This window comes from Amblyraja radiata, chromosome 8 (assembly GCF_010909765.2).
Source record: "Amblyraja radiata isolate CabotCenter1 chromosome 8, sAmbRad1.1.pri, whole genome shotgun sequence".
NCBI lineage: Eukaryota > Metazoa > Chordata > Chondrichthyes > Rajiformes > Rajidae > Amblyraja > Amblyraja radiata.
Window position 1 is genome coordinate 27,884,223 of NC_045963.1, and position 509,326 is coordinate 28,393,548.

The 509,326-nt window shown below is 43.7% G+C and overlaps 3 protein-coding genes and 1 long non-coding RNA gene across 4 annotated transcripts in view; 1 reads left to right on the forward strand and 3 right to left on the reverse strand.

Moving 5' to 3' along the window:
* Positions 1-90,586, forward strand: part of fmn2 (formin 2) — a 368,117-nt gene extending 277,531 nt beyond the window's left edge. The window contains exons 21-23 of the mRNA XM_033026371.1: positions 25,233-25,382; positions 80,319-80,406; positions 89,432-90,586. Of these exons, the coding sequence (XP_032882262.1) occupies positions 25,233-25,382; positions 80,319-80,406; positions 89,432-89,482 (289 nt within the window). The 3' untranslated portion in view covers positions 89,483-90,586. The remainder of the gene's footprint in view (positions 1-25,232; positions 25,383-80,318; positions 80,407-89,431) is intronic.
* Positions 5,144-22,941, reverse strand: LOC116975993. Its single transcript, XR_004412832.1, has 3 exons — positions 22,931-22,941; positions 9,982-9,987; positions 5,144-5,254 (listed from the first exon to the last, which is right to left on the reverse strand). It is a non-coding gene; the product is annotated as an uncharacterized LOC116975993 (long non-coding RNA).
* A 21,324-nt stretch (positions 90,587-111,910) lies between the features above and the next one.
* On the reverse strand, positions 111,911-140,412 carry grem2 (gremlin 2, DAN family BMP antagonist). Its single transcript, XM_033025460.1, has 2 exons — positions 139,959-140,412; positions 111,911-113,763 (listed from the first exon to the last, which is right to left on the reverse strand). Exon 2 carries the CDS (start codon positions 113,760-113,762, stop codon positions 113,259-113,261), a length of 504 nt encoding a protein of 167 aa, XP_032881351.1. The 5' UTR covers position 113,763; positions 139,959-140,412; the 3' UTR covers positions 111,911-113,258.
* Positions 140,413-176,096: 35,684 nt separating this feature from the next.
* Positions 176,097-477,607, reverse strand: rgs7 (regulator of G protein signaling 7). The gene is made up of 17 exons (XM_033025461.1): positions 477,423-477,607; positions 476,546-476,650; positions 299,786-299,882; positions 261,519-261,569; positions 222,019-222,125; positions 218,909-218,960; positions 209,922-209,986; positions 208,274-208,350; positions 206,089-206,170; positions 199,049-199,123; positions 195,114-195,212; positions 194,962-195,023; positions 192,601-192,711; positions 187,786-187,911; positions 186,613-186,799; positions 185,390-185,479; positions 176,097-176,993 (listed from the first exon to the last, which is right to left on the reverse strand). The coding sequence occupies exons 2-17, from the start codon at positions 476,627-476,629 to the stop codon at positions 176,943-176,945; spliced, it is 1,416 nt and encodes a 471-aa protein (XP_032881352.1). The 5' UTR covers positions 476,630-476,650; positions 477,423-477,607; the 3' UTR covers positions 176,097-176,942.
* Between the last annotated feature and the right edge of the window lie 31,719 nt (positions 477,608-509,326).

The following is a 509,326-nucleotide window of genomic DNA, read 5'->3' on the forward strand; positions in this document are numbered from 1 at the left end:
GTGACCGCATGGATTTTCCAGGTGCTCCGTATTCCTCCCACATTCCAAAGATGTGCAGGTTTTTTGGTTAATTGGCTTCGGTAAAGTGTAAATTGCCCCTAATGTGTAGGATAGTGCTATTGTACGCTGGTTAGATCACTGTTAAATTATATCCCTGTTATATTGCTGGTTACGTAGACTCGGCGGGCCGTGGGATCTGTCTCCACACTGTATCTCTCAAAATTAAAGTCTAAGAATGGAAATACATAGCAACACCTCGAATAAGCAGGCACGAAAGAGGTAGATGGTCTGGGTCTGAAGAAGGGTCCTGACCCAAAACATCACCTATCTGTTTCCTCCAGTGATGCTGCCTGACCCGTTGAGTTACTCAAGTACTTTGTGTCTATCTTCAGTATATACCAGCTTCTGCAGTTCCTTGCTTCTACTACAGCATGAAAGAGATTATTTGCTCTGGAGTCCGATGGCAGTGGGGAAGAAACTGATCTTGAGTCTGGAAATGTTAAGACTATCAGAAGGTAGAGATAAATGGGAATGACTAGGCATCCTTGACAATCCTTCCGTCTCACAATTTGTTCTTTTCCTGTATTCAGTATATGTCTCGTTGTCACCTTCCCCTCAGCCAACAATGAACCAATCCACATTTCCTTGAGCATTGTCTGCTTTGATCTGTCGTTTTCACATCTTACCTTTTCATATCTCTAGTTTCCCTCTCCCATGACTCAGTCTGAAGAAGAGTCTTGAACCGTAACATCACCCATTCCTTCTTTTTAGAAATGCTGCCTGTCCCGCTGAGTTCCTCACGTATTGTGTCACATATTTATGGTGTTAATGAACAACATGGGACTTGTGCTTTGGAACAGTTCCCTCTTAAGCTATCACTTGTATGGTGAAAATGTAAAATGGATAAAATACGATTGCAGTGAAGATTGAAGCAGGGATTATGACAAACAAACAAAAATCGAAATCAAATTATGCAAAAACTGTAGTTTAAACCAACTATTGAATTGCAAAGCATTGGATCTACCCGTGGTTCGGAAGCCGTGTTGTTTTCTTTTTATACAATATAAGCACTGAAGAAAGAAATGGTTCAACCTTAAAAATAAGTAGAGTAGCTTTTTGTTCTTTTGAGTGGGATAGAAATAGAAGATCAAACTTGCGTTAAAGGATTAGACTCTATCATGCCTCAGTTAAGTATCATGCTTGAAAATGCAAGTTAACTCAAGCTTATTATCAAATAATTACAGGTAAACAGAGGCTGTCATGACTTTATATCAGCAATAATAGGATGTGCATATTGTGTCAGTTTCTAGTAGTCCTAGGAAGGTGCAAATGGCCTACAATTTGACCCGTGGCTGTTATTAATTGCAATAGGGATGAGCATTTGCATGGTCGTGTCTAAAGGACATTTTGACTTCAGCCAAGTTACTGTGGAATTACATCGGCTTTTGTTTCCAGGTCATTTTTCTTTTCAAACAGTATTTAAATGGCATTGTGAGATTTAAAGGCAAATTGTCGGCAGTACGAGTAGGGTCATGTAGCAAGTGTGGTGTACACATTGCATTCATCCATGCAAAGAGATATAATGATACAGCACAGAAAGAGACTATTCAGCTCACTTTATCTGCTCTGCATCTTTGGTAGAGCTCTCAGACTAAAATCAGTCTTGCCAATAGTCCTGCAAATACTCCAAGTATTTATCTACTTCCTTTCGTTTAGTTTACTTTAGTTTAGAGAGACAGCACGATAATAGGCTCTTCGGCACACCGAGTCCACGATGACCAGTGATCCCCGTGCACTAGCACGATCCTGCTAGATATATTAATAATTAAAATATTTATCACCCTTAAAAATTCCTCTATTCTTGACAAAATTATAAATCTTAGTTTTTTTCAAAAATGTCTTGTCCCGCCGATTGGAGTAATTTAACGTCCCTCACCTTTGTTGAGCAATCCCTCATGGATTTAAGGTCCCTCACCTTTGTTGAGCAATCCCTCATGGATTTAAATGGAATGAACACCCACTTCCACCCTCAAAAGACCGTGGAATTCGAAAGTCCCCTATCGTGTGAATTTCTCCTGATTCGCGGGACGAGAAGTGTGTGAAAACTACGCTTTTTGCTGCGTAATGGGTGAGTACCTTTAATCAGCGCCACCTCCGAACGGTGCTGAACTCTTAGAAAATAAAAAAAAAATCTTTTTTGATTTGTTCTGGGGAACAAATCGTGCCATGTGCCATTTGTCCAAACGATATGGCCAGGCATGGCCTTCCGGCAAGGCCATCATGGGCTAAAGGCTTTGGCCGCCATACCCGTCATGGCCACCTCCGCAAGTTTTTTAAAATATTAATTTTATTAGAAGCAATTGTACAAGAAGAAAGTAATCAACAAAACAATTATACAATTTTCGTACAGCTTCAATTTTAACATTTTATAAACTAATAACTAAATTGGAAAAAAAGGAAAAAGGAAAAAGGGGAAACGAATAAGAAAAGAGAAAGAAAAGAAAGAATTTCGAAAAAGAGAAAAAAGAAAAACCCCTGAACTAACGAAGAAGTGAAAGAAGCGGAGATATATCCCACTACCCTTCCCTACGCCCGCTCACCCGACCCGAGCGTCGGTTTTGAATTTGTGTTCAACCATTATGTTGTTGAAGAAATTCAATGAAAGGAAACCATATTTTGGAAAATTGATTATGTGGCGCCCAAAATGCTGTAACGTCCTCTAAACCAGCCAAGCCACTGCTTTCATCTTTACCAGAGCATTTGTTTCAGTGCTTTATAGAAATGCAAAATCTGCATTGGTCTCTCTCAGTAGATTAATCTCTCTGTCTTTGCACTTTCAAGAATTAGCTATTTGCACAATATGTCCCCCTAGTCCTCACCTTTCACCCCACCAGCCGGCAAATACAACAAATAATCCTCCGCCATTTCCACCACCTCCAACGTGACCCCACCACTCTCCACATCTTCCCATCTCCCCTCATGTCTGCCTTCCACAAAGACCACTCCCTCCGCAACTCCCTTGTCAATTCTTCTCTTCCCTCCCGTACCACCCCCTCCCCGGGCACTTTCCGTTGCAACCGCAAGAAATGCAACACCTGTCCCTTCACCTCCCCCCTCGACTCCATTCAAGGACCCAAGCAGTCGTTCCAGGTGCGACAAAGGTTCACCTGTATCTCCTCCAACCTCATCTACTGCATCCGCTGCTCTAGATGTCAGCTGATTTACATCGGTGAGACTATGCGGAGGATGGGCGATCGTTTCGCCAAACACCTCCGCTCAGTCCACAATAACCTACCTGAACTCCCGGTGGCTCAGCACTTCAACTTCGCCTCCCATTCCCAATCCGACCTCTCTGTCCTGGGTCTCCTCCATTGCCAGAGTGAGCAACACCGGAAATTGGAGGAACAGCACCTCATATTTGGGTTGCTTGCGACCGGTGGCATGAACATTGAATTCTCCCAATTTTGCTAGCCATTGCTGTCTCCTCCCCTTCCTTAACTCTTGAGCTGTCTCCTCCCATCCCCCCCGCCCTCGGGCTCCTCCTCCTCCCTTTTTCCTTCCTTCTCCCCCCCACCCCCCATCAGTCTGAAGAAGGGTTTCGGCCCGAAACGTCACCTATTTCCTTCGCTCCATAGATGCTGCTGCACCCGCTGAGTTTCTCCAGCACTTTTGTGTGCCTTCGATCTTCCAGCATCTGCAGTTCCTTCTTGAACACTCTGTACAGACAGCACCCGGGTCCCTGGTGCTGTAAGGCAGCAACTCTACTGCTGCGCCACTGTGCCAGCAGCGTCTTGCATGTCAAACCCCAAGGATTCTGTAAACATTTCAAATAACCTCAACTTGTCCCTCCAGGTCTTTAAATTCCCAAGCCTCTTTTAAAATAGTTGTGGACTTCAGGAGGGGGAGGAGGAGGACTCAAGCAACACCAATCACCATTAAGGGCACTGAGGTGGAGGTGGTCGCTAACCACAGGTACCTTGGGGTGCAGCTTGACAGTGAGCTGAACTGGAAGTGTCATATGGAGACGGTGTACAGGAAGGGACAAAGCCGACTGTATTTTTTAAGGAGGCTGAGGTCATTTAACATCTGCCAACCCCTACTGTGCAGTGTCTACCATTCAGTGGTGGCCAGTGCTCTGTTTTTTGCTGTGGCCTGTTGGGGAGATGGCGCCCGCATAGCGGACAAAAACAGACTGGACAAGCTAATCAGGAAGGCCGGCTCAGTGGTCGGGGCTGAGCAACGAACGGTCCAGCAGGTGGCAGAGGCCAGAACTCTGAACAAACTGGGTTCAATAATGACCAACCCCACTCACCCACTCCATGCCCTGAAGGTGATCAAGAGCAGCATCTTCAGTCAGAGGCTGATTGCACCAATGTGCAAAACTGAGAGACATAGGAAGTCCTGTTTACCAGCTGCTATAAGGTTATATAATGCGCATAAATAACTGCACTTTTTTTTAAATTAATTGTATTTTAACTTGTATTTTAACTTGTATTTTAACTTGTTAAGTATGGAAGCCATTTGAGGAAATGTGTGGTGTTATGTCTGTCTTGAAGCTGTCGTGGCACTGTAATTTCCTGTAAAGGATTATTAAAGGTATAATCAATCAATAATCAATCAATAATCAATCAAATTGCACCTCTTAGCTCATCTCGCCTCTGTTCCCCCTTCCTGCCAAAAAGGACGACTTCACTCACATCAGCATTATGTTTTAACTGGTATGCATCTCTTCATTCCTCCAACCTATCCGATTCTTCTTGGACTAATATCTTAATGATAATTACATTCTTGTGGTTCGAGTCATCTGCATTCTTTGAAATTATACCTGTATCATGCCCAAGTTGTTTATTTACACCATATTGAGCAATAGTTCCTCTGTTGAACAGGCAGACTAAAGTTGCATCGTGGAAACAGGCCTTTTGACCCACTGAGTCTGTGCTGACCAGTGATACCCTAGCACTATCCTACACGATCAACATAATTTACAATTTACAGAAAACAATCAACCTACAAACCTTCGGCCCATCAAGTCTGTGCCGACTATTGATCACCCGTTCACACTCGTTCTGTCCTACATACTAGGGACAATTTACAGAAGCCAATTAACCTACAAACCTGCGTTTCTTTGGAGTGTGGGAGGAAACCAGAGCACCCAGAGAAAACATACATGGTTACAGGGAGAACGTACAAGCTCCATTCAGACAGCACCCGTAGTCAGGGTCGAATCCGGATATCTGGCGCTGTTAGACAGCAACTATACCGTTTCCCCCTATCTGTTGCCACCAACTTTCTTCCCATTTGTGAGTTGCTGCCTCCCATCCCCTCCTGATGATAAGCTCTGGACCAGAGTAAGATGATCAAAGATGGAAGTATTGTCTGAAGAGAAAATGAGTGCTAATTTCAGAGATTAAAAACAGCAGGACCACCCACTGGGACTGGTAATGAGACGACAGAAACAATGTACTTTAATTGGAAGGCCTGTTTTCATGAAATGGTTAGCTGGACTTTTTTCTTGTCTGAGATGGAGGAAGACTTAATTCCAGCAGTTTGGAACTGTTTGCATCATCCAGCCTTTCCTACAAGGGCAAAAGGAGCATGGACATGTGCAAGGATATATTGTGACAGAACATTACTATCCTGTGTAGGAAGGAACTGCAGATGCTGGTGTGCAACAAAGATAGACACAAAATGCTGGAGTAACTCTGCAGGTCAGGCAGCATCTCTAGAGAACATGAATCAGCGACGTTTCTGGTCAACACCCCTCCGACTGAGTTCAGGGGGGAGGGCTGGTAACAGGTTTGGGTTAAAACGTAGTCGGAGAACAGAAGGAATCAGAGTGGGGGAGCAGTGAGAGAGGGTGTTGTAGAACTCCTGTTGAAGCTCAAACTGCCCACAGCGTGGTACAGCTCAGTTTGGTGTTCTTCCTGAAATCCTTCAGTTCTTGAGCTAGACTAGCCATAGCAAAATTGCAGTGATGGGCTGCAGTGTAGCAGATGATAGACTTCCACCCCCTGTTTCTACTTAATACATTCACTCTTCTTAAAATTATTATCCTGTGTCCTTTTATCCCTGTGAATTTGCCTTCATCTTGCCGCCATGCATTGCAAACATTTACAACTTAACTTCACACAAACCAGCCTTCCTTTCATCGACTCCAGCTCCACTTCACAAAGCTGCCAGCATAATCAGGGCCCAGTCTCACTCCCTCTTCCCCCCTCTCCCATCAGGCACAAGATGCAGGTGTGAAAACACAAAGCCCCAGATTCAGGAGCAGTTTCTTCCCAGCTATTATCAGGCAACTGAACAATGCAACCCAAAACGCCACCCATCCTTTTTCTCCAGAAATGCTGCCTGACCCGCTGAGTTACTCCAGCACTTTGTGTCAATGAAAAATCCTCTCATCAGCTAGAGTGTGGTCCTGACCTCCCATCTACCCATTGGAGACCTTTGATTGGATTTTATTGATTTTATTCATGTATAATCTTTTCACTGACTGAATGGTGCTCAAACAAAAACTTTTCACTGTACCTCAGTACACGTGACTATAATAATCTAAAGATGTAAAATTAGACAATAGGTCTCAAATGAAAGTGGTGCAATGTTTTTGCAGTCAGCATAGTGAGTGGAAATGCATCAAAAAAAATTCATGTAGGAGCTGGAGTGTTCCTGTACAGTTTAAGAGAAGAGATAATAAGAGTAATGTAATCAGAGATTGAATAGCTTTCAGAAGGCATGCCCAAACAAGGTATGGCAATAAGGATTTAAATATAATTATTTTGAAGTACACACTGATAAAATAAACACTCACAATAACAGCCCTCGTGCATCTTAATTATCTGGAGCAATTTAAATTATTTGTGACTGGTTCACAAGGAAAACGCACAAAGCTGTCCTGCTGAAACAAGTTGCCGATTACAACACTTCATGTGGTCGTCAAGGGAAGTGATTTCTGGAGGTGGGGCTGGGTGTACGGTGCCTATAATGGATGGTTTGGCAATTGCAGCAATTTGCAATGCATATTTGTGGCTGAACCTGGATAAGTGAGGGGGAAAAATCCACCTTCACTTCTGTAAACTGAAACTTGCAGAAGCAGATAATAGGTGCAGGAGTAGGCCATTTGATCCCTCTAGCCTGCTCTGTCATTAAGCACAATCCAAACTCCTGCCTAATAATATTGTAAATGGAACAAAATGCCGGAGTAACACAGTGGATCAGGCAGCATCTCGGGAGAAAAGGAATAGGTGAAGTTTCCGGTCGAGATCCTTCTTCAGACGTCTCCTTTACCCCAATTTAGTACCTTCCCCCAAGGTCTAGACATCCCTTATTCATAAATATCTTAAAACTTATGTTCACAAAGTGCTGGAATAACTTAGCAGACTCATGAATAGGTGACATTTCAGGTTGGGATTCTTCTTCAGACTCCATCTGCATCAGCAGTTCCTTGTGCCTACTTAAAACTTAAGAAGGTGTGATTACTGTCCCCAAAATGCTATAGCACTAAATCACCAGCCACCTGGCCATCTTCTTTCCCAATATAAGATCCAGTATGGTCTGCCTCTGAATTGGAATATCTATACACTGTTTTTAAGAAACCCTTTTGGATACGCTTACCAAATTCTATGCCATCTAAGCCTTTTGCACTAAGGATGTCCCACTCAAAATGTAGAAGCAAGAAAATGTAGATGCTGGTAGACTAAAATGCTGGAGAAGCTCAGCGGGTGAGGCAGCATCTATGGAGTGAAGGAAATAAGCAACGTTTCGGGACGAAACCCTTCTTCAGACCGAAGAAGGGTATCTCAAGAAGGGTTTCGACCCGAAACGTTGCCTATTTCCTTCGCTCCATAGATGCTGCTTCACCCGCTGAGTTTCTCCAGGATTTTTGTCTACCTTCGATCTTCCAGCATCTGCAGTTCCTTCTTAAACAAAATGTAGATGCTGGTTTACCAAGGTAAGATGCACAATGCCGGGGTAACTCGGCGAGTCAGGCAGCATTCATGGAGAACATGGATAGTTGACATTTTGGGTCGGGATCCTTCTGCAGACCCTGTTGACTGTTCGAGTCAATATTGACGAAGTTAAATGACCACTGCGACAAACGTGTTTTAGCATCTCTCTGTAAGCCAAATTCCATGGGCAGTTCAAGCTGTGCAAGGGGGTTGTTCAGCAGCTGCAGCTGTCTGCACTTCCTGCCCTCATTGCTGCTGGGAACAGTGTACATGTGTTCCTGCCATAGCTTAACTGGTATCGTTTAGAGATACAACGTGGAAACAGCCTTTTGGCCCATAAGTCCGTACCAGCCAGCGATCACCCGTACACAAGTTCTATCCTACCCACTGGTGACAATTACATGCAACCTACCTACAAACCTGCATGTCTTTGGAGTGTGGGAGGAAACTGGAGCACCCAGAGTACGATGTCACAGGGAGAACATACAAACTCTGTACAGACGGACCCCATAGCCAGGATCAAACCCGCGGCTCTGGTGCTGCGCAGCTGTGCGGCCCCAATTATTTAAAACAAAATGAAGATTAGTACAGGGATGTCACGTTTTATGCGTTTGATTTTTGTGTTTTTTAAATTACACGCTTGTTCCTTTAACAGTAGAGTTTGATTTTGCACTCTTGTTTATGGAATAACCCTCTCAAATTTACTGCTGACAGGGTAGTCAGGTGTATGTTTAAATTAAGCCTTTTTGAATTACACGCTCCGTTTTAAGCACGTAAGCCCCGGATAATACAAAAGGTGCCTGTACGTACACCGCTGCCTTTATTTTGCTCTACACAAACTCTATTGCCTCCACTGCCACTTCTTTTGGACTCCATCATTCCAATTGTCAATATTCATCCATTTTCAGAAGGCATGCACCAGTGAAATGTTATTTCATGTTCTTAATTGAAAATAGTGGTAAGAGATATTGAACCACAAAATGAAAATCAAAAATTAAATTGCAGGTGCTGGAAATAGGTTTAAGGTGAGGAGGGAAAGATTAAATAGGAACCCGAGGGCAACTTTATTACACACAGGGTGGTAAGTGTATGGAATATAGGTATATGGAATGAGCTGCTGGAGAAAGTAGTTGAGGCAGGTGCTATCATAGTGTTCAAAACACATTTGGACTGGTACGTGGATAGGATAAGTTTAGAAGGACACAGACCAAACACAGGCAGGGCATACTCGTGTAGAAGGGGCATGTTGGTCGGCATCAGCAAGTTGGGCCAAAGTTTAGTTCAGTTTCCGTGAACCGAGGTACAGTGAAAAGCTTTTGTTGTGTGCTATCCAATCAGCAGAAAGACAATACCTCAAGTCAAGTCAAGTCAAGTTTATTTGTCACATACACATACGAGATGTGCAGTGAAATGAAAAGTGGCAATGCTGGCGGACTTTGTGCAAAAAAAACAACAAACAAACAACCAAACAAACTACAAACAGCATGGAACAGAATTACATATTCTTTTACATATTCAATATTGTGGCCAGAAGGAAAAAGGGAAAAAAACAGCAATTTAAAAAAAATTGTACCTGATTACAGTATAGCCATTTATGGCGTATAGATACATGATAAGGGAATAACGTTTATTTTTTTTATTTATTTTTTTTTAAAATTATTTTTATTAGAAGTACGGTAAATTACAATAATACACAACACATATATCTTAATACATTTTTTGTACCGCTTTATATTTTTGAGCTTTAAGAAAAAGATAGAAGTAAGGAAAGTAAAGAAAGTGCGCAAGAGTCGTGAAGTGCAAGAGAGTGTTGGGAAAAGAAAGCCCCTTAGAAAAGAAGTTAGAGAAGGAAGTAAAGTAAGAAAGTAGACCCTAGAAAAGAAAGAAAAAGAAAGTAGGGACAATCGCTCTATTATAACATTAAACTCCGCAGAAAGGGGACTACCAACCAAGTCTGTTTTTGTTGTTTTACCCCCCGTTGCCAGGTCCTGATACCATTTATTTATTTATTTATTTATTTTAATTACTATTGCACCTCATGCTTGTAATAGGTCCAGAAACGTAGACCACGTCTTTTGGAATTGGTCTGCTTTACCTGCTAAGAGGAATCTCATCTCTTCCAGATGTAATGTTTCAAATATATTTGATGTCCACATTTTTATTGTTGGTGTGGGCGCATTTTTCCAGAATTTAAGTATGAGCTTTTTTCCCCATTATTAGCCCGTAATTGAATAAATTCTTCTGATACACGTTTAATTCAGGGATACCTTCCGATATTCCAAAAATGATCCATTCTGGTTTTGGTACCAGTTTTATTTTAATTAATTTTGAAAAAATATCAAATATTTCATACCAGAATTTTTGGATTTTTGTACAAAAAACAAAAGAATGCGCTATGGTAGCTTCTTGACACAGACATTTATCACAGATTGGTGAAACATTAGGAAAGATTTTATTTAATTTAGTTTTTGAATAATATAGTCTATGTAATGTTTTGAATTGGATGAGCGTATGTCGTACGTTGATCGAACATTTATGCACCTGTAGTAAATGATTATCCCAGCTCTCTTTTGAATTTTTTATAGCTAATTCTTGTTCCCAGTCTCTTCTAATTCCATCTGTTGTGGGTATTTCTATGTTTAAAATGATATTATATAAGTACGATATTAGATTAGCTGATTCTGCCTTTATCTTCATTGCTTCATCCAGTAAGTCGGAAGGCATATTATGATAGTCTTTTGTGTATTTTTTCAGATAATCACGAATTTGAAGATATTTAAAATATTGGTTATTTTTCAAATTATATTTCAGTTGTAGTTGTTGAAATGATAGTAATTTTCCCAATTCATACAGATCTTCGAGCGTTTTGATTCCCATTCTTTCCCGGGGGGGAATAACGTTTAGTGCAACATAAAGTCAGAAAAGACAGATTAAGGATAGTCCAAGGGTCACCAAAGAGGTAGATAGTAGTTCAGCACTGCTCTCTGGTTGTGGTAGGATGATTTAGTTGCCTGAGAACAGCTGGGAAGAAACTGTCCCTGAATCTGGAGGTGTGTGTTTTCATACTCCTTCTATACAAAGGGCCTGTTTTTATGCTGTATGACTAAATCTGAAATCCAAACAGAAATTGTTGGAAATATTCAGGTCAGGTTGCATCTGTGAGAAGGGAGACTTCAGAGTCTGCAGATGCTTGAATCTGTAACAAAAAATAAGGACAGCAGCTGGAGGAACTCAGCGGGTCAGGCAGCATCTGAGGAGGGAAATACAGTAAACAGTAGACATTTTTAGCCCACTAGTTGGATTAAATAAAGGGGGAGGGGGGATGGGGGGATGGTGGCGGCAGGTGAGAAAAGCATGGAACAAGGCCCTTCAGCCCATTGTGTCCACACCAATCGCCCATTCGCACCAGTTCACAAAGAAAAAAGGTCAAATATATTTCTATGTTTTATAGACAGACATTGTCTTTTGAGGAGAACAACTTTATTCTACCATAAATACATGAAAAGTTAGAGGGTAGTGAATCTGTGGAATTCTTTGCCACATACGGCTGTGGTGGCTGTCAGTGGATATTTTTAAGGCAGAGATAGATAGATTCTTCATTAGTGCAGGTGTCAGAGGTTATAGGAAGAAGGCAGGAGAATGTGGTTAGGAGGGAGAGATAGATCAGCCATGATTGAATGGTGGAGTAGACTTGATGGGCCGACTGGCCTAATTCTACTTCTATCACTTATGATCATGTGATAGGTAAGTAAACTATTTGTATAATTTAATACATTCTGGATTGTTTGGCCCTAATTTAAGAGATTACACATCCAAACCAAAGCTTTTCAGCTTTTGAGTTGAATAGGCACTTACACTCGCAAATAGTAGAGGCATTTGTTAGACTCCCTCTTCTTCCAGGAGGCTAATTTATTGATTGTGCTGTTGTAAAAAGAACTTGCCACCACTGGGCACATTGTATGGCTGACTACGCATTAAGCCTTGAAGATTAACTCTTTCCTCCTAGGATGTTTCCATTGAAAGTTGAAATTCCTAAAATTCTTAAGATGGAGGAGGTTAAATTCAGAGTTCACGCTGGTACAACTGTACAGAAGGAATTGGCAGTGTAACATTTTACAGACTGTTGCTATTTCGCTAATCACGACTGATCCAAGCAGTAACCTTTTAAAGACAATTTATAAAGCCAGTTGGGTTTATAGTTGTTCTTTAAACGCAAAACTTGTTGGCTACATTTACACGTCATTTAGGCATTTAGTTTAGCAAATTGGATGATTGTTGAACTACGTTCCAGAAATGGACATTCCATTTATTTGATCGAGGTTAAATCTAGAATTCAGCGCAATTTCTTCCATAATGGCAGTTGTAGCGCTAATGTGAATGTTAAAGTGGAGGTTGGATACTGCTTAACAATAAAGAAACACCTGAGGTGAAGAGAGGTTGAGCAGGGACAAGTGAAATATTTGATTAACTTGGAATAAGGTGTTTAATGTAGAAACTGCAGATGCTGGTTTATACATAAACAGATTATCAATCTGAGGAAGTGTCCCGACCAAAACATTGTCTATCCTTTTTCTCCAGAGGTGCTGCCTGACCCGCGGAGTTACTCCAATCCGTTGTGTCTATCTTTAATGTGTTTAATGGTCATTGGTGTTCAATGTGGGGAAAATAATGACGTGTATGGTTTCTAAATTGAAATTGCTTTTTAGTGGGTGGCGCAGCTGGTGGAGCTGCAGCTTCGCAGCATCAGAGAACTGGTTTGATCCTGACCTTGGGTGCTGTCTGGGTGGAGTTTGCATGTTCTCCCTATGACCACGTGGGCTTCTTCCTGGTGCTCCGGTTTCCTCCCATATCCCTAGACATGCGGGTTTGTTGGTTAAAAGGCCTCTGTAAATTGCCCCTAGTATCTAGGGAAAATGGAATAAAATGTAACTAATGTGAACGGGTGATTCATGGTTGATATTTACTTAGTGGGACGAAGGGCCCACTTCCATGCTGTAGCTCTAAACTAAATTATCAGTGGTAACGTCTGTAGGTTCTCAAAAGAAGTGGCAACACGTGATGTTATTTAATTTAAAGCAATTTAAATGTTAACTTCTAACCCATACACAAGTCATGTTTTACCGAATTGAGACACTAATGAATATTAAACATTGGGTGGTATGGTGGCCCAGCGCCAAAAACCCGGGTTCGATCCTGACCATGGAGGCTGTCTGTACGGAGTTTGTATGTTCTCCCTGTGACCACGTTTTCCCCGGGTGCTCCGGGTTTTTAGGTTAATTGGCTTCTGTAAATTGTAAACTGTCCCTGTTGATTAGGATAGTGTTAGTGTATGGGAGTGATCGCTGGTCGGCGCAGACTCGGTGGGCCAAAGGGCCCGTTTCCACACTGTATCTCTAAACTAAACACACTAATCCAATTGCTTTTCATTAAATCCAAGGGTAGTAGATTATGACACAAAAGCCAGCCAGCGAAAAGGTGGAATATTTACATCAAAATAGGCACTTTATCCAAGATATTTATGAATAGGTGTTTTATGATGTGATGAAACCACACAGGTCTGTGTTTATACAACGTAAGCAGTCAGACAGCGAAGGCTCCGGTCTGGCCTCCCTAGAGATGTGACATGGAATGTTTTCAGTAATCCGCAAACAAATGACATCATTGAGTTTACAATATTGATAAGTGTAATAAAAATGAGCTTGGCACTTGAGCAATTTAGACTGTGTCAGGTGAAAGTTAAATGTTGGATTTACACGAAGCCACATTGCTAGTGTTTACAACTGCACCGACCAAATGTCTTGATTAATCCATTACAATAACCAGGTCTGACAAGAAAATGGATTCAGTGCACTTACCTTTCTGTTTATCGTGAACTGTTCACTAAACAGTGAAAGCCATAGATAAGCATTCAATGCTTCTCTCACTGTCTGCACAAAGCCTACACTGATGAGCTGTTCTTTGTTAAATGGGACTGACGTTTTAAGAATCCTTTTCACTTGTGCATTGTGAGAATTGCTGCCAGTTTTACTTTACTTTAGACTTTAGAGATACAGTGTGGAAACAGGCCCTTCGGCCCACTGAGTCCGCACTAGGGACAATTTACAATTTCTACCAAAGCCAATTAATCTACAAACCTGAGATAAACACATAAGGATATCACCGTCTATACCTCTTGTCTCCCTTATCCCAAACCAGTCTGAAGAAGCGTCTCGACCCGAAACGTCACCCATTCCATCTCTCCAGAGATGATGCCGGTCCCGCTGAGTTACTCCAGCTTTTTGTGTCTATCTTCGGTTTAAACCAGCATCTGCAGTTCCTTCTTACGCAACCTACAAACCTGCACATCTTTGGAGTGTGGGAGGAAACCAGAGCACCTGGAGAAAACCTACGCGGTCACGGGGAGAACGTACAAACTCCGTACAGAGAGAACACGTCAGGATCGAACCCTGGTCTCTGGTGCTGTAAGGCAGCAGCTCTATCTGATTCTGTTCTTTATGGCTTTATGACTCTTCCAATCTCATAACATAACCAATACTTAGAGATGTCTTTCACTCCTGGTCTCCCCCTGTGGGAATATGGTGGTGTAATACATTTAAAAAGGATGTATGTGAAGGACCAAGAAGTGGTTGAGGGCAAACTGAACGATCTCTCAAATGAGGTGCAGCAAAGAGTGTAGTGTGGGAATCTCTAGTCTTGTGAAGCCACATTGCAGAACCCAAGACGCATTGTGGTACTGTGTTTAGCAACAAAACAGTTTAAAAATAATTGCAACTGATTAGTCTTTAATCACTGTATAATGTATATGGTTGAGTAAAAAGATGATTTCCCAATTTGAGATGATGGTAGCTGCTTGTTGGATGTATCATACTGAATCATCAGGTTGTGCTTGGATTGGAACCAGGGGCCACTTTTAAGAGTAAGGGGTGAGCCATTTAAAATGGAGATGAGGAAACACTTTTTCACACAAAGAGTTGTGGGCCTGTGGAGGCTGGTTCTCTGGATACTTTCAAGAGAGAGCTAGATAGAGCTCTTAAAGATAGCGGAGTCAGGGGATATGGGGAGAAGACAGGAACGGGGTACTGATTGGGGATGATCGCATTGAATGGCGGTGCTGTCTCGAAGGCCGATTCAACACCTATTGTCTATTGATTGGTGGTCATGTTACGGAGAAGCATTTGTCCACAGTTAAAATTGGTAGGGTTTAACATGCGTTTGAGTATTTAGTCAAACAGCACGGAAACGGGTACTTCAGCCCAACTTGTCTATGCCGACCAAGATGCCCTATCTACGCCAGTCCCAGTTGCCCGCGTTTCCTATCCATGTACCCGTTCAAATTTTTTCACCCTTTCCGTGAAAAAAATAATCCATCCAATTCCCATAAAATCTTTCCCCTTTCACCTTAAACCTATACCCCCTGGTTCGCAATTCACGCACTCTGGGCAAGAGACTCTGTGCATCCACCTGATGTATTCCTCTCATGATTTTATACACATCTATAAGATCACCCCTCATCCTCCTGTGTGTCTGTGAGTGTGCTCGCATGCCCAACCTGAACCTGGTCCGTACATTGGACATGTTATCACTTCATGAAGTGAACAGCCAGGTTATCTGGAACAGGATTACATAGATTGGCATGGATATCCAGCACAGAAGTGACTCATTCAGCCCAGTCAGTCCACGTCACCTGTTTAAGCTGCTCGCACTTACCTTGTCTTATCGAAACTATCTCTTGGCCAGTCTCCCCTTAAATGTATCTCAGTTTCTGTAGTAGTGAGTTTGTTTCTAACTATTTTGTTGATGGCTTCTAGATTTGTTCTTCCCACAAGTGAAAGCATTCCCTCAGTGTACATTCAATCAGAATCCTCCTTTACTTTACAGACTATAGGCTGATTATCTACTGGCTACCTTTTCACAAGAATAAAGTGCCTCTTCCTGTTCATCCTTTCCTGATTTTGTATAAACTTGTTAGCGTCATTCTCTGAAATCCTGCACCCACTCCCCTGTCTCCTTTTGAATGGTACAGGTCCACCACCGATTTTCTGGCACCTTTGGTTCCAGAGCATTTTTGCCGGACCAACAGAGGTCATGGCCTCCAAGAAGAGTCCAATGGTACCAGACCGGTCTGCCTCGGAGCAGAGATACCAGCCCGCAAAGTCAACCTCGGAAACCGGCTATGGGAATGGATCTGCCGGCTCCGGCTGGGTCGGTGATCCAGAGCCCAATCCGCAGGGGGCGATTAAACCCGCCGGTCGGTACGGAAGGCCTGGGGCGGTTGTGATCAGCTACCTCACCTGGCCTCAGCGCCAAATGATGCCACCACAACAACCTGGCTCTCAACATCAGTAAGACCCAGGGAACTGATTGTGGACTTTGGTAGGGGAAAAATGAGGACCCACAATCCTGTTTATATCAACGGGACGATGGTGAAAAGGGTCAATAACTTCAAATAACTTCTGGTTATCCACTTTGGTAGCAAAAACAGGAAGGCAGATCACTATCTAAATGGTGTCAAGTTGGGAAAAGGGGAAGTACAACGGGATCTGGGGGTCCTTGTACACCAGTCTATGAAAGTAAGCATGCAGGTACAGCAGGCAGTGCAGAAAGCGAATGGCATGTTGGCCTTTATAACAAGAGGAATCGAATATAGGAGCAAAGAGGTCATTTCTGCAGTTGTACAGAGCCCTAGTGAGACCACACCTGGAGTATTGTGTGCAGTTTTGGTCCCCTAATTTGAGGAAGGATATTCTTGCTATGAGGGAGTGCAGCATAGGTTTACAAGGTTAATTCCCGGGATGGCAGGGCTGTCATATGCTGAGAGAATGGAGCAGCTGGGCTTGTACACTCTGGAGTTTAGAAGGATGAGAGGGTATCTCATTGAAACATATAAGATTGTTAAGAGCTTGGACACGCTAGAGGCAGGAAACATGTTCCCGATGTTGGGGGAGTCCAGAACCAGGGGCCACAGTTTAAGAATAAGGAGTAAGCCATTTAGAATGGAGATGAGGAAACACTTTCTCTCACAGAGAATGGCGAGTCTGTGGAATTCTTTGCCTCAGAGGGCGGTGGAGGCAGGTTCTCGGGATGCTTTCAAGAGAGAGCTAGATAGGGCTCTTAAAAACAGCAAGAGTCAGGGGATATGGGGAGAAGGCAGGAACGGGGTACTGATTGGGGATGATCAGCCATGATCACATTGAATGGCGGTGCTGGCTTAAAGGGCCAAATGGCCTACTCCTGCACCTATTGTCTGTTGTCTATTGTCTATTGTCTAAATTCCTGGGCGTTCATATATCAGAACACCTTTCCTGGACCCAGCACACCGATGCAATTGTAAAGAAGGCACATCAGCGACTCTACTTCCTGAGAAGATTACGGAGATTCGCCATGTCGAAGGGGATTCTCCTAAACTTCTACTGGTGCACGGTAGAGAGCATTCTGACTGATTGCACTGTGGCCTGGTTCGGGAACTTGAATATTCAGGAGCGAAAAAGACTACAAAAAGTTGGGACCACTGCCCAGTCCATCACCGGCTTTGACCTCCCCACCATCGAAGGGATCATTCGTAGTCGTTGCCTCAAAAAGGCAGCCAAAACCATCAAGAACCCACACCATCCTGGCCACACACTCATCTCATTGCCATCAGGAAGAAGGTACAGGAGCCTGAAAACTGTAACGTCCAGGTTCAGGAACAGCTACTTCCCCACAGCCATCAGGCTATTAAACACAACGAATAAGCTCTGAGCTCTAAACTGCAAAATACTTATTATTTGTTATTTGCACTATATTTGTTATTTATTAAACTTTTCCCTTTTTTTCCCCGTTATATACAATGTTTACTTATTCACATATTCTGTTGTGCTGCAGCAAGTAAGAATTTCATTGTCCCGTCCAGGACATATGACAATAAAACACTCTTGACTCTCTTGACTCTTGATATTTTCCAGGGGGTGATTTCCAATGCACTCTCGTAATTTTAACCAGATTAAAGTAGGTGCTGGACCACTAGTTGCCAGAAAATTGGAGGGGACTTGTACAATATAAATGAAAGGACACAAAGAGATGGCATAACACAGCGGGTCAGGCAGCATCCCTGGAGAAAATGGATAGATGACGTTTTTGGTTGAAACCCTTTTTCAGGCCAGCACTAAGTTATTTTGTGTATGAAGAAGCTTCTGCCATGTTTCTACTCTATAATATAACTGAAACGAAAATGTAGTTGAGCCCTGGTGAGGCAGGAGTAGGATCTTTATCTTGTGTTGGAAATGTGTAGAGTGTACGTGGTGTTTACATTTAATTAGACACCTGACAGAGAAGTTTCGCACCAAATTGAATGATTTAACAGTTCACAGAACTTTGCTTCCAAGTAAACATGGGATTTGAAATTGCCTGGGAACCATTTAATTGCACATGTGGTTGCCTACTCTGATGTAATTAAGACTTCTCTTACCAAAGTGATTCTGCTCTCTGTGGCTTGTAATTTAATAAGTCAAATTACTTACCATGCTTCACTGGGTTAGTCTGGCCTCTTGGACTCTGCACCACTGTTTAGACATTAGGCTTTACATATACAGCGTGGACACCAGCCCTTTGCCCCACCGAGTCCGTGACGACCGGGGATCACCCCATACAGTAGTTCTATCCTACTCATTAGGGACAATTTACAATTTTTTCCAAATGCCAATTACCTACAAACCTGTATGTCTTTGGAGTGTGGGAGGAATCCGGAGCACCCAAAGATATCCCACGTGATCACGGGGAGAACGTACAAACTCCCTATAGACAGCAGCCATAGTCAGGACCGAATCCAGGACTCTGGTGCTGTAAGGGAGCAACTCTACCGCTGCGCCACTGTGCCTCCTGTTGTGTGGTTCTCTGTGACTGGCACTTTGGCAGGTCCACCGTGAGCACTTTGTATCTACTTTTCCACTACTTGAGCGATGATATAAGCTGCTAGGCAGCTTTCATTCCAACTTTGAATTTGGCTTACCCATGGATAGATAAATATTATGGGTCTGTGGCAGACTGAGACAGTGATCTTGTCTTTGCTGAATGGTGCTAAAGAAAATGGAAACAAATGCAATATACTGTCTTCATTAGTTATCCACATACTCTCCAAAATAAAAATCATGCTTAGGAAATGACTCAAAGCAGCCTTGAGAAGAGGCATCAGTTTTAGTCACAATCTTGCTTACATCAGGAAGCAGCTTCAGTATTCTCTCAATGCCTCCTTAGATAGCTTGGTGGTTTTATTTCACAATGGGTAGTCCTGTATGCATTTTTTAAGAAGTTTACTGGCACTGAGCATTTACACGAGTCTCTTAGGGAGCCAGAATACATGTTCATATTAGCATTTGCTGAAAATATACCACCCAGACATGTACATTTCATTTCACCCTTCAAATAGGTACAATTGCTGAGATTTACTTTTGTTAAGTTGCACTGCCATAGTTTTATTTATTTTTAAAAGGCAAACGTTGCATATCCAATGATTATAGAATAATTGTATGAATGTTTTGAGACTTAAATGTTTACAAAATGTTTGAATATAGAATAGTACAGCACAGGAACAATATTTGTGCCAAACATGGATGTCGTTAAACTGAACTCATCTGTCTGTACATGATCCATATCCCTCTATTCCCTGCACTTCCATGTGCCAATGCGAAAGCCTCTTAAACACCACTATCGTATCTGCCTCCACCACCACCACCGCTGGCAATGCGCTCCAGGCTCCCATCACTCTCTGTAAACAAAAACTTGCCCCGCATATCTCCATAAAACTTGGTGTTGGACATTTCCACCTTGGGAGAAAGGTTCTGACTGTCTCCCATATCTATGCCTCTCATAATTGTATATACCTCCATCAAGTCTCCCCTCAAGCTCTGAGGTTTCAATGAAAACACTACAAGTTGAATAGTGATAGATCTGTATAGAGTGGATGTGGAGAGGATGTTTGCACTCAAGAGACAGTCCGGGACCAGAGGACAGAACCTCAGAATAAAAGGATGTACCTTTTAATTTATTTAGTCAGAAGGTGGTGAATCTGTGGAATTCATTGCCACTGCTAGCTGTGGAGGCCGTCAATGGATATTTTTAAGGCGGAGTTTGACAGATTCTTGATTACAATGAGTGACATGGGTTATGGGAAGAAGGCAGAAGAATGGGATTGGAAGGTAAAGATAGATCAGCCATAATTTAATCGCGGAGTAGACTTGATGGGCCGAATGGCCTAGTTCTACTCCTATAACTTAAAAGTCTATCCAACCTCTCCCTGTAGCTGAAACCCTCTAATACAGGCAGCATTCTGGTAAACCACCTCTCTTTGAATACATGGGATTGAGATTTGGATCTGTCTTGTATCCGAATAGTGGGATAAACATGAGTGCTAAACAAGAGTGATGAGTGTTTTTATAGCCATACGTCCCGAAACAGAGCAATGGCAATCTCACTAAGCGCCTAGGTCTTTGTGTTGAATGGCAGACGTATTGTCATCAGCTGCTTTGTCGTCTGTCCTCTGGCCAGTTTCCACAAGGGGTCACAGGGGGTGGGGAGAATTTGCAGGTCTGTTTAATTGGCAGAATAGGACGTAGGAAGGTACAAGGAGGATCGAAGGCATCTGAAAGCAAACGTGGGATTCACCCAAATATCCCCCTCCCCCCCCACCTTTGCACATGATGGTTTACACATCAAGGGATAGGAGGGAAGATTCTGCTGCCATCAAATTGAAACCAGTTTGAGAAATGTTGAACAAAGAATAATGAAGGTGGAAGCCGGCTTAGCACAGATTTGGCGACCTACAAGCTCTAAGTAGTTAATCCTTGGCTAATCCTGAGCCTTGGCCCAGCACACAAATCAAAAGGTTGCAGACACTTATGTGCAATTATCAAGGCTATCATCCATTGCAGCGTAGAGGGAGAACAGCATTATCAGAGGCGATGTGAAATTGAGGCCTAGTCTGCTGTAGATATAAAAAATCCCATTGCACTATTTTATAAATAATAGCCATTGCATAGATGACCTGGCTAGCAACATTTTATTTTAAAAAGGACACTTTTACAGTTATGTTTAGGTAATTGTCACACGTACTGGGGGACAGTAAAAAGCTTTTTTTGATGCATGCTATCCAGTCAGGACTGGATAGACTATACATTCCAGGACAAGGGGTCACAGTTTAAGGATAAAGGGGAAATCCTTTGGGACCGAGATGAGAAAAGCATTTTTCACACAGAGAGTGGTGAATCTCTGGAACTCTCTGCCACAGAAGGTAGTTGAGGCCAGTTCATTGGCTATATTTAAGAGGGAGTTAGATGTGGCCCTTGTGGCTAAATGGATCAGGGGGTATGGAGAGAAGGCAGGTACAGGATACTGAGTTGGATGATCAGCCATGATCATATTGAATGGCGGTGCAGGCTCGAAGGGCCGAATGGCCTACTCCTGAACCTATTTTCTATGAATCTATGAATCTACATGATTACAATTGAGCTGTCCACTGTGTACAGATACAGGATAAAGAGAATAACATTTAGTGCAAGATAAAGTCTGATTAAAGATGGTTCCCAGGTTCTCCAATGGTGTAGATGGTAGGTTAGGATCACTCTCTAGTTGATAGGATGGTTCAGTTGCCTGATAACAGCTGGGAAGAAGAATCTGTCCCTGAATCTGAAGGTATGCGCTTTTACATTTCTGTACCGTTCTCCTGATGAAACTACAGAAACTTTTCATTATCACGTGTCTTACTGGGACTTGTAAACGAGTCTATAATGTGTCTATAATCTGCTATATTGTGATAGTTCCATTTCTTCAAAACCTCCTGTTTTAAAAAAATCACTTCATGAAAACAATTGTGTCAGTGGGGGAATAGGGAGTTGGGCCCAGAGAGTTTCAGACTCGCAGTAGTAATGGCATCCTACAATATTTTCAGCGGTAATGTCTTCTTAACAGCTATGTTAATTTTTATTACTGTAAGCTAAAAAATATGAAAGGCATTTTTTATTCCTGTCAATGCACAAGTGTCAATAGATGAAATTGCTTGGTACACAAAAAAGCTGGAGAAACTCAGCGGATGAAATTGCTTGTCAGTTTCAATGGCCTTCAATGTTCACATAAACCAGTGTATTCCATACAAAAATCCTCAATGCTAGGAGATTTTGTAGAAACTGTTTTCTTTTCCCTAGACTGTTTTTTCCCCAAGACTGCTTTTTTTCTGCTTATCAAAGCAAATACATTTTTCATCTTGCCTTCTTCTTGGTCCTCCAGTCCCTGATAGAAATCATGTTATAACCAATTTGGTTCACGTAATACCACCAAATAGTGTACCCTAATTGATCAAACGCGTTACACTGTATCCTCTTTGGGCTATGAAAATGTACATACATTACAGCAGAGTGATCTGTTGCTTGCTGCTACTTTTGAGAACAGTAAAGACATTTCAAATGTTTGTCCTTGACTGTCTGGACTTCTGGAACATCATTGGGACATATCTGCCAGAATTATTCCCCACACAAATCTCCCTGTCTTTCTGTATTTGAGTCGATCAATGCCACCCAGTGTTTCTTCATGTTTGTCCAACATTCCTTCACTTGTGTCATTGGAATTCACTTTGACTAGTCCCAGAGGTAGCAAGCACCATAGTGTCACTATTCCAAATGTAAGACATTTCTTCAGAAAACCCTCTTGCATTTCTTGTTGACTACGCTCTACCTATACGCTTCCTCATCAATAGAAACATTTTTTTGGAGATACAGCGTGGAATCAGGCCCTTTGGCCTAGAGTCCATGCCAGTCAACAATCACCAGTACACTAGTTCTATCCTACAAACTAGGGACAATTTTAACGAAGCCAATGAAACTACAAATCTGTGCATCTTTGGAATGTGGGAGGAAACTGGAGCACCCAGAAAAAACCCACGCAGTCACACAAGGAGAACGTGCAAACTCCACAGTCGGGATCAAACCTGGGTCTCTGGCATCATAAGGTAGTAATTCCACCGCTGTGCCACCCCTAATTTTCTTGGTATCACCTCCATTCAAATCGTTTCTAATTTTAAGTACCTTCTAATATGTTACCACTATATTCTGAAATGTATACCATCACTTCTTTGTCTCTGTGTCCATTTTATAAAATGGTGACCAACGCTCTTTACGCTACTTGTATGGTCTAGCCTTGGTTTGTTAAAGATGTGGCATAACTTCCTTACTTATTTCTGTCCCCTTACAAATAAATCTGAGGGCTTGGGTCGCTTTTTGTGAGTGACTTCTAATGATCAGTGCATTTGTACACTGAAATTATTTTCTTTCTAAACTCATTTAAAGCTGCACCTGACAAGTGACCTCTCTATTCTTCTTACCATCAATCCACATACCTTCCATTTATATGTTGAACTTTATCTGCCAATTATATTCAGTTCTGCAAATATGTTTGTCCTCTTGTAACTTCACCTCGGTATTGATTTCCCCCCAACCCATGACATAAAGTTTGATTCTCTCTGCAAATTTTGAAATTGCTTTAGATTCCAAAGTCTAAACCAAGAAGGGAAATTGTGAACATAAAAATCCTTATTTTTGTCAGTGTTATAAAAAAACTGATGACCATCAATCATGGTACATTTTATTCAAAACACTCACTTTAGCATGTTTAAAATATATTTTTGTGTAAAAGCTTGACGTGTTGAAGTTTCACAGCAGAACTGGTAAACATCGGCAGCAGTGTACTTATTAGACCTTCCAAGATGAATCACCTTGCATATTGCCAGGGGGAATCAAAATGATTGAACATTATAACAGATTAATCCACCCTGGCCAACATCCTTCTGCTTGAGGACACGGAGCGGGCGATGCCTTACCGGGTCGCCGTGCGGTAAGCTCCGGAACGCTGTGGCCGCCGACTCCCAACATCGCGGAGCTGTGGCTGCAGGCGTCCGGCCGCGGGCGGCGCTGGATTTGGAGCACCGCGGAGTCTGGGATCGAGTTCGTCGGGGTCGGAGCTCCAACCGGCGCGGCCTGAGGATTACGAGTGCCCCGGTCTCTGGGGAGGAGGCAGCCGCTCCAGACTTTCCAAGCCGCTGAGGAATGTTTCACCCGACGCCGGAGTTCCATCTTCACGGCAAGAGAGCCCTGAAAATTATCGGACTGGCTGCAAGGCCACAAATGGGCCCCGACCTCGGGTGTTTCACAGAGGAAGAGGACTTAACTTTCTGGTGCATTTCCCCACAGTGGAAATTTTTGATTCTGCTGTGGGGGGACATTTGTGTTGAACTCTATAATATAATGTGTCCATTTTCTTTATTTTTTTTAACCTTTTGTTCCAGAGGTTTCCGGTCAGGTTTCCTAAGTGGGACAGGGGCATAACTCAGCTGGCCATACAGCATCTTTGCAGAACATGGATAGGTGATGTTTCGGGCCGGGAACCTTCTTCAGACTCAAAGCTTTGGGTGTAATTTGGCCCCGACCCTGCCTGATAGAACTATATGGTTATCCAGTTTATCAAAGAGTAGCTGAGATACGTGATGTTCTGGTTATTCTAGCTGCCACGTAAGTAGGTATGTCATTTGGCACCTGACTCAGTTTGAAGAAGGGTTCCGACACGAAACATAATCTGTCCATACCGAGATGCAGCTTGACCCACTGATTTCTAGTCATCTTCTTCTTTCGTGTCCATCTTCTATGTTTCAAATGTTGACATCGCCCGTCCTGAAGAGGACACAAGCTTCCGGCAACAATCAGTGGGAGCCATCACTTGTTGCAATAGATGATGATGGTAGCAGAATTAGCTCGGGATACTTCCTGTTGCAGCCCCGTGACGTGGACGCTTCTGGTATGGGGCCTCTGAGTTCTAGTGTTGTGTTTTTTGGGGGGGGGGGGGGGGGGAAGGAGAAACAGCTTGCTGCAATTACCTCCGTCTCAGGAACCTATCTGCCAGGTGTAAATGATTTACTATTTGAGTTTCTCATGGAAGTAAAGGTGTCACATAATTTGCATTCCTGACTTTCAAGATTTGAAAATAAGGTGTACTGTGCTCCAAATGTTTTCTCTGTTTCAAAAAGATTAGCTCTGCGGCATTCTTTTGCATCGGGAAGAATGAGGAGAGCACTTCAAACCTTTAAACTCGACAGAACTGTATCACAACAAATATCAGGTGCATCAAATGACTCTTTAGTTTTGCATTCATTGTAGTTATGCATCAAAGCCATTGAAGTGTCAACCATGGAGTTTCATGCATTGCTATTTTGAACCAATTGTCAAAGATTACAAATGCCTTTCAGATGCTATTTATTTGTTTTTGTTTTATCAGCTTCTTGGAAACAGCAGCATATTTCAGCGTGAAGCCAAAGTCAGGAGACAAAGAAGTCACTCCAAATCATTTATTAACCCTCTGGCATGAGTTTTGTACCGATTTCAAGGTGTACTGGAAAAAGGAGAGTAATGTTATACTGAAAGAGAAGTAAGTGAATTTTAATATTTTCATATCTTTATTATTTCTTCCATTATTAAAGAGTAAAGTTGACTTGCATTTTCCAATTTACCACATGGTTGCATTCACGGTGCCATTAGGCGAACAAATTGTGGGCCTAGCAAAGCCCATTCTTGTCTTGCTTGGGAGGGAATGGAAGTCAGCCATATGAATCCTTTTACATAGCCACTTGCACCTAATTGAGTCGACAACCTTAGGAGGAGGTTATCATACTTTGATCCATTAAATACCGCATTGTGGGTTTCAGGACTACAATTGTTGTGCAACATAAATGTGAAAAAATGAGGCGGAAGGAACTGCAGATGCTGGTTTACACTGAAGATAGAAGAAGGGTCTCGACCCGAAACATCATCTATTCCTTTTCTCCAGAGATGCTGCCTGACCCACTGAGTTCCTCCAGCATTTTGTGTCCATCATAAATATGAGAAAAATTACTGCTGTTCAACTCTGCACATTTGACGAGGTGAAATCTTTTAAATGGTGGAATTTTTAAAAGTGCAAAATGCTGGAGATACTTGGTACATTGGGAGCGACTGTGAAGAGTGAACTGGCAACTGTTGAGTGTTCTTATGAAAAGTCTCTGACCTGTAATTATTTTGTTTCTACATTGAAACAATGTCCTGGTCATGTTACCTTCACATAGTGTCTCTAGTTGTTGGATTTCTATACGCTGTCTCCAGGTGCTCTGGTTTGCAGCCGCATACCAAAGGCATGCAGGTTTGTAGGTTAATTGACTTCTGTAAATTGTCCCTAGTAGGTAGGATATAACTAGTGTACGGGTGATTGCTGGTCGGCGTGGACTCGGTGGGCCGAAGGACCTGTTTCCGCACTATCTCCAAACTAAACCAAAAGTGTTAACTTTATTAGTCTAGTCATCATTGATTTGTCATTTCCATACAGCTTGTTCTGCAGATACTCCTTTTGCAGTTTGCTGGTATTCCTTTGCCGTGTGTTGATCTCGATTCTTCAAGAGTAGAGATCTTCATCTAAAATGGCTACTTTGATTTGCACATTTCCTTTTCCAAAAATACATTTTCAAGCCAGTCATGGTGATACGTTGCAGGGCTGAGGTAGATAAGTTTCATTTTTTTAAATTCCAACTGCGGTAGTGTGTTTTTAAGACCACCCCATTGAAGACAGGATAACCTCTGTTCAGTTCATTTTCCATGCTTTCAGCAAATGGTAAAATCTTGATGGGATGACATGGGCCAACCCGTTATTCATGCAGTATGTAGTTCTGGATGTATTACATTTTTAACTTGCATTTCACAAAGTTCTGGAGTAAGTCGAACGGATCAGGCAGATTCTGTGGAGGGAATGGATAGGCAATGTTTCGGCATGGGAACGTTCTTCAGACCAATGCAGGACAATGGGATGATGAGAGGTGTAGATAGTTTAGACACTCAGAGGAGGTAGCTACACAGAATGGTGGGTGCATGGAATGTGTCAGTGGTGGTAGTGGAGGTAGATATGATAGTGGCACTTAAGAGGCTTGTAGATAGGCACAAGGATATGCAGGGAAGTGAAGGATGTGGATCACATGCAAGCTGAGGAGATTAGTTTAGCTTGTGGGTTAAATGGCCTGTTTTTGTGCTGCACTGTTCTATGTTGTAATTGAAGCTCGTCTATTTTCCTTCATTGACTGAATACTATCCTCGTATATTCCATATAAAGCTGTCAAACTGCAACCTTTCTTTCTGTTTGTTGTTTCTATTTGTACTTTGTTTGGTTGTTTGTTTGTTTGTCTTTTTGCACAAAGACCGCGAGCATTGCCACTTTTCATTTCACTGCACATCTCGTATGTGTATGTGACGAATAAACTTGACTTGACTTGACTTGACTTGACTTCCAAAGTGAGTACTTGTACCCAATCCATAAGAACTGTTGTCATTTGGTTGTTTCGGTGCAGAGGAATAGAGCTGATGATTCAGGGCAATTTAGTTTAGTTTAGTTTTAGAGATACAGCGTGGAAACGCATTTTGGCCTACTTAGTCCGTGCTGACCAGCGATCCCACATATTAACACTATCGTACACACACTAGGGATGATTTATACATTTATACAAAGCCAATTAACCTACAAACCTGCATGTCTTTGGAGTGTGGGAGGAAACCAAAGATCTCGGTGAAAACCCTGCAGATACAGGAAGAACGTGCAACTCTGTACAGACAGCATCCATCGTTGGGATCGAACCCAGGTGTTTGCCGCTGTAAGGCAGCAACTCTACCACTGCGCCACCATGAGTATGCATCAAACACATTTCAATCATCTTGGTCACTTATACCATGTTTTTGTTATAGTGGAGATAACGTTGTTTTACAGTGCCTTTCATTGATAGGTTTATGTGGCCACAAAAGACTAATGTCTGTTTTATTCAAAAGATGCTCTATAGAATTAACAGGTGAAGCAGCATTTACGTTGGTATTTATCTAGAGTATATAAATTCCAGTAAAACGTCCTTGGTCTTTGATGCCTGATTTTGCAAATTGTTTCACAAAGTTATGGTGTGTGGTGAAAGTTTCAATTAAAGTGAAGCGCTCTCTTAAGAGCATCACAACCTGCATCAACCAACACACTTCCCCCAAAGCAAAATGCCCCAGTTTTGGTTTGTACAAAAATGGAAAAACGTGCAGAAAACATGAAGAAAAAAATAGCTTGTCGTGATTGATTGTCGTCTTAGGCTAGCGGCGCATCGATAGAGTTGCTGTCTTACAGTGCCAGAGACTCCGGTCCGATCCTGACCATGGGTCCTGTTTATACATTCTCTACGAGCGCGTGGATTTCCTCCAGTGTGGATTGGAGGTTAATTGGCTTTGGTAAAAATTGTAAATTGTCCCGTGCGTGTAGGATAGTGTTAGTTTACGGGAGTAATCACTGGTTGACATGGACCTGGTGGGCCGAAGGGCCTGTTTCCATGCTGTATCTCTGAAGTCTATAATTGTCCATGCATACGTGACATGAGTTGAAGTTTGCTTCATGTTTGTGGAATGCAAAGGGGTATACCTGTCTGATTACTAACACAAGTATCACAAATACAACTGCATAGTTTGGGGTTGGGAGTGGGGGAGGGGGAGGGAGCAGGATGAGTGAGGATGTCTTCCTGGTGTCATTGGTTTGGTCTGTTATGATTGATCTGTGCTTTCTTCTGCTGTGAACCATATGCTGTCCAGTTCACACTTTTTTTGTGAGGTATTTTGAAAACAGTGGGCTCAGTTTCCACCTTCCCTTTGCATGTCAGGATGCTTTTGTTAACCAAAGCCAGAGAACATTACTCAACACTGGTGGGTTGTTATGTTGTATTACCACAAAGACCACATCTGCGGTTCTTTGTTTTTTTTGACATTTGTTTGTAATAAAAACTCTAGGTGGGTGAAAACAGCGCCTCTGCTCACTTCCCAATTCCACCCACTGGTTTTCACTGTTGGAATATATTAGTGTTCCTGGCAGACAATCTGTCTACTGGCAGAGCTTAATATAAAACACTTTTTTTTAATATAACAGAACAATAACCAACTTGGATGTATTCTCTGCAATAGCTTTATTTTTGAGCAGGGGTTTGATCTGTGCTCCGTGACCTCAATGTATCGGTGGCTTTGTAAGCCCCTTCCTGCTATAGAGGTGTACTGTGGAGAATGTGCGGTGCAGTTGATTTTTCCCTGTTCCAACTTATTCTTCTCCATTACATTTAAAGGTTGAACAAGATATTCTGATAGCATATTCCCAGCCAGATAGAACATAGAACCGTGCAGCACAAGAACAGGCCCTTCGGCACACGACCTATCTGCCGAACATGATGCCAAGACCACCTTTAGACTTTAGAGATACCGCGCGAAAACAGATGCTTCAGCCCACCAACTCCTCGCCAACCCCACACACTAGCACTATCTTACACACTGAGGATCATTTACAATTTACTGAAGCCAATTAACCTGCAAAAGTGGATGCCTTTGGAGTGTGAGAAGAAACACTGTGCCACTACCTCTTATATTCTTGCACATAATCCACATCCTTCTGTTCCCTGCATACCCATATGTCTATCCAACTGTCTCTTAAATGCTACTTTCATATCTGCCTCAGCCACCAACCCTGGCAGCGCATTCCAGGCACTCTCAGTGTGTATATTTAAAAAAAGGATGCCCTGCAAATCTCCTTTAAACATTACCCTTCTCACCTTAAAGCTGTGTCCTCGAGCATTTAATTTTTCCATCCTGGGTAAAAGATTCTGACTGTCTACCCTATCTGTGCCTCTTGTAATTTTATATAATCCTATCGGGACTCTATCATTTCTCAATAGGACACCAACTATTGGTTAGCACGTGATTGTGTCAAGTTCTTCTTTGCCCTGTAATATATCGTCAGCTGTCCGTATACTTCCCCAGACCGGCTTTTCCATTCACTAAAACAAGTTCTCATTTTCCTCAACTCCAGCTGCATATATCAGACCTTTCACCCCAGGAATAATCCAGTGATCTTCATCTCTACTGACTCAAATGCAATTACGTGTCCTTTAGGGCGACACAAAGACACAGCTGGTAGAGCTGCTGCCTCACAGTGCCAGAGGCCCACATTCGATCCTGACCTGAGGTGCTGTCTTTGTGGAGCTTGCATGTTCTCCCTGTGACCATGTGGCTTTCCCCTGGAAGCTCTGGTATCTTTCCACATCCCAAAGATGTGCAGATTTGTGGGTTAATTGGCTGCTGTAAATTGCTCCTAGTGTGTAGGGAGTGGGTGTGAAAGTGGGATAACATAGAACTAGTGTGAATGGATGATTGATGGTTGGCGTGAGCCAAAGGGGCTGTTTTCATGCTGTATCTTTCAATGATTCCATGATAAATAAGAAAATTAAAACATTCAAAGCTCCAGGTGTGTTCTCCCCAGTACCATGCAGTTGCCATAAGTCTTCCATATTTTTTTGCAATACAATAAAATAATACTTTATTAGCCAAGTATGTTTTGCAACATACGAGGAATTTAATTTGCCAAGTCAGTCATACAAATAAAATACATTTTAACATAAACATCCACCACAGTGACTCCTCCACATTCCTCACTGTGATGGAAGGCGAAAAAAAGTTAAATCTCGTCCCTTCTTTCTCCTCGAGCCTTCCGTTGACGGGGCGATCTTATTCCCATAGCCGGCGGTCAAGCCCTCCTCGTCGGGGCGATCAAGCTCCTGCATCGGGGGGGGGGGGGGAATCTCAGCTCCCCCGCGCCGGCGATCGAACCCAGGGTCGGGGCTGGTCGAAACCTTCTGCGTTGTTGGAGCTCCCGACATCTACGGTCTCTACCTGATACTGCGAGCTCTCTATGGTAAAATCCGCAGGCCGCGGTTGGAGCGATTCCAGGCAACGGATCGGCTCCGATGGTAAGTCCACGCCCCCCGGTGGGGCTCAAAGTCAGCCCCGAGCGAGGCCTCCAGCTCCATGATGTTAGCCCGCAGAGCGACCGGAGATACGACCCGGAAAACAATCACATCTCCGGCAGGGTAAGAAATTGAAAAAAAAGTTTCCCCCGACCCCCTCCCCCTCCCCCACATAAAACAAACCAGAGAACATTTACACAAACTTTTAAAACACACTAACAATAACAACAAAAAGACAGACAGACTGTTGGCGAGGCTGCCAATCGTGCGGCACCCCTGGTGGTATTCATCCCCTTTTGCAACTGTTCATTTTATAAGCTATCTTAGTGTGTCGGGAGTGGAAACAAAAGTGGGATAACATAGTAGTGTGAATGGGTGATGGACGGTTAGTGTGGACTCAATGGGCTGAAGGGCTTGTTTCCATGCTGTACCATAGTTATGCAGCATGGAAACGGGCCCTTCAGTCCAACTTGCCCAGGACAACCAACATGCCCCAGCTACACTCGTCCCATCTTCCTGCGTTTGGCTCGTATCCTTCCAAACCTGTCCTATCTATGCACCTATCTAAATGTTTCTTAAACATTGGGATAGTACCTGTCCCAACTACTTCCTCCGGCAGCTCGTTCCATACACCCACCGCCCTTTGTATAAAAAAAAGTCACCCCTCAGGTTCCTATTAAATCAGTCTTTCAATCAGTTTAATCAATTGATAATTATTGTATCTACATGCTAACTTTGTTTCCATTAATGAAATTGTCTTGAGCCCTCTGTACAGTAACACATTGTAGTCTCTGGTTATGCAGTATGATGGTACAGTACATAGCTGAGGAAGCAGTACTAACTGCTTCAGTGACCTGTAATCAGTCTTGACTGAGGGATCTGGCCATGTGAAGTTCTTGACAAGACTGCTTGGGTTTCCCCCAGTTGCTCTGATTTATTTCCATATGCCAAAGACATGCTGATGGGTAGGTTACATGTTTACTCTATACAACGTGTGCAGCACAGTGGTGCAGTGATAGAGGTGCCACCTTACAGCACCAGAGACCCGGATTCGATCCTGACCGTAGTTGCTATCTGTACAGATATTGTACATTCTCCCTGTGACAGTGTGGGTTTCCTCCAGGTGCTCCGGTTTTCTCCCACCTTCCAAAGACATACAGGTTTGTAGATTAATTAGCTTCTGTAAATCGCCCTTGGTGTAGGGTTTATAACTAGTGTATGGGCGATCGATGGTAAGCGTGGACTTGATGGGCGGAAGGGTCTGTTTCCACACTGCATCTCTAAACTCTAATATCTTGAGCGATAGGAGAAATCCAGAGGCATGCTGCCATGAGAGAGAAAGGACAGGGAGGATTGGGGATTGATTTGAGCCCAAGCGTTGACTTGTAGGCCAGTGGCCTCCTTTAGTATTAGAGATACAGTGTGAAAACCGGCCCTTTGGCCCAACCGAGTTTGCGCAGACCAGCAATCACCCCCTACACTAGTACTACCCTATGCACTAGGGACAATTTACAATTTACAGAAGTCAATTAACCTACAAATCTGTATGTCTTCGGAATGTGGGAGGAAACCGGAGCAGCTGGAGAAAAGCCACGCGGTCACAGGTGGAAAGTAAAAACTCCGTACAGACAGCACCCGTAGTCTGGATCGAACCTGGGTTTCTGGTGCTGCAAGGTAGCAACTCTACCACTGTGCCACTGTGCCCCCATTCTTAAGGGAATATGAGAATATTCTGCTTTTCTATTCTTGCTTTTGAAGTCGATATCTCGTCTCGTCTCATTTTGATCCATCTGCCAATTATTTGCCACTTACATAACGTATGTATTCACTGTGGAAAATTGCGGACATCAGCAAAACTCAGTGCCCTGCCGCACATTCTGGTTGTACTCCAGAGTAACAACTGGGATTATTCTGCAAGTTAGGAGTGTGAGAAATTTATTCTCCTCTTCTCCCCCCCCCCCCCCCCCCCTCCTTCCCCTCCCCTCCCCCACATGCACTTTCAGCCAGGAAATCTCCAAACGAGACAGAATTCTGCACATCATTAGATTCGGTTTCTTTTGATTTCCAGGAGGTAGCACTGCAAGCATTTGATACTGAAATAGTGTGAATTCAACTTATTGCAATTCTATGGAGTGTTTGCCATTTCGACTTCAAATATTTGGCTGACTTTGCAATGAGATTATGAAGAATCGCAGCATGAACTCCTTGATCCCAGTCTACAATTTATCACTTGAAGATGGTTACTGCAAAAGTCTGCATTTATGTCATGTCTCAACGTAGCAAAATATTCCGAGGCACTTTTTGCCTGTTGGAGTGCAGAACCAATTCAGTTTTCACACATCCTGACTGTAGGAAGAGACCAGAAGAATTGATTTTAATCTACTCTGTCAATTTCACACACTAGTTGTAGCCACGGGCTAAAATGGGAAGTGAAACAGGGCCAGACCAGGGGACAAGTGCTGTCCTGGAGATGGTTTTGATGTTCCGTGCTTCAGTGGATTATACTTCAGGTAAGACGGAGGGAGAAATTTGTGTTATCCAAACATAGAACATGAAAAGGTACAGCACAGGAACATGCCCTTTGACTTACAATGTCCGCATCAAATACGATGTCAAGGTAACTAATCCCATCTGCTTGTAAATGATCCATATCCCTCAGCATCTCCATGTAAAAGCCTGTCTAAAAGCCTCTTATATGCCACTATTGTATCTGCCTTCACCAACACCCAGGGCAGCCTGATCCTGAAAGGAGATGAGGAGGAATTTCTTTAGTCAGAGGGTGGTGAATATGTGGAATTCTTTGCCACAGACGACTGTGGAGGCCAAGTCAATGTATATTTTTAAGGCGGAGATTGACATATTCTGGTTTAGTAAGGGGGTCAGGGGTTAGGGGGAGAAGGCAGGAGAATGGGGTTGAAAGGGAAAGATAGATCAGCCACGATTGAATGGTGTAGTAGAATTGATGGGCCGAATGGCCTAATTCTGCTCTTGTAACTTATGAACCCACCACCCTATGTGTGTAAAAAAAAAACCTTGCTCCGCACATCTCCTTTAAACTTTGCCCCTCTCACCTTAAAGCTATGCCCTCCGGTCTCTGACTTTTATCACATTGGGTGGGGGGGGACGACAATTTGGACATCAAACTGTTTAAACCTAAGACTGAGGTTGAGAAGTCAAGTACATTAGAAAACTAAATTATGGGTATATTCATAAAATGGAATGTATCCAAATGCTGAAGAAATTAGGATTTGTCACAGTATGATCGTTACAGGCTGAGTCATCCTTCATCCATCTTGCTTCCCCCACTCCCACGCTATTTAACACAAGCATTTTGTACTGGACCAGCCAGGTCCAAGCAATGGCCTACGTCTCCCACCTTCTTAAGGAAGTTTGGCATGTCCGCAACAACCCTCACCAACTTCTACAGACGCGTCATAGAAAGCATTTTATCCGGATGCATCACAGCATAGTTTGGGAACAGTTCCATCCAAGATCACCAGAAATTGCAGAGAATCGTGGACGCCTCCCAGACCATCACGCAATCCAACTTCCCTTCCACTGACCCCATCTACACTTCATGTTGCCTCGGCAAGGCCACCAGCATAATCAAGGATGAGGCTCACCCTGGCACACCCTCTTCTCCCCTCCCGTTCTGGCAGATGTGAGAAAACTCACTTGCAATCCTTTTTGGCACTGCTTGTAGGTGGTGGTGAGAGGAACCGTAAGCAAGGAAAGACCAGAACAAATCAGGGCCTGCAACACAGGCCCTCAGGCAGGATGGTTCCCAGATAGGCCAATTGTTGGCATGGGACGGTGTGATCCCAAGGGAAGACAACTTGATTGTGCGTCCCTTTCGTTCCACTTCACCTCTGCTGCGAAAGGGTTTTCACCCTCACTCTAGATCTGTGGTATAACTTTGTGTTTGATGCAGACGAAGTCTTTCTTTTGACATCGAGCAGCCTATTGCTGCTTCATGAAACTTATTTCATGCGAAGACTCATGATTAGTTTGATGAGTGGCTCTCGTCGAGGGCTATAGTGGCAGTTTTATTTGTCTGCTCTCGGCAGCCAAAAATTCCAGAGTTTTTAAGCAAGAAAATGTATGACTGTGCGAGGAAAATAGAAGTTCTGAGAAATGTGCTTAACATTGCAATTAGGAAATGCATGCTTTTAAGCTTTGTCTACATCTCCAGACTCATTACAGTTGCAGACGCAAAAAAATCGTATCTGCCGCTTTATTTGGATCCATGCTTAAAATCCCGCTTAAACAAAAGTAGGAGAATTGAGAACCAGAGAGCATATTTTAGGTGTGAGGGGATGTTGGTCCACATGGGCAAGTTGGGCTGAAGGGTCTGTTTCCGTCTGTGCAACTGACTTAAAGTCACACTTTCTCCGTTCTTGCAAATTAGCAAGTCAGACTTTTGTTTCTCTTAGAAACGCAGGGGATTGCAGATGCTGGTTTACCAAATAAAATACACAAAGCGCTGGAGTAATTCAGCAGGTCAGCATCTCTGGAGAATTTGAATAGGTGATGTTTCGCGTTTTTGGTGTGGGGGATTGATTGGGAGATGATTGGACAAAAGGCCATAATTGAAAAGACAAAAGACCGTGAGTGAGGGTACCAGAGTCGTTATGTGTGAAGCCAGAGGAAGGGATATTGGTTGAAGACCCAGGGAAAGGGGGGGGGGGTCTGGATAGTGAGAGAAATGGGTGCTCTTGTGCTGTGATAATCATTCCTCTACTCATTACCAAACGACACTTGTTATTTTGTGGGATACCTGGTGGAAGTTCCTCCTCATTACTGTCCCACACACAGTCTTTGTTTGCACTGCTGAAAATGTCAATAAAACATTTTTACCAAGCTGCAAAAAGGAAATGCATCTGGGTTGCATTAAGATCTATTTGCATTCAAAAAGGCAGTATAAGCATGTTCATTGGTGGCCTGATCTTCACACCACAGTGAGACACAAGGAACCGCCGATGCTAGTGTAACTCAGTGGGTCAAGCCGCATCACTGGAGGACATAGATGGGGTCTGAAGAAGTGAGGGGCACAGTGACGCAGAGGTAGAGTTGCTGCCTCACAGCGCCAGAGACTGGGGTTCCATTCTGACCTTGGGTGCTGTCTGAATGGAGTTTGTACGTTCTCCTTGTGACCGCGTGGGTTTTCTCCAGGTGCTCCGGTTTCCTCCCACATTCCAAAGATGTGCAGGTTTATAGGTTAATTGGCTTCTGTAAATTATCCTAGTATGGATAGAACTAGTGTACAGGAGATTGCTGGTCGGTGCCAACTCGATGAGCCAAAAGATTTGTTTCCACGCTGTATCTCTAATAAGAAAGCTAAAGAGCCAACCAGAAGCATTGTCTATCCATGTCCTCCAGAGATGCTGCCTGGCCCACTGACCCACACTACAATACTCTGTGTTCCACATCATATAATATTGTTTCTTGCAGCCCTCTTTAGTGAGCTCTCAATTGCTCTTTAATGTACCGACTGAATGTCTATCTCCATTTTCTTTGTCTACTTTTTTTTCACTGGTTCTTTGTTATCCCATGTACAGAGCTATAGTGCAATTGTTTTTGGTATACAGTTCAGTAAAGTATTAATATGCACAAATCCCTATGCACAATCCCACAATTAAGTACAAAGTGTATAAATATAGCCCACTGAAGCCATATACAAGAGTCACCAGGTTTTGGTGCCATTTTCAAACTCCAAGTTGCTTTAAGTGCAGCTGGCCATAAAGGCCAGTTGTCCTAGTGGTGTTACAGGATCGGCCTGGCCAAGTGAGGTGGTTGGCATTTTCCACTGCTCCGTGCAGGCCACGTCCGGTCCGCACGCTCGGTCTCCTGGAGAGGTGCCCGATGCAGGCGAGCCCTAGGCTGCTGCAGGGCCTCCAGCCGCCACCTTAGTCCAGATCAGCCAGCGAATCATCGTCCCTCTCCTCGCCCAACCACATTCAGCCTTTGTGCTCCGGGGGCGCCTCCTACAGCCGATCCTAAAGGGCCTGTCCCACTTACGTGTCCTTGGCACGCAAATTACGCGACCTCGCAGTCGCGTTGAGCCCCGATGGTCCTGCGAACGTCGCGCGCGACTTCATTCGACCGCACAGCCGTCTGGAGCGCGTGACGTCATTTGAAGACAGACACATGTTTCAGTCTGAAAGAAGGGTCTTGACCCGAAACATCACCCATTGCTTCTCTCCAGAGATGCTGCCGGTCCCGCTGAGTTACTCCTGCATTTTGTGTCTATCTTCGATTTTCTTGGCCCTGCTCTGGGAGTAGAAGTGGGGGCGGATCCGGACCGCAACGGCCGTGAGCCCCAGGCCGAGTTCGGCGATCGTTTGCCTGCTTCTGCTGCTGTTGCAGGTTATACGTAGGGTCGCGCCAGGGTCTTGGGCCTGTCCCACTTTGGCTGTCAGTTACTTTGGCCGTCAGATTTCGTTCGCTACAAAAATTTCGGAGCCCCGCGAGATGTCGCGCACAACTACATACCCCTCCGCGCTTCTCAGTGGGACCAGCCCCGCTTGGCCATACAATGCCCGTGCGCCTCACGCGACCTCACGCGACCATGAGGTCGCGTAATTTGCATTCCAAGGACACGTAAGTGGGACAGGCCCTTAAGGGCGCGGATGGTAAGACCCCGGTTCCTCTTTATTCTTGCGTCCACCGCCACTGCCGACTTTGTATGTTTTAATGAACCCAATAGATTGATGGTTAAATTTCCCAGCTCTTTGCTCAGTAAGTGCTCAATCTTGTTTTAATTGCACCACGTTGTCAGATGATTTTAATTACATCTTTACATGAAATCGCTAAGCAACATTTTTATTTTTAAAAATGTAGTTGAACTATCCAAAACTGTTTGGATCTTTGGTTTTCTCCAACAATTACGTGTTCCTATTTATTACTCCAACATGCATGCTGGAAAATAAACAAGCTTTTATATGGAAATACTGCCTAATAAATAAAGAACTGCTCAATGTAAAAGTTGTCCCGCACGCACCTCAGAAGCATGCAATTGGCTTTTGGTAATAAGTCCTTATGTTTTATTGTGATTGACTGACCTGTGTTTGCGGTTCAGACCATGCAGTCCTTGTAAAAGAATTCCTCAATTTTATTTTAACTTTGTTTAAATAAATTGATTATATGGATCAGGGGTCTTCTATTTATAAACATGGATTAGAGAGGCTGCTTTCTGCTTTCTGTATAGAAGAGTAGGCAGAGGAGAGATATAAAACAATGTAATTGAATGGACAGTGGGAGGCTGCCCCTGTTAGTGGATGCGGTCAAGGACTAGATGTTACCAGCATGAATTAAAGAAGAGAAAAATAAGACATGGAAATACTTCCTTCCACACTGTGAGGTTGGAATCTGGAAATTGTTGTCTGCAGATATGATGGAGGCAGGTTCCCTTGTGGCCTTCAAGAGGAAATTGAATAAATAAGTTGTGAGGAGGGGGGGGGGGGGGGCACAGAGAAGGGACTGGGATGGAACCGATCAATATCTCTGATCAAGAGCCAGCCGGTAGGGCTGCTGCCTCACAGCCCCAGAGACCCAGATTCGATCCTGACCTTGGGTTCATGTCCGTGTGGAATTTGTACCTTGTCCCTTTGATAGCGTGGGTTTTCTCCGGACGCTCCATACGTGCAGGTTTGCAGGTTAATTTGGCTTCTGTAAAATTGCCCCTGGTGTGTGGGGAGTTGGAAAGTAGGATTGCAGAGAACTCGTGTGTGAATCTAAATGAATCTTTTTAAGATGGTGAATTAAACTTTATCTGCCACATGGATAGTTCAATAGTTTATCATCACATGTACAAGTGTTACAGTGAAATGCTTTTTTTTTTGCATACAGCTCAGCAAGACTATCACCATACATAAGCACAATCTCCCAGTTAGTACAAAACGTACAGAACAGCCCAAGATAAACACAAAATGCTGGAGTAACACAGCGGGATAGGCAGCATCTCTGGATAGAGGAATGGGTGACTTTTCGGGTTGAGACTGAGCATATATGCAAGAGTCACCATATTGCAGTCCCAGCTGCAACTGTCTACAAAAGCCCATTACAGCCATCGCCTCCCATTCCAGTCGTCCTGTGAACCGTCGACCCTCTCCTCGCATGGCCCTTTGCACCCCTTGTTCCCCGAGGAGGTGAATCTTGCAGCTGACCCACCCCCCCCCCCCCCCACCCCCACCCAGGTTCTTCTTACTGGGGCTTTTGTCCAGCGTCCGCTACCGTCTTCCTCCATCCCCCACTTCGATTATGGAGGATGGAGGGAGACGGCAAGCAGTATTCAGAGGCAAGCAGTGGTCGGGATGCTTTTCATATTCATTGGTTGGCATGGACTTGGTGGGCCGAAAGGCTTGTTTCCATCTCTAAACTAATCAGGAAAAAACGACTGCCTTCTGTGCTATATCCACAATATGACCCCATGATCATTTCAACCAAACATGACTCCTGTTTTAGAGTCCTGTTTGAATTGATAGTGATAATTGCTCGTCTCTAAGCTTCCCCCCAATTTAGTTTTAGTAGAAACACTGAATCAAGCACTTGAAACAACTAAATTTTATTTTACCAAAAGCGCGTCACAGATCACACACTGTACCTATCCCACCGCGGGTTCGGTCCTCGCGTCTGCCTGTTCAAGCCCTCTAGGCCTCGCTCAGACAGAGACACTCCAGAAGTTCACACCCTCCCGAGCGCTCTTCCAGAAGATCGACGCTGAGCCTCGTGATCGCGTACTTTTATAGCTCCCAGGACCTCGAGGGGCCAAACCACATGGGGGTGGTCTCTCAATAACCCAATTACAGATATCGATTAACCCCATACATAACAGGCATTCCCCTAACCCAATGATACAACAGTTCAATACATTGTATTCAAAACGGACTTCAAGAAGAAGTCAATTTGGAAACATTTACCCTGATTTACAGAAAATCCAGACAAGGCTCAACACCTCATCCAATCAACACTTGGCAAAGTCAAACTCTGCAACATTATTTACAACTATTTACAAGGTGTATATACAAGGTGCAGCCATACAATCCATTCTATGTATTTTGCACCAAATTGACAGGGTTTGCAGACCTTCCCATTCTTTGTTTGCAAATTGTATCTAAGTTCCAGGCACTCTGGCACCTCGCCGGAGCTTGTCCCAGCTCTGCAGAGAGTAATTACAAATTTGACCAAATCTCCCAGCAACCCTGAAACTTAACCTCATTTTGAAGTCCTAGCTGCTCCAATTTAGCCAGGATTAACAATAGTACAATATAAAGAGCTGTAAATAGGTCATCTCAGCCAAACCCGGTTTAGGAATTTGTAGCAGGCATAGGAATTTACATTAGAGATATACATGTGTGAATCCTTGGTGTTTTGTTAAATTTAGTACATTCGCTGAACTCATTCTTATTGAGAGAGTGTTGCTTCTCTGCTTCCTCATCACTAGAGCATGGAACACCTTAGTTTAGTTTATTGTCATGGATACCGAGGTACAGTGAAAAGCATTTCAGCTCGGGAGTACCGCTCAGGAACAGGCCCTTAGGCCTGCAATGTCCATGCCGAAGATAATGCCAAGTTGAATGAATCTCCTCTGCCTGCACGTGATTTGTGCAGTTGTGAATTTGTGGAGTTGTGAATCTGTGGAATTCTGTGCCACAGAAGGCATATGCCAAGAGAGAGTTAGATATACCTCTGAGGGCCAACGGAATCAAGGGATATCGGGAGAAAGCAGGAACGGTACTGATTTTGGATTATCAGCCATGAATTGAATGGCGGTGCTGGCTCGAAAGGCCAAATGGCCTACTCCTGCACCTATTTTCTATGTTTATATCCATAACCTTTCATTTCTTGCATATCCATGCACCTATCTAAAAGCATCTTAAATGCCATTTAACACAACCAACCCTGGCAGTGCATTCTAGGCATCCACCATTTTGTGTAAAAAAAAAAATTGCCTTGCATACCTCCTTTATAAATCTGCCCCTTTTCACCTTCAGGCTAGTCTTTGACACGTCCACACTGGGGAAGAGAGAGTTTCCAACTGCCCACTCCCTGATACATGGTTTTGTTGGAATTCTGGATTGCAACATACCAGCTAAAGGAGGAGATGTGGCGAGTCAAGTTTTAGATTGTTCCAAACGTTTAGCGAAGCCAAATAAGACGGGTTGAATCCAATGAGGAAAATGAAGTTGGATGGCTACAATCCAAGGTGAAAGAATTGAATTTTGGTTGTATTCCTATTTCCAGATAAATTGGTACGTGATCAATGTTGGCGGGATTGAGGCAGCTAACAACGCGAGTACGAAGTCTTTCAGCATTTTTTTGCCAACTCAAAAATATCCCTGAGAATGGAATGTTGAGGTTTAAAGTGCTGACACTTAATTATGAAAGATGTGACAGCTAATTTATGAGGTTTAAGTTATATTTTGACAGCGTAATTGATTTGAGAAGCTAAATTATTTTGTTTGTGCCAGAAGATATGCAGAAATATTGAATGCTGTTGCAACGATTATGTAACATTTCTTTGGCTGAGGCACAATATCGGCCTCATTGTTTTAAGAATCATAATTTAGAAGCAACACGTGCGGCACCCTAGGGTGAAGAGTTCAGAATGTAACTGAGTTCATGGCAAAGCTATACCTGCAATGATTCTGAAGAAGGGTCTCGACCAGAAACGTCACCCATTCGTTCTCTCCAGAGATGCTGCCTGTCCTGCTGATTTACCCCAGCATTTTGTGTCCATCTTCAATTTAAACCAGCATCTGCAGTTCCTTCCTACACATGAGTCTTAATCAGTTGGAGTTATGGAAGGATGAGAGCGGCTAAAATAGTTCATGTTCCTTTTCAACCTATTTCCTGAACCATGTGTCATGATGAGATAAAACCTAGGCACAGCAGTCTTTCATCACCACCTTAGCCTTTTTACTTTTCTCTCCCCATACTGGGAGATGTTGACCATTCAATACAGACAGATGCAGGCAGGGCCTGTTTTGGCCGATAGATTTCCCTTTATAGAGTCACGCAGTGTTAAACAGGACCTGCGGCCCAAAATGCCCAGGCCTACCAACATGCCCCATCTATACTAGTCCCACCTGCCTGAGTTTGGCCTATATCCCTCTAAACCTATCCTATCCATGGACCTGTCCAAATGTTTTTTTGTTATGTGATAATTCCTACCAAACTGCCTCAACTACTTCTCCTGGCAGCTTGTTCCATATACCTACCACAATTTGTGTTTAAAAAAAAAGTTGCCCCTTGGGTTCCTATTAAATCTTCCCCCCCCCACCTTAAACCTGATTCTTCTGGTTCTGGATTTCCCTACTCTGGGTAAAAGGCTCTGTGCGTCAACCCTATCTATTCCTCTCATGATTTTATACACCTCAAAAAGATCACCCCTCAGCCTCCTGCGCTCCAAGGAATAACGTCCAAGCCTGCTTAACCCCTCCCTATAACTCGAGCCCTCGAGTCCTGGCAATATCCTTGCATATTTTCGCTGCACCCTTTCCAGCTTAACAACATTTTGAATATGAATTTGTATTTAAAATGAATTGAATCCTCTTGTTAATTTACCCCCTTGACCAACAACAGCAATGTCACTGAGTTGGGTTTGCAGGCAGGAGTCTCACTGTCGTTCCTGTCTCATTTTCAAAACCCCAGTCCTTAGCTGCTGTGTGCCTTGTACTTGCCCAATGTGAGGTAATTATTGAAAGTTCTTCCTCTTCTAGTCCTGCTGTTATTTTCTCTGGAGAAAATTCCCAGAGAAATTTGCTGTATTTCCTTGGCATCATTATTTCAAATGAGGAGCACCATGAGTAGCTGAAAATTCCCACCCCAGGGAAGTAGATGATGGCAACATGAACTAGGGTAGTTGAATATGGCTCAGTCAACAATCCAAATGATCTCTCTAAAGCAGTGGTTCCCAACCTTTTTTTGGCCATGCCCCACCTAATCACCTCTAAAATCCTGATGCCCCCCCCCCCATATTTTAGCACAAAGAAATAATTCTCAGAAAATGGAATTTACTCAAAATAACATCTGAAACATAAACTACATATGTTTACCTGATGCCCCCCTTAAAAATCAAATTGCCCCCCTGTGGGCGTACGCCCCACGTTGGGAACCACTGCTCTAAAGGTTTGATCTATTGATGCAAGAAACAATGCTATCCTGCACTCTCTATATTCTAGTTATTATTCAAGGAACTGCGGATGTTGGAATCTTGTGTAGAACACAGTGCTGGAGCACCTTGTATTTCGCTTGGGTAGTTTAAAACAAAACGGTATGAACAGAATTCTCTAAGTTTAGGTAACTACTACAACCTGTTCTTGTGTCAAAAACTGTGCTGGAACACCTTATATTTTGCTTGGGTAGTTTACAACTTAGAGCTTGAACATTGAATTCTCTAAGTTTAGGTAACTTCTACAAACACTCTTCCCTTTCTCCTTGCTTTAACCCCCCCCCCCCCCCCCCCCCCCCCCCCCCCCCCCCGCCCTCCCCTCCCTCCACTAAGAGTTTGTTAACCAGTTCCACACTTCGCATTGATGTATTCCTCTTGGGATCACACCCTCCACCCCTTTCACCCTACAAGGATCCCAACCCAAAACGTGGCCTGCCCATTTTTTCCAGAGATGCGGCCTGACCCACTCAGTTACTCCAGCACTTTGTGTCTATCTTGGGTATAAACCACCATCTACATTTCCTTTTTTTTACAGTGCTGGACTTCAGGTGATCCTTCTTCAAGGGTCCCAACCCAAAACATCACCTATCTATGTCCTCCAGAGATACTGCCGGACCGGCTGATTTACTTCTGCATTTTGTGTTCTATCTTCTAGCTATTGATTTTCAATTGTGTTCCAGCTTGGTACAATTATCAAACTCATGATGTTTCTTACATATATTTCATGCGTAGAATTTCCCACTCAAATGCTTAACTTGAAAATGATGGACGATCCGCAGAAATGTTGGTGTTTTCAACCTGGTTCTACCTGGCAGCATTGAGATGCTTCAAGCATGGCAGAGTAGTGCAAGGGTTGTCTGAATTTTGGTTTGTGTTTTTGAGTGTCGGATAAACTAGAATCAAACGCTATGCCGTATTTAATGTTCATTCAGAACAATTTTGTATGAACATTCTATAACACTTTGTAACGTGGGTGAGCATGAAATGCACTAAGCGGTCAGTTTTATTTTTAAGCTGCATTCCTAACCACGTAGGAAAATAATTACCATTGTGGTGGTGTGTAATGCCAACACTGATTTAACTCAACGTAGGTTAATTGGCTTTGGTAAAGATTGTAAATTGTCCCTGGTGTGTAGGATGGTGTATAGGGTGCAGTGGTTGGCACTAGCTCGGTGGCCCAAGGGGCCTGTTTCCTCATTGTATCTCTAAATTAAGCTAAACTAAACTTGAACACAATCCCACAGGCCAGTTGACCTAAAAATAAGCCTTTTAGTTTTTTTTTGTTTTTGGAGATACAGCGTGGAAACAGGCCCTTCGGCCCACCGAGTCCTCGACTGCCAATGATCATCCATACATTAGTTCTATCCTACGCACTAGGGGCAATTTACAGAAGCCAATTAACCTACAAACCAGCACGTCTTTGGAATGTGGAAGGAAACCGGAGCACCCGGAGAAAACTCTGGCGCAGATCCAGTGGGACTTTTCAGAGACTTGGAAGTTACAAGATGGTGCCGGCACGCGGTTCTAGAAGTGGATCTATTGTACTCATGAACAGCATGACATGTCTGGATCTCATGCAGAACGAACTCTTCACCGTCTCTCTTGCACTGGTGGCAATAAATATACCAGTGAACCATTGAAGAGCCACAGAACTAGGGTAGAAGGAAGTCATTGTCAATCCCATGAGTATGTCAAAAGAGAAGAGCATAGGACAGACTCAATGTGAAATAGAAGGCTTTTAACAAGGACACAAAAGCTGACAGCCTTCATCACTGGTATCAACTTTTTATTCTGGATTTATTTCAATAATTTAATGTAAATTCCCCAGTTCGTGGTGGAATTCAAACCGTCGGTGGTCCAGCCTTTTGAATTCTAATCCAGTAATTAATCGTGATGCTATTTTAACCTCTGAAGAAAAATGTTTATTGTAATTTATTTTGACACATGTGCCCGAACATCAGAATAGAGGGAAAACATGGAGGGTGTAAATGTTGCAAATTAATTGTGTTTTGATATGTTAGATCTCCGGGAATTAATTAATAAGTTGCATTCTTAAGTATTCAACATTTATAACTTGGGTGGAATTCAAAACTGTACAAGTGTGCCGGAATATTGGTATTTGTTTCATTTATTGTAATTTTTGGTTTTTAAATGTAGTTTATTGAATATTGTCATTGTAGTTTTTTGAGGTACAGTGAACAAATTTTGCTATCCAGTCAGTGAAAAGACTTTGCATGATTACAATTGAGCCATCCACAGTGTACAGATAGATATATGGTAGGCGGAATAGTGCAAGATAAACTCTGATTAAAGATAGCCCGAAGGTCTCCAATAAGGGATGGGAGCTCAGGACCATTCACCAGTTGTTGATAGGATGGTTCAGTTGCCTGTTAACAGCTGGGAAGAAACTTTCCCTGAATCTGACTTTGCCACTAATATCTGGATCATTACAACAGTAGATATTCTTCATTCATTGATGCAGGTATTATTGCCAACTGAGCTTCCAGCTGCTGGGACAAGAGTATAAATCTCCAAATGAAGTAATTTTGTTCTTCAATCTGACTGCTATCTTGGCCAACCTTTAGTGTTGCACGTCAGGCAGCATCTCTGGAGAACATGGATAGGTGACATTTTGGTTTGGTCACCTATCCATGTTCTCCAGAGATGCTGCCTGACCCGTTGAGTTACTCTTGTGGCATTTGGTTTCTATTTTTGTAAACCAGCATCTGCAGTTCCTTGTTTCTTCAGTGTTGCTGCTTGCATTTAAAAAGAATGCTGCATTTTCAATAGTTTAATGGTTCTTTTTATTATCACGCGTATGAAGGTGCAGTGAAATTCTTTTTTTTGTATACAGCTCAGTTTGATTATTGCCATTCATATGTACAAACCCCGATTTAGTATCGAAAGCAGAGAAACGTCCCACTGAGTCCATATTCAAGAGCCGCTAAGTTTTGGCACCATTTTGAAAGTCCCACCTGCAGCTGTCCACGGAGGCCCGTTACAGCCTACATCCCCGTCTAGATCATCCTGCAAACCGTTGCTCTCTCTTGTTCAACTGCCATCAGCCTTCATATCCCGGTGGCGCTTCCCACAGCCGACCTTGAGGGCGTTACCTCCAGATTCAGGGACAGTTTCTACCCAGCTGTTATCAGGCAACTGAGCCATCCTCTCAACAACTAGAGAGCGGACCTGAGCAACTATCTATCTCATTGGAAACCCTCGGGCGATCTTTAATCTTTACTGGACTTGCACTCAACGTTCGTCCCTTTATGATGTATCTGTACACTGGATGGCTCAATTGTAATCATGCATTGTCTTCCGCTGACTGGATAGCACGCAACAAAAGCTTTTCACTGTAACTCGGCACACTTGAAACTAAACTAAACGGCGCAGAAGGCAAGACCCCTGGTTCTTACTGGCCCCTTTGTCCAGCATCTGTTGCTGTCTCGGTCTGCGGAATGAGCAGGAGACAAGCCTCGGACATGGCTCCTGCTCGAGGTGGGTTCCGTGGCGGGCTAGCCAGGCCTGCTGCAGTGGTATGACAGTGCCCACAGCCTGTTGGGAGCTTCTGCTGCAGTGGCCTGAGGCTTTAAAAATCACATTGCATGAAGCATTCAAAATGGCTTCTTCAAGCTCAACATATCTTCAGCTATAGACGTTAAAGATACAGCGTGGACACAGGCCATTCGGCCCACTGAGTCCGTGCCGACCAGTGATCACCCCGTACACTTGCACTTTCCTACACACTCTGGACGATTTGCAATTTTACCGAAGCCAATCAATGATCCTACTTGTACATTTTCGGAGTGTGGGAGGAAACCGGAGCACCAGGAGAAAGCCCAAGCGATCACAGGGAGAACGTACAAACTCCATACAGACAGCACCCATAGTTGGGATCGAACCCGGGTCTTTGGCACCGTAAAGCAGCAAGGTGAGGGAGGAAAGATTTAATAGAAAACCGAGGGATGACACTGTCACACAGTGTGGTGGGTGTATGGAACGAGCTGCTGAAGGAGGTAGTTGAAGCAGGGACTTTAACACCATTTAAGAAACATTTGGACAAGTACATGGATGGGACAGGTTTAGAGGGATATGGGCCAAACACAGGCAGGTGGAACTCGTGTATATGGGGCACGTGGGACGGTGTGGGCAAGTTGGGCCGAAGGGCCTGTTTCCACTCTGTATGACTCTATGACATGGTTGCCAGTCCAGTCATTTGGGAATGAGGGAAGCATTATTAAGCTAGGGTGATTCTCTGAACTCTGGACGAGATTGGATATTTATTTTGTGTTTGCCCTTGGCACTGTGATTGGAGGCAGATATCTTACAGAGCGTTTAGTCAGCATTTGTCTGGCATCTGCTCCTGATGGAGCCAAGGAAGGAATTGGCTGTAACGTTGCGATCCTGCAAAACACAACCTCTTTGTTATAAACTCGTGCTTGGATGTCATTGTTTAGTTGTATCGAGGCCAGGTACAGTGCAGCACATCCCTTATCTGCAGAACGGAGCAGTCAATTGCAGGATCAGATACATTTTGCATCCCCCAAAACAAAGTAGCTCGAAAGGCATGGAGATAATAAAATCTCGGCCGTATTCCTGCAGCTTTGACTGTGATATCTGAAAACCCAATCGCCTTCCTGTGTGTCATGTTATTTACTTTCAAGGTTACCTGAATATTCCATGTTGATATGTGAGTTTAGTTTATTGTCTCATGTGTACCGAGGTACAGTGAAAAGCTTTTGTTGCGTGCAAATCACTCAGTGGAAAGACAATACATGATTACAATCGAGCTATCTGCAGTGTACAGATGCACGATAAAGGGAATAACGTGTATAATGTTTAGTGCAAGATAAAGTCCGATCAAAGATAGTCCGAGGGTCTCCAATGAGGTAGATAGTACCTCAGGACCACTCTCTAGTTGTTGGTAGGATCATTTAGTTGCCTGATAACAGCTGGGAAGAAACAGTCGCTGAATCTGGAGGTGTGCGTCATGCACCCCATGTGCATCTCTTGCCTGATGGGAGAAGGGAAAAGAGGGAGTGGCCGGAGTGAGACTTGTCTTTGTTTAATGTGGACACATTGTAGCTTTAATCTGCTCATGGGATTAGATTTGTGATATTCCTTTCCTTGTTTGCAAATGTGTTGTCACCTATAGATCGGAATACATATTGGAGTATTTTGATGGAAATTTGTGAGTGACGAGACTTGTGTGCAATATAGAGTTTATAGATACCGTGCGGGAAACATGCCCTTCGGCCCACCGAGTCCGCGCCGATCAGCGATCACCACACACCCTGGAACTATCCTACATGTAAGGGACAATTTTACCAAAGCCAATTAACCTACAAATCTGTACATCTTTGAAGTGTGGGAGGAAAGCAGAGCAAACCCACAACAAAGTACGACTAAGTACAAACCCAAAACATACAAACGACGTAGTCAGGATCAACCTCTGGTGTTGGAAGGCAGCAACTCTACCACTGCACAACTGGGCTGCCCCTCTTCCATACTTTGCAGTCACTCATGAAACACAAGTATCTGAGAGTCACACACTGTACCAAAACAAGTAGGTATTACTATCATTGGCAGAAATGAAATTGTCAGTGGTTTTTCAATACTTCAGGAACTCAGATGATGACTAGTCCAGTCAGGGGAAAGTTTCCAGTTATGCAGTTACTCGGTGGCAATCCTGCACAGCTATTAATAATGAACCACAAGCATTAACAAGCTCATGTTTTTACTTTATATGCACTTGTCAGTCAGGATCATAGGATTTCAAGTACACTGTTCTAGCATTTCCAGTGCTGCTTTTTTATGTTGGTTGAATTTGTTTGCATTATAGCCCAGACAAAATACAGAAAGTGGTGTTGGCTGCCTCCGTAGATGGAGCCACAAGGCTTGGCTTGTGTAAACTTAGAGTCATGCAGCGTGGAAACAGGCCCTTCAGCCCAAATTGCCCACCCTGACCAACATGCCTCATCGACACTAGCCCCACCTGTCCTCGCTTCAACAGTAACCCTTTAGATCTATCCTATCCATATAGCAATCATTGATTTCATAAGTTCATATGTGATAGGAGCAGAGTTAGGCCATTCAGCCCTTCAAATCTACTCCATCATTCAATCATGGCTGATCAGTCTCTCCCCCCTAACCCCATTCTCGTGCCTTCCCCCCATACTAATCAATAATCTATCAATTTCTTACTTAAAATATCCATTGACTTGGCCTCCTCAGCCTTTGTGGCAATGAATTGTCACCACCCTCTGACGAAAGAGATTTCTCTTCATCTTGCTAAAAGAACATTCTTTTATTCTGAGGCTGTGCCCTCTGGTCCTAGACTCCCCCATTAGGAATGGACAGTCTGAAAGGATTTTAAAAGGAAACTGAATGGATAAACAATTTAGAGTGTAACCAAACTGAATTTTGTCAGCAGATTAGGAGCGCTCAAGCCTGCTTTATTATTCAAGGCTCATCTAATTGTATAGATTTAAGGTGAGGTGGGAACATTTTAATATAGCTTTAAATTGGATTGGAGCATTTTTGAAAGGGGGGAGGCTGTGCAATCACTGATCACTGGCCTTGGGGGTACCCGGTGAGGGAATGGAGCAACCGAGTGGGGAGAGGGTGTGGAAGAAGGATGTCCCCCCTCCCAGGGTAGGAACTTTTTGAAATTTGATGTATTAAAATAGTAAGATTAAATGAGAACTTACCAGTTTGAAGTTTGATCTGTATTTTATGAGGAGTTACGATGAGGGATTACGTGAAGAACCCGCTCAGCGCGCATGCGCGGCATACTTCCAAGCAGCGGTGTGGAATCACAGATAGACACAGTTATTGAAGTAAACATAGTAAAGAAAAGGAGACATCAGTTATCAGTTTGACCCATATTATGAGGGTGGGAGCGGAGGGCACGTAATCCCTCATCGTAACTCCTCATAAAATACAGATCAAACTTCAAACTGGTAAGTTCTCGTTTAATCTTACTATTTTACTTCGGAGTCACGTGAGTGACTACGTGAAGACTTCAAAGCTCAGTGATTTAAAACCGTGTAACAGTTTTATTTCACTCACTGCCGAAGTTCTTGAGGGAGGAAGTGTTATCGTAATCAACCAATGAATCTGTTTGATGAAAAACACAATGGTATTTTTTAACAATAACAACAAAGAAATTAAATTGCTCCCCTGGGCTTAAATTAAATATTTGCAGTCCGTAAATCTTTACTGCAAATAAAACAGGTTTTGCCAACGGCTTATTATAAAATTTCTGAACGGTCTTTCCCCCCACCATCCTGCTGTAGCCAGGATGTGGTCTATAGGCATGTCCATTCTTTTAGCCGTCGACGTGGATGCTGCCCTGGTGGAATAAAATTTGTACATGTTAGTGTTTATCCCAGCAGTTTTTAGCACCTGCTTGAGCCATCTCGCAATGGTTTGGCTCGTCACCCGACCATAAGGTTTTTTATGACTGACCCACAAGGCTTTTCATCTCCCTCGAATATTTTGGTTGTGTCTATGTAGGATAGTAGGTGGGTCATGGCACATAACCGTGGTTCTGGTGGGTAAGCCCGAAATTCCACGACTGGATTAGGTGTTCCTGGTCTGCTCTGTTTGATCTGTCACTGGATAACGACAGATCTGGTCTGGAGCTGTGATCATGTTGTCCAGTCGCAATAGGTGTAGTGACTGGACCCTCTGTGCAGATACAAGTGCCATCAACATGAGTGTTTTGAGCATAGATTGTTCCAGGTTAAGGGGTCTGGCTGGTGGCCATCCCCTGAGGTATGTCAGGACCACACTGACATCCCATGTATGGGTGTACCTTGGTCTAGGGGTTAGAGTTGTAAATACCCTTCATTAGTTTGACCACCAGCGGGTGGACCCTATGGCCTGTTGTCCTGTAGCTGGTTTTAAACAGACAGGCATGGCACTTCTAGCCGTGTTGATGGCTCTGTAGCTGAGTCCTTCATCGTGGTGAAGGTTCGCCAGGAATTCCAGTACGTTGGTAACTGTAGCGGTTGAGTAGGTGGTCCCTTTATCCAAGCAGTACTTCTCCCATTTCTTGATGCTGGACAAGTGCTGTTTTTTAGTGGATGTTCGAAGGGATGCTGACATGGTGTCGATGGTTTGTTCTGATAATCCCAGTCCCAGAAGTGGTTTGTGCAGAATCTGCAACCCAGGAGTTTGATTTTCATGGCATGGGTGGCTTGTGCCCGACACTAGGTGTTAATAACTCTGGGTCACTGGGGATACCATCGGAGTTTCAACAACCATGTCATGGAGTTTTGGGAACCATGGCTGTGTAGGCCAGTCGGTTACTATCAAAATACCTGAAGCAGAGTCCATTTGTATTGTGCGTAGTCCCCAACTGATGAGGCAGAAGGGAGGAAATGCATAGAAGAAAAATTTCCCCAATCCAGCGCGAACGCATCTACCGCTGCTGCCTCAGGGTCTGGTTCCCAAGCGACATACATAGGTACCTGGTGATTTAGCCTTGATGCAAATAAATCGATATCTGGCGTGCCATATTGCATGATAACTTTGCAAATTATTTGGGGTTTAACATCCATTGTCATTAAATTTACGTGACCTGGTGTCTGCCACTGTATTTAGCTTACCTGGCAGGTAAGTTACTGATAGCCAAATATGTCTTTCGACACACCATTGCCAAATTGTGTTGACCAACTTGTCGCATGATACCGATTTTATGCCGCCCATATGGTTAATGTAGGCTACCACCATAGTATTATCTATTTGTAACCGTACATGCAAGTGATGCATATTTGTGCATATGCTTTTAAACCATAAAAGTCACCCAACATCTGTAGATAATTAATGCCCAGTGTAAGTGGTAACGATGATTCTGGGTTAGTCCATCTACTACTTGTTAGTGATGATAATAGGTTGAAATTATGCCAAACATTTTTTGCCTACCACTGTAGTTATGATATTGCTTTAGTGGGTGACTTCATGACACGATCATAATGACCTGTATGTCGTTTTGGTGCCTGTACCTTTGCTCTTTGTAAGTTTTGACAGTGCAAAGTCTGAATTGTGTAGCCGGAAATGCTGCTACCATATTCCCAATTACTCTGTTACTTGTCGAATAGTTGGGAGTACGTGGACCATTAAATTGTTGCATGATTGTGCCAATTCAACTGTTTTGTCTCTTGGCAAAGTTACAGTCACGTAGACTGAATTAATTGTGAAGCCCAAGTAGTCCATGATTGTGGATGGCTTCAACTTAGATTTATCTGGATGTAAGAAAATCCCAGGGTTTCGAATAACTGTTTGGTAGCTGATACAGCTAACATAGTCAATTCCATGGTCTTGCCTATTTTCCCATTGGGTAACGCTTTAAATTGCCATAGCTGCCCCATCCAGGTAAATTTCAGGTATCTGCGATGATCCTTGTGAATGGTACTAAAATAGTAAACATCTTTAAGATCAATGCTTGCCATGAAGTATCCTTTGGAAATTAGTTGTTTGGCAGTAACAACCGTTTCCATTTTGAAATGTATATACTTAACAACCATATTTAGTGAAGTTAAGTCAACGATGATGCGACATCCACCATCTTTTTGGGTTTAGTGACGAATATTTGATACGAATTCCAAGGGTTCATGTTTCGCATGATACCCTTTGTAATTTTTTCTAGTATGAATTGTATTTTGTATCCGCTAAAGCCATTGAGTATATACTGATCACTTGTGATAGACTCACGTGCTTCTTAAAACAGGTGTAATCTCCCCCCTGTTAGTATTAAGCCCCTATTTTCTATACGTTGGTAGGAACCAGACCCACCTACCTCCATGGTTATGGGTATTCTTCTGTTTCCTGCCAGTCCAACGAGTCTTGCACGTTGTCTGACGTGGTGGTGGTGTTGGGGGGTGGCGCATTTTCCATGGGGCCTGCTCTGGGCCTTGGCCTGAAAGGCTTACGGGATTGGCATGCAGGCCCCAAGCTTTCACCAGTTCCATGAGGTGGACCCTCCTGGTGGACGCGTTAGAGGTACTGCTGACTGGTTTACGTGTGGTGCTCATTCCAGACCCTGCCCTCTTGCGCCGATATTTTGAACACTTCGTCCAGTTTTTGTGAGGTCGGCGTTCTTTGAGGCAGGTTTTGTAACTTCCTGAGAAGTTGCGGAGCACTGCGAACAGTAGGTCATGTGTTTTGCCATACTACCGTGACCCTCTGGAAAGAGCATGCGAAAATGATAGCCGACGTCAGGGATATCAAATTAATTTTTTGATATTTTGGCTTTTTTAAAGCGATGCTCAATGTACCCTCCAATAATGGTGGCCACTTTGAGTAAATGCAATTTAGGGGAAGCGTGATGAAATCCAACGCCTCATGACTACCTGTCTTGGAGATTTTTGAAAAGAACAGGTAGTAAGCTGGCCATCAGTTGAGACTGAAAAGCCATCTCGCTAGTGGTGGAGCCACATAGCGGCCACACCCAGCAGCTCTTCCTGATCCTGTACCTCAAGCATACTCCCGATGCTGTTCAGCCAATGACCCCTCTTCATGACCAGCCCAGCCACTGGTCACCCCAAAGCTAACCACACTAAGGAGGAAGCGATGGGCAGTGCCTAGGCACTGTGGAGGGTATGCCTGAACCCTCCAGCGAGACTGCCCCTCACGTAGCGTGTCTCGCAGGAGCTCCTGCTCCAGGAGCCGCTCCAGCGGCTCAGGCGGCTGTCACTCTCCCATGTGGGTGGAGAGACGTTCCCTCCGACAAGTCGGAAGCCACCGGCCGGATGCCTCTTCGGATGGCTAAACATCCAGCCCGCAGCTCAGGCACTAACGGGACTGGGCTCGGCACGGTGATGGGGATAGCGGAGCGCCCGGTAATTGTTCCTACCGCCTGTTGCTGCCCCCCCTGCAATGGAACACGCCTCCGCTGGAGTCGAGCAGGGGACAGGTTCTTCTAGAGCTTTTGTGCCTTGTAGAAGCGAGAGCGCCCCTCAAGCAGCGCATCTCGCAGGCACCTGCTCCGAGAGCCGCTCCAGCGGCACAGGCGGCTCTCTCTCCCCCCGTGCGGGTGGAGAGACGTCCCGTCCCAAATCGGGAACACCTGCCGGATGCCTCTTCGGATGGCTATGCATCCAGCCCGCTGCTCAGGTACTAGCGGGCTGGGCTCGGCACGGTGTCGGGGAATAGCGGAAAACCGGGTAAACGCTCCTACCGCCTGTTGCTGCCCCCCTCCCCGACGGAAAAACGTTCCTCCTTGAACGGGGGACAGTTTTGTTCCAGAGCCTTTTTCTCTGCCTGTAAAACAGAAGCAGAAAAAGGCTCCCCTGTAATAGAAACCCGACCTCAGGGTACTCACCTGACGGTCCGTTTCATTCTGTAGCGGGAGCGCCTAACTCCCACTGCAGCCGCTGTTGCACTGCTGGCGTTAATGCCGCGCATGCGCGCTGAGCGGGTTCTTCACGTAGTCACTCATGTGACTCCGAAGTAAAATCATGTTTTAGTGCACTGTAGAAGTATGATTTCAATGTTTTTTGTATGAAGTATTTTTAAGAGGTAACTTTTTAAGGGATAACTTTATCCACACAAAGGGTCCACACGTGTCAATTGGCCTGCACTGCCTTCTGTGGCAGAGAATTCCACAGATACACAACTCTCTGCGTGAAGAAAGTTTGTTCTCATCTCAGTCCTAACTGCCCCCCCCCCCCCTTTATTCTTAAACTGTGATCCATGGTTCTGAACTCGCCCAACATCGGGAACATTTTTCCTGCAGTTACAGTAAGTGAAAATCTAGCAAGCAAGTAGGATGCTTTCACCAACCACCCCCATTTGAAGTCCACTATCTTCCACCGTATCTACCCAGTGCTTAGTACTTACTTCCAGCAGCCACTGGTTGTCCTCCAGGATGCAGCGAGCCGCAGCCTGATCCATGCCGGTCACCAGGGAAAATTCGGCACAGAGACTCTCACGGCAGCGGCGCAACGCTTCGACGCCTCCGACGGCCCGGGACTCTTGCACTGAGGCTGCTCCATGGCCGGAGCTGCAGTGAGCGACTCGCCAGCCCGGCAAACATTCGCCAGCCCTGCTCCCCGTCCGCATCTGTCCCCGCCGCTGCTTCTGCTTCCAACACCCGCTGCCCATGCAGTTGAAATGAGTTTTGAAATTTTCGTCGAACACAGAATTTCTCACAACAGAGCGAGAGAAATTTGTGATAAGCGTGAGAATTTGGTGAAATGTGTGATTCTCACGCTCAATGCATGGGAGTTGGCAGCCCTGCCTCTCTATCCCCCTCTCTCTATCCCCCTCTCTCTCTCCCCCTCTCTCTATCCCCTCTCCCTCTCACCCTCTCTCTCCCCCTCTCTCTCTCCACCTCTCTTCCTCTCTCCTCTCTCTCTCCCTCCCACCTCACTCTCATCCCTCTCTCTCTCCCCTCCCCCTCTCTCTCTCTCTCCTGTCTTACCACTCTCATTCTCTCTCCTTCCCTCTCTCTCCCCTTCCCTCTCTCTTCTCTTCTCTCTCCCCCTCTCTCTCTCCTCTCTTCCCCTCTCTCTCCCCCTCTCTCTCTCTCTCTCTCTCTCTCTCTCTCTCTTCCCCCTCTCTCCCTCCCACCTCACTCTCCCCCCTCTCTCTCGTCCCCTCTCTCCTCTCTCCCCCCCCCTCTCCCCTCTCTCCCTCTCTCTCCCTTCTCTTTCCCCTAACTCTCTCTCCCCTCTCTTTCCCCTAACTCTCTCCCCCCCTCTCTTTCCCCTAACTCTCTCCCCCCCTCTCTCTCTCCTCTCCCTCTCCCCCCTCTCTCTCTCCCCCCTCTCTCCCTCCCACCTCACTCTCCCCCTCTCTCTCCCCTCTCTCCTCTCTCTCCCCCCCTCTCCCCTCTCTCCCTCTCTCTCCCTTCTCTTTCCCCTAACTCTCTCTCCCTCTCTTCCCCCCTCTCTCTCCCCCCCTCTCTCTCTCTTTCTCCCTCCCTCTATCTCTCCCTCTCTCTCCCTCTCTACACACTCTTCCCTCTCTTTCTGTCTCTCCTCTCACCTCTCTCTCTTCCCCCCCATCTCTCTCATCTCTCTCTCCCTCTCTCTCCCCCATTTCTCTCCCCCACCTCACCCTCCCCTTGCTCTCTCTCCCCTCTTTCTTTCTCCTCTGTCTCTATCTCCTCTTTCTCTTTGCCCCCATCTCTCTCTCCTTCCCCCTCTCTCCCTCTCTCTTTTACCACCCCTCTCTCTTCCCCCTCTCTCTCCCATTCTCTCCTACCCTCGCCTCCATCTCCACCCCCTCTCTCTTCCCTCTTTCTTCCCTCACCCCTCTCTCTCTTCCCTCTCTCCCTTCCCCCCTCTCCCACCTCACCCTCCCTCTATCTCCCCTACCCCACAGTCCTCACGACGTGAGGAGGGCTCTGACACGGGTGAACACGAGGAAAGCTGCAGGCCCCGATGGCATTTCGGGGCGAGTACTCAAGTCCTGTGCTACGCAGCTAGCTCCAGTGCTCACTACAATATTCAACCTCTCCCTGCACAAGTGTGGCTAGGTTCAGCTCCAACTCAATAATTAAGTTTTCTGATGACACTGTGGTGGTGGGCCTGATCTCAGACAACGATGAGAAGGCCTACCGGGAGGAGGTGGCTGATCTAGCACTCTGGTGCCAGGATAACAGCCTCCTCTTGAACATAAAAAAAACGAAGGAGCTGATCGTGGACTTCAGGAGGGCACATCATCCGAGGACGTACACACCATTGAGGATAAATGGGGATCCTGTGGATAGGGTGAGCTGTTTTAAATATCTGGGAGTCCACATCTCTGAGGATTTGACATGGACATCACACGCCTCAGCACTCGTGAGTAAGTCAAGGCAGCGCCTTTACCACCTCAGGCAATTGAGGAAATTCAGAGTGTCTCCGAGGATCCTCCAGTGCTTCTACGCAGCGGCTGTGGAAAGCATCTTGTCCGGAAATATTACCATCTGGTTTGGGAATTGCTCTGCCCAGAACAAGAAGGCTCTGCAGAGAGTAGTGCTATGGGAACTTCACTCGCCCCCCTGCAGGAACTATACATCAGGAGGTGCAACTCCAGAGCCAATAAAATCATGGGAACCCCTTCCACCCATGCAACGGACTGTTCCAGTTGCTACGGTCAGGCAAAACGCCTCCGTTGCCATGCTGTGAGAACGGAGAGGTTGAGAAGGAGTTTCTTCCCAGAGGCCAATCGGACTGTAAATCTCACCAGGGACTAACTTTACTGAACGTTTTTCCTTCCAATATTTAATATGTAAAAGAATATGTGTGTGTTTATGATTGTGTTTATAGTTTGTTTGGTTATTTGTTTGTTTGTCTTTTTGCACAAAGTCCGCGAGCATTGCCACTTTTCATTTCACTGCACATCTCGTATGTGTATGTGACGAATAAACTTGACTTGACTTGACCTTTATCTCCCCCCTCTCCCTCTTCTCTCTCACCATTCACGCCCCCTCTGTCTCTCCCCTCTCTCTCCTCCCACCACCCTCTCCCCCCCCCCCCCCCCCCGTCTCCCTGTCTCATTACCCCCTCTCTCTCTCCACCTCCCTTTGAGAGTCTGTCCCTTTGGCACAGAGACTCTCGCGGCAGCGGCGCGACGCTTCCGACGCCCCCGACGCCCGGGACTTGCACTGTCCGGAGTGCTCCATGGCCGAAGCTGCAGCGAGCGACACGTCAGCCCCGCAAACACTACAGTCCCGGCTCCCCGCATCTGTTCCCGTCGCTGGTTCTGCTCCCATCCCTCCCGCAGCCCCGGCTCTCCAACACCCGCAGATGATGCAGTTTATCCGAGTTTTTAAATTTTCGTTAATCACAAAATTTCTCACCACTGAGCGTGAGAAATTTCTGATCAGCGTGAGGGCGTGAGAGTTTGCTTGAGGGCGTGAGTCTCACGCTCAAAGCGTGAGAGTTGGCAGCCCTGTGTATAAGATCATGAGAGGAATAAATAGGGTAGAGAAAAACTACATGGTCACGGGGAGAACGGAGAAACTCCATACACACACACACACCATAGTCAGGATCAAACCCGGGACTCTGGTGCTGTGAGGCAGCCACTCTACTGCTGCACCATTGTCCCTGGTGGAAGTCACCAGACTTACATTGGGTGGCCTGTGAGATTGACATTGATCTTATAGAGGTGTATAAAATCATATATAACCATATAACCATATAACAATTACAGCACGGAAACAAGCCATCTCGACCCTTCTAGTCCGTGCCGAACACGTATTCTCCCCTAGTCCCATATGCCTGCGCTCAGACCATAACCCTCCATTCCTTTCCCGTCCATATAACTATCCAATTTATTTTTAAATGATAAAAACGAACCTGCCTCCACCACCTTCACTTGAAGCTCATTCCACACAGCTACCACTCTCTGAGTAAAGAAGTTTCCCCTCATGTTACCCCTAAACTTCTGTCCCTTAATTCTCAAGTCATGTCCCCTTGTTTGAATCTTCCCTACTCTCAGTGGGAAAAGCTTATCCACGTCAACTCTGTCTATCCCTCTCATCATTTTAAAGACCTCTATCAAGTCCCCCCTTAACCTTCTGCGCTCCAAAGAATAAAGCCCTAACTTGTTCAACCTTTCTCTGTAACTTAGTTGCTGAAACCCAGGCAACATTCTAGTAAATCTCCTCTGTACTCGCTCTATTTTGTTGACATCCTTCCTATAATTAGGCGACCAAAATTGTACACCATACTCCAGAATTGGCCTCACCAATGCCTTGTACAATTTTAACATTACATCCCAACTTCTATACTCAATGCTCTGATTTATAAAGGCCAGCACACCAAAAGCTTTATTTACCACCCTATCTACATGAGATTCCACTTTCAGGGAACTGTGCACAGTTATTCCCAGATCCCTCTGTTCACCTGCATTCTTCAATTCCCTACCATTTACCATGTACGTCCTATTTTGATTTGTCCTGCCAAGATGTAGCACCTCACTTATCAGCATTAAACTCCATCTGCCATCTTTCAGCCCACTCTTCCAACTGGCATAAATCTCTCTGTAGACTTTGAAAATCTACTTCATTATCCACAACCCCACCTATCTTAGTATCATCTGCATACTTACTAATCCAATTTACCACACCATCATCCAGATCATTGATGTACATGACAAACAACAGTGGACCCAACACGGATCTCTGTGGCACCCCACTAGTCACTGGCCTCCAACCTGACAAACAACCATCCACCATTACTCTCTGGCATCTCCCATTCAGCCACTGTTGAATCCATCTTGCTACTCCACCATTAATACCCAACAATTGAACCTTCTTAACCAACCTTCCGTGAGGAACCTTGTCAATGGCCTTACTGAAGTCCATATATACGACATCCACTGCTTTATCCTCATCAATTTCCCGAGTAACCTCTTCAAAAAATTCAAGAAGATTAGTCAAACATGACCTTCCAGGCACAAATCCATGTTGACTGTTCCTAATCAGACCCTGTTTATCCAGATGCTTATATATATTATCTCTAAGTATCCTTTCCATTAATTTGCCCACCACTGACGTCAAACTAACAGGTCTATAATTGCTAGGTTTACTCTTAGACCCCTTTTTAAACAATGGAACAACATGCGCAGTATGCCAATCCTCCGGCACTATTCCCGTTTCTAATGACATTTGAAATATTTCTGTCATAGCCCCTGCTATTTCTACACTAACTTCCCTCAATGTCCTAGGGAATATCCTGTCCGGACCTGGAGACTTATCCACTTTTATATTTCTCAAAAGTGTCAGTACTTCCTCTTCTTTGAATCTCATAGTTTCCATAGCTACTCTACTTGTTTCCCTTACCTCACATAATTCAATATCCTTCTCCTTGGTGAATACCGAAGAAAAGAAATTGTTCAATATCTGCCCCATCTCTTTTGGCTCTGCAGAGAGCTGTCCACTCTGACTCTCTAATGGACCAATTTTATCCCTCGTTATCCTTTTGCTATTAATATAGCTGTAGAAACCCTTTGGATTTACTTTCACCTTACTTGCCAAAGCAACCTCATATCTTTTAGCTTTTCTAATTTCTTTCTTAAGATTCTTTTTACATTCTTTATACTCCTCAAGCACCTCATTTACTCCATGCTGCCTATAATTATTGTAGATCTCTCTCTTTTTCCGAACTGTCCAATTTCCCTTGAAAACCATGGCTGTTTCCAATTTTTACTATTTCCTTTCAACCGAACAGGAACATAAAGATTCTGTACTCTTAAAATTTCACATTTAAATGTCTTCCATTTCTCTTCCACATCTTTCCCATAAAACAAACAATTTACTCCTTTTAAATCCTTTCGCATCTCCTCAAAGTTAGCCTTTCTCCAATCAAAAATCTCAACCCTAGGTCCAGTTCAGACCCTCTCCATAATTATATTGAAACCAATGGTATTGTGATCAATGGACCCGAACTGTTCCCCAACGCATACCTCTGCCACCTGACCTGTCTCATTTCCTAACAGGAGGTCCAGCACTGCCCCATCTCTAGTAGGTACCTCTATGTATTGCTGCAAAAAACTATCCTGCACACATTTTACAAACTCCAAACCATCCAGCCGATTTACAGAATGTGTTTCCCAGTCTATGTGTGGAAAATTGAAATCTCCCACAATCACTACCTTGTGCTTACTACTAATATCTGCAATCTCCTTACATATTTGCTCTTCCAATTCTCGCTCCCCATTTGGCGGTCTATAATACACCCCTATAAGTGTTGCTACCCCTTTCCCATTTCTCAGTTCCACCCAAATAGCCTCCCTAGACGAGCCCTCTAATCTATCCTGCCAAAGCACTGCTGTAATATCTCCCCTGATAAGCAATGCAACACCTCCACCTCTTGCCCCTCCAATTCTATCACACCTGAAGCAACGAAATCCTGGAATATTTAGTTTCCAATCACAGCCCTCCTGCAACCATGTTTCACTGATCGCCACAACATCATACTTCCAGGTGTCAATCCAGGCTCTAAGTTCATCCACCTTTCTTACAATGCTCCTAGCATTAAAATATACACCTTTAAGAAACCCACCCTCTCTTATTCTCTGTTTACTGTCTTTTTCTTCTCTCTCCCCTACATTTTGGGTCAGAGTGCTACCATTCTCTGCCTCCTGCCTCACACACTGACTGCTAGCTTTCCCAATTTGAGTCCCTCCCCCCAACCATACTAGTTTAAAGTTTCCCCAGTAGCCTTTGCAAATCTCCCCACCAGGATATTGGTCCCCCTCGAGTTCAAGTGCAACCCGTCCTTTCTGTACAGGTCGCACCTTCCGCAAAAGAGGTCCCAATGATCCAGAAACTTGAATCCATACCCACTGCACCAGTCCCTCATCCACTCATTTATCCTCCACCTCGCTCCATTCCTACTCTCACTGTCGCGTGGCACAGGCAGTAATCCTGAGATTGTTACCTTTGCAGTCCATCTCCTTAACTCTCTACCTAACTCCCTAAATTCTTCTTTCAGGACCTCTTCTCTTTTTTTACCTATGTCGTTGGTACCTATATGTACCACAACCTCAGGCTCCTCTCCCTCCCATTTCAGGATTTCTTGGACACGTTCAGATGTTCATCATGAGATGTGGACGCACAGAGCCTCTTGCCCAGAGTGGGGGAATCGAGAACCATAGGTTTACGGTGAAGGGGGAAAGATTTTATAGGAATCTGCATGGTAACTTTTTCATGCAAAGAGTGGTGGGTGTACGGAATGAGCTAGTAGGAGATAGTTGAGACAAGGACTATGACAACATTTAAGAAAAAATTGGACAGGTACATGGATAGGACAGGTTTAGAGGGATGTGAGTCAAATGCAGGCAGGTGGGGCTAGTATAGATGGGACATGTTGGTCGGTGTGGGCAAGTTGGGCAGAAGAGCCTGTTTCCACACTGGATGACTATAAACTTCTGTAGACTACCATCTCGGTAGCTGACCAACTGATTCATTGAACAAGGCCCCATCAGACTGGTGACGGTGAACTCACAAACATGTCTCCCTTTATACTGTCAGATGTGGTTTATTAAGTAGCACTTAACTTCAGAAGACGGTGGGTTCCAGTCCCACGCTGGGATTATGCATGTAAAAATTTAAAGCTGGCATTCCGCCTAGTACTGCCAGGCCATCTGAGATACCACCCCCGAATTTATAATTCAGGTGGAAGCAAAAGATTGCAATGGTTCCCCTTTTATCTCGGTGACCCTGGGCCATTATTGATCATTCATACATCATTCTTGAAACAGATTAGCCAGTATCACTGCATTGCTATAAGTGGAAGATTGTCAAGTGCAAATTGGCTGACGCCTTCACTATATTATAATAATGACTACGCTTCACTGGATGGGAAAATCTTTGGGATGTCCTGAAAGGGAAGGGCACACCATTAATAAAAATACAATGGTCCAATTATTTTATTGTCATGTGTACCAAAGGTACAGTGGAGTACATTGTTTGCATATAGTTCAGTGCAATTATTGGCAATCCTGGATTTTTTACACATTGGCCTTCATCAATCAGAGTATTGATTTTGGCACAGTCAGAGTACTAAATATAGAAGTTAGGAGATCATGTTGCAGTTGTATCAGAAGTTGGTGAGGACACATTTAGAGTATTGTGTTCAGTTTTGGGCACCATGTTATCGGAAAGATGTCAAGCAGAGAAGATTGATGAGGATGTTACCAGGACTCGAACCTGAGCTATACGGAGAGGATGCACACGTTAGGACTCTATTCCTTGGAGCACAGGAAGATCAGGGGTGATCTTATGGAGGAGTACAAAATCATAAGAGGAAAAGATCAGGTAGATGCACAGAGTCTCTTGCGCAGAGTAGGGGAAACGAGAACCAGAGGACGTAGGTTTAGGGTGAGGGGATTACTTTTTCACACACGGTGTAGTAGGTGTATAGAATGAGCTGCCGGAGGAGATAGTTGAGGCAGGTACTATTGCAATGTTTTAAGGATTTAGATAGGTACATGGATAGAACAGGATTAAAGGGATTTAGGCCTAACCCAGGCAGGTGGAACTAGTGTAGATGGGAAATGTTGGCTGGTGTGGGCACGTTGGGCCGAAGGGCCTGTTTCCATGCTATAAGACGCTATGACTATAATTATCCCATGTATAGAAACGGACCACTGAGTGCACATGCAATAGTTGCCAGAATTTGGTGCAGCTGGCCATAAAGGCCCATTGCAGCCATCACCTCATTTGGATTGCCAGCGAGCTGCCCTTCTCCTCTCTGGGCAATCAGCCTTCGTGCCCTGGGTGGGCTCCTCCCTCAAGCGACCTTGAAGGTGTGGAAGGTTACACCCCCCTGTTCTCCTACAAGTCCAACGTCTACCTATCCATGTTCTCCAGAGATGCTGCTTGACCCGCTGAGTTACTCCAGCACTTTGTGTCATTTTGGGCTAACGTTTCCAATTGAATCCCCTGATTTGTGGAGATGCGTCCATACAACATGCTTTCTCTCTCAATGTATATGTAAGGGAATTCATATTGTAATGTAGGCTGGCCTGTTGGTCTAATTGACTAGAAATGGATGTTGCATTGTTTGATAAAGTATCATTAGGCAAGTATCAATAGAAGAGATTGCTTTGTCAGTTTCCAAAGCAAATCTCTTAAGTGATCTCCTACTGTAAACTTGTGGCCTGCATTTGTTGGACTAGGTAACTTTGTTCAGTTCTCTATATGCATTTTGTTTAATATTTTTCACGCAAAATCAAACAAACATTTTTTTCAAGAGTGATTTGTCAAATTCCATAGGAGTGAATATTCATTAACAAAACTGCCATAACGTGGGGGCAGATGTGCTCATGAGCCCATTTTGGGGGTTATTAGAATTTCTGAATATTTGGGATTATTGATTTTGGTCTCCATGGGATTTGAATGAGCCCCTCATGATGACAACAGTTCCCTGTGAGAAAAGGAGTCCAAGAGTTAAGAAAACATTTGTTGATTTTAGTGTGTAGGAAGGAACTTCAGGTGCTGATTTAAAACAAATATAGACACAAAAGGCTGGAGTAACTCAGCGGGACAGGCAGCATCTCTGGAGAGAAGGAATGGGTGACGTTTCGGGTTGAGACCCTTCTTCAGTTATACTGAGTTAATCTAGCAATTTGTGTCTATTCTCATTGTTGATTGTAGTGGCTCTTAGAATGGTTACCAGGGAGCATGTATCAGATGTGCTGGATGAGTGGGAAGTCATGACAAAGAAACACATAACTTTGTTATCTTGAGGAATGTCTGGCCTAGATAGTTGCTGTGTCCAAGATCCCACAGTATTGTGACACAGAGGAACTCGTTCACATCGCTTTCATCTATTTCCATGAGGTTTTCAGCCGTGTGACTCATAAAGCTCTGATAACAAAGTCAGAGCGATGAACCCAATGTTTCAATCTTGAATTTTTATCTACATTTTTGATTCGATATCTGTATCCGAGGCGAAAAAAAAGCACATTGATCAGATTGCCGATAGGTATTGATTGTACTTATTGCTCCGATTGTATTTTGGGTGGCACCATGAGCAGCAGTCGGAGCAACACTGGACACTGTGCCACTTCTTTCTGCAACTTTAGTTAAGTTTAGCTTAGAGATACAGCATGAAAACAGGCCCACCGAGACACGTCTATCATCAATCACCCCTAGTTCCATGGTGTCCCACTTTTTTTATCCACTCCCTAGACATCAGGGGCAAATTGGAGGGCAATTAACCTGCAAACTTGCTGCACAGCGGTAGAGTTGCTGCCTTACAGTGCCATGAAACCCGAGTTCGATTCTTACTACGGGTGCTGTCTGTGCAGAGTTTGTACGTTCTCACTGTAACTGCGTGCGTTTTTTTCCAGGTGCTCCGATTTCTTCCCACTTTCTGAAGATGTGCAGGTTTGTAGGTTAATTGACTACTGTAAACTGTCCCTCGTGAGTCAGATAGGGTGCCGGTGATCATTGTTTGCCAAGGACTCGGTAGGCCGTAGGGCCTGTTTCCTTGCTGTATCTTTAGACTCAACTAAATTAAACACAGGGCAAACGTGCAAACTCCACACCCAAAGCATCCAAGGTCAGGATCGAACCCGGGTCTCTGGCACTGCGAGGTTGCAGCTCTACCAGCTGCACCACTGTGCCACCCATAATTGTAAGTAGTATTATAAGTAAGCGCGCCTGACCTACTGTGAATTGGTAGAGCACGGACCTCCCTACTATCCTACCATCTACTGAGCAGGAGTAGAACTCATGGACCTTGGAACCTGCTTAACCATTTGGCAAAATCAGCTGAATTTCCACATATCATCATTTTCTTTGCTTTCCCCAAATAACCAGAAACCCATTGATCTTTCTTTGACTTTACCCAGAACCAGCCCTCTGAGAAGATCATCCCAAAGATTTGAGGGAAGAAATTTTAGTTACTGCCAGAAGCAGATGTCCAAATAACTTTAGACTTTAGATATACAGCGTGGAAGCAAGCCCTTCGGCCAACCGACCCCCACGCTGACCAACGATCACATCCGACAAACTAGGAACAATTTACAGTTTGCAGAAGCCAATCAACCTACAAATCTGTACATCTTTAGAGTGTGGGAGGAAACCGAAGCACCTGGGGAAAGCCCAAGCTGTCACAGGGAGAAGGTACAAACTCCATACACACAGCACTCATGGTCAGAATTGAACCCTGGGTGTCTGGTGCTGTATGGCAGCAACTCTACTGCTGCACCACTGTCCATCCTCTGCAGAGTCTTTTTTGAGGCTTTAGTTTAGTTTATTGTCACCCGAGGTACAATGAAAAGCTTTCTTATTGTGTGCAATCCAGTTTTATCTGTGCTTCTTTGGAAGCAAACGTACATGCAGCCTGTTTATTGTCAATGCCTTGCCTTGTTTGCAGAGAGGCAAGTGTTGTCACTGACTGCTCTCCAATATGCCCCATATAGAGAAACCCAGAGTTAATATATATTTCTCCATGCTGTGGTTAGTAGACTGATACAAATTTGGTTGCATTTTTCATTGTGTTGTGGTGCTTACAATTCTCGATAGAATGTTTTTGTTTTGTCAGGTAAGGGTACAAAGCCAAGCTTGTAAAATCTAATGAGCAGCAGTCGGTATTCTGCTTCAACTTGCAGGAAGGTAGTGAATTCTATCTGGATCACTAACTCCACAACAATGTGTTTGGCAGTAGAAGATTCTAACAGGATTCATTCTCCATAACAAATACCAGCTAATGCCTTTTAACTGTTGACATTGGCAATTCCAAGTACATAGTAGATAGATCAGTACAACACAGAACAGACACTTCAGCCCACAATGTGCCAAGCACGACGCCAAGTTAATCTTCTCTGCCTGCGTGTGATCTATACACCTCCAATCCTTGCACATTCATTTGTCTCTCACTACCTATACTTCCCAGGTGACGATATTTGTCAGTTCACTATTTTATTTATTGACACATTATCAAGAAATAGATTCATAAAGTATTGCAGCTTCAAGGTAACTTTGCTGAAACTTTGAACTTTCAGGATATTCAAAAAATCTAGGCAGCCTTATCCCCAGAGACACATGGTTCAAATAACACAACCATTTCAGGTATTTTATATTTCTGAAGCATGGCAATGTATATTAGCTGATCAGATCACAAATGCATGGCTTCATCTTTTGCTTTGTACATAGATTGTTAGTGTTTTTAAAAGCTAAAATAGGATTAATAGGCATGTTTCAATCAATACCATGTTGAAACATGTTGTGACGTCTCCTGAAGTCTGAAGAAGGGTCTCGACTCGAAATGTCACCAATTCCTTTTCTCCAGATATGTTGCTTGACCCGCTGAGTCACTCCAGCATTTTGGGTCTATCTACCTGTTCTCCCCATTTGTCTAGCCTCAGTTTCCTGGATTTTGTTAGTTTAAAACTTCAGTTATGTTACCTTTAAATCTAAATGTTATTCATTTAAGAAGGGTCGCGACCTGAAACATCACCTATCCTTTTCCTCCAGAGATGCTGCAATGTTTCAGAAGCAATGAGACAGGTCCATGGATTGGACTGGTTTAGACGGATATGGGCCAAATGTAGGCAGGTGGGACTAGTGTAGGTGGGACACATTGGTCAGTGTGGGCAAGGTGTGCCGAAGGGCCTATTTCCACACTGTATGACCCTGTGACTGTAGATTTGCTCAAGTTGGCAGAGGAACATCCTTGGACGAGTCTAGAGTACACTGAGTCTCTGTGTCAGGAAGTTTATGGAGACTGGGTGCAAAAAGCAGCAGGTGTGTGAGATAATGCATGGGTGTCATGGTACACCAGTCATTGAAAGTGGGCATGCAGGTGCAGCAGGCAGTGAAGAAAGCGAATGGTATGTTAGCTTTCATAGCAAAAGGATTTGAGTATAGGAGCAGGGAGGTTCTACTGCAGTTGTACAGGGTCTTGGTGAGACCACACCTGGAGTATTGCGTACAGTTTTGGTCTCCAAATCTGAGGAAGGACATTATTGCCATAGAGGGAGTGCAGAGAAGGTTCACCAGACTAATTCCTGGGATGTCAGGACTGTCTTATGAAGAAAGACTGGATAGACTTGGTTTATACTCTCTAGAATTTAGGAGATTGAGAGGGGATCTTATAGAAACTTACAAAATTCTTAAGGGGTTGGACAGGCTAGATGCAGGAAGATTGCTCCCGATGTTGGGGAAGTCCAGGACAAGGGGTCACAGCTTAAGGATAAGGGGGAAATCCTTTAAAACCGAGATGAGAAGAACTTTTTTCACACAGAGAGTGGTGAATCTCTGGAACTCCCTGCCACAGAGGGTAGTCGAGGCCAGTTCATTGGCTATATTTAAGAGGGAGTTAGATGTGGCCCTTGTGGCTAAGGGGATCAGAGGGTATGGAGAGAAGGCAGGTACGGGATACTGAGTTGGATGATCAGCCATGATCATATTGAATGGCGGTGCAGGCTCGAAGGGCCGAATGGCCTACTCCTGCACCTAATTTCTATGTTTCTATGTTTCTATGTTTCTAACCCGCCGACCCAGCAATCACCCTGTGCACTAGCACTATCCTACATACTAGGGACAATTTACAATTTTATTTTACCAAAGACAATTAACCTACAAACCTGTATGTTTTTGGAGTGTGGGAGGAAACAGGAACACCCTGAGAAAACCCACATGGTCACAGGGAGAACGTACACTCTATAGATAAATATGAGGGTTAACCACTTTGGCGGCAAAAACAAGGGGGCAGATTATTATCTCAATGGGGTTAGGTTAGGTAAGGGGGAGGTGCAGCGAGACCTGGGCATCCTTGTACATCAGTCACTGAAAGTTGGCTTACAGGTACAGCAGGCAATGAAGAAAGCTAATAGAATGTTGGCCTTCATAACAAGAGGATTTCAGTATAGGAGTAAAGAGGTTCTTCTGCATTTGTATAGGGCTCTGGTGAAACCACATCTGGAGTATTGTGTACAGTTTTGGTCTCCTAATTTGAGGAACGACATCCTTGTGATTGGGGCAGTGCTGTGTAGGTTCATGAGATTGATCCCTGGGATGGCGGGACTGTCCTATGAGGAAAGATTAAAAATACTAGGCTTGTATTCACTGGAGTTTAGAAGGATGAGGGGAGATCTTATAGAAACATATAAACTTATAAAAGGACTGGACAAGCTAAATGCAGGAAAAAATTTCCCAATGTTGGGCGAGTCCAGAACCAGGGGCCACAGTCTTAGAATAAAGGGGAGGTAATTTAAGACTGAGGTGAGAAAAAACTTTTTCACCCAGAGAGTTGTGAGTATATGGAATTCCCTGCCACAGAGGGAAGTGGAGGCCAAGTCACTGGATGGATTTAAGAGAGAGTTGGATAGAGCTCTAGGGGCTGGTGGAATCAAGGGATATGGGGAGAAGGCAGGCACGGGTTATTGATAGGGGACGATCAGCCATGATCACAATGAATGGCGGTGCTGTGGTGCCAGTACTTCGGGGCCCCTCTTGTTTCCCAATTGTTCCATCGAATGAGTTAGAACAAGCTTATTTTGTGTGTTTATCCACTCAGAAATATCGCCGGCATACCTTTCACTCAGTGCACCAAAGAAACTTAAAAAGAAACCAAGAGGCACCCTGTTTTGTGTTCTGACCTGTGAACTTTCTCACCCAATAACGATTAAGCCCTGACCCCCAGACCTCTTTAAGCTACTTTGCAACATTAAGCACTTAAAGCGCAAACTTAATAGGCAAGTTGGATTAGTAGAGAAGCATCTCCGCCTTGATCCAGACCCCCGACTGATGCCGCCAATCTCATGCGCAAGTAAATCTGGAGAGTCAAACAGAAATGTGTGACTCTTGGATGTTGAAATGACACTCTCACGGAGTAGATTAGAAATCCAAAACGCAACAAATTATCTGGATTACTTCTCCGGCTGTCTAGTCAGAAAGTCAGATGAGATTTGATGGTGGCAATTGCTGGATGTGACACATAGGGGTGAGGTTAATGACGTGAAATAAAAATGCCAAATTGTGCAAATACTGTTGGTGAGAGACAGGCCCAAGGAAGTTGGATTGGTTTCACTTTATAAGACTAGCCAGCAACAAGTGGACCGATTGCCAGTCCATTCTGCAGAAGTATCAGCCTCTCAATCTTTGTCCAAAGCACTGTCATCGTTTTTTAATCCTGTGATTGTTTTCAGTTATTTCCCTGATGGTTTCATTGAATTCATTCGTGGGTGCTGGCAGATTAAGGTTCCATGGCTACCTCATACTAAACACAATTGACATCAGTACCACACATTACTCCACAACTTGGGACAACTGAGACAACTGCAGGGGCTATTGCAATGTTTGTGAAACTATTTGACAGGTACATGAAATAGGCAGGTTTTAGATGGATCTGGGCCAAACACAGGCAGGTGGGTCTAGTGTACCACCGAGACATATCGGTCGGTGTGGGCAAGTTGGTCCGAAGGGCCTGTTTCCGTGCTGTATAACTCTGACTCTATAACTGGGCAAATTACGTGGGTGGTGTGGATTTCAGTGAGATTATATTTTGGAATAAAGCAAAGGGCAGCATGGTGGAGCAGCGGTAGAGTTGTTTTAGATTTAGAGATACAACGCGGAGACAGGCCCTACAGTTGTAGCCTTACAGCACAGACACCCAGGTTCGATTCCAACTACGGGTGCTGTCTGTACTGAATTTGTATGTTCTCTCCGTAATCTGCGTGGGTTTTCTCCGGGATCTATAGTTTCCTCCCACACTCCAAAGACGTTCAGGTTTGTAGGTTAATTGACTTGGTCTATGTGTAAATTGTCCCGAGTGTGTGTAGGAAAGTGTTAATGTGTAGGGATCGCTGGTCTGCATTGGCTTGGTGGGCCAAAGTGCCTGATTCTGTGCTGTATCTCTAAATTAAACTAATCTAAACAAAGGATAAGAGAATGGATGTATTTTGTAATTCTGTCAGTTTGGGGGATATTATAACAATGACCAATGCGCTGTGAAATGAAAACTGACATTTTGCTTTAGTTTTTGGTGAGAAATACCGAATACTTACCGAATAGTGAAAGGCCTGGATAGAGTGAATGTGGAGAGGATGGTTCCACTAGAGGGAGAATTTAGGACCAGAGGCCACATCCTCAGACTAAAAAGATGTAACTTCAGAAAGGAGATGAGGAGGAATATCTTTAGTCAGAGGTTGGAGAATCGTTGAAATTCATTGCCCCAGATGGCAGTGGAGGCCAAGTCAATGGATATTTTTAAGGTGGACATTGACAGATTCTTGATTAGTATGGGTGTCAAGGGTTTTGGGGAGAAGGCAGGAGAATGGGGTTGAGAGGGAAAGACAGATCCGCCGATATTGAATGGTGGAGTAGATGTGATGGCCTAATTTTACTCCTATGACATGAACTTATGCGATACAGCATGGAAATAACCCCTTCAGCTCACGGAGCCCACACCCGACCTGTTCACAATAAGTTACTGCACTTTCTCATCCACTCCCTTCATACTTTACAGAAGCTAATTAACCTACAAAACCACATGTCTTTGGGATGTGGGAGGAAACCAGAGCACCTGGAAGAAACCCACGTGGTCACAGGGAGAACATGCAAATTCCACACTGCCAGCACCTGAGGTCAGGATTGAATTTGGGTCTGTCGTGTGAGGCAGCGGCACTACCCGCTGCACCAATGTGCCGCCATGTTAAAAAGGATGAAAACCTTCAGCCCATGAGATCTTTCAACATAACTATTTCTCTGGCAAGGAGGGAAGTAAAATAAATAAGTTAGCCAGCAACAAACCACCAGCATAACCTGTTGCTTTTGCTTACTGATTTTTGTAATGGTTCATTCAACAATAATATGGCCCATTCACAGTTGTATCGTGTAGAAGAATGTTGGCTTGAGGGTGCTTGAGGTGGTGGAGATGGCTTTTCTGTGTATAGCAGTCACCACCTTGTATGAAACATAGAAACATAGAAAGTAGGTGCGAGAGTAGACCACCAGGTCCGTCGAGCCCGCACCGCCATTCGCTCATGGCTGAACACTAAACAGACACACTTACCCACAAACAGTAGACACAAGACACAGAACACAAGACACTACCCTCCCCTTTATACCGCTATCACCCCTCTCCACCCCAAGAACCTCGTGATCTCCTGGGGGAGGCAAAAAACCGGATAAAAACCCAGGTCCAATTCGGGAAAAAAATCCGGGAAATTCCTCTCCGACCCCAATCCAGGCGATCGACACTTGTCCAGGAGATCACTCAGGTCTTACTATACTAACCATACCTAGGTCCATATCCCTGCCCTCTCCCCGTAGCCCCTTATCCCCTTGGCAGCTAAAAAACCATCTATTTTAGTCTTAAATATATTTAAAGTTTCTGCTTCCACTGCTCCCTGGGGCAGTGAATTCCATAAATTAACCACCCTCTGGGTGAAGAAGTTCTTCCTCATCTCAGTTTTAAAAGAGCCCCCCCTTATTCTGCAACTATGTCCCCAGTTCTAGTTTCCCCGATCATTGGGAACATCCTCGGTGCATCCACCCGATCAAGGCCCCTCACGATCTTATATGTTTCAATGAGATCGCCTCTCATTCTTCTAAACTCCAAAGAGTAGAGTTCCAGCCTACTTAACCTTTCCTCATATGTCAATCCCCTCATTGCAGGAATTAATCTTGTAAACCTTCGCTGCACTGCCTCCAGGGCTAGTACATCCTTTCTTAAGTATGGACCCCAGAACTGTACACAGTATTCCAAATGTGGTCTCACTAATACTGTGTACAGCTGCAGCAAGACCTCCGTGTTTTTATACTCAATCCCCCTAGCAATAAAGGCCAAAACTCCATTGGCCTTCCTGATTGCTTGCTGCACCTGCATACTAACTTTTAGTGATTCATGTACTAATACCCCTAGATCCCTTTGCGTTGCATTACAACGCAGCTCCTCCTCATTTAGAAAATAACTTGCCCTATCATTTTTTTTCCCAAAGTGAATGACTTCACATTTATTAGTATTAAATTTCATCTGCCAAGTTGTTGCCCACTCACCTAGCTTATCTATATCCTTTTGCAGACTCTTCCTATCCTCCTCATCCCCTACTTTTCCTCCCATTTTTGTATCGTCCGCAAATTTTGATATATTACACTTGGTTCCCTCCTCCAAATCATTTATATAAATTGTGAACAACTGAGGTCCCAGCACCGACCCTTGTGGAACCCCGCTAGTTACCGGTTGCCATCCCGAGTATGAACCATTTATCCCCACTCTCTGCTTCCTATTTGTTAGCCAATCCTCTACCCATGCTAATATATTACCCCCAATCCCATAATTTTTTATTTTTAGCAATAGTCTCTTATGTGGCACCTTGTCAAAAGCCTTTTGGAAGTCCAAGTATACCACATCCACCGGTTCCCCTTTATCCACCCGGGTTGTTACTTCCTCAAAGAATTCGAGCAGATTCGTTAAACAGGACTTCCCCTTCACAAAACCATGCTGGTTCTGTCCGATGAAGTCATGTTTATCCAAGTGCCCCGTTAGTGTTTCTTTAATAATTGTCTCTAACATTTTACCCACCACCGATGTTAGACTAACCGGTCTATAGTTACCCGCCTTCTGTTTACTTCCTTTTTTAAATATAGGTGTTACATTGGCCATTTTCCAATCCACTGGGACCGTTCCTGCTCCAGGGAGTTTTGGAAAATTATCACCAATGCATCCACAATCCCCACCGCTATCTCCCTCAAGACCCTTGGATGTAATCCATCAGGCCCAGGGGATTTATCCTCCTTCAGTCTCATTAATTTCCCTAATACCACCTCCTTGGTGATCTTAATAGTATTTAGCTCCTCCATTCCTACCGCCCCCTGTTTATCCAGCGTTGGAATATTTTTTGTGTCTTCTATGGTGAAGACTGATACAAAATACTCGTTTAATGCCTTTGCCATTTCCATGTTCCCCACCAACAACTCTCCAGTCTCACCCTCCAATGGACCAACGTTCACCTTAGCCACCCTTTTTCTTTTTATATAGCTATAAAAACTCTTACTATTAGTTTTTATGTTGTTCGCTAAATTCCTTTCATAGTCTATTTTCCCCGTCTTAATTAATCTCTTAGTTATTTTTTGCTGACCTTTAAATGCTTCCCAATCCTCTACCCTCCCACTATCTCTGGCTACCTTATATGCCCTTGCCTTCAGCCGAATACTATCCTTTATAGTTTTACTGAGCCATGGCTGACTGTTCTTACCCTTACCCCTTTTTTTCTTCATAGGAATAAATTTTTCTTGAAGGTTATACAGTAGACCCTTAAACGTACACCACTGCTCATGTACCGTCTTATTCTTGAGTCTGCTATCCCAGTCAACTTTGATCAGCTCAGTCCTCATACCTTCATAATCCCCCTTATTTAGACTAAGCACCCTAGCCTGAGTTTCAACCTGCTCCCCTTCTATTTGAATATGGAATTCGACCATATTGTGGTCACTTGTTCCCAACGAGTCCCTAACTATGACATTTTTAATTAATCCTGCTTCATTACACAGGACCAGATCCAAGATTGCCTCCCCCCTTGTTGGTTCTGTGACATACTGTTCTAGGAACCCGTCTCTAATACATTCTATAAACTCTTCCTCTAGTCTACCCTGCCCAGTTTGGTTTGCCCAATTAATATGAAAATTGAAGTCCCCCATGATTACAGCAGTTCCCTTTTTACATGCGTCAACTATTTGCAGATTTATGTTCTGACTAACAGCGTCACAGCTATTTGGAGGTCTATAAATTACACCCACTAGTGTTTTTTTCCCCTTGTTATTCTCTATCTGTACCCAAGCTGTTTCACTATCCTGATCCTTCAACGCAATATCCTTCCTCTCTATTGCCGTTATTCCCTCCCTTATTAAAAGGGCCACCCCTCCTCCCTTTCTTTCCTGTCTATCTTTCCTAATTGTCGAGTACCCCTCTATATTTAACTCCCAGTCCTGATCCCCTTGCAGCCATGTCTCCGTAATGGCCACGATATCATAACTATATATACTTAATTGCACCGTTAATTCATTTATCTTATTACGAATACTCCGTGCATTTAGATAAAGCACTTTCAGATGATTTTCACTACCCTTCCTTTCCGTTTTTGCCCCTTTTACATCTAGAGCTTTATCTTCACACATTCTGTCTCCTGTCACATTTTGACTTTCCGCTTCCCCACTGATACCCTGCTCTATTTCCTCTACCCCTGCCGTTATTACCCCCCTTGATACCTCCCCCCCGCTACTTAGTTTAAAGACCTCTCTACTGCCCTAGTTATATGATTTGCCAGGACCCCAGTCCCAGCACCGTTCAGGTGAAGTCCGTCCTTACAGAACAGATCCCCCTGTCCCAGTACTGGTGCCAGTGGCCCAAGAAACCAAACCCATTATTCCCACACCAGTCTTTGAGCCACGCATTCAGCTTTTTAATTTTACGTACCCTCGCCGATTTGGCCCGTGGCTCAGGTAGCAATCCGGAGATCAGTACCCTCGAGGTTCTGCTTTTTAATTTATTCCCTAACTGCTCAAACTCCTTCAGCAGATCCTCCTTCCTCGTCCTTCCTATGTCATTGGTCCCCACATGGACCACGACCACTGGATCCTCCCCCTCCCTCTGCAAATTTCTCTCCAGCATCGCAGAGATATCCTTAACCCTAGCACCGGGTAGGCAACACAGCCTTCGGGACATGTTCTGCTGGCCGCAGAGAACCTTATCTACCCCCCGAATAATACTATCCCCTATCACTACGGCATTTCTTCTAACTCCCCCCTCTTGAATGGCCTCCTGATCCACGGTGCTGCAGCCAGGTTGCTCATCCCTCCCACAGCCCCTGATCCCGTCCTTACATTGAGTAAGAGCCTCGGTCATGCTCGTCAGGGACAAGGGCTGTGGCTCCTGCCGCAGCTCCTCCTGGTTCCCCCTACCTGCCTCGCTTATGGCCACACCTTCCTTTCCTTGCTCACTGCCTACTGAATTAGTTAAACTGGTCGGTGTGACCATCCCCTGGCACAAAACATCCAGGTAATACTCCCCCTCCCTGATGTACCGCAGCGTATGAAGTTGGGTCTCCAGCTCATCAATGCGGAGCTGGAGTTCCTCTAGCCTCAAACACTTACTGCAGCTGTAGGGATCTTCTACATCAATGGTGTCGACAAATTCCCACATCTCGCAGTATTGGCACATCTCCTGACCGCCCATCTTATATAAGTAATTAACTGGTCCTATTTAAGAATCCCCTACTGTATTGATACACCCCTTATTTATATAATCCTACCTCCTATAAATGGGAAAGTACTCACCCCAGCCGTAAATTACCTACTGGTTTGGCTGTCTAGTGGTAATTCCGTCCGCTCTTCCTGTCTGGTCCACTGCTCCCTTGCAGTGCGTGGCAAACCTCTTTGCCTCTGTTAGTCTCTGTTAGTAGGTATGTTGCAAAGCCTACCTGAAGTGTCTTTTTTTTTTTTGCTCCTCTCTCTGGTCTCATTTTTCAAAGGAAAGAGCATGTTCGGCTGGAAAGAGTTCTCTTGTTTAACAACTTTTGGCAGGTTGAGTTTAGTATGTGCAGGTGTAATTCACTGGCTTAGCTACTGAGTACTCCTGTGCATGCCACATCCATGGGGGGCAAGCCAATAACCCAATAGTTGCCAGTGGAGATATTTTCATAAGTTCATAGGTTGTAGGAGCAGAATTAGGCCATTCGGCCCATCAAGTCTATTCCACCATTCAATCATGGCTGATATATCTTTCTCTCTCAACCCCATTCTCCTGCCTTCTCCCATAACCCCTGACATCCTGATGAATCAAGAATCTGCCAATCTCCACCTTAAAAATATTCTTTTACTTGGCCTCCACAGTCATCTGTGGCAATGAATTCCACCCTCTGACTAGAGAAATTCCTCATCTTTCTAAAGGTACATCCTTTAATTCTGAGACTATGGCCTCTGGTCCTAGACTCTCCCACTAGTGGAAACATCCTCTCCACATCCACTCTGTCCTGGCCTTTCACTATTTGGTTAGTTTTAATGAGGTCGCCCCTCATCCTTCTAAACTCCTGGGAGTACAGGCCCAGTGTCGTCAAATGTTCCTCATATGCTAACCTAATCATTCCTGAGATCATTCTCTCAAACCTCCTCTGGACCCCCTCCGACACCAGCACATCTTTCCTCACATAAGGGGCCCAAAACTGCCCACAATGGGGAATTTTCTCCCTGCCCAGCTTGAGATGTGTAGCATGCAAGCGCAATGTTATGTTTCCCTTAGAACTACCTCTCACACGAGGTCTCCAATAGTTTGCCGAACAAAAGACTTAATTGTTTGCTTTCTCGATTGGGTTTGCCGCACTCAAATGACAACTCGCAAGATTTGCTGATTGTGCAAACAATACCACCGGCACAAACAACTACCCCCTTTTCCCCACTTAATCGTTTTTTTTCTATTTTAACAAAGGGTCAATGTTTGGTCAATGAAGAAAATACATTTACTGAAAGCAGATTTTAAACGCTGAAAACAAATTGCTGTTGGCAGTGGGAAGCTTGGTGCACAATGTTGTTGAAATGCAGCAGTATCTGTAGAATGTAGGAAAAAGGAACTGCAGATGCAAGTGCTGGAGTAACTCAGCGGGTCAGGCAGTATCTCTGGAAAACATCAATTGGTGACGATTTGGGTCGGGCGCCTTCTTTAGACCTTCAGTCTGAACGCTCCCAAACCAAAACATTACCTATCAATTTTCTCCAGAGATGCTGCCTGACCTCCTGTGTTACTCCAATGCTTTGTGTCTATCTTTGGCTTAAACCAGCATCTGCAGTTCATTTTTTTAAATCACATTAGAGATAAAGGTCAGCTTGAAAGCTGTTCTGATGAAAGTTCAACAAGCTGAAATGTTTCCCCTATTTCTATATTCCTGAGTAAGTTGCCAGGACTTGAGGGCCTGAGCTTTAGGAAGAGGTTGAGCAGGCTCGGACTTTATTCCTTGGGGCGCATGAGGATGAGGGGTGATCTCAGAGGTGTTCAAGATCATGAGAGGAATAGATCGGGTAACCCGTAGTCTTTTACCAAGAGTAGATCAAGAACCAGAGGACATATAGATCAGCCATGATTGAATGGCAGAGTTGTCTTGATGAGCCGAATGGCCTAATTCTGCTCATATTACTTATGAATTTATGAATTCTGTGCTTGCTGAATTTTCTCCTCTCGAAGGTCTGTGGCACCAAATGTTCATCACTGATGCAGTGCAAACTGGTTAGTGTCAAATATCAATCAGCACCACATTGTTTTGCCAACATTGCGATGTTTCTGCCCCTGTCCTTGTGTTAACTGGGAACACATGTCCCAACAGTGAGAACCTCAACAGTGCTTCCCATTTACTGTCGGTAGAATCCATTAACTTGACTTTTGGAAACAGTAAACTCATTTCTGCTGCCAGCTCCTTCAACCTTTTCCTTTTATACACCTCCATGAGATCACCCCTCATTCTTCTGCGCTCCAAGGAATAGAGTCCTAGCCTGCTCAACCTCATCCTAAAGCTCAGGCCTTTGAGTCCTGGCAACATCCTGGTAAATGCTTGTATGTTCTCCCTGTGCCCACGTGGGTTTTCTCTGGGTGCTCCAATTTCCTCCCACACTTAAGACGAACAGGTTTATAGTTTTATTGGCTTCAGTAAAATTGTAAAATTATCTGTAGTGTGTTCGATAGGGCGCATGTATGGAGTGGTCGCTGATCGGCACTGATCAGTGTGCCGAAGGGCCTGTTTCTACGCTGTATCTCTAAAGTCCAAAGTGTCTGTCCTGGAAGCCCTTTGATCTTATACAAATAAATCTGCAATTTATTTTAAGGTCTGAAATTAGCTTATTTAAATCTTCAAATAAATGATCTAGTATTTACATGAAAGAAGCATTTTGTAGTTCTTAGCCTGAAGGTATAATTTGTAAAATCTGTACAGTTGATAAGCTCCTTAAAACCACACTGAAACATTCCTTTTGCATTAACTTTGAGCAAAAAGTCCAACACTGATAAAAACCCATCACAGTTGAAGTCTTTTTTTTTGGTTTAGTCCAAGAACGCTGAATTGATTTGTTTCTGTAAGAGTTGCCAAATCTTTGACATTTAACATTACAAATGGATAAAATCATTTTTTGTACGTGACATGTTTTCAAATATTTTTTGATATTTTGTGTGTCAATAGCTTTCCACAATGGTATGTACAGTCAATCGGTTCACGATGATGTTTGCTGTGTAACTTGTATTCAAAGTTAGACTCTAATTGGAGTGCAAGTAAGATCATTTTTCTCAGAATTGGCCCAACAGTCATTATTACGTTTATAATTATTAATTGTCTACGTCCTTTGGTAAGCAAAGTTGTTATACCGAGTCGCAGTACTTCATGTCATTCTTCATAAATCATTCCCTAAAAGCCTTAGATGTTTTATCCCTTTTTGCCACCTAAATCCTTTTAAGCTCTTGTCCAAACCTAATAACCCAATCTCCTCTCTTGTTCTGAGTTGACGTTTTCCCAAATCATCAACCTTCACTATTGACTGTAATTTCCTATTTTCTGCTGTCTGTACTAAGCTTTTATGCAGCTTACCATTCATATTTAACTGCTCCAATGCTGGAAAGAGTGCAGAGAAGATTTACGAGGATGATGCCAGGACTCAAGGGGCTGCTCTGTAGGGGAAGGTGGACTTTATTTCTTGGAGCGCAGGAGGCTGAGGGGTGCTCTTATAGAGGTCGATAAAATCATGAGGGGAATCGATAGGGTGAATGCACAGAGTTCTTTTACGCAGGGTAGTGGGAAATCAAGAACCAGAGGATGTAGGTTTAAGGTGAGAGTGGAATGATTTAAAAGGAACCCGTGGCAACTTTTTCACTTGGAAAAAGTGGATAAATGGAATGAGCTGCCAGAGAATGTAGCTGAGGTGGGTACTGTAGTTCATTAGTCATAGCAGCAATATTTGGCCATTCAGCCCATCAAGGCAACTCTGCCATTCTCCTGCCTTCTCCCTGTAAACTTTGACACCCTTACTAATTGAGGACCTGTCAATCTTCGCTTTGCAAATACCCAAAGGCAAATACCTACGCAGCCATCTATGGCAATGAATTCCACAGATTCACCACTTCATAGCAGCATTTAAAAGATGCTTGGACAGGTACATGGATAGGAAAAGTTGAGGGATATGGACCAAACACAGGCAAATGAGACTAGCTGCAACTTGATTTGCATGGACTAGTTGTGCTGAGATGCCTATTTTTGTGTTGTAAGACTCAAACCATAATCCAAAACACCAGACCTGATCATAAGAGGGTAACTTATCATCATTGTTCAGCTGAGAATGTGTTTAGATTAGTTTACTTTAGTTCAGTTTAGTTTACCGTCTCGTGGAACGAGGTACAGTGAAAAGCTTTGTTGCATGCTAACCGGTCAGCGGAAAGACTGTACATGATTACAATCGAGCCGTCCACAGTGTACAGATACAGGATAAAGGGAATAATGTTTAGTGCAAGATAAAGCCCAGTAAAGTCCGATTAAAGATTCTGTAGTCCATGGGTCTCCAATGAGATGGATGGTAGTTCGGACCCCTCTCTAGTTGTTGGTAGGATGGTTCAGTTGCCTGATGACATCTGGGAAGATACTGTCCCTGAATCTGGAGGTGTGCGATTTCACGTTTCTCTACCTCTAGCCTGATGGGTGAGGGGAGAAGAGGGAGTGACCGGGGTGAGGCCCATCCTTGATTATGCTGGCGGCCTTGCCGAGGCAGGGTGAAGTGTAAATCGAAGCAATGGAAGGGAGGTTGGTTTGCATGATGGTCTGGGCTGCATCCACTATTCTCTGGTGACTCTATGTCAACTGTCGGATCACTTGGTGAGTTTGCAGGTCCAACTCCTTGCAACCTACTGCTATTCTGAACTTTTTTTTATTCTCCTTGTTTTCTTTCAAGGATCAAAGAAGCAGAAGCAGAAGCACATAAGCACAGTCAGAAGAGAGAAAGGTCTTACTCAGTCAAGGAGAAAGTCAAAGCTGGAATGGTGAGTTGATGTAAATTGCTTTGAGAGAGATGTTGAATAAGAATAGTTGGGCTTGAATGTATTTCATTCTCAGTGCGATTGTTCTTCCCTGATGAATGTACTCAAGGCTAGAAGGAAACAGCTGGATTTTGGATATTGAAGTACAACGAAATATATATATATGCATGCAAATCCCATAAATCCTCTGCTAATGCCATCAACCACAATAATATAATTTTAATACCAAGGAATGTGGAAAGCAACAAAGGTAAAAATAACCTTTAAATATTAATCTGTAATTCTTTTTGGCACTGTTGGGAATCACTAGTTGCTTGATGTACTCGTTTAGTTAGTGAATAAGTTCTGTGTTATCTATCCTCCTCAACCCCACCCAATAAGGTTTTGCCCTTCAGCTGTGTGGGAGATGTTCACATGTTGTAAAGAAGAGGGAAGTCACAAACATGAAGCGCAGAGGAGGTTTTATGAGAATGATCCCAGGAATGATTGGGTTAACATATGCTTGACAGCACTGGGCCTGTACTTACTGGAGTTTAGAAGAATGAGGGGGGATCTCATTAAAACTTACCGAATAGTGAAAGGCTACCGGATCGAGTGAATGTGGAGAGGATGTTTCCACTAATCTAAGACCAGAGGCCATGGCCTCAGAATAAAACTACTTGCATTTAGAAAGGAGATGAGGTGGAATTTATCTTGTCAGAGAGTGATGAATCTGTGGAATTTTACTTCGGAGTCACGTGAGTGACTACGTGAAGAAGCCCGCCAGGCGCATGCGTGTCATTGCGCTACACGCATTGCAACTCGTCATTGTCGGGAGGAAGGACGTTCCTCCCGAACGGCAGGGTTTCGAACCTGCAACAGTAAGGTAAGGGAACATCGTTCTATACTTACCTTTTTTCTACAGAAGGCTGTGAAAGCTGGCGGGGGAGGAGTCTGCAAGCAGCAGGCAGCCAGCAACGGCCGGTGGCACGACAGTCTCCCTTAGCAGGAGTCCGTGCGAATTCAGCTCCGGTAGAGAACGCCGACAAGGGAGCCTCCGGAGCCGTCAGTCCGACAAACTCGGACAACAGCCCCAAGGACCGATGCTACATGGGTCTGTGGGCTGCGGAAATCACAGCGGGAGGAAGGACGTTCCTCCCGAACGGCAGGTTGAAAACCAGCAACAACAGGTAAGAGATTTCCTTACCTTTTTCTTGATTGCAGGAAGGCTCCCAAGCTGCCGCTGAACAGCAGCAGGCAGCCAGCAACGGACGTCGGCACCACTATCTCCCATAACGGGAGCGAGTGCCAAACTTCACCCCAAACGGGTGGAGGAAATCGGAGCCAACAACCCACAAAGACAGTGGGTTGTATTTGTGCTCTGTCCCCTTTTTAATATTAGGGGACAAAAGGAGATTGCGCTCCTGCCGTGGCTAAGCCAGGTGGAGTAAGCGCAACAGGGGACTACAGCTGCGGCCGGAGTTGGCTCCCGTAATGGGAATAGCTGTGCCCGACTTTCGCTCCCGACTCGCTCCCGCACTGGGCCGGGCGGGAGAGGGAGCAAAACTAATGTTTCCCTGCGCTAGGTCTGTATAGGAGGGGAAGCTGGACAAAGGAGTGTCCACAGTGCTGCTTGTGAAGCTGGCTGGGGGAGACAGCAGAGTCACAGGCAGCCGGCAGCAGCAGCCAAAGGCACGTTTATCTCCCGTTATAAGGGGAGCAGTGCCGACTTTTGGTCCCGCGCCGGCCAGAACACCACGGCCGGGCGGGAGACCATTCAAATGGGGCCGTTTGACTTTGACAGTCATTAACGGCAGCAGACGGGTTAGAATGACGCTCACCCGTAGCAATGGACCTGCAGGTAAGAGCTGCGGTCTTTTTTTTGCATTTCTATGCTGATTGCAGGTGCAGAAAAAACGGGCTGCGACAAAGCTGGTGGCTAGATGGAATCAGCTGTGCCAGATGTCCTCCACACCGGCCATATCCACTCCACGGAAGGACAGTAAGGACAAAGCTGGAGAAGGAGGACCGTGGAGCAGCGGGCAGCCAGCAGCAGCCAGCGGCACTTGGATCACCCGTAGTGGGATCAGCTGTGCCCGATGTCGCCTCCGCACCGGCCAGATCCACGCGGCCGGGCGGAAAGGCTAGACACAAAACAAACAAGGTCGTGGACTCAGAGGAGTCCGACTTTGAATCACCGCCGGCGGCCAGCGCCCGAGAGCGCTGGAGCGGGAAGATGCGGTGTATGGAGCTTTGCTCCAACGTGACAGACTCCGGGACATGGAGTCGGGTCACTGTGGGCCCTATGATAACCCACAGCAGTACCTCTTTGAGGGCTGCACAGTGCTTCTACCTCATCAGAGGGAAACACTGCGGGTCAGTTCTGGGCTGACCTGGAAGAGGGGTCCGCAGAAGAAAGTGTGCAAGGGGTGCAGGAACAAGAGAACCTACTGGAACCTAGCACCCCCACGCACCCACCAGCAAAACTGGTGAAAGCTCGAAGGACCGGTACTCAAAAACATGAGTCTTTTAGGCCATGGCCCACATCGGCCTTCTCGGAAGACGCGGGACCTCCAACGCCAACCAAACCGTAAATCCAGACCCCAGCACTACAACAGCGAAGAACCTACAAAAAGGTAAACCTGCCACTGGTAACTATGGAGGTAGGTGGGTCTGGTTCCCTACAAACAGTGGGCACGGAGATTGGGTGGAGATAACACTCTCTTCTGAAATGGTGCATGATAACAACTGATATCTACATCTTAAGCTGTATCCACGGATATACAACAGAGTTTATACACAAGTACAGCCCTCCAGTTCACCATATACTGAACCAAATGTTCGTGCTTTCTGATAAAGGAAATCAAAAGCGCAAGATGAACTGAAGAGGCTTTACATAAAAGGTGTAATTGAGAAAACTCAACACGAACCATTAAAATTCGTGTCCAATATATAAACAAAAAGATGATGGTCATCGCATCATCATAGATCTAACAAAATAGATACCTTTGTTACTGCTTAACAATTAATTCCCAAAGGTTACTTCAATGGCCAGCATCATTTTAAAAGATGCTTACTATTCAGTGCCTATACGAGGTGACCACAGATGTTACTTAAATTCAACTGGATGGGACAACTCTAGCAGTATAAAGCACTACCAAATGGGTTCTCATCAGCCCAGGCTGTTCACAAAAATGTTTGAAACCAGCCCAAGCGTTTCTACGGAAACGTATACACATGGTCATGGCATATTTAGATGACATACTCATTATGTGCAAAAACTTTGGAATTGGCAAAACAAACTGTAACAGCCACAAAAAAGTTATTTGGGGAACTGGGATTCATTTCATCCAGTTAAATCTAAACTAATGTCTCCCACTACTATGGACTACCTGGGGTTTCACCATTGACTCAGTTCACATGTCGGTGACTCTGCCTAAGGGAAAGGCTACAGATTTAATAGAGGCTTATAAAAACCTCACTGACATCAGCAAACCATCCATCAGATTGGTAGCCAAAGTAATTGGCATAATGATGGCTGCCTTTCCAGCCACACAATTTGGACCTCTACATTACCAAAACATACAGAGAGCAAAAAACAAGCACTCTAAATTATGCAGGTCACTTTGACAGATCTGTGAAACTACCAATCAGGCTAAAATGGAACTAAAATGGTGGATAGATAACTCTGGCCTTGTTCCTATCCAAGCATTGTCAGTAACCTTTTCCATGGTACTACAAACTGATGCCAGTACAATTGGTGCGGAGCCACCAATACCAATACCACTGTGGTAGCATACATTAACCACAGGGTGGAAACAAATCGACATCATGTGACAATCTGGCCATACAAATTGGCAATGGTGTCTCCAGAAAGATATTTGGATATCAACCACTTATCTACCAGGAAGACTAAATTCAGTGGCAGACACCAGGTCCCAGTTATCAAGTTATGTTACACAGGAACCAGACCCTGGGGCAGCGGCGACAGATGCATTTTTCGCTGCATTAGAGGGGAGGGGAAATTGTTTATTTACGCATTCCCTCCTTTCCTGCCTCATCAGTCGGGTATTAAGGAAATACAACAGACTCTGCATCTGGAATTGGTAGTACCCGATTGGCCTACACAACCATGGTTCCCAGTGGTATCAAACATGGAATCAGAGACATGAACATCCCATCTGTTCTGGAATATCTGGCAGGCCTCCACTACGATGAGGGGCTCAGTTACAGTGCCATCAACTGCACCAGAAGTGCCCTATCGACTTACCTATGGCAGGGGACAGACCATTACACTGTTGGGACTGACCCACTGGTACAAAGCCTATGAGGAGTACCAGATACTCCCATATATGGGATGTGAGTATAATCCTGAAGATGCTCAGGAATTGGTCTCCAGCAACAGTTCTGTCCTTACACAGACTGACATTAAAACGGTCATGCTACTGGTATTGGTCACGGCACAAAGGATACAGTCACTGCAAAACAAGACTGGACAACATGACTTTCTCAACGGAAAATATTACGTTTCATATTTATGAGATAGTAAGCAGAACAGAAAAAGGGATCAGCAGGCCTCTATATACAATTAGGTCATACCCAACAGATGACCGTCTGTGTATAATAAAACATCTGTCGTTACACATGGAGAAAACGAATATCCTAAGAGGCAATGAAAAGGCACATTTTTTATCAGCCACTAGCAACCACACCAAGAGTGACGGTCTCAAGATGGCTGAAACAGTTGCCAAACACAGGCTGGGGTGGATACTAAAATTTTAAAAATCTCTTTCCACCAGGGCTGCAGCTACATCGGCAGCGATACAGTTGGATGTACCAATGGAACAAATCCTCAAGGCAGCAGGATGGTCTGGAGGGGAAAAACATTCAAATTATTTGTAATAAACCAGTAATGAAACCTGGAACATTTGCAGAAACAATTTAAGTTCTGTAAATTAATTTAAACCCATATAAAGGGGTTATAAACTTGTGTTAAAAATTTTGTGATTTCAATGTCGAATTCATGTCCAAATTATGTTAACACAATCCTCCCAACAGTCAAGGCAGACGTGATGCATGGACTCGTTCCACGGCATGAAATCACAGAGCTTTAAAATCTTCACGTAGTCACTCACGTGACTCCGAAGTAAAATAGTAAGATTAAACGAGAACTTACCAGTTTGAAGTTTGATCTGTATTTTATGAGGAGTTACGATGAGGGATTACGTGCCCTCCGCTCCCACCCAGATCATATACTTAACTGGTACCTCTTCTCTAATCTTACTATGTTTAGTCATTACAGTTATCTGTGATTCCACACCGCTGCTTTGAAGAATGACACGCATGCGCCTGGCGGGGTTCTTCACGTAATCCCTCATCGTAACTCCTCATAAAATACAGATCAAACTTCAAACTGGTAAGTTCTCGTTTAATCTTACTATTCATTGCCACAGCTGGCTGAGTGGGTATTTTTAAAGCGGGGATTGACAGATTCTTGATTAATATGCGTGTCTGGGGTTATGGGGAGAAGGCAGGAAAATTGGCTTGCGAGGGAAAGATAGATCAGACATGATTGAATGGTGGAGTAGACTTGATGGGCCCTATAGCCTAATTCTGTTCCCATAACTCATGAACCTGTGAACGAATCCTTTTCAAGTACGATGAAGGAAGAGCACAGTGAGAACGTGCCAGGATGAAGAGGCCAAGGAAGTATGTTGCCATCTCAGCACAATTGGTATTAGCCAAGAAAGAGTTGAGTCCAAATCAGGCCCACAACCCGAGATCTTCCTGCCCACCTCCAGACTGAGAGTCAGAGACAAGTTCAGGGGAAAGGGATGGCCTAGAATCAACCATCCACTAAAAACATCATGTATTCTTCTCTTTCTCCATACGCTGGGGAAAGTGTTTGCTGCATGTGTACTTTCCTTGAAGTTGTTGTTTGGACTGTTCAAGATCCTTGGGAATGGCAATAGGAACTTCAACTAGGGAAACCATCCTTTTTCTCCAGAGAAGCTGCCTGACCCGCTGAGTTATTCCAACACTTTGTGTCTATCGTCAGTATAAACCAATATCTGCAGTTCTGTTTCTACACATGTAGGAACAGTTGGGCGATACAGTGATGTCTCTCAGTGGTGGAGACTCAGGGTTCGATCCAGACCTCAGGTGCTGTCTGTGTGATGGTTACACGTTCTCCCTCTGACCACATAGCTTCCTCCTTTATCCCAAAGACGTGCGGGGGTTTGTAGGTTAATTGGCCCTCTGTCAGTTGCCCCTCGTGTGAAGGGGTTGGATGAGAAAGTGGGATAACACAGAACTAGTGTGAACGGGTGATTGATGGTCAGTGTGGACTCAGTGGGCCGAAGGGCCTGTTTCCATGCTGCATCTCTAAACTGAATAAACTAATAAGAAATAGATGTTGCAAATGTTACAACTGACCCAGAGCCAGCCCTGGTGAGAGAGAGCAGATACAATAATTCCTGTCAATGGCAATTTATTAATCAGCATTTAGCTTTTGTTTATTTTGAGCAGAAGGTAAAGATCTGGTATCTTCAGTTACCAGATTTTGTATTCCATTTCAGCCTGGGCCCATGTATCATATCCATTACCGTCCTCTAGGCTAGTAAATTGGACATTATTCTGGAGTGAACAAGGGAGTTTGAGGATGTGAAAGAAGACACAAAATGCTGGAGTGACTCAGCGGGTCAGGCAGTATCTCCGTAGGTGGCGCTTCAGGTCGGGGCTATATTGACCTGAAGTTGATGTTGATTTTCCCGGAAATGTCGAGCCATTAAATATTTTACTAAATATTTGGCATTGCTCAATTATTACTCTTGGCAGATGTGAGAGGTTATCGTCAAAGTTCTAACCCTCTATGAAACCAACACATATCATTATCTATACACAAAGTGCTGTAGTAACTAAGCGGGTCATGCAGAGTCTCCGGAGAAAAAGGATGGGTGACATTTTGGGTCGGGACCCCACTTCACACTGTGAAGGACTGGAGTCTGAAGAACGATCCCCACCCGAGAGTCACCTATCCTTTTGCTCCAGAGATGCTGCCTATCCGGCGGAGTTACTCCAGCACCTTGTGTCTATCTATGGTATAATCCTGCATCTGCAGTTATTTGTTTCTACAGATCAACATGTCCCTGCATTAAACCCAGTGCCTCAATTTTTCAATGCAATTTGTAGTTTTGATAGGCACTTGCTATGCATGCTATCAAGCCCAATTATACCATAACAAGAGAAAGGAAAAATAATGCAGAATATAGTGTTACAGCTACAGAGAAAGTTTTTTTTTTAAACAAGAAGTATAAGGGCTATAATGAGGTAGGCTGGAAGATAGATTCTTAGCTTGTGAGAGGACAGTTCGAGAGCCTTATATTACCAGTGAAGACACCATAGGCTATAAATGATGCTGGGAATAATTGTGAACTTTTAACGAATTTGTTCTTTTCAAAGTACAAATGTCAATAATCTTTAAGATCCATACATGACAAAGAAAAATACTGCAGCAAAATACCTATTGTCCTCTAAAGCTAACCATCCATGAACACCAAAGGTTCAATTTCGACGAAAGATGTATTTCAATCAACCCTCTTGTATCCAAAGTAAAATTAGCTTTAGGGCAACAACATTTTCTACCTTGTTTTCTTTTAAAATTGAGATTTCAATAGACCATGGAACTCAAATGAAATGCATGACTACACAATGGAAGGAATGCCAAACAGATGACATTCAGAAATAGTTTGCCTCTTTTTTTCTCTCATGAATTTCTTCATAAAAATTCTAAGCAAAATAGCTTCTTTAAAACAACAGGACCAGTGATCAGATAATTTAAGCTCCAGTTTAAATTGGAGTCCTTTCATCTATATATAATTCTGCGTGTGTGAGTCTTTTTTAAATTTTACTATTTACTCAGATCTTTCATAAATTTTAATTTTTACTATTTCGAGTATAACACTTGTGGTGTGACGGTGTTTTGAAAGGGAGTGCAAAACAGAGAATATTAATTCAACCAGTCGCCAAGCTTACCCTCTTGATTTAATTTTTTTCCAGTCAGATATGATGAAAATTCTTCCTTGAAGTTCCTCAAATTACCTTTCACTCTCAGAGTGCTACCATGGACAGTGCTTGTTTGGTCTAGAACGCTTGGTCATTTTTGCATAGCACATATTTTCCTTTGTAATCCTCATGGTCATTCCACTCAATTTTCCTGAGTTTCTAAAAGAGTGAGATATTTTCCTTATTTTCGGCTTTCCTGCCTTTGAAAGCAATAGTGGGAGAGTCTAGCAATAGAGGTCATAGCCTCAGAATTAAAGGATGTTCTTTTAGGAAGGAGGTGCGGATGAATTTCTTTAGTCAGCGGGTGGTGAATTTATGGAATTCATTGCCACAGAAGGCCTTAGAGGCCAAGTCAGTGGATTTTTATAAGGCACAGATAAATTCTTGATTAGTGTGGTGTCAGAGGTTATGGGGAGAAGGCAGGAAGATGGGGTTAGGAGAGATAGATCAGCCATGATTGAATGGTGGAGTTGACGATGGGCCGAATGGCCTGATTCTGCTCCAATCACTTATGACCTTATGACCTAATAGCTGGGGGGAGGAGGGGTGAATGTGGGTAAAAGAAGCAGTTCATTAATACTGCATATTACACTGAATGTGCTATCTTTAGTAATTAATACTTTCTATAAAGAAGCACTATCTCACCACTGTTAACTCCAGGCATCACAGTGGTGCAGCAGTAAAGTTGCCGCTTCATAACGCCAGAGATCCGGGTTCAAAACTAACCTTGGGTGCTGTCTGTGACCTGCATGGGTTTTCTCCGGGTACTCCAGTTTCCATGCACAGCCCTCAGCAGGTCAGGCAGCATCTCTGAAGAGAAGGAACAGGTGATGTTTCGGGTCGAGACCCTTGATTATGCTGGTGGCCTTGCCGAGGCAGCGTGAAGTGGATGCATCTGCAGTTCCTTGTTTCTACTTCTTGATTGTTTGTGTAATTTGGGGTTAAAAATAAAAATTGTAACCACTTTATTTTTATTTTTTTGCAGAAAGCAAAGCTGTCTATGAAAGACAAACGTAATAATGAAGCATATCCATAGGACGCAGAGGATTCATGCATTTTACTGTTGTCATCCCCTTTTGCATTTTTATCTATGTAATGGCACTATCTTATCTCGACCCTTCTGTGCCCATTACATAGAAGAAACATTATCGCTTTCAACTTGACTGGTCCATTCAGCAATACGAGCATTGTACTCTTTATCTGCAACGTTAGGGCATTGCATTTACCAACTGCATGCTCGTAAGCCAAGTAACTAGACACCACAGCTTCAGGAAAGTATCAGACCTGAAGAGTTCCTGGACTTTTGGGAGGCTGGGTTAGCTTTTGAACTGACGGTTTGTCGAGGAAGGCAATGCAATCAGTGACTACAGGCGTTTAATCCTTTCACTGGCACTGTGTATTTTACATTAAAAGAAAAGTATAGATATATATATATTCCAGGATAGCATTAAAAATTTGACAGATTCTAGATTTTTGTCCGACAAATCATTAACAGTGCATGAGAAATAGATCAGTTATTTTCTTAAATATCACTTTCTAAACCCCTCCATATCTTCTGCTCCAGGATAACTTGCAATCCTTTAGCAATATATCTGCATGGACGAGCTTCATCTCGAAGGGATTGATCACTGGAATAAAAAGTTGGGAGTATTTTTGATTTGCTTAGGAAGGCCCTAATATTGTTGTGAAGAAGTGGGAGGGTGGGGAGGAATGATGGTTAAGCCGGTTGGTAGTCACCATTTCCCAGTATTAAGGTGGAGCCTTGACTGTTGGAGATGATGTGGCAATGAAAAGCACTGCTTGTAAGCAATTACTAGGATTAAGTTATAAAACTATAACAGTAAACACTTATATGTACACTCCATAGTTCTTTTGTGTTTTAAATGTAAATTTGCCGTCTTCTTACAGTTCATAAGACAAAATATTAAATTATTTAAATGTAGATACAGCATGTCGATTTTAGATTCTATTGTTTCAGGAAAACTTGTAAAAATGCTGTAAGTTGACAATAGTCTGTTAAAATCGCCAAGTGCAATATTGTATTTAGTATTTCTATTTGGAGTTTCTTTTCGAGGTTTATTTGTATGAAATGTATTGTAGGTTTTTCTGATAAATAAAATTTGACTAATACTCAAAACTATTTTTGTGGTATGTCTGCCTGTACATTAATGCAGGAAGTGGTGCTCAGTTACCAGATTCATCACAAAATCATGAGAGAAATAGATGTGTATAAAATCATGAGACAAATAGATTGGGTAAACATACATAGTCTCTTGCCCAGAGTTGGGGAATCGAGAATCATAGGTTTAAGGTGAAAGGGGAAAGAATTTGTAGGAAACTGAGGGTTAACTTTCTCTCGCAAGGGGTGGTGGGTGCATAGAGCGAGCTGCCGGAGGAGGTAGTTGAGGCAGGGACTATCACAACATTTAAGAAGCTATTAGACAGGTACATGGATAAGAAAGGTTTAGAGGGATGTGGACCATACGCAGGCAAGTGGGACTAGTGTAGATGAGACATGTTGGTTGGTGTGGGCAAGTTGGGCCGAAGGGCCTGTTTCCACACTGTATGACTCTGACTATCTCTGCAAGCATACAGCTTGAGTAGGTTTCTGAGTGCGTCTGATTCACATCTTTTACCTGCTTCCAGCATCAGCATCTCAATAAAGTGGCCCACAAGTGGAAATGGATTGTTCAACAAATCATGCTTTTGTGTCTCTCCAAAGAAGAGACGAGAACTTGGGCAATAACTTGGGAGCTGTCTGTTGGATGCGAAAGGAGCTGAACAGGAGACACAAACTTAATAAAACTATACTAAACATGGGCACAAAATGCTGGAGTAACTCAGCGGGTCAGGCAGCATCTCTGAGTTGAGTGGAGCTCAGTTGAGTTTAGTTTATTGTCACGTGTACTGAAACACAGTGAAAAACTTTTGTTGCGTGCTAACCAGTCAGCAGAAAGACAATACAATCCGCTGTATACATATAAATGAAAAAGGGAATAACGTGAATAACGTTTAGTGCAAGATAATGTCCAATAAAGTCCAATCAATGATAGTCCAAGGGTCCCCAATGAGATTGGGATGGTTCAGTTGCCTGATAGCTATCTTTGGTGTGTGTTTTCATACTCCTGGACCTTTTGCCCGATAGGAGAGGGGGGAAGATGGAGTGGCCAGGGTGCGGTGACTCCTTGATGATGCTGGTGGCCTTGCAGAGGCAGCATGAGGTGTAAATGGAGTCGATGGAAGGGAGGTTGGTTTGTGTGATGTTCTGGGCTGCATCCACAATTCTCTACAATTTCTTGCACTTGGGGGGAGCTGGTCCCAAAAGGAATAGATGAAGTTTCGGGTTGAGAATCTTCTTCATTGAGAGAAGGGGAGAGGGAAACAGAGGTAAGACAAGGCACAGAACAAATCAGAGACTGCACCCATGGCCAATAGAAGGTGGAACCCACAATGAAGCATTGTTGGTTGTGGAAGAGGTGATAACGAAGGATGTATGGATAGATGCTCCTTGCTGAGATGAAAATTCTGAGTTTCCCTAAGTACAACCTAATATATTGCATTACTGGTATCTAAATATGTGTTATTGTGCAATGAAATGGTCTATAAATTTACCACAGCAGAAAAACATGACTGCTTTGTAAATGGATTCATGAAAGAATGTTATCTTTAATTACTACATTAACCCAATAAGAATAGCTGATGTCATGTATGTCTGCTAAAAGCTGGAAGGGAACTATTGAAAGGAGAAAAATAAAAGCATCCAACTATTTTGGGACAAAAGGATACTGTAGCAATTTTGAGTGGATGTTTTTGTGTCTGGGTCACAAGTGATTTCCTGTTTCACTTGTAATTAATGCCAACGATAAAAATTAATGCATATTTTACAATTTTCACTCTTTGTTTGCAGAATTATATCAAAAAATGCAAATTCACATTTTTTTTTAATGTTGAGTTGCTCTGGTTGAACTCTGAATCACCTCGTGTATTAGAGAGAGAGCGAGAGCGAGGGGTGTTCTGAGGGATAGGAGAGGGTAGATGCATGCATCCCAACAATGCATAAGGCACAGGTGCAGGCAGGCAGGAAGACTGGAGGCGATAGACAGAAAGGAAGACACATACTGTACATGTTCAAACATGCATACAGATATACACGTGCACGTACATATACACATACATGCTCAGACACGCGTGTTCTCAGTCACACGCTCAGCCACACGCTCAGACACACGCGCTCAGACACACGCTCAGACACACGCTCATACACACGCGCTCAGCCACACGCTCAGACACACGCGCTCAGACGCGGTCAGACACATGCGGTTGGAGACACGCCCGGAGAAACACGCACTCAGACACGCACTGAGACACACGCACAGCCAAACACAGTCAGACACACGCTCAGACACATGCATTCTCAGACGCACACATTCTCAGACACACTAACTCCCAGACACACGCACTCTCACACACACACACACTCTCAGACACGCGCTCTCAGACACACACGCGCTCTCAGACACACACGCGCTCTCACACACACGCACTCTCACCCACACGCACTCGCACTCACACACACACACTCTCACACACAAGCACTCTCACATGCACTCTCACACGCACTCGCACACACGCACTCTCACACGCGCTCTCAGACACGTGCTCACACACATGCGCTCTCACACACACGCACTCTCACACACGCACTCTCTCACACGCACTCTCTCACACACGCACTCTCACACACACGCACTCTCACACACGCACTCTCACACACACGCACTCTCACACACACGCACTCTCACAAACGCACTCACACACATGCACTCTCACACACGCACTCTCTCACTCGCACTCACACACACGCACTCACACACACGCACTCTCACACGCGCACTCTCTCACTCGCACTCACACACACGCACTCTCAAACACACGCACTCTCACACGCACTCTCACACACATGCACTCTCACACACGCACTCTCTCACTCGCACTCACACACACGCACTCTCACACACATGCGCTCACACACACGCACTCTCACACACGCACTCTCACACACGCACTCACACACACACGCACTCACACACACGCACTCTCACACACGCACTCTCACACACACGCACTCACACACACGCACTCACACACACGCACTCACACACACGCACTCTCACACACGCACTCTCACACACGCACTCACACACGCACTCACACACACGCACTCTCACACACGCACTCTCACACACGCACTCTCACACACGCACTCTCACACACACGCACTCTCACAAACGCACTCTCACACACACGCACTCTCACACACACGCACTCTCACAAACGCACTCTCACACACGCACTCTCTCACTCGCACTCACACACACGCACTCTCACACACACTCACTCTCAAACACACACACTCTCACACACGCACTCTCACACACACACTCTCACACACATGCACTCACACACACGCACTCTCACACACATGCGCTCACACACGCACTCACACACACGCACTCTCACACACGCACTCTCACACACGCACTCTCACACACACGCACTCACACACACGCACTCTCACAAACGCACTCTCACACACGCACTCTCTCACTCGCACTCACACACACGCACTCTCACACACACTCACTCTCAAACACACACACTCTCACACACGCACTCTCACACACACACTCTCACACACATGCACTCACACACACGCACTCTCACACATGCGCTCACACACGCACTCTCACACACACGCACTCTCACACACGCACTCTCACACACGCACTCTCACACACACGCACTCTCACACACACGCACTCTCACACACACGCACTCTCACACACGCACTCTCACACACGCACTCTCACACACACGCACTCACACACGCACTCTCACACACACGCACTCTCTCACACACGCACTCACACACACGCACTCTCTCACACACGCACTCTCACACACAGGCACTCTCAGACGCGCATTCACAGGCACACGCACTCACACACGCACTCTCAGACACTCTCAGACGCGCTCAAACACGCGCTCACACACACACACTCTCACACACGCACTCAGACACGAGCTCACACACACTCTTACACATACACACACTGTCACACACACACACTGTCACACACACACAAGCACTCTCACACATGCTTTCTCTCACCGGATCCCTTCGGTCCACGGAGGTGTGGCCCGTTAGCTTAGACCATCCCTGTCCTCAGCCCGACCTCAAGGCTCTGACTCGTCCTCTGCCCAGCTCAACCTCGGGGTTCCGACCTCACCACCGGGACCTGGACCACTCGCTCCGCGCCGGCGTCTCCGAGGCCGCTGCGCCCTGTGGGGTGAGTCCTCCTCCATCGCCTGACCGGGCCTGCTCACCGGGAGTATTTTGGCCTGCTGCTCACATTTTTGTTTAGATAATACAAAATGCTTTTTTTCAATTTTACACTAATACAGAGTAGTAACAGAATACAATCAGATTAAAGTATTGTCATCTTTATCTACAATACACTCGACCTCTCCGCGGCAACCAGCATTCACGGAAGGCCTCCTGGGTCCCCATGGACACAGCATGCTCCCTGTCCAGGGACACACGAGGACGGAAGTGGGCCGGGAGCGGGGCAGGCATTCGACTCGGGCAGAACGCTCGACTGCCCGCTACCTGGACCCACAAATGGCCATCTTCGGTTGCTGCTCACCGTGAGTGTACACAAACACACAGAAACACACACACACGCACACAGAACATCCTCGTAAATCTTCTCTTTACCCTTTCCAACTTGACAACACCATTCCGAGAACATGCTGCCCAGAACTGAACACAATATTCTAAATGTGGGCTCACCAACATCATATATAACTACAGCATGACCTCCCAACTTCTATACTCAACAGTGTAAGAAGAGATCAATGTACTACCTGTAGATCACCCATTGCTTCGATAAGTAATTACAAACATTATTTTGTAACACTGAGCTGTAAGTAACTTAATTCTGGAATACTCAGATATTGACTGCCAAGGTTTCTACTGCCAAAATAAACAGTGGAGAAGCAGCAGAGACAGGAGACAATCCTGTCTGGTGGCTGTTTTTAAATATATTTTAAAAATCAATCCTCGAGCTGGCGGTGACATTAGAGGAGCTAAGTATATCCTTCAAAGTTCTTAATTCGTCAACATTGTCGAGAGTTCATCACATACAACTCTAATTATCAGTGATCTTGTTATTTGCAATGGCATCTGAATCTCACTTAATCTAGTAAACTTTTTCAAGTTGGCATTATATTCAAATGTTTGCAAAAGTGTTTCAACGTTTTATGTGGCAATACTGTGTGCATCTCTCTCTCAGTCTATCTCATTTGCTGACTTCCTGAAGTTGCCAGTGTGCCTTATTCTCTCTCTCTCTCTCTCTCTCTCTCTCTCTCTCTCTCGGTCTCGAAAGTTGTTTCTCTTGCTCTTGGTATGTAGCTGCATATCTGTGGTTGTGTGCCTGTATGAGAAGATTTACGAGGATGTTGCCAGGACTCGACGGACCGAGCTATAGGGAGAAGTTGAGAAGGCTGGGATTCTATTCCTTGGAGATCAGGAAGATGAGGGGTGATCATACAGAGGTGTACAAAATCATGAGAGGAATATATTGGATAGACGTAAAGAGACTCTTACCCCAGAGTAGGGGAATCGAGATCGAAAGGACACAGGTATAAGGCGAGGGGGGAAGTCTGAAGAAGGATCACAACCCGAAAAGTCACCCATTCCTTCTCTCCAGAGATACTGCCTGTCCCGCTGAGTTACTCCAGCATTTTGTGTCCATCTTCAATCCCAAATGAAAGATGCATTCAGAAAGCAACAATCTCCTTGCATGCCCTAATGTTTTACACTTGCCCGCTCTCAAGTTTCAAAAGAATATAGAACAGTACAGCACAGGATTATACTAATCTCCTCTGCCTGCATGCAATCCATATTCCCCTATTCCCAGTATATCCATGTGCCTATCCAAAAGTCTCTTAAATGCCAGTCATAGTCTCCACCACCACCCCTGGCAGCAAGTTACTGGCATTCACCTCTTTCTGTGTAAAAAAGATCTTCCCCATGACATCTCCTTTAGACTTTACTCCTACTCGCCTTAAAATTATACCCTCTAGTTTTAGAGGAAGAAGGGTCTGACTGTCTATCCTATCTCTGCCCCTCATCATTTGGTGTACTTCTGTAGGGGATATGGGGAGAAGGCAGGAACGGGGTACTGATTGTGTCCTAGCGTGGGGGCGCCATCTAGTATGGCTGCCCTACCTGCAGCTGTTAGTCCATTCACCCTTTTTTAAATTTTTAATGAGTTAAAAGTGTTTGTTTTCGAGGTCTGCTAGTCTTTTTATGTGGGGGGTGGAGGAAAGGGGAAACTGTTTTTCTCAGTCCCCACCTGGTCGGAGATGCGGCTATTCTCCAAGCCGTATCTTCGCCCACTCCTCGCGGACTACCAACAGTCTGGAGCAGCGTTTTCCTGCTGGGACCGGCCAGGACTTCAGCTTCGGCGGCGGCGCAGCGCTGAGGCACCATCGCGGAGCGGGCGATGCCCTTCCCGGGTCACCGTGTGGTAAGCTCCGGAGTGCTGAGACCGCCGACTCCAACATCGCGGAGCTGCGGTATGTGGAGCGTCCTGCTGCGGGTGGCGCCGGAGTTTGAACACCGCGGAGCCTGGGATCTCTCGCCGAGATCGCCAGTGTTGGAGCTCCAACCAGCGCGGCCCGTGGACTTCGGGAGCCGCGGTCTCCGGGGATGGAGCGGCTGCTCCAGACACTCAGAGCCGCTGAAGAGTGTTCTTCCGACGCCGGAGCTCCATCATCCAGCGAGAGGGCCTGAAACATCGGGCAGCCGTAGCGGCGACTGCGGAGGCCTCAATAGGCCCGACTATGGGTGAACTGGGGACGGGACTGGACTTTGCTGCCTTCCCCCACAGTGGGAACCATTGTGGGGGGATGTTTTTATGTTTATTGTTAAATTCTTTAATGTTGTGTCTTATCTTTATTTGTGTGCTGCAATGGCAAGTCAAATTTCACTACACCAATTGGTGTATGTGATAATAAATGTCCTTTATATCCTTTGTATCCTTTGTATCCTGATTGGGAATGATCAGCCATGATCACATTGAATGGCGCTGCTGGCTCGAAGGGCCGAATGGCCTACTCCTGCACCTATTGTCTATTCTATCAGGTCTCCCATCAACCTCATATATTCCAGAATAAACCAAATTCATCCAACCTCTCCTTATCTACTATCTTTAACCGGACTTTACTGGGCTCTTATCTTGCACTAAACGCTATTCCCTTGATCATGTACCTGTACACTGAGGACGGCTCGATTGTAATCATGTATTGTCTTTCCGCTGACTGGTTAGCACGCAGCAAAAGCTTTTCGCTGTACCTCAGTATACATGCCAATAAACTAAACTAAACTAAACTCTTCATAGCTAATACTCCCTAATCTGGTATTCTGGTAAACCTTGCCTATTACCTTCGCTCCATAGATGCTGCCTCACCCGCTGAGTTTCTCCAGCATGTTTGTCTACCTTGTACTCTGGTAAATCTCTTTTGTGTCCTCTCTAAAGCTTCCACTTACTTATTGTGATGAGGCAACCAGACCTGCACACAATGCTCCAAATGTGGTCTAATCAGAGTCCGATCCAAGGGAATGACCAGTTTCCTTTAGTGTATAGTAATAGAACAGAATATAACTAGATGACTCTTTACCCCATTGAGTACATTGGACTTTGTCTATGAAACTGTTGTGCTACAATGCTGAGAACTATATTCTGCATTCTGTATATTCCCCTTTGCTCTATTTATTAGAAACACAGAAACATAGAAAATAGGTGCAGGAATAATCCATTCGGCCCTTCGAGCCTACACCGCCATTCAATATGATCATGGCTGATCATCCAACTCAGTATCCCGTACCTGCCTTCTCTCCATACCCCCCTGATCCCCTTAGCCACAAGGGCCACATCTAACTCCCTCTTAAATATAGCCAATGAACTGGCCTCAAGTACCTTCAGTGGCAGAGAATTCCAGAGATTCACTACTCTCTGTGTGAAAAATGTTTTCTCATCTCGGTCCTAAAAGACTTCCCCCTTATCCTTAAACTGTGACCCCTTGTTCTGGACTTCCCCAACATCGGGAACAATCTTCCTGCATCTAGCCTGTCCAACCCCTTAAGAATTTTGTAAGTTTCTAAGAAGATCCCCCCTCAATCTTCTAAATTCTAGCGAGTACAAGCCGAGTCTATCCAGGCTTTCTTCATATGAAAGCCCTGACATCCCAGGAATCAGTCTGGTGAACCTTCTCTGTACTCCCTCTATGGCAAGAATGTCTTTCCTCAGATTAGGAGACCAAAACTGTACGCAATACTCCAGGTGTGGTCTCACCAAGACCCTGTACAACTGCAGTAGAACCTCCCTGCTCCTATACTCAAATCCTTTTGCTATGAATGCTAACATACCATTCGCTTTCTTCACTGCCTGCTGCACCTGCATGCCTACTTTCAATGACTGGTGTACCATGACACCCAGGTCTCGTTGCATCTCCCCTTTTCCTAATCGGCCACCATTCAGATAATAGTCTACTTTCCTGTTTTTGCCACCAAAGTGGATAACCTCATGTTTGTCCACATTATACTGCATCTGCCATGCATTTGCCCACTCACCCAACCTATCCAAGTCACCTTGCAGCCTCCTAGCATCCTTCTCACAGCTAACACTGCCCCCCAGCTTTGTGTCATCCACAAACTTGGAGATGTTGCATTCAATTCCCTTGTCCAAATCATTAATATATATTGTAAATAGCTGGGGTCCCAGCACCGAGCCTTGCGGTACCCCACTAGTCACTGCCTGCCATTCTGAAAAGGACCCGCTTACTCCTACTCTTTGCTTCCTGTCTGCCAGCCAGTTTTCTATCCACATTAATACTGAACCCCCAATACCGTGTGCTTTAAGTTTGCATACCAATCTCTTATGTGGGACCTTGTCAAAAGCCTTCTGAAAGTCTAGATATAACACATCCACTGGTTCTCCCTTATCCACTCTACTAGTTACATGCTTGAAAAATTCTATAAGATTCGTTAGACATGATTTACCTTTCATAAATCCATGCTGACTTTGTCCAATGATTTCACCACTTTCCAAATGTGCTGCTATCCCATCTTTAATAACTGGCTCTAGCAGTTTCCCCACTACCGATGTAAGACTAACTGGTCTGTAATTCCACATTATCTCTCTCCCTCCCTTTTTAAAAAGTGGGGTTACATTAGCTACTCTCCAATCCTCAGGAACTACTCCAGAATCTAAAGAGTTTTGAAAAATTATCAATAATGCATCCACTATTTCTGGGGCTACTTCCTTAAGTACTCTGGGATGCAGCCTATCTGGCCCTGGGGATTTATCGGCCTTTAATCCATTCAATTTACCTAGCACCACTTCCCATCTAACCTGGATTTCACTCAGTTCCTCCATCTCATTTGATCCCCGGTCCCTTGCTATTTCCGGCAGATTATTTATGTCTTCCTTAGTGAAGACAGAATCAAAGTAGTTATTCAATTGGTCTGCCATGTCCTTGTTCCCCAAGATCAATACACCTGTTTCTGACTGCAAGGGACCTACATTTGTTTTAACTAATCTTTTTATCTTCACATATGTATAAAAACCTTTGCAGTCAGTTTTTATGTTCCATGCCATTGTACTTGAGTTTGAACTGATCTTATCTATGTATGATATATTTTCGATTTGTTTGGATAGCATGCAAAACAAAGCTTTACACTCGTTAAATGTGGCACTAATAAACCTTAACCTAAAAGGTGCATGCTTGCCTTTATCATGAGTGGGCAGCAGTGATCCAGGTTACTGTGGAAGAGTGTACAGGAAGAACTGCAGATGCTGGTTTATACTGAAGATAGACATGTTGGAGTAACTGAAAGGAACTGGTGACGTTTTGGACCGGAACCCTTCTTCAGACTTCTGAAGCCTAAAGGAGGGTTTCAACATGAACCATCACATATCCATGTTTTCCAGAGATGCTGCCTGACCCGCTGAGTTACTTCAACATTTTGTGTCCATCTTCACAGTGAAAGGGAGCAAGTCTTCCCAGTTTCTGTCCCTTTCCCTTGGCTTTCAACGATTCAATGATACTTTATTGTCATTTGAACCGAGGTGCAGTGAAATTCTTTAATTTTGCATACAACCTGTTAATATGATACAGCAGACCTCACCTAGGCAGTACACAAAGAGTTGCCACGTACCTGGCACCGACAGTCACAAAACGTTAATTGAACAGCGATGAACCTGGCCTGCCGCTGCCCCTCCCCCACCTGCTGGGTCCCCCCTTCGTTCTCAGTGGCCCCCCAAGCCAGGTCCCTCCTTTTTCTCCAAAGAGCATTTAGTTCCTGGAGCACACGGGTGAGGCTTGACTCATTTGGCTTGGCTCATTCCGTAACTACGTTCCTACTTGGACTCGCAGTTCATGCACAGTTCATGTTGCCTGCAAGCCGCGCTTGCTCAGCGCCCTGGCCAGAAGAGATAGTCTTGAACTGTCTTGAACTGAATTGAAGTTAATTGTGTTCTGGTCTTGTCCTAGATACCCCGTGACACCCAATCAATTCTGCTACTCGTCCAACGACTAGAAAGACTGAACAGCAGAAGAACTTGATGTTTGCCCAAAGCCCACACAGAGATGGGGAGAGCGCGAGGGAATTCTGAAGGCTTGCGTCCCAGAGCTGTCAGGAAACGGGCTGCTTGTTCTTTATCGTGGCGCTGAGCAGATAAACAAAGCGAGACAACCCACTCTATCAATCGCACTATATTGCACAAGGATCTGCATCCAAGTGTCGGTGGACCACACAAGATCCCTGTGACCTGGTCACCATGTTATAGGAAAGATGTTGTCAAGCTGGACAGGGTGCAGAGAAGCTTTACGAGGATGTAGCCATGACACGAGGGCCTGAGCTATAGGGAGGCTGGGGCTTTATTCCTTGATGCGCAGGAGGATGAGGGGTGATTTTATAGAGGCATAAAAAATCATGAGAGGAAAAGATCAGGTAGATGCACAGAGTCTCTTGCCCAGAGTAGGGGAAATGAGAACCAGAGGACATAGGTTTAAGGTGAGGGCGAGAAATTTAATAGGAACCCGAGGGGTACCTTTTTCACACACACAGTGGTGGGTGTATAGAAGGAGCTACTGGAGGAGATAGTTGAGGCAGGTACTACTGCAATGTTTAAGAAGCAGTCATACAGTGCGGAGACAAGCCCTTTGGCCATTCTTGCCCACACTGACCAACATGCCCCATCTACATGAGTCCACCCTGCCTGCGTTTGGCCCATATTCTTCTGAACTGTACTATCCATGTATCTGTCTAAATGTTTCTTAAGTGGGACAAATGGTATCTTCAACACATCTCCTGACTCTCTATAATATTTCCACCATCTACAAAGCAGACATCAGAAGAGTGATTGAAGCCCCTGCTATCAACACAACCCAGTGGAAAGGAGTCAACAAGTTTGGCATTCGACCCTCTATCCTAAACATTCACCCTCCAATGCCTGCTGCCTCCACCAAACAGGTATGATCCTGTCCCTTGAGATGCAGTGAGGAAACAGGCCCTTCAGCCCACCGAGTCCATGCCGACCTGCACTATCCTACACACTAGGGACAATCTACAAACGAGTGCTGTCTGTACAGACTTTGTACGTTCACCCCGTGACTGTGTGAGTTTTCTCCGGGTGCTCCGGTTTCCTCGCAAACTCCAAAGATGTACAGATTTGTAAGTTAATTGGTTTCGGTAATATTGTAAATTTTCTCTAGTGCGTGTACGTTAGTGTTAGTATATGGGGATTGCTGGTCGGCATGGACTCGATGGGCCGAAAGGCTTGTTTCCTTGCTGTATTTCTAAAATAAAATAAAATAAACCTTTAATCTGTCATTAAAATTTAACTTACAACTTCTCCAATCTACAAAATTATGTTTTATTTTATTTTAAGCACCCTAATCAAGCTGGTCCACCTATTGAAATTAAATTGGATACAGAGCATTGAAAAAAAAACATATTTTAGGGAAATTTGAAAACAGCAACAAGACTAATTGGATAGCTATTCGGAGTTATAGAGCCACACAGCACAGAAGTAGGTCCTCTGGTCCTAATCATCCATGACGACCAAGATACTTCATCCAAGCTAGCTCTTTTGCCTACTTTTTGACATATCCTTTTAAACCTTTCCAATCTATGTACCTGGCCAAACATCTTTCAAATGTTATTTTACCTCTCTCAACTACCTACTCTGGCAGCTCATTTTATATATCTACGTGAAAAGGTTGCCCCTCAGGTTCTTATTAAATCTTTTCACTCTCACCTTAAACCTGTGCCCTTTAGTACTTAATTGCCCTACTCTGGGCAAAGGTCTCTAAGCATTATCTACTCCTCTTGTTTCAAACAGAGCCACAATTAACTGGATGGCCTCCTTAGGAACAGCGTGATTCTAGACACATTAATCTGTTTGTTTTAACCTAAACCCAGTTCAATAATCATTGTTTGAGCCACTAAATTCCATAATCGGTCTTGCTAATCTCTTCTGTACCATCCTCATGTATTTATATATTCTGTTCAGGATAATCTGACAAGTTTTCACCATTTCAAAACACAGGATTGAAGCAACCTGTTGTAACTTGTGCATAAGTGCCTTCAAGATACAGAGCAGTGGGTGATAAGGTTGTTGTATAACCAAGTGACTGGGTACTTACAGCTACAGATAAACAATTATCCCCGAACCCTGTTAGTTTTCCACTGATTGCCAATGAGAGTGTCTTCCTTTTCTGTCTCACTGGTACTAGATACAGAGACACATACATTGACCAGGGCATAAGTCAGACAATGCCATACAATGGAGAACAAAAAAAATGCCGGAGTAACTCAACGGGTCAGGCAGCATCTCTGGAGAACATGGTTTGGTGACGTTTAGGATTGAGACCCTTCTTCAGACTTTGAAAAAGGGTCCTGACCTGAAATGTCACCTATCCAAGTCAGTCTGAAGAAGGGTCCCAACCTAATTCAATGGTTCAATGGTTCCTTTATTAATACGTGTACCAAGGTGCAGTGAAATTCATTTTTTTGCACACCGATCTGCCTGACAGGGAAGATGCTGTTCCTGAGACTGCTGGTGTACGCTTTCAAGCTTCTGAATCTTCTGCCCGACAGAAATGGAGAGAAAAAGGAATGACTGGGGTGGGAAAGAACCTTGACTGCTTTCACAAGTGTAGATGGAGTCAATGGTAGGGAGTCTGGTCTCTGGTCCCTGGGATTATATCAGCGCTGGCTGTTTGAAAATCATCCCAGTTTAATGTGAGCAGCTCTCTGTAAGGAGCTTTTTTTCTATGCGTGCATTCATCACTGGAAAGTATTGGTAAGGATTTACAGAGCAGGGGCACATAGCAAGGATAGGGTGCGACATGCCTAGAGTTAAAGATAGTGAATCACTCCACTGTTTCTCCGATCTTTCGCTGAAGATGGTCATTGTTGCTTGGATAGCGGGAAGCAATGTGCTGCCGGCTGGAAGCCACCCACACTCTCCTCTGACCTACGTGGCACATACAAACTCAGATTCCGTCACTCCACCAGTGACAACCTACACACCTAAGGTGGCCTAATCCCCAACAGAGAGTCCCTGTGTCAATCTAGGCCTTGCACTGCAAAATGCCAGCAAGAAGGTTGTATGGGTGGGCAGGGTGAGGGGAAAATAAGTAGGAAGAAACTACAGATGTTGGTTTATACTGAAGAGAGACACAAAGTGCTGGAGTAACTCACTGGGTCAGGCAGCATCGCTGGAGAGAAAGGGTGGGTAACGTTTTGGGTCGGAGCCCTTCTTTAAACGTTCCGACATAAAAAGCCATTGTTTTTCTACAGAGATGCTGCCTGACCCGCTGAGTTACTCCAGCACTTTGTGCCGAACTTCAGAAGGGAAAATAAGTTTGGTATAGGTTAGAGATACAGCATGAAAACAGGCTGTTTTGCTCACTGAGTCCTCACCGACCATCAATTACCTGTGAACTCATTCTATTTTATCTCATTGTCATATCCTACACACTAGGAGCAAATTACAAAGCCAATTCATCCACAAACCAACACGTCTTTGCAATTTGCAGTGGTGCAGCGGTAGAGCTGCAGCCTTAAAGCGCAAAAGACCCAGGTTCGATCCTGACTACAGGTGCTGACTGTATGGAGTTTGTACATTCTCCCCGTGACTGTATGGTTTCCTCCCACACTCCAAAGACATACAGGCTTGTAGGTTAATTGGTTTCTCTTAATTGTAAGATTGTCCCTTGTGTGTGGAATAGTGCTAATGATCGCTGATTGACGCAGACTCGGTGGATCAAAGGGCCTGTTTCAATGCTGTATCTCAAAACTCTAGAGTCTAAAGTCTAATGAAACCAGAACACCCGGAGAAAACCCACATGGGGCGCCGGGGAGATGGCTGCCCTGCCGGCAGTCTGTTTGTTTTTCCATTCTTTTTGTTATTTTTTAGTGTGTTAAAAGCTTGTTTGAATGTTCTTCAGTTTGTTTTATATAGGGGAGGGGAACAGGGGAGACTTTTTTTTTGCAGTTCCCACCTTGCCGGAGATGTGATTATTTTTGGACCACATTCTCCGGCACGCTCTGCGGCCTTCCATCGCTGGAGCTGGAGGCCTCCTCGGACTGTCGTGAGTTCCCACCGCGACCACCACGGACTTTACCATCAAGAGTTCATAATTCAGTTTAAAAAGGTGTACAAAAACACTTTTTTAAAAGGATATTGTGATGAGGATAGGTGATTGTGAGTGGGATATTTGTTATACTGATTGTATTGGGAAGGGTGATTATAGGGCGATGGGTTGTATATATGACTAAGATACTGTATCGTATATGAGGGTTTTTTCTTTTCTTTTTTTTTTTTTTCTCTCTTTTTTGTATGGCTTTGTAAATATTTGATTAGTGTATAAATGTAAATAATTTGGTGTACATATAGCTGCTGGTGTACATATGGTGTACATATAGCTGCTAAATTTGTATAAGATAATTATAAGCAGTTGAATAAGGGGTGGGAATTAATAAGCTTTGGCTTCTTCCTGCTCCTTTTCGGACACATACGATTTCATTTATTTATAGATATTGTTTATGACACTTTATAAATATTCTTGTTTTGTTTTTTGTATGCTGTTTCACACTTGCTTTTTATTCTTTTATTCTGTTCGAAATAAAGAATTAAATAAATAATAATATTAAAAAAAGAGCTCGCATTCTTCGGGAGAGGCTAGTCGGGAGCTCCAATGCCACAGAAGGTTCGACCAGCCCCGACGCGAGGTTCGATCATCCAGCGCAGGGGAGCTAACATCCCTCCGATGCGGGAGCGGATCGCCTCGACGCGGAGGGCCCGAAATGCCACCTGCTAAGATCGTCCCTTCAATGGGGGCTCAAGGCCCACGACCGAGGAAGAACTAAGGGAATGGATTTGAACTTTATTTTGCTTTCCATCACAGTGAAGAATGTGTTGGAGTCACTGTGGTGGATGTTAAAATGTGTTTTTGAGTGATCTGTTGCTTTTAATTGTATGACTGACCTGGCCAGTAAAATTCCTTGTATGTTGCAAAACATACTTGGCAAATAAAGTGTGATTCTGGTTCTGATTCTGATTCTGATTCTGATTCTGGTCACAGGGAGAACGCACAAATTATGTACAGACAGCATCCGTAAATCGAACCTGGTTCTATGATGCTGGGAGACAGCAACGTTACCGCTGCACCACTGTGCCACCCTAAAAATAAGCTGTTATTCACGTTATTCCCTTTAGCATGTATCTGTACACTGTGGATGGATTGATTGTAATCATGTATTATCTTTCCGCTGACTGGATAGCACACAATAAAAGCTTTTCGCTGTACCTCGATACATGTGACAATAAACAAACTCAGAACTCAAACTCATATAGCTACTATCTGATTAGCTGGGTATGTCCATCAGTCATTTTGTTTCAGGCTTCCACCGACTGCTGTTTTCTTCATCTCGCAGTTCCAGCTTTTTTTTTGTGTTTATTTTTCTAACTGCCCTTACTCATGTGTTATTTGGAGCAAAGCACAAAGTGCTGGAGGAAGTCACCATTTGTGGAGGCAATGGAGAGATGACAGTTCAGGTATGGACAGATTTTCAGGTCTGAAGAAGTGTCCCGAACTGAAACGTCATCTGTCTATTCCTGCCATAGATGCTGCCTGGACCTGCTGAATTCCCCCAACGTTTGTGTTTTGCTCAGGATTCCAGCATCTGCAGTGTCTTGTGTCTCCATTTGTTAATTAGATTACAACAATTAACAATCGAATTAATAGTTTGTAACAATTAATTGTTCTCAACAATGCAAAGATCTGTGTTATCTGATCTTGGTCTCCACCCGATCAAAGATATCCACTTTGTTCTTTCCACCCTTAGGGCTTTACAGTGGTAGAGCTGCTGCCTCACTTGCCAGAGTCCCGGTTACTGTCTTTGCGGAGTTTGTACATTGTCTCTGTGACTGTGTGTGTGTTTTCTCTGGGTGCAAGATTCAAAAGTGGAATCACATAGAAATAGTGTATGGGTGATCTATGGTCCACGTTGTATCTCTAAACTAAACTAGACCTCTCCCTCACTGCAACTTAAAACCTTCTTGTGTTCTTACATTTCCAGATCTGATGAAAGATCATTGCTTTGAAACATTAACTCTGTCTCTCTGTCCACAGATGCTGCCTGACCTGCTGAGTATTTCCAGTACTTTTTATTTTGCATTACCTCACATTTGCTCTGCTCTCCTGCAGCCACTCCTTTCCACTCAAATGAATGGAGTGCTTGTTGCTGTAGCAGGGCAGATTACTCAGTGTAAATGCTGGATAGCTTCTGCAAGTTCCTGTTGTGCTACTGAGCTTCAGTTTGGAGAGCAGCCAGGAAAACACTAACAAAGAATGGCCTGTAAGTTTGGAACTTTACTGTATTTGCCCTGAAATCCTAAAGTTATTAGCACTTACACGGAGAAATGGGAGACTTCTGCGTGCAAGTCAATCATTTTCCTTCAGGTCAATAATTGCATAGAACACAAAGTGCTGGAGTAACCCAGCAGGCCAGACAGCAAAGCATCTCTAGAAGACATGGAAAGGTGATGTATTGGGTCGGGATACTTATTCAGGCTAATCCGTCTCGAAGATGAGTCCTGACCTGAAATGTCACCTATCCATGTTTTCCAGAAATGCTACCTGACGTTCTACACAAGATTCGACCATCCGCAGTTCCTTGTGTCCATAGAAGCATAACCTTCTTCTCACTGTCATTTAGGTATCATTACTAATATGAGATATCATAGCAAGCAAGATGGCATTACCCAGCTCACCAGAAAGCTCGATAATAACTTGATAAATGTTGGTGTAGAATGAAACTGCAGATGCTGGTTTAATACCAAAGATAGACACAAAGTGCTGGAGTAACTCAACAGGTCAGGCAGCATCTCTGGAGGACATTGATAAGCAACATTTCAGATCTTGACCCGAAAGGTCGTCTATCCATGTTTTCCAGAGATGTGGCTTGATCTACTGTGTTACTCCAGCACTTTGTGTCCATTTGTGCATTAAACAGCATTTGCAGTTCATTGTTTCTATATTTCTGCCGTATTTTGATCTGAGGTGCCGACAATGTCTCAACATCACCAGGTTAACTGGTGCAGGAATGTTAATGTGTTTGTTCCAATTATATCATATTGAAAAAGGGTCCCTACCATGCCTTCCCGTTCAATTACTCCAGCACTTTGTGTGATTTTTAAATATCAAACTGAAACAGCTTGGAAACAGGCCCTTCTGCCCATCGAGTCCATGCCGACATCGATCACCCATCCGCACGAGTTCTATGTTATCCCACTTTCACATCCACTCATTACACACTAGGGGCAAGTTACAGCAGCTAATTAACCTACAAACCTGCACGTCATTGCAATGTGGGAGGAATCCCATGCGGTCACAGGGAGAATGTGCACACAGACAGTAAACATAAAGAAAGTCAAGGAAGCAAAAAAAAAAAGCAAAAATCCAATAAAAATGAATAAAGGTGTATTTGATCCCATGAGCTGAATGATACAGGTGCATACACCCTTTAAGTTCTGTTGTAAATTACCATCATAACTTACCAAATAACATTAAGTTCTGGAGTGAGACAGGGCAGGGAAAGGTACTGACCTTCCCACCATTGAAGGGATCTACAAGAGTCACTGCCTCAAAAGGGCAGCCAGCATCATCAGAGACCCACACCACTCTGGCCATGCTCTCATTTCACTCCTGCAATCGGCAAGATATAGGAACCTGAAAACTGTAACATCCAGGTTCAGGAACATCTTATTCCCTGCAACCATCAGGCTATTAAACATTACAACCTCCAAATCAGCTCTAAACTACATAGACTTGGCACATTATTTTTGACTTTGCATTATTATGGGTTTTACAGAGTACTATGTTTACATATCTGTGTAAGAAGGAACTGCAGATGCTGGTTCAAACCAAAGATAAGACACAAAAAGCAGGAGTAACTCGACCCGAAACATCACCCATTCCTTCTCTCCAGAGATGCTGCCTGTCCCGCTGAGTTCCTCCAGCTTTTTGTGTCTATGTTTACATATTTGTTGTGTTGCTGCAAGTAAGAATTTGATTGATCTGTATCGGGGCATATGACAATAAAACACTATTGCCTCATAATTCACAAACTTCAGATGAAATTCACTTGAAAGAAAGTTATCAAGTTGAAACATTAACACGTTTCTCTCCACAGATACTGACTGCTCTGCTGACTATCTCGTCTTCACCGGTGTCAATCACAAAACTTGAAAATATGGACATTTTGTTTTAAATTCAAGAACTTCTTTATTATTTTCTTCTATATAATTTACAGAATACCTATAAAATAATCATATTTCTCAGTGTGATAGCAATTCTTCATTTCAATAGTACTGCATCCATACAACTTTTGTAAGTTCTTTTAACCAGTTACAAACCAACCTTCTTTATATGTCATGACTCCCCAATAGGAAGTTACATCGCTTAGATTTAAAAAACTAAGAAACGTAACTCTTGGAACAAGTCAAATCTAAGCAGATGGCAATTATTAAAGATAGACACAAATTGCTGGAGTAACTCAGTGGGTCTGGCAGCATCTCTGGAGTTACTTAATCTCATACTCCCCTCCCCTCCCTCCCTCCTTCCTCCTAGTCCCCTTCCTCCTCCCCAGTCGTTTTACCAGTTCCACGGTTCTCCACATTGTTTCTCTTGAGATCACATCTTCCCGAGCCAACAATGGATCTACCAGGCACCACCTGGCCTGAGGTCATTTGTGGCTGGCCAGAATATGTCCTGGTCTTTTCTCACCTCCAGTTCTTTACCTCCCCCCATCCCCCCTGCCCCCATCCTCCCTCCTCCTCCTCCCCTGCCCCAACCCCTACTTGCAGTCTGAAGAAAGGTCCCAACCCAAAACATCACTCATCCTCTATCTCCAGAGATGCTGCCTGACCCGCTGAGTTATTCCAGCACCTTGTGTCTATCTTTGGTATAAACAAGCATCCACAGTTCTTTGCTTCTACAGATGCCTATCATTCCTTGGGTACAAGTTTAGTTTAGTTTAGTTTGGGTTATTGTCGGGTGCAGTGAAAAGCTATTATTATTAGTAGAGAATGCATACTTAAATGTAATGGTGGACATTGGCAGACTTCTCATACGTTAATGACGTTGTCTATAGGATTTAAAGGTTATCACTGAGCAAACAGAAAAAAAGCAAATCGGACTGTGAGAATTATCGAGGTAAGTCCTTCCTACCTATAAATGCTACTCAATTGGATCAAACTAAGATGGGCGGCACGGTGGTGCAACAGTATAGTTGCTACCTACAATGCCAGAGACCTGCATTCGTACCTAACTACGGGTACTCTTTGTACGGAGTGTGTATGTTCTCCCTGTGATCGCGTGGGTTTTCTCCGGCTGCTCCAGTTTCCTCCCACACTCTAAAGATGTAGAGATTTGTAGGATAATTGGCTTTGATAAATTGTAAATTGTCCTTCGTGTGTAGGATAGTGCTAGAGTGCGGGGTGATCACTGGTCGGTGTGGACTCAGTGAGCTGCTGGGCCAGTTTCAGCGCTGTATCTCTAACGTCTAAACTGAGAATAAGAGTGTTCAGAATCCTACCTCCATTAACACTGCGAATACTGTGGTGTATCTTGTAACCTGGCTGGGAAGACAAATGATGCCATGTTGACCTGCCTAGTCCTCTTATTGTATCAAATTAAAGGTCCATGCATTTACATCGCGGCTGTGATATCAGGGTGACTATCCATAGCACTATCCATATCAGAAAACTAAAGGAATTTTCTCATGTAAAATGTGTTCCTGCTGGTTGAACAGCAAATGACAGGACAAGTCTGATAAGCTGGTAAAGCTGCTGCCTCACAGTGCCAGCAACAGGGGGTTGGTCCTGACCTCAGGTGCTGTGTGTGTGCAGGTTGTAGGTTAATTGGTTTCTGCAAATTGTAAATTGTCCCTAGTGTATAAGATGGTATTTTGTGTACAGGGTGATCACTGGTTGGCGTGGACTGGGTTGAGATGAAGGGCCTGTTTCCATACTGTATCTCTAAACAAAACTAAGACCTCCAATACTGGTACCTTCCTGTGGAACAACCCGGGAATGAATCCATGATGACGGAAGCAAGAATAACGTTGGAATATGGTGTGAATGTTAGACCCGCAGGACTGTACTGCTCTATACTAAGAGCGTGGGATTGGAAAATCAACTTCTGTTGGACAAGAAGAGAAGTGTTCTAAAAACACCATAAATCAGAGTGTGAGGAGCTGCCAAGATCAAATTGGCTCCTGGGAAGTTATAACTAAGTGTGCGGTTGGATGAAGAACCATTGTCCATGATGTAGTTCATATGATGGAAGCCAGAATTGGGAAAAATCTAGTAAATGGTCCGGAAAGCCAGGCCACAGTCAAAACATGAAGGAGATTTGATGGAGAAAATGCTCCCAGCTACCACTGTTAAAGACCCAAGACTCAGCATCACGGTGGACAGAGTTGGATCTTTTATACCAAACCATTTCCCCAGAAGGTGGTCAGCTCAGCACAGCATGTCGTATTGGCATTCAAATGTTCAATAACATTGAATCATTACACCAAGGGCTAAAATCACACGGCAACGACCTCTGAACAATGCTTGATGCAATCTGCAAAGCAAAAATATACTTGCCTATAAACGGACAGAAGTGTTCAATTAAAAAAGCTGTAACTCCACATTTTGCTCATTATGTCTTTTGGATCCCAAGTGCTTAACATCCTTTAATGTGTAAAATAGCAATGCAACAAATGGTTTTCTGCTTGTTCTTCATAGTAATCTGCAGTAATACTTGGTGTAACTATGTTTCACTAAGAGGGTTTTAATTGAGCACAAGATATTAACGGCACAGTCTTTTCTCTTAATTAATACCATGTCACTTCCGACAGTTAAGTTTCAACTTGCATTTCTACATGATAATAAATGCAATAAAAGCATATAGTGGAATAACTACATTCTATTATAATGAAATATTATGGAGTCTGCCATAAACTGTCACTTCTGAAACACCAAAAATAGGGCCAACATGCAGTTAAAAAAGATAGAATAAAGAATATACATCAATAACTGTACCAATTTACACTTTCATCATATATTAACAATAATCGTTTATAAAAGAAGGAAAGGAAATATTATCCATTGTCAATTTAGTGCCTTTTCTATATTCAGCTCCATTGAGATAATGTTTTAAAAAGTGCCATTAATTTATACTTGCATGTACAAAATTATGGTCATGAATACTGAAATATAAAAGGCAAAGGAAGGAAAATAATAATTAAAACAATGTTCTTGAATAGTTAAATATATACTATCATCTTCAATGCAGTTTGATCGGAATAATCCCACGTAAAACACGGTCGAGACTTTGGATTTCTGGCAGTTCAGAGGTGCAAAGTACTGGTTGAGTCCCAGGCTCGTTCTCTGTGCTCCAGGAACACTGCATGTCTGTCCACAGTCTAAGCAGTTCAAATTCTCTTATCTGCATTGAACCATCAAACAAAAAGTCTCCTATCTGTTTTGGCACCACATCCGTATCAAATCATGGGCGACAGTGATGTGCAAAATGAAAGTGAAAATGTCCAGACTGGAGGATAAAATATCTTTATAAAGATAGTCAGAATAGGGACGGCTGCACTTCAACTGTTTGTGGAGTCTGCATCTGGGTTTAGGGCAGCTTGTAATATTAGGACTGGAATTCGTTTTTAAGCGATGTTTTGTCAAAAGTATTTTGCTCTCTCTTCTGTAACAAACAAGATTTTTTTTTAACAGGCATCCTATATCTGGGTGACCAGGGCATCCAGCTCAATGCTCCCAGTTAAATAAATGCAGTTTGTGTTGGAAGGAACTGCAGATGCTGGTTGAAACCGAAGATAGACACAAAACTCTGGAGTACCTCAGCGGATCAAGCGGTAACTCTGGAGAAAAGGAATTGGTCTAGACCTTTCTTCAGACTGAGCACAAAAAGCTGGAGTAACCCAGCGGGTCAGGCAGTAACAAATGCAGGCCACGTTGAATTTAAAATTTTACTCGCACTTTAGGGCAGGTTTTGTACCACGTTTGCTTTCTACCAGTATTGAGGGCTGATGGATGAGTTGGAAGTCGGGTGTATTTCCTACTAACTATAGGGAGGCTGTGATTGTTTCTCTTATTTCACTGTTTGCTCCAATCATTCACATTTACTGACATGCACTTGCACTGTTTCACTCTTTGGATCTTCTTGTGCCTGAAGGGAGGCTGCAAGTCAGGGCAGTTCAGCTTGACAGTCAGGGTAGTGAACTTCTGGGGTTTGCAGAAAGCGCAGGACTGGAATGATTCTTGATCCCTTTTAATGTGCCGGGGGATGTAGAAGGAGTTGCACTGTCCGTAGCAGAACCTGTTGATGACGGTCTGGCTCAGGCACCCATCCTCGTTGATGGTCTGCCTGAGGGGCTGAGTTTTACACCAGTCGCTCTTCAGGTACTTTCTCTCCGTCACCACCAGCGCCTCTTGGCTGGAGGCAAGGACATCGGGCCTTCGATGTTGCCGCTTCTCTGAGCTGTTGGTGTTCCCCTTGTAGAGAGGTGGAATGGCTCCCGGAGGCCGGTTCTTCTTCAGTTCCACTGCCACCATTAACGTGCCGACCAGGAAAAGGAGGTTGATGAGCTTCTGATACATCCTACAGAAAAAACAGAGCAGAGAGTGAGGCTGGGATCTACACCTCTAATTCACTTGTTTTATTTTCATTAGGCTGCACAGTGAGAGTCATAGATTCATACAATGTGGAAAAAGGCCTTTCATCGCAACTTGCCCACGACGACCAACATGTTCCATCTACTCTAATCCCACCTGCCTGTGTTTGGCCCATATCCCTCTAAACCTGTCCTATCCATGTTCCTGTCTCAATGTTTCTTAAATGTTGCAATAGTACTTGCCTCAACTACCTCCTCCGGCAGCACGTTCCATACACTCACCACCCTTTGTGTGAAAAGGTTGCCCCTCAGATTCCTATTACATCTTTCCCTTAAATTTAACCTAAGTCCTCTGGTTGTTGATTCCCCTACTCTGGGCAAGAGGCTTTCTGCATCTAACCAATCTATTCCTCTCATGATTTTGTATACTTCCATAAGATCACCCCTCATCCTCCTGCGCTCCAAGGAATAGAGTCCTAGCCTGCTCAATCTCTCCCTATAGCTCAGAGTTAAAGCTGTCAAAGGTTACAGGGAGAAGGACGAGGAATGGGGTTGAGGTCCACCCTTATCCAGCGAGTCCAGGCCCAGTGCCGTCAAACACGAATCGTATATATTAAACCAATAGTCTCTGGAATCATTCTCCTAAACATCCTCTGGACCCTCTCTAACGCTAGCACATCCTCCCTCAGATATTGGGCCCAAAACTGCTCACAATACTGGTCTGACCTGTGCCTTATAAAGCCGCAGCAGGTCATCCCTGTACACAATATATGCAACATTGACAAATGCGAATCTGAATTCATGGACTGTGCTACCTGCCAGTTTATTGATCTCAAACAGCTACAGCCAGGACCATATTAAACCAGGTCACCAGTTAGAACAGTTTCCTCACTACCAGGAGATGGCACATTTGAGACCCCAGTCTGACTTTCACCTGACTGCAACGTTCAAATTGATATTTCTATTAACTTCTAGTCCCTCCACTAGGTGGAGCACTGCACAGAGATGTCCCATTTTTGGAGGGAAGGTCAACTTTTGATTAATTGATTGTAAGGTACAGCATGGAAACAGGTCCTTCGGCCCTCCAAGTCCATGCTGACCACCGATCACCCATTCACACTAGTTCCATGTTATCCCACATTCACATTCACTCCCGACACGGTCGAGGAAATTTACAGAAGCTGAATAACCTACAAATAGCAGATAACTTTCTGCTGATATCTCCAGTGTCAGGTATTAAAGGGAGACTGTGTAGAAATGTCAAACGGAGGAATCTTATGTCATTCTTTTGCAAGGTATATGAACTGAGGTAGACCTACAACATGAAGAACTCAAAGCTGTTACCACCACCTACTGTCAATTGGCTTCCATCATTAATCTACAATCCGTCTCGCATTTCCACATTTTTGAAATAAATTAAATGAAAAATAAGGCGGGGTACCCAGAACACAGTGCTGGGGGGGGGGGGGGGGGCAGAAGAGTGTCATGCAGCATCTGAGGCGGTAACACCGGGAGAGTGCAGTGGAGAGAGAAGTTTTTTTGGCCTTCCATCACAGCGATGTGATGGATGTTTATGTAAATTATGTTGTGTCTTGGGTCTATTTGTTTGTAATGTATGGCTGCAGAAACGGCATTTCGTTTGGACCTCAAGGGGTCCAAATGACAATAAATTGAATTGTATTGTATTGTATTGTATAAATAACAGGTAATATTATGGATCCCGACCCTTCTTCATATTGATTGAGTCTGAAAAATGGTCCTGATCTGAAACATCACCTCCCCATTCCCTCTCCAGTTGCTGCCTGACCCATTGAGTTCCTCGAGCACAGAATTTTCATCAAGATTCCAGCATCTGCAGTATCTTCCGTCTCGATTAAAGGATTGAGGTTGAATAGATGGTACTACATATTTTTAAATATCTTGGCTGTAAGCCAGGACCTCTGCAGCAGAAGCAGTCAATGAGATAAAAGGGCATCTTGTTCATGTTGCGAAAAGCAAACAAAACCTTCAGATACTGGAAAATAAGAACAAAAAGTGAAGAAATACTCAGTAGATCGGGCATCGTATTTGGAGCGATAAACAGGGTGAACATTTCAGGTTGATGATCTTTCATTGGAGTTCTGGCAAAGGTCATGGATGCAAAAGGTGAGTTAAAAGGCCAAAAATCCTTCCTGGCCTCCAAAATATCTTCATTGTGTAGGAAGGAACTACAGATGCTGGTTTACACTGAAGATGGACACAAAATATTGGAGTAACTCAGCAGGATAAGGTCCCACATAGGAGATAAGTGGGCAAAATTAGGGCACAGGGTATTGGGGGTAGAGTGCTAACACGGATAGAAAATTGGTTGGCAGACAGGAAACAAAGAGTAAGGATTAACGGGTCCCTTCAGAATGGCAGGCAGTGATAGTGGGGTACTGCAAGGCTCAGTGCTGGGACCGCAACTTTTTACATTTATTATTAATGATTTAGATGAAGGGACTACGTCATATTAGCACATTTTCAGATGACACAAAGTTGGGTGGCAGTGTGCACTGTGAGGAGGATGCTATGAGAATGCAGGGTGACTTGGACAGGTTGGGTGAGTGGGCAGATGCATGGCAGATGCAGTTTAATGTGGATAAATGTGAGGTTATCCACTTTGGTGGCAAAAACAGGAAGGCAGATTATTATCTAAATGGTGTCAAGTTGGGAAAAGGGGAAGTACAACGGGATCTGGGGGGTCCTTGTTCATCAGTCAATGAAAGTAAGCAGGCAGGTACAGCAGGCAGTGAAGAAAGTGAATGGCATGTTGGCCTTCATAACAAGAGGAGTTGAGTATAGGAGCAAGGAGGTCCTACTGCAGTTGTACAGGGCCCTAGTGAGACCACACCTGGAGTATTGTGTGCAGTTTTGATCTCCAAATTTGAGGAAGGACATTTTTGCTATTGAGGGAGTGCAGCGTGGGTTCACAAGATTAATTCCCGGGATGGTGGGACAGTCATATGCTGAGAGAAATGCACGGCTGGGCTTGTATACTCCGGAATTTAGAACGATGTGAGGGGCTTATTGAAACATATAAGATTATTAAGGGTTTGGACACGCTACAGGCAGGAAACATGGTCCCGATGTTGGGGGTGTCCAGAACCAGGGGCCACAGTTTAAGAATAAGGGGTGAGCCATTTAGAATGGAGATGAGGAAACACTTTTTCACACAGAGAATTGTGAGTCTGTGGAATTCTCTGCCTCAGAGGGTGGTGGAGGTCGGTTCTGTAAATACCTTCAAGAGAGAGCTAGATAGGGCTCTTGAAGATAGCAGAATCAGGGGATATGGGGAGAAGGCAGGAAAGGGGTACTGATTATGGATAATCACCCATGATCACATTGAATGGCGGTGCTGGCTCGAAGGGCTGAATGGCCTACTCCTGCACCTATTGTCTATTGTCTATTGGGACAGGCAGTGTTTGGAGAGAAGGAATGGGTGACAATTCGGGTCTTCAGATTGAGAGTAAGGGGAGAGTGTGACTAGACGTAGGGAAGGGTAAGGCATGAAAACAATAGATCAAAGCAGACGTTGATCAAGGAAATGTAGAATGGTTCACTGTTAGCTGCGGGGAAGGTGCATGGGAACAGGCCCTTTGGCCCACCGAGTCCACGCCGACCATCGATCACCTCTTCACACTAGTTCTATGATGTTCCCACTTTCAGATCCACTCCCCAAACACTGTGGGCAAGATACAAACACCAATTAAACTACAAACCCGCATGTCTATGGAATGTGGGAGGAAGCCAGAGCACCTGGAGGAAACCCACGCGGTTACATGGAGAACGTGCAAACTCCACACAGACACAGCACTCAAAGTCAGGATTGAACCAGGGTCTCTGGCGTTATGAGGCAGCAGCTGTACTAGTTAAACCAAAGATTTTGTTGTGGAAAAAAATCAGAAAGAATGCATGATAAAAGAAATGTTGTCATTTGTTAATTGGGAAGAGTCTGGCTTAATAGTATGTCAACCGTAGAGCAATTTTATTAGACATTTATCAAGAATTGTATTGAATATTTTAGCTGGAATGGTCTTATCTAAAGCTCTCTGTCCCTTATTTCTTATCCGAGTACAACATTTCCAGGAATGTGTTTTTTTTTTAAGTGTGCTGACCTAGAGTCCAGGACCTGCATGTTCCCGTTAGAGTAAAGGCCAAGATGAAATGCATAGTAGTCTGGAATGTGGAGTCTGAAGAAGGATCTCGACCCGAAACGTCACCCATTCCTTCTCTCCAAAGATGCTGCCTGTCCCGCTGAACTACTCCAGTATTTTATGTCTATCTGCGGAGTATATGGCAAAGCAGGTGGCCATAAGGACACTTGGATGAAAGCTCTGGTGAAGTATAAGAAGGAGGAATGGGGCAGGTATAGGTAGCTGGGATCCCATATATCTCTGGAGGAATTTCAGGAACTGAGAAGCAAGCTAAAAAAGGAAATCGGGAAGGCAATAAGAGCCAGGAGATAGCCCTGGCAGATAATATTAAGGATAATCCCGAGAGATTTTGTACATACGCTTATGGAAAAAGAGTAACCAGAGAGAGAATGGGGCTCCTCAGGAATTAAAGCAGTCAAGTCTGTCTGGGGCCAAACTTCATGAGTATTTCTCCTCTGTTCTTACGGTGGAGAAAGACATGAGGACTGGGGAACCTGGGGCCGTCAATAGAAGTGTTTTGAGAGCAGTCTGTATTACTACGGTTGATGAGGTGCTGAAGGTCAGTTTAGTTTAGTTTAGGTCATTGTCATGTGTACCGAGCTACAGTGAAAAGCTTTTTGTTGCGTGCTAACCAGTTAGCAGAAACACAATACATGATTGCAATCGATCCATTTCGTGTATAGATACATGATATGGGAATAATGTTTAGTGCAAGGTCACCATGGTGCAGCGATAGAGTTGCTGCCTTACAGCAAAATGCAGCGCCGGAGACCCGGGTTCGATCCCGACTATGGGTGCTGTCTGTATAGAATTTGTACGTTCTCCCCGTGATCTGTGTGGGTTTTCTCCAAGATCTTCGGTTTCCTCCCACGCTCCAAAGACATACAGGCTTGTAGGTTAATTGGCTTGATAAATGTAAAAATTGTATAGTATAAATTTGTCCAACTTCCAGTATAGTCCCTGGTGGACTCTTCGGAAGGTACAAGGTACAAGGGACAAGGTAAAACCAGCAAAGTCTGAACAAGGATAGGCCGAGAATCATCAAAGAGGTAGGTAGTAGTTCAGCACTGCTCTCTGGTTGTGGTAGGATGATTCAGTTGCCTGATAACAGCTGGGAAGAAACTGTCCCCAGATCTGGTTGTGTGCATTTTCATACTTCTATACCTTTTGCCTGATGGGAGAGGGGAGAAGAGAGAGTGTCCAGGGTGTGACTCATCCTTGATTATGGAGCTGGCTTTGCCTCAGAATGTGTATAAAGGTAGACTTGGCCAGATATATTCAAGGACACTGTAGGAAGCTAGAGACGAGATTGCACGTGGCCTGCTGAGATTTATGAAGGGTGAGGTGCCGGAAGACTGGAGGGTAGCAAATGTTGTGCTTCTATTTAAGAAGGGCTGCAGGGGAAAGCCTGGGATCTACAGGCCAGTGAGCCTAACATCTGTGGTCGGAAAGTTACGGGATAATATTCTGAGGGAAAATATATGCATTTAGATGAACAAGGCTGATTAGGGATAGTCAGCATGGTTTTGTACAAGGGAGATCTTCTCTCACAAATCTTATTGAGTTTATTGAAGATGTGACCAAAAAGGTAGAGCTGGAGATATTTTATAAATGTATTTCTGCAAGGTATTTGACAATTTCCGCGTGGTAAGTCGCTCTGGAAGGTTAGGTCCTATGGGATCTAAGGAGAGCTAGCTGAATGGATGGAAAATCGACTTCATGGAAGAAAGCAGAGGGTGATGATGGACGATTGTTTTTTAGACTGGAGGCCTGTGACTGGTGGTGTGCCTTAGGGTTCAGTACTGGGTCCATTGCTGTTTGTCTTTTTTATCAGTGATTTGAGAGTAAATGTAGAAAGCATGATTAGTAAGTCTGCAGATGACACAAATGTGGGTGGTATTGTAGATAGCAAAGAAGGTTATGAAAAATTGCAGCAGGGTCTCGATCAGTTGGGCAGGTGGGTTTAGGAATGGCTAATGCAATTTAAAGTGCAAGGTGTTACATTTTGGGAAGTCAAACCAGGGCAGGTCCCACATAGTGAATGGCAAGGGTATATGGAGTAGAGGGGTCCAGGTATGCAAGTACATAGTTCCTAGAAAGTGACAAAAAAAGTAGACAGGGTAGTAAAGAAGGCTTTTGGTGCATTTGCCTTCATCAGTCAGAACACTGAATATAGAAGTTGGGAGGTCATGTTAGATTTGTACAAGACATTGGTGAGGCCACATTTAGAGTATTGTTTTCAGTTTTGGTCACCCTGTTATAGGAAAGATGTCGTTAGGCTGTAAAGAGTGCAGAAAAGATTCACGAGGATGATGCCAGCACTCTAGTGCCTGCGATTTAGGGAGAGGTTGAACAGGCTACAGGGCATGTCCCACTTGCATGCTAAGTAGGCGCTAAGTTCGGGCTAAGTTCGCACATGACGTCATTTACGTCATGCTTACCAATCAGCTGGGCAGGAGGCGGGCCGACTGAATTTAGGCGTCGCACGGCGTCGGTGGTGACATCATCACGCAACGCCACGTGCTAGGCGTACACCGTCAAGACGCTGCGTACGCCGTCAAGGTCGCGTAAGTGGGACAGGCCCTTAAGACTTTATTCCTTGGAGCACAGGAGGATGACCTTATAGAGGTGTGAATGATGGTGAGAGGAATAGATAGGGTAAATGCACAGTCTTTTACCCAGTAGGAGAATCAAGAATCAGAGGACATAGGTTTATGGTGAGGGGGAAAGATTTAATAGGAACCTGAGGAGCAACCTTTTTGCGCAAATGGTGGTGGGTGTATGGTACGAGCTGCTGGAGGAGGTAGTTGAGGCTGATACCATCACAACGTTTAGGAAACATTTAGACATTTACATGGAGAGGATAGAGGGATATGGGCCAAATGCAAGTGGGTGGGACCAATGTAGATGAGGCATGTTGGTCGGCATGGGCAAGTTGGACCGAAGGGCCTGTTTTCACGCTTTGAATGCCAGCGACGTCCGTTAATGACTGCAGGCTAGAATAGTTGATTTTGCTAAACCATTTGCTAATGGCTCCTTAATAACAAAACTGAAAAGCAGCAGGGCCTGATTAATAGTGACATCTCCACATGATGGACTCACACAGAGCCATAGCTCTGGGCATGCTTTACCCTAATCTCCACTCAAAGAATGTTACTAAAAAGTCAACTATCCCTCATAATATTTTCATTGGAATGTTCCCTTCATGCCAGTTACACCACAGTTTAACTGGGTCAAAATTTCCATTGCTTGTAAGTTGACAAACTGTAACTCCAGTTATAGTTTAGTCCTGTTGAAATGCTGCCGAGTGCTCAGCTTCTCTTCTGAAACCCTTCTCCCTGCATCTGTTGACTTCTCGTTTCATTCAGAGATACAGTGTGAAACGGGACCTTTGGCCCACCTGGTCCATGCCGACCAATGATCACTCGTACACTAGTTCATCCTACATACTAGAGGCAATTTACAGAAGCCATAACCTACAAACCTGCATGTCTTTGGAATGTGGGAGGAAACCAGAGCTCCCAGAAAAAACCCACGCGGTCACAGGGAGAATGTACTGTACAACCTCCGTACAGACAGCACATGTGGTTGGAATCAAACCTGGGTTTATGGCGCTGTAAAGCAGCAACTCTACCTCTGCGGCACTATACCTTCCTTCCTGTACTACCAAAGGCCCTTTGGCTCAACTTGCCATGCCGACCAAGATGTCCCATCTACACTAGACCTGCCCGTGCTTGGTACACATCCCTCTAAATCCTTCCCATCCATGTACCTGTCTTTTAAATGTTGTTTTAGTCCCTGCCTCAACTACCTCCTCCGGTGGGTCGTTCCATATACCCACCACTCTTTGGGAATACCTCACCTTTATATTTTTGCTTTTTAATATGATGATCCTTGGTATGATTTTGCTCTGTTACAAGTGCTATTTAATAATTTGGTGTCAAAGAAACTGTAGCAGCTGATTCAGCAAGAGAAAATTGGAATGAATAATCAATAGGCAACACACATTTACTCTGCTTTACAGTACTTTGTAGAGCATGAATGCACTGTAAATAATCATTAATATCTCCTGTGGAACTAGTTACAGTGGATAAAGATAGGCGATTCAAAATAAGAGTGGATGAGAACGTGGGATAATATTAAATTAATGTGAATGGATGATCAATGGACAGCATGGAATTCAGTGGGCCAAAGAGACTGTTTCCATGCTCTATCTCTAAACTAAAACTATGTCCTGGGCAAGTAGATTTAACCAACACTGTAACATAAAGATCTAATTATTTAGGAAGACTATTCACTGCACAAAATGAAAGTTGCATAAAAGAACTGATGGTATAATTCAGTATACTGTATGTATTGGGTTATCATTGGGAACTATGATCCTAGGCGCTTTTTAACATTAAAATAAATCTAATGAGAATGGGCAGCTCAGTGGTGCAGCGGTAGAGTTGCTGTCTTCCACCGCCAGGGACCCAGGTTTGATCTTGACCATGTTCTTCCGTTATCTGCGTGGGATTTCTCCGGAAGCTCCGGTTTCCTCCCGCACTCCAAAGACGTACAGGTTTGTAGGTTAATTGGCTTGGTAACAATGTAAATTGTCCCTAGTGTGTGTAAGATAGTGCTAGTGTACGGGGATCACTGGTCGGTGCAGACTCAATGGGCTGAAGGGTACCTCTAAACTAAACTAAATTAAACTAAAATAAACAGAAAATTGAGGTTATGCATATATTGAGGCATTCTCTTGCCAATTACATTACATAACATAGTCCTTCAAGTCTCAACAACTGATTGAACACCACCATTTCAAGTGCAATATCAGCACTGCACCTCCATTTTCTCACTTAAAGAAAATGATGTGTCAATTCCTGGAATCAGTTTTCTCTGTATTACCCATGAATATAAAGCAATCTGGATAAAATTATTTTAAATGCATTCCATTGAGATCATTGTTGCTGTTATGGATGTTTTTGAAGTTCAACAATATTTTTCAAATTAACTTTCAGTGATTGTGTGTAAAATAAGCATTTAGGTTCCAAAAGACAGTCAATTTTTTTAATTTATTCATTTTCTAGAGTCCTGGCCTGTTAGAATTTATTCCACATCCATAGATGACTGAGGAGGTAGTGGCGGGTTCTCTTCTTTCGGTAAAAGTGCATCCACACTGTTGTTTTGTCAGGGGTTCCAGGATCTAGAACTAATGATGAAGAAGGAACCAGCCTCTCCAAACCCACTCTATCTAGGCCTCTCATTACTCCTGACTTGCACCTTGTAGATGGCAGAATTCCCTTGAAGCTTTCAGGAGGTAAGTCACTCATTTAAGGTTCTCTCACTTTGTAACCATGGTTTAATGTGGCTGGTCCAGTTAGATATTTTCTCAGTGGTAACTTGTAAGATATTAACGGAGTTGGGGAGTTTTAATGGTAGTGAGGGTGGCAATGCCAAGGGTAGGTCATTAGACTTTCCTTTTGGAGATGGGCATTGCCTGGCACTTTCGTGGAATGAATTTAGTTTAGTTTAGAGATACAGCATTGAAAAAGGCCCTTCAGCCCATCGAGTCCACACCGACCAGCAATCATCCATTCACAAGTATTATCCTACATACTAGGGACAATTTACAAAACCCAATTAACCTACAAACGTACATGTCTTTGGATTGTGGGAGGAAACCAGAGCACCTGGAGAAAGCCGATGCAGTCACAGTGAGAATGTATAAACTCTCCCATCAGGAAATAGGTACAAAAGTGTGAAAATGCATATCTCCAGATTCATGGACAGTTTCTTCCCATCTGTTATCAGGCAACTGAACCATCCTATCACCAACTAGAGAAATGTTCTGAACTACCATCTAACTCATTGAAGACCCTCGGACTATCCTTTATCGAACTTTACTAAACATTATTCCCTTATCCTGTATCAGTACATTGCAAATGGGTTGATTGTAATCATGTGTAATCTTTTAGCTGGCTGGATAGCATGCAACAAAAACTGTACATCGGTACACGTGACACTAAAGTAAAGTAAACTAAACTAGATCCTCGGGCGGTCATCAATTGGATTTTACTGGACTTTATCTTGCATTGAACGTTATTCCCTTATCCTGTATCTGTACATTGTAGACAACTTGATTGTAATCATGTGTAGTCTTTTTACTGACTTTGCAACAAAAAGCTTTTCACTGTACCTCGGTACACGTGACAATAATAAACTAAACAAAACTAAACGTGTAGGGAGTGGATGAGAAGGTGGGATTACATAGAACTCCTGTGAAGGAGTGGTCGATGGTCGGTGTGGACTCGGTGGGCCGAAGGACCTGTTTCCAAGCAGAATCTCTAAAGTAAATCAGGTGAGTGATAAGGAAGGTTGGACAAGAGAGGCAGCTCATCCAGAGGCAGAAGAGTTTGTCTTCCACTGAACAGGCATGCAGTTCAGTGGTACAAACACTGAGCTTTGTTAGTTTTTTCTCCCTGGCTCATCATTCAGACCATGATGGCACTGCTTGAGCTGTAGAGTGTTTGTTTATAGTGAGTGATTTTCCATGCAATGTGGGTGCAGAGCAGGCACTTAAAAGTGTTTGCATATTACTACATCATGGAAACACTCTGCGATGATCATGCACTGAAAATGTTAGCACGAGGTTTACCCTGTGGACTATCTTATAATGAAGGCATTCACCTCACATATGGTTTATCCCCAAAATTTACAATGGACTTGAATGGGCCAAGCCCATCAGGTTATTTATAGACTTCGATTTTACTCCCAGATTTCTGCCATGATTTTGCCAGCCATGCATCTTTTCACAAAGTTTATTCCTCCCTCTATTTGGCTGTCAAACATCTTTGGAAATAATCTCAATAAACGATGGGATGATGGGAACACAGGGAGAATAAACGGGTGGGATTAATGTAGGGCAAAACATGTTGGAGCAACGCCACCACTGTGCCACCCATTCACCTTATCTATACCCCCGTCTGTAAAGATTAGAATGTGACCCTATAGCTCAGGCAGTTTGTTGCAAAGTAGTTAGTGTTATGGAACCTTACTCTGGAAAGTGGTTAGTTCAACACCCAAGGCAGCCTAAATGTATTTTCAAGGCACAGAGGAATTCAAAGAAATTATGAAAAGTTGGATGTTGCTCTGTGGGCCCCTTTTTATTGTAAAAAGTCCAACTTGGAATTAGAAGACAGGAATGTTTGGATATAAATCAAGAACTGATTAATGAACATGGAATGGAATGGTTGCAGGGAAATTTGGTAGAAATACAAAACATTGTGAGAGGCATAGATAGGGACGATAGTCAGAACTTTGTTCCCAGGGTGGAAATAACAAGCACTAGAGGGCACATCTATAAGGTGAGACGGGCAATGTTCAAAGGTAATGTGCAGGCAAGTTTTTTTGCACAGAGGATGGTGAGTGCCTGGAACACGGTGCCAGGGGTGATGGTAGAGGCAGTTACGATAGGGCACTTGAGACTTTTGGATAGCCACATGGATATGCAGGGAAAGGTGGGATATGGATAATGTGCAGGCAGATAAGGGTTGGTGTTGGCATCATGTTTGGCAGAGACATTGTGGGACGAGGGGCCTGTTCCTGGGCTGTGCTGTTCTATGCTCCATGGAATACGTTATACTCAAACATATCATTTACAGTTGCATTGTTATGATGAAAATAACATGTCGATTTCTAATGGCTTCAAACAAAGATTTGTTAATACTCAGTTAGTAATCTCCTTTCTTATGACGCACAGGTCATTTGTCCATTCATCCATACTGGCTCCCAGGGAATCAGTCCTATTTGTACTAGAGGCACAGTGGAGCAGCTGGTAGAGTTGCAGCCTCACAGCTCCAGAGACCCGGGTTCGATCCTGACCTTGGGTGTTGTTTGCATGAAGTCAGCACGTTCTGCCTGTGATCACATGGGTTCCTCTGGGTGTGCCTGTTCCCCCCGCATCCTAAAGACATGCGGGTTTGCAGGTTAATTGCCCTCTGTAAATTGGTCCTTAGTGTGTAGGGAGTGGATGAGAAAGTGTAATAACATAGAACTAGAACATTCTTCCGACATTCTCGGAGGCTGTACATACAGTTCATTCATTAGCATTGTATTCGGTAGTGTTAACGGAACTATCATTATACCTGGCATCCTTGTCACTCATGTGGCCCCCTGGGGTGATATCCCTTCCCTCATTTGGGGGGCGTCTCCACAAGACCCTGTCCCCCAACGTCCAGCATCGGAAGGACCTTAGACTGTGGTCCTCCCCATAAAACCTTGGATTTGGCTGCACCAAGCTTCAGCGAGTCCCTCAGCACATATTCCTACAGTCTGGAATGGGCCAGTCGGCAACATTCCCTAACGGACATCTCGCTCTGCTGGGAGGCCAAAGAGCGTCTTTCACAGAGTTAATGACCTTCCAGCAGCATTTGACGTAACTAAACTAAAATAAACCAAACTATTTTATCAATTCTATTTCCATATCACTCATTCTCCTCCTAGAATCTTCAATCTCTTATCTCTCTACACGAGCGGTAACGTGCAATTGGCAATTAACTACCAGCCAACACATCTTTGGAGATGTGGGAGAAAGGGGTCAAAGTCAGCTCCTTTTTCCCTGGATGGAAATGTCAAATACTTGAGGGCACAGCTTTATGGTGAGAGGGGCAAGGTTTAAGGATATGTGTGGGACAAGCTTTTTCTACAGAGGGCAGTGCGTGCCTGGAATGTGGTGGTGGAGGGAGGTACAAAGAAGCTATTAGATAGGCACATTGATATGGAGGGAATGCAAGAATATGGATTATGCGCAGGCAGATGTGATTAGTTTATCTTGGCATCAAGTTCAGCTGAGGCATTGTGGGTTGAAGGACATGTTCCTGTGCTGTACTTTTCAATGTTCTATGACAGCAATACGAAGACAGGGAGAACATGCAAACTCCACACTGACAGTACTGAGGTCAGGAATGCACCCGGATCACTGAAGTTGTGAAGTGCTGTGTCATTTGCCGTCCAACTTAAATAACTAACTTTGCGACTAGACATTGAACAGTAACATTGTGAGTATACATTTTCAGTAAGTGAAGCAGGCACATTGGCATTCAGTGAAAAAGAGAACTACATATAAAAGCAACTATTCCATTCTTTCGTAACCGTATTGCTTGGTGCAGCTGTCGCTCACAAGGATAGCATTTAATGCAGATATCTGACTGCCCTTGCAAAAGAGACAATAAGACCTTAGGAGCAGACTTAAGCCATTCGCCCCTTTGAGTCTGTTCCACCATTTGATCATGGCTGATCTATCTTTCTCATTCAACCCCATTCTCTTGCCATCTCCGTGTAATCTTTGACACCCTCACTAATCATGAACCTATCAATCTTCGCATTAAAAATACTCGACTTGTCCTCCACAGCCACAGAATGAATTCCACAGATACAATTCTTCCTGATGTACTTTGCAATGGCATAGCAAGTCAATCATTTATATGGACAAGAAAAAAGACACAAAGTGCTGGAGTAACTCAGTGGGTCAGGCGGCATCGTTGGAGTTAAAAGATGGGTGACGTTTTGGTTCGGGACCCGTCTTCTGACCCGAAAAGCCACCCATCCTTTTTCTGCATAGATGCTGCCTGACCTGCTGAGTTACTCCAGCACTTTGTGTCTATCTTCAGTATAAACCAGCACCTGCAGTTCCTTTCTACACAGTTATATGGACAATTCTGATAAAGTGAGACGATCCATTACCATCTCCTGTTGTGACTAAAGATGATGCATAAATCTATTTTTCCAGCCTCAAATGCATTCCAAGCTGAGATTGTTGGTAGCTGATTGGCAATATCAAGTTGCCATTCTGCTAAATGTAGTGGCCTTCAATCATTTATTCATTGATTCATTCATTCATTCATTCATTCATTCATTCATTCATTCATTCATTTATTCATTCATTCATTCATTCATTCATTCTTTCATTCATTCATTTGTTCATTCAATGCCTCTCCCCATTCTAGTTACAATTTATACAAGTCACTCATTGCATCATATTATCTTCATATTGGACTTTAGATTCTAGTTTTACATCAGCTTGAATAAAGAAAATAAATGGTGTACAAATCCTGTGGAGGAAGGAACTGCAGTTGCTGGTTTATAACGAAGATAGACACAAAGTACTGGAGTACCAACGGGTCAGGCAGCATCTCTGGAGGACATGGATAAGTGACAATTTGGTCATCTATCCATGTTCTCCAGAGATGCTTCTTGATCCACTGAGTTATTCCAGCACAAAATGCAGAAGTAAGTCAGCAGCACAGTCAGCATCTCTGGAGAAAAGGTATAGGTGACGTTTCGGGTCAGAACCCTTCTTCAGATTGAAAGGTAGAGATGGGGGAAACTGGAGGCAAGAAAAGACCAGAACAAAGCATCCCAGTGCTCAAACATAAACACAGCCAATGCAAGCAAGCACAGATGAAAACAGCTGGTACAGCTTCACAGCACCAGAAACCCGGTTTCAATCCTGACCTCAGGTGCTGTCTGTGTAGAGTTTGCATGTTCTCCCTGTGACCGGCTGTGTTTCCCCTGGGTGCTCCAGTTTCCTCCCACAAAGACGTGTGGATTTATAGGATAATTGGCCTTCGTAACTTTGCCCCAAGTGTGTAGAGAATGGATGCGAAAGTGGAATCACATCGAACTAATGTGAACCTGCCGGCGTGGTCTTGGTGGGCCGAAGGGCCTGTTTCCATGCTGTATATCTCAACTAAGATAAACTAAATAACCAAAAATCCATTTAATATATTCATCTTATAGATCTTATCAACATTGCAATACATATTTTGTTTCTCCCCTAAACTTATCCAGATGCTTCAGTAATAAATCATTCTCTCAGATAAATCGCTTTCCATATAATTTTACTTCGGAGTCACGTGAGTGACTACGTGAAGAACCCCACCAGGACGCATGCGTGTCATATCGCTACACGCATTGCAACGAGTCACAGCAGGGGGAACGACGTTCCCCTTAGTGGCAGAATTTGAAAGCCGGGAACAGCAGGTAAGGAGACTCTGCGTTCCTTCCACTTACCTTACAGGTGGAGACATGGACCAGATCCACGGAGGCTGCGAAAATGTTGGCGGGGGAGAACCGCGGAGTTGCGGGCAGCCAGAAGCAGCAGCCAACGGCACGCCAATCTCCCGTAATGGGAACAGCTGTGCCCGACTTCGCTCCCGCACCGGCCACGGCCGGGCGGTAAAGTGAAGCAAAAAACTAACAGAGTCGTTGACTCCGATGAGTCCGACTCTGAATAGCCGCGAGCGGCCAGTGCCCGTGAGCATTGGGGCCGGTTGGAGCGGCTTCAGGAGCAGCCACGAGCGGCCAGTGCCCGTACGCATTGGAGCCGGTTGGAGCGGCTGGGAGCGGGGAACAAGAGCAGCCGCGACGGCCAGTGCCCGTGAGCATTGGAGCCGGTTGGAGCAGCTGCAGGATCAGGAACAGCCGCGAGCGGCCAGTGCCCGTGAGCATTAGGGCCGGTTGGAGCGGCTGGGGGAACAGGAGCAGCCGCGAGCGGCCAGTGCCCGTGAGCATTGGAGCCGGTTGGAGCAGCTGCAGGATCAGGAACAGCCGCGAGCGGCCAGTGCCCGTGAGCATTAGGGCCGGTTGGAGCGGCTGGGGGAACAGGAGCAGCCGCGAGCGGCCAGTGCCCGTGAGCATTGGAGCCGGTTGGAGCGGCTGCTGGAGGAAATACTCCAATGTGGCAGGCTCCGGGAGATGGAGGCTAGCCACAGTGGGCAGTTAGTAAGCCCCACAGCAGTACCTCTTGTGGGGCTGCACAGTGTTTCTCCCTCATCAGAAGGGAGCACGGAGGGTCAATTCTGGCCAGGGAACTGCAAGTCGCTAAATGTTCCCAGTGTCAACCAGTGCATCTGGAAACATGTCGGGGCATCAATTAGAACCGGGGACTTAAAAATACAGAAAGTCCTAAAAGTCCTAACAGTAGGAATTATGGCTTTTGCCCACACATTGAATGAGCAAAACATGACCCAAGACCACCAAGATGCACTGGCTTTACTCTGCAACTCACAATACCAGTTAAACAATATTAGGAAAAGTGCTATCCAACCGGCTTTAGACCCCAAATTTGCCGGCCTCTGCAAACCTGGAACCTCCAAACCATCAATACTACTATTTGAGGGGATTTATCAAAACAAGTCAAAGAACTTGACTAAGAGGCGAAAACCCTGGAGCTCATAAAAACAGCATCCAAAAGCTACTACGGCCAAAAACATCACCCCTGCGCACCCACCAGTCGGCCAAGACAAACTGGAGAAAGCGCAAAAACCAGGAACACCCAACATCGGTCTTTTTTAGGCCATGGCCCAGACCGACCTTCCTGGAAAATGCGCAAGCCCTCAACACCAACCCAACTACAGACCCAGACAACGGCGCCTCAACGTCCACGGAGGATGCCGAAGACGTAACACACCTACAACTGGTAACCATGGAGGTAGGTGGGTCTGGTTCCTTAAGAATTAAAGGGAGCATGGAAGTTGGTGGGAGATTACGATATTATTTGGATGCATGGAATAAGTTAACTACCGACACTTATATTCTAAGCAGTATCCAGGGTTATACCATAGAATTTATACAAAAACATAACCCTCCAGTTCAGCATGTACCGAACCGAATGTTCGTGCTCACAGGCATAGAAAAATCTAAAGCACATGCTGAACTACAGCGGCTATATAAAAAAGGAGTGATTGAGAAAACCCAACACGAATCACAGGAATTCGTGTCCAACATATTTATAAAAAACAAGAAAGATGGTGGTTGCCGCATCATCATCGATTTGACTACTTTGAATACCTTTGTACAATATATTCATTTCAAGATGGAAACCTTTGTTACTGCTAAGCAATTGATTTCCGAAGGCTACTACATGGCAAGCATCGATTTAAAAGTTGCTTACTATACAGTACCCATAAGAGGTGACCACAGATTTTATTTAAAATTCAACTGGATGGGTCAGCTCTGAAAATACAGGGCACTACCTAATGCACTAACATCAGCCCCCAGGCTGTTCACAAAAATTTTGCAACCAGCCCTAGCGTTACTGCGGAAACAAAAACACATGGTAATGGCATATCTAGATGACATACTTATTGTTGGAAAAACTTTGGAATTGGCTAAACAAGCAGTAACAGCCACAAAACAATTGTTTGAAAAACTGGGGTTTATCATCCATCCAATTAAGTCTAAATTAACGCCTTCAACAAAAATGGATTATCTGGGGTTCACCATTAACTCAGTTCTCATGTCAGTGACTTTGCCGAAAGAAAAGGTTACAGCCTTAATAGAGGCTTGTAGCGAAATCATTGACATCACCAAACCATCCATTAGACTGGTCGCTAGAATGATTGGGAAGATAGTGGCTGCATTTCCAGCCACACAATTCGGACCTTTACACTATCGAAATTTACAGAGAGCAAAAATAAGAGCACTCAAAATTAATGGTGGCCATTTTGACAGACCAATGAAGCTACCAACAGAGGCCATAATGGAACTAAAATGGTGGGAACATAACATCAGGTATTGTTCCAATCCAATAATTATCAGCAACCCGTCTATGGTACTACAAACTGATGCCAGTGCACTTGGTTGGGGTGCTACCAATTCCATCTCCAGCTGTGGAGGGAGATGGAATGCACAGGAGGCATCATTATTACAAACACTGGGCATAAACTACCTGGAAATATTAAGTGCATTCCATGGCCTTAAGTCATATTGTTCTGGGTTAAATCTGGGAATTTGACTTTTCATATCCATGAATTAGTCAAACAGAACAGACAGGGGTCAGCGGGGCTAAAAATAGATTTCAGGGCCTACCCGACGGATGATCGTCTCTGTATAGTAACTCACTTACTATTATATATGGAATATACAAGGATCATCAGAGGCAAAGAAATGGCACTTTTAATCAGCTACAAACAGCCACACAAAAAAGTCACAGTCCAGACCATCTCAAGATGGCTAAAACAGGTCCTAATAAAGGCTGGAGTAGACACTAACATGTTTAAATCTCACTCCACCAGGGCTGCAGCTACATCAGCAGCAATGCAGTTGGATGTTCCAATGGGCCAAATCCTCAAGACAGCAGGATGGTCAACGGAGAGAACTTTCCAACGATTTTATAATAAACCAGTCATTGAACCTGGAACATTTGCAGAAACACTTTTAAGTTCTGTAATATGATTTTACCCCATAAATAGGGGCTATGATTTGGTGTTAATAAATTTTTCGTTGTTTCAATATCGTATTGATATCTAATGATGTTAACACTATTCTCCCCATAATCAAGGCAGATGTGATGCATGGACTCGTTTCCACGGCATGAAATCACAGAGCTTTAAAATCTTCACGTAGTCACTCACGTGACTCCGAAGTAAAATAGTAAGATTAAACGAGAACTTACCAGTTTGAAGTTTGATCGTTATTTTATGAGGAGTAACGTTGAGGGATTACGTGCCCTCCGCTCCCACCCTTGATCATATATTCAACTGGTATCTCTTCTCTAATCTTACTATGTTTAGTCATTACAGTTATCTGTGATTTCACACCGCTGCTTTGAAGAATGACATGCATGCATCCTGGCGGGGTTCTTCACGTAATCCCTCAACGTTACTCCTCATAAAATAACGATCAAACTTCAAACTGGTAAGTTCTCGTTTAATCTTACTATTAAACAACACATTGCACCATGATATCCCAAGCTGAACTAGTGATTCCAGTTATAGATCAACTTCAACAATTGGGGTTACTCATACTCCCACTGGAGCAAAAACCATTCAGAAAAAACGTTTTTCCTTGAGGGAAAATATTGCCCACAACCCTTAAACTGTTTTGCTTGTAAAAGTGAGTGGGAGGGATTGTAATCCCATTTCTGACCTGATACAAATTCACACGGTAGCTACAGATGTTTCCAGCCACTTGCTTCAAGATAGTATTTGACAATTACACATGTGGCTTCAAGTTGCTTTTTGGGTAGGATAGTTTTAACATGCTATTGGATAACCTGTCAATCCATCAATGGTAAGTATTGAATGGCAAGGTACAGAGCCTCCTTCTGCAGTTGTACAGGGCCCTAGTGAGACCACAACTGGAGTATTGTGTGCAGTTTTGGTCCCCTAATTTGAGGAAGGACATTCTTGCTATGAGGGAGTGCAGCGTAGGTTTACAAGGTTAATTCCCGGGATGGCGGGACTGTCATATGCTGAGAGAATGGAGCAGCTGGGCTTGTATACTCTGGAATTTAGGATGAGAGGCTATCTCATTGAAATATATGATTTTTAAGGGTTTGGACACGCTAGAGGCAGGAAACATGGTCCCGATGTTGGGGGAGTCCAGAACCAGGGGCCACAGTTTAAGAATAAGGAGTAAGCCATTAAGAATGGAGACGAGGAAGCACTTTTTTTCACAGAGTAGTGGTGAATCTGTGAAATTCTCTGCCTCAGGTGGAGGCAGGTTCTTTGGATGCTTTCAAGAGAGAGCTAGATAGGGCTCTTAAAAATAGCGGTCAGGGGATATGGGGAGAAGGCAGGAACGGGGTACTGATTGGGGATGATCAGCCATGATCATATTGAATGGCGGTGCTGGCTTGAAGGGCAGAATGGCCTACTCCTGCACCTATTGTCTATTGTCTATTGAACCTGCCACTGAATGACAATTGTGGGTTTCCTCATATTCCTGAGCCACTGAAATATCCATTTCACCAATATCACTGAGCTCCAGCTCATTAGTTTAGTTTTAGTTTAGAGATACAACATGGAAACAGTCCCATCACCCCACCAGGTCCGCACCGAACAGCGATCCCCGCACATTAACACTATCTTACACCGACGAGGGACAATTTTTTCAATTTTACCAAGCCAATTAACCTACAACCCTGTACGTCTTTGGAGTGTCGGAGGAAACCGAAGATCTCGGAAGAAACCCACGCAGGTGACGGGGAGAACGTACAAACTCTGTACAGAGAGCATCCGTACTCAGGATCTAACTCAGGTCTCCGGCACTGCATTCGCTGTAAGACAGCAACTCTACCATTGTGCCACCATGACACATTTCTACACCTCTATAAGATCACCCCTCAGCCTCCTACACACTAGACGTCCGCACACTAGACATCCCGCACACTAGATGTCCACATACTAGACGTCCACACACTAGACGTCCCGCCCACTAGACGTCCACACACTAAACGTCCCGCCCACTAGACATCCGCATGCTAGACGTCCATACACTAGACGTCCACACACTAGACGTCCCACACACTAGAGTCCCACACACTAGACGTCCCACACACTAGACGTCCCAACCACTAGACGTCCCGCCCACTAGACGTCCCACACACTAGACGTCCCGCACACTAGACGTCCCACACACTAGACGTCCCACACACTAGACGTCCCACACACTAGACATCCCGCACACAGGACATCCGCCCACTAGACGTCCCGCACACTAGACGTCCGCACACTAGACGTTCCGCCCACTAGACGTCCCGCACACTAGACGTCCCACACACTAGACGTCCAGTACACTAGACGTCCACACACTAGACGTCCCGCACACTAGATGTTGGGTTTGAGGACTTCAGGCTTTGTTCATAGAGTTATAGAGTCATACAGCATTGAAACAGGTCCTCCAGCCCAACTTGCCCATGCCGACCAACATGCCCCATCTACACTAGTCCCACCTGCCTGCATTTTTCTCCAAATCTATCCTATCCATGTACCTATTTATTTTAAACGTTGTGATAGTATCTGCCTCAACTACCTCCTCCGGCACCTCATTCCATATAACCCCACCCACCCCACCACAAATCTCTCCTTCAATGGAACCCAGTTAGACATCTCCCTTTCACGTTGGTGTCTCTCTGCTGGGCTCATACTGAGTTGGGATGGAAGGAGTGACTCCATGGCGGGACTGAGAGCAAAGTGCAGGGAAGTAGCCCTGAATAGAGCCCAAACCTGGTAGTAACTTACCCTATGACTCAGGCCTCAATTTCACGTCCCAAATAGTGGGTGGTGAGAAAGAGGTGACTTTACAGAATGGCCTTCATTGCACCTCAGTGTATTATAAGCAACTTACTTCACTTTGTGTGTTGTCTTGTTTGTAGTGTTCAAAATTCAAAAATTCAAAAATTCAAAAATTCTGGACCGAAATCTTTGAAATCTTCACAAAATTATTTAAAATAAAACTGATACCAAAAGCAGAATGGATTATCTTTGGAATAATGGAAGGTAGCCCTGAACTTGTTCCAAAATAATTTATTTAATTACGGGCTAATAACGGGAAAAAAGCTTATACTCAAATTCTGGAAAAACGCTCCTATACCTCATGAGAGCTCTTGAATTACCTCGTACAGTGGCATTTCCACCCTGCGAAAAAAAAGTTCTGACTGTCTAACTATGCCTCTCATAATTGTATATACTTCCATCTGGTCTCCCTTCAGCCTCGGCGTTCAAGAGAAAAAGCATAAAGACCTGATCATCTGCTCGTTGAGGCATAAATACTGGCCCAAGAGCATGGGTTCTACTTGCGAACAGAGTAGCATGGAGTTAGCACCTCGGACAGTGCAGCGCAGGGGTCAAGGAAAGAGCGTTCACGTCGCGGCCCTGTTTCAACCAATCTTTCCACCACCACGCACAAGACGCACAAGAAGCGCAAGACAGACACCATTGTGCGTATGCCGAGAAGTGTGTTCAGCTCTGGCTGAACAACTTCTAATCTTGTGTGTGGACTCGATAAGAAGAAGAAGTGCAGCGCAACCTCGGACAGAATGTTTAAAGCACCTTAGGCAACCAAGTAACCCTTGCACCCCCCCCCCCCCCCCCCATACCGTAGTCCTTTTTCTTTTCTTATCCCCACCCCCACCCCCCATCAGTCTGAAGAAGGGTTTCGGCCCGAAACGTTGCCTACTTCCTTCGCTCCATAGATGCTGCTGCACCCGCTGAGTTTCTCCAGCATTTTTGTGTACCTTTCATTTTCCAGCATCTGCAGTTCCTTCATAAACACATAGTATCATTATCGTCCTGCTGAGTTTCACTCGTTATCACCTCCTCCACAGCCAATAGACCAATGTGGGCTCCACCATTCCTTGGTCATCGTTGCTGGCTTTGATTTGTCCTTTTGCATATCTTTCATTTATATATTTTCTATGTACCTATTCATGTCTCCCGTTTCCCTCTCCCCTGACTCTCCGTCTGAAGAAGGGTCTCGACCCCAAACGTCACCTATTCCTGACGCGCTGAGTTACTCCAGCACTTTGTGTCCATCTTCGAGGTAATCATTTGACCCACGGGCTCTATGTAATATAGATACAGCTGGTTCCACTCCCAACCCCACTATATTTTCTTAAAGATACAGCATTGGAGATACAAACCCGAAGCCTTTGCGATGTAGAACGAAACCGGAACACCCGGGGAAAACCCATGCGGTCACAGGGAGAAAGTACAAACTCCACACACGGACAGCACCCGAGGTCAGGATCGAACCCGGGTCTCTGGCGCTGTGAGGCAGCAGCTCTACCGCTGTGTAGCCCGTACACTCTAATTACTTACCTAAGTTCCGCTTTAAAGCCTAAAGTTGAAGCCCTCCTCACACACCACTGACAGTGCGCTCCAGTCGACAACCATTCCCAGAAGCAAAAACAAACCTATCGTCCCTTTTCATTCGCTTCCATTCCTCCCTGCCCGCATGTCGATAGCTGGAGACGCAAGGAACGGCACATTGTTGGCAGCTGGAGGATCGCAGCGGGCCAGGCAGCACCAGTGGAGGGAAATGAACAGGCGCCGTTGGGACGGGGCGCTTCTTCAGACTTATCTCTGCATGCTGCCCGACCCCGCTGAGTTCCCCCAGTACTTTGTGTTTAGTTAGATACAGGATTGATCGTGTCCGGGTCGCTTCTGCTAGCCGGATTGTACCTGGGACCTGTGGATGGCCGTTTACACCAACAGCTAATAGTTAATAGTCCATATGTATGAAGGAACTGCTGGTTTAAACCGAAGTGACACAAAAAGCTGTAGTAACTCAGCGGAACAGGCAACATCTCTGGAGAGAAGGAATGGGTGGCGTTTCGGATCGATACCCTTCTTCAGACCCGTCTCGACCCGAAACATCACCCATTTCTTCTCTCCGGAGATGCTGCCTGTCCCGCTGAATTACTCTAGTTAATAGTCCCTCATCATGATGTATGACAGGACGGAGACAGTGTGTTCTCCCACCGGCCCTCTAGCGGCGGTCACCATCGCCTCCTGTGTGTCTGTGTGACAGGCTCATCGCCCAAAACCCCGCGCAACAAGCACTCTGCCAACTGATTGCAACATTCGAGTGCAATTCTCTGAAAATCTCTCTCAGTAACATATTACCTTGTGGAGGTCGCGTTCCCATGCAGTGCCGAGGCGGCGAACTCTTGTTAGCAGTAAATGTCTTCCTGGTACTTTAGCAATTTAGCAATAAAATAGCTGACCATACGACTATCAAAGTCTTCACCACCAACGTGGGTATCATCAGCTCTAAATTCGACTTCCAAAATTCCATCTTCAGTGGTCAAAGATACCACCACCCGGCACAAAAAAACAGCACGTATAAAATAACGAGGGAAATGGACGGAGTGAATGCAGAGGATTGTTTCCCCATGAACCAGAGGATGTGGGTTTAAAGTGAGAAGTGGAAGGGGGGGAAGATTTACTAAGTTCACGGGGAGCCACTTTTTTTTTTACACAAAGGGTGTTAGGTGTGTGGAACGAGCTGCCAGATGAGTTAGTTGAGGCAGGTACAATCACAGCGTTAAAAAAATTGGACAGGTGCATGGATAGGATAAGTTGAGAGGGATATGTTCATACGTTCATAAGGTGCAGGAGCACCGGTCAATCAAGTCTATTCCGCCATTCAATCTATCCTTCATTGGGACAGATCCCTGGCACCTTTACTAGTCAAGAAATGTGGTTCGAACACATACAGGCGTGACAAGTGTAGATGGGGTAAATTGGTTAGTGTGAGCAAGTTGGGCCGAGAGGCCTGTTTCTACGCAGTATGACAATGACCATCATATTTTGACTTTATGGAGGTGTATAAACTAGAGCGGAGTAGACAGCGTGGAATCACAGTCTTTTACCCAACGTGGGAGAATAGACTTAGATTCACTCAGATGGTTGTGGGCACATGGAATATACTGCAAGAAAGAGATAGTTGAGACTGGTACTACAGTAGCATTTAAAAGGCACAATTGGACAGGTGTGTGGAATATGTATAGGAGAACTTTAGAGAGATATGGGCCAAACACAGGCAAATAGGACTATGTTAGATGGGGTGGCTCGGTCGGCATGGAGAGGTTGGGCCGAAGGGCTCGGTTCCTTGCTGAAGCCTCTGAATCTATCATCTCTTTCTTTCCACGTCGCTCTCTTGAGGGGAGGAGGAACTCAGCGGTTGGAGGGAATGGATGGGCAGCGTTTCGGGTCCGGACTTCAGATGCTGCCGAGTTTCATTGACTCACTCCAACACTTCGTGAAATATATATATATATATATATATATATATATATATATATATATATATATATATAGATATAATGATATATACATATGTATATACACACGTTCCTCTCCACTACTTTGCGTCACAATCAAGATTCCAGCATCTGCGTTCATTGTGTCTACAAGTTGAGATATATATATATATAGGTTGAGATAGTTGGATATATGTATATATATATATGTGTGTGTGTGTGTGTTTGTTTATGTGTGTATATAAATACACACACACACACACACACACACACACACACACACACACACACACACACACACACACACATACATATATATATATATACACGCGCGCGCGCGCACACACACGTATATATATATATATAACTTTATATAATATATATAACTTTATCCAGCTCTTTCAACTCAACCCACTTGGGAGCTGTACTTTACTGATCCAATTTCAAGTTACTGAGATATCACTTGGAAGAGCCAAGTAAGTGGCATTGCGTGTGCAGGCTCGCGTTAAAAGTGAGCGAGTCCGTGTTGGTGAAAAGTGTACCACTCAAAGGTTAACCCAGCTGCCGGGCGCATACGCGAAAGCTTGCTCCGCAGTGCATTGCACACAACTGTTTACAGCTGAATGATATAAGACGGTTACGGCGCTGAATAAAATCCGCTCGGTCAACAGTCTCCGCTGAATTCCACAACCGAACATTTCCCCATAGACCTGCAAATAATTCTCTCTCCGGTGCCTCAATCACTTCCCTCGTAAACGGCCACGATTCCATTATTTTTACCAAAACACGCTCTGCTGGAGTAGCTCAACGGGTCAAGAAGCATCTCTGGAGAACCTGGATAGGTAACATTTTGGGTCGGGACCCTTCTTCAAATCTGCAGTTCATTGTGTCTCCATTCTGCTCACACCCGGGCTGAATTTAGATCATAACGAACCCCTGACTAATTTTGTGTAGGAAAGAACTGCAGATTCTAGTTTACGCGGAAGATAGACACAAAATGCTGGAGAAACTCAGCGAGTCAGGCAGCATCTCTGGAGAAAAGGAATAGGTGACATTTCGGCATTTCGGGTCGAGACTGTTCTCCAGACGGAATAATTCAGAGAAGGCTCTGAATAATTTTCCTCACTTCCCCTTGTACATTTTTCCTCAAAATGTTTAAATTCTTATAAATCCCCCCCCCCCCCCCCCCCCCCCCCCCCCCGTCCTCTCTCCGTCCCGGCCTCGAACAGTCTCCTGATGGGAACAACTTTAATATATCCATAGTGTGTGTACGTGTGTGTGAATGAACACGTTCTCTCTGAAGCAAAGCGCTTTCGAAAAAATAAAACAATGTCCCGCGATTAGGCATCTTTCCTGGAGAATCATTCTACCGATCACGTTAATCTTTAATTTACACCGACGATCCCTATCAGCCCACAGGCCGGTTTGGATACCACAGACTTTCGAGTTACACGTCGCTTGTAATTGTTCTTACCTGCAGAAGTGATGTTGCTGCTTTAGTGTGTAAACCCGGGGATGTTGATCGGCAGTGAGGTTGTCAGGAGCGAACTGCCTCGTTTTGTTGGAAGACTGAATACCATATACACATAGAGAGGTGAAGAAAGATTCAGACTTGGCTGGGTGTACGGCCAGCGCCGTTCAGTCTCACTTCTACTTCATCAGAGACTCTGCATGTGGATGTTATCAGAGTGTGTGGGGCTCGGATTGGCTGTGATCAAACACTGAGCCAAAAAAACAAATCACACACACACTCCTCTGACTAATATTACACAAGCAACGACCCAGGAGGGGAAACTCCTTCGGCGCTGTCTGTAGGGGACAGAAGCGCATGCAAACCCGGGCGGGACTCTGAAGTGGCACGGTGAGAGAGTGAGCGAGTTGGCACGGTCACACTGAATGCCATCGCATCAGTCCAACAAAGGACCTCACGCTGCGCACACGTCCTAGACTGGCAGGCGAGGAAGCTCCCAGTAATAGAGGGTCAGGTCGCAGACGGTCATTTGACGCAGGTTTGGGCACCGAGCTGGATTGTGAAGAGGCGGTGTGTCGCTTTTCTCACATTCGCTACTAAAATGGGAATACAATTGTGCCACGCGTTTATCAGCGTCTTGGCAGGAGGCATTAGTTTAGTTTAGTTCAGCTCAGAAAAAAACACCCTTCGCCAACCGAGCCCGCGCCGACCTTCGACAACCCCCTACACTAGTTCTATCCTACAACACCAGGGACCATTTAACCTACAAACCTGCACGTCTCTGAATGTGTGGGAGGAAACCCGAGCACCCGGAGTAAACCCACACAGTCACAGGGAGAATGTGCAAACTCCACACAGACAGCACCCGAGGTCAGGGTCGAACCTAGTCTCCCTGGCGCTGTAAGACAGCAACTCTACCGCTGCGTCACGGTGCCGATCCACATACCGAACCGTTTTTGAAGGTGATCTCCGATTTTTTTCCAAAAATAAACTTTATTCAGAATAAAAAAATACATACACAAAAACAAAAAAACTACAAGAACTCTTCACTCTCATCGTCTATACATTCATTATGGTGATTCCCACCTATCACTAAACAAAACACCTATGCCACCCATGTGCCCCCCTGGGGTGATATCCCTTCCCTTGTTTGAAGGGTGTTCAATGTCCTGCGGTGGAAAGACCCTAGACTGTGGTCCTCGCCTACAGAGCCTCGGAATTGGCGGCACCAAGCTTCAGCGAGTCCCTCAACTCGCCGGTTAATGCGCTCCACGACGCTTGGACGATCAATGATCGTGTGTTAACCCCAGAGATATCAATGCGATAACTCACTTTCTCTTTCAGTGCCGCTAACAAACACCTCACTGGCCGCAATAAAACTCTCCACTCTGCCTCCGTTCAAACAACGCCTCTGAGCACGGCCTTGGAATTAATGGACGTGCCTTTAGAAAGGGGATGAGGGTGAATCTGTGGAATTCATTGTCACAGACATTGTCACAGACACAGAGGCCGTCAATGGGTATTTTAAGCGGAGAATGCCAGATTCTTGATTAGTAAGAGTATCAAAGGTTTGGGGAAGAAGGCAGGAGAATGGGGATGAGAGGGAAGACATATCAGCCACGCTTGAATGACAGGATGGGCCGAATCTGCTCCTATTACTATGAAAGCGATCCCCTTGTTCGCGAGTCACTGGCTATGAACGGGCACTGAATTCATTGAAACGCATCACATTCTGAATTAACAACAGGGTAAATGCGCGAATTGGCGTTTCGCCCTGGCCGCGAAATGCATATAATTTTTTTTCTAAGAAGTGGCGGTTTCAGAGAAAGGGGTGGCCCATGTGATGCAGAGATGGGACGGAATACGTTCATCCAGGGGGCTAGTAAAGATATGAATTCCCAAAATAGGTCCGTAGAAACGTTGCCTTTTTCCTTCGCTCCATAGATGCTGCTGCACCCGATGAGTTTCTCCAGCTTTTTTTGTGTACCGTAGAAACTCAGCCGCTCATTCCCAACAGAGATTGATAAAATTTGAGCTGTATTTTCTAAACAATCAGAATCATACTAATTGCATGCTAAAGAACAGTGCAAAACTCTTCCCACATCCACAGCGTTTATATGTACATTCATTAGTGTTATATTATGTAGTGTTCACACATTATCATTATACCAAGCAGCCTTGCCACTCATGTAGCCCCCCTAGGGTGATTTTCCTTCCCTTGTTTGAGGTGCGACTTCACCAGACCTTGCCCCTCTCTATGTCCCGCCATGGAAGTACTCGAGACTGTGGTCCTCCCCCACAGAGCATTGGCTTGGTTTGAGATGTTAGGTGAATCAGGGGCTAAGATATAAGTGCAGGAAAGTGGTATTGGAGGGTGGAATCACCATTGGAGTCACACAGCGTGCAAACGGGCCCTTTGGCCCAACTTTCCCACGCGACCATCATGCCCCATCGACACTAGTCCCTGCCTGCGTTTGGCCCACATCCTTCTAAACCTATCCTATGCATGTACATATGTAAATGCTAGAGTAACTCAGCGGGTCAATCAGCATTCGTGGACTGAAAAAGGGTCCCGACCCGAAACCTCACCTATCCATGTTCTCCAGAGATGCTACCTGGCCCGCTGAGTTACTCTAGCGCCTTGTATCTTTTTTTAGATAGCTTGCGTTGGTAATCCGTTGGGCTCAGGTTTAGTATCATACCTACGACTATCTGTTAATGGGAAACACAGGAAGACGGTCATTGTAATGTAAAATAACATTTAAATTAACAGTGACGGAATATCAAACTAAATTACTCGTGGCTGGGTTTTTTTTTAATGAACTTATTCTTCTAACCACATTTATAAATCTAATGGATGGGATGCCTCTCCTTCCACGTTCATGTCACTCCCGGTGTCAGTGCGCTAATGTTTAACACATCTTTCAACAGCAAGAAAGCCAGCGTATCCCGACTATATTTTACATACGGACCCTGCATCTTATCAACGGCAACACTGTTGAATGTTGGACAGGCTTCTGGCGTGCAATTAATTCCTTAAACCTTTCACATGTGAGGCGAGAGACACACAGAAAAAGAGAGAAAGAGACAGAACTATCTCTGACAGTGAACTGACAGAGGTCACATTGAATACATTTCTGCACCAGTTTTAGTGAGAGATTGTATCTCTCTCTTGCTGCACCCCACCCCTCCGAACCTTGGGGAATCTGAAACTTTTTCTACCCATATTCTCCAGAGATGCTGCCTGACCCACTGAGTTCCTCCTGCAATTTGTGTCCTTATTTTTGTATGCCAACATCTGCACTTCCTTACCTCCCCCCCCCCCCCCCCCCCCCATCATTCATTGTTCTCTGAGAACTGCACAGCGGAGCGGATAGAGTTGCTGCCTTACAGCGCCAGAGACCCGGGTTCGACACTGAGTACAGGTGCTGTTTGTGCGGAGTTTGTACGTTCTCCCTGTGACCGCATGGGTTTTCTCCGGGTGTTCCGGTTCCCTCTCACACTCCAAAGACGTGCAGGTTTGTAGGTTTAGTGGCTTCTGTAAATTGTTCCTAGTGTTTAGGATAGAACTGTGTTCGGGGTGATCGCTGGTCGGCGGGGACTCGGTGGGCCTGTTTCCGCGCTGAATCTCTAAACTAAGCTAAACTGAAGCAGGGTCTCGCCCCGAAACATCACCCATTCCTTCTATCCAGAGTTGCTACCCGTCTCGCTGAGTTACTCCAACATTTTACGTCTATCTTCGGTTTAAACCGGCATCTGCTGCAGTTCCTTGCTAAACTAAACCATCTCTCACGGAAGATTGGTTCGGAAATGTGCTCGATGTGACCTCTGTCAGTTCCATTGGCTGCAGATCAACCCTGGCATGTTGCAATACAAATTCCGATGCGGGACATTGGCGTCCGATCTTCGAGCTGTAGACTTTAGTGCCTCGCTCGTCCCCAACAAATACTCAAACACTTCTACCAAGTGTTGACAGAACCCGGGCCTCAACTAGGTACTCGAACTTCTCTTAAAAAACAAGTTCGAGGATCCCACTTTGTTCTGTCCTCGGTCAATTCCTATCCAAGCGTTCCGGGGTTGTTATTCCTGTCAGTTTTAAAATCACTTTCTGAGGTATCTTCAAAGGGAGGAGGGGGGTGGTGTGACCACTTCTGTTAACTCACAAAGTCAACGGTGAACACGATTCACGTCTGTTTGGAGATTGCTTGCTATTAGAACGAATCAGTGGCAGTTGGTATCCGTGCAATCGGAGCAAACCTTCGGAGGAAAGGATCTCTGAATTCGACTTGGCGGTAAATTGGCCGACCGTTTTGGTTGAACACTTGCTTGGCTCCATCCGCCAAAGTCTGTTGGATCTTCCAGTTAGAGTCATGGTCATACAACATAGAAAAAGGCCCTTCGGCCCAATTTGCCCGTGCTGACAATCATGCCCCAACTACACTGGTCCCACATGTTTGTGTTTGCCCCTTATCCCACCAAACCAATCCTATCCATGTACCAACCATTACAATGGTTGCTAACCATTTGAACTCCATTTCCCCTTCCCCTACTGACGCTTCTGGTTTGGGCCTCCTCCATTGCCAGAGTGAGGCCTCAGGCAAACTGGAGGAACAGCACCTCATATTCCACATAGGTAGCTTACAATCCAACAGCATGAACACTGAATTCTCCAATTATAGGTATGAATCCCCCCCCCCGTTTATTTCCTTCCCTTCCCTGTTCCCCAGCTGGATGTGTAACAATTTCTCCATCTATCCCACTCCCTTTCCCATTTTCCCACCACCTTCCACCTATAGCTTCACATTTCACTCCCCTTTCCCTCCTTATCTGGCACCATTTACAATTTTTACTCCATTTCTATCTACCGCCATTTCCCACCCTTCTGCCAATCAAATCCCCCTCACCTGTATCCACTTATCACTTGTCCTGACCCCTCTACTCTTTTCCAGCCTTCTCCCCTACTACAATCACCCTGAAGAAAGCCCCCCAACCCAAAATATTGTCTGCCCATGTTCTCCAGAGATGCTGCCTGAGCCACTGAGGTACTCCAGTACTTCAGGTTTTTGTGCAAGCTTGCAGTAACTGGAGTTCTTTGTGTCTACCTGCAACTTTGGCCCAACTTGTCCATGCCGACCAAGTTGCCCCATCTAAGCTAATCCCATTTCACTGCATTTGGGCATTTCCTATCCATGTACCTGCCGACGTGCATTTTAAATCTATCTATACATAACTAAAAATCTGATCCCCTGTCAGTCCCCGGGATGGTCCACCCCTTCCTGCACCATTGCGTATTTACTGGAGTTGAGGATGGACGGCGGAGGTTTCCAAATGGACTTTCGGAGGGACCCGAAGCAGCCCATCCCCAAGCAGCCCGGTCCAGCCCAGCCCCGCCCCAAGATGCCCTGCCCCAAGCAGTCCCGCCCCAAGCAGACCAGTGTCGAAGAACCTGCCCAGCCCGGCCCAGCGTGGGAGACGCAGCCCAGAGTCAGAGACCCAGCCCGGAGTCAGAGATGCCGCCGATGTCGCCAAACGGAAAGCAGAGACTCTGATCCCGGCGGAGGAGAACGACCAGCGCCCGCTGTGAGTCCCCATCGCACCGCCAATTCCAGCCACTACCCCTCTGGTCCCCCTTGCTGGCTCCTCCCCCCCTCTCCCCTCCCCCGTGATGCCCCCCTCTCTCCCATGGCTCTTCCTCCGTTTTTTCTCCGAGCTCACTCCTACCTCGCCCACACACCACTCTCCCCCACACCCCCCCGCCTACACCCCCCACCCATGCCCACACACACACACATCTCCCCCCACACCCCCCACCACACACCCCCACCACGCACACAACCTCCCACACTTATATGACTTAATTTTCTGTCTCACCGACAATCAAGGTGGCACAGTGATACAACTGGTATAGTTGCTGCCTCACAGCGCCAGAGACCAGGGTTCGATCCTGACCCCAGGTGTTTAGATTAGTTTAGTTTTTAGTTTAGTTTAGTTTAGGTTAGTTTAGTTTATTGTCACGTGTACCGAGGTACAGCGAAAAGCTTTTGTTGCATGCTAACCAGTCAGCGGAAATACAATACATGATTACAATTGAGCCATTCACAATGTACAGATACATGATGCAGGGAATAACGTTAATAAGGTTTAATGCAAGATAAAGTCAAGTAAAATACGATTAAAGATAGTCTGAGGGTCTCCAATGAGATAGATTGTAGCTCAGGACTGCTCTCTAGTTGTTGGTAGGATGGTTCCGTTGCCTGATAACAGCTGGGAAGAAACAATGAAGTTGGTTTTGAGGTTTGGGACCACACCCTAGCTTATGGAATGATCATTCAGTAGTCTGATAACAGAGGGGAAGGAGCTATTCCTGACTCTGGTGGTGGTTGGTTTCAACGTTTGTATCTTCTAGCCAAAAAGAGGGAATGACCAGGGTGAAAATGGTCCTTGACTATGTTGGCTGTCCTCCTAAAGAAGCGTGAAGTGTGGATGAAGTTAATGGTGGGGGGACTGGTCTGTGTGATGAACTGGGTTACATCCACAACTCTGTGATTTCTTGTGGTCTTGGGCAGAACTGTTCCCAAACCAAGCTGTGATGCAACACGGTATTATGCTTTCTAAAGTGCATCTGAATCTTTAATCAATACACCTGCTCTCTGCAATGCCGCACACCCTTCAAGTGATCTTTTGGCTCGTTCTAATGTCCCTACCCCCGCATAAATTATTCCTCTTACTTGACTATTCTCACATTCAATACAACTGGTCTATCCATTTCTGGTCATATTCCATACCAAGATGCCAAGCAAATAGGGTGAGTGCAGGAAAGTGAAGGTGAGATTAAAGATCAGACATGATTTTATTGAACAAAATGGGCTAACATGAGATGAGGGGTTCTGGTCGCCCCTTTACAAGAAGGATGTGATGGCTTTGGAGAGGGTGCAAATAGGTTTAGAGCATAGAACATGGAACAGTACAGCACAGAAACTGTCTCTTCAACCTACAATATTTGTTGGGAACATGAGGCCCAGCTGAACTGATCTCATCTACTTGCACATGATCCATATCCCTCCATTCCCTGTATACCCATGTGCCTATCTAAAATCTTCTTAAATGCCACTATCATATCTGCCTCCACTATTACCCCCAAGCAATGCATTCCAGGCCCCCACAACCCACTCTGTAAAAAACATGCCCCGCACATCTCCATTAAACTTCACCCCACTCACCTTATAGTTTGCCCTGTTACCAGAATGTTATCTGGATTAGAGGGTATTTGCTAAAAGCAGAGGTTGGACAAACTTGAATTGTTTCTCTGGAAGTCAAAGGTTGAGGGAGACTTGATCAAATTATGAGTGGCAGGATAGAGTGGACAGTCAAAACCTTTATTCCAGGGTGGAAATGTCAAAGACTTTAAGGTGAGAGAGGCAAAGTTTAAAGGCGATTATAGGGCGTTTGTACAGGTGCCAGCAACATGATGCCAGGGTTGGTGCTCGAGGCAGATGCGATAGTGGCATTTAAACGGCTTTTAGATAGCCACGTGGATATGCAGGGAATTGGATCATATGCAGACAGGAGATTAGGTTATCTTGGCATCATGTTCAGCACAGCCATTGTGGGTATTAGAGTCGGTTCCTGTTCTATATTATTCTATGTCGTGGGCTGAATGCCTTCTGAGCTTCATTTTCTTGTTTTCTTAAATTCCCTCCCACAGCATAATTTTTGTCTGAATGCCTATTTCCATATGATTGTTTAACCTTACAAGACGCCACAAAAATCTTCTCATCTCTTTCCCGATACCACATGACTGTGAGTCTGCTCTTCTACACAACAATGCTCTACTATATACCTTTATCTTATATGCAATCACTCCAACCTTATCCATTATTGATTGCTGAATGTGACTGCTCTTTATACATTAAATAGAAAGCCTGAAAGCTGGAGGAAAGCAGAGTTCATGGAGGTATGTCAACATTTCACTCCTACATACTCTCAGTTTCTTTAGATTTAATCATAGTCATGCAGGACAGAAACATCTCAATATCCCAATCCATCAGTCTGAAGAAAGGTCCCAAGACCCATCTATCCACTTCCTCCACAAATGTTGCCTGATCCACTCAGTTCCTCCAACACTTTGTAACAGAAACAGCCCCTTTTGCCCAACTGGTCCATGCCGACCAAGATACCCCAACCAGACTAGTCCCATTTGCCTGTGTTTGACCCTTATCCCTCTAAACCATTCGATCTATGTACTCATCCAAATGTATTTTAAATGCTGTTATATTAACTGCCTTAACTACCTCCTCTGGCAGTTCTTTCCATTTACCCACCGCCCTCTGAGTGAAAAAAGTTGCTCTTTCTACCTTAAACTTATGTTCTTGATTCTCCTGCTCTGGGTAAAAACAAATAGTTTTTAAATCATTTTTGGGGGGGGTCTAAGCATTTTTCGTCCACATCTTCTCCCCGACTCCTTTCATTCACCTCTCTCCCTCCTTGCAATCTATGTGGCCAGAGAACTCAGTCCTTCCCACTGCAGAGGCAGAAACAAATCTCATGGAACCAAACGGCGAACGAACAAACGCTGTAGAGTCTGGTGCTAATGCTGCCGATCTCCCCCGACTGTTCCTTCACGATTGGATCAACAAGGGGAATTAATCAAACAGCGGGGGGATCTCAATAGGATTCGCCTAGCGGGTCCAAATGTTTAATGTAGATAGGGAGTGAAGTGCAAAATGCAGAAGTTCTGCAGAAGTGCCGAAGGTTTCATCTCTGTTTGTGTGTTGGAGTGCCCGCGTGTGTTAATGAAGCAATTGTCCCAGCTAGCCTCGTTAATCTCAAATATTATCTGGAGCTCACAAGGTTTCTACGGCTGATATTAATACCGGCTGATGTGTTGATTCTTGGAAAGTGGCGCCTGCTTTCAGTTATTTTAAGTGACTGTATAAACACAAACGTAAAGAAGATGCGAATTTACAATCTAGCTCCTTCCCAGACGAACCTTTTCTCCAGATATTTATCTCTCCCTTCAGTCTGTGTTTCTATTTCGGGTTTAAAACAAACCAAAAAGAGCCCTGACTGTCTGATCGCACAGATAACGATTTGTTCTGCAGCGAGGGGGAAAGGAAGGTGACCCGGACCGGACCATTCGCGTTACACTGGCGCTTTCAGCCGGCGTTGCCGTCTGTGTAGAGACGCTCGCCCCCTGCCACTTCTAGAGAGGAGTGAACTTTTAATAGAGGGAAGGTTTTATAGTCATACAGCGTGGAAACAGGCCCTTCGATCCAACGTCCACGCCCACCAACATGCCCCATTTACACTAGCACTCATATCCCTCTAACCCTATCCTATCCATGTAGCTGTCTAAATGTTTCTTAAACATTACGATAATACCTGCCTCAACCACCTCCTCTAGCAGCTTGTTCCATACACCCACCACCCTTTGTGAACGTCACCCCTCAGGTTCCTATTAAGTCTTTCCCCCCTCACCTATGCCCTTGGCCCACATCCCTCTAAACATTGTGTGGGAAGACAGATGCTGGTTTAAATCGAAGACAGACACAGCGCTGAAGTAATTCAGCGGGTCAGGCGGCATCTCTGGAGAAAATGAATAGGTATTCCCTTGACCCCCTGTGTTACTCCAGCATTTTGTGTCTATCTCCATCCAAACCTTTCCTATCCTACCTGTCCAACTGCCTTTTAACTGATGTTATAATATCTGCCTCAACGACCTCATCTGGCATCTCGTTCCATATACCCACCATCCCGGATGAGTGAAACATTTGCTCAGGTTCCCATTAAATCTTCCCCCTCTCACCTTAAACCTATGTCCTCTAGTTCTTGATTCGTCTAATCTGGGTAAAAGATTGTGCATTCGGCACATCTATTAAAAATACTGATACTGGTTGGGAAAAAAAGGGAAGTTAAATTTATCCGAAGCAAATAATTTTCCACCAACCCCGTTACTCAGACAGCAGAGAGTACGTCTGTCAATGAATTCCCAAAGGTAGACACAAACCAGCATCTTCAGTTCCTTCTTACATATAATTAATTCCCCAAATGCGTTTTGAATATTTGTGACGTGCGTTGGTCCAAATAATATATAACCCCCAATGGGGTTTGGGTTATAGGTTACGGTGATTTAATAGGAACATGAGGGGCAACTTTTTTTCACTCAGTGGGTGGTGGGTGTATGGAACGAGCTGCCAGAGGAGGCAGTTGAGGCAGGTCCACGAACAACATTGATAAAAGCATTTGGACAGGTCCATGGATGGGCCAAACGCGGGCAAATGGGATGAGTCTAGACGGAACACGTCGATTGGCATGAACGATTGGGCCGAATGGTCTGTTTCCGTGCTGGTATGACTATGAATCAAGGTGACATTAATAATTAAACGGTACTTAAAAGTAAATCAAATTGCAATTAAAAGCGAGTCAACTGTTTTTTTGAGAAACATTTATTTATATAAGATACGTTTTATATGCCGACAAGTTATATAATAAAAAAAAGGTGTAGGAAGAAACTGCAGTTGATGGTTTATACCGAAAATAGACACACAACGCTGGAGTAACTCAGTGAGACAGACAGCATCTCTGGAGAAAAGGAATATGCGACGTTTCGGGAGCATGAAGGGGAGACGGTGCTGACGAAACTCAAGTGGTTGATGTAATCTTACACACCGGCTTATCTATTCCTGGAACTTGCTGTTGTGAAACTCTAGATATTCTCTGACTCGATGTTTGGGAATTCAGGATATATTTAAGTTATCATTCGAGTTGCACTCTCTGGTGATATCCCATCGGCGGCGGGATGTGCTGCCTCTGGAGTCCCAGCTTGCCCGCTGTGATTGTCAGTCTGAAGAAGGGTCTAGACCCGAAACGTCACCCATTCCTCTCTCCAAAGATGCTGCCTGTCCCTCTGAGTTACTCCAGCATATTGTGTCTTATCTGCGATGAACAATCTGACCGGTTTCAGGGTGCAGTTAGTGGCAGGGACAGTCAGTGTACACCAGCTACCGCCCAGCGCCCTCTGCCGCCGCGTCCCACCAACTTCCTCAAACTGCAATGTGTAGGAAGGAATTGCAGATGCGGGTTTAAACCAAAGATAGAGACACAAAAAGCTGGAGTAACTCAGTCTGAAGAAGGGTCTCGACCCGAAACGTCATCTGTTCTTTTTCTTCCGAGATGCTGTCTGACTCACTGAGTTACTCCAGCTTTTTGTGTCTCTCCTCAAAATCTAACATCTATACGTTGACACGATGTCCTGTACAACTCTCTGATAGTGTACACTGTAACTTTGGAATGGGGTCATGTCTCAAGTTTCAATCAGCGTTTCCCCGTCAACTGATGTATGTCTCGCGCTGTGACATCCAAAGACTTTGTTATTCTGGAGTATATTATCATCGGCATTTGTAAAACAGAAAACTGCTGTCCAGACCACCATGCTCAAGATGTGGGCTAATTAAACACTTACGAGTCATAGAGTCATCCAGCACGGAAACAGGTCCTTCGGCTCAACTTGCCCATGCTGACCAAGATGCCCCATCTACACTAGTCCCACCTGCCTGTGTTTGGCCCATATTCCTCTAAACCTATCCTACCCATGTACCTGTCCTATTCTCTTTCACGTGTGCTTATAGTACCTGCCTCAACTACCTCGCACTTTTGTACCTCTTGCCCGATGGGAGAGGGGCAAAGAGGGGAGTGACCGGGGTGAGACCCGTCCTTGATTATGCTGCTGGCCTTGCGGAGGCAGCGTGAAGTGTAGATGGAGACAATAGGAGGGAGGTTGGTTGGGGTGATCGTCTGGGCTGCGTCCACAATCATTATTACATGTTATTCAGTGCATTATTATAATTCCACTTGATAATATCTATGCCTAAACAAGTCAGTCTTTCCTGTGGAGTCTTACATTATCAAAAGTTACATTACAGAGAGTTTCCTTGCAGCAAGTTTCACCTTTAAATGGCATTAGAGTAAAATAAAATGCAGAAATACACTTCAATTTGTATTTGAAAGCAGGATCCCTTTGTATTTTCTTTGGATCATATGGCCTCCAAGTACTATGTACTGCCTGGGATGGAGACAAAGCATGTAACGGAATTTGTATCAATGAGATCCATCTTCTTATCTAATGTATTTCTTTGGCCCCACTACATATGAACAGATCACATGGTCATGTGAACTACATATGAACAGAGCACATGGTCTCCAAGCACTTTGTACTGACTGGGATGGAGACAAAAGGCATGTAATGGAGACTGTATCAATGACATACATCTTCTTGTCCAATGTGTTTCTTTGGTCCCACGATGAACATGACAACTGTCTGGGTGTTCATCCTGGATGGGGGAAAGCTATGATGGACACCTGATGAGGTGACCCTGGTATCCAGTAGTTGAGTAACAACAACATCTGCCCTCCTCTCTGCACTTCTCTACTGCGATGAAAAGGAGGTCATGAATTCAATGATGTGAATGTTTTCCATTTATAAATCCTTGTGCCAAAGTACTATAGTGTTGTTGTAACAGAGTTTATCTTGTTAAATGCTCATCATGTCCTAACTTTTGCTGTTAGTTTAAAAAAAAGTTACGTTTATTATGGTCTACAAGATTTTGCAAAATGTTGAGATAAAGCAGGCTCTATTCTAATCTAAAGCAGGTCAGAGTAGGTAGACACATGTAAGAAAATAAACAGTTTGATCTTTAGCATTTTGTATTATTAAACTGTGACAACAGATTTGTGATGTTATGCAACCCCTCTGCTCTAATTAATCTTTGTATATAAAATGTAATGTTTGCGTTGGTGTTAGGCCTACTAACAACTGGGATCACATGAACTACAATTTAAATTGAAATCCCTGCCCCAATAATAATTATTTGGGGGCATTTTTCTGCACTCAATTAAAATTATTATGGAATACATGTTTTAATTATATCATATTAACTATAATTTACCACTTGAGGTCTGGTAACCTTTGCATTTCACTGTCAAGCTCTGTTAAAAGAGAAAGTTCTATAACAGCTTGGTTGATGAGGTAAAAATTGTATCAAAATAAAAAAATAAAAAGATAGAATGGCGAATAATAATAATAATAATAAATTTTATTTTTGGGCGCCTTTCAGACATCTCAAGGACACCTTACAGAGATTAGCAGGAATAAAAAACATATAATCAGAATAAAATAAATTAAAAATACATCACAGAAACACAAATTAAAAACAGAATTCAGTTCAAAAACAAAAAATCAAAAACACAATGTGAAGATCATATGAAGTAGCTCTGACATATCTTCTTGTGGGATAGTCTAGGAACAGAGGTCATAGCCTCAGAAAAACAAAAAATCAAAAACACAATGTGAAGAGAGAGCAGCGGCAGCCAAAGCGCGCCACCGTCCACTCTCCCTTCACGACAGCCATCTTGGACAAAGACTTACAGGATTACGTACAGACAAAAAAAATCATCCCCCCACAATGGATACCACTGTGGGGGAAGGCACAATGTCCAGTTCCCAATCCAAAATTCACCCAAAGTCAGGCCTATTGAGGCCACCGCAATTGCCTCTACGGAGGCCCGATGTTCCTGGCCGTTCTCACCGGGTGGTCTTGCCCCGGCGTCGGGAGAGTCCTCTCAGCGGCTGGGCCACCAGGAACGGCCGCTTCCTAGCTGGAGACCGCGGCTTGAAGCATAGAATATGCTGGAGACCGCGGTGAATGAAGCATAGAATATTGATCTGTATATTTTTAAAGACTTTAAAAGGCATGTTCATTCAATATAAACAAAACAAAATAAGCCTGCTGCAACATTTGATTATGCAGCATCTGTGAACAAAATGGATAGGTGATGTTTTGAGTTGAGACTCTTCTTCTAACTAATTGTAGGAGGGGAGGGGGAACGTACCAAGAACTCCCCCCTCCCCCCCCCCAGTTACCCCACCACAATCACCCTGAAGAAGAGCCCCGACCCGAATCGTTATTTGGCATAAAGACCGGTCCTGTTGCTCAGAAGGGTAAGGAAAAGAAGAGGAGGGCAATTGTAATAGGGGACTCTATAGTCAGGGGGTCGGATAGGCGATTCGGTGGACGCAGACAGGAGACCCGGATGGTAGTTTGCCTCCCTGGTGCCAAGGTCAGGGTTGTGTCTGAACGGGTCCAAGAAATCCTGAAATGGGAGGGAGAGGAGCCTGAGGTTGTGGTACATATAGGTACCAACGACATAGGTAAAAAAAGAGAAGAGGTCCTGAAAGAAGAATTTAGGGAGTTAGGTAGAGAGTTAAGGAGAAGGACTGCAAAGGTAACAATCTCAGGATTGCTGCCTGTGCCACGCGACAGTGAGAGTAGGAATGGAGCGAGGTGGAGGATAAATGAGTGGATGAGAGACTGGTGCAGTGGGTATGGATTCAAGTTTCTGGATTATTGGGACCTCTTTTGGGGAAGGTGCGACCTGTACAGAAAGGACGGGTTGCACTTGAACTCGAGGGGGACCAATATCCTGGCGGGGAGATTTGCAAAGGCTACTGGGGAGACTTTAAACTAGTATGGTTGGAGGGAGGGACTCAAATTGGGAAAGCTAGCAGTCAGTGTGTGAGGCAGGAGGCAGAGAATGGTAGCACTCTGACCCAAAATGTAGGGGAGAGAGCAGAAAAAGACAATAAACAGAGAATAAGAGAGGGTGGGTTTCTTAAATGTGTATATTTTAATGCTAGGAGCATTGTAAGAAAGGTGGATGAACTTAGAGCCTGGATTGACACCTGCAAGTATGATGTTGTGGCGATCAGTGAAACATGGTTGCAGGAGAGCTGTGATTGGAAACTAAATATTCCAGGATTTTGTTGCTTCAGGTGTGATAGAATTGGAGGGGCAAGAGGTGGAGGTGTTGCATTGCTTATCAGGGAAGATATTACAGCAGTGCTTTGGCAGGATAGATTAGAGGGCTCGTCTAGGGAGGCTATTTGGGTGGAACTGAGAAATGGGAAAGGGGTAGCAACACTTATAGGGGTGTATTATAGACCGCCAAATGGGGAGCGAGAATTGGAAGAGCAAATATGTAAGGAGATTGCAGATATTAGTAGTAAGCACAAGGTAGTGATTGTGGGAGATTTCAATTTTCCACACATAGAGTGGGAAACACATTCTGTAAATGGGCTGGATGGGTTGGAGTTTGTAAAATGTGTGCAGGATAGTTTTTTGCAGCAATACATAGAAGTACCTACTAGAGAAGGGGCGGTGCTGAACCTCCTGTTAGGAAATGAGACGGGTCAGGTGGCAGAGGTATGCATTGGGGAACAGTTCGGGACCAGTGATCACAATACCATTAGTTTCAATATAATTATGGAGAGGGTCAGAACTGGACCTAGGGTTGAGATTTTTGATTGGAGAAAGGCTAACTTTGAGGAGATGCGAAAGGATTTAAAAGGAGTAAATTGGGACAGTTTGTTTTATGGGAAAGATGTGGAAGAGAAATGGAGTACATTTAAAGGTGAAATTTTAAGAGTACAGAATCTTTATGTCCCTGTTCGGTTGAAAGGAAATAGTAAAAATTGGAAAGAGCCATGGTTTTCAAGGGAAATTGGACACTTGGTTCGAAAAAAGAGGGAGATCTACAATAATTATAGGCAGCATGGAGTAAATGAGGTGCTTGAGGAGTATAAAGAATGTAAAAAGAATCTTAAGAAAGAAATTAGAAAAGCTAAAAGAAGATATGAGGTTGCTTTGGCAAGTAAGGTGAAAGTAAACCCAAAGGGTTTCTACAGCTATATTAATAGCAAAAGGATAACGAGGGATAAAATTGGTCCATTAGAGAGTCAGAGTGGACAGCTATCTGCAGAGCCAAAAGAGATGGGAGAGATATTGAACAATTTCTTTTCTTCGGTATTCACCAAGGAGAAGGATATTGAATTATGTGAGGTAAGGGAAACAAGTAGAGTAGCTATGGAAACTATGAGATTCAAAGAAGAGGAAGTACTGACACTTTTGAGAAATATAAAAGTGGGTCAGTCTCCAGGTCCGGACAGGATATTCCCTAGGACATTGAGGGAAGTTAGTGTAGAAATAGCAGGGGCTATGACAGAAATATTTCAAATGTCATTAGAAACGGGAATAGTGTCGGAGGATTGGCGTACTGCGCATGTTGTTCCATTGTTTAAAAAGGGTCTAAGAGTAAACCTAGCAATTATAGACCTGTTAGTTTGACGTCAGTGGTGGGAAAATGAATGGAAAGGATACTTAGTGATGATATATATAAGCATCTGGATAAACAGGGTCTGATTAGGAACAGTCAACATGGATTTGTGCCTGGAAGGTCATGTTTGACTAATCTTCTTGAATTTTTTGAAGAGGTTACTCGGGAAATTGATGAGGGTAAAGCAGTGGATGTTGTATATATGGACTTCAGTAAGGCCTTTGACAAGGTTCCTCATGGAAGGTTGGTTAAGAAGGTTCAATGGTTGGGTATTAATGGTGGAGTAGCAAGATGGATTATCTATTAATTAATTATTTATCTATCTATTTTCTCCAGGAATGTTGCCTGACCTGTTAGGTTACCCCATTATTTTTTGTCTATCTTTGGTATAGACCAGCATCTGCAATTCTAATTTATTACATTATATTATTTGATATCTGATTAGTTTATTACCACAGTGATTATGTATTTTGCACACTATAATGAGTACAGCGAAACTTTATAAAGTAACCAACAAATTTATAGAATATCATGTGTAAAATCTGAGATCATATGAAGTAGCTCTGACAGATATCTTCTTGTGGGATAGTCTAGGAACAGAGGTCATAGCCTCAGAATAAAAGGGCGTACCTTTAGAAAGGAGATGAGGAGTAATTTCTCTAATCCGAGGGTGGTGAATCTGTGGAATTCATTGCCACAGACTACTGTTGTGGCCAAATCAATGGATATTTTTAAGGTGGAGATTGACACATTCTTGATGAGTGAGGGTGTCAGGGGTTATGGGGAGAATGGAGTTGAAAGAGAAAGATAGATCAGCCATGATTGAATGGCGGAGTCGACTTGATGGGATGAATGGCCTAATTCTGCTCCAATGGCTTATGAATTTATTATGAACATATGATGCAAAGTGAAGATTTTGTGGTAGTTTCAGTGTTTCCACTTTTAATGAAATTACCTGAAATTCGGGAAATTCCGGTTGTCTTCGGGTAATTTTAGGGAAATTAAATAATTTTCAATGGTATCCATCTTTAGATAAATAATTTTTAATTTCCTGGCTCCAGCTCATTCACTGCCCCCCCCCCCCACTCCGGCTCCAGCAGACTCACTGCCACACCCTCCCCCTCCCCCCTCCCCCCTGCCCCCTCCCTCCTTCCCCCCACCCCCCCCACCTTCCCCCTTAGCTACCATCTACCTCATTGGAGACCCTTGGAACAACATTTAGTTGGACTTTACTGGACTTTATCTTGCATTAAACATTATTTCCTTTATTCTGTATCTGTGCACTGATTGTAACCATGTATAGTCTTTCTGCTGACTGGATAGCACGCAACAAAAATGTTTTTTACTTTACCTCAGTAAACGTGACAATAATAAACTAAACTAAACATATGCCCATTCAATTCACGCAAACACACTTCTTCCAATATATTGGGCTCTTAATATATGCACCAGCCTATTATGTAGCACCTTGTTAAAATGTCTTATGAAATCTAACTACACTACAGCAACTGGTTCCCCACAATCAACATTCCCTGTCACATCTATATAAAATTGAAGCTAATTTGTCAAACAAGATTTACCTTTCATAAAACATGTTGACTAGGTTTGATTATACTCAGCTTTCGTAAAGGATCAGTTATTTCCTCTTTGATGATTGATTCCAGTATTTGGAAACAAGAGATGCTAAACTAATTGGCCATTAGTATCCCGCCTTCTCTTTTCCTTTTTGAACAAGGCAGTCACCTTGGTTATTTTCCTATCCTCTGATATCCTCCCTGATTTTAATGAGTTAGGCAAATTTCAACCATTGGGTTCTCTCTCTCTGCAACCACTTCCTTTAAAACCATTTAGTGAAAGCCTTCGGGTCCCAGGATGGAAATATCAAATACTAGGGGGCAAAACTTTAAGGTGAGATGGGCAAAGTTTAAAGGAGATGTGTGGGCAACGTTTGTACACACAGGGTGGTGAGTGCTGGACTGCGCTGCCAGGGTTGGTGGTTGAGGCAGATATAATAGTGGTATTTAAGTGGCTTTTGGATAGGCACATAGATATGCAGGGAATAGAAGGATATGGATTATGCACGGGTATATAAGGAATAGTCTTGGTATCATGTTCAGCATAGACATTGTGGGCCAAAGGGCCTGTTCTTGTGCTGTACTGTTCTATGTTCTAGGTCCCTACAATGTGTTTGCTTTAGTCCTGTGAGTTTCACCAATACGGATCCACTACTGATTTTCTGGCATAGTTGTTTACAGAGCCTTGCTGGATTATCTGGAATCAGGAATTCTATCATATCTTGCTCACCACTTCCTTGGGTAGCTTTAACCAAGACAAGATCTCTTCTGAATCCTTCCTCAGTACTTCTGACCAAATCTAAAATAGCACATTGTCCTCTATGAAGCAATCCCAGATACACTCTGTGAATGCTTCTTCTACAAGTTACCTAATTTTGTCCCAGGCTAGGATAGTGTTGCAACCTTATGGCACAAAGTTGTTGGTTTACTTATTGAAGGGTGAATATTGCCAGCCAACTGAACGGCCCTCTCATCAGCTAGTGCCATCCTGACCTCCCATCTACCTGATTGGAGACCTTTGAACTTTCTTTGATCGGACGAACTTGCATTAAATGATGTCCCCTTTACCCTTTATCTATGCACTGTGGACGGCTTGATTGTAATCATGTACAGTCTTTTTTTGACTGGATAGCATGCAAACAAAAGCTTTTCACTGTACCTTGGTACACATGACAATTATGAACTAAACTAAAGTAAATAGTTCTAGGCCCTGAACTGTGTTTTGAGGAGAGGAAAACACTTGTGTGTGATTTCTTTTAAAATGAGAAGGCTTCCACCATGTGATTACAGTGTACTGAAGGCCAGGCATCAAGATACCAGATCCCATGAACCAAAGATACCATGAACCCATGCTGTTAACATTAGAGAAGTCCCAGAAATGGGAAGATTTGTCTTATTTCGTAAACCCACAATGAGATGCAAGAAACTTTATGTTTAAGCATCCTCCATGATGTTGACTGCAGGAGATAAACCAAGCTGCATTGATGAGAACGTTTTTAACTTTTATCTACTTTTTAAATTCCCGCTGCCTATCTCCTTTTAGAGTCATGGAGTCATAAAGCATGGAAACAGGCCCGTTGGCCCAAATTGCCCATACCAACCAACATGCCCCATCTACACTAGTCCACCCGCAGCTCATTCTATATCTCCTCCAGCGGCTCGTTCCATACACTCACCACCCTTTGTTTAAAAAAGTTACCCCTCATATCCCTATTACATCATAGTTTAGTTTAGTTTCGTTAAGTATAGTTTAGAGATACAGTGCGGAAACAGGCCCTTCGGCCCACCGAGTCCGCGCCGACCAGCGATCCCGGCACACTAACACTATCTTACACACTAGGGTCCGGTTACAATTAAACCAAGCCAATCAACCTACAAACCTGTACGATGGGCACCCTGAGGGAGTTCCGCGACCGCTGGGCACCGAGGGGGGTTGAATGTATCCTGGACAAGGATTGCAATATAGTTGTTTAGCAGTTACTTAGCATATTTGTTCGTCTTGTATTATGGTGGTGTTTTGTTTTGTTGTGTTGTAAATACTATTTTAATATTTGAATAAATATTTTTGATTAAAAAAATAAAATTAAAAAAAACCTGTACGAGCTGGTCGAGGGTGATAGCGGAGGCCTCGCAGCAGCCTGGGGCTTAACCTGGATCTGGAACTGCTCCAGTATATTGAGTGCGTGGACCGGACTTTGGACTTTTTGTAAATGTCGCCAAAATGTGTCAACTCGTGCATGTTTGATCTATGCAAAAAGAATTTCACTGTTCAGTGCACACGTGACATTATAGCACCATCGAACCAATGAAAAAGTATTACCAGGAATTAATGGTGCAATGGATACATGGAAACACATGCAATTACAAATAAAAGGAAATATTGCTTATTTTTAAAAATAAGCAATAAGCCATGTCTTCTTCTTGCGTATGGTATGCACAGCCTAAAGTCGTAAGTCAACTTGTTCTATTTGATCTTGCTTGTGCGCGTCGGGTTGATTGCATTAGTCGAAACAGGATGGACCACATGAAGGTTGCAATCTCCCACCCCATTAAGCCATGTCAAGAAAGGTGTAAAAAATGTTCAAGAATGGTTTTAAGATGATACTTAAAGTACATCTCAGGGTTCTGTGCTCAGTCTCCTGCTTTTCTCGATACCCTGTAGCATGCACAGATATAGTTCCAACATCTTTAAATACATTGAAGGCACAATCGTTGTTGGATGAATTACGGGTAATGATGAGTCAGAATATAGGAGGAGGGTCAATCATCTGGTTAAATAGTGCCACAACAACAGCCTCGCTCTTAATATCAGTAAGACTAATGCCCCTGTCCCACTTAAGAAACCTGAACGGAAACATCTGGAGACTTTGCGCCCCACCCAAGGTTTCTGTGCGGTTCCCGGAGGTTCCCGGAGGTTTTTGTCAGTCTCCCTACCTGCTTCTGCTACCTGCAACCTCCGGCAACCACCTGCAACCTCCGGGAACCGCACGGAAACCTTGGGTGGGGCGCAAAGTCTCCAGAGGTTTCCGTTCAGGTTTCCTAAGTGGGACAGGGGCATTAGGAGCTGACTGTCGACTTTAGAAAGGGAAGTCAAAGAACCATGGAGCCTGTCTTAATCGATGTGTTAGTGGTGGAGAGAGTCCACAACATCAAGTTCCTGCGCTCTGAATATCTCTGAAGATTTATCGTGGACTCAACACATTGATGCAATCATCAAAAAAGGCCATCAACACCTCAGATTCCTTGGAAGATAAGAGGAGATTCAGTATGTCAATGAATACCCTCTCGAACTTCTACAGGTATACAGTAGAAATTCAGCAACTTAAATGCCCAGGAACGAAGTAGATTACAAAAAATGATAGACTATGCCTGATCCATCACGGGTACTGACCTCCTCACCATCGAAGGGATCTAAGTGAGCCACTAGCTCAAAAAGACCGAGGGCATCATCAAAGACCCACCCAACCCTGGCCATGCTCTCATTTCACACCAACCTTCGGGAAGAAGGTGTAGGAGTCTGAAAAGCATGACCACCAGGTTCAGGAATAATGTCTTCCCAACAACCATCAGGGTCTTGAACACAAAGCAACGCTAACTAAACAAAGAACTATGGAGTGTCTTTGATTGCACTAAGAGCTTTGGGCTATTTTGCACTAGTATTGTGGTTATTTGCACGTTATTAATTGATTGATTTGTTTGTTTATTATATGATATATATGAGTATTGTGTTTACATGCCAGTTAAGCTATTGCAAATATGAATTTAATTGTTATCCTTGTCAGAAGATATGCCAATTAAACAATTTACTAGGAATGGATCATTGAGGAGATCCAAGTGTTTATCACACCTTGGTGCGGGAATGAAATGAGATTAGTGACAATGTTTGTTTGATGGTAGACACAGATTTGATGGGCCAAATACCTATTCCGGGCTGCATGATTCTCTGAGAAATACATCATGACGTGGCAATCTATTCAGGTAGCTTGGGCAACCTACAACCCAGTAGTATGAACGTTGATTTATCTCATTTCAAGTAACCCGTGCATTTCCTCCCCTCCCCTCTCTCCCCCTCCCTCTCCCACTCGAGTCACCCTACCAGTTTTGTTCGCATCCTTGCATCCTTCTCGTTAGCACATTTTCCCCCAGCCAACAATGGATCATTTTGGGGTCCACCCTTCCTGTGGTCATCTGTTGCTGGCCCTGATTTGTTCTGGCCTTTTCTCATCTCCAGTCTCCCCCCCCCCCCCCCCCCCCCCCCCCCTCAATCTTCTCACCTCTTTAAGTCTGAAGATGGGTTCTGACCCGAAACGTCACCTATTATTTTTCTCTGGAGATGCTGCGTGACCCGTTGTGTAACTCCGGTGTTTTGTGTCTATCTTTAGTATAAACCAGCATCTGTGGTTCCTTCCTACACAAATTCAAGGAGAGGATTTTGACAGGTGGATAGAGCTGAATTTTTTACTGGTATTGATAATTTACATGTTCATTTGCTTTATAATTTGTCTATTCATGTCATCAATCAGCGATTTTAATACCTTGTAGGTTGGTTTTCTGTATATTTGTGGTATTTGTTTCGGAGGATTTCTCCTGGGTGCTCCAGTTTCCTCCCACATCCCAAATACATGCTGGCTGGTTAGATTAGTGGGCTACTGCAAATTGCCCTCAGGGTAGGTGTGTGACATGAGAACCAGGTGAATTTAAGGACAAGTGAAAGATAATAGGTGGCAGTCATTTATCTGGTGAATTAGACTGATGGCTATGCTCAATGCGGACTTAATGGTTTAATAGGCTCCTTCTGCATCATTGGGAAACGTGGGAATAAGTGGGCTGGGTGACGTCAGGCTGCATCTGTGGAGAGTCGAACAGAGTTAGGTCATTTCAATTTAGAACTTTTCAGGTCAATGGCTTTTCCAGTTCTGGTGAAACCTCATCCACCTGAAATGGTAACAATGTTTCTCTCTCCACAGTAGGTTAATTGGCTTGATAAAAATGTAAAATTGTCCAAGTTGGCCGTATGCAGAGTACTGCCCTGCAGACTACAAGGTTCAGAAGATGCTGCCCCACCTACCGAATACTTCCAGCATTCTCTGTGATAACTGAATAGTTGTCCTACTGCTGTCTGCGAGAAATTATCTAGTGAGTTGCCTGCTAAGCTGGTCTAAGGAACGAACAGTCGTGATCACCCTTCATTGGCTGTGAAGTGTTTTGGCATGTCCTGAAGATAATATCATATTTATCCCTGAAGCTTGTAGCAAGTATTAAGCAATTCAACGTTGCACTGAAGTTGGGCTTTGGACGGATGTTATTTGGTTTGCAATCAAAATGGATTAGAAAAGGATGGATCAAAGGAAGATAATATAAACTTCATGCATACATATTTTAAATTAAATGTAAATGTTAATTAAATCTTTTAGATTGTATAGGTAAATGAAAGATTTTTCCGTCTTTGACTTAATATTTCTAACACAATGTAAAGATTATGTAGGATTTACCTTTTATTTACTTTGCTTGCCTTGGTTGGTATTTTTTTGGGTGGGGGGATTCCTGTTTGAGTGAAGAACGGCTGGCAGCAGATCGAACCCGCAACTGAGCCATCTGACAGCATTGATCACTTAAGATCTGAAGAAGGGGCCCGACCTGAAACGTCGCCTTTCCGTGTCTTGCAGAGATGCTGCCTGGCCCGCCGAGTGACTCCAGCAACTCTGTGCCTACCATCGATCACGAACGTCGGAGGTGCGATTCACTGACAGACTCACGCCGCCAAGTGCTGCTTGCCGAATATACACGAAGGAATGGAAAGGTGGAAGAAGTGATCTTTGTACCACAGCCTCTTTAATCACCCATCCAGCAACTTGGTCGGTGGGGAGAACTGCAGGAAACAGTGAACAAAAACAGATTGTGTACTGAAACTATTAGTGATCTAAACCGTACCGCTATCCTCAGGATACATTCAGTAGCAGATTGAGCATAGTTTGTCGAGTATTAAAAAAGTGGATAATTGGGGGAACATGTTATGCTTGGAGTGGAATTCTGATTTGCATTTTGCATTTATGTGTTATGTCTGGGGAAGGAATTGCATTGAATTCAAGTGCATGGCTTGGCACGTCGGATCAGAATGGTGCTTTGATCAGAGGTACATTTATTTGAAGTTGACAGCGCTGGTCTCCATTTGTGTTTGTACTAAGTGCGCACTCAGCCTCCAGTGACAGAACTACTATAATATTCTGTAAAGTCAACATCATGTCAGATCACTGCCGTCTCAGGTACAGACAATTGGGAATTTTATAAATACCATATGAAACAATATAGATCTTAGAGTCAAAGAGAATGAGAAAAAAAAGCAGTGTACCGAATCTCAAACTGCTCGTTCCAGGAATAATGTTGTCAAGAATTCTAGTCTAGAAATGGAAGAGCAATTTTGCTTCTGCGTGAATCATCATAAACATGTTTCATTGTGGTAAATCGCATCTCTATTCAGCTTATTCCTGATGCACTCAAAACAAAAAAATAGTATATTTAAAGATCAGATGTTTTAAATGCTCCAATGCATTTTTTGTTGTTTACTATTTATATTTCAAATAATTAAGGAAAGAGGCCATAAAGATTGGAGTTAAGAGTGAAGGAAAGAGTTCACATCAATTGTTTTCCATGTGCAATACTAAAACCAAAGGAAGGTTGTATTTCTTTCATGTGGTCATTTTCTTTTACCTTCAAGGAGCCATTTTGCATCAGAGCTCACCTCAGGAGTCATTCCACAGATGCAGATCAAAGTGCTTTTGCAAAGGCAATTTGCTGTAATCCAGTGGTGCTGGAACAGAAACGATTTAGCTGCCTTAATTTAAAGTGTCTATGGAACAAAATATCATCAGGATTTGAATAAGAATGGAAAAAAAGATCAGACTAATCCAGAGGCATCTATTTGCCAGCATCTGAAATGGATTTTCAGTGCTAGTACAGTACCCATAGATTGGAAATCCTGGAATAACTGGAACTCCAGAAGTACATGAGTTGAAGGATTAGAGGCTGGGAAAAGAGTTGAGAGAGTGGTGGGGGTCTGGAATGCAAGAATTGAAAAGTTGGTGGAGACGGAACCGCTCTCCATGTTTAGAGTTTAACATGGTGTATACAACTGTAAATAGACGTCTAAGTGGAGTGGGGTTTAGACTTTAGTTGTTAGAGATACAGAGCGGAAACAGGCCCTTAGGCCCTCTGAGTCTGCGCCGACCAGTGATCACCCTGTACACTAACACTAGGGACAATTTATAATTTTTTACCAAACCCAATTAACCTACAAATCTGCACGTCTTTGGAATGTAGGTGGAAATCAGAACACCCAGAGAAAACCCACGCGGTCAAAGGGAAACCGTACAAACTCCATACAGACAGCACCCTTAGTCAGGATCGAACCTGGGTCTCTGGCCCTGTAAGGCAGCATCTCTACCTCTGCGCCACCGTGCTGCAGATTAAGCCATTGAGTCCCCTATTTAGATGAATGACCTCCTATCTGAGTTGTAAAAACACATATGCTTGAGAATAGGGAAGATCTTTAATCCTTTGGTACAATTTTGAAAGGAATAGGGAAGGATAAAGTTGCAAGCCCAGATTAGTCTCCAGCCCATCCACTTGGAAAACTAATGTTCATTGGTAATCAGGGGGTATGGTTGTAGAAAGAAGCGGATGTTTGCTTTCCAGAGTGAGTTAATGATTGAATATTTAGTGCAGCTCTGAGAATCACACTATACCAGAGCGCAACATTTTGGATTTGAAGAGAGACTTCAAAAAATTCCCCCCAAAAAAATAAAGGCATTAAAATTGATCGTAATTCTTTATAGCTGCTTCATTTTAAAAGGGATAGTGATGGCGCAACTCCCTAGTTTAATGTAAATCATCTTGGTCCAATGGTCTCTATTTTTCATATTATATTCTGCCCATTTTTGTCTCATGACAGACGACCATCCTGTAAATGTATCATCTGCCATTAACACCAGCTTTATTGTGATCTGTTTGACAGTATATTAAACAGTTGTCCCACAGTTCCCTGGTCAATGTCCACGTTTAATTAGAGTGAGCTGGCTCCTGTGTAGAAACGAGATACTAAACATCCAACTTAACCCAGTTTGCTTGCACAAATAGAGAAAATATTTAGTCACAAAGAGATTGGTTTAAAAATGTGATCATACACAGGGCACCCTGGTATTCTCTAAAAGCCAGGCTGTACATTAATTTCATACTGGCACCTCATTAAAATGAGTCATGTGCTAATCGGACTGTTTATTGATGCTCGCTGCTATGGCCTGGCTGGCTTTTGGGCATATCTGAACCCAAACCTTAAATGGGTGTGTTGAAAAGGGGCGGCACAGTGGCACAGCGGCACAGCAGAAGAGTTGCTGCCTTGCAGCGCCAGAGACCTGGGTTAGATCCTGACTACAGGAGTTATTACGTTCTCCCAGTGACCTTCTGGGTTTTCTCCGGGTGCTCCGGTTTCCTTCCGCATTCAAAAAAAGTACAGGTTTCTAGGTCCATCATGGAGACTGACATTCCCACCATCAAAGGGATCTTTAAGAGGTGATGTTTCAAAAAGACAGCTAACATCATCAAGGACTCACACCACCCTGGCCAAACTCTCAATTCACTCCTGCCATCGGGCAGAAGGTATAGGAGCCAGTAAACTGTAACATCCAGGTTCAGGAACAGCTACTTCCTTATGTCCTTCGGGCTGTTGAACATTATGAACTCCAAACTCCAACTAATCTCTAAACTACAAACAGCCTTGGTGGATGCAGATACTCTCATTACATTTTAAGAAGCATTTACAGGAGCACTTTAATCAGGAAGCTTGGGCAGCTCACAACCCAGTGGAATGAACATTGATTTCTCTAATTTCAAGTAACTCATGCATTCCCTCTACATTCCCCCCACGCTAGTCATCCTGCCAGTAACCCTCTCGTTTTCACACCTTCCCCAGCCAACATTGGCTCATTATGGGCTCCCCCTTTCCTGAGGTCATCTGTTGCCGGCCCTGATTTATTCTGGCTTTTTCTTGTCTCCAGCTTATTACTCCCCTCTAGTTTCAGTTTGAAGAACGGTTCAAACCCAAAACGTCACCTATTCTTTTGCTTCAGAGATGCTGCCTGACCTGCTGAATTACTCCAGCATTTTGTGTCTATCTTCGGTATAAACCAGAACTGTTGTTCCTTCCTATACATAGAAAGTTAAGGACCAGGTACTGGCAAAGGGGATTAGTATAGATGAGCACTCAATGGTCAGCATAGTGGGATTGTTTGCTATGAAAAAGCAGAATATTGATCAATGTGAATTTTACTATTCTAAATCTACTCATGGTAATATTAATAATGTACACTATTTAATGGAGGTCTGAAAGGGAGCATCACTAAATAATGGTCATATAGTCACGTAAATATATTATTGATTAATACAGTTTTATTTTCCTTTGTTTATAGTGACGGAACAAATCATTGAAGATTTTTTAGGGTGGAACAGCTGGTAGAGCTGCTGCCTCACAGCGTCAGAGACCCACGTTCAATCCTGATCTTGTGTGCTGTCTGTGTGGAGTTCACACGTTCTCCCTGTGACTGCATGATTTTTTTCTGGGTGCTCTGGCTTTCTCCCGCATCCTAAAGACATGTTCATTGGCCTGTGTTAAATTGCCTCTAATATGTACGGAGTGAGTGATAAAGTGGGATAATATAGAACCAGTGTGAACGGGTGATCGATGGTTGCCGTGGACCTGATGAACTGAAGCCTGTTTTTCATGCTGCATATCAAAACTAAATTATTCAGATTAAAAACACTTTTTTTTTACAGCATATTTTATTTCATAACTAAAACATTTAATACTTTAGTGGGATTTTTTTTTGGAAAGTGAATGCAATAAATTTTTATGTGACATTCTTGTGATGGCTTTTATTATAATAAAGAACATTTCTTGACAGTTGCCAACATTTGAAATGGACAAATAGAGAAACATAATTTAATCTTTATTATCACTAAACTTTTCCGAAGATAAGCACCCGGCCTGCATTGAACCACTGGATTTTGCTTTAAATACAATTGGATAGTACATATGCTGTACATTCAAAACTCGTTGTTCAAGTATAAAGAATATTATTACCAAGCTATAGAGCCATAAATCAATCAGGAAGCAAATGAATAATTTGGTACATAAGTAATCACAACTAATTGGACAGTAAAATAATTTTTAGAATGCAAGTGTAGACTAATGGGATAGATTTTTTTATTACATATGACACAAGAATTAAAATGTTCCAACTTCACTAATTTCTTCACAATTATCGCCTCAGAATTCACACATCTTAAAGCTGCACTATAAATGATGGTGAGAAAAAATATGGTAGTCCCAACTTTTTCACTAAATTCTGCCCATTCGCTGAAGACCACACCACAGAATTCAAAAGTCGAATTACTGAAGTGTGGTCAGTTAACTAACAGTATTGTCAGTTAAGCCTGGAAACCAAAAAAGAACACGCTAGGAGTTGCCTCAAAATCTCAACATCGGGTACATCTGCAGCACAGCCGTCTGAATGAGGCTGGACAGATTGACAGGGAAAGGCTTGAATCGAGTGGATGTGGAGAGCATGCTTCCACTCGTGGGAGAGTCTAGGACTAGAGGTTCATAGCCTCAGAATTAAAGGGCATTCTTTTAGGGAAGGAGATGAGGAGAAATGTCTTTAGTCAAAGGGTAGTGAAGCTGTGGAATTCTTTGCCACAGAAGGCTGTGGAGGCCAAGACCGTGGATATTTTTAAGGCAGAGATAGACAGATTCTTGATTAATACGTGTGTCAGAGGTTATGGGGAGAATGCAGGAGAATGGGGTTAGGAGGGAGAGATAGATCAGTCATGATTGAATGGCAGAGTAGACTTTGTGGGTGAATGGCCTAATTCTACTCCTGTTCCTTATGACCTTAAGACAATAATAGTGACAACACTGTTTGCTTGGGGGCCTTGTGGTTTCTTTACCAATCCTAAAGCCTCATAATGTTCCAAAATGCCCAAACAAAAATGCAATTTCTTGTGATTTAGTTAACTAAATTATGAGAGGCAGTGAACTTCCAATGTGTGAAATAGAGTCTGCATAGATAAAATTGTTATGACGCCATTGCTGTACATAGAACTGCTAAGATTGCTTTAAACTGAAGGAATATTTCTGCTTTGATATTATCACCTATGAGTACAAAGGGTTGAAAAATTATACATATTCATATGCAACCCTGCTGTAGGCAAGAGTGAGTGTTTTTTATAACCCATACATTGTGATTTGGAAAGTTTTATCTTAATCCACTACAACCACAAAGACAATAATTATCTACATTTTATTATTTTCATTCTATAAAGGGTAATCACAATTCCTGAAGAATTTGTAAGATATATAAATAATTCAGGCTTTCCTTCTACATTTAATCAGTGTAGATTTAATTATAGTTCTGAGTTACTTATGTTTTACATTTCTCACAAGATGTTTTTTAATGACGGACACCCGTGATAAACCAGGCTACTTCTACAAGTATAGTCTGTGACACAGTTCATAAGAAAGTTGCATTTTACTCTTTATGTAGACATTAAACAAATGTGGCCAACCATTAAACAATTTGGCATAAATATTTACTCAGTTGCTATTAAAAGGGTCTGATGGTCTCTATGTTTCAGGAAAAAAAAGAAAGTGGTGCAATGTGTCCTAATAAAAATACGTCTGAAGAAGGGTTCTGACCCAAAATGGCACCTATTCCTTTTCTCTAGAGATGCTGCCTGACTCGCTGAGTTACTCTAACATTTTGTGTCTATCTTCAGTATAAACTAGCATCTGCAGTTCCTTCCTACACATTACTCTATAGTCATGACTCTTTGACTCTTCCAAATCGATGTCAAGATCAGAGTCTATGCAATGTGTAAAATATCCTTAGCAGCAGCAAAGCTATTCAAGATTGTATCCATCGAAATGGGAAATGAATGGTCATGTTGCAGTTTATCAATCCACAATAGCAAAAAATATCAGTTTGGCATGAAATGGACATTTTGTACTTGATGCCAACTGCTACTGAGTTTGAGGAGATGGAAGCATTTAGTGCTTATGTGAAGCACTCATACTTTCAGAAAGGATTACTCTGTTTGGAAATCTTCTCACTGAAGATGACAACTGTGACCCAACTGTTGTATCGCCGAATGTATCATTTCACAGCAACACTTGAACATAGGCCACTTTCCCATTGATCTGTGGTATTCAATGAGAATAATAGTGTCCCTGGCAGAAGCAGATATTCATCGATTGATTCACCCAATGTCACTGCCTTTGTAAGGAGTCTTGTAAGATAGAGTGAACATGGAAAGGATATCTCCAGTAATGGGAGAGTCTATAACCACAGAGTTCAGCCTTAGAATAAAAGGACATACCTTTAGAATGGAGATGAGGAAGAATTTCATTCTTAATTTATCATTAGTCCCTGTCTCTATTCAAACTGCAACATCTTTCCTGAATTACTTTATTTCTCATATTACATTTTAATTTGGAAGACTACCAATGCTACTGAAATCAGTAGTTTAAACAGGTACTATCACAATGTACAAGAAACAGAGGGTGGAGAACCTGCAAAATCTATTGCTGTGGAGGACAAGTCATTGTGTATTTTTAAAGCGGTTCTTGATTAGTAAGGGCATCAAAGGTTATGGAGAGAAGGCAGGAAATGGAAGGAAAAATAAATCAGCCACGGCAGAGCAGACTCGATGGGCTGAATGGCCTAATTCTGCCCCCATGTCTTCTTGCCTAGAGAGAAATAACTGAAAATAAGACCAATGAACTACAAAGGTTTACCATCCATCTGGAAAGGATAAAATTTAAATAATTCATGCTTGGTGTATTGATTGAGTGTTGAGGGTTTTTTTGTAAAATATGAGCTGTAAAGAATGAAAGTGCCAACAACAGTCACGATCGGTAGAATCACTGGTCTTAATGCCACTGACTGGTATATGGTAGCCATTTTAGTTTAGTTTAGCGATAGAGCACGGAAACAGGCTCCTCGGCCCACCGAGTTTTCACCGACCAGCAATCCCCGCATATTAACACTATCCTACACACACTAGGGACAATTTACACTTATACCAAGTCAATTAACGTACAAACCTGTACGTCTTTGGAGTGTGGGAGGAAACCAAAGATCTCAGAGAAAATTCACGCGGTCGCGGGGAGAACATACAAACTCCGTACAGACAGTACCTGTAGTCGGGATTGAACAAAGGTCTCTTGCGCTGCGAGCGCTGTAAGGCAGCAACTCCACCGCTGTGCCGCCCATTTCATTGAGTTTGTTAGAGCAGGCCGGCTAAAAACCTACCAGCAAGGTCAAAATACCTTCCAAGAAGAACTAGATACCTTCCAGACTAATGCTTAATGTTGTTGCTGACTTAAAAGTGATGTATGAGATTAGGGAGATTCTACAGGAATAAATAAATTTGTCAGAAGGTAGGTGGCTTCTAACTGTTTCTCATGGTGTTGGTGCTCTGCATGACACAAGTCTGTACTTTACCCAATGCTGGCCATCTGAGGCATCTGTTAAACTAAACACCTTTTGCCTTGTTTCACCTGTTATGACCTATTCACAACTAATATAATTACAATATCCTCATTCATAGCTAATCAGGCATTCATAAGTTATATGTTCAAAAGATCAAAAATGCATGGTCTCATAAATGGACCCATGGACATGATCCAAAGAAGCATAAATTAATCTACAGTAGGCTTCAGACTTTGGAGATACAGTGCGGGTCCGCGCCAACCAGCGATCACTCTATACACTAGCACAATCCTACACACTAATGACAGCTTTAATGTACAGCCAATTAACCTACAAATCTGTATGTCTTTGGAATGTGGGAGGAGACCGGACACCTGGAAAAACCCACAAGGTCACATGACGAACATACTAACTCTGTACAGAAAGCACCCGTGATCGAGATCGAACCTGGGTCTCTGCCACTTATGTTTCTTTCTCGTTGTGATAGTACCTGTTTAAACTACTGATTTCAGTAGCATTGGCTGGGTCAAGGAAAGAGCGTTCACGTCACGGCCCTGATTCCACCAATCTTTCCACCACCACGCACAAGAAGCGCAAGCGCAAGTATGCAGATGCCGAGAAGTGTGTTCAGCTCTGGCTGAACAATTTCTAATCTTGTGATGTGGACTTGATAACAAGAAGTAGCATTGGTAGTATTCCAAATTATGATTTAATATTAGAAATAAAGTAATTCCGGAAAGATGTTACAGTTTGAATAGGGACAGGGAATAATGATAAATTCATTAGCCCAGGTATCTTTTCACCTCTGGAATTTGAGCTTAAATCCAAAATATACCAAGAGATGAAATAGACTTTTTTGGCACTTGCTGAGAATGTAACACAGGCATCGGACACACGCATAATTTTCCATCTGTTCCTTTGCACAAGTGTAATGCCATGGGAAGCATGCCAAATACTTGCTTCCAATAAGCACAAATACTTCATTTTGATCGTTAATGTCTCCTCTTTCGGAATCCTGTCAACTCTGGACGTGAAATTAAGATGAACAGTCATTATGGATATCACGTATGGGCGAAAGGCTAATTTGGATTCAGTGGACTGTCCGGATCTGGATCTGGATGTAGTACGCTGAAAAACTCCAGGTAGAGCATCATTCAGCACTGGACAATTTTACATATTATCAAGCCAATTAAGATTCAAGATTCAAGAGAGTTTATTGTCATGTGTCCCTGATAGGACAATGAAATTCTTGCTTTGCTTCAGCACAACAGAACATAGTAGGCATGACTACAGAACAGATCAGTGTGTCCATATACCATTATATAAATATATACACACATGATAAAGTGCAAATAACAGATAATGGGTTCAGAGTTTTGTCCAAGCCAAGTTTAATAGCCTGATGGCTGTGGGGAAGTAGGTATTCCTGAACCTGGTCATTGCAGTCTTCAGGCTCCTGTACCTTCTACCTGGATGGCCAGGATGGTGTGGGTCCTTGATGATACTGCCAGCCTTTTTGAGGCAGCGACTGCGATAGATCCCCTCGATGGAAGGGAGGTCAGAGCCGATGATGGACTGGGCAGTGTTTACAACTTTTTGTAGTCTTTTCCTCTCCAGGGCGCTCAAGTTGCCGAACCAAGCCACGATGCAACCGGTCAGCATGCTCTCTACTGTGCACCTGTAGAAGTTAGAGAGAGTCCTCCTTGACAAACCGACTCTCCGTAATCTTCTCAGGAAGTAGAGGCGCTGATGTGCTTTCTTGATAATTGCATCAGTGTTCTGGGACCAGGAACTCGGACCAATTAACCAAGCCAATTAACCTACAAACCTGTACGTCTGTGGGAGGAAACCGAAGATCTCAGAGAAAACACACGCAGATCACGGTAAGAACATACAAACTCCAAACTCCAGACAGCACCCGTAGTCGGGATCGAACCCGGGTCTCTGGCGCTGCATTTTGCTGTAAGGCAACAACTCTACCACTGCGCCATCTCACTACGAGGGTGGATTGGTGAGGAAGCAGGAATGATGTCACACTGCTAGAGTTTTGGCATATATTTGTGGTCGGTAATAATCAACCTTTGTAGCTGGGCTTTTGTGGCGGCACAGTGATAGAGTTAAACATAGAAACATAGAAAATAGGTGCAGGAGTAGGCTATTCGGCCCTTCGAGCCTGCACCGCCATTCAATATGATCATGGCTGATCATCCAACTCAGTATCCTGTACCTGCCTTCTCTCCATACCTCCTGATCCCTTTAGCCACAAGGGCCACATCTAACTCCCTCTTAAATATAGCCAATTAACTTGCCTCAACTACCTTCTGTGGCAGAGCAATCCACAGTTGCTGCATCTCCCCTGACTGTCAGTCTGAAGAAAGGGTCTTGACCTGAGGCAACACCTATTCCTTTTCTCCAGTAATGCTGCCTGACCCTTTGAGTTACTCCAGCATTTTGTGTCTATCAAAGAAACATTTAGACAGGTACATGGATAGGATATGTTTAGAGGGATACGGGCCAAATGCAGGCTGGTGGGACTAGTGTAGATGAGACATGTTGGTCGGTGTGGGCAAGTTGGGCCAAAGGGCCAGTTTCAATGCTGTATGACCTTATGGCTCTAAACCATACAATCTGGATCATGGCAAATAATCTCTTTTTGTGCTTTTGGGTTTCTTGAAATGTTGAGATTAGTTGCACAGCTCTTATACATTTTGCTTTAAATCTATTATTTCCAATATCACTAATCCATCAGCTGACAGAAAGCAAAATGGATTTTCTAAAACAGACTATAATCAATGAGAGGGATTTAAAATGATGTGGTATGCTCAACAAAAAAGTCAATATTGGGAAGGGAATATGAGCTGGTTTATTAAATCAAGATGAATGAAAATAGAGAGTGAAATATGGACGACTCTGAAAAAGATTGTGCAAAGCACAAAATGCAGTTACCACACAATGATCTGCATCTGAAATGTAATCCCCTTGACATAATTGAAACCAAAATTCAGGTTTTATTTAAGAGATGCAGCGTGGAAACAGGTACGTCGGCACACCGAGTCCATGCGGACCATTGATCACCCACTCACTAATTCTATGTTATCCCACTTTTGCAGCTGGGGGCAATTTGCAGAAGCCAGTTAAACTGCCAACCCAAACGTCTTTGAAATGGGGGAGGAAACCGGAGCACCCGGAGGTAACCCAAGCAGTCACAAGGAGAAGGTATAAACTCCACACAGGCAGCACCTGAGGTCAGGATCAAACCCGGGTCTCTGGCGCTGTGAGGCAGCAGGTCCACTGCTCTACAATTTGCCTTTGGTACATGTGACTGAGGGCAGCTTTTTATCTTATTATAATTATTTTTCTTTAAAGATTCAAAGACTATATTTCATAATTGCTGTTTATTCAACTTCACTTGAAATATGAAGTGAATCTGGAGGTTCAGGTTGCTTTACCTGATGCAGAGATCTGATGAGCTGCAGTGCATTTAGCATGTTGACCAGTGGAACAGATAATCCCTTGGTCACCTGACAAACTTTTTTCATGGATGGTGGGAGATGGTTCTGATGCAAGATCATTTTAACTTTGTTTGACTTTCCTTACATATTTCTACACTCAATCTCTTCTTGCACTTGTTTTTATTCTGTGCAATCTTTGGGTCATCTTTTTCAATATCATCATGCTGACCACATCTTAGGAAACAGTTCCATACCTCCTTACTCAAATTATTATTTTCCTTTTCCATTTTTATCAAGGCCACAGCCTTCCATGCTTGTTGTTGGTCACTGTTGGGACTTCATCTGTTTTATTTGGCTATTTCTCCTGGGTGGAAGAAATATTTTATTCCTGAAAGGCAGATACATTAATACTCCTACTCTCTAGCCAGATTTTTTATTTTATTTGGTCTCCTTATTAATCTCTTATGCATCTGCATAAACTATCGCAGAGATTGTTCAACTTTTCTATTGAGCGATCTTCACCACTTACTAGGTATCCATCACATTGAATTAATCCAATAATACCGTTTTTGTTTTCAATAATGAAAATGCTCTACTTGCAAGTAATGAGTAGGAAAGGAAGGATAATTAGACAAAGATAATAAAGATTTGAAGCCATTGGGAAGAATGTGTAGGAGCATGAAAACTGTAATGTACAAGTTCAGGAACAGCTTCTTCCCTATAACTATCAGGTTATTAAACACAACCTCCAAATAGGCTCTAAACTACATCGATTTGGAGACGTTGTTCTGGCTTTATGCTGTATGTGTGTGTGCGAGTGTGCGTGTGTGCATGCGTATACTGATCATTTTTGTTGTTTATGATGTTTGCAGACTATTATGGTTACATTTCATTGTGCTGCTGCAAGTAAGAATTTAATTGTTCTGTTTCGGGACATATGACAATAAAATACTGTTGTCTCTTGACTCAACATCATATATAAAGGGGTTATTATACTGTAGTGACAGGATTTCCCTTAGATATAATTAAAAGGCAATTGGATAAGTACCTGGATAGAAAAGGTTTAGAAGGATATGGATAATATGTGGGCAAATGGTACTAGTTTAAATGGGTGTCTTGGTCAGCATGGACGTGTTTGGCCGAAAACAGGCATCCTTCCCTCATCAGCTGATCTGAGACTTTCTTCCCTTTCAATGAGTGAGTTGGCAAGTAGACGTGAAAGTGAAAGTAAGATCCTTGAGTGAAGCTAATATTCCTGCAAGAATTCATTTTTTGGTGATTGTCACAACTTAATAATTGAAACACAAGCCTGCTTTACAGCAATATCTGCAACATACTGCCATTTTCTTACAAAGAAAATATTAAAAAAACTCTGAACTGCTTTAAACTCATTATATTTATTTTATTTTGACGACTAGTTATTAAGAAATAAACCTGAAATTTACAAAATATCTCTATGGTGCTGTGTATTTTTAAATAATATTTTTCAAGCAAGATTGGCTAGTCATTTGTGATATCATATAAATGCTTTGACCTTTAAGAACTGAAACTCACTGATTTAATTAACACAATGGTTCTCATCTTGTGAAACAGTATCAAAAGAAATAGTGAAAAACCCAAAATAAATAAAAACCATGTGAAAATAAATGAATGTGAAAAAATAAAGAGTAAAAGACAAACTATAATAAATCTGGAATAAATAGTGAATTCATTGTATTGTATAAAAATAAGACAGAAAAACATAAAAATATTAGCACAGATGACTCCCATCAAGGATACTCTAACAAGCCCTTGTATCTTTCTCTGCTCATTGTCTTTTGTGAAAGCAATATAAACATTTGGACAATATCATATGTACTATGTACTTAATAATTTTTTCTAATATTTCAGTGTATGAATCATAATCATTTAATAATTTTCAGATCTAATCTGGTGTATGATTCATTTTCAAAATGGGAGTTTTAATATTATGGTAAACCTTAACTTGTTATCAATGGAGACACAGCACACAGCCTGGTTGATATGGCACTGTATGAAGGAAACAAAAAAAGATTTGGGGGAACAATCGCCCCTTCTACCCACCCTCTCAATACATGACTGCAATGTCTTTGTGCACACATGGAGGAAACAAAAAGTCAGTTCCTCATTCATGCAAAGAATGGTACAATGTCTTCTTGGTTCAGGATACACAGTGAATTATAACTTTGAACAACTGATCAGGTCCGTTCCTCAGCTGAAGTGCGAGTGAATGCATCAATAAGACTGCACCAGGCTTGTCAACCGCTTTGAAGTAAGTGACTTTACCTGTGCAAGAAAAGCAAAGGAGAATTTGTCAGTGAGACTGATGGCTATGGTAGTCATTCATGTGCAGAAATTAACTTCAAAACCAAATGAACCAACATCCCCATTGAATGTTTTTCAGTAAACAGAAGATGAATGAACTATTAATCTCCACCCATGATATACATAATAGACATACATGGTGACAGAATAATAAATCCCTATATTTGTACTTTGCACTTTCCAATTGCTGTATGGTACTCACCTTTTTTCTCTCAAATAATAAACATATATCTTATTTGGAAACTGTAGTAACCAACATCTCTGCATTCTAAATAATACTGACATTATTTGAAGATAGAGTGTAGTATGCATGCTATCTATGACAGTTCCAAGCTAAATGACAGAAGAAAAAAATAATAAAGTGGGGTCTCAAAATCAATGGGGAGAAAAGCCAAAATTGTCTTTGAAATGCTGGAGTAACTCAACGGGTCAGGCAGCATCGCTGGAGAAAAAGGATCGGTGACGTTTCGGGTCATGACCCTTCAGATTCTGACCCTTCAGATTCAGAACTACTCCAGAACTCTGTGTTCCATCTTTCTTAACCCTGCTGGCTACATTCTCAAAGAACGCTAACAAATTTGCCACACATGGATTCCCTTTGCTAAAACTATGTTGGCTTTGCTTAATTATTTCATGGTGCTTTAAATGTCTAAATATCACTGTCTCATTCATAGGTGTTAGAATTTCTGCCTCCCCTACCCTTCCTTTTTCTTGAATAAGGATGCTCCACTTACAGTCTTCAATATGTTTTGTGTGAACACTTCCATAATCTGGAGATTTATGGAAGTTCACCACCAATACATTCACCTTCTTACAGCCTCTTCTTTTAAGATCCTAAGATAAAGACCAGCAGGTCCAACATTAGCTTTGTCTGCTACTTTTACTCAGTAACAGTGTTTGCTTTACATTTCCATTTCTCTTTTTCTTCTTATTTTCCCCTGTTCACAAGTTCAAAAGTTCACAAGTTGTAGGAGTAGAATTAAGGCATCAAGTCTACTCCGCCATTCAATCATGGCTGATCTCTGCCTCCTAATCTCATTTCCTGCCTTCTCCCCATAACCCTTGACACCTGTTCTAATCACAAATTTGCCTTAAAAATATCCACTGATTTGACCTCCACAGCCCTCCGTGGCAATGTTCCACAGATTAACTACCCTCTGACAAAAGAAGTTCCTCCTCACCTCCTTTAATTCTGAATATCATCGGTTATTCAAATGATTTTACTGTCCTCTACCATAACACAACTATTTGCTCTTTGCCATTTCCTTACAATTGATTTTTTTACTCCCTAGTCTCATTCTCTAGGGAGTAAAACATTCTTCAATGTTTATTAAAAACTACTCTCTGCATTTCTATTTGCTTGCAATGAAGCCCTTAAAGGGCCTTTTCACGGGGCGAGTTGACGCAAGATGTCACCAGAGTGAAGAGGTCGTGGTCCAGCACGAGTCTCGCACGATATAACGGCAGTAGATAAAGAGTTCCCACGGTACTCGGCATTTATGTTATTCGTGCGAGTGACTTGGCCGTTTCCCGAGCTGTCGCGTTAAATCTTGAATGAACATCGTGAACTACACGTGACACAAATGATGTAACTTTTTTTTTCACACACTATATATATCCTCCCTTGGTTGAATCGGCTCAAATGTCTTCTGTATTATGGCAAGAAAGTAAATTGCAACGTAGCCATCAAAATGTTTGCAACTGGATTTTAAATGAATGGGAAACTTTTAAATGGAGGAAAATAGTTTTTATAAATTAATAACTTTTGTATGGCGATCATTTAAATGTCTAAACTATGGTTTATCCCAGGCGCTATTCATAAAGACGAAGCTTGCACATATGCATATAAAAATCTTACATGTGCACACATTTACCAGTCAACTTTTCAATTCGTGAATTCGTTTTACTTTTATAACGGGAGTGCCTTTATTAATCTATCCAGTAGTAACCACAGATGCTGTGATTCCAGTACTTGCTTTGATTTGTAATGCTTCAAACCTAACTTACTGGCCGAATTGCACTTTATGATCTTCCAAGGTGGTGAAAGGCGCCACGTAAATGCAAGTTCATTGGCAGTATATGGGCAGAGACCCATTGGCAGGAATGTGCAAGTTTACTCGGAGCTTGCATTAAAAACGTGGACGTGAATGCAAAAACGATGTGAAGGAAGGACATGACCTTTTACAGAGAGGGTGTTTACTGCTGCCTCGCAGATGATCCATCCCTGCACCGTGATCTGCTCCGATCAGACTAGGGGGGTAGGGAGGTGGCAATAGGGCCTCTGTCTCCAAATGGGAGAGCAGCAAGAAAGTGCCTGACCTGCAGAGTCACAAGGAGGAAGAGCAGGGCGCAGCAGCACAAGCAGTGCAACCAGAGGCATCTCCTGCCGCTGCTGCCGCTGCTGCTGCTGCTGCTGTTGTTGTTGTTGTTGCCGCGGCGCCGCTGCTGCTGCTGCCCCCGCGCCCACGGCTCCTCCATCTCGCTACAGTAACAAAGGGGGCATGGTCCCGTCCACCTCGCCCGCTCCCATTGGCCCGCCCGCTCCCTCCCCGACCCCTCCCTTTGTGACGTCGTCGCCGCCTGCCTGCGAATGGTCGCCTCCGCGGTCAATCAACCGCCCCCCCCCTTCTCCCCACGTGACCCTTTCGGTGGACCACCCACCCTCTGAGCTCCTTCTGGCTTGCTAGATGGGTCCCTATTTGCTCAGCCGCTTGCACGCCAAGCCCACATCTGGCAAGCGTGCCAGGCATGCACAGGGGTCGGAAGAGCAAGACAGTTATCTGCATTAATTGAGAATTCTAACCATATTTGTGCAAAGTCATGAAGTAATTGGGCACGGAAGCAAGCCCTTCGGCCCAACTTGCCCACGCCAACTAGGGTTGACAACTTTCTCAATCCTAAATAAGGGTCAAAGGGTCAAAATAAGGGACAAATTTGCCGACGGCAATTCGTTGACCGAGCCGGTGGGCCAGCTGAGGAGTTTTGGCCCGGGCACCGGAGAATATTCGGCACCCCATCCAACTCATGAACCGATGATCGGCCATGAGAAGGAGGGCTGGAGGTGTCGGCGGTAAGCGAAAGTCTAAAGGTCGAACAGCTGGCCAGGCTGCCGAACCTTGCTCACCCTCTCCCTGCTCCAAGGAGCCCACAGGCAGTGTTATCTGTGGCATCTCCTGTTGCCTCTCCACCTGTCTCTCTTGCTGCGTCTCCTCCTCATTCTCCTGCATGGCAAAAACATCTCTGACCAGCTTTACCCCCTTCCTTTGAGATTTTCTGGGAGCCATCTCTGCAAGTGTTCCTGTTAAAAAGATTATCCAACAATGACAATTAGGTGGGACGTCCTCGAAGGACACATGTTCCCATGTGTCCTTTTGAGACCACCTTTTTTAGTCACCCTCTGTCCCCTCTGTCCAGCTTCCGGGTTTACCGTTCGCAGGAGTTCCCACGCGCTATATCTCTAAAATCTGAAGTTATGTAATGTCTAAAGGAACTGCAGACGCTGGTTAATGCTGGTTAATATGCACAGAAGGACACAAAATGTTGGTGTAACTCAGCAGGTAAGTCAGATCTGGGAAGAAAAGCATAAAAAGCTGGAGTAAGTCAGCGGGTCAGGCATCATCTCTGGAGAAAAAGAATAGGTGACGATTCGAATCGGAGCCCTTCTTCAGACATCCTAATCGGAATTGAGTCTGAAGATGTGTCTCGTCCCGAAACATCAGCTTTTTTTCTCCAGAGATGCTGCTTGACTCGCTGAGTTACTCCAGCTTTTTGTGTCTGTCTTCGGTTTAAACCAGCATGTGCAGTTCACTCCTTACACGGGTCTCTGCACAACATTGATTGGTAGCGTTCCGGACCCCTGGACCCGAGGACTCCGACCTGTATCTCTCAAAGAAGTACATGTGAAAAATATCTCACGGACCATAAAAATGCGTAACCTTTCAGTAAAGTCCCTTTTAAAGTCCCTTTTAAAGATTATAGTTATTTTCTTGAATCTCATTAACATAACTCATGAATAAGTTGATGTCCATATGCGGATGTAAATCTTTATTTTTATTTATTTTTTAAATTCAATCCCACTGAAGATAATATGTAATCACCTTCTGTCCCCTCTGTCCAGCTTCCGGGTTCACCGTTCGCAGGAGTTCCCACGGTACCCGCAAGAGTTATTACGGATATCGCACGGATATCGCACTGGCCACTACGTTCATATAATGTTGCAATACTCAACCACAAGTGTACAAGTCACTCTTGGAGAAATTCCAATTTTCTTGAATTTTCTCCCGAGTGACCAAGTTACACGATGACCTGCCGTTAGCGCTACGGTGGTCCACGGTGGTCCACGAATGCCACACTGTTATCGCACGAGGTTCCCACGATGTTGAACTCTGGTTAACTCTTGCGTCAAGTCGCCCCGTGTAAAAGCCGCATTACTATCTGATTTGTATACTTAAGAGTCATAGTCATGGAGTTGTACAGCACAGGGACAGGCCCTTTGGCCTAGCTTGTCCATGCCGACCTTTTTGCCCATCTACACTAATCCTATTTGCCTGCATTAGCTCTGCATCCTTCAATGCCTTGCCTATCTGAATGACTGTCTGTGTTTCTCTTAACTATAGTGATTGGATCTGATAAGAAAGGTGTAGAGGGATATGGGCCAGCCCAGATAGACATCTTGGTAGGCATGGATGAGTTGGGCTGGAGGCCCAGTTTCCATGCTGAATAACTCTAGGACTCTAAGGATGGGGAGAAGGCAGGAGAGAGGGAAAGATAGATCAGCCACGATTGAATGGCGGAGTAGACACGACGGGCCGAATGGCCTAAGTCTGCTCCTATGACATAAACGTTTCAACTTTCTGACTCAATCCATCTTCTCTGGCAGAGAATTCCAGATATTAGTCTTTGTTTTACTTTATAGATACAGTGTGGAAACCGGCCCTTTGGCCCACTGAGACCGCACCGACCAGCGAGCACCCCGTACCCTAACACTATCCTACACACTAGGGATAATTTACAATTTTACCGGCCAACTAACCTACAAACCTGCACATCTTTGGCGTGTGGGAGGAAACTGGAGCACCCGGAGAAAACCCATGCGCCACAGGGAGAACATACAAACTTCATAGACAGCACCCATAGTCAGGATTAAACTTGGGTCTCTGGTGCTGTAAGGCAGCAACTCTAATGCTGCGCCACTGTGCTGCCTACAGTCACTCGCTGTGTAAAAAGGTTTCCCTCAAATCCCTCTTAATACTCCTTCCTCTCACCTTAAACGTCTAGCTTTTGATATCCCTAACATGGGCAAGAAGATTTGGACTGTCTTCTCTATTGTTTATCATGTTATATACCACTACCACATCACTCCTCAGTTTCCTTCACTCCAGGGAAAACAAAGCCAGCTGATTCAAACTCTCCCCATAACTAAATGTTCTCCAAGCCAGGCAACATCCTGGTGAACCTCCTTTGCACTTTCTCCAGTCTATCCAAGCCTTTCACTGCTCTGTACATTTCAATGAGGTCCCCCCTCATTCTACTAAACTCCAGGGAATATAGGATCAGTGCCGTCAAACGCTCATCATATGTTAGTTACTCTAGCACTTTGTGTCTATCTTTACCAGAATGCTGTCTGGGTTAGGTGTATTAGCTACGGGGTTGGACAGACTTGAATTGTTTTCTGTGAAACACTGGAGGTTGCCTGATGGTATATACAATTATGAGTGGCATAGATAGATAGATAGGTTAGACAGGCAGAACCTTTTTTTTCCTAGGATAGAAAAATCAAATACTAGAGAGCATAACTTTCTGGAGAGAGGAGCAACATTTAAAGTAGTTGTGCGAGGCATTTTTTTACAGTGTGTGGTGAGTGCCTGAAACATGATGCTGGGGTTAATGCATGAGGCAGATATGATAGAGACTTTTGGATAGGCATATAGATTAGGAGCAGCTAAATGGTCATAAGGAATAGGAGTAGAATTAGGCCATTCGGCCCATCAAGTCTACTCCACCCTTCAATCATGTCTGATCTATCTTTCCCTCCTAACCCCATTCTCCTGCCTTCTCCCCATAACCTCTGACACCTGTCCTAATCAAGTACTAATATGGTCTTAGCATCAAAGGTGGTTGAATTTAAGGCAAGAGTATACAGTTAAAGGCAAGACCCTTAACAGCAGTGATGTGCAGAGGGATCTTGGAGTACAAGTTCATAGGTGGCAGCACAAATAGATACGGTGGTAAAGAAAGCTTATGGTATGCTTGCCTTCATTACAAGGGGGCATTGAATATAAGAAGTCATGATGAAGTTCTACAGGAGGTTTACCAGAATGTTGCCTGGATTAGAGGGTTTTGGTTACAGGGATAGGTTAGCAAAATCTCTTTTCAAGAGAGAGTTAGATTTAGTTCTTTGGGCTAAAGGAACCAAGGGATATGGGGAAAAAGCAGGAACTGATTTTAGATGATCAGCTATGATCATATTGAATGGCGGTGCTGGCTCGAAGGGCCGAATGGCCTACTCCTGCACCTATTTTTCTATGTTTCTATGTAAATCAATTTAAAGTGAGAGAGGTGAAGGTTAAAAGAGTTGTGCAGGGCACATTTCTTACACAGAGGGTGGTAGGGGCCTGGAATGCATTGCCAGGGGTGGTGGTGGTGGCAGATACAATAGTGGCGTTTCAGAGGCTTTAGATAGGCACATGGAAGTGCCTGGAATAGAGGGATACGGATCATGTGCTGGCAGGTCAGTTCAGCTAGGCATCATGTTCGGAACAAACATTGTGGCCGAAGGGCCTATTCCTGTTATGTGCTGTTCTATGTTCTAATACTCTAAGTGCAGTCTAATCAGTTTTTGGTAAAGTTGAAATATAATATCCCAACTTTTACATTCTGTGCTCCACCTTATGAATGCCAGCATGTAATATCTTCTTTATCACCAAATCTACTTGTTTTGGTACTGTCAGAGAAGTATGGACGTGAACCCCATGGTCCCTCTGTTCAATATTCTTTGATCACATTGGTGTTCCCTGCAAAGCATAGAGACCCTATCCAGCAATTGTTAGAACAGATAAAATCGAGTGATTGCTCCTATATGTAACCGCTCCTATATGGACGGCACAGTGGCGCAGCAGTAGAGTTGGGTTGGGTGCTGTCTGTACAAAGTTTATACGTACTCCCTGTGACTCTGTGTCTGAAGAATGGTCCCAACCTGAAATGCCACCCATCCATGTTCTCCAGAGATGCTGCCTGACCCGCTGAGTTACTCCAGCACTTTGTGTCTATTTCCCTATAAACACTCGTTTTCTCCGAGTGCTCAATACTCCGAAGACATGCGGGTTTGTACGTAATTGGCTCGTGTAAATTGTCCCTAGTGTGTAGGATAGAACTAGTGTATGGGTGATCACTGGTGGCATGGACTCCCTATATCTCTAAACTAAACTAATAAGAAAATACATTTTGGTAAGGCAATTGCCGGCATCAATTTCAATTAAATATTAGAAAGAGAATAACATTTGTCCTCAATAGCAGCTGCTTCTGTACAGATTTGAACTCTTTAAAATATAAATATTTAAAGTCTTGAACAAGGAAAATCAATTTTTCTCTGAGTTGGCAGGCACTGTACAATGTCTTCTCGTTAACACTATAAAATATTTAAACCTTCCCAAGTTCCAACTTAAGGTGACATTCCATGTCCTATTTTCCAAAGTGGAGGTGTTCCAGGTGGGTGATCTTGCTGCAGAATTAGTTTAGTTTAGTTTAGTTTACAGATACAGTCGGAAACCGGCCCTTTGGCCCACCGAGTCCATGCCGACCAGCGATCACCTCTGTACACTAGCACTATCCTACCCACTAGGAACAATTTACAATATTTACCGAAGCCAATTAACGTACAAACCTGCACGTCTTCCGAATGTGGGATGAAACCGGAGCAGCCGGAGAAAACCCACGTGGTCAAGGGGAAAACGTACAAACTCCGTTTGACAGAGACAAAGGATGACCAATATCCCTCTATTCCCTGGACTTACATGTACCTATCTAAAAGCCTCTTAAACACCACCATCATATCTGCCTTCTTCGCCACCTCTGTCATTGCGTTCTAGCCCCTTAACACTGTGTAAAACAATTGTCCCACATCACTCCATTTAACTTTCCCACTCTCACCTTATAGCTATGCCCTAGTGTTGGACATTACCACCCTGGCAAAAAGTACCACATTGTCTCTCTCAATGTCCCCTCTATCTCTGCCTCTCATAATATTATATACTTCAATCAAGTCTCCTCACAACTGCCCATGTTTCTGCTGCCATATATTTCCAGTGTATCACTGAAGGCTTGACAAGTGCCAAAAAACCACAGTCACGTGTGATTACCTTTTTTTTAGCCTGGAGCAGCTCCTGATAGGCACTGGAACGTATGAAACGTGGGTAGGAATCACTTTTCATCAGTTTGTAAATGTGCTCCTAAAAGAACAAGATGTCAACTGTAAACACGAGCAGGTTACATTATGCAAGTACATCCATAGTGAAGTCTAACAATGAGAACATAAGAATGTATGAAAATAGTAGTGGGAGTAGACCACCCCAGGTCTGCCCCATGATTCAACCTGTCCTCCCCACACTTCAATTCTTCTTCTGCGCCTATACCTCGTGATCCTGATCTTTGCCTACATCCACATGTGAGAGATGGCACAGTGGCGCAGTGGTAGAGTTGCTGCCTCACAGCGCCAGAGGCCTGAATTCAATCCCGTACGCTCTCCCTGTGATTGCATGCGATTTCTGCGGGTGCTCCGGTTTCCCCCCACATTCCAAAGACGCGCAGGTTTGTAGGTTACTTGGCCTCTGTAAATTTTACCTAGTATGTGGGAGGCCGATCTCTACCTCATTGAGACTTCAACAGGTCGAACTTGCCCCCCTGCAGCAGGGGCTCTGGAACTCCTGCCCAGCTGGAGCCGGCAGATCCGTTCTAATAGCTGACTTCCGAGGTCGACTTTACAGGCCAGTATCTCGACTCCCTGGCACCCTAAGTGGACCCTTCCGGTACTGTTCGACTCCCCTTAGAGGCCAAGACCTCTGTTGGTCTGGCAACATGGATAATCCAGCCAAGCTCTGGAACCAAGGGTGCTGGAAAATCGGTGGTGGACCTCTACCATTATACGACCCCTCCCCCAACCTACCACTTGAAAGCAGTTACAGCTTATCCAGATTCTTCTTAAAACTCAAGCCCTCCAATGTCAGTAACATCTTTGTGAACCTCTCTAAACCCTTTCCAGCTTTATGGCATCCTTCCAATAGGTAGGCGACCAGAACTGCACACAACATTCCATATATAGTCTCACTAACAACGTGTAAGATTGTAACATTGTACTCAATGCTCTGACCCCTCACCACTTCATACTTTCTACTGGCCCTTTACACTCTCAGAGCCGGGGCAGTGTCTCGACTCCAAACGGTGATTGTCATTTTACCTCCACAGATGTTGCCTGACCTACTATGTTCCTGCACAACCTGCTCTTTTGATTGAGGTGAATGTACACTTCCTCTAGCAATTCTAAATAAAATCACATTATTTTACCTCGGCAGTATAACATGCTCACCTGGGCATCTTCAAATGCATATCTTCCCGGGTCTTTCACATTCTGTGTGGTCTTATCGTAGCTCTTGGAGTCTACGTTTATAGCACTCGGGGCTCCCGGGGCTAAAAACTCTTGCCAGATTTCTTGAACGCGTGATGGCACCTCACGGATGGGCCTTTTCTTCAAGTCCAGGACCGCTAACCAAAACCTGTTCAAACGACAACATATATTCTGATTATCACGGTTTGCAATTAACAATTGTTAGCTATTGAGATAACACAGAAAACAGGAGCAAGGATAGGATGAGAGGAATAGGTCGGGTAGACGCTCCGAGTCTCTTGCTCTGAGTAGGGGAATCGAGAACCAGAGGACATAGGTGTAAGGTGAAGGGGGAAAAATGTAATGTGAACCTAAGGGCCAACAATTTCACCCAAGGGTGGTGGGTGTATGGAATGAGCTGCCGGAGGAGGTAGTTGAGGCAGGGCCTATCGCAACGTTTAAGAAACATTTAGATAGTACATGGATAGGACAGATTTGGACGGATATGGGCGAAACGCAGGCAGGTGGGACATGTGTGCATGGGGCATGTTGGCCGGTGTGGGCAAGTTGGGCCGAAGGGCGTGTTTCCACTCTGTGGGACTGCATGACTATAATTTGAGCTCAAAAGCTAACAACAAGGTCCATAGCCTAACTGAGAAGAGTCTGAAAGAGTAAAAATGCATGAAACAAGAAACCTATTGGTGGCAACAGCGAGTCATAGAAACTAACAATTGGGTCATAAATAGTTTACAATCCAGACAAAACAGTAATGTATAAAAGCCCATACAGGCTGTCCCCAAGTTACAAACTGGATCTGCTTTTATAGATGTCTGTGTGGATATTGTCTCTGTAGACTTTAGAGATTGTATTTGGAGTTTAAACTTTGCTCGACTTGAGTATTTAGACTGTAGAGACATTTTCAGAGTCTGCATGTTGGAAAATACATAAAAACGCTTGACATGTCACTATAACTCAACACTGCTGTTGTGAATAGTGTTGATGACGGCCAATTAGCATGAATACTTATTAAATATATAATTAAGATGAACTGCAGATGCATGTTTATACTAAAGAGAGACACAAAATGCTGGAGTTATTCAACGGTCAGCCAGCATCTCTGGAGAAAATGGATCGGTGACAAAATGCTGTACATACCGAAGGTTTTCAGAGCTGAATTCAGATTCCACAAACTTAAGGAACTGTTCACGGCCAACAGGATCTTTTAAAACTTCATCAATGCAGAAACCCCATCGCTTTACCCTCAGTCCATATGGTTCCTTGCTACAAACAGGAGTAGTAAAGACTTTTTTAAGTTATTAACAATAGCAGCAAGTTACACGTATATATTTGCTGCAAAGAATCACATGTGTCACATTATATTATATGGACTTCAGTCAATCACTACTTTGGAAAGCCGTCAAATACTATAAGTAACGTGTAATAAGAACAACTGTGAAAAGAATAGTCACATTGGATTTATTTCTTTTACTACAGGTCCACCACCGATTTTCCGGCAACCGGTAATCCAACACCCCCTTTAATCCGGACAAAATTACAAGAGCACCCCCCCCCCCCCCCCCGGAAGCTCCATGACAACGTGGGGCCTTAACCGGGTGAGGCAGCTGATCTCAACCTCATCGGGACTTACATGACTGATCAGCGGGTCAAATTTGTGGGTAGGTATCTCGGCCCCTGGGCAACCTGGGTGGACCATTCTGGTACTGCTGGACTCTTGGAGGCCGTGACCAGGTGGTTCAGTTCTAAAAGAACCCTCTCCACAGTACGGCAGCATAAATAATTGGAATGGTGGTGAGGGGAATAATTGCTGAGTGGACTAGAGGGGTCTTTGCCCTCTCCTGTGTGAGATGGTACTTCTCCCACAAGGATCTGGCCCCATCCAATCCCACAACTTGAGTGGCCCCGAGCCGTGATGCCACATGGGTTCTTCAATTGTCATTGTCAATTGTGCGGGTTCACCCCTTGATTTATCATGAGCGAAAATTTCAGGTCATAATCAATATACATGTTTAATAGTCAATTCATGTTGTTAAAGCAGAAATGGCCACAATAGATTGTGCAACTAAAACTGACTAGGATAATTTTGGAATGGTTGCTAATTGACCCAGAATGATCACTAGCACAATCTCATTTGAATAAAGTGCCCTTTACATGCACATTATGCTTAAAATAGGGTCCACTTTCCAGGCAACAATTTTTAAATAAATGAGCGAGCTTGCAGTTTTTGTTCCTGCATACACTTATGCCCCTGTCCCACTGAAGCGATTTTTTAGGCGACTACAGGTGACTAGGTTGTCGCCACATGGTTGCAGGGGTGTCGCTTGTATGGACGTGAGTAGTCTCCTCAGTCGCCCAAAGAATCGTAGCCTTTTTCTGATCTAAAAAAAAGATCAGAAAAAATCATTTTTTCTGGATTTTGAAAATCCAGCTGGATTTTGAAATATTCAAAACATTTCAGCGACAGTCGGCGACAGTAGGCTTGACACCAATGATCGTAGCTTGACTTCTCCTGACGTAGGTGCTGTCGTAAGTTGTCGCCAGGATGGCATAGGTTGTCGCCGGTGCTGACTTCGGTGAATTCCATTGGTGTCTACTTACGTCAACCTACATCAACCAGCGACAGGTACCGGCGACTGAATTGTCTTAAGTGGTCTTCGGTTGTCGCCGACAGGGTCGTACCTTGTCGTAGCTTGTCGCGGGTGGACGTAGGTTGTCGTAGGCGTGGACGTCCTAATGGGTCGCCGGTTGTCGGTTGCTTGCCGTGGCTTGACATCGACAAGGTGGTAGGTTGTTGTAGACATTGTTGTCGGGGGGGGTCCAGTCGGCGGTTTTTAGGCGACCTGCTACGACTATGACAGTCGCCGAAAAAATCGCCTAAGTGGGACAGGCCCATTACATTTCAAGAAGAGAAACCTGTTCATTGAATGGGATTTATTAATTTAAACAATCACGTCATTGTATTAGATGCAGACTTTAGAGATACACCGAGTTCGCGTCGACCAGCGATCATCCCGTGCGAAGTGCGAAGTGCGGAGCGTAGAGGCGGCGCCGACTTCAACAGCGGGAGCCTGGGAGCTCCAAACCGGCGCGGCCTTGTCGGCTTCGGCAGCCGCGGGCTCCAACCAAGAAGCGGCAGTTCCAGGTGGCCCAGCCGCCGAAAGGACTCTCCCGACGCTGGGGCAAGACCACCCGGTGAGAACGGCCAGGGACATCGGGCCTCCGTAGAGGCAATTGCGGTGGCCTCAATAGGCCTGACTTTGGGGTGAACATGGGGTGGGGACTGGACATTGTGCCTTCCTCCACAGTGCTATCCACTGTGGGGGGATGATTTTTTTTTTTGTCTATTTGTAGTCTTGTAGGTCTGTGTCCAAGATGGCTGCCGTGAAGAGAGAGTGGACGCTGGCACGATTTGGTTGCCGCTGCTCCCTCTTCACACTGTGTTTTTGATTTTCTGTTTTTGGATCGAATCCTGTTTTTAATTTGTGTCTCTGTGATGTCCTTATTGTTATATTCCGATTATATGTTTACTATGTAAGGTGTCCTTGAGATTTTGTATGAAAGGCGCCCATTAAATATAAAATTTATTATTATTATTATCCCGTACACTAGCACTATCCTACACGCTAGAGACAATTTGCAATTTACAGAAGCCAATTAACCTACAAAGCTATAGGTCTTTGGAATGTGGGAGGAAACTGGAGCACCCGGAGAAAACCCACGCTGTCAAAGGGTGAACGTACAAACTCCGTGCAGGCAGCCCCTAGAGCCAGGATCAAACCCGGGTCTCTGGTGCTGTAAGGCAGCAGCTATAACGTTGCACCACTGCTACAAATTGATTAAAAATTGGCATCATTGTAGTAAAACATACTGTCTTATTTAACATCCATATCCTTCAATATCTTTTATTAACCCAATACTTTGAAAATAGGCATGATATAAGTTATGGTCAAGGATCAAATGACCATTCATTTATTGTTTTAAATGTTGCATTGAGGAGCCATAAATATCCTACAAATTCTAGCCAAGGGTTAGATCCTGAGCTAACAGAGTAGGGAAGGAGAGAAGTGTTGAGTTCACCATTCATCTTTTTTAAGGACCATTGTGTTACCCTTTGCGTCAGACAGGTCGTTAGGAAGTGGTCCAGGCAATCTGACATTCTCTGCACAAAAGATTGGAGCAGACTCTTTATCCATTAAACAGTTCAACTATGCAACAACATTCCTGCAGCTATTGAAAGCTCTCCCTGTTATCTCAAAACCCATTTGATATTAAAACAGCAAACTAAAGTATTTGTATTTTGGAATCTCAGTGTCTGAACTTATCTAAACAGGCATTCCACAGAGACACTGAGTGAGACGATTCTGGATCTCAATCTGTTTTTGGTGCCTTTTTCAAGATTAAACATTTCTACTTTCCACTGATAGGACTACGTTGCTACTTTCCCGTACAAATTTATACGTTAGAGAAATTTAAAAAAAATCTGATACATATTTCATCCCAATCTATAGCTGCATGCACTCAATGTTACTTTTGGGGACAATAAATTGTGTTGTTATATGTATTTTGTGTGGTTATAGCTATGGTATATGATACAAGATACAAGATACATTTATTTGTCACATGTACCAATTGGTACAGTGAAATGATATGTACTGTTCAAAATAAAACTGGAAGAATTTAGGGTCTGTGGCAATTAAACTAAACCAGCAACTTTGAGACATTGATTATTTAAGCTTTATTGTAATTTGACCATTAATTAAATGTTTGCAATTCTTCATTGGGAGGATAAAGGAAAGTGACAAAAACTTGCCATTGTTTTAATGTCCCAGGTTTGAAGAAATCCACACAATATAATAAACTCAACATGACAAAGCTGCAAGATTCTACACATTGTGCAGTTCAATGGCACAAATGTGTTTTATAATTTAACACCTGTCGATAGCCCTGTCTGATATAACCGTAGATATTAACTGCACAATTCCAGTGGAGGGCACTGGAGAGAGGATTTAAACAGTTGGAAATGCAGGTCTGTGTCTGTTTTATCAATTTCACATCTAGTTCCTGTAGATTACACAGTAATGCAAATCACTGCACATTACTCTGCCCCTATTATGAGAATGCAATGGAACAATATTCTTTGCAATTTAATGAATTATCAAATATTTTCAAATAACGTTTATGATTATTAATAAAAAAACACTTAATTTACCATTGTGTCAGGTCTTTTGCTATTATTTTGCTGTTATTAAAAATGTCCAATTCCAGCTCGTAAGAGCATATATTTAGAGGAACTTTATAAAATTGGTAAGATTTCTATGGAGTTTAGAATGAGACACATAAAATAAAATCGATGAAGGAAATATTTTAATTTCTCAAGTTATCAGCATTATATAAAAATTCAATGAGTATTTCCCTGGTATTTCTTTGCCAGCAAACTAAAGGAATGAATGCAGACTGTCTCCGCTCAGCAGCAGTCTGACCCATTATATCCAGACTGTGCAATATAAGCAATAACAAAACAAGCTGTGTAAGAAGGAACTGCAGATGCTGGTTTACACCGAAGATAGACACAAAATGCTGGAATAACGCAGTGGGTCAGGCAGCATCTCTGGAGAAAAAGAATAGGTGTACAGAGACAAGAGTGATGAATGGTCTCGACCCGAAACATCATCTATTCCTTTTCTCCAGAGATGCTGTCTGATCCGTTGAGTTACTCCAGCTTTTTGTGTCTATCTTCAACAATACAAGCTATTGCACGAGCAAAGAACACATAAAGGCAAAGTATAAAATTAAGTGACCAAATGTTACTTAAAACTTTGAATGTACACGTTTGACAACTTTAAATGCATACTGCTCTTTTAAAAAGCTGCTGCATTGGAAAGTGGATGACAGACTTTGGAATGTAAGGAATGGCTGCTATTTTCTAGTGGAAGAGAAAAAGTAAAGACAGACCTTGCTTCCAGTTCCCAGAAGGAAATATCATCAGACGTCCATGGGTTTGAAGGTTCAGGATTTATGAGGAATGGATCAAATTCCATGTATTGTTCTGTGTACCCTATCAGGCTAAAGTCAAAATAAACAGCAGGTGAGATAAAAGCATGCTACTTATAACATCAAGAACCACATTTTCTAACTGGAGGGTTAATTGGTCTTCAAAAATGCAAGTATATCATTCAGATCAAGGTGACAGCACCTGGAGTTTCTGTGCACTCGGAATATAATGGCAGAGACAAGTTAAACTTTAAACTTTAGAGATATAGCGTGGAAACAGGTCCTTCGGCCCACTGTCCGCACTGACCAGTGTTAACCCCATCCACTAGCACTACCCTAAACACACATTGGGACAATTTACAATTTTACCAAAGCCAATTAACCTAAAATCCTGTATGTCTTTGGAGTGTGGGAGGAAACCGGAACACCAGGAGAAAACATACACAGTGACATTAACTGCACAAACTCCGTACAGACAGCACCTGTAGTCAGAATCGAACCTGGGTTTCTGGCGCTGTGAGGCAGCAATTCTACCACTGCGCCACTGTGCCGCCCATTATGTGTCTGTGCCTGAACCTTTTCTTCATTTTCTTCTTGCGGTGAAGTGCAAACAATCGCACATTATTCCTATGAATTATGAATATTTTATCCGAATAACTTAGATCTGTGCAGACATATAAGAATGGGGAAAGTAGGTAGTCAAAATATTTGTTTCGTGAGCTGAGGTACTGAAGTCAACATTGTCAGAAGGATGGAAGATATGCTGATCTGGAAAGGATAGATGGTATTTACATTGCAATTCTACGTTAATAGGAATCAATAGGAATCAATAAACTATATATTGCAGATGAAACAGCAGTACTAACAATGAATAGAACATAGTACAGCACATGAGCAGGATCTTCTGCCCACAATCTCCATGCTGCACATGACACCAAGACCATGTCTTATCAACCTGTGCATATCCACATCCCTCCTTTCCCTGTCTATCCAAAAGCCTCTTAAATGCCACTATCGTATCTGTATCAACCACCGACCCTGGCAACCCGTTCCACGCCTTCATCACACTCTGTAAAAATGTTACCTCACACATCACCTTTCAACTTTTCCCCTCTCACCTAAAGCCTGTCGACCAGTCAATTGTCCATCACACTAATGGTTAATGGCTGTTGGCCAGGATGTTGACAGAACTCTGTTGCTCTTTTTGAAATTGTAACATGATCTACTTTCTGCCCACCCAATTTAGCACATTATTCAAAATGTAATTCTTCCAATAAAAACACTCCCTCACTGAAGTCTAAGTGTAAATAATTTATTTAAAGTCCATATTTTAACTGAACCCAATGTCTTCAAGCCAACTACTGGTTGATATTAATATAAAGGAGTGTGAGTGCTGAATAGACACAAAAAGCTGGAGTAACTCAGCGGGACAGGCAGCATCTCTGGAGAGAAGGAATGGGTGACGTTTCGGGTCGAGACCCTTCTTCTTGAGTCTGAGGTAGAGTCTCGACCCGAAACATCAACCAGTCCTTCTCTCCAGAGATGCTGCCTGTCCCGCTAAGTTATTTCAGCTTTTTGTGTCTATCTTCGGTTTAAACCAGCATCTGCAGTTCCTTTCTACACTGCTGAGTACGGGTTTGATACATATATTTGATGTAATATTTCAGTTTTAGTTTTAAAAATAGCGTGGAAACAAGCCCACCGAGTCCACGCCAACCATTGATCACCTGTTCAATGTTATCCCATTTTAACATACTGCACACTGGGGAATTTACAAAAGCCAATTAACCTACAAGCATGCATGTCTTTGGAATGTGGGAGGAAACCGGAGCACCCGGAGAAAACCCATGTGGTCACAGGGAGAACATAAAACTGCGCACCGACAACATCCGTGTTCAGGGTCTCAGGCACTGTGAGGCAGCTGCTCTACCGCTGCACCACTGTGCCATCTAATCTCATCTCATTTTATACATAACACAAACCAGGATTAGTGGAGGGTGCGCAAAGCGCAAAGTGCTGGAGGAACTCAGCGATGATGATGGGTCAGGACAGATGATGGGTCGGGAGATGGTGCTTGGTGCAGAGAGGACTGAGAAACAACAGGGAATTATCAGCAGAGCAACACATTGTCATAGTCATACAGCGCCGAAACAGACCCTTTGGCCCAACTTGCCCACACCAACCAACGTGCTCCATCTACACTAGTCCCACCTGCATGCATTTGGCCCAAATTCTTCTAAAACTATCCTATCCATCCATGTACCTGTCCAAATGTCTTTTAAATGTTGTGAGAGTACCTGCGAATGAATAATAGGAACCTACCTCTCTGCAACTTTGGACATTTTTAACCGATGCCTATCCAGTTGCATTTGCCAGAATTTTATCTGTGAAAGAAAACAAATGTCAAATTAAACTCAACATGCTGTAAAAGGTTGGTCTTGTTGTATAAATGAAATCTGGACAATATTACTGACCTGTTGATGTAATTCTTCTACTGTTGGTTGCTTTGCTTCTGGAGCAGGTGTGTGGGTGGGACTGTGACCTCGGACATCATTTTGTAGCCCATAGACAGACTAGACAACAGGATGGAAAGTTGAACAATTACGAATTGGCAGTCAGGGGCTTGTTTTCCTGTTAACTCATTTTTTAGATTAGATTAGATTAGATCCTTTATTTGTCATTCAGACCTTTCGGTCTGAACGAAATGTCGTTGCCTGCAGCCATACATCTAATAATAAACAACAAAACACACAATAAACACAAATTAACACAAATTAACATCCAAATTAACATCCACCACAGTAAGTTCACCAGGCACTTCCTCACTGTGATGGAGGCAAAATCTTAAAGTTACTGTCTCTTCCTTCCTCGTTCTCCCTCTGCGCTGAGGCGATACCCCACCGGGCGATGGTATCAGTCCCGCGGCTCAACCGAGCTCCGCGAACGGGCCGGTTCAAGCTCCGCGGCCCGGGGTGGTCGAAGCTGCCGCCCTCCAGTCCAGCGGATGCAGCTGTTGCCGCGGGAGCTCCGGAAAACAGGCACCAGCCTGTGACCTGCGAGCTCCCGACGATGTCGTCCACTGGCCCGCGGCCGAGCCCCGGATTCAGGTCGCCGCCGCCAGAACACCGCCTCAGCCGCCGGAACACCGTCTCAGCCCCGAGTCGTGCCGCTGCCACCGGAGCGCCGTCCCAGCCCCGAGCCAGGCCGTCCTCACTGGAGCGCCGTCCCAGCCCCGCGCCGGGCCGTCCTCACTGGAGCGCCGTCCCAGCCCCGAGCCGGGCCGTCCTCACTGGAGCGCCGTCCCAGCCCCGAGCCGGGCCGTCCTCACTGGAGCGCCGTCCCAGCCCAAAGCCGTGCCGCTGCCACCGGAGCGCCGCCGCAGCTCGAAGATGGCCAGCCTCGCACTGGTGAGTCCTGGCTGGCTCGGTTTCCGGAGCCTCGAGGTCGGTCGCAGGTTTGAGGCCGCCAGCTCCGCCATTAGGCCTCAGCGCAGACGGAGGCAGAGAAGGGGGATACGACATGAAGAGTCGCATTCCCCCAAAGGGAGAGACAGAAAACCATGTTTCAGCCCCCCCACACATAACACAGCCTAATAACTAAAATTCGACTAAAACAAGACAAGAAAAACAACAAAAAAAAGTAAAGACAGACGGACTGCAGGCGAGCCGCAGCCGTTTGACAGCGCCGCCACTTTCGTAATTTTTGGCTTTTAATTCAATGGTTGGGGATCCCCGGAAACAATGACCCGTTGCACTATGTGACGCGGCGGGCGACCAATTCTGCCAACATGTTGGACGACAGAAACCAGCAGCGAGCTACACGTCGTCTGACACACAAGCGAACGATTCAATGGGTCAGTGGCACTTTATTGTCATATGTCGCTAGATACAATGAAATTATTTTTTTGCATACAATTCAGCAAAATCCTATACTATGCATGAGCACTATCAAACCCATGGAGAAGATTGTAAGAATAGTAGCTTATACTGAGGCAGCCACATTACAGCACCACCTTGTATCCTTCAAGTTTCAAAGTTTTTTAATTATATAGAGCTTTAATCTGGCCTTGAAAGCCCATGGTTTTCAGAGTCAAGAGGCATGAGTGTTTTATCGTCATATGTCCCAAAACGGAACAATGAAATTCTTACTTGCAACAGCGCAACAGATATGTAAACATCTCTGGAGAGAAGGAATGGGTAACGTTTCGGGGCCGAGACCCTTCTTATAGACAATAGACAATAGACAGTAGACAATAGACAATAGGTGCAGGAGTAGGCCATTTGGCCCTTCGAACCAGCACCGCCATTCAATGTGATCATGGCTGATCATCCACAACCAGTACCCCGTTCCTGCCTTCTCCCCATATCTCTTGACTCTGTTATCTTTAAGAGCCCTATCTAGCCCTCTCTTGAAAGTATCGAGAGAACCGGTCTCCACCACCCTCTGAGGCAGAGAATTCCACAGACTCACAGACTGTGTGAAAAAGTTCTTCAGACTGATGTCAGAGGAGTGGGCGTAACATAGATAAGGGTGTGTAAATATAAGGAAGTGTAAGGTGTGAAACAGGACAAAGGGAATGGAGCTCAAGGAACATGTAGAATGGATCATTGTTAGTTGGGAGTAGGTAACAACAAAGCAACAGAGATAAAATGTAGTCGGAGACAGTAAGACTGGTCACAGAACTGGGAAGGGAGAGAGGATGGAGAGAGAGGGAAAGCAAGAAGTTAGATAAGTCAATGTTCATACCAATGAGGTGTAAGCTGCCCAAGTGAAATATGAGGTGTTGTTCCTCCAATTTGCGCTGGGTCTCACTCTGACAATGGAGGAGGCCCAGGACAGAAATGTCAGTGTGGGAGTGGGAGGGGGAGTTAAAGTGTTGAGCAACCATTCGATCAGGTAGGTTTAGGCCGACTGAGCGGAGGTGTTCAGCGAAACGATTGCCGAGCCTGCGCTTGGTCTCGCCGATATATAGGAGTCCATACCTGGAACAGCAGATACAGTAGATGAGGTTGGAGGAGGTGCAAGTGAACCTCTGCCTCACCTGAAAAGACTGTCATGGTCCTTGGATAGAGTTGAGGGGGGAGGTACAAGGCCAGGTGTTGCATCTCCTATGGTTGCAAGGGAAAGTACCTGGGGAGGAGGTGGTTTGGGTGGGCAGGGACGAGTTGACCAGGGAGTTGCAGAGAGAATGGTCTACAATAAAAAACAAATCAGGCTTGCTAAGGAAAAGGGATATGTGTTCATGTATCACTACCTGCACCCATATCAGGCCATCCTGCCATCCTAATGCACTGTGCAGCTAATGAATCGGTTTCAGTGTGTAATAAATGTTGATGACCTATTCGTTCACTACAAGCTCCTAAGTCGTGTGCTAACAATGTTTCCTTTTCAGTAATGTCAATTAATCGATGAACATTCAGCAGGACACCAACGATTTTGCTGTGAAAATATTAAGCAATCACTTTTTCTCTCTGTGTTTGTCAATCAGCACAATTTTGGATTGAATTCACATTAGAACACAAGATAAAGAAGCAAGAAGCCCTTGCAGGGGCCACCATTCTTTGGGTTCATGGCAGGACTTTAACCCCAGTGCCAATTTCCTACACTAACTCATTCCCCCAAATATTCAGACATTTAATGATCATGGAACCATGGATGAACAGGGAGATTGGCTCTCTGCTAAAGTCCAGATCTGAGATTTTCAAGAAAGGTGACCCCATGCTGCACAAGAAGTCCAAGTATGATGTCCGCAAGGCATTCAGGAATGTGTGTTTATCCGATCTATTCCTCTCATTTTCTTCCCCAACTCTGTCTGATTTCTGAACCAAGCTCCTCTTTCACACCCACTTCCCAGAGGAGCTGCTATCTACTCCTACCTCTACCTCACTCAGTTATTCCATTATTGCACTTTAGTCTTGTTTTCACACTATTTCAGATTTGCACCATTCTGCTGTTTTACCTTCTGTCTGCTGTATTTATCATTGTACCCATCATTACCAGGTACACTGGTTGCTCTCCGAGTTTCATGCAAACAATGAATTTCATTGTAATGCTTTGATAATGCATTTTGACAATGGAGTCATGTTCTGTAGCCATGCCTACTATGTTCTGTTGTGCTGAAGTAAAGCAAGAATTTCATTGTCCTATCAGGGGACACATGACAATAAACTCTCTTGAATCTTGAATCTTGACAAGATTCAAAATATTCAGCTTTGCATTAGGTTTCTCATTGTTCTGCCAACATATTTGGTTGCACAATGCTCTGTCGAAAAATTGGATTTCCCTATGTTCTGCCAGTATACACTGAAATACACAATATTTTGTCATAGTACTGCATTTCACAATGGACCACATGCTTCCACTGTCAATATATCAATCTTCTTTTAGATCTTTTTGAAATACATTTTACCTTTCTTGTTTTGTGAGGATTTCTCATTCGCGATGATTTCTTGATGTCGACTTCTGTAGTATTTACACATCCTGGCTAAAAAAAACGTGCATCATAATTTTCACTTAATACATATTTTAATTTTCCATATCTACACGTAGCTTACATAATCCTCAGCACCAAAATGTATTGAAAAATGCTGACCCTCAGTCCATGAAGCCATGAAACCAGATAAAACTTTACATAGTTGATCTGAGACTTCAAATGTTTAAAAATAATTGCCTAATTATATATCAAAGGTGAAGCACCGACTTGTAAAATTATTTGATGAGCAATGGGACACAAAAATACTTTGCTAGTCACAGTATGGAACTCAACATCACTGTGCTACGGATAACATGCCGGGACTTATTTTGTGTCGTATTTATCCAATTCTTTTGTGTTGTAGAAATGACTTGACCCAAAGTATATAGTCAGCAGAAAAGGTACCATAATGTCAAGCTTTCCCAGAGAGCATGAGAAATAGTCAACAGGCCCCCAATGGAGAAAAACTGTTCATGAAAATAAAAGAAAGATAAAACGCTCTTGAAACACGTCATGTATATCTCATAATCTAGAAATTCTATTGTGCACCATGTTACGCAATAAACTTTCACCAGGAATACTGGCTGTAATACTGCACAACTTTGAAGTCTGCAATTTTGTTTACCAAAGATAAATCATAGGCTGCCTGCATAAATGGTGGCATCCAATGGCATGATATCCATGTCATTTCAATGAAATTCTGGGCAGCATGGTGGCGTAGCAGTAGAGCTACTGCCTTACAGCGTATGAAACCCATGTTCGAACCTGACGACGGGTGCTGTCTGTATGGAATTTATACGTTCTCCCCATGACCTGCATGTGTTTCCCCGGTTCGGTTTCCTCCCACACTCCAAAGACGTATAAGTTTGTAGGTTAATTGGCTTAGTATAAATTTAAAAAAATGTCCCTAGTGTGTGTAGGATAGTGTTAATGTGCGAGGATTGCTGGTCGGTGCGGACTCTGTGGGCCAAAGGACCTGTTTCCATGCTGTATCTCTAAATTAAACTAAACAAAATTCACTTATGCAGGCATGGCAAGTAGGAGGTTTTATTCATGTAGGAAAGCCTTCATAACAAGGCTTTGATGATATTCAAAGGGTAGCTGAATGCGGAAGTCCGTGTTGGTGGTTTGTCTTGGAACCTGCTTCAGGTAGGTGTCTGTTAAATTCAATGGTACTTTATTCAATGGTATTTTATTGTCACATGGAACTAGGGACAATGACATCACTTTTTTGCATATTGCTCAGTAACAATCTTACTACCCAGTAGGCACAATCATACTTAAGTACAACAGGGTAAGATAGCAGTCAGTACACACAAGTCCCCATGTTTCTGGCGCCATCTTGTACCCTTCAAGTTCAGAGTTGTTAAAAACCTGACATTAAAACCTGTAGTCCTGGTGTTGGCACTGGTTTGGAACTGCAGTTAAAATTGTCCCTTGTTGCAACTCCCTATTTTATCCCTCTATTAACATCACAATGTCATACTTCATCATATCCCACTCCGTACAAAGAACCTGATGCCACAAGCCTGCGTGCTTCTGATCTCAATTCCCTCATCCAGTCCTTGAGTTGTCAGGTATCCACTTTCCTCCTGACTTTCTCATCCACCACAGCTCATGAAATGCCTTCTCATGCATTTAACATAAGGAGAAAGTGCTTTTAGTCCAGTACATAAAGTAATCTTGCTACTCCCATAAAGGTCATCTACTGGGTGACAAGACAGTTAATGTTACTTTCTCCTACCAAAGTTGTTCTAGGTGAGGATGCAAATTATCATCTAATTTAGACCATGGAAAACTAGTTACGAGAAGGAACTGCATGAAGAAGGGTCCCGACCAGTTGTCAGGACTCGAGGGCCTGAGCTATAGAGAGAGGTTAATTCCTTAGAGCGCAGGAGGATAAGGGGTGATCTTATAGAGATGTACAAATTCATGAGAGGAATAGAACGGGTAAACAGACTTGCGTCTCTTGCCCAGAGTAGGGGAATCGAGAACCAGAGGACATAGGTTCAAGGTGAGGGGGCGGGGAGGGGAGATTTAATAGGAAACTGAGGGGTAACTTTTTAACTCAACGTGTGGTGGCTGTTTGGAACAAGTTGTTGGAGGAGGTGGTTGAGACAATGTTTAAGAAACAGTTAGACAGGTACATGGATAGGACAGGTTTAGTGGGATAAATGCATGCAGGTTGGACTAGTGTTGATGGAACATGTTGGTCGGTGCGGGCAAGTTGGGCCAAAGGGCATATTTCCATGCTGTATAACTCTATATCTCTAAGGGTCCCAACCTGAAAAGTTGCCTGTCCATTCCCTCCACGGATGCTGCCTGACTCATGAGTTGTTCCAGCACTTTGTGTTTTGTTCTGTTTCCTACCGCGGCTGGATGCTAAAGGTCGACCAGGTGTTAGAGGTTATGAGAAGGCAGGAGAATGGGCTTTGGAGGAAGAGATAGATCAGCCATGATTGACTGGCGGTAGACTTGATGGGCCGAATGGCCTAATTCTACTCCTATTCTTCATGACCTTATGACCAGCTGTGTCACTGTGCTGCCCTGGCTAATCAAGGCTTAGGTTCAAAGAACGCCCTTGTTTTGAGGGAGAGATAGAAGGTAATGACCTCCCTATCAACTTGAAGTCTGTTCCTCTCTCCACAGATGCTGGCTGACCCAGTGATCCTTTCCAGCATTTCTGCTTTCATATTCTTTGCAGCTCCTCTGCACAGAATTATAATTCCAGAAAGCTGTAGGAATTACAGAAAAACTCTGACAACTTGCCCTTAATGACGCAGACCCTGGATTAATAACTTATTGTTGCCACTCGGTGCAGTGGGATGATTGGATTCTATTTCTGGAAATGCAAAATGAATTGCTTGGCATTAGTTCCATTTATGTCCCAGTAGATTCATTAAAACCAAGAGACGCAGCATCTTGTAAATTCTTTGTCGCTGGGAAATATAAAATGTGTAAAACTGTGTATACTATAAAATATAGTGCGGGGGGGGGGGGGGGGGGGGGGGGGGAGTGGGGGGGGGGGGGGGGGGGGGGGTGCTTGTATTAACAGGGAAATGGTCTGTTAGAGATTGTCCCTTTTTTATGTAAAAAAAGGTAAACATCTATATAAGTTGAGAAAATCAGTCCAAATATTTGAAGGCAATATCCACTTATGGTTTCTCATCAGCCACACATATAAACACTAGAAATAGACACAAAATGTTGGAGTAACTCAGTGGATCAGGCAGTATCTCTGCAGAAAAGGAATAGGTGTCGTTTTAGGTCGAGACCCTTCTTCACACCTGTTTCTTTTCTTTTCTAAAGAGGTTTGAAGAAGGATCTCAACCCAAAATGTCACCTATCCCTTTTCCCTCAGAGGTCTGAAGAAGGGGCCCTAGTGTGTAGTATGGTGCTAGTGTACGGGGCAGAAATGCCTGTTTCCGCACTGTATCTCTTACGTCCAAAGCCTACAAACCCACACGTCTTTGGAATGTGGGAAGAAACTCACATGGTGACAGGGAGATCATGCAAGTTCCACACAGACAGATCCCAAGGTCAGGATAAAATCCAAGTCTCTGGCGCTGTAAGGCAGCAACTCTACCAGATACGCCACTGTGCTGTACTCGAAGAGAGTGAGAGGCTTTGATTATAATAAAATTACATCCTTGACTTTGTAGTGCACCTAATAATGTTTTGCTTTCAATTTACTTGAGGCTTTAGAGATACAGCGTGGAAACAGGCCCTTCGGCCCACCAAGTTCACGCAGACCAGTGATCACCCATACACTAACACTATTCTACACACTCGGGACAATTTTATAATTATTTATCAAATCCAATTAACCTACAATCCTGTATGTCTTTGGAATGTGGTAGGAAACTAGGGCACCGGAGAAAACCCACGTGGTTACATGGAGAACGTACAAACTCCATACAAACCCGGGGTCAGGATCCAACCTGGGTCTCTGGCGCTGTAAGGCAGCAACTCTACCACTGAGCCATTGTGCCACCCAGAGAATTCTCGCAGAGAATCCTGTGATTGTATATCAAAAGGAAATTAAGAACCTTTGGCTATACTTTGACACTTTTAGCACTGGTTATTATCCCTACTTCCAAATCTACATTGTTCGTTTTCCCCAAGGGAAGATAAATTGCTTGCAGGAACATTATACTCAAAGCCTCTCTCACTGCCTTTGAGACTAAACATTTCTGTTCAATATAAACGCTTCTCAGAAACAAGCAATATTGCTCCAAAAAAAGAACATGTTACTGGTTATCATCATTGTAATCAATCAAATCTCATCTTGGGTAAACTGTCCAGTAGACGGAGGAGGTGTAAGAAGTATCTTCTGTTTAACATAAGGGGTTTTGACACAGATGAGAACATATACTTTAAAGTTTATGTTTTGACAACACCATAGTAAGTGCTGGAAAGGATCAACAAGCTCAATTATTTATCTCTGGCTTTTATTTTTAGATTTGTGGAACAACAAAATAATTATTCCTCTTTCTACAGTCAGTTACTGTGGTTCCAGTTATTAATGGTTCAATGTATTTATAATGCACCGTGGATGTTATTATGTTGTCTTTTTTTAAGTAAAAAAAGAAATTATGCTGATAATCAAAGTATTATTATTTAGCATCACCACCTAGATATTTTTGCTTAGAATACAAGTCTCTGTGATACTGACTCAACATAACCTAACGAACGTCAATTATTAAATGGGGAATTGTTGAAAAGAAAACTTTACTACAGCTTTTTGTGTCTATCTTCATGCAGGTTGGTAGGTTAAATAACTTCTGCAAATTTTCCCTAGTGTTGGATAGAGCTAGTGTATGGGTGATCGCTGGTCAGAACGGGCTCGGTGGGCCGAAGGGCCTGTTTCCATGCTGTATCTCTAAACTAAAAACTGCTTGTGTCTAGATGAGAATTCCTAAGTCCATCTCACTAGATGCTGATGCACTTTGATGCTTGGCGGGATAGGTGGACTTTTAGTTATGTGCCTTTTCTTCTTACTATATCTCTTCTGCTAACACACACTGACTAAAGATTCACCCTTGCACAAAACGTCATGTTAAAGTGATGCTGTGAGGTGGTTTTAGTTTAGTTTAACTTTTGTTTATTGTCATGTGTACTGAGGTACAGTGAAAAGCTTTTGTTTGGTGCTAACCAGTCAGTGAAAAGACAATACATGATTACAATCGAGCCACTTACAGTGTATAGATAAGGGAATAATGTTTAGTGCAAGGTAAAGCCAGCAAAGTCCAATCAAGGATAGCCCGTGGGTCACCAAAGAGGTAGGTAGACCACATTTGCTCAGTCTAGAACTAACAGGGAGTGATACACACATTTATGTTATTGTGGGGCTTTTGAGCCAATGTATACACTATATATTTTGAATTTTAGGTGCATCCAGAGTGGTAGTTCTCAATTTCAAATGCTATTGAAAATACTGGGTAAGACAAGGGTCTGTAAAAGATCAATGAGTGGGCTGAATTGAAGATCATGGCAACAGAGATGGTCTTGGAGGGTATGAATTGAGAGCTGGATGGCACAGTGGAGCAGTGGTAGAGCTGCTGCTTTACAGCGCCAGAGACCAGGGTTCGATCCTGAATACGGGAGCTGTCTGTGCGGAGTTTGTATGTTCTCTCTGTGACCGCGTGGGGTTTCTCTGGGTGCTTCGGTTTCCTCCCATTCTCCAAAGACGTGCTGGTTTGTATGTTAATTGGCTTCAATGAAACTTGTAAATTGTCCCTAGTGTGTAGGATAGTGTTAGTGTATGGGGTTGACGCAGACTCGGTGGGCTGAAGGGTCTCTAAAGTCTAAACCCTGGACAATATGTGGACTACCTCACCCGAGATTATAATTAGATCTCTAGTCCATCATTTCAACTGAGCCAAACTATCAATGACATCTTTAATGGACTCATCACCAAAAATGTAGTGAGAGTCCATGTATGGAGAACTTGATTTTGCCTGTTCACTTCTTGTTAGTGACTAGAATTGGTTATGAATTAGGGTTCAGTATTTCAGCCCCATAATTACATATACATTCCACAACCACTGATATTATTCTGAATCCTTTGTACTTAGGTGAGTTAAATAAAAGGAAGGACAGGATCAAATGCAACACAATATCCTACTAATTCAATGAAGTCCCAATTGGATTCAACATTCAATTTGAAATGCCAATTAAGTTGTGAAGCGCTTAAGGTACCTATTTGAAGCAATTAAGTTCCTGAGTCAGTGCCTGTAACTAGTTGGAATAAGTGGCCTCTCAAATCTCCCTGATAACTTGTTCTATGGATTATTGTATTTGAGAGGAAGCATGCTATTATAATCCAATCACTTTAATCGAAAGCACACAAATTGCTGGTGTAACTCAACGGTGGTATGTTCTGGAGAACATAGATAAGTCACATTTTGGGTTGGGACCTTTCTTCCCAATTCATGTTCTACAGAGATGTTGCCTGACCCGCTGAATCATTCCAGCACTTTTGTGTAAACCAGCATCTGCAGTTCCTTGTTTCTACACCTTAATCAAACTTAATCACAATTATCTCACTACATTTTCATAGGAGGACCACAACACTAACATCAAATAACCAAACTTACTTTACGTAATAACGACTTAGCAAAGTGACCTACCAGGCATTTGGAAAGGTTTGTTAATCATAAATGCACAGTGAAGTATAAATGCACGATGACCACAATATTGTTGGCCATTTGCCCCAACCCTCCACCCACACACACAGCAGCACAAGCACACACACACACACACACACAGCAGCATAAGAACACACACACACACACACACACAAACAAACACACACAGCAGCAGCAGCAGCAGCAGCAGCAGCATAAGCACGCACACACAACCATCACCTAATGCAGATATTCATGCGTATTCAAGATGGGAATACACTGTAATTGCAGGCAACAGCACACAGTACAACATTACACACGTTTCATCTTTACTTACAGTTTACTTACCACAGGTCTGTGTACATCCCAGAATGCTCTTTCTTGACTGTCAAGAATTTTTCTTTCAATTTTATCTCTTTTCTTATCAACTCTGTGAAAAAGAACAGAAATTATTCTTGAATCTATTTATCCTGGATGTTTGAATGATGCTTTGTACACAGAGAATGGTTGATACTTGGAACTCATTACCAGAGGAGATGGTGGATGCAGTTATAATTGCTACATTTAAAATGCATTTAGACCAACATTTAAATAGGTGAGACACAAAATGTTTAGTTTAGTTTATTGTAAAGTGTACCGAGGTACAGTGAAAAGTTTTTATTGCGTGTTAACCAGTCAAGAGAGAGACTATACATGATTACAATCGAGCCATCCACAGTGTACAGATACATGAGAAAGGGAATAACGAAGGATACTAATGAGGGGACAAGGGATTAGAGTAGATGAGCAAAAAGGTGGGCACTGATGTAGTGGGCTGAAGGGCCCATTTTTGTAATGTACAATCTGTGACTATAACGACATATATAGCACTTTACTTCAAACAAGGTACAAATGAATGTATTGATTTTTAACTAACTTTTAAATGCAGCCGGCACAGAGGTACAGCGGTAGAATTGCTGGCTTTCAGCTCTAGATACCCAGGTTCAATCCTAACTATGGATGCTTTCTGTAAGGAGATTGCACATTCTCCCTGTGACATTCACCCGGTGGGTTTTCTCCAGCTGCTCAGGTTTCCGCCCACACTCCAAAGACGTGCAAGTTTGTAGGTTAATTGGATTAGGTAAAATTGTAAAATTGTCCCTAGTGTGTAGGATCGTGCTGGTATACGGGGCCATCGCTGGTTGGTGTGGACTCGGGAGGCCGAAGGGCCAGTTTCCACCCTGTAATCTCTAAAGTCTAAAGATTTTAAAGTCAATGCAGTTTTGGAAGCGAATTCTTGAATGCAGGAGTGTGTTAGATCAAAGACTAACATTTCAAGGTGAGACAGATGAACATGCATAGATCCAGATTAAGAGGACAATGGTTTATATGAGTGCTTGGACCTGAAGGGTTTTGTAGTCCTTTGACTAGGACACAATTTGGAGAATATAAGGGTGATGGTGATAAATGTGCAAAGCAATAGAGACATGATACCAGGGTCTTGATGAGCTGGTGTTCATGGAGAGTGCAGACAAGGAGCCAAAAGGAAAGGGAAATTTACCTTTAGAGCAGTGGAGATGCCAATCTGGATTTCACCAATTCTTCGTTGTTTTAGTTTAGAGCTACAGCGTGGAAACAGGCCCTTCAGCTCACCGAGTCTGTGCCGACCCATCGACCACCCATACATTAGATCTACCCTACACATTAGGGATAATTCACATAAGCCAATTAACCTACAAACCTGCACGTCTTTGGACTGTGGGAGGAAACCGGAGCACCCGGAGAAAATCCAAGTGGCGTGCCACCCAAACATGGCATGTTGGCCGATTAATTGGTCATTGTAAAGTGTCCCTTGTGTGCATGTGCTAAATAGAATCAGGGGGTTGTTAAGAATGTGGGGAGAATAAAAGATGGATTAAAGTAGGATTTGTACAAATGTGTGGATGATTGTGCAGTGGGCTGAAGGGCTTGCTTTCATCTGTACCTCTCAATGACTCTGTAATCATCATATCTCTGACTTTATTGCAGTCTTTATAGATACAGCACAGAAACAGGCCATTCGGCCCACCGACTAGTGATCACCCCATACACTAGCACTATCCTACACACTAGGGACAATTTACAGAAGCCAATTTAACCTAGACTTGCACATCTTTGCAGTGTGGGAGGAAACCGGAGGACCTGGAGAAAACTCACATAACCACAGTGAGAACGTACAAAATCCTTTAGGACAGTACCTGTAGTCAGGATTGAACCTGGGTCTCTGGCGTTGAAAGGCAGCAACTCTACCGCTGTGTCACCGTGTCACCGTGCCACCCTTTCGGATGGTGCATTTTCCACCAAGGAGATTCTGTAAATATTCTCGAATCATTTTGTCTTGTCACCTGGTAATCGCTGCCAATGCTACAGCTGAATTAAATGTGATTTGAGCCAAAATAACGCATAGATTTAAGGGGAGAGAAAGGAAGAAGTCACTCTGCTAGTGACAACTATGTCAGTGCTGGAGCCAAATGTACTCGAGCTGGTGATACCATGAGAAGAAACTTGTACTCACTTTGCTTGGGCTTCCGCTTGCATGAAGATAAATTCCCATTTTCGAGCAAATGCTCTCTGTAGACGGGCCAGGCTCTCCTAGGATTTGAACAGACTATGTCAAATTTATGATCAATGCAGCCAACACCTGAGACCACTTAATGTTTGTAGTCGGTAAAATCTCCAGACAAGATTGCACAGTTTATAATCCAGTGCACTACATTCGATGCTCACATTGTGGTTTCCTCCACATTGTAGAAATGAGAATGTGTGACCAATTCGTTAAGCTGGAGAGAGTGCAGAGAAGATTTATGAGGGCTTTGCCTGGACTCGAGAGCCTGCGTTATAGGGAAAGGTTCGGTTTAGTTTACTTTAGTTTATTGTCTTGTGTACTGAGGTACAGTAACAAAGATTTTGGGGTGTGCTAACCAGTCAGCTGAAAGACTTTACATGATTACAATCGAGCCATCGTTGAGAAGGTTCGACTTTATTCCTAGGAGCACAGAAGGCTGAGGGGTGATCTTATAGAGGAGTATGTAGGCAATAGGTATCATGAATTTCATGAAAGGAATAGATACAGAATCTTTTACTCAAGTAATGTATTCAAGGAATGGAGGACATAGGGTTAAGGTGAGAGGATAAAATTTAATAGGACCCTGAGGGGCAACGTTTTCACTGAGGGAATGATGGATATATGGAACAAGCTGCCAGAGGAAGTAGAAACATAGAAACATAGAAAATAGGTGCAGGAGTGGGCCCTTCGTTGAGTAGTTGAGGCAGGAACTATCACAGTTTTTTAAAGCCATTTGGACAGGTACAAGGATTGGAAAGGTTTAGAGGTATACGAGCCAAACATCAGTAAATGGGACGAGGTGAGATGAGGCATCTTAGTCGGCGTGGATTTGTGGGCCGAAGGGCCTGTTTCTATGCAGTATGACGATGACTTTATGGAATACCTCCACTCAGACTGCATGAACAACCCTGAGGTTCCACTTGTTGACACTTTAAATCTCCATGCCATTCCATTTTGTCCTATCCTGCACTGTTTCAACAAGATCTAACGATAGCTTGAGGAACACCATTTTAAAACTTAAAACTGACGTCTTCTGAGAGAGGGTATTTAACCTGTAAGTTTATTTCTGTTTCTTTCCATTTCATAAATGCAATCTGACCTGCTGAATGCTTCCAGCATTTTTTTCTTTTAATTTCAGTTCCCATGTTGGAGCTTCATATTTTGCAATCAAAGTAGCTTCACAATTCCTTCCACTAAATGGTTGTGACTTTCATTGTTACTTTGATCTTGCTCCCTACTGGAAGTGATTGACTATATTATTTTGACATGTCCTTTATCCGGATGGCTAGTTGTAAGAATTTCAAGCCTATGTTTGTAGCTTCTTTAATCAAATTATAGGATCCCAGATGAGAAACAGTCCAAATTCAATTAGCCCATGACTCATTCCACACGCTTTATAATTTGAGCCTTCCTCAGTCCATTGCAATATGTAACTTAAATGCAAAACTATTTGGAAAAGTGAGAGGCATTTTCTATAAGCTGGTATTTTAAGTATCAAAAGATGATGATGCGCATACATTTGGTGAGTCAGTCAGTGCTTATCCAAATAGCTAGTAAATTCTGTTCTTCAGGATAAATTTATCAAACGGGTACTCACAGCTTCATAGTCCGCCAGCTCTAACCGGGCTTTATTTTGCATTGTTCGCTTGCAGAGATAAACCGCTGGGGAAAGAAGTAAAACAATTATTGATGCCTTGAAAAAGCACAGACCAACACAGTGATGAGTAGATTCTTTCCAATGCAGCATAGTGCTATGATCACGTCTTCACTGCCTGGAAGGGCACCGGAGGCAAGCTCAAGAGAATTGCTACTGCATTTTTAGTTTAGCTTAGTTTAGTTTAGAGATACAGTGTTGAAACAGGCCCTTCGGCCCACAGTGTCCATGCCGACCAGCGATCACTTTACACTTGAATTTAATACAGAGAAATATGAGGTGTTGCATTTTTGGAGCATACACAGCGAGTGATAGGGCTCTAGGAGTGTTATAGAGCAGAGAGATCTAGGAGTACAGGTACATAGTTCGTTGAAAGTGTCATCACGGGTACATAGGGTGTTCAAAAATGCTCGGCACATTCCCTCTATATCCATCTCTCCCCCACCCAAGTCGCACCGGCTTCTCGTTTTCACCCAGCAAACAGCTAACAATGGCCTGTTTCCTTTGTCATCGTTTCTTTTTAGCATATCTTTCATTCATTTGTTTTATATCTCCCTACATCATCTACACCTCTTGTTTCCCTTTCCCCTGACTCAAGTCTGAAGAAGGGTCTCGACCCGAAACATCACCCATTCCTTCTCTCCAGAGATGCTGCCTGTTACTCGTTACTCCAGCATTTTGTTTCTATCTTCGGTATAAAACAGCATCTGCAGTTCCTTCCTACATATTGAGTATAGAAGTTGGGAGGTCATGTTGCAGTTGTATAAGATGTTGGTGAGGCCACATTTAGAGTATTGCGTTCAGTTCTGGGCAACGTGTTATAGGAATGATGTTGTCAAACTGGAAAAGGTACTGAGAAGATTTGCAAGGATGGTGCCAGGTCTAGCAGGTCTGAGCGATAGGCAGAGGTTGATTAGACTGGGTAGACACAAAATTCAGGAGGAACTCAGCGGGTGAGGACTCTATTCCTTGGAGTGCAGGAGTATGAGAGGTGATCTTATAGAGGTATAAAAGATCATGAGAGAAATAGATCGGGTAGATGCCCAGGTCTCTTGCCCAGTTTAAGGTGAAGGGAAAAATAATTATTAGGTATCTGCGGGATAACCTTTTCACACAAAGGATGGTGGGTGTATGGAACAAGCTGCCAGAGGAGGTAGTTGAGTCAAGGACTATCCCAACATTTAAGAAGCAGTTAGACAGGTACATGGATAGGACAGGTTTGGAGGAATAGGGACCATATGCTGGCAGGTGGGACTAATGTAGCTGGGACATGTTGGCCGGTGTGGGCAAGTTGGGCCAAAGGGCCTGTTTCCATGCTGTAAAAATCTATGACTCTATGACTAGCTCTATCCTACATACGAAGGACAATTTACAGAAGCCAATTAACCTACAAATCTGCATTCAGTGCCAGAAACCCAGCTTCAATACTGACCATCTAAACTGGTCCCATTTGCCCGCATTTGGCCCATTTCCCACTAAATCTTTCCTATCCATGTACCTGTCCAAGTCTCATTCATAGTACCTGCTGGAGTAACTCAGCGGGCCAGGACATGTCTGGAGAAAAAGGATGGGTGAAGTTTCGGGTCGAAACCTTACAGTACCTGCCTCTACTACCTCCTCTGGCAGTCATTCCATATACCCATCACCCATGCTGACCATCAAACATGGCATCAACATCAAACATTAATGACACCACAGCATAGCTCTTGCATGCGGGCTCGGTGGACTATTTCTGTACACTTTGGTAATCGGGATGTGCTGAGGCATGGCAATACTCTACAAGACTGTATTTAACAAAAGGATTTCACTGTGCACTTGCACATGTGACAATACAGTACCGTTGAACACTCAATTACACCATTCCTACTTTAATCTTCTCGCATTCCCATCAAATCCCCCTGGATTTTCCATTTGCCTGTTCAAGGGACAATGTACACCAAGCAATTAATCTGTCAACCTACAGGTCTTTGGGAAATGCAAGGGGATCATAACACCCAGAGGAAACGCACATGGTCACAAGGGGAACATGCAAAGTCCATACAAACACTTTGAAAGTCAGGTCTGAACTCAGGTCCATGCAGATGGGAGGTTGTAACTCTACTAGTTTTGAATCCTTTATTTGTCATTCAGACCTTTCGGTCTGAACGAAATGTCGTTGCCTGCAGCCATACATGTAATAATAAACAACACACAATAAACACAAATTAACATCCACCACAGTGAGTTCACCAAGCACCTCCTCACTGTGATGGAGGCAAAAGTCTTAGGGTTGCTGTCTCTTCCCTCCTCTTCTCCCTCTGCGCTGAGGCGATACCCCACCGGGCGATGGTAAGTCAGTCCCGTGGTTCAAGCTCCGCGGCCCGGGGGTGGTCGAAGCTGCCGCCCTCCAGTCCAGCGGACGCAGTTGTTGCCACGGGAGCTCCGGAAACAGGCATTCAACCTGTGACCCGCGAGCTCCCGACGATGTCATCCACTGGCCCGCGCCGAGCCCGGATTCAGGTCGCCGCCGCCCTTCCAGCCACCGGAGCACCGTCTCCAGCCCCGCACATTGGGCCCCCCTCACCGAGGAGCCGTCTCAGCTCCCGCACCGGGCCGCCCCCACGGGAGCGCCTTCCAAGCGGTGAGCCTGGGCCGTCCCTCATGGGAGCAACCTTCCAGCCCCGCACCGGGACACGGGCCGCCCCCACGGGTACCTTCCAGCCGGGAGCCGGGCCGCCCTCAAGTGAGCACCGTCCAGCCCCGAACCGGGCCGCCCACACTGGATGCAACCTTCCAGCCGTTAGTCGGGCCGCCCTCACGGGAGCACCTTCCAGCCGGGAGCCGGGCCGCCCACACGGGAGTGCCTTCCAGCCCCGCACCGGGCCGCCCCCACGGGAGCACCTTCCAGCCGGGAGCCGGGCCGCCCTCACGGGAGTGTCTCAGCCTCGCGCCGTCCACCCTCACCAGAGCGCCGAGTCTTGCCGCTGCCCGAACGCCGCCGCAGCTCGAAGACGGCCAGCCTCGCGTTGGTGAGTCCTGGCTGGCTCTATATCCGGAGCCTCGAGGTCGGTCGCAGGTTGAAGGCCGCCAGCTCCGCCATTAGGCCTCAGCTCAGAAGTGGGAAGAGAAGGGGAATACAACAAGAAAGTCGCATTCCCCCGAAGGGAGAGACAGAAAGCCCTGTTTCACCCCCCCCCCCACACATAACACAACCTAATAACCAAAAGTTTAACTGAACAAAACAAAAAAAACAACACAAAAAAGTAAAAACAGACAGACTGCAGGCGAGCCGCAGCCGTTTCACAGCGCAGCCACACCGTGGCATCCATTTCTTTGCACCCAGACCACCATCTGATCCTCAACTTATATTTTCCAAAGAAAGTTGGTTAGTTGCTGGGTCCTGAACTTTGATATGTGCAGCGAACCAACTGCATTTGCTTAGGAACAGAACAGTGGTGAAGTACACAAAGTGCTGGAGTAACTCAGCGGGCCAGCCAACATCTCTGGAGAAAAGTGACGTTTCGGGTCAGGACCCATCTTCTGTCATGCAGGGTCCCAATCCGAAACTTCACCCATCCTTTATCTCCAGAGATGCTGCCTGACCCGCTGAGTTACTCCAGCGCTTTGAGTCTATCTTTGGCATAAACCAGCATCTGTGATTCTTCGTTCCTACTAATGGTAAAGTACACTTGGCAGTTTTTATGGATTCGAGAAGCATTATCACAAAAGCAGATTCTGCCTTTATTTTGAGAAAAAGTGCAATGATGCTTTAGTGCATGGTACACAATGTTCCAGGACTGCTATGCACCTGCCAAGTTGGCAATGGGGTGCACAATTGACCTAATTTAAACTGGCATTGATGTTCTGGCATCTGGAAGTGAAATACTGCAATGGTAGGTGAAAAGGACTGATTAAAGACTTTAGGGCACTCTCTAACTTGATAGGTATATTGTTCTCTTGCAACTCCGACTGGCATTACATTTAAAAGCTGATGCTTGCAGCAGAACAAGCAAGATCATAAGGTCAAGCAACATAATTGGAAATAATCTTAACCCATGAAATCCACTAAAATCATTTAACCTATAATAGGAAGTGTTCGTTTTTATGTTTTAATTATAAAGATTTATGTTTTAATTTTAACTTCCAGATTCAGGGTCAATTTAATCCCAGCTGTTATCAGCCAACTGAGCTGTCCTCTTCCCAGCTACAATGCTGCCCTGACCTATCATCTACCTCATTGGAGACATTCATACTCTTTTTAATCGGACTTCACTGGACTTTATCTTACACAAAATGTTATACTCATTAACCTGTATCTACACTGTGGACGGCTTGATTATAATCAAGAATAGTCTCCATATTCAGGGACAGTTTCTTCACAACTGTTATCAGGCAATTGAACCATCCTACCAACACCTAGAGAGCAGTCCTGAACTACTCCATCGCAAGTGACATCCACTATAAACCCACTGACTCCCATGGCTATCTAGACTACTCTTCTTCCCACCCTGCTTCCCGTAAGGACTCCATCCCCTACTCCCAATTCCTCCGTCTACGCCGCATCTGCTCCCAGAATGAGGTGTTCCACACCAGGGCATCGAAAATGTCCTCATTCTTCAGGGAACCGGGGTTCGCCTCGCCTACTATAGATGAGGCTCTCATCAGGGTCTCTTCCATACCCCGTAACACTGCTCTCTCTCCCCATCCCCCCACATGTAACAAGGACAGAGTCCCCCTAGTACTCACCTTTCACCCCTATAGTCCTCCGTCAGTTTCGCCACCTCCAACGTGACCCCACCACTCGCCACATCTTCCCATCTCCCCCCCCTGTCTGCTTTCCGCAAAGACCGCTCCCTCCGTAACTCCCTGGTCAATTCTTCCCTTCCCTCCCGCACCACCCCCTACCCGGGCACTTTCCCTTGCAACCGCAAGAGGTGCTACACTTATCGCTTTACCTCCCCCCTCGATGCCATTCAAGGACCCAAGCAGTCGTTCCAGGTGCGACAGAGGTTAACCTGCATCTCCTCCAACCTCATCTATTGCATCCGCTGCTCTAGACGTCAGCTGATCTACATTGGTGAGACCAAGCGTAGGCTTGCCAATCGTTTCGCCGAACACCTCCGCTTGGTCCGCATCAACCAACCTGATCTCCCGGTGGCTCAGCACTTCTACTCCCCCTCCCATTCCGAATCCGACCTTTCTGTCCTGGGCCTCCTCCATGGCCAGAGTGAGCACCACCGGAAATTGGAGGAGCAGCACCTCATATTCCACTTGGGCAGTCTGCACCCTAGCGGCATAAACATTGAATTCTCCAATTTCCGGTAGCCCTTGCTGTCTCCTCTCCTTCTCAGCTCTCCCTCAGCCCTCGGGCTCCTCCTCTTCCTTTTTCCTTTCTTCTCCCCCCCCCCCGTTGAGTTTCTCCAGCACTTTTGTCTACCTACCATCTACCTCATTGAAGACCCATCGGACCACCTTTGATCAGACTTTACTAGCTTTATCTTGCACTAAATGTTATTCATCATATTCCCTTTATCAGGTATCTGTACACTGTGAATGGCTCTATTGTATTCATGTGACGTTTTTGCAGACTGGATGGCACGCAACAAAAAAGCTTTTTACTGTACCTCAGTATATGTGACAATAATAAACTGAACTGAACTAAATTAAATTAAACTACACTTCTCTCCAGAGATGCTGAGTTGCTCCAGCAATTTGTGCCTATCTCTTTGAAAATTTCACGTTTCTGGGAACTATTATGTAACATTAGAACACAGTGGCTGCTGGAGAATATACATAAACATCCGTCAGACACACGGGAAGTCACTTAAAAATGATCACAGAAATATCCATGCTGGTTCCTGGAGGAAGGGCATCGTGGGGTACAAAGGAAACTGCTTATGCTAATTTGGCATATGAAAAATTAATTTTGTTTATCACCTTCAAAACTGACTCAGGCATTTTTAGCATTTCTTCGCTAACAAAGCAGACCAAGGCTTGTTATGAGAATTGATATAATGTTCTGGAAAGAATGAGCTGAAATACTAATAACCTGTTCGATATATTTTCTTGGCAAACTATAAAATTACCTCTTTATTACCAAGCTTTATACCTGGCACTGAACTGATTTTGGAAACACAAAAAGATACAAGGTAACTATTATAATTGGTGGTGAAAGTCTACACGTTAATATTTCCCACGCTTGGCCAGCAGAGCCAAACTAGAGGTTTCCAAACCAATGGTGTATGTGTCGCTGGGTTATGCAAGACAGCACTGTGCTGGGTGCATGGAAGACACTGTGTAACAGTTGCCTTAATTTTCATCATGGAATGAAGATATATATGCCTACATGACACCATTGTTCCTCTTCCAGTAAAGGTCTATCTAGACTGGAGAGTAATACAGACATACAGCACAGAAGCAGACTCTTCAACCCAACTTGTCTACGCCCACCAAATGCCCATCTAAGCTAATTCCAATTTGCCTGAATTTGAAACCTTTGAACCATATCCCTTGAAACCTTTTATATCCATGTACCTGTCAAAGTGTCTTCTAAATGCTGTTATAGTACCTGCCTCAACCACTTCCTCTGGTAGGGTCAGTATGAAAAATGGTCTTGACCCAAAACATCACTCATTCCTTCTATGCAGAGATGCTGCCTGTCCCACTGAGTTAGTCCATCATTTTGTATCTATCTTCGGTGTAAACCAGCAGCTTCAGTTCCTTCCTACACATTTCCTCATACTGTACACTCACCACACTGTGGAAAAAAGTCGCCCCTCAGATTTCTATTAAATCTTTCCCTCTCACCTTAAAACTGACCTTGCCGCTCAGTTTTTCTTCGCTTCCTCCCTTCTGTCTTGTCCTCACTGTCGGCAGAGGTGGGGAAGACTGGAGGCTTATCTGCCTTACAAACAGCTTTTAGCTGCAATTCAATTCCTCCAATCCGAAGAAGGGTTATGACCTGAAAGGCCACCTATTCTTTTCTCCAGATATGCTGCCTGGCCCACTGTTTCTCCAACAGCTTTGATACAAGCCAGCATCTGCAGTTCCTTCCTGCACATTTTGTCAATTCTTCCTGTATTGACTAACGCTGCATTTTTTAAGGAGTCTAAACTATTTAGATATTCTTCAATATTTTGAGATCCTGACAAGGCCAATGTTTATTGCCCATTGCTAATTGCCCCTGAGGACGTGGAGGTGTGATGAGTCGCATTACTGAATCATCCCCATGGTAAAGGACTTCCACAGCGGGCGAGGGGGTGAGTAACGAGATTCAGGATTCAGACAGCAATTATTTAGTCATACAGTGTGGAAACAGGCTCTTCAGTCCAACTTGCCCACGCCGGCCAACTTATCCCATCTACACCCGTCCCACCTGCCTGTGTTAGGCCCACATCCCTCTAAATCTATTCTATCCATGTAGCTGTCTAAATGTTCCTTAAACATTGTGATAGTACCTGCCTCAAAAACTTCATCCGGCAGCTTGTTCCATACACCCACCACCCTCTGTGGCAACGAGGGGAGGATGGTGTCCCTTATTGCCAATTGTCCACTATAACTGAATGAAGGGGATAAAGTTTAACGCAAGACCGGTTGGGAAGAAACGCAGTGTTGGGGAGGGGGTTTAAACTAGAGGGAGTTCACAGGCCGTGGATCAGCAGAGCATCACTCACGGTGCACCAGGGACGGGCCTGGTACTCACACCGACTTCATGCTGCTCGCTCTCTCCGCTCCCGCGACCAGAAGCTCCCGCCACGCGCCCCAGCTCATTGGGGAACTGGCAGTAGTGGTGGGCGGTGCAACAGGAGCCTCGGCCCGCTATCATTGAAATCCGCTAGATAGAGGTCCATAATTGCGAGGGTTTACTATAGCTTATCAATACATATAACATAGACAACAAACATTGAATGGTTTCATAGATATTCTGTTTTGGGGGTGATCGGCAAAATCTATGGGGTAGCAGATTTAACAATCAATCAACAATTTTAAATCACTTTCAAAAATGAATTTATGGGGTTTAGCTGCACAACACATCCTGGTGTGGGATTTTTTTTAGAGATAAGCATGGAAACAGGCCCTTCAGCCCACCCAGTCCGCACTGACCATTGATCACCCCGTACACTAACACAATGCAACATGCTTGGACAATTTACAGAAGCTTGCACCTCTTTGGAATATGGGAAGAAACCAGAGTACCTGGAGGAAACACGCACGGTCACAGGGAGAACGTACAAACTCCATAAAGATAACACCCATAGTCAGGATCAAACCCTGTAAAGCAGGCACTCTACCGCTGCGCCACTGTGCCGCCCACGAGTAAATGGTAAATCTGGAAGGTACAATGTCATTGAAGATACTGTATTATTGTGATTAAATGTGGTTCCTCATCATCACCTCCTAATGGAATGCTTCATTTATTTCTACTGTGAGACATAAATTAAAAGCAATTTAATCGCTGGATAAATAAAGGTGTCAAAATCAGGCTGTACTCCACACAGTTCATCTGCAAGTGAAAACATAAACAGGAAATGCTGGTAACACTCAGGTCAGTCAGACTATGAGGTAAAAGAAACAGAATAAGTCTTCAACATCTCTTTTCACAGATGCTGACTGATCTGCTGCGTTTTTTCACCATTTTCGGTGTTGTTTCATATTTCCAACATCTACAATAATTTTGATTTTCGTTTATCTGCAAGTTACTATCGTTTTCTCTGGGGATCAGAATGCCAAGGCTAGTTTATGGCTTTTGAAAAGCGTCATGCTAAATTCAAAATTAAATGAGATACCTTTTTCATAAAATCTTTAATAATTGATCATAACATATCTAGATAAAATGCTCCCATTGCCACCACTGAAAAGGGACCATTAATTCGTATGAAACGTTCATGTAGACACATCATTATTACCTCTTTTCTATACACATTGAGGAAATACCTTAAACCAGGACTAACCATAGTCAGTGTTTTCTGGCTCCCAACAATTGGATGGCCAAAAGTACGGTGTCTGTAAAAGAACAAAATGGCACAGTGAGTATATTTGTGAATCATTACTTTCGTTTGAAGATATCAAGAATCATTTATTTTCATTTTTGAATTTAATTGAATTTAGACTTCAAACTTTAGAGATACAGCGTGGAAACTGGCCCTATGGTTCACTGAATCCGCGCCGACCAGCGATCAAAAAAATTCGCGCGGCCCAGCAATCAAAAAAATCTGCCACAATCAACGATGGTCCAATTCTATACGGCCATCGTAGAGTCTGTCCTCACCTTCTCCATCATGGTCTGGTTTGGCACAGCCACCAAGCACGACATCCAGAGGTTGTAGCGAATCGTCCAATCAGCTGAGAAGGTTATTGGCTGCAACCTTCCTTCCATTGACGAACTGTACACTGCAAGGGCCAGGAAGCGAGCAGGTAAGATCATCTCTATCCCCTCTCACCCTGGCTACAAACTCTTTGAATCACTTCCCACTGGAAGGCAACTCCGGACTGTCAAAGCTGCCACAGGCAGACATAAAAACAGTTTTTTTCCACGAGTAGTAGCTTTAATCAATAACCAAAAATCTGTAGCCTCCTTTTACTCTGGTATTTAATTTAATTCACATGTTTAATTGATAATGTTTTATTACTAATGTTTAATGTTACGGGGTGTACACTAGCATTATCCTGCACATTTGCACAATTTACTTTTTTTTTACCAAAACCAATTAACCTTCAAACCAGCACGTCTTTGGGATGTGAGAGGAAACTGGAGCACCCGAAGGAAACCTGTGTGGTCACAGGGAGATTGTGCAAACTCCACATAGACAGCACCTGTAGTCAGGATCGTCTCCCGGGTCTCTGGCGCCATGAGGCAGCAGCTCTACCAGCTGCGACATTGTGTGATTAAAGCTTTAACTAAACTTTGTTAAACACAAATGATAATAAAGTTTGATGCATCGTCAAGTTTCTGAGACCAACAGATGTAAAATACAGATGGACACAAAAAGCTGGAGTGACTCAGCGGGACTCAGTGGGACAGGTAGCATCTCTGGAGAGAAGGAATGACTGAGTCTGACGAAGGGACTCGACCCAAAAAGTCATCCATTCCTTCTGTCCAGAGATGCTGCCTGTCCCACTGAGTTTCTCCAGCTTTTTGTGTCTATCTTCGGTTTAAACCAACATCTGCAATTCCTTCCTATACAGATTTAAAATGAATGAATAAATAATGAATGAATGAATGAATGAATGAATGAATGAAGTTTATTGGCCAAGTATTCACTTACAAGGAAGTTGCCTTGGTGTTCCACCCTCAAGTGACAACATGACATACAGTGACAGTTAGGAACGACACATTAAACATTAATAATAAAACATTATCAATTAAACATGTGAATTAAATAAAATACCAGAGTAAAAGGAGGCTACAGATTTTTGGTTATTGAGTAAAGCTACTACTCGTGGAAAAAAACTGTTTTTATGTCTGGCTGTGGCAGCTTTGGCAGTCCGGAGTTGCCTTCCAGTGGGAAGTGATTCAAAGAGTTTGTAGCCAGGGTGAAAGGGGTTAGAGATGATCTTACCCACTCGCTTCCTGACCCTTGCAGTGTACAGTTCGTCAATGGAGGGAAGGTTGCAGCCAATAACTTTCTCAGCTGATCGGACGATTCGCTACAACCTCCGGATGTCGAGCTTGGTTGCTGTGCCAAACCAGACCATGATGGAGAAGGTGAGGACAGACTCTACGATGGCCGTATAGAATTGGACCATCATTGCTTGTGGCAGATTGTGTTTCCTCAGCTGCCGCAGGAAGTACATCCTCTGTTGGGCCTTTTTTACTGTCGAGTCGATGGTGGGTCCTTGGAGATGATGGTTAAAAGACTCCACAAAATGTGTTGGGTATCAGACGGAGCATGATCCAACCATCTCAAGACTTTCCAAAAGCAGCACTGGACCTAATTTCAATGTTTTAGATCAGCCGTCTACATGGAGTCAGCCAGATTGCTGCTTTACCTCCTCCCAGGTATCTCACACACTTGGCTCTGCTTACAGATTTTCAAGCTCTTGATGTTAGCTGCCTTTCATGCCTGGCTGATAGGAATGCTGCTTGATGAAGCCAGTTCACCATGAAGTGTTGAAGGTTTCTGGATCTCTTTGCTTCTGAATACTATGATCCTCTCAAACACTCAGTCCCTCAAGCCAAGTGACACATTTCTTTCTTTACCCAAGATTATAGATGCACATTCACAGTCCACAGCAACTGTCAGCAACAGAACACATCCTCTCCATTGGCCTTTCTGCTCACTTTCTGTTGGTTTACATTCATCGTCTTTATTGTTAAATCTATCACAACCATGTATATTAGTCATAGGGACTTACAGCATGGAAACAGGCCATTCGGCCCAACTTGCCCACACTGGCCAACATGTTCCAGCTAGACTAGTCCCACCTGCCTGCGTTTGTCCCATATCCCTCTAAACCTGTCCTATCCATGTACCTGTCTAAATGTTTCCAAAACGTTGTTTTATTACCTGCCTCTGCCTTCTTCGGCACCTCGTTCCATATACCACCATCATTTGTGTGAAAAAGTTACTCCTCAGGTTCCTATTAAATCTTTCCCTCCCTCACTGAAAACTATGGCCTCTTGTTCACATTCCCCTACTCTGGGCAAGAGACTATGTGCATCTACCCGATCTATTCCTCTGATGATTTAGCAGACCTCTATATGATCACCCTTCATCCTCCTGTGCTCCAAGGAATAGAATCCTATCCTGTTCAACCTCTCCCTATGGCTCAGGCCCTCGAGTCCTGGCAACATCCTCGTATATCTTTTCTGCACCATCTCCTGGTTGACAACATCATTCGTATAACAAGATGCCCAAAACTGAACAGAATACTCTCAACGCAGCCTCACCAATGTCTGATATAATTGCAATATGACCACCCAGCTTCTATGCTCAATACAAAGTCATTAAACAATACATTAGTCAAACAAAGTTATAATACAATACATAATTAAAAATCCAAATAAAAGAAAAAAAACGACTCAATTTCGCATTTCAACAATAAATTTGTATTAGCCCACCTGAAATCTGTAGAAGGCCCCATCATCTTTCAACATCAGTACATGGTCTGAGATTGGGAAGAAGTAGCCATGAGCTGCCATTAATGTTCCAAGGTGCAGGGCTTCCACTGTTTACAGAATAACATGAGAAGTATTTAGTTTTTACTGAGATTAATGGTTCATTAAAGTATAATTAAACTGATTGCAATTAAGTAATAGAATGCATAGTAAGTGTTATTATATTTCTTATAATCACAATGAATTATAAATGCAGAATTATTAGTTAAATCTAAAAAAAGTTCACCTCAAATACCTCTAAGTAACAGGAGAGAGATTACCTCTCTCGGCACAGTGGAGCAGCAGTACAGGTGCTGCCTTACAGTGCTAGAGACCCGAGTTCGATCCTGATTACAGGTGCTGTCTGTATGAAATTTGTACGTTCTCCTTGTGACCGAATGGGTTTTCTAAGGCTGCTCCGGCTTCCTCCCTCTTTCCAAAGACATGCGGGTTTGTAGGTAGGTTAATTGGCTTCTGTAAATTACCCCTAGCGTGCAGGATAGAACAAGTGTACGGGTCATTATTAGTTGGCGCGGACTTGGTGAGCCGAAGTTGCCTGTCTACCTGCTGTTTCTCTGAACGGAGCTCTGAGCATGAGGAACAGCAGCAGAGGCAGCAGTTATTCTTTGGGTCATAGAATCATACTGCATAGAAACAGGCCTTTGGCCCATCTCATCCATGCCAACCAAGATACCCCATTTAAACTAGTCCCATTGGCCCGCGCTTGGCCCATATCCCTCTAACCATTGCTGCTCATGTACCTGTCTATTTATGTACAAGTTACATGTTACCTGTTACATTCAATACCAGGGTGACCTACATCTATCTTGGACCTTGCTTCATGAGGTTGGGATGACTTATACTCAGCGTAGTGCATAGCCCAGAAGACTCAGAATACAGGCATGCCTAGTAGCAGCAAAAATGACAACTATCACTGTGAATTTGGTGACAATACCAATTATTAAGATGGATCTTTGGATTAAAGTTAGTTTTGATAAAACCCACAAAATATTTTGGAAAACAACTAGCTACAATTACCTTTTCTGAAGAATACATAAGACAGTTTGCTACTTATAACATCATGAAACATTATATAGCAATCAAAATGCTTTAACTGTGAAACTGTGAAGCACATGGCCAGGTATTGTATTTTACCTGGGTTATTTTTCCAGTTGCAAGTCCGTTAATAGATGCAATCCACTTCTTTCAAAGTGGCAAATATATCAACAGTGAACCATTTCGATTTCATGACTTAACACAGGCAGCACCCAAAGTCAGGATCGAACCTGGGTACCTGGCTCTGTGATGCAGCAGCTCTACTAGTGCTCCACAGTGCTGCTGCATCACAGTGCTGCTGCATCACAAGCATTGGAACATGTTAATGCAATGAAACAATTCAGGTAAATAAACATGTTGCGTTGAATGCTGCCCCGGTCTCAAAAATAGAATCCCTTTCTGCAATATGTCTCACTTTACTGAAACTGCCCTTTCACCAGGATTCAGAAATGCTATGGCAGCCATTTTCTGCTACATGGAGGTGTGGAAATGCAAAGGTACTTGGGAGAGCTGGTGCAGGATTCCAACAAAGTTAATTTGCAAGTTGAATCTGTTGTAAGAAAGGCAAATTGAATACAAGCATTTTTAGCAAAAGGACTAGAATATAAAACAGGGATTGACTTGTAAGGCACTGTAAGGCATTGGTCAGATGCATTTGGAGTATTGTGAGCAATTTTGGGCCCCATATCTGAGGAAGGATGTGTTGGCATTGGAGAGGGTCCAGAGAAGGCTTACGAGAATGATTGTGCTAACATATGATGATCGTTTGACAGCACTGGGCCCGTACTCGCTGGAGTTTAGAAGGATGAGGGGGAAGTGAAAGACCTGGATAGAGTGGTTGTATCATTTTACCAATGCTCATCTTAAATGATTATCTATTTAGTTTAATTTAGTTTAGTTTAGAGATACAGTGCAGAAATGGGCTCTTCAGCCCACCAAGTTTACGCCGATCTTTGGTGTGTGGGAGGAAACCTGGTGAAAACCATGTAATTCAAGGGGAGAATCCATATAGATAGCACCCTTGATCATGATCGAACCTGTGTCTCTGACTCTGTAAGGCAGCAACTACCGCTACACCACCATGCCACCCCTCACACTCTGCTGCCCTCACACATTTCTTTATAAACCTGGATAAATCCCAGTTTCCCATTATTTTTTGGATTACTGAAGTTTTGTTTTGTGTTTCCCAAATTTATTTTTGTTTCAACAAGAATGGTAGCAATAAGCCTGTGGACCTAATGGCCAAACCAAAAACAGTTTGAACAGATCGACTGTGTTAAATAATCAGAGTTATACAGCATGGAATCAGACCCTTAAGGCCCAACATGTCTATGCCAGCCAAGATCCCCATTTAAGGTTCTCCCATTTGCTCATATTTTGCTCATATCCTTCTGTAATTACAAGACTCAAACACGCACGTAAAGATAGGATCTGCAGTACATTACATCTCCGAGCTGCTACATCTACTGCCTGATGTAGGCGAGTTCTTAATATTATAAAGCATGTACTAGGCGGGTCTACTACTAACAAGCACTATGATTGGCTAGCATGCAATAGCCGATCTACATCTCTTCTTGTAGAAAATAAAGAAACTACGTTGCCTTAAACAGTATAACGAGGGGATGCTAAGGATTTGCTAGCAGGATTATACAAATTCTCCCATGACTTTATACACGGTCAACATGGAAAAAAGCTGGTCGCAATCAAAAAGCTGAACAATCATTCTGTGTTTCTAAAATGATTTCCTTGCTTGCTCTCTGGAACCAGTGGGTATCGTTGGTGGAACATTTCCACAGCTAAGTCATAAGTTCATAAGCTCTAGGGGCTGAATTAGCCCATTCGGCCTATCAAGACTACTCCATCATTTAATCATGGCTGCTCCATCTTTACCACTCAACCCCATTCTCCTGCCTTCTCTGACACCCTGTCTATAATATTGCAGAATAACAAGGCGACTTATATACCTGTAAATTCATCATTGAATTATTAATTATATCATGTATAAATTAAGGGAGAATTTGCTACCATTAAAAATTTGACCCGATAGTCAAAAGTTAAACTGTGCTGTTCCTATTCTGCAACGAGCATCCACAAGTTTTGTCAGTCATTGCTTGTGCCGTATCCATTGATGCCTGCAAACTATATTCAGTAATTCAGGAATTAAGTGGGCTGCACAGTGGTGCAGCGGGTAGAGAGGCTGACTCACAGCACCAGATACCCGGTTCGATCTTCACCACGGGTGCTGTCTGTGCGGAGTTTGCATGTTCTCCCTGTGGCCACGTGGGTTTCCTCTTGGTTCTCCAGTTTCTTCCTGCACTCCAAAGATGTGCAGACTGGCTTCTGTAAATTGCCCCCAATGCGTAGGATGCAAAAGTGTGATAACAGAACTAGTGTACAGGTGATCGATGATCAGCATGGACTTGTTGGGCTAAAGGTCCTGTTTCCACGCAGTATCTCTAAACTAAACAAATCTTTTTTTTTTCTGTCATTTGTTGGACGTGGTTATTTTAAGTAAAAAGTAAAGTACATTACATTCTTCATGGTGCCACCACTGACACTGGCCTCTGATACCAGGCTTTTGAGAAAACTGGCTATATTAATGATCTTGCAACTACTTTTGAGGGATGTATATAGAGTAGAAAAGTGCAACAGTCAAAGTTCTTAGCTGATGACATTTATTAATTCCCAATTTATGTTCCCATATTTTTGTGCACTACCAAAAATCCAGACTTTTATTTCAGTAATAGCAGCTGGACATTTGTAATTGGCAACAAAGAGCTTTGGCTGCTGTACAGGAGACCTTTCTATGTTAGACACACGTCAAGAGAATAACTTTTCATTTGAACATGAGGAAGAACCAGAGGATAAGACCACAGTGGAACTGGAAAATAACACAGAGAAAGTTCATTCGACATTTACAGTCAATGTTTATGAACCATTTAGACAGATACAAGGAGAGGAAAGGTTTAGAGGGATATGAGCCAAATGCATTCAGGTGGGACCAATGCACAGTGCATTCAGAAAGTATTCAGACCCCTTCACTTTTTCCACATTTTGTTATGTTACAGCCTTATTCTAAAATGGATTGAATTCTTTTTTTTATCATCAATCTACACACACTACCTCATAATAAAGAAACGAAAACAAGTGTTTAGAAACTTTTGCAAAGTAATTAAAAATAAATAACTGAAATATCACATTTACATAAGTATTCAGACCCTTTACTCAGTACTTTGTTGAGGCACCTTTGGCAGCGATTACAGCCTCAAGTCTTCTTGGGTATGACGCTACAAGGCTGGCACACCTGTATTTGGGTAATTTCACCCATTCTTCTCTGCAGATCCTCTCAAGCTCTGTCAGGTTGGATGGGGAGCATCGATGCACGGCTATTTTCAGGTCCCTCCAGAGATGTTCGATCGGGTTCAGGTCCGGGCTCTGGCTGGGCCACTCAAGGACATTCACAGACTTGTCATGAAGCCACTCATGCGTTGTCTTGGCTGTGTGCTACCTCCTCCCCAGTCTGATGTCCAGAACGCTCTGGAGCAGGTTTTCATCAAGAATCTTTCTGTACTTTGCTCAGTTCAAATTTCTTCCATTTAAGAATGACAGAGGCCATTGTGCTCTTCGGGACCTGCAATGCTGCAGAAATTGTTTTATCCCTTCCCCAGATCTGTGCCTCGACCCAATCCTGTCTCGGTGGTCTACGGACAATTCCTTCATCTTCATGGCTTGGTTTTTGCTCTGACGTGCACTGTCAACTGTGGGACCTGCATGCCTTTCCAAATCATGTCCAATGAATTTAATTTACCACTGGTGGACTCCAATCAAGTTGTAGAAACATCTCAAGGATAATCAATGGAAACAGGATGAACCTCAGCTCAATTTTGAATGTCATAGCAAAGGGTCTGAATAAATGTGATATTTCAGTTATTTATTTTTAATTACTTTGCACAAATTTCTAAACACCTGTGTTTGCTTCATCATTCTTGGGTATTGTGTGTAGATTGATGATAAAAAAAATGAATTTAATCCATTTTAAAATAAGGCTGTAACGTAACAAAATGTGGAAAAAGTGAAGGGGTCTGATTACTTTCTGAATGCACTGTATGTGCATCAAGACCATTTTACCCATTCAGTCATAAGATAATTCAATTGACTGTGCTGTGCCATCAACATCATGGGTCTTATTCAACCCTGAATATATTTCTGTAATGGAAGGTTACTTCATGATCTGCAAGTACTACTGCATACATCACCCTGGTGGCCTGGCCCATTGAGTCACGCTGACCATCGATCATACGTTCACACTTTCTCATCCATTCTCTCCACACCAGGGTCAAATTACAGAGGAAAATTAACCTACAATCCCGCACGTCTTTGGGATGTGGACGGAAAGGGGAGCACCCGGAGGAAACTCACATGGTCACAGGGAGAACGCGCAAATTCCACACAGGCAGCACCCGAGGTCAGGATCGAACCTGCCACTTTACTTCAAGGACTCCCACCTTGTGTCACCTCTAAAGCACGAACTGCAACTTTGCTGGCTCTGTGCCTTGAAATGTTGTCCTTTGCAACTGTTCCCTGTGTTGTATCGGCAACGGTGCAAACCTTCAGATTAATTCTGAATGTGTCTCTGTACCTCACATCTTCGAGTTAATCCCCCAAGGATCATAAATATTTAATGGCTGCTCTCAGGTAATTACAATATTGACAACTTGTTCTTAAGCGTCGACCTTTCGATCATGACCTGCAGTTTTTCAGAAGTACCTCTTCCCTTGTGCTCAGAAAGTAGCCTGTGGATTGTTTTCATTACTGTTCCTCAGTTGAAAATTAGTGATAGTTATTAATACACCATTAACTGGGCACTAAAACTGTGCTGTATGTAGAGGGAGTGTCTAAGCAAGCAACCTTTTCACCTTCAGGTAACCATGGAGCAGTGACAGCTGTGAAGCAAGGTTTGCCCTACAGTGTAAATCTCAGCAGGACCAATAGTTTAGTTTAGTTTAGTTTAGTTTTTAGTTTAGTTTAGTTTATCCTTTAGAAGGATGGGGGACCTCGTTGAAACTTGCCGAATAATGGAAGGCCAGGATAGAGTGAATGTGGAGATGATGTTTCCACTAGTGGGAGAGTCTAGGACCCAAGGGCATACCCTCAGAATAAAAGGACATACCTTTAGAAAGGACACGAGGAGGAATTTCTTTAGTCAGAGGGTGATGAATCTATGGAATACATTGTCACAGACGGCTGTGGAGGCCTAGTCATTGGATATTTTTGAGCCAGAGATTGACAAATTCTTGATTAGGAAGGATGCCAAGGGTCATGGAGGGAAAATGGGGTTGAGAGGGAAAGATAGATCAGTCATGATTGCATGGCAGAGGAGACTCGATAGGCCGAATGGCCTAATTCTGCTCCTAAACAAATGAACATGTACCAAGGTACATTGCAAAGCTTTTGTTGCATGCTAACCAGTCAGCGGAAAGGCTGTACATATTTTCAATCAAGTCGTCCACGGTGTACAGAGACATGATGAAGGGATTAGCATTTAGTGCAAGATAAAGTTCCGTAATGGCCAATTTAAGATATTCTGGGGGTCTCGAATGAGGAGGATAGTAGGTCGGGACAGCTCTCTAATTGTTGATAGGATAGTTCAGTTAACTGATAACAGCTGAGAAGAAACTGCCCCTGAATCCGGAGGTGTGCATTTTCACACTTCTGTACCTCTTGCCTGATGGGAGAGGAAGGGAGAAGAGGGAGTGTCCGGGGTGCGACCCATCCTTCATTATGCTGGTGCCCTTGCCGAGGAGATAGATCTGGGAACACACGGATCATCAGGCATAGGAAAGTTGACCACCATGAATGGAATGAAGTTTTTAAGTTACCAGAGATTAGAAGCTCTCTGTTTAAAGAGGTATGTAATTAGCTATAAATTCATAAACTTGCCTGGCAATTGTCCAAATATAACAGAACAATCTGCCAACATTAGTGGTAGTAGGCAGAGTTGAAAACTACCACATACAGCTGATGACACTTCTGAAGGGAAAAAAATAATAATAAATTGCCCATTGACAGCTGGTAGCACTGTGACAGCACAGTGAAAAGCTCCATGAACACAAGCCTGCTGAGATTTCCACTGTAGGGCAAGCCTTGCTTCACAGCTGTCACTGCTCCATGAAGGTGGAAAGGTTGCTTGCTGCTGCAACAAACAAAATGAAAACAAAAACTATGGGCTGAAATTGGATGTACACAGAAAACCTCAACGCTCTGCAGCATGTGATGCTTAAAATGTCTGCTTCGCCTTCCCAATTTGGGAAAGTTAATCAGCAAAATGGAAGAAAAGAAGATTGCCATAATAATAATTCTCAAATACCGCAGTTCATTCAGAGATGCTGATTTACAAAAAAACACCCACGAAGCGCTGGAATAGTTTGGTGTAGTTTAGTTTAGAATTACAGCGCGGAAACAGGCCCTTCGGCCCACCATGCCGAACACCGATTCCCGTACACTTAAGGGCCTGTCCCACGAGCATGCGACTGCATGCGGCAAGCGCGACCTAACGTGGTCAACTCGTACGGGATCACTCGACCTCCGCGTGGCTCCCGCTTCCGGTTTGTTATTTTATTATTTAAGAAAGAACTGCAGATACTGGAAAAATCGAAGGTAGACAAATGCTGGAGAAACTTAGCAGGTGAGGCAACATCTATGGAGCGAAGGAATAGGCGACGTTTCGGGCTGATGTGGAGGGGGGGCGGGAAAAAAGATACATTGACCTCCAATTTCAGGTAGTCCTTGCTTTCTTCCCCTCCCCTTCCCAGCCTAGTGTCTCCCCCTCTTCCTTTCTTTCCCCCCCCCACCCCCCGACATCAGTCTGAAGAAGGGTCTTGACCCGAAACGTCGCCTATTCCTTCGCTCCATAGATGCTGCCTCACCCGCTGAGTTTCTCCAGCATTTTTGTCTACCTTATATTATTTTATTAAATGCTTTCATTTTAGTGGTAGGCTACATTCACGTGGCATGATATCCAGTAAAATGCAGCTGGACGCATAAACATTGACTAACATGTCAAAGGAGTTTATGGCAGGGGAAGTCTTTAAATAACAAGTGCCCAGTGGACAGAGTCTGTAAATAGCAAGGTGGACTGTGTAAATAGCTAGTGTGTAGCAGATGGAGTTTGTAAATAATGAGTATGTAGTTTATGGGCTTTATAAATAGTTGGTGTATAAGGGATAGGGTCGGTAAATATCGTGTGTTTTGTGAGTGGATTATGAGTGGCCAGTGAAAGTCTGTAAATATTGAGTGTGTAGCAGGTGGAATTTGTGTGGTGAGTGCGTAATAGTGAATGCATGAGGGATGGGACCTGTAACTAGGAAGTGTGTAGTGGGTGGAGTCTGTGGCACCTGTAAGTAGCAAGTGTATCGCAGGAGGGGATCTATAAATAAACTGTGTGTAGTGGGTATATGTCGAGTGTAGTGGGTAGTATCTGCAAATAGTGAACATATACAGCGAATGGCAAGACCCTTAACAGCATTGATGTGCAGAGGAATCTTGGATTCCAGTTCATAGGTCACTAAAGGTGGCAGCGCATATAGCTAGTGTGGTAAAGAATGAGTATGGTGTGCTTGCCTTCATAACTGGGGCATTGAATATAAGATTCAGGAAGTCCAGAGGCAGCTCTATCGAACTTTGGTGGGCCGCATTTGAAATATTACATGCAGTTCTGGTCGTCCCATTACAGGAAGGAATTGGATGGTGCAGAGGAGGTTTACCAGATTGGTGCCTGGATGAGAGGGTTTCAGCAACAAGGAAAAGTTGGACAGACTTGGATTGTTTTCTCTGGAGCGTCGGAGGCTGAGGGAAGGTGAGGCAGATGAGGTGCATAATTTGCAGGGTATATCATGAACTTGGTATCAGCTGCAGAGGTCCATAATTAGAGACTGTGTAGCTAGCGGGATGTATTATATGCAGTGTATTATGGGCAAGTGGTGAAGCTTTGCAGGTCTATAGCAAACGAGTGTCCAGCATCAAATGTATTGTGGGCAGGGTGTATTACAAGTAAGGTTGTAAGCCATGGAGGTGTTCAATCAAAGGGTGCATAGTGAGAGAGTGTATTCTGGGCAGGGAAGGGTGAAAAGAAACATAAGTATATTGCTAGAGAATGGTAGAGGAATGTCAATTAGTTCCCATGACCTGCTTACTTTACACTTTACTTTAGAGATACAGTGTAAAAACAGGCCCTTTGGTCAATCGAGTCCGTGCTGACCAGAGATCACTCCTACACACTAGGGACAATTTACAATATATCAAAGCAAATTAAAGTACAATCCTGTACGTATTTGGAGTGTGGGAGAAAATTGGAGCACCCAGAGAAAATTCACGTGGTCACAGGGAGAACATACAAGCTCCGTACAGACAGCAACTGTGGTCAGGAGCGAACCCGGTCTCCGGCACTGTGAGGCAGCAACTCTACCGCTGCACCACTGTGCTGCTCCCCTTAAGTTTAAGCAGGAAAGGGGCAACTTTGCAAGAGCCCAAGTGAATTCCTATATTTAGTTTAGTTCAGTTTAGATTAGTTTAGTTTAGTTTAGTTTAGAGATACAGCGTGGAAACAGGCCCTTCGGCCTATCGAGTCCGCACCGTCCCGCACATTAACACAATCCTACATACACTAGGGACAATTTACAATTACACCAAGCCAATTAACCTACAAACCTGTACGTCTTTAGAATGTGGGGGGAAGCCGAACATCTCGGAGAAAACCCATGCGGTCATGGGGGGAACGTGCAAACTCTGTACAGACAGCACCCGGTCGGAATCAAACCTGGGTCTCTGGTGCTGCAAGTGCTGAAAAACAGCAACTCTACCATTGCGTCACCATGCTGCAGTTGATTTTGTAATACAAAAATGGTAGAAAGATGCAGCGGGTCAGGCAGCATCTGTGGGAAGGGGATCGTTCATGTCACAGACCCTTTCTGATTATGTTTGATGAGGGATCCCAAACCTGAAACATTAACTGTTTATCTTTCCAGATATGATCCTGTCTGACCAGTTGAAGATTTCCAGCATTTCAGTTTTTATTTCAGATTTCCAGCATCTGTTATTTTCTGATTTCCATTTAACATCTGTTTTTTAACAAGCTTAAACCATGCAGTTTATCAGCCCTAATCGCTGGTAAACTTGCAATGTTGCATGGAACAGAATGGCGGCACAGTGGCATAGCTGGTAGAGCTGCTGATTCACAGCACCAGAAACTTGGGTTCCACCATGTCCTCAGGTGGTATCAGTGTGTGCACTTTCCATGTTCTCCCAGTGACCATGTGAGTTTACTTTGGGTGCTTCTCTCCCACATGCAAAGACGTGTGGGTTTGTAGGATAATTGGCCTCTGTAAATTGCCCCTAATGTGTAGGATAGCACATTGGTGTAGAAGTGTATCAGCTATCTTGTGCTTCTGTTTGCTGTTCCATCTCCTCCTTGCTGAGGTAAAAGACAATGTGGGTACAGTAATTGAGAGCAGCATGTCTGTGCAAGTGAAGTGCAAGTGAAATGAATTTGCCAGCAGCGGTACAATGAAAAAGAATACACAAAAACACAATAAAAATTTAACATAAACATCCACCACAGCATTCATCACTATGGTGGAAGGCACAAAATTTGGCCAGTCCTCCTCCATTTTCCCTCGTGGTCGGGACCTCAACGCTCCGCAGCCACTGCTGCGGGCGTCCAGATGAGTAGACAAGGTAAAGTCCAGGAAAGTCCTGAATCGGTGCCTCCCCACCGGAGACCGCGGCTTCAGGTTGGTGTAGGCTTCAGTATTATCCCACACTCCAAAGACATATCGGTTTGTAGATAATTGGCTATTGGAAAATTTCCCTAGTGTGTAAAATAGTGTTAGTGTGCGGGGTGATCGCTGGTCGGCGTGGATTCGATGGGTCAAAGGGTCTGTTTCCATGCTGTATCTCTTAACTAAACGAAAAAATAAACTAAATCTGCCATACAACTGATAAATGAAAATATCATCCCTTGTCAGTTGCAAGCATCCTCTGTAAAATTACATTTGTCTGTCTGATCATTAACGTCAATCTATATCTAATAAACATCCATAATTCACTAAACAGGTGAGGCCGAGGATCACAATGTGTCAGCACTGGACCTGCGTCTACATTAGATTGAGATTTGTGCAACATGCTCACCCTTGATGGAATGCTATAAAACCCACATCAAATTAGAGACTGTGTAGCTAGCGGGATTTATTATAGTGGGATGGCCAGTCTAAATCCAGGTGCACCCAGTTGGGGGAAAGCTACTCTCACCACAGCTCGAGGGACAAGAATTGTGCTGCATTGTCCTTTTCATTTGGCACAAAGATTGTCTTTGGTTGCACTAAGGATTATGGGTTTTGTGGTTATTCGTTCATTGAATATTTTTCTTTGTTTCTCTGTATGTATTGCATTATCTGTGTGTATTGCATTTACAAGCCTGTTATATGCTGCAAGTAAGAATTTCAATTTTCCATTGTCGGTATATTTGGCATATAAACACTCTCGACTTATTAAGCTCCCAAACTTGAGGTAGGGTACATTTCAGGAAGTGCATCCTACAACATGAGGGGGAAATATTAGAACTGGGGACAAATTCTTAATTGAATTCTTAAAGAAATAACCACTCTGTAAAGTCTCCTCCTCCTTTTCCTTTCATTCGCAATCTTCCTTCACTGAATAAGGAACTTTGTAGAACATGCATCTTCTAGATCTTTGGGTTCGAAGTTCAGCTTCAGCTTGGATTTCAGATCATTTGGAATTATCAATTAAGTCTGTTGCAACACCTCTCGCTGCCTCGGCAAGACCACCACTCTCACATCAGGCAAAAGGCATAGAAATGTGAAAATGCACACCTCCAGGTTCAGGGAGTTTCTTCCCAGCTGTTATCAGGCAACTGAACCTTCCTACTAACAACTAGAGAGCAGTACTGAGCTACTATTTGCCTCTTTGGAGACCCTTGGACTATCTTTGATCAGACTTTACTGGACCATCTTGCACTAAACGTTATTCATGTTATTCCCATTATCATGTGTCTGTACACTGTGAATGACTCGATTGAAATCAATTATTGTCTTTCTACTGACTGATTAGCACGCACAAAAGCTTTTCGCTGCACCTCGGTATACGTGACAATAAACTAAACTTAACTAAATCCAGGTGCTATTGCAGTAAATCACAGCAATTGGTGTTGGGCATTTACACTGATTGCGAGGCAGAGTGTGAGATGAGGTAAGTCAGGCTGGGCAAGGTGTCCCAAATAATTGGTAGTGATAATGGAAACAGTGGGGCGGGATGGGGTGGGGATGGTGTGGCACAGTTAGTTGGTTGCGTACTTGCAGAATAATTCTATGAGTGTAAAAATTGCTATGATTTAGAATCATAGTCATACAGCACAGAAACAGGCCCTTCTTGTAGGTATGTTACAAAACTTACCTTCAGCGGCGCTGCAGTTCTGTCACTGGCCGTGTGCGCGACTTTGGCGCCTTTGAGGGGGCGGGGTTAAAATGCCGTTTTCTCTTTACCTGTCCGATATATATCTTCTCGGGCTACTACCTAATGCTGAAAAATCGTTCCGACTGTCGTTCTGTGAAATATTATTTTTAAACCGCGGGACAATTAAATCGCTGGAGTAAAATAAAAAAGCGACTTCTGATGCCGTCAACGCAGGCAACGGGACGGATCTCCCGTACGGGACAAAACATAAGGTAAGTCGTTTATTTTACATATAAATTTGCTTCTTAGGATTACTTTAATCAAAATTTCATCAGCGAAAATGTGATTATGTAAATATACGAACCGGCAGTGTTTTTCCTGCCGATATGGGGTTTAAATTCACTGCAACCGCAACGTTCCAAACGATCGCGTTCCACAAAAACCCACTTGCAAGATGATTAAAATGGCCATTAATTTACGGGAATTAAACACTAACTTCCTTCCATTTGGTCAATAAATTCATGACAATGAGATTTAAAAATCATGTTATATTGTGAATTCTTGTGTGATTGTTATTTGGACAATTAGGCTATTTAAAAATGTTAACCTTTTCTTAAGAAATGGATAGATGTTTAGATCTAGTAATTGAATTTTGTAATTAGCTACAATTAGGTAACTAACTAATTATATGCTTCAATTTCAGGTCATCCAAGAAAGATTGTTTCATATTTGTTTCAGAATGCTTCAATCTACAATAACTGAAAATATCATTCAGTTCTCTTAATTTTTAAGAAAGTTATGGGCTTTTGACTGTCCTCGATCACAGCTTTTGTGTTAAGTCAATGGAAAAGCAATAGGGAACAAGATGCTAATTTCAGAGTGTGAAAATGGCCATAACATTTTCAATACTGAAGATATGAAAATGAATTAGGTGTCAAATTAAACTTCTTTTTATGCTTTATCTGATGGGATAAATTGCAGACTTGATTTTTAAAATCTTAAAATGTTGTAACATTGCTACTTCTTGCTCAAGATGTCCAATCTAAGCTAGTCTTGTTTGCCTGCTTTTAAATACTGTTATAGTACCTGCCTCAGCTACCTCTTCTAGCAGCTTGTTCCATACACCCATACCCATTTGAGTTAAAAAGGGTCCCGACCTGAAACAATACCTATCCATGTTCTCCAGAGATGTTGCCTGGCATGCTTGATTACTCCCATCTACCTGTAGTTGGCCTATATCCCTTTAACCTTCCCTATCCATGTACCTGTCCAAATGTCTATTAAATATTGTCTTTGTACCTGCCTCAATTACCTCCTTGAGCAGCTCATTCTCTCTTCCCACCTTCCTCTGAGTGAAAATGTTGCTTCTTGGGTTCCTATGAAATCTTTCCCCTCCCACTTTAAACCTATTCTCTGGTTTTTGATCCCCCCCCTAACCTGAGTGCATTCACCCTATCTATTCCCCTCATGATTTTATACACCTCTCTATAAGATCATTGCTTAACCTCCTTTGCTCCAAGCAATAAAATCCAATCATGCCTAACCTCTCCCTGCAGCTCAGGCCCTTGAATCCTGGCAGTTGCTAAATGGCTGAGAACAATGTGGCAGAGGTGTATACTTATGGGCCTGCCTCGCTTAGGCAGTTTTTCAGGTGACTGCCGGCGACTGTCAAGTCGTATCAGGTCGCTGAAAAACCAGCGACGGGAACGGCGACTGTCAGAGTGGAACACACACACACACACATCACTTCCTTCACCAGCCAGTTATGCAGGCGGGGGACAGGGCAAGCGGGGGCGCGCTGTCTGAGTAAAATTCACACGGTGCACAGCCACTGTGATACAGATACACACCGCGATTAACAGGAAGGTTGGCGCTGTAATTAAGACGGTGAAAGTACAGTGTACGGGAAGGGTCATTTAAGTCCTTTAAAAGAGGGGGGTGAGGGGGGAGAAGTGGTGGGAAGAAGGAGTGGAGACAACCTTTAAGAAGCCAGAGATGTGAAGTTCGGCTTACATTAACATTACCAGTCGGTTATCCTTGGTGCTGAAACTACTGTTTATGAGGTTTTTTCCCCAATGAGCCATTGAAATTCACCGGTCAGCACGGGCGAGAACCTATGACAACCTACGACCTCCTGGTGACCCACTACCACTGCACCTACGTCACGAGAATTCTCGTTACTCTCACGTCAAAAATCTGCTCGCCGCAAATTGTTCAACATGTTGAAAAATTAGCGGCGACAAGAATGAAGCCACGACTAGTTACGAGAATGTGGGAACTACTCACCACCATGCAAGCGACATCCCGGCAACCTCCGGCAAACTTGTGGCGACCTTGGGGCGACCTCATAGTCTCCTGCAGTCGCCTAAAAAGTCGCATAGGTGGGACAGGCCCATAATGGGCCAGTCCCACAGGTGATTTTTTTGTGTGACTACAGGCGACTGCCGCAAAATTTACAACAAGTTGAAACGTTTTTGCCGACAGTGGCGACATTAGGGACATCAAAATGATAAAATTGAAAGCACATACACACAGAAATTGGACATTATTTTTAACAAGCTGCAATACATCCATGCAACACATTCTATTGGAAATTAATTATAGCGGTGATGATTAACTCATTTTACAAAGATCCACATGACTAACCACATGATTGAATTCTGTTTTTAATTTGTGTCTCTGTGATGTCTTTTTTACCTGTTCTATTCCGATTATATGTTTTTATTCCGATTACTATGTAAGGTGTCCTTGAGATGTCTGAAAGGCGCCCTTTAAATTAAATTTATTATTATTATTATTAACCAGAACTAAGAACACAATTATAGGCATAAAGGAACAAACACAACGGCTCTGTGCTACCTCAGTGGCTCAGAGAGGAGCAGAGCAACGCAGATACAGAACCCAACCTATACTCTTTGTTTTCAGCTCGGGGAGCAAGGCAAGTTAAGGAAGTATAATGGTCCTGCGTAGCCCAAGTAGTATCTAGACTTTCAGCTGTATTGTGTTGCATATCAAATGTAATTATGTTGGCTAACACAAAAAGCTGGAGTAACTAAACGGGTCAGGCAGCATTCTGGAGAAAAGGAATAGTTGACGTTTCAGGTCGAGACCCTTCCAGAGGCTGAGAGTAAGGGGAAAGGGGAACAAGAGATATAGACTGTACATAGGACAAATGAATGCAAGGTATTCAAAATATTCACCCTCTTTAGCTCATCCACATCTTTCTTGTAGAGTGGTGACAGGAACTGCACACAATAGTCGAAGTGCAGCCTAATCAATGTTTTATACAATTTCCCCATCTGTTTGCTCTGTCCGTTGCTGCCAATTTCAAGGGTCTCACTCTAACAAGATGGTGCACTGAGCATATCCTCTTGGATTTGTATGGAAACCAGAACCTGTTTTCAAAACAATAATCAACAATGCATATTTCTGATTTCCTCCCTTGTCCCCAGAACGTGCAGGTTTGTAGGTTAATTAGCTTCTGTAAATTGTCCCTAGTATGTAGGAGGTACAAGAGAAAGTGGAATAACACAGAACTAGTGTGATCAGGATTAATAGTCGGCATGGAATTGGTGGGCTGAATGGCCGATTTCTATGCTGTATCTCTAAACACGAAACTAAGCCTGGTGACTGGAATCAAAGAACATGTGAGTTTTGATGTGTAAAATTTGCTCCAATACTTTGAGTTTATACAGTCAAACTGGGAAGCAGAGGTTTCATTCAGTGCATGACGGGGTTTTTTGCTTGAGCTTGTGTACAGGCAGCTTCAGTCAATGATGCTTGGTGGTCAGGCAGATATGACCATCAACAAACATGCCAAGGAAAGATTCTAAGCGCCAGAGGCACTTGGCTGACATTGCTGACAAGCTTTCACAAGCGTACAACTGCAACTTAAACACCAGCCTCCGGCAGCGGTACTGCACCCATGGAGGTGTGAAGTGAGCAGTCCATTAATGTGCCATAAAACCAGCAAGCCTTTGGCACTCAAAATCCATCATTGAAGTCACTAGAGAAAGTGCTATTCTCCTTTGGCAGACAAAGGCTTATGTTGGTTTAGTTTAGCATTGAAATAGGGCGTAGAAACAGGCCCTTCTGCCAACCGAGTCTGCACCAACGATCACCCGTACATTAATTCTATGTTATCCCAGTCACGGGCAATTCCACAGAAGCCAATTAACCCACAAATCTCCACGTGTTTGGAATTTGGGAGGAAACCAGAGCATCTGGAGAAAACCCACAGGGTCACAGGGAGAACGTAGAAACTCCATACAGGCAGCAACCATAGTCAGGATCTATCCAAGGTCTCTGGCACTGTAATACAGCAACTGTACCACTGTGCCACTGTTATTAGGCTTCTGCACGGTCATAGATTGATACAGTGCAGAAACAGGCCCTTTGGCCCAACTTGCCCACACCGGCCAACATGTCCCAGCTACACGTCCCATCTGCCTGCGCTTGGTCCATATCCCTCCAAACCTGTCCTATCCATGGTCCTTCCATAAGTACTGTCTGATTCACCTCTACCCCATTGCTGACATTGGACTTTATCAATGGAACTGGTGCACTACAATGTGGAGAACTAAATTCAGCACTCTGTGCCTTCCCCTTTGCTATTGTATTTGTCTTTGGCTTGATTGTATTTATGTGTGGTATGTCTGGAAAGAATGCAAATCAAAGCTTTTGACTGTACCTTGATACATATGGTAATAATAATCCTAAACTTAACCAAAACATTGATTGTATTTATGTATGGTATATCTGTTCAGTGGAAGAGCATGCAAAACAAAGCGCTTTAAATCATTTCTCGTAATTGTAAAAATCTAGCTTTTTGTGTTGTTATCCGATCCGAATTGTGTAAATATTTTGTGTATGTAAATAAATTTAGCGTGTATTAAGATTTAGAAAGTAAGATTTAGTGTGCTAACGCGGACCGCCATTTGTATTGTTGCGTGTGTGAGTGTTTAAGGATTTAGATACATGAAGTAAAAGTGTGTTTGAATTAAATATTTGTAATTGTTTAGATCGTAGTATTGTGAGAATCTGAGTTGTGGTGGTTGGATCAGGGTTTGTACTCTTTCGATCGCTGTGTCGGGGAGGAGTTATTCCGCTGACCAATTGCGCCACGAAGAGGATTAATTAGAGTGTAATTTACCGTCGTAATAAGTAGATGTTTGTGATTTATGCAGGAGTGTGGTCAGATATACTTCTAACAAGTGGACTGATTTCTTTGTGTGTTCAATTTTGCTTACGCGTTTGGAGTTCATTTGCATGTGTTTAGATTAAGGTCGGGGATAGGAAACGGGCTGCGAGAACGTGTGCAATTGTGGTTGGTTGTTTCCTGGAGCATTTTGATTTGAATATTGTTTAAAACAACTTTGGTAACTTCGAAATTAGAAAGGGAAATTGTTAAGAGGTCCGAGTAGCTTTAGAATTGCTTCCATATCCAAAAGAATGGAGAACCACACAAATAAAGATGTGACCGCTGACACGGAAAGTCCTTAATAAGAAATATGCAGTGAATTTCCACAAAAAGCTGACCGATTGAGAATTCTTTCACGATCATTAAGTAGAGAATTAAGGGCCTGTCCGACTTGGCCGTCATTTGCGCCTCATTTACGCGTCATATGTAAAATAGATTGACGTGTCATGATGCGCGACATCGCGCGCAAATCACGCATCAGCACAGCGTCTGGTGCATGTGACGTCATTAGAATACCCTGCGGTGCGCGGCTGGACGTTGACGCAAGGACGATACCGTGCGCCACCGCATACGATTCCACGCCTCACCATGCGCAACGCATGCGCACCCCACGCGTCGACCTAATTTACATATAACGCGTAAATGAGGCGCAAATGACGGCCAAGTGGGACAGGCCTTTTAGGGAGCGAATTATGGCCCAGAGAGACATTTAGAAGATTGGGAGAGTGTTAGATTTAGAAATTCACGTCCACCACCTTATTCCTCTTACGATCCCAATACCTTAGATGCACGTCACAGATCTCGTGACGGGAACAATCAAATTCCAGGGCACAAACTTCCTTAAACCCGACCGCTCCGCCCATTACAGGCAGTCCTAGAGTTCACAGTACCAGATGCCAGACTAGAAAAATAACTAAATTAGTTAAGGAGAAAGAAGAGCATAGGCCTAGACAAATTGAACGAGCAGTTAAAGAAGGAAATAAATCATTTAGAATAAATTATTTAGAAGGTACCGTGAATCCCCTGGTGAAGGGGAAGATACATCTGGGGGTGAGACAACAATTGAATAAGCTGAGGTAGATCCTGAAGCTAAACAAACAACCCTTAGACAGTTCCCTGTAAGGGAAATGCCTATTCCTTATTTTGATCCACCAGTGAGTGCAAATAATCCCCGTACAATTAGAGTCTATTCCCCATGGAAGCCTAACAAGATGATGGCTATTTTAAGTCAAATACCCGATCATAGAAAATCATCCGCTTCTTTTGTGGATCACTTAAGAACTACAATGCGCGTTTATCATGCCGATTCCCGGGATTTATGGGCGGTGATCCAACAAATAATTACCCCAAGTGAGCATGCCAGATTCCTAACGAATTTAGGACATCCATCGCATGAAGCTCTTGCAAATATAATAGCGGACAATGGTGCAAGGGAGGAAGCTGTTTTAACAGCCCTTGCAAACACCCTTCAAAAGCCGATCGATTTGGCCAGAATATTAGATGTAAGACCAAAAAGGGGAGAAGGAGCGGATGAATTTTTAGAGCGATTCTTTGAATTATATATAGACCAGCCGGGTGACTTAAATTACAGAATTTCCCCTCAATATTGTGCCATCTTACTGAATTGCCTCCCCATCAACGTAGCAGAAGACATTAAGACTAATAACATGGACTGGACAGAAAATAGTGCCAGTCAAATGGCTAGGACTGTAAGATATCATTGGATGGACATAAAGAAGCAGGATAGCCCGCCTGCAGTAAAACAAAAAACTGAATATGTGATCACAAAAGAAATAATAAAATTCGACCCTGAACTATGGATCCTTAGAGTACCAGCAAACCATGGACTGGGGGAAGTTAGAGTCCCGGAATATCCAGACCAATATTATAGAGAAGCATCTGCCCTAGAGCCAGTCCTCCAAAGACCAGGGTCAAGGACATGCCGGCCATCAGGAATGGGCCAGTGTTATAATTGCGGAGGGGTAGGTCACTGGAGTAGGGGGTGCTCAAATAAAGAAAGGAATGAAAACGGGTGGGTCACAGAAGAAATTTTCAAGATCAGTGGGGAGATCCCAGAGATCAACGAGATCATAGAGAGCAAAGAGGGAACTGGCAGGAAAACCAAGAATGACGAGGGCAAATATCTTTTTTACAATCTCCCCGAATCAAAAGATGTTCAGAACCTGTCAAGGACAGGTCTGCCAGTATCCCATCTCTGAGCCAGTTGAAGTAGTATGGAGGAAAAGCGATCAAACACAGATTTGTGATAACAACCGGATTGGATTGCAATTTAATGGCTAGAGATTTGCTAACCCAACACTTCGTACCAGCTTAACTAACCCAACACTTCGTACCAGCAAGGAAGACAAATCGAGTCACAGTAAATTAAAAAGATACAGGATGCCTCCAGAGAGATCATCAAGGCAGGAATGATCATTGTCCACCAATCCCTTCTAGCTCTACCGCACTACTTTGTCTGAACGGGCTATCTCAAGTCTAAAAATATGGGAATAGACATTGCTCTGTAACCAGGGGACACCCACTCTGCACCCAAATTTAACTACCCTCTATCAGGAAATTATTGAAATGACTTTAAAATCTACCACTTAACAATGTCCTATCAGGATGGCATGGGATCTATTTCAGAGATAGTTGAAAATTTTGATTTGGGCAGAGTATATAAATTAACCTAGTATCTTTTCTTGCCTCACCCCCAGAAGAGCAGTCAGAAGCGGGACAGGACTGCTTAGTGATTATCAAGGAGAGGACAGTGTGAGAGAGGACTTAAGAGACGCACCCATAGAGGACCTGGACTTTGTATGTAGATGAAAGTTCATCTATCGAACCGTGCACACAAGAAGACATATCATAATAGATATCAGGAATTACGGTGCTAGTCTGATAGAAATACCCTGGGAACTTAAGATGGTAGTAAAAAATGATGAGGTAGACTGAAAATGTATGTGTTCCCCTCGGAAAGTCAATACTAACCATCCAGAAAGAGTTACTTAGAGATAAAAGGAAACTCTTATAAGCGAGAACCCCTAGACTGAGAGCTGTGCCAACATAGTGAGGATGAAATACTGGAGGAGAAATCTAGTGAATTAGAAGGAAAAACTTGAATGGGTGGAGATAGCAGAGCCGATGCATATTTAACCGATGAATCTAAATTGTTTAACCCTTGATGGTAAAGTGACTTCTATTATCAAGGTGGAAAGAAATCGTCCCTAGATTTAGATTGGCATTCTTAATTGGATTGGATTCTTAATTGGATGATGAAATTGACAACATGTAGAAATTAATTGTTTAAATTTGAACAGCTGGGAATTCCACAGGAATTGGAGTGGTATTGTGTTATCGGTCACAATGCTGTGGAATGAGAAGGATAAGATGGACACTGAAAATTAAAATAGTAAATTGAAGGCTGAGACTGAATTTGGTTGAATTTAAACCTTTTTCATGGTTTGCTTTACATTAGAGTCACGCCTGAAGGGAAATCTGGACTGAACCCAGTTGAAATTTATATGAGAAACCATCATTAGATATACATATTACTAGACCAAGTGCAGACCCGTTGAGTCTGTTCCCCCTTCCCCTACCCCTCTCTCCCTCATCCACCACTCCTCCTACCCCTCCCTCCCCGGGGAGGGAGGGGGGGGGGCCTACGGCGTCGCACACACTAACCGCCCCCCAAACACACATGTGGGGGGGGGGGGCGAGGGAGGGAGGGGGAGACGGGGAGGGGGAAGAGAGGGGAAGAGTGGGGAGGGAGGGGAAGAGGGGTAGGGTGGCATGGTGGAAGAGGGAGAAAGGGGTAGGGGGTGGGGGGGGTCCGAGGGGTGGGGGATGGGGGAGAGGGGTGAGGGGAGATGGAGATGGGGAGAGAGGGGGAAGGGGAGGAGGAGAGAGGGGGTGGGGGAGGAGGGAGAGGGGTGAGGAGAGTCCCTTGCAGTCAGAAACGTAGGTCCCTTGCAGTCAGAAACGGGTGAGTTGATCATGGGGAACAAGGATATGGCGGACCAATTGAATAACTACTTTGGTTCCGTCTTCACTAAGGAAGACATAAATAATCTGCCGGAAATAGCAGGGGACCGCGGGTCAAAGGAGTTGGAGGAATTGAGTGAAATCCAGGTTAGCCGGGAAGTGGTGTTGGGTAAATTAAATGGATTAAAGGCCGATAAATCCCCAGGGCCAGATAGGCTGCATCCCAGAGTACTTAAGGAAGTAGCTCCAGAAATAGTGGATGCATTAGTAATAATCTTTCAAAACTCTTTAGATTCTGGAGTAGTTCCTGAGGATTGGCGGGTAGCAAACTTAACCCCACTTTTTAAGAAGGGAGGGAGAGAGAAAACGGGGAATTACAGACCAGTTAGTCTAACATCGGTAGTGGGGAAACTGCTAGAGTCAGTTATTAAAGATGGGATAGCAGCACATTTGGAAAGTGGTGAAATCATTGGACAAAGTCAGCATGGATTTACAAAAGGTAAATCATGTCTGACGAATCTTATAGAATTTTTCGAGGATGTAACTAGTAGCGTGGATAGGGGAGAACCAGTGGATGTGGTGTATCTGGACTTCCAGAAGGCTTTCGACAAGGTCCCACATAAGAGATTAGTTTACAAACTTAAAGCACACGGCATTGGGGGTTCAGTATTGATGTGGATAGAGAACTGGCTGGCAAACAGGAAGCAAAGAGTAGGAGTAAACGGGTCCTTTTCACAATGGCAGGCAGTGACTAGTGGGGTACCGCAAGGCTCAGTGCTGGGACCCCAGCTATTTACAATATATATTAATGATCTGGATGAGGGAATTGAAGACAATATCTCCAAGTTTGCGGATGACACTAAGCTGGGCGGCAGTGTTAGCTGTGAGGAGGATGCTAGGAGACTGCAAGGTGACTTGGATAGGCTGGGTGAGTGGGCAAATGTTTGGCAGATGCAGTATAATGTGGATAAATGTGAGGTTATCCATTTTGGTGGCAAAAACAGGAAAACAGACTATTATCTAAATGGTGGCCGACTAGGAAAAGGGGAGATGCAGCGAGACCTGGGTGTCATGGTACACCAGTCATTGAAAGTGGGCATGCAGGTGCAGCAGGCAGTGAAGAAAGCGAATGGTATGTTAGCTTTCATAGCAAAAGGATTTGAGTATAGGAGCAGGGAGGTTCTACTGCAGTTGTACAGGGTCTTGGTGAGACCACACCTGGAGTATTGCGTACAGTTTTGGTCTCCAAATCTGAGGAAGGACATTATTGCCATAGAGGGAGTGCAGAGAAGGTTCACCAGACTGATTCCTGGGATGTCAGGACTGTCTTATGAAGAAAGACTGGATAGACTTGGTTTATACTCTCTAGAATTTAGGAGATTGAGAGGGGATCTTATAGAAACTTACAAAATTCTTAAGGGGTTGGACAGGCTAGATGCAGGAAGATTGCTACCGATGTTGGGGAAATCCAGGACAAGGGGTCACAGCTTAAGGATAAGGGGGAAATCCTTTAAAACCGAGATGAGAAGAACTTTTTTCACACAGAGAGTGGTGAATCTCTGGAACTCCCTGCCACAGAGGGTAGTCGAGGCCAGTTCATTGGCTATATTTAAGAGGGAGTTAGATGTGGCCCTTGTGGCTAAGGGGATCAGAGGGTATGGAGAGAAGGCAGGTACGGGATACTGAGTTGGATGATCAGCCATGATCATATTGAATGGCGGTGCAGGCTCGAAGGGCCGAATGGCCTACTCCTGCACCTAATTTCTATGTTTCTATGTTTCTATGAGAGAGAGAGATGGGGAGAGAGGGGGAAGGGGAGGAGGAGAGAGGGATGGGGAGGGGGTGAGATAGGGGTGGGGAGAGGGACGAGGGAGGGAAGGTAGGAGGGAGGGGAGGTAGGAGGGAGTGGGGGTAGGAGGGAGTGGGGGTAGGAGGGAGTGGGGGAAGAGTGTGGAGGGAGGGGGAGAGGGGTAGGGGGAGAGGGTAAGAGTGGGGAGGAAGGGGGAGAGGGGTAGGGGGAGAGGGTAAGAGTGGGGAGGGAGGGGGAGAGAGCGGTGGGGAGGGATTTGGAGGGAGAGAGGAGGAAGAGTGTGGAGGGAGGGGGGAGTGGTAGGGAGAGGGGTGGGGGAGAGAGGGGGAAGAGTGTGGAGGGGGAGGAGAGGATAAGGGTGGGGAGGGAGGGGGAAGGGAGAGGGGGAGAGAGAGGGGTGGGGGAAGGGCGGAGAGAAGTGGAAGAGTGGGGAGGGAGGGGTAGGAGGAGTGGTGGAAGAGGGAGAGAGGGGTAGGGGGAAGGGGGATGGGGGGAGAGAGGGAAGGGGAGTGGGGGAGGGAGGGGTGAGGGATGGGGGTGAGAGAGGGGGTGGGAGGAGGAGGGGGAGGAGAGGGAGGGGGAGGAGATGGGTGAGGAGAGGGAGATGGAGAGGGGGAAGGGGGTGGTGGAGGGGGGGGGGGAGAGGTGTGGGGGGGGGGAGGGAGGGGAAGAGTGGGGAGGGAGGGGGGGAGAGAGGGGTAGGGGCAGTCCAATCACTCCCCACTCCCTATCATCCCTACTCCTTTCCCTCTATTCCCACACTCTCCCTCCTCACCTCCCCCATTCCCCCCCTCCCCCTCCCTACTCCCTCCTCTCCCTCAAGCCCCCCACTCCCCCTCTTCACCTCCCCAAGATCTCGCCTGTCCCCGGTGACCTCCGGATCTGCAGAACTTCACAGAGAGGGACACAGAACAAGAACACAGATTAACAGCGGGAGGGAGAGGGACAGGGAGAGGGAGAAGGAGAGCCAAATGCCAGCCCGCGTCGGGGGGGGGGGGGGGGGGTGTTGACGTAACTCGGCCTTGCGACGCCCGCAGCTGTTGATAACTACCATTATGCAGCGCATGGTGCGGGCCGCTGACAGCAGCCGTTTAAAGTCGCTAAGGAGCAAGCCAGTGGCCTCCGGTGACCGGCTGTAACTTGCTGTGACCTCCGGTAACCTCCCGATCTGCAGAACGCTGAGAGGGACACAGACACGGAGAGGGACACAGACACAGAGAAACAATAAAATTCAATGCTATGAGAAAAATAAATAAACAATGCTTTAGTCCACAGCGGGGGGAGGGGGGCCAGGAGGCAGGTGGGCCTCGATTGGTGGGCATGTGGGCATTGTGACGTCAGGAGCTGGCAAGCGGCGATTATATTAAAAAAATTGAGTTTTGTGAACAATTTTATTCAAAATTTGGGGAAATAATTGACCAAGGAGTGGATTTCTGAACTCATAAGTTAAATCCCGACCGAAATATGTAAACATCTCCGCGTTTTTGTGTCTGGTTTTAGAGGAAATACGTTTCAAAGGCAAAATGACACACACCCACACACACACACAGTTTTAAAAGTATATAGATAACATCATGTGAATAGAGAGAGAGCTGATTAGTGTTGATCCTAGGATAGTAAAGAGTATATTATAGAACATAATAGAAATAGCAATACAGTGACAGAGCAGAATATAATAGGAAAGGAATAGTGAAATGGAAAAGGGATAGTATTGCAGAATTACAGTGAATGTATGGGGAAGCATTGGTGCATGAATGGTAACTTACTTTGTCCCAAGTTTTTCAGGAATTATAGGTTATAGGTTTGACTATGGAAAGGGATGGAAGAATGGGCAACAACACGGATGGAGGGAATTCGTGCCCACGAAAACTCGGGAGGTGAAGACTCATCAGACGGAAATTGTGAAGCTACGTCCACGAAAATTCGGGAAGCTTGACAAGATTCTGGGAAGAAACATCATCATCTTGTGTTGCTGATAGATGGAAAATGTAATGAACACACATATGTATATCTGGTTAGCTGATTATTTGACTATTTGTTTATCATAAATGATGGGTTATCACAAGCTGCAGAATGGTGCCAGTTTGTCCAGATGCGCAAGTGCTCGATTCAGTGATTTTTGACTGAAACTAGACTGGGGGGAAGCTTAGAACGAGCTATTTACAACATTAATAAACCTAAATCTAAATCTAAATTTATCACAGAAGAGAAATCAATGGTGCAAATTAGTTATTTAAAACTTAAGTTCTTCATTTGTTTGAAATAAAGATCAGAAGGTCAGCAATCTCAGGTACAGTCGAGATCAACTGATTTGGAAATGTCAAATACAGCTGCTCCTCGACCTACGATGGGGTTACATTCCGATAAACCGATCATAAAACAAAAATATCGTAAGTCGAAAACGCATTTAATACAATTTGATCACATGATCGGAAGTGACGTGCGGCTCGCTGCCGTTACCGAGCGGTTGCACCATCGTAAAGTCGAAATATTGTAAGTCGAAGCATCCTAAATCGGGGAGCATCTGTACAGGGTGCTTGTTCAGGGATTGGTGGTGCAGCAGTAAAGTTGCTGCCTTACAGCACCAGAGATCTGGTTCGATCCTGATCATGGCTGCTGTCTGTATGGAGTATGTATGTTCTCCCCATGACCTGCGTGGGTTTTCTCCGCGAGCTCCGGTTTTCTCCCACATTCCAAAGACATACAGATTTGTAGGCTAATTGGCTTCGGTAAAATTGTAATTTGTCCCTAGGGTGCCTAGGATTGTGTTCGTGTTCAGGGATCGCTGGTCAGCATGGACTCATTGCGCTGAAGGGCCTGTTTCCATGCTGTATATCTAAAACCATAAACTAAAACATAAATTATATTGTATGTTGCTGGGTTAATCATCTCTGCAACCTAGTGGTGTGCAATTAAGTGCTCATTATCAATCAATGTAGGACTACGCAAAGTAAAATCTCATTATTATTTATGGACATGGCTTTATGGTCAATAAATTGAGTGGATGGGTATCCAAGGATCTTTGGAAAAGGCGCTGAGTCAAATACCCAAACATGCTCTGTGCCAGGGTGTTAAAGATGAAAACCGTCCCTTTGATTTTAAAAGGACTTAGTTTAGCTTAGTTTAGAGATACAGTGTGGAAACAGGCCCTATGGCCCACTGAGACTGAGCCGGCCAGCAATCATCCGTACACTAGTTCTATCCTACACGCTAGGCATAATTTGCAGAAGCCAATTAACCTACAAACCTGCATGTCTTTTGAATGTGTGAGGAAACCGGAGCACCTGAAGAAAACCCATGTGGTCACAGGGAGAACGCACAAACCACGTACGGACAGCACCGGTAGTCAGGATTGAACCCAGGCCCCTGGAGCTGTAAGGCAGCAACTTTACTGCTGCGCCACTGTGCTGCCCTTCAGAAGGCATTCTAAAATTTGACATGCAGTTTGCCTTTGACATGCAGTGGCAGTCTTAGTTTGAACCTGTGGTAAACCTCCCTCAATTTAAACAGCCCAGTGAGTTTCGGTAGGCTGCTCCACCTCTCCAGATTGCTCACCAGTAAAGTTATCATCAGCTTACATCCTGTGAGGAGCAGATTTGGAATGACAAGAGCCTTTGCTCTTTCTGACTCCCTGGCAGGGTTTTAATAAGCACACACATCTTGGCAACCTAACTCTTGTTGGTGATAGGGAGAACTGGAGAGAAGGTTATTCAAGAATCCAACCATGTACCACTTACTGCTGCCAAGTTTTTTTAATGGAATCTAGGAAACAAAGAACATGAGAAACAGGAGCAGATCACCTCAGCCCCTTTAATGTACCCTACCATTCTAGAAGATCATGGCTGATCTGATATAGCCTCATCTACATTTCTAGACTCCTCGTGAAGTCACCACAACAAAAGCTATTCACTGTACCTTGGTACATGTAACAATAAACTAAACTCAAAGTACAGCGTGAAAGCCCAGTCCCGCTGTGAATTGCTTCTGGAATGCTCTGTCAGACGAGCCACTTTGCAAGACCTTATCAGAGGCCTTGCTAAAGTCCATAGAGACAATGGCCACTGCTTTGCCCTCATCGATCCAATTGAAGATTGGATTATTGATCCAGGTCACTTGAAGCTGAGCATCAAGCCTGGACACAAAATAGAAAGATTTGTTTATATTAAAGAAACAGGAAACATGGAGCTAGTGCAGGAAACTGAGCAGAGACAACCCATGGCAGTTAGCAAAAAAGGTGAAGATAGCAAGGTATGCGCTGCTTCAAGAGGCCAAGCACCTGGATCGAACGCGGCCTGCAGTCACATGGAGCGGCGGTGGAAGACACCAATAACTCTGCTTGGCCAGGCTGACGTGCAACGCCGCCAGGACAACAAACCTTCATGGCCAAGTTAAGAACTACATTTATAATAACTGTCTGACTTGAATCTTGAAATAGGATGCCAAAACATGGTGACACATTTATTATCTCAATTCCACATCATAGCTCATACTATTAACCCCGATGCCTCTAAATCTTTTCTATCCATGTAGATGTCCAAATGTCTTTTAAATGCTGTTATAGTACCTGCCTCAGCTACCGCCTCAGGCAGCATGTTCCACATACACATCGTCACTTAGATTTCTTATAAATCTTGCCCCTCTCACTTCAAACCTGTTCTCTAGTACGTTATTGTAACCTCGGCAAAAGACTGTGTATTCACCTTATCCCATTCATCGGAGAATTTAAGCAAAAACAGCAGGTGGACCATATTTTAAAATGTGGTTATAGGCTGTTTACAGTGTAGGCGCCTTTAAATGAAACAGAAAAATTATGATTGATCTACTATGTATATCCTTCACAAAGCAAACCAAAGAAGCCTTATCCCTTTAGACTTTAGAGACAAACCAGGAAACAGGCCCTGTGGCCCGCTGAGTCCATGCCGAGCAGCAATCACCCCCAAAAACCCGCTCCACACTACACACCACAGACAATTTACAATTTTTCCGAAGCCAATTAACAAATTTACCAAAGTCAATTAACCAGCGAACCCGTACGTCTTTGGAGTGTGGGAGGAAACCGGAGCATCCGGACAATACCCAGGCAGTCATAGGGAGAACATACAAACTCCGTACAGACAGCATCTGTAGTCAGGATCAAAATCAGTTCTCTCGCACTGTAAGATGTTGGTTGACTTAGAGCAATGATCTTAGAATACAACTATCAGAGTAATTGGCACTAGCACTATATTGTCGGTGGGGGCGCCGCGAGATGGCTGCCCTGCCAGCAGCGTGTTAGTCATTTTCTACTTTTTTTGTTTTTTTAGTACGTCCAAACGTTTATTTTAATGTCTCTCGGTGTGTCTTGTTTGTGGGGGGTGGTGAGGGACGCTAAGGGGGGAACCGCTTTCGGTCGCCTACTCCACAGAGAGGCGACTTTTTCCATGTCACCTCCCTCGCGGCCTAACACCAAGGATTTGTGTGGCCTTTCCCGGAACCGGGCCCGGAGCTTCAGTAGCGGGCGCAGCGTGAACTTTTCATTGCGGAGCGGGCGAGCCCTCTCCGGGGGTCACCAGAAGGGAGTGCTCTGATCGCTGGCCTGCCAACTGGTACATCCTGAAGCCGCGGTCTGCGGAGCCCGGGATCCCTCATTGGGGGCCCCGGAGGAGAAGAGCTCCGACCGCCGGCCCGCGGCCTATAACACCTTGAAGCCGCGGTCTGCGGTGCTTCTAGCCACGGCGCGGCGGGGACTTAGATCTTTGACCGCCTGCGGCCTATATCATCTTGAAGCCGCAGTTTCCGGTAGAGAAGCACCGATTCGGGACTTACCTGGCCTGTACATCTGGCCGCCCGCAGCGGCGACTGCGGAGGTTTATGGTCCCGACCACGGGGAAAAATGGAGGAGGACTGACTGAATTTTGTGCCTTCCACCACAGTGATGAATGCTGTGGTGGATGTTTTGTGTTACATTTTTATTGTGTACTGTGTGTACTTTTTTATTGTACCGCTGCTGGCAAATTAATTTCACTGCGCTTCATTGTGTATGTGACGAATAAATCTGACTATTGACTATTGACTATTCCCTGGAGGTCGCTGAAATGCTGGTAGATATCACATGGGGACAAAATACTAGTGAATGCTTCCCTTATCCTTATTGTGTCTGATACCTACTGTGGAACAGCCCTTACCTGAGATTTGTTTAGTTTAGTTTAGAGATACAACGCAGAAACAGGCCCTTTGACCCACCGAGTCCACACCGACCAGCAATCATTGTACACTGGCACTATCCTACAGACTAGGAACAATTTATAATTTTTGCTGAAGCCAAATTAACCTATCAACCTGTACGTCGTTGGAGTGTGGGCGGAAACTGGAGCACCCGGAGAAAATTCACACTTTTACAGGGAGAATGTACAGACTCCGTACAGACAGCACCCGTAGTGCGAATCGAACCAGGGTTACTGGCATTGTAAAGCAGCAACTCTACCGTTGCACCAGCGTGCCGCCACCAATGATTGACTGCATCCCCAATCGCAACAAGGTCAAGATAATGAGGAATGGAAGACTGATTTTTCATTGTGTTTGCCTTGGCACATAACGTTCTGGACTGAAGAAAATGCTCAAATGAATCCTCTCTGAATGAAACTGTCAGAAGTAAGTACAGTATTTCTAAATTTATATCTCGGCTAGCTGTCAAACGCATAAAGCTGTTACTTGTGATTTATATTAAAGAAGATTTCTGATTTTATAAGAGGTAGACCAAGGTCAATCCACAGGTGTCACCAGTAATTTGATGTGAGTTCTTCTTTCTGAGCTGTTTGTGTACAACAAGAGGTGATGAATATCTATCTGTATTATTTTACAATACTGTATAGCAATCCAGATCCCAGTTCAGTCAACAGGGAAGCCAACAGTGTAATCATAGCATATTGTTGCATTGCAGAATGTCTTGCTGACTTAAACACATGAACTTTAGTTTAGTTTAGTTTATTGTCACGTGAACCGACGTCGTGATATCCAGTCAGCAGAAAGACTATACATGATTACAATCAGGCAGTCCACTGAGAGAGGGGGAGAGAGAGAAGAGGGGAGAGAGAAGGGGGAGACGGGAGCGTGGGGTTCATTTTCCCACACAAGCCATAGGTGACTGGGCAATATGAACCCAAGCACCAAGTTGAAAGCTGCCGAGGGTGTACAGCCCCCACGCTCCCACGACCACCCTCCGCGGGCTGCGGGTCGGGTGGAGCGGAGGTGTGGGACAATGTTCATGCCTTCACGGTGATGTGATGGACGCGGGGGCTGGACCAATCGCTGACAAGTCCCACCCGCCCCCCGGCAACGTCAAGTCCTTTATTGGACTTTACTGTTGAGCGGCAGTCGGTCCTTTGGCCTGTAGGCAATGCTGCCTTTCGGGTAGGTGGCGTTTCGACAGAGCGGCCATTCGGTAAGTTTGCTTTTAGGTGACGCAGCTTTTTGGTTCCTTGGGTTTTAGGCATCCCATCCTTTCGGTTAGTTTGCATTTAGGCATCCCATCCTTTCGGTTAGTAGGCATTTCGTCTTCGGACCCTTTCGGTTTATTGTTCTTTCGGCCTCGTTTCCATTCCGTTCTTCGGCTTCGACTTCTTTGCTTCGGCCTCTCGTCCGTCGGCGCCACGTCCGCACACGGCTCATAGATGTCTTAGTTTTGGACTTGAGACGGGCAAGATTGAAAAGTCTGACATCTGTTCTGTAGACAATTTTGATTCCTGGGGGTAGGTCGTCCTTGATGATGTGGATCATTGTCGCAATGAAGATGGTGAACAGTGTTGGGGCAATCACGCATCCCTGTTTCACTCCTGATCTGACTTGAAACGGCTCACAGTTGCTGTTGCTGGCCATGACTGTGGAAAGCATGTCATCGTGGAGGAGTCTTAGGATTCAAATGTACTTTTCAGGACATCTATAGGTGAATAGAACGTCCCAAAGAGTTCCCTTAATAAAGTCTGATTAAAGATAGTCCGTGGGCTAGTTGGCGATAGGACAGTTATGACTATGTCATAGCAGCAGCATTAGGCCAGTTGGCCATCAGGTCTACTCTGCCATTCAATCATGGCTGATCTATCAATCTCTCAGCCCCATTTTCTTGCCTTCGCCCGTAACCGTTGACACCTTTACACACAAAATTACGCAGAAACACATACACACTCATAGGAAAAAAACACATACAACCACACATACAAACTAACATATATACACACAAACTCAGTGTTACCTCACTTTCTTATCCACTCTCTAGGTGCACAACCTTTTATCCGAAATTCCAAATAACGAAAAGCTCCGAATAGCGGACATTTTTTCGGTCCTTGAAGAAAGGTCCTTGAAGACGTTCACCGAGGGCGGCCCGCAGAGGTGACAGCGGAACCTCCGGTCGGTCCTCGAAGAAAGGGGAACTAAATCCCCATTCATAAAAGAGAAGGTGAGGGTTTATTGCGCGGGAGGGTTAATAATTGACAATCTGCTGCTGCCTGCCCGCTGAGTTAAAAAGTTCCCACGGTAGACTCACGATACACAGTGTATCGTGAGTCTTGCGTGGGAACTTTTTAACTCAGCGGGCAGGCAGCAGCAGATTGTCGCTCCCTTCAGTTTCACCCCACCTACACCCCTCTGTTTCCCGGCCATGTGTGTGACCCCTTCCCTCCCCTCTCCAGCTCCCCGCCCATTGCACGGGTGCGGGGGCTTTGCACTGTCTTCACGTCGGCGATGCCAGCAGGTCAGTGCCAGTCACCGGAGACGTCAGGACCAACGGGACACCGACCCCCAGGCCCACTGCAAGCACGGAGATCCCAGAGACTCAGCCAGCAGCAACTCTAGCCCAGCCCCGCTCCAACTCCAGAGGAACCCGGGTTGCGGATGAGGGGGCACAGCTCGGGCTGTGGGCGAACTGCCACTTGTCGCTGTAGCGGCCCATCAGGTAGCGGGTTCCTGTTGGTCCTGACGTCTCCGGCCACCCCCCTGGACAGGAGCTGAGAGACGTCAGGACCACCAGAAGCCGCTCCCCGATGGGCTGCTACGGCGACAAGTGGCAGTTCGCCCACAGCCCGAGCTGCGCCCCCTCATCGGGACACCGACCCCCAGGCCCACTGCAAGCACGGAGATCTCAGATCAGCAACTCCAACCCAGCCCCGCTCCAACTCCAGAGGAACACGCTCCCCGTAGGGGCAGAAGCTGATGGTGTGCAAGGTACGTCTTGTTCTTGGGGTGGCGCAGCTCAGGCTGTGGGCGAACTGCCACTTGTCGCCGTAGCGGCCCATCGGGGAGCGGATTCCTCTGGAGTTGGAGGGACAGGGAGACACAGCGGCTTTTGAGAATGGTGGGCAATCACTTCCAAAGTTCTGCCCACACAGTCAGTACACCTCTCCTACACTTGTCTCCCGCACTAAGATCATCTCGCAGAGAATGATCCCAGCCTAACCCTCCCTATTCTCTCCTATTCTGCAAGAAAAAACTACATTGAAGACTCAAACTCGCGATCGAGTAACTGCCGGGATCGAGGCGCAAACTCGCGACCTTGCGGATATGAGCCGAGCACTCTACCACTGAGCCCGCCGTTAAAATCTATGCTAAAAATCTTCCATTCCGAAAGCCGAAAAATTCCAAATTACGAAAAGTGTCTGGTCCCAAGGCTTTCGGATAAAAGGTTGTGCACCTGTACATGCGGAGCAATTTCCAGAGGCCAATTAACATGTATCCTTAAATCTTTAACATTCTGAAACATCGCCCATTTTGGTTTGCCACATTACTTATGTTCTTCATGGAGTAGACACAGAAGGTGGGCTCAAGTGGAGGAATCCAAAACCATGGGTTATGAAAAAAGAATATCAATGAAGGGATTCTAGAGAAAGCTCTCTAAGCAGAGTTTTGCAGAACTTATTAAGTTCTGTTTAGTGAGCTGTTTTAAATATCTGGGAGTCCACATCTCTGAGGATATGACATGGACATCACACGCCGCAGCACTCGTGAGTAAGGCAAGGCAGCGCCTTTACCACCTCAGGCAATTGAGGAAATTCAGAGTGTCTCCGAGGATCCTCCAGTGCTTCTACTCAGCGGCTGTGGAAAGCATCTTGTCCGGAAATATTACCATCTGGTTTGGGAATTGCTCTGCCCAGGACAAGAAGGCTCTGCAGAGAGTAGTGCGTTCGGCCGAACGCACTATGGGAACTTCACTCGCCCCCCTGCAGGATCTATACATCAGGAGGTGCAACTCCAGAGCCAATAAAATCATGGGAGATCCCTTCCACCCCTGCAACGGACTGTTCCAGCTGCTACAGTCAAGCAAACGCCTCCGTTGCCATGCTGTGAGAACGGAGAGGTTGAGAAAGAGTTTCTTCCCAGAGGCCATTAGGACTGTAATCTCCTATCTCACCAGGGACTAACATTTACTGTACCACTCTACTGCTTTTTTTTTAAATTGCTGTTTTTTTCCCTTTTTCCTTCCGCCCACAATATTTAATATGTAGAAGAATATGTGATTCTGTTCCATTCTGATTGTAGTTTGTTTGATTGTTTGTTTGTTTGTCTTTTTGCACAAAGTCCGCGAGCATTGCCACTTTTCAATTCATTGCACATCTCGTATGTGTATGTGACGAATAAACTTGACTTGACTTGACTTGACTTGAACTTATGACCATGAGGAGGAGTTGTTATAGATAGATATATGTTTGTGAGGGAAAGCAGGCAAGAAATAGAGGAATTTATTCATATGAAGTGTAAACGCTGGCTTGGAACAGATGGCCCTTAAAACTTTGTGTAATTTTTTTGTACACTATTTCAATGGCAGCAATAGCATGTTTAAAGTACACAGATTAATCCTGCTGCTAAAATATCAGGGAGGGGTATTCAGGAGTTAGACCATTAATAATGTAACCATGTTGCACCTTAATTATTAGTTTCTTGATTAGGTTCTTGATTACTACGGGTTGCAGGGGTTATGGGGAGAAGGCAGGAGAATGGGGTTGGAAGGGAAAAATAGATCAGCCATGATTGAATGGCAGAGTAGACTTGATGGGCTGAATGGCCTTATTCTGTTCCGATGACATGAACTTATCTCTCACGCCACAGCTGTCGTGATAATTTATTGATCGATACAAATATTGATTGGAAGATATAGCATGGAAACACGCCCTTCGGCCCAGCGAGTCCACACCGGCCTTCGACCACCTGTTCACAGTGGTTCTATGTTGTCCTACTTTCGCATCGACTCCCTATAGCCTAGGGGGAATTTATAGAGGGCAATTTTAACCTACAAATCTGCATAACCTTGCAATGTGGCAGCAAACCGGAGAAACCGTAGTCACAGGATGAACATGCAAACTCCACACAGACAGCACCCATGTCACTAGTGCTGTGAGGCAGCAGCTATGCCAGCTGTGCCATAGTTTCAGTAAAACTAAAACTGTCCTTTGGATGAGAGTCTCTTTCCCAGAGTAGGTGAATCGAGAACCCGAGGACATAGGTTTAAGGTGAAGGGGAAAAGATTTAATAGGAATTTGAGGGGCAACCTTTTGACACAAAGGGTGTCAGTGTATAGAACAAGCTGCCAGAGGAGGTAGTTGAGGCAGGGACTATCCCAACATTTAAGAAACAGTCAGACAGGTACATGGATAGGACAGGTATGGAGGGATAAAACCATAGAAAATAGGTGCAGGAGGAAGCCATTTGGCCCTTCGAGCCAGCACCGCCATTCATTGTGATCATGGCTGATCAATTAGTAACCCATGCCTGCCTTCTCCCCATATCCCTTGATTCCACTAACCCCTAGAGCTCAATCTAACTCTATTTTGAATTCATCCAGTGAATTGGCCTCTACTGCCTTCTGTGGCAGAGAATTCCACAAATTCACAACGCTCTGGGTGAAAAAGCTTTTTCTCATCTCAGTTTTAAATGACCTCCCCTTTATTCTTAGACTGTGGCCCCTGGTTCTGGACTCCCCCAACATTGGGAACATTTTTCCTGCATCTAGCTTGTCCAGTCCTTATACAATTGTATATGTTTCTATAAGATATCCTCTCATCCTTCTAAATTCCAGTGAATACAAGCCCTGTCTTTCCAATCTTTCCTCATATGACAGTCCCACCATCCCGGGGATGAACCTCGTGAACCTATGCTGCACTGCCTCAATGGCAAGGATGTCCTTCCTCAAATTAGGAGACCAAAATTGCACACATTACTCCAAATGTGGTCTCACCAGGGCCCTGATCAACTGCAGAAGGACCTCTTTACTCCTATACTCAATTCCTCTTGTTATGAAGTAATATGTCATTTGCTTTCTTCACTGCCTGCTGTACCTGCATGTTTACTTTGTAATATGGACCAAATGCGGAAAGGTGGGACTAATGTAGCTGGAACATGTTGGCCGGTGTGGGCAAGTTGGGCCGAAAGGGCTGTTTCCACACTGTATCACTCTTTGTCTCTTATGTTAAAGGTTTCAAGAGAATTAATGAATCCCTGGGAATTATTTAAAGAACAGCAGGGAAGACCCTGCCCATCATTTCTCCTCACACCAATACCAGCAATGGTGTCACTATCTGTATTATTGTCTATTGTCTACTAGATAGAGGAGTCAAGGGATATGGTGAGAAGGCACCATATCTGAATGGTGGCCGATTAAGATTATTATCTGAATGGTGGCCGATTAGGAAAAGGGGAGATGCAACGAGACCTGGGTGTCATGGTACACCAGTCATTGAAAGTAGGCATGCAGGTGCAGCAGGCAGTGAAGAAAGCAAATGGTATGTTAGCATTCATAGCAAAAGGATTTGAGTATAAGAGCAGGGAGGGTCTACTGCAGTTGTACAGGGTCTTGGTGAGACCACACCTGGAGTATTGCATACAGTTTTGGTCTCCTAATCTGAGGAAAGACATTCTTGCCATAGAGGGAGTACAGAGAAGGTTCACCAGACTGATTCCTGGGATGGCAGGACTTTCATATGAGGAAAGACTGGATAGACTAGGCTTGTACACGCTAGAATTTAGAAGATTGAGGGGGGATCTTATAGAAACTTACAAAATTCTTAAGGGGTTGGACAGGCTAGATGCAGGAAGATTGTTCCCGATGTTGGGAAAGGCCAGAACTAGGGGGTCACAGCTTAAGGATAGAGGGGAAATCCTTTAGGACTGAGATGAGAAAAACATTTTTCACACAGAGAGTGGTGAATCTCTGGAACTCTCTGCCACAGAAGGTAGTTGAGGCCAGTTCATTGGCTATATTTAAGAGTGAGTTAGATGTGGCCCTTGTGGCTAAAGGGATCAAGGAGTATGGAGAGAAGGCAGGTACGGGATACTGAGTTGGATGATCAGCCATGATCATATTGAATGGCGGTGCAGGCTCGAAGGGCCGAATGGCCAACTCCTGCACCTATTTTCTATGTTTCTAACCCTCTTTCACAGTTCTCTCTTCTATTGTATTCAATATATTATTTTGAGGCATCAGCCACACCCCATTTCCTGCTTTGTTTTCATACTAATAAATACATTTTTTTTGTTGAAACAAAGAACTGCAAGTGTTGATTTACACAAAAGAACACAAAGTGCTGGAGTAACTCAGAGGGAAAGGCAGCATCTCTGGAGAACATGGATAGATGACGTTTTGAGATGTTTCCAGTCTGAAGAAGGGTCCCGACCTGAAATGTCACCTATCCAAGCTCTCCAGAGATGTTGCCTGACTCGCTGAGTTACTCCAGCATTTTGTGACATTTGTTTTTTCCTGCATTTCCAATTTTGGGTGTTGCAGGAAGAGGAGCGTAGTTGCAAAATATCAGGCACAGTCAACACTGACAGAGTGTGGATCACTACGTTTCAAAGCTCAGCCATAGAAAGACTCATTGACTGCAATGGAAAGGACCCTGATGTTCTTCCTCAATGACAGCATGTCTTCCATCCCACCACCGGTTGCCAGTGACAGTCACAGCAGCCATGCTGAGATGCGGCTGTCTCTGGCCAGAAGCCAGTGTTCTGGGCTCATAACTTAACACAGCCACGGGAGGCATAGTTGCATTTCCAGATCCCATTCTGGTGCCAGTGGGGGAAGAAAATTAATATTTCTATTGAAGCCAATGAAACTGAAGTTAAGCAACAAAATATATCAGAGAATTATCGTGCAGATGAAATGTTGCCCCAATATTTCAATGAGAGTCATCGAGTCACACAGCACAGAAACAGGCCCTTCGGCCCAACTCGTCCCTGCTGACTGAAATGTCCCATCTAAGCTAGTCCCATTTGTCCATGTTTGGCCCATATCCCTCCAAACCTTTCCTATCCATTTACCTGTCTTTCAGTGCTGTTTTGTGCCTTCTTCTGGCAGCTCATTCCATATACCCATCACCCAATTCAGTGTGAAATATAGTCCTAGCCTGCCCAATCTCTCCCTCACAGAAGTTAGAAATCCGTGCGGCACATCAAGGGATACAAGAACAGTCAGCACCTCTGAAGGACGAAATGAATGGAATTAGATTAGATTAGATTAATTAGATTAGATTCCTTTATTGTCATTCAGACCTTTCGGTCTGAACGAAATTATGTTGCCTGCAGTCATACACAGAATCAATAAAAACAAAACATACAATAAACACAAATTAAACATCCACCACAGTGCGTTCACCAAGCCAGAGCAGATAAAGTCAGAGCAGATAAAGATACAGATAAATGAGTCATGACTGGTGCATTGAATCTGGGCGAGATATGTTTGCTTGCAGTCATTGGTTAGATACTAGTTGAACGTTATAATATATCTTGCCCAGAGTGGGGAAATTGAGAACCAGAGGGCACAGGTTTAAAGTAAGTGGGTAAAAATTTAATAGGATCCTAAGGGGGAACATTTTTACACAAAGGGTGGTAGGTGTATGGAATTAGCTACCGGAGGAGGTAGTTGAGGCAGGTACTATCGCAATGTTTTAAAAATATTTAGACAGGTACATGGATAGGATAGGTTTAGAGGGATACGGGTCAAATGCAGGCAGGTGGGACTAGTGTACATGGGACATGTTGGTCAGTGTGGAAAGTTGGGCCAAAGGACCTGTGTTCACGTTGTATGACTCTATATCTATAATCCCTATAGACGAAGATCCCAGGTGCAGGAGCACACAATGTGTACAACCTATAACATGTAAGGTAAGAGGAAGTCCGTAATGCAGGCAAAACCTAGTGCTCAGGTGTCGTATGCTGTACTTTCAGTGGGGAAAGTGATCCATATGCTCCATCGGCATTGAGCATTGGTTCGCTGCCCGACACATTCATGCACAACAAGCCGCTAGATGATGCCGGTATCACCTACAATAACTTTTGTGATACAGATCAAGGTCGTAGAGTCATACTACACGGAAACAGGCCCTTCAGCCCTAATTGTCCATGCTGATCATAATGCCCCACCTCAGCTTATTCCATACCCCTCTAAAACTTCCATGTCCATAACTAGCGATGGCCATGGAGATGGTGATGTAAGAGGACACAAGTAGCTTGGATCAGACCTGCAATGGTGGCTATACCAGATTTAATTTTTTTTCAAAGAAATACAGCACAGAAACAAAGAACTGCAGATGCTGGTTTACACTAAAAAACGACAGCCACGGAAACTAGTCCACTCCAACTAGCGAACACTATCCTACACACACTAGGGACAATTTACAATTTTACCGAGCCAATTAGCCTACAAACCTGTACGTCTTTGCATGTGGGAGGAAACCGGTGCTCCCGGAGAAAACCCACACAGGTCTCGGGGGGAACGTACAAACCCAGTACAGACAGCACCCATTGTCAGGATCGAGCTGCGGTCTCTGGCGCTGTAAGGCAGCAACTCAACCACTATGGGGTACAATATGGGGACCTGAAAAAAAATCCAGCTTGAAATGATTCGTTACTTCATACTTTCACAAAATAAATGCTTTGGTTTAGTTATCAGATTGTACGTGGATTTGCCAGCTTGAATCTCAGTAATTGTACCTTGGTCTTCAATGTTCAGATTCTTCAATAGCCATTGCACAATATCTGCACCTGTTAAAATAAAACAGAAAACAACATTGAGTCAAGGGAAACCAATGTAATCGTGCCTCTTCTGGCATATACAGGCCCACCACTGATTTTCCGGCACCCTTGGTTTCAGAGCCTTTCTGGATTATCCGTTTTGCCGGGTCAACAGAGGTCAGGGCCTCGGGGGGGCAAGACACTGGCCTGCAAAGTCGGATTCAGTAGTCGGCTATGGGAACGGATCTGTCGGCTCTGTCTGAGCTGGAGTTCCACAGGGAGCTCCTCACTGGGAGCTTGTTCCATAGACTCACCACCCTTTGTGTGAAAAAGTTACCCCTCAGATTCTTATTAAATCTTTTCCACTTCACCTTGAACCTATGTCCTCTGGTCCTCGATTCCCCTACTCTGGGCAAGAGACTTGTGCATCTACCCAATCTATTCCTCTCATGATTTTGTACACCCCTATAAGATCATCCCTCATCTTCCTGTGCTCCAAGGAATAGAGACCCAGCTTACTCAACCTCACCCTATATCTCACACCCTCTAGTCCTGGCAACATCCTCGTAAACTTGTTGCAGAACTGCACACAATACCCCTAGTGCATGGTATGGTGGTAACATGACATCCCAACTTCTCCATTTAGTGCCCCAACTGATGAAGGAAAACATGCCACACGCCTTCCTCACCATCCTCTCTCCCAGAGTCGTCACCTTCAGGGAACAAAATCGACTTTAGACTTGTCGACACCTCCAAGTCCGTGCCAACCAACAATAACCCTGGATCCTGTGTAGTCAAATCTTTAGAACCAGCTCACCATCTGGGACCTTGTCAAAGACCTTCCTGATGTCCATGTAGACAACATACACCACCCTGCACTCATCAATACTCTTGCTCACCTCCAGATAAGACTCAATCGAATTAGTGAGGCATGATTTCACAAGCACAAAGCCATGCTCACTGTCCCTAATCAGTCCTGACCGTTGCAAAGTGTTGGTTCCCATTATCTCCTTCAATAACTTTCCCACCGTTGGCTCACTGGCCTGCAGTTCTATGGTTAATCTTTGCAGCTCTTCCCAAATAATGGAACAACATTAGCCACCTGCCAGCCATCCATTCATGGTGAACGAAGATACAAAACTCTCTGCCAGGGAGAGCAGACAAGGCCAGGATCGAACCCGGGTCTCTGGCGTTGTGAGGCAGCAACTCTACCGCTGCGCCACCATGCGCGTCTCTGGAAGAGGACACTTAAATTATTTACATGTTGAGACATTAGACAGGATTAAAACATTGCAGACATCTTTAAGATATTTATGTGACCAAAGTTGTTGCAGATATAGGATGGTTTATGACTATTTATTCATCTGCCAAGAGTACAACACTGGAAGAGAAGCAGAGCATCTTCAGAAACAAAAACATTTTAAAGCTTTCATATCAATTTCAGCTCGTGTCATAATAACTTTACAGCAACTATTGTAAAATACACCAGGAAGCAAATGTTAAGAGAGGAAACTGCATTTTAGAAACCCACCGGTATCGACAGGCTGTTTACTCTGGGAGGAAGGTCACGGAACCAGAAGGTATTAAATAGACAAGGTGCACACTGGCAAAGGAAGAAGATTTATATCTCATTCGAGAGGCTCGGGAGCTTAATTAGATATCAGTCATTTGCCACTCTGCAACATGTCCAAGATGGACACTGTATTCACTTCTGCTTTTCGCATGGTTGTAGCGATTAGCTTTGGTCGAAATAGAATAGGAGTCTGCTGTGGTCGAGCATTTAATCAATATGTTGTAGGAGCTTAAGCTAATTGTATTGGGTACACGTCCACCACTGATTTTCTGGCAACTGTTGGTCCGGCACCTCCTTTAATTCGAACAAAATTACGAGAGTGCACTTGAAATCCCCCCTGGAAGACCAAGGTGAAAATGTGGCGCCTAGGCCGGGTGAGGCGACCGATATCAACCTCATCGGGACTTCTGCAGCCTATCAGTGGGTCGTATTTGTCCCCTGAGGCTGGGGCTCTGGAACTCCGGCCCGTCCAGAGCCGGCAGATCCGTTCCCAAAGCCGCCTTCCGAGGCCTGCTATGCCGAGGCTGTGACCGGCAAAACGGATAATACGGCAAGGCTCTGGAAACAAGAGTGCTGGAAAATCAATGTCAAGTCAAGTCAAGTCACATTTATTTATATAGCACATTTAAAAAACAACTCTCGTTGGCCAAAATGCTTTACATTTGTTATAAGAATAGTGTAAACAAACAAACTACTTACATATATACATATAACCCTCGCTCAGTGGACGTCAGGAAAGGCTTGGGAGTATAGATAAGATTTTAGTCTTGACTTAAAGGAGTCGATGGAGGGAGCAGTTCTGATGGGAAAGGGGATGCTGTTCCACAGTCTAGGAGCTGCAACCGCAAAGGTGCGGTCGCCCCTAAGCTTATGCCTAGACCGCGGGATATTCAGCAGCCCCAAGTCGGCCGATCTGAGGGACCTGGAGGTGGAGTGGTGGGTGAGAAGACTTTTAATGTAGGAGGGGGCAAGCCCATTGAGGGCTTTGTAGACATAGAGGAGGGTCTTGAAATGTATACGGAACCGCACAGGGAGCCAGTGGAGAGAGGCCAGGATCGGGGTGATGTGGTCCCTTTTTCGGGTGCCCGTCAGGAGTCTCGCTGCGGCGTTTTGGACCAGTTGCAGGCGGGACAGGGAAGTGGCGGACCTGTATTCATATTAGCATATAGGGACCCTCTCTGGATATAAAAGGCATACATACTCGCATGGCCCCTGTGTCTGATTACTATTACTTGCAATCAAAAATAATGAAATCCTCAATTACGGCAGCTAATAATTACAAACCTAATGGCCTGTTCCACTTACGCGACTTTTTCGGTGACTGCCGGCACCCGTTATAGGTCGTTGCAGGTCGCCGAAAATTTTCAACATGTTTAAAATTCAGTGGCGACCAGAAAGACGCTACGACTCTTTGGGCGACTGAGGAGACTACTCATGACCACCCGGCGACATGTAGCGGGGTGAAGTCTGTATGGTCGTGAGTAGGCGCCCAAAGAGTCGTACCTTGTTCTTGTAGCTGCTGGAGTTTCAACATGTTTAAAATTCTTTGGCGACCTGCAATGACCTATGACAGATGCCGGCAGTCGCCGAAAAAGTCGTGTAAGTGGGACAGGCCCATGAATCTACTTTGGAACTTACTAAAACAAGATTGACGACAATTACTGTCCGGTGTATAATGGTGCGTGCTTCATAATAGAAATACCATTAAATCTGTTTAACAAATCTAACTGCAACACAATGCAATCCACCACCCATCAGCCCTATCACTCCCATCGAGTCGAAGCTGGACAATAATGTGCAGGAAGGAACTGCATTTGCTGGCTTACACCGAAAATAGATGCAAAATGCTGGAGTAACTCAGTGGGGACAGGCAGCATCTCGGGATGGAAGGAATGGGTGACATTTCGGGTCGTGACCCTTCGACCCGAAACGTCACACTTTCCTTCTGTCCAGAGATGCTGCCTGTCCCCACTGAGTTACTCTAGCATTTTGTGTCTATCTTCTCGACAATAATGTGATGTGATTGGCAGTGAAGCACAATATGTGTGGCCATGTTTTGCATGTGGCATTATACCTGGGCTCTGTGAGTAGGATATACAAGTTCCAATTGCACTCATTTCAAGACCAGTGAAAAGTGATACTTCCTAGGAATAAAAACAGGGCAGATGGTGACTCTCAGCAGGTCGGGCAGCATCTATGAATACAGAATTAACATTTCATTGGAACTTATTCCACAAATTTCTATCCACAGATGCTACCTGACCTGCTGAGTATTCCCAGGATTTTTCAATTTTCAGCACAACTCTGCTGGACTTTCACATAGTTTCTCGTGAAGACCTCCTTTGCTGTTTTGGTTTCCATACCAAAAATATTGATATATTTGCCATTGTAAGAATGCAATACAAGTTCATCAGATTGATTTCAGCGATGGCAAAACTGCTAAATGAGGAGGTTAGGTTTAATATTGTACCTTGCACTAAATGCTGTACCCATCCTCTATCTGTGTAATGTGGGTGGTTTGATTACGGCTCATGTATAGTCTTTTCTTTGACTGGACCTCGGTACATGTGACAATACCTCGGTACATGTGAGAATAATAATGAGCTAAACTAGGTCATTTTCACACTTGTTTATGCTATGTTTTGTGCATCTGCATGCATTATCACATTTCTCACATCATAAGGCGACAAGAATGCTGAAGCGTTTGTTATTGACAGAAAAGCATTAATGGATGTTCATGTTCATGTTATATGAGCAGAATTAGGCCATTCGGCCCATCAAGTCTAATCCTTGTCATGAAAGGCCTATTTATAAATACAGATCCATACTAAATACATTAATGTAAATTTATATCTAAATCAAAGATGAATTTCATTTCAAATCACTTTGATTTGAAAGATTTGATAAGAACCTGAGGGGTCACTTTTTTAGGCAAGGGGTGGTGGGTGCATGGAACGAGCTGCTGGAGGAGGTAGTTGCGGCAGGTAATATCGCAACATTTAAATAACATTTAAACAGGTACATGATACAATATGGGTCAAACACGGGCAGGTGGGACATGTTGGTCGGTGTGGGCAAGTTGGGCCAATGGGCCTGTTTCCACGCTGTATGTCTCTATGACTTGTTTGGATAAATTGCAGGTGGGATATTGCAGGCAATCAAAATGTTTCGATTGTACAAATGGAGAGCTGGCGTTCTGAAGAATTAACTTCTAATTTGCTAGTCGTGTTTTGTTGATAATTTTTATGTTCCAATATGTATTTAGATTTGGTTTTCTGTGAACTTTGCTGCTTTCATGATCCTAAGAATGTAGATATAAATTATTGATCATGCAATTTCCATACAGCAAGTAATTAACAGGTCGGGTTTAAAATACCAGTCTGTAACAAACAACAATTCCAGATCAAGCCTTATTTATGTCCCTTGTTAACAAGAATGAAAACTCATCAATCTTATCATTAATTTCAGAGAGCTTTGATGATTATCCAGTCTCAATTAATTATGTTAGCATTTCATCTTCTAGTATTTACATTATTGAATCCTTGAACAATTGCTGGATATTAATTATCTTTAGAATGTCCATGTTTGACATTCCCAATATTTTATTTTGTTCATGGAATGAGATTGTTGCTAGCCAGGTTGGCATTTATTGCCCAAATCTAATTGAACTCAGAACATAGAAGAAGACAGCACAGGAACTGACCCTTCACCCCACAGTGTCTATGCTGAACATGGTACCAAGTTACACTGATCTCATCTGCCTGTACATGATCCACATCCTTCTATTACTTGCACTTCCATGTTCATTATCACAAAGCCTCTAAACACCATGATTGCATCTGCCTCCACCGCCACCCCTGGCAGTAGTGCGTTCCAGGCCCCCACCACTCTGTGTATAAAACTTGTTCCATGCATCTCCATTAAACTTTCCACCTCTCACCTCTGCCCACAAGTGTTGGACATTTCTACCCTGGGGAAAGGTTTCTGACTAATAATGAATTAAGCTATTTTATGGCCAGTTAAGGGATGACCACATCTGGAATCACCTATAGCACAGATCAAGTTAGGATTGTTTTTTGAAAGATCTGGCAGTTTATTATCTCTATTGGAGGTGCCAGCTTTTAATACTTGAAACTTTTAATACAACAAAGACACTCTAACAATGCTGTACAACTTACAGGGTCTCAGTTGACAGAAGTTTGAAGTTCACAAATCAATGTTCATAGTTTGGTTTGTTTAACAATTGTTTGAATTCCATGGGTTGGTGGGAATGAGAAGGTAAATTTACAATCAGATCTTCCCTGATCTTATTGAATGTTGGAACAAGTCCCATCAGTATCTTATACAGGTGCACAACCTTTTATCGGAGTTCCGGAAACCGAAAAGCTCCGAAAACCGGATATTTTTTTCCAGGATGTCGTCTGCACACCAAAGCTCGCGTTTGGCGCCAAACTTGACCCGAAACGACCCACGGTCAACCCAGGTCTGTACTACTGTAGCGGCTGCCTCCTCCCCGAGACCGGGTAGACACTTAAACATCTGTAAATCATTGCTTAAATGTTAGTCAGTTAGTTTGGAGGGCTTTTATGTGAAGGGGGAAACTTTAATTCTTAGTCCCCTACCTGGTCAGAGAGGCGGGGAGCGGGCAATGCCTTACCGGGTCGCCGTGCGGTAAGCTCCGGAGCGCTGTGGCCGCCGACTCCCAACATCGCGGAGCTGGGGCTGCGGGCGTCCGGCGCCGATTGTAGCTCCGACCCCGGCAACTCTGCCCCTGGCTGCGCGACGCTCCAAATCCAGCGCGGCCCGCGGCCGGATGCCCGCAGCCCCAGCTCCGCGATGTTGTGTGTCGGCGGCCACAGCGCTCCGGAGCTTACCGCACGGTGACCCGGTAAGGCATTGCCCGCTCCCCGCTGGTATTCCAGCGCTGCGACGCCGCCGACTCCCAACATCGCGGAGCTGGGGCTGCGGGCGTCCGGCCGCGGGCTGCGCTGGTTTTGGAGCGCCGCGCAGCCAGGAGTAGAGTTGCCGGGGTCGGAGCTCCATCCAGCGCCGCCCGCGGCCGGACGCCCGCAGCCCCAGCTCCGCGATGTTGGGAGTCGGCGGCCACAGCGCTCCGGAGCTTACTGCACGGCGACCCGGTAAGGCATTGCCCGCTCCCCGCCTCTCCGACCAGGTAGGGGACTAAGAATTAAAGTTTCCCCCTTCACCCCCCCCCCCCACCACATAAAATCCCTCCAAACTAACTGACTAACATTTAAGCAATGATTTACAATGATTCCCCGGTCTCCGGGGAGGAGGCAGCCGCTCCAGACTTTTCAAGCCGCCCGCGCTACCTACCTAATCTACGCTAAAAATCTTCCATTCGGAAATCCGAAATATTCCGAAATCTGAGAAGTGTCTGGTCCCAAGGCTTTCGGATAAAAGGTTGTGCACCTGTATGTTTTAATCAAGTAACTTGTCTATTAAACTCCACTGCATATAAGCATTGTCTGATTAGACTTTCCTCATAAAACGTAATTGGCAAGCTGCCTATGATCACCCACTGAGACATGGAAGCTGCTGGCAAGGCATTATCCATCCCTCATTGCCTTTGAGAAGTTAGTGGTGAGCCACCAAGTTGAACCACGGCAGTCCCTCCAGTGACAGTGTTCTGCAGGTTACACTGATCGGTAGAGCTCTGGGGAGTGTTGTAGAGCAGAGACACCCATGAGTATGTGCATAATTCTCTGACAGTGGTTCCACAGGTCAGGGTGGTGAATAAGGCTTTTGGTACACAGGACTTCATCGGTCAAGGCATTGAGTATAGAAGTGGGATGTTACGTTGCAGATGTATGAGAAGTTGGTGAAGCTGCACTTTGTGTATTATGTATTTTGGTCGCCCTGTTATAGGCTGGAAAGTTAAGCTAGAAAGAATATATAAAAGATTTACGAGGATGTTGCCAGGACTTGAGGGTCTGAGGTATAAGGAGAGGTTGGGTAGGCTGGGACTTTATCCCTTGGAGCGCAGGACATGGAGGGTAATCTTATGGAGGTACATGTATTCATGAGGGGTATAGATAGGGGGGTGCACACAATCTTTTTCCCATGGCTGGCGATTCAAGAACTAGAGGGCATAGGTTGAAGATGAGAGGAAGAAGATTTAATATGATCCTGAGGGGCAACTTGATTCACACAGCGGGTGGTACAGAGGTGGAATGAGCTGCCAGAGGAAGTGGTTGAAGCAGGTACAATAACACTATTTCAAGACATTTGGACAGGTACATGAATAAGAAAACTTTAGAGAAACATAGACATAAAGTGGTGGAGTAACTCAGCGGGTCAGGCAACATCTCTGGATGAAAAGGATGGGTGACATTTAGGGCGGGGATCCTTCTTCATATTGGAGATGCTGCCTGACCCGCTGAGTTACTCCAACACTGTGTGTCTATCTTTGGTATAAACTAGCACCGGCAGTTTTTTGTTTCTACAATGTCACAAAGACCTTCCTTTCACCATCAATCAATGCCTGTAAGTTGCATTTGTTTTGAAAAATCAACAACACAGAAGTGCTTTTGATATAAAGAACCCCAGCCTCCATATCTTAGACAGGAAGAATTTAATTCCAGTTATGTTCAGGTAATGGTTCAATGGTACTTTATTGACACTTACCGAAGTACAGTGAAATTCTTTTGTTTGCATACAGTTCAGTAATAATCTTACTATACATTATCTACAAGCACTTGAGCATTTAGGTTTAGTTCACCCATCCTTTCGCTCCAGAGATGCTGCCTGACCTGCTGAGCGACTCCAGAACTTTGTGTCTATCTTTGGTATAAACCAGCATCTGCAGTTCACTGCTTAGTATTCTTCTGGAGAAGGTACAACAGTTTGTCTTGTACTTCTAAGTGCAGATGCAACAACGATTTATAGTTGCCTGACCGCCTCCCTGTTTCAATTTCACGTTGACCTTTTAATGCATACTGACATCTGAGTTGTTTTTCTCACTGCCTCTAAACCTCAGTGCAAAGCTACAATTTATTGGCAATCGGGAAACCTGATCCCTCTCCTTTTATGGATATATTTTTCAGTCCACAGTCGCCCTGAAGGATGCCAGAAAATGACACTCCTAAACCTATAGATTCACACCTACATGTTCTTCCAAACCTTCCATTTCTAACCATTACACATCAGCTCAGCTCTGAAGATGACACATCATAAATGTTTCAATAACCTCCTACATTATTGCGCAGCAATTGACAGAGAACTGTAGGTGTGTATTTTAAATAATAATAGGCTGCTCACTGCAATCATCACAACATTAGTTTCAAAGTTTGACCGCTTTAATAGTTTTGCTTTGCTTTTCGTTCTTTCTTATGTTTTTTATTCTCACATATCCACTCAGACATTGTAATCCCCATCTTTTTAATTAACTCTAAATTCAAAACTACTAAGTTCGGAAAAATAACCAAACCCCATTTCTTTAGACTTTAGAGGCACAGCCCTGCTGCACTGTTCTAAGTAGAAACACTGTTCTATGCAGAAACGGAACTGCAGATGCTGGTTTACAAATAAAAATACACCAAGTTCTGGAGTAACTCAGTGGATCAAGGGCCTGTCCCACTTAGGCGATTTTTTCAGTGACTGCCGGCGACTGTCAGTCGTAGCAGGTCACCGGAAAACCGGCGACTGGACCCCCCTACGACACACATTGACGACTGCTTTGGTGCCACCTCCTGCACCCACACACAACTGACTGACTTCATCCACTTCACCACCAACTTCCATCCGGCACTCCAATACACCTGGACGATTTCCGACACTTCCCTACCATTCCTTGACCTCACCATCTCCATCGCAGGGGACAGACTCCTGACCGACATACATTATAAACCCACTGACTCACATGGCTATCTGGACTACACGTCTTCCCACCCTGCCCCCTGTAAAGACTCCATCCCCTACTCCCAATTCCTCCGCCTACGCCGCATCTGTTCCCAGGATGAGACATTTCATACCAGGGCATCGGAAATGTCCTCGTTCTTCAGGGAACGGGGATTCCCCTCCGCCACCATAGATGAGGCTCACACCAGGGTCTCATCCATACCCCGCAACACTGCTCTCTCTCCCCATCCCCGCACACGCAACAAGGGCAGAGTCCCTCTGGTCCTCACCTTTCACCCCACCAGCCGAAAAATACAACACATAATCCTCCGCCATTTCCGCCACCTCCAACGTGACCCCACCACTCGCCACATCTTCCCATCTCCCCCCATGTCTGCCTTCCGCAAAGACCGCTCCCTCCGCAACTCCCTCGTCAATTCTTCCCTTCCCTCCCGCACCACCCCCTCCCCGGGCACTTTCCGTTGCAACCGCAAGAAATGCAACACCTGTCCCTTCACCTCCCCCCTCGACTCCATTCAAGGTCCCAAGCAGTCGTTCCAGGTGCGACAAAGGTTCACCTGTATCTCCTCCAACCTCATCTACTGCATCCGCTGCTCTAGATGTCAGCTAATTTACATCGGTGAGACCAAGCGTAGGTTGGGCGACCGTTTCGCCGAACACCTCCGCTCAGTCCGCCTTAACCTACCTGACCTCCCGGTGGCTCAGCACTTCAACTCCCCCTCCCATTCCCAATCCGACCTCTCTGTCCTGGGTCTCCTCCATTGCCAGAGTGAGCAACAGCGGAAATTGGAGGAACAGCACCTCATATTCCGTCTGGGGTCCTTGCGTCCTTATGGCATCAACATTGAATTCCCCCAATTTGGTTAGCCTGTGCTGTCCCCTCCCCTTCCTTCACCCTCTAGCTGTCTCCTCCCACCCTCCCATCCGCCCGCCCTCGGGCTCCTCCTCCTCCCCTTTTTCCTTCTTTCTTTCCCCACCCCCCATCAGTCTGAAGAAGGGTTTCGGCCCGAAACGTCGCCTATTTCCTTCGCTCCATAGATGCTGCTGCACACGCTGAGTTCCTCCAGCAATTTTGTGTACCCCCTACGACAATGTCTACGACAATCTACACAACCTATTACCTAGTCGACGTCAACCCATTAGGACGTCCACCTGCGACAAGCTACGACAAGGTACGACCCTGTCAGCGACAACCGAAGACAACTTAAGACAATTCAGTCACCGGTACCGGTACCGAATATAGGAGCAAAGAGGTCCTTCTGCAGTTGTACAGAGCTCTAGTGAGACCACACCTGGAGTATTGTGTGCAGTTTTGGTCCCCTAATTTGAGGAAGGACATTCTTGCTATTGAGGGAGTGCAGCGTAGGTTTACAAGGTTAATTCCCGGGATGGCGGGACTGTCGTATGCTGAGAGAATGGAGCAGCTGGGCTTGTACACTCTGGAGTTTAGAAGGATGAGAGGATATCTCATTGAAACATATAAGATTGTTAAGGGCTTGGACACGCTAGAGGCAGGAAACATGTTCCCGATGTTGGGGGAGTCCAGAACCAGGGGCCACAGTTTAAGAATAAGGAGTAAGCCATTTAGAACGGAGACGAGGAAACACTTTTTCTCACAGAGTGGTGAGTGTGGAATTATCTGCCTCAGAGGGCGGTGGAGGCAGGTTCTCTGGATGCTTTCACGAGAGAGCTAGATAGGGCTCTTAAAAATAGCGGAGTCGGGAGATGGGGAGAAGGCAGGAACTGATTGGGGATGATCAGCCATGATCACATTGAATGGCAGTGCTGACTCGAAGGGCCGAATGGCCTACTCCTGCACCTATTGTCTACTGTCTGTCGCCGTTTAGTCAACAATGGAAAATCACCGAAGTCAGCACCAGCTACAACCTACATCACCTGGCAACAACCTGCGTCATCTGGCGACAACCTATGACAGCACCTACATCAGGAGAAATCAAGCTATGCTCATTGGCGTCAAGCCCACTGTCGCCGAAAATGTTTGAACGTTTCAAAATCCAGCGGCGACCAGAAAAACGCTACGACTGAGGGATAGGTGTTCAGTACAGACATAACATGGATATGTGGCATTTCGGGTCAGACCCCTCTTCAGAAGAAGGGTCCTGACCGGATATGTCACCTATCCATTTTATGTCTGTACTGTTTTATGTTCTATTTTCTAAGGTGAGATTTATTAATTTGCCAACACCCACAGATGTGTGTATAGTTATAACATCTATTTTAAGGTGAGGGGGGGAAGATTTAATAGGAAGCTGAGAGGTAACTTTTTCACACAGAGGGCAGTGAGTGTATGGAACGAGCTGAGGAGGAGGCAGTTGAGGAAAGGAGTATTGCAACATTTGAGAAACATATGAACAGATACATGGACTGGACATGTTTAGAAGGATCTGGGCCAAATGCTGGAAGGTGGGACTAGTGTAGATGGGACATGCTGGTCGGTGTGGGCAAGTTGGGCTGAAGGCCCATTTCCACACTGTATGACTCCATGACTATCTGAAAATGATGCTGCCAGTACATGGATTTACCAGACGAGACTGCTTGACAAAGAGCTCACACGCATTTCTGAAGAATCCAGACCCAAAATATCATCTGCCCAATTCCCACCACAGAAGCTGCCTGACCCTCAGAGTTTCTTCAGCAAGGTCCCAGCATCTACAATCTCTTTTGTCTCACACACACTTGACGGGTTGAATGTTCTCTTTCTGTCAGCCTATGATTCCAGTGGAAATATTGCATGGTTTAGTTTAATTTTAAACTTGAGTTTAATGGGGATGTGTGGGACAAGTTTTTTACACAGAGAGTGGTGGGGGCCTGGAACGTACTGCCAGGGGTGATGGTGGGGGCAGATATGAGAGTGGCATTTAAGAGGCTTTTAGATAGACACATGAAAATGCATGGAATAGTGGGATGTAGATCATGTACAGGCAGATGATATTAGTTTCATTTATTTTGTGTTTTATGACAATTGGCTGATTAATTTCCCTCCTGGGATAACTAAAGTTCTATTGTATCGTATTGTATGGTATCGTATAACTACGCATCATATTCAACACCAACATTGTAGGCTGAAGTGCCCATTCCTGTGCTGTACTGTTCTATGTTCTATTACAAAATTAGTCATGAGTGTGAATCCTCTGGATAAAGGGATTCCTTGCAAATATCAAGATAGAGAGCGGTTGCAGTGGCGCAGCAGCAGAGTTACTGCCTTACAGCGAGCACCGGAGACCCGGGTTCGATCATGACTACGGGTGCTATCTGTACAGAGTTTGTACGATCTTCGTGGGTTTTCTCCGAGATAATTGGTTTCCTCCCATACTCCAAAGACGTACAGGTTTGTAGGTTTTGGCTTGGTAAATGTAAAAATTGTCCCTAGTGGGTGTAGGGTAGTGTTAATGTACCTGATAGCTGGTCGGCGCGGATCCGGTGGGCCGAAGGGCCTGTTTCCGTGCTGTATATCTAAACTGAACTAAACTAGGCATCGTCAGTTTACATCTCAGGAAAATAACTTGGGATTAATATTTTGAAGACTGGTTAACAATTCAACAAGCGAAAGCAGGTACCAAAATCAGTTGGTCAATTATATTTGCAGTATTAGGGTGGCAAAGTGGCGCAGCCGTAGAGTTGCTGCCTTACAGTGCCAGAGACATAGATTCGTGTGCTGATTACTGATGCTGTCTGTACAGAGTTTGTACGTTCTCCCCATCACCACGTGGGTTTTCTCCGGGTGCTCTGATTTTCTCCCACACTCAAAGACTTACAGGTTTGTAGGTTAATTGGCTTCGGTAAAAAATGTAAATTGTCCCAAGCGTGTAGGATAGTGCTGGTGTACAGGGTGATCGCTGGTCAGCCCGGACTTGCTTGGCCAACGGGGCCGTTGTTTGCACTGTATCTCTAAACTAAACTAAACATTACATTCAGCCAGAAACATTCACAATGTTGCAGGTCCCAATTAAGACCATGCTGTAGTTGCTGAACTTAACATCAATACTCCTGCCCAGTGCATCCTCATTTCTGGCCATTTGCCAGGACTCCTGCTGAAAGAGTAAATGTCTTCTGTAGACAGATCTGCACCAGTTGTGATGATCTCTTAAGCCTCGTAGCATGCAAGCATCGTTTAATCTGGATGGATGAGGCATCGCTTTTGAGATTGCATTTAAAAAGGGCACTGTTACCACAATTCAATTAAATATAAAGGCTTGGTGATGGAGCAAGAAAGAAATGGTTGTACAAATATTTGAACCTTCAGAATATAAGACCATCATGATCAAACATCGAAATGAGAATAGATACAACTGAATTTGACAGACTTGATAGAACAGATATAAAATTATGAGAGGCATAGATAGGGTAGACAGTCAGAACCTTTCTCTCAGGGTGGAAATGCTCAACGCCAGAGGGCATATAAGGTGAGAGGGGGTTGGTTTAATGGAGATGTGCAGGGCAATTCTTTTAGGTTTTTAGTTGAGTTTCTTAGTTTTGTTTAGTTCATTGTCATGTGTACCGAGGTGCTGTGAAGAGATTTTGTTGCGTGCTAATCAGTCGGAGGAAAGAAATTACAACTGAGCCATCCACAGTGTAAAAGGGAATGACGTGAATAATGTTTAGTGCAAGGTAAAGTCTACTTTCCTATAGTAAATTTTACACCTCTTTACGAAAGGATTGGCTCTTCAGTACTTCACCAAAAATAGAATTGGACTTCCTTCGTAAAATATAGTCAAGAAAGCATATTCTTCCTCTGAAATAAGAGTCTGTTAATATGCATGCAGTGCTCTTTCAGTCAGGGACTATTGAGTGACGAATCTCTATTTTGAGATTTAATTTAGTGAAGGAAGTACAGTTCTATTTTTGGTGTGCGGACCACTTGGGCCTATTACTTATATATCATTTTTTTTAAAATATGTTAAAAACGACAGTGACCTGGTTGTAAGTTTCAATTACTGAACCATTTAATGACCCAGTTGCACTGGCCTGGTCTAAAGGCTTTGCTCTTCTAGAATTGACAGTTAGGCTATAAGATTAATGACGGTGATCTCATCACCACAAATTTATACAGAAACAGAGCTCAGTCCGTTGCCAGGAAACTCTTTCGTCAATGTAGGATACTGTTCCAATGTGTTTTCTGTTTCGTTTTAATATTGGATGCTGCCAGGATGACAACGGTAATCCTTTCCGAGTCTAAACTCTCCCATCTTCACACGTTTTATGACTCAGGACTATTTGATTTGCTTTACATCCACGGACCATGATATGAATGTGGAAGACTGTGGTTTTTGGACATTCAGTCGATAGTCCGAGCTAGGCCTTTGACATAACATGGCGTTAGACCAGTTTTTTTATAATTTAAAATTTCTAATTTTACAGATTAAATCACAACAGCAGATGCCAACCTCAGTTGGAAGCTTATTGAAACTGGACAACAGTTCATTACAATTCTTTATTAAAAAAGCACATATTTAATTTTCACTTCCCCATTTGATTATGCACAAAATGAATTAGTTTAATATAACATGTTTGCTTAATTCTTCACACAGATAGTCACAAGCTGTGACTGATTTTCACAGCAGAGTTTGGCATACAGGTAGGCATCAAACTTACTGTAATTGCTTGGCTTACCTATGTATCTGGTAGCTTCACAAGTAAGTATTAACAACCTTCATGTATGGTGATTTGCATGTCAAATTTTGGAGGAATATTAATAAGATACTACTTACAAACAATTGGAACATAATTAATCTTAATGCATCAGCTTTAAGAACTCATGGAGTCAGAAATGTTATGTAACTACCCTTGCTACATGCTCAGTTATTAGTCTTGATAAACACAAAATGCTGGATTTTACTTCGGAGTCACGTGAGTGACTACGTGAAGAACCCGTCCAGCACGCATGCGCGACATGAGCGTTCACGCAGTGCAACAGCGACGCAGCGGGAGTCAGGCGCTCCCGCTACAGCTTAAAAAAGACGGACCGTCAGGTAAATTTATTCTGAGGTCGTTTTTTCCGAAAAAGAAGTGTTTTGTTTTGTCTCACCAGGAACAATGAGCAAACCAAGAAGTCCGCCCCCCGTTCGACTCCAACGGAGGAGCGTTCCATCAGTGGGGGGCAAGAGGCGGTAGGACCGCTAACCCAGCGATCCGCCATCCCCGACACCGTGCCGAGCCCAGTCCCGCTAGCGCAGCCTGAGCAGCGGGCTGGATGTAAAGCAGCACGGAAGACCAACCGGCCGGTGGTATCCGATTCTTCAGACGGGGACGTCTCACCGCCCGCGCGGGGCAGAGACAGCTGCCTGAGCCGCATGGAGCGGCTTGTGGAGCAAATGCTCCAGCGAGACTTGCTTCAAGAGGAGCAGTCTCGCAAAGGGATTTCAGGCACTCCCACCACAGTACCTCACAACGCACTGGCCATCGCTTCCCCCTCATCCGAGGGCAGCTTTGGCGACCAGGGCTGGGCTGGTCAAGAAGAGGGGTCACTGGCCGAAGATGTCGGGAGTACGCTTGGGGTACAGGACCAGGAACAGCTGCTGGGTGTGGTAGACCGCTACGTGGCAGCTCCACGTGCAGGATGGCCATTAGAGCCAAAACTGGCGGCCAGCATTAACTACCTGTCCTTCAAGCCCCTACAGGAGCAGGTAGTTAATGAGGCCCTAGAGCTGTATTCGGCCCCAGAGAATTGCGCCTCGCTCAACGTGCCGGCTGTCAATAGCCAAATCTGGGGGCACGTTGGGCCAAACATCCGCAATCAAGAGCTCAAACTACAGCGGATCCTCAGGCTCCTGACGTCAGCCATCACTTCATATGCTCGTTCTGTGGATGGGGTGGAATCAGCAGGATACACTCGCACTGCTGTGCAATACCCAGTTCGAAATTAACAACCTCCGTAAGGAGATTATAAGACCTGCCCTCAACCCGAAATTCGCGGGTTTGTGCAAAACGCCGGCCACAGAGCCAGAAATCCTGCTCTTCGGCAAGGACCTCTCCAAGAAAGTAAAAGACATGGAGGAGGAGTCCAAAACAGTTGGCCTCATGAGGGCAGGCCCCGGGACGAGCAAACCCACTAAACCCAAGCAGCAGTACCCCACCGCGTCCACCAGTCTACATCAACCCTATGGGACTGGTGAAAGCTCGGGGTCCGCACATCACCACCGGAAGCCTTTTTTAGGCCAAGGCCTAGAGCGGACCCCATGGAAAATGCGCCACCCCCAACCAACAGCAGCACATCAGACAACACATCAGAAGATTCATCGTCTGACAAAGAAACAGAAGAAACACCCGTAACCATGGAGGTAGGTGGGTCTGGTTCCCACCAGCATATAAAAAGTGGGGGTTCTATACTAACAGGGGGGAGATTACACCTGTTTGTGCAAGCATGGAAGTCTATCACGAATGACAAGTATATACTCAACAGCATTCGTGGATACAAAATAGAGTTTACTCTAGAAAACTTGCCACCAGTTCAGCACTCACCCCAAAGGGTCTTTTCCCTCTCAGTTAAAGAAAAACGAGATTGATAAGCTGAACTGGTGAGACTAATTACAAAGGGTATCATTGAAAAAACCAAACATGAACCCTTGGAATTTGTCTCTAATATATTCACTAAAACCAAAAAAGATGGTGGATGTCACATCATCATTGACTTAACTTCACTAAATATGTTTGTTAAGTATATACATTTCAAAATGGAAACGTTTGTAACTGCCAAACAACTGATTTCCAAAGGATACTTCATGGCAAGCATCGACCTTAAAGATGCTTACTATTCAGTACCCATTCATAAGGATCATCGCAGATACCTGAAATTTACCTGGATGGGGCAACAATGGCAGTTGAAAGCATTGCCTAACAGTTTAACATCAGCCCCAAGATTATTCACCAAGATACTAAAACCAGCCTTGGCAATATTAAGAAAACAAAAACATATTGTCATGGCATATCTTGATCACATCTCTGAAGATCTTTCCTGGTCCAAGAACACAAACGCAATTATCAAAAAAGCTCATCAGCGCCTCTACTTCCCGAGAAGATTACGGAGAGTCGGTTTGTCAAGGAAGACTCTCTTTAACTTCTATAGGTGCACAGTAGAGAGCATGCTGACCGGTTGCATCGTGGCTTGGTTCGGCAATTTGAGCGCCCTGGAGAGGAAAAGACTACAAAAAGTAGTAAACACTGCCCAGTCCATCATCGGCTCTGACCTTCCTTCCATCGAGGGGATTTATCGCAGTCTCTGCCTCAAAAAGGCTGGCAGTATCATCAAAGACCCACACCATCCTGGCCACACACTCATCTCCCTGCTACCTTCAGGTAGAAGGTACAGGAGCCTGAAGACTGCAACAACCAGGTTCAGGAATAGCTACTTCCCCACAGCCATCAGGCTATTAAACCTGGCTCGGACAAAACTCTGATTATTAATAACCACTTTCTGCTATTTGCACTTTATCAGTTTATTTATTCATGTGTGTATATATTTATATCATGGTATATGGACACATTTATCTGTTTTGCAGTAAATCCCTACTATTTTCTGTGTGCTTAAGCAAAGCAAGAATTTCATTGGGACACATGACAATAAATACTCACTTGAACACTTGAACACTTGAACTTATATCATAATAGTAGGCAAAACCATGGAATTGGCTATATCAGCTGTGTCAGCTACCAAACAATTGTTTGAAACCTTGGGATTTGTCTTACATCCAGATAAATCTAAGTTGACGCCATCCACAACCATGGACTATCTGGGCTTCACAATTAACTCAGTCCACATGTCTGTAACATTGCCAAAAGACAAATCAGCAGAATTGGCACAAACATGCAACAATTTAATGGTCAACGATCGACCAACCATTCGACAAGTGACGAGAGTAATTGGAAAGATGGTAGCAGCATTTCCAGCTACACAATTTGGACCTCTGCACTATCAAAACTTACAAAGAGCAAAAGTGCAGGCACTAAAACGACATGCAGGTCACTTTGACCGGATCATTAAATTACCGACTGAAGCAATATCAGAGCTACAGTGGTGGGTAGAGAACATTTGGCATAGTTCCAGCCCTATCATCATCGTTAACCCTACGTTAATTATTCAAACAGATGCCAGTGCTCAAGGCTGGGGAGCAACTAATTCCATATCCAGCACAGGTGGTAGATGGACTAACCTAGAGTCATCGTTACTACTTACACTGGGCATAAATTATCTAGAAATGTTGGGTGCATTTTATGGATTAAAAGCATATTCAACAAATATGCATCACTTGCATGTTCGGTTACAAATAGACAATACTACGGTGGTGGCCTATATTAACCATATGGGCGGCATAAAATCGATATCATGTGACCAATTGGTCAACACAATCTGGCAATGGTGTGTCGACAGACATATTTGGCTATCAGCAACTTACCTGCCAGGTAAGCTAAATACAGTGGCAGGCACCAGGTCACGCAAATTAAATTATAACACCGAATGGATGTTAAATCCCAAAGTATTTGCTAAAATTACCAAGCAATATGGCACGCCAGATATCGATCTATTTGCATCCAGATTAAATCACCAGGTTCCTATGTATGTCGCTTGGGAACCAGACCCTGAGGCAGCAGCGGTAGATGCGTTCATGCTGGACTGGGAAATTTCTTCTTTTATACATTTCCTCCCTTCTGCCTCACCAGTCGGGTACTACGCAAAATACAAATGGACTCTGCTTCAGGTATTTTGATAGTACCCGACTGGCCTACACAGCCATGGTTCCCAGTGCTCCTCGACATGATCGTCGAGACCCCAATGACTTTTCCCAGTAGCCCAGAATTGCTAACCCACCCAGTATCTGGCATAAGCCACCCATGCCACGATAAAATTAAACTCCTGGGTTGCAGATTTTGAAAAGGCCTCTGCTGGGCCTGGGATTGTCAGAAACCACCATCAACACCATGACAGCATCCCACCGTGTATCCACAAGGAAACAATACTTATCAAGTATCAAGAAGTGGGAGAAATACTGTTCGGATACAGGAACCACTTATTCAACCACAACAGTAACCAATGTACTGGAGTTCCTGGCAGGCCTTCACCATAATGAAGGACTCAGCTACAGCGCCATTAACACAGCCAGAAGTGCTCTGTCTGCCTATTTAATACAGGCACCAGGACAACAGGCCATGGGATCCCACCCGCTGGTGGTCAAACTCATGAGGGGGATATTTAACTCCAACCCCCCTAGACCAAGGTACACCCATATCTGGGATGTCAGTGTGGTCCTGACATACCTCAGGGGATGGTCACCAGCCAGGTCCCTCACCCTGGAACAATTAACTCTGAAGACGGTCATGCTGATGGCACTTGTGTCAGCACAAAGAGTCCAGTCACTTCACCTATTACGACTGGACAACATGATCATAACTCCAGACCATGTCTCATTTACTATCCAGGGGCTGGTCAAACAGAGCAGGCCAGGAACATCAAATGCAGTCATGGAATTCCGGGCCTACCCACCAGAACCACGGTTATGTGCCATGACCCACCTACTGAACTATATTGACACAACTAAAATCCATCGAGGGAGAGAAAAAGCCTTATGGGTCAGCCACAAGAAACCTTATGGTCGGGTGACGAGCCAAACCATTTCAAGATGGCTCAAGCAGGTGCTGAAAGCCGCTGGTATAAATACTAACATATATAAATCTCACTCCACCAGGGCAGCATCCACGTTGGCGGCTAAGAGAATGGACGTACCAATAGACCACATCCTGGCTACAGCGGGGTGGTCTGGGGAAAGAACGTTTCGAACTTTTTATAATAAGCCGTTGGCAGAACCTGCTTCATTTGCAGAGAAAATATTACCATCTGCAAATATATAATTTAGCCCGGGGGAGCAATTTGTTTTTTTTTTGTTATTGTTAATAAACACCATTATTGTTTTTTACAAACAGATTCATGGTTGATTACGATAACATACTTCCTCCCTCAAATGACTTCGGCAGTGAGTGAAGTATGAACTGTTACACGGTTTGAAATCACAGAGCTTTAAAATCTTCACGTAGTCACTCACGTAACTCCGAAGTAAAATAGTAAGATTAAACGAGAACTTACCAGTTTGAAGTTTGATCTGTATTTTATGAGGAGTTACGATGAGGGATTACGTGCCCTCCGCTCCCACCCTCAATAATAGAGATCAAACTGGTATCTAAGCTCTCCTTTTCTTTACTATATTTATTTCAATTACTGTGTCTTTCTGTGATTCCACACTGCTGCTTTGAAGTATGTCGTGCATGCGTGCTGGATGGGTTCTTCACGTAATCCCTCATCGTAACTCCTCATAAAATACAGATCAAACTTCAAACTGGTAAGTTCTCGTTTAATCTTACTATTAACATCAGTGGGTCAGGCATCATCTCTGGAAAATGGATAGGTGACATTTCGGGTCAGGACAACTTCTTCACCAATCTGAAGAAGGGTCCTGACCAAAACATCACCTATCCTTTTTTTTCCAGAGTGGCTGCCTGACCTGCTGAGTTACTCCAGCAGGTGTGTCTATCTTTTGTATAAGCCAGCACCTGTAGTTCCTTGCTATTACTGTTATTAGATTTGTTGTATTGTGGAACCAAGAGTCCCTGGGATACAGCAAGTCATTTAAATCTGTATAATATTATTAAGAAACATTATTTGATTACAGGATCATTTTTAGGTTTAAGTGAGCAAATTAAAGTCATAGAGGCAAAGTAATTTTCATTAATTTTCAATTCATTTTCACAACCCAGAAGGTGTTTCGTAAATTGAGGCTACGAAAATGAGTGCCATTAAAGTGTTTGTTTCCTCTCCAGAATATTCAGTTTCTGACCATTGCAGAATTGTTCATATGTTGTATGGACAAATTGTAATATTCTAATTGATGCTTAATGTCCCCAAGGTTCAATTCATATTACAGAAGCTATTAAATTAGCCATTACCTCAGTTGAATTAGTGTGGTGTGCCGAGAAATGTTTTACTTGTGATTCATAAATATTCTTCTTCTCCTTAGGCAATCCATTGGGATTACTTTCGTTTATTATTGTCACATGTACCGAGGTACAGTGAAAAGCTTTTTGTTGTGTGCGTGCCATTCAGCCTAATTCTGACTTCATCAAATTGTCGTAAAACTTTAAGCTAATTGGATTCATAAGTTTATCAGTTCGCGGAGCAGAATTAGGCCATTCGGCCCATCGAGTCTACTCCGTCATTCAATCATGGCTGACCTATCTTTCCCTCTCAACCCCGTTCTCCTGCTTTTTCCCCATAATCCATGACACCCTTACAAATCAAGTATCTATCAATCTCCACCTTAAAAACCCAATGACGGCCTCCACAGCAGTCTGTGGCAATGAATTTCACAGATTCACCACTCTCAGACTAAAGAAATTCCTCCTCGTCTCCTTTCTAAAGGTATGACCTTTTATTCTGAGGCTATGGCCTCTGGTCCTAGACTCTCCCACTAGTGGAACCATCCTCTCCACATGCAATCTATCCAGGCATTTCACAAATTGTTTTCTCAGGAGCTTCAAATCTTTTCAAATGCACCATTGTAGTCGCATCAGTGCACAGCATACTCTCTCTAAAATGTATGTTGTTGTCATCAATAGGATACATTTTGGAAACAAAACGGAAATGTCACCACTAACTGATTTCTACTCCAAGATTAGAAGGAGAGAAAAATCTGGAGGTTTTCAGAATTTTATGTTTAATGATTCAGATTCACCTTAGAGTATATTGTTCTATTAATCACAGCTTTAGTGATTGTATCTTATAATATTTGTAATGATAATAATTTCTAGCCATGTCCTAGCATACTGAAAAATGCTGTTTAGCATTCTCTTGTAAGGTTTATAAGCTGAGTGTATAATATGCATGATGTGTTTTATTATTCTATGGTGATATTAATAGTCACTGAGTAAAGTAAATCCATAGCTTAGTCATCAGTCCATCAATAAAAGTACTCTCACATCTATAAATGTGGCTGTGGAGAACCCAGTTTTCAGGCATCCTTTTGTTTTTGATACATGGGAACTGAAGGGGACAATCAATGGGAGACGCCCCAGGACACAGAGGTGGCCGAGCGAGGAGAGGGACATTGGTTTGTGGGTTGAGCTGGGCGAGGGCGACAGAGAGGATCCTGCAGCATCCTGGGGCTTACTTGGATCAGGAGCTGCTCCAGCACATCGAGCATGTGGACTGGACTTTGGACTTTTTGTAAATGGCGCTAAAATATGGCGACTGTGATCTATGCAAAAAGAATTTCACTGTGCATTGCACACGTGATAATAACGCACCATTGAAACCACCCGACTGTAGTCCAGCACTCTTAACGTTCGGTTCCTTACAACCTCTCTTATTGACCAAACTTCTTTCAACATTTCTCTTATGGTCATTCCCCTGTCAATCCCATCCCCAATTACCCCAGTGTGGTATGTTTTGTTATGGTAAAGATTACATCAATGTGTGTGTGTTATGATGGTAGTGGTTAATTGGTGGTGAGTAATATCTCATTGGGAGAGTTCAGCTGACATTTTGTCAAAAACAGATGATAAGTATTTTATCTGCGTTGGGTGATTTAACTACAGATTTACATTTGCTTAATATATATATATATATATATATATAACCTTTTTATCGTTAATATACATACCAAGTCAATGAACTGAAAGTAATGCTATTATAGAGAAAATGTTGAATTACATCAATAAAAGGCTCAAGAAACTATCAAGCTTCTTTGCAATCAAAGTGCAGCTAAAATTCCTTCTGACGGCTGTCAAACGTTCTGGGACAGGACTCACAAATGCCCCTGGAATGTAGAGGATGAGGATAATTAATCTCAAGGAGGATTCTCTGCCAGCTTTTAATCAATATCCAACTCCCTCACCCACTCCTCTTTGACCCCTTATACACTCAAAATCTAAAGGAAGAAAAATATTATTAGTCATAGTCGTACAGCGTGGAAACAGGCCCTTCAGCCAACATGTCCCATCTATAATAGTCCCACCTGCCTTCATTTGGACGGTATCCCTCTAAAACTGTCCAATCCATGTACATGTCCAAATGTTTCTTAAAATGTAATCAGCCATGATCACAATGAATGGCGGTGCTGGCTCGAAGGGCTGAATGGCCTCCTCCTGCACTTATTTTCTATGTTCTAAAAGTTGCCATAGTACCTGCCTCAACTACTTCCTCTGGAAGCTCATTCCATACACCCACCACCCTTTCTGTGCAAAAGCTACCCCCCCAGGTTCCTATTAAATCTTTCCCCCCTCACCTTAGGTCTATGTCCTCTGGTTCTCGATTCCCCTACTTTGGGCAAGAGGCTCTGTGTATCCATTCTTCCCTCAAACAAACTGTCAGAGGAGGTATCACAGATATGATGATTATGTTTAAGCATCATTTGCACAGGTACTTGGATGGAAAAGAGTAGAGGGGTATGAGGCAAATGCTGTACACCTCTATGACTCTCTGACAAACTGGCCATGACTGGGAGCTGAATATTCTTCCACAATTTGTGAAACTTAATCATTCACATTATAGTCACGTTGTTTCTGTTATGTGCCCTTCTCCTTTCCTTACACAACAGCTAATTAAATTTTATTTGGAAAAAGTTTAGTAGATAATGACTCAATGACTAATAGTCTTTTTCGGATGTATCTAGCAATTCCAAATTTAGTTCACTTTTGACTGTTAGTCCTTCTCTCCAAATTATTTGGAAAAGAACTGTGTACAAGGCCTTGTGTGGGATTAGGGTTAGGTTTAGGTTTATTATTGTCACATGTACTGATGAACAATGAAAAGCTTTGTGGGTATATAGTTATGGGAACAGATTCACCACCGAATTTCCAGAATCCTTGGGTCCAGAGCTTTGTGGTTTATCCGTTTTGCTGGTTTGACAGAGGTCATGGCCTCCAAGAGGAGTGGAACAGTACCGGAAATGTCCGCCTAGGCCACCGAGGGGCCGCGATACCGGCTCGCAAAGTCGACCTTGGAAGTTGGCTATGGGAACGGAAATGCCGGCTCCGGCCAGGCCAGAGTTCCAGAGCCCCGGCCGCAGGGGGCAAATTTGACCCGTGGAAGTTCCTATGACGTTAAGATCAGCCATCTCACCTGACCTAGGCTCCACATTTTCAGGAGGTCCTCCGGGGTGGGGCGATTTCAAGTGCTCTCTCATAAATTTGTCCGGTTTAAAGGAGGGGCTGCACCAGCAGTTGCTGTTAAATCGGTGGTGGACCTGTATATGGAATGAGCTGCCAGAAGAGGTAGTTGGGGCAGGTACTGCAACACCATTTAATAAAAACGTGGACAGGTACATGGATAGGAAATGTGTAGAGGGCAAATAGGACTAAATTAGACAAGGCCAAGTTGGGCTGAAGGGCCCTTTATCCGTCTGTATGAGGGGTGGCATGGTGGCACAGCGGTAGAGTTGCTGCCTTACAGAACCTGAGACTCGTGTTAGATCCTGACTACGGGTGCTGTCTGTTTGGATTTTGTACGTTCTCCCTGAGATTTTCTCCGGGCGCTCCAGTTTCCTCCGTTATTCCAAGGACATGCTGGTTTGTAGGTTAATTGGCTTCAGTAAAATTGTAAATTGTCCATGGTGTGTGTAGGATAATGTTAATGTGCAGGGTTCACTGGTCGGCATGGACTCAGTGGTCCAAAGTGCCTGCTTCCATGGTGCTAAAAGTAAACTAAACTAAAAGCTATGGCTAGTGATGCTCTCCATTTGCACTCTACTATATCCTCGGGGTCCAATGAGTCAGAATTCTTACTGCTCTTCCTGTAAGTACCCAGTTCTACAGATTGAAGCCAGGCCAGTACTTAGCTGGCACCACCTGTGAATATTGAGTGCAGTTGACTGTTTGCTGGAGCAGATGATCCAGCTAGCAGGATGAAGTCACCAAGTATCTCAGTTGCATTGCATATGACAAACTTATCCGTCCAGAATATTTGAAATTCTAACTATATTTTTAAGGAGCATATTTATCTTACATTCTATAACTTTTAGAACCGGACCTGGGGTAGCACGGTGGTGCAACAGTAGAGTTGCTGTCTTACTGCGTCAGAGACCAGGGTTCAATCCTGACTAAGGGTGCTGTCTGTACGGAGTCTGTACATTCTACTCTTGACAGCGTGGGTCTTGACAGCAAGTCTGGGAGCTCTGGTTTCATCCTATATTCATTCCTCCTAAGGCATACAGGCTTATAGGTTAATTGGCTTGGGTAAGATTGTAAATTCTCCCTAGTGTGTGCAGATGTTGTATGGGGTGATCGCTGGTCGGCGTGCACTCGGTGTGCCGAGGGACCTGTTCCACGTTGTATCTCTATAGTAAACTAAATTAAACAAAACTAAACTAAACTAAAGCTCATTGTTTACAGATAAGAAGTTGTCTATTTTACAGAGATGAGGCAGTACCATGGGTCTTTGGAACTCTCTCCACAGAGTGTAGAAGTGGACATTTAAAATATTTTAAGCTTCAGGTACATTTCTCATAAGATCAGTGGTAAAAGTTTAGCTTTTGGGCAGGAATGTGAAACTAAAATTACAGTCAGATCAACCATGGTTTAGTTTCGTTTGAACTAGGTGAGTCTTCAGAAGGGTCTCGACCCGAAAGTTCAACCATTCCTTCTCTCCAGAGATGCTGCCTGTCCTGCTGAGTTACTCCAGCATTTTGTGTCTACCTTCGATTTAAACCAGCATCTGCAGTTCTTTCCTACACATGATTTAGTTTACTTTAGTTTGGAGATATAGCGTAGAAACGGGCCCTGCGGACCTTCGAATCCACAGCGATCAACGATCACCCAAACACTCGTTCTATCCTACATACTAGAAGACAAGTTACAGAACCCAATTAATCTACAAGCCTGCACATCTTTGTAGAGTGGGAGGAAACTGGAGAAACCCCACACCGTCACAAAGAGAACGTACAAACTCCATACAGACAGCACCCAAAGTCAGGATTGAACCCGGGTCTCTGGCGCTGTAAGACAGCAACTCTACCACTGCGCCATTGTGCCATCCCAAGTAGTCTAGTAGTCTAATTGAATTATGTTGCAGGTCAGAATCGCTTGGGTGGCCTACCCCTGCCCCTGCCCCTAGTTCCAATATTTTTAATGTATTCTTGTCTGCTATTTGGATTATTTATTACATTCTGTTCACTGACCTGTGCTCTTATTACTTTCATTTGGCTAATAGCACAATTGTTTCTATTAATTTGTAAAATGGTAAATGCACAATAGAGCAATGATTAGTGCTTTCATGAAGCTAGTTAATGAAAAACTGTTCATTGGATCAGTTAGTGAACCAACACTTTAGGATCTTTCACAAGCGTGTGATTAGGGTGTCACAGTGATGCAGCTGGTAGAACCGCTGCCTCACGGTGCCAGAGACACAGGTTCAATCCTGACCTCAGTGCTGTCTGAGTTGAGTTTGCATGTTCTTCCTGTGACCACGTGAGTTGCATCCTGGTGCTCCGTTTTCTTCCCACATCACAAAGACATGCGGGTTTGTAGGTTAATTGGCCTCGGTAAATTTCCTCTACTTTTTAGAGAATAGATGTGAAAGTGGGATAAGATAGAACTAGTGTCATAGGGTGATCGATGGTCGGTGTGGACAAAAGGTCTGTTTCCATGCTGTATCTTTCATTCCATTCAATCAAAACTCCTGAAACGCTCTGAATAGACACAGCAATAATTCAACATTCATTTAGAGCTTAGCACCTTCAATAATGCAGTATCCTTTGGTATTACAACGTAACCTCGGCAATGTTTCATGTACAGAGGTCAGCTGAGAATGTGGTTCAGAGCAGGCAGCACAATTGAATGACATGCCAGCAAAAACAATGACCACACTTCACTCATTGCCTCCGTAAACTCAAACATCTGTCGTGTCATCACATATGTTTACATCATTGATCTAACTGTATTCAAAATGTCCCTAAAACTGTATCAGATAAAAATGTATGGGTTGCAATGGATTTAGGGCAGCACAGTGGTGCAGCAGTAGAGTTGCTGCCTTACAGCGCCAGAGACTCGGGTTTGATCCTGACTATGGGTGCTGTCTTTATGGAGTTTGTACGTTATCCCTGTGACAACGTGGCTTTCCTCCGGATGCTCCGGTTTCCTCCCACACACCAAAGACGTACAGGTTTGTGGATAAATTGCCTCCTGAAAATTGTCCCGAGTGCGTAGGATAGAACTAGTGTGATCGCTGGTCGGTGGGCGGAAGGGCTTGTTTCCACGCTGTATCTATATAACTAAAGTACACAGAGTGGGCCTATGGATAACAAAATGAGAAAAAAATTAACGAGGATGTACCCTCACCCAGAAAGGGAGACCTTCTATCAAAAGCATCAAAGGAGAGATTTTCTTCTTACAGAACTAAATTAAACCACTGGGTTTACAAGTTCATTTCACAACTGCGGCTTTAGTTTCCGAGCTCCATTAGTGACTCCATTCGTCACACGTGGAATTAAGTTAATTGTCTCTCAGCTAGATCTGCCACCTTCACGTTTGATCATCAGAAGCAGAAGCAAGGCAAGTAAAGTATGATCTGAGCTCTATAATCAGAGCAACCAAGACATCCTGAATTACTACAATCAAACAAACACTGATACCAAAAGAGATAAAGGGCAAAAAAGATTTTGTAGTCCAATTTGGTGATTTCAAGTTTAGTTTAGAGATACAGCGTGGAAACAGGCCCTTCGGCCCACTGAGCCCATGCCGACCAACCTGTACACTAGTTCTATCCAACACACTCGGGACAATTTACAAAAGCCATCTTTGGGATATGGGAGGAAACCAGAGCACCAGGAGAAAAGCCACATGGTCACAGATACAAACTCTGCACAGACAGCGCCCATGGTCAAGATCGAACCTGGGTCTCTGGCGCTGTGAGGCAGCAACTCTATGTCTGCGCCATCTCTTCAAGTTATTATTAACGTCATAAATCTCCTGATCTATATGTTCTCTTCCCAGCTCACTTTTCTGCCTATTCTTGTGTCATCAGCAAAAAAAAAAGCAAACTTATATTTGGTGTCTTCATCAATGTCATTTATATAAATTGTAAAAACTTCTGGACCTAACACCAATCCTTGTACACATCACTTGTTACATCATATCAACCAAAATAAGACCTCTTTATGCCTATTCTGTTTCCTGTTAATAATCCAATCTTTTAGCAATGTCAAAATGTTACCTCCTACAACTTCTATTTTTATTTTCCACAACAACCTTTGATTCAGCACAGTGGAAATGCCTGTCAGAAATCTATCTTATATTCTCTAGTTCCTGGTCATCCACAGTGCATGAGTATGCATCGTGTAGGTGGTGAAGGGGCTTTGGGGATTCTGGAAGTGAGTCATTCATAACACAAAGTAGAGTTTCAAGTTCATAGCTCCCCGACGAGTCAATTGCTGCAACAATACTGGCATTGAGGAAGGAGGTGGAGGCATTGGAGTGTGTGTGCCAAAGAGATTTATCATAATGCTTCCTGGATTAGAGGGTATTAGCTATCAGAGAGGTGGGACAATTTGGATTGCTTTCTCTCCAGCGCCTAAAGGGCCTGTCCCACTTGGCCGTCATTTGCGCGTAATTTACGCAACATCATTGTGATACACGCACGTGATGCGCGCATGGTGCACCTTATGCGCGCATGTTGCGTGGTGACATAGGCAGTGACGCGAGGTTGCGTGCGGCGTCCCAGGATTTTGTGATGTACAAAATCTTCGCGTGCCATCTGCGTGATGCGCAAATGACGGCCACGTGGGACAGGCCCTTTAGGCCGCAGGGAGACCGATAGAAGTAAAATTATAAGACACGTTGATAGGGTTTAGTGGTATTTAAGAGCATTTAGATGGATATGTTGGGAAGGGACGGATATGGATTACTTGTAGGCTGAGAAGAATAGTTCAGCATCATGTTCAGCACAGACATTGTGGGCCGAAGGATCTCTTTCAGTTTCAGTTTAGTTCAGAGATACAGCGTGGAAACAGGCCCATCGGCCCAACAAGTCTGCGCCGACCAGCAATCCCTGTGCACTAGTTCTCTCCAAAACATTAAGGACAATTTTCAGATGCCAATTCACCTAAAAACTTGCACGTATTTGTAATGTGGGAAGAATCCGGAGCACCCGGTGAAAACCCACATGGTACAAACTTCATACAGGCAAGCACGCGTAGTTAGGATTGAACCCGAGTTTCTGTGCTGTAGCAACTTTACCACTGCACACTGTGCTACCCCACTGATCTGTACCTGTGTTGTACTGTTTTATGTTCTTCGTTCAATATCATGTCACTCTCCTATCAGGTTGCTGCCTGATACTTGTCTGGTGTCAGTGTTATCAGTCTAAGCCTAGGCAAGACTTACTTCACTACCTGTGAAACTCTTAATGGAGCGGCATACTGTGCAACATCCAGTGCTTAGTCCTTCTTCCAATCATCTTCCTCCACGGAGAAATTGCAGCCAACTCTTGTGCTGATCATAAATCCTGTGTTCATGCATGAATCTGCACAGCAGTCTCGTTTGGCCAAAAGGCATAATGCTGCTCCTATCTCATTTGATCTATGTCCTATGATCTAAACATGTTGCTTATTCTTTTTTTTTGTAAACACTGTGACATGGTTACATACAATTCACATTGCTATCTAATTTCACTGTGTCAATTTTTCTTTGCCAAACTGCAGGAGTGGGGGATGTGAAGAAGAAAGAGGAGCATGCAGTATTTTCCATGTCTCACTGAGGCCAATTGCAGAGCTCTTTCTGCTTTTCTGGTTGAAGTCAACTAATTTAGAACAGGACTGAGTTCTTGAGCTGTCTTTATTTGGTCAGGAGTTAGTTTGAATGATTTTTAATTTAAAAAAAAAGAAGCTTGTCATGGTTCAAACAGCAGGAAGCTTGGCAGAAAGTGGAGGGTAAATGTCAGAATCCCTCTCTATCACCTATACAAACTCATGGAGCCCACTATTGTTTGTAACTCCTGTCACACACCTAAATATAAAATAATAGATTGTGCACAAACTCATGAGAGGAATAAATCAGATAGACGTACAGAGTCTCTTGCCCAGAGTTGGGGAATTGAGAACCAGAGGACATAGGTTTAAGGTGACTTAATGTCACTTGCTACCTGTCACTAGCCAGACTTTAGTCATAGAGTCATGGAGTTTTACAATGTGGAATCAGGCCCTTTGGCCCAACTTGCCCAGAACGACCAACATATCTCATCTAAAATCTTAAATACCTCTTGTGCCCCCCCCCCCCCCCCCCGCAACCCTGTCTCAACTATCTCCTCCGGCAGCTCGTTCCATACACCCACCCCCTTTTGTATGAAAACGTTACCCCTCGGGTTTCTATTTAATGTTTCCGCCCTCGCCTTAAAACTATGTCCTCTGGTTCTCAATTGCCCTACTCTGGACAAGAGACTCTGCGTCTACCTGATCTATTCCTTTCATGAATTTGTACACCTCTATGAGATCACCCCTCATCCTCCTCCTTTCCAAGGAATAAAGTCCAAGCCTGCTCAATCACTCTCTATAGCTCAGGCCCTCGAGTCCTGGAAACATCCTCATAAATCTTCTCTGCACCCTTTTCAGCTTGACAACATCTTACCAAAAACATGGCACCCAAAACTTAGCATAATACTAAATGCAGCCTCACCAACATAATGTACAACTGCAATGCGGCTTTATCAACTTCCATACTCAATGCTCTGACCAATGAAGGCCAATTTGCCCAAAGCCTTTTGACCACACTTTCTACCTGAGATGCCACTTTCAACTAACTATGTACCTGTACTCCCTCTTCTCAATGAAAACTCTATAACTGCCTCTGCTCTACCATTCACTGTGTAGGTTCTGCCCATGTTATTGCTCCCAAATGCAACACCTCACCTTTCTCTGTATAAATTTAATCAACCATTCCACCTGCCCAAACGATTAAGATCCTGCTGCAATTTTTGGCAACCATCTTCACAATTTCATCTGCAAACTTGTTAACCCTGCCAAGTACGTACTCATCCAAATCATTGATAGAGCTGACAAACAGCAACGAACTCTGAGGCACACCACTAGTCACAAGCCTCCAGTCAGAAAAGCATCCTTCCACCCTCTGCTTCTTTCCATGAAGCCAATTTTTAATCGATTCGGCTATCTCTCCTTGAATTCCATAGCGGCCTACCATGTGGAACCTTGTCAAATGCCATGTTAAAATTCATGTATACACCATCTACAGCTTTGCTTTTATCAACCATTTTATTCACATCCTCAAATAACTAAATCAGATTCATGAGACATGACCTCCCACATACAAAGCCATATTGCCCATCCCTTGTCAACCTTTGCCCATCTAAGTGCATGTATATCCTATCCCTCAGAATACTCTCTAGTAACTTTAAAACCACAGAGGTTAAGTTCCCGAGGGGTCCCGCTCTCCCTGGTTATCATTTTCCCCTTTATGTGCTTATAACCTCTTTTAGAATTATCCTTAATGCTATCTGCCAGAGCTATATCCTCTACCCTTTTTGCCCTTCTGATTTCCTTTATCTCCAAAGATGCTGCCTGACCCGCTGAGTTACTCCAGCACTTTGTGTCTATCTTTGGTATAAACCAGCATCTGCAGTTCCTTGTTTGTACTATAAGAAGAAGGTGAGTTTCTCCAGATTCCAGCATCTGCCGTAAACGCAGAGGTAGATGTTGCTCTGTGCATTTCCCATGGTGTAGATACACTTTCCTTTGATCTGTAGATGGATAAATTCACGACTGTAATTCATGGGAGCAGCTTTTTGACCCGTGGGAAGGGATAATCAACGGGGACACTATCATTGACATTCGCTCTGCACTGACCGCAATTGGGCTTGTCACTTTTCTTGAGGATGGTCATGATGGCGGCATCTTTAAGGTCCCTGGCATGTCCTGCTCGTCCTGGATGTGAAAGATGAGGTTGTGAATTTGTGACTAAAGTTCCTCTTTGCCAAATTTGAGAACTTCAGCAGGGATACCATCTGCTCTTGAGATCTTGCTGTTGTATTTCACACACTCACTCAATCACTCTCTCCCTCTCTCTCTCTCTCTCTCCCTCGCACACATAATGTGATTGATAGTCAACTGGATCCAATCCAACAGTGTGCCTGGCGTTCTGACAACCACATTTTTACATCGTGTCTCCCAACCCCAATCACTCCTTGGCAATGCAATACTCTGTAACCAAGTTCTGTAACTAAACCTCTGCCCATCTTCTCCCTTTGGAGGGATGCTGTTTCCAGATGCACACCAAGATCCTTTGGAGGAATGAATTTTGCGTTCCATTTGAGGCCATAGAACATAGAAGACTACAGCGTAAGAAGAGACCCTTTGGCCCACAACGTCTGTGTTGAACATCATGCCAAGACCATCTCTAATAAAAAGAAAAGACACAAAGTACTGGAGTAACTCAGCAGGTCTGGCAGCATCTCTGGCGAAAAAGGATGGGTGACGTTTTGGGTTGGGACCTTTCTTCAGACTGAAAGTATAGGGGAGGGAACTGGAGGGAAGAAAAGGAAAAAGGAACTGCAGATGCTGGTTTATACCAAAGATAGACACAAAATGCTGGAGTAACGCCGCAGGTCAGACAGCATCTCTGGAAAACATGGATAGGTGATGTTTCAGGCCAGGCCCTTCTTCCGACTTATCTACAGTATCTGCACATAATCCGTATCCCACCATTCCCTGCATGCCTCTATGATTATCCAAAAGTCTCTTAAATGCCACTAAAGTATCTGCCTCAGCAGCACATTCCAGGCACAATCCCTCTCTATATCTACACTGTTATGGGTCATGCCATTAATTTTATATTTTCCACATACACAACCTCCCAAAGTGCAATACCTCACACTTTCTCAGATTAAACTCTATGCTATTTCTCCGCCAATTTCTGTAGCTGATCTTTGTCCCGCTGTATACTTTGACAGCCTTCTTCATAGTCATAGGTTCGTAAGTGATAGGAGCAGAATTAGGCCATTCGGCCCAACAAGTCTACGCCATTTAATTATGGCTGATCTATCCCTCCTTCCTAACCCCATGCTCCCTTCTCCTCATAACCTCTGACTCCCGCACTATTCAAGAATCTATCTATCTCTGCCTTAAAAATATCCATTGACTTGGCCTCCACAGCCTTCAATGGCAATTAATTCCACAGATTCACCACCCTCTGACTAAAGAAATTCCTCCTCTTCTCCTTCTTAAAGAAATGTCTTTTAATTCTGAGGCTATGACCTCTGGTCATAGACTCTCCCACTAGTGGAAACATCCTCTCTACCCAAGCCTTTCACTATTCGGTAAGTTTCTATGAGGTGTCCCCTCATCCTTTTAAACTCAACCATGACCCCAGCAATCTTGGTGTCATCTGCAAACCTAGTAACCAACCCATCTATGTTTACATCTGCAGACAGCAGAGGTCCCAGCACAGATCCCAGGATCACAGTAGTCCTCTCTTTGTCACCAAGAGACATGATATTCCAGATTTATTTACCTCTTTTAACATTTATTGTTCAAGGTGTGACTTTGGTTTTCCAGCAGGTAATTTCATATATTATGCAGGAATATTCATGTGATTGGGCATCAAGAGTGTCTTATTGTCACATGTCCCAAACAGAACAATGAAATTCTTAATTGCAGCAGCACAACAGAATACGTAAACAAAGTAGTAAACATTGTAAACACATAGGGCAGTGGAGGCCAAATCACTGGATGGATTTAAGAGAGAGTTAGATAGAGCTCTAGGGGCTGGTGGAATCAAGGGATATGGGGAGAAGGCAGGCACGGGTTATTGATTGGGAACAATCAGCCATGATCACAATGAATGGTGGTGCTGGCTCGAAGGGCCGAATGGCCTCCTCCTGCACCCATTTTCTATGTTTCTATGTTTCTAAGTACGCTGCAAACATAATAAACAAAAAAACGTTCAGTATATATAGTATGTAGTATGAGGGTGTGTGGGTCTATGCTGCATGTATGGCAATATCTGATATACTGTTTAGTTTAGTTTGGAGATACGGCATGGAAACAGGCTCTTTGGCCCACTGTCTACACACACCATTAATCACCTAGTGTGTAGCTTAGAACTAATGTATGGGTGATCACTGATTGGCGCGGACCCGATGGGTCGAAGGGCCCGTTTCCGTGCTGTAGCTCTAAACTAATCTAAGGTTTCCCCCATTTTGTATACAAAAGCTGTGCAGCTTTAAACAAAAGGTAGTCAATTTAGAGACTTGCTTGGGTGCCGTATTGAAAACCGCCTCCACAGCTGTCTAGAACATTGTTGTCAGATTCTAAAGGTCTTTTTCATCAGTGCTCCAGTGAGACATGGATCCCCTACAGCTCTGCTTTACCTCTGCGTCTGGGCTTCTGTAAGGAATCGTCTGGGTTTCTCTACTCTGCAAGTATCCAGCACCTGCGGGATTATGAGCAGATGCAGATGGTGAAGCAAGCACAGATATAACGGGCTCCCTATCTGTGGATGCATTTGCAAGGAGTGGAAGCCTTGTTTTGCTGCAATGGGCGCAGCCTGTAGATATTAGTGATGCAGCATGGAAACAGGTCCTTCGGCCCACCGAGTCCATACTGATCCTCAATCTTCTTTTTCTGTGTAGGAAGGAACTGCAGATGCTGGTTTACACTGAAGATAGACACCAAATGCTGGAGTAACTCAGCAGGTCAGGCAGCATCTCTGGAGAAAAGGAATAGGTGACATTTCGGGTCAAGACCTTTCTTCAGACCAGAAACGTCACCTGTTACTTTTCTCCAGAGATGCTGCCTGACCTGCTGAGTTACTCCAGAATTTGTTGTCAATCCTCTTCTTCTACCTATCTTCTGTCTATCTGACCATCGATCACGAATTCGAATACACTAGTTCTATGCTTTTCTAGTTTTGAATCCGCTCCCTACACACTAGGGGCAATTTACAGAGGGCCAATTAACCTACAAACCCGCACTCTTTCGAATGCGGGAGGAAACCGGAGCACCCAGACGAAACACACGCAGTAACAGGGAGAACGTGCAAACTCCATATCAAAAGCATCCGAGGTCAGGATCGAAAACACATCTCTGGTGCTGTAATGGGTACAACCTGCCCCCACCAGCCCCACTCTCTAGTGGAAACCCAGTGATTTAGGAAACATCCCACATCTCTTCTCTCTTACCTTAAGTGCTTAAACAGACTGACCTCTTTTGCAGTCAACAAATGAATGCAACAAATGAATGAAACAAAAGACATTACTTGGAAGCATAATTTAATGTAAACATCAATGAACCACGTGCCAAAAGATGTGAAATCTCCACATACAAATCAATCACAAATTATTCCTGCAAAATTTTGTAATGAGACTATGACTCTGTTCCAAATGATCTTTAATTGCCTAGAGAGAATTAGATTAATTTTTAGCAGATTGAAAAATATTAATTATGATGTGTGAGGTGCCTAATTAGAACTTTAGACTTTCATGGTCTCTTTGAAGAGAATGAACGCAAGCTGCAATGCACCATGACTGTAGCACTTGCTCGTGCTGCAGCCTCGTTCCTCTGACTAACCTTTACGTCGGTTTTGCATATCACACCCTGTGAGTCGTTTCCATGGCCTTCACCATCCTCACAGCCATCTGTGCTGCTCCAGTTCGGGACTCTTGTTCATCAGCGGGTTCCTTCACAGCACTTATGGCCGGGGTTGCCAACTCTACTTTCATGACTTAGTCAACACAAAAATGCTGCAGTAACTCACCTATTCCTTTCTCCTTTCTCCTGAGATGCTGCCTCACCCGCTGAGTTACTCCAGCATTTTGTGTCTATCTTCGGTGTAAACCAGCATCTGCAGTTCCTTCCTACACACTTAGTTTACTTTAGAGATAAAGCATGGAACATACTCCAAGAACAGATGGTGATATTGGTTGAGTAGAGTTGAGAGTGTGGGGAAGATTAACAAAGGGTACAGCAAGATTATAGATCAATTGGAAATTTGGTGGAAAAATGGCAGATCGGGATCTTTTGGATGTTTATTGGGGGAGGGCAGTTCTGATGCTGGGTCTGACCTGAAACATTGAATAATCTCCCCATCCTCCCACGGATGCTGCTCAACCTGATGGGTTTCTCCAGCAGTTTTGTATTCGATTCCAGATTCCCAATGATTCAATTATACTTTATTGTCATATGTACCCACGTACAGTGAAATTCTTTGTTCCTCAGACTATCTTTAATTGGACTTTGCTTGCACAAAACGTTATTCCCTTTACCCTGTACCCTGTACCCGTACACTGTGGGCGTCTAGATTGGAATCATGTATAGTCTTTTCGGTGACTGGATAGCATGCAACAAAAATGCTTTTCACTGACTATAATACACTAAACTAAACTAAACAAGACACTAAGTACGCAAAGTTACAAAAGTACATATCAGAGTCCCGATGGGACCTCGTTGCTCTTAGTGGCCCCCCCACTCCCTCTTTGATTTCGGCGGCATCTCTCCCCCCCCCCCCCCCCTCACCACTCCTTGTTCTTGGTGCCCCCACCCTTCCCGATCCCTCCTTGTTCTCAGCGTCCACCCCCCCACACAGGTCACTCCATGTTCTTGGAGGCACCCCCTCCCCCCCACTGGGTCCCACGTCTGCAGTGTCTTGTGCCTCCGTGATTCAATCTCAGTGCAGCTCAAACAACGTGACAACATCACCCAAACCTCCCCCGCTCTTTCTCATCACAATGCTGCACATCATCTCCAAGAGCTTTTTGCTGATGCGTGCTAATCCACAGACCATATGTTCAACCCACATCATCTCCACTTCATACTCAAGGTCACTCTAATTTCAGTCAGCGGGCTGATGTGGACCGACTGCCAGTTTAAGCAGCCCTTGTTAGCTCAGCACCAAATTGTTGTTGACCATTTCAGTGATGCATTGGAGCTCTGCGCTCAAACATCTGCAAGAACAGAGAGCATAGGACAGTACAGCACATGAACAGGCCCTTTGGCCCACAATGTTTGTGCTGAACATGATGCCAAGTTAAACTGATCTCATCTGCCTGTACAAGATCCATATCTGTCCATATCCTGCACTTCCATGTGCCCATCTAAAAGTCTCTTAAACACCACTATCGTTCTGCCTCCACCACCATCCCTGGCAATGCGTTACAGGCCCCCACATCTCTTTGTGTAAAAAACTTGCCCTGCACATCTCCATTAAACTTTCCCCCTTCTCACATAAAAGCCATGCCCTCTAGTGTTGGACATTTCCACCTTGGGGAAAAAATGTCTAACCGTCTACCCTATTTAAGCCTCTTACTTCTATCGAGTCTCCCCTCAACCGATTTTCCCGAAAAAACAATCCAGCTCTGTCTAACCTATCCCTGTAGCTGAAAGCCTCTAATTCAAGCAGCATTCTGGTAAGAAAATGCACACTTCCTGATTCAGGGACAGTTTCCTTCCAGCTGTTTTCAGGCAACTGAACCGTCCTCTCACCAACTAGAGAACGGCCCTGACCTCCCATCTACCTCATTGGAGGCCTTTGAACTATGATTAATTGGACTTTACTGGACTTAAAACGTTATTCCCCTTTTGATGGGTTGATTGTAAACATGTACATTCTTTTCACTGACTGAATAGCACGCAACATAAAAGCTTTTCACTGTGCCTCAGCACATGTGATAATAACAAACTAAACTAGTTCCTATTAGTCCAGTGCTCAATCTTTGTGTCTGTGATGGTAGTTGTCACTAACTTCTCCATGTTAAACTGGCATTAACATTACTGCAACAATAAAATCAGCATCTTACCAGAAAATACACTGGGAATCTTCGACAAAAAACTTTTGACTGTCCGGATTGGAATGCCATTTTTCTCTTCTTGCATTCGTGCGATGACATCTTCCATCTGCAACAAAATGAGAAGGAGTGATAGTTGTGCTATCCATTCCTTGTGCAATATTAAAATGAATTTTGAATCAGCATTATTTTCTTGTTCATTAAAGAAAGGAATTGGCGTGCCGTCTCCATGTGAATTAACTTTATATTTGTTTCAAGGAACAGCAAGAAAAACCATGGAGTAATTAACAAAAATGTTTCATTTATTATCTACAGGGGGACAAAAAACAAATAAAAACAAATATTTTTGGTCCTTTCGCAACTTGGAACTGCTTTAACATTATTTTTAAAGTCCCCAAAATGTGTATCACTTTGAAAAACAAATGCCTGACTGAGTATTCACTGTTACATACATTTCTGCTTTGCTCGTTATATATGGTTCTGGATGTACTTTTTGATGTAACACGATGATATTTTTTTTGTGGTCAGGTCAGATATTCCAGCAGCAAACTTTAAGGTAGCATCCAGGAAATGATAAAGTTGTAAGCAAGGGATCTGTGAGAACCAGGGAATTTAATGAACTCTATTTGTTTGAACTACAGCACTGGGCCCGATGCTTGCCAACACTGGGCTTCTTCTGTTCAACACCAGGAATGACTGACATTCTGTTTGCTTGCGTTCAGAGATTTATGGAAGCCAGTTACGTAGGTCTTCAGCCTTTCTGGAGCCAGCTTTTGCAAGTTGCTATGATGATCTGCCCTTTTGGTGTCTTTAATGATGTGTAACTCAACAGTCACTCGTCGTTCAGCCTGTCTGGAGCCGGTTTTATTCTTTTATATAAAGCATTTGTTTATCTTACCTATTTTTAAATACGTCTCAAATCTTTATTCTGAAACTCACTCCAAGTCAAATAACCTGCTTATTTATGAAAATTGTCAAATTGCTTTGGCAACTTCCAACACTGAACAAAAAGATCCTGCTTAAACATTGAGAAGACCAAGGCCATTGTCATCAACCCTACAATAAATTCTATTCCCTAACAGTCAACTCAAAACTTATGTAGAAACAAGGAACTGCAGATGCTGATTAATATACAAAATAACTCAAAGTGCTGGAGTAACTTATCAGATCAGGCAGCATCTCTGAGGAACATGGATAGGTGATGTCTCGGGTCGAGAACATTTTTCAGACTGATTGTAGGGGGTGGGTGGGAGGGGAGAGAAGAAAGCTGGAAAAGGGAAGAGGCAGGACAAAGGGTGGCAAGTAATAAATCAACACAGGCGAGGGGGGGGTGGATTTGATAGCGTGATGGTGAAACAAAGGTCAGAGATAAGAGCAGAAGCTGTGAGTGGGTTTGCAAAGTTATGTATTGCGATGCCATTCTCCTGCCTTCTCCCCATAACACCTGACACTCTTACTAATCATGAATGTGTCAATCTCTGCCTTAAAAATACCCATTGACTTGGCCTTCACATCCATCCGTGACAATAAATTCCGCAGATTCACCACCCTCTGACTAAAGAAATTCCCCCTCATCTCCTTTCTGGAGGTGCAAAAGGTACGAACTTCAGTGGTCAGCCCTGTGCGTGCCCGCTGACATCCATTCCCAGTTAGTCAACTTTAAAATTGTCGGCTTGGTTTTTCAAGTCTACCCATGGTCTCACGTTTCCCTGTTGATAATCTTTTTCAGCCCCACAACTTAGTGAGAAATCCGTGCTTTTCCAACTCTCTTCTTGAGCATTCCTGAATTACGTCCCTCCATCGATGGTGGTCTCGCTATCAAGCTGACAAAGTTCTATCAAGGCACCCAGTTCCTTCCTGCTCCTCTACCTTCTCCATCTGCCAACCAACCCATACTTCAGTTCCCCCATTTTTATTTCCCCACCGCCATTCCCACCATCTCTCCCTCCTCTATCACTCCAATCCTTCCCTCCTTACCAGATTCCGCCATTTGCTTCACTTTTTCTTCTCCTCCTACCTGGATCCAACTATCACTTGCCTGTTTAGTTCATAGTTTAGTTTAGCGATACAGCGTGGGTACAGGTCCTTCGGCCCACCGGGTCCGCGCCGACCAGCAATCCCCGCACATTAACACTATCCTACACCCACTAGGGACAATTCTTACATTTACCAAGCCAATTTACCTACTAACCTGTACATTTTTGGAGTGTGGGAGGAAACCGAAGATCTTGGAGAAAACCCACACAGGTCAAGGGGAGAACGTACAAACTCCGTACAGACAGCACCCGTAGTCGGGATTGAACCCGGGTGTCCGGTGCTGCATTTGCTGTAAGGCAGCAACTCTACCGCCTGTGCTCAACCCTTTCCCCTCATCTCTCTCAACCACCTATCTCCCCTCTACTCCAAAAGTCTGAAGAAGGGTTCTGACCTGAAACGTCTTTTGCTCATTTCTCTCCACAGATACCACCAGACCAGATCAACAAGCAGGTAATCGAGAACCAGAGGTCATAGGGTTAAGGTGAGGGGGAGGTAAATTTACTAGGTAACTGAGGGGTAACTTTTTTTTACACAAAGTGTGGTAGGTATATGGAACGAGCTGCCAGAGGAGGTAGTTGAGGCAAGTGCTATCACAACATTTGGACAGGTTAGGTTTAGAAGGATATGGCAGGTGAGATTACCGTAAATGGGGCATGTTGGTCTAAACTTTTTAATCCTTTATTTCTTTCACGGGGACTCAACACTTTACATTTGAGGGCCTTCGGGTTCCTCCATGTTTCAACAAAGTAAAAGCTATTATTGACTAACATAGCAGAAAGTATCGCAGGAATAAGCCCACTTATTAAAAAGCGGGGTTACACTAAAGGTGGGGGGGACCTGGTGAGAATGAAGGGGAACCATGGGGGCACTGTGAACGATGGGGGAGTCCATAGTGGGGATGGGGGGTGGGGGGGCGCTGAGAACAAAGGAGGAATCTGGCAGGGTGAGAAAGGGAATGAAGGGGAGACCCAGCGGGGAGCCACCGAAAATGAAGGGGTGACTCGGCAGAGGGGGGACTGAGTATGAGGGGTGACTCGGCAGAGGGGGCACTGAGAATGAAGGGGGAACCTGGCAGAGGGGGGACTGAGAACAAAGGGGGGTTGGCGGGGGGCTGCTTGCGGCCACGTGCAGCGGCAGGCAGAGGATAGAACTGCTCGGTGGACATTTGTAACTTTGTCTGTGCCAGAAACGTGACAACAGTTGTGTGCTGCCTGGGTGAGGTCTGCATGTACGATTTTACCGGGTTGAATGCAAAACACTGCACCTCGGCACATGTGACAATAAATTATCATCGATTTGAATTAAATCATTAAATCACAAAAACAAAATGCCTTGAAATAGTGCCGGTGTACCTACAAGGTTTTTCACTCAGAGCGCACATTTTAGCGCAGATTCCATCTGAACAAAGGTTCAGACTGAGTCTTTTACTAGTCCCCAAGCAACTGCAGCATTATGCAAGGAAAACAAGGTCAAGAATAATAGCTTCATACATTTATGTAGCACTGCTCTGATTGTTATTTCAACATTGCATTAACCTCCCCAATCTTTGTCGAGGTAAGCGTGCCCTGCCAGTGACAATTCTAATCAGATTTTCATTGATAATAAAACTGATATTAACTGCAAGAGACAAGAGTATTTACTGCAGCGTGTAACCCTATCAAACAGCCATTTTACTGGAGTTTTAGTACAAGCTGTTGGAGGAATTCAGCCAACTTGAAATCTTCAAAACGATTTTTTTAGGCAATCCTCTGGTTTCGGTGACTAGTTTCCACTTAGCGGCTTGTCGGGCCATACAGTCATAGAGCTATACAGCACAGAAACCGGCCCTTCAGCCCACCTTGTCCATGCTGTCCAAAATGGTATACTGGGCTAGTCCCATTTGCCTGCATTTGGCCCATAACACTCTCAAACCATCTATTTCCATAGGTAGGTACAAATGTCTTTTAAAGTGATAATTAGTTTCTTTGGTAGTTCATTCCAGATACGAACTACCCTCTGAGAGAAAAATGTTGTCCCTGAGGTCCCTCTTAAATATTTATACTCTCATCTTAATTTATGCCCTCTAATCCATTATCTTTAGAATCCACCACCCTGGGAAAAATGATGTGAGTGTTGATTTCATCCATGCCCCTTGTGATCTTTACACCTCAATATGGTCAACCATGCTCCAAAGAAGAGTTCCAACCTGTCCAACCTCTCCCTAGAAATGCATCCTGCAAGCCCGGGTAACGTCCTAGTGAATCTCTTCTACACTCTTTCCAACTTAATGCTATCCTGCATACACCTGGGCCGACCAGAACTGCACACAATACTCCAAGTGTGTTCTCACCAACGACTTGTACAGCTGCATCATGGTGTGCCAATGTTTGTACTCAATACCTTTCCCAATGAAGGCAAGCATGCCAAATGTCTTCTTCATCACACTCTTCATCTGACTCATACATTTCAGGGAAACATGCAGATGTGCTCCCAAAGTCCCAGCTCCCTGTGCTCTCTGTTATGCAACACTCTCCAGGACTCCACCATCTTGCGACCTGTCCTGGTTTGACATAGCAAAGTGCAACACCTCATTGATTGGTGAGATAATTGATGAGGCCAATGCAGGGAACAGCAAAATTCTTCCAAAGATGGGGCAGAGGGGTGTCTGATAGTGCAGTAGAAAGGTGTGCTCCTTCCACTATGTATGCATGGACTCAACATCATCACGAATGTTCCCAATAAACACATTTCCCAAAAGAAAATCAGCAATACTGTCATTTCGCTATCTATCATTCTCATAAAAAATTGTCAAATATTGTGAAAAATCTATTCCCTCGTGTAATACTATTCAGAGCACTGGATACAGCTGTCTTTTGTAGATAATCTTACTATGATGTAGATATTCTATTGTTAAACTATAAATTCACATTTTTGGGAATGGTTTACCACAACAAAAGAAACGACAGAGCTTGAAAGCCGCTAACATTAAACATAGAGGAGTTTCATTATTATGTAAGGGAATTCAAGACATGAGGGACTGCAGATGCTGAAGTCAGGAGCTACAGTAAATACAAAGTGATGGTGGGAACTCAATCTGAAGAATTGTCCCGATCAGAAACGTTGCCTATCCATTTCCTCCACAGATGTTTAGTTTAGTTAAATTTAGTTTAGTTGAGTTTAATTTAGTGTATTATTATTGTCACACGCACCGAGGTTCAATGACAAGCTTTTCAGTTGCGTGCTACCCAGACTGCAAAAAGACTATACATGATTACAATCCAGCTGTCCACAGTGTACAGATACAGGATAAAAGGTATAACATTTAGAGTAAGATAAAGTCTAGTAAAGTCCAATTAATGATAGTTTGAAGGTCTCCAATGAGGTGGATGGGAGGTCAAGATCACTTCCTAGTTGATGAGAGGACGGTTCAGTTTCCTGATAACTGCTAGGAAGAAACTGTCCCCCAATCTGGAGGCGCGCATTTTCACACTTCAATAACTCTTATCTGATGGCAAAGGGGAAAAGTGGGAGTGACCAGGAAGACTGGTCCTTGATTAGGCTGGTGGTGTAGGTGGAGTCAAAGGAAGGGAGATAAACACAAAATGCTGGAGTAACTCAACAGGTCAGGCAGCATCTGTGGGGAAAAGGAACATGTGATGTTTCAGGTCGGGACCCTTCTTCAGGCCTTCCCTTCAATGGAAGGTAGATTGGTTTGCATGGTGGCTTGGGCTGCGTCCACAACTCGTCCACACTCGTTAGCATGGTCAATCTGAACATGAATGAACGCAACTGAACAGGGCAAAATTAGCTGTGCCTGAAAATAACACTATGCTCAAAGCTGTGACAGTTGCTCTTAGCTATGATAGCTGCTCAACGGGATCTGGCCGTGTTTGTTTCGACAGCACTACCTGAAGTGCTCGGCCCCTGACACGACAAAAGTAGCAACTCCGATCTCTTTAATCAGCCTTCCTACACACGTTTCACCTGTTCCTCCGTTTTGCTAGCACACACATGATCAATTGATCCACGAGTAAAACACTGTTCATACCTCTTATCTTTGGGAGCTAATTATTTTTATGGCACGCTTGTGATTTTTAAAATATATTTAAAAGGAGACAGAAAGTCATGCGGCTTTAATGATTTTAACAGCTGCATGGTGCCATTCTGCTCATTAATGCCACAGCATGCACAATGCAATTAGTGGTTGCTGAATACATGCATTTATCAGCAAAGTAGGAGGCAAAGAGTCTTAAAGCCGAAGGGCCCATAATGACATTCAATCAATTTCCAATTCACACCTCACACCCATTTACATTGTAAATGTTAAAGCAAGAAAACCTCAAATAGGCACAAGGACAATGACACAGGTCCAAGATCTGTAGGCAACAGAGTGGCGTAGCGGTAGAGTTGCTATCTTACAGTGCCAGATACCCAGGTATGATCCTGACCATGGGTGCTGTCTATACGGAGTTTATACATTCTCCCTGCAACCACGTGGGTTTTCTCCAGGTGCTCCGGTTTCCTCCCACACTCCAAAGGCATACAGGTTTGTAGGTTAATTGGCTTCTGTAAATTATAAATTGTCCCTAGTGTGTAGGATAGTGCTAAAGTATAGGTGATCGCTGGTCAGCATGGACTTGGTGGGCCGAAGGGTCTGTTTCCACGATGTATCTTTAAACTCCAAAGTAAGGACGATGATAGAATGTAGAAACAAAGAACTGCAGAAGCTGGTTAATATGCAAAAGGACACAAAGAGCTGGAGTAACTCAGTGGGTCAGGTAGCATCTCTGGTGAACATGGAACATGGATGGATTTCTTCAGACTGATTGTAGTGGGAGAAGAAAGCTGGAAAAGTGGAGAGGCAAGACAAAGTATGGCAGACAATAGGTCGATGCAGGGGAGGGGAATTTTTATGACAAGTAGATGGATGGTCACCTTGGCCCTTGGCCCCCGCCCCCCCCCCCCTCCCTTTCCTTTCCCTATGTCCCACCTGCACTCCCATCTATTTCTCCCCTCCTCCACCAATTTCCTCCTACTGTTTTCACAATCCACAACTCTTCAAACCTTCTCACAACTATAGTTCCTATCTCTAGCCTTTGTTCCAACCATCTGCCTTTCAAAATTCCTCCTTCACCTGTGTCGACCTATTACCTGCCACACTTTGCCCTGCGTCTCCCCTTTTCCAACTTTCTTCAACCCATCTACAATCAGTCTGAAGAGGGGTCTCGACCTAAAACGTCTCCTATTCATGTCCTCCAGAGATCCAGTGGTGTAAGGCATCAACCCTACCGCTGCTCCACTGTGCTCCTCCTCGTGATGTTGCGATCATGAGGAAAAACACCATCTGTGGAGGGAAATGGACAGGTCGGGGCCCTTCTTGGGTCCCAACATAAAATATTGTCTGTCTATTTTGCCTGGCCCGCTGTGTTCCTCCTATCCTCTTTGTGCATTCTGAGACGTCCCCACATCTCCTTCCTCTCTCTGATCCCGAGCGCCACCTTGATCATTTCTCTCCCCATCGTTCGCCATGAATGGGACTAATTCCCGGAGTATCTTGCTGTGGCATATGGCCTCCCACAACCCCCAACCTTCCGACCACAAGTACACACTACCTGCTAAATCCAACCTGTCCTGGCAAGGATGATATCCCCTCTTGCCTCAGTGGGAGTCAGAGATTGTGCATCAAAAGGCTGGAAAGGACATTTTCTCTTCAGGAGATGTCTGTTCTCGACCTGCTGCTTCTTATCCCGAAGTCTAAAGAAGGGTCCCAACACAAAAAGTCACCTTTCCATGTTCTCCAGAGATGCTGCCTGACCTCATTGAGTTACTCAAGCACATTGTGTCTTTTTTTTTGTAAACCAGCATGTCCAGTTCCTTGTTTCTATGGTAGTTAAGAAGCTGTTTATCCCACTCCTTTCTCTTTGATTTCATCAAACTCGACTCCAACATGCTAATGTTACATTGACTCAGTGGATTGACTGAGGCTTAGAGTGTGAAGGCAGTGTTAAATGCACTGCGATATTAGTGTCGAATGCAGGCAGAATGATTGAAAGTTTAAATATATCCAGGATCCAGAAATATATCTATCCAGAAATATCTATCCAGAAATATACAAAGTGCTGGAGTAACTCAGTGGGTCAGACAGCATCTTTGGAGAAAAAGGGTGGGTGACGTTTCAAGTTGTAACCCTTCTAAGTTACTCCAGCACTTTGTGTCTATCTTCTCATTTTTGTTGTTTATTATGGTGTTTACATTATGTTTGCAGACCTGTTGTGCTGCTGCAAGTAAGAATGTCATTGTCCTGTTTCAGGACATACGACAATAAAACACTCTAGACTCGACTAAATTGCTGACCTGCCATCCTGAGACTCTACCATTAGCTCTGGACTCTTTACTAGATTGGAAACAAGCACACTCTCTCCTCCCAATCCTAGTTGTCCCAGCTATGCCTATAATCACCTCTCTTTCAGCTCCCCACTATTTTTCAGAACTGAAGAGGCCCACAGTAAAATGCCCACGATTGCAGAGCGACTGCTATTGCATTGTAACCCTGAGAAGAATGTAGATACTATAATCTGGAGCATATTGCAAACTGTCTGGGCGATCTGAGTTAGTCAGGCAACATCTGCGGAGGGAAATGGCAGATGACGTTTTGGGCTTGAAACCCAACACTAAGGCGAGAGAGAGGTAGAGACTGAGCTCCCTCAGCCAGGATAGAGAATTTTGAAATTCCAGTTTTATTTAGTGACTGATCCTTTAGTTCTCTCTTCGCTGTGGATGAACATTAACTCATGTCACGTCAATGGGGTGGCATGGTGGCGAAGTGGTAGAGTTGCTGTCTTACGGCGCCAGAAACCCGGGTTCAATCCTGACTATGGGCACTGTCTGGACGGAGTTTGTACGTTCTCCCTGTGATCACGTGAGTTTTCTCCGGGTGCTCCGGTTTCCTCCCACATTCCAAAAACATGCAGGGTTTGTGGGTTCATTGGCCTGTCAATTGCACCTAGTGTGTAGGATGCAAAAGTGGGATAACATAGAACTAGTGTAGGGGTGATCGATGGTCTCGGTGGGCCGAAGGGTCTGATCCCATGCTGTATCTCTAAACAACAAAACGCACCTATCTCATCCAGACTGGAGTTGACAAAAGTTGAAATAAACAATTGCAGTAGTTTAAATTTAGATGCTGCTTGATCTTGCACTTTATTAAATAGGGAAAGCTAAAATTACATTTACTAAAGTCTTAGTTTACAAAGCACCGTGTGAGAAGGTCCCAGCGGTAAGTCACATCCTCCTACTGTCCTTTCTCAATGTCAGAACAGGAAGCTAGTGTGCTGTTTGTATCCAGTGGTGATAATAAGCTGTGGATGATTGCCTCCACTGGGACCTACTTTAATTAGCTGTGCAAGCAACGAAATCCAAACTGCATCACCTGTTCATGAAGGCAGACATAAGGGAGAGTCATAATCATAGAGTCACACAGCGTGGAAACAGGCCCCTTGGCCCAACTTGCCCATGCCGACCAACATGCTCAACTTACACTACTTCCACCTGTCTGCCTTCGGCCCATATCCCTCCAAACCTGTCCTATCCACGTACCTGTCTAAATGCTTTTTAAATGTTGCGGTAGTACCTGAGGAACCTCTAACCGAGGTACAGTGAAAAGCCTTTTGTTGCGTGCTAATCAGTCAGCGGAAAGACTATACATGATTACAATCGAGCCATCCACAGTACATAACACAATACAGGAAATAATGTTCAGTGCAAGATGAAGTCCTGTAAAGGCAGATTAAAGATAGTCCAAGGGTCTTCAATGAGGTTGATAGCAGCTCAGGACCACTCTCTAGTTGTTGGTAGGATGGTTCAGTTGCCTGATAACAACAGGGAAGAAACTGTCTCTGAATCTAGAGGTGTGCGTTTTCCCACTTCTGTACCTCTCGCCTGTTGTGAGGGGAGAAGAGGGAGTGGCCGGAGTGAGACTGGTCTTTGATTATGCTGGTGGTCTTGCCACCATAATTGAGGTCCAGCAATATAATTGTTTGGTGAGATGAGCCCACTTGCTGAGACTAGATTGTTACGACTTGCTTACGCCACTGGGTGTCAGCGCATCCAAGTAACAAAGAACTGATTTGACCACGTATTTTTCACTCTAAATGGTCAATTTTACAAAGTAATGTGGCCTAACTAGTGTTGCATCTGTGTAAGGAAATCTAAATACGTATTACTTTATTAAGCTCTGCCAATTCACAGCAGTTATAAAACAGCAAGGAGACGGGGAAGACACATAGCCTTAAAATTGTGTGAAAATTCTGTCGCTCTTTTGCTGCTGGTGTTATAGCAGCAGACCAATCAAGTCTCTATGAAATTTCGGGAACTGGAACTGATAAATCAGAATTACATTTCACCTAAGATAGACACAAAAAGCTAGAGTAACTCAGCAGGACAGGCAGTATCTCTGGAGAGAAGGAATGGGTTACGTTTCGGGTCGCAACCTGAGAAGGGCTCGACCCGAAACGTCACCCATTCCTTCTCTCCAGAGATGCTGCCTGTCCTGCTGAGTTACTCCAGCTTTTTGTTTAAACCAGCTATGCTCGTTTAAACCAGCATCTGCTGTTTTCTTACACATTCCATTTCATCTAGCACAAAGCCAAATGGATGTGATGGTGACTGTCTTCTCTCTGCCTGTGCCTCATCTGCAATTGCTGAGACAGAGGTTTAGTGTCACAAAAATACTGCTTTCAGAGTTAATCTATGTTCCCCCAGTTGTTTATTACCTTGGTGATGTCCTACCCTTCAGCCAGAGTTCTCGAAAATGGAAACAAACTATTTCACTTTATCTGCAAATGCAAAACTGCAAGCACAATTACTAACTACTAATTCTCAAATAAAATCAGGGCTTTATGTTCCTCTAACAGAGCAGGTACTTGGAAAAATATATCCAATTTTTACTTGGAAAAATATAACCAATTTTCACTTGGAAAAATATATCCAATTTTTTTTTACAGGTGTCGTACTTCTGGTGAAAGCATAAACATATTGATGATTAAAGAAGAACATAGAACCATGCGTAAGAAATAAGACCAGGCATTGGCCATAAGATCCCATGTACTAAATAAGATCATAGCTGATCTGATAGAACAAAGAAAATAGATCAGTACAGCACAAGAATAGACACTTCAGCCCACAATGTCTGTGACGAACATGCTATCACGACCGTCACTTATCCCATATAACCCATATCCCTCCATTCCCTGCATATCCATGTGCCTATTCAAAAGTATTTTACAAGCTGCTAATGTATCTGCTTCAACCACCACCCCCAGCAGCACGTTCCAGGCACTCACCACCCTCTGTGTAAAAAAAACCTGCCCCACACAACTCCTCTAAACTTTGCACCTCAACTTAAAGCTTTGCCCTCTAGTATTTGAATTTTCCATCCTAGGAAAAAGATTCTGACTGTTTACACTTTTCTGTGCCTCTCATAATTTCATAAGCTTCTATCAGATCTCCCTGCAACCTCTGGCATTCCAGAGAAAGCAACCTATGTCTATCCGACCTCTCCCTGTAGCTAATACCCCTAATCCAGGTGTCATTCTGGTAAACCTCTTCGGCAACCCTTTCCAAAGCCTCCACATCTTTTCTGTATCTGGGGATCAGCTCCGTTTCTTGTCCAATCTCCATCACACATGACTACGCCACTGTTCCAAAATATGTCCACATCAGCCTTGGATAGATTCAATGACACATATTCCCCAGCTCTTTGGGATAACAAATTTCAAAGATCCCCAAGTCTCTGAAAGAGGAAATTCCTTCTCATATTGATACAAGATACATGCACTGATTACAAAAAAGCAGGAGCCATTCAGCTCATTGAGTCTACACCAGCTCACTGCTCTGTAAAGCCTCTGTCCCACTTAGGAAACCTGAACGGAAACCTCTGGAGATTTTGCGCCCCACCCGAGGTTTCTGTGCAGTTCCCAGAGGTTTTTGTCAGTCTCCCTACCTGCTTCCACTACCTGCACCCTCCGGCAACCACCTGCAACCTCCGGGAACCGCACGGAAAGTCTCCAGAGGTTTCCGTTCAGGTTTCCTAAGTGGGACAGGGGCATAATACCATCAGCTTACTCTCCCCTCATTCCATTCTCTGGTAGCCCTGAAACTTATTGCCTGTCAGAAGGGGCAGCACAGTGATGCAGCGGTAGAGTTGCTGCCTTACAGCGCCAGAGACCCGGGTTCGATTCTGACTATGGGTGCTGTCTGTACGGAGTTTGTATGTTCTCCCTGTGACTGCGTGGGTTTTCTCCGGATGCTCTGGTTTCCGCCCACATTCCAAAGACATGCAGGTTTTTAGGTTAATTGGCTTCTGTAAAATTTGTAAATTGTCCCCAGTGTGTAGGATAGTGTTAGTGTACGGGGTGATCGCTGGCCAGTGTGGACTTTGTGGGCCGAAGGGCCTGTTTCAGTGCTGTGTTTCTAAAGTAAAGTCTAAAGAATCTCTCTCTAATGCTATCACATCCTTCCTGTTGTGTGGCAACTGGAACTGCACAGCGCATGCTAAGCGCAGTCTCACTAATGTTTTGTACATCTGAGCAAAACACAAAGTGCTGGAGGAACACAGCGGATAAGGCAGCATCTGTTCAGAGGATCTGTAGAGGGAACGGTCAGCATTTCAGGCCTGAACCTTTCGGCAGTCTAATGTAAGGCCCAGAAAAAAATCATTGTCATTGTCTATCCTTTCCCTCCACAGATGTAGCCTGACCAGCTGAGTCCCTCCAGTACTTTGTGATTTGCTCAAGATTTCAGCATCTGCAGTTACTTGTTCCTTTTCTTTTGTACACAAGAGGCTGATTAGTGTCATTGGGTGTTTAGCTATTCAAAGCTGAAGATATGCCTCAAAATACAAAATACATGCGGCACTGCCTTTTTCAGTGCTATGTGAAAATCCATACTTCTGAGGTTGGAATCAAATTATATTGATTCCTGACGATCAATCGTGACCATCTAAAAATTAAGCAGGGAGCCTGTTGGTGCAAATTGTGCTTGAACAGATCAATTGTTTTCTACTTGAAGTTTAAAAAGAATAATGTCAACTCCCATGCAACACTCAAGTGAAGATCTCATTCTTCCCAGCATTGCTTCGGAATGACATAATTCCCTGGCAATGCTCATCCCACTGGCAACATGATATTGCCAGCAATGATCAGGAATTAACATCATTCCCCAGCAATGACATCATCCTCCCGGCGACACTGGATAATGACATCATCGGTCCGGCGACACTGACATCATCGGCCCGGTGACACTGGGGAATGACATCATCCTCCCGGTGACACTGGGGAATGACATCATCCTCCTGGAGACAATGGAGAATTACATCATCCTCCCGGCGACACTGGAGAATGACATCATCCTCCTGGAGACAATGGAGAATTACATAATTCTCCCGGGGACATTGGAGAATGATATCATCCTCCCGGCGACAATGGAGAATGACATCATCCTCCCGGCGACACTGGAGAATGACATAATCTTTCTGGTGACAATGGAGAATGACATAATCTTTCTGGCGACAATGGAGAATGACATCATCCTCCCGGCGACAATGGAGAATTACATCATTCTCATTTTGGAATCTGGTCACAAGGTTCTGAGATATGCCGCCTTAGACACTCTCAACTCAACCAGGTTTTGGTAAGTCTGCTTGCTCTAAAGTTATATTGTATCCCTCTACAGTGAACCCTTTATTTAATCTATCTGCCAACCCACCTGCAAGATCCTCTCACCCACATCCAGACCCCACTACCATCTCCCCATCGCCCTACCAGCCCTGAGAACCCAGCCCAAGCTCATCGCCCAACCCGACCATCTACCCACCACTCACCCAACCCATGGGCGGTGATCACCTTCACTCTCTCACCCCTGCCCTGGTTCAGCCAAACACCCCCCCCCCCCACACACACACACACACACAGCCACAGATCACCTCCACCCAATGCCAATCACAGATGACTGACTCACCAACTATTGGCATCCATCCCTCATCCTGTCCTTCTTTCCGACCCGTGATCCACCCCTTCCATATACTTCACCTCTTTCCCTCACTGACCACTCCCAGATACAGTATGTCCAGAACTAACCATTCCCCTGTGCGGGCATGAGACTGTGGCAGCAGGAGAGAGAAAGGCTCTTCTCAGTGTCGGGATGATCAGAATTGATTCGGGGGCTGGGAGCCATTGAATTTGCATGCAGCAGACCCACCATCAAAATAAATGCTGTCTCACCGCACGATAACTGATTTACTGATTAATAAGCCTCTTTACGCACCCATGAATATTTAGGCTGCAGTGAACTAAGCATTAAACCCGAATTCAGTCTTGTTTGTACTTAGATTTATAAATACGTATATACTTGTTCATTTCTCTTCCAATTTGCCAGCAGCAGATTTGGTCCAGTGTAGTTGAAAGATGAATAAAACTGTGAGTTTATTAATCACTTCAAAATAGCTCTCAGCCACTCAGTCTCCTTTATCTATTACCCATTTGCCCGCACAAGTGATTTCAAAGTAAATAATTAGAAGTGAAGTAGCTTGGGACATTACTGAGGCACATAATCTGTTGCTCGAGGTGTACAAGTTTTGTTCTTTTAGAAACTTGCCTGTAATCTTCCTTTTATACAGGCTCCGAATGGCCTTTGTAAACATTTATTTCATAACAGGCTCCTTCCGATTATAGAATAAAAACATTTAGAGCATCAAGACTAAAGGTAGACACAATGTGCTGGAGTAACTCAACGGGTTTGGCAGCATCTCTGGAGAAAAGGAATATGTGATGTTTCGGGTGGGAAACCCTTCTTCAGACTGAGAGTCATGGAGTTGCAAACTAGAGCTAACGGAAGGTACAGAATAAAGCAGAACCTGCATCGATGACTCATGAAAGTTAGAGCACACAATGGTCTGTTGTTGGCTGGGGATGAGGTGATAATGAAGGAATAGAAATGGTGAAATTAGCTAGAGGACTAGGGTGGGGGAGGGACAGAGAGGGGGAATTCAAGGGTTACTTGAAGTAGGGAAATTAATATTCATGCCGCTGGGTTGTAACCTGCCCGAGTGAAATATGTGGTCCTGTTCCTCTAATTTGTGCATGGCTTCACTCTGACAGTGGAGGAGACCCAGGACAGAAAGGTCAGTCTGGGAATGAAGGGAGAGTTAAAATGTTTGGCAACAGTGAGATCGTGTAGGCCAATGCGGACTGAGTGAAGAAAAGGATGGGTGATGTTTTAGGTCGGGATCATTCTTCAGACTTCAGAATGAAGGCTCTCCTTTCCCAAAACCTTTCTACGTTAAAATCTTTAATGTCCTTACTCTAAAAGGACCATGAAATATATACTCCTCCCTGACTGTTGCCACAGCCTTACCCAATCATTCCCTGCTGGAAGATAAATGATATGAAGAATCCTCATTCTGAGCTCCAAAGCACAATAAAACTGAAGAACAAAATAAATAAGTAAAAGAAATAGGTCAAACAGCCCCTCAAGCCTGCTCTTGTATTGAATAAAACTGTGGCTCAACAGATTCTTCAAGTCACACAATCCCATGTCCTTTGATTCATAGTGTCCATAAATGTATCGCTCTCAGAATTCACACCTTTCTAGTCAAGTCAAGAAAGCGTGGGAGAGAGGCGCCGCTTTTGGAGTTGCTGCCTCACGGTGCCACAGACCCGGTTTCAATCCTGACCTCGGGTACTGTCTGGGTGGAGTTCTCCCTGTGATCGTGTGGGTTTCCTCTGGGTGTTCCGGTCTCTGCCCACATTCCAAAGATGTACGAACTCCGTACAGACAACACCCGCAGTTAAGGGCTTGTCCCACGAGCATGCGACTGCATGCGGCAAGCGCGACCTAACGGGGCCGGTCCCACTTCGATCGCCGGAGTCGTATGGAGTTGTGCAGAGCTGGTCCCGACATCACGCGGGGCTCCGAAAAACTGACACTGACCAAAAATTCCGCGTGGCAACGGCCTGCCGGCCCGTACGCACCGCCTCAACGAGCGTGCGCAACGTCTCGACACAGTACTCGGTGTCTTGACGGCGTACACCTAGCGCGAACTTCCCGCGGACTTCGCTCGAACTTCACGTCAACTCGTACGGGATCATTCGACCTTTGCACAGCCCCCGCTTCTTGTTTGGTCGGGCTCACCGCATGCAGACGCATGCTGGTGGGACAGGCCCTGTGCGGGGATCACTCAACCTCCGCGCGGCCCCCGCGCAGCCCACGCTTCCGGTTTGGTCGCGCTTGCCGCATGCAGTCGCATGCTCATGGGACAGGCCCTTTAGGATCAAACCCAGGTCTCTGGCACTGTGAAGCAGCAACTCCACCGCTGCGCCACTGTGCCACCCCTTCAGGAGCAAGCTAACATTGAAACACAAGAGTTTCAACTCAAGGAGGGCTGAGCAAATAGCACCAGAAGCCTTCCTTGTATCCTGTAGCTGTGTGCCACATGACTTCCATTTGAGTATATTTTGAGTTTTCTTCTTAATAATAATTTATATTTTACCCTGACTTGATTTGAAAGATAGCAGAATGGTCTTTGTGCTTGGTGTCTGGATCGAGGCCTCGGTGGAGTGGACCGCTGAGGCCCTGCAACAGCTTGGGGATCAATTGGATCGGTTGGCGCTCCAAGAGGCCGAGCGCGTGGATCGGACACAGCCTGCAGTGGCACTGAGCGGTGGAGCAGCAGGGGATAACACCAACAATTTTGCTTGGCCAGACGACACTGCAACACTGCCAGGACAACGGGGTATTTTTGTCCAAGTTAAGAAGTCTACATTTATAATAACTTTAGACGAATTATGGAAAATGGATAATATATTAGGCATTTAAGAATATCAGTGGCAATGTGGTTGAGCCAATGACAATGAATCACGTATAGTCTTTGCATTGACGGACTAGCAGGCAACAAAAAAGCTTTTCACTGTAGTTCGTGACAATAATAAACAAAACAAATCTATTATTTTTACTGAAATGCATGCAAAAAAAAGGTATTTCACTGTATCTCAGTACATATGACAATAAAGTATCGTTGAACCATTGTGAGACAGGACCTTGACAGTGATGGAGATTCTTCCAGGCAACCAAGAATAATAACCATCTACTATAAACCCACTGACTCCCATGGCTATCTGGACTACATTTCTTCCCACCCTGCTTCCTGTAAGGACTCTATCCCCTACTCCCAATTCTTCCGTCTACGCTGCATGTGCACCCTGGATGAGGTGTTCCACACCAGGGCATCGGAGATGTCCTCATTCTTTAGGGAACGGGGGTTCTCCTCTTCTACTATAGAGGAGGCTCTCACCAGGGTCTCTTCTATACCCCTGTAACTCTGCTCTCACTCCCCATCCCCCCACTCGTAACAAGGGCAGAGTTCCCCTTGTCCTCACCTTCCACCCTACCAGCCGTCACATACAACAAATAATCCTCCGACATTTTCGCCACCTCCAACGGGATCCCACCACTGGACACATCTATTAGAAAGGCGCTATATAAATCCCATCCATTATTATTATTATTATTATCTCCTCCACTTTCAGCTTTCCACAGAACCGCTCCCTCCGTAACTCCCTGGTCAATTTGTCCTTTCCCACCCAAACCACCCCCTCTCCTGGCACTTTCCCTTGCATCTGTAGGAAATGCTACACTTGTCACTTTACCTCCCCCCTTGACTCCATCCAAAGACCCAAGCAGTCTTTCCAGGTGTGGCAGAGGTTCACCTGCACCTCCTCCAACCTCATCTATTGCATCCACTGCTCTAGGTGTCAGCTGCTCTACATCGGTGAGACCAAGCGTAGGCTTGGCAATCGTTTCGCCCAACACCTCCGCTCGGTTCACAATAACCAACCTGAGCTCCCGGTGGCTCAGCACTTCAACTCCCCCTCACATTCCGAATCCGACCTTTCTGTCCTGGGCCTCCTCCATGGCCAGAGTGAGGCCCACCGTAAATTGGAGGAGCAGCACCTCATATTTCGCTTGCGTAGTTTACACCCCAGCGGTATGAACATTGACTTCTCCAATTTCAGGTAGTCCCTGCTTTCTCCTGCTTTCCCCTCCCCTTCCCAGCTCTCCCACAGCCCACTGTCTCTACCTCTTCCATTCTTCTTCCCGCCCCCCCCCCCCACATCAGTCTGAAGAAGGGTCTCGACCCGAAATGCCACCTATTTCCTTGCTCCATAGATGCTGCACTACCTGCTGAGTTTCTCCAGCATTTTTGTCTACCTCTGCAATGAAGGTTTGATCGCCTTATGGATCGGTCCCACCTAGGCGATTTTTCAGCAGACTGCCGACGACTGAGAAGGAGGGAAGACAACTTTTAAGAAGCCAGAGATACATGACTGTGAAGCTCGGCGGACATTTAACATTAGCTAGCAACTCTACCAGCTGCATCAGCCCTAAATGAAAGTAATCATGGGGGATTACAAATGTTCAGGGATGGGGTTTGAAGCCACATAAATACTTGTTTGTTGGATCTTAAGTCCAACGCTTTAACGACTCATCAAGGAAAGTTTAATTCCTAGACTTTCAGTGAAAATAAGAGCGCAGTTTCAAAACGTTAATCATCAGTATTTTTTTAAATATTTACAGTAGAGCACGATACATGATCCAGCATTGCATAAGATACTTGCTACTGACATCACTCTCAGGAAGAGTGTGTCATCCTCCACATCATTGATGAGGCTGAAGGCATTTAGTGTCTTTTGCTGCAGCACCAGTAAGTGGGGTAGCACAACATGAGTCACGACTGTTTCACAACAGCACCTACACAGTAGGATGTCGCTTCAACCAGGCTTCAGTACAATGCTCTTGAAGGACTCTGCCCTCTTTTCAGTCATGAATGTTGCCTGTTGTTAACCGATCTAAATGAAAAAGGAGCTACAAGCCGATTAAACTTGATGTGGCCTGTTTTAAAGTTACGGTGAACTGATGTATCTAACATGATATAAATGCCATGCTTTGCTCTGTGCTGATAGCCATTTCCATTTTCCTGTATTCCACAATTGAATAGTTCGCTTGGATATGGCTTATCGTTAATTGAATATACACCACTCACTGCTCCAATAAGGTGATGGCTTTAGTTTAGTTTATTATTGTCACGTATACTGAGGTACAGAGAAAATATTTTTTGTTGCGTGCTATCCAGTCACCAAAAAGGCTGTACATGATTACAATCAAGCTGCCCACAGTGTACAGATATGGGATAAAGGGTAGAACAGTCCAATTAAAGATAGTTTGAAGGCCTCCAATGATGAAATGGAATGGAAATAAAAACTACTTGATTTCCAAAGAGTGTAGAAAGTGCCACGACTCAAGAAATTTTAAGAGAGAATTCTGTCTTTAATAGCTATGTGTGTACAGCAACACCAAATTCCCAAATTTTAGGTAAGAACGAAACTCTTCTTCCCCACTAATCCCCCAGCCACCTTTCTCTCCTGTGCCTCACCTGGACTCACACTGATTTCTCACCTTTCTCACCAACTCCTCCATTCCTCTTGCTTCACAATTCACCACTCTTTAATCCTTTTGTCTCACACCTTATGTCTTTTCAACTCTGGCCTTTGTCCACCTTTCACTTGTATCAACCTATTATCTGTCTGGCTTTGTCCTGCCCCTCCTCTCTACCAGCTTTCTTCCTGCACTGCAATCAGTCTGAAGAAGGGTTCCCGCCCCAAAACATCACCTATCCTTTTCTAGAGAGATGCTCCTTGACCCACTGAGTTGCTCCAGTGCTTAATGTCTTTTTTTGTACATCAGCATCTTAGTTTAGTTTAGAGATACAGCGCGGAATCAGCGATCCCCGTACACACACTATGGACATTTTACACATATACCAAGCCAATTAACCTACAAACCTACATGTCTTTGGAGTGTGGGAGGAAACCAAAGATCTCGGCGAAAACCCACATGGTCACAGGGAGAACGTACAAACTCCGTAAAGACAGCATCTGTAGTCGGGATCGAACCCTGGTCTCTGGCACTGTAAAGCAGCAACTCTACCGCTGTGCTATGACACCATTTTCAGGGAACAATGTACCTGTCCTCCTAGCTCCCTCTGCTCCACTACACTCTCCATTCACCGTGAAGGTCCTGCCCTGATTTGACTTTCCAAATCGCATAACCTCACAGTTATCTTCATGAAATTCTGGTAGCCATTCCTCAGCACACTTGCCCAGTTGATCATGCCTGCTGTAGAAGCTTGTATGGAGAAATCTCTTATCACAAGTGGTGATAAATCCCTGTATTTCTGGCGACTAACTCATTAGAAGTATTTAAAGTGGAGGTAGGTAAATATTTTAAAGATAAGGCAATTGAGGAATGAGGGAATTCTGGGACAGAAAAAGGGAGTTGAGGCCTGGGATAGATCAGCCACGATTATATTAAATGATGTGTAGGCCCGAAGGCCTTAAGATTGAGGAGTATTAGTAGAGAGAGAAAATAGGGTTAAATTGGCTTGAAGGGAATTAAAGAGTTAGGTGAAATTTGCCAGGTGTTAGCCCAATCCCCGAGAGATCAAATTTTAGTTTTTAGTTTGAGAAATACAGCGTGGAAACAGGTCCTACAGCCCACCGAATCCGCACCGACCAGCGATCCTCGCATATTAACACTGCCCCACACACACACACACGGAAAAATTTAGATTCATACCAAGCCAATTAATCTACAAACCTGTTCAAAAAGGAACTGCAGATGCTGGAATATCGAAGGTACACAAAATTGCTGGGGAAACTCAGCGGGTGCAGCAGCATCTATGGAGCGAAGGAAATAGGCGACGTTTCGGGCCGAAACCCTTCTTCAGACTGATGGGGGGTGGGGGGGGGGGGAGAAGGAAGGAAAAGGGGAGGAGGAGGAGGAGCCCGGGGGGGGGCGGATGGGGGGGGGGGAGGAGACAGCTAGAGGGTTAAGGAAGGGGGGGAGACAGCAAGGGCTAGCAAAATTGGGAGAATTCAATGTTAATGCCATCCGGACGCAAGGTCCCCAGACGGAACGGCGAACACCTCCGCTCAGTCCGCAATAACCTACCTGAACTCCCGGTGGTTCAGCACTTCAACTCCCCCTCCCATTCCCAATCCGACCTCTCTGTCCTGGGTCTCCTCCATTGCCAGAGTGAGCAACAGCGGAAATTGGAGGAACAGCACCTCATATTCCGTCTGGGGACCTTGCGTCCGGATGGCATTAACATTGAATTCTCCCAATTTTGCTAGCCCTTGCTGTCTCCTCCCCTTCCTTAACCCTCTAGCTGTCTCCTCCCACCCTCCCATCCGCCCGCCCTCGGGCTCCTCCTCCTCCTCCCCTTTTCCTTCCTTCTCCCCCCCCCCCCCACCCCCCATCAATCTGAAGAAGGGTTTCGGCCCGAAACGTTGCCTATTTCCTTCGCTCCATAGATGCTGCTGCACCCGCTGAGTTTCCCCAGCAATTTTGTGTACAATCTACAAACCTGTATGTCTTTGTAGTGTGGGAGAAAACAGAAGATCTCGGAAAAAAACCACGCAGTCACGGGGAGAACGTACAAACCTCACAAAAACAGCACACGTAGTCGGGATCGAATCCATGTCTCTGGCGCTGAAAGGCAGTTGTCAGGCAGTTTTTAATTTTAAAAATACAGCTTAGAAACAGGCCTTTCAGCTCACTGAGTCCACATCGATCAGCATTCAACCGTACACTAGTTCCACCCTACACATCAGAGACAATTTTACAGAAGTCAATTAACCTACACGCCTTTGGAGTGTGGGTGGAAACTAGAGCACCGGGCAAAACATCATGGTCACAGTGAGAATGTACAAACTTCATACAGACAGCACCGCAGTCAGGATCGAACCCGGGTCTCTGGCGCTGTAAGGCAGCAACTCTACCGCTGCGCCACCATGCCACCCCAGGGGCTATTTCAATGTATTGATGATTTGGATGTTAGCATAAAATATGGAGTCAATATTTGCAGCAAAAAAATACAATTATTTATATACAAGACCCAAGGCAGCTGTAAAGAGTTAATGGAAAGACGAGTAACTAGTGGAAGAAGTTGTTGATCTTGAATCAGGAAATGTAAGGCAATGCAATTTTGGTGGAATGGTGGAGGGGGAATAACAGAGGTAAATATAAATAGAAGCAGGCTCATTTCTGTCGAAGATCTTAGAGATTTAAGGATGTATTTTCTAAGACTAATAAAGATAGTACCTCAGGCTGTAAAAAAACATAATGCAATTCGAGGTTTTATCACAAGCATACACTATAAAACCAAAGGGAATATAGATAGCCGATATAAAATCTTATTAAGACAACTGTTGGAGTGGTTTGTGTAATATGGGATAGAATAATATAGGAAGAAAATTGAGGCTACACACATTTGGATGTTTTATTGTTCTGCACAACAATAAATATTGAAAATCTGGGCCATTTCCATCGGAGCAGAAATCACTGAGCATTCTGATAGAAATACATAAAGCAACAATTTGCAGGATCAAATCAAAGGGCCAGGGATGTAGGAGCAAATGGAGAAGATTGGAAACAAAGAAAAAGAGAATCCTAATGACACAGGGAACAGCCCTGGCAGATCCATGATAGACTTTGCCATTGAAGCCGAATCGGCATCTGTGGTCAGGATGCATTTGGACAGATGAATTGGGAAAATTTATCCAAAAACGTTACCCTACCAAGAACCACAGGACATAGGTTTAAGGTGAGGGGGAATGGTTTAATAGGAACCTGAGGGTCAATTTTTTTTTAAACACAAAGGGTGGCAGATATCTGGAATGAACTGCTGAAGGAGGTAGTTGAGGCAGCTACCATCGCAATGTCTAAGAAACATTTGGACAGTTACACGAATAGGACAGGTTTAGAGGGATATGGGCCAAATGCAGGTAGGTGGCACTAATATAGATGGGGCACGTTGCCCGGCGTGGGCAAGTTTGGGCAAAGAGCCTGTTTCCACACTCCATGATTCCATGCTCCTGGTAATGATAGTCCTCATACCTTCTGCATGAATATGGGGTTCTTGATCTGAGAATGATCAGGACCAAAAGATAAGAAGGATTTTTCTGAGGCAGACTAAATGAAATGAAGAAGTTTCAATGAAATACTCTGTGATTTTCCAATGTTCTACACAGTAAGGAAGATTTGAAAGAATACAATTCGGATAGAGAAGGGTATAAGTTTATAGTGGGTTGAAAGAGCTTTGGGGGAGAAATAATGAAGAATTTCTTCACCCAGAAGGTGACTGGAGTTTGAAACATTACATGAGAGTATAGAAACAAGGAACTGCACATGCAAGTCTACGTAGGAAAAAAAGGCAAAGGGCTGGAGTAACTCAGCGGGTCAGCCATTTATCATTTAAATTTATTACTGGCTGACCTGCTAAGTTACTACAGCCCTTTCATAAGTTCATAGTTGATGTTCCTGGAGCAAAATTAGGTCATTTGACTCATCAAGTCTACTCTACCATTCAATCATGGCTAATCTATCTTTCGCTGTCAACCACATTCTCCTGCCTTCTCCCCCAACCCCCGCACTAATCAAGAATCTCTTTGCGTCTTTTGTTTGAAAGAATGGTGGAAACAGGTACACTCACAACATTTAAGAAGTACTTACACGAGCACTTGACCCACCAAGGTAAAGAAAGCAGCATATCTAGTGCTGGTAAATAAGATAAGAGTAGATGAGCAAAGGTACATAGAAACATAGAAACATAGAAAATAGGTGCAGGAGTAGGCCATTCGGCCCTTCGAGCCTGCACCGCCATTCAATATGATCATGGCTGATCATCCAACTCAGTATCCTGTACCTGCCTTCTCTCCATACCCGCTGATCCCTTTAGCCACAAGGGCCACATCTAACTCCCTCTTAAAAATATAGCCAATGAACTGGCCTCAACTACCTTCTGTGGCAGAGAATTCCAGAGATTCACCACTCTCTGTGTGAAAAATGTTTTCCTCATCTCGGTCCTAAAAGATTTCCCCCTTATCCTTAAACTGTGAGCCCTTGTTCTGGACTTCCCCAACATCGGGAACAATCTTCCTGCATCTAGCCTGTTCAACCCCTTAAGAATTTTGTAAGTTTCTATAAGATCCCCCCTCAATCTTCTAAATTCTAGCGAGTACAAACCGAGTCTATCCAGTCTTTCTTCATATGAAAGTCCTGACATCCCAGGAATCAGTCTGGTGAACCTTCTCTGTACTCCCTCTGTGGCAAGAATGTCTTTCCTCAGATTAGGAGACCAAAACTGTATGCAATACTCCAGGTGTGTTCTCACCAAGACCCTGTACAACTGCAGTAGAACCTCCCTGCTCATATACTCAAGTGGGCTAACTTGGGTACAGGGTATTTTTGTGCTGTATGATTTCAAGAGTCAAGAGTATTTAATTGTCGAAATTAACCAAGAATGGAACCATGAAATTTGTACTTGCAACAGTTTAACAGATTGAGTAATTTTGGCCCCCAGATCTGAGGAAGGATGTGCTAGCATTGGAGAGGGTCCAGAGGAGGTATATGAGGATGATCCCAGAAATGATTGGGATTAACATATGATGAGCGTGTGATGGCACTGGACCTCTACTCGCTGGAGTTTAGAAGGATGAGGGGACACCTCACTGAAACTGACCATGGATCACCTGTTCATGCTAGTTTAGCTTAGAGATACAGCACAGAAACAGGCCCTTAGGCATATCGAGTCCACACCGACCATCGATCATCTGTTCATGCTAGTTTAGTTTAGAGATAGTGCGGAAACAGGCCCTTCAACCCTCAGAGAACAGTGAAAGGTCTGGTTAGTATGGATGTAGAGAGGACGTTTCCATTAGTGGGAGAGCCTAGAACCAGAGGTCTTAAAATAAAAGGACATACTTTTATAAAGGAGATGAGGAGGAATTTCTTTCGTCAGAGGGTGGTGAATCTGTGGAATTAATTGCCACAGATGGCTGTGGAGGCTGTATTGGGTAGTGTGAAGGCAAATTGACAGATTTTTGAATTAGTAATGGTGTCACGGGTTATGGTGAGAAGACAGGAAAATGAGGTTGAGCGGGAAAGACAGATCAGTTATGATTGAATGGTAGAGTAGACTTGATGGGCCGAATAGACTAATTCTGCTCATAACCTATGAATAGGCCCAGATATGCAATAACACTTAGATAGTATATATAATAATCAGAAATACAATAAATGAATAGCCGTAATACAAGGTAACAATAATAGCAGGTAGCCATAAAAGTGCTACTTTAACTTGAGTTTAATTTTAGTACATAGTTTGATGATTTCCAGATTTAAACTCCTGAACCTGTGCTTGATAACTTTGCACTTTTCTGGATGTCCTGGCTTGGTCTATCAATCTGAATATGTAGAAGTTTCTGCATCGATGAGAACATTATCCTCCTATCCATGCTGGTGTGAGGGAGACAATGTTAAATGTTGTAGTTAACTTTCAGAGTGATTTGCCAGCTGAATGCATTGGGTTTGCTTTTTCCTATCACATGGTTTTGGGTGCAAGAGAAGAGAGTGAGATCACCTGCAGAGTTCTCCAAAGAATCAGAATGATGTCAGTCTGATGGCTTTTGCTACCTCTTCCATTGTCCACCATGTTATAATATTGAAGATTGTTATGGATGTGACAATGGTAGAGTTGCTGCTTACAATGCCAGAGACCCAGGTTCCATCCTGATTATGGGTGCAGTCTGTACGGAGTTTGTACATTGTGCCCATGACCATGAGGGTTAACTGCATGGGTGCTTCGGTTTCCTCCAACATTTCAAAGATGTTCAGGTTTGGAGGTTCATTGTACTCTGTAAATTACCCCTAGTGGGTCGGTAAACTTGGATAACAGAGCTCGAATATGGGTGATCAGTGGTCGGCACAGACTTGGTGGGCCGAAGGGCCTGTTCCAATGCTATATCTCTCAAAAACGAAAACTAAACACTGCAATGTATTACTGTTTTCACTTCAAAACCAAGCTAACTGATCAATACTACATTTAAAGTTGGAGCAGACCTTTTTTTTTTTTTTTTTTTTTTTTGTTTGTTTATTTTATTAGGAGTTAATACAATACAAAACAATACAGTGGCACCTAATTTTAGGTGCCAACTATGTCATACCGTAATCCATTCTATGTACAACCTCTAGTTTTATGTTATGAGTAAGCAAGACAAGAAAAAGAAAACAATAGAAAGGGGAAAGAGTGGAAAAATAGATGGTAGAGAGTAGAAAAATGTGAAGTGTGTATATAAAAAATAAAAATAAAAAAATAAAATAAAAAAGAAAAGGTCGAAAGTAGAAATAGAAGAAAAGGCCCCTTAAAAGAGAATTTTTCAAATCTATATTCGGAGATGTAGATCTATCCACGTCGTGAACTGAAATCAGCAATCCTTATGGTACCGCTGCATCACATGATTCCAAAAAGTCGATGAAAGGAGACCAACTCCTTAAGAATTGGTCATATTTATCTATTAGTCGGAGTCTCATTGCTTCAAGGCGTGCTATGTCCATCATATTCCTAATCCACATTTTAACAGTTGGTATGGTTGTATTTTTCCAAAATTTAAGTATCAATTTCTTTCCAATTATTAACCCATAATTAAAAAAAACATTTTGGTCTTTATTTAAATTGGTATCTTCTCCTATTATTCCAAATATAATCCATTCCATTTTGGGTTCTATTCTTGACTTGAAGAGCTTTGTAAATATATCAAATATATCACTCCAAAATTTATTCAACTTTGTACATCCTACAAGCGAATGTGTTATATTAGCGTTTTGAAACAAACATTTATCGCATCTGGGGGAGACGTTTGGATAAAATTTATTCAACCTCGTTTTTGAATAATATAGTCTATGTAATAATTTGAATTGAATTAAATTATGTCTTGTATTAATAGAACAGTTATGTGTATTCATCAAATACTTTTCCCATCTATCCTTCGAGATCTTTATCATTAGCTCATGTTCCCAATCTTCCCTTAGTGCTTCTGTTGAGGGTGATTCTCTATATAATATATTATTATAAAAGTATGATATTAATTTTTGTGAATCAGCCTTAATATTCATTGCTTCTTCTAAAGGGTCTAAAAATATAGTTTGAAATCTATGTATATATTTCTTCATAAAGTCACATACCTGTATATATTTAAAATATTGATTATCCTTCAATTTAAATTTTAATTTTAATTGTTGAAATGATAACAGTTTACCCAATTCATACATATCCCCTACTTTCCTAATCCCCAGTCTATCCCATTGTTGATATGTGTTGTCGATGAGAGACGGTTTGAATGCGGGGTTGTTCAATAGTGGGGTTAGTACTGATAAATTATTTAATTTCAAGGATACTTTTATTTGTTTCCAAATTCTTATTATATTGTGAATAATTGGGTTCTTCTTATATATTATACTATTCAATTTTATCGGTGAGAGCAGGATCGTTCCTATATCGTGCGGATAGCACTCCTCTTTCTCCATTCTTATCCACTCCAACTGCTGAGTGGAACTATCCAGCCAGTACATTATGTTCTTAATATGCACTGCCCAGTAGTAATACATAAAGTTAGGTAATGATAAACCCCCAACTTCTTTAGATTTGCACAAATGCTTTCGTTGAATTCTATGTGTTCTGTAATCCCATATAAAATTAGTGATAGTGGAATCTAGTTTTTTGAAAAAATATTTTGGAATATATATTGGGATCGCTTGAAACAAATATATTAATTGTGGTAAGAAAGTCATTTTTATAGCATTAATTCTACCTATCAATGAGAGCGGAAGTGTTTTCCAAAATTTAATCATATCATTCAGTTTATTTAATAGTGGTATAAAATTGGCACTAAATAATGATTTGTGTCTTCTCGTAATTTGAATACCCAGATACTTGAATTTTTCTGTTGCAATTTTGAAGGGGAATTTTAGTAAGTGTCTCGAATCCTGTGGTTTTAAAGACATAATTTCACTTTTATTCCAATTTATTCTATATCCTGAAAAAGAGCCGAATTCCTCAATTTGTGTTAATAAGGTGGGTATACTCGTTTGTGTATTAGTAATATATAAAAGAATATCATCAGCATATAGTGAAATTTTATTCTTTGAATCCTTAGTGTTACATCCGTGAATATTCGGGTGATTTCTAATCCTTTCGGCCAACGGTTCTATCATAAGGGCAAATAGCAATGGTGATAAGGCACACCCTTGCCTATTACCCCTTGATAAGTAAAATTTTGGAGATAGCGTATTGTTAGTTAATATTCTTGCCGTAGGTCTATCGTAAAGTAGTTTAACCCATCTAATAGAATTCTCTCCCATATTGAATTTTTGGAGTACCTTGTATAAATACTGCCATTCTACTTGATCAAATGCCTTCTCTGCATCCTGCGTGACAACTGAAATATCTTCATTGTCCTCATTATGAGAGTACATTATATTGAAAAGCCTTCTCAAATTATTAAATGATTGTCTTTTGGGTATAAATCCCGTTTGATCCGTATTTATTAAATTGTTAATATAATTATTTAGCCTTCTAGCTAGAATCTTTGCTAAAATTTTCTGATCCGTATTTAGTAGTGAAATAGCTCTATAAGAACCCGGTTCATCTAAATCTTTATCTTTTTTTGGTATAAGTGTTATTGTTGCTTCTGCTAGGGTTTCTGGTAGTTTATTTTCGGTATAAGCCTGCGTGTATAAATTGAATAATCTTGGTATAATTGACTCCTGAAATCTTTTATAAAATTCATTACTAGGAGCAGAACTTTTTGACAATATTGATTACATAGAGAGGGATTCTGCAAACACACAGAACACACAATTAGCCAATGCTACGAGTATAGTCAAAAGCCTTCAAAGTCTGTAGGATTTAGGATGAGATGCCATTGATATTCTGGGCATTGATCTTCTGTTTTGCAGAAGACTGAATCCATGCCTCCTTCCAAATACCAGTTTGTTCTTTTCAAAGAAGGATATCAACTTCTACTATATGTCAGATGATAAAATGCCTTGCCTGGCACATAGAAACATAGAAAATAGGTGCAGGAGGAGGCCTTTCGGCCCTTCGAGCCAGCACCGCCATTCATTGTGATCATGCTGATCGTCCCAAATCAATAACCCAGTACCTGCCTTCTCCCCATATCCCTTGATTCCACTAGCCATTAGAGCTCTATCTAACTCTCTCTTAAATCCATCCAATGACTTGGCCTCCACTGTCCTCCGTGGCAGCGAATTCCATAAATTTACAACTCTCTTGGTGAAAAAGTTTTTTTGCACCTCAGTCTTAAATGACCTCCCCTTTATTCTAAGACTGTGGCCCCTGGTTCTGGACTCGCCCAACATTGGGAACATTTTTCCTGCATCTAGCTTGTCCAGTCCTTTTATAATTTTATATGTTTCTATAAGATACCCCCTCATCCTTCTAAACTCCAATGAATGCAAGCCTAGTCTTTTCAATCTTTCCTCATATGACAGTCCCGCCATCCCAGGGATCAATCTCATGAACCTACACAGCACTGCCCCAATCACAAGGATGTCCTTCCACAAATTAGGAGACCAAAACTGTACATAATACTCCAGATGTGGTCTTACCAGAGCCTCATACAACTGCAGAAGAACCTCTTTACTCCTATACTGAAGTCCACTTGTTATGAAGGCCAACATTCCATTAGCTTTCTTCACTGCCTGCTGTACCTGCACGCCATCTTTCAGTGACTGGTGTACAAGGACACCCTTGTCTCGCTGCACCTCCCCCTTACCTAACCTAACCCCATCATCAGTCTGAAGAAGGGTTTTGGCCCGAAACGTTGCCTATTTCCTTCACTCCATAGATGCTGCTGCACCCTCTGAGTTTCTCCAACACTTTTGTCTACCTTCGATTTTCCAGCATCTGCAGTTCCTTCTTAAGCCCATTGAGATAATAATCTGCCCCCTTGTTTTTGCTTTCAAAGTAGATAACCTCACATTTATCTATATTATACTGCATCTGCCTCGCATCTACCCACTCACTCAACCTGTCCAGGTCACCCTGCAACTCCTAACATCCTCTTCACAGTTCACACTGCCACCCAGCTTTGTGTCATCCGTAAACGTGCTAGTGTTGCTCCTAATTCCCTCTTCCAAATCATATAGTATATGTTTTTCCTAATATAGCTAGTGTTACTCCTAATTCCCTCTTCCAAAACATAAAGCAATGTTTTAGAATCCTGAGGTGCTCCTTTGTTAGGCAATTTCACTTTATTGCCATTGGACCAATCACTTGGTACATTTTCCCTTTTCCAGACTGATGTGAACAGGAGGTTTCGAAAAGCGCTATCTCAGAGTTTATCTTGAACAATTCTGCCTTCAAATTTTCCGAGCCGAAGTCCTTTCCTTTATGAATGGTGCGTCTTCCCTGAGGGTCGCTCCACTCTCCAGCCAGCAGGGGAAGAAAGCAGGGTCTCCCTATTAACTGTGCCTCCCTTTGCAGACTTGAACCAAGACTGAGCAGCCGGGACAAGTCCATGACCGGCAGAGTCACGTCAACTGCCCAGATGATGAGGGACTGTACCCCACGTGGACTTCGGACTGTTCCAAACCATCTCTTTATTTTAATCTTCAAACAAAAATCTCTTACCCTACAATGGGTGCGTTGGTGCAGTCATTGTCAATCCACCATCTTACCCGACGCCACACCTAGGGGCGGCAAGGTGGCGCAGCGGCACCAGTGCCCCAGTTTCGAACTTGACTCTGGGTGCTGTCTGTTTGGAGTTTGTACGTTCTCCCCGTGATCACGTGGCATTATCCCAGGTTCTCCAGTTTCCTCTCACATTCCAAAGACGTACAGATTTATAGGTTAATTGGCTTTAGTAAAAAATTGTAAACTGTCCCTGGTGAGTTGGATAGTGCTAGTGTACGGGGGTTGCCGGTGGGCACAGACACGGTGGGTCGAAGGGCCTATTTCCATGCTGTATCTCTAAACTAAATTAAACCAAACCAAACCTTTTAAGAGTATTTGATAACTTGCATGATGCCTTCCACTATTGGGACATCTGTGCTGATCTCAAAATCTTCAACAGCTTCCCAGATGTTTGTTTCTACATTTGATGGTTCCCTGTTCAGTAGCTCTTTGAAGAAGTAATTTTATTTCCTTTCATACTCTTTCTTTGATGTTGGTAGTGCCTTTGTTTATCCCTGATGAGTATATTTGTTGATCTCAGCTGTTTGCAACTGATAAGCCGTATCATTGTACTGGTGTTCTTTGTTCATCCCAGGGAGTGATATCCAATACTTGTTTTGGCAGATTATCAATAGTGTTGCTGTCCGCTCTGAAGAGGTATCTGATCTCCTGATGTATCTTGCTTTTGCTTTAAGACTAGTTTAGTTTAATTTAGAAATACAGCATTGAAACATACCTCTAGTGGCCTTCTCCCCTGACTCTCAGTCTGAAGTAGGATCTCGACCCTAAACCATCTAAATCTGTCCGACTTCTCCCTGTAGCCAATTAATCCTGGCATCATTCTGGTAAACATCTTCTGCACCCTCTCAAAATTATCCAGATCATTCCTGCAATGAGGTGACCAGAACTGCACACAATACTCCGAATGTGACCCAACTTCAGGTCCATAAAGCTGCAACATGACTTTTGCAGGTGGCGCAGTGGTAGAGCTGTTGCCCACTACGCAGAGACCCAGGTTTGATCCTGACTACTGGTGTTGGCTGTATGGAGTTTCCACATTCTCCCAATGACCGAGTGTGTTTCTACCAGGTGTTCTGGTTTCCTCCCACACTCCAAAGAAGTGCAGGTTTGCCAATTAATTGGCTTCTGTTAAATATTGCAAATTGTCCCTGGTGTGTAGGATAGTGCTAGCGTACGGAGTGATCGCTAGTCGGCGCAGACTCGGTGGCCGAAGGGCCTGTTTCCAAGCTGTATTTCTAATGTCAAATGCACAGGTCCCATACAACTTAGACCAATGGCTAACTTTCTGACCATTTCACACTAAGATGGTTATCTCCATTATAAACAGATTAAAAGCTATTCTTAGAAACATAGAAAATAGGTGCAGGAGTAGGCCATTCGACCCTTCGATCCTGCACCGCCATTCAATATGATGATGGCTGATCATCCAACTCAGTATCCTGTACCTGCCTTCTCTCCATACTCCCTGATCCCTTTAGCCACAAGGGCCACATCTAACTCCCTCTTAAATATAGCCAATGAACTGGCCTCAACTACCTTCTGTGGCAGAGAGTTCCAGAGATTCTCATCTCAGTCCCAAAGGATTTCCCCTTTATCCTTAAACTGTGAAACCTTGTCCTGGACTTCCCCAACATCGGGAACAATCTTCCTGCATCTAGCCTCTTGGTGTTGCAAGAAGTCGAGTAAAATAAATCACAAGGCTCTCCCAGCACGGTGCGGTTCTTGTGCCTCACCACGTAGCCTGCATCCCAATGCTAACAATGAGTATCACAAGTGATTCAGGAAGGGACCCATCTTAATGGGCATGGATAGGCAAAGCAATCCACTCACCTGCCTTCCTACCAGTGTTTAGGAAGGAACTGCCAATGCTGCTTTATACCGGATAGACACAGAATGCTGGAGTAACTCAGCGGGGCAGACAGCATCTCTGGAGAGAAGGACTGGGTCTTAAGGTCTGAAGAAGGGCTCCTGCCTCAGATGTCACCTATTTGTTTTTTCCAGAGATGCTGCCTGACCTGCTGATTACTACACAACATTTTGTGTCTATCTTGGTGTCTGTTTTGCTACCAGATATATTTTTTCCCTGAATGTTGCTTCCAAACAAATGGTCTCCTACTTAAACAATTTCTGCTTCCTTTTACCCTTCCAGCTGCTCGTTTGTTTTTATATTTTTTCTGTGTTGTTTCCTACATCTCCGTGTCTGCACATCTTTCCCTTGTAATGTTTAAATCCTTGAGCTGAGTGTTTTATTGTCATATGTCCCAAACAGATCAATGAAATGGTTACTTGCAGCAGCACAACAAAAAATGTAAAGATAGTACAATATCATGAACAAAAAGTTCAATATATATTGAACCTCTTTCATTTATTTTATATACATATATATATCTACACACACATACACACCCACATAGAAAATAAACAATAATAGTGCAAAAAGACAAAACCAATTACCCCGGACAAAAAGACAAAACCAATAGGTGACATCTATGTGGTTCAGAGCTTATTTCAAGGTTGTAGTGTTTAATAGCCTGATGGCTGTAGGGCTCCCTGCTTTCTTAGTTCAGCTCTCCCTGTACTGAAAATAATCCTCATTATTTAAACCTTACCTTTTACTGAAATCAAACAAATATCAAACACAGTCGCCACATATTTCAGTGGTCGTGACATCTACTGTCATCGTACAACAATTACATTACAAAGATCTGTCATTAGTCATGCTGTGCAACTCCAAATCTAATTAAACGCGCAGACAAAGTAAAATGCAGCCCTTTTAGTCCATGAATAAAACAATAACATTTCTCTTGCTATTGTGTTTGGCGAATCGTGTTTAACTCGATTTGAGTCCTTTGATGAAGTAGGTGATGATGGCTGCCTGGTTGATGTTCTGTGTACTGAGTTGCAGAAGGTGCTTGTCAGTGTACCATATAATACAATTATTAGGGAGACAAGCCCATGGGGTGAAAGGCTGCGCCAGATGTAAAACTAGTTAAGCTACAAAAAAAAGAGTGTGGCTGAACGCTCGCTTCTGAAATAGGAAGGAATTACACAGACATGCCCTCGAGTTAGAATGTGCATGTTCTTTATGTATTGACATCCTGGATATGGGTCCACAAGACTTAATTTCAAAGCATGCCAATGACACGGAACATTAAAGACTGAAACTTGGTAACACTGATTAGGCTCGTAACAATTCTCAGAGCAAATGGCTTAAAATGAGAGATGCATGGTCAGGAGTGGCATGGTGGCGCTGCGGTAGAGTTGCTGCCTTACAGCACCAGAGACCCGGGTTCAATCCTGACCACGGGTGCTGGCTTTACGGAGTTTTACGTTCTCCCTGTGACGAGGGGGAGAGGGGGAGAAAGAGACCGAGGGAGAGATAGGGTAGACAGACACTCATAGGGGGGGAAAGGGGGGGAGGCTTTTGGATCAGTACATGGATATGCAGGGAATGGAACCACGTGCAGACAGGGGAGATCAGTTTAACTTGGCATCATGTTTGGCATGGACATTGTGGGCCGAAAGGCCTGTTCCTGTGCTGCGCTGCGGAAAAGGATTTAAAAGGTTTTGAGTGATATGGGCCAAACGCGGGCAGGTGGGACTAGTGTAGATAGGACATATTGGTCGGCATGGGCAAGTTGTGCTGAAGGGCCTGTTGTTGTATGACTATGACTGCTCGTGAAACCCTGCAGCAAGCTGATACATTTCCTGCCCATGAGACATGCTTGAAAGGAAATGTAACCAATTTATTTGCATGTTGGATGCATGCCAAATTAATCTAGCAACACTGACACTGAACACGAGATTAAATTATTGTACCAAATTTGATTTGAACCTTGTCCTATGCATTTGTTTTCTATCATTTGTCAACAAGACTGACGCTGTGACAATCAGTGGCACTGAAAGGGATAATGTGCAGAACAATACTGCGGGGACAGAGACCCACAGGTGCATGCTAGAACCTTAAGAACTGTTTTTTATTGTTAAGTACCTTGCAAAATTGCCCAGCTATAGCACAAACTCCGTCCAGACAGCAACCAAGATCAGGATCGAATCTGGGTCTCTGGTGGTGTAAGGCAGCAGCTTTGCTGCTGCACCACTGTGCTGCCCAGGTGTGCTGCTCTCCAACTCTGTCACCTCCTCCAGGACAAGCATCCCTCACCACATCTCTTCAGTTCATTCGATTCTTGTCCTCATTCATCCATTCCCTCTTCATTAACTAGTGAATATTCACTTGGCCGCCTGTGCCCTTTGCTCTCAATATCCTATTCATTGACTCCTTCACATTCCCCATGTCCCAAGACCGTGTTAATTCTATGGACCAATGGAACGTGTACCTAAATACAGTGAAATTCCTTTTTTGCAGACAGTTCAGTAACAATCGTGCTGAACATTACGCACAATCATACCAAGCATAAGGGTGTAAGAGAGTATTCCACACCAAGTCAATACACAAGAGTCAGCAGGTTTTAGGCTCCATTCTGTACCCTTCAAGCCCAAAATATTTAAAAATTGACTTGGTCAAAAAGGCCCATTGTCCTGGTGGCAGCACTGGGTCAGAGTTGCAGCGGTCGGCCTAGCATGGTGATCTGATTATCTATTTATTGAACTCTAAATATAAATGATGTTCTGTAGTTTAATTAAACTTAAAATTAAACTTAAAATACGACTCTATTACTGCAGCGCAGTGGCACAGCTGGCAGAGTAGACGCCTCACTGCACCAGAGATCCGGGTTCGATCCTGACCTCGGGTGCTGTCTGTGCAGAGTTTGCACGTTCTTCCTGTGACCGCGTGTGTTTATTCCGGGTTCTCCAGTTTCCTCCCACATCCCAAAGACGTGCAGGTCTGTATGTTAAATGACATATGCAGATTGCCCTAAATGTGCAAAGAGTGCATGAGAAAGTGGAATAACATAGAATTAGTGTGAGGTTGACACAAAATGCTGGAGTAACTCAGCGGGTCAGCTTGCATCTGTGGAGATAAACGGTGGGTGAAGTTTCATGTTGGAAGTCTTCCTCCGCGTCTGAAGAAGAGTCCCGACCAGAACCATCATCCGTCCTTTGTGTCCAGCACTGTGTGTCTACTTTTGGTATAAGCCAGCATCTGCAGTTCTTTGTTTCTATATAGAATTAGTGTGAATGGGTGATCGATGGTCGGCATGGGCTCAATGACCCTGCATCATTAAAATTAAACTTAAAATGTTGATAAATACTCCATAACAGACACTCAGATTCAGACACTCTGAATTTCAAAGCTACCATATAATTTTAATTATTCGTCTCCTGCGTCCACAAAGTCTCTTGCCCAGAGTAGGGGAAATCGAGAAACAGAGGGCGTAGGTTTAAGGTGAAGGGGAAAGATTTCATAGGAATCTGAGGGGTAACTTTTGCACACAAAGGATGGCAAGCTGTCGGAGGAGGTTATTGACGCAGGTATTATCACAACTTTTAAGCAATTAGACAGATACATGGAGAGGATGGGACAAGTGGGACTAGTGTAGATGGGAAATATTGGTCGGTGTGGGCAAATTGGGCTGAAGGGCCTGTTTCCACGCAGTACAACTTTATGACAGTCATAGAGTGATACAATTTGGAAACAGGCAACTTTGGCCCAACTTGCCCACACCAGCCAACATATCCCAGCTACACTAGTCCCACCTGCCCGCGTTTGGTCCATATTCCTCCAAACCTGTCCTAGCCATAAGTCTGGATGTGGCATAACTCCTGCTGTGTCAGGACGAGCAAATGCCAATTTGTTCAGAGCAACTCATCTTTTGTCACCTTCACAGGGGAGCATTGCAAAGCTGCGTCCAGGCTATTTCTGAACGAAAACTGACATTTTGTACCTTATTACTTCTGCGCTGCAGTGCACACCTGCTTAATGTGTGGCTGATTAGATTTTAACAGCTGCCGCCTGGCAGTGCAACCCATCAACTACAGGCAGCAAACCCCAGCTACAGGAGTGATCCAGGCTCACATATCCTCAAATAAATCAGAAAGATTGCACGTTGCTGATTGTTGTTGATCTAACCACACAAAGTGCAATGGGCCCACAGCTTGGTGATAGCCACTTCTGGGAAATATATTCTCAATGGTTCAATGGTTTTTTTATTATCACGTGTACCAAGGTACAGCAAGATTCTTACTTTGCTTTTGGATCAGTGAGATTATTGATATACATAAATACAATCCCTGATAAGCACATAATGCAAAGAAACAGCCCACTGAGTCTATATGCAATAGTCGCCAGTGCACACAATTAGGGCTTTGTTAACAATCAGATTGTGGGGCAGCACAGTGCCACAGCGGTAGAGTTGCTGCTTTACAGCGCTAAAGACCATGGTTCGATCCTGACTATGGGTGCTGTCTGTACAGAGTTTGTACGTTCTCCCCGTGACTACATGGGTTTTCTCCGGTTGCTCCAGTTTCCTCCCACACTCCAAAGACGTACAGGTTTGTAGATTAATTGACTTTGGTAAAGATTGTAAATTGTCCCGAGTGTGTATGATAGTGCTAATGTACGGGGTGATCGCAGGTGGGCGCAGACACGGTGGGCCGAAGGGATTGTTTCCTCACTGTATCATTTCCTTGCTTATAAATTAAATTTTTGTACATTTACTAGAAATGCAACGACAAATATCATGGCGCGGAAAAAAGCTTCACTTGACTGATAATATTAGTGATGTACTATATAAGATTATTCTCATTACTAAATTACAGTATGCAGTGGAACTGTAATTCTAAGAAGCAGCCGTCACTAAGATGCAGCAAGTCACTCTTGTTTCCTGTAAAATGCAACTATACTAAATACCAAAACAGATAGTTTTAGATTGTCAACATTTTCATCATAAAATGCATCACGGCAACATAATACATTCTAGGGATTTCTTCATTGATTACAAGTAGATAAAATCCATTATTTTGTAAATTTATCAGATTGTCATTATGGCTTTCTAGGTTAATGTGTCCTTTTCATCATTGACAAAAGGTGGGAGTTTTGTCCTACTTTCTGATTCTAAACATTACCAAATGTTATCAGTAAGGTTTTAAAGATTTAAGATTATCAGGAAGATGGCAGAATGGCTAGGAGGCCTGAATTAGTGATTAGTATGGGTGTCAGGGGTTATGAGGAGAAGGCAGGAGAATGGGGTTAGGAGGGAGAGATAGATCAGCCATGATTGAATGGCGGAATAGACTTGATGGGCCGAACGGTCTAATTCCGCTCCTATTACTTGTGACCTTATGAATGCGAGTTTCAATCTCATCACCATAACTAGAATTCCGAAGAAGGGTCTCGATCTAAAAACGTCATCTATCCATGTTCTCCACAGATGTTGCCTGACCTGCTGAGTTACTCCAGCACTTTGTGTCCTTTTGTGTATTAACTGGCATTTGCAGTTCCTTGTTTCTACCACAAATGGAAAGTTTGGCTTCAGATAATTAAGTAAGTTTAAAATGAATAATAGAATTAGTAATTATCACCCTGAAACTACCCATCTCCTGGTTCAGTGATTTTCTTCAGGACCTTGTACCTTGTCAGGACTATCTGTACCTTGTCAGGCCCATATATGATTTGCAACATGCTGATACCGAGAGTTGTGAAAAGGCCAAACAAACAAAGGCTTTTGAAGAGCAGTTAGGAATTAAGCAAAAATATTGGTGTTGGTGGCAACCACTTGACCCCTCCCTTGAGCAGCTTGTTCCACACGCTACCTCAACCTATGTGAAAAGATTGCCCCTCAGTTTTCCTAGTAAAGCTCTCCACTGTCAACTTAAACCTCATTCTTGATTTCCCAACCCTAGAAAAAAAGACAGTGTGCATTCACCCAGCACAGTGGCACAGCAGTAAAGTTGCTGCCTTACAGCGCCAGGGACCCGGGTACGATCCTGACTACGGGTGCTGCCGCGTGTACTGTGTTTGTACTTTTCCCGTGACCACGTGGGTTTTCTCCAGGTGCTCTGGTTTCTTCCCACACTCCAAAGATGTTGAGGTTAATTGGCTTACGGTGAAATTGTAAATAGTCCCCAGTGTGTAGGATAGTGTTAGTGTACGGAGTGATCATTGGTCAGCCTGGACTCGGTGGGCTGAAACAACCCGTTTCTGAACTGTATCTCCAAAGTCACCCTTTCTATGCCCCTCATGATTTTATATACCACTAAGACCACCCCTCTGTCTCCTACACTCCATTGAATAAAGTCCTAGACCGACCTCTCCCCATAACTCATACACGTTTGCTTTCCAGTTATTATGCAATACCAGAAATGTTAACTCTGCTTTTCTCTATAATTACTGCTAAGATTCAAAAGCAGAGGTTGACCATATTAAGGAGTAAAAGATCATGAGGGCCATGGATAAAGTGAACACTCGGTCTTTTTCCCCAGATTAAAGGATTCTAAAACGGGAGGGTATAGGCTTATGATGATAGGGGAGAGATTTAAGAAGGACCACTGGAGCAACTTTTTCCCTCCACAATAGTCATATCTGGAATAAGCTTCCAGAGGAAGCTGTACAGGCAGATACGATTATGACTTTTAAAAGAAATATGCACAGATATATGGATATGAAGGATATAGAGGGTTATGGATCAAATGCAGGCAAATGGGATTAGCCCAGTGTTCCAACCTGGCTGGCATGGACAGGGTGGGCCGAATGGCCTGTTTCTGTGCTGTCTAGCTTTATGGCTCTATGTCGCACCTGATTGAGCAAGAATGTAAAAGCCCCTGGGGCACAAGAGAATAAGACAAATGGTATTAATAATTGTCTCAAAGGTAGAGATACTTGATGGGAGTTCGATGGCTGAAAGGTGCGAGCAGTGGGGTTCTGCAGAGCTCAGAAGATCTTTGCTTTTTGTGATATTTGTGACTGACATGAATTTAAATATAGGAGTTTGATAATTATATCAAAATTGTCAGTGTGGTTAATAGCAAGAAAGAAAGACTCCAAGTGCTGGCAGATATGAATAGACTGGTTCACCGGTTAAGTTGGCATAAAAATGGCAAGCAGATATCAATCCAGAGAAATTTAGGATTGTAGTCAAGCATTTGGGGAGAGCAAACAAAACTAAAGAATATGATAAATGGTAATACCAAGAAATGCAGACGACCAGGAGATGTTTATTTAAGCCTTCCTGAAGATGATAGGTCATATGAATAATCTGGAGATAGACACAAAACGCTGGAATAACTCAGCAGGTCAGACAGCATCTCTGGAGAGAAGGAACAGATGATGTTTTGGGTCGATTGGGTGAAGAAGGGTCTTGACCCGAAATGTGACCTATTCTTTTTCTCTAGAGATGTTGCCTGACCTGCTGAGTTACTCCAGCTTTTTGTGTCTATGATCGGTTTAAACCAGCATCTGCAGTTCCTTCCTACACAAATGAATAATCTGGTCAAGAAGTGCCTACAACAAACTTTATTTTACCCTGCCATGGTACAAAATGCAAGATCAGGGAGTTTATGCGTGAACTTAAACTACAAAGAGAGTACTGGTCATTGCACAAATAAATGGCAAGCAGCATTCTAATTCACATGCTACAGATACTTGTCTGTACTGAAATAGCCACACACATTCTCCTCAAGCAGTGGATGAATCTATCTCACCAGGTTATTTAGTTACCATGACAATGCTCCATCCAGCATATGCCTATTTTGAATGCATTCATGATTCCTAAATATAGAAATACTGTACAGGTGCACAACCTTTTATCCGAAAGCCTTGGGACCAGACACTTTTCGTAATTCGGAATTTTTCGGCTTTCGGAATGGAAGATTTTTAGCGTAGATTTTAACGGCTGGCTCAATGGTAGAGTGCTCGACTCATATCCGCAAGGTCGCGAGTTTGCGCCTCGATCCCGGCAGTTACTCGATCGCGAGTTTGAGTCTTCAATGTAGTTTTTGTCTTGCAGAACAGGAGAGAATAGGGAGGGTTAGGCTGGGATCATTCTCTGCGAGATGATCTTAGTGCGGGAGACAAGTGTAGGAGAGGTGTACTGACTGTGTGGGCAGAACTTTGGAAGTGATTGCCCACCATTCTCAAAAGCTGCTGTGTCTCCCTGTCCCTCCAACTCCAGAGGAATCCGCTCCCCGATGGGCCGCTACGGCGACAAGTGGCAGTTCGCCCACAGCCCGAGCTGCGCCCCCTCATCCGCAACCCGGGTTCCTCTGGAGTTGGAGCGGGGCTGGGCTAGAGTTGCTGCTGGCTGTGTGTCTCTGGGATCTCCGTGCTTGCAGTCGGTGTCCCGTTGGTCCTGACGTCTCCGGCCACCCCCCTGGACTGGAGCTGAGTGGGAACTGTACCGCCCTTGCCCCCTCCCTCTGCAACTGCAAACAACCCCACAGTTCCCAGTCTCAGCTCCTGTACAGGGGGGTGGCCGGAGACGTCACAGCCCGAGCTGCGCCCCCTCATCCGCAACCCCAAGACCAAGACGTACCTTGCACACCATCAGCTTCTGTTCCTACGGGGAGCTTGTTCCTCTGGAGTTGGAACGGGGCTGGGCTGCTGCTGGCTGTGGGTCTCTGGGATCTCCGTGCTTGCATTGGGCCTGGGGGTCGGTGTCCCGTTGGTCCTGACGTCTCCGGTGACTGGCACTGACCTGCAGGCATCGCCGACGTGAAGACAGTGCAAAGCCGCCGCACCGGTGCAATGGGCGGGGAGCTGAAGAGGGGAGGGAAGGGGTCACACACATGGCCGGGAAGCAGAGGGGTGTAGGTGGGGTGAAACTGAAGGGAGCGACAATCTGCTGCTGCCTGCCCGCTGAGTTAAAAAGTTCCCACGCAAGACTCACGATACACTGTGTATCGTGAGTCTACCGTGGGAACTTTTTAACTCAGCGGGCAGGCAGCAGCAGATTGCCAATTATTAACCCTCCCGCGCAATATACCCTCACCTTCTCTTTTATGAATGGGGATTTAGTTCCCCTTTCTTCGAGGACCGACCGGAGGTTCCGCTGTCACCTCTGTCGGCTGCCCTCAGTGAACGTCTTCAAGGACCTTTCTTCAAGGACCGAAAAAATGTCCGCTATTCGGAGCTTTTCGTTATTTGGAACTTTGGATAAAAGGTTGTGCACCTGTATTACCTCTGGTCACCACATTATAGGAAGATAATGATAGCACTAGATAGGGTGCAGAGAGGGTTCATGAGGATGTCTGGTTTTGTTTTTTAGTTTAGAGAAACAGCGTAGAAACAGGCCTTTCGGCCCACCAAGTCCACGCCAACCAGCGATCACCCCGTACACTGGCACTATCCCACACACTAGGGACAATTTACAATAGCCAATTAACCTGCTAATCTGCACGTCTTTGGAAAGTGAGAGGAAACTGGAGCACCCACGCAGTCACAGGGAGAATGTACAAACTCTGTATAGTCAGCACCCATAGTCAGGATGGAACCAGGGCCTCTTGTAGACTTGGCCACCACAGCAGTCAATGCCAATGAGTTGCACAAATTCACCACCCTTCCTATAACTGTGTGACTAGAACTGCACACAATTTGCCCTTGTCAATCCACTTCATCACCTCCGCAAAATCCTCAATCAAAACCTCATCAGACACAATTTCTCAGGTACAAAGATATGCTTACTATTTCTAATCAGGCCGCGCCCTTCCATATGCAGATATCCTGTTCCTCTGAATTCTCTCTAGTAATTTTAAAACCACTGATTTTAGGTTAATTCGCCTGCAGTTCCAAAGTTTGTCCTTCCAGCTTCTCTTAAATAAATGCACACCATTCACCACCCTCCAGTTTTCCGGGACTAATGGGCCTATCCCACTTACGTGACTTTTTTGGCAACTTGCCGGCACCCGTCATAGTCGCAGCAGGTTGTCAAAAATTTTCAACATGTTGAATATCCACCGGCGACCAGAACAAGGTACGACTTTTTGGGCGACGACTCACGACCATACAGGCTTCACCCCGTGAGTAGTCTCCTCAGTTGCCCAAAGAGTCGTAGCGTCTTTCTGGACGCCGCTGAATTTTCAACATGTTGAAAACATTTTCACCGACCTGCAACGACCTATGACGGGTGCTGGCAGTCGCTGAAAAAGTTGTGCAAGTGGGACAAGCCCATTGCTTGTGGCTAAAGGTGGTGCAAATATCTCTGCCAGGGCTCCTTTCCATTTCTTCCCTCGCATCCCACAATATCCATGTGGATTCCAATGACAGAACATGGTGAAGATGGGTTGGCACCTGTCAGTGGGTCCCAGAGTTAATACAAGGTCCAAATAGGTCTGGGACTTAGCACCATCCAAATAATTGATCATTGGCGACAGTCAGCAAGATTCGACTCACAGTGCTGAAATGGAACAAGGGCTATACCGAGTCAAGACCAATTTCACGCCTTAAGAAGGGTCCCCACACAAATCGTGTAGGAAGGAACTGCAGATGTGGTTTACACCGAAGATAGATACAAAATACTGGTGTAACTCAGCAGGTCATGCAGCATCTCTGGAGGAGGAATAGTTGACGTTTTAGGTTTGAGACCCTTCAGACTGACAGTCAGGAGCAAGGGAAACTAGAGGTCTGAAAAGATACAAAAAACAAATGAATGAATGGTATTTGTCCCTCCCCCGCCCTAGTTGTCCTACTAGTTTCCGTGCCATACTGCTTAGAGCCGCTGTTTATATCCCCTCGTTATGACCTTTTTCGCAGCCAACAATAGACCATTGTGGGCTCGACCTTTCCTTGATCATCAGTGTCAGCTTTGATATGTTCCTTTCATACCTTTCATTCCTTTGTTCTTTGTACCTTTTCATGCCTCTGGTTTCCATCAACCCCGACTCTCAGTCTGTAGAAGGGTCTCGACCCATAAAGTCACCTCGTCCTTTTCTACAGAGATATTGCCTAACCTGCTGAGTTACTCGAGCATTTTGTGTCTAAGTCCCCACACAAATTGTCAGTTGTATAGTTCCTCTATAGATGCTGCCTATCCAATTGAGTTCCTCCAGCACTTTGTGTCTTTTTTGTGAAGATTCTAGCATCTGCAGTTCCTTGTATCTCAAGTTTCGTGGTATTAAGTTTAAAAACTGACTTTGTTGTAAGATTCCCTCCACAGCAACTCAAACAAATGGTGTTCATAAGACATTACATGCTTGCTTCTAATTTAAGATAACTACCAAATCAATTAATGTTTCCAATTTTGAACCCAAACAGTGTTTAACAATAGATACACAAATAACCTGCTTGTGGTTATACATCAGCACAGATTATTAACTGCTTGCTTATCTTAAAAGTAAATTATGGAAAATGCAAGAGCTTTAAAACATTTTACAGAAATTGTTTGTGGCAGCTCAGTAAAGCTGAAAACATATTTATATTTTTGGTCATTTAGTTTTGATGGTGATAATTCACTGCCAGATTTCCATGGTAATTTATTGAGCAGAAGCTGGATAAGATTCTGGTTAGTATCTGATAATTCAAAGTAACACATTAACTCTGAGAAGTGGAGAAAGAATTGAGACAGCCTATCATTAAAATTGAAAAAGCAAAGCTTTGAGGGGAAAACAGAAGCTAGTTTACCATTAAATATAGAAGTTACATTGGAACACCTTTTCTGGTGTATTTTTATCTTCCTCATCAACGGATCTCAAACAGTGCAACAACATCCCCTCCTCACTGTTCATCAACACATGAGGACCTCAGGGCTGCATGGTTAGCCCCGCTGCTCCACTCTCTTTACACCCCAGACTGTGTTGCTAAGCACTGCTCCAGATCTATCCATCAGTTTTCCATTTACAGAGCTTCTCCAAAAACAAAGTTATTCCTATCTTTCAGTTTGTTTTCTGCTTATTTCTGTTGTTTTCTCCCACAAATAAGTGCTTTTAAATGGTGATTATTGAAGACACCAGTGTTCAATTTAAAAGCAAAGGGTCACAATGGACCGAACGTGGCATAGTTTTGCTAGGTTCATGGATCCAATGCTTTTGCAATGCTTGTTAATTATTTGGACCTAAAATGTGAAGGCCGTAATTAAGAAATATGCAGAAGATACCAAATTTGGGATTTTTGTTAATAGTGAGAAATTGACTAGTTAGATCCAAGGGATAGCAAGGTAATGCATTTTTGAGGCCAATTACCAAAGGTATGAGATACATTTTGAGTCACTGCTAATGAATTTATGCTATCTATAAACTCACTTATGACACCTCTGTTGCTGGCTGAAATATATGTGATGATGAGTGAGCATTGTATAGAGAGATGGAACACCTTGTTCTCCAGTGGTACTCCACCAACAAGCTCGGTCAGTATCAACATAACCAAGTAACTAATTGTTCGCCTCAGAAAGGGGCTGGAAGATTGCAACCTTCACGTGGTCTGCCCTGTTTCGATGAATGCAATCAACCCGGCGTGCACAATCAAATAAGATCAAATAGCACAAGTTGTCCTACAACTTAAGGCTGTGCATGCCATATGCAAGAAGAAGACCTCAGAAAGGAGAATGTCAGAGGACCACACGCCAGTTTTGGTGGAATGGCAGTGGAGAGAGTCAGCAACTTCAAATTCTTGGGTGTTTACATCGTGGATGAGCGGTTCTGATACCAACACATCAACGTAATCATAAAGATCATTAAACATAGGCTTAAGGTGGGGGGGGGGGGGGGGGGGGTGGGAAGATTTAAAACTTGAGCGGTAACTTTTTTTTACACAAAGGGTATTGGGTGTATGGAACAAGCTGTGCTTAAAAAACATTTAGACAGGTACATGGATAGAACAGGTGGGACTAGTGTAGATGGGGCATGTTGGTCAGCGTGGGCAAGTTGAGCCGAAGGGCATATTTCCATGCTGTTTGATTATGTGCACCAGTGCCTCCACTTTCCTAGAGGTTTTATGAGACTTGAACTTGTCACCAAGTACTTAAAGAGACTGGAGAAAGTATCCTGACAGGTTGCATCGTGGCCTGGTAGTAATTCTGTCACTCAAGAATGCAAGAGGCTGCAGAGTGTGATGCATTCGGCCTGCCCATAAGGTCATAAGGAACAGGAGTAGAATTAGGCCATTTGGCCCATCAAGTCTACTCTGCCATTCAATCATGGCTGATCTATCTCTCCCTCCTAACCCCATTCTCCTGCCCTCTCCCCATAACCTCTTACACCTGTACTATCTCTCTATGCCTTAAAAATATCCACTGATGTGGCCTACACAGTCTTCTGTGGCAAAGAATTCCACAGATTCACCACCCTCTGACTAAAGAAATTCCATCTCATCTCCTTCCTAAAAGAACATCCTTTAATTCTGAGGCCATGACCTCTGGTCCTAGACTCTCCCACAAGTGGAAACATCACGGGCACAACCCTTCTCATTGTCAAATGCATCCATATGAGGCACTGTCACAGGAAAATGGAATCTATCATCCTCACCATCCAAGCAATGTTCACTTCTTGCTGCTACCGCCAGGCAGGACGTACAGAAGCCTGAAGTCCCACATCACCAAGTTCAGGAACAGCTACTTTCCAACAACCATTAAGTTCCTGAACCAACCTGCACAATCCTAATCTTACCTCAACCATGGAACTACCACAGACCACCTCTTGCACTACCATGGACTTGTTTTCCGATTGTCTTTTTTGCATGAATGTCTTGTCTTTTGCACACCTTTTCTTTTCACTTTTAGATTAATTAACTTGGCTTCATGTTCAGCATAAACATTGTGGGCTGAAAGGCCCATTCCTGTGCTGCACTGTTCTATGTTCATTTATTTGTAATTTATGTTTTTGTGTGTTCCTCCGACAAGATTCAAGATTCAATTTACACTCCAAAGACATAAAGGTTTGTAGGTTCATTGGCTTCCATAAATTTTACATTGTCCCTAGTGTGTATGCTCGTGTACAGGGCGATCGCCGGTCGCTGCAGACTTGGTGAGCCGAAGTGCCCATTGCCAATTGTCGTCATAAATTACGTCTCTACAAAGAACACAGCAGAGAGCAGTGATTGGGCTCTGTTATGTTGTGTAACTCTGCCTCAATGATGTCACTGAGATCCACACGGCTCTGAACCATCTCAGTGGGAGAACGTACATGTACACTCATCACCAATTACAGTATGATGCCATAAGTTATTTGCATTATATTAATTACAGCTTTAATAGATTAGTGATGGTTGACAAAGATTTGTAAGCTGGCCTCACTTGATTAAGCCATACTGTTACTGTGTACTTTTATGAAGATGTTAAGATTTGGCAAGGCAAAATATCTACTACTAATCTGTCACGTACACTTGTGCAATGTTATCTTTTCACAGAGATACATGAATCGATGCACATGCATTAAGTATTTTAAGCCAATGATGTTTCTAAATAAAGCATTATGGAATATGATGCAAATGATTGAAAATACACTGGGTGACTTTTTATACAATGCAACACTGAAAAGATGATAACTGCCTTTCAAATTTGTACATTAAGGAATAAGGCAGCTGAAGTAATCAGGCCAGTACCAGAGATAAATCGTATCTGAAACAACACAACTATTTTAAAATAGTAGATTTTGTATAATCCTGCTAGCATATCCTTAGCATCCCCTCGTCATATTGTTTAAGGCACCGTAGTTTCTTTATTTTCTACGAGAAGAGATGTAGATCGGCCATTGCATGCTAGCCAATCATAGTGCTTGTTAGTAGTAGCCCCGCCTAGTACATGCTTTATAATATTAAGAACTCGCCTACATCAGGCAGTAGATGTAGCGGCTCGGAGATTTAATGTACTGCAGATCCTATGCTGTAATGCTAATAAATGCTAGATCCAATGCTAATAAAGATGTGTTGTATCTTTACGTGTGTTTGAGTCTCGTAGTTACATGGTGTTAGATCGTGACTCGGACTCACTTCGCTAAGTTTATCGGGTTTTCTTTAGTTTTATCAGTTTTATTTATAGCAGCAGGTTGATGAACCTATTGAACGATTTATTGGCGCTTAAAACACATGGCCGTGTGCTGTCGTTTTGGTGAGTTGACAGATGAACTTGTTAGAGATAAGCTTGTCGGGGGCATGATTGATAGCAAACTGAGAGCTGAGCTTCTTCACAACACAAATTAACCCTTAACCAAGCTATCCACTCATGTCGAATTTCAGAGATTACTGCACCCTATGCAGATCCTGTCTCTTTCAACCCACGACAGCAACACAATGTCAATCTTACAATACAAATTTATTGTCATTTGAGCCCCAGTGAGACTCAAACGAAATTTTGTTTCCACAGCCATACAAACAAAAACAATGTCCTACAGACATACACACAATTAAGTTCACACAAACAGGCAAAAGTCTTTTCTCTCCCCTGCTCTCCATGTCTCTCCCGATGTCCAAGCCCCAGGCGGGCGATGCTAAGTCCCACGGCCATTTTAGGCCATGCCGGGCGATTTACGGCCCCGCTCCCGGTCTAGAAGTCTCGAAGTTGGAACCCCCACGGGCGCTGGAATGTCCCACGGCCATGAAGCCGCGCCAGGCGATGTACTTCCCCGCTCCGGGTCGTTCCAACCCCGCGACACGGGCTGGAGAAGTCGCGTTGCGGGAGCTCCGGGAAGCGGTCTCTCTCTCTCTCCCCCCGGACCCGCGAGCTCCCGATGTCCCAGACAGTCCATCGGACCTGCGGCTGCGTTGCTGGAGCCTCCGAGCCCCAGGAGTCGAGTCGCAGCAGCGAGTCACCACCGCTCCCCACGTTCCGAGGCCAGCCAGCCCCACGATGGTGATTAGTCCGCAGCGCAGTCTCCCGAGCCCCCGGGTCGTTCAGGTTGGAGGCCGCTCCACGGTGCTAGGCCCCAACGACAACGGAGACCCGACAGGAAAAAGGTCGGGTCTCCCGGACAGGGAAGAGATTTAAAACGGTTTCCCCCCCCCCCCCCGCCCCCCACATATACACATTTAAAAACCAGTATTTAAAAAACACCAAACACTACATTTAACTAGACAAAAAATAAAAAAAGACAGACAGGCTGTAGGAGCCGCTGCAACGAGTCGCGCCGCCACCAGGAATCTGTCCACTCCTCCCGCAAAGCCTCTAATTGTAACTATTTTCATGCGAAGGGTCACCAGTTCTGCTAAGCTTACGGAAAGACCTGCAATTATTGTAAAAAACAAAACCATTTCGCGAAATGTTGCCGTTCCCGTGGGACTGCTAATGTTTCAAGGCCAAACTTGCACCTGCTTCAACAAGAGTTCTCTGATACTGACTCCCAAGAGCCTGAAACGCCATCCCATGAGCAGTGTTCAGACAGTGCTGATAACAGTTCTGATATTCACTCCCTTCTCCCTTCATCTAAAGAGCTACTTTACCCTGAAATGACTGTGTTCGTGAAAAACAGGCCCATACTCGCCAAAGTAGACACGGGGCAAAGGTCAACTCGATAAGAGAATTTAATAAAATTCTAAATGCAGAACAAATGCCTAAGGACTCAACGCTTCGGGCTTACGGGGGAGAGATCCTACTGGGAAAAGCTGATTTAAAGTGCACAGTAGACGAGCAGACGCGCACCCTGCAGCTTCACATTGTCAAATCAAACTCAGAGACTTTGCTTGGTATCAATGCATGCCACGATCTAGGCCTGGTGTATTTTGGACGAGCGGACCACAAATTATGCCTCACTGATGAGCCAGCTCAACAACTGCTTTCCCAGTACAAAGACCTGTTGATGATGGACTTGGCAAGTTGCCTACAAAATATCGAATCACTGTTGATCCTACAGTCACACCTGTAGTCCGAACACCACATCGTGTTCCACATGCCATGCGCGACAGAATACACAATGAACTCAGACGCATGGTCTCAATGGGAGTCATTGCTGAAGATCCCGACCCGTCGGACTGGGTTTCCACCATGGTCGTTGCAACTAAGAAAAACAAAAAGGAGATACGCATCTGTATCGATCCCAGAGATCGGAATACTGCAATCAAGCACCCCCACTACCCAATGAGAACCACAGAAGATGTCGCTGCACAGATTGGAAACGCAGCAGTGTTCTCAGTCCTGGATGCCAAAAGCTCCTTTTGGCAGATTCCATTAGACCCGGACTCATCTAACCTCACCACTTTCGGCACACCCTTTGGCCGTTTCAAATTTCTGAGGATGCTCTTCGGCATCAACTCCGCCTGCGAAGTTTTCCAGCGCACCATGGAACAACTGTTTGCAGAGTACCCGTGCTCCATCATTGTTGAAGATATTCACGTCTATGGTCGCGACCTGGCCGAACATAATGCTAATCTTAAGAGAGTGCTCGACCGTGCAAAGACATTAATCTCAAACTGAATCCACTAAAGTGCAGGTTTCGAGTTCCCGAGGTCATTTACGTCGGACATGTTTTCACCAGCAGTGGCCTCAAGCCTGATCCATTGAAAACTGCAGCCATCAATGAACTGCCAGTTCCCACTGATGTCACGAGTTTGCTACGATTCCTCGGCATGATCAACTACCTGGGTAAATTTATTCCTAACCTCAGCGAGTTATCGGCTCCCCTGCGTGAGCAGATACACAAAGACACAACATGGTCCTGGTACCCGCAGCATCAAAGGGCTTTTGACACCCTCAAGCTACAGCTGCCTAGCGCGCCAACACTTGCATATTTTGATCTAAAGTTACCGTTACGATCACCTGCGATGCGTCCCAGTACGGGCTAGGCGCGGCGTGCCTACATACCACTACCGATGGCGGCATCAAGCTCTTCTCATATGCATCCCGTACTCTGACTGATATCGAACAGCGATGTGCCCAGACTGAAAAGGAACTGCTCGCTGTGGTTTTCGCATGTTCTAAAATCAAGGACTTCATTTTTGGTAAGAACATTACCATCGAGACTGACCATCAACCCTTGGTCACTATTTTGAACAAGCCAATTCACCCCCATCACGACTGCAACGGATGCAGCTGCAGCGCTTTGACTTCCACACCGTCTACAAGAAAGGTAAAGACATGCACATAGCAGAAACGTTATCCAGAGCCCCGCGCAAAACCCGTGAACAGAACCTCTCCGAACAGGACAAATTCTCAGTCATGAAGATCTCGTTTGTGCCGACTGATCGTTTGCGCCGTGTTGCCGAACACACGGCTGCGGATGAGATTTACAATTGCTGTCAACAGTCATACAGGACAGTTGGCCCCACAGACAGTCAAATGCCCCGCTCGAGATGCACCCCTACTTTCTAGTTGCTGACGAATTAGTGCTACAGGACTGGATCATAGTCAAGGGCCACAAGGTGGTGGTCCTAACCACACTATGGGACGAATACTACAACGACATCCACAGAGGCCACCCTCCTACGGGCGCAAAGTATGTTTTACTGGCCCGGAATGACAAAATACATACGTACAAGAACCGATACTTGCGCTGTCTGCAACTGTTTAGCACCACATCAGCAGAAGCAGCCTCTTCTGCCCAAACCAGTTCCTCCTCTTCCGTAGTTCTCGCTGGCCACCGACATCTTCGAATGGCATGGGAAACACTATCTAGTTCTTGTTGACTCTTACTCGGGATGGTTCGAAATAGACCTACTGCAGACCATTTCCTCGGAGGCAGTGATCGAGAAGCTGCAACGGCACCTTTCCATGCATGGCTCCCCTGCACGTATTCGGACTGACAATGGCAGGCAATTCACCAGCCAAGCATTTAAGAACTTTGCTGAAAGATGGGACTTCCGACACATTACCAGCAGCCCCGAGTTCCCGCAGTCCAATGGACTGGCCGAACGAGCTGTTCGGAGTGCGAACCAACTTTTGGAACGTTCTCACCTTGCCAAATCCGACGTATACCTGGACTCGCTCGATCTATGAAACATTGCATGGGACCCATCCTAGGCTCTCCAGCCCAGCGACTAATGTCTCGCCAAACCCGTGCACCCCTGCCTGTCTCTCAGCAGCTGCTGCAGCCGCGCGTTCGCTCCCCGCCCGTGGTGCAGAAGCAGCTACAATTCAAACATGACACACAGAAGCGTTTCTTTGACAAGTCCAGCAAGCCACTCAAACCACTTGCACGTGGACAAGTGGTTCGCCTGCAAACTGACAAGGGCCATACACGACTGGGGCACATTTACGGCCCGTCCAAAGAACTACGTTCATACCTGGTCGAAGTGGACGGAGTCATCTACAGACGCAACCGTCAACATATCCTTCCAGTGAAAGAACCGCGTCCTGCAACTCCAGGTCCTGATGCCCCGCCTCTCGTGTTCGCTCCCACAGCCATTCCAGCGACTCCACCACCAGCCATTACTTCTGCGTTCCCCACGTCGGTTGATGCTTGGCTCGCCTATGGCGTCTCCCACCAGCCCTGCCGGGTCGCCGGTAGTGACCCCACTCCCTTCCCCCGTCTGTTATCCCGCTAAAGGAGGTGAGGCGATCTCCTACCGCACGAGTGCTGAACGGGTTTGCAGGCCACCTGTTAGACATGGCGATTTTGTATAATCCTGCTAGCATATCCTTAGCATCCCCTTATTATATTGTTTAAGGCACCATAGTTTCTTTATTTTCTACAAGAAGAGATGTAGATTGGCTATTGCATGCTAGCCTATTACATGCTTTATAATATTAAGAACTCGCCTACGTCAGGCGATAGATGTAGCAGCTCGGAGATGTAACGTACTGCAGATCCTATGCTGTAAATGTTTAATAAAGATGTGTTGTATCTTTACGTGTGTTTGAATCTCGTAGTTACAGGTGGTTGATGAGGGAGGGGTAGGGAGAGGCCGAGGCTGCGGCCTAGTCCTTGTCCCGGCTCCTCTCCCTTCCCCAGGGCCTGGAGCAGCAGCCCCCGGACCCCACACCGGCTTGAACCCCCAGCCCAGGGCCCGGAGTCGCGCTCAGGGCCCCGTCCGTGTCTGTGTCCATGTCTGTCCAGTGTGCTTTTAGTGGGAACAGCGAGTTTTCTTTTTAATGTAAATGAGATCCCATTGTGATGTCATTGTGGGGTGGAACACTGCTGACTGATGTAAACGAGAGCCCATTATAACGTCATACGCTGCTAACAGCAAGTGGGGGCAGTGTTTTAATTGTTTTAAGTTTAAAATGTCAATAACGTAAAATATACCATTAATCTGAACAAAACTTGATACACCACACACCAAGAAAATGGTGAGTGGGACAAACATTGTAGCGCTATTGTGTACCGTTTTGCCGTAATTCCAGGATCGCATGGACAGACATACTAACAAACAAGATGAGAGTTTTAGTAATATACAGATAGATGTAGATAATTAAGAAAAAACTTTCCTCTGAAGCAATGACTAAATTAAACATAAACAAACCAGAAACAGAGCAACACAGGATAATAGAGTTTTGCTCTCCACGAAACTTGGATTATACTTTATAATCTCAATATATACAAGGTTTTAATCTCCAGTGAGCAGCCCATGTTAAAATCGATCTTATTCATGCCCAGGAGATTTTACAGTGTCTAGAACACAGGATAAAGGAGTCTGAAGAAGGTTCCCGACCAGACACAGCAGCTCTCCCGCTGCATCACTGTGCCGCAGTGTTCTCAAAGACACTATGGACAAGGAACCAAAATCTCCTTGGCATGAAATTGCCAGCACATTGTTCTGTCTATCTGCTAAAGTTGTTTCCCAATGGAGTCTTTAATGTGGAACTTTCATCGAACTATATATATATAGTTCGATGAAAGTTCCACATTTTAGTTAGGATAAGGATTTTTCCCATTGATTAATAATAAGAGTTATTAGTGTTTAAAAAATGTTGAGATTCTCTCTCCTGAAGGCCACGCCCCTTCCGGAGGGACTATAAAGCCCGGAAGTGTTGAGTGCCTCAGTCAGTCTCTGCAAGATGGGGGAGTGAGAGGGTCACGTCTCTCAGTCTGAGCTGTGAATAACACTGAACACATGTCAACTAAACTGTGAATGGTTTTACTGACCTGTCAGTGCCCTTAATGTGGTTTGAAAATATAGTTTGGAAATGCGAAAGCTGTGTTGCCTTTGGTTTGGAAATGCTAAAGCTGTGTTGCCTTTGGTTTGGAAATGCTAAAGCTGTGTTGCCTTTGGTTTGGAAATGCTAAAGCTGTGTTGCCTAATTAAAGTTGCCTTGCCTAATTAAAGCTGCGTTGCCTAATTAAAGTTGCCTTGCCTAATTAAAGTTGCCTTGCCTAATTAAAGTTGCCTTGCCTAATTAAAGTTGCCTTGCCTAATTAAAGTTGCCTTGCCTAATTGAAAAGTTGATTTGAGAATGCCTTGCCTAATTGAAAAGTTGGTTTGAGAATGCTAAAGTTTGCCTTGCCTAATTGAAAAGTTGATTTGAGAATGCTTTGCCTAATTGAAAAGTTGATTTGAGAATGCTTTGCCTAATTGAAAAGTTGATTTGAGAATGCCTTGCCTAATTGAAAAATTGGTTTGAGAATGCCAAAGTGGCATTGCCTAATTGAAAAGTTGGTTTGAGAATGCCAAAGTTGCCTTGCCTAATTGAAAAGTTGGTTTATACCTAATCGACACTCGTTTTATAATCTGAGACGTCTGTTTAATATAATATACTCGCATAGAACGACAAACGAGGATCTAACAATTATTTCTCTAGATGCAGAAAAAGCTTTCAAGTGGAATGGGCTTACCTTTTCACATCGTTGGAAAAATTCCAATTAGGAGAAAACGTCATTTCATGGGTGAAGCTGTTATACGCTAATCCGACTGACAAATCAAATGCTCTCACCTAAATTTCACTTATCCAGGGGTAACAGACAAGAATGCACCCTTTCACCAATGTTATTTGCTTTCGCCATAGAACCTCTTGCAGAGAGTATTAGGTCACATTCGGGCATTCACGGATATAATACTAAATTTACCACCAATAAGATTTTGCTATATGCAGATGATGTACTTTTATACATTACTTATTCCCAAGTTAGTATCCCAAATGTACTAAACATTATAGAACAATTTGGTGCTTTTTCAGGTTATAGTATGAATTGGAATAAAAGTGAAATGATGCCAATAAAAGCTCAAGACCCTTCTCAACTCCAAAAATTTCCTTTCAGAATTGTTATCGAAATGTTTAGATATCTCGGAATTTACGTGACTAGAAAACACTCCTCTCTATTTAAAACAAACTTTCCACCATTAATTACTAAACTATATGCCTACATTCAATTTTGGAAAACACTTCCTATCTACCTTGTAGGTAGAGTAAATGCCATAAAGATGATCTTCCTTCCGCAACTCCTATATTTATTTCAATCAATACCGATATATCTCCCTAAAAGTTTTTGTTTTTTTTAACTGATTCTACTATCACTAATTTTATTTGGGACTACAAAACCCATAGAATACACAAAAAACACTGGTGCAAATCCAAAGAAAATGGAGGATTAGCTCTTCCTAACTTTCTTTTTTACTACTGGGCAACTAACATTAAAACCATAATCTTCTGGTTGGATGATACATGTCAACAGATAAATTGGTTAAAAATGGAGAGGGAAGATTGTTTGCCTTTAATATAGGCTCGATTCTCCTATCTCCAATATATTTGAATAAGTCAACGTATGAGCAAAATCCAATAATACACAGCACTCTACGTATCTGGAAACAGCGAGTTTTCTTTTTAATGTAAATGAGATCCCATTGTGATGTAATTGTGGGGTGGAACACTGCTGACTGATGTAAACGAGAGCCCATTATAACGTCATACGCTGCTAACAGCAAGTGGGGGCAGTGTTTTAATTGTTTTAAGTTTAAAATGTCAATAACGTAAAATATACCATTAATCTGAACAAAACTTGATACACCACACACCAAGAAAATGGTGAGTGGGACAAAAATTGTAGCGCTATTGTGTACCGTTTTGCCGTAATTCCAGGATCGCATGGACAGACATACTAACAAACAAGATGAGAGTTTTAGTAATATACAGATAGATGTAGATAATTAAGAAAAAACTTTCCTCTGAAGCAATGACTAAATTAAACATAAACAAACCAGAAACAGAGCAACACAGGATAATAGAGTTTTGCTCTCCACGAAACTTGGATTATACTTTATAATCTCAATATATACAAGGTTTTAATCTCCAGTGAGCAGCCCATGTTAAAATCGATCTTATTCATGCAGTTGATATTAAGTCTTAAACTGAAAAACCTGTCTCTCCTTCTGCCTATTGCAAACAATCCCTCGTTTAAACCGTCTACTTTAGATTGGGTGTTTGTTCAATGGAAAAACCTGGGCATTAATACTGTGGGAGACCTCTATAAGAAGAGGACTCTCGCTTCTTTTCAAGAACTACAGGAGAAATACCACTTGAACGCAAACAATCTTTTTAGATACTTTCAAATCCGAGATTATGTGAAAACATACTCACAAGATTGTCCTTTTATGGGTCTAGATATATTAGACGATTGTTTGAATAGACATGCCGATACAAGTAAGTTGATATCTTACATTTATAATACTCTCTTAAATATTGATACCCCACCTTCTGAGATTTATAGGCGAGCATGGGAAGACGTTGGGTTTACCTATTTCAAAAGATATATGGGAGGAAAGCCTATTATACATACATTACTGTTTTTTTAATGTCAGGCATTGCCTGATACAATTCAAAATATTGCATAGGTTATACTATTCAAAGACCAAATTGAATAAGATTTTTCCAACTGTCCCCCCTATCTGTGATAAACGTCACCTCCAAGAAGCTACCTTAACCCATTCCTTTGCATCTGTATAAAAATACAAAACTTCTGGATGGGAATATTCGATATCATCTCTAAAACACTTAAAATACAATTGGAGTCAGATGCAAAATTAATAATTTTAGGAAAAAACTTATACTCAAATTCTAAAAAAAGATAACAGTTCCCACAATGAAGATGTGGATCACAGAAATGACCGAGACACTACATTTAGAAAAAAGAAGGCTTGTTTTGGCTGATAAATCAGACCAATTCTCCAAAACATGATTTCCTTTCACTGAATTTCTTCAACAATAGAATGGTCGAACACAAATTTAAAATCGATGCTTGGGATGGGTGAGTGGGGGTTCATGGGTCTTTTCTACTCTCTTTTTTGTATTTTTCTTCTTTCTCTTAATTCTTTCCTTTTTACTTTTTTTCCCCGATTCACTTATCAGTTTATAAAATGTTAAAAATGAAGCTGTACGAAAATTGTATAATTGTTATGCCGATTGCTTTATTCTTGTACAATTGCTTCTAATAAAATAAACATTAAAAAAAAAAAAAGTTGGTTTGAGAATGCTTAAGTTGCCTTGCCGTCTATATAATTAAAAGTCTAATCTTGACCACTTCCTGTTTGCGCTGTATATTGATTTTAGGAAAAACGCTACCACATATGGCTATGATTTTTGGCCATCTTACTCAGAGTCCCCCTCCGCTCATCAGATGCAGAGGATTTGTCCCATCGATGAAAAATAAAAGAGTTGTTAGTGTTTAAAAAATGATGAGATTCTCTCTCCTGTCAATCACGCCATGAAGGTCATGCCCCTTCTGGTGGGAGGTAGGGACGGACTATAAAACCCAGAAGTGTGGGCGTGGCTCTCAGTCTCTGCAAGATGGAGGAGGGAGAGGTCACGACTCACTGTCTTTAGTGGCCTTGCACCCTGCTTGAAATGGTATGAAACTGCGCTTGAATTTGGTGGCCTTGCACCCTGCTTGAAGTGGTAAGAAACTGCACTTGAATTTGGTGGTCTTGCACCCTTCTTGAAATGGAATTTCACAAAATAGTCATGAGTCGTCAACTGCCAGCCCACCAGCCGTGAGTGAGCTGCCAGCACAACAGGTTTGCGTGACTGAGTTGCCAGCCCAAGAATCCATTCGGCCCACAATGTCCATACTAGCCCTATAGAAATCAGTCCCTTCAGCCCACAACACCCATACTAGCGCTCCAGAAAGCCCCCCCCACTGGCCACCAATATTGGAATTGGTGGAGAGGTGGTATATTGCGTTGGGGGACCACCCTCCTGTGTGATGCTGGTATATATATATATATATATTTATTATAGAGTATAAACCAAGATTGGTGGATAGCACAGATAGTTGTCCAAGGATGCAGAGGGATATAGATATAATGGAAAGATGGGCATAATGCTGGTGCATGGAATTTGGGGACAGAGTTATACAGCATTGAAAACATGCCGCTTCCGCTCAATATCCATAACGACCAAGTTGGCTTTCTGGGCTAGGCCCGTATGCATGCATAAGCCTCATATCTCTCTAAACCTTACCTATCTATGTCTTTTAAGATGTCTTTTAAAAGTCATAATTGTATCCGCTTCTGTACCTTCCTCTGGCAGCTAATTCCACATCGGCACTATACTCTGAGTGAAAAGGTTACCCCTGAGGTCCCTCTTAAATCTCTACCCTTCAGCCTCTCACCTTTTGTTTCAGACTCTTCTACTCTGGACCAAAAAAAAAACTGTGAGCGTTCACTTCTCCTTGCCCAACATGATGTACGGAGTTTGTATATTATCCCTGTGATCTATGTGCCAAAGAAAAAAGTCTCAGTTTATGCAACCTCTCATAACTCAATCCTTTAAATCCTGGTAACCTCTCATCACCAGTATCTGAGGAATACAATCTTCACATTCTTGAAGTGGCTGTCAAACGATTTAGTTTAATGTAAAATTCAAATGAAGTAAATCCATTTTGACCAAGCAGAATGTGTTTATTTTGGATTAAAGTGGATGTAAATGTGGTTTTAACCCATCAGGGATGAAGGTAAATCAAAAAGCCCAAAAGGCATGGCAGAGCTCAGATCCCCTTTGAGTGGGGTTCAGCTTAATTAAGATTTTTAACAGATTTAGTAAATACATGAAGAGCGACAGATGGCAAGCAGCTTATTCAAATTACTACATGACTGAGTGTTTATTTCTGAAATAAAGTTCACTCACGATCACATTTTATCCAGGCTACCACATACCGGTTCTGACATAGGTAATGATAACACAATTTTCACCTGACAACTCCTGAATGATGAGTTTCTAAACATAGGTACTGACAATTTATGAGACAATACTCCTGAGTTGAGTTTGCAAACACATTGTCAAAGAGTGGATTGATTCAGGTTGTGTGCAAATGCGGACTAGTGTAAATGGGGCATGTTAGAAACATAGAAAATAGGTGCAGGAGTAGGTAATTTGGTCCTTTGAGCCAGCACCGCCATTCAATACGATCATGGCTGATCACCCAGAATCAGTCCCAGATTCCTGCTTTTTCTCCATATCCCTTGATTCTGTTAGCCCCAAGAGCTGTATCCAACTCTCTATTGAAAACATCCAGTGAATTGGTTTCTACTGCCTTCTGTGGCAGAGAATTCCACTGATTCACAACTCTCTGGGTGAAAAGGTTTTTCCTCATCTCAGTCCTAAATGGCCTACCCCTTATTCTTTAACAGTGACCCCTGGTTCTGGACTCCCACAACATCGGGAACAGTTTTCCTGCATCTAGCCTGTATAATCTGTAAGATCCCTTTCTGTAAGATCCCTTCTCATCCTTCTAAATGCCAGTGAATATAGCCCAGTCGATGCATTCTTTCATCATATATTAGTCCCGCCATCCCGGGAATTAACCTGGCAAACCTAGGCGGCACTCACTCAATAGCAAGAACGTTCTTCCTCAAACTAGGAGACCAAACCTGCACACAATACTCCAGGTGCGGTCTCACCAGGGCCCAGTACAACTGCAGTAGAACTTCCTTGCTCCAATACTCAAATTCTCTCGTTATGAAGGACAACATGCCATTAGCTTTCATCACTGCCTGCTGTACCTGCATGCTTACTTTCAGTGACTGATGTATAAGGACACCTAGGTCTCGTTGCACCTCCCTTTTTCCTAATCTGACACCATTCAAATAATATTCTGCCTTCTTGTTCTTGCCACCAAAGTGGATAACCTCACATTTATCCACATTATACTGCATCTGCCATGTATCTGCCCACTCACCCAACCTGTCCAAGTGACCCTGCAGCATAGCATCCTCATCACAGCTCACACTGTCACCCAGCTTTGTGTCATCCACAAACTTGGAGATGTTACATTTAATTCCTTTGTCTAAATCATTAATATATTGTAATTAACTGGGGTCCCAGCACTGAGCCTTGCTGCACCCCACTAGTCACTGCCTGCCATTCTGAAAAGGACCCGTAAATTCCTACTCTTTGCTTCCTGTCTGCCCATCAGTTCTCGATCCATATCAATACCCTACCCCCAATACCATGTGCTTTAATTTTGCACACTAATCTCGTGTGGGACCTTGTCAAAGGCTTATTGAAAGTCCAGATACACCACATTCACTGGCTCTCCCTTATCTATTCTACTTGTTACTTCTCAAAAAGTTACAGATTAGTTAAGCATGATTTCCTCTTCATAAATGACTGCTGACTTTGACTAATCCTGTCACTGCCTTCCAAATGCGCTGCTATTACATCGTTAATAATTGACTCCACCGGGCGGCGCTATCACAGTGGCTGCCTTGCCAGCAGTCTGTCTGTCCCCTCTCTGTTTTTATTATTTTAAGTATGTTTTAAAATTATGTTTTAATGTTTCTTGGTCTGTTTTATGTGGGATGTGGGGGGTGGGGGGGATTGGGAGAAACTTATTTCAATTACTTACCTCGACAGAGATGCGATTTTTCTCCGAATCGTATCTCCGTCCCACCTGCGGCCGAACAACGTGGAGTGGTGCGACCTATCCTGAAGACCAGCCCGGCGCTTCAAGCCTCTGGAGCGCGGACTTTAACATCAAAGGAACCTGCGATTCTTTGCAGAGGATCGCATGTAAAAGAGCTCCAACCTCAGGGCCTGTGAACTTTAACACCGTGAAGCCCGCGGTCTCCAGTAAGAAGAGGCCGACTCGGGAGCTCCATGCCACGGAGTGTTCCAATCCATCCCAACGCCAGAGTTTTGATCACCCCGATGCGAAGACTTCGGACATCGGACCATCGGCAGCGGCGACTGCGGAGGGTTCAAAAGCCCCGACCGCGGGTGAAGAGGAAGATGATTTAAATGTATTACCTTCCATTACAGTGAGGAATATGGATGTTTATGTTAAATTTTATTTTATGTGGCTGTGTGTATTGTTGCCTTTCACTTAGTATGTCTGTATGGTAACTTAAATATCACTGTACCTTAATTGGTGCATGTGACTAATGCAAATTTCCTTTAGTTCCTCCGTCACACTTAGTACCTCCACGGTTCCCTAGTATTTGTGGGAGATTGTTTGTGCCTTCCTAATGGGTCTGTCCCACTTAGGCGATTTTTCAGCGGACTGCCAGCGACCATTAAGTTGCCGGCAGTCGCCTGAAAAACCGGCAACTGGAACAGCGACTGTCAGACTGGAACACACGCATGCACGCACGCACACACAGCAAAGGCAAGGGCCAGGGCAAGCAGGGGGAACGCTCTGAAATTCACACGGTGCAAAGTCAAGGTGTTACATTCACACACCACGATGAACAGGAAGGTTGGCGCTGTAATTAAGATGCCTAACAGTGTATGGTGAGTCCTTTAAAAGAGGGGAGGGGGGGAGGAGTGAGGAGGGGGGAGGAGGAGTGGTGACAACTTTTAAGAAGCCAGAGATACACAGCTGTGAAGTTCGGCGGACGTTTAACATTACCGGTCGGTTATTCTTGGTTCTGAAAACTACTGCTTACGGTTTTTTTCCCCTATGAGCCAATGAAATTCACCGGTCAGCACCGGCTACAATCTACGAGAACCTGAGAGAACCTTCGACCTCCTGGCAACCCACTAGGAATCCTGGCGACCTACCTACGGCTCAAGAATTCTCGCTACTCTCCATGGCGGCTTCATTCTAGTCACCGCTAATTTGTCAACATGTTGAAAAATTCTCAGCAACCATAATGAGGCCGCAACTGGTTCCCAGAATGTGGGAACTCCTCACGACCATGAAGGCGACTCCCCGGCAACAACCCACGAACATGTGACGACTGCATAGTCTTCTGCAGTCACCTAAAAAGTCGCCTAAGTGGGACAGCCCTATAAGTGAAGACAGAACCAAAGTACTCATTTAACTGGTGTGCCATTTTCTGGTTTCCCATTATAAATTCACCTGTTTCTGACTGTAAGGGACCTACATTTGTCTTCACTAATCTTTTCTTCTTCACATACCTAAAGAAGCTTTTACAGTCAGTTTTTACGTCTCCGCAAGCTTTTTTCATGCTCTATTTTCCTCCTCTTCATTAACCCCTTTGTCTTCCTCTGGTGAATTCCAAATTTCTTCCAGTCCTCTGGTTTGCTGCTTCCTCTGGCCAATTTATATGCCTCTTCCATGCATTTAACACTATCCCTAATTTCCTTCATTTGCCACGGTTGAGCTGCCTTCCCTGTTTTATTTTTACGCCAGACAGGGATGAACAATTGTTGTAATTCATCCATGAAATCTTTAAATCTATGCCATTGCATCTCCACCGTCAACCCTTTAAGTATCATTTACCAGTCTATCCTAGCCAATTTCCATCTCATACCATCAAATTACCTTTCCTTAAGTTCAGGATCCTTGTCTCCAATTTAACAGTGTCACTCTCCATCTTAATACAGAATTCCACCATATTATGGTCACTGTTGCCCAAGGGGCTTTGCACAACAAGATTGCAAACTAATCCTTTCTCATTACACAATACCCAATCTAGGATGGCCTGCCCTCTAGTTAGTTCCTCTACATATTAGCTTAGAAAACCATCTTGTAAACACTCCAGGAAATCCTCCTCCTCACCGTTGTTACCAATTAGGTTAGCGCAATCTATTAGATTAAATTCACCCATGATAACTGCTGTACCTTTGCTACACGCATCCCTAATTTCCTGTTTGATGCTATCCCCAACCTCACTACTGCTGTTTGGTGGTCTGTATACATCTCCAACAAGCGTTTTCTGCCCTTGGCTATTTCGCAGTTCTACCCATGTAGATTCTACAGCACCCAAGCTAACTCTCCTTACTATTGCATTAATCTCCTCTTTAACCAGCAATGCCACCCCACCTCCTCTTCCTTTCTGTTTATCCTTCCTGAACATGTTGGTCAGCGTGGGCAAGTTGGGCCAAAGGGCCTGCTTCCACGCTGTACAACTCTGCGAGATTGAGGAATGGGAAAATATGAGAGAATCATATCAGAAAGCAAAACTTTACAATCAGTGAACGTTTTTTTTAACTTAAGGAGACAGAAAATTGGTGGGAAAAGGAAAACAAATATAAAATGGTAATTTACTCAATTATTGTTAAACTGTTTCTTATTTGTCGCATAATGTTTCATAATTGTACTTGCCCTTTCCAATTTAATCATGATTGTTGAGACATTTTTAATGCTGTTCATCTCCATTTTAACAATAACCTCAAGATTAGCCTATGAAAGAGAATCCAACATACGAGATTCTGAAAGAAGGGTTTGTTGGGATGAATTATAAATGCAGCACATAAATCAGCATATTTTTAAATAAAACTGGGAATAATGAATGCATCTATCCTCTATTAGTACAAATTTTATGGAGACTTGCTTCACTGTTTAGAGCGGTCTATGGCAAAAGAATAGATAATTATCTTTTGATCTTTTTGCTGACATTACCATTGAAATGAACTGTGCTGGGTCCACAGAAGAAAGCAGATTTGAAATTCAGCTACTTCCAGACAAACAGAAGTTGCACTTTGCTTATTGTCCAGGACATGCACCAAATCACTGTTAAATGTGACATCTCAGGTGGAGTTGCTTAAAATTCATGGAACATCGACAGAACATTTGGCTGCAGTGGCCAGTGCTGACCTTAATCCTCCATGTGACCCCCGTTCACATCCTACCTTAGCAACCATATCTACACAACTTCTTCCACCCTTTGATAGTTCCACAGCTTTCCCTTAACCATAACCATTCCCTTCCCTTAACCATAGCAGTGCAATTTCCTTCAGTTACTTGACAGTTTCCTATCCAATATTACTTTATTGTCAGATGTGCCAAACACAGCAAAATTATTTTCAAGTCGCCAGATTTGGAGTCATTTCCGAAGTTCGGTCTTATGAAGCAGCACCCAATCAAAGCAAGCCTCTGAATCGTTCAACATATCGATGATCTTCTTCTCGCCCAGCCATCTTTGTGCACTGGAGTTGCCTCGCACAGAAGACATCATCATCATCAAAATCTTCTCCAACAGAAAACAACTTTGGGTTGGGAGCCCTTTATCTAAAGGTAACGTTTAGCTCTTGGCTTCATCCTTTCCATTGAGGAATGCATCTCTCAAATAACATCAATGTATCTTTATTTAATTGGCCATTCAATCATTGACTCTTTACACAACATGATTGGGAGTAAATGGATGGTGTCTTTCCGTCAGCAAGCGTCAACATGAATTAGTATGTGAGGCACTTCAAGATAGTTCAACTAGTTCAACTGAAATACACTGGTGATTTTATGGGTAAAGGCATCTCCCCTCCCTGCTCAACACCACACTTCCATCCTCACCCCACCAAAATTGTCCATTGTGTCCAACACACAGGAGAACTGGATGAACATTGTATATCTTACTTTACTTTAGACTTCAGAGAAAAAGCGTAGAAACAGGCACTTTGGCCCACCGAATCCGTGCTGATCAGTGATCAACCATACACTTGTTCTAGCCTACACACTAGGGACAATTTACAGAAGTCAATTAAGTCTGAAGAAGGGTTGCGGCCCGAAACGTTGCCTATTTCCTTTGCTCCATAGATGCTACCGCGCCCACTGAGTTTCTCCAGCACTTTTGTTAACCTATAAACCTGCACGTTTTTGGAGTGTGGGAGGAAATTGGAGCACCCAGAAAAAATCCATGTGGTCACAGTGAGAACATACAAACTCCGTGCATTCAGCATCCGAGGTCAGGATTGAACCCAGGTCTCTGGCACTGTAAGGCAGCAACTCTACCGCTGCGCCACTGTGCTGCCCTCGTTTTCTTGCTTAAGACTGTGTCAACTGATGCCCGAGGTCAGAACTGAATGGCCAGTGACTACAGACTACAGTGACAAAAGTTATAGTGTGTTTAGCTTGGCATATAGCTTTCTAGGCTGGAGAAAACGCTGAAGTACATGCTGTCATAATGAAACTTTCTGTCCAACAAAGGAACAAATTCTTTTTTTTTTAAAAGACAAAGTGCTGGAGTAACTCAGCGTGTCAGGCAGCATCTCTGGAGAACATGGATAGGTGATGTTTCAGGTCAGGACTCTCTCAATCATTACCCAAGTTTATTTCCCAACTCTGCTGCTTTCCAGCCCAGGAACGCTATTGCTACAAGTATCTCCCTGTGGAAACTTCCTTGTCACTTTCACATTGACAGCCCCATTACATCTGGGCTATCATTAACTGTAATTATACATTTTACAATGGAAACTGTAAACCTAATTTCCTGTAAACAATAAGACGATTCCACTTCAGAAAGAGAATATCAGGCTAAGCTTTGTAGCAGTAATAACAGCAAAAGTGCCAACATTCACCATCATTATGCCATGAAACTGACAGCAACCTGGAGACTTCCATGCAAATCTCAGGTTTGCTGTCAGTGAGTCAGCACACCTCCACAGTCTAGTATATGCATCCTCCTCCCCAGTAATAAAGGGAAACCACTACAACTGATGTGCATTTAAGCTGCTTATGTTTCACTGTACAATACCCGGAAATACGAGCTTCATGACGTGAAGGCTCAGAGATTGTTGTTATACCATGACATTATAACTGTTATTAAACAGACATGAGAACCACTAATTTCATAGAAATATAGAGTGATATTTTCAAATAAATATTATGAAATTTGCAGTTAAAGATTTGCTCGAATTTTACAGTTTGTGTAATATTTCATGTTGCATTGTAATCATATAAATATGTTTAGTTTAACGATACAGTATGGAAACAGACCCTTCAGCCAACCGAGTCCATGCCAACCAGTGATCCCAGTGCACCAGTTCTATCCTATTCACTGGGGACAATTTACAGAAGCCAATTAACACACAGACCTGCACATCTTTGGAATGTGGGAGGAAACTGGAGCACCCAGAGAAAACCCATGTGGTCACGGGAGAACGTACAAACACTCTACAGACAGCACCTGTAGTCAGGATCTAACCTGGGTCTCTGGCGCTGCAAGGCAGAAACGCTACCACTGCGCCACCCCTATGTTTTAATTTTTTATTTAACACTCTTTATGATGATTTAAAAAAAAACTGATTTAAAAATTGTTATTTTTACTTCCTGGCTTGCTACCTGTAAGAATGTCTTTACTGTAATTGTCTGGTCAGCTAGTTTGATGATGTCACAGTAGCTTGGTGCCAGGGATCCATTTGAACTAAGGACTGACATCCATAGCGATTCTGAGAGGTGAAATCACACAGATCATGAGATTTATTTTGGAGTTCAGATGCAAGCAAAGTTTTTTTTGCCAGTTTTGGGCCGTATATCTGAGGAAGGATGTGCTGGCTTTGGAGAAGGTCCATGAAGAGATTTATGAGAATGATCCCAGGATGATTGGGTTAACATACGAGAATCTCTGAGAGACGTATTTGAAGGCTCTGGGGCTGTATTCACTGGAGTTTCGAAGGATGACAAGGATCTCATTGAAACCTACCAAACAATGAAAGAACTGGATAGAGTGGATGTGGAAAAGATGTTTACACTAGTGGGAAAGTCTTGGACCAGAGGGCACAGCCTCAGTACAAAAGGAATGTACCTTCAAAATGTGGATGAGGAAGAATTTATTTAGCCGGAGTCTGGTGAATCTGTGGAATTCAATCCCACAGATAGCTGTGAAGGCCTAGACACTGGCTATTAACTCCATTAACCAATCCTCAGTTCACTTGTCCAAGATTGCTGTAATTGTTTAATAACCATCCTACTTTTCTGCGATACTACCCACGTTAATGTCTGTGGGAAGCAAGAGCACTGATGAAGGGTCTGTGACCTAAACTTTGTGTGCCTTCCCTCAGATGTGGCCTGACTTGCTAAGTTTATCCACCGTTTTCTATTTTTTATTTTAGATTAATCAATTTAGTTTAGATTTGACTATTTCCAGAAACTGCAGGTGTTAGACTTCATCATTGGGTTAGATATTAAATGCAATGATCTATTAGAATTTAAAATGCAATACCTGATAGAGTATGGTAGCATTCCGAAGGTAATTGGAGAAATATTTGATGATAAAATGGGCGTGGGGGGGGGGGGGGGGGATTAATGGGAACCTGAGAGGTCTTTTTTTTTTAAGGGTGGTGGGTGTATACAACAAACTGTCAGAGGAGGTAGTTGATGCAAGTACTTTTGCAACATTTAAGAAAAATGTAGACTAGGTTTAGTGTTATGGGCCAAAAGCAGGCAGGTGGGACTGGTGTAGATGGGGCATGTTGGTCGTTGTGGGCAAGTTAAGCCAAAGGGCCTGCTTTCACCCTCTGTGACTATGAGAAAATGGGATAGTTTGGGAATGCTAGCATGGACTTGATGGGCAAATAGCCTGATTAAAGCACAAAGTGCTGAAGTAACTTAGCAGGTCAGGCAGCATCTGGAGGGAATGGATAGGCAACGTTTTGGTTCAGGATCCTTCTTCAGACCCTGCGTGAATAACTTCTTGTTTTGTATTATTCAGATACTACATATTTTAGCTTAGTTTATTTTTAGTTTAGAGATATGGTGTGGAAAGAGGCCATTCAGTCCCCCAAGTCCACACCAACCAGCAATCACCCTGCACACTAACACTGTCTTGCACACACTAGGGACAATTTACAATTTTACCGAAGCCAATTAACGTACAAACCTGTACATCTTGAGTGTCACAGGAAGAATGTACAAACTATGTATACAAGACATTGAACAGGGACATGGATAGAAAAGGTTGACAGGGATATGGGCCAAATGCAGTCAGACTAGCTCAGATAGACAGGCTGAAACCAGTCTCTAGCAAGGTGAGGCAGTACCTCCACCAGATGTGCCACCATATGGCTCTAAATGGCAGAAGTTATGCAGCCGAGGTAATTTTGCAGAGGCAAGTTGGACAAAAGATTTGGGAGTTTTGGCAGGGATCAATGTGTTAATGGGATGCAAGTGTGTAAATAAATAATTCACTAAGATTGCAGATCTCCCATTCTGAAGATCAGAATTCTGTGCCAAGATTGCCAACAACAGAAACTCCAGGACAATATGATCCTAATTCACTGGCCCAAAGGACAGTGGTCTAGGGACAAGAGCATCCTTGTAATCCTGATATGGTCAGTGCCAATAAATGTCCGGTCAAAGTTCCTGATGAACAGGATGCAATCCATCAAGAAGATTCCATTGAATTATTTGTGCAGCACAGTGGCACAGCAGAAGAGCAGCTGCCTCACGGCACCAGAGACCTGGGTTCGATCCTGACTGTGGGTGTTGTCTATGTGGAGCTTGAACATTCTCCCATGGGACTGCAGTGGTTTCCTCCGCATCCCATAGACGTGCGGGTTTGTAGGTCAATTGTCTTCGTTAAATTGCCCCTAGTGTGTAGGATGCGAACGTAGGATAACATAGAACTCGTGTGAACGGGTGATTGCTGGTCGGCATGGACTCGGTGGCCTGAAGGGCCCGTTTCCATGCTGCATCTCTAAACTAAACTCCCAAGTGATCACAATTGCAATATGTAGCTCGAAAATACAACTGTCAACAACAAAGGGATAAAATAACCCAATGCAGTCTAATTTCTGGGCTCACATGATGATTATCATAGGCCACATATCATTATCTTATATTACTAAAAGTCTGATCTTGACCACTTCCTGTTGTTCTGTATATTGATTTTAGAAAAAATGCTGCCACTTACGGCTGTGATTTTTGGCCATCTTACTCAAGAGTCCCCCTGCGCTGCGCAGGACAAGAGGATTTTTCCCATCGATGAAAAATAAAAGAGTTATTAGTGTTTAACAAATGTTGAGATTCTCTCTCCTGAAGGCCACGCCCCTTCCAGAGGGATTATAAAACCCGGAAGTGTTAAGTGCCTCAGTCAGTCTCTGCAAGATTGTGGAGCGAGATGGTCACTCAGTCTGAGCTGTGAATAACACTGAACACGTGTCTACTAAATTGTGAGTGGCTTTACTGACCTGTCAGTGCCCTTAATATGGTTTGAAAATATAGTTTGGAAATGCTAAAGCTGTGTTGCCTTTGGCTTGGAAATGCTAAAGCTGTGTTGCCTTAGGTTTGGAAATGCTAAACCTGTGTTGCCTAATTTAAGTTGCCTTGCCGTCTATATAATTAAAAGTCTAATCTTGACCACTTCCTGTTTGCGCTTTGTATTGATTTTAGAAACGCTACCACGTACGGCTGTGATTTTTGGCCATCTTACTCAGAGTACCCCTCTGCTCATCAGGACCCGAGGATTTTTCCCATCGATGGAAAATAAAAGAGTTATTAGTGTTTAAAAAATGTTGAGATTCTCTCTCGTCAATCACGCCATGATGGCCACGCCCCTTCTCGTGGGGGGGGGGAACGGGGGACTATAAAACCCAGAAGTTTGGGCGTGGCTCAGTCTCTGCAAGATGAAGGAGGGAGAGGTCAGTACTCGCTGTCTTTAGTGGCCTTGCACTCTGCTTGAAATGGTATGAAACTGCACTTGAATTTGATGGCCTTGCACCCTGCTTGAAGTGGTAAGAAACTGCACTTGAATTTGGTGGCCTTGCAACCTGCTTGTAATGGAATTTCAAGGAATAGCCGTGATTCAACTGCCAGCCCACCAGCCGTGAGTGAGTGAGCTGCCAGCACAACAGGCTTGAGTGACTGAGCCGCCAGCCCAAGAATCCATTCAGCCCACAATGTCAATACTAGCCCTCTGGAAACCAGTCCATTCAGCCCACAACACCCATACTGGCGCTCCAGAAAGCCCCCACCCCCCACTGGCCACCAATATTGTAATTGGTGGACAGGTGGAATATTGCGATGGGGACCAGCCCTCCGGTGTGATGCTGGGACCCAACGGGTCCCACTTAGTCATATGTATTGAAAGAGAACAATGACATTCTCACTTGCAGTAGCAGCAACAACACATTTGCAAACACACTAAATAGATAATATAGTTTAGTTTATTGTCACATGTACCGGGGTAGTGAAAAGCTTTTGTTGTGTGCTAACCAGTCAGCGGAAAGATAAATATATGATTGCAAATTGCCATCCACAATGTACAGATATACAGTATGATGAAGGGAATAACATTCAGTGCAAGATGAAGTCCAGTAAAGTCCGATTAAGGATACTCTGATGATTTCCAATGAGGTAAACAGTAACTCAGGACTGCTCCTTAGTTGCTGATAGGAGGGTTCAGTCATAATAAATAAACAAAACAAAAAAAGTTCAATAAAAAAACCAAAAACAATATAGTGCAAAACAAAACAAAGCCCCAAATCCCTGGTGGAAGCCAAGCAGTTTGTAGTTTAGAGTTTAGTTGGAGCTCAGCGTTCAATAGCCTGATGGCTGTTGGGAAGAAGCATCTCCACTCAAGAAAATGAATGAAACCAGCTTCAATTCTCAGTCATTTCCTGCCCATTCAGTTTTCTCACAAAAGCAGTGACTATCAATGCCTTCCTTTGTTTGTCACTGCAAAGCTGTGCAATGCCATAATTTGATCAGATGCAAGTCCCGGCGTAGCTGTTGACTCTAAGTGGCAGCTGTTAAAGATGAATGGTTCTAATTTGATGGAGTATCGTGGAAGCTGAATTCATTTTTTCAAGAGCCGAATGCCTAATTAATGTTTGTGTTTCATTTTTGCGGGTTTGTTTGTCACAACATTCAAAATGCAAAAGCGTACCAAATCTCACTCTATAAATTGATCAGGATGGATGCCGTCACAAACTTTGCAGATGATCATTCCTAAATACTTGAATAATTGGAAACCCTCAAACTATCTTTGATCAGAATTTACTAGATTTTATTATGCACAAAATGTTATTCATGTTGTCGGTACACGTGGATGACTTGATTGTAACAATGCATGGTCTTTCCGCTGACTGGTTAGAACACAACAAAAGCTTTTACCTTTCCCTCGGTACACGTGACAATAAACTAAACCAAACCAATAAATAAGAATAATTTCACATTTTTCAGCACCTTTCTTTCCTGTAGTCTACTTTTCGTTATTCTTATTTTGCAGAAACTCTTATAATAGACATTGGGAATTTGGGAATGTTAATGGCGATGTCTAGAGGACAATCGTATTACAAGTCGAGGAGCTACTGAATGTCTGAGGAAGTGTAAATGTAGAAAAATCTCTGGGGCCTAATCAACCAGACCATCACACAAAGCAACACCCCTTGACTCCATCTACACTTCTCGCTGCCTCATCAAGTCTCACCCTGGACACTCCCTCTACCACCATCTCCCATCAGGCAAGAGGTACAGAAGTGTGAAAACGCACACCTCCAGATTCAGGGACAGTTTCTTTCCTGCTGTTCGCAGGTAACTGAACCATCCTATCAACAACTGGAGAGCAAACCCAAGCTGTTATCTATCTCATTGGAGGTCCTTGGACTATCTTAAATCGGACTTTACCTTGCACTATACGTTATTCCCATTATCATGCACCTATTGATTGTGATTGTGTATAGTTTTTCTGCTGACTAGTTAGCCTGTAACAAAAAGCTTTTCACCGTACCTCGGTACATGTGACAATAAACTAAACTAAGGTTTATCCAAGGACAATGAGGGAAATTCCAGGAGTCGTGGCTGAGTGTATGAAATATCATTGCTTGACATGGGTGATGCGCAGGAAGGCTGGAGTATGGCTAATGTTGTGTCTCTATTTAAGAAGGGCTGCAAAGCATTTCCTAGGAACTATAGACTCAATAGGTCGAAGACCAGTGATGGAAAAATTATTGGAGAGAATTCTGAGGGATAAGATAAACATGCATTTGGAAAGATAGGAATAGTCAGCATGGTTGTGTGTGGGAGACCATGCCTTGAGAATGTGATTGTTTCTTTTGAAGAAGCTACCAAGAAGGTTAATGAGGGCAGAACCTTAGGCATAGTCAATATGGACTTTGACAAGGTTCTGCATGGTAGGCTGTTCTGAAGGGTTAGATCACATAGGATCTTGGGAGAGTTAGCTATTTCGACACAGAATTGGTTTCATGGTAGGAAGCAGAGGGTGGTGGTTGAAGGTTGTTTCTGAATTGGAGGCTTGTGGCTAGTGGTGTGCTTCTAGATTGGTCCATTGCTGTTTGTCAGCTCGAAAAATGATTTTGATGAGAACCTACAAGGCATGATTAGGTATGTCTGCAGGTGACACTAAAGTAGGTGGTATCATACACAGTAAAGATGGTTGTTAGAATTACAGCAGGATCTTGATTAGATGGGCAAGTGGGCTGCCAAATTGAAAATTGTAGCAATACCAGCATCTGTGGAGGGAAATGGTCAGTAAATGTTTTGGGACAAATCCCATCTACATGAAGGGTCTAAACTTGAAATGTCAACTGTTCATTTCCTTCCACAGATGCTTCCCGACCCATCAGTTCCTCCATCAGCTCTCTTTGACAAAAAGGGAACGGGGGTTCCCTTCTCCCATCATAGATGAGGCCTTCACTCGTATCTCCTCCGTACCCCACAGCTCCGCCTCACCCTAGTCGCAACAGAGACTATCAGCCTTTCATCCCATCAGCCGTCACATACAACACATAATCCTCCGACATTTTTGCCACCGCCAATGGGATCCCAACACTAATCACATCTTCCCATCTCCACCCTTTTCCGCCTTCCGCAGAGACGGTTCCCTCCTCAACTCCCTGGTTAACATCCCTTCCCACCCAAAACGCCCCTTCCCCAGGTACCTTCGCCTGTAACTGCAGGAGATGCAACACCTGTTGCTATATCTCCTCCCTCGACTCTGTCCAGGGAACCCGACAGTCCTTTTAAACAGAACTAAGTCTAAGCGGTAGAGTTGTTGCCTTACAGCGCCTGCAGCGCTGGAGACCTGGGTTCAATCCCGGCAAGTGCTGTCTGTATGGAGTATGCAAGTTCTCCCCATAAGTCTTCTTCGAGGCCTTCGGTCTCCTCCCACACTCCAAAGACGTACAGGTATGTAGGTTAATTGGCTTGGTGTATGTGTAAATTCTCCCTAGTGCATGTAGGATAGTGTTAATGTGTGCGGGGATCACTGGTGGGCGCAGACTCTGTGGGCCAAAGGGTCTGTGGCCAATCTGTACCTCTAAACTAAACTAAGACATCAGATAGCCAGTGAGGCAGCAAACCTCTCAGTTCCAAATGGAGTTTTGCAATGGAGCCCAGTTCTCAAGATAAACCCTATCTCAAGCACAACCTACATCCAAGTGAAAGCAATCCTGCACAATCGTTTCAGTAGATCAATTAGATTTAATCACCAGTCCATTTCAGCAGATCATTATAACAAATCAATACAAGGTTTCAATGCATTTTTTTATAATGTTATTTTCATTCAATGTGCCAATTTTGCAAGGACACTTTTTAAACAAAATTTTCTAATATTTGAAATAATATGTTAAGACAAGTTAATATTTATTGAAATCTTATTTGTTAAAAAGGCACAAAGTGCTGGAGTAACGCAGGTCAGGCAGCATCTCTGGCGAGCATGGATGGGTGACGTTTTGAGTTGGGAGTCTTCAAGGTTCATGACCTGAAACGTCACTTTTCAATGTTCTCCAGAGATGCTGCCTGACCTGTTGAGTTACTCCAGCATTGTGTCTTTTCTTTTTGTAAACCAGTATCTGCTGTTCTTTGTTTCTAATTCTTATCTGTTAAATGTCCTTTATTATGAAATTTCCCCAGCCAAACATAATTACCCACCACTTGCAAATATGTCAACTTAATTCTGAGTTAAAAAATGTCCCTATTCCTTGTGCTTTGAAGGATAATTCTTGTGCTTTGAAGGATAATTCCTACATGATCTCTGTAATCTGTTATTTTTCATTCTGTTTATTTGTAATGTCAGAACCGGTGCAATTTATTTTGACTGGTTTATTTTTCTTTGACAGCTCCATTTGTTCCGTGAGCTTTACCTCCATGAAGAACAGATGTTTTACAGTGCACAAAGAATTAAATTATACTTGGTGAAAAGAATTAGTTATAGTTTGTATTTAGCGTAAATAATTATTTGCTTAATTTGAGCTAAGAAAGCATTTGCCTCTGTTTTGGGAGAATTACTCTTCACTCTAAAGAAATCAACCCCAACTTCTGCAACCTAACTTAGCAGCCAGCATTGCTCATCAGCCTGTAGCTCTGTCTTATTCGAAGAGTCACAAGAGACTGCAGCTGCTATCCACCTCATTGGAGACCATCGGACTATCTTTAATCCAACTTTACGGGACTTTATCTTGCACTAAACCTTATTCCCTTCATCATGTATCGGTACACTGTGTATGGCTCGATTGTAATCATGTATTGTCTTTCCGCTGACTGGTTAACATGCAACAAATGCTTTTCACTGCACCTCGGTGCATGTGATGATAAACTAAACTGCGACTGGAATCTGAAGTAGGAAACAATCTGGTGGTGGAAGTCAGTGGCTCCAGCAGCATCTGTGGATAGAAATGGACAGTCGATGTGTTGGAAGGTACATAAAAATGCTGGAGAAACTCAGCGGGTGCAGCAGCATCTATGGAGCAAAGCAATCGATGCGTTGGGTCAGGAGCCTTCATCTGGACTACAAACACCAACTTTCCCTTTCCCTCCACAGATGCTGCTCGACAGATTGAGTTATTTTCCAGCAGATTATTTGTTGCTATCATTCTCAGGCCTTGACACTTGGTACAATCCCAGCAAATTTTGTTTTAACTCCAACTAATAATGAAAGGCAGGCAGAAAAAAAAATCAAGGTCAAACATTTCACACATGAATCCCTGGCTGATGAATACTGAGGGGATGAACATCTGCAGCCAGGTTGATGCAGTGAACCATCTCACTCAGCCAAGCTCTCAGGGAGTTTACTTCATAGTCAGCTCCAGAATAACCTCTCCAAGCTAGGACAAGGTGAATTGTTGCAGAATGAATTACTGCTTCATACCAATTTTATCCCTGGCGTTCATAGCCAGGTATGAAATCAGAAGAACATCATCTTTCTAACTACACAGCTAATAAATTACCAGTGCTACTTTATTTGTGTTCAACATTTTGAAAAACTAATCTTTACTTGAGGATAGAGGAACAACGTTTTTAATTGAGAAAGCTGCAGATACTGGTTTATACAAAACTATAAGTGCTGGAGTAATTCAGTGGGTCGGGTAGCATCTATGGTGGACATATCCATTTTCTTCAGAGATGCTGCATGAGCCGCTGAGTTACTCCAGCAGTTTATATAACTTTTAACATTTATTATCCTTAAGGAGCTGTCCCACTTGGGCGACCTAATCTGCGAGTTTAGAAGAGTGTCTTCGACCTTCAAACTCGCAGCATGGTCGACACATGGTCCTAGGAGGTCCTATGAGGTCGCTGGAACTCTCCTTCATGCTCGAGGGAAGTTCCCGAATACTTGTGGCCTCAGCTAGGTCGCGGAAAATTTTTCAGCAAGTAAAATGTGGTCGGCATGGGTCTTTTTAACTCGTAGTGCAGTGGAGTGGGGTCGCTATTTATTACAGGCAGTCGAGGGCAGCCGTAAGCAATCTCCTTCACTGACCGGGCATTTTTATTGGCTCATTGGAGTTTCAGGACCAAGGAAGACCTAGCGGTAGGGAAAATGGCTGCTAAATTTTAGTAAACTTCTTAAAAGTGTCTCCACTCCTTCCCCCCCCCCCCCCCCCCCCCCCCCACCACGCACTCTAAAAGATTTACTGCATACTGTGGCAGCCTTTGAGGAAGGTAAAAAGGGGGGGGGGGTGTGCGTGCGTGTGCGCGTGTGCGTGCGTGTGTCAAAGCTCGCGGTTTCAACGCGGCCGGTCGATCCAGCTCGAGGCTTTCCAGGCGAGTGCTCTCAAGCTTCAAGGTCGAAGACACTCTTCTGGACTCAAGGATTATGTCGCCAGAGTGGGATAGCCCTTTTAGGATGTAAAAGGTCACGCTGCATTTACAAACAGGAATTCGTTCCACCGAAAAGATGCCATCGGATCATTTTTTTACAATGACTGTATAATCTGCAGGACAAAAGTTTGGAATTCCTTTTTTTAGTTTTCACTTAGAAACGTAGAAATATAGAAAATAGGTACAGGAGTAGGCCATTCGAGCCAACACTGCCATTCAATATGATCACGGCTGATCTTCTGGAATCAGTACCCAGTTCCTGCTTTCTCCCCATATCCCTAGATTCTGTTAGCCCCAAGTGCTATATCCAACTATCTCTTGAATACATCCAGGGAATTGCCCTCCACAGATTCACGACTTTCTGGGTGAAAAAGTTTTTCCTAATTTCAGTCCTAAATGGCCTATCTCTTGTTCTTCAACTGTGACCCCCCCGGTTCAGTTGTTAAGAGTTACAGCATGGAAACATGCCTTTTAGCTCACCAAATCCACACAACCAGCGAGCACCCATTCACATTAGTTCTATCCTACATACTAGGGAAATTTTACAGAAGCCAATTAACCTACAAATCTGCACGTCTTTAGAATGTGGGAGGAAACCGGAGCACCCGGAGAATACCCATGAGGTCACAGGAAGAACTTATAATATCTCCATACAGACAGTACCCATACTCAGGATTGAACCAGAGTCACTCTACTGCTGCACCACTGAGCTGCCCTGTGAACAATAATAGATGAGTCTGAAAAAGGGTTTCAACTGGAAACGTCACCTATTCCCTCTCTCCAGTGATGCTGCCTGACCTGCTGAGTTACTCCTGCATTTTGTGTCTATCTTCAGCGTAATCCAGCATCTGCAGTTCCTATCTACACCCACTTTAAATCTACGTTCTCTGGTTCATTACTCCCTAGGCTGGGTAAAGGACTGTGCATTTACCCTATCTATTGCCCTCATAGTCTTGTACACCTCTACACATCATTCTCCTGTGCTCCAAGGGATAAAGTCCTAGCCTACCCAACTTCTCCCTGTAGTTCAGGCCCTCAAGTCCTGGCAACAACCTCTCAAATCTTCTCTGCACCCTTTCCAGCTTGAAAATAAAGATTTTCTACATGGTACTGATGGAGAATAAAGAAAATGGCTATTTCTACAATACGATAGAACTTTATTTATCCCAGGAGGGAAATTGAACTGCATAAAACACAACAAGATACATGAAACATGAAATTAAAGTGATGTGGAAAGTCCAGGATTAGGGCAGGGGAGTCGGTCTACCGCACGACAGAAAGAAGCATTGTACAGTTTGATAGCCACAGGGAAGAAGGATCTCCTGTGGCATTTTGTCCTGCATCTTGGTTGGGCCAGTCTGGTGCTGAAGGTGCTCCACAGGTTGACCAGTGTGTCATGGAGGGAGGGAGCTGTACTGTCCAGGATGCTCCGCAGTTTGAGGAGCATCCTCCCCTCCAAGACCACCTCACATTAATCCAACTCTGCCCCAAGGATGGAGCCAGCCTTCCTGATGAGTTTAGTAATCCTATTGTAGTCCGTGGCCTTCGCCCTTCTGCCCCAGCACACGACAGTGAAAAGATGGCACTGGCTACCACCGATTGGTAGAACATCTGCAGCATCATACTGCAGATGTTGAAGGAGCAGAGCCTTCACAAAAAGTGCAGCTGGCTATAATAGGGTTAATTCCATGAGCACATTAATTTTCCTTGTCAATTTACATCATTTTTATTTGAATTAAAAGAAATATTACACTACAGCTCAAGAATATTTTAGAAAGTTGGTGCTAAAATTGGAACTGGCATAAAAATAGTAATGAGAGGTTCTAAACTGTATCAGGTACTTTGGATCCGTCTTCACTATGGAGGACACAATCTTCCTGATATAGTTGTGGCCAGAGGATCTGGGGTGACGGAGGAACTGAAGGAAATCCACATTAGGCAGGAAATGGTGTTGGGTAGACAGAAGGCTGATAAATCCCCAGGGCCTGATGGTCTGCATCCCAGGGTACTTAAGGAAATGGCTCTAGAAATCGTGGATGCATTGGTGATAATTTTCCAATGTTCTAGACTCAGGATCAGTTCCTGTGGATGGGAAGGTAGCTAATGTTACCTCACTTTTTAAGAAAGGCGGGAGAGAGAAAACAGGGAATTATAGACCAGTTAGCCTGACATCGGTGGTGGGGAAGATGCTGGAGTCAATTATAAAAGATGAAATAGCCGCACATTTGGATAGCAGTAACAGGATCGGTCCGAGTCAGCATGGATTTACGAAGGGGAAATCATGGTTGACTAATCTTCTGGAATTTTTTGAGGATGTAACTAGGAAAATGGACAAGGGAGAGCCAGTGGATGTAGTGTACCTGGACTTTCAGAAAGCATTTGATCAGGTCCCACATAAGAGAATAGTGGGCAAAATTAGGGCACATGGTATTGGGGGTTGAGTGCTGACATGGATACATGGATAGAAAATTGGTTGGCAGACAGGAAACAAAGAGTAGGGATTAACGGGTCCCTTTCAGAATGGCAGGCAGTGACTGGTGGGATCGCAGCTATTTACAATATGCATCAATGGTTTGGATGAATGGATTCAAAGTAACATTAGCAAGTTTGCAGATGACACAAAGCTGGGTGGCAGTGTGAACTGTGAGGAGGATAGAAACATAGAAACATAGAAATTAGGTGCAGGAGTAGGCCATTCGGCCCTTCGAGCCTGCACCGCCATTCAATATGATCATGGCTGATCATCCAACTCAGTATCCCGTACCTGCCTTCTCTCCATACCCTCTGATCCCCTTAGCCACAAGGGCCACATCTAACTCCCTCTTAAATATAGCCAATGAACTGGCCTCGACTACCCTCTGTGGCAGGGAGTTCCAGAGATTCACCACTCTCTGTGTGAAAAAAGTTCTTCTCATCTCGGTTTTAAAGGATTTCCCCCTTATCCTTAAGCTGTGACCCCTTGTCCTGGACTTCCCCAACATCGGGAGCAATCTTCCTGCATCTAGCCTGTCCAACCCCTTAAGGATGCTATGATAATGCCGGGTTACTTGGACAGGTTGGGGGAGTGGGCAGATGCATGGCTGATGAAGTTTAATGTGGATAAATGTGAGGTTATCCACTTTGGTAGCAAAAACAGGAAGGCAGATTACTATCTAAATGGCGTCAAGTTGGGAAAAGGGGAAATACAACGGGATCTGGGGGTCCTTGTACATCAGTCTATGAAAGTAAGCATGCAGGTACAGCAGGCAGTGAAGAAAGCGAATGGCATGTTGGCCTTTACAACAAGAAGAGTCAAGTATAGGAGCAAAGAGGTCCTTCTGCAGTTGTACAGGGCCCTAGTGAGACCACACCTGGAGTATTGTGTGCAGATTTGGTCTCCTAATTTGAGGAAGGACATTCTTGCTATTGAGGGAGTGCAGCGTCGCTTTACAAGGTTAATTCCCGGGATGGCGGGACTGTCATATGCTGAGAGAATGGAGCAGCTGGGCTTGACAACTCTGGAGTTTAGAAGGATGAGAGGGAATCTTATTGAAACATATAAGATTGTTAAGGGTTTAGACACGTTAGAGGCAGGAAACATGTTCCCGATGTTGGGGGAGTCCAGAACCAGGGGCCACAGTTTAAGAATAAGAGGTCAGCCATTTAGAACGGAGACGAGTAAACACTTTTTCTGACAGAGAGTTGTGAGTCTGTGGAATTCTCTATCTCTGAGGCCAGTGGAGGCAGGTTGTCTGGATGCTTTCAAGAGAGAGCATGATAGGGCTCTTAAAGATAACGGAGTCAGGGGATATGGGGAGAAGGCAGGAACGGGCTACTGATTGGGGATGATCAGCCATGATCACATTGAATGGCGGTGCTGACTCGAAGGGTCTACTCCTGCACCTATTGTCTATTGTCTATAAAACTGGCTGATCAATGACACTCTGGAAAAGATTTGGCCATGTAGCAATCGGGTGAGGAAAGAAATGTTGCCTTCTCCATATCACTCACAGCACAAAAATGAAATCAAATTAAAGTTTATCACACAAAGGATGGTGGTTATTTGAAACAGGCAGCCAGAGAAGGCGAGAGAGGGTGATACAATTACAATGTTCAAAAGCCAATTAGACAGCTACTTAGAAAGAAAAGCATAAAGTGATACACGCTTAATTTGAGCAAATGGGATTAGTTAAGGCAGGCATCACAGTCGGCATGGATGAGGTGGGCAAAAACAGCCCATTTGTGTTGCACAGGATTCTACGAAATGTGTCAAAATGACAATACAGCAACAGTAATCTTAAATATAAAACAATATAGCAGCATGTTGGACTGCCATCCCAATGTCTGTTCCACTTAATTTAAGAAAAACAATAACAACTATTCAATATCAGTTGTCTGTTTCAATCCTTCTCCCTGAACCAATAAAACAGCTGCCTGAAAGTGAGCAGAGTTGGGCTTTAGACTTTAGAGATACGGTGGAGAAACAGGCCCTTCGACCCACCAAGTTTGCACTGACCAGCGATCACCCTGCACACGAACACTATCCTACACATTAGGAAAAGTTTTACAAGTTTACCGAGGCCAATTAACCTACAAACCTATACATCTTTGGAGTGTGAGAGGAAACTGGAGCACCTGGAGAAACCCACGTGGTCACTGGGAGAATGTACCAACTCCATACAGTTAGCAACCGTGGTCAGGATCAAACCTGGGTCTCTAGTGTTGTGAAGCAGCAACTCTCCCGCTGCACCATTGTGCCACCTCATTTACCATTATGCAACAATGCCGTTACAGGAGCACCCCTATGGCAACCCATTACAGGTCCTGCATGTAGTTGACTGTCCACTTTGATTATCACACCAGATGCTAAGAGTCCAGAAAATATTTTTAAATGGTAATCTCATTCTGAAGCAAACATTTGGGTGAATGAATTGCAAACATTTAAAAAACCTGTGAATGTCTAAAACTGGAACAAGATAAAAATAAATACGTAAGCAAGTCACTCTGTAAAATCTCGGGACAGAATAAGGAAGAGGAATCACCGGGGGAACTCCCACGCGGTCACGAGAACGTACACACTCCGTACAGACAGCACCCGTAGACGGGATCGAACCCGGGTCTCAGGCGCTGCAAAGCAGAAACTCTAGCGCTGCACCACCGTGCTGCCACAGCCCACATATTGTAACAATTGAACCGTATAATCTTTGCACCATCCTGTAGCAGAATAAACAATGGTCAACTTTTCATTTTCATCGTTTGACATTTACACATGCAGATACACTTTGCTTTGCTTTCCACTGTGCCAAGGTAACTATAATATACTGTCTATATTCAGACAGCTCTTCAGGCTTGAGGGCATTTATTTCTCAATTTAATTACTTCCATCTGCTCTTGATATATACAGTATACTCGCACATCTATCAAAAACAGCATCAAATGCCTACTGGCTGATCATCTTTGTCAACAAACACATAGATAGGTTTTAGAGAAAAACTGCAAACTAGCATAAGTATGGTTTTCACACGCAAGGCACCAAGTGAAACAAGACGAATTTTGACAGTGAATTTCTTGCCATTTCCTTTTTCTATGTTTCCTTATCTATACAATCCCTGCAAATATTCTTCCAGACTTGAGGCCCAGCATTTTCAATCTTGCTGTTGTTGTGGAAGTATGCAGGAGAGGACACATGGACTGACAGCCTTGCTTTGCCCAGTGAAGATGGAGTTGGAAAATGATAAAACGAAGAACTGTAGATGCTGCAAGAACTGCAGATGCTGCAAGAACTGCAGAACTGCAGAGTGAGGGAGCAGCCTTGTGAGGGAAGTGCTTGTGAGTAAAGTGTGAGTCTTCGGCAAGGAGAGGAGGCTACATATAAAGTGCGAGAGGACAGTACGCGGTGAACACGTCGGGGCAGATGAGACAGTGCGAGGTTTGCAGAATGTGGGAGCCCAGGGACACAGATGGAGCCTCTGGCTGCTACAACTGTGGCAAGTGCATCCAGCTTCAGCTCCCAAAGGACTGTGTTGGGGCACTGGAGAAGCAGCTGGATGACCTCAGGGCCATCCGGGAAAACGAGTTTCCTGGACAGGACCTACAGTGAGGTTGTCACGCCGAGGTTACGGGAAGAACCAAGGTGTGTGACGGAGAGAAAGGGTGGAAACCGTGGAGTGCAGATTGCTGTGCCTAATGAAAACAGGTACGCCCTCTTGGGAACTGTCCGGGGAGACGATGTTTCCAGTCCGAGTGGTAGACATGTCGGTGGCTCCAATCCTAGAGATGGGACTCGACCGGCGAGACCGACATCGGGCAGAGTGGTTGGTGACTCCATTGTCCGAGGAGCGGACAGGAGATTCTGTGGCGGCAGACGAGAAGCGAGGATGGTCTGTTGCCTCCCTGGTGCCAGGGTTCAGGATGTCAGGAGCCGAATTCTGAACATCCTCGAGAGAGAGAGAAGGTGAACAGCCGGCAGTAGTTGTGCACGTGGGCACAAACGACATCGGGAAGGAGAGGAAGGAGGTTCTCCAACATGACTTCAGAGAGTTGGGAAGTAGACTGAAATGTCGGACTTCTAGGGATGGTTATCTCTGGATTGCTTCCAGTACCACGTGCTAGTGAGGACAGGAACAGGGAGATAGGGGATCTGAATGTGTGGCTGAGGGGCTGGTGCAGGCAGCAAGGATTTAGATTTATAGACCACTGGGATCTCTTCTGGGGTAGGGGTGACCTGTACAAAAGAGACGGGTTACACCTTAACTGGAGGGGGACCAACATTCTGGCAGGCAGGTTTGCTAGGGCTACACGTGTGGGTTTAAACTAAATAGTGGGGGGGAGGGGTTGATAAATTGGGAGTATAAAGATGGAGTTGAAGGGGAAGTGGCTACAGGAAAAATTACAAAAGATTCTCGAATTAATGGGAAGGAAAGCTTGAGAATGGACAACAGAGTAAGGTCAGGGCCAATTGCGAGGGGGGAAGTGAATACGGAGGTCAAAGTGCTGTATATGAATGCGCGAAGTATAAGGAATAAAGTGGACGAGCTTGAGGCTCAGTTAGAAACTGGCAACTATGATGTTGTGGGAATTACTGAGACATGGCTGCAAGAGGGCCAGGGCTGGGAACTGAATATTCAAGGGTATACCTCCTATCGAAAGACAGACAGGTGGACAGAGGGGGTGGGGGTGGGGTTGCCCTGTTGGTGAGGAATTAAATTCAGTCCCTTGCAAGGGGTGACATTGAAACAGGAGATGTGGAGTCAGTATGGATAGAACTAAGGATTGTAAGGGTAAAAAGACCCTAATGGGACTAATCTACAGGCCCCCCAAACAGTAGCCTGGACATAGGGCGCAAGTTGAATCAGGAGTTTAAAATTGGCATGTAGTAAAAGTAATGCTGTGGTTGTTATGGGAGATTTCAACATGCAGGTAGACTGGGAAAATCAGGTTGGTACTGGACCCCAAGAAAGGGACTTTGTAGAGTGCCTTCGTGATGGATTCTTTGAACAGCTTGTATTGGAGCCTACCAGGGAGAAGGCAATTCTGGATTTAGTGTTATGTAATGAACCGGATTTGATAAAGGACCTCGAGGTTAATGAGCCATTTGGAGGCAGTGACCATAACATGGTCAGGTTTAATCTACAATTGGAGAGGGAGACGAATAGATCGGGGGTGTCAGTGTTGCGGTTGCAGGGGCCATGAGGAAGGAGCTGGCTGGAAAGTTGAATGGAAAGATATACTAGCAGGGATGACAGTGGAACAAAAATGGCAGGTGTTTCTAGGAATAATACAGAAGGTGCAGGATCAGTTCATTCCTAGGAGGAAGAAAGATTCCAAGGGGAGAAAGGGATGACCATGGCTGACAAGGGACATCAGGGACAGTATAAAAATTAAAGCGAAGAAGTAAAACGTAGCAAAGATGAGCGGGAAGCAAGAGGATTGGGTAATGTTTAAAGAACAACAGAAGATAACCAAAAATACAATACGGGGAGAAAAGATGAGGTACGAAGGTAAGCTAGCCAAGAATATAAAGCAGGATAGTAAAAGCTTCTTTAGGTATGTGAAGAGGAATACATTAGTTAAGACCAAAGTTGGACCCTTGAAGACTGAAAAAGATGAATTTATTATGGGGAACAAGGAAATGGCAGATAAGTTGAACAGGTACTTTGGATCTGTCTTCATTGAGGAGGACACAAACAATCTTCCTGATATAGTAGTGGCCAGAGGATCTGGGGTGATGGAGGAACTGAAGGAAATCCACAATAGGCAGGAAATGGTGTTGATAGACTGATGGGACTGAAGGCTGATAAATCCCCAGGGCCTGATGGTCTGCACCCCAGGGTACTTAAGGAAGTGGCTCCAGAAATCGTGGATGCATTGGTAATAATTTTCCAATGTTCTATAGACTCAGGTAGACTATAGTTCCTGTGGATTGGAGGGTAGCTAATGTTATCCCACTTATTAAGAAAGGCGGAGAGAGAAAACGGGGAATTATAGACCAGTTAGCCTGACATCGGTGGTGGGGAAGATGCTGGAGTCAATTATAAAAGATGAGATAGCCGCACATTTGGATAGCAGTAACAGGATCAGTCCGCGTCAGCATGGATTTATGAAGGGGAAATTATGCTTGACTATTCTTCTGGAATTTTTTGAAGATGTAACTAGGAAAATGGACAAGGGAGAGCCAGTGGATGTAGTGTACCTGGACTTTCAGAAAGCATTTGATAAGGTCCCACATAGGAGATTAGTGTGCAAAATTAGGGCACATGGTATTGGGGGTAAAGTGCTGACATGGATAGGGAAGTGGTTGGCAGACAGGAAACAAAGAGTAGGGATTAATGGGTCCCTTTCAGAATTGCAGGCAGTGACTAGTGGGGTACCGCAAGGCTCGGTGCTGGGACCGCAGCTATTTACAATATACATCAATGATTTGGATGAAGGGATTCAAAGTAACATTAGCAAATTTGCAGATGACACAAAGCTGGGTGGCAGCGTGAACTGTGAGGAGGATGCTGTGAGAATGCAGGGTGACTTGGACAGGTTGGGGGAGTGGGCAGATGCATGGCAGATGAAGTTTAATGCGGATAAATGTGAGGTTATCCACTTTGGTAGCAAAAACAGGAAGGTAGATTACTATCTAAATGGCGTCAAGTTGGGAAAAGGGGAAGTACAACGGGATCTGGGGGTCCTTGTACACCAGTCTATGAAAGTAAGCATGCAGGTACAGCAGGCAGAGAAGAAAGAGAATGGCATGTTGGCCTTTGTAACAAGAGGAATCGAATATAGGAGCAAAGAGGTCCTTCTGCAGTTGTACAGAGCCCTAGTGAGACCACACCTGGAGTATTGTGTGCAGTTTTGGTCCCCTAATTTGAGGAAGGACATTCTTGCTATTGAGGGATGCAGCGTAGGTTTACAAGGTTAATTCCTGGGATGGCGGGACTGTCATCTGCGGAGAGAATGGAGCAGCTGGGCTTGTACACTCTGGAGTTTAGAAGGATGAGAGGGTATCTCTTTGAAACATATAAGATTGTTTACGGCTTGGACACGCTAGAGGCAGGAAACATGTTTTCGATGTTGGGGGAGTCCAGAACCAGGGGCCACAGTTTAAGAATGAGGAGGAAGCCATTTAGAATGGAGACGAGTAAACACTTTTTCTCACAGAGATTGGCGAGTCTGTGGAATTCGCTGCCTCAGGGGGCGGTGGAGGCAGGTTCTCTGGATGCTTTTAAGAGAGAGCTAGATAGGGCTCTTAAAAATAGCGGAGTCAGGGGATATGGGGAGAAGGCAAGAACGGGGTACTGATTGGGGATGATCAGCCATGATCACATTGAATGGCGGTGCTGGCTCGAAGGGCCAAATGGACTACTCCTGCACCTAATGTCTATTGTTTATACCCAAGATAGACAAAGTGCTGGAGAAATTTACCGAACCATCTCTGGAGGAAAAGGATTGGTGACGTTTCAGGTCGGGATCCTTCTTCAGACAAAAAGTAGTGGGGCGGGTGGAGGAACTGCAAGACATTTAAGAAAGGGTATGCTGCCATTGGAATGAATACAAAAGAGATACACTGCTCGTTTCAGGTGGGATGGGAGCGTGGTCTTATCTTGAGGAACTGAAGGAATCAGATCTACATTCTTTGGGGTTTAGAAGATTGAGGATAATCTTATTGAAACATGGAACAAAAAGAACCATTGAACATTCTGAGGGGGCATGACAGGATAGATGCCCTAATATTTCCAATTTATTTTTCCATCCTGGGAAAAAATGCTATGACTGTCTACCCTATCTATGCCTTTCATGATTTTATATTACAAGCACAATGGCGCAGTGGTAGAGTTACTGCCTTACAGCACCAGGAACCCAGGTTCAATCCTGACTACGGGTGCTGTCTGTATGGAGTTCGCACATTCACCCTGTGACTGCGTCGGTTTTAGTACATAGAAACATAGAAAAATAGGTGCAGGAGTAGGCCATTCGGCCCTTCGAGCCTGCACCGCCATTCAATATGATCATGACTGATCATCCAACTCAGTATCCTGTACCTGGCTTCTCTCCATACCCCCTGATCCCTTTAACCACAAGGGCCACATCTAACTCCCTCTTAAATATAGCCAATGAACTGGCCTCAACTACCTTCTGTGGCAGAGAATTCCAGAGATTCACCACTCTCTGTGTGAAAAAATGTTTTTTATGTGTTCGGCACGGACTAGAGGGGTCGAGATGGCCTGTTTCCGTGCTGTAATTGTTATATGGTTATATAGGAATGGAGGGTTATGGTCTGAGCGCAGGTATATGGGACTAGGGGAGATTATGTGTTCGGCACGGACTAGAGGGGTCGAGATGGCCTGTTTCCGTGCTGTAATTGTTATTATATTATATACTTCTATCAGGTCTTGTCGCAACCTCCGGCATTCCAGAGAAAACAAAGTAAGTCTGTCCAACCTCTCTCCCTGTAGCGAATACCCACTAATCCAGACATAATTCTGGTAAACCTCCTCTGCATCCTTTCCAAAGCCTCCACATCCTTCCTGTAATAGGGTGACCAGAACTACACACAATAAATGTGGTCTAACTAAAGTCCTGAAACACTGCATTATGATTTCCCGACTGTTATACTCAACGCCCCGACCTCAGACAGCAAGCATACCTAATGCCTTCTTCACCACTCTGTCTACTTGTGTTGCCACTTTCAGGGAGTTATGGACTTGGACCTCTGTACATCAATGCGGTTAAGGGTCATGCTATTACGTATGTTTTCCTCTTACATTTGACCTCCCAAATTGCAACACCTCACACTTGCTGGGATTAAACTCCATTTGCTATTTCACTGCCCGTATTCTTTGATTATGTTGGCTGCTTTTCCGAGGCAGTGAAAACTGTAGTTGGAGTCAAAGGTTGGGAATCTAGACTATTTGCAATTTCTTGCAATCTAGGGAGAGCTGTTCCCAAATCAAGCTGTGTTGCAACCATGCAGTAGGGTTATGGGGAGAAAGTAGGAGAGTGGAGTCGAAGGAAAGATAGATCAGATATGAATGAATGATTAGACTCGATGGACCAAATGGCCTAATTATGCTCCTATAACTTATGAAATTATTATGGAGAGTGTAGCATTGAAGCAGAAGCTCCTGACTCAAACCATGGATGACTGGCCACTCTCAGCTGTTTGCCCGATCTGACAAGAAAACATTGCAGTTACAACAGCAGTTGTGAAAAGGATTTCAGAACATCTGGACCAACATGACAATAAAGTTCTTACTTGTGCCTTCAATTATAAAGCATTTTCATCAGGAGACTGCCATGTTCACAGTAAATGATTTGTACTTACAGATTTCCACTAGTGGAGGTTTAATTAACAAAAGTAAATACTCCCTGTCATCACTCAACTTATGATAAATCTTTGGTATTGTTGGTTACATTTCCCAGCTGTTCTGTTAAGTTTTAGTTTAGTTTAAAACACAGTGGTGCAGCGGTACAGTTGCTGACATACAGCGCCACAGACTGGGGTTCGATCCAAAGGTCCAAAGGTTGATTTATTGTCACATACACCTAAATGTAGTGAAATTCCTTTTGCCAATGCAGCACATAAAAAAGAATACAAACATAACAATAATAAATAGCTTTAACATAAAAACATCCCCCCACAATGGTTCCCATTATGGGGGAAGGCACAGAGTCCAGTCCCATCCCCAATGTCCACCTATAGTCAGGCCTATTGAGGCCTCCACAGTTGCCTCTACGGAGGCCCGATGTTCCAGGCCGTCCTCGCCGGGTGATGATGATGTTCCGGCGTCGGGAGAATCCTCTCAGCGGCATGGGAACCCTGGAACGGCCGCCTCCCTACTCGAGACCGTGGCTTCCGGAGCCGACAAGGCCGCGCCGAATGGAGCTCAACTGGCGATCTCGTCGCGAGATCCCAGGCTCCCGATGTAAAGTTCAGCGCCGCCGCCCGCAGCTCCGCGATGTTTTTAACGCCGGTCCCAGCTCACCGGAGTTTCAGCGCGGCGACCCAGGCAAGGCACCGCCCGCCCCGCAATGGCGCTCCAGCGCTGCACCGCCGTCCTTACACCCGCAGCTCCGCCGCCGCCGATGCCGGTGCCGCCGCCGCCGATGCCGATGCCGGTGACGCCGATGCCGAGGCTCCGGGCGGTCCCCTCGCTCCTCGGACCCGCAGCTCCGCAGCCGCCGCCGCCGATGCTGATGCTCCAGGCGGTCCCCTCAGGAAATGCTGCTCCAGGCCCGCTGGTAGGCAGCGAGGACGGGTCGAAAGTGCAGCCCGGAGAAAAGCTGCATCTCCGACCAGGTAGGGACCCTGAAAATTAGTTTCCCCCTTCCCACACATAAAAAAGCTAGAACTCCTCCTCGGGTGCGGTCTGTATGGAGATTGTATGGTCTCCCTGTGACCGCATGGGTTTCCACCGGGTGCTTCTGTTTCCTTCCTTCCAAAGACGTGCAGGTTTGTAGGTTAATTGTACCTAGTGTGTGGGATAGAACTGGTGTACAGGATCATTGGTCAGCAAGGTCTCGATGGGCTAAATGGCCTGTTTTCACACTATATCTCGAAACTTAAATTTAAACTAAACTTAAAAATACGGCATGGAGCCAGGCCCACCGAGTACACACTGATCACACTAACCCTAACACTAATCCACTTTAACATCCACACTTGGGGCAACTTTACAGCAGCCTATTTAACCTACAAACCTGCACATCTTTGGAATGTGGCAGGCAACCAGAGCACCCGGAGTAAATCCACACGGTCACAGGGAAAACATGCAAACTTCACGCAGTCACCACCCGTAGTTAGGATCGAACCAGCAACTCAACCGCTGCGCCACTGTGTTAATGAAGGCATCTTAAACTATTACAAAATCTTTTCCGGAGAAATAATATAATGCCTTTGTTCTTATCAACAAGGGAATTTATCAGGCGACAGTTAAATTATTTTCCAAGAAAGAAATCAACAGATTGAAAATGATAAGAAGAATCAAACAGCAAATTAAAGTAACAATAAGTACTTTTAGCTGAATTGCCCCTCCAACAATGCACACCTTAATTCATATCACAGTAACCAATAACTGTTGGAACATGGCATACTTAATTTAATTGAGTGGAGTTTGCATGTTCTCTTGTGACCGCATGGGTTTTCTGCGGGTGCTTTGGTTTCTGTCCACACATCAAAGGTCTGTTGCTTTGTAGGTTGATTGGCTTCTGAAAAATTGCCCCCATTGTGAAGGATGTGAAAACGTCAAACCTGTTCCATGCTGTATCATTATGTTTAGTTTATGTCCAAGTTTAGAAATACAGCATGGAAACAGGCTCATCAAATACCTCCCCCCCCCCCACCCTCGCCCCAATATAATCATACTTGTCCAGAAAAAACACTTGGACTGTTAGAGGAAAAAAGCAAAAAAAAAGAACAAATGGCCATTTTGACGGCTTTAGCATGAAACAGCATACTGCGCCTCCACAATGGCTACATTTTAATGACAGTTCGCGCAACACAAAGATAGACGTCACTGCTGCAAATTAAAGGCGAGCAGGCTGCAAGAGTAAGATAAGACAGTGAGGCGAGGGCAGGGGAAAACAACGAGCAAAAAATTAGCCAGAGTTTGACGATTTATCTTGTGCCCAACAAAAGGACAATTTCAAACGGTTGAAAGATGCACGTAAGTTTGAAAACCTCACTTGGATGAGCAATAGTTTAGTCTCACTGAAACAAGTGAACCGTCTTACTGCTTACTGCAGAGGCTATTAAAAGAAATAGAGGGGAAAAAATCTTTCATCCAGGGAGGCTATAAAATCAGCTGGGAACAAATATTGCAAAATCCTTAACTAAGAGATCCGAGCAAAAGTGAAAAAACATGCCTTTCAATACTGTTGAATAATTGGCGTTCTGTGCCAGGAAAATGAATCATCCTATTTATTAAATCAGAGCATACGATGTGAAGAGAACATTGCACTCCATCTGGCTGCTCCCAAAGTTCAAGCAGTGCCATATTCTCATCATCCTTAATCACCCTCTGCCAAATCTCCAATTTCTTCTGTAATTTGTCAACAAAGACCACTTCCATTGTACTGTATTTACAGGCAATCTATTTACATTTGTGGGCGCAGCAGCCCACACCATCACACAAACTAACCTCCCTTTCACTGTGTCCATCTACACTTCACGCTGCCTCGGCAAGGCCACCAGCATAATCAAGGGCAAGTCGCACCCTGGCCACTCCCTCTTTTCCCCTCTCCCATCAGGCAAAAGGTATAGAAGTGCGAAAACACACTCCTCAAGATTCATGGATAGTTTCTTCCCAGCTGTTATCAAGCAACTGAACCATCCTGCCAACAGCTAGAGAGCAGTCCTGATCTACTACTTACCTCATTGGAGACCCTCGTACTATCTATGATCGGACTTTACCTTACACTAAATGTTATTCACGTGGATGGCTCGATTGTAATCAGGTGTTGTATTTCCGCTCACTGGTTAGCATGAGACAAAGGTTTTTCACTGTACCTCAGTACACGTGACAATAAACTAACCTCAAACTCAAACTTGCAATCACTGCCATGCAATGTACTTAAAAGCTCAATAAAATAAGACTATACCCAAGCACAATCTCCGATTTAGTACAAAGCTTATAGAAATAGTCCACTGACAGTGTACACGAGTCACCAGGTTTCAAAGTCCAGTCAGGTGTGTTTTTTTTCTAAATTTGGGAGCTTGTTGTTTATAACCCCCTCAGCAAGTTTCTACCCTGTACCTCTCCACTCCAACTTACGTTGAGGCAAAGAGCTAGAGTGTCAAGGCCAGACATTCATTAGCACTGTCAAGGCGAATGTGTGGAAAGCCGACAAGTGCTTTTGTCATGAACCCAGCAACGGAACATTTTACAGCACATGAAGCCCAAAGGCATGGACTCATTCTAGCGTCCTTCTGCTGCTGGATAGTGAAGGGCTGCGTCCGGTGGGGACACCACTCAAACAAGCTGAAAAAGGTGCAGAGAAGATTTACAAGCATTTTACCAGGCCGAGGGCTGAGCTATACAGAGAGGCTGAGCACGCTAGGACTTTATTCCTTAAAGCACAGGTGAATGAGGGGGTATCTTACAGAGGTGTATAAAATCATGAAAGGAATAGATTGGGTGAATGCAGAGTTCGTTACCCAGAGTAGTGGATTCAATTGTCAATGAACGTAGAGTGAGGGGGGGGAAATTTAATAGGATCCCGACAGTCAACTTTTTTTTTTAATACATTGGGGATGGTAAGTATAGGGAACGAGCTGCTGGAAGGATGGAATGGAACGGAATACTTTATTGTCACATGTGACAAGCCACAGTAAATGTATTTGCTTGCATACCCAAGGATTACAAATAGTCACCACATATGGCACTGACAAATTTACAAAGTACCCCCTGACTTCTCCTCCTTTGTTCTCCTACCCCCACCGGTCCTCCCATGCTGGGTCCTCCATTGTTCTTCCCCCTACAAGATGATTCCCCCGCGCTCACATCAACAGTGGCACCGCGATGCTTCACCGACACTGGCGCGATGCTTCACCGACACTGGCGCGAGGCTCCACCGACACTGGCGCGAGGCTCCATCGGCCGCGAGGCGCCATCACGGCGGTGATGGAAAAGGTACTTGATGGGTTATATCACAATGTTTAAGAAAAATACAACATGGAAACATGCCCTACGGCACAACTGGCCCACACCGACCAACATGCCCCATCTACACTAATCCCACCTGCCTGAGTTTGCCCCATATCCCTCTAAACCTATCCTATTCATGTACTCGTCTAAATGTTTCTTAAACATTGCGATATACCTGCAAATCCTATCCATTTGATTCGTCATTTCCCCATATGCTCTGTGGAAAATATCTCTTCCTTCTGTAAAGTGTGGCCCAGTCAAATATCTTCCACAGAAAATACCACAGATTCAAATATCATTTACCACATTTATATCCACTGATGTTCATTCTGGGTAACATCGTTCCTTTTTTATAATTATTCTTTTACTTGATGGCACACTACATTGTAAACATGCCTAGTTGTATTTAATTGAATTTTACAAAGTAAATACAGTTTACTGCCAAATGAAGGGGCACTATGATCACAGTGAACATATGTTTAAGAAAGACTCATCACTCAGATCCAATTCAATGCTAAGAAAATAGCTGCTACATCAAAATTCAGTTTCGGCTTTTGTTCTGCTTGCTCATCCCAACTGGGATCCCGCAGTCATTAGAAAAACTATGTTACTCAAAGCCCTGACTTTAAGGCTTAACTATTAGCTTGAGGCGATACATGCAGGAACTGCAGATCAATATAATGCTGATTGAGAACAGTGTCATATATTCACTCCCAGGGCTCTGCCCCACTGTGATATTTCCAGTGTTGGAGAACTAATGAGTCAGTGATTCTTCATAGCACATCCAGTATCCACTGCAGGGAAAGGGGACCAGACCAGTATACAGTACAGTAATTAGGGCAGCAATTTCTTCGGAGTAAATATCACCAGCCACTTGTCCAGGACTAGTCATACCGTAGCAATGGCCAAGAAAGCACTCCAATGCCTCTACTTCCTTAGAAGGCTTAGGAAGTTTGGCATGTTCCCAACAACTCTCACCAACTTCTACAGATGCATTGTAGAAAACGTCTTATCGTGATGCATCACAGAATGATTTGGGAACAGCTCCATCCAAGAGCACAAGCAATTGCAGATACAGCCCAGACCATCACACAAACCGACCTCCCTTCCGTTGATTCCATCTAAACTTCACGCTGCCTCGGCAAGGCCACCAGCATAAGCACGGACTAGTCTCACCCCGGCCACTCACTCTTCTCCCTGGTTCACACCAGCTCGATGTTATCCCACTTTTCTCATCTACTCCCTACACACTATGGACAATTTTATAGAGGCCAATTATCCTAAAAACCCTTCATGTCTGAGGTATGGGAGGAAACAGGAGCACCCGGCAGAAACCCACATGCAAACTTCATGGACAACTCGAGGGCAAGATCGAACCATGCTCTATGGTGCTGAGAGGCAGCGGCTCTACCAGCTGTGTCACCCTAGTTGTCATGTGAGTGAGGACTACTTCTGGTGGGGTCAAAGAGTGGTCATATATACCTCCTTAAGTAAAATGATTTTAGTCACGTATCACCTTAAATGAGCAGGAAAAGTAACTGTGAAAGTTATTCCAAGAATTGTTGGTGCAGGTCCAACTAGGAATCATTGTTAAGCTAATGCAATATTTGTCAAAGTGGCAAGTACAAGATTTTAAATACTTTGTATTTATGGCCATGGGCAATGATCTGTTCAAAGACTAGACTTCCTTCCCCCTCTCTTCTCTGTACCCCACCAGCACACACACCAATATCTATACCTCCCCCCTCATTCCATCCACTATTTACACTTCCTCTATCCTTATCTGTATTGCTGAGCCACTGTACCACCCCAATGTATGGTAATTATTCCCATTATTTATTCCCATTCTGCCAAAGCTGCTGATTATTCTTAGCATTACAGTTCCAAAGATAAGTGACCTTGCAGTGAATATTTGATGCCCTGGAGAAAATCTGCAAGTACTTGAAAACTAGATTAAATGTAAGAAATTTGGAACTGTACAACAGGCCATCAATACCCAAATGAAAAAAAATAAGCGATATGCATCAGAGCACCATCCAATTTTCTCCCACATGCAATATATTGTCCAAGATCCCTACTGTGATAATGACTAGTCATCTATCAGTTTTTATTATAAAGCCAGCTGTAGCAAGCAAAGAATAAAAGCTAAGCTTGATACAACTTCAATTCTCGTCTCTTCTATACCTTCACCACCACCCCCCTACTTTCAGGGTGAAGAAGTTCCATCACGAAACATCACCTATTCATTTTCTCCAGAGATGCTGCATGAGTTACTCCAGTACTTTGTGTCTATCCTGGGCATAAACCAGCATTCGCAGTTCCTCCCTCTACATAACTTCCATTCACTTGGTTTCATTTGTTTTGAGATTTGTTTTTCATTTTTTGCTTGAAAAAGGGATTGTGCATATTTCCATGTCCCACAGGTCCCTTAAAATGCATTCAAGCCAATAACAGCACTTGGTCGGAGTCACTGAGTCGTACAGCATGCAAACTGGACTTTCAGCCAACAGAGATGCCTATCTATGCTGATCACATTTGCTTGTTTTTGGCCCAAAATCCTGTATTCCTTTCATATCCATGCACCTTGTTTTAAAAAACAATTATTGTCCCTGCCTCTACCACATGTTTTTGTGCGTTTGAGTTCGATAGACTTAGCCCCTATGGAGTTCAGCAAGGCCTGTGATGAGGTTCCACACGGTAGATTGCTGTGGAATATTGGACAACATGGATCCAGGGATCCAGGGGATCTAGCTAACTGAATACAGAATTTAATTCATGGTGGGAAGCAGAGGGTGGTGGGTGGAATGTGGTTTTTCAGACTGGAGGCTTGTGGCTAGTGGTACGCCTCAGGAATCAATGTTATATCCATTGGTTTTCATTATCTCTCTCAATAATTTGGATGAGACTGCAAGGCATGATGAGTAAGTTGACAGAAGACACGAAATAGGTGGTATTGTAGACATTGAAGATGATTAGCAAGAATTACAGCAGGATCTTAATCAGCTGGGCAAGTGGGCCAAGGAACAAGTTAAGTTTATTTCAGATAAGTGCGAGATGTTATACTTTGGGAAGTCAAACCAGGCAGAGCCTTACCAGTGAACAGGGAGCACTGGGGAGTGTTGTAGAGGAGAGGGATCTCGGAGTTCAGGGACATAGTTCCCTGAACGTGACATTGCAGGTAGAAAGAGTGGTAGAGAAGGCCTCTCACAAGTGGGCCTTAATCAATCAGGGAATTGAGTAGAGAAGTTGGGAGATTATGTTACAATTGTACAAGACATTAATGCAGCTACACTCAATATATTGTGTTCAGCTTTGTTCACCCTGTTGTAGGAAAGATTCCATTAAGCTGGAAAGAGTTCATGGAAGACTAACGAGAATGTTGCCAGGACTTGAGTGTGTGAACTATAGGGAGAGATTGCCAGGCTCAGACTTTATTCCTTGATGTGCAGGAGACTGAAGGGTAATCTTATAGAGGCGATTGAAATAATGGGAGTAAAAGATAGGGTGAACACAGGGTGGAAGAGTCAAGTACAAGATGTCATAGGTTTAAAGTGAGAGGAGAAAATATTGTGGGCTGGAACTGGTGGTTAGAAGAGATTTCTGGAGTATGCACATGCATCGTATCTGTTGGCATCCAACAGGTGTCAGGGGTTATGGGGAAAGACAGGAGAATGGGAATAAGAGGGTGAGATAGACCAGTCATGATTGGGGTGGGAGATTGCAACCTTCACGTGGTCCACCCTGTTTCGACGAATGAAATCAACCTGGCGTGCACAAACAGAAGATCAAACAGAACAGGTTGTCTTACAACTTTACGCTGTGCACGCCATACGCAAGAAGAAGCAGCCATGATTGAATGGCAGAGTAGACTTGATGGCCAAATGGCCTAATTCTGCTCCTATCACTTATGACCTTATGACAACATTTTCGCAGAGTTTGGGAGGTGGATGGAACGAGCTCCCAACTGAAGTAGTTGAGTTAGGTACAATAATAGAACTGCTAGGATATTTGGACAGGCATATGGATAAAGAAAGGTATAAAGGAATATGTCCCAGCCATGAGCAAATGGGACTAACATGGATGGAGCTATTTGGTCGGTATGGGTGAGTGGGCCAGTGCTGTACGAATCAATGACCCTGTAAGAAAGTCGATATGCAGCAGAAAACATTTAGGGGAATATTATGCAATCGTATAATATATAAATTTCCAGCGAGAGACAAGATGCTATATGGAGGATGATTCATCTATGGCTCACCAAGTAAAAGATGGCATCAACAACAGATAATGTTGAAAAGATGTATGGCCTAAAAGACTGGGGACATTTTAGGAACCAGCAAAGCACAGCAGAAATAAAGGAGAAAAAATGATTATGTGAATTAGTTAACAAGAAATATAAATGCAGGCAGAAAGAGGTTTCTATAAGGGTACAGAGAATCTTTAGCCAGAGAGTGGCGAATCTGTGGAATTCATTGCCACAGATGGATGTGGTGGCCAAGTCATCGGGTACTTTTAAAGCAGATATTGACATGTTCTTGATTAGAAAGGGTGTCAAAGTTTACAGGGAGAAGGCAGGAGAATGGGGTTAAATGAGATAGTTCAGCCATGATGAATAATGGAACAGACTCAATGGGCCAAATGGCCTAATTCTGCTCCGATGACTTACGAACATAATTGTTTCTGCTCTTCCAAAGTAATGGGGCACTACATTAATTTTTCCAAGGGCAGAGAGTAATGGGGCACCGCATTAATTTTTCCAAGGGCACAGCCTACAATATGTGACCATAGAAAATTAACATTCTCTTCAGTTAAAATTGTGATTTTAAAGACTTTCGGTATGACTGCATTTAGACATTTTATCTTGCTCTGGAAATCTGTTCATTTTTACCAATTCCATTTTAAAAACTCCCTTAGGCAGTGATAGAGTGAACTGCTATTTATGTAAAGGTATTAGCACTGTGGAAGCCCCTGTGGAAAAGGAAAATGCTCCCTCAATCCGTTCGTTTCTATTAAATAAACAACATGAACCTGATCAACAGCAATTTAACCCCATGTCGGTATTAAATATGAAGAAATTTACCAATATGCATTTCAGCTCTGTTTATACTAACATTCAGATCAATTTTTAGCAGTCTGAATTTTCATCGCTATAATATGTGCTCCTCCTCCAAGCAACAAAGACACCATCCTATGGCAGCCCTCCTTCCATTCTCATGCATCAAAGATCTTGAATTTTTGAATTAGCCATCACAGGCTTGCCTCTCTCTGAATGCTAGGGCTTTTCAAATGCCACTGAGTACTGGTTTACTGTTTCTGATAATCCTTGACACCATTCAACCTAAAAGTAATGGATAGATAGTCAGGGAGTCATGGAAACAAACCCCTTAGCCTAACTGCCTATGCCGACCAGGATGCCCCATCTACATGAGTCCCACGTACGCATGGTTGGTCCATACCCCTCTAAACCTTGTGTAGGAAAGAACTGCAGATGCTGGTTTAAACTGAAGATCGACACAAAAAACTGGAGTAACTCAGTGGGACAGGCTGAAAAGGGGTCTCGACCTGAAATGACACCCATTCCTTCTCTCCAGAGATGTTGCATCCCGCTGAGTTACTCCAGCTTTTTGTGTCCGTCACCTCTAAACCTTTCCTATCTGCGTACGTGTCCAAATGTATTTTAGATAGTGTACATGCCTCAACTACCTTCTCTGGCAGCTCATTCCATAATACTCACCACCTTCTGTGTGAAAATGTTGCTTCTCAGGTTCCTATTAAATCTTTCCCCTTCCAGGTTAAACCCATATCCTCTGGTTCTCGATTTCCCTACTCTGTAAAATAAATTGTGCGTTCACCCTATCTATATCCATCATGATTTTATACACTTCAAAAAGATCTCCCCGCAGCCTTCTGCACTCCAAAAAAAAGCAGTCCTGAACTACTATCTACCTCATTGGTGATCCTCAGACTATCTTGATCGGACTTCACTGGCTTTATCTTGCACTAAATGTTATTCCTTATCATGTATCTATATGCTGCGAATGGCTTGATTGTAATCATGTATTGTCTTTCCGCTGACTGGCTAGCACACAACAAAAGCTTTTCACTGTATCCCGGTACACATGATAATAAACAAAAAGCTAATGACTGATAAAGTCCTATCATGCACAGCATCTCCCTATAGCTTCCTTGTAAAACTTCTGCACTCTTTCCAGCTTAACGACATCTTTCCTGTAGGAGGGTAACCAAAACTGAACACAATATTCCAATGAATGGGTGACATTTTGTTCGAGACCCTTCTTCAGACTGAGAGTCAGGGGAGAGTAGATAGGGCTCTTAAAGATAGCAGAGTCAGGGGATATGGGGAGAATGCAGGAATGCGGTGCTGATTGGGGATGATCAGCCACGATCACATTGAATGGCGGCGCTGGCTCGAAGGGCTAAATGGCCTACTCCTGCACCTATTGTCTATAACCACACCAAACAATTTTGAACATTTGAGAACGACCCCACTATACGATATGTTCCTTGAAGAAGAAGCTGAGGACACCACGCTCTGCAGCCTCTTGTTCCTGTGCTTTGAAATTACCATACCAGGCCATGATGCAACCAGTTAGAATACTTTCTACAGTACATCTGCAAAAGTTTGTTCGAGTATTGGAAAACATGCAGAATCTAAGTGAGTAGAGGCACTAGCGTTCCTTCTTCGTGATTACATCTATGCATTGGTCCCAGGACAGCTCATCGGAGATGTTAACGTGCAAGAATTTGACGCTGCTCACTCTCCAGCGCCCACGCAAATGGTCTCCTGAATTCCCCTTTGTGAAGTCACCAATCAATTCCCTGGGTTCAAAAGGGAACTGCAGATGCTGGAATATCGAAGGTACACAAAATTGCTGGGGAAACTCAGCGGGTGCAGCAGCATCTATGGAGCGAAGGAAATAGGCGACGTTTCGGGCCGAAACCCTTCTTCAGACAGGGTTTCGGCCCGAAACGTCGCCTATTTCCTTCGCTCCATAGATGCTGCTGCACCCGCTGAGTTTCCCCAGCAATTTTGTGTACAATCAATTCCCTGGTATTGTTGACACTGAGCGAGAGGTTGATGTTGCAGCACCAGTCAACCAATCCATCCATCCATCTCTGTCCTGTACGCTGACCCATCACCTGTGGTGATTCGGCCAAACACAGTGGTTGGCGAATGATTATAGAAACGTTCTTCATGTTTCTTTGTTGTCTGGGCTTGATTCAAAGACTAACCTGCTTCTTTTTCTCAGTTCTGATCAATGGTCTGATTAACTGTAATAATATTTCTACAGTTAATATTAACTGTTTCGCTCTGCCTGATCGGCTGGGTTTCTCCAACGTTTTATGATTTTTGAAGCCTGGAATGCAGGCACATCCTGCACATTGTTTGTTGATAGAAGAATAAATCAAAAAGCAGATAATCGGTCAATGAAGATCAAAAGAGCAAAGCCGAGTTCTTTTGCTAGAAATAGATGATCAGTTTGCAGAAATTAGTCTAAGCCCATAATATACTGCATTGTGAGAAACAGTGATAACAAGATTACAAGCACAGGATAAGGAACAACATAGTGCATCACAGTCCACAAGCAAAACTGTCATCAATGCAAGAGCAGGAATAGGACAAAATGGTTGTTCAGACTCAAGTTGGTTACACTGGAAATCTTATATAGTGCACATGATTAGTTGCATTTCCATTAATAACTGGGGCACATAGAAGTGTTTCTTTAAAAAATATACCACAGCATACATTGAAGCCTGTTTGTGAGAATATGTTTGTACAAAGAAAGGAAGCACAAGATGGCAATCTTCGGAATAGAAATGGGTTTCCAAACATACACCACATGACCAAATGGAGAGTGGGAGATATTTTGCTAATTGAAGTGGTACAGAAGTTACAGGATTTTAAATCCAAAACTTTAGAAATTGTGGAGAACAACAACTTTGGAAGTAGGATTTTTAATTGCGCGCACACACACACACCATGGTGGAGGCAGACATAATAGTGGAATTTCAGATGCTTTTGAATAGTGTAGTGCATATAATGTACTGTACATAATAGTATGTAATGGTAAGTTACTTTCAGAAGAGTACCAGAATGGTGTGAAGTGTCATGGGATATAATAATTATAATAATAATAATAATAATAAGCTCTATTACGGACTGGAGGTCCAGGCAAGGGGCAACATTACATAAAAATGCATTGCATATTTAAAAAAATATCATAAAGTATATTCATTATCTTATCAGTCTCATGAATATGTGTGAGTATGCACAGTGTACTGTTATAAAATAAAGACCCACACTGGCAACTGCATCTACTGAAAACCTGTGCTTCTTCTATCTACATGTTACTGCTGTTATATCTTATAGATAAGCATATAGATATGCAGGGATTGGAGGGATATGAACCATGTTCCTGCAAGGCGATTAGTCTAACTTGGCATTATGTTCAGCACAGATATTGTGAACCAAAGGGCTTGTTCCTGTGATGCACTAATCTATGTTCTATGTTTTATGTTGCTACCACAAGCAGACAAGCTGGTCAATGATATGATGACTACAAGGTGAAACTGAATTCAGCAACAAATGAAAAGCAGTAGCCATTATTTTACCGGATCTATTCAGAGTTGGCAGAAGTCAACATTTACACAAACTAGATTTTTCATATGTATCGTGGCATCAGTCATGGCACAAGACCAACAATGAATACACTGGCAAACAAGATAAGGTGAACTCACCCAATGGGCTTTATTGCTAGAGGCAAACAAAAGGGTCTCAAATCATCCCCACAACTTTCTCTCTGCCTGCTCTGGGCTTTATGGCATAATGGGTACGTCTGTAGAATCTGGTGAATTGGTCCAATTAACCTTAATTGGACTTGGCTGTAGCTCGTTTGCCTGCGTCCATGGGAGGAGTGAACCTTAAAGCGGACATGTCATCACATTATGAATACACAACAGTAGAGTTGCTACCAAACAGCACCAGAGACCCGGGTTCGATCCTGACCTCGGGTGCTGTCTATGCGGAGTTTGTACATTTTCCGTGTGACCACGTGGGTTTTCTTTGGGTGCTCTGCTTTCCTCCCACATTCCAAAGATGTGCAGGTTTGTGGGTTAATTGGCTTCTGTAAATTGTCCCTCGTGTGTAGGGTGGAACTAGTGCACGGTGATTACTGGTCGATACGGACTCAGTGGACCAAAGGGCCTGTTTGCACACTATCTCTAACACTAAAACTAAACTAAATACCATTTGTGGATAGTGAGAATTAATAATATTCGACAATTGATAATGCTCAGTATTCCATGATATTATCACCATATGAAAGCAAAGATTTTTTCAATTACAATCAAATTCTACAAGGTGTCAGTCATTGTTGATGCAGTCAACGTGAAGTATATATAGCCACGTATTTAAGAGCAAAAAAATATTTTTTTACACAAGGAGTGGTTGGCATATGGAACAAGCTGCCAGAGTAGATAGTTGAGAAAGGAACGATTACAACGTTCAAAAATGTTTTTATGGGCCTAGCGCAGGCAGGTTGGGTTAGTGTAAATGGGGCATGTTGGTTGGCGTGGGCAAGTTGGGCCAAAGGGCCTGTTTCTATGACTATGTATTTCAATAGTAACACAGTATAACGTAAAGCACAAAAGAGTAAGTAAACATTTGTGCAGAAAACGTAGTTGATTCTGGGCTAAATGTGGAGGAAATGGACTGCATCCGATCAATGAAAAAGTGTATCAGGCAAGGAAACCAGAAAAAAACCACATTGATGGTATTTCTAAGCACGACACAATGCAATGCTAAATCTTAGCCCCATCTTACAACATAGTGCTGATGTTGATATTTAATCAAAAAGAAAAACAATTCGAATTGGCACAAAGAACAGCAAGTGACGTGTTTTTTTGTAAGAAGTGTAGTGCTGTCCATAAAGTGTTAATTCACCAAGTTAAATGGATATTGAAGCATGAATGCTGAATGCTTTAAATTATTAATGAGGAGTTGCAGTCGGCCATTAAATAAATGATGGTAAAGCAAAAACAATTATGCCTGCAACAGGCACAGTGACAAAGAGTGAGAGAAACAATGCTCATATTGGGAAACATTCATCAAGGAATATCTGTGGTGGAGGAGTCAGATAAATCAGAATGGAACAAAGTTCCAGTAAATAAACACAAAATGCTGGAGGTATATGGAACAAGCTGCCGGAGTAGATAGTTGAGAAAGGAACTATGACAACATTCAAAAAAAAAAAATATGGGTCAAAAAAGGGTCTGAGGTGGTGCTGGAGACAGATACGATAATTTGGTTTGGTTTATTGTCACATGTTCCAAGTAACAGTGAAAAGCTTTTGTTGCAGGCTAACCAGTCAGCGAAAAGACAATAGTGGTGTTTAAGAAGCTTTCAGATAGGCAGATCGATTTGCACGGTTAAAATGGGCTAACTTGGCAATCACAGGGCAATCATGATCTTTGATCTGTGTCATGTGTTGCTAATAGCAGGGCTATATAGGACATTCCCTGAAGGTCAGATTGTAAACTTGATCTACTATTACAGATGGATGATTTGCACAGTAGAAGCAGCCAGATCGGATATAGACAGAAAAACTGAGTTACGTAAATCTAGCAAATTCACATTTGAGACTGGAGAACTGCTATAAGAGCAGGTGAAAGATTTTTTTAAAGACACAAAGTGCTGGAGGAACATAGCGGGTCAGGCAGCATCTCTGAAGAATATAGATAGGTGACGTTTCGGGTCGGAACCCTTCTCCAGGAATACTGCCTGACCCGCTGAGTTATTCCAGCACTGTGCCTTTTTAAAAAAATTGTAAACCAGCATCTGCAGTACCTTGTTTCTACAGTTGAAAGATAAGACATGGTTACATATTCAAGATCACACAACATGGGCAGGAGAAAGACACTTGAACCCGCAAAACTGCTTCGGAATTCAACACGATCACAGCTGATTTGCCCCAGGCCTTAAAAGCCCTGTCCCACGGTACGAGTTCATTCCAAGAGCTCTCCCGAGTTTAAAAAAAATCAAACTCGTGGTAAGCACGGAGAATGAACGTAGCGGGTACGTCGGAGCTCAGGGACGTCTCTTAGCGCTAATGGCAGGTACTCGGGAAGACTCGCTAACAGCAGGTAAGCACTGGAAGACACGTGAAGATTTTTCAACATGATGGAAAATGTCCATGAGAGCCCCGAGTACCGACGAGTGGTCATTACCGTAAATCTCCGAGTTCGAATCAGGGCAAACTCGGGAGAACTCTTGGAATTAACTCGTACCGTGGGACAGGGGTTTAACTCCATTACTGTGCCAATTCCCTGATCTTTCAAAATGTGTCTAATTCCTACAGACCTAATGCAGATGAATGGGATTAGTGTAGATAGGTACAACAGATGGTACAACAGGACATGTTGGGCAGAAGGGCCTGTATCTGTACTACACAAGCCTAAAACTCTACGACTCTTTAAATGCCCCATTGATGTAACCACGCTTGCTCTGAGCATCGGTAGAACAATAGACGCTCCACGAACTCAGAAGTAGATCCGTCAGAAGTGCATGATAGCGCAGCACTAGAGTTGCTGCCTTACAGCGCCAGAGACCCGGGTTCAATCCTGACAATGGGTGATGTATGTACAGGGTTTGTACATTCTCAAATTTGCAAATTTAGCCGTTGATAGAAAAAATGGTGTAAAATTGTTCCAGGAGTAATTAGCAGATTGGCATCCCATAACTAGCCGGGGCAAGGCAAGGATATTGCCACCTATGTCCATCAGATTCACTTATTCCTTTAGATATGAACCCATAGCACAAAGCTGAGGCTCCAATGGTTCAATGGTGCTTTATATGTCAAATGGGCAAGTGCACAGTGAAAGTCTTTTTACGTATTTACTAATGCGGACGCACCATATTTTGATGCCATTTCTGGTCCAGCCAAGCGCGCTTCATCTACTGGAGTAGTTCCCAATCCAGGTAAGATCTCCTCTCATATGGATGGTCCAGACAGGAGCAAGCTTCAAAACCTACTTCGTCAGAACCAAAAGCCACTCCATGTGCAAATTGGTCTCTGGTGCAATTATCCAATTAGCTAAATTACAATCACACCACCAAATGACATCAGGCGTCATGCTTGCCTTCTATTTATGTTTCCACCAGATGTTTCTCTCATACCATAAACCACCAACTACTTACGTCAGCAAGTGACGGTTCATTGCAAGCTGGAATGTGACTTCACAAAGACAGGAGCGGGTGATGCAGACAGGCAGGGGACGTGATCCAAATATTCTAGTTTGCTCTCCACAGGCTCGTTATCCACCATTCCATGTCTTTATTTCTGGTAATGAATGCAGAGTCGGTTGTCAGAAATCTTTATGACTACAATAGTTCAATAATTTTAGAGGAGCCTTCTTCGTCTTTAGAATAGTAAAAGACTGAACAAACTATTTTATAATGTTTAAGAAGGAACTACAGATACTGGAAAATCGAAGGTAGACAAAAATGCTGGAGAAACTCAGCGGGTGAGGCAGCATCTATGGAGCGAAGGAAAAGGTGACGTTTTGGGTCGAGACCCTTCTTCAGACAATTTGGTATAGTCGAAATACCACCTATGAGCTTCATTAAAGGTGAAGATCTAGTCGCCCAAAAAATGGTTCAATGGTTCTTTATTGTCACGTATGCACAGCACTGAGTGCTTAGCCCGCAACAAAAGATTTTCACTCTAACTCGGTACACGTGACAATAACTAAACTAAACATTGAAATTATTTTGTACAACCCACAAATACACAGTTGCCATATTTTGGTGCCATTTACAAAGAAAAAGTCCCAAGTCCGGTCCATATGTTGGAAGTACTGGAGCGCCCCTGATCCAGGCAAGCACAGAACTGGAGCGCCCCTGATCCAGGCAAGCACAGTACTGGAGCGCCCCCGATCCAGGCAAGCACAGTACTGGAGCACCCCCGATCCAGGCAAGCACAGTACTGGAGCACCCCCGATCCAGGCAAGCACAGTACTGGAGGGCCCCCGATCCAGGCAAGCACAGTACTGGAGCGCCCCCAATCCAAGCAAGCACAGTACTGGAGCGCCCCTGATCCAGGCAAGCACAGTACTGGAGCGCCCCCGATCCAGGCAAGCACAGTACTGGAGCGCCCCCGATCCAAGCAAGCACAGTACTGGAGTGCCCCTGATCCAGGCAAGCACAGTACTGGAGCGCCCCCGATCCAAGCAAGCACAGTACTGGAGTGCCCCTGATCCAGGCAAGCACAGGTAAGCCCCAGGCCTGTCACCCAACCTCCCTCTCCTCGCCCGATCACCCCAAGTGTCCAGAGGGTGCCTCCTGCAGCTGGCCTTGAAGGCGCTGGAGGCAATAGCCCGATCCCTCTCCGAGCAGCACACCCTTCATTTCCGCAATTGCCGATGGCTCCCTCCTCGACTCTCCGGACTTTGGGGCTTCCAAGCTTTCTCCTGTCGGCAGCGGCCAAATGGGTAGAATCCCCAGGATAGGGCAAACTCGGGCAGAGTTTGTGCGTGATTATAGAATTTTGAACTTGCTCTTCAATCTGAAGAAAGGTCCCGCCTCAAAATGTCACCTATCCATGTTTTCCAGATATGTTTCCAGACCCGCTGAGTTACTCCAGAAATTTGGCTCACTGCCCTGTGTTTCTTTCACCTCAATATACTGCCTGCTTGACCTGCCAAGGATTGCCAACATTCTCTTCCATTCTGGAATATAAATTCAATTACCCTCTTCTCTCAGTCTCTAAGTTGTCATTTGCAGAAGCCTTAATGTCCGCCTCATGCCTCTTGCATATTACATTGAGCTAATGTTGGCACTGATAACTGATCTGCCTTATCACCCATTTCAAAGATAGGAACAGCATTGGGCTCCCTGTCACATGCTCCAGTCAGCGGTTAGATAAGTGGAAGGAGCTCACAAACCATTTGAGTTAACTCATAGATAGTCATAGAGTCACACAGCATGGAAACAGGTGCTTTGACCCCACTTGACCACGCAACCAACATGCTGCCCACTCCTTGAGGACTATCAGGTGACTATCTATACATAACTGAAACTCTCAGCTTGTTATCTTCCGGTTTGCGTTGTTTTTACATTTGCGCAAAACCGGTACATGATAGCGCTATGATTTTTCGCCACCTTACTCACTGTTCTCCTGTGCTGCAAGTGCAACAAGTTTGGTGGTATATTTTTTAAGTTATTAAGGTTTACATACCTTAAAAACCGCGCATGCGCAGATTGGTCTCCTCTCCTGTCAGTCACTGCTGGGATGGCGACGCCCCTGCCCGCATCATCCTGATTGGCCCCGTCTGCTGTTAGTCACCGTCGGCGCCCACCTCTGCCTGGCGTTGCCGGGCGCGGCTTCCGGTCGGCGCGGCCTCCGATCGGCACTGTTTCTGGTCGGCAGAGCCTCCAGTCAAGGCAAACTCCAATCAGAGGAGAGGCAACCTTGATATCCTGGGGAGGTGAGGAGGGAGAGTGGGGGAATTGAGGGAAAGGAGGGGATAGGGAGGGGAGGGAGGGAGGGAGTGACTGAGTGTAGGGGAAAGGCGCAAAGTCTCCAGAGGTTTCCGTTCAGGTATCCTAAGTGGGACAGGGGCATTAGGCTGAATAATTTCACCCCCTTGCACCTTGCCACTTTTCCTTTTGGTTAGAGAAAAGCTAATCAGCATTCATTACTAATCATCATGGGGCTTAGTTAACTGCAAACTGCGCAGTACTATTATAATGTTATCTCCACAAAATATGACCAACTACATACTAATTGTTAGATCTATTTGTGCAAGGAAATTAATTTACAGATACTTTTTGGAGTAATGTAAACATCTCCGTAAATCCCCTGGCATTTGACAATGGACGAATTAGCACTCACCTTGCCTCCAGGTTCAATGCAACAAATCATCAAAGGAAGTCAGTGTACCATGAAATTAATCATTTTTATTTATTCAGCTAACTTTTTAGTTGATTCATTTGCAACACAAGGCAAAAACACAAAAAAACATTGCGGAGAGCGATGGTGAATAGTTTATAACTACACATAAGATGGACCATAACTACTCATGACCTCATTACATGAGATGTCAGAGCATTCACGCAATATGAATCACATACATTACCATAGGCTTTTATAACAGATTCGCCATATAAATCGTACTAAAATGACTTTTGTTGTTTGAAGAGCATTTCAGGTAAAAACTATAGCAACCACTTGGTCAACATATCAGCGACAATGTAGAAAGAAAGGAACTGCAGATGCTGTTTATTACCAAAGATAGACACAAAGCGCTGGAGTAACTCAGCAGGTCAGGCAGCATCTCCGGAGAAAAAAAAGAATAGATGATGTTTCGGGTCGGGACTCTTCTTCAGACCTGGCTAAGAACTAATTAGAAATCAGATTTTCCATCATGTCAAAAAATTGGTCCTCTGATCCAATAACTGCACAATACGTTACTAAGTCATAGGAGGAGCAGGCCATTCGGCCCATTGAGTCTGCTCTGCCATTCAGTCATGGCTGATCTATCGTTCCCTCTCAACCCCATTCTCCTGCCTGCTCCCCGTTACCTTTGACCTTACTAATCAAGAAACTGTCGATCTCTGTTTTAAAAATAGCCAATGACGGCCTCCACAGCCCTCTATGGCAATTCATTCCAATTTGTACAACACTAGTAAATGCATCAGTGGTGGAGGGCAGAATACGGAGTCTGGCTCCCAAGGTGTCCAGTGCTATTTTCTTTGACTTTTGTGACAGAGTTCCTTGAGATGTATCTTTGCCCCAATAAATGAATACCAAGCATGTCTGTACTCCTGATTTCTGCCTCCCAGGAGATGTGAGATCACGTTGATTGATTGTCTTTGGCCCTCGCCAGATTTTCCCCGGCCTCTGATGGCATTAGTTCAGCTTATGGGTGGTAAAAGGTTAAGCCCTACTATCACCCTGCCTTATTATCCTTGACTCTGTGGCACGGTAGCGCAGCGATAGGGTTGCTGCCTTACAGCGCTTGCATCGCCTGGCTTTGATCCCGACTAAGGGTGCTGTCTGTATGGATTTTATACGTTCTCCTGTGACCGTGTGGATTTTCTCCGAGATCTTCAGTTTCCTCCCACACTCCAAAGATGTACAAGTTTGTAGGTTAATTGGCTTGGGTTTGTATACTTGGTATAAGTGTAAATTGTCACTGGTATGTGTAGGCCTGTGTTACAGTGCGGGTATCGCTTTTCGATGCAGACTCGGTGGGCCGAAGGGCTTGTTTCTGTGCTGTATCTCTAAATTAAACTAAACTAAACTTATCACCACCTTGCAGCCCATAGTGAGGTACCTGAAGAAAGCAACATCCCAACCCACAAAATGAATCCCATGCAATGGAGCACTGTCAACTATAGACTAGCAAGACGTTGTAATGAAAATCTTTAGCTGGCATGCAATACGCAAGTCTTTCAATGCATGCACTTGTATGTCCTCTGTATCTGTAACACTGTGGCACTATATCGTGCACTCTGGATATTTTTCTCTTTGCGCTATCTGTTATACTTGTGTGTGGTTTGATTGTACTCATGGAAAACATGTTTCGACCAGATAGCACGCAAAACAACGTTTTTCACTGTATCTCGGTAGATGTGACAATAATAAACCAACACCTATATGAATACCTAGGATGCTAAGACTTCATCCAAGAACTAATGGGACCAAGCGGTGAGCCACTGAGAATGGAGAGAGACCCTGCGGGCCACGTGCACTGGCCCACCTGGTTTGCCGCTGTATAAAAATAGGACTGTGCAAAGAACGGTTGAAACTTTGACAGAGCCAGAAATATAGAAATATAGAAGATAGGTGCAGGAGGAGGCCATCCGGCCCTTCGAGCCAGCCATTCAATATGATCATGCCTGAACATCCAGAATCAGTACCCTGTTCCTGCTTTCTACGTATATCCCTTGATTCTGTGAGCTCTAGGAGCTATATCTAACTCTCTCTTGAATACATCCAGTGAATTGGCCTCCACTGTCTTCTGTGGCAGAGAATTTCAGATTCACAATTCTCTGATTGAAATAGTGTTTCCTCATTTCAGTCCTAAATGGCCTACCACTTATTCTTAAAAGTGATGACTCTTTATGTACTGCCTGTGTGAAGTCTGCTGTATTATTTTATGATTTGTGTGTAAAAATAAATAATTTTCCTGTGCTGAGATACATGTGACAATAAGGTGTCAGTGAATCATTGAGCCCTATCTCCATTGAATCTTCATGCAATATTGAAGCAATGCTTATGTCTAGTACTGGTAGGATTTGTTGAATGGCGATGGATGCTGGGTGATCTTATAGAGAGGAGTATAAGATCATGAGAGGAATAGATAGGGTGAATGCACCCAGAGTAGTGGAAATCAAGAACCAGTGGACATACAGTGGCTTGCAAAAGTATTCATACCCCTTGAACCTTTTCCACATTTTGTCACGTTACAACCACAAACGTAAATGTATTTTATTGGGATTTTATGTGATAGACCAACACAAAGTGGCGCATAATTGTGAAGTGGAAGGAAAATTATACATGGTTTTCAAATTTTTTTACAAATAAAAAACTGAAAAGTGTGGCGTGCAAAAGTGTTCAGCCCCCTTTACTCTGATACCCCTAAATAAAATCCAGTGCAACCAATTGCCTTCAGAAGTCACCTAATTAGTAAATAGAGTCCACTTGTGTGTAATCTAATCTCAGTATAAATACAGCTGTTCTGTGAAGGCCTCAGAGGTTTATTAGAGGACATTAGTGAACAAACAGCATCATGAAGCCCAAGGAACACACCAGACAGGTCAGGGATAAAGTTGTGGAGAAGTTTAAAGCAGGGTTAGGTTATAAAAAAATATCCAAAGCTTTGAACATCTCACGGAGCACTGTTCAATCCATCATCCGAAAATGGAAAGAGTATGGCACAACTGTAAACCTACCAAGACATGGCCGTCCACCTAAACTGACAGGCCGGGCAAGGAGAGCATTGATCAGAGAAGCAGCCAAGAGGCCCATGGTAACTCTGGAGGAGCTGCGGAGATCCACAGCTCAGGTGGGAGAATCTGTCCACAGGACAACTATTAGTCGTGCACTCCACAAATTGGGCCTTTATGGAAGAGTGGCAAGAAGAAAGCCATTGTTGAAAAAAAGCCATAAGAAGTCCCGTTTGCAGCTTGCCACAAGCCATGTGGGGGACACAGCAAACATGTGGAGGAAGGTGCTCTGGTCAGATGAGACCAAAATTGAAGTTTTTGTCCTAAATGCAAAGCGCTATGTGTGGCGGAAAACTAACACTGCACATCACCCTGAACACACCATCCCCACTGTGAAACATGGTGGTGGCAGCATCATGCTGTGGGGATGCTTTTCTTCAGCTGGGACAGGGAAGCTGGTCAGAGTTGATGGGAAGATGGATGGAGCCAAATACAGGGCAATCTTGGAAGAAAACCTGTTAGAGTCTGCAAAAGACTTGAGACTGGGGCGGAGGTTCACCTTCCAGCAGGACAACGACCCTAAACATACAGCCAGAGCTACAATGGAATGGTTTAGATCAAAGCATATTCATGTGTTAGAATGGCCCAGTCAAAGTCCAGACCTAAATCCAATTGAGAATCTCTGGCAAGACTTGAAAATTGCTGTTCACAGACGCTCTCCATCCAATCTGACTGAGCTTGAGCTATTTTGCAAAGAAGAATGGGCAAAAATTTCAGTCTATAGATGTGCAAAGCTGGTAGAGACATACCCCAAAAGACTTGCAGCTGTAATTGCAGCGAAAGGTGGTTCTACAAAGTATTGACTCAGGGGGGCTGAATACTTTTGCACGCCACACTTTTCAGTTTTTTATTTGTAATAAAATTTGAAAACCATGTATCATTTTCCTTCCACTTCACAATTATGCACCACTTTGTGTTGGTCTATCACATAACATCCCAATAAAATACATTTACGTTTGTGGTTATAACGTGACAAAATGTGGAAAAGTTCAAGGGGTATGAAAAGTACGGGGGGAAAAGATTTAATAGGAACCTGTGGGGCAGTTTTTTCACACAAAGGGTGATTGGTGTATGGAACGAGCTGCTGGAGGAGGTAGTTAAGGCAGGTATTAAAGCAATGTCCGTGAAACATTTGGACAGGTACATGGATAAGATAAGTTTAGAGGGATATGGGCTAAACACAGGCATGTGGGACTAGTGTGGATGGGGCATATTGGTCGGCGTGGGCAAGTTGGGCCGAAGGGCCTGTTTCCATGCTGCATGACTATGATCTATGCTGTAGATTACTCATCCTGTGGTATGATCTATGATATGTGCTGTGGATTACTCATCACAATAACTCCCTAACTACCCCTTGTCCTACCCCTTCAACAGCAATACCTTGCCCATGAAAAATAAACTATTTATATAGGTCCATCCATGCTTCAGGTGGGCCCCAAACACTTTACAGTTAATACATTATTTAATCATCATCACATTGTTGGAAATGCAACAATCAATATATATACATACCAACATCTCCTGTGTTGAGGAAATTAATAATGACTAAGGAATCTTTGCTGCTGTTGATTACCAGGAGAATGTTAGCCAAGATATGGGAGATATTTCTCCCTGCTCATCTTTTGGAATAATCACAGAAAGAACATTTACAGCCATCAAAGAGGATTACTAGGACCAGAGTTCAACTTCTTAACTGAAAGACGTCCGTCCAATACTGTGGAACTCCTTCTGAAGAGTCACCCTGGACTTTTGTGCTCAGGTCTCTGGAGATCATCAATGCAAAGATCTCAGCTCCTGACTGCTAGGGTAAGGTAATTGGAGGCAATCATAATCACTTCCCTCCAAGGTGTGGATGCTGCCCTGTAAGGATGATTTAATTGAGGAAGGGTTAGTAGAGTGGCGCAGTGGTAGGGTTGCTGCCTTACAACGCCGGAGACCCTGGTTCGATCCTGACCACGGGTGCTGTCTGTATGGAGTTTGTACATTCTCCCTGTGACCACGTGGGGTTTCTCCCACGCTTCAAGGACATGCAGGTTTGTAGGTTAATTGACTTTGGTAAGTTGTAAAATTATCCCTGGTGTGTGTAGGTTAGTGTATAAGGTGATCGCTGGTTGGCGCGGACTTGGTGATCCAAAGGGCACTTGGTGGGTCGAAGGGCCTGTTTCTGTGCTGTATATCTAAAGTTTAAAGGGAGATTTGAATGGAACTGAACATCACAACATAATGACTAAAATAATCTTACACTTCACTCATATTAAGATGATGGTGAAGAATATGTAGAATGGCTTTACACTCACACACAAGGCTACCGTGGACATCAGTGCAGTATTCAAAAATATTTGATTGCCACAGACTCCACAACCTATTAAATTTCCTTGAAAATGTAACACTCTACCAATAACATTTCTCAGAAGATAACGTTGATGCAGTTTTACCCCAAAGGCATTCACACACACTTTAAAATATTAATCCATTCTTAATAACTAACATTATTAAATTCAGACTATACTTCCCAGATTATTTTTTCTGTGCTCCAAGCATCACCATAGCCAAAATGCTTCACAATGAACTCAACCTACCTACATCTATCTGCCTGTTATTCATAATATACAATATTATTCTTAACTGGACAATTACCAACTTCTTTGTTGAAATATTGTCATAAATTGCAGTTCCTACAATTACAGAGAAGCGACTGCAACAACTAATGAGGCATCTCCCTTCTCAACATCGTCGGCAAGGTCTTTGTTCGGGTCATCTTGATCCGCCTGCAGAAGCTGGCAGAACGTGTCTACCCAGAGTCACAGTGCGGTTTCCGAGCTGGGAGGTCAAGAGTGAACATGGTCTTCTCCATTCACCAGCTCCAGGAGAAGTGCAGAGAACAGCGTATGCCCCTGTATGTTGCTTTCATTGACCTCACCAAGACGTTCGACCTCGTCAACAGAGATGGCCTATTTACGGCTCTGCCAAAGATCGGCTGCCCACCAAAACTGCAGAGCATGATAGAATCCTTCCACATCAACACGAAGGGGACAGTGCAGTTCAATGGCATCTTCTTGGAGCCCTTCAATATCCACAGTGGCGCCAATCAAGGCTGCGTCCTCGCTCCCACACTCTTTGGGATTTTCTTCACTCTGCTCCTGAAACATGCCTTTGGCACTGCAACAGAGGGGATCTACCTGCGTACTAGATCAGATGGCAGGCTCTTCAACCGCACCCGCCTCAGAGCAAAGACAAAAGTATGTGAAGCTCTCATCAGAGACATGTTGTCTGCCAATGACGCAGCAGTTGTGTCCCACACCCAGCAGGAACTACAGTCACTGATGGACTGCTTCTAATGGGCTTGTAAGGACTTTGGGCTGACCATCAGCCTGAAGGAGACAAACGTCCTGGGGCAGGATACAGAGGCGCCGCCTGTCATCACCATCGACGACTACGAACTCGATGCCGTCCATCAGTTCACGTACTTCGGCTCCACCATCACCGACAACCTCTCCTTGGACACAGAGATCGATAAGAGGATCGGGAAGGCAGCTACAACTCTCGCTCGCCTCACATCTCGAGTGTGGACCAAACCAACGCTGACGGTGAAGACAAAGATAGCAGTCTACAAAGCCTGTGTCAACAGCACGCTGCTGTACAGCAGTGGGACATGGACTACATATGCCAGGCAGGAGAGAAGATTCAACACCTTCCACCTTAGAAGCATCCAACGTCTCAAAACGGGGGAAGAGAAACTGTTGAACGCAGCAGCAGACAAGCGGGCACGCAGAGAGGAGCGCAGCACTTCAACAAATCAGAGACCACACACAAATGTGACCTTTGCCACAGAGGCTGTCACTCCCGCATTGGTCTCTTCAGCCACAAGCGAAGCTGATCTAGCCGAGGTTTGGAGCAAGCAGCCAACAACTAGGATGCATCACCCATGGTCAGTCACGACCGAGGGGGGCCTACTACAGGTTAATTCTCCATATTCTTGAAGAGGGGTAAAAAAAAACATCAATTGCTCATTTTATTCCCATGTTGCCTGATTTTGAAATCAGAATCCAAATTAATCAACTCTGAAGAAAGGTCTCGACCTTAATCATCACCTATTCCTTTTCCCCAGAGATGCTGCCTGACCCGCTGAGTTACTCCTGCATTTTGTGCCAATCTTCGGTGTAAACCAGCATCTGCAGTTCCTTAAGGGCCTTAAGAATAATGGGTAGGCCATTTAGAACGAAGATGAGGAAAAACATTTTCACCCACAGTTCTCTGAATTCCACAGACTCACAAGGCAGTGGAGGCCTCAGAAGGCAGTGGAGGTCGATTCTCTGGATGCTTTCAAGTAAAAGTTAGATAGAGCTCTTAAAGATAGTGGTCAAGGGATATGGGGAGAGGGCAGGAACGGGGTACTGATTGTGGTTGGTCAGCCAAGATCACAGTGAATGGCTCAAAGGGCCGAATGGCCTACTCCTGCACCTATTGTCTATTGTCTATTGTCTTCCACACAATTAATTTTTTAACATGTATTTTACATTTTTTCTTTAAAAAATTTAGAACATTCCTCCTCTTCCTTAGTTCATGAGCAAAAATGTTCATCTCTTTATGTGTAATCCTTCAAATTGCAAAGCTCCAAGTGTCAAAAAATTACTTTACTATTCCTTCCCAATAAAAGGTAACCTCCATTTGAATAGATCCTGTCATGGACATGAAATTTCTCAAGGCAATTCACAGTCACAGAAGTGCTTTTCATCTTAATATATGAAGCTGACTAAAGGGACAAGTAGCCATCCTTGTGCCTAATTTTTATGATCTCATGCTTTCCATTTATTTTGCAATACAGCAATTGCTGGAGCATAAACCTTATAGTTTAGAGATGGCATGGAATAGGTCCATCGGCCTGCTGTATCCACACTGACCATCTAGTTCTATGTCAACCCACTTTCACATCTACTCCCTATATGGTAGAGGAAATTTGCAGAGGCCAATTAACCTACAAACCCACATGTCTTTGGGACGTAGGAGAAAACCGGAGCACCCAGGAGGAAACTCACGCAGTCACAAGGAGAATGTGCAAACTGCAAATGTAAGGCACCCGAGGTCAGCATCAAATCCAGGTATGTGATGCTGTGATACAGCAGTTCTACCAGCTGTGCCACTGTGCAGAAAAAATTATGGATAGGGTGAGACCGTGTCAAATGAATTAATGGGATAGTCAGTGGGTGATTATGCTTCATTGTCTGTGTTACATGTTGCTATTGGGAAGACTGTGCTTGGCTCCTATCCCTCCAAACCTTACCTATCTGTGGTCCCGTCCAAAAACGGACATGTGCATGGATAGAAAAGATTTGGAGGAATATGGGCCAGACACAGACAGGTGGGATTAGTGGAGAAGGGGCATCTTGGCCGGCATGGACAAGTTGTGCCGAAGAGCCTGTTTCCATGCTGTATGTGGGACATGCCCAGCAGGTCAGTATGTACTATTGGAGAAAGAAAACCCGAGTTAATATTGCAGAATTAGCCAGGTCTGATACATGGAGCATGTTACCTAAAGTCGGAGAATTTGATACAACATCCAGGCGGCTGGAATGTGCAGAGACAGAAGGTGAGGCATTGTGCCTCAACTTTTTATTGGGCTTTTTAAAAAAAGCCCAATAAACATTATCCCGTTTTGCACTAAACATTATTCCCTTTATCCTGCATTGCAGTAAATGATATTCCCTTTATCCTGTATCTGCACACTGTGGATAGCTTGATTGTAATCATGTATAGTCTTTTCGCTGTCTGGATAGACTCAATAAAAAAGGCTTTTAACCGTGCCTCTGTATACGTGATAATAATAACCTATTGGTGGGATAAGGAATTTAAGTGGCAGACAACAAAAAGCTCAGGGTCACTCCTGTAGACTGGTCAGGATCTTAGAAAGATCCTATGGATGCAGAAGGGTAGAAATTTAACAATAAACGGGAGCAGATGGTAAATTTTTTGAAGAATATTTGCGTAAGCAGCTGAATTGTATTGAGGATTGGGGAAAAAACTCTGAAGTTGCTATGGTGTGGTACATTTTCACTGATCAGTTCTGATCTGACATTTTAGCCTGCCTATTGAAGCATGATATTAATTTCCCCAGTGACATTTTTTTCCCAAAGCAAGTGACTTCCAAGCATTTACTCCTCGCAAAAACAAAATAACAGGAACAAGATGACTTCCATCCCTTTATCTTGGCTTTGTGCCTCTCTCATTAATGGTCTCATCTATGCCCTTCAGTTAGTTTAGTTTCACCTAGGTCACTATTGTTGTGTGTACCACCAAGGTACAGTGAGCAGCCTTTGTTTATGTGCTATCGAGTCAAAGACAAGACAATGCAGGATTGTAATCAAGCCGTCCACTCTGCACAGATATAGGGTAAAGGAACAACATTAAAAGATAGTTCAAAGGTCTCCAATGAAGGAGATGTTTAAACTCTGAACCAATATATGAAGTATTACTTCATACACATTTTCTCCTCTCAAGCACATAGCTACCAAGGTTATAGCAATAACTGAACTGCCAACAATAATTAAGACATCTTGTTCCATCTGGCAGCTTGTTTAACTGGCTGGCAAATGAGGCACAACAATATTTCAATGTTATAGAGCAACATCTTTCAATATTCTCAGATCATTATCTGGAAAAGCAGGTGAACAAACATTAGTGCGTGTTCAAAAATACCTTCTAAACTAAACCATCGCAAAGGAACAATATGAAAAGATTTCACATAGTATAATATAGATAATATATTACATCTATCAAGATTGTTGACAATCATGCGAGAATGCCCCCTCACCAATGCCCCCACACACTGCTTGTGTCCTTTGATGTTCTGCTTTTACAGTCTGAAATCAGCAAAACCGTGATGGAAATCCCAGGAAACTTTCGAAGAACAGAAGCAGATTACCCGTATGTGCTCTCTAATAATTTCCTGGATAACCTATTAATGGTCTTGACAACTTTTCCAAATGAATTCCTTAATTCACTTATTATAAATAGGCTGTCTCCTTTTAAGAAGGGTCCCGACCCGAAATGTGTGGGAAAGAACTGCAGATGCTGGTTTAAATCGCAGGTAGACACATAATGCTGGAATAATGTCCCGCTGAGTTACTCCAGCATTTTGTGTCTACCTCTTGACCCGAAATGTCACCTTTCCAATTCCTCCATGGATGCTGCCTGACCCGCTGAGTTACTCCAGCGCGTGTGTTTTTGCTCGAGATCTAGGCTAATGTTTAAATATAGTAAACTGTTAGAGGAACCTCCTTTTGACTGTTCTCTTGGGCACATGCCACTGTTACTCTTTCAGGCTAAAAGGGAAATTATTCTCCATGTTCACCCTTTGGCCAATATTATGTGAACAATGTAACTGGCACGCACGGGGACCACTGAGAGTGCAGGGAGACCACTAAGAGTGCAGTGGACCACTGAGAATGCAGGGGGATCACTGAGAATGCAGGGGACCACTGAGAATGCAGGGGACCACTGAGAATGCAGGGGACCACTGAGAATGCAGGGGACCGCTGAGAATGCAGGGGACCGCTGAGAATGCAGGGGGACCACTGAGAATGCAGGGGACCGCTGAGAATGCAGGGGACCGCTGAGAGTGCAGTGGACCACTGAGAATGCAGGGAGACCATTGAGAGTGCAGGGGACCGCTGAGAATGCAGGGGGACCGCTGAGAATGCAGGGGGACCACTGAGAATGCAGGGGACCGCTGAGAATGCAGGGGACCGCTGAGAGTGCAGTGGACCACTGAGAATGCAGGGGACCACTGAGAATGCAGGGGACCACTGAGAATGCAGGGAGACCATTGAGAGTGCAGGGGACCACTGAGAATGCAGGGGGACCATTGAGAGTGCAGGGGACCTGCGCCACCAAGAGAGGGGGCCGCCAAAAACGATGGGGGGGGGGGGACCTGGCGGGGGGTGGCCTGCTGCCACGTGTGATGGCAGGATGAAGATAGGACTGTTCAGTGAACCTTTGTAACTTTGTCGGTACCAGGAACGTGGCGACTCTTGTGTGCTACTTAGGTGAGGTCCAGATTTTAGGTGAGATATGATTATACCTTGTGAAACCCCTGTCCCACGGTACGAGTTCATTCCAAGAGTTCTCCCGAGTTTGCTCTGATTCGAACTCGGAGATTTACAGTAATGGCCACTCGTCGGTACTCGGGGCTCTCGTGGACATTTTTCATTATGTTGAAAAATCTTCACAAGTCTTCCCGTGCTTACCTGCCATTAGCGAGTCTTCCCGAGTACCTGCCGTTAGCGCTAAGAGACGTCCCCGAGCTCCGACGTACACACTACGTTCATTCTCTGTGCTTACCACGAGTTTGATTTTTTTTAAACTCGGGAGAGCTCTTGGAATGAACTCGCACCATGGGACAGGGCTATCATATGCAAAACAAAGCATTTCACTGCACCCAGGTACATGTGGCAATAAAGTATCATTGAATCATTGGAGTTGCTGCTCACAAATTGGCCACTGTCTTTCTCTGCATTATGACATTGTGCACACTTGAAAAGTATTTAACTGGCTGTAGAGTTCTCAGCACCACCCGCGGTCACAAAAGGCATTTAAAAATGCTTTTTTTATGCCATTAGAAAACATGCATCAAGAAACCAATGAACGTTTTTGTACTACAGTCTAATAAATATTTATATTTTTGGCACAAAGTTACCGTGTTCATTCCAATAGTACATGACACAAAAGGCATAAATATAAAATAAATCTCATTCACACAAGCTTTTTATATCTATCTATGAGTGTCCTTGATAGAAGTAGCTGAAGCTTTGGTTTAGTACTTGGATATTGAATTTGATCATTTAATTTGTTTTATGACAGCAGACCCTTCTGTTTAGTTCTGAGGTTGCCTAATTTAATTATTCGTTTGTGAGATTATTTTCCTTTCTCCATCTACCTGACAGTGGCTTGCGTTTCACACAAGAAGCAGCTGTGCTACCCCTCAGAATCCTGCAAGGAGGATTGGGACTCGATTTCCCTGGGCCCGTATTGCTGACGAGGAAATAGAACATGACTCCTGGGCTTGAGTGGAGTGTATCAGAAAAGGAACCACTCCTGATTGCATTCCTGCTGGAAGCAATTCCACAGAGATCAGATTGAGGACAGAATCAGGTCAGTGCAACCAAAAACTGCAGGCACTCAATATCACGGTATGAAGGTATTAGAGACTGGGAACAATTGAAGCGTTGAAAAACAGCAAGACAAAAATAGAAAGTCCAAATTGTTCATGAACATTCATTCAACTCCAAACAGAGCGCGCCTGTCTATTTTTCTCACAATTAAATTTTTTTTAAAAAGAAGCAGAATTTATAGATGCTACTTATGCAATGATATTTATGAAGACTGTTCTTCTACAAGCTAAAGAAATAAGTACAAGAGAAATTCAGAACAGGTTTAACAATTGTTTTTAACAGCATTGCTGAGAAGCTAGCATGTATTTGTGATGTCCTACCCAAATAACAATTCACTGCTGCTGACAAGAGGTCAATAAAAGGTCAATGAACATTGCTAAATCACTCCAGACTATTGTTATCAACCTTCATTTTACCATCAGAAGTATAAGATCACCCCTCAGAATCCTGCACTCCAAGGAATAGTCCTAGCCTGCCCAACCTCTCCCTATAACTCATGCCTATAGGACCGGGCAACTTCCATTGCAATATTTTCAGCTTAATGCCCTGACGTGAGGGACAGGATGCCAAAAGCCGTCTTAACTACACTGTCAACCTTTGACTCCACTTTCAGGGAAGTGTACACTTGTACTCCTAGGTCCCTCTGTTCTACCGATGGATCCAATTGGTTAGCTCTCCCTGGATCCCATGTGATCCAATCTTCCAGACTAGCAATCATGTGGCACTTTGTCAAAGCCTTGTTAATATCCATAGAGAATATGCTTATGCCCTATCTTCATCATAACACTATAAACCATGACATAGGAGCAGAATTAGGCCATTCGGCCCGTCAAGTCTGCTCTGCCATTCGATCAAGGCCAATCTATTTTTCCCTCAACCCCATTTTCCTGCCTTCTCCCTGTAACCTTTGACACCCTTACGCATCAAGAAACTGACAATCCCTGTTTTGAAAAGACCCAATGTCTTGGCCTCCACAGCCGCCTGTAGCAATGAATTCCTCAGATTCACGAACCCTCTGGCTAAAAAATCCTCCTCATCTCCTTTCTAATCTACCATCTCAAGTACCTTCTTGGTTACTTTATCATCAATCTCCCACCCACAAATTGTGCTGACTATCCTTAATCAAACCAAGATTTTCAAAGCATATCTCTCAGAATCCCTTCTGGTAATTTATCTGGCACAGATGTCAGACTTGGGGACACCACCCTCCTCTTGGTCAACTCTTCAACAATCTCTAATAGTCACTATATTTAGTTCATTCTATTTAATTCACATCTTTACTCACTCCCAATGTTCTACGTTCAGTTGTGCTATTGTCAAATACTAATATCCGTGTTCAACTTTTCTTGCATAGCTGGCGGATAATGTCATTTGGATGTTAGCATTCCAATAAAATTAGTCAGTTTAATCAAAAGTCAAGAGTGTTTTTTTGTTATATGTCCCAGATGGAACGATGAAATTCTTAACTAGCAGCAGCACAACAGAATATGTAAATTAAAGTTAATTAAATGAAATATCTACTCACAGTATCTTAGTTTCATCAGCAGAATATTTATGAATAAATTCTGTGCATAAATTAATCTGTCATTTACAGAGCCTGCTTAGCAAGCCGATTGACAGGGAAAACTGCCCAACCATATCAGAGACATAGGTAGGGTCGACAGTCACAATATTTTTTCCCAGGGTGGAAATGTCCAACACCAGAGGGCATAGTAATAAGGTGAGAGGGGCATAGTTTAATGGAGATGGGGGGGGGGGGGGGGGGGGGGGGGGGGGGGGTGAAGGAGGAGGGGTTTTTTTTACAGAGTGGGTGGGGGGGTGGAGGCCTGGAACACATTGCCAAGGCAGGTGGTGGAGGCAGATACGGTAGTGGTGTTTAAGAGGCCTTCGGATAGGCACATGGAAGTGCAGGGAATAGAGGGATATGGATCATGTGCAGGCAAATGAGATCAGTTCAGCTTGGCACAAACATTGTTGGCTGAAGGCCCGTTCCTGTGCTGCGTTGTTCTATCTCCACCACAGCCATTGTAGCAATGTATCTAAAGGCAGCCTTATAGTTTATGCAGCACATTATTATCCAAACGTTATGTTCCCTAATGCCATTATTACTGAGGGACAAGAATTATGCTTGTGTTTTCACTTGCCTGTTCAAATTTTGGATTTATCATAGATCCCCATATAATACTTAATAGAAGGGAGAAATATATATGACGAAAGACACAAATAACTGCACGTGCTGGAATCTTGAGTAAAACACAATGCTAGGGTAACTCAGTAGATCAGGCAACATTTACCAGCAGTAGTGTTGCTGCCTCACACAGGCCCAGGTTCAATCCTGACTATGGGTGGTGTCTAAACGGAGCTGGTACTTTCGTCCTGTGACTGCACAGGCGTTCCGGCTTCCTCCTGCACTCCAAATAAGTGCGGATCAGTAAGTTAATTGACTTTGGTATGTTGTAAAATTGCCCTTAGGTTAGTGTATAGGGTGATCACTGGTTGGCATGGACTCGGTGGGTTGAAGGGCCTTTTTCCACACTGCATCTCTAAAGTCTAAAATCTGTGGAGGGGATGGATAGGTGAGACTTCTGTTCATGGCCCATCTTCAGGCACCAAAGTCTGAACAAGGATCCCAATTCAAAACAATGCCTATCCATTCCCTCTTGCAGATGCTGCCTGACCTGCTGTGTTATTCTAGTACTTTGTGTAATATCCAACAAGGCAGCCTCACAAGATCACAGCCTCATCAACGTCTTCTCTAACTTGTCAGTGATCCCGAAGCTGATGTTCATTCTCTTTGACAAGAATACCATGTATTTGGTGAAGATTTAAATACATGAGGCAGCGTGATCAAAATTATCAAAAAAAAGAGGAAAATTCTTCAACTGCCTAAGAGGATTAGCGTTCATGCACGTCTGACTTCAAAATGTGATATAATGGACATACACTGTCATGCTATTTTAATAGCTAACCTTTGCTTTTAACTTTAAAGCCATTATTCAGCTGACATAGAGGAAATTGTGGGTCAAATCTCTCAATCAAATAACATTCCATAATTATACCCCGTTTTGTCCCCACTGAAAAATGACTACATTTTGAAGATAATTTTGAAACTCTAATTTGCTTTGTTTTCAATCAGATTAATGAAATGCTCTTTGAAAGCTAAAAAATATTTAATACCTTCAAACCTCTATCCTTCAAACAGGCAAAAAGCAGCACTGCTGGTTTAGGAGAGCTTTTTCCTGTGCTGACACTGTTGTATCTTTCATGAATAAATTGAGCATCTGCAAAATGTGTTGCCCAAAGCATGGTCAGAATCCATTCAAGGCTGAGATTGAATTGCTGCTGAGCTACACACGTTCTGTAATTTAAAATGGCCCACCTTACATTTCATCCTTCCATCTCTCTATAAAAGCCTCTAGCTATTCCATCTATGCAATTCGGCCCTTTGTTCCACCATTTGTGCTCTGCCTTCAACTATGCAACGCAAGCCTTCTGTAATTCCCGGAATCCCTCTGTTCCTTCTTTCTTTTAGCGTTCGTAGAAACGATCAGACGATTTGCATTTGTGGACATATTGATGGAAAAAGGTAAACATTTGCAACAATGGCAGGATAAATCCCTTGTTCTTCATCAAAGGGATAGTATACAAGCATAAGACATAGAAGCGGAGATAGGATGTTCTGCTTCACTATTCCGTAAGATTATTGCTGATATGTTACTCCAGCCCCACTTTCCAGCAGTAACTCCATAATTCCTTCATTCCCTTGACACCCAAAGGTCTATTGATTTCTGCTGTTAACACGCTAATGACTGGGCCTCCACAATCATCTTGAGTGGAGGATCCCAAGGACACAAGCGAGAGTCAAGAGAAGAGTAAGAGTTTCATTGTTCCGTTCCTGTACATGTGACAATAAAATACTCTTGACTCATAATCCTCTGTGTGAATAAACTTCTTAACTAAATTCTGAATAGATGACCTATTCTGCTGCGTCTGCGACATCACATGCTGAACATCGCGATGAGATCAAAATCATGCTCACATGGAATTAAATGTGACATCTCCAAATGTGCGGATGACACAAAGTTGGGTGGCATTGTGAGCTGTGATGAGGATGCTATGAGGCTGCAGGGTGACTTGGATAGGTTGGGTGAGTGGGCAGATGCATGGCAGATGCAGTATAATTTGGATAAATGTGAGGTTATCCACTTTGGTGGCAAGAACGAAGAAAGATTATTATTTGATTGGTGTCAGATTAGGAAAAGGGAAGGTGCAACGAGACCTAGGTGTGCTTGTACACCAGTCACTGAAAGTAAGCATGCAGCTACAGCAGGCAGTGAAGAAAGTTAAATGTTGGCCTTCATTGCAAGAGGATTTCAGTTTAGGAGCAAGGAGGTCCTACTGCAGGGCCCTGGTGAGACTGCATCTGGAATATTGTGTGCAATTTGGTCTCCTAATTTGAGGAAGGACATTATTGCTATTGAGGGAGTGCAGCGCAGGTTCACCAGGTTAATTCCAGGGACGGCAGGACTGACATATGATGAAAGAATGGGTCGACTGGGCTTGTATTCACTGGAATTTAGAGGAATGAGAGGGGATCTTATAGAAACATATAAAATTCTTAAAGGATTGGACGGGCTAGATGCAGGAAAAATGTTTCCGATGTTGTGGGAATCCAGAACCTGGAGTCACAGTTTAAGAATATGGGGTAGGCCATTTAGGATTGAGATGAGGAAAAACATTTTCATCCAAAGAGTTGTGAATCTGTGGAATTCTATGCCAGAGAAGGCAGTGGAGGCCAATTCACTGGATGTTTTCAAGAGAGAGTTAGATTTAGCTCTTAGGGCTAAAAGAATCCAGGGATATGGGGGAAAAGGGGGTATCAGGAACAGGGTACTGACGGGGTTATCAGCCATGATCATATTGAATGGCAGTGCGGGCTCGAAGGGCCGAATACCCTACTCCTGCACATATTTCTCCATGTTTCTATGTTTCTATTTACCTTGAATAAGAATTTTGTTTCATTGGGATCATCCCTGATTGTTCTAATCTCAACACAGGTCAGGCCCAGTGATTACAGCTCATCTTTAACAAAGGCCCATTAGATCTATAACCACCTGGGAGAGTAGCTTAAATACAATAGTCCCCCTGAGCTGCGTTGAAGTTTAATTCAAAGCTATACCACAGAACCTGAACTAACAATCTCCTTATACGGTAAACCCTCTTTATAACAGATTTTGGTAAGAGCGGACTGTTTCTTTATGAAACACAGGAGCTAGTTACACTGTGGAGGCAATTGAAAAGGCATTGATATTGAAAATGCATTGACATTGCCAAGGCATTGATATTGACAAGGCTTTGACATTGACAAGGCATTGACATTGACAAGGCATTGACATTGACAGGGCATTAACAAGGCATTGACAAGCAATCATTCTGATCAACCCTTAATTCTATTAAATAATGTAACAAACAGCCTTTAGTATTTTTAGCTTGTAGTAACAAAATACTGTACATTTTTAGCTGTTAAAAAGAACTTTGTATATGAGTGACCACTAGGTGGTTGGAGTGAATCCCTTACTTGGTTATAGCAGACAATCAGCAATACAGATACCAATTCACCCCCCACCCTCACTACGGTCCATTATAACAAGGGTTTTCTGTACAAGGAAAAGCCTGCTATCTGCCTGGCCACACCTGGTAGACGACAGCACTAATTTTAAGAATGCTTCTTGATCCTTATCGTCTATCTAATTAAATATTTGTTGTAGTAATCCTAAATAGAATTCTAAGGCTATGAATTTCCAAACCGCTGTACAAATAATTATTTAGTCGGTTATTAAATATGAAACAGAACAAATCGATTTCATCCAACACTTACGGCAGTTTATTACAATCCGTGCTTCTGAATAGAGCATTAAATTGTAGATACATGGAACTGCAGATGCTGGTTTACCAAAATAGGCACAATGTGGTGGAGTTACTTAGAGTGTCAGGCAAATCTCTGGAGAACATGGATAGGTAATATTTCAGGTTGGGATCCTTCTTCAGACAGATTGTAGTAGGGGGTGAGGTGGAAGAGAGGTGGGGCACAAAGTGCTGGAGTAAGGGCAGGTCACACAAAGAGCGACTGTTGGACGACTGTTCCAAACACTTGCACTTGGTCTGCCAAGGCCTGCTGGTCTCCCAGTGGCTAGCCAGGTGGGCCTAGTGTAGCTGGCACATGTTGGGCAGTGTGGGCGAGTTGGGCCGAAGGGCCTGTTTCCACACGGTATCACTCTATGACTCCCACATGTTTTGTCTCTTCGTCTCTAGCTGTTGTCCAACTATCTGCCAATCAAAACTCCCACCACACCTATATCCACCTATCACTCGCCAGGCTTTGTCCTGCCCCCACCTCCCTTCCAGTTGTCTGCCCACTAGTACAATCAGTGAAGAGAGAGGGTCCAGACCTGAAGCGTCGTCTATCGATGTTCTCTAGAGATGTTGCCTGAACCATTGTTACTCCAGCACTTTGTGTCCTTTTTGTGAGTGTGTGTTTTTTTTTGCCAGCATTAAATTGCTGACTGGTTAGCTAATAGTTATTTAATGACCATTGATTCTAAGGTATCGCCTCACAAGAAGTTACAATATTGGTGTTAGCACAGGCCTGAAAACTCAGTTAACAATTTATGGTATTAATGTGTTAAATCAACAGGGGTAAATCTTAAAAGAACAAATTGTATCCACAAGTGCTTCAGATAATTTGTCCACAATCAAGACTATTTGATTTTCACTGTGTGTACAAGGTTCCTTACTAGCTCCATATGCTGGACGAGACTGCTGGAGAGGATAATGTGAAATGAAGCAGATCAGATTAGTGAAGCAAACACCAGAGCAACATTCACCGTGTAATAGGAAATAAAGTGATATAAGAGAGAGAGAGAGAGAGAGAGAGAGAGAGATGTTCAAATTGAAAACAATTAACCTGGCACAAATTACAGTTTACAGAAGAAGACTTGTGGCTCAATGGCGCAGCAGTAGAGTTGCTGCCTTACCGTGTCAGCGAGCAAAATTGAATCCTGACTGCGGGTGCTGTCTGTACGAAGTTTGTACATTCTCCCTATGATCGCGTGGATTTTTGCCAGCTGCTCCGCTTTCCTCCCACATTCTAAAGACGTCGGATTTGTAGATTAATTGCCTTCTGGAAATTGTCCCCAGTGTGTAGGATAGAATTATTGTACGGATGTTTGCTGGACGGCACAGACTCGGCAGGCCAAAGAACCCATTTCCACCATGTATCTCTAAGCTAAACTAAAATTTCAAACCTATCATTCTTTGCATTAAAAATTATCTCCTAACTCTTGAAATGGCCCAGCTCCATTTTAGACTGTTTTCCAACCAGAAAACGAGTCTCTTTCTAATTACCCTATCACAACCCCTTAATGCATCCTGAAAACAGCAGGTAAGTCATTTCTTCCCCTTCCAAATTTTGGGCTAGGTTTTGTATAATTAAAACAGAATTAATATTTCCAGTTGATGACTTCTCAACAACATTTCATGCATATCTTAAACATGATAGACACAAAAAGCAGGAGTAACTCAGCTGGTCAGCCAGCATCTCCGGAGAGAAAGAATGGGTGACATTTTGGGTCGAGACCCTTCTTCAGTGACTGAAGAAGGGGCTTGACCCGAAATGTCACCCATTTCTTCTCTCCAGAGACGTTGCCTGTCCCGCTGAGTTAAGGCCCTGTCCCACTTAGGCGATTTTTCAGCAGACTGACTGCGACTGTCAATTTGCTGGCAGTCGCCTGAAAAACTGGGAACTGGAACAGGGACTGTCAGAGTGGAACACACACACACAAACACATCGCAAAGGCGGGGGCCTGGGGAAGCGGGGGAGCGCTGTCTGAAATTCACATGGTGCAAAGCCAAGATGATACAGACACACACTGCAATGAACAGGAATGTTGGCGCTGTAATTAAGATGGCTAGCACAGTGTACGGCGAGTCCTTTAAAAGAGGGGAGAAGGAGGGAGAAGGAGTGGAGACAACTTTTAAGAAGCCAGAGATACACAGCTGTGAAGTTCGGCGGACATTTAACATTACCGGTCGGTTATCCTTGGTTCTGAAAGCTCCTGCTTCCATTTTTTTCCCCAATGAGCCAATGAAAATGCTCGGTCAGCAAAGGCGATTAACTAAAACTACCTATGACTATCTCGAATACCCATAACTACATGGCGACCCCACTACAACTGCACCTACGACTACAGGGTTATCGATTTTTTCCATGGCGACCAATTTTGGTCACAGAGAATATTTCAACATGTTCCCAGAATGTGGGAACTCCTCGCGACCATGAAGGAGACTCACCAGAGATCATTAGCGAACATGTGGCGACCATGTGGCGAGTGCAGAGTCTCCTGCACTCGCCTAAAACGTCGCCCCAGTGGGACAGGCCCATTACTCCAGCTTCTTGTGTCTATCTTTGGTTTAAACCAGCATCTGCAGTTCCTTCTTAACATATCTTAAACATGCATGACCATACATGGTTCAGTGACAAAAGGAATTCCCCAAGAGCACTATTTAAATGGATCAGCTAATTACAGCTGGTTTGTTTCTTCCAGCAATCGCTGAAATTATGCAAACGCATGAAGCTTTCTGCAGCTGGTTCATGTTGCAGAATCATAAAAGGTTATCAAAATGTTAACTCTGTTTCTCCATGGATGCTGCCTGGCCTGCTGAGTAATTTACAGTACTTTCTAGTTTTATTTCGGCACAGTGGCGCAGCGGTAGAGTTGCTGCCTTACAGAGCCCGAGACCCGGGTTCGATCTTACATAAGGCTGTTGGCTGTGGGTTTTCTCCAGGTCCTCCAGTTTCTTCCCAACTCCAAGGTAATACAAGTTTGTAGGTTAATTAGCTTTGTTAAAAAGCTGTTAAGTGTCCCTACCTAGCTACCTTAGGTGGCTTTTTTGTAATTTATCGCTTTTTTGATAAATTACATTCACTTTTTTTGTTTATTCACAATTATGTGTTGTATGACTTAATAATTTTTATGTACACTTTATTTTATGTTTTTTTTTTTTTTTTTTTTCTTCTTTCCCTTAATTATGTTTAATAGTGTCAGGAGATGTAAAACTACTGTAGAAATTATGAAGGACAACTCTGGATTCGGGATTCCGAGGTACTTGGCTGCATCACATGAATCATACAGTCTGGTAATAATAGCCAATGCAAGATAATAGTCGAATAAATATCGGAGGTCTCACCTTCTGTAGTTGGAACATCAGAGGTGCGAATGAGCCAATTAAGAGGGGTAAAATTCTGGCACAATTAAAATCATTAAATATGGATATTGCTTTCCTACAAGAGACACATCTGAAACAACAAACTCAGATCAGATTAAGGGCAAATTGGATAGGTCAAACCTATTACTCCTCATTCACCTCTAAAGCAAGAGGCACGGCTATTATAATTCGGAAGGGTATACCTTTTAAATTAAAGAAATCTATATCTGATAAGAGGGAAGATATGTTATAGTCACGGGAGAAATTTACAATACACCATTAACTATGATAAATATTTATGCGCCTAATTTTGATAACCCACAATTTTTTAGGAAAATAATAGATTTAATCGCAGAGCATAATTATCAAAATATAATAATGGGGGGAGATTTTAACTGTGTTATAGATCCATACTTAGATAAATCAATAAAGCTAGGGAAGCGTCTTGTTAAAACTAAGACCTGTGAATTTTTAAATACTTATATAAAAAATAATAACATAGCTGATATTTGGAGAATAGCAAATCCAAGTGGTAGGGAATACTCATTTTATTCATCAGTTCACAAAACCTATTCGCGAATTGACTATTTTTTATTGGACACAAAATTAATCCCGTATACGAATAAACCATCATATCATAATAGTATTATTTCTGATCATTCACCATTGACTTTTATACTTAAAATTGAGGGAATGCCGAGTATAAAACCTTTTTGGAGATTCAATGTACATATATTAAATAACCCGCAGGGTTATGAGTATATAAAAGAACAAATAAAACTTTTTTTCGAAATAAATGACACGCCGGGTATTTCTGCACCGCTATTATGGGAAACCTTCAAGGCATATATTCGCGGTGTCATAATTTCTTACCAAAGTTTTCAAAATAAGGAAAATAAAAGAGAACTTCAGCGGATAGAACAGAAAATAAAACTACTAGAACTGGACAATGCAACTGACCCAACCATAAATAAACATAATAAGATAACTTTATTGAAATATAAAGTCAATAGAATACTATCGGCTAGAGTAATAAGATTATTACAAATGACAAAACAAGCACACTTCGAATTTGGGGATAAGCCACATAAACTACTTGCGAGGCAACTGAAGCAACGAGAAAAGGAAAAAACTATTACTAAAATTAAATCGGATAAGGGTGAGTTTTTAACACTGCCTAAGGATATTAATAAGAGGTTTGCCCAATTTTATCACAATTTATATACATCTAAAATAAATACAGATGTAAGTAAAATTACAAATTTTTTAGATAATTGCAAGCTCCCAAAATTGGATAGTTTAGAACAAGAGCAATTAGGAGCACGGATTACTAATGAAGAAATAAAACAAATAATAAACTCACTGAAAAATGGGAAGACCCCAGGACCAGACGGTTTTTGTAATGAATTTTATAAAAGATTTCAGGAGTCAATTGTACCAAGATTATTCAATTTATACACGCAGGCTTATACTGAAAATAAACTACCAGAAACCCTAGCAGAAGCAACAATAACACTTATACCAAAAAAAGATAAAGATTTAGATGAACCGGGTTCTTATAGAGCTATTTCACTACTAAATGCGGATCAGAAAATTTTAGCAAAGATGCTAGCTAGAAGGCTAAATAATTATATTAACAATTTAATAAATACGGATCAAACGGGATTTATACCCAAAAGACAATCATTTAATAATTTGAGAAGGCTTTTCAATATAATGCACTCTCATAATGAGGACAATGAAGATATTTCAGTTGTCACGCTGGATGCAGAGAAGGCATTTGATCAAGTAGAATGGCAGTATTTATACAAGGTACTCCAAAAATTCAATATGGGAGAGAATTTTATTAGATGGGTTAAACTACTTTACGATAGACCTACGGTAAGAATACTAACTAACAATACGCTATCTCCAAAATTTTACTTATCAAGGGGTAATAGGCAAGGGTGTGCCTTATCACCATTGCTATTTGCCCTTATGATAGAACCGTTGGCCGAAAAGATTAGAAATCACCCGAATATTCACGGATATAACTCTAAGGACTCAAAGAATAAAATTTCACTATATGCTGATGATATCCTTTTATATATTACTAATACACAAACGAGTATACCCACCTTATTAACACTAATTGAGGAATTCGGCTCTTTTTCAGGATATAGAATAAATTGGAATAAAAGCGAAATTATGTCTTTAAAACCACAGGATTCGAGACACTTACTAAAATTCCCCTTCAAAATTGCAACAGAAAAATTCAAGTATCTGGGTATTCAAATTACGAGAAGAAACAAATCATTATTTAGTGCCAATTTTATACCACTATTAAATAAATTGAATGATATGATTAAATTTTGGAAAACGCTTCCGTTCTCATTGATAGGTAGAATTAACGCTATAAAAATGACTTTCTTACCACAATTAATATATTTGTTTCAAGCGATCCCAATATATATTCCAAAATATTTTTTCAAAAAACTAGATTCCACTATCACTAATTTTATATGGGATTACAGAACACATAGAATTCAACAAAAGCATTTGTGCAAATCTAAAGAAGTTGGGGGTTTATCATTACCTAACTTTATGTATTACTACTGGGCAGTGCATATTAAGAACATAATGTACTGGCTGGATAGTTCCACTCAGCAGTTGGAGTGGATAAGAATGGAGAAAGAGGAGTGCTATCCACACGATATAGGAACGATCCTGCTCTCACCGATAAAATTGAATAGTATAATATATAAGAAGAACCCAATTATTCACAATATAATAAGAATTTGGAAACAAATAAAAGTATCCTTGAAATTAAATAATTTATCAGTACTAACCCCACTATTGAACAACCCCGCATTCAAACCTTCTCTCATCGACAACACATATCAACAATGGGATAGACTGGGGATTAGGAAAATAGGGGATATGTATGAATTGGGCAAACTGTTATCATTTCAACAATTAAAATTTAAATTTAAATTGAAGGATAATCAATATTTTAAATATATACAGGTATGTGGCTTTATGAAGAAATATATACATAGATTTCAAACTATATTTTTAGACCCTTTAGAAGAAGCAATGAATATTAAGGCTGATTCACAAAAATTAATATCATACTTTTATAATAATATATTATATAGAGAATCACCCTCAACAGAAGCACTAAGGGAAGATTGGGAACATGAGCTAATGATAAAGATCTCGAAGGATAGATGGGAAAAGTATTTGATGAATACACATAACTGTTCTATTAATGCAAGACATAATTTAATTCAATTCAAATTATTACATAGACTATATTATTCAAAAACGAGGTTGAATAAATTTTATCCAAACGTCTCTCCCAGATGTGATAAATGTTTCTTTCAAAACGCTAATATAACACATTCATTTATAGGATGTACAAAGTTGAATAAATTTTGGGGTGATATATTTGATATATTTACAAAGCTCTTCAAGTCAAGAATAGAACCCAAAATGGAATGGATTATATTTGGAATAATAGGAGAAGATACCAATTTAAATAAAGACCAAAATGTTTTTTTTAATTATGGGTTAATAATTGGAAAGAAATTGATACTTAAATTTTGGAAAAATACAACCATACCAACTGTTAAAATGTGGATTAGGAATATGATGGACATAGCACGCCTTGAAGAAATGAGGCTCCGACTAATAGATAAATATGACCAATTCTTAAGGAGTTGGTCTCCTTTCATCGACTTTTTGGAATCATGTGATGCAGCGGTACCATAAGGATTGCTGATTTCAGTTCATGACGTGGATAGATTTACATCTCCGAATATAGATTTGAAAAATTCTCTTTTAAGGGGCCTTCTCTTCTATTTCTACTTTACACCTTTTTTTTTATTTTTTATTTTAAATTATTTTTTATATACACACTTCACGTTTTTCTACTCTCTACCATCTATTTTTCTACTTTTTCCCCTTTCTATTGTTTTCTTTTTCTTGTCTTGCTTACTTCCTTCTCATAACATAAAACTAGAGGTTGTACATAGAATGGATTACGGTATGACATAGTTGGCACCTAAATTAGGTGCCACTGTATTGTTTTGTACTGTATTAACTTCTAATAAAATAAACAAACAAAAAAAAAGAACAAAAAAAAAGTGTCCCTACAGTGTAGGATAGTGCCAGTGTACGGGGATCGCTGGTCCGCGCGTACTCAGTGGGCCGATGGGCCTGTTTCCGTTCTCTATCTCTAAACTAAACTGAAAATCTCCAGCTTTTGAATATTGCATTGTTTCCCAAAACGCAGCATAATCTAACGATTCTATTCCATGTCTTGTTCTGGTAAATCCTGCTAAATTCTGTTCACATTATTGTATTGTTCATGAATGTGGTGCCCAATTTGTTCATCTGTGGAATAATGATGGTTCGATGTACCAGCAGCATGGTTTCAGCCCCTCGATACATATCTTCATCTAGATATATAGGTAGTCATTTCAAAAAAATGTTTCGATAATTTTCTATATCAGTCCCTAACATCTTAGTGATGTATGTGCACGGAACACAGGTCTCCTTGAATCTTTGATGTAGCTCGCTAATAATCCCCTAAACTTCCTTCAAGTATCACTTTCTGTTTCCTCTCATGAAACTAACTCTGTATCGGATGGGTCTGAAGAAAGGTCACAACCTGAAACGTCACCCATCTTTTTTTCCGGCAGAGATGCTGCCTGACCCGCTGAGTTTCTTCACCCATTACCTAGCTCTCCCAGGATTTAACTTAGCATGTGGGGTCTTATCAAAGACCTTGCTGAAGTTCAAATAGACTATGTCTACTGCCCAGCCCTCATCTATCTTCTTTGGTTACTTTCTCAAAGAACTCAATCAAATTCATAAGACTCAATCTCCCACACCTGAAGTCATTTTGATTATCCTTAACACTTTTCTTTCCAAATGAACATATTTCTTATCCCTCAATATCCTCTCCAATAACGTAAAGGTTCATAAGTGCTAAGAACATATTTAGGCTATTCACCCTATCAACTCTACTCTGGCATTCAATCGGCTGATCTATCTTTCCCTCTCAATCCCATTTTCCTTCTTTCTCCCACCTTCTCCCTATAACCCCAGACACCCTTTCTAATCAAGAATCTGTCAATCTCCACCTTAAAAATATCCATTGACTTGGCCTCCACAGCCGCCTGTGGCAATGAATTCCACCGATTCACCACCCTCGGACTAAAGAAATTACTCCTCATCTCTTACCACAGATGTCAGGCTTGTGGACCAAAGTGACTGCAGATGGTGAAATTTTTAACAAAAAACAAAATGCTGAGGAGCTCAGTGGGTCAGGTGGCATCTGTGGATTACTGGTCTATAGTATCCAGGTTTTTCTTTGCAGCCCTTCCGATGCAGCTCCACATTTGCTACCCTCCAGTGTTCCAGGAACTTATTTGTGGCTAACGATGATGTATATCAAAGGTATCAAAGGTATTTTATTAGTCACATTCACATACACTTAGGTGTAGTGAAGTGAAATGCTTTTTGCCATTTTGCAGCACACAAAAAAAGAATACAGACATAACATCAATGAGAGTCTTAAACACATAGAACATCCTCCCACAATGGCTCCCACCATGAGGGAAGGCACAATGTCCAGCCCCCAACCCCAGTTCACCCATAGTCGGGCCCATTGAGGCCTCCACAGTTGCCTCTACGGAGGCCCGATGTTCCTGGCCGTTCTCGCCGGGTGATGTTGCTCCGGCGTCTGGAGAGTCCTCCCAGCGGCCTGGGAATCCTGGAACGGCCGCTTCCGCACTGGAGGCCGCGGCTTCCGAAGCCGACAAGGCCGCGCCGGTTGGAGCTCCACAACTGGCGATCTCATCGCGAGATCCCAGGCTCCCGGTGTAAAGTCAGCGCCGCCGCCCGCAGCTGGCCGCTCCTCAGACCCGCAGCTCCGCGATGTTGTTCCCGGCGGTCTCAGCTCACCGGAGCTCCAGCGCGGCGACCCAGGCAAGGCATCGCCCGCTCCGCGATAGCGCTCCAGCGCTGTGCCGCCGCCGAAAGCCGTGGTTCTGGGCGGTCCCCGACAGGAAACGCCGCTCCAGGCCCGCTGGTAGGCCGCGAGGACGGGTCGAAGCTGCAGCCCGGAGAAAAGCCGCCTCTCCGACCAGGTAGGGACCCTGAAAGGTAGTTTCCCCCTTCCCCCCCCCCCCCCCCCCCCCCCCCCCCGCACATAAAAAAAGTCTAGGCCTCCAACAAAACACTTTAACTAACTTAAAATTAAAATTAAAAGATGAAGAGACAGACAGCTGCTGGCTGGGTAGCCGTGCACAGGACAGCGCCCCCCCACGGCTTTTGCATTTGGACAGGTACATGGATAGGAAAGATTCATAGGAATATGGGTCAGGTGCAGGAAAATGGGATTAGCTCAGGTGGGCACGTTGGTCTGCGTGGACAGGTTGGGCCGAAGGACCTGTTTCTAAGCTATTACTCTCTATGTACCTTCAAGTACATCAAAAAACAGTTATTCATCATAAAGTTGCTCTCTATCCCTTAGCCAATTTTGTACTAATTCTGCTTCTTTCACTTTTATGCTTTGCAATTTTTCTGACAAGACTAATGTGACACTTTATCAAACATCCTTTGAAACTTCATACAAACACATCTATGGCACTGCTCTTGTCAATCCGTTCTATTACCTCATCTAAAAAGTCAATCCATTTAGTCAAACATGACTTGCCTTTAATAAAGTAATGCTGTCAAGTGCTGTTATTCCTCAATTATTCATTACTTGCTCGTGAGTGTTATATTTTTCATGTCAATTACTTTACCGATTACTTTCCCAACCCCAGTACACTTTATGATTGCAGGATTATCCTTCTCTCATTTTTAAGGATATTTTATATATCCTTAAAAATGATATATCGAGTCATAGCTGCACGAAACTGGCTCTTCTGCCCAGCTCATCCACGCTGACCATGATTTTCTTCCCCCCGCATCTCTATGTGTGTGGTATTTCTATCGCTTCTCCTGTCACTCCACGGGACAGTCCGCCCCTTCCTGTGCCATCGCGTCTTTCTTACTGGAGCCCGGTGGAGGAGAACGACCAGCGACCAGCGCCCGCTGTGAGTCCCCATCGCACTGCCAGCTCCAGCCCCTACCCCTCTGGTCCCCCTCCCCCTTGATAACCCCCTCTCCCCATGGCTCTTCCCACATATTTTCTCCGTGCTCACTCCCCCCCTCACCCCCCTGCCCACACACCACTCTCCCCACATAACTCCCCCCCCCACCCACCGAAGCTCTATCGTTAACCATTTTTGCATGAATAGAAAGACCCCCAAACCGGAAGATAACAAGATCAGAGTTTTAGTTATGTATAGATGTTACTATAACACCCCAGGGAAGACACAAAATGCTGGAGTAACTCAGTGTGGTCATGCAGCATTCCTGGAGAGCAGGAACGGATAACGTTTCAGGTCGGGACCCTTCTTCAGACTGATTGCAGGGTCCCAACCCGAAACGGGGCGTCTTGAGAAGGGTTCTGACCTGAAACTCACCTATCCATATTCTCCAGGGATGCTACCTGACTGGCTGAGTTACTCCAGCATTTTTCTTCTTTCCTTGGTAAACCAGTATCTGCAGTTCCTTTTTGCTACTGAAACTGCCCATATGAGGTTGGCACCTCTGCAAAATATTGAGAAAATGGGTAAGAATCCATTGCTCGTGGTGTTTTCCTTCAGTAAAATACATGTATTAATAGTGTTCTCCTTCTTTCTACTGCAATGCATCCAAAATTGTGTGGCAAAGACAGGGAAATATTGGCTAACAATGAATGACACCGTGGTGCAGCTAGTTGAGTTTCTTCCTCACTACACCAGCAACTCAGGTTTAATCCCAACCTCCAATGCTATCTGTGTGGAGTTTGCACGTTCTCCCTTTAACCACAAGGCAAATGTTTATCCTGTCATGTTGCCAATTACTAAAATATTGATCAACATGGCCACAAAGCAATCGACAATAGACAATAGTTGCAGGAGTAGGCCATTCGGCCCTTCGAGCCAGACTGAATAAAGCACAAAGGTGGTGAACAGTACGTGTGTATGTAGGGCCGCACAGCACCACAGGAAGTAGAGACTTAGCCTCACAATGCCAGAGACTGTGTTTCTTCCTGTGACCATGTGTTTACTGCAGGTAGACTTTACTTTCAATTTTATATTTTTAGCACAGAAACAAGCCCTTCGGCCCATTGAGTCCGTGCCGACCAGCGATAACCCATACTCTAATACACTGTGGAGAATTTTATTGAAGCCAATTAACTTACAAACCTGTACGTCTTTGGATTGTGGGAGGAATCCAGAGCACCCAGAGAAAACCCACGTGGTCACATGGAAACTCTATACAGGCAGCACTTCGTATTCAGGATCAAACCCGGGTCTCTAGTGCTTTCAGGCTGCACTCCACCACTGCTCCACTATGCTGCCCCAAAGTTTTAAGTTTTCAGTTACAGCTAAAACTTTTTTAATGGGTCTCTGATGTAATGCGCTTTGAAATATGCTTTAAAAAGCAAAAATTACAGCTGCCGAGTTGCAGTCGCTAAATAAAATGTTCTAACTCAGGGTGTCAGACAGCATCTTTGGAGAAAAGGAATAGGTGACGTTTCGGGTCAGGTCTAAAGAAGGGTCTCGACCCAAAACGTCACCTATACCTTTTCTCCAGAGATGCTGCCTGACCCACTGAGTTACTCCAGCATTTTGTGACTATTTTTGCTGTAAACTAGCATCTGTAGTTCCTTCCCACACAATAAAATGCACTGTTGTGATGACTGTTTAGTGCTTCCATCCACAGATTTGCTTTCTCAACACTAAAGTGCTTTGTACATAATCAATCAAATAGAACGTGTTTTACAGAAGCACCAAATTAAAACAATTACGATAAAATATTTATGCTGTTCAGTTTCTCTGGGGTAATCATACTTGTGTCAGCCATAGATTATATTTCTTTCCAATCCCACTGTGATCTTTCATCTATAGTGCCATTTTAGTTGATTAATTCCACTGTTCAGGCCTCAAAGGCCAAGATGTTAGCTATTGAGGCATTCACGGAGGCGCAGCGGTAGAGTTGCTGCCTTCCAGTGAATGCAGCGCCGAAGACCCGGGTTCGATCCTGACCACAGGTGCTGTCTGTACGGAGTTTGTACGTTCTCCCCGTGATCTGCGTGGATTTTCTCCGACATCTTCGGTTTCCTCCCACATTCCAAAGACGTACAGGTTTGTAGGTTAATTCGCTTGGTAAATGTAAAAATTGTCCCTAGTGGGCGTAGGACAGTGTTCATGTGCGCGGACCTGGTGGGCCGAAGGGCCTGTTTCCACGCCGTGTCTAAACCTAATGTCCCTGGACTTGCAATGTTCTAACAGTTATCATATGGCAAATATGTTGGGTAAATAGTAACCTCATCAGACATTGATGAGGCCACATTTAGAGTATTTCTAGACTAAGTGGGACCCGTTGGGTCCCTGTCACACAGGAGGCTTGGTCCCCCAACGCAATATTCCACCACTCACCCATAGCCCCCAATTGCACAGGCGCAGCTCATTTCCCCTCATCCCTAGCACTCTCTCCCCCTCCTCTTCATCCTCCCTCTTCTTTTCCCCTCTCCACCTCTCCTCCCTCAATCCCTCACTCACCTCTCTCTCCCTCCCCTTTCCCCTACCCTCAGTCAATCTCTCCCTCCCTACATAACTCTTCTCCCCTCCCTACCCCCCACATATCCCTCTATCCCCCACCTCTCTCACTCCTCACCCCCCCTATCCCCCCCAACTTTCCCTCCTCACCTCCCCCACTGCCCTCCTCTCCCTCTATTCCCCTTCCTCCCCCACTCTCCCTCCTCACTTCCTCTCTCTTCTTTTCTCTCTCCCAATCTCTCCCTTACCTCTCATTTTTCCTACCCCGTCACTCCCTTATTCCCTCCATAACTCCTCTATCCTCCCTACTCCCCTCCTCTCCCTCGATCCCCTCTCCTCACCCACTCTCTCTCCCCAGGACCTCTCCCTTCTTGTGTGCCCCGGAGGAGCATCAGCCTGACGTCAGGCCCTTAGAGCCAGGACTCGGATCGGCCCGGAAGCCAAGGGGGCCTATTTCCACGCTGCTTGACTCTATGATACATCGTGAAGGGCAGTGTCCTTCACTCGAATATTGTATTCTCCTCAAACATTTAAAAGAAATGCTAATCAGCTTTATATCGAGCCATTAACACTCTTAGAGTTCAGCATCTATTGTCCAGAAACTCAATGGGACTAGCCACATGATTACTCCAATGCTCCAGTGCATGCCTTCTACAAACTGCGATGCACTTGATTTATTCCCAAACATTCAGCTTCAATCTCCAAGAGGGTCAAATGCAGCAGACTCCTGGGAACAACACCACTTACATAGCTCCACTCCAAGTCATGAACCATCTTGGAGTCGAACCACGTAATTAATGGGTCTAAACGCAGAAACAAGCAACTGCAGATGCTGATTTACACAAAAGGCCACAAAGTGAGTAACTCAGTGGGTCAGGCAGCATCTCTGGAGATCAAGTCTAAAGTAGGGTGTCGACCAAGATGAACCAAGGCTCACGATTCAAAACGTCACCTATCCATGTTCTCCAGAGATGCTGCCTGACCTCCCAAGTTACTCCAGCACTTGGAGAACATGGATAGGTGACATTTTGGGTCAAGACCCTTCTTCAGACTGGTCTAATCCTGGTACACTGCTTCTAAAAACACTGTGGGAGTACTTTCACCAGAAAGACTGAAGCAGCTGAAGAAGGAAATGCAACACTGCCTGCTCAGTGGTAGTAAAGAAAGACAATAAATGAAAAACCATCATTCTGAGAAATTAATTTAACAACTCCACTTCTCAACTCAAACATTTACAGCTCCTACTGAGAAACACTGCATGACAAGTAAAAATGGGCAATTACCCAGTGTGAAATTCCTCTGTTTTCTAGTCGTATAGAAAGAGGTTCCTCACCAAGTTATCTTGCATAATTTTAAAGTGCCTCTAATGATATCCAGCAAGATTTTAGTCCATCAACATATCCATCAAAGGAAACAATCCTAAACCTGCGTAAAGATGATTTATTTTTTACTCATGTTGCAGGAATTTGGTTGGTTTGATAAAATAACAATACTAATCAGCCTCTGCTTTAAATGCACTTTTTTTAGATCACTAATGGAAATGGGTAATAGATGGAGCAATGGGCAGGAGGCAACTGTTGTAATACCAGAAAAAATATGACTAATTACACCAAAGTCCTCACGTTTTTCTAATCCTGCTTCACTGATTTGTCGATGTGCAATAGATAGGGAAATCAGTGTTTTTGAAGGACCAGCCATTACCTAGGAAACTTAATTCCAGTAAAATCTTTACGAGTTAAAGATATTTTGGGAAATACTTCTTAACTGAGAAAATGTCAAGAAAATGATCAGCCAAGTCAAACATATCCTTCATCTTGTTGTGCGTGATGATGATTATTTATTATATTGTTGTATTATTATTTTGGTTGTACTTAAATACCTGATAATTGAATTTTTAGCCAGAATACAAATTCACTCAAAATATTAAAATTGAGCAACATTGGTGTTCTAATTTTTATATCTTTGTTTGGAGTAAGAATAAGATGAAGAAACAATGGTCTAATGTCAGGATCATTTTTCACTTTATGTTTATTTAAATAAAAGTGCATAGGTAAATAGTTGCTTATACAATACCTTAACAGATCTATTTGTTATGGATTATAAAGGCATTATTTTAGCTGTGTTTCGCATATTAGTTTTTGACAAAATAGTGAAAAAAGCCATCTTAACTTTTGACAGTAAGGAAACAGTAAAACAGTACCTTAGAAAAATCCAAGAGCCTGCTCGAATGTTTTGGTGAGGAGTTGCTTGGGAACAGCAAACAGGATATAACTTGTCATTTACCCACCAGTTGTCAACCCAGGTAAATGCCACAGGTAATAAAGCTCTGAGAGCTGATATTATTACATACAGTGGGATTAAAATACATGATTAATCTACTGGATCACCCATATCGTAGTACTCAGATTCACAATATAATCATCATCATCATGCGAAACAAGATGGATTAAAGCACCATAATTAAGGATTCACTTAGACATTGAAGAATCAGTGTCCTAGGGCAAAAAGACAAAATACAATTTATTTCACAGTATTGAGATAACTATCACATAATGACACTTTTAACAATAATTACTGTATTGTCAAAAAATTATACTGTGATATTCCCGTTAGCCTTTGTCTTCATGGAATGAACTACATCATTTAATGTTCTCCTTGGCAGAACTCTCCATAGCTGTAATTTCTCCCTTCAGAAAACTGATGTTGTAAGTGAATGTCACTGATAATAGCAGGTAATTCTAACACAGTCATCAGGAATTCCTCCTTTTTGTCACTTTAATGATGACATTCATTTCTACTGCTAATGCCACCAGTGGTAATTTTTCATCACTCTCCTCTGCACACAAATACTTCATTAGAACTCACTCATTTTCATCATTAAGATTATGATGGGTTACTATCAGTTTACTTTTATTCCAATATAAGTTCATAAGTTTGTCAGTCATAGGAACAGAATTAGGCCATTCGGCCCATCGAGTCTACTCTGCCGTTCGATCATGGCTGATCTATCTTTCCCTCTCAACCCTTCCCTTCTCCTGCCTTCTCCCCATAATCTCTGACACCCATCCAATCAAGGACCTTCCATTAAAAATATCTAATGACATGGCCTCTATAGCCATCCATGGCAATGAATTCCACAGATTCACTACCCTTTGACTAAAGAAATTCCTCTCATCTCCTTTCTAAAGGGACATCCTTTTATTCCAAGGCTGTGCCCTCTGGTCCTGGACTCTCCATGTCCACTCTATCCAGGCCTTTCACTATTCAGTAAGTTTCAATCATCCTTCTGAACTCCAGTGAGTACAGGCCCAGACCCATCAAACATTCTTGATGCATTACCCAATTAATTCCTGTGATCATTCTAGTAACCTTCCTCTGGACCCGATCCAATGCTAGCACATCCCTCCTCAGATATGGGGCCCAAAATTGCTCACAATACTCCAAATGGGGTCTGACCAGTGCCTTTTTTAGCCTCAGCAATATATCTGTCATTATATTCCAGCTCTCGAAATAAATATATTCATCCAACGCCAATAGGAAACTAATTTATTTGTTTACATATAGAACTTTAAAATCTTACTTTTGCAAAGATTAAAGATTAAAAGATCTTACTTTTAAAAGATAATCAGGTGGCTTAAAGATCAATCTTGATAGAATGATAGAATGGTGCTGCGCAGAGGGAGACTGTTTGGCCCATCGTATTCATACCAGCTCCCTTCCATAGCAACTCTCTAGTTCCATCTGCTGGCATTTGCTCTGTTGTGACAGTCGAAGCATTTGAGATTATTTAATTGAATTTTTATTTATTTTATTTATGTTATGAAAGTGTTACCTTTTCGACTAAATATTAGGTATATGTGATAACTTTTGATAGAAATTTATGTAGCTTACGTATAAAATGCTATTGTTTTGTCACTTAAGTAACGAAGGAATGGGGCACATAACGTATCACTGTCAAATAAAACTAAAATATTCAAAGATGAAATGTTAAACACCACAGGTTATCACGATGGGTCGGTGTCTTTAATGCTGCACCGCATAGTGGAATAAAATGGAAGAAAGTCCATTAATATCCAGAATATTCCATTAACGGCATCTCACCTTGTGAAGTTTTACATTGTGAGCACAGTACCTTATCTTCTCCCGTACACTTCTGACATAAAGGAGACCATTCAGCCCATCAAGCCCGTGACAGAGCAATTCCGACATTCCCATTCCCCCACTTAGTTCTCGAACATATCCATTAACTCTACTCTGATTCACCTACTTCCCACCTAGACACGGGGGTATTTACAGGAGCTAATTAATCTACCAACCAGTGTAGGAAGAAACTGCAGGTGTTGATTTATACTGAAGATAGACACAAAGTGCTGTAGTAACAGCGGGTCAGGCAGCATCTCTGGAGAAAGATGAATTGGTGACGTTTCTATCGTATCAATAGTAAATAGTGCTTTATTTGTCACATATGCAACTGTACAGTGAAATTATTGTTGCATATATTACACATGCAGGCATCACCTTTTTTGTTTCCATTATTGAAAGTCCAATTGTTGGCCCGCACGCTCGATGTACCGGAGAAGTTCCCGCAAATCGACATCCCTCTCCTCTCCGCGCCCGGCCAACTTTGTGTCCCGGGGTCATCTCCTGCATCCGGGCTTGAAGCCGCTGGAGGCATTATCCCGGTTCACCCTCCCACCCGTCCACTCGTAGCACCCGACGTCTCCAGCTCCCTCCCGGTCCAGCTGTCCGACGAGCCTTTGGAAGAAGGGTTCCGACCCGAGACGTCACATATTCCTTTTCTGCCTGACCCGCTAATCTACCTACCAGGGCATCTTTGGAATATGAAAGGAAAACGGAGCACCCAAGGAAACCCATAGGATCATAGGAAGAATGTGCAAACATTACATGGACATCACAGGAGTTTTTAAGCAGCAACACCACCTGCCATAACTACTGTCCCTCTTTCCAGATGAGATGTTGTCATAATTCCATTTGATCACTAGTCTGCTGAATTATGACAGCATTTATTGCTCAATCAAAACGTAATGGGCTAGAGGCAGCAACCGGTGAGGGAATGGAAAGGTAACTAAAAGTGGCAATGTTTTTAGCGGGTGATATTGCATTTATCTGCAGGGAATAGGAAAAGGACACCTTCTCAACCAAAACCAGAGCATTTAAAAACACATTAAACAAGGCTACTTCTGATTGCATATTCAATCCGTTCCTGGTAATAGTAGAATGTACCCTGATTGAAAGAACACTTTCAGCAGCTGAAGTATTTTGCAATATTCTTTAGTGCTTGATTACAACCAGCCACAGCAAAGGTCAGAATTAAGGTGTCTGATTAGCTGTGAGCAAAAGATTTTTGCAATGAACCTAGCACTAATGTTGTCAAAGCAATTAAATGATCACGCGCATTTCTGACATTTCCAATAATAATTCAATGTCAAAATGTAGTAAAAAATAACCAATGTTGGATGAGTGTGTAGGAAGGAACTGCAGATACTGGTTTACACCAAAGGCAGACACAAAATGCTGGAGTAACTCAGCGGGACAGGCAGCATCTCTGGATAGAAGGAATGGGTGATGTTTCGGCCTGAGATCCTTCTTCAGACTGAGAGTCAGGGGAGGGGATATAGGTGACACAACAAGGAAGTGTAAGGTGTGAAAATGAGACATCAAAGGGGATGAAATAGGCCATTGTTAGCTCGGAGAAGGTGACAACAGAGATAAAATTTAATCAGGGCTGAAGTTGTTAATATCCAATTGGATCCTGATCCAAAACGAATAATATTAGGAATATCAGATCAAACCTTAAAACTTACAATAAACCAAATAAATTTCCTTGATTATACTATAATAATTGGGAAAAAATTAATATTAAAATTTTGGAGAAACCCAACAACCCCCACAATTAAAATGTGGATTATGGAAATGTCTGAGACCTTACATTTGGAAAAAATTAGACTTTCTTAATTGACAAATCAGAATTATTTGCTAGAATATGGTCTCCATTTATTGATTTTCTGAAAGGGTAAATTGGTTCAGCACGGAAGCTTGACTGAAACTTGAATCCAGGATTGGATGAATAATTACACTTTATAATCTACGGACCTATCTACAAAATTGTGTTATTTTTTGTAGATTTTTTTTTTTTTCTCCCTCCCTTTTTTCTATAGCTCTATCGTTCAAAAAAATCTATTAAAAAAAATAAACAGACATACACAGAACCAATAAAAACAAAACATACAATAAACACAAATTAAACATCCACCACAGTGAGTTCACCAAGCACATCCTCACTGTGATGGACGCAAAGTCTTAGTCTCCGTCTCTTCCCTCCTTGTTCTCCCTCTGCGCTGAGGCGATCGATCCAGGCCGGAGATGCCGCCCTCCAGTCCAGCGGACCTCCGTGGTGATGTCGCCGCCGCCGAAAGCCAGAACGCCGTCTCCGCTCCGAGACGGCCCGCCACAGCATCAGCTCCGGGCAGCTGCCCCAGCTCCGGGCCGCCGCCCCAGCTCCGGGTCCCGCAGTCTGCTCCGGGCCGCCGCCCCAGCTTCGGATCCCGCAGTATCTGCTCCGGGCCGCCGCCCCAGCTCCGGGTCCCGCAGTCTCCGCTCCGGGCCGCTGCCCCAGCTCCGGGCAGCCGCCCCAGCTCCAGGCCGCTGCCCCAGCTCCGGGTCCCGCAGTCTCAGCTCCGAGCCCCGCTGCATCAGCTCCAGGCCGCCGCCGAAAGTCAGAACGCCGCACCAGCAAGTCGTGCCACCGCTGCCTTAGCCCCGAAGACGGCCAGCCTCTCGTTGGTGAGTCCTGGCTGGCTCTGCCTCTGGAGCCTCGGGGTCAGTTGCAGGTTGGAGGCCGCCAGCTCCGCCATTAGGCCTCAGCGCAGACGGAGGCAGAGAAGGGGGATACGACACGAAAAAGTCGCATTCCCCCGAAGGAAGAGACAGAGAACATGTTTCACCCCCCCCTAACACAACCCAAACAAACTAAAACTTAACCAAAACAAGACAAAAAAAACAACAGAAAAAAGTAAAAACAGACGGACTGCAGGCGAGCCGCAGCTGTTAACAGCGCCGCCACTTCCTGAATGGCGAAGTAGACTCAATGGGCCGAATGGCCTAATTCTGCTCCTATAACTTTTGAACTTATGAACTTAAACCACTGCAGGGTGTAGATCTGCTGAAAAGTTGAGTGGAGCTCTGGCAGATGAAATGTAATCCTAATCAGTGTGTGGAAAAACATTGGAGCAATCAAATAAGAGTAAGACAGATGTAGTACATGGTAGGGCACTAACAAATGTTGAACAGAAGAGCCTTTGGGTTCAGGTCTATGGTTCTCACAGGTTCATGGGGTAGTGAAGAAGGGAAATGACATGCTTGCCTTCATAGGTTAAATAATAACATATTAAAGTTGGGACATCATGTTGCAACTTTACAAAACAATGGTTAGATCACACTTGGAATATTGTGTGCATTTCAGTCCACAGTACTAGTTGTATTTGAGAGTGTGGAGCAGATTCACATGGATATTGCCTGGATTGGAAAACTAGTTATGGGGAGATATTGGATAGGTTTGGTTTGTTTATCCCAGAGTGACGGAGGCTGAGGGTTGACCAGATGGATAGGGCAGCACGCTGGTGCAGCGGTAGAGTTACTGCCTTACAGCTCCGAAGACCCTGGTTCGATCCTGACTACGAGTGCTGTCTGTATGGAGTTTGTATGTTCTCCCGTGTGACCTGCGTGGGTTTTCTCTGGGATCTCCGGTTTCCTGCCACACTCCAAAAACATACTAGTTTGTAGGTTAATTAGCTTGGTACGATTGTAAATTGTCCCTAATGTGTGGAGGATTTCTCAGGGATTTGAGGATTTCTCAGGGATCTCTGGTTTCCTCCCACACTCCAATGACCTACAGATTTGTAGGCTAATTGACGTGGTAAAATTGTAAATTGACCCAAGTGGGTGTAGGATAGTGTTGATGTACGGGTGGTCACTGGTCGGTTACTGGCTGATGGGACTGTTTCCACGCTGTATTTCTAAACTAAATTAAACAAAACTAAACTGAAGTCAGTGAAACTGAATTTTGCAAGCAAAGATCCATGCACATGCACCACTATATTGAATGCTCAGTATTTGCAACGGAACACAAATGTTGCAATCATTATTTCACCTTTAAACTCTCAGGACTATAATCTTTTGCATCTTTTTTAGGTTAATCAATGTTCTCATGGATAAAGCTTCTCATGAATTCTTCTTGGCTCCAAATTTGCAAATTTAGCCTCCCTTCCTCTCTGCATCTTTATTGTTCTCTGACACAGACAAGTGAGATCAAAGACTGCAAAGGCAACACAACTTAGAAATTCAAAGTTAGATTAGTTGCAGAAAGAAAACAAATGAGATGGAAAGATTTGAAAGAAAAGAATATGAAGAGTGCAGAAAAGAATCCGAAAACACAAGGTGGTGCAGTGGTGGAGTTGTTGCCTTGCAGCACTTGCAGCACCAGAGACCCAAGTTCGAACATGACTATGAGTGCTGTCTGTACAGAGTTTGTACGTTCTCCCCCGTGTACCTGGTATAAATGTAAATTGTCCCTAGTGTGTGTAGGCTTGTGTTAATGTGCGGGGAGCACTGGTGGACTCGGTGGGCCAAAGGGCCTGTGTCCGCACTGTATCTCTAAACTAAACTAAACTGAACTAAAAACATTTCATCTCTATAATACTAAAACTCTTTGTCTTGTTCGTGGCTGTGTGTGTCAATATCTGGTTAATTCCTATTTTCTTCCAAACGCGAGGCCACAGCCTTTCCATTTTCACACAATCTACTCACATTATTCCTATCGTGGCGATAAACATCTTCCCATCGCATTCCCGCCTATATTTCTGAAGTTTTTAATCGTTTAAAGCCGCCACTGGAACCAAGGATGAGCCTGGGTCCGGGGTCAGGGACGAGCCCGGAGATAAAGTCGGGGCCTGCACTGGAGCCCAGGCGGCGGCCGAGCTGATGGCTGGAGTCTACAGTCAGGGCCGGGCCGAGTATGAGAACCAGGACGAGTTCCAGGCCCCAGCCAATGAGCCGCGCCTGCGCAGTTGGGGGCTGTGCGTGAGTGGTGCAATATTGCGTTGGGGGAGCAGACCCAACAGGTCTGCACTTGTCTAGTAACAAATAAAATTCCACGGCTTACTTTATTCCCATTACCAGAATAAATGGCACTTAGCACAACATAAAAAGGAAATTTAGTCTTGATATGACTCAATTTCTGCAGCTATATTAATTTGTATCGTGCAATTACAAAGTCTTCACGCCATTCAATGCCAGATTCCATTTCCATGAAGCAAACAGCAAGTTTCTGAGTCTGCGTTTAATTGCATCGCTGTCCTTGCATAAATTTGATGTGACATTTGCACATAAATAATGCCAAGCACTATTAACTTCACTATTATTTTAGTTTAGTTTAGAGATACAGCATGGAAACAGACCTTTCAGCCCACCGAGTCCGCACTGCCCAGCGATCACGGCACGTTAACACTATCCTACACGCACTAGGGACAATTTACACTTATCTTCATGCTATACGTCTGAGTGCAGACATTAAGCTGGGAGTTTGCAGTCACTACACACCAGACCAGCTGAGCTGCTTTCTCATTAATATATATTAAAAAAGAGCTTGTGCAAATAAATGTATTTTTATAACACACCAACTCTTAAAAATCATCAAGCTGCACTTGATCAGTCGCAAGTGCCATTTCTTGACATCAGAGTACATTATTCATGAATAAAGAGGTGCCTGCAACATGTTACAGCACCTCGTTTCGATGGCAACATTTCATCAAGCAAAGCAAAGTATTTTTTAGGCTTTTCCTAAAATAAATTTATAATTTATTTTGTGGATAAAACATAAATAAAATGGTGCTCATGGAGGGGAAATGTTGCACAGATAAGCTGGCGACCTGTAGAATTGGACTTTCCCACCCACTGTTGACAACACGTGCATGTGAGTAGGATTTATCACATGAAGGACAGTTAGTCTGGCTAACACACATATATAGCTAAAATAGTAAGATTAAACGAGAACATACCAGTTTGAAGTTTGATCTGTATTTTATGAGGAGTTACGATGAGGGATTACGTGAAGAACCCGCTCAGCACGCATGCGCGGCATACTTCAAAGCAGCGGTGTGGAATCACAGATAGACACAGTTATTGAAGTAAACATAGTAAAGAAAAGGAGACATCAGTTTAACATTTTGACCCATATTAATGAGGGTGGGAGCGGAGGGCACGTAATCCCTCATCGTAACTCCTCATAAAATACAGATCAAACTTCAAACTGGTAAATTCTCGTTTAATCTTACTATTTTACTTCGGAGTCACGTGAGTGACTACGTGAAGACTTCAAAGCTCTGTGATTTCAAACCGTGTAACAGGTATTATTTCACGCACTGCCGAAGTCCTTGAGGGAGGAAGTGTGTTATCGTAATCAACCAATGAATCTGTTTGTAGAAAAACACAATGGTATTTTTTAACAATAACAACAAAGAAATTAAATTGCTCCCCTGGGCTTAAATTAAATATTTGCAGTCTGTAAAATCTTTCCTGCAAATAAAACAGGTTCTGCCAACGGCTTATTATAAATTTCTGAACGGTCTTTCCCCCGACCATCCTGCTGTAGCCAGGATGTGGTCTATAGCAACCCAAATACCACCGACCTTGGTTGTGTGGCAATTAAATTATTTCAAATTCAAATTATAGGCACGTCCATTCTTTTAGCCGTCGACGTGGATGCTGCCCTGGTGGAATGAAATTTGTACATGTTAGTTTTTATCCCAGCAGCTTTTAGCACCTGCTTGAGCCATCTCGAAATGGTTTGGCTCGTCACCCGACCATAAGGTTTTTTATGACTGACGCACAAGGCTTTTCATCTCCCTCGAATATTTTGGTTGTGTCTATGTAGGATAGTAGGGTTATGGCACATAACCGTGGTTCTGGCGGGCAAGCCCGGAATTCCACGACTGGATTAGGTGTTCCTGGTCTGCTCGGTTTGATCATTCCCTGGATAACGACAGAGATCTGGTCTGGAGCTGTGAGCATGGTGTCCAGTCGCAATAGGTGTAGTGACTGGACCCTCTGTGCAGATACAAGTGCCATCAACATGAGTGTTTTGAGCATAGATTGTTCCAGGTTGAGGGATCTGGCTGGTGGCCATCCCCTGAGGTATGTCAGGACCACACTGACATCCCATGTATGGGTGTACCTTGGTCTAGGGGGTTAGAGTTGTAAATACCCTTGATTAGTTTGACCACCAGCGGGAGGGACCCCATGGCCTGTTGTCCTGGAGCTGGTTTTAAATAGACAGGCAGGGCACTTCTAGCTGTGTTGATGGCTCTGTAGCTGAGTCCTTCATCGTGGTGAAGGTTCGCCAGGAATTCCAGTACGTTGGTAACTGTAGCGGTTGAGTAGGTGGTCCCTGTATCCAAGCAGTACTTCTCCCATTTTTTGATGCTGGACAAGTGCTGTTTTTTAGTGGATGTTCGGAGGGATGCTGACATGGTGTCGATGGTTTGTTCTGATAATCCCAGTCCCAGAAGTGGTTTGTGCAGAGTCTGCAACCCAGGAGTTTGATTTTTTTTTTTTTTTTCATGGCACGGGTGGCTTGTGCCCGACACTGGGTGTTAATAACTCTGGGTCACTGGGGAATACCATCGGAGTTTCAACAACCATGTCATGGTGTATTGGGAACCATGGCTGCGTAGGCCAGTCGGGTACTATCAAAATACCTGAAGCAGAGTCCATTTGTATTGTGCGTAGTCCCCGACTGATGAGGCAGAAGGGAGGAAATGCATAGAAGAAGAATTTCCCCAATCCAGCGCGAACGCATCTACCACTGCTGCCTCGGGGTCTGGTTCCCAAGCGACATACATAGGTACCTGGTGATTTAGCCTTGATGCAAATAAATCGATATCTGGCGTGCCATATTGCTTGATAACTTTTGCGAAATTTTTTTTTTGGGTTTTAACATCCATTCGATGTTGTCATTAAATTTACGTGACCTGGTGTCTGCCACTGTATTTAGCTTACCTGGCAGGTAAGTTGCTGATAGCCAAATATGTCTTTCGACACACCATTGCCAAATTGTGTTGACCAACTTGTCGCATGATACCGATTTTATGCCGTCCATATGGTTAATGTAGGCCACCACCGTAGTATTATCTATTTGTAACTGTACATGCAAGTGATGCATATTTGTGCATATGCTTTAAACCATAAAAGTCACCCATCTCTAGATAATTAATGCCCAGTGTAAGTGGTAATGATGACTCTGGGTTAGTCCATCTATTACCTGTGCTAGATATAGAGTTAGTTGCTCCCCAGCCTTGAGCACTGGCATCTGTTTGGATAACTAACATAGGGTTAGTGATGATAATAGGGCTGTAAACTATGCCAAACGTTTTTTGCCCACCACTGTAGTTCTGATATTGCTTCAGTGGGTAACTTCATGACACGATCATAATGACCTGTATGTCGTTTTAGGTGTAAAGGTCCGAATTATGTAGCCGGAAAATGCTGCTACCATTTTCCCAATTACTCTGTTACTGGTCGAGTAGTTGGTAGTTTGTTGACCATTAGATTGTTGCATGATTGTGACAATTCAACTATTTTGTCTCTTGGCAATGTTACAGTCACGTAGACTGAATTAATTGTGAAGCCCAAGTAGTCCATGATTGTGGATGGCTTCAACTTAGATTTATCTGGATGTAAGACAATCCCAGGGTTTCGAATAACTGTTTTGTAGCTGATACAGCTAACATAGTCAATTCCATGGTCTTGCGTACCATTTAAGATATCATCAAGATATGCCATGACAATATGTTTTTGTCTTCTGAATATTGCCAGAGCTGGTTTTAGTGTCTTGGTGAACAATCTTGGGCTGATGTGAACCCATTGGGTAACGCTTTAAACTGCTATAGCTGCCCCATCCAGGTAAATTTCAGGTATCTGCGATGATCCTTGTGAATGGTACTAAATAGTAAACATCTTTAAGATCAATGCTTGCCATGAAGTATCCTTTGGAATTTAGTTGTTTGGCAGTAACAACTGTTTCCATTTTGAAATGTATATACTTAACAAACATATTTAGTGAAGTTAAGTCAATGATGATGCGACATCCACCATCTTTTTTGGGTTTAGTGAATATATTTGATACGAATTGCAAGGGTTCAGGTTTTCCCATGATACCCTTTGTAATTAGTCTCACCAGTTCAGCTTGTCCCTCTCGTTTCTTTAACGGAGAGGGGAAAATACCCTCTGGGGTGAATGTTGACCTGGTGGCAATTTTTCTAGTATGAATTGTATTTGTATCCACTAATGCCATTGAGTATATACTGATCACTCGTGATAGACTCCCGTGTGTTAGTATTACTCTATATGCTGGTAGGAACCAGACCCACCTACCTCCATGGTTATGGGTATTCTTCTGTTTCCTGCCGGTCCAACGAGTGTTGCACGTCGTCTGACGTGGCGGTGACGTTGGGGGGTGGCACATTTTCCATGTGGGCCCTGGTCTAAAGAAGACTTTCGGTGATAGAATGCGGACCCCGAGCTTTCATCAGTCCCATATGGTAGACGTTGACTGATGGACGCGATGGGGTGCTGCTGCTTATTGTTTTTGGTTTTGCTCGTCCCGGGGCCTGCCCTCATGAGACCGAAAGCTTGTTAAGGCCTCTCCATATCCTTCATATGCTTTGTGAGGTTTCTGCCAAAGAGCAGTGGGTCTGGCTCAGTGGCTGGGGTTTTGCACAACCCCGCAAATTTAGGATTTTATGGCAAGTCTTATGATTTGTTTAAGAAGGTTGTGGTCATCTCCATATTGGTCCATGGAACGAGCAGACAATGTGATGGCTAACGTCAGGAGCCTGAGGATCCGCTGCAGTTTTAGCTCCTGGTTCCGAATGTTTGCCCCAACGTGCTCCCACTTTTGGCTGTTTACAGCCGGCACTTTAAGGGACTCACAGTTCTCTGGAGCTGTATACGCCTCATTGACCACCTCTCCTGTAGGGCCTTGAACGGCCTCCTGCACGTGGGGTTGCCACGTAGCGGTCCACCACACCTAGCAGCTCTTCCTGTTCCTGCACCCCTTGCATACTCACGAGATCTTCAGCCATCGTCCCCTCTTCTTGACCAGCCCAGTCCTGGTCACCAAAGCTACCCTCGGGTAAGGAGGAAGCAATGGACAGTACAGACGGCACTACGGAGGGAGTGCCTGAACTCGCCCTGCGAGAGCGCCCCTCACAAGCGCGTTTCGCTGGAGCTCCTGCTCCAGGAGCCGCTCCATGCGGCTCAGGCGGCTGTCTCTCCCCCGGGCGGGTGGAGAGACATCCCCGTCCGACAAGTCGGAAGCCACCGGCCAGACGCCTCTTCCGTGGCTTTACTTCCAGACTGCTGCTCAGGCGCTAGCGGGCTGGGCTCGGCGTGGTGTCGGGGAAGAGCGGAGTGCCGGGTAAGCGGTCCTACCGCCTTGTTGCTGCCCCCCCCCAGATGGAACGCTCCTCCGTGGAGTCGAGCGGGGGACAGGTCTGTTCAGGCGGCTGTCTTTCCCCCCCGTGCGGGTGGAGAGACGTCCCCGTCCGACAAGTCGGAAGCCACCGGCCGGACGCCTCTTCCGTGGCTTTACTTCCAGCGCGGTGTCGGGGAATAGCGGAGTGCCGGGTAAGCGGTCCTACCGCCTTGTTGCTGCCCCCCCCCCAGATGGAACGCTCCTCCGTGGAGTCGAGCGGGGGACAGGTTTGTTCTAGAGCCTTTCTTCTCTGCCTGACAGCAGAAGGCTCCCTGTGAAAGAAAAACCCGACCTCAGAGCTTACCTGACGGTCCGTTCTTTCATCCCGTAGCGGGAGCGCCTGACTCCCGATGCGCCGCTGTTGCTCTGCTGAACGTAATGCCGCGCATGCGTGCTGAGCGGGTTCTTCACGTAGTCACTCACGTGACTCCGAAGTAAAATTGATGAGTTTGCTTCCATCATCAGGCAATCTTTCAACTCCCCTGTTGAACAGTTCAGAAAATTGGACAGAGAACATAAAATAGTACATCACAGGAACGGGCACATCAGCCAACAATATCTTGTGCGAACATAATGCTGAGTTAAACTGATCTCATCTGTTTGTATATTATCCATATCCCTCTATTCCCTGCATTTCCTTGTGCCTATCTAAAAGCCTCTTAAGTACCACTATGGTATCTGCCTCCACCACCATCCCTGGCAGTGCATTCCAGGCCCCCACCACTCTGGGACACATCTCCATTAAGCTTTACCCCTCTCACCTTATAGCGATGCCCTCTAGAGTTGGGCATTTCCACCCTAGGGAAAAGGTTTGTGCAAAACCAGTTGATTGGAGTGGAGCAAAATTGCTCCGAATTTCAGATTGGAAATGAAGACAGTAGCCAATAAAGACTTTTACTTTTTTTAAAGTGAAAAGTATTTCAAAAGTTAGTTTACAGTAGTAGTTTCACAGTGCCTTAGTGGTTAAGTTATTAATGTCCAGTGCTCTACCCCATTGGTCCGGTTTAACTCCCACCATGACAAATGAACAAATTAAATACATTTGGAAACAAAGAGACAGTGCCAATAATTGTGACCAGGAAACTATTGGCTAGTTGTAGAAATATTTATTCATGTACTTCCTTCAGGAAGGAAGTCTACCCTTCCCAGCTTGCTCTATATCTGGCCCCAGAACCACAACAATGTGGCTGGCTCTTAATTGTGAGATGGTGCAGAGTTCAGGGGTAGGCAATAAATGCTGGTCTACATGCTGTGAACAAAAAAAAGATGGAAATAACACACATCTTGTTGTTACTTTTACATTTTAAATCCTTATTTTAGTCCTGTGAACTCGTGTTTCCAAAAGTAAGGATCTCATGCCAAGCACAATGCTGGAGGAACTCAGCAGGTCGGGCAGCATTTGTGGAGGGAATGGACGGGCAACGTTTTGGGTCGGGACCCATATTCAGACTGATCGACACAAGGAATTGTGTTCTGCTCAAGATTCCAGCATCTGCAATCCCTTGTGACTCTGTTGTGGAGTTTATTGCAGCAATAGCATGTGCATTAAAACATAGAAACATAGAAACATAGAAATTAGGTGCAGGAGTAGGCCATTCGGCCCTTCGAGCCTGCACCGCCATTCAATATGATCATGGCTGATCATCCAACTCAGTATCCCGTACCTGCCTTCTCTCCATACCCTCTGATCCCCTTAGCCACAAGGGCCACATCTAACTCCCTCTTAAATATAGCCAATGAACTGGCCTCGACTACCCTCTGTGGCAGGGAGTTCCAGAGATTCACCACTCTCTGTGTGAAAAAAGTTCTTCTCATCTCGGTTTTAAAGGATTTCCCCCTTATCCTTAAGCTGTGACCCCTTGTCCTGGACTTCCCCAACATCGGGAGCAATCTTCCTGCATCTAGCCTGTCCAACCCCTTAAGAATTTTGTAAGTTTCTATAAGATCCCCTCTCAATCTCCTAAATTCTAGAGAGTATAAACCAAGTCTATCCAGTCTTTCTTCATAAGACAGTCCTGACATCCCAGGAATCAGTCTGGTGAACCTTCTCTGCACTCCCTCTATGGCAATAATGTCCTTCCTCAGATTTGGAGACCAAAACTGTACACAATACTCCAGGTGTGGTCTCACCAAGACCCTGTACAACTGCAGTAGAACCTCCCTGCTCCTATACTCAAATCCTTTTGCTATGAAAGCTAACATACCATTCGCTTTCTTCACTGCCTGCTGCACCTGCATGCCTACTTTCAATGACTGGTGTACCATGACACCCAGGTCTCGCTGCATCTCCCCTTTTCCTAGTCGGCCACCATTTAGATAATAGTCTGCTTTCCTGTTTTTGCCACCAAAATGGATAACCTCACATTTATCCACATTATACTGCATCTGCCAAACATTTGCCCACTCACCCAGCCTATCCAAGTCACCTTGCAGTCTCCTAGCATCCTCCTCACAGCTAACACTGCCCCCCAGCTTCGTGTCATCCGCAAACTTGGAGATATTACCTTCAATTCCCTCATCCAGATCATTAATATATATTGTAAATAGCTGGGGTCCCAGCACTGAGCCTTGCGGTACCCCACTAGTCACTGCCTGCCATTGTGAAAAGGACCCGTTTACTCCTACTCTTTGCTTCCTGTTTGCCAGCCAGTTCTCTATCCACATCAATACTGAACCCCCAATGCCGTGTGCTTTAAGTTTGTAAACTAATCTCTTATGTGGGACCTTGTCGAAAGCCTTCTGGAAGTCCAGATACACCACATCCACTGGTTCTCCCCTATCCATGCTACTAGTTACATCCTCGAAAAATTCTATAAGATTCGTCAGACATGATTTACCTTTTGTAAATCCATGCTGACTTTGTCCAATGATTTCACCACTTTCCAAATGTGCTGCTATCCCATCTTTAATAACTGACTCTAGCAGTTTCCCCACTACCGATGTTAGACTAACTGGTCTGTAATTCCCCGTTTTCTCTCTCCCTCCCTTCTTAAAAAGTGGGGTTACGTTTGCTACCCGCCAATCCTCAGGAACTACTCCAGAATCTAAAGAGTTTTGAAAGATTATTACTAATGCATCCACTATTTCTGGAGCTACTTCCTTAAGTACTCTGGGATGCAGCCTATCTGGCCCTGGGGATTTATCGGCCTTTAATCCATTTAATTTACCCAACACCACTTCCCGGCTAACCTGGATTTCACTCAATTCCTCCAACTCCTTTGACCCGCGGTCCCCTGCTATTTCCGGCAGATTATTTATGTCTTCCTTAGTGAAGACGGAACCAAAGTAGTTATTCAATTGGTCCGCCATATCCTTGTTCCCCATGATCAACTCACCCGTTTCTGACTGCAAGGGACCTACATTTGTTTTAACTAATCTCTTTCTTTTCACATATCTATAAAAACTTTTGCAGTCAGTTTTTATGTTCCCTGCCAGTTTTCTTTCATAATCTATTTTTCCTTTCCTAATTAAGCCCTTTGTCCTCCTCTGCTGGTCTCTGAATTTCTCCCAGTCCTCCGGTATGCTGCTTTTTCTGGCTAATTTGTACGCATCATCCTTCGCTTTGATACTATCCCTGATTTCCCTTGTTATCCACGGATGCACTACCTTCCCTGATTTATTCTTTTGCCAAACTGGGATGAACAATTTTTGTAGTTCATCCATGCAGTCTTTAAATGTCTTCCATTGCATATCCACCGTCAACCCTTTTAGAATTAATTGCCAGTCAATCTTGGCCAATTCACGTCTCATACCCTCAAAGTTACCTTTCTTTAAGTTCAGAACCATTGTTTCTCAATTAACAATGTCACTCTCCATCCTAATGAAGAACTCAACCATATTATGGTCACTCTTGCCCAAGGGAGCACGTACAACAAGACTGCTAACTAACCCTTCCTCATTACTCAATACCCAGTCTAAAATAGCCTGCTCTCTCGTTGGTTCCTCTACATGTTGATTTAGATAACTATCCCGCATACATTCCAAAAAATCCTCTTCCTCAGCACCCCTGCCAATTTGATTCACCCAATCTATATGTAGATTGAAGTCACCCATTATAACGGTTTTGCCTTTGTCGCACGCATTTCTAATTTCCTGTTTGATACCATCTCCAACTTCACTACTACTGTTAGGTGGCCTGTACACAACACCCACCAGCGTTTTCTGCCCCTTAGTGTTTCGCAGCTCTACCCATACCGATTCCACATCCTGCAAACTAATGTCCTTCCTTTCCATTGCATTAATCTCCTCTCTAATCAGCAACGCTACCCCACCTCCTTTTCCTTTCTCTCTATCCCTCCTGAATATTGAATATCCCTGGATGTTCAGCTCCCAGCCTTGGTCATCCAGCCATAAATAGCTGGGGAAATCCCTGGGGAGGTATGGAGATGCCTGAATAAAAATTCATTAATGACCAAAATACATCTTGAGGTGAGCTCAGTATCAGAAGTTATGTTTGATGCTTGCAATCGCTTCAACAGTAAATATGTCGAAATATGTTAACAATTACTCAGGAGTTCCACACATTCAAATATTAGTATTTAAGAACTGAATCTCCCACTGAGGATTTATTTTAAATAGGGAAGCCTACTTTGCCATGCAGCAGAAAATCGGGCTGATTGCAGAATCATGCCCGGTTGGGAATAGTGGATAAAGAAAGATTATTTTTAAGTCACTTAGTACCAAAGAAAGACTGATAAATCTTGCATTGGCTCATTCTCCAACCTCCATCAACATTCACTATGCTTCACGTGGTCGGTGTTGCAACATCTGCTCCATCAGTTCCTCTTTCCATGACATCCACGGACCCTAGTGTTCCTTCCAGGTGAAGGGGTAATACAACCAATTCTGCATTCACTGCTCACAATTTTGCCAGGACTCGGGGGTCTGAGCTATAGGGAAAGGCTGAGCAAGCAAGTGTTGAAGTATTTCAGAAAATTAAATATTAGTACATAGAGAAAAGTAGAATGAAAATACAGAGGAAAAAAATAGCATGACCTTATTATCCAATATTTTGTGTACTTGACAAAAGTGAACATTTATTGCCGAGAATTGTGCTTGGAATCCGGACCATCACACAAACCAACCTCCCTTCCATCGACTCCCTCTACACTTCACGCTGCCTCGGCAAGGCCACCAGCATAATCAAGGACCAGTCTCACTCCGGTCACATCCTCTTCTCCCCTCTGCCATTAGGCAAGAGGTACAGAAGCGTGAAAACACACACCTCTTAATTCAGGGTAGACAAAAATGCTGGAGAAACTCGGCGTGTGAGGCAGCATCTATGGAGCGAAGGAAGTAGGTGATGTTTCGGGTCGAGACCCTTCTTCAGAGGGACAGTTTCTTCCCGGCTGTTATCAGGTTACTGAACCACCCTATTAACAACTAGAAAGCGGTTCTGACCTACCGTCTACCTCATTGGAGACTCGCGGACTATCTTTAATCGGAGTTTACTGGAGTTTATCTTGCACTAAACGTTATTCCCTTTATTTTTTATCTGTACTGTGGGCAGCTCAATTATAATCATGTATAGAGTTCCCACTGACTGGATAGCACGAACAAAAAAAGTTTTTCACTGCACCTCGATACATGTGACACTAACTAAACTAAACTAACAATTAGGATTCCAAAAGTAGTAAATTACACTTTTGTTTCCAGAACAATAAGAAAATAATAGACATGATCCTTGGCATGCGATTACAACATCAAGTTCACGTAGTGTTTTCATGTGTGCTTAAACCTGGTGGTGTTGGCAAAATGATAAGACTGCCAGATTATGAAAGAAAACTGGCAGGGAACATAAAAACTGACTGCAAAAGTTTTTATAGATATGTGAAAAGAAAGAGATTAGTTAAAACAAATGTAGGTCCCTTGCAGTCAGAAACAGGTGAGTTGATCATGGGGAACAAGGATATGGCGGACCAATTGAATAACTACTTTGGTTCCGTCTTCACTAAGGAAGACATAAATAATTTGCCGGAAATAGCAGGGGACCGCGGGTCAAAGGAGTTGGAGGAATTGAGTGAAATCCAGGTTAGTCGGGAAGTGGTGTTGGGTAAATTGAATGGATTAAAGGCCGATAAATCCCCAGGGCCAGATAGGCTGCATTCCAGAGTACTTAAGGAGGTAGCTCCAGAAATAGTGGATGCATTAGTAATAATCTTTCAAAACTCTTTAGATTCTGGAGTAGTTCCTGAGGATTGGCGGGTAGCAAACGTAACCCCACTTTTTAAGAAGGGAGGGAGAGAGAAAACGGGGAATTACAGACCAGTTAGTCTAACATCGGTAGTGGGGAAACTGCTAGAGTCAGTTATTAAAGATGGGATAGCAGCACATTTGGAAAGTGGTGAAATCATTGGACAAAGTCAGCATGGATTTACGAAAGGTAAATCATGTCTGACGAATCTTATAGAATTTTTCGAGGATGTAACTAGTAGCGTAGATAGGGGAGAACCAGTGGATGTGGTGTATCTGGACTTCCAGAAGGCTTTCGACAAGGTCCCACATAAGAGATTAGTATACAAACTTAAAGCACACGGCATTGGGGGTTCAGTATTGATGTGGATAGAGAACTGGCTGGCAAACAGGAAGCAAAGAGTAGGAGTAAACGGGTCCTTTTCACAATGGCGGGCAGTGACTAGTGGGGTACCGCAAGGCTCAGTGCTGGGACCCCAGCTATTTACAATATATATTAATGATCTGGATGAGGGAATTGAAAGCAATATCTCCAAGTTTGTGGATGACACTAAGCTGGGGGGCAGTGTTAGCTGTGAGGAGGATGCTAAGAGACTGCAAGGTGACTTGGATGGCTGGGTGAGTGGGCAAATGTTTGGCAGATGCAGTATAATGTGGATAAATGTGAGGTTATCCATTATGGTGGCAAAAACAGGAAAGACTTTTATCTAAATGGTGGCTGATTAGGAAAAGGGGAGATGCAGCGAGACCTGGGTGTCATGGTACACCAGTCATTGAAAGTAGGCATGCAGGTGCAGCAGGCAGTGAAGAAAGCGAATGGTATGTTAGCTTTCATAGCAAAAGGATTTGAGTATAGGAGCAGGGAGGTTCTACTGCAGTTGTACAGGGTCTTGGTGAGACCACACCTGGAGTATTACGTACAGTTTTGTTCTCCAAATCTGAGGAAGGACATTATTGTCATAGAGGGAGTGCAGAGAAGGTTCACCAGACTGATTCCTGGGATGTCAGGACTGTCTTATGAAGAAAGACTGGATAGACTTGGTTTATACTCTCTAGAATTTAGGAGATTGAGAGGGGATCTTATAGAAACTTACAAAATTCTTAAGGGGTTGGACAGGCTAGATGCAGGAAGATTGTTCCCGATGTTGGGGAAGTCCAGGACAAGGGGTCACAGCTTAAGGATAAGGGGGAAATCCTTTAAAACCGAGATGAGAAAAACTTTTTTCACACAGAGTGGTGAATCTCTGGAACTCTCTGCCACAGAGGGTAGTTGAGGCCAGTTCATTGGCTATATTTAAGATGGAGTTAGATGTGGCCCTTGTGGCTAAAGGGATCAGACGGTATGGAGAGAAGGCAGGTACGGGATACTGAGTTGGACGATCAGCCATGATCATATTGAATGGCGGTGCAGGCTCGAAGGGCTGAATGACCTACTCATGCACCTAATTTCTATGCTTCTATGTCTAAGACAAAGGTGAATTCACTGCCTAGGATAGTTATGTGATTCAGTGGTAGCTTTTAATAATAACTTGGATACGCTTGACCTGCGGTCTATCTTTAATCGGACATAATCTCGCACTAAACGTTATTCACTTTATCCTGTATCTGTACATTGTGAATGGCTCGATTGTATAATCATGTATTGTCTTTCGCTGATTGGTTAGCATGCAACAAAAGCTCTTTACTGTATCTCGGTACACGTGACAATAAACTAAACTAAAAAAAGGAAAGAGTTTGCAGGGTTATGACAAGATGGATGGAACTAACTAGGTTGCTCTTACATAGAGCCAGCACAGACCTAATGGGCCAAATGTCCTTCTTCCATGTTGTAGCTATAATGTGATTCCACCATCTGTGAGTGTGTGGTCTTTTTATTGCTGCATGTGCATTATTTGACTGGAGGCTATATTAAAATATAATGTAGCATGGCTAAAAATACTGGCCACAGCAATGTTATGCAGTGAGTGGAACGGACATAATGCTGACAAATATTGATGAAGTAATGATAAATGTGAAGTATATTATGCACCACATTACAGAGCATTTTCAACCAAATTCAGAATATGCTGCTAAGTCAGTGTCCCATAGGTCTGTCTGTGATTAATGGCCAACACTGATGTAGAACAGAATACCAATCAGATCATAGACTTACATTTATGCTCCTACTTAAACAATTCCACTGCACTAAGTTTCAGTTTTCTTTATTGGTCTACACATTAAAGGCTGATGTTTCTTGGGATCGACCATCAGCTACAATAAACAGCTACAGTGCTGAAAATATATAAATAGTTATGAATTTTGATTTGGTGCAAGCGGCGTGCTAATTTGCTTACTTCAGTTCTAATTTCCAGTGAGAGCTGATGAAACTTTGATGTGTGAAAGGACTCAAAATGAGTTGGGCAGATGGTGCCTTATTCACAAAGGAAAGATTGGGGGGAAATATTAAACAGTTACTGATTTTTGCACTCTTTGCATGACTGATGGACAGAGAAGCCTGAGTAGGAGGTGGAAAGATTGCACATTTTACAAACTACCCACCCATCTGCACAATCAGGAACCTCCGGTTTCATATGAGGAAGTGTTTATTTTGCTTGGGCAGCTCACAACCCAGCTGTATGAACGTTGATTTCTCTAATTTCAAATAACTCCTGCATTCCCTCCCCTCCCTTCTTTCCCCCCCTCCTTCTCCCTTCTCTCCAACCCCCCCCCCCCCCCTTCTCCCACCCCCTCCACCACCCTAGTCGTGCTACCAGTCCCACTGGTCGCATCCTTGTATCCCTCTTGTCATCACCTCTTCCCCAGCCAACAACTCTTCCTGAGGTCATCTGTTGCCAGCCCTGGTTCGTTCTGGTCTTTTCTCACCTCCAGGTTATTTTCCCCATCGCCCCCCATCTCTACATTCAGTCGGGGGAAGGGTTCTGACCCAAAACGTCATGTAGAGATATGCCTTTTCTCCAGAGATGCTGCCTGACCCGTTGAGTTACTCCAGCATTCACATATTGCCCTTTACTATCCATCTCACAACATTAAATACCAGAAATGAAATAGGTTGTCCTTCATCCGAAGAAGACGAAAAGAAAAAATTGACAGACAGGTCTTGCATCGCCGGAGAAGAGGCCCCCTTGTGGTCAGTATGATATGCGTCAAAATATAACAGCAAGACTTGGCGGGCAGCAAGTTCAGAATTCTACGTTGGTAACAGGAAAACTGCCAAGAACTGATATGCTCAAACTGATGCTCTCCTGCACTCTCAGAGGAGCAGGTTTGCAGTGCTGTTTATATGGACAGGGAATCTAATGTAGATTTCCTCTTTGCACTCACTACCTGTTGTACTTGTGTATGGCGTGACTGTACTCAGGTATTGTAAGATTAGACTAGAAATCAGGCAAACAAATGTTTTCATTATATCTCAGTAGTCATGCCAACACTAATACTACTGAATGCAGAAATTATGGAATAGAAATTAATTTGGGAAAATCCTTGTAAACAGAGGTCAACTTGTACAACCAGCAATAACTTAAAATGCAAACATTATGTTAAAGCTACTTTATTTATTAGGAGCACTAATAAATTGCCAGCACATAATTCAAGACACAAACATATTCCCCTCTTATTATTAATACATCCCTCTCCTTTAGCATCAGGTTTTAAGCAAGGGTGTGCAAGCATCCAGTATTAATTTAATTTTAGATGTTTTCATGGTTTCCAGAGATGCACTCTACCCTTGTTATTACAGACCTCTTTATAATGAGTTTTGGTTATTGCAGACGGAGCATCCACACAGCGATCAAACACCGCTGTCTCTTTAAGAACACAGGCTGCTGATTACACTATGGGAGGCCATGGAAATGGACAAGAAATTGCTTTGATCAACACGTGCAACAATACCCTTTATCAATGCAACAAACAGCTTTCAGTATTTTCAGTTTGCAGTAACAAAAATACATTTTCAGCTGTTAAAAAGAACTTTGTATTTCAAATCAACTCGTTATTACATGAAGTGACTGCTAGGTGATTGTAGCACATCCCTTGCTCGTTAGAGCGGCCAATCAGCAGTAATGAACACCATTTCCCACCATCCCGCCCGCTGGTCTGTTATAACAAGGATTCTCTGTGTTTTATTTTAACTCCAATTTAACAGGTTAGTATTGAACCAGTGCAGTATATATGTAAGATAATGGACAACACATCAGCGACCAAGACATGCCATTGACTGTGAAATTGGCTGCTAACTGTTCATTAGGATCACCTCAAGTCTTGGGCACGTTGGGGTACCTTCAAGGACATGTAACTCTCCATGATATAAAGAAATTGGATGGATTTTCCCTCAAAAATAATTATGCATAAAGACCAAAGGGATGTGATCTTTGTTGAATATGATTTATTACTTTTGGAATCTGTCTCGATGCCAAAATATGAAATGCGGAAAAGTTTAAAAAAATGGAAGGGAGTCATGACCTTTATAAAAGCCAATCATTGTACTATTTTGGCCAGTATTGCAGCCGATAAATATGATAAATGAAAATTGTGTCCACTCATTCATTATTGGGATTAAACTATAAAAAGTGAAGCTATGTCTTCACAGGTGGTGACACAGATTCAGAGTGCTTGGTGTGAAACTGAGAAGAGTCACAGGAGATGGTCACAACTTCCCGAGCCAGCAAGTGGCCTACCAGAGAACCACCTTGCCTGAGATCATCTGTGGCTGGCCCTGATTTGTCCTGGTCTTGCCTTCAATTGTATCCCTCACCCCAACTTACTTTCAGCCTGAAGAAGGGTCCTAACCCAAAACGTCATTGTTATTTTTAGTATGTGTTAAAAAGTATGTTTTAGTGTTCCTTGATTTGTTTTATATGGGGGTGGGGTGGGGTGGGGTGGGGTTGGGGGAAAACCTTTTTCGACAGAGATGCAATTTTTCCCCCCGTATCGTATCTCCGTCCGCACTGCGGCCTAACAACGTGGAGTTGGCGACCTTTTCTGGAGACCGACCCAGTGCTCCAAGCCGCGGGATTGCGGGACTTTAACATCGCGGAGCTTGCAACCCCTATGCCGGGGATCGAAGCTCCAACCATGGGGCCTGTGGACTCTAACATCGTGAAGCCCGCGGTCTCTGGTAAGAAGAGGCTGACTCGCGAGACCTCCCCGACCCGGGCTTCGATCGTCATCTGCAGGGGCTTTGATCGCCCCGACTGCGGATGGTTTGACTGCCCTGACCGCGGGAGAACAAGAGGAAGTAGATTGAACTTTATTGCCTTCCATCACAGTGGGGAATGTGGAATCCACTGTGGTGGATGTTTATGTTAACTTTTATGTGGTAGTGTGCCTTGTTGTTTCCCACTTAGTATGGCTGTATAGTAACTCAAATTTCACTGTACATTATTTGGTACTTGCGACAATAAACTGACCTTGAAGCCTATCCATGTTCTCCAGAGATGCTGCCTGACCCGTTGAGCTGCTCCCGCACTTTGTCTCTATCTTTGGAGATGACATATCTGGCCTCCTGCTCACAACCACAGTGTGAATCATGTCTGTGGCTGTCGAGTGACTCCTGTTGGTAGGCCCAACACAACTGTGCAAGAAAGTACAGCAGCCTCAGAACAATTACATCTAGGATCAAAAATAGCTTCTTCCAATCAACCATCAGGATCTTAAACCACCCAACTCAACCCTAAACAAAACCCTACCCACCAAAGTACTATAGACTTTGTAGACTGTTTGCACTATTCCGTTTGCACTATTATGCTCTAGTTACCTGTATAACTGATAATTTGCTGGAGTAACTCAGCGGGTCAGGCATCATCTCTGGAGAACATGCCTATCTTTGCTCTCCGGAGACGCTGACTGACCCTCTGAGTTACTATAGCATGTTGTGTTTTTTGTTTGTAAGCCTGCAACTACAGGTTCTTGTATCTACTTAATTGATCATTTATTGTATTACTGTTTGTTGTAGATTTATTTATTGTGTTGTTGCATTAATGTGCCTGGAAAAGGTGCAGCAAGGAGGAATTTTATTGTTCTGTTCCTGGTGCATATGATAATTATTAATTAAACACTCTTAACTATTGAAAACAGAACTAGACATCATGAACAAAAATATTCACTGAGGAAGTCAAAATGAATCTTGAACTTCTCCTTCATAGCTCCTCATCTCAGAACTGCTGAGGATATGTCAGTCTATGCAGAGGAGTTAATTTGTTGCTAGGGTTGGATCACTGTGGTTTTATATCAATCAATTTAATTTCCTTAGCATTTACACTACAAATCTCCCTATAGGATCTACAAAAGCTATTGAGTGACTGGATTAACCTATCCTTGCAATTATCGAAGAATAAATCTGACAACTAAATTATGAGCTAAAAAGTCTTTATTTATCTTAGAATCATAGTTGTGAAGTCTTAACTATTGAATACGCAAGTAATTAATAGATGAGGTAAATTAGTGAAATTAGCACAATGCCACAATGACATTCTACTTACAATGTAGCAATTCAGGAGTACTTTGTTGCTGACTATAAATGTATAGCCAAGGTCAATGTCAGAAATGGATATAAAGTGGTCGGGTTAATTGACTTGCATAGCTACTCATTACAGAGCCTGAAATTCAAGCATATTGAATTATGTTCGGAAACATATATGACCAGCGAGCTACAGGGGGAGTGTGACTGAGCTTTAGCGAGAGGTTGAGCAGGTTAGGACTCTATTCCTTGTAGCGCAGGAGGATGAGGAGTGATACATAGAGGTGCACAAAATAATGAGAGGAATAGACTGGGTAATTCACAGAGTCTTTTGCCCAGAGTTATGGGAATCGGGAACCAGAAGACATAGGTTTAAGGTGATGGGGGAAAGATTTATTAGGTACCTGAGGGGTAATTTTTTCACACAAAGTGTGGTGGGTGAATGGAACGAGCTGCAGGAGGAAGTAGTTCTGCCAGGTACTATCACAATGTTTAAGAAACATTTAGACAGGTACATGGATACGACAGGTTTAGAGGGATATGGGCCAAATGCAGGCACGTGGGACTAGTGTAGATGAGACATGTTGGTTAGAGTGGGCAAGTTGGGCCAAATGGCCTCTATCCATGCTTCTTTGACCCTGCCCTTATGGTCTGCTGTGGATGTATACTTTACCATTCAGCTAAGCTTCACCAGATGGCGGAATAATCTTCCTGAGATGTTGCATAATCATCACAAGAAGTGCTCTGTTCATTTTGGAAGAAATCACCCTCAGCGCCAGTAAGTGCATCTGGACGGGATGATTTGAATGTCACATAAAACTTATGTAAGTGACACGCTTACAGCTGGTGTTTACTCATTGAAGCTTTATTCTTTCACATGGGGTGTACTTTTATTTTTTTAACATTTGCAGGCAACCTAAATATATCAAATACTTTTGCAGCTTTCTGTCCAAAATCAAATATGGGAAATGTTAATAGAAATGGCAACTAAACTAAGAAATGATGTCTGAGTTTGCATTTGAGTTTAGTTTATTGTCACGTGTACCGAGGTACAGTGAAAAGCTTTTGTTGTGTGCTAACATGTCAGTGGAAAGACAATACTTGATTACAATCGAGCCATTTGTAGTGTACATATACATGATAAAGGGAATAACGTAAATAGGTTTAGTGCAAGATAAAGTCCAGTAAAGACCAATATTAAATAGTCCAAGGGTCTTGAATGAGGTAGATAGTAGCTCAGGCCTGATCTCTAGTTGTTGGTTAAATGGTTCAGTTGCCTGATAATTGCTGGGAAGAAACTGTCCCTAAATCTGAAGGTGTGTGTTTTTACACTTCTATACCTCCTGCCTGATGAGAGAGGGGAGAAGAGGGAGTGACTCATCCTTGAGTCCCAGAGCTAATGTCTGAATGGTAGTGCTTAAAACACTACCTTGTTTGTCTCTAACTTGCAAAGAAATCTATACAATTTTACTGGCCAATTTAAGTGAAATATACCCAGGCCTTTCTGTCACAGTTACATAAAACAGACTCCAAATGAATCATGCACAGATGCCCAATACGAGCAAATTACCTTGTTACAGAATCCTTCTCAAGTCTTTGATAGCAAAGAGCTTGCACTGTAAACCACCTGAGAATGATCCTTGGGATTATTGGGTTAACATTTGATGAGCCTTTGATGGTAGTTTCACTGCAGTTTTGAAGGATCATGCAGGAACTCATTGAAACCTACCGTATATTGAAAGGCTTGGATAGAGTGGATGTGGAGAGGAATGTTTCCACTAATGGGAGAGTCTAGGATCAAAGGTCATACCCTCAGAATAAAAGGACGTATCTTTAGAAAGGAGATGAGGAGGGATTTATTTAGTCAGAGGGTGGTGAATCTCTGGAATTCATTGCTACAGACGGCTGGCGAGGCCAAGTCGGTGGATATTTTTAAGGCGGAGATTGATAGATTCTTGATCAGTACGGATGTCAGGGGTTATGGGGAGAAAGTAGGAGAATGGGGCTGAGAGGGAAAGATAGATCAGACATGATTGAACGGCAAAGTAGACTTGATGGGCTGAATGACCTAATTATGTTCCTATAACATGAATTTACGAACTTATGAACCCAAATTAAGGCATTATGCTTCTATTAACATGCCACCTTTGAACCTCTGGTCGTAATGGTTTATATTTCATTACTGATAAGAAATATTTGTGAGCTCCATCTCTTTCTTCGCTTTACATTCGATTTGAACCCAAGTTACTTGAGGACATAAGCCAAGACGATCCTCGAGGAATTTCTCTCACAAATCTTTCATAGGAAGATGAACAGAAAATGAAAACAAAACGGAAAAAAGAAAGAAAAAGAAGAACAGGATGAAGAAAAAGCTAAATAAAAAGGAAAAAGAAACAAGGTAAAACAAAGCAAAAGGAAAATAAAAACATAAAGAAGAAGAATTGCAAGAGCTGCCTTATTATGTCAGGACTAAAAGGCACGTATACCAAGGCTTTACACTTCTAATACTAAGGAAAATATTGTAAATTAATTTAAAATAATTGAAACTCTCCTTAACTTTCATAGTTTCTTTACATTCACATGTTTAATAACATATTTTAATGAAAAGTGTTAAATTGAATGTGAATTATACAGATTTAGTGGAAACCTGTGACAATTTATCACTTTAAATTCCACTATACTGGTAACATCCTTCATTACATTGCCTTGAATTGCGTGTACTTGGGATGTATTATAAATGCAATCTCATCGCCATCTCACCATCACGATTTGGAACGACCCTGGAACTGCATTCATTTGACCATAACATTGCCAGGATGCCATCTACTGGCACCTCAAGGACCCTGGCAATAAAGTGGGACATGCACTTATTTCATTCGTGAAAACTGTATTATTCCATACAAAGCACAGCTGGATTTGCAAAAGGTATATTTTCAGTTGCTTCAGAAGTGTAAAGGCAGCATTACACTTGGTTTACTTTTTGCTGCTTGTGGTATTAGGTTTCGAAAAATATCATGGACAAGAAATTTGCAAAATCACATCTATGTACATGATAGTCATTAAATTCTACAATGGGAGGCACAGCTGGTAGGGCTGTTCAGCGTCAGAAGCCCGGCTTGAATCAAAAGCTCGAGTGCTGTCTGTGTGGAGTTTGCACGATCTCCCTATTACTTCATGGGTTTCCTCCGGGTGCTCTGGTTTCATCCCACATCCCAAAGGTGTATGGCCTTGTAGGTTAATCGGCCTCTGTAAAACTGCCCCTGATGTGTAGAGAGTCGATGAGAAAGTGCGATAACATAGAACTACTGTGAACAAAGGATTAATGGTCTGCGTGGACTCGGTGGGCCGAAGGGCCTGTTTTTATGCTGTATCTCTAAACTAAAATAAAGTCTTATCAAAAGAAGCAAATAATTATCTTATTCCTCTCAGTTATTTTCAACATTTGGTTCACATCAATGACAGATGGGTAACATACCTATGAATGATCCACCTGGTATTCTGAACAGCAATACTGGGCTTTATCATATCAATTGCTGGCTGAAATATACTTTTTGTACAGTGGAATGTCACTCTGTATTTTCCTTGGGTGAATTGTTGGCGCAAAGTGATATATTAAGGCAGTAGCATTTCAAATGCAAATCACAGTATGCATTATTCTTGTTAGAATTAAGTATAATATAAACATTTAATGATTCAATTTCCTTCTTTACAATGAACACAGTGCCTGCAATAAAAAAGAACAGAGAGAACTACAGGCTGAAAGGAACCAGATACACCAGGGATTATTGAGGCTGGTCTACAGAAAAATTAAGACTGAGAATTAAATAATATCTAATTCATTTAGAAAAGATAGTGACGGGAAAGGAACAGATGAAGTAACTTTGCTCAAGATAGCATAAAGTCCAGCAGAAGAAAAAAAATAACAGAGGTGTCAATAAATCAGAAATACAATCCACATGGATCGATTTGAATGGTAATAAAATATTAATCACACTAATGTCGATGACGTCTATCTATGGATCACAAAACAGTGGAAGGAAGGTGGAACAGGCTGGTTATGATGCAAGTCAACACCTGCCACAGTAATGGCCTGGACCCACTACAACGCACCCACCGCCGCAACAGATTGACAGCACATGCACACAATTTAAAGTATTGTGTTCAGTTCTGGGCACCATGTTTTATAGGAAAGATGTTGCGAAGCTGGAAATGGTGCAGTGAAGATTTACGTTGATGTTGCCAGGAATCGAGGGCCTGAGCTATAGGGAGAGGTGGAGCAGGCTAAGACACTATACCTTGGAGTACAGGAGGATGAGGGGTGATCTTATAGAGATGTAAAAAATCATGAGAGGAATAGATCGGGTCGACCCACAGAGCCTCTTGCCCAGAGTAGGGGATCGAGAACTAGAGGACATAGGTTTAAGGTGAGGGGTAACTTTTTCACACATAGGGTGGTGGGTGTATGGAACGAGCTGCCAGAGGAGGTAGATGAGGCAGTTACTATTGCAACATTTACAAAATATTTGGACAGGGAAGGTTTAGAGGGACATGGGCCGAAATTAGGCAGGTTGGACTAGTGTAGATGAGTCATGTTGGTCGGTGTGGGCAAGTTGGGCCGAAGGGCCTGTTTCCATGCTGTATGATTCCATGACATACTATCTCCAATCTGCGCTGCACCATTTGGACAACAGGAACGCGCAGATCAGGACTTTGTTCGTCGACTGCAGCACGACAATCAGCGCCATCATCCCTTCCAAACTTGTCTAACTTGACCAACGGAAACTGGGTCTTTGCTCTTCTATATGCAGCTTGATCTTCAATTTCATCGTTGGCAACCCTCATTTCAGTTTTCTTCAAAACTCCAAACACGTGCAGGTTTGTAAGTTAGCTTCTGTAAATTGTAAATTGTTCCTAGTGTATAGGTTAGTGTTATTGCACGGGGTGATCGCTGGTGGGTGTGTTGAAGGGCCTGTTTCCGTGCTGTATCTTTAAAATAAGTAAAAAGTAACAGCAATATCTATATAACTAAAAGTCTCATCTTGACCACTTCCTGTCTGCGCTGTGTAATGATTCTAGAAAAAACGCTACCATATATCGCTATGATTTTTGGCCATCTTACTCACAGTCCTCCTCCGCTGAGGCAGCCCTGAGGATTTTTCCGATCGATGAAAAATAAAAAAGTTATCAGTGTTTAAAAATCTTGAGATCACCTGATTGGTCCTCTCGCCTGTCAATCACCACGATGAAGGTTACACCCCTTCCAGGGGGGTGGGGGCGGGGGGGCAGGACTATAAAACCCCAGATGTCTGGACGTGAGTAAGTCATTCTGGAAGATCGCGAGGGAGAGTCCACAACTGTGATTCTAAACTGTGAATCAACTGAACTGTGAGTCTGCAATGTACTTGCAATAGATGATCTGTTAGCCCTTAATGACAATGCAATGAGTTGTTTGGCAATTTGGTGACCGGCACTCTGCTTGTAATGCTATGATATTTAATTTGGCGGCCTTCACTCTGCTTGAAATGCTATGAAATTGAATTTCGTGGCCTGCACTCTGCTTGAAATGCTATGAAATTGAATTTGGTGGCCTGCACTCTGCTTGAAATGCTATGAAATTGAATTCGGTGGCCTGCACTCTGCTTGAAATGCTATGAAATGGAATTCGGTGGCCTGCACTCTGCTTGAAATGCTATGAAATGGAATTCGGTGGCCTGCACTCTGCTTGAAATGCTATGAAATTGAATTTGGTGGTCTGCACTCTGCTTGAAATGGAATTGTGAGTGAACTGCCAGCCCACCAGCCCTGAGTGACTGATCTGCCAGCCCACTAGCCCTGAGAAACTGAGCTGCCAGCCCACCAGCCCTGAGTGACTGAGCTGCCAGCCCACCAACCCTGAGTGACTGAGCTGCCAGCCCACCAGCCCTGAGTGACTGAGCTGCCAGCCCACCAGCCCTGAGTGACTGAGCTGCCAGCCCACCAGACCTGAGTGAGTGAGCTGCCAGCCCACCTGGCCTGAGTGACTGAGCTGCCAGCCCACCTGGCCTGAGTGACTGAGCTGCCAGCCCAAGAATCCATTCGGCCCACAATGTTCATACTAGCCCTCTGGAAACCAGTCCCTTTGGCCCACAACACCCATACTAGTGCTCCAGAAAAGCCCCCCACCCCACTGGCCACCAATATTGGAATTGGTGGAGAGGTGGAATATTGCGTTGGGAGACCAACCCTCTCGTGTGAACATGGGACCCAACGGGTCCCACTTATTCTAGTATGAATAAAAAAAGGAAAATCAGGATGAGAATGTGGACAGGATAAAATTACTGGAAGTGACAGAGTAAACAAAGGAATATAAAGTTTGTCTCAGTGTTAACCAGAAATATGTCAGAAGGACATACCAAAGATTCGATTTAGTATTAAGAAGAGCAATCTTAAGTAAACTAATCAAACTCAAAGAAGATAGGACCCACGGTACAAAGGCAATAAACATCACATTATAACATCACAACAATAACAAAATAAGGAAAGTTAGAACATAAATAGTATTTCATACAAAGGGTGGTGGGTATATGGAAATAACTGCCAGAGGAGGTAATTGAGGCAGAGACTATAACAACATTTAAAAGACATTTGGACAGGTACAAATTGGACAGGTACATGGATGGGAAATGTTTAGAGGGATATGAACCAAATGTGGGCAGGTGAGATTAGCGTAGAAGGGGCACGTTGGCCAGCATGGGCAGGCTGGGCCAAAGGGGCTGTTTCTGAGCTGCCAGAGGAGGTACTTGAGACTTTTGTGATGCTTAAGAAACATTTAGAGACGTAAATGGATAGGACAGGTTAAGAGGGATATGGGTCAAACACAGGCAGGTGGGACTAGTGTAGATGGGACATGTTGGCCGGTGTGAGCAAGTTGGGCTGAAGGGCCTGTTTCCACGCTATGAGGATTAAAACTAATTGAAAAAATTGCATAAATAAATAAATTGCACTACTGAGTGGTCACATAATCATATAAGGAATAGTAGCTGGAGTAGACATATACCGTGTGGCATGAAGGGGATAGATAGGGTGAAAGCACAGAATCTTTTACCCAGGATAGGGGAATTATGCCCGCGTTTGGTTCACAGCCGTCTAAACATTTCCTATCCATGTACCTGTCTAGGGTAGGGGAATTAAAAACCAAAGGACATACGTTTAAGCTGAGAGGGCCAAAATTTAACACGAACCCGAAGGGCAACCCTTTCACTCAGAAGGTGGTGTGTATATGGAAGAGCTGCCAGATTAGGTCATTGAGCATATACTATAACAGTATCTAAAAGAAACTTAGACAGGTGCAGGGAAAGAAAAGATTTAGAGGGATTTGGGCCAAATGGGCCAAAGGGACCAGCTTAGATGGGCATCTTGGTCGGCATGGACAAGTTAGGCAGAAGGGTATGTTTCTGTGCTGCATGACTTTGACTATATATCTGCGTCCACATGGAACATGATGATAACTGATCTTTCACATGCCTGCATTTGTCCATTTTTCTTGATTCCCTTAATATCCAAGAGTCTGCCAATCTTGGTTTTGAATGAGCTCTGCATTGTTCTCTGCATGAAGACATCTTTATTTATCTCTGTCTTCAATGCCTGACCCTTGTTTTAAGACTGCAGCTCATTTCTTGAGACACATCATCTGCCCTATGAGTATTAGGTAGGTTTCAATGAGATCACCTTTCATTCTTCTAAATTTTGGAGTATATGGATCCAATCAGATTACTCTTTACTCGGAGAACCATCATTCTGGTGAAGCTGCAATAGAGTCCCTCTATCACAAATATATTCTTAGATTGAGAAGCCACTACTGCATATACAATTCAATATGCACTTGAATTGGGATGAAGAAGAATTTCTTTATTCAGAGGGTGGTGAATCTGTTGACTTCATTGCCAAAGATGGTTGTGGAGCCCTAGTCTTTGAGTATTTTTAAAGTGGAGATTGGCAGATTCTTGATTAGTAAGGGTGTCAAAGATTATGGGGAGAAGGCAGGAGAATGGGGTTGAGATGGATCAGACTTGATTGAATGTTGGAGTAAACTCGTTGGGTCAAATGGCCTAATTCTGCTCCTATGAATTATGAATTTATGAATATGAGATTTTGAGCTCTCTATTATTTTGGTAAGGCTGAACGGGCAACAAACCATTTGCATTCTTAAATCTTGCTGGATCTGCATGTACCCTATAGCAATTCTCACAGGAAATGTGCTCCACAGGTAATGTCAACTAATTTACCTCTGTCTGGAATTAACTCATTCTTGAAGAATCTATGTAAGCAGGAAAAAAATCTTGCAACACCAAACATTCCACGCCTTATACCCTTTAGCAAACTCAAAACTCAAAAAATTTATGCAAATGACCCAGTGGAAATCAATAGCAAATGATCTGAAAATAGTTGGTGATCTCTATAAACATCAGTGTCAACTGCAGATGGAACACATATTCAGCAGTGCAGGTTAGGAAAGATTCGACTCGAAGGGCCGAATGGCCTACTCCTGCACATATTTTTGTATGTTTCCATGTTTTTTTTTCTATTAACAACCTACACACTTGAGCTCCAAAATGGCTGTGCAGGCTTCAATTCAACAGACTTGTGCCACAAATGTCTCTGCATATACAATTTGTGCCATTTTGAAACCAATTCTGTTTCTGTAGCACCAACAGTTATTTGCTACAAAAATGAAATCATAAAACCCGAGATATTCAATGTTAGATTGGTACCAACAGGTCACATTGGGAGTGTGGAGAATGAGGAAGCTGCTGACAGAAGGAATGTATGAGACATACGGTGCTGATTGATTTGAAAGGTGCTTGAATAATGAGGGAATAGGGGATTTCGCTGATAGAGTTAGATGAGGAAAGGCAGGTGTAGGCTTGTGCAAATATTGTTTGGCTGAATATTTATTCTAAGCAATTTTATGCGTAGACCAATGCAAAAACAAAAACATGATTGAAAATCATTTTATATAGAATGCATAACTGCATTTTCCATAGCTGCAATTAGTTTTTTTCTATGATCTACTTGGGAATACCCCAAGCATAATTCCTAAATTTTAATCATGGTGATAAAATCAAAAACTGGTGGAACTACTTAGAAGTTAAAACAGTAACTATGGAGAGCAATACAAAGTTAACATTTCATGTTGATAAAACATACTTCTGAAAGATCACAGACTGAAAACATTAATTCTATTTCTATCTCCACGTATGCTGACCTGCTGAGTTTTTCCAGCATTTACTATTTTATCTTAGATCCTATGTAGTTATTTGCTATATCCTGCGAAGCACTGTGAACATAGAAAGAACGTTACATTTCCTGGACAGGTGATATTACTCTCAAAATGAATGTATACAGCTTGTGCCATATGTCAAACAGTGGCGCAGCTGGTAGAGCTGCTGCCTCACAGTGCCTGAAAACCCAGGTTTGATCCTGACCTGGGGTGTTAATGTGTGGAGTTTGCACGCTCTCTCCGTAACCGTGCTGGTTTTCTCCCACATATGCAGGTTTGTGGGTCAATTGGCCTCTGTAAATGGCTTCTTCTGTGTATTCTGTACTAACCAGGGGATTGTGGTCATGTACAGGGATAGTCTTGCTGAACGGTATGCAATGAAAGTATTTCACTGTACCTTGGTACAAGTAATAATAAAAAAGACATTGAACCATCGAGGTTTACCAATGATCTGTCGTGGACCAACCGCATTGATGAGATAGCCAAGAAGGCACAACAACACCTTTAATTCCAGAGAAGGCCATAACTCCAATTATTCATACATACTTGCAAAGATGCACTATAAAAAGCATACTGGCGGGTTGCATCAATGCTTGGTCAATGCTCTGCCTAAAACCGTAAAACAATGCAGAGAGATGTAGATGTAGCCCAGTCCATCACACAGACCAGACTTCCCACCATTGACTCCATCTACACTTCATGCTGCCTCAGAAAATCAGCCAACATAATCGGACTTGTTCCATCCTGATCATTCCTTCTTCTCCTTGCTCCCAACTGGCACATGGTACAAGAGCTTCTAAGTGTGCACTACCAGACATAGAAACAGCTTCTTCCCCTCTGTTATCAGGTTTCTTCTATAAGTTAGGGCACTGTCCAAATCACCACTACCCCATTAAGGACATTAGACTTTGTCTATGGAACTGGTGGACTACAATGTTGAGGACTATATTCTGCACTCTGTCTCATGCACTTAACTCTATTTTGTGTACTTGAATTTGACTTGATTGTAGTTATGTATAGTATTATCTGATCTTATTGGATAGCATTCTAAACAAAGCATTTCACTTTACCCCGGTACACGTGACAACCATAACTCTAAACCTAACTAATATGAACAGATGATCGATGGTCCACATGGACTTGGTGGGCCAAAGGGCCTGCTTCCATTTTTAAAAAGGCATAAAGTGCTAGAGTAACTCAGTGGGAACAGGCAGCATCTCTGGAGAACATGGATAGGTGGTGTTTCTGTTTGCATTCTGTCATTTTGAATCAATCAAAAATGAAGGATTAATGCAAGAAAGAAAATACAGTGATGTTTCTAATGTTGGGAAAGTCCATGTTCTCTTGCCTGCAGCAGCTGATCTTTCAACCAATGCCAGAACCATCTCATGCTGCTACATGTCACTTGGATTTAAAAGTGGTTGAAAACAATGTCCTTTAATCTTTCCTTCTGAATGCTTTTGTTTCCTTTCACCCATCTACATCTCTGAAATATATATTTTTTCTATATAAAGCCTGCTAAGTAAATACATCTTATTAAAATTATGATTCAGGACATTTGCTTCATCTGAATGTTATGTCCCACAAATGATGCTACAACTCAAAAAATATTTAGGTTAATCAATGAAAATGCAATCAGGTGTAAAAGACATTGAATGCCATTAAGTAACTGGGAAGAATATTTTCCGCTCAGGACAATGATAAAGCCATGAAAGTGCTGGAGTAATTCAGCGGGTCAGGCAGCATCTGTGGAGAACATGGATAGGTGACGTCTCCGGTCGAGACCCTTCTTCAAACTCAAGATGAAGAAGAGTCTGAAGGGTCTCGACCCGAAACCTCACCTATCCATGTCGTCCAGAGACGCTGCCTTGCCCGCTGAGTGACTCCAGCACTTCGTGCCCTTTTGTGTATAAACCCGCATCTGCAGTTCCATGCTTCGACATTGACAAGGCCATGTTTTATCTAGCTCCCACAGTAAGGCCAAGGGTGTGGGCAAAACCGGACTCTAAAAATAACACCAGGTTATGTAATTCACGAAGCAAAAGTCTCCCATCATCACTGACACTTCATTTGCCATCGGCCCGCTGCGGTAACACTTGGACAAGCTCAGTCCTTGCACCTTCCAGTGACACACCTGCTGGATGCTGGGCATATGGCGAATTGGGAGTGCGGTGCCAGCTCTGACTCAGAGTGCCTCTGCAACTCGACCACCTATCAATCCAGAACGACGCCAGGGAAACTAGCCCCCAGTGGGGTTCGCATCTCCCTCTCCCGCGGGACACAGCGCAGCGCACTCACAAATCGCTCCTCCTCCCCCACCCAAATAAATAGCTTTTTTTGTTCTTCTTTACACGGCGTGCAGGTCAATCTGCTTGGGAACAACGGGGTTGAACTGCCCTCGGCTCCAAAGCTGGAGCACTAACCAGCCACCCCCACTGCCAGACAGGGCAGGCAAACAACTGCACAGAACCCAAACAATGCTTCTGCAAGGCGTTGCATCCTCCGCCACAAGTCTCTCTCTCTCTCTCGCTCACACACACACGCTCACTTGCCTTACCTTTCTATACACCAGCATGTTGGGCGATTCATCCGCCGTCCCGTTGTTACTAGCGTTCTGCCCATAATTATTTCCTTGCGCCATAGCAAGATGTGCCCCGGGTTCCTGAAACAAAATAAAATCTTATTTTTAAATCACACTTTTTTACTATGATTAAAATGCTGGCAGCCCGTTCAGATGAGTGCGGGCACCCTTGCAACAAATGAAATAGCAGCAGATATCAAATGCTGTCGCTGCAAAAGGGCATCACTATACCGGGGGAAGGGCGAGGGGAGGGGAGGGGAGTGAGGCCACCTGAGGTAAACTTAGATCCTAGACCATTTATAATTTCACGACGGCCGCTTTAGAGGGTGACAGCGCGACCACTGCAAAGGCAATCCTCACCCCCCGATTCCTTTCTGTGAAGGCAACGCTTGCTGAAAGAAATGGAAAGCGCGAAGGGACAAACCAAGCGAGTGCACTATAATGCAGCAGATTGCAAAAAAAAATCATCAAAATAACACTGCAAGTGTTCATTCGCTGCACGATGCTTGTGTTTCCTCGCCGACAATATATATATCCACTCCTGCCGTTTGCATTGCGAGTGCGTGCAGCAGGGTGTATCGTCAGTCCGGTGGGTTGTGTGGCGCTGGGGTGATACATGCAGCCCATGCGGTACATTCAAGCTGTCACTCCCAGCACCTTACAGGCACTCGGCTTCTTTCGCACAGCGAGCAACGCGATCAGCACCACGGACAGCGAGCAACAGACCCGGCCAGCGTGCACTCAGCGGTCGGTCACCCAGTCAATGCAAACAACTCCAGCGCCCGGCGTCGCTGCCAAACGCTTTGATTCCGCCTTTTCCCAGAGATTTGGATAACGAGCCGCTTAGATTTACCTCAAGCACAGAGCACTGCACGATAACAGCCAAAAGTCCTGATCTCTGCAACGCTTCCACCCGATCCCGGCCTCAGACAATTCATTTGCGATTTGCAGCGAGGAGGGCAAGGCTTTATATTTATATATATATTTTTTGCTTTGCTTTCTCTCTCTCTCCCTCCCACCCTGCGTCCCTCTAGTCAGCCTTGCTCCAGGAGATGTGTTGCAGCGCGCGCTCCCTGCTGGGGCTCGCGCTCCCCGCGCGCGTTCACGCGGCCGACAACCAGCGCGCGCGCCCGCGCTCCAGGTCTCCGGGCTCGTCCGTGGCCGCGGCTCGGGACAGATAAACAGCGCAGAGCGTATCCCCGCTCCTAGCATCGTTGCTTTCTTAAAGCTACAGCCCACTAACTACACATGTAGTTCGGAATGCAAGTATGGATATATATATATTTTTTAAACACTTCTCCTCAACTGCCACCAGTTGTGCAAACCTCCAATATATTTTTTTGCACCTTCAATTCTTGATCGTCAAGAATTCAAACTTCACGACTATCACTTGGTGAAGGTCGAAGGGTCTGGATGATCTTGTCCCACGCTGCATGACTCCATGACTATGACACTTTGTGCCTTCTGGCGGCCTAAGCCGTGGAATTCCTTCCCCGCTCTTCTTAGTCATTAGAGTCCCTTTCCCACTCCTCTTAATCCTCTTAGATTTTGGTCAACTCCTCCACCAGCTCCTAAATGAGTCAAGTTCGGAGAGACAAGGTGTTCGGGTCAATGGATCCCCAAGCGTTAGTATAGCAATGTTACAAAATGTTGAGATTTTAAAAATCAAGTCTTTAATTTATCCCATCAGATAAAGCATAAAAATAAATTTAATTTGACACCTAATTCACTTTCATATCTTCAGTATAAAAAAAGTTATGGCCATTTTCATACTCGGAAATTGGCATCTTGTTCCCTATTTCTTTTTCATTGACTTAACACAAAAGCTGTGAACGAGAACATTTAAAAGCCGAGAACTTTCTTAAAATTTAAGAGAACTGAAAGAAAATTTCAGTTATTATAGATTGAAGCATTCTGAAACAAATATGAAACAATCTTACTTAGATGACTTGAAATTAAAGCATATAATTAGTTAGTTACCTAATTGTAGCTAATTACAAAATTCAATTACTAGATCTAAACATCTATCCATTTCTTAAGAATAGATTAACATTTTTAAATAGCCTAAGTGTCCAGATAACATTCACACAAGAATTCAGAATATAACATAATTTTTAAATCTCATTGTTTTGGGTTTATAGGCCAAATGGAAGGAATTTAATGTTTAATACCTGTAAATTAATGGCCATTTAAATCAGCTTGCGAGTGGGATTTTCTGGAACGGGACCATTTGGAACGTTGAGGTGCGGTGACTTTAGCCCCCCATATGTGAATTAAATACATCTTAAGAAACACTTTTATACATTAAAAATAAACTGCTTTCTTTTACATGGTCCTCCATAAAATCCGTCCCTGTTGTCGGCATTGACGGCTTCAGAAGCTGATTTTAAAATAATTCCAGCGATTAACTTGTCGGGTGAATTTTTTTTTAAAACACACAGAACGGCCGTAGGAACTATTCTTTAGCAAATATAATTCAGGACCAGGTCGGGAAAAAACCCCGTTTTAACCCCGCCCCCCCCCTCAAACGCGCCAAAATCGCGCACACGGCCAGTGGCAGAATTGCAGCACCGCTGAAGGTAAGTTTTGTAACATACCTAGTTAGTAGGCAGGTCCAACAGTAGTTTAGAAGGCCATTGACATGTTGACCTTTATTGTTAAGAGTTTGGAGTTTAAGAATATGGAGGTTTCAGGGCTGCCAACATTGGGTGAGAGTTGTGAGTGAGAAATTGCGAGAGACCAAGCCCGAGGGAGCATAGAGACTGAGGTGGGGGGGGGGGGGGTGGTGTGGGAGGGGGGTGTCCCCCCTCCCATTGGTATAGAGCTTTTGCGTTTTTCAGCTTGAAATTGAGCTATTTTTCACATACTGTAGTGAGTCTTTTAACTTACACTTGAATGCAATATTTATGCTTTAAATTGGATTAGCTATGAATAAGGTTAGGCTAAATTACATTCCTAATTACATTCCACAGTAGAGCCAGGCTCTGATCAACACATGCAGCACATGAATGATCTGAGTATATTCATGTATGGAAATCAGATTATAATCAATCACTTGGCCCATGTTGACCAACCTGGGTCTCACTGTACAACTGGTACTACTCCTGACCCTGACTCCATTTGCTTACCTTCTCTCATTCCTGACCCTGAGTCCAGCCTTACGCCTGGACCCCTATTCTACCCTGATCATAGCTGATTACCTGCTTAGGTTCCCAGTGCTGAACACTCCCATTGTCCCAGCTTTGACTGCACACCTAGTACTATTCCAGACCTTGACTCTGGATGCACACTTGGCCTTGCTCCTAGCCCCTCTGCACGGACAATATATCTGGCCCACACATAAAGCCCCATATCTGACCCCCTGGACTTAACCTATACATTCAAGTCCACAGGTGCTTATCTAATGCGGTCATCTTTTATGGGGCACTTCACAGACCAAATTTTGTATAACAAAATTTGCTACATCCATTGGCTTCCTTGTTATCTAACATGCTAGTTATTTTGTCAAAGAAGTCATCAATTGGTTGAACACAATTTCTCATCCATAAAATTATACTCACTCAGCTGTATAAGTATTCTGTTACCATTTCCTTCATTTTCCTAACAAACTGTCCTGAATTCATTTTCACCCCCAATATTTTCAGTATTTTGCTGTCTTCCTCTCAGCTGGGACTTTTCCGAAATGCAAAGTCCAATAACTATATATTTAAGCTATATTATTCTATTAAATGTGATCGTGAGAGTACATAATATTTTCTGTGGTATTCATAACACAACAATGATAAAAAGATCTTTGTTTTGATTGCACCTACCAACATGCATACATTATTATATTACAGTAATATGTACCGAGAGCAAATTTTTTCAATACCGAGAGCAAGCTCCCCATTCCCAATTACTTTTACATTGAAGTGATTGAAATCCAAGTGAAGTTTAAATGGCATCAGAAATATTTCCGGTAGGCGGCGCGGCACTCGCCAGCAGCGGCCTCTGCAGTCCGTCTGCGTTTTTATTATTTTATGTCTATGTTTTAATGTAGTTTTTGTTATTTTTGTTGGGGTATGTGTGTGGGGGGGTGGGGGTGGTGTGGGGGGGAGGGGGAAACTTTTAAATCTCTCCCTGCACGGGAGACCCGACCTTTTCTTTGTCGGGTCTCCGTTGTCGTTGGGGCTGCAATGAGGAGCGGCCTCCAACAGGAAAACCGGGGACTCCAGTGCCGAACTCACCTCACCGTCGCGGAGCTGGCCGAGTCCAGAGCGGGTGGAGCTGTGGTGGACGCTGCTGCGACCCGACCCCCGGAGATTCGGTGGCTGCAACTGCGGGTTTGGCGGACGGCACCGGGAGCCCGCGGGTCCCTGGAGGGAGACCGCTTTTCGGGGCTTCCGCAACGGCGACCTCTCCCGCCCGAGTTGCGGGGTTGAAGAGCTCCTGGAGCGGGGCCTACAGCACCGCCCCGCGCGGCTTGGAATGGCTGCGGACTGCGGGCGCGCGCCGGGGGCTCTAACATCTAGAACCCGGTGCGCGAGCTTGTATTACCCGGCGTGGTTTAATGGCCACGGGACAATTCGCCATCGCCCGCCGGGGGCTTTGACTTTGACTCTGACATGGGGGGGGGAGTGCAGTGGAGAGAGAAGTTTTTTTGGCCTTCCATCACAGCAATGTGATGGATGTTTATGTAAATTATGTTGTGTCTTGGGTCTATTTGTTTGTAATGTATGGCTGCAGAAACGGCATTTCGTTTGGACCTCAAGGGGTCCAAATGACAATAAATTGAATTGTATTGTATTGTATTGTATTGTATATAAAACCTCCGGGTTGGATGATATTCATCATGTGGCTGGTTGGGGTCAGTATCAGCACAACTACTATATTAAACTTTGAATCTTCAGATTTCCTGGTTCAAGCTAAAACTAAAGACAAATAATAACCTCCTCACACATTCCTCTGTCACTCCTTTAAAATATGCCCCTTCTTTGAACAATCGCATCTGAATCAGTATCCATCTGATTACACTCCTTGAGGATGTTCATCTACATGTTCAATTAATAAAACAACGAGATTGGGGACATTTCTGTTCAATCTGGCAAAGGAATTTGTGGGGGGGGGGGGGGGGGGTGGTGCGGTTTAGAAATAGTCAGTGAGGTAAACAGACATAATAGGCAAATGACAACAGTGCTACCTTCCCTCAACTAATTACAAATCAGGCTAATTACAAATCAATAACATTAGCCGACTCCGAAACACGAAGCGCTGAGCATTGGGATCCAGACATCACGGACAACAGGCCTCAGTTCCCGCTCACATCTGGCAGTGCTCTCTGTCTGAACCAGGGGCCACAGAGCGTTTTTGAAAGTGGGGGGGGGGCTGAGCGATCACTGATCACTCGCCTTGGGGGTACCCGGCGAGGGAGTGGAGCAACTGAGTGGGGGTAGGGTGTGGGAGGGGAGTGTCCCCCCTCCCATGGTAGGGACTTTTTGAAATTTGATGAATTAAAATCATGTTTTAGTGCATTGTAGAAGTGTGATTTCAATGTTTTTTGTTTGAAGTATTTTTAAGAGGTAACTTTTTAAGGAGTAACTTTTTCCACACAAAGGGTGGTGGGTGTATGGAACAAGCTGCCAGAGGAGGTAGTTGAGGCAGGGACTATCCCAACATTTAAGAAACAGTTAGACTGATACATGGATAGGACAGGTTTGGAGGTAGTGTATCTGGGACATTTTGGCGGGTGTGGGTAAGTTGGGCCGAAGGGCCTGTTTTCACACTGTATTCATTCTATGACTACATTATACCTCCACCATGCATGAATGCTTCAAAATCAAGTGGTCGAGTTTTATTGCCATATACTCAAGCATAGGAACATAGAAAATAGGTGCAGGAATAGGCCATTCGGCCCTTCGAACCAACACTGCCATTCATCTAAAATCAATATCTCTTTCCTGTTTTTACCCCATATTGATTTAGCGAGCCCCAAGAGCTAAATGTAACTTGGCTTCCACTGCCTTCTGTGGCAGAGAATTCCACAGATTCACAACTCTCTGGCTGAAGAAAATTTGTCCTCATCTCAGTCTTAACTGGCCTACCCTCTATTCTTAAACTGTGACCCCTGGTTCTGAACTCCCCCAACATCGGGAACATTTCCCCTGCAGTTACAGTAAGTAAAAATCTAGCAGACAAGCAGGATGCTTTCTCCAACCACCCCCATTTGAAGGCCACTATCTTCCACCGTTTCTACCCAGTGCTTGGTACCTACTTCCAGCAGGCACTGGTTGTCCTCCAGGGTGCACCGAGCCACAGCCTGATCCATGCCGGTCACTAGGGTGAATTCGGCACAGAGACTCTAATTTGTGATCAGCGTGAGAATTTGTCGAAATGCGTGAGTCTCATGCTCAATGCGTGAGAGCTGGCAGCTCTGAGGTTTTGTTACTGTTGTACAAGGTTCTGGTGAGGCCACACCTGGTATATTGGGCACAGTTTCAGACCTCTTACCTAAAAGATTGGTCAAATCGCAATGAAGGCAGTCCGAAGTGGATCCACCAGATTAATTCCTGGAAGGAAGGGTTGTCCTAACAACCTAGACTAGACCGTTTATGTTGATAGGTATTGCACTTTGGTTAGTCTGCATTTGGTGTATCGTGTGCAGTCTGGTCAACCCCATTACAGGAAGGATGTAGAGGCTTTGGAGAGGGTGCAGAAGAAGTTTATCAGAATGTTGCCAGGATTAGAGTGTATTAGCTATAAAGAGAGGTTAGACACATTTGAATTCCTTTCACTGTAGTGGTGGAGATTGAGGGGAGACCTGCTGGAAGTGTATAAAATTATGAGAGATATAGATAGGGTAAACATAAAAACCATTTTATCCTAGGATGGAATTTCAAAGACTAAGAGAGCATAGTTTTAAGGTCAGAGAAAGAAAGTTTAAAGTAGTGGCCAGATTTTTTACACAGAAAGTGATGGATGCCTTGAACGGACTGTCAGAAGTGGTGGTGGAAGCAGATGTGATAATGACAATGAAGAGGCATTTCGATAGGCATATAGATATGCAGGGAATGGAGGGATATGGATTGCATGCTGGCAGAGGAGATTAACATGGCACAGACATTATGGGTCAAAGGTTGAGTTGAGTTTAGTTAATTGTCATGTGTACCAACGTACAATGAAAAGCTTTTGTTGCATGCTAACCAGCCAGCGGAAAGACAATACATGATCATAATTGACCTATTCACAGTGTACAGATATGTGATCAAGTGAATAACGTGAATAACGTTTAGTGCAAGATAAAGCCAGTAAAGTCCAATCAAAGATGGTCTGAGGGTCTCCAATGAGGTAGATAGTAGTTCAGGACTGCTCTCCAGTTGTGGTTGGATGATTCAGTTGCTTGATAACGGTGGGGGTTCTTCCTTTGCTGTACTTTATTCCATAGAGTTCAGAAGGATGAACGGTGACCTTATTCAAACATATAAAATCCCAAAGAGGTCTGACAGTGTTGAGGACAACATGAATCATTCATGGTATTAAGGAATGGCAGGGCAGGATTATGGAACCTGCCGGCCTGCTCCTGCTCCTATTTCAATGGTGCTTTATTTGTCATATGTACAACTGCACAGTGAAATTCTGTTTGCATATTTACACATGCAGGCGCCACCATATTTTGGCAATATTTCCAAAGTCCAGGCCGCCCATGCGCTGGCCTTCTGGAGCAGTTCCCGATCCAGGTAAGCCCAGGCGCCTGCAGGGCCTACCTCCGTCGCATCCGACCAGATTGGCCCACGAGCCGACATCCCTCTCCTCGCCCGGCCATCTTTGTGTCCCTGGAACATCTCCTGCAGCCAACCTTGAATGCACTGGAGGCAATACCCTGGTTCATCCTCCTACCGGCCGGCCCTTGCTCCCCGTGTCCAACGTCCCCAGCGGCTCCCTCCCAGTAACGCCGTCCAATGAGCCTTTGGGTCCTCTGGATCCATCAGTCCGCCGAATTTCCCGGTGAAATCCCAGTTCCATGGCCGCGGCACCTCTGGAAGGCCATTTCTTGTGTTCTTGCATTCTAATCCACCATGCACCAGCTTTAGTTCAGCAACGCCATTGTGAAACACTGTGGGATGTTTCACTTTGCTTTATTAGTTGTTTTGTGGATCATTTTAAGTGGTGTTGAACAGTGTAGTTCAAGTGATATTCAGTTCTATTAAAACAAAACATAAATACAGGGAATATTCGCAGGTTAGGGGCCATCTGTGAAGAACGAATGACACTTGATATTTCCTGAGAACTAGTAACTGTTACATGTCTAAAGTCTTTAGCAAGTACAGTGGCAGAAAGGGGTAAGGAGAGATTAGAAGGATCTATAATAGAACGATGAGCAATAATGGTACAATAGAGTGTGGGCTCATAGAAGCAAAATGCCATTGGATCAGTTTACACCGCTATAAATAGGAGATAGACATAAAATGCTTGACTATAGGTGGGTCAAGCAGCATTTCTGGAGAAAAGGAATAGGTGACGTTTTGGGGCCATGGTGCCATCCTGTCAATCCAGTCGATCACCAATTGTAAAACTCAGAGTGATAGATCTTCCTGAATAAAATGTTTCATGGATGAAGATGAAGATTAGGTCATGGGTCAGCCGTAACCTGCTTGAATAGGGGAACATACTCAAGGGTCTAAATGTGTCCTCCTGTTTCTCTGTTCATAAAGCTCCCAGAACTAGTCCACCAAGTTTTCTTTGAATAACTGAAAATCAGTACAGTAGTTTGAAAAAGCATACCACCAGAATCAGCATCTTCCCAGCTATAATCAGGTAATTGAGTGGTCTCTTCATCAGTTAGAGTGAGGCACTTCCATCTACCTCATTAGAGACCGTTGATCTCTCTTTAATCAGACTGGGTTGGACTTCAGTGTTATATATTTACACTAGATATTATGCCCTTTATCCTTTATCTGTGCTCTGTGCACTGTGGACGCCTTGATTCTATTTATGTATAGTCTTTACTTTGAGTGGATAGCACACAAACAAAAGTTTTTTACTGTGACAATAATAAACTAAACTAATTTTTTTTGCGATAAACTCCAACTCCATTATTTCTGAATTCTAAATCTGCATATCAATGCAACCAGAATGCACTCCTTATTAATCATTTCCTTTTTTTATTCTTATTTTATACATTTTTAGGATATGGATGTCACCAGCTAATTCCCAATTGCCATTGAGAAGACTGTAGTGAGCAACCTTCTATTACCTCTGTACTCTCTCTGGTGAGGATAGTCCCACTATGTTATTGGGCAGGGAGTTGCAGGATTTAGATCCAGCAACAATGAAGTAATGTTGAAAGTTGTTGGATTAGAGGGCATTATCTATAAAGAAAAGTTAGACAAACTTGGATTGTTTTCTCTGGAGAATTGGAGGTTGAGGGGAGACCTGATAGAAACATGTAAAATTATGAGAGGTACAGATAAGGTAAACAATCAGAATATTTGACCCAGGCTGGAGATGTCAAAGACTAGAAAGCATAGCTCTAAAGACAGAGGGAAAATGTTTAAAGAAGATGTGCAGGGTAAGTTTTTCACATACAAAGTGGTGGGTGCCTAGAGCGTACTGGCAGGGGTGGTAGTGGGAGCATGTACAATAGTGATGTTTAAGAGGCTTTTAGATAGACACACAGATTTGCAGGGAAAGTAGCGACATGGATCACATGCAGGCAGAGTTTAACTTGGCATCATGTATGGCACAGACATTGTGGGCTGAATAGCCTGTTCTTATGCTGTACTGTTCTATGGTCTACGTTGATATATATGTAAGTAGGAAGTCCAATAAGGCCTCTATCATAAAACTTGGCTGCCTTGGACTCTGCCAACAGGCTGTGACAGACAAAGTGGCTAATTTGATGGTTGCAGGGCACACAGTGTCTCCGATCAAAGGCAGTGATGATAAACCACCTGCGAGGCATTTGTCAGAAAAACAGAAAGGAGAGCAGCAGGTGGATGGATATGAAAGAAAAGGATAGCTGTGCTGATTGAAGAAAGCTTGGAAGAGGAGCGGTCCAAGGATTAGTGCCCCGCATTCATTTTGTATTTGGATCATTATTAGAATTCATATGTAGGAAACTCAACATTGAAATTTGATGATAGCAAAAGAATAAGAGGGTTAACAATAACACAGAAGACTAAAAGACTTCATAAAGTTATGTAGATCACAGAGTGCTGGAGTAACTCAGCAGGTCAGGCAGCATCTCAGAAAAATAGGAATAGACAACGTTTCGGGACGAGACCTATTTCATAATTTTATGAAGTATTTTCGTCTTCAGATTGAGTCCATAACATTATTTATGGACAGGTTCCTGGAAAGGGCAGACAGAACTTAATGTTGATATCTCACGGTGGGCGGCATGGTGGCGCAGCCGTAGAGCTACTGCCTTACAGCGCCAGAGACCTGGGTTCGATCCTGACTATGGGTACTTGTCTGTACGGAGTTTGTACAATCTCCCCGTGACCTGAGTGCGTTTTCTCCGAGATCTTCGGTTTCCTCCCACACTCCACAACACGTACTGATGTGTAGGTTAATTGGCTTGGTGTAAATGTAAAAATTGTCCCAAGTGTGTGTAGGATAGTGCTAGTGTGTGGGTATCATTGGTCGGTGCGGGTTCAGTGGGCCGAAAGGTCTGTTTCCGTGCTGCATCTCTAAAACTAAAACTGAAACTAAATCTTTGAGATATATTGAAAGTACTGGCAGGAAAGGTGATATACAGTTAATGGAAAGAGTCAGATATGGTTGAACAGTCAGACCAGACATGTAAAGATATTGGACGGGTTCTGTCTTTAGCAGTTTGGCAGAACAGAACATTCATTTTTTGTGGAAATAATACTTTATTGATTTCAGTTCAAATGCAGGTAAATAAAGCTGTGCAAAGGGCGACCATACTTTGATTGCTAGAAACTGAAACATAGCTTCAAGAGTGAAGAAAATAACGTTACATAACATTTAGAATTGTGAAACTACAATATATTTACTGAAGTCATAGAATTGGGAAGTAGTTCAAAAGATATTTAGAGTGATAAGAGTCATGCAGCATGGATACAGGTCCTTCAGCCCAACTTGCTCACACCGACCAACATGGGCCCAACTACACTAGTCCCACCTGCCTATCTTTGCTCCATATCCCTCCAAACCTATCCCATCCATGTACCTGTCTAAATGTTTCTTAAACATTTCTGTTTATAGTTTAAACAATATAGAGATGAACAGCGTTTCCTTCTACACTCAGACTCCGCTAACCCATTGCACTCAGGACTTGAGTGATACTGGACCAGTAGATAGAGTGATACAGCATAGAAACAGGCCCATCGGACCAACTTGCCCACACAACCAACATGTCCCATCTACACTAGTTCCACCTACTGCGTTAGCCCATATCCCTCTAAAGCTATCCTACCCATGTACGTCTAAATGCTTTTTAAAGGTTGGATAAGACCCTGCTTCAACTACCTCCTCCAGCTGCTCGTTCCATACACCCACCACCTTTTGTGTGAAAAAGTTACCCCTCAGGTTCCTATTAAATATTTCCCCCCTTACATTAAACCTATGTCCTCTGGTTCTCGACTTTCCTACTCAGGACAAGAAATGTGTGCATTTACCCGATCATTTCCTCTCAAGATTATGTACACCTCTATAAGATCACCCCTCACCCTCCTGCACTTCAAGGAATAGAGTCCAACCTTGCTCAACCTCTCCCTGTAGCTCAGGCCCTCGAATCCTGGCAACATCATAAATCTTCTCTGCACCCTTTCCAGCTTGACAACATCTTTTCTATGACATGGGGCCCACAACACATTTTTAAACACCTTTATGTAGGTATGTTACAATACTTACCTTCAGCGGCGCTGCAATTCTGCCACTGGCCGTGTGCGCGATTTTGGCGCCTTTGAGAGGGGGGGTGAGGTTAAAATGCGGATTTCTCCTACCTTGTCCTGGATTATATTTAGTTGGAGTGCAAGCTTTTGCTGAAGAATCGTTCCGACGGGCGTTCTGTGTATTTTTTTTTTTTAATCGCCCGACAAGTTTAGCGCTGGAGTAATTTTAAAATCAGCTTCTAAAGCCGTCAACGCCGACAACGGGGACGGATTTCACGTACGGGACAGGTAAAGGAAAGCCGTTTATTTTATGTATAAAAGTGCTCTTCAAGATGCCTTTAATTCACATTTTACGTTGCGAAACGGTGATTTTTTCCCCATACGAACCGGCAGTATTTTTCCTGCCGATATAGGATTTAAATTCACCGCAACCGCAACGTTCCAAATGATCGCATTCCAGAAAAACCCACTCGCAAGATGATTTAAATGGCCATTCATTTACAGGTATTAAACATTAAATTCCTTCCATTTGGCCTATAAATCCATGACAATGAGATAAAAAAATTATGTTAAATTGTGAATTCTTGTGTGAATGTTATTTGGACACTTAAGCTATTTAAAAATGTTAATCTATTCTTAAGAAATTGATAGATGTTTAGATCTAGTAATTGAATTTTGTAATCAGCTACAATTAGGTGACTAACTAAGTATATGCTTTAATTTCAAGTCATCCAAGTAAGATTGTTTCATATTTGTTTCAGAATGCTTCAATCTATAATAACTGAAAATTTCTTTCAGTTCTCTTAATTTTTAAGAAAGTTATGGGCTTTTGACTGTCCTCGATCACAGCTTTTGTGTTAAGTCAATGGAAAAGCAATAGGGAACAGGATGCTAATTTCAGAGTATGAAAATGGCCATAACTTTTTTAATACTGAAGACATGAAAGTGAATTAGTGAACCCTCACCAACTCTACAGATGCGCTGTAGAAAGCATCTTACCCGGATGCATCACAGCATGGTTTGGGAACAGCTCTATCCAAGACCACAAGAAATTGCAGAGATTTGTAGACATAGCCCAGATCATTACACAAACCAGCCGCCCTTCCATTGACTCCATCTACACTTCACGCTGCCTTGGCAAGGCCATCAGCATAATCAAGGACCAGTCACATCCCGGTCTCTCCCTCTTCTACTTCTCCGATCAGGCAAGAAGTACAAAAGTTTGAAAATGCATACCTCCAGATTTAGGGACAGTTTCTTCCTAGCTGTTATCAGGCAACTGAACTATCCTCTTATGAGTAAGAGTACAGTTCTGACCTCCCATCTACCTCATTGGAGACCTTCAAACTATCTTTAATCAGATTTTACTGGACTTTATCATGCACAAAAAACCTTGTACCCGTTATTCTGTATTCGTACACTGTGGATGGCTTGATTGTAATCATGTACCTGTATAGTCTTTTCGCTGGCTGGATAGCATGCAACAAAAAAGCTTTTCACTGTACCTCAGTACACATGACACTAATAAACTAAACTAAACATTATGGAAGCATTGAATAGTAAGGTGCAGAAGACCATTCATTTTATGTTGAACTGCAATCTTGTTAATGACAGCTGTTTCTCGTGGACCTAGACGTTATTCAATTATTTATGCAAGTCTCTTGAAAGATACTATTCAGATCCACTATCCTATCAGACAAGTCGCTACAAATTGTAATCATGTTATATCAGTTTTGATTTTGTTTCCTTGGGATTCGTTTTGTCCACCAACTTCAACCTGTGATTTCTGGCTAATGGCCAGCCATTGGAACTATTTCGGCTTGGAAACTCCCTCATTGTTTGTTTGCACTAAACACAGAGAATAGTGACTTTGTACTTTGCTTCCAAAGTTCATGTTCATTTACAAAGCTTAGTGCCAAAAAAATGCACTTCTAACAGGAGGTCTTGTAGGTTTCCTGTAAGCAGCAGATACCAGTGATTCTCGGGATGTATTGAGATGACTCACTCTTCTCAACCAGGGAGGCACAGTGCCAGAGACTGGTTTCAATCCTGACGGTGGGTGTTGTCTGTACGTAGTTGGAACGTTGCCTCTGTGACCACGTGGGTTTTCTCCAGGTGCTCCGGTTCCTCCCACACTACAAAGACATGCAAGTTTGTCCCTAGTGTGTAGGATAGAACTAATGTACAGGTGATTGCTGGTTAGCATAGATACGGTGAACTGAAGGGCCTGTTTCCACACTACCACTAAACTAAGCTGTCAGTTCTCGAGTGATTTAACACCGTTGGGATTCCTGCCCAGGAGGAACCTGAGTGCTGTTTTTGTGCTTGTTTGTTATCGATTATGTTAATATATATTTTTAAACCCATTATTTCCAAGTTCATGGAACACACTGTAATGTATGTAATTGAATGTCTGTTTTTATTGATTAGATATTTCTTCCCTCGGCCACCCGATTCATTGGAAACACGGTACGTGGGGGATAGTATAAATTGTATACGTTCCATTAGCTGTTTTCTATTTCATTCCTCCTTTTTTATCAATTTTTTCCAAGCACAAAGGCAGGATAGAGCAATTTAAATTGACATGAAAATGGAGAATCAAAAAATTGACAAAATAAGTGCAAATCAGTGTCAGATCAGAGCATTAGATATACTTTAGATGTCAATACTTCTTGTATTGAAAGGCTTCGCCCGCTACTCTTGTTGTTCATGCACCACTCTGACATTCACAGTGGAATTGAGGTCAACATATGTTGCAACAAATATGTGAACTTCTCATCATTCCAAGCAAAGCATCATAGATCTTTTTCTTCATCAGATGAGAGACAAGCGAGCCAGTCTGTCATTCAGCCCCACTTCATGAAAATCAACCCCTGCATTGCACACCACTGTATCTGACTGCATTGTGAATGATTCCAAACCATATGAGTGATTAAATGGCGCATCTTGGAAACAGGCCCTTCGGCCCATATTATCCACGTCGCCCATCAAGCATCCGTTCACACTAGTTCTATGCTATCCCACTTTCACATCCACTCCCTACACATGGGGGGGGGGGGGGGGGGGGATTTACAGTGGCTAATTGACCTACAAAACTGCACATCCTTGGGATGTGAGGGAAACTGGAGTTCCCGGAGGAAACCCATGCAGTCACAAGCAGATCATCCAAACTCCATGCAGACAGCAGCGGAGGTTAAGATTGAACCCAAGTCTGTGGCGCTGTGAAGTAGCTGCTCTACCGGCAACACCAAAAAAAGCATGGCCTGAAAAATGGATATAACCATTTAATCCATAAAGGGTCTTGGTTGTTCATTTGACATCTGTAAACAAATATAGGGTAAGCCTGTTTCTTGGTACAGTAATGCCCCTGTCCCCTTGTCGTTCTCATGATTAAAGTGTACAATCTTTTCTGAAAACTGTTTTCACCACCTGTTCCTCTGACACCAGAGATCAGTGCACGCTGCACTTTTCCAGTGCTTGGGTAGTTTCTTTAAGCCTCTGAAACCTGCGCATTATTCAGCCTCACTGTTTCCGCGAGGCATTACGAGAATGATCCCGGGGATGATTGGGTTAATGTGTGTGTGGAGCATACAGAGGCTCTGGGCCTGAACTCACTGGACTTTAGAAGGCTGAGGGGATCTCATTGAAACCTCACAGATATCTAAAGGCCTAGATAGAGTGGACGTGGAAAGGTTTTCAGTAATGGGAGAGGAATGGAGAGCAAGGGAGAGACAAGTTTTTGCCTTCCATCACAGTGAGGAGGACTCACTGTGATGGATGTTTGTGTGAATTGAATTGTGTTGGTGTGTGTCTTGGTTCTTTTTTTGTATGGCTGCAGAAACCAAATTTCGTTTGAACCTCATGTGAGGTTCAAATGACAAATAAAAGGTATTGTATTGTAGTAATGGGAGAGTCTAGAACCAGAGGGGAAAGACTCAGAATAAAATAATGTACCTACAAAATAGAGATTAGGTGAAATGTATTTAGTCAGAGGCTGATGAATTTGTGGAATTCATTGCCACAGATGGTTGTGGAGGCCAATATGTTGGGTATTTTTAGGGCAGAGATTGATAGATTCTTGATTAGTAAGGGTGTCTTAGTTTATGGGGAGATGGCAGGAGAATGGTGCTGAGAGGGAAAAACTGATCAGCATCTGCATCTTATGATCTTAAGATATAACTGACATTGTTGTAAAAAACACACACGCACAAAGCGCTGGAGTAACTCAGCAGGACAGGCAGCATCTCAGGAGGGCATGGATAGGTGACATTTTGGGTCGGGCACTGCTGCAGTGATTGTGAGTTTTTCTGTTTCCTTTTCTAGTTGCTGGCCATACAACATGAATGTCAGTGACAATATACCAGAATACAGGTTGAATATTTGAGTGATTTCTCCCATCAACTCCAGATCACAACAAAGGTTGTAGTATAAGGATGCCATTGATGGCATGGTGGCACAGAGGTAGAGTAGCTGCCCAACAGTGCCTAAGACCTGGGTTTGATCCTGATTACCAGTGCTGTCTGAAAGGAGTTTGTATGTTCTCCCTGTGACCACGTGGAATTTCACCGGGTACTCCCGGTTCCTCCCAGACTCTAAAGATGTACAGGTGTGTAGGTTAATTGGCTTTGGTAAAATTGTATATTGTCCCTAGTATGTAGGGTAGTGCTAGTGTATGGGTGATCACTGGTTGGCATGGATTCGGTGGGATGAAGGGCTTGTTTCCATGCTGTATCTCTAAAGTCTAAAGTATATTGGACTCCACAACCAATTTTCAATGTAGAGACACTGACAACTGCAGTCAGAATAATATTGGTTCTTCTAAACTAGTGCAGAGTATGTAACCTGTGACAATATCCCAGGAACAGCTCCAACAATGAAATTATGGATTCAATATTAACTGGGAAAACCACTTACAAAGTCCTTACAGTGTAATTGCAACAGCAACTCAACAGCATTGAAAAGCTTCATGGAAACCCAGCGACCACTGTTGGTGCCATACTGGCTGGAGAGGCAATATTACATATCCAGAGTCAGAGAGGACTCTACTCCATCAATGTGTAGCTGGTCCACATAGCCTCCATGATGCTTTTCTTTGAGTCATAGAGTCAAACAGCGTAGAATCAGATCCTTGGGTCCAACTTGCCCACACCAACCAATAAGCCCTATCGACACCAGTCCCACCTGCCTGCATTTAAAATGAAGGCAAATCCAGCCAGTTTAGGTCAATAGACATAGAGGGGGCATAAATGAATAGGACAGCATATGGCAGGAAAGAGGCGCAGAGTAATAGATTAGTTTTATTTTACCTCTGGTTAAAGATTGAAGGCTGGTGAAGAATGGTCATGTTTTGAGGTAACAAAGCAGTAACATAAATGCAATGTAAGTCAAATTATTTCCAATGGTGGAAATTGCCGTGCTTATTGATGGGACGGAGAGCTAGCTAGAACCTCAATCTGGGAAGGTACAACAGTAAGACAGGGAAATGATTCGGTCTCAATGTATTACTAGAAGGAGGGAGTGTACATTGGGAAGAGAACTTGTGATGGGGACCAATACAGTCATTTCACACCTTCCGATCTTTAGTCAAAGCCAATGTCAAAGGCCTATTGCGCATACATGGGGAACATCAAAGACTACAAAGGGTTCAGACAGTGGTATGTTGAGGATGGCTGCCATCAGTGTGGATGTAGTATGTAACATCTTCAAGAATGGTTTTTAGTTTTAGTTTTAGAGATACAGCATGGAAACAGGTCCTATGGTCCACCGAGTCCACGCCAACTAAGGATCACCCCAACACTAGTTCTATCCTACACACAAGGGACAATTTATAGAAGCCAACTAACCTACAAACATGCACATCTTTGGGATGTTGGAGGAAACTGGAGCACCCGTAGAAACCCCACGTGGTCACAGAGAGAACGTGCAAACTCTTTACGGACAGCATCCATAGTCAGGATTGAACCCGGGTCTCTTGTGCTGTAAGGCAGCAATTCTACTGCTGTACCACTATGCCGCCCATGGTACTACTGGCATTTTTTTCCCACCTCTCAAATCTTGGCCAGGTCCTCTGATAGTTCATGGCTCTTCCTGAATAGGCTGAAATCAACATGGCTTTGTGAAGGGGAGGTCCTGCTTGACAAATTTGCTGCAATTCTTTGAAGAAGTAAATAGCAGGACAGACAAAAGAGAGTCAGTTGATGTCGTTTACTTAGATTTTTAGAAAGCTTTTGATAAGGTGCCACACGTTAGGCTGCTAAGGAAGATGAGAGCCCACGGTATCAAAGGGCAGATGGTATCATGGATAGTAGGTTGGCTGGATGGCAGAAGACACGAGAGGCAATAAAGGGGCTTTTTCTGGCTGGCTGCCAATGACTAGTGGAGTTCCGCAAGGGTCGGTGCTGAGGCCGCTATTCTTCACGTTATATATTAATGATTTAGACGAGGAGATTGATGGCTTTGTGGCAAAGTTTGCGGATGATACGAAAATAGGTGGAGGGGCACGTAGTTTAGAGAAAGCAGGGACTCTGTAGGACTTGGACATGTTGGGAGATTGGGCAGAGAAGTGGCAGATGGAATATAGTGTAGCAAAGTGTGGAGTCATGCATTTTGGTAGTAGGAATAAAGGCGTAGACACTTTTTCTAAATGGGATGAGAATCCATAAATTGGAGGTGCAAAGGGACTTGGGAGTGCTGGTACAGGATTCCCAAAAAGTTAATCTGTAAGTCGATTAACTTTTTCACACAGAGAGTTGTGAGTCTGTGGAATTCTCTGCCTCAGAAAGGCGGTGGAGGCCGGTTCTCTGGATAGTTTCAAGAGAGAGCTAGATAGGGCTCTTAAAGATAGCGGAGTCAGGGGATATGGGGAGAAGGCAGGAACGGGGTACTGATTGGGGATGATCAGCCATGATCACATTGAATGGTGGTGGTGGCTCGAAGGGCCGAATGGCCTACTCCTGCACCTATTGACTATTGTCTATTGAATCAGTAGTAAAGAAAGCAAGCTCATTTATTTCAAGAGGGCTTGTATACAAAAACATGGATGTAATGTTGAGGCTCTATAAGTCGCTGGTAAGGCTACATTTGGAATATTGTGAGCAATTTTGGGCACCATATCTGAGGAAGGATGTGCTGGCTCTGGAGAGGGTCCAGAGAAAGTTTGGAAGAATGATCCCAGGAATGAGTAGGTTAACCTATGATGAGCATATGTCGGCACTGGGCCTGTACTTGCTGGAGAATGAGGAGGGACCTAATTGAAGCATACAGAATAGTGAAAGGCTTGAATAGAGTGGATATGGGGAGGATGTTTCCACTAGTGGGAGAGTCTAGGACGAGAGGTCATAGCCTCAGAATTAAAGGACCTTCTTTTAGGAAGGAGATGAGGTGAAATTATTTAGTCAGAGGGTGGTGAATGTGAATTATTTGCCACAGAAGGCTGTGGAGGCCAAGTCAGTGGATATTTTTAAGGCAGAGATAGATAGATTCTTGATTAGTACAGGTATCAGAGATTATGGGGAGAAGGTGGGCGAATGGGGTTCAGAGGGAGAGATAGATCAGCCATAATTGAATGGCAGAGTAGACTTGGTGGGCCGAATGGCCTAATTCTACTCCTATCCCTTATGAACCTATGACCTAATAGAACTGTTTAAATAAGAAAAATAATAATTCCTTGATGACATTTTCAATTCACTGAAAATTGGAACATACAACTGAAACAATTGGAAGGATGCAAATGTTTAAGAGGAAAACGGCTACCGGTATTAAAGTGCAATTGGAAGTAAAAAAAAATTCAAGATAACCTTGCCAAGAATATATTCGATTTGTTTGAAATAGTTACTACCAAAACAATATAATAATGCTGGTAAGACTCTATATCCTTATTTATTCATGAAGCACATTCTCCTTAACTGTGCATGTAAGATGCATGAAAGTGCAAAATTGTGTTTGTACATGAGGCTGTTGACAGATGAAATAAATTACATTCATTCCACCTGATGAAATATGTGTGCATCTTGGAATTAACAATTATAATTTGATTTTAAGAAGGATGGATGACTGATAAATTGAAAAACGTTTGGCACTGTATCCCAACATGCACGGAAAGCCAGAGAACTGGGAAATAAACTGAAATATCTGTCTCAGAAAATCTATTTGGTCCAGAATAGCATAGGTTTGATTTCTTGACCTCTTATTAGATTTTAGTCTTCAGACTTTAGAGATAGTGTGGAATCAGGCCCTTCAGCCCACCGTCCGTGCTGACCATTGATCATTCCGTACACTAACACTATCCTACACACCAGGGACAATTCACAATTTTTAACAAAGCTACTTATCCTACAATAAGATACACAAAAAGGTGGGAGTAACTCAGCGGGACAGGCAGCATCTCTGGAGAGAAGGAATGGGTGATATTTTGGGTCGAGACCCTTCTTCATACTGGTTAGGGATAAGGGAAACAAGAGATGTTAACGGTGATGTGGAGAGATAAAGAACAATGAATGAATGATATGCAAAAAAGGAACGCTGATAAAGGAAACAGGCCATTGTTAGCTGTTTGTAGGGTGAAAATGAGAAGCTAGTGCGACTTGGGGTTGGGGAGGGATAGAGAGAGAGGGAGTGCCGGGGCTACTTGAAGTGAGAGAAATCAACATTCATACCACTGGGCTGTAAGCTGCCCAAGCGAAATATGAGTTGCTGTTCCTCCAATTTGCCTTTAACCTCACTCTGACAATGGAGGAGACCTAGGACAGAAAGGTCTGTGTAGGAATGGGAAGGAGAATTAAAGTGTCCAGCAACCGGGAGATCAGGTAGGTTCAGGCGAGTTGAGCGAAGGTGTTCCGCGACACGATCATAAACCTACAAACCTGTCTTTGAAGTGTGGGAGGAAACCGGAACACCCAGAGTAAACCACACGGTCATAGGGAGAATGTACAAAGTCCATACAGACAGCACCCATAGTCAAGATGAAACCCGGGCTCTGGCGATGTAAGGCAGCAATTCTACCACCGCGCCACCATGGGAAATAAACTGGAATATCTGCCCCAGAAAATCAATTTCGGCCAGAATGGAATAGGTTTGATTTCTTGGCCTCTTCTTATTAAAGTATAACATCATAGGAAGACTGAAATGAAAAGGATTTACTTCCCTTTTGTAGAGAAATCAGTGAATAAAGTGCAAAGTGTTGACTAGCTTGTTGGAAAGATTATAGGGAGAATGAGAAAAAATGATTTCCCACACAACAGTTGTTGGGAATCGGGAACTCACTGCCTTGCTATAAAAAGGACTTTGATAATAACTTGAAAAGCTGTAACCTGCAAGGAAATCAACCAAGTGCTGGTGAATGGTCTATGGTTGTTCAACATTTATACAGTGAGCCTTCTACACCACAACTTTCTATGATTTTGCCTAATGTCTTCTGATTGTTGCAGCTGGATAACATACGACAACTCATATGGTGCTTCATAAGTTCATAGGTTATGAACTACACTCTGCTGTTCAATCATGGCTGATCTATCTTTTCCTCTCAACCCCATTCTCCTGCCTTCTCTCCATATCCACTGACACCCATACTAATCAAGAATCTATTAATCCCCACCTTAAAACTATACAATTGACTTGGCCTCCAAAGCTGTCTGTGGCAATAAATTCCACTGATTCACCATCCTCTGCATAAAGAAATTCCTCCTCATCTCCTTTCTAAAGAAACGTCCTTTTATTCTGAGTCGATGGCCTCTGGTCCTGGACTCTCTCAAGATTGGAAACATCTTCTCTGCATCCTCTCTATCCAGGCTTCTTGACATACTAATAATCAGTGTTGAAAAAATACATAGGTTACATAGGTTAAGCTTTACTGATTCCAAATGCAATGAGTTGTAACAGTAAAGATGTTTGGAATGTGGATGCCTCTAGTTACCAGTCAGACCTACTTTCATCTGCAAAGGAGTTTTATCTACTTTTAACTGTAAATTGAGGCAATAATTCAGATCTAATTTAAAATGAATTAATTTGTTCATGTTGGTAACTTAAGTGAATCCCTTCAGCTAACGTATTAAGAAATGGAAAGCAATAACCTGGATGATAATAATAATAATAATGGATGGGATTTATATAGCGCCTTTCTAATACTCAAGGCGCTTTACATCGCATTATTCATTCACTCCTCAGTCACACTCGGTGGTGGTGAGCTACTTCTGTAGCCACAGCTGCCCTGGGGCAGACTGACGGAAGCGTGGCTGCCAATCTGCGCCTACGGCCCCTCCGACCACCACCAATCACTCACACACATTCACACACAGGCAAAGGTGGGTGAAGTGTCTTGCCCAAGGACACAACGACAGTATGCACTCCAAGCGGGATTCGAACCGGCTACCTTCCGGTTGCCAGCCGAACACTTAGCCCATTGTGCCATCTGTCGTCCCGATGAAAGTTCAGTGAGGGCAAATACAAAACTATTTTATTCATCTTAAACAACACCAACAACAATGGATTGTCAGAAGATAGTGTCAAAAGGTAATAACAGATAAGCTCATACGTTCATAAGTCATAGGAGTAGAATTAGGCCATTTGGCCCATCAAGTCTACTCCATTCAATCTTTCCCTCTCAACCCCATTCTCCTGCCTTCTCCCCATAACCCCTGACACCCTTATTAATCAAGAATCTGTCAGTCAGATGTTTCCAAAGTGCAACTAACATTGGAGACAAACCTAGGGAATAAGCTCGTACAACTGAGGAAAAAGATAAACAAACTTAGGATAATAATATCACAATCTTAATATCACAATTCACTGCTAAATAATGTCAACTTATTAACGCCATGGGCAAAGTTATCCTATAATGAGATGAATACATCACCTTTTTTATGGTCTGTGAGCTGCTGGCAAGACATGCATTTATGCTTAAAAAAGTCACAAAGTGCTGGAGGAACTCAGCGAGAACATGGGTTATTTGCAACTTTAGAGAGTGCAACTTCAACTGGGTTGCCAGTTGAAGTTGCAAATATGCATTAGTCTCCTCTATATCGAATGGTAGCAATATTTAATGTCATCTTGCAAATGCATGGGTATAACACCTTGTATCCTGAAGTACTATTATTCTAAATTAATACATGACATTGCCTTCTACTGTGCAAAAGTCATGGTTCATATTGTTGTGGTACAGCTAAAGAACCATAAATATCTATAATACCGCATAACATTTTACTTGTCATGAAGTATTTGCCGACTTTATAATTTTCTGTGCAATGTGATTATAAAATATCTGCCTGCTGTGGTTTATGAATTTCAATGGGGACTTTTATTCTTTGGTGGTGCTGTGGTTAAATGGCAGGATTTATAATCCAGAGAATTGGATTTAAATCTCAGCATAATACCCGAGGAATTTAAATACAGTTAATAGTTTGGAAGTATGAACTAATAAATAATTGTGAGTAATGATTGTCATTTAACAACTAGATTGGTGCAAAATCTATCTTGGTTCATTAATGTTCTTCGGGGGAGGACGTTAACATTTCTTTCCTACTCTGGTCTGGATTCCAGATTCATTATGGTGCCCATTTAAGGATGGCCTTTAAATGCTCATCTTGCCAGCAACTCCCAGACTATTAAATAAATAGTTGAATTTTTCATCACGTCATTGGATACATTTGACCATGATCTTAACCTGAGAAAACAAGATGGTTGATAAAAGGCTACAGAAAAGATGACATGAATTATTTAGTAATTCAGTGTCAACAAACTCTGATCGTAAGTGCCTGACAATTGTGGGATTAAGGCAAGTGGAGGTGATAAGGAATTCAGCTCTATGTTCTCAGCATATTTTAAAAAAGGATTGATATGAGGAGTTTCAGTAAAAACAGGAAAAGTGAAAGCAGAGAGAGTGATTGCTGGCTAAATCTGTATCATGTGCAAAAAATATGAAATCAAAAATGTCTTCCGATAAACAGGAATAATATTTAACAGACTAAGTAATACCCAGAAATGTTATTCTTAAAAAATCTCCAGCCCTCTGAATACAACAGCACAGTAGAACTAGAAATGCCTTTCATAATTTGTTTTGATAAATGTTATCAATTTTATCATAACAGGGAGATACTCTGCTAAGGTATGATTAGTTAACATATACTGTTCTCACAATAATGAATAATTAATGTATTGAGCAATTTTATTGTACTGAGCAAATGAGTGTCATTAAGCTTTTCATATATAACAAATATGTCCGATTATTAACGATGAAATGACAGACATTATGTCTTAATAGTTTGATGTTGATGTGAAGGCTTTATCTAATTACTTCCTTTAAGCTATCACACAGTAGATCCATGATTTTATTGAAATCTTTATTTTCAGACATTTTCAAAATAGATTGGATACCTCATCAATAAACAGATTTAATCGCTGTTCTGTTGTTGGTAACAGATGTCCATAGAGGATATTCCTGCTGATTCTTTCTCAACTTAATTAAAATCAGTGCCGAGGGACAAAGCTGAAATGTTGTTTGCTGTGGGAGGAAGAAGGTGATTCTCACACACTGACTGAAAATTGACAACCTCTTGGTAGAGGAAATGATCCGTCTTCTCTGATATAGCCCACAAGGCGTTGGAGATTGTAATTCATTCGTTCATAAATTATAGGAGCAGAATTAGGCCGTTCAGCCCATCAAGTCTACTCTGCCATTCAATCATGGCTCATCTATCTTTCCCTCTCAACCCCATTCTCCTGCCTTTTCCCCATAACCCCTTACCAATCAAGAACCTTAAAAATATCTACTGACTTGGCCTCCACAGTGGCAATGAATTCCACAGATTCACCACCCTCTGGCTAAATGAATTACTCCTCATCTCCTTTTTAAAGTAACGTCCTTTTTTTCTGAGGCTATGGCCTCTGGTCCTATACTCTCCCACTAATGGAAACATCCTCTCCACATCCACTCTATCCAGACCTTCCACTATTTGGTCAGTTTCAATGAGGTCCTCCCTCATCTTTCTAACCTCCAGCATGTAAGGATGGTTGAACAGAGTTAACACCAGGTTGGAGACCTTTCGCAAGAACTTCGACCTGTTCTGTTACTTCTATTTCTCTTTCCACAAATGCTGCCTCAACTACTGAATGGTTTCAGATTTTCTGCATCTATTCCAGATTTCTAGCATTTGCGGATTTTTTTTTTCATTTAGAAGAGTATTGTTTTTAGGTATCACTGTGAATTATTTACTGTGCTAAATATTACTTCCATGTACTTGTAGGCTCTTCTAACCATACTTTCCTGCACAAGTTGCTGTTCAAAATTTGCTTTGTTGATGTGTCCCGGGGTTTTTTAAAGTGCTACTGTACATTCAATCAGTATGAGACATCTTACTCACCTGCAAAAACACACAGAATTAGAAACTACTAAGACTTTCATTTGGGAATCTTGTTCAGTGATTTACAGTATTGTTCACACTTTGGTGATAAAACCTTTGACAGATTGTTGATTAGTACGGGCGTCACTGGTTATGGGGAGAAGGCAGGAGAATGGTGTTGAGAGGGAAAGATAGATCAGCCATAATTGAATTGCGGAATAGATTTGATGGGCTGAATGGCATAATTTTGCTCCTGTAACTTATGAACTATGAACCTCTACAGTGTAGGCTATCTATGATCACATTAATTGGCAGGACTAGATTCTACTATCACTAATTTTATATGGGATTACAGAGCACACAGAATTCAACGAAAGCATTTGTGTAAACCTAAAGAAGTTGGGGGTTTATCATTACCTAACTTTATGTATTACTACTGGGCAGTGCATATTAAGAACATAATGTACTGGTTGGATAGTTCCACTCAGCAGTTGGAGTGGATAAGAATGGAGAAAGAGGAGTGCTATCCGCACGATATAGGAACGATCTTGCTCTCACCGATAAAATTGAATAGTATAATATATAAGAAGAACCCAATTATTCACAATACAGTAAGAATTTGGAAACAAATAAAAGTATCCTTGAAATTAAATAATCTATCAGTACTAACCCCACTATTGAACAACCCCACATTCAAACCTTCTCTCATCGACAACACATATCAACAATGGGATAGACTGGGGATTAGGAAAGTAGGGGATATGTGTGAATTGGGCAAACTGTTATCATTTCAACATTTAAAATTAAAATTTAAACTGAAGGATAATCAATATTTTAAATATACATAGATTTCAAAACTATATTTTTAGACCCTTTAGAAGAAGCAATGAATATTAAGGCTGATTCACAAAAACTAATATCATGCTTTTATAATAATATATTAAATAGAGAATTACCCTCAACAGAAGCACTAAGAGAAGATTGGGAACATGAGCTAATGATAAAGATCTCGAAGGATAGATGGGAAAAGTATCTGATGAACACACATAATTGTTCTATTAATGCAAGACATAATTTAATTCAATTCAAATTATTACATAGACTATATTATTCAAAAACGAGGTTGAATACATTTTATCCAAACGTCTCTCCCAGATGCGATAAATGTTTGTTTCAAAACGCTAATATAACACATTCATTTGTAGGATGTACAAAGTTGAATAAATTTTGAAGCGATATATTTGATATATTTACAAAGCTTTTCAAGTCCACAATAGAACCTAAAACGGAATGGATTATATTTGGAATAATAGTAGAAGATATCAATTTAAATAAAGACCAAAACGTTTTTTTTAATTATGGGTTAATAATTGGAAAGAAATTGATACTTACATTTTGGAAAAATACAACCATACTAACTGTTAAAATGTGGATTAGTAATATGATGGACATAGCACGCCTTGAAGAAATGAGACTCCGACTAATAGATAAATATGACCAATTCTTAAGGAGTTGGTCTCCTTTCATCGACTTTTTGGAATCATGTGATGCAGCGGTACCGTAAAGATTGCTGATTTCAGTTCATGCCGTGGATAGATCTACTGCTCCGAATAAAGATTTGAAAATTTCTCTTTTAAGGGGCCTTCTCTCCTATTTCTACTTTCCACTTTTTCTTTTTTTTATATACACACTTCACGTTTTTCTATTCTCTACCATCTATTTTTCCTCTTTTCCCCCTTTCTATTGTTTTCTTTTTGTCTTGCTTACTTCCTTCTCAAAACATAAAACTAGAGGTTATACATATAATGGATTACGGTATGACATAGTTGGCACCTAAAATTAGGTTCCACTGTACTGTTTTGTACTGTATTAACTTCTAACAAAATAAAAAAAATAAAAAGAAATGAAGAGTTGCAGATGCTGGTTAATACACAAAAGGACACAGAATATCTTATCAGATCATAGTGGTGGAGCTACTGCTTTACAGCATCGGAGACCCGGGTTTGATCCTGACCTCGAGTGCTGTATGTACAGAGTTTGTACATTCTCCCTGTGACCGCGTGGGTTTTCTCCAGGATGCTCTGGTTTCCACTCACATTCCAAAGACGTACAGGTTTGTAGATTATTGGCTTCTGTAAATTATAAGTTGTCCCTAGTGTGTAGGATTGTGCTAGTGTATGGGGTGAACACTGGTCGGTGCGGTCTCCGTGGACCGAAGGGCCTGTTTCTTCACTGTATCTCTAAAGTCTAAAGTAAAATTCTCTGGGGAACATGGATAGGTGATGTTTCAGGTCGAGACCCTTCTTCAGACTTTCTTCAGACTTTTGTTCTTCTCTTCTCGTAGCTTTTTGGGTGGACCAAGGAATTTACCCACGAGGTTTGGAATGGACATAATTTGAAGCAAAAATCAAAAGAGCAAATTGAAGATTTTGTTAATGAAATGTATCTTGGAGAAATTACATCACATTGAATATTTACTAATTGGTATGATTTACTTTCAAGCAAAGCCAGAACTTTATCTGGGTCAATTACAGTAATCCCGTAGCGCCTCTGCTTATTTCAAAGCAGAAACATGACACACATCAAGAGCCAATACTATCTACTCAGACTGATACTGTAGGTAAGTGGAAAGCCTGCTATCAAGCTAAAGCCTAAACCAAGCTTAAAATCCACCTCCATTCCATTACCATAAGACCATAAGACACAGGAACAGAATTAAGCCCATTCAATCTGCTCCACCGTTCGATCACAGCTGATCTATTTCTCTCTCAACCCCATTCTCCTGCCTTCTCCCCATAACCTTTGCCCTTACTAATCAATAATCTATCAATCTCCACTTCACAAATACTCATTGACTGGCCACCACAGCCGTCTGTGGCAATGAATTACACAGATTCACCATCTTCTGGCTAAATAAATTCCTACTCATCTCCATTCTAAAGAAGTCCTTTTATTCTGAGGCCGTGCCTCTTGGTCCTAGACTCTCCCAGTAATACTTGTATTCAACTTGTATTCCTACTTGTATTCAACTGCTGTGCATATCATACATTGGATTTGAACTCATTAATGGCGAAAACCCATATCTAATTTTAGCATTGCAGTACATAAAAATGAGTTAAACTCTGATGGGAGCCCTCTACAAATTGTGACTGCTTTGTAGTGTGATTTCCAAATCCATTCTTCTATGAGGATCTCAGAAAATCCAGTTTTATTAATTATACACTGCATTTGTACAGTAATCTATGAATGATCATACATCCATGGTCATTCCATGGCCGGAACTCGAAAGAGGGAGCACATTACGCCAATTTTGGCCTCCCTTCACTGGCTCCCAGTGCACTTTCGAGTTCATTTTAAAATTATTTTATTTGTTTTCAAATCGTTGAATGGGCTCGCCCCGCCTTACCTCTCTGAGCTGCTCCACCTATATGCTCCTGCCCGGTGCCTCAGGTCAGCTGATCAGCTGCTCCTTGAGGTACCACGGTCTAAGCGGAAGCTCAGAGGGGATAGAGCCTTTTCTGTTGCTGCTCCGGCACTTTGGAACACCTTGCCGTTGCACATCAGACAGGCCCCCTCACTGTCCATCTTCAAATCCTCCCTAAAAACTCATTTTTATTCTCTGGCTTTCGACACTGGCTGAGACATTGCTCCTGTTCTTAGTGCTTTTAATGTCTTTTAATTTTTACTGTTTTTAGTCCTTCGTTTTACGGTTTTTAATGGTTTGTAATAACTTTTTGTCCATGAGTTCTCATGTACAGCACTTTGTGGCAACTGCGGTTGTTTAAAGCGCTTTATAAATAAAGTTTATTATTATATATATTATTATCTTATTGCTTCCCATCCACTAGCAGTCCCTGGTGGATTTTGTATGGTAAATTGAGGGTTATAGACACTGGCAATGGACTCAAATATACTCTGAATTGGTTGTATTTTTAAATTTCATTCGCAAAGATAAAAGGTTCCAGTTCACTGAGAATATCCAGTTGACGTGGAATGGTTATCGACATTTCATTGTGAATTGGAAGATTATTTTAATCGCATACAATTGATTGCAAATGCCATATCTGGAGTTGTATCTGCTACATTGGTTTCAAGGATGTATTGAATGTTCCGAAAAGGATAATAAGGATGATCCTTGGACTTAAAGGTGTATATTGTAGCGAGAGTCTTCGAAATCTGAAAGGGAATATAATGAAATTTATGGTGGTGAGAAATATGAATAATATAAATCTAAATAATTGATTTAACTCAGATTTTGAGTGCCAATTGAAGAACTTGAAGAGAAAATTAAATAACAGTAGAGATTTTCAGATACATTACAATGCCTTAAATAACATAAAAGATTTATACAACTGAAGAAAAAGCTTTTAAGCAGAATCAGCCAGTTGGCATATATCTTACGCACAAATAACTGTCCTAATCCCAGCTCTGACCTGACTCTGTAATTAGGTGCAGATTAATGTTCTCACAGTTTACCAAAATATTTAGGTTTATGGATGGTTGTGTGGAGAATTAACATTATGATAGTTTAGTTTAGTTTAGAGACAGTGTGGAAACAGGCCCTTTGGCCCACCGAGTCCGGGCTGACCAGCAATCCCCACACACTAACACTATCCTACACACACTAGGGACAATTTAAAAAAAAATTCTAAGTAGCCTACAAACCTGTACATCTTTGGAATGTTGGAGGAAACTGGAGATCCCGGAGATAACCCTCATAGGTCACAGGGAGAATGCAGAAACTCTGTGCAGACAGCACCCGTAGTAAGGGTCGAAACCGGGTCTCTGGCACTGTAAGGCAACAACTCTACCGCTGCGCCATCATGCCACCCTTTTGCTGTGCTATTGAGCCCAAAGATAATGGGAATAAACGTAATTGTTAAAATAATCTCTGTGGATCCATTTTTTAATCACAAAGAATATCGAAAAGTACAGCACAGAAATAGGGCATTCAGCCCATGGAACATAGAAATGTACATCACAGAAGCAAGGCCTTTGGCCTGCAATGCCTGTGTCTACATAATGCCAAGATAAACTAATCTCATCTGCCTACCCACTCAGTTCAAAACCTGTTATCAAGTCAAAACCTAAACCAAGCTTAAATTCCACCTCCATACCATTACCAGCCACACTCGCATTTAACTGCTGTGCATGTCATACATTCCCCAGCATATCCTTTTCCCAACTAAAAGCCTGTTAAGCACCACTATCACATCAGCCTCCTCCACAATCTCTGGCAATGTGTTTCCAGGCACCCACCACTCTCTGTGTAAAAAACTAGCCCAGCACATCTCCTTTAAATGTTACACCACTCACTTTAAAGCTATGCCCCCTAGTCTTTGACATCTCTTCACCGTGACTTTGCTCCAGATATTACAGGTGCATGTTCTATCTTGTTTGAAAATGCCTTCCATTAATTGGTGCAGCCAAACCACATTAAACCATCCCATTAAATATGGCTACAAACTCCACCGATTCACCACCCTCTTTTCTAAAGGTACGTCTTTTGATTCTGAAGCTATGGCCTCTAGTCCTGGACTCTCCCACTAGTGGAAACATCCTCTCCACATCCACTCTATCCAGGCCTTTCACTATTCGGCTTCAATGAGGTCCCCCTCATCCTTCAATAATCAAGACATGCACAGTGCGCAGATAAAGGATAAAGGGTACAACATTTGTGCAAGATAAAATACGATTAAAGATCGTTCAAATGTGTCCAATGAGATAGATGAGAGGTCAGGACCGCACTCTAACTCATTATTGAATCATCTTGTCAACACTACTGTGTAAAATGAGAGAGAATCGGACTTTATATTACACTAAATGTATCCTTTATCTCCACACTATGGACAACTTGATTGCATTCATGTATAGTATTTTCTATGACTGGATAGCACGCAAAATAAAGTTTTTCACTGTACCTTGGTACACATGACAATAAACTAAACTAAACTCGTCAGAAAGAGCCATATTCTCAAATCATGATTACCACACACCACACTGTAATTATTGTACATCAATTTATCTTCATGTAAGTCAAGCAGAAATATGCCTGTAGGTACAAGTATGTCTGTGAAAACACCTGTGCGTATGGTGTTTTGGTGCTTATCATTCCTCTGATTCACAAGATTGTAAGAAGGAACCTTAATTAGGTCACCAATCCAGATGAAGGGTCTTGACCTGGAACGTTGACTTCATTTCCTTCCGCAGATGCTGCCTGACCCACTGAGTTCTTCCAGCACCTCTCCTTTCTTTGGCTCCAGAATCCAGAATCTGCAGTCTCTTGTGCTGCTAATCTTAGTATTTTTCAACTCCTTTGGTTCTCTCAATTCATTGTGATGTTACATGGAAAATTGTCTACTTTAACATCAAGGGCAGCTCTTTTTAATATATATCACAGAAAACAGTCATCCAGTTTGTCCAATAGGTTTGCTTCTATCTAAATGTGTCATACATGTGCAAGCACTAAACAGCGAGTAACAAGGCAGGAATAATTGCAGGTGATCAACACAAATCAAATGAATGTGCATTAGAAATAATATCTGGTCTCATGGGCTGACAGTGGAGGTGCTATTAGATCTATCCCCAGGCAACCTCATGGGACCAACTTCCATTTGTACTTCATAAATATCTTCCACTGCAATGGAATCAATGCCTGCAGTTTCGTTACAGTGAAAAATCTGATCAATAGCTGGTCCCAAGTAATTCCATATTAAAATTAAAACGTAAGGAGTAAGGATTAAAATATGACTTTCTCTACCAAAACTCAAATCTAAAAAAATATCTATCTATCTATCTATCTCTAAAACTCTGATCTTGTTATCTTCCGGTTTGGCGGTCATTCTATTTGCGCGAAAACGGTAGAGCTACGAATTTTCTCCAGCTTACTCACCATTCTCCTGTGCTGCGATTGCACCGTTTTGTTCCGTTCGGTGGAAGCTGATTATAGTTATCGAGGTTAAAAACCGCGCATGCGCTGATCGATTCCCTCTCCTGCCATTCTGCACCGTGTGGATTGGTCCCTTCTACTGTCACTCTGCGGGACGGTCCGCCCCTTCCTGCGTCATCGCGTCTTTACTGCAACTGCGGGAGGCTGTGGATGGCCAGCGGCGGTCCCCAACCGGACACAATTTTCAGAGGGAGGGACCGGAAACGGCCCGACCCAACCCAACCCAGTCAGTGCGGAGTTGGAGATGGCGCCGATGTCACCAAACGAAAAGCGGAGACTCTGATCCTGGCGGAGAACAACCAGCGACCAGCTCCCGCGGTGAGTCCCCATCGCACTCTCAACCCCTTCCTCTCTGGTCACCCTCGATGGCTCCTGCCCCCCTCTCCCCCATGGCACTTCCCCCCCCCCCCTCCAACACCACATCCCTCCCTTCCACACACCCCTCACAACCCTCCCCCCTGCAACACCCCCTGCTCACACATGGCCATGGGCAGAAATTCTGGGGGGGGGGGGCTTTGAGAGGTGGGGGACAACCCCCCCCCCCCCCATGTTTTCAAATCCAGACTTTATCCGACGCTTTCTAAGGGCTGAATCGGCCCATTTGTGGGGCTTTTCAGCGCCCGGCGTGGCTTAAAATTAA

Bases quoted from the DNA above. Each gene is read 5' to 3' on its own strand.
- grem2 (XM_033025460.1), bottom strand. From the start codon at position 113,762: ATGTATCAGAAGCTCATCAACCTCCTTTTCCTGGTCGGCACGTTAATG.
- rgs7 (XM_033025461.1), bottom strand. From the start codon at position 476,629: ATGGCGCAAGGAAATAATTATGGGCAGAACGCTAGTAACAACGGGACG. The intron at 208,351-209,921 runs GTGAGTACCCGT...TTCAAATCCTAG, and splicing joins AGCTGGCGGACTATGAAGCT to GAGAGCCTGGCCCGTCTACA. The intron at 176,994-185,389 runs GTAATCACACGT...TTTCTTGCACAG, and splicing joins TGCTCCAGGCTAAAAAAAAG to GTAAAGTCACTTACTTCAAA.